The following is a 494,581-nucleotide window of genomic DNA, read 5'->3' as shown; positions in this document are numbered from 1 at the left end:
TTGTAAACATTAAAAGCATGAATGCAAATAGGGAGAAGTTTAAAGACTCTTAGGCTAGAAAACTCTCACAAAGTAGCAGACATGGCTTATTGAGAAGATTCTGCAGGAAAATGAGAAGGAGAACCGTCATTTCATTGAAATGATGTTCATAGAGGAACGTTTTTATGAAAGATATGAATGCTCGAACCACGATTTCAAATTTAATATATGAGCTTATTGCTTAGATTCACAACACTTTTATTTTTTACTAAGAAGCAGACAGAAATGATATGAAGTAGAACTGTATTACACTGGCCTGCTTTAGTTATATATTGAATGGTTTCTAGGAGCAGGAGAGTGTGAAAGAGAGATAGAGAGAGAGAGAGAGAGAGAGAGGGAGCAAGAGAGAAAAAGTGACAGGGAAGGGAATACAGAGAGGGGGAAAGGAGGTTGGAGAGAGAGATAAAAATGTCTTTCTTGTCTGATGTGAAACAATAGTCAGACACAACTTCAAAAACCAAATACAGGCAAATACTTGGAAAACAGCGTATAACGCTCCGTGAATATAGTATTCTCAACGTTCACTGCCAGACAGTGTGTACAAAAGGCATTGGGAAAATCTTTCGATGTCAAACTAGCTCGATAAAGATTTTTTGGTAAAATAATGCCGTAGTTCAATTATCTTCAAAATCCACGAAGGATTACTCCAGATACTCCAGATTCTTCCAAATAGCACACATGAAATGAAGTCATCTTCAGCATTATTACAAAATTTCTCCCAGAAAGATTTCATTATTGTGTCTGGTTTTTTTACTTTTTTCATGCTGCTTTCCTGATTTAATTCAAGTTTTTGGTGGAGTAAAGTGAAAAGTGTTATAAGTGACATATTGAGGATGTTACGAAGGATACTAGGCGTGACATTAAGAGATAGCAGAAGAAACGAGGAAATAAGAAGGAGCTGAAAGTAGCTAGCATCCTGGAGAAGGTTAGGGAGATGAGATTGAAATGGTTTGGATACGTGGAGAGGACTGATGAAGGAAAATCAGCAAAAAGGACATTACGGTTTGAGCAGTAGAAGGAAGCAGAGAAAGAGGAAGGAAGGGAACTTGTTGGAAGGATAACGTTAAAAGAAATATTAGGGAAGAAAATTTAACAGTGGCTCAAACGGGGAACAGAGGAGAGCGAACAGGGAACTGGGCAACCAACCCCTGCTGAAGAAAAATGGTTCATTGAATAGTAGTACTAATAGTAGAAATGAAAAGTTTTGATTTTGACAATTTACTATTAAAGACTTTGCAGAAATGGAGCAAAAACGGAATTGCATCAAACAGAAAATAAACGAAATGTTTACAAGTAGATAGATTTTTGATAATACCCGAAAAGATGCCGACCTGTAATGCTCTATTATAATTTTTTACCTGTAATTCTTTAGAGCAGAGGAGAAGACAACAACACGAGGGGTTTCGTGGAGGAGAAATATGTCGAATGAATCAAATACCTGGCTTCCAATCAAGTGGGGTTTAACCCACTAAAGAGGAAAGTAGAACACTCAGATTCTTAATAATAGATTGAATCCTATGCATTTTGAATTGTGCTTATTAGGGGGCTAAAAGAGCAAAGAGGGAAGAAACGCTTTGCCAAAGAGGCCACACTAAGGCCGCATCATCAAGCCGAGTATCATTAAGTGCTGCCAGGCTCCAAGAGTGGAAAAGAATATTAATGCCTTCATGACAAGAAGCAAATCTTTAATTATCTGAGAAAGCAATGGAAAGAGTTTGCCAGATTAACCTCCCCATGATCAAGTCAGGAAAGACTCTTTAACTCGCAATTCCGCTTCTTCTTTTTTTCTCCTGATTTCCACCGGTTTTTATCTTCCGTCTGTGATTACTTTTAGAGATCAAAATTCAAAATGGTCCTTTCACAGATTCAGTCTTCTAAAGTCAGGTGCCGGCACCTGTATGAATAATGCATTTGGCGCTGTCCCTTTTCTTTAATCGTCTCCTGATTTCCCCCTCTTTTCTATTTCTAAGGCTTTATACTAGCCTTATTTATTTGTGACTCCAAAGTCTTCAATTACAAAGGTATTAATTCAGATATGTCAGACATAGCGCTGGATTTAAGGGCAAGAAATTTACATTCTCAAAATTAACCGATTATTTGTGTAACGACATAGAAGTGGGGAAGGCTTATGTTCATAGTAATAAAGGGAAAGTTAATGGAAAGAGGAAAGCCAGGTCACGTGTATGAAAAGGAGATAAGAAGTTTTGAGTTAAAACGTGGAAAAAAACAACTTCTGGATGACAGAAGTTTTCTGTGAAATTGGACTTCAAGATGCAAGATTTATTTCACTTTTTTGTAGTTGTTGCTTATAATGCATTTTTTTAATTCTGAACAACTAGCCTGTCAGTATTAACATGTATTCAAAGTTTTATACAGGCATACCTGACACAAGCTTAATTGGATTTATGCTTTCTTCCTCATGTTTCATTATATTATTTCGGTAGTAATTATAATATACTCACCACTCAAGGTGCTCAAGGTGCTCCAATATTCACCCAGATCTAGCTTGTCTACTGTGTACCGATACCCATTGAATACCTGGGTGGAGAGCAGCGAATGTGGATTAATGTCTTCACTTACAAAGTTGTAAATAGATATGTTTACAAATTGCCTCTGAACTTTTCATATGTTTCTAAGGCATTCCGGCAAGTTATTCCATAAAACAGCGGTTGCATATATATGAAAATGACATTTCAGCATAAGATTTCATAACAGTTTTTGGGACATAAAATAAAGACCATAAAACAGAGGTTGCATATATATGAAAATGACATTTCAGCATAAGATTTCGTAACAGTTTTTGGGACATGAAATAAAGACTTTTTACTCGAACGCAGAATTCTTTCGAGATGATAATGTATTAACAATTCAATGAGATATGAGAAAGCAAACATTTAGTAAATGGAGAAAGCAAAAGGGAAAGAGAGAGCAAAAGAGAGAGAGGGTGAGAGGAAGGAAGAGAGAGAGAGAGGGAGAGGAAGAAAAAAGCGAAAAGGGGAATTCCAGAAAGACTTAAGATTGTTCTGAAATGCAGTGAGATAATGCCATGAATTATATAAATATGTGGTAGAGATTGAATGATTACTCTAATAGCAAACTTGGGCCATAGTTTTTTAAAGGGGGACAAAGATTTGTAGACGCTAGAACCACTCCTTGCCTCCCACACAAGATTGCGTAGGGCTTTGAGGCGAGTGGTACCACTTCTTAGCAAGGTTACTTAACAGCAGGAAAAAACATAACCTTACTTTACCATGCATTTACCGGATGTTAATCTTTAGAAAATGGATACTGAGACCGCCGTTGTCTGGCTTAAAATAAAATGCAGACAGTTACTCCGAGGATTACGTCTTAAAAGCTGCAAAAACAACGTTCCACATCGCGAATTTAATGCCCACGAAAATTGAAATAAATGTAAAATGCTTATAGTGGGAATAATGAGAGCACCTCACATACCCGTTGACAACCATGACGAGAAGTCAAAATGCTCATTAATATTCATGAGCAGAAGTGGCTGATCCCGCAAAGTTTTTCCATGTTTTTTTTCCGGGAGGTATGGAATTTATTCATGACAAAGATTATGCTGGCATTGCAATTCAGAATTAAGTGATATTAGCGGTTGAAATAAAAGTGCCTGTTGAATTACACCAGGTCTACACTCTGCCCTTATCCTCCGAACCTTTGTGTTCCATATCTCGCGGAGAAGGAGATGAAGAAAAACTGAAAATGCTGATTTGAGAAGTTTTACTAAGATTTGGGGAAATTAATTCATGCAGAGGGTTGCTTTTTAAAGGATCAAGGCTGCTTCTTAGCAATATGCAGATCACTCCATGTCACATTGGTCTCCAGCTTGATCGCATAAAGAGCTCTTATCGATGATAACCCGTAAAGACCATTGATATCTTTTAAAACAGAGAAATGGTGCAATGTGGAGCCTATGGCTATTTTCATACATTTTTGTCTTTCCTTTTCCATTTAGTAAGCTACTTGTATAATTGTTAACAGATATTAAAGCTGGGAAAAGGTGAACTTCGATTTTTATGCATGCACACAACTTTTTGCCTGTAGGTGGACTTTCAATAATCCGGCAAATGCATAAATACAATATTGTATTGAGTAACTTTGGAACATATGAGATGAAGCTTGTAAATGTACATATAATAATAATATTTATTTGTAAGGCGCAATAACTATGTGGATATATTCTATTGCACTGCAAGAGCTCGTAAATGCTGTGCTATACATATTATATGAACAAGTGAGTTTTCAGTTTTGATTTAAAATTATCTAGTGATGGGGCTTTCCTTATTTCTAGTGGTAATTTATTCCATAATCTAGGGGCAGCGCAGAGAAATGACCAGTCACCGAGGGTTACTTTGGTTTTATATGGGGGTATTTGCAACATAAATGTGTCTTGTGTACTACGAAGGTTACGACCATGAGTTTGAGACTTGATATGCAACAATTCAGTAACGTAACTAGAAGTTTGACCATTTAGAGCAAATACACGCATGGTTTTTATTCTTTATAGACCTTTAAGAGATTATGGTTGGAGGTAGCTTGCATATCATAATTATTACAGGGAAAAAATGGCTTCTTTGATTTTTTTTGTGTAAAAAGGCCACACATGCTTCTCTGCTATTGTACATGTAGAGGTGTTGTCCTGTGGTTCATGCATTTGAGAGGAGATGTGAGGGTTGGGGTTCAAACCCCAGCATGACGCTCTTGTCCTTCTAAAAGACTTTAATCTACAACTGCCTCTCTCCACCCAGGTGATATAAATGATTACCCGGTAGAAAGAAATTCCTTATACTGGTGACACCAAAATTAATACACTTCCCCTTGATAAATCTTAGTTGAATATTTTCATACAATTTCAGTATTTGAATCTCCTCAGCAAAATTGATAAACGATAAACTTTTTAGTGACCTTTTTCAAATTGTACTTTTATTTATAGCTTTTGTAAGATTACACAAAAATCATTATACAAACCAGGTTCTTCATTTAATTCCTTGATTTTAAACTGTATTGGAGATTATTATGTCTTAAAGGGATAGTTGAGTTCTGTTTTCAGACCTCAAATGCCTTCAAAGTGCATGGTCATTGCTCTTATTCTTATCTATGACATTTATAGTGCCCTTTTAGAACCTAAAATTGCTTTGAAAAAATTTTAGACCTCAAAATGTGTGAAATTTAGCCAATACGATCATACCAATTCGGCTCCACTTTAAAAAAAAAACACAGTGACCGTTAATTAATTATTTAATTAAAAATAACAATACATGAGCCAGCTAATTGTGGGTAATATAAGCAACATGAAAATGCCAACAAAAAAGCCAACATTGGCATTGGCTGAAATACAACGTTAAAGGCGTTATTTCGTTTTTTTCAACGGTTTTTTCAAATTTTTCAAAATAGCTAATATTTGTGGTGGTACACAAGTATTAGAAATCGTTATATTTCAGCCGTCTCTGAACCGATTTTGATCAAACAAAGATGATTTTGTCATTTGAATATTATGTTCTTTCAAATTTGACACTCATAAAAAAATTATTTTGTGTAGCGCCCTCTGCAACAGAACTCAACTATCCCTTTAAGCAAAAGACACCCACAGTTTATCAAAATAAAATGACAATCAACAGATTTTCATTCATAAAGAGTGATGCAGATGAATAAATATATAAATAAATAAATATACGTACAAGCAAACAAACTATAATATTCTTTAACTAAAATATCTGCCCAAACCTTTTGGGCGTTGAAGTAAAATGACACTCAACAGATTTTCATTCATAAATAGTGAAGCATATATTAAATAAATGAATAAATATATAAATAAATATACACAAGCAAAAAAACAAACTCTGAATATCCTTCAACAAAAATATCTGCCCAAACCATCGTGGGCGGTGAAATAAAATGACACTCAACAGATTTTCATTCATAAATAGTGAAGCATATATTAAATGAATGAATAAATATATAAATAAATATACACAAGCAAAAAAACAAACTCTGAATATCCTTTAACAAAAATATCTGCCCAAACAATCATGGGCGTTGAATTTTACAATTTTTAAAAGCCGTTGAATCTTACAAACTGTAATATTCTTTAACTAAAATATCTGCCCAAACAATCGTGGGCGTTGAATTTTCGAACCGTTCACACCCATTTGGCAATGTTCTGTGCCCCAATTTTCTGAAGCTTGGGTGAGATAGAAATGGCTTTTTGGATTATTACATCAATTTCTCTGCTTCCTCCTCCCTTTCGCCCTTTTCAGCTACGATAATACGGAGAAAAGTTTGCAAGTGCTTGAAGAATATTAATCACCAAGTCAAAAAAATGCCTAATTTGAGTAGGCGGAGGAGTTTTTGGGGAAAGAGCTGTTTGGGAAAGAGCTTGAATAATGCCTCTCGAAAGCTTGTTTCTTTTTTTTTTTTTTTTTTTTTTTTTTTTTTTTCATGCCTCAGCAACCATAGTGCCAGAGGCATTATATTTTCAGATTCTCCATCTGTTTGTTGCTTGTCGGTTTGTCTGTTTCTTGTCTGTTTGCCCATCCATTCATCCCACGTTTTGTTACTTCAATAACCTGAGAACTATGGAACAGATTTCAACCGAACTTGGATCGAGTATTTATAAGCATGTGAGGAAGAACTAGTTAAATTTTGGGTATAAGAGGTCAAAGGGTAAAGGTCACATGGTCATAAAAGGGTGTCAAAATCTCTAGAAATGTCTCATTATTGCAGTAACTCGAGAACCATGGATCCCATTTTAACCAAACTTGGCTGACATGTATGTGAGCATGAAAGAATTCCTAAAAAGATTGGGTTCATGAACTCAGATGTCAAAGGTCACAAGGTCATCGATTATTTCAGTATATCCAGAGGCATATTTGGGACACAGTGGCATTTATCTAGTTTTCGAATTCCCTGATGCGTTAACATCTACTATCCCCCCTGTCCACACAACATTTTCCGTGATTAGGCGTGATTAGCTATACCGTTTCGTGATGGTGATACCGTTTCGCGATAGTTTTACGATGAAAATTGTGTGTGTGGACGCTCACTAATGATACGTCGTATAACGAAACTAGTCTAACGAAACGCAGGTTTGGGCATCGTTTCGAACTGAAACTCAATAAAGAATCACGCCTAATCACGCCTAATCACGGAAAATGTTGTGTGTGGACAGGGGGAGTGTAACTAGTGTAACTAACTGGGCGGGGCTTAACGTGACCTCGAGCGAAAGGAGACCAGACTTCTCATTTCCGCTTCCATTTCATGACCGCAGTAGCAAACTGCGCACCTATACGACCTTTCACTGTAGAGTTTCGGGATAAATAATTTTGTGTGTGGACACGATGGTAGATAGACGGATATAAGAGTCTACGTTTCATATAAATGCAAATTGAACTAGAAATTTAATTCGTCATGGGGACGAATTAGGTGGTCTGTCTTCAATTCTTATGATCATGCTCATCTTCAATTCAATTACCCCATGAAATTATGTTAACGTAAAATGATGTATTACGATATGAATTGATGAATGAAGTACTGATAAACTGATGAACTGATAAATTGAACTGATGTAAAATGAACTGAATTGATGAGCTAAACGGATAAACTGATGAACTGAACTAAACTGAGCTGAACTGATGAACGAAATATTGAGCAATTATCATGATGATGCATAATTAAGTTATATTGACTGCCTTCTGGGCAATACGACGTATATCGCCCGAACCGAAGGTGAGGATGATATATGGCAAGTCTTATTGCGCTGAATTAGGCAGTAAATATTACTAATATTAACCACATCAGATATCTAGAGCAAACAAGAAACTCTTACTATCTTATACTATCTTATCAATTATAAATTATAAATTACTATGTAGCCTACACTCCACAGGATTTCCTAGCATTAGAAGTTGCAAAACATCGTCAAACAAGCACTGTGCATCCAGTGCTTGACGAATTTTCGATACACTGCAAACAGACGTATATCGCCCGAACCGAAGGTGAGGATGATATATGGCAAGTCTTATTGCCCTGAATTAGGCAGTAAATATTACTAATATTAACCACATCAGATATCTAGAGCAAACAAGAAACTCTTACTATCTTATACTATCTTATAAATTATAAATTATAAATTACTATGTAGCCTACACTCCACAGGATTTCCTAGCATTAGAAGTTGCAAAACATCGTCAAACAAGCACTGTACATCCAGTGCTTGACGAATTTTCGATACACTGCAAACAGTGTGCCAAGGGTCTGATTGTTACGTCACAATGGAGTTCGTGCATGGTGTGCATGTTGTTATACACGTAATATACATTGTCATTGTCACCAGCAGCTGGTGCGCGATGTTATTTACAACTGGCTCGATTATTTCTCACGAGTTTGACACGCAAAAAATTGTGGGGTCAACTTGCATCCTAAAGAGCTATAATGTATTTCGTATAGGCATGTTTTTGCCCATATAGTCCGGCAGCCAAATGCAGATTATTGGCCTAACCTTGTTTTAGGGTCTATAGTTTTTTTTTCAATGGATTTTGATTGCCTAGACCTTCTATTTCAAGAATCCGATTGCTGACACTCTGTCAGCCTTGAGCAATTTAAGATATATGACGTCATACAAAATGGCCGCCAAAGTACATGATTTTCCTTTAAAAATGAATAATAAATATATAATAAGGATTTTTTCTACAATTTTTGGCAGCCAAATGTCTGTATCTCTCTAGGACCATCACTAACAAAATGTTTTGTGATGTTGCATGGCCATAGATGACCAGCTTATCTGCATATTTTGAAATAGCGCCCTCTATAAACATATTAATTTGAATAAAATATATGTGCCAGCCAAATGCCAATTTCTTAAATCTATGTCACGTTGAAATCATATTAAATGCTTTTTGGGGGCAACAATTGCAGCTGTGCTGCATAATCTTTCATCGTGTTTGGTACAAATTTAGATAGGGTAGGTGTGGGGAATGGAAGACCCTTAAGCACATTTGCATAATTTACATAAACATGAACAATGTTACACATACAGACATTTTTGTATTCCCTTTAGTATTTTTTCTCTTTATTTTGTAACGAAATTGTGGTCATGATGTAACTGATTAATAAGATAACAATGATTAATGACGTCATCACCAAAGGTCTCTCATTACCTACATGTGTAGGTAATAAGGGACAGTTACAAATCAAGACATTTTAAATACAATTTGAATGAAAATGGGATTGTTATAGTTAGTTCAAACATTTTTTGAAAGAGATATATGGAGCCAATGAACTTACTGAAATTTTGAAACGATTTTAAAACAATGTGGCCCGAAATATTTCTGTAGTTTTTGTTTACAGTAATAAAGGTGTTCTCAATTATGTTAAAATACTTTCAGAATAATGTTCTGGCAATATGACTTTTACATTGATCAAACTCACAGCATAGAAACAACTTCTTAAAATTGAATGCATTCAAATTAGAATGGTGACACGTACGACCAAATATGTTTCATGATAGTGCCTTTCAACATGAAATGGACAACTGGGGAGAAGTAGGCCCCCATCTTGGACCTGGTGTCCCCAATTACCTACACACATTTCTGATCAGACACCATTCATAATGTGAATTGCAACACCCATTCACAACATACAATGGCCATAAGCTTTCTGTGATGGTTGGCACATTTCATAAACTTCCTTTTAAAACTAATTTTTAAGAGCCACCCCTAAACACTGCATACACCACAACATTCAGTGAAAATTGTGTTTTTATATCAGAGCAAATTTTTACGATCAAAATTGCTAATATCTTGGTCAATTTTGCCAATTTTCTCGGAGAGAGAACGCATTGTAGTCTTCGAAATGAATTGGATATATGCAGAAGTGTTGTTTAAGGCCACATATGTCGCTATATCAATATTGGAGCCAACACGGACAGACAGTGATGGGTTCAAGCTTGGTGGTCTCCAATTCCCTACACCTACCCTACATATGTCAAGAAAAAAAAATGGCTATGAAAGAATTCATTTTTCATCAAATCGGTGAGAAGTGGTTTTACGGCACACATTATTATTCAATTGATAGGCTTTATTTAGACCAGCATTGCTCCAACGTCAGTGAATGTGGATAAAGCAGTTGACATCTATACTAGACAGTTGCATGAATTTCAAAAGATATTACCTGGTGGATTCTATGACACAATTTCCAAGAAAGTTCAAACCATGGCTGCTATGAAGAAGTCAATGTTGGGATACGAAAATCTATGAAAAGTTGATCTACTCCCGAGTAATAGGACTGCAGACAATGTTCAAGAGAGGTCAATATCAAGGACATTTTGTCATAAGAGCTTTCACCAGTCCCAACAGCACTTTTTGATGATTCTGGAAACGAGCACTCCCATGTCAAAGACGGACACTATAGAATTTGACAAAAGTTGAGATGTCAGCCAGGCATGAGACACTGGAACAACCTTGTACAGTCATTGATGGTTGTGCTCTGCTGTGGATGAAAATCTGATGATTTTTGCTTGGTGTTTGACAGATCCGAGAGTATCTAGAGGTCATAACGGGTCGAGAGTCTTCCAACTGAGTCCCGCATCACTGCTGCCCTCCAAGAAACTATCTCTTACTATTCGTCGTCGTCGTCGTTGTCATATAGATCATGGCTCACCATTGTGACCCGTTTGATGAGACCTTTTGATCGGCATCTGTCTCCTGCAATCCGGTAGAGTGTCTTTAGTATTTAGAGGGTGGCTAGTGATTTCCCGAAGGTCGTCAGTCCATCTGAGCTTGAGTCTTCCTTTGTTACGTGTTCCTTCAAAGGTACCTTGAATGATAATTTGTCAAGGTTGTCTCCTGATCTTGTGCTAACGTGACCAAACTATTGTAGCTTGTACCGTCAATCCTGGTAGCAAGTGGCGGTTGATCTCCGATGATGGACATTAATTGTGTCCATTGGTGTTGTAATCTCTTCATGGTATCCCAAGTAGCTTCCTCTAACACCACATTTCAAAGGCAGATATTGCCGAGCTTCCACCCTCCTTGACAATCATTGACCCAAGAACATTATATAAACTTGTCCACTTGATCAACTTCTTCTCCATCAACCACCATGCTCTGTTGCATGTAGTTAATTTCCACCAATCATGATTTAGGTCTTTTTCCCATTGAGGTAGGGTCCAAATTATTCACTTGCATCCTTCACTCTTTTTTAAAGAGTTCTAGTAGTTCTTCTGATATTCTTGTTATAAGTGTTGTCAGTGGCATACTGAGCAAAAACACTTAGAGGGGCAGAAAAACAATCTGCATCACCACCACTTATACATGTTACATGCAGGCCCCGCAGAACTTTTTTAAAATCGGGGTGGGGGGGGGGGGTGAAGTATTTACGATCAGGAAGAGAGGAGCGCAAATTGGCGTGGTGTTCAAGGGGCACAGCCCCTGAAAGCTCAAGGGTTTCAGGCATTTATTAACTGTAAGATGAACATATTTTGATACCTCATTTCACCTCGGGTCACTTTCTTTCTTTCTTTCTAGTTCTCTTCAACATACTTTATACAAAAAGTGAGGGGGCTCGAGTCCCCTGAGCCCCGCTGTTCTGCGGACCCTGACATGTAGGCTTTTAAATAAGCATATTCTTTGCTTGACTGTGAATTTAGGATTTGTCATTTTCCAACATACGCTTAACAAATAATAATTTACTAAAAAGTGAGAAAAAACCCAGGAAAATCATGTCATTTCAGCAACATTTGTAAATCACTGGTATCGAATATATAGAAAAAACAGTTTGAATTTTGTTTGGGGGTTTAACTGTCCCCAACCCCCCCCCCAACCCTTCCCCATCAATACGCCAGAGAGTGTTGTATTGTCGGCGTATCTTAGGTTGGTGATCGTTCGTCCACCAACAGAAACTTGACCATAAAATGCCTTTCTCATAATGAATACAGCATAGATGGTGATAGGATGCAGCCTTGACGGACAACTTGACCAATAGTGAACCTTTCGGTGTAGCCATTCTCTGTTCTTACTGTTGCTTCTAGGTATTGGTAGAGCGACTGGATGAGTTGAATTATATATGCTGGAAAGCCCATCCAGCTCATAATCTTCCATAGGCGTTTATGTTGTACGCAGTCAAAAGCTTTGGAAAGATCAATAAAGCTAGGGAGAGAAGTTGTTGAAACGTGTCTCTAGTGTTGCTAACTTCACTATCTTTTCATGACAACAAACTACAGTTGATCGACATCGTAATTATATGCGCGAGTCTGCAGGATGATTGGGTGCTCAGAAATAGGCAAAAGCACAAGCAGGCCTTTACCGTCAAGATGAGGTTCCTGTTGAAGTGATTCCAGGCAGTGATGTCATGGCAAGGAAAGGTCTGTCCACAACATAGTTATGATGAAGCAGGCAACATCGAAGTACAGCAAGCGATTTGAATTGATGCTAATGAGAAGATGTATGTTAGGGTCCTAGTGGATGACACAGACGTCTACGTACTACTTTTGCATCGATCATTATCTACATGACGGACTTATAAAACGCCAATGACCATGGAGACGCCCCTTCACAAATTGAACTGTTATTGATGTTCCTGCTAATGTAGACAAGTTAGGAGATATCATTCCATCGATGTTGGCAGGACATGCGTTGACGGGATGCGACACTCTTGGGGCATACTTTGGCATTGGATAGGGTACAATGCTGAAAGTGATGAAGCAGAAGATTCGACTCCCTTAGGACTCAGTTGGCAATGTTGATGCAGCATGGTCATATGTCATCACTCAACCTACTCAATGCTTTGCTTCATGTTATGGACAGTCAACAACCAACTGAATGTCAGAGGCTCGTATCAACGTGTGGCTATCAAGGGTCCAAAGACTAGGAGCTCCAAATACCCCCAAACCTTGCCTCACTACCTCAAACTACCCTCAAGCGTTTGTAGAAAATTTTATTAAAAGAGAGCTCATTTGCAAACATGCGTGTGGAAGCACGCATTACAGTCACGACCTCACTTTGCAGAATTAAGTGTTAAATGACACCCTCTTCCGCATGGAATATTTTAGGGCTCCCAACACTTTAGAGGGCTTTTAAACAAATTTCAAGATTTTGAAGCAAACTTATAAACGGATATAGTCCTGTATCGTATCGGTAGTTCGTAATTTGTAGGTTAATTTAAAAGAATCTAGTACCTTAGAATACAAATCTAGTTTCTTAACGCTGTCACTGAAAATGGGCATTTATCACCATATGCCACCTCATATCTATGGGACAGAGAGCATAAAATTCAACCATATTTTCTTCGAGTATAAAATTACAAAATAAAAATAAATGTGCAGCACAATTTTTACTCACTGTATCCAGTGCATCTGACTCATGACATATCATAATCTCATGTTAGAAATTGGTATTTGGCCATCATTTTGAACTATTCAAGTTAATGTGTCTATAGAGGGCGCCATTCCGAATTATGCAAATTTGCATATTATTTGTGATCATACAGCATCGCAATTTTTATTTAGTGATGATTCTAGAAAAAAATTAAGATATTTGACTGCCATTTAATGTAGTAAAATGCTGTTAAAACTTTTTATATCATTAATTTTGGTTAAAAAGGGGATTTTGGTGGCCATTTTGTATGACGTCACATATCTCAAATTGCTCAATGCTGACAGAGTGTCAGCAATCGAATTCTTCAAATTGATGGTCTAAGGAACTATAATCCGAAGAAAAAAAAACTATAGACCCCAAAACAAGGTATATCGAGATGGCTGCCGGACTAATATATGCTATGTATTACAAGAGCTCGCACGCACAGACATTTACCTTGAACGGGCGCTCATTTCGTTATTAATGGTCATAAAGAGATAAACATGGTATCAAATTGTTCGGGAAAAAATGGGCAATACTATGATAGACAAAAAAAGGCGATAGAAGGTTGCGTACGACCATTACGAACACAAACGTGCGCGCAAATTTATGCGCGCGCAAAGGTGTGCGCACGCAAAATTTTCGAAATGCTTGAAATGGCCTAAAACGTACTCTAATTTGATTAAAAAGTGATTATGAGCATTTTTTATTTTTGCGCGCACCGACGCGCGGACGGACGCGTACGCGCGCGTTAATTGACCTTAAGTTGACCGGACGGATATTGACCATAATCGTTATAAATATGAATGAGAAATGATTTACGGTTATGAAGATATGATCATGAGTTGATTCTCAGAGCACTTCACAAAATGGCGCCTAGATGACGTCAGGATATGTTGATGAACTTGAAAATGTTCCTGTCACGTCTTAAGATGATGACCTATAACTGTTTTAAATTTGAAAGAAATTGGACGGTTCAATTTTGAGTAATCGTGCACACAAAAAGTGGTCACAAATTTATTTTAATTGAATTGTGTTTTTGTACAAATTCAATTAAAATACTAGAAATTTAATTCGTCATGGGGACGAATTAGGTGGTCTGTCTTCAAGTCTTATGAGAGATTATAATATTTACTATATTGAGAAAGAGAGAAGTTATATAGACATGTAAACAATGATGATCATCATGATGATCATGATGATGATGATCTTGATAGTAATGGGGATGACGATGATGATGATCATGATGATCATGATGATGTTGATGATTATCATCAACAGACCACGATGACATCAGACTGAACAAAATTAGAGAACATTTAGATAGCGTATAGTCTCAGCTACAACATACTCAAAAATCAACAAAAACCAAGCAGAAATAACAGCGATATTGCTCGCAAAAGACAAGAATGTAGAATCCAGATTTGAGAAAAAGTCATCTCCCATAAGGATTACACGCCAAAAGTAATGGATCTAGTGATAATAGGGTAATAATAAAGTAAATATGGTTGTTTATTACATTATTTGCAATTGTACGTGTTTTAATATTCAAAGGAGATGGTAGAGTGAAAGGTCAAAAAGAAAAAAAAAGTGAAGAAAAAAAATTGTTGGAGACGCCCGGACTCGAACCAGGGACCTCGAGGTCGGAAGTCAAGTGCGTTACCGATATACCAAAACATTTCCCATAGAGATTACACGTAAACGGAAAATGGAATTATCAAATCCCACTTTGTATGTGAGATATGAGCATGATCCCGGCATCTGATCGAGAAATAAAGGGCACACTTGTGATAGCTTATTGTCTCAGCTAAAACATACTCAAAGCTCAGCGTAAACGAAGATAACAATACGGAGATATTGCTCGCAAAATACGAGAATGTAGAATACAGTTTTGAGAAAAAATCATGTCCCATAGAGAATACACGCAAAATGTGAAAAATTGACATGCCTCCTTTAATCGCAAAAATACGCCATGATACCATTGTCAAAATGAAATATTGTGTCAACTGCCTTTGTAGAGAATATTCTCAGGTAGAACATATCAAAATTTGAAAGAAAATTGATCAATATTTACAGAGATACAATCAATTTTTCAAAAATCTGCTGACGTCATAATATGCAAATTGAAATTTTGAGTTCGGAGGCCATTATGATGACGTCATGAGTTAATTGAGGATCAAATGAGACATGAATTCATATCTCCAACTCATGCTTTTTCCAACCATGATATAAAAATTGGGGGTCAATGGACTATCTGAAGAGCTATTTTGATTTTTAAAATGGCATGTTTTTGATCAAATTTGCATTATATTGCCCATAGCAGCACGCGCGGATTTTGAACTTTGACGCGCGCTCACGGCCTTATGAAAGGTCAAGAGTGACTGAAATTAATGTAAATTGTCATTTACGGTAAGAGGAATCTAAATCATGTAAAAAAAATTAAATTTGACTTTTTACGCGCGCTGTGAGCGCGCGCAACGCGCGCGGGGACACTTACGGACGGAAAATTTTGAAATGCTTAAAATGACCTGAAACGTGTGCAAACAAAATTTGGGACGAATTGGAGCATTTTAAAAATTTTAAGCGGGCGTACGTGCGCGTCGAGGTGCGCGCACGGATTTTGTTGACATTTTTAGTTGACCTTTGACCGGAAGTTGATGTATACTAAATATGGTTTATTTTTGATTACTCGTTATTGAGATATGATAATGACCTGATTTTTACAAAATGGCGCCTGGATGACGTCACGATGACCCCATGAACTTGAAAAAGGTTTCGGGAACTTCATATCATAGGGCCTGATGACTAGCAGAAATTTGAAGGAAATTGACCAGGTCGAGTTCGAGTAAACGTATACACAAAAAAAGTGTACGGAATAAATAAAAATAAATAAAGAAAGAATAAAGAATAAAGAATAAAGAATAAAGAAAGAAAATTCTAACGAAATCAATAGGTGATCTGTCATCGACAGACCACCTAACTAGACTTTAATTCGTCACTTAGACGAATTAGGTGATACGTATGATAATGGTTTACATAACGAAAAATGCAATACACGATATATTATTTTGTAAAATACTTCTCCCATTTATATGCTTCTCCCATTATGATCTATTTATATGTCAAGATTAAATTGTGTCTCCTTGATCATCATGGATCTAGGGAAGATAGATTGAAACAATATATGACCTTTGACCCTGTGCAGTAACCAGTTACACATTTGACTCTAATTTACATCATGAAGAACATCTTTTGACGATTTTATCTTATTCAAAGAAATGAAAATGTAATTGATAAATGATTATCATCATTATGATAATGATCATGATCATGAGCGCGATCATGACATCTTATTGAAAAAATGAGGGTTGATTTAAATAGCATATAGTCTCAGCTACAACATACTCCAAGCAGAAATATCGACGATATTGCTCAAAACACAGGAATGTAGACTCCAGATTTGAGAAAAAGTCATCTCCCATAGGAATTACACGCAAAAAGTAATGGATTAAGTGAAAATAGGGTAATAATAAAGTAAAAAGGGTTGTTTATGACATTATTTGCGATTCTACGTGTTTAAATAATCAAAGGAGATGGTACAGTGAAGGTCAAAAGGAAAAAAAAGTGAAGAAACAAATTGTTGGAGACACCCGGACTCGAACCAGGGATCTCGAGGTTGGAAGTCAAGTGCGTTACCGATATACCAAAACATCTCCCATAGCGATTACACATAAACGGGAAATGGAATTCTGAAATCCTACTTTGCAAGTGATATATGAGCATGATCCCGGCATCTAATCGAAAAATAAAGAATACACTTGTGATAGCTCATTGTCTCAGCTACAACATATCTGAAGCTCAGCGTAAACGAACCTAAAACAACGGAGATTTTGCTTGCGAAAGACAGGAGTGTAGAATCCAGTTTTGAGAAAAAGTCGTGTCCCATAGAGAATACACGCAAAATGTAAAAAATTGACATGCCTCCTTTAATCGAAAAAATGAGCCATGATGCCTTTGTCAAAATGAAAAATTGTGGGCTCTGCATTTGTAGAGAATTGTTTCAACTAGAACATATCAAAATTTGAAAGAAAATCAATCAATATTTATAGAGATACAATCAATTTTCCAAAAATATGCTGACGTCATAATATGCAAATTGAAATTTTGAGTTTGGAGGCCATTATGATGACGTCATGAGTTAATTGAGGGTCAAATGTGACATGAAATCATATCTCCAACTCATAATCTATCCAAATATGAAAAAATATTGGGAGTTCCTATCTATTCTGAAGATTTAGAAAGAATTTGGTATAGGCATGTTTTTGTTCATGTATTGTGGATAAAGATAACGCAGGTCCGCGCGAGCTATCAACTTTGACGGACGCTCATTGCGTTATTAAAAGATGAACAAGGTATCAAAATGCTTGGAAAAATGTGCCAAATATGATGACAGAGAAAATTCTGCGATTCTATGTTGCAAAATGCTAGTACGCGCAAAAAACGCGCGCGCATGCGCGTGAGCATGATTTTTTGTCAAATGCTCCATATGGCCTGAAACGTATGCAAAAAAAAATTTGGGATGATTTAGAGCATTTTAAATTTTTGTGCGCACGTAAACGCGCGGACGAACGCGCACGCGCGCATTTGCTTACGTTTATTGACCTGAAATTGACCGGACGGATATTGATCTTAATCATGATAAATATGAATGAAAAATTGCTTTACGTTATGAAGATATGATCATAAGTTGATTTTCACAAAATGGCGCCTGGATGACGTCACGATGACTTTGACTCTCTGAAAAGTCATGCAGTTCTAAGTTAGACTAAGATCTATCATCATGGGAAGTTTCATGATAATGGCTTTATTCAATCTTGAGATATCCTGCGAACAAATTCGAGGAAGAATAATAAATAATAAATAAATAAATAAATAAATAAATAAATAATAAAAATCTTGACGACATAAAAGTAATCAGAGATTTTCTGGATGATTATTTATCTTGTGAAACGTACGTGAAGACCTGTTTTTGGACATGCACGGTCATGGGGAACGTAAGGAAAGCTAGTGATGATGAATATGAAATGAAAGATGTCAGCAAATACATGACAAATTGGAAATCCTGTGTGATTTTACCTGATAATCTTTGTATGATATATAGATATATCAATTTGCATACTATATGAAGGGTTGAGGGATCAAATTTGCACTTACTGTCTCAGGGAAGGGGTGGTGTAGAACACAAATATACACAATGCAAACACACACACACGGAAGCAATCTGGGAGTGATATTTTGTTGAGAAATTTCCTTGCGACTGGCCCACTCGACTTCCAAGACACAGATCAACTGGCTCTTAGACCGACCCTCTAGCCAAAATTTTGAGCAGCCAGTGAGGAAAACTCCTGCGGCAGTCCCTATGGCAAGTTTGCCCCTTAAAGATAAGGGTGAGTTCTGGTCGTGCAATTGCATTTTGAAAGAAATGGTGTGGAAGCGATTAGCGAATAATTAGTGATCATGTAGCACATCAGTTTTGGTGTATTGTGTGAGGTTTTGAGATCATCACTTTGAGTAGTTGACCCAGTCTTGCTAAAAGTCACTTTACATAGAAGGGTATATATGGGACTACACAAACAGGTGGCATCAAGGTAACCATGGTCCACAACCTCCGGCTATTACTTATCATATTGTGAATATAAAGGCATTTCAAGAGCCTTCCATTTCAGGGGACATTTTTCTTTGATACTCCACACAAACATAAAAAAATGAAAAAGCTCACAAATAATTGTTTACCTTTCCCAGCACTCAACCGTCTCTTTGACATACCAGTACATAAACATAAAGTTAACAACTGAATTAAGTTTGATGTTTTTTGTGTTTTTCGTAACTCAAAAATAAAAAGGAGGACTGGTTGAATTAGGGCCTTTGTTGGATACTTTAAGATGTAAGCTTTCACATTCTCAAGCAAAATGAATCAGATTTTTCACATACAAATATAAGACGAAGTTCAACAAATTCTAATATATATACTTCTTGCTACTGGAACTTCCCATTGCCTTTTAGATGGTTAACATGAAGAGATAACTGTGCTTTAAAAAGTTTATGATGTTTTTACATCTACCTTAGATCCACTTTCAGATCTAAGATAATTGAGCCATATTTGAATAAATAAATGAAAGGAAATGATTATTTGGTAAGAGATGCACTCATTGTATGATTCAATTCACCTCTAAGTAATATGGGATAGGATTGTCTTAAGTGGAAAAAGAGATATTTTAGCTCTATGAATTTGTTTGTTTTGAGAAAAAAATTGGCCTGAAAGTGATTATCGGGGGAGAGAGTGCTTTTCTGCAATGTACAGCATGATTAAAGTGGTACTACTTGAAGCTACTTGCGCCCTCTATATAGCAAAAAATGCGTAAGCGGTATCCGTTGGTCTCCCATGAACCCCTTTTTCTTATGTTAATTGAGAGCTGATTTGATGAGATAGCCACCTGTCGGTGACCAAGCAGGGAGGTCTAATTCCTTTTGGCCAAACTAGTGCAGATAGGCTTTAAGGAAACACCTAAAGAAAAGTTTTCACCAAGAGAGGTAAAAAGTTTGATAATTCTTTTCTTGTTTCATATTTTCTTGTAGTTGTAGTTGTGGAAAGTTTTTCGACGACCAGGTATGAGTCAAGACGGCTACTGCCACCACTGCCGAAGCCACATTTTTGTCCTTCTTTTTATTACCCTTAACATATTCTGGTTGTCTGTTTTTGGCCCTCTTTTCATTTACCTTCAAATTTGCTATTTTCTGGTTCCCTAATCCCATACATTTTGATATGTTTCATCTTTTAAATGAAAAAGTAGAAAAGATATTCCAATTTTATTCGTAGAAGGGATTAAGAATCTCACTTGACATACTTCCAGCCTCGTGTCAGTTTTAATCCTTAGAAAGGGCATTAAGGGATGCATCGTCTTTTATTATACTTAACCTTTTCATCCGCGTGGTGATGAATTGTATCTTTAAGTATAATTTTGTTCTCTCTCCGCTGATCATATTATTCCAGTGAAAACCTTTTAACTACTCAGTCAGGGCATCGAGGGGGAGACGCCTTTCAGGCTTTCTTCTTGTTTTTCATATCATCACCAAATTGATCTCTTTTCAATTAATCACATATAAAGAATGAGAGAGAGGGTTTTGAGATGTTCATCATGTATATCTTGAGGTAAATTCGTCCCTACATCAACCTAATTAATCAGTTTGCTTCTACATTTTTACTGATCCGAGAATTTGCGTTATAGCTGTGAGTAGTCTCGTGTGACTCCATTATTTTCTTCAAAGTTTCCTTTAAACAGTCTGAAATGGGAGCTAAAAATATTTACAGTTGGAGATTGGTATACTCCTCTTGACTGAATCGGTGATGAATTCCAAGTTATGATAATTTGGAAAGAAGAATATCTTTCTAAAAGAAACTGTATGTCTCGGACTTTTTTTATCAAATTGGACAGGATTTGATGCAGACGGATGGCTTGGCAGTGATGTAACATATAGTGTCTTTCTCTGAATCTAATTCATTAGTGTTTTGCCATTGCTAATAGGATTTCCTGCGATACCGCTATGTTATTCTTCTACCAATGTTTCATGCATTAACACTTTACACCCTGCGACCGTCTTTTTTCCCCCTCCCCAAGACCAATCTGAATGCACGGCCGGATTCATTAATCTAACTAATGCCGTATAAATGCCTAAATCAATCTTTGAATCGAATTAAGCAGATTCTGCCTGTCCTGCGATTGTAGCACTCTTACACTTATCTTTATTTCAACCTTCTTTTTGGCAGGTAAACGGAGTCTCTTTCACTTCTAAAAGACGGATAATCAAATTAGGCCCCACCAAAGAAATACTCCCGGATCACTATTCAAGGATGTTGTCGTGACGATGCGGCTCGATCGCAGGTGACAATCAAATCACGGGATAGGGGGAAAGCGCCGGTGTCAGTTTCCCACCCTTTTAGGGTAACTCCGGTTTTGATCTTATTATCTTTTTTTCTTTCGCCGGATAAAAGATATACAATTTCAATCTGGAAGCATTCTTTAGCATCTTAGAGAGTATAGTTGATGAAGGGGAGGGGGTGGGGGATGGATTGTTAGTCTAGCTTTGTGTTTGAGATGGGGATGGGAAATGATTTAGGGCATGAAAAGAGTTGACAAATTGTAAGCCTAAATATGAATGGGCTTTGATGATAATAACTTTGAAAGTCACCAAGATGTTTGTGGGCTTCTTCTCATCCACTAATTTGTTTGCGCTTGCTTCTGTATCTTTCTATAGGCTTTCATTGTGGATACCCAAAGGTGATAAGGTGCAGGGATTTTGGGTGATGTGGGTGTTCTGAACACTTCTTAATCCCTCCGTCATATTGTGCCTTGAGCACACTTTCTAGTTGATGCTGTTGATGTTCTTTTTATTATTATCATTAATAAAGAATTAAAAAAATGAATAACTGATATTAATGATTTATTGATGTTCATTATCATTATCTCTTATTATTATTGCAACCAAAACTTGAGATTTAATTTCAAATAATAATGGTAGAAACAGTGTACACAAAGTCAACAAAATTGTAGGAACTGATACATAAATATATGAATCATAATGTCCTACAATCAAATTATTACACATTATCAAATAAATCAATGTAAGCTCATGAGAACAATATTTTATAATTATTGTATTTAACAATTTATATCTTGTGCTTGTATACTGAGGCTGATAATAACCGGAGTAATTTTAGTTGTCAATCACCTTTTCTTGTGATTAGGACAATATTGCCAGCCTGTAAGCACATTTTTTTATAATATAATGCATTTCATCCAAGTTTCCTTTCTCAACCCAGGGAATGAATATATGAACAAGAGGAAGACATTTCTCTTGTAGCATTAGCAACTGAAGGAAAAAATGATAAGGCAAAATATCAAAGGGATTGATACAAAAATTAAGTTGAGAGGAACAGTTTCAATGGACAATCTTATTGTTCTTTTATATTGCCTGAATGAATTATTGATGTATTTTATGGGAGAAATATAAGGGAGCATTATGATACCTGAACATTTGATTTGGAGTTTATTTGTATCTGAAATGTGTGCTTAGTATGTAACATAATCCTTAGGTCATTTCTCTGGGGTTGTTCAGGACTCTGCTGTGTGTAGTTCATTACAGAGGTTAAAATAAATGATGACAACAGATGTATATACATATAAACATATTTATTCATTTCTGATATTAGACAATAATGGTGGTCTTCTGTGAGGCCCTGTTACAAATAATAAGGAACAATAGTTTTATAAAAATGAAAAATAATAATAATGCATAGTTGGCCTGGCTTTGGCTTAGATCTTACTGAAGACGAGAACCTCATCCTACCCCCCCCCCCCATTTCTGTTTACTGTCTATGCCATCCATCCATCAGCTTTCTATCTACCAGTCATTCAAATTATCATCAGTCTGGGGCATTGGTTACATGTGTGACCAAGCCACTAATACATGGTTTCTTCGCCCCTTGATGCGCAAACGACATTGATGCTATGAGCTCCTTGTTCATACACGGACTCCACCAGATTTACTCTGCGAGGAATGAGATGGAGGTAAAAAGGCAAGTCAGGGAGAGACATGGCCGACGGGGTTCCTCATATTACCTGATTCCTGCGTCCCGTTTATTTGATTACAGCGCTTCTCTGGCGTATCAGTAACACCTCCCCAAATAACTATTTTCCATATCAATAAAGACTTATTAGAGGCACAATACGCCACGGTAAATACATGCCTCAAACAAAATTGATAAAAGGATTCTCGATCCCCCCTCTCTCTCTCCCTCTCTCTCCCTCTCTCTTCATCCCTCTCTTTCTCTCTCCCTCTTTCTGTATCTTCATCTCCCTTTCTCTCTCCCTCTGTCTTCATCTCTCTCCTATCTTCATTTCTTCTCTTTGTTTCTTCATTTCTTCTCTTTGTTTCTTCATCTTTCTCTCCCCTTCTCTCTCTCTCTCTCTCCCTCTCTTTCTTTCTGTCTGTCCATCTACCTCTCGTTCTATTTCATCCCTCCTGACACCCCTCTTTCCTCTGGGCTCCTGTAAATATATTAATCCCGGCCCTAATCAGTGTAATTGTGTGTGCCGCGAGTGGGGAAAGTGATACAGTGCCGGCGTGAATCGCCAAAAGTGACGGTTGTCTTGAAACTGCCCAATCATAATAGACCCACCCCTTTACCGGCGGGGGTTGGCAACTGAAGATGGTGTCTTTTAAGTCTCACCCCATTCACACTACCAAATTTCATTGTATGGTTTTATGAAAACTATGCAGCTATGCGATAAGTAGTTTATATTTTCTAGTCTGAATGTCTTATTATAAACATGAAGCAAAATGCATGTTTGAGCATCGTTTCAGATAAAAACTCAATAAAAAAAAAACATGTTACGCTTCTCATCTAAACATCGTATTGCATGTATTAAAACTATTAAGTGGGCAGGGCTCATCATAAGCATACACTGATCATTTGTCAGCTGCCATGTGAACTGACCTCTTTGAAACTAGTTTCTGTATACAACATTTCTATAAATATATACCAGTACAAGATTATCTAGGCTTTGTGCCCCTTTTGCAATATGATGATTCTTTATACGTTTCTTTATTCGAGTGTTTACTCCAGTCCGAATAACCTATTGATGGAGTATAGTTCTACATCACCCATCCAACTCAGATGGGATTTGTCCTAATATTATTGTGTTCCACTTATTTACAAAGGTATACAGCAGGTAATCCACTTCCAGTCTATTTTCCTTTTCTGCCAAGATTAATAAAGATAACTTCCGGAGGCAGAATTGTTATTTGGAGCATTCCGAGTTGGTTGTCGATTTTCCCTCTTGAAAGTGACAGTGGTTATTTGATATGATGGAAGGAGGTTTCACAATTATATCATATATATATTGTTTGAACAGAAATAGGGAATATTAAGTATATATACAAAGGATGTAAGACACTTTTTAATCAGTCAATTATTTATTGTGTGCTTTGTGAAGATCTTCAGGCTTTAAAAGGTCAAATGTTTCATGACATGTTTTTCGAAAACTTGCATCAAATCCCTTACACATTTATTGCCAGTCCCAATAAGCAATGTTTTTTTCTTCTCCAGTACAAAAGTAGCAAGATCTTTTTTTAAATTGTTGTAATTTCTTCTTTGGGTTAAACGGATAGTAGTAAGCGATTATGATATGAATTCCATTTTTAATTTTTGTGTTCTTGATAATGAGACTCTAGCCATTCTTCCTGTCTCCTCTCCTCCTTTTGTAAGGCCGGTATCATTTCAAGCTCTGCTTACGATATCGGTCTTCTGCATTCTCCCCCTTTTCTTTCTTTTCAAATACAATTAATTGTACTATTGATTATTTATATTTATTTATTTGTGAATTACTACTTGTATTACTTATCATTATATTGCTAAAATGTATTCATTGTTATTTTTGTTATTGTTTATGGAAAATGCAGAAATAAAACTTGAAACTGAAAACTGAAAACATTCTTCAGGAGTAGACAGGTTTTATTGTTCATTGATGAATTTTGTTTGAATATCATCCATGTGAACACCTTTTTATAATGTTTTACATTATATGTAACTCCTTTTTTTTGTCAAAAAGTAAAGTATGATATTCAGTCCAAACTAATATTGGGATACTTACATTCTTTGGTTGTCATTGCTGTACACAACATAGAAAGGGTTTGATGTAAGTTTCCCATCTTCAGTTTGGACTAAAAATCAATTATACAAGCTTGATATGCTATAGACTTTGTATGCATTATTTCTGCTATATGAAATGACAAGGTTAAGTATGTAGCATCAAAATATGAGTACGCTTGAAGTTGAGACAGGTATTACACCCTTAAGATCTTCACAAAATATATCACTCTCAATCAAAATCAATCGAATTTTTGACCGGAGGCTCTCGTTCTTGCGCATTCCTTGCCTCGCGCTTGCCGCGCTTAGCGGGCACATCCAGCATCCTGACGTCTCCTCCCCCTCTAGTTCTTGATCCAATTGACGGCAGGGCGGATTGTTCGCGCCAAATTGTCCAACAAAAGAGAGAGGCGTTGGGTGACTGTCAGCTATTCATCTAACAGAAAGGGTCCCAAGGCACTGCCGGGGCAAGGTGCTGTGTTATTGTTAAGGATGGAATTATGTTGTTGATCTATTTTGAAAGGCAACACTCCCTTTTTTAAGAGATCCTTTGACAGCTCTTAAGTACTGGGCACATCGTAGAACAGAATTTTCCAAAGGTTTTAGTGAATCAGCTCTAAGCTTTCTCAAATTGACACCAATTATATTTTGTTTTTTCTTGTTGATCTATTTTGTAAGGTACTATACAACACCCGTTTTGTTGAAAACCTAATCAGCTCTCACTGAGCGAATCAAGGAACAGAATCTTTACATTAGCTTTTATATTTTCATTGATGTTGATCTATTTTGAAAGGCGACACTCCTTATTACGAGCTTTTAAGTCATAAAAGAGAATTCTCCAGAAATAGTGAATCAGCTCTTCTGCAAATTGACAGCAATTATGTTTCTATCATCAATCCATTTAGAGAGCTAACACGCTTTGTATAAAACCCTATTGAGCAGCGTTTAGTGAGCTTGTAGAGCAGAATTTTTCACCAAGATTTCAAAGGAATATTATTAGCTTTTGAAGCTCATCAATGTCATCTTCGCACATTTCCATAGGTGACGCACAAGGCTTTTGAAATTGCGTTATGTTGATTTTTTTTTCAAAAGTTGTTGCTACCTTGTTTTATGTCAATTAATACTGATGGCAATTTTTTCGGTCAAATTTTTGATGCCATAACCTTCCTTCTTTTGAATTCAGCTTGACAATACCCGTCGTCTGATGGGAGTATTGCGACGTGACATTTCAGGCTCGCATTGATTGCGATGCCCCTCAGGTACATTTCGCTCGTGTATTCGTTGCTCATCTGCGGACTGTTTTGACGTTCTCCCTCACAATCGGCTTGATCTTCTGTCCCCTGGCTCCCCCCACTCTTTTTTCAGCCCAATTACGTGCATTGTTGAAACAACGCCTGATGCGAGAAGTTGTACTCTAGATTTGCTTTGACATGAGGAGGATTGTATGTAGTCTCTCTCTCTCTCTCTCTCTCTCTCTCTCTCTCTCTCACTCCCTCCCCTCTAAAGCTTAAACATGTATGTCTCTTCTCACTAGTATTCGATGTCCCTTTACTCTGTCCCTCTTTCTCTCTCTCTCTATCTATCTCTCTCTATCTCTCTCTCTCTCTCTCTCTTTTTCATTCTTTTTCTTACTGTCTTTTTCTATTTTTTCTGTCTCCTGTCTTTGCTCCATTTCTCCCCCTTTTTCATTCTCTTTCTCTCCAATTATCTACCTGCCCTTTCTGTCTCATTTTTTGATTCTCTCCATTGCAATTTCTTTCTTTTTCTTTTTTCCACTCCTTTTCTATTTTTTATTTCTTGTCCTCTTTTGTAAATATTATGGCCCAGATATTGTATGGGGAGTTTATAAAGTGATCCAGCAACATCCTTGATAGAAATAAATAAAGTCACTTTTGATAGCGCTTAATACTATGTTTCTAAGTGCTTTACATTGTAGAGCACACAATAGCTCCAAAAAATGGAGTGCATAGTTTCCCCTAACCCCATCCCCCTCACCCCCCCCCCCCTCTACATCGTAAATGTACCACTCTTGGAAATTGCATAGTTATGCAGCAGCATTTCAAACAAAATTATCACATCACTTCAAACATGGACTTTATAATAAAAATGCACCATTGAATTTCATTGTAGAGCACATAATCACTTGGGGATGGTGCGGGGAGTTTCCCTTTGCGACCTGCCGTTACTGATTGTTCTATCCCCTGTCACTTCCACCACCTCGGGTGTCTAATGCTTGCTCGGGCGGGGCCCAGGTGGTGTTGAAAGAGGTGCCAATTTGACACCCTCCGAAATTCCATAATTAGGCCTCGCATTATGAGGTGTTCTGTGCCTGCTTTTGTAAGCCGTTTGTCTACTTGTATAACGAGGCAGAGTGATTGAATTCTATTTCAATTTGATAACAGTTCATTAGGGAGCTAGTACTGTTGTTTTGTAATCCAAAGGCTGAATAATTAAAGTGTACAATTGAATTTTATAGATCATCTACAAAAAAGTAACAAATTGAATGTAATTTTGTGAGTTTATTTAGATGTTTTTAGTCTATCATGTATATCAACAGTGTTTCATGAATACAACAAATATTATAAATGCCATTTATGTCATTCAAAGAATACATGTTGTGAATGCAATCTTTTATATCAACACAGGAATAAAAACAAACAACTTGCATTAACATGTACATACCTTTATATTTAAATATATTAATCCATGTATAATATTGCATTAGTAATAACTTGAAGAATATAACATTTGATAAAATAGGGATGACTGTTCTTGAATCACTACACTGAAAACGAGGATAACAATAGAAAAACAATCAAAAACCGCCTAAAATCAAAGAAAAGGTCTTTTAAAACAAAACAAATCAAAGCAATACACTATGAAGCAAAGCCATGCAAGAACAAAGCAAATAAAGTATACATACTGATTTGTTTTAAGATTTAAAGATAATAGTCGCAACCTGTGCAGTTGAATAGTCACTGAATTTAAAATGCCAACAGAAATTAATCTAGAAATGGGAAACCATGGGAATTTCATTAAAATTGAAACCAGTTGAAAGTAATTTAGAAAATATAAAATCATATTTATAAAACATATAAAAACTACAAACAGAGAAAACAGATCCCAGCAATATACAATGACAGAAGCAAAAAATAGTTCAAAAATAGCAATTTAAAATGACAATACAAATTAATCTAGTAATGGGAAACCTTGGGAATTCCATTAAAATAGAAACCAGGTGAAAGTAATTTAGAAAATATAGAATCAATGAATTGGAAAATTTTCAATATAAAGACTTATTCAATCATGACTACACATTATTTCCACCGTTGAATATGTATATATTGAGAATAAAGAGAATAAATGCTCTGTTTCAATTGCATGATATTGCAAAGCAGAATTTGAATAATGATAAAAAAATATTAGCAAAAGCTACTTTACAAAAATTAGAAAGTTGACAAAGACAAAATTAGAAATTTTACAAAGAAAAGTAATAAATGGACCATGCACTCCAGAGTAATAGACATAACATATAACTAAAGTGGTTTGATGAAATTGGGGAAAAGAAGCAACTATTCATCAAGAACTTATTTTAAACCATTTACCAACATGTTTTCCTAGTAAGAGTTTTTATGCCTCCGCCACCGAAGGTGGTGCCGGAGGCATCATGTTTTCGGGTTGTCCGTCCGTACGTCCGTCCGTACGTCCGTCCGTCCGTCCCGTTTGACCGTTATCACAATATCTCAAGAACCATTTAAGATTTAAACTTAAGACTTGGGAATAGTATTTATCACCATAGGAAGACGATCTGATTAGATTTTGGAGTACGTAGGTCAAAGGTCACAGGTCACAGAGGTCAACTTATGAAATTCCTTGTATTGAGTTTGTTAGCGCGATATCTCAAGAACCATTTGAGATTTAAACTTCAAACTTAAGGATAGTATGTATCACCATAGGAAGACGATCTGATTAGATTTTGGAGCACGTATGTCAAAGGTCAAGGGTCACAGAGGTCAACTTATGAAATTCCATACATTGAGATTGTTATCATGATATCTCAAGAACCACTGGAGATTTAAACTTCAAACTTAGTGATAGTGTGTATCACTATAGGAAAACAATCTGATTACATTTTGGAGCACGTAGGTCAAAGGTCAAGGGTCATAGAGGTCAACTTATGAAATTCCATACATTGAGATTGTTATCATGATATCTCAAGAACCACTGGAGATGTAAAAACTTCAAACTTAAGGATAGTATGTATCACCATAGGAAGACGATCTGATTAAATTTTGGAGCACGTAGGTCAAAAGTCAAGGGTCACAGAGGTCAACTTATGAAATTCCATACATTGAGATTGTTATCATAATATCTCAAGAACCACTGGAGATTTAAACTTCAAACTTAATGATAGTGTGTATCACCATAGGAAGACAATCTGATTAGATTTTGGAGCACGTAGGTCAAAGGTCAAGGGTCACAGAGGTCAACTTATGAAATTCCATACATTGAGATCGTTATCGCGATATCTCAAGAACCACTGGAGAATTTTCACTTCAAACTTAATGATAGTATGTATCACCATATCATAATATCTCAAGAACCACTGGAGATTTAAACTTCAAACTTAATGATAGTGTGTATCACCATAGGAAGACAATCTGATTAGATTTTGGAGCACGTAGGTCAAAGGTCAAGGGTCACAGAGGTCAACTTATGAAATTCCATACATTGAGATTGTTATCATGATATCTCAAGAACCACTGGAGATTTAAACTCCAAACTTGTTTAAATTGCTCTATGGCGGAGGCATCATTTTCGACTGCGCGCAGTCAAAATTCCATCTAGTTTGTATTGAGTCTACTCACAAGTTTCATATACCTTCATTTACATCTAGGTTTTAAACACGCTCTTTCTCTTTTCAGAAGTAATATCTAAAGCTGATATTTTGAATATATTTTGAATTGAATTGAATTGAATTTATTTTTAATAAGAAGTTAAATGTAAAGGTTGTAGGATCTTAAATAGTTAGGTATAACTTATCATAATTGATTTGTTGATATAATATGTGTACCTGTATGGAACCAAAAACATTCAGATTAAAATATTGTGGTTGATCAGTTTCCTTTAATTACTGTATTAATGATTCATGACACATAATTATCTACATGAGATTTTTTGTTGGTAGGTATCACAAATTCTGGCATTTTACGGATATTTAAAAGTGAGATATCGAGCAAAAACTTTGACATTTACATTGTCAGTGTTTTTCTCTAAAGGCCTTTTTATTCACAGCTACAAGAACGTGTTTGTTGGAAATATGTTTTTCCCCCTTCTTTTCAAATTGCTGTATGTAATTATTCCTGTCCCTGTTTGTGGTGCAACTCATAAAAATTTATTGCATCTGGTTAGGTTAGTTATAGACATTGTTAATGGGAACAAGAGGAAATAACCTTGCAAAAAATATGATCCCGCCTTTTATAATTTCAGAATTTGAAATAGGGATGGAGAGAGAACCTGTGAGAGAATAAAGGGTCTTTTCAAGAATGTATAGCAGTGGATGCGTGACGGTAGAACAGCCTGAATAAAATAAAAAACTGGGTTTCATAAGTGACATTATTCTGATGAAGGCCTGACACCATTTAATCAGGACACACAAAAGCCTTAATTTCAGCGGGGAAAAGTCCGCCATAGAAATACCCACAAAGCAATTTCACTGTTGGGGGGGGGGAAGGGCGGAACAATGCGCTATATTATATCATCTCACGTCCGCGCTAGATTTTCGCACCAGAACTAAATGAGGTTCATTCACAGGGGAAAAAAGAAGCCATGTTGTCTTAGGAATTGACATTATTGTTGGTCATGGATGACCTTTTTATTTATTGTCAGTTGGGTTTGTTGTCGGGTTTGAATGACACGGTGTGAAGATTCCCTTTTTATTCAGTCGTGCTCATTCTCGCAGATTCTTCCGGTCGCATTGTGTTGGCGGGAAAAGCTACGGTAATATTGCAGAGCCTTGAGCACCTTGCGTGTCTGCATGTGAGAATCATGCAAGAAACCAATATTAGTATTATTGCAGTTATTATTTGCATGGACATATTGGATATGATATATAATAAAGAAGAAAGACAAAAAATAAAAAAAAACATATTTCTGTGAGACTTTTAAAGCTCTTTGATTTGTTGAATGTTCATTGCTGATTTGCAGCTACAAACACCTTCTGCTCCCTCTCTTTTTCCTCCTGTTTTTCAATCCTCATCTATTTATTTTTTATTTTGTGATCTCTTATTATCTACATGTTTGTTTATTTGTTCATATTTCTCTATTCCTCCCCCTTCAATTTCCTGTTTATTATGTCCTTCCTTTTTCTTTCCTTTTCCTATTATAGCTAACCCTTTACCCCCTTGAAGACCCTCCCTTCCCCCATTCCCTTCCTTCCCTGATACTCTTTCTTCTCTGAATTCCCTTTCGTCCCCAAATCTTTATCTCCTCTTCTCTCCTCTTCTCTCCTAATCTTGCTAGATTCATCTTTATTCCCTCTTGCCCCCCCCCCCTGATTGGTCTCCCATTCCTCTCCTCATCCATGCACCATCACATCTTTCTATTGTCTCCATTCTCCTCTTCTCCGTTGTGATCTCCATAGAGTCTAGCTCCCTCGTGTATTTCACTCACTGGCTGATTTTTCTGTCATTCCCTTCCGTCCTGCTTTCCTCTAGCCACTCTTTTTCCTTCCCTTTCCAGCCCTTTGCCCTTCCCTTTGTCTTCCCTGAACCCCCCCCCCTTCAGTTCCCACTTCTTCCTTTCTTCTTTCCTTCTGCCACTTTTTATTCCATCTCTTTCCCGCCTGTTCTTCTTAACTGGTCTTCCCTATACCACCTTTCAGGTCTCTCCCTTCCCTTCCCCTCCCCTCCCCCTTTCCATTCCTTTTCCCACCTCTCCATCTCCTCTTCTCTTTCTCTTTCTCTTCCTCTTACACCCCTCTCAATCTCTTTCCTCTTCATCCATGCGCGATCACATCTCTTCATTGTCTCCATTCTCCTGTCCTCCCTTTTGAGCTCATGCCTCATGTCTTTTGATCATCTTGATTATTCTCTTTGCTCCTTTTTTCTGTCTTTTCCTTCCTCTGTGTCCTTACCTGCACCTTTTCCTCGCTTAACCTCCCAAGTCCTCCATTACTTCTTCCCTGGTCTTCCCTTTACCCCCTTCAACTCACCCTTTCCCCCTCCCCCCTCTCCCCTCCCCTTCCCCCTCCCCCTACCCCTTCCCCCTACCCCTTCCCCTTCCCCTCACCCTTCCCCTCCCCTTCCCCCTCCCCCTTTCCACTCCCCCTTCCCCTCCCCCTTCCCTTCCCCCTTCCCCTCCCCTTCCCCCTTCCCCTCCCCTTCCCCCTTCCCCCTTCCCCCTTCCCCTCCCCTTCCCCCTTCATGTATCTTCATCTCCACCCCTCCTCCCTCTCCACATTCGCCCATCCCTCTCCTCATCCATGCATCTTCACACCCCCCATTGTCTCCATTCACCTCTCCTCTCTTTCCATCTCCATTGAGTCTCCCCTGTGTCTTTCATTCGCCGATTAACACTCCCTGTGACGGTCTGATTGCTAGCGCAAGTGTTGGCCCGAGCCGGCTGAATGAAGGCAAATGAGCGGCGGGCACTACCAGATGTGTCTCTCGAAACCCTCAAAGAATGGACCTTTCAAAGTGTGAATTGAATTTAATCTCACATTCCCTCTTTCTTTCTTCATCTTGTTGTTCTGCTACGAGGTGTTGGTGACATAATTGTGCAAGAAATGAACAAGGATGAGGAATAAAGACCTCAAGGAATAAAAGAAAACAAGATGACTAGCCATGACTAGAGAAGTAAAATGACTGGATGTTATATCCATGGTAACTGCTGACATAGAAGGATAAAAGAAGGGGCAACCAGGAGAAAGAACAAGCTTTATAAGAACAGGATGGATATTGATGGGAATTTTTTGAAAGAAAAAGAGATCAAAGTATTAGGGTTGGGGTTGCAATCAGGTTTTTAGAAGGTATAGGATTAGGGTCAGATCGAGGATCGAAGTTAGAATTTGATGAGCATAGGCAACAAAAAATTCATATAACCAGCCTGAAGTATAGATATTGATGGCATAGTGGACTTTTTCGAAAAACAAGAAAAGATATCACAGGTATTAGGGTTGGGGTTTAAATTTATTTGTAGTTTAGGGTCAGGGTTAGGGTTAGGTAGACCTGAAGTAATTGTTCCTGGGTTGAAGTTAGAAATAGAATATTGTCTGTGAAGCAATTGCTACAAAAGAAAGCTGGTTTAGAGCCTTTTCCCAACTAGTCTAGTGTGTTCATATCTTCCTTAGACAGCAGCATCACATCATCACCTGGACCCTTTTAGACCTGGACCACATGTAGACCAGGACCTGTGTCATATTTAGACTAGGACCTGGTGCATGTCAACAAGCAAATATCTTCTACCCAACTATAACAGTACCTAATAGTAGATTTGTTGAGGCTTACAGTATTTATAACCAGACAGTCGTTCCCGGAAAAGATGACAATATTGCATCATTGAAGAATAAATAGAGTCTGTAAATATGGCTAATTAAATCAAAACTAAAATATTATTATTTCACCGTGTTAAACAAATATGTACTTGTATGTCTTGTGTATTGTTTACGTTATGTATGCAGGGCCCCCAAATATAACAGTATTTCACCAATTGATAAAGCTACTCTGTTGAAAAAGTAACAAATAAATATATGTAAATATACATACTTTATTCTATTTGCTAAAATATAAATTATAGCAAGCAATACAAATAAGGAAGACAGACAATCCAAACATACAAATTGTAAGCCAAGAAAGAGGCAAAGATATTTTAAAATCTAAAATGTAAACACAATTATTCGAGGTAATATTCTGTTTAACATGTATAAGTTATACTAGGGCTTAAAGGGAAAGTCCTCCCTAATATTTAGTTGGTTTTAAAAGAAGCAGAGAAAGAGAGGACAGGCCAGTAGATGTTTGAGCAAAGTTATGAGTTGCGATCAATCAAACACAAATCGGCAGCTCTGTGACGTATCTTACAAGCTCCTCTCCAATTTGCTCCGTACAAAAAATTTAAGAAATTAGATTTTCTTCATTATTGATGACAGAGTAGACTTTTTCCATACAGGGTTGTATAAAACATATTTGAAACATTTATACTTAGGATGCATGTATGATTTAACATTTTCTTGAGGGAGGGAAAATTTCTGATTTTTTTTATTAAAGAGCAAATGGGAGGGGACCAATTTAATATCAGGGTGGACTTCCCCTTTAAATATTTATTTCTTAGCAAGAGAATTTGTTGTTCTATCTTGTGGAACAATAAAATACATGTATTTTCAATCTTAATGTACGGGTGTAAGAGTGGTTTCCTGCCCATCTCCTTATGCATTCGGTCAAACGGTTCCACATGCAAGAGTGCAAATCAGTTGCAGAGAAAGGAGAACATTCTGACAATGTAGTCATCTATGCGAAATATACCCCTGTGCTGTGCAGGACCTGATTTAAAACTAACATGAAAATGCCAATCTGCGGCAATAATGTGTGCTCTTATTGGAACAAAGTTGACTTTATGTTGATCATTTTGTCTCGTCAAGACATGAATTCCTCTCGCATGTGTTTTCTCCGTACGCGAAGTATGTTGTGGATTAAGATCACTTAAGCAATGGCTGTTCCATAGTCGATGCGCATGTCATAACATGAGAAGTAGAGTAAGAAATAGTCGCATGGCAAAGCACTTGCCATTTGATACCTTGTTAGCCCCACATATTGCATTAGGCGTTGTGTCTGGCCTGACGAATAAATCAGGGTTTCGGAGGTGGCACGAGATGAGGATGATCCTGCGATAAAGTAGGTCATACATGATTATTAAACATGAGCAAGTTAAGAGCAAGAAGGGCATAAATCGGGGAGGGAAGATATTGCTTGTGCATAATAGTGCGTCAACATGTTTAGACTCTAGAGCAAAAACGATGTAAGTTTGTTGAGGAATGATATGGAACTTTCATGGTCATCCACCAGCGGGTGTAGGCAAGAAGGGCATTGAAGATTCACTCTTCTTTCTATGACATAGTTCAAGCATGATCATACATATCATGACTTAACACAAGAAGAGTGTTAAATCTTGAACTGGAACATAGATAACCCTTGAAAAGAATGATATAGTTTTTAATAAAATTCCAAGCCTGAGACTTCAGGAGAGAATACAAGAAAATTGGATTTCAAGTATTTGGATAATGAAGCCTTATGTTCATGGTAACACTGTTTGCTCTTAAAGATGAATACATGATATTACTTGAAATCTGTAATTAGTCCAAACGTTTGTTTGACGATGATGAAGGTTGTTTTACATGACTGCTGAGAAACCATGTTTAGGCCTAAAATAAAAACTTGTTGTATTGCCCTTTGCGACCGTCCTAAAAATCTGAAAATCTACGGTCAGTATTTAAATTTTTTTTTTTTTTAACCGTTTTTTTGAGATTTTTAAATTTTTAATGAATACAAAAATATGTACTTTGTTTGTTAGGATAAATGGGATTTAAATGCATAAAATCAAATCATTACCAAATTCTCTCTCGTCTTCTGCCCTAGTTTCAAATTCCTACTAGCGTAAACATCTCGATCAACACAACATTGCAAACCATGGATTATTATGAGGTGAAAAAGATAGTAATGATGACGCTGAAACACATGTATTAAAGCATTACAAACTGAGAAGTATAAGCCAAAAGAGGGCAGGGGGAAAGATAAAAAACATTAAAAACTAAAAATTATCGGCCCAAAGAGGGCGACAAAAAAAGTTTAAAAAAAAAAAAACTTTTCCGACCGACCGACCCATGTTTTGGCACCCAAAGGGCAATAAAACAATTTTTTATTTTAGGTCTTATGTGAGTAAACAACCAGGGGAATGATGGCTTCAAGTCCTCTCCGAGGGACTTGGTAATAAGGATTAATGCCTTACTAAAGGGTAATGAAATCATGTCAGATTGATGGAGTTGATTGATTGCTGCTCAGAAAATATTGTTGAGGTGTGTCCTTGAAAAAAATAGAGTTTTGGCATGAAGTGTCTTCTTTGGCTATTATTTCCATGATAGAGGTTACTGTTTCTGTTTCACAAAGAAAAACATACACCTACTTAGTCCAAACGCATTGTTCAACACGCTTATAGTTTGGGCAGGATCAATCCCCATTTGCCACTCTCCAACCAGGTGTAAATGGGTTCCTGGCAATTGCTAGGGTAGTAATAATTGCAGGGCCTTCAGGAAAAGCAGTATTGATAATGATATGACTACCTTGGGTAAAAAGCCCCAGTTATTATTTAATTACTAATTTATCAACATTAGTTATTGTAATCATCATCAATGAGGTCTTTCAAGCCCTTTATACTGCGGTATTAAATACCGTTATTAATTAATTAGTTTTTTAAATAGGGTTCAGAAATGACACAGAAAGGTGTATATCATGCATGGGTTAAGAAAAATGAATCAACAATCTCTTGAATTATATACTTTCACCTTGCTAGCTGTCCATTAATGAAGCCTTAGATTAATTAATGATGCCGTTTATTACTTGAAAAAGATGTAAGACTGACTGACATTCCAAAACAACCAAGGAGTTGTTCCTACTGCTGTGTTAAGAGAACTTTTGATGAAAAGCAACATTCTAAAAATACTCTTTTATAATTGTTCTAAACATGATGGATGTTTTTGTGACATCAGAGACAGATTATTAAACAATTCAACTTCTTCCAAACTCTGTTAAAAATAGTAACCTTTGAAGGTTTTTTAAAAGCTTTTTCCAAATAATGTTGTTGTTAAGATGATATTTATGATTTTGGAGTTATTCCTACTGCACTGGTTTGAAGAAGATTCTTGATGAAAACCATTATTTTTTACAATACTCAGAGCTCTTTTATAATTTTTCTAAACATGATGTTTTGTGACATTAAAGACAGATTAATTAACAATTCAATTTCTTCCAAACGCTGTTAAAAATAGCAACCTTTGAATAATGCTTTTGTAGCTGTTCTTTGATAATCCCTCAGCTACATCTTTGCATGAAATTATTGGGCATAACACTGATAATAAAACTTAGAGACAGATTAATTAACAATTCAATTTCTTCCAAACGCTGTTAAAAATAGCAACCTTTGAATAATGCTTTTGTAGCTGTTCTTTGATAATCCCTCAACTACATCTTTGCATGAAATTATTGGGCATAACACTGATAATAAAACTTAGAGACAGATTAATTAGCAATTCAATTTCTTCCAAACGCTGTTAAAAATAGCAACCTTTGAATAATGCTTTTGTAGCTGTTCTTTGATAGTCGCTCAGCTACATCTTTGCATGAAATTATTGGGCATAACACTGATAATAAAACTTAGAGACAGATTAATTAACAATTCAATTTCTTCCAAACGCTGTTAAAAATAGCAACCTTTGAATAATGCTTTTGTAGCTGTTCTTTGATAATCCCTCAGCTACATCTTTGCATGAAATTATTGGGCATAACACTGATAATAAAACTTAGAGACAGATTAATTAACAATTCAATTTCTTCCAAACGCTGTTAAAAATAGCAACCTTTGAATAATGCTTTTGTAGCTGTTCTTTGATAATCCCTCAGCTACATCTTTGCATGAAATTATTGGGCATAACACTGATAATAAAACTTAGAGACAGATTAATTAACAATTCAATTTCTTTTACACTCTGTCAAATTAGTAACCTTTTAATAATTCTTTGTAGCTGTTCTTTGCTAGTGCCTCAACTACATCTTTGTATGACATTATTGGGCATAACACTGATAATAAAATCAATGAAGTAACAACACTCCTTTGAGGTCACAGAAAGACTAGGATACTTTTAATAACCACGTTATTCTCTCTCTTCCTTTTTTATTTCTCCACCATATTATCTTCAGGAACCATCACAGCTGGACAGATTCTCCCCCTCCCATTCATCTCTCGTCTTCTCGAACACCGACTATAAAAGGGATGTGACATCAGTGAAGGACAACGCTCCTCACACGTAGGTTCTTCTTGTCCGTCACAAATGCAAACAAGGTTTTGGAATGAAGGCGGCCAAAGCTCAAAGCGTCGTCGATCGTCCTCCGCCCGTTTGGCCGACACTTTGCAGAGAGTGTGCCCGACACCTGCCTTTGTTGGTGTCCGTCGTCACGTCGGTCTCTTCCAAAGCTCCGCCCTCGCGTGTCCTTTCACTCCTAAGGTATGAATAATATGCTTTTAATTGGCCATTTGTGGGGAAAGGCTGCCCTTCTGGAGTTGGGTCTTTAGCGAGGTGTTTCGTTTCACACGCTTCTTCAATTTAATTGAGGTTCTGGTACTAGTATTTTATCTTTACCATGAGCGTCGTTCAGTGAGCTATATTTGAATGAGAGGAAAAGAGGGTACTCTTCTTGGTGTATTGATGAGAGGGTTTGACCCTCAAGTATTATAGTTAGATGAATGTTTGGATATCCGAGGATACACTGTACATCCTAACCCCACTCCCTCCTCCCTCTTCTCCCTCTTCTCCCTCTTCTCCCTCTCCTCCCTCTCCTCCCTCTTCTCCCTCTTCTCCCTCTTCTCCCTCTCCTCCCTCTCCTCCCTCTTCTCCCTCTTCTCCCTCTCCTCCCTCTTCTCCCTCTTCTCCCTCTTCTCTCTCTCCTCCCTCTCCTCCCTCTCCTCCCTCTTCTCCCTCTTCTCCCTCTTCTCCCTCTCCTCCCTCTTCTCCCTCTTCTCCCTCTTCTCCCTCTTCTCTCTCTCCTCCCTCTTCTCCCTCTTCTCCCTCTCCTCCCTCTCCTCCCTCTTCTCCCTCTCCTCCCTCTTCTCCCTCTTCTCCCTCTTCTCCCTCTTCTCCCTCTTCTCCCTCTTCTCCCTCTTCTCCCTCTCCTCCCTCTTCTCCCTCTCCTCCCTCTTCTCCCTCTTCTCCCTCTTCTCCCTCTTCTCCCTCTTCTCCCTCTTCTCCCTCTTCTCCCTCTCCTCCCTCTCCTCCCTCTCCTTTCTCTCCTCCCCTTTATTTCAATTTAAATGAGAGGGAAAGGAAGGTTCTCCTCAAGATGTAAGCAGATTTTGACCGTCAAGTTTTTCAAATATTTATTGATTGAATACAAATGTCTTGGTATTCAAAGTTACGCGATAAAACATTCATTTCCTTCTCTGTATTCCCATTCTATTTATAAGAAAAAGGAGTCAGTCATTGACTTTTCTCCTTTCTTTCATTTCTTAGCCTTTCCCTATTTTAGCCCTCATGTGTAGCTTCTCTCTCTTTTTAGCCTTCCACTATCTTCTCTGTTCCTTTATTTAGTCTTCTCTCCTTCCTTTCACTTTTCTCTTTTGTAATTTTCATTGCTATTTGTTTTCTCCTCTCTCCATAGCATGTTCCTTTGCATTTTCTTGATTTACACATCTTTCTTTTCTTTTCTCCTCAGTTCTTTCTTTTCAACTCTCCTATCTATTAAACCTGTCTTCTTTCTTTCTGTCCCCTTACCACCATTGCTTCATTTTTTACCATTCTCCCTTTCTTCTCTCTTTCTCCTCTCTTTCTCCTCTCTTTCTCCTCCTCATCCTCTCCCCTCCTCTCCCTCTTCATTCCTTCCCTCATTCTTCCTAAACCCATCATCCCCCTATTAGGGTCTCGTGAACTGACTAACCCATTCTTGCGGCATGGAACTTTAGTCAACGTAATGACAATTAGTAGATTAACTGATTGAATTGAGCTTTCATTGGGAGTCAGGTCTGTTACCATCATCATAACCAATGCATTCTCTGCCATGCAGATAATGTGGCACCATCATCATTAGGACCAGTTCACACCCAATATTAATGTTTGTAGTCATTGTGGTAACATCATGATTAGACCCAGTTTACACTTTGTAAGTTAACTGGTGAATTGAGCTTTCATTGGGAGTCAGGTCTGTTTCCATCATCATAACCAATGCGTTCTCTGCCATGCAGATAATATGGCACCATCATCATTAGGACCAGTTCACACCCAAAATTAATGTCTCTGTACTTGTGACAACTTAATCATTAGGCCCAGTTTACAATTGATGATTAACTAATTGAATTGAGCTTTACGATCATCATATTTCCTGCCATGCAGTTAATATGACTACATCATCAATAAGCCCAGTTCACACCGAATGCTTCTGCAACATTAAAGCATTGGCTATGTTCTGTGGTTAATGTAGTGATGTCATCACCATTAGGACCAATTTACACTGAACATTAAAGTGCAATCCAACCCTCTAATAAGTTTGTTTGTATGAAAAAAGAAATAAATGATGAACAGAATGGGGAAAGTTTGAAATAAATTGGACCAATACTAAGAGGATGAAGAGAGAATTAATAATAATAATACATTATATTTCTATAGCGCTTATTACAATGTTTCTAAGCGCCTTACAAAGTTGGCAATACTTAGAAATAATACATTCAATATCATATTCACAAACTATAATTATTATATACTAATCAACCTACAATTAATTAAAAATACATAAGCACAGATGCATCTAGTCAATACATATAAAATACAATAGAATACAATTAATTAATTAAAGCTACAGACTAACAGGGAGGATTAACAGGGAGAATTAAAAAGGAATGTCTTTAGGGAGGATTTAAAAGAATCTAACGATTCAGAATTATGAATGTTTGATATATGGGCTCACTAAATAATTGTGAATCTCAAATTGGCAATTCGATCCATGGAATTTAACTCTCCCATTTGTCACGCACAAAATATCATTAATTTCTGCTTTTCTCCTAAGTGCCTTCCCCTTGGGGCACTGTTCAACATATATTACAGACAGCATACCAGTATTATTATAGGTCCTCTAAAGACAAAAGATCGTCCCGAGTCATGCATTTTTGAAAACTTGAAATTTGGGTCATTTTGTGTTTTGGAATAAATGGGAAAGTTGACTGCAACCCCATCACAGAGACATTATCGATCATACCTAAAGTGATTTCTACTTTCAAAACTGCATAACTTTCTCATTTTTTTGTCCAATTTCATTGAAATTTTCACTTAGCTGTCTAATTCTGAGTTTTGTGCTTCTAGAGTACATGTAGCTTGTTATAAAAGTTGAATTTCCCTTTATTGCTTTGTTTCCTCTTACATAAGAGAGACATCATTGTTACACAAAGTTTATGCCCAGTTCACACCTAGAGATTTAACCAATTGAATTGAGCTTTAATTGGGATTCAGTTCTGCTGACCATCATTGTGTACCATCGTTGTGCCAGTTTCAGACTGGACAATGATACAACATCAATGTAACATTAAGGCAAGGTTTCTATATGTGGTATGGTAATGTGTCAGATTCATCATCATTAGGACCAGCTTACAACAAACATTTTTGAATGCAACATTAAAGCATAGCTGTCTAATTCCTGCAGCCAATGTGTCAACATCATCATTAAGCCTACATTACACTGAACATTAAGGCACTGCTTTAATGGTATCTGCCATGAGCTCAAATTGGCGACATCATCATTTGTTCCAGCTCACCCTGTATGCATTCCTTTATCTGTGTTATCAGGGAGATACATGCCACAGCTTGCATTAATAACATTTTAATTTTTCTCTTTGAATATGAAAATTACCTTTCCACTCCTCAATGATGAGCATTTTTGTGAATTTTTTTGTCATTGCCACTTTTTCTTTAATTCCAAGATAATTTAACCACAAGCGAATCCCTATGGGCGAATGTGTTTCTGGACAGTCGTCATATATCAACTTTCAAAAGTGAAATTTTGACTTTAAATATATCTCTTTCATTGATTCTTTGGATATGAAGCATCTCTCTTAGACATTGAAATCAAGATAAGGGTAACTGTTTCTTTTTCTAGAAGAAAATAAAGAAAATATTCTTATACCTCAGTCACACCAGCGACACCGAACCCCGGCCTGACAACAGACCAAACAGAATATTACATTACCCCCACAATAGCCCCAATATCTGTTGGTGTCGAGTCAGTTTGGCAATGTGACCGAAGCATTAGTCTGAACACCTGTTCAAAAACGTTACAGTAGTAGTGGAATCTGCCATCCAAGGCATGGAAAAAGATTAAAATAGACCCTTCAAATGGATTTTTAAAATTTTAAACAGTATTTTATCAGATGCTGCTTGTAAGTGTCGGCTTGCATAATGATGTAGATATACAGTAGGCTTGCGGGTGCACCATGTGAGAGAGTGAGAGAGAGAGAGAGAGCTACTCATCCTCTCCAAGCGCTATAGTTCTCCTTAGAACTATATGCTAAGAAAGATAACAAACAGTCCTTTTCAGGACTACACATCCCCAAGAAAGATTACAGAGTCAGAGTCCTTTCCAGGACTCCTCAACCCCCTCTCTCTCTCTCTCTCTCTCTCACATGGTGCACCCGCAAGCCTACTGTGTAATATTATATCAATTGGATTGTTTGCGCTTTCCATTGTAGAGAAGGGAAGTTTGTTCTACTGCAATGACAGCTGATAATCAATGCAAATTTAAAAGCTTTCACTAATGATATGACAAATGGGGCCATGGGATGGACGTGAAGCTGTGAAAATCAATTAAGATGTCAATAGGATAATGCTATCCCACTAACATAGCTTTGTATTGATGTAGGGTGGTGACAATGTACTTTTCAGCTCAATAGTGTACCCACCTTAAAGGTTGAATCGTTTATTTGGAATTTGAAATGGTGTTTCAACAATTTCTCTGGTAACACTTGCCAGGGGCTTTAGTTTGTCAAAGTTATAGGGTAAGAGTTATAAGGTTAAGGTTATATAGACTGAGGGTTAGGGTTTGGTATAGCAGTGCTCAAAACTAGCACTCCAATTCTTATTCTGGACCCCCTAAAACCTTGAGATTTTACATAGGGCTCATTCATACAGACTTTAAAGTAAAGACCAGTATTGGAAATACCCCAATTTTAAAAAATGAAATGGAAGCTCTTATTACCAATCATGTGAAAGAATTATGTTTTGACTAAATACATGATGATAAAAAAATTGCTGGGAAACCGCCTACTAATTGATATATTTGGTAAATTAGTTTATCTATTGGTGTGTGAGAGATAAACGCACATGTCGCGCATGTGTCCGTAGTCCCATATACATCTGTCTGTGTACAGTGCTTGTAACTTTACGAAGACTGGGCCAAATTTCTTATCATTTTGATAATTCCAGAACCTTGCAGTACATCTATGCTAGAGGAACAACCTTTTCTGATCGATTTCATAACGTTTCTTTCACAATGCAATCGCATGGCCATAACTGGTCTTTATCTTTAATGTGTGGAATTGGCACAAATTAAAGTAACTCTACTCGATTGTTTGAGCTGTATTCATGCACAATTGTTTGAACTTGCGCAATCACTGTAAGCATGTATTGATTTTTAGACAACCCAACACTTTGTGTCAGCAATCGTTCAATTCTATTTTAGCCCCGATCCTGATTACACAATGAACACAATAACGCAGCATGGAGATTTATTGACGACTATTGAACTTTCTCTGTTTCGGGAAAGGTATAAACCCAAATGCACAAGGGGGTGATTATACTTGCTAAATGAAGGCTATTGATCTAACATTGTGCTTTGGACATTTTGAGAGCAGTAATTACAGGATTTACTATTGATGGCTTTTGTGTCAGTGTCTCCTGTATTGTTGTGTTTCACCTTGTTTTGTTTTTGTGTTAGAGTACGTATGGGTTTGATTGTACTTTTGTACAGGGGTCATAACTTGTAAAGTGCACTTGGGTGCTGGAATATATGGAGCCGAAGGGTGTTAACTCTGTGTAAGGGTGTTAATTCTGTGTAAGAGTTTATTTTGAGTTAACGCCCTTCTGCTTCCAAACAGATGAGATTGCTCTACCTAGGGAAATAATTGCTTTGTGCTTTATTTTGTCAAAAATAGAGGGTTACGGTTAGGGTTAGGGTTGCAATTGAGTCTAGGTTAGATTAAGTGTTAGGGTTAGGTATAGTGTGTGTAACGGGTTGAAGGTAAGCATTCAGTCAGTATAGGGGATTGGCGCAGAGTAAATATCGCAGTCTAAGCAAGTGTTGTGTATTTAAACCAAAGTATGGAATTAGAAATAGAAAAGTTGGGTATTGACTGCGAAAAAGTTGTCACTTGAGCTTGTATCTTGTAACCTGTATTTAGGTTAAATGCCACTTTTAATTGTGCTGAGTTTAAATATAGAGCACAGTTGAAGATTGTTCTTCATTTTGCTGTCCTGTTGTCTTTTCTTTCTTTTCTTTTGGATACTGACTGCGGAAAAGTTATCACTTGAGCTTGTATCTTGTAACCTGTATTTAGGTTAAATGCCATTTTTTAATTGTGCTGAGTTTGGATATAGAGCACAGTTGATGATTGTTCTTCATTTTGCTGTCCTGTTGTCTTTACTTTCTTTTTTGCATTATTAGTTAGGCAATTTTATGGCTGCAATTCAAGGAATATTACAATATGTTGGACACAAAGGGGAAAAAAGGGAAATCACATATTTTAAGTTGACTTTTTGGTCAAAAAATCATCTAGAAGTAGGGATGGACATGTTTTTTAATACTTAAAGATGAAGCTGAGTTCTGGTCATGCGATTGCATTGTGAAAGAAACGGTGTGGAATCGACCAGAAAAGGTTGATCATCTGGCATATAAGAATTTGTGTGTATTGCAAGGTTCTGGAATCATCAAAATGGTAAGAAATTTGGCCAAGTCTTGGTAAAGTTACAAACACTGAACACAGAAAGATGTATATGGGACTACACGAACACGTGGCGTAAAAATCCTACCTCCGAGTTTTACGAAGTTACACGACATTTAGAATATGAAGGTATTTGAAGAGCCATGCTTTTCAGGGAACATGTCTTATCTGATGTTCTACCTTACTTGCATAATAAGAATGATAACGCTCACAAATTATTTTTCACCTCTTCCCAGAACTCGACCTTCTCTTTAATGCGTACTCAAGGTATGTGAGATTAGATTTTCTGGGAAGGCACATGCACACCTCATGCCCCCTCCTCATGCCCCCTCCTCCTCCTCTTCCTCTCACACATTTTATTAGCCTTTGTTTTTAAAAGGGTGATATTTTGTTTTGATATGATCCTGTTCATCTCAACTATACTTGCTCTACCTGAATGCCAACACTGATTATGTGTTGAGTTAAACCTCGAATGGATAGAGGAGAATTCCAATGGGCTGATGATTAAAATTATAGCATGACTCTCTAATTAAGTAAATTACCATTCATTCATTCATGAATGTGGTCGTTTTAATGCATCATAATGATCACAGAGAGGAATTCAACCAGTAATCGGTAACGGGTGGAGCATTTACCCTAGAATGATACAGAGGGTTTCCTCTTTTGTCTTTGATAATTTGTATTCATGTCAATGAAATCTCACCCCCCCCCCCAAAAAAAAAAGAAGTTTATCATATGATCAAGTGCAGACTTACTGGATAATCTCTGATAAGCAAAAGCAAAATGTCAGATTGTATTTTATGGCAACTGTGCTGAATAGTTTGGTTCCTTTTTCATGGGATGCCGTGTACCACAAAGCAATCAGATGCAAATTTGAACATTTTGATTGTAGATCATTGTACACTGTACTATGACAACTATGCTGAATAGTATTTTTTATGGGATGCCATTTAGCACACAGCTGATTTGATGCAGTTTGAAGCATAGAGCATAACAATGCTGACTGGTTTGATTTTTTTTATGGAACACCGTGTAGCTGACAGCAAATAGATGCAATTGATGCATTGATTTTACACTATACCATGACAACAATGCTAATTTTTTTTATGGGATGCCATGTAGCACACACCTGATCAAGTGTGTAATGTACACCGTGTTGATTTTTAGGGCATTGCTGAATACTTTTTATGGGATGCCCTGTAGCACACACCTGATCAAGTGTGTAATGTACACCGTGTTGATCATTAGGGCATCGCTGAATACTTTTTTATGGGACGCCCTGTAGCACACACCTGATCAAGTGTAACGTACACTGTGTTGATCATTAGGGCATCGCTGAATACTTTTTTATGGGACGCCCTGTAGCACACACCTGATCAAGTGTGTAATGTACACCGTGTTGATCATTAGGGCATTGCTGAATACTTTTTTATTGGATTCCCTGTAAGACACAGCTGATCGGAAGTGATTGTAGCATTGATTGTATATTGTTAGGCACGCTTCCCGATGAATAGGACCCTAATGAGTCTCATTACGGGCCATCGGCATAGTCTTAATCAGGGAAGCGTGTCCACGATTGTCCAACTTTGTGTTTTATCCCTAAATAAGAACAAAAATGGCTTCCATTTTGCATCTTTGGAAGAAAGCTGGAATTTGGCTTCGGGCGATGGGGTAAGCTTTGAAATAAGGCTTTGCTTTCTCTGTGTCAAAAATGTTCTTAAGTAGTGCTGAAAAGAGTTTCGTTATACAGTTTGAACTACCGGTAGTATAATGAAAAAAATATTGTTTAAAGCATCTTGGTGCAAAATTTAGGACCTTGGTCAACAATTACAATATCAACTGCTAATGATTTTCTGAGTTCAAAATATATATTCTTTTAAAGCAGTCTTACATGTATGTGTGTGGTATGCATCGTGATGTTGATATTTTTCAACCATCAGTTTCTTTGTCTATTATTAATTTTTTCGAATTTAAGAAATCAAAATTTAAAGTAGGCATACTTATCCAATTATCTTCATCAGTGTCATAAAAAGTTCAAAACCTTTATAAAAATTCAGTTTCTGATTCACAATTTAGACAATATTCCATGGTTTGAGGCAAAAATGTAAATTCAGGAACACCATACTTGGTTGGTGATCATTTTGATAAAGGGAGAGTTTAGTAATCTAGTGATTATATTAGCGTCATAACAAGCAATGATCTAAGCACTTGAAGTGCCCCGTGCATGATTTGCAATGACACAAACTCAAATGAGAAGGAAATGAAGATTGATTTTTGTTCCGATCTTTGCAGACCGTCTGTAAATGCCATCGCTGACGAACCTCCGGAATTCCAGCCTCAACTTCAAGAGAGAGTCCAGGTGCTGAAAGTCATGCCGACACATCTCCAAGCTGCTCGTAAATATGCTTAGTGAAAGTGGATTTCAAAATCAATTGTTGATATTGTAATGGGAGCATGCATTCACACATACATTTAGAGCAAGTAGTGAAATTTAATTATCTTTTTCTTTTAATCGAGATCAAAATTTCACATTTTTTACGTCACATCAAATAGTGAGATTTTGAAGAAAGAAAAAACATTGGTTGAGTGCTGTGCATGTGAATAATAGCAAGACCTAAATATTCATTTAATTTTTTAAGGAATATTTTCTATTCCACCATGTTTGAATCGCCCGCACGCTAAATCAATGAGAGGTCAAACAGCTTGGGTCACAATTGGGCATCACAGTGCCGGTGATAGTATTAGTGAGAATTTTTCTGACACGTAAATTGGTGCAATAACGTGAGATTTGGATTGCGTCTAACATTTTAATTTCGGGGAATGTGTGAACACCCCTATTGATACTTCAAAGATGTTGCACTTTTTGAAAATCAAATTTTAATTGTGTTTTTTTGCAGCGGCCTGTCCAAAGTTGTCTTTGGGTCCTTGCAAATTTGAGCTTCTCAAGTAAGCTGTAAGACGACTTATTTTGTTTATATTTTTTCTTAGTTAATTTGATAATGTCCCAAGTCCCATTTTCCTATGCATACTGAATATCTTGTTAATAAAGTCACAATCTTCTTCTTACAAGTCAGTAAAAGAGAAACAGATAAGATCTAAAAGACTTGAACAAAAAATCAACCTTGGGTAATGCAGTAGGCCTGTACATTACCCATTAACATTCAATGACGCATTACATAATCTGAACGTGATTTCTGTTAGATATGAGTATTAAAATTATACAAGTACTGAGAAATCCCTGTCCTTTTAAAAAAAAATGGTGTTACATGTGTAGAGCAGTCAAAACTGTAATAGAAGCAAGTTCTCAAAATGTTGGTTTGTTGAATAAATGCTAATGACCTTCTGCCAGTCCCACTACAACATCTTCAAAAGGAAAAGAAAAGAGAGAAAACTTGTTGCAAACAAAATGTTCTTTAATAAGGGTAATTATTTTGAGGCCCACGGTATTGTCTGATATATGGCTTCAGAAGGAATTATGATGAATCATCTCAAGGCTTTGTTTAACCAAAAATGAACCTTGGGTAATGCAGTAGGCCTGTACATTACCCATTAACATTCAATGACGCATTACATAATCTGAACGTGATTTCTGTTAGATATGAGTATTAAAATTATACAAGTACATGTTTCATAATAAGATCGATTGTAAATGGTATTAAAATTCAACATGTTTAGAAGCTGAATTGTGATCATTACAGCAAATTGCTCATTTAAAATTTTCAAAAGATTTGAAAGTTAATGTTGACACGTTGCAAAAAAGTGACTTAAGTATTTGATGTTAAATAACAGTTTATGTGATGGAAAATGACATTTAGAATTAAAATTTATAATGATGTAATATATATATATACGTATACAGTATTTCAAAGAACTGTTGTTATTAAAGAGCAATTTGTATGACGGAAAATGACATTTAAAGTTTGAATAATGTTATTACAGTACTGCTTTGCAATTTAAAGAGTACAGAAGTATCGATTTAAAAATTGTAGTACAAGTTTAAGAAGCATTGGTTTTCATTTTTAAAATAAACCATTGGTAAGTTAAAGTGTATGAGATGCTCTTGTTTGATTTTTTTGTTCAATTCTTATTTTGTATTTTTAAGGTTTAAGTATCAATTACTGAAAGGTTGCAAGACCTTACAATTTCAATCTCACTGTGGTGAAAGATTATTTACTTCTTTGATTTATGTTGACTTTAACTATCAATCCTATGAATAATCAAAATGTCTGCATGAAGGATCAGGGTTCTAATGAGTGTATCAAGTTTTTTTTTTTTAATGGAAACCTCATCCCAAAGAATAAGTGTAGGTATGAAAAATGAGATTTATTCCTGTTCTTTGATGTTCAATATTCCTTACCAAAGTGTACAAGAGATATAAAAATGAAGATATTCTTGGCATGCTAATATGCCTTTTAGCATGACATGGGCGCAGATATTTTCTTGAAAATGTGACGTACTAGGCAAACTTGTACATGTATCACACACCAAGCTCTAGTTGCAAATACTTTTTAGGCCAATAACAACATCTTTACTCTTCAATGAGGGAATAATCATAGCTGGGATGGTAAAAATTATATTTGGTGAAAAATTTATAAACAGGAGAACAATAGGAACTCATTTATTTAAAAGTACTAAAAAATTAGCAGCCGACGAATTTGTATAATAATTATGCAATTTGTGTTGTGCCAATTATAGTACATAATATACATGTACAATATATGCCCATATCATGCTGATAAACTGTACATGATTCTATTAACAGAGACAAAAACAGAAAGTGAGTACCTTATATCAATTGTTCAAATGCATTTAAACTAAAAGACTGAACTAAAAAAGATGAGTGGAATATTGAGGGGCCTATAGTATGCTATAATATTGCCAAAACTACTCAATTTAGGTAGTTACAATCCATTTTCTCTTGTGTATTAGTTAATAAACTGAGAAATCCCTGTCCTTTTTTTTTTAAATGGTGTTACATATGTAGAGCAGTCAAAACTGTAATAGAAGCAAGTTCTCAAAATGTTGGTTTGTTGGATAAATGCTAATGACCTTCTGCCAGTCCCACTACAACATCTTCAAAAGGAAAAGAAAAGAGAGGAAACTTGTTGCTAACAAAATGTTCTTTAATAAGGGTAATTATTTTGAAGCCCACGTTATTGTCTGGTGTATGGCTTCAGAAGGAATTATGATGAATCATCTCAAGGCTTTGTTGAAGTACGTGTGTGAGATACATTTGTTTGTTTCTTAACTGTAACTGTGCCAGGAGGATTTTGCTTGTTTTGAGATATTTTAAATATTTTACGGTCTTTCTGTCTGTTTCTCTCTCGCTCTCTTTCTCTCTCTCTCTCTCTCTCTCTCTCTTTCTCTTTCTCTCTCTCTCTCTCTTTCTCTCTCTTTCTCTCTCTTTCTCTCTCTCTCTCTCTCTCTCTTCTCTCTCTCTCTCTCTCTCTCTCTATATATATACAGATATATAATATCTCTCTTTATCTCTATCTCTATTTCTTCTAATGATAACTAACGGTACCAATTTTACTTAATTTTGAAACCATTTGGATAGAAAACAGTTTAACGTTTATTGCTGTACAATTTTTTTTCTCATTTGTCTACTATGGCATGCTCAAAATCAATTCCAGTTCAGGAAAAAAAAGGATAGAGTCTGTGGACCAGCATAGATAAATAAAATTGCTGGCAGTTTGAAAGTTTCCATTTGAAAGACCGACAAATGTGCGCAACTGTGACGCAATGCACTCCTCCTAGATGGGGAGAGGTGCTTACAAAGTCACAAAAGCACAAGAAAAACCCGCCCCCATGTGGGCATGATCTCGGGAGGAAAGTGCCCGCTACTCCCACGACGACGACAATAATCAATGGCGGCCATTTTACCAATGGGGGGTGACGCATCAGACAAGTTTCAGATGTCGAAGTAAGTTACCGAATGTCGATGGCAATGTCACGGCGCAAGAGAGAGACGGGCTCCTGCGCAGGCTTTGAAAAGAGTTGCGTAAAGTGCATGTGGACTTCTACAGATCAAACAAGCTGTATTGAGTTTGCGTATAAGAAAGCTGCGACAATGGCCGTCAAATATAAGCAAGCTTCTTATACATGTAGAAAGGAAATTGGTACATGGCTTTGAAGTTATACTGTTGCTTTACAACTCTTTCAACCGCTCGCACAAAGGTGCAAAGCACTGGGTTTATTGCTTTGCGGAGTGATATATAAAGCAACTAGAGGTCACCGCTGAATAGTTTATTTCTCTGTCTTTCTGCATCTTTCTCGTACCAATAAGAGGAATTCTTGTAATTCCCGTCCGAAGGTTGCCGCGTAAATTAAAGTGCATTGTGAGTCTTGAAGATGGAATCAATACCTGCTCCAGTCCAACGCCAATTGGGAATATCACCCGCCTTTTCATGCGGCAAAAGTCGAGAGTTGTTTGTATCGTTTCCCTTTTGTATATATCAACTTGTATTTGCACATATCTCTGAATTCCTTGTAGAATATTGCTCATTTTAACCACAAAGCCACAAATTGAGCCCTCAAAAGAGATTATCGATTAGCTGAGTGGGTGCCGAGTGTTGACTTTTATTTACCTTTGTTGTCGAGAGGCAGGTTTTATAAGGTTGGTAATTTTGCGACAATTTCTTATTTGCTCACGTAATCAGATATTCCTTTTTTACCATTAAAGTTTAATGTTGTACATTATTTACAAATGAAAATGTGCTAGAAAAGAGTGAGAAAGGTACTTTGTAAATGAACGACTTGGGAATTTAAAAGTTTTATAGGGATGTAATGAACACACAAAAAATGCTGTTTTCAAAGTCATGTGGAATATCATTGGCTGTTTGCAAGATGACTGTTACTGCCATTGCAAATCCATTGCTCGTCTGGCCATTTGTTTCTGTGTATGTCTTATATTTTGTATATAACATGTTAACTTTAATTTTGTAACCTGGAATTTAATTATATGCACTATTTAAGTTTGAGCAAATAAAGAACATGAAGGAAGTAAGAAAAAAAATCAAATACCACTTTGATGTAAAAACTAGCTTGAGCTAAAGGAGTCTGCTATTAAACACAGCTATAACACCAGTCAGCAGTGCTAAATGAGATATAACATGACACATCTCCTTGAATCGGAGCTCGATGGCCGTTTCTTTTCTTTATTGTATCTTAATTTGCCGTTTCATCACACAATGCATTCTCTCCCCCTTCTTTCATCGTTGATCCTGTTAAGGGGATAGAAAACTGATCGCCTCGCGCCCTTTCTCTTTGGCTGAGAATGGGTGGGATAGTGCCGAAAGGGGAATTACCAGTTTGGTGTAATCTCGTTTGCCTCTGTGCTGGGGATGCAATCCAATAAGATGGCACAACTGAAAATATATGAATATTGAAAGGGATGAGGTGGGGAGAGAGAGAGAATGATGATAGACAGAGGAAGAGAAGGAAAAAAAGAGGAAGAAGATAGGATGATGTGTATAGGAAAGGAAAGAAATTAACAGGAGGAGAAAGAGAAAGAGAGAAAAGGAAAAAGGAAAAAGGAGAAGAAATTGGATGACTCTGTTGTAAGGGATAAGAAAAGGGTGAGACGGACACATAGAGAAGGAAGGAGGGGAGAAGAAGAAATTAAGTTGGTGGATAGGAAGGGAAAGAGTGGCATAAAGAGGATGAGGAAGAAGAAAGGAAAAAGAGAAAAAATATGAAGAAAACACAAAATTGGGCGTACCCTTCAGAATATATGAATATTGAAAGTGATATGAGAGAATTGAGAGAGAAGGGGAGAAAGTGTTAGCTCATGTATGTCCAAAAAGATAAATATAGAAGGCTGTGAATGAGAGAATCAGACCAAGAAAAACTTTTCCTTCTGAACTTCTTCTTCTTCTTCTTCTTCTTCTTCTTCTTCTTCTTCTTCTTCTTCTTCTTCTTCTTCTTCTTCTTCTTCTTCTTCTTCTTCTTCTTCTTCTTCTTCTTCTTCTTCTTCTTCTTCTTCTTCTTCTTCTTCTTCTTCTTCTTCTTCTTCTTCTTCTTCTTCTTCTTTCTTCTTCTTCTTCTTCTTCTTCTTCTTCTTCTTCTTCTTCTTCTTCTTCTCTTCTTCTTCTTCTTCTTCTTCTTCTTCTTCTTCTTCTTCTTCTTCTTCTCTTCTTCTTCTTCTTCTTCTTCTTCTTCTTCTTCTTCTTCTTTCTTCTTCTTCTTCTTCTTCTTCTTCTTCTTCTTCTTCTTCTTCTTCTTCTTCTTAAGCAGTAAAGTTTTATCAATTGAAGTGTTTTTCAAGTGAAGTTTTAAAAGTAACATTACATTTTAACCCTAAGAAAGTGAAAAATGAAACCAGAATGTTGTACTTCTGACACTTCAGATATATATCTACAAATAACTTTATTTTCTTCAAAAGTACAAGTAGCATTGAGTTCCTGATCTTGAGATTAAGATAAAAAAAAACTATCGGATTTCTATGAAATATTATGAAAGATCTCAAAAATTACAAAAATGTTAAGTTCAATATGATAGTATAAAAGCTCTCATGTGTTCTGTGACACGAACATGTACTGTACAGTGCCTTCTTTTTGATGGGCCATCACAAGGAAAATAATAATTCTTATGTATAAACCTTAATTATTGAATGTGTGCAATTAATTTTTCTTTATGTTCTCATTTTTGTTTTAACTTTCAGAAAGTACCAAATATTAGTTTTAAAACAACAACAAGTGTTAAGGATAGTGAAATTTAATGCCAATATTAGTCACGAACTAGAACCATCGATATTCATTGAGAGTATTTTTGAGGTGTTTGTCCTCCCCCTGCTACCATAATAAAACTATATTTGACTTAAACTGCAGTTTGCAGATCACACTTAAATATAGAAAAAGTTATGATGTTACCATGGACAAAATTAGAAGTACATTGAACATGTGACAATAATTGGCTGCTATAGATTTAAAGAACTGAACCAAATCGTTGAGTGTGCGTTGAAAGGGGAATGTTTGGCTACTGGAAAGCAATCATCCAAATGTTTTTCTTGCCCCCCCCCCCCCTCCCCACCCGGTCTGCTTCAAGAATTTCATTTTGGACTAGCGTGCCCCCGTAACCTCTCCGTATCATTTCCCGCTGAGCCAGAATAATCGCTTTTATTTCTCGCGACGACAAAAACACTCACTAACATAATTTCTTGAGGGAGATGGCCATTCGGGGGTATAATGCCATTCAGCAGGGTATTACGTAGTTCAACTTGCCAGTTTGACTCGGGCATTATGCCACCGGTGATAAAACCATTCTCCGGAGGGGATTATTTCCTTAGCAGATTGGTCTAACAGGATTCGTGCTAATTCCACCCGTTTCTTATTTTGGGGTGATCGTCAGTAAGAAAGGGGAAGAGTGAAGATTACCCGATTGTGACGTTAGAAGAAACGTCTGAATGCTTTAAACTCTTAAAGCGACACTGAACTGATGACATTTCTGTCCCAGCGTACTGTTTATTGCACAGCGCCATCTCATGGTCAACTTGCCAACAGTGCGTAACTCGATACCAAATTTCCAATTTGCAGAAAGAGGACCAGGGGCCAGTTTCATAAAACTTGTTATCTATAACAAATGCTAGATTTCTATGACAAATTTGCTCTTAGCCAATCAGATGCCATGATTTCAGTAGCTTATAACAGTAGCTTGTTATTGATATCAAGTTTTATGAAACAGGGTCCTGATGCGGGGGGACCAGCAGCGCAGCTAGGGAAGCAGCGAATTACGGGACCCTACTGCTACAGCTGACCTTAGATGGCACTAGAGGGGATTTTGCAGTAGTACTTCTTGGACAGTATGGCTTTAAAGTGGCAAGAAGCACAATTTTAGTACCCAAGATGATAAAGTACCATTTATCTTCAATTATCGATTATCATTTTTTTTTTTCAAGGACTACTTCTACTTCTTGGCTGTTGTCTTTGGCTACTTAACGCTTAAAAAAACTTGAAAGAAATTAGTTCTGCACAGGTTGTTTTTAAAACTTAATACGCCCCTCTATATTTTCAGTTTCATAGTGGCAAATCAGCTTTTGAGTCTCTATTTTGTTGTTGCAATCCATGGATATATTATTGATAATGCCATGAAGTATATGAACAAAATGTCAAAAGAACCCCTACATATTTTGTTCAGATGTGTTTTTTGTTTTATTTTATTATATCAAGTGTAAAGCTGCCTTCAATATTTAACTACCTGTATTTATATATTTGTGTGTTTTTAATTGAAAAGAAATGAACAGAAGAACTGAGATAATACAAACAAAATCCTGTTTTGATGCATACAATTAAAATGTAATTGATTTTACATCAAATCGTCCTTTAAAATCCTACAATAGATATAATGCTAAAAAAATATTTAAAAAAATAAATAAATTGTAATAATGTAAAATACTGCTCAGTACAGTTAACAGCTAAATTTGTCATACCCTTACCAAGTTTTGTAATTTCTAAATTATGTGGAGAAAAAAAACTTTCTCCCCAATTATGTTTCTTGAGAATGTGACATATTTAAAGTTACATTTAAAACTTATTGTAAAAGGCTATGATTCAACCAGCCCACCTTTCATTTTTTAGTTGCAAAAAACACATAAAAGATCAAATTTACAAGAAGTATGAATAATTCAGTTGTTAACTGCGCATGAATGCATGCATCTCCCATTACTCTCCTCATCTGCATTCTCAAATTAGTGGATGACCATGATGGAAAATTGTTCTTATCAATAAAATGTCCTTTTTTTTTTCTCTCTTTCTTTTAATTATATTGACATTGAATTGAACCTCTCCATTTATCAGCATGAAACCCATATGATCCAGAAAGGTTTCAAGTGATTAAAGCTTAGTGAAATTGTTTTTATTTTATTTTATTTGTCAAAGAGGAATACACATCGAGAATGAGAAGGGGTTATTCCTTGACAGGATGACTTATGAAAAATTTGCAATGTCTTGTCAAAGGACGTTAGTGTCGTGGTGGGATTTGAACCTTGCGATCTGCAGTCAGGTAACTTATCTACTAGACCACAACACCTCTACTCTGTCTCTCTCTCTCTCCCTTTCCCTTTCTCTCTCTCTCTTTCTCTCCTCTCTCTCTCTCTCTCTCTCTCTTTCTCCCTTTCTCTCTCTCTTAAAGAAAGTGTAACAGAAACAATCACATTTCATCACTTTAAACATACAATTTCCCAATTGAATAAAAACAAAAACTGAAACAAACACACCCAATGTGCAGTAAAAAAAAAGATAGAATTATGAATGTGTACGATAATGTGCTGAAATATTATTATGTTTAAGAAATACTGTAAAAAGATAGAGGTGAAAGCAATTATTGGTCTTGTAGCACTTAAAGCCAAACTAAAATGCTAATATTCTATCATTTGTTAGATTTATTTCATTTTTAAATCACAAGCTACTACTTCAGATGCACTTTGATCCACTTCAAATATATGAACAAATAGAAGTAGATAAATGAAATAAATAAAAGTACAAAAATGAAAATTATTTTTATTTCCTTGTTTTAAAAGCCGAAGTGTAGTGTTAATTTGAAAATGTCCACTTTGTACCAAACCATGAGCTCACAACTTTCTAGCAAGGGTTAAGTTCAGTTTTGTAGATTTAAATCTCCCCTCTCCCACCCCACGCCTAAGTATTACAATAATTTAATTAAAGCAAACAGAAATATAAAAGCAATTAAATTAGATAAAGACCAAACAATAAATAAAAAGGGGAAACTGTTAAATTTATTACTGTACAGAAATGTACATTTTTCTCATCACATATTGTAAATATAATTAAAATCATAAAAGAAACCATTAATTTGAATCTCTACGAAATGAATCAGCCATGGCATTTGTACAAGGGACATCACCATTATCATTTATTAAAGTGGGCATTTTCCCTTTTATGAGGGGTTACTGACTTTTGTGCTACGACACTCCATGGGACACTCCCTCCCCCACTTCATATCTCGAACATCCTCCTCATTTAGACCAACCAACCTACTTTCTTTCTTCACCACATATATATCATTCCTTGAAATCTTTTGTCTTCCTTTCCCTCTTATGCCAGCTATCCACTTCCAGATCCCACGCTCTCTTCACAGGTTCATCATTTTTTTTTAAATTCCATGTGAAAGAATTCTCATGTGAAGTCTTTTCCTTGCAAAGATTAATTGCCAGGATATTTTCTAAAAATCAGATTTTCCTTTTGTAAGTAGCAATGTGCTGAATCACTTGCTATTATCATTTCTTAATAGACATTCATGTGCCAGAACACCAGTAACATTTACAACATCAGCATTTCAATATAAAAATTACACTCCACACAAAATTTCCTTTTTTAAAGTGAGGTTTTATTACACAATCAAACATATAGTATAAGTACTCACAGATCATGACAAATAGTAAGAACTCCTTTTTATGCTAATTTACAATTATAAAATCTAAATTAGATTTTCCAAAGATATAAATTTCATTTGTTAATGAAATTGATAGGCATTGTAAAAAGAATGACCAATTTGAATATAGGTTTTACAAACTTCTATACATATCTGCATTCCTCTTTTTTTCATTCCACTCATACCATATGTCAATTCTATACAGAAATTCTTCTATTTACACTGTACAAAAACAGGAGACATGTTTATTTAATTAGATTTCTTATATACAATATATAAATGTTCATGAATACATGTACTGTACAAGCAAGGTGATTCAGAGGACAAAAATCCAGAATTCAATTTCAATTGTCCCCAATTATTCAAGCTCTTTCTTGTACTACCTTGCTAATTTCTTTTTCTTTGTTTCTTCCCCCCTCTCTCTCTCTCTCTCTTTCTCTTTCACAACTTCAATTCTTTCATTTGGAATGTATCACATTCAAAAGATTTTGTGATTTGCCCACAAGACAATATGGAATTCTTGTTCAATAACAAGAATTGGTTCTATTCTCTTACTTCATCCTTTTCTTTCCCCATGTCAACTGTATCTCCAAATGACAATTATCTTTTTCTTACCCTTCCTTTGTTTCTTTTTTCACAAATCTGTGTTTCGTTTTAAATGCAGAGAAGAGATACATGAAAATCTTTTCATCTACTTCTAGTCTCTACCCTTCTCATTTCTTCTCCATTTTTGTCTCAGTTGGTGAAATTCTTAGCCTCTCTGTAAACAATGGTAATCACAAAAACTGGTTCAATAATATATATATAAAGAGGTGACCTCTAAAACTTGACCCCTGACCTCAGCTAAAAGAAATACATAAAGTCTACTGATTCCTAAGAAAAAAGCTAGCCCTCCCACCCCCTAAACATCTGCTGCCCCCCCCCCACCCCCTGGTGCATCAGCGTCGCCCACTTCGAAGACTGCCCTGGCTGCTGACCCGGCTACCTGCTCGGGATCCGGCGGGCGATCGTCCACTCTTTGGTGTCCCAGCTGGACTGCTGGACAGGCCAAACCCACCAACGTCCACCGTCTTCATCCCCAGGCTGCTGGCTCGACTCGATGCACCACTCCGGACTGAAGAGGGTGTCCTGTAGTTAAGAAATAATTTAGAAAAATAAGTATTTAGTAAAGGCCCCGATTCAACCAGTCCACCTTTCATTTTTGAGTTTTGAAAAACACAAAAAACATCAAAGGGGTATGAATAAATCAGTTGTTAACTGAACATATAGGAATGTCTGGGGGAATGAATGAGTTAATAATTGATAATTGAATGTACAGCATGTATGAATAACCGGACGGTGGAACAAATCAATTTTTGCTTGGATGGTTGAAATAAGAACTGACTTAAAAGACAAATGAACACAGCAATACAACCTATAACAATCGAATCAATTCACAAGCAAACAAATGAAGACAATAATCATCATACTTTGGGGATGTGAGGCTGCGACTGCTGTAAGCTGACCCTGGTCTGGATGACCTCTGAGTGGCACTGGGTGGGGGTGGTACTGCGAGTCCGGCCTAGAGAGAGAGAGAGAGAAAGAGAGAGACATGAAAAATTCAGTTGTTAACTATATACAAATTGCTGTAATTATTAAAGTAACAAAACGAATAAATAAACTTAATTCAGTCGTTAAATAAAAATAAGAGACAGTTTGAAGACTCATTCAGATGTGATGCGGCAAAACCATGACAGTTCTTTTTATAATGGCGTAAAGTGGAAAGTGACCCAAGTTATTAAAGAAACAAAATGAATAAATGAAATCAATTTATTCTATAAATAAAAGAGAATAAGAAACAGTTTTACAGTGCCATTTGAGAACGAGGCTTTTATGGGAGGGTGAGGCTCTTCCCTCTTATATCAGTAAATAACCAAATAATGAGTCTTGAGGTTTGATTATAGCTGGTCTTACAGTTAATATGAAATAAGCTCTTTTTGAGGTCAATTTATTTTCAGACCTACACAACCGGAAGACTACAAGATCTCTTTCACATTATTAATTGGATATTTTGGATATTAATGCCAAACATTCATGGCATTTGAGAAGCTTGCAAATGGGATTTTGATCTTGCATCTCATACACTTAAAAATCAAGATAAGTTCATTAAAAAAAAGGATTGTATGAAGATGAATAAGGGCCGACTAACAGACTATTTTCGTAATTTAATCAAACTTAAAGGTAAAGACCAGTATTGGAAACGCCCCAATTTCAAAAAATGAAATGGAAGCTCTTATTACCAATCATGTGAAAGAATATGTTTTGAATATTACATGACGATAACAATTTTTACGGGAAACCGCCTACTAATTGATATATTTGGTAAATTAGTATATCTATATACTGTTGAGAGATACAAATGCACGTGTCGCACACGTGTGTGTAGTCCCATATACATCTTTTTGTGTACAATGCTTCTAAATTTATGAAGACTAGTTTGGCCAAATTTCTTATAATTTTGATGATTCCAGAACCTTGCAGTACATCTATGCTAGATGATCAACCTTTTCTGATCGATTTCAAACGTTCCTTTCACTATGCAATTGCATGACCATAACTGGTCTTTAGCTTTAATGCACAAATCTTTGACGGCGTTGTTTCAAATTATTTCATTCACATTCCATGTTGCTAGACGGGAAAAGCCATGTTTGTCCTACCTAGCAACAACTAATGCTTGCAATTTGTCTTAGTATTGCTAGTATCTTTCCATTTGTAAAGTAAAGAAAGCTGACAAAATTTTTTGAGGGCTTGCCAAAACTATACATGACCTTTGTATTTCTATGTGTGATGGTGTTTTTGAATGCCTTGGTTGAACCATTTTCAGCCAGTTGGCAACACCCTGGGGAGTGTTTCACAAAGATCCTAAGTAGAACTTAACACTAAGTTGGACTTAAAAAGTTTGGACAGCCATTAGAGCCTTAAAATGAAATATATTCAAAAGCAAAAATTTGAGTATTTTAGACTTTTCATCAATTCCACATCAAGAACATGAAATTTCCCATGATAATAGAAAATATGAATGATTTGAATCAACATTTTACGCCTTCTAAAAAAAAAATTACAAAATATTTTCAAAGATGCTAATGGCTTCCCATAAATTTTAAGTCCAACTTAGAGATAAGTTCAACTTAGGATCTTTGTGAAACACCCCCCTAAATTACAACATCTGACACGACCCACTTTCTCTTCTTTTTAGCAGTGCAAGGGTGAAAGGGTAAATATCTATGCATACAATTTTAAACCATGAATATCCCCTTCAAGACTTTGATGCCTACCCCTAAAAACAGAGCTCATTGAATACGTGCAGGACTTTTGTTTAGCGCAGTTACCATTCAGTTTCACAGAAAAACCTTAAGTTTATTCCAGTGGTTCACCGCATCATATTTGAACGAGATTTTAGTCGGCATACAAGCATTAGAAACCATAAATTAACAAATCCGAGCATTTCCCTTAACTTTTAAAAATCTCATTTTCGTTTTAGAAGAAGACAATGATGATCTCATAATGGCTTGTAGTACCGGTAATCAAAGCAGGATTACTTCTCTCAAAAAAATTATGTAGATCAGCATAGTGCTTGGATAAACAGTCAATTGGCTGTATGCATAAAAGCAATTGCTTCAAGTACAAAGAATTGCTTGTCAAGCAAAAGATCAATCTCAAATAATTGCTTCAATCCATATGCATATCTATTTTCTTGTTTGTGCTCAAAGCTTTAGCCTGCCTCCAGAAAGCTATTGCTTGCCGTTTCAACTACCGGTATTTCTTTGTATTGTAACAAATATGTTAATGTACCATGTGAATGAGGTTTTCTAATAAATACAAAAACAAATAGAAACAAATAACGAACGAAGGCAGGTTTTGTAGAGTGTATTTAAATGTCATGCATGCGGGGGACTCCTTTTTTGAACTTTTATTAAGCAGTTACTAATTTCTATGCAAAAGGGTTCAAGCAAAAGGCTAATGGAAGTAATTGCTATTTTGTATGCATACGGCCCAATATCGGGAGACTAATAAAAGATTATCATTCTACTTGATTACAGTTTCCAGAGAATTATCATTATCATTAGGGTAATTATCATTATCTATGATTATCTAAACCCGTTCAGACTGTTTATACACAATTTGTATAGCTACACGATAGGGTTTTGTACACTAAACATCATATACATGTACAAAACGTATAATGAAATGTAGTACAGCAAAACACACGTTTGAGCATTGCTTCAAACAAAACAATGATGAATAATCAGGGTCCCATTCTTGTCTGAAACCCCAAACCCTGGCAGAGCTTAGGGTAAATTCACACCGATAATTGGCCTGCTGTCACGTCAAACTGACCTCTTAAAAACTAGTTTCTTTATACCATGCTGTTATGCATTGTGTACAATTCTTTCGCCATACAACGATTCTGAATATGACGTTTTTCCAAGTTTTGTATAAATACTTTCTAGTCTGAATGGGCTATTTATCTTATGCACAAACATAATTTTTACAATCAATTTCTTAATCTAAAGTTCCAGATTCCTTAAGTTAAGAGCTTTAGAAATCAAAATAATGAAAATATAATGTGTACCGGTATGTTAAAAATCAAGTGGCAGGGAATTTTTTTTTTTGGAGCATTTATCTATCAAAATTATATCCCTTTATCTCTCACCGCTGATAGATTTTTGTATCTCAGTGAGTGAATAATTGGGTAGCTATCACAAGATTGGTAAAACAGTTTGCTTTGGAAATATCGTCTGTTCCCATAATCAATGCTGAATTCTTAGGATATATCTGTCACTGATAAACTCTTGTTATAGCTGTGGGTGAGTATCTCATAAATGACACTACTCCTCAACTTTTAATTCACTGATGCTGTAGATGGTGATTTAAAATGATAAAAAAATGGGAATTCAACGGACTGTGCTTCATATTTTAGTATCTTATAACAAATGGACGAATGAGAATGCATAGGACCTTCGTCGCATCCAGCTCCTTTTTTTCATCCCCACTTGCCATTCATTTCGTACATAAAAAAACATCCCAAACACTTGCTTTGTCATATGCAAATGAGCCTTCATCATGTCAAGTCTAGACTATTTACTTTTAACCCCCAAATATTGCCTCTTGTCATTCATTTACAGAAAGATTTGTGCAGCATTTTTATTCTTCTTTCAATCGAACCAGGCTTCATGGGTATGTGTACAATAACATTTTACAAGATTCTGTAAAATGGGAAACTTTTGTGGGTGTACTGATACTCTCTCAAAATTGATGAGTGGCTCAGATTCATAAAAGTTTCATGCTGTAAAATACAGGGGGGTGTTTCACAAAGACTAAGATCGACTTTAAGTTGGACTTGACTATGGCAGGCCTTTCATGCCACTATTTGTTGCACCATTTACTGGCATTGGTCTCTCAAGGGACGTACAAATCAATGTCACAAATTTACAGAATTTACATTTTTTGATAATTCATTATTGAAGGAAAAAATATCTAAAGATCCTGGTTCAAAGACATCCACATATGGACAGGGAAAAAGCTGTCAGAGGCAACGAGAGCAACAGTAGCCAGAGAAGGATGGCGTAAACTTGTGATGGCCACAGCAGCGCAGCTAGCGCCACCTGACTGAAGAAGAAGAAAGTTCATAATGGTGAGAGCTACCAGTGGCATTGATGGCCCGCCATAGCAAAGTCCAACTTAAAGTCGATCTTAGTCTGGAGTTACAACTGACACAACACAACACTGTATTTTGCGTTTCTTATTGGGCCATATGTTTGCGATTTGAGAAGAAGCGTGTCGAGAAAGTTTCTGTTTTTTGACGGTGAAATCATTGCCGAGTGACTTACTTGAGAGAAGAGCATCTGAGCAGTTGGTGATATGTCAGGGTAAGAATGGATCACCTCACCCATCATCTTCATCACGTTCTTGTTGAACTCTCGCAACTCCCTCAGCTCAAAGTCATTCTGCTCACCAGAAAATAAGTGCAAAGAGAACAAATGTTATTTCCTATTACGTTTTACGGTTACAAAATACAATGCATTATTTTCATGAAATAGGTATTCAGGTTGGCTAAATACCTTGAGCCATTTTGTTATTTAGTACAGATATTTTTGGGGATGTAAGGGAAATAGACATTTCAGCTAGTTGTCGTTTTCACAGGTTGCTTACAATACACATTCACAAAAGCATTACCCGCTCAAGTTGCTTGTTCTAAATCAAAAAACCCTACAGCTAGTCATGAACTTTGTGAAAAAAATTGTCCCAACAGTCATGTCAAAATTGTATTTTGCTTTGAAGAGTTGTTCTTATTGTTATGCACATTTATGATATTCTTATATTCCGTGATAAGAGTTAATAAGTGACTGAACTGGTTCGATAGTGCAACAATATTTATGTTTTACAAGATATTAACAATCTTTAAATGGTGTTGCCAATTTGGCAGAAAGTTCTCAACGTACCTCTTCATGAGTTTCACCTTTGACCCTTCTGCTAGCCCGTAGCTCCTTGGCGTAGCGAGCAATCTGCTTCATGACCCTATCAATCTTGACCTTTTGATCGTCAAGCTCTTTGCTTAGTTGCTGCTTCTTGTTCTGTAAAGGACAGAAATGGAGGTTAGCCAAGAGTGCAAAGATTTCAGTGATGCTTTTATTTTAGAGTATTAGCTAGTGCAGACTTTGATAGCAGGATACTCTTAAGTTATAGAGAATGCTCTTTGCCTAAATAACAGAATAAGGAGAAAATATCACAGTTAATCTGATACATTCATAAGCAGTGCATCCACAAAGATATTACCATCATCCTCATCACCATTACCATCATCATCATCATCCTCATCATCATTATCATCATCATCTTCATCATCATCATCATCATCATCATCATTATCACCATCATCCTCATCATCATCATCATCATCATCATCATCCTCATCATCATTATCATCATCATCATCTTCATCATCATCATCATCATCATCATTATCACCATTTTCATGACCATCATCATCATCCCCATTATATGCAGTGCACCATTCATTTCTGTCTAGCTCTCATCATCATCGTCATCAATAACAGTCATAATCACATTCATCATTGCTCGTATCAGTGCAACCTTATAATGATTGTGACTACCCTCTTATTGCTTTCAGTTTAATAGATCGTTTCAGAGTAGGCACTCTCATCTCTGCTCAGGTTCTCCAACATGCCCTCATCCATCGATCACCATGGCAACAAGTACCATCATCAACACCATCACCATGGCAAAAAGTACAATCATCAATATCATCACCATGGCAACCACAACATCATCATCAACACCAAAGCCATCATCACTTCAATCTTCAAAGACCAAAATAATAATAATAATATTCAGCTTTTATAGAGTGCTTAATACATCTCGGACGTCTCTAAGTGCTTTACAGATATAGTATTACCCCTCTTTCTCCTGGTTCATTTTGGAGTAGGCTTTCTCGTTTCTGCCCTTGTTCTTACTTACATGTAAAACCCTTCAACCAACATCTCTCATTCTCTCATTCATTATCACCTAAGCAACAAATACCATCATCAACATCATCTCCATTGCCATCATCACTTTAATCTTCAAGAACCAAAACTGCCCCTCATTCTCACATGTCATTCTAGAGTAGGCTTTCTCGTTTCTGCCATTGTTCTTATTTAATAATAATAATAACAATAATAATAGCTTACGTTTATAATGCGCCTAATACTTTGTTTCTACGCGCAGCACATATATTATTACCCCCCCCCCTTCATCGGATTCAGGCTTACCCGCAACACAATGTATGCACATTTTCCACTCCCTGGGGAGCATTCACATGTGATAACCTTCAGCATCCTCTCATTCATTATCACCTGAGCAACAAACATCATCATCATCATCACCACCATCACTTGCCTCTTTCTCCTGGATCATCTCGGAGTAGGCGCTCTCGTCTCTACCGAGGTTTTCCATGGTGGAGCTCATGGTCTGCAGATCATCCTGTAGCTCCCTGATCTGTCTTCTCTTGTACTTGTACTTGTCCATGGCTGCCCTGAGCTGTTCCTCGAGCCGTTGCTTCTCCTCAAACTCTTCGCCTGCAGAAGGTCATCCAGAGAGAAGATAATTATACCATATATCAAAACAAATACAGTCAAACCTGGTTTAGTGACCACCTGTCTACAAAGGCCACATTTGTTGTTTCCCTTGAAAATGTTTTCTCATTGAATCATGTACTAAAGGAACCTGTCTACAAAGACCACTTGTCTTCAAAGGCCATATTTTGTGTTTCCCTTGGGCGGTCGCTATAGACAGGTTTGACTGTAATATTTATTTGATATTTGATAATTGCTCTTTTGTCTCAACTTTATGAATGATTATGTTTATCATGATGACAATGATGATAATGAAGATTATGAAGATGACTACGCACGCCATCTTTATTACACTCAAACCTGTACATAGAGACCAATCACAGGGAAATTAGAGCGGTCTTTTAAAAGACTTTCTGCACTACTTGTATCTACTTGTGCCCTCTATATAGCAAAGAATGCCTAGTTGGTGCCTGTTGGTCCCCCATGATCCCCTTTTTTGTATGTCATTGAGAGCTGATTTGATGAGATAACCACTAGCCAGTGACCATGACAGGGAGGTCTAATCCCTTCTGGCCAAACTAGTGCAGACAGGCTTTAAACTGGTGGTCTTTCACATGATTTCCAATGAGAATTAAAATGGGACAAAATTATCTTCATTAGACGAGTCTTTTTGCTATACAGATGATCAATGAAGCGGGCTTTACCATATATCGAGGGGTCTGTGACACAAAGACGCAACTCCATTTTGTGAAAAGTGGTTTATGTATCACTGAGCACTTGGGCCATAAGGTGTTAAGTCTATGTTTCACTAGCCATTGACTTCAATGGGGTGTTGGGTGGAGTTAAGTCTTTGTGTTTCCTGGAAAGCCTACATTTTCTGAACATTTTGATATCAAATACTCATTTAGGCAAAATATGGAGTTACGTCTTTGTGTCACTGAACCCTCGATATTGTCAGTTGTCACTTTGCGTTCTAGTCATCACTGCTACTCACTTGTTTCGGTCACCCTGTTGAAGCTCTTCCTGTACTGCTCGTTGCGTCCGTTCATTAGTCTGAGGGTGTTCTCCAGGGCTTTGATCTCCTTCTCTGCCTTACGGATCCTGGCATCCAGCTCGTCTCCCTTCCTCTGTAGGGCCTCCTTCTCCTGGGCGGCCTGTCCAAGGAGGAATCAGTGAATGGTTAGGATAAGGGTATTTTCGTAGATCAGCATTCATAGCGAGGCAATACCATTATACAGTGAAACCTGTCTATAAAGACCTCCCAAGGGAGATAAGAAAAGTGGTCTTTGTAGACAGGTTCCTATAATACATGTTTCAATGAGAAATCATTTTCAAGGGAAACAAAAAATGTGGTCTTTGTAGACAGGTGGTCACCAAAGCAGGTTTGACAGTACCTCAATGTAGTGATCTTGCCCCGTTTATAAAGTCATCAGTAGTGTCATTGCACTTAACTTGGCAAGTACTGCATGAATTTTGGTAACCCCATATACAATGGCAAAGGCATCAGTAGTACAGAAGATTAGATCATAGCTAGTTGAAAGATAGAGTTGTATAATTCGGATGTTGCTTCTGATTGGTCAGAAATTTCATGGAGCTCTGAAAAGTTGCCGCCACAGAGATAAGAGATTGTACATGGAAGGGAACTTACCTTTTACCAGGCGTGCATATTTGTATATATTATATTAAACTATCTCTCCAGACCAGACAAGTTGTTTAATTTATTTGATGCCCCCCGGTCTTTGCATGTTTAATTGCACAGGCCGTAATTTTTTTTTTTTTTTTTTTTTTTACAGATACCATGAATCAATAATATATCAATATATAAATAATCTCATGAACTAACTCATATAAACTAATAAAGCCCACAAGTGTTTTGCTTATGCAGTTGTCTTTCTCCTAATAAATAAATAAACCCTCTAAACATACAGGTACACGACGCCCCCTTGTCTATGCCAGAGTGACCTAGGTTGAGTTTATCAACCGAGAAGCGTACGACGTAACATAACTCGCTGGGCTGGTAAGAAGGCATCATAGAAAGGACAGGGCCAGCGTGAGGTGGAACTGTGTGCGGATCGTGGTTTAATTTGAAATAATTTTTTGTTTTTATTTTTTTTGTAGACTATGACTAATATTATATTAAAATGAGATTGGAAAAAGAAAGAAAGAAATAATAATTTTACCAAGACATTAAAAGAAAGAGATGCGATGAAATTGGCAACAATAGTCAAATTTGACTAATAGCCATTATAATACCAAACGAACAACAACAAAATAATACAGTATTTTGTCCAAAAATGTTGCAATACAAATATAGAATAACAAGATGCAAACAAAAGATGTATTATTTGGTGAGACCTGCTCACATTTGTCACAATCAGAAAAGAATATCTGTGAAATAGCAGCAACATTTAGAGGTATTTGAAAGATAAGGTGGCAGTTATTTCAGGGCTAATACAAGAATGAAAGAAAAAGAGTTCTGAGAAGTTGATCTATGCTTACCCTAATGACATAGAATGCTTGGGAGCGATCCTCCTCACCTTCCGGTGGCGCCATGGTAACCATCAGAATCTCATATCTGTAAAAAGAGTTTAAAGCAATTTTATATTTTTCATTTGGTTCATATTTATTTTCATTTTTTAGGGATATATATATATATATATTCAAATGATTCATAATCAAAGATTCAGTCCTCACAAATATCCAAAGGCAAATGCCTTTATGGAGGTGTTGTGGTATAGAGGTTCATTCACTTACTCTCAAGCTTAAGGTTGAGGGTTCAAACCCCAGCCCAGCACTCACACTCTTTGACAAAAACTTAATCCACATTTGCCACTCTCTACCCAGGTGTGAATAGGTATTTGTTATACAGTCAAACCTGTCTATGGCGACCGCCCAAGGAAAACACAAAAAGTGGTCTTTGTAGACAGGTTCCTTTAGTACATGTTTAAATGAAAAACCATTTTCGAGGGAAACAAAAATGTGGTCTTTGTAGACAGGTGGTCACTAAAGCAGGTTTGACTGTAGCAGGGCTGTCAGGAAGACCAGCATTGAAGCTGATTAGGCTTCCCTGGGTAAACAAAGTTATTATTATTAATTTAAGTCACAAAATGACCTAAATTCACACTGCTCGTTCTACCAAGAAAAAATGTTCATAGAGTAAGACTCCCCTACTCTGGGCTCAACTGTTTGTTTGTTTCTTTGTTTGTTTATGATAAGAATGACCTACGCGTAGTTCAATTAAGTCTCCGTGCAATGTACTATTTCTAGCAGTGAATGACAAAGCCGTTTCGAAAAGTATAAGCTCACCTTTTGCGAAGCTTGTCAATTCTACCGATGCGGTCATGCAACTCAGAACTAACTGTGCTGCGCTCTTCCTCGTTGGCCTTCAATTGCGCCCTCAACATCTCCTTGTGGATAGTTATCTCCTTCCGTCTCTCATTCATAGCCTAATTTCAAATAATAAAAAAATAACTTATATCATCCAATTTAGGGTGAAACTTTTTCAATCTTATCTTAAGTCACTCATAATTTTATTTTTAATAATAATAATGATAATAATAGGCATTTATTTTGCACCATTTATCTACAACTTCTATTTCTCTTATTCACAAAAATGGCTGACTCTGATTTTTCATCAGTTCTTTAACTCATTTGTGGAAAAGCCTGAAATATATTTAATGTTAAAGGGATCCGGTAACTTTGTCTCAGATTCTGAAACCAAATCCTGGATTTAGCTCATGCTGCAATGATAATGATAGGAACCCCATGACTTTTACTAGCCGATCGCCTGTCTGATTATCAAGATATTTACGATTAGAAATCGAAACCAAATTTTGCGTTTGCCTAACGGTTTTCATAACAGTCTATGGGGAAACAAGTATGGTATAACCTGTCACTCAAAGATTTTTACTTTTTTGAGGTACTTCTTGATTATTTTGAAGCACAATTTTTTTTTTAGGGCTTCAATATTACACCATATCACAGACACTGATAACATGTAGGGCCATGCATCTCAGATTTAACATTGATAAACGATGCCTTTAAGGTGTGTTTATACTCTTTTGCACATACCGTTTCCAGCTGCAGTCTGCGTTTCTCCAGCGTCATGACCTCATCAGCTCGCGAGTTGAGGATGTCTCGAAGCCGCTTCAGCTCCAACTTGAGAATATTCTCATCCACCATTTGGTCCTAGATACAGAGTAGGAATGAGAGGAGGAATGAGAGGAGGAAGAGAGAGAGAGAGGAGGGAGAGAGAGAGAGAGAGAGAGAGAGACAAACAGATAAAGATAAAGAGAGCAAGATTCAGTCAATTTGTTAATATTAATTATGGTTGCAAATCCTCAAAATGCACGATCGTTCCTCTTTACTACACAATTCATCCACTAAGTATAACTGCTAGAAAATCAACTTTGAAATAAAATTATATGACCAGAACTAAACACTGACAAATATATTTAAAACAGCGAAATTACTTTAGTTCAGGTTTAAGAAGACAGACGTGTTCCACTGATTTTATATGGAATGCACATCTTCTGTATCTACAGTGTATTAAGAAGACACATAAAAATAACGCCAACATGAAATAATCTTCAATTTTCAATCCAAATACCGGTATGGATTTGTTTTGTTTATTTATTTTGTAGCAGGAATCTAGTTATTTGCCAAGAATGTAAAGCTTGACCTTTTGTGCTCCTTAGAACAAATGGAGTATATCCTGATACATTACACTTAGTCCACCTTTATGTATACGAGCCATTATCTTTACAATGCAACTAACCTGCTTATCCCTGACGATGTGCTTGAGTTCACGGTTGGAGCTATCATTGTGAAGGTTGAGCTCCTCAATCTTGCTTGTCAGGTCGGCCTTCTCCGCCCCGCTCTTGTCGAGGTCACGCTTGACCCGACGTATGTCGTCCTGCAGGAAGAAAGGAATGTCGAAAGGTCAAAGGTTAAGTACAAATATCGTGGATACGATGCTTTAATTATCTCTCTGACAAAAATCTGGCGAAAATCTTCCAACGATGATGGAAAATGCCATAAAAATCAACAGCAACATCATCTGACGAGGTTTCATACAGTAAATAGTCTGTTTACAGCCAGAAGGGCGTTAACTTGTTATTTTACCTAGGTTTGACATCCTTCTGGCTCCAAACAGACGAAATGAACTCATATAATCAGCATTTAAACATTATCAGTGCAGCCCTAATGTAGTAGATAAAATATTAGAATGTCCTTCACAATTGGTCAAACTGCATGCAGTGTAATACTGATTAGACAATAAATGAACATACATAATCCAAGACAAATGTTTACAAATAAAACCTTCAATTTGCTCAGGTGAAATAACATCACTGACACAATTTTGGAATTACAGATATTATCAATATCTACATAACTTATTTGAATTTATTAGATGATAATCTGCTGCAAGACCTTCTTTACCTAAGTTTAGGACCTATGGTTAAAAAAATCCTGCCAAGAAGAATGGGGACACCATAAGAAATTGATCAAAATTTCAAGCAAATATTACAAATATCTACATCACTAATTTGAATGTATTAGATGATATCCTGCTGCAAGACCCTACTTTATTTAAGTTTAGGACTTATGGTAAAAAAAATTCCTGCCAAGAACACTGGGAACACCCTAAGAAATGTCAAGCAATTAACCCCCCCACCCCCCCTTCCATATCCACAAAAGATCACCGACGTACCTGCAATCGCTTGAGCTGGTTGCTGAGCAGACCGTGCGTGTTGTTGCGCTCTTCCAGGAAGTTTGTGAGTTCCTTGATCCGAGCGTTGAGCATGTCCATCTCCTCCGTGCTCCTCTCCCCTTCCAGGCGGGCTATCTTACGCTCCAGCTGCTGGACCGTGAAATCCTGAAGTAGAAAAAAATCAATAATAATCAATAATAATAAAAATGTTGCTTATAAAGCTTTCACCACCAAAGTCTCTAAGCGCTATAACAATCAAAATACAGTGATAAACAAACACATATTAAACAAAATTTCAAATAAACATATGAAATAATACAATACATATGAAATAATACAATACATATGAAATATTACAATATTAATGAAATATACGTCAATGTGAACAGATTAATAAGTAATGGTTTATAAAATGTACCCGGATAACTGTGAAATACTGTTACAGTAATATGATTTACAAAGAGTATCAGGATGACTGTGTAATATTATTTAGATATCTTATGATTTACAAAAATGTGCCCAGATGACCATGCATTATTTGATAACATTTCATGGTTTACTAAAAAATATGTCAATTACTGTGCATATCTCATGGTTTATCATTTTGATACTTCATGATTTGCTTGTACACCAACAAGTACATAAATGAATATGCATTCGAGTTTGCGAAGGCTAAGACAATTCAAATACATGCTTTATCCTTTCATCTTCTTTGATAACGTCTTTATAAAACCAAATTCTTCACTTTCTACTCTGGAGCAAACATGACAGCTAGATGGGCGCACCCTATCGATAACCCTAAATTGATTATTTAATTGATTGTATTGATCATTTCTTCATTTCTCCTCCCTTTGACGTACCTGGTTATAAATAATCTCTTGTTGCTTGAGTGAATCATGGTCCATTTTGTTGATACGGCTTGAAAGGTTGCGACTCGCTGCCCTGGCTCCTTGGATCTCGGCGTTTGTGTTTTTCTCTGCAGTCTTGGCTTCATACAGCTCCTACAATTTTTAATTACGATATGAGGCAAGAAGAGAAATAATAAGTAGGAAATAGAAAGGAATAAGTCAGAAATAACGAGGAAACATACAATATTATGCACACATTTCCATTACTTTAGATGTTAGGGAATATTCCTTAAGTAAATAATAATAATAATATTTGGTTCTTGTATAGCGCATATCACATTTATTACGTCTCCATGCACTTCAAAAGAGCTTTGGAAATCAAACCAAATTCAAATAATTTATTCACTCAATATAAAAAACAGACACATAGAATTGCGAATAAACGCATACATGTATAACAAATATAAAAAGATGGACATAGCAAAATCAGTAGATGACAACACAAATAACATGAATTGAGTGGGGATCAGATTAAAGATCTACTCAAAGATCTTGTGAATTTGACCCCTTAGAATAAAATAAATTGTATTGTATACTGTTGCATGTACAACAACAGGAGGGAGAGAATACATATACAGCTACAGCTGGGTCAGAGAGAAACAAGAGAGGGAGATAGATAGAGAGAGAGAGAGAGAGAGGGGGGGGGGGGGAAGAGGAAGGAAAATTGAAGGAGAGAAAGGCAAGATGAGAAGTAAAGTTAATACATAGGATGAAATTAGACCCAAGCAGAATAATAGTACATACAAAATAGAAAATAGAAATAACAATTATAAAAAGAAAAAACCCATACAAACCAGGGATATAACAATTAACATTGACATAAACAACAAACAACAGGTGACTCAATGTGGATAAGATTGTAAAAGCCTTTCTTTGTATTGTCTCTTGAAAACATTCAGAGAGCATGCAGATTTTAGATAAGGTGGCAATGCATTCCATAGTTTGGGACCTGCATAGTAAATTGTCTTTTGAGAAACTGAAGTTCTTGCATATGGGATGTGAAAGTCTGCATTTGAACGAGTACAGTGGGAGTGGATTGAAGAGTTAATGGAAACATAGCGAGTCAGGGATAATGGCAAGATCTGTCTCTGACAAGAGAACATAAAAATGGCCAAGAACCCTAGCTTTAGAAATCACTAACAAGGAAATGTACATGTATACTGAACTGAACAGGAATAACACTGAATATGTACTGAACACTTACAAAGGACTAATCATGAGAACATTAGTCCCAAGAGTGCATGACAGCTAATTGAACCAATTTTTACTCAAACCGTTTAAAAGTAAAGGCTACCCTTAATCATGATTAAGGATATTGTGATTGGTAAGGTGGCACTAGGTCTGTATTATATCAGTCACACCAACTAGACTGAAACAATTGGTCAGTTTGGAGTCAGCAAGGGTTAATTTGGTAGTGTGGATAAGCTTTATGTCAGAACAACCATTGAATATTCATGACATGGGGGGGGGGGGCTGTTTCACAAAGATCCTAAGTTGAACCTATCTCTAAGTTGGACTTAACAATTATGGAAAACCGTTAGCATCCTTTAAAAATATTTTGTAAAAGTTATTTTAAAAGGCATAAAATGTTGATTCCAATCATTCATATTTTTTATTATCAAGGAGATTTTTATGTTCTTGATGAAGAATTTATGAAAAGTCTAAAATACTTCAATTTTTGCTTTTGAATATATTTCATTTTGAGGCTACAAATGGCTCTCCATAATGTTCAAGTCCAACTTAGAGTTAAGCTCAACTTAGGATCTTTGTGAAACACCCCTTGATCATTGAAATCACTTACCTGGGACCTCTTGTACTGCAGATCTCTAAGCCTCTTGAGTTCCTGCTCCAAGAAGTGCAGTGTCGTCTCCTCATCTTGCAGCATGCCGTCCATGATGGCTGCCATCTCCTCAGCCGAGAGGGACTGGTCCGTGGCAGACTTGAGTTTACTCATCAGCTCACCTCGGTGCCTCTTGGCATTTTCCACTCTACCGATTGAACACAAGTGAAAAGGATGAATATCGGATTATGGAGTTGTTTTGGTGTTACAAATTATGTGTACAAATCCCTTGGCATTTTCCATTCTTCCGAGGGGCTTTTCACAAAGCCTTTTTTCAATGACTACCGGTAATGACAAAAATCAGTGACAAATCTGCTGATAACCAATCAGAAGCAAGGATTTCAGTAGCTTATAACAAAAACTGTCACTTGTCATATTATATGACCCATATATAAAAAAATATTGAATTTGTCTTACCTCTCTTTCTTGACCTCTACATCCTTCTTGAGTTCGTTGACCTGTCTCCTCATGGCCTCCAGGTCAGTGGCTGTCCTCTCCACTGTGAACTTCAGGGTCTCCAGCTGATGAAGATAAGAAGATATGGAATAAATAGGTAGCACCACGTTCATAGCCAGGTCTTGTATAATGCATACCACAAATATGTCTCTATAGGTTTGTCTTCATCAGCTTGAGATTGCCAAAAAGCCCGCTATTTCTGATTTGGGAAATAAGCCCAAGGTTACAAATCATGTCTTCATCAGTCGAGACTCAACCTCTAAACTCCAAACTTGAACTCGAGAAATTAGCTTTGCTCAGCGTTCGCGCATAGTGCGAGTCTTCGGACTGTTGAGACGCACCGGACAAATAGCGGGATATTTTGCAAACTAGCCCAAGATATCTTGGAATGATTATCTCGACCAAATATCCCACTTATTGCAACTGCAGGCTGATAAAGAAGCAAATTGGCTTGATAATTTGCGATAGGGATAGTTAAAATAGCGGGTTATTTGGCAATATTGAGCTGATGAATACAGGCCTTATGAGGTTTGGATATTAACAACGATCTTGAAAAACATCATTTGTAATACTATATTAGGTACATGTCAAGAAAAGGTTTTTAACTTAGGCATCAGACACTTGAGGATCATTTACACATTACATGGCAAACTGCTTAAAAAACAGCAATGGCAAAATATTTAATTTTTTGTGTGTTATTCATAGGATGGCAAGTGGGTGAGAGAAAAAGCAAATGCAACAAAATGGCTCTAGGCTGGAGACCTCCCAAGTGGAAGAAGAAAGTTGGACTTTGTAAATGACATAGAGGCTAAGGTAGGTAGGTAGTGGTGGTTATTTTACCTGACTGCTAAGAAATCATTAACGCTCGTTTAGTATTAAAGCAAAAAGAGGACCGACGGCATTAGGTCCTCTTCGAGGGACACTTGGCAGCTGTATCCTTACCTCATCCGCAAACTGAATCCTCTGGTTCTCGTTGTCTTGATAGTCCAGGCGGAGCCTAGCAGCCAGGCGGTCTGTGGCCTGGATCTTCTTGTTCTGCTCCTGGTTGTTCTCCATCTCGCTCTCCAGGAACTGCTGCTTCTCCTTCACCATCTCCTCATGGTCCATCAGATCCGATTTGGCCTCTGCCAGTTTCTGGATGGAGCCAGAGAAAGTAATAAAAGTTAGACCCAGGAAAGTCATGATTAAAGGCATTGTTTAACAATGCTAAATCTGAGATGCACAGCCCTTGGTGTTATCAGTGTTTGTGATATTGTGTAATATTGAAGCCCTACAGAAATTGCGCTTTAAAATGATCATGAAGTGCCTCAACAAAGTAAAAATCTTAGAGTGACCGGTTTTACCATACTTGTTTTCCCCAATAGACTGTAGTGTTATAAAATCTGTTAGGAAAATAAATTTTCAAATTTCGATTTCCAATCATAAATATCTTGATAATCAGACAGGCAATCAGCTTGTAAAAGTCATGGGGTTCCTGACTGACCTGAAGGTTTGTCATTATCATTGCAGCATGAGCTAAATCCAGGATTTTGTTTCAGAATTTGAGACAAAGTTACCGGATCCCTTTAAGGTCCAACAACACATGCTCAGGTGACATTTGTTCTGAAGTCTGTTTCCTACACTAACTGAATTCCTAACTTCAACCATGAAACCCAAACGCTAAAACCTAATCCTAACCCTAAACCCAACCTAAACCAATTGCAACCCTTGCCCTAATTCTACATCTTTTAGCAAAGTGATGGAGCATACTTTACTTCATGTAGGAGAAGCCGAGTGCAGATTGATTGGTAATAAAGCAAACTTGCCCAAGATGAAAATGTTAATGGATTACTTTCTTTTGAACAGTTTGTTTAGCCATTTAAAAAAAAAAAACCTAAGTAATATCTACAAACTTATTACTCATTATACTACTACTAGGTCGAGCATACTCGCACTGATTTGACAAGCTTTTTCCATTCAGTTCTATTCTCCATGATCTTTAGGAGCTCCTGTCTTGGTAGACAGGTGTCTTTTTCTAACTGGTTAATGTAAGTCATTGCTGGGCGCCCTCTGGTGCGCTCGCCCCTTGAGGGCTCCCAGAAGAGCATTTGTGAAATGATTTCACTCTTGCTCTTCCAGCAGTGCCCACTGAAACGGAGGAGACGGTCCCTCGTCTGGCTGAGATCGGTGTAATGTCCCTATACAGTTCAATATTGGTCATATGGTCACTCCAGTTGACATTTAGTGCTGCTCTCAAGAGCTTGTACAGCAACCATCCAGTTGTTTTGCCAACTACTCATTATAATTTAGTTATAATCAGGAACAAAAAGGCTTGAAAGGCTTGTGCTTTACCGTGGCAAGCCTGTCCATCTCTCTATCTCTGCGCTGCATCTGTTCTATGGTCTGCTCCCACTGCTCTATCAGCTGTTGACGATCGTTGTGCGACTTGCGGAACTCTTCTGCAGTCTTGTCCATCTCCAGCTACAGGATATTGAAAATGAAGAGAAAAAATTAAATCACATTTTGATGCTCAGAGGTTTAAACATTTATTACCTTTTCCTTTCATGTGGCATGAGGTTTTCCTCGCAAGCTAAAATATAACCTAGGATTACACTGGTACAGTCAAACCAGTCTAAAGCAACCACCCAAGGGGAACACAAAAAGTGGTCTTTGAAGACAGGTGTTCTTTGTAGACAGGTTCCTTTAGTGCATGTTTTGATGAGAAACCATTTTCAAGGGAAACAAAAAAAGGGTGGTCTTTGTAGACAGGTGGTCACTTAAGCAGGTTTGACTGTAATTATCTCACATTTTCTTTGAACTCTTCAAACATATTTTAGTTGTTTATATAAATGAAATCAAAAATAAATCCAGATATGAACTGGAATCACCACAAGTAACAAGGTATAGTTACAGAAGAAAGACTAAAATGCAGTGCACAAATCTTTCATTTTGCATTTTTTAACTGGTGTATTTTCACTGTGGCTACATGAAAATCAAAGAAAACTATCTTGATCTCTTTATACTATATCCTTGCTATGGAAAGACAGCTTAAATTATTTTCTTTATAATTTTACCTCCTTTTGTAATATGAGAATTCTTTGCCTTTAAAACATTGTTTACTTCTTACCTGTGCTGTAAGTGTTTCTGTCATTTCTGAATTTAAGTCCTTCTTCTTCTTCTGGCATATCTCAGTCATTCTCTCCATCTGCAATCTCAACTCCTGCAATAAATAAAACATTTTCAGGTAATTATTATATTATTATATACCTCTGTTAACCAGTATATCACTGTGTCCATCTCATGAGAGACAGTAGGCCGTTTAGCTGATAATTTTGCAAGGAGTTAATGCCCTTCTGGCTCTCAGCATTTGACGAAGGAGTAATTATTGATAAAATGGGGCAATAAAATCAAATGAACTAAAGGAAGGATTCATTTCGAAGCATCCCATTTTTTATAGAAATTTGAAAATAGATATTTTTCTGACACATTTAAAGAGGATAGCTACTTAACATTTTCAATACACTTTTTAAAACTTGGTGGGCTTTGTCATCATAATCTGGTTCCAAAGTCACTGCATTTTTAAATTTCATCCTGAATTGGAGTCTCTTTGTTGTGAATGCCAATGTGATTGTCATCGCTACCGTCCCGAGTCCTATCTTAATATAAAGAGACGATATCAATCGCAACTTATTCGCAACAATGTACATAAGAGATAGGGGACTCCAAAATTGTGATATCACAACTCTTTATAAGACAGGGCCCTGGATTCTGTTTCATAAAACTTTTTATCTATAATAAATGCTAAATTTCTATGACAAATTTGCTCTCAGCCAATCAGATGCCATGATTTCAGTAGCTTGTAACAGTAGCTTGTAACTTGTTATTGATTTCAAGTTTTATGAAACAGGGTCCTGGGGGGGGGGGGGGGGTTCACAAACCCCTTTTTCATGACAAATGACAAAAATTAGTGACAAATCTGCCGATAACCAATCAGAAGCAAGGATTTCAGTAGCTTATAACAACAACTGTCATTTGTCACTGATGACAAGTTTTGTGAAATGGGTCCCTGGTCTTACCTTGAGTTTGGCGTCATCGATCTGCCTGTACTTGGTGATGGTCATGAAGTCTTCATCCTTCCTGGCGGACTCCTCCAGCCAGGCTTCCAAGGCTTGCTGGTCCCAGTTCAGCTGCGACTTGAGCTCCTCTAACTTCTGCGTGTTCTTGAAAATTGTGTTCTGATAAAGAAAAGACCATGAACAGTTATATTTATACATTTATACATATCTACACGTATTTTCACCAATCCACAAAGGGAATTACTTTAGTAATGAGAAGGGGGGAATGTAAAATTACTTCATCTGTTACCCTAATGGATGGGTTTTAACTTCTGGGTGTTCCTGAAAATCGTGTTCTGATGAAGAAAAGACCATGACAATGATAAATAACAGTTATATTTATGACATCTGTTTTGACATATTCTATTTTCGCCAGCCAACAAAGGGAATTACTTCAGTCCTATAATGAGAAGGAAAAAAATGAACAGGGTGGTATTCTCAAACTATTTCATCTATTACCCTAATGAGAGGGTTTGAATTATACCAAATCTATATGCACGTCTTGTCACTAATACTTGCACAGAAGTTTAATTTTTTTTTTTACATAAACTGTTATTCTGTAAATGAAATGTACTAAAGGGAGATGAGATCAGCCAGGTCAATATAAGCAGGTAAACATCAAAAGAAGGTTCATTAAGGTTACAATGAGAAACACCATTCAAGGGAAACAGAGAAATATTATCCTTATAAACATGTGGTCTTCCTAAACAGGTGATCGCTGAAGCATGTTTGATTGTGTAATGTAGCTGTATTCTACTTTCTATTTTCATTTACTTAGTAAACAGAACTTTGACCTCTTACCTGATGGATGTTTTTCCTCTCTTTGATGTCACCGAGGTCATTCTCCTGCCTGACGATCTCTTGCTTCAATCGCCCTTCTTCCCTCTGGGCCACTAGCTTCATGTGATTTTCTGTCTCAATCTCGTTGTCCCTGGCTCTGCAAAGATTCTGCATATACAAAGACAAGATGAATATGTAAATCAAGTGGAAAAACCTTTGTCATTTAACGAAATAATTGCTGTGATAACACAATAATATGCACCAGAAATTGTAAATATTCAAATGTTTTGTGTGTTAAAGAAATGATGTTGCTTGAGTAGCCCTTCCTCCTTATTGGATGCAAGATGCATGTCATTCTCTTTTGTCAGTTCTCAGAATATCTGATATAAAAGAAAATTTAAAGAGCCATAATGACTTCCAGTTACGAAGAGCAAAATTTGAGAACTAAAGAAGACCTTGCTTATATCTGTTTTGTTTCATGTTTTATCAATATCATCATAAAATATTATTTAATTTCTTATTTTGCTTTGGGTTGCTTTTCAGTGGAAATTAATGAATTTGATGAATAAATTTGATGGAGAATGGTATTTAAAGAACAAAACATCTCAAGGTTCCGAAGGAGCTCAATAATTTTGTTTGTTCTTGTTGTTGTTGTTGATTACCTGTGTTTGGTTGAGTTCCTGCTGCACATTCTTCATATGTTCTGACATAGCATGAACACGGTCTTCATTCTGACTGACCTCCCCTTGGAGTTTCGCCTTCTCTTTCTGTCCTTTAGCAACCTGAAAAAGGAAAAGAAATCTGTAATGAGTGCCTACAGCAAAAATCAACTTGAAGTTAGACCTGGAAGCTTGGCAGCTGGAGACGGCTTTCTTCCAGAAGCTTTGGTATTCAAGGTATTCAAGGTACATGTATATTCAGTGTAGATCTATACCTTTGATCTGCATTTGTTTACTTTGAAAGAATGGCTAGAGTGTCCATGTCTGCGCAGCACCATTGTGAAACAAAACAAATAACACACAATTTTTGTCTCTATTAATATTAGTTATACTACTATTACTAGGTCTAAGTCTACTTGTTCTAAAGACAAACAAAAAGTGTTAACTATTTTGAAGGAAAATAACATTTATTTGTTGGCACTTTAGATTTATTCAAAAGCCTTGAAGTTGAAATGCAATGTTTCACATCAAAGTAAGTGTGTGCACACATAGACACCGCTGTTTTTTGCAATGTCAAAAACATGACAAGGACAATTTTACTTCAGTCTTCAGAAAGGCCTCAGGGCGCGACAAACCCGCTTGCCCGACGTCCCGGGGCAACCAAATTGAGCCGTCGGGCAAGTAAATCAAATTATCACTTGCCCGATTCGGGCAAGTGATACTTTTACAGTAATTTCCTAGTGTCCAAGAACTCTACCATTCACCCGTCAACTTCTTACCCGTCGTCAAAATCCAGAAGCAAAAAAGCGATCGTTCCGATTTCGAAAAAACTTCACAGACAGCTAGCCAGCTCAGCTAGCTCAGCGCGCATGCAACAGTGACACTTCAAGCCATGAATGCCGCTCCGCCTCCACGCACGGCCGGCCGTGAGCTAGCTAGAGACAGCTAGCGCGATCGTACCAGCTGCGAGCTTATTCGCGCTCTCTCTCTCTAGCTCTGCAGGCCGCACCGACAGGCCTTTGCTATTCTCTGATTGCCGATTGGTTGAATCACGCCAAATATGACGTCATTATTCTAGGGAAATGAACACGTGCGAATCGGAATGGAATAAACAACAGGGATTTTCTAGTAAGTACAAAAAGTCAAATGTTTGATATTTATTCATAATGACTGTTAATGATTGTGAACATATTATTTAAAACTCGCTGCTCATATAAATCAGATGAATGTTTTTGTCTCGTTTTCAATTTATTACTGCGGTCTCAAGATCCGACCGAGCGAGTCATTTTGATAATAGTATCGAGACCCCCAGAATATAAGCCGTTGTTGTTTTGTTTTCATGGTTTTAGCGACGTTGTTTAGTCTAGTTTTCGCATACTTATCCGAGATTTATCGTAAAATATCTTCAATATTATTATTTAGTAAGAATTTACAAATTTTGGCATGATATTTATAGCAGTGAATGATGAAATAAAAATGTCCGTACTTTATTTAAAATAGTTGATTACCCATTATTTACATGACGTTTCTTGATGGAAGAGTTGACCCAAATTATTAACAGCTGAAAATTAGCCTACGTTTCCAAATGACAGCGGCTTGCACAGACACACACGTGCGTTGATCAGCTGTTTTTTCTCGATTGTGCTAGTAAACAAAAAGTTTTGGGCAAGTGGAAATATTGTTTGGGCAAGTAAATTGAAAACCCACTTGCCCGACAGGGCAAGTGGTGAAAAAAATTCTTGTAGCACCCTGGGCCTTTATTTATAAAGCCTTGCTTTATTAATGAAAATAAGATATTGTTCTTGCTCAAAATTTTGAGATTTAAAAAAAAATCAGAACTCTTGACATAGATCTAGATCTAACAGTTAGATTCTAGATCTAAAAGTTAAATCTAGACTCTAGATCTAGACCTAATCTAAATCTGAAGAAATATCATGAGACTAGACTAATTAGTATTTTTTTTTTTCTCTTTGCCTCTTAGAGGTGTTTATTCAATATTCAAACAGTAACATAATTTTGCTTACAATTTAGCAAATCAATGGAACATCAATAATACACAAGTTATTTACTCAAATATAACTAAGCAAGTTCGCAGGAAATTTCATATTTTGTACTTTCAAATGTTCGTTTATTTCTATTCTGTCAGTCATTTCTCTCTTAAATAAGTAAATCAAACTCAAATCTCTATTATCATATCCATACTTATTACGAAAAATAATCATTTTATAAATCGACCAAAAAGCAATAGTCATTATCAAATCGATTTCGATTTGCGAATTCATTTTGAGTAATAAAACAATATCTATCTCTATTCTAAGATTGAAAGCACGTAAAACTAAGTCCTTTAAATACTTAAAGAACCTTTCATTTGCCTTACATGAAATGAAAGCATGAAGCACATCTTCAGTTTTTTTGCATTTTAAACAAAGGTTATCGTATGCGAGACCCCACTTGAACAGATTGTTACGGACTGGTAACATATTATATAAAAGCTTGAAATTAAATTCACGTAGACGAAAATCTTTTATCCCAATCAAATTCCTATCAAAAACAGAAGACCATTTAACGTCCTTCTGCAAGACATCTTCCCAATACAAACAACATTTATTTATTTTAATTTGTTCAAAACTGATCATATTATACCACTGTTTACTACTCAAAAAACTAACAGGCTTAACTGATTTTCCAAATACAAAGTGGGGGATAGAGAGATTATGGTCTTTGAAAACCAAAGGTACCCTATGTTTATCATTTATCCAAATTTTTGGAATTGATTTTTGTAGCTTTGTATAGTCAAAAATCAAAAATTGTTTACTTCTTCTAGTATTAAGGCGGATAAATAATTCATTTACTGAAACAAAAGTACCATCTTTAAAGATATCATTTAAGTATATAATACCAGTCTTCATAAAATAACATTTTCTTTTCAAAAACAATATCTTGATTATACCATAAAATATTTTCGTCGACATGCTTCTGTGTCTGACATTCAGCGGATGTGTATTTGTTTATGAGGTACCATGCATGTAATATTTCTATGTAAAAATGTGGGACGTTTCTAAGTTTTAAGAGATTTAAAGTATAATCAGTATAATTGCAATTGAGGAGTAGATGCAGCCCTCCCAAACAGTCAAACCAATGTTTACACATATCTTTCCAATTTCCTGTTGTATTATCTAAAAACATCCCAAGCCACTTCAACCTAAAACTAAACATTTGCCTTTTAACATCAATCATTCGTATTCCTCCTTCACAATAATCCTCAGTAACAATACATCGTTTTACCTTTTCAATTTTACTTTTCCAAAGAAATTTAAATATCAGGCTATTAAGTTTTATCAAAAAAGTAGACGGTATTGTATCAACAATCATTAAATGTATAACTTGACTAATTGCAAGTGATTTAATAATAGTCAGTCTTCCAAACAAAGTCAGGTTTCTTTTTCTCCAGTTATCTAGCAGTTTTTGCATTTTTTCTAATTTATTTTCCCAATCAATCTTTAAAGCACACTGCAGATCAGGTGCGATATGATGTCCTAAGTATTTTACTGGCCCATCTGTCCAATGTAAACCAAAACAAGTTAGCGACCATCGTTGACAGGCTGTTCCAATCCAACTCAAGACAGTCTTTTCTCTATTTAACTTCGGTCCTGCAACTTTGCCAAAAACCTCTAATTCGATTAAAATATTTTCAAAAGAATTTATATCAGATACATAAAATAAGGTGTCATCTGCATATTGCAGCAATTTCAGATCAATACCTTTATCATCAATATCTAGACCTTTGATTTCCTTATTTTCTCTCACTTTATTTGCCATTAATTCTGCGGCCATTACAAACAATAAGGCCGAGAGGGGACACCCTTGGCGTATTCCTCTCAGAACACTAAAAGTTTCAGATAACCATTTACAATTACAAAACTTGAAATATTTGTGTATAAAATTGTTACCCACTTCTGGAAAACAGGTCCAAAATTAAATTTACTCAGACATTTTTTGATAAAAGTTACATCAATTACATCAAAGGCTTTAGAAAAATCTACCATCATAAGAGCACCGTTTTTACCGTTCCTTGTCATGTATTCGATGATATCTTTAGTAAGTCTTACATTACAAGCCGCCAGACGACCTCTTATGTAACCCGACTGGTTTTCATGAATAATTTTACCAATTACTTTTTGAAAACGGTTTGCAAGCACTGTTGCAATTATTTTATAATCACTATTCAGCAATGTGATCGGTCTCCAATTCTTCAGCTCCCGATGATCCCCTTTCTTGTATATCAAAGTAATTATTCCTTTCCTTTGAGTATCCGACATTTTCTCATTAGCATAACACTCGTTAAGAGCGGCAACTAAAATATCACAGATCTCATTCCAGAACACCTGATAGAATTCCGCGGTTATTCCGTCAGAACCTGGAGTTTTGTTTTTCTTCATTGCGAATACAGCTTGTTTACATTCTCTGTGTGTTAATAAACCTTCACATATTTTATTTTCATCGTCAGAGAGAGATGAAGTATTTTGAGAAAAAATATAATCTTCTGCATTTTTAACATCAATATCTTCTTTAGTATACAACTTACTATAAAAATCAACGGTTTCTTTCAATATTTCGTCTTGTTTTTCAATAATTCTTTTCCCATTTCCTGTCTTCAACTGATTTATGTTTTTTCTGCTAGCATTTCTCTTTTCTAAGCTAAGAAAATATTTAGTACTTCTTTCTCCCTCTTCCATCCATCTTGCCTTAGCTCTGATACCAGCTCCTTTAGATTCTACTTTATATATATTTTCCAGCTCTTCTTTTATGACCCTATATTCGTTTTCATTATCATTATTTCCACTTTGGTTATCAATACATTTTTGTAATACATTAAGCTTCATTTCTAAGAACCCTTTTCTATTTTTTTGATCTGCAACTTTATGTTTACAATATTTTTGTGTAAATTCACGTATCTTTATTTTCAAAAGTTCCCATTTCTGTAGGGGACTCATATTTTGAGAATTCATTGAACTAATAACATCACAAATATTTTTATGATAACAGTCATCAGACAGAACACGACTGTTCAGCTTCCAGTAACCTGGACCCTTTTGAACAGTTTTTGTTTTGATTTTTAAAGAAATTGCGTTGTGATCAGCTCTTATTGATGGTCTGATATCTGTGTTTACAACTCTCCCTAAAAAACTTTTATCGACCAGCCAATAATCTAATCTTGAAGCAAGTTTTAGATATTTATTTCTCCAGGTAAACTGAATAGTATTAACATTCATTTTCCTCCAGATATCACACAATTCGTATTTCTTTAACAATCTACTAAAATTTAGCGGTTTCTTGTAATAGGAACGGTTTGTTCCCTGAACATGTATAGTGTCTTTCTTGACATTCAGTACACAATTCCAGTCTCCTGCCATTACTAATTTAGATTTTTCGTACTTTTCACAAGAATTTGATACGAAAGTATTCAGATTTCTAAAAAACCGTTCTCTTTGCTTTTTCTTAGTTGGTGCATATACATTTACCATTGTCAATAAAAGGGTTCCCATTTTAACTCTTAGTAACAACTTTCTTCCATCATCACTCTGCTCTATACTAGTGACATCTATGTCTAGGTGTTCATCAAATAGTATAGCAACTCCTTTGGAGTGATTTGTGCCGTGCGAAAAATAACACGGCCCACGCCACTCACTTTTCACAATTTTTTCAATGTCGGCTGTCCAATAAGTTTCTTGTACAAAGAATATGTGTCCCTTTTGATGTCTAAACCATCTGAAAATTTGACTTCGTTTTTCCTTATTTCTAAGACCACGAACGTTTAAACTTAAGAAATGACAATTCGACATTTACATGAAAAAGGAAGATTGTATAACAAAAATCAAATTGAAATAAGTTTGTTTGACATATCTATCATTTTTTTTTCGGTGGTTTTTTCGTCGACTTTTGCTTCCTCTTTTTACTCTTATCTGTATCATCTTTCACTCGGCGTGTTGGCAACTCGGGTGATTCCAAAGATATTTCGGAGGCTTCTTCTTCGCTGCCGTCATCAACTTCGCATGAAGAGACATTGCTTGAAGCATCTGTACGTGAGGGCGAAACGTAGGAATCAGGATTGCTAGAGAGAGGAGCAAACTTGTTAGCGGAAGAGGATGACACATTATCCGGTTTGTTTACTTCGACTCTCTCAACGGCTCCATGGGGTGACTCTCTACTATCTCCGTGCAGAAATTGCGTAATCTTTGACTGAGCGCGCGTCTGGTAGTCATGGTGCGATGGGTAGTTGTGAGACGATTCAATTGTCGCTTGTTGTCTTCCAGATGCGACGAGTTTCTCGATGCTGGCTAGAACGTGTGGGGCAGTTGCGACTTCGGCTGCTGGTATAGCTGGGGTGTCAGGTTTACTAGTAGGATCTTGCATATGTAACGGAGCTGTTGGGGTATCATCTCTGGTGCAGTCTTGCTGGATGTGTCCTGGTTGATTGCAACGGCGACACACTACAGGGCCACTGCACTGGGAGCGATGATGACCTTCGCTCAGACATCTCGAGCATACAGCTTTAGGTCTCGTAGTTGACGGGAGTTGGCCATAGTGGAAGATCTTGCCTTTAAAAAGGCCAAAGTTCATGATTCGGGGGAGGGGGGTTGATGGTTGCTGAATATACACAACTCTGTCGCCTGTTAGACAATCTGTCAAACGCCCATCCACGCGGAGGCGTTGGTAGCTAACAGTCCCCAAAACTTTGTACTTTAGTCTCTCGAGTTCATCAATGATCAGGGAGTCATGGGCAGATGGTGGTATGTCCCTAATCAGAAGGCGAAGACTATTTTCATTTTCATCTCTAAGAAATGGGTTTTTGTCATACACAGCAATGTTTACATTCCGTACATTCAGTCCATTCGTAATGATCTTGATTCTCTTGTCCTGATTTTCTACATACAGTCTCCACAGACCTCCGATTTTCTGAATTCCTTTGATATCACAGCTAGGCACACTTTTACAGAGACATTTGAAAATCTCTTCATTTGTAATCACTTTATCATCAATCGTTGGGATGTCTTTATGTTTAACAAACACTGGCTTACCTCCAAAGTGCGTAACTGTTGGGAGTTCATGTCCAGCTTTCCCAGCGTATGACGTACTGTGTGCAATTGCCGCCATATTCAAAATCCAAAAATGGGCGGGGCAGTTGACAAATACAAAATCCAGTTAAATTCAAGTTCAGAATTACCATCCGAGTCCAGGATATAGGTTGATAGATCGTATAGATGTTCAAAGCGTCTTTCAATACAATATTTCAAGTAAAAAGGTTTCCAAATTTCGGAAAACAAGGGATTTTCAGCTCTCTGGAAAAGGTCTTAACCATTTCAAGTGAAGTTGAATAGCGCCCTCCCTAATTAGTATAGTCCCTAATTAGTATACTAATTAGTATAGTCCCTATTTCATATGATTTTATAAGAAAATCTTTGTGAATTTCAAATCAATTGCAAAGTTAATAAGCAAACAAAACGGCGCTAGTTCCAGGCAAGAAAAACTAAAAATATAAAATAATTTAGACTCTAGATCTAACTAAGTACTAGTTTAAGTAGATCTAGTCTAGTCTAATGTGAACCGTCTTATTCCCAATAAAATTGAAAAATCCATGAAGAAAAAAAAATTGAATATACTCACGTGTGCCTCCAGCAGTTTATTAACCTGATTGGCGACAGGAATTTGGAGCCCGCTGTCCCACTCCATATCACTCAAAACACTCTTGACGCTCATGTTGGATTGGCTTGATTTCGACGTTCCACACGGCTGTAGCTACAGGACCGCGCTGCCCAAGGCACGGCGGTGGAAGATGGCGAGAGAGGGGGTGTTGTTACGTTACAGTGGCGATCAACACTGATATAATCAGCTTCAGTGCCTAACTGAATAGGTGAAAAGTTCCGTTTTTAAAAAAAAAGGAAAGGGTGACACCTTCCACAAGTAATACCAATGAAATTAGCTTGCAAATTTGTAATAATCCCTACGTTCAAGAGTTTTTTTCGTAGATCAACATTCACAGTATACGTAGAGGCTACAGCGACATAGTTTATCTGTTTGCTGTGGTAACGAATTCCGAAGTTCCCGGATGCACAAAGGATGGACTCGGCCAGTCAATATTTTTGCCTTCAAAATTTCGATCCAATTAGACGAGCGATCTGCTAAAAGGGGCGGGGCGGGCAAGCTCATAATATACTTATACCAAACTTATACATGTAGATCTACGTGTATTTTGTAAAATTCAGCTCAAAATTAATTATGTCATTTTGAAACCTTTATTACCATTTTCAGTACTTTATTTTGGGTTTGTCTGTGAGGAATGTTTATGCCTATCGTTTGTAGTATTTTATGGCACACATTTTGCAGATTAGGTCTATATTCCTATTTTCTGATCACAATACATACAGGCCTATATTTAATTTTACACTGTTTTAAATTAATATTTCGACATGTATAATACTTTTTTTTTTCAATCGTAAATTAAGTACGGAAACAAGAATGAAGTTCATCAAATTAGCCCAATAAAGTGACTGAAAATCATTCTCGTGAGTCGCGACCTCAGATGCTTTCAGACAGTGATTTCCAAAAATTCAAGCATTCTATACAGTATATGTTTTACTTGTGTGTTCTATATCCTCAAGAGGTGAAATCAGAGGAATTCTTAACTTTTGCCCCTTCACACGTCCATTATAATTCAAATCCAAATATATTCAAATATAGGCCTTTTTTGTTTACTAAAGGAACCGGTACATAAGACTACCTGCCTGTATATATAGTTTAGCTGCTCATAATTCTTTGTAGGCCTTTTACTTGATTGAATTTGATTTGATTTGATTTATTTACCAACAGCAATACATTTCGTTCTATGATTTTACATATACAAAAAGGGAAACTATTGGTTGGTAAAAGGGGCCAGATATGTATACATAGGCTCGACTAGAACTCACATGTTCTAGTCGAGCCTAACCCCTTAAACAGCCAAACAAAGTATTTTGGTACAATCAGTTTTGAAACTAGGCGTAACAAAACACAAAATAATGAATATCGGCCTATTACCATCGTTATCAGTACGAGTATACACCCAATGGTGGGCAGCGTACGCAGGATTTTTTTAAGGGGGGGGGGGGGAGGTTAACATTTTGAAATCAAGCCAAAAATTTCGCAACGACTCAGCCAGCCGCTGAATAAGCGGGGGGGGGGGGGGGTAGACGACAATTTTTTTTTTTTGGGGGGGGGGGGGGGGGGGAGGGGGGGTCCCAAGATTTGATGGGGGGGGGTGTTTTTCCCGCAAAAACATACACATAAACAAAATTGAAGGGAGGTTTAACCCCCCCCCCCCCCCCAGCGTACGCGACTAATGGTGGCTGTAATGTTATGAGATGAAGTTATATATATATATATATACAGCATTCACATAATCATGGGCTCATTATGAAACAGTCATCATGCATCGATCAGTATGAGCAACCATGCAGAAAGCACTCTGCAATACTCTTGGCACACGTACAGTCTACAGAGCAGAATGTGTTATGTATTTCAACCCCCATACACGTCTGCTGTATTTACTGTTCTGTTCTCACTGTAACTTCTGTCACAAGGTTAATCATTTCTCAAGTCACCAACCACCGCCCCGCTTGTGAAAAGGGTGAAAAACCAAGACTATATAATATATGCCAATGGTACTCAAACATTATACAAGGTAGAGACGGTATTGGCTGCCAAAAAAGCAAAAGAAAATAGGATATGAAAATAGGATATTAAAATAGGATACAGTGAAAATAGGATATGAAAATAGGATATGAAAATACTGAGGATATGAAAATAGCAAAAGTGACTCCACTTTATAAAAAGAAAGATAAAACTGATGCTAGCAACTATAGCGGACCTATTAGTGTTTTAAAGGTAAAGACCAGTAATGGTCATGCGATTGCATTGTGAAAGAAACGTTGTGGAATCGATCAGAAAAGGTTGATCATCTAGCATCTAGCATCTGCAAGGTTCTGGAATCATCAAAATGATAAGAAATTTGGCCCATTCTTCGTAAAGTTACAAGCACTATACACAGAAAGATGTATATGGGACTACCCTATCTCTCTCACACGACCATGAGAGAGATAAATTTACCAAATATATGAATTAGTAGGCGGTTTCCCGGCAAATTTTTTATCATCATGTATTAGTCAAAACATATTCTTTCACATGATTGGTAATGAGAGCTTCCATTTCATTTTTTGAAATTGGGGCGTTACCAATACTGGTCTTTACCTTTAAGCGTAGCATCAAAGATTCTAGAAAAATCGGTCTGTGTTCAAATTGAAAGATACTTCAAAGAAAATTATATAATTTATGAATTTCAATCTGGTTTTCGACATGATTATTCGACTGAAACATGTCTAATTCATTTGACTGATTATTTGAGGACAGAAACTTCCCAAGGGCGCTTTGTTGGTATGGTGCTCCTTGATCTGCAAACAACTTTTGATACAGTTAATCATTGCGTCTTATTGAAGAAGTTACAACTAATTGGTTTTAATAAGGCTTTAGATTGGTTCAGATCCTACTTATTTAATCGACACCAAGTAGTGGCCATTCATGATATTCGTTCCAAACTAATGCCTATAACATGCGGTGTTCCTCAGGGAAGCATTTTAGGCCCATGTGTATTTGTATAAAAGACTTTAAACTATTATTGTACGCAGATGACAGCGTACTACTCTATTCAAATCCAAATCCTGATAAATATTGAGGAAAAGCTCAGTGAACAGCTGTCTACGTGTGTCGATTGGATGACTAATAATAAGCTTTCTTTACACTTGGGAAAAACAGAAAGCATTTTGTTTTGTTCTAAAAGTAGTTCTAAAAAGTCATTTGAATTCAAAGTGACACACAATAATCAAGTAATCAAGAGAAAAGATTCTGTGAAGTATTTAGGCATTGAGTTGGCTAGCGCAATTTTTATTTTCATCTTTAGTAGAATCAGTTGTAAAAAAAGCAAATTCTCGTCTGAAATTTTTGTACAGGTATCAAAGTTGTATGGATTTAAAAGCAAGACGTACACTCTGTTTTGCTCTTATTCAATGTTTATTTGACTATGCTAACCCTGCATGGTATAGTAACATAAACAAGTCAGATCAAAAGAAGCAAGATTATACAGAACAAAATGGTGAGATTTATCAACTGTTCTTGTCCAAGAACTCATGTTGGCTACAGCGAACTTTCTAAAGCTGGTTTTCTTGAAGTCGACCAAAGATCAAAACAACTCGTATTGCATCACGTACATAAAATATATCATACTAGGTCGAATCATTACATTCGATCCAACTTTGATCTTGTTACTGACTTTCATGATTATAATACAAGAAATAGCCGATTCAACTAACTTACCAGAAAGAGTAGGGAGTATTGGAAATTCATTTTATTACAATGCCATAAAACATTGGAACTCCCTTCCCAATGGTGTAAAGGAAATAGAAAACTATGCTCATTTTAAGAGGAAATTAAAGGAATACCTAATACTTGACAGTCAGATAAGAGAAGTAAATGACATGTTATATGATTGAAATTTGTATTCTTCTGCCAGTTCATACTTTTTCATTATACTTATGTTTTCGTACGTTATAGAAATTATACAAATTCATCATTATTTTCCTCTTCTTCCTCCGCCTCTTTTTCTTCTTCTCCTTCTTCCTTTTCTTCTTGTACTTATTATCATTTCTATCATCAGTTTAATGTTGTTATTATTATCTTTAATAAGTAATTCTTTTATTTTTCTTATCTGTCTGTAAATAATTATTAGTATTTTAAGTTATTAATTTTTATACATGTTTGTAAGGGACCCCACTGGAAATAAGCTCTCGAGCTTTCGTGGGTTATCCTGTTCAAGCTGACTTATTTCTGATCTGTTATTATTGTATATTGTTGTATGTTGGAAGCTTGTCGAATAAAAATCAATCAATCAATAAAAAAGGTCGGTACTTTAATTTGTCGAGTCGTGTGAGGTTGAAGTGTCTGGAACCTGTACAGCCTTTTGCTCCTCGCCTATCTGTTTCATCGCTCAGCAAAGTGTGCAGGAGTACATTTGGGTCATGTAAACGACTGATTTCACATCTAATATCCGGAAGCTATACTTTCTTATCAGCAAATGCAAAGCAGACGACGCGAGCGACGATAAGAATCGACTTTTGAATCTTGGTGAATGGCGTGATCATAAAGACAACAACAAGAAATTCATTCATCAAGTTTCATTTCTGGAGAACAAGATGACGGACAAGCGATTCATTTTAGCGATAGACATTGGAACAACAACGATAAGAGGACATGTGTATGACGAGAAAGCAGAGTTGATAGGACAATGTTTGCAGAAGGTGATTTGGACGTTTATTTTTACAGCAACTTGCCATCACTTGTGTTGTACTCGTAGTCGTAGAGTTGCATGGGCGTGACTAGACCGAATTTTCCGTCTCTTTCGTTCGTTAGCCTCTTATTGGGGTAGGGTCGGCTCTCTCTTTAGAGACGGAAGCCGTTTATACACATGTCCTTGCTAACGCCACGGCCAGTCCTGGTCGTAGCGTTTTGCCCCCAAAATCCCCCAAAATGTCATTTTACCTCGAGCATGTTATATTGTAAATTAGGCCTAGGCTATAATAAATCAGTTCCACTTACCAACTTGACTGAAATAATCAGTTTAATAGTCCCTTTTTAGGAAATTATGGGTCAAAATCGAAATCCATTTTGAAAATCTTTTTCAACATGGATTCCGATTTTGACCCATAATTTCCTAAAAAGGGACTATTAAACTGATTATTTCAGTCAAGTTGGTAAGTGGAACTGATTTATTATAGCCTAGATCTAGGCCTAATTTACAATATAACATGCTCGAGGTAAAATGACATTTTGGGGGATTTTGGGGGCAAAACGCTACGACCAGGACTGGCCGTGGCGTTAGCAAGGACATGTGTATAAACGGCTTCCGTCTCTAAAGAGAGAGCCGACCCTACCCCAATAAGAGGCTAACGAACGAAAGAGACGGAAAATTCGGTCTAGGGCGTGACGCGCTGACGGTCAATGACATTGGCAGTGCTGTAGTGTACCACTGCACTACCAGCTTGCCAATGATTTGGTTTTGATAAATTAATTTAAGTGTAACACTAAAAGTAACAATTTAGCTAGGATAAACTTAGAAATTAGACTGAAAGCTTCAGTCTCTGATAATATCGATTGTTGTTCCGCTGAGAGGTGCAAAGCCAAAAGGCTGTCTATCCAAAATTTGACCCGTACTCCGGCGTGGAGATAGAGTAAAGGACCCGGTTTTCGGCCACTTAAAACAAAATCCTATTTTTTGGACTCTTTACTTCCTATTTATTATCATTTCTTGTTCAAATCATGAAGTAAATATTATTATTATTATTTAAACAAAAAAAGAATCCCAGAAAAAAATCACGAATTGCCATGACAATATTCGTTTCAATTTTCACTGTTTTGGAGCCGGTTATCGGCATAGCGAACCAGTTTTCGGACGCATGTACAAAGTCAATAGGAAGCGCTCGTGCGCCGTGCGTTTCCGCGCTGATGTATAGCACAAGCGGGCGGAGCAGGTATCCCACGCCGGAGCTCCCGGGTGCTCGCCTGGCCGAAGACAGGCACAGCGGTGATCGGGAGTTGGAATCTGAATTAGACAGACATATTGTGTGTGCGTGGCGGGGTCCGGCTGCATTGATTTAATACATGCGATGAGATACTTTTGAGCTTGCGACCAACTCAAAATCGGGCTCTAAATCTGAAAAATACTTGAAATAAAGCTCATTTTATGGTACCCATATTTCTTACATACACGCGTAAGAAACTCGATTTTTCAGATTTGGGTAGCGGGACCGCCGATTACATCGCTAAAATGTGATATTTTAGGATATATTTTCCATTGCAAATGTGGTTCTTCAGTGACTCTGGCATGGTATGGTATGTGTGGGATATGTGATATGCTATATGCGATGTATTTTAAAGGGATTTTACCATGCATCCAATGGATCGGCCGAAAACTGGAGCTGTCCGATTACCGGCTCCTTTACTCTACCCCTACTAAAACATACCCAAAATGGCCAAAATAAAGTAAATTTTCATCAAATTTCCAAAAAAAAGATCATGATTTAAAAGTTGTTGTTTCTAACCTGTTTCGTGTCAATTTTCTGCTTTTTTTTTGGAGTATTTTTCGGAAAAAACATTGATATTAGTTTACACTTTTTCACATGTTTCACGGCAAACCGCTGTACAAGTGCATACTGATGGTAGGTTGCGGGCGGGCGTGCGCCTGTGTAAAGTTATCTACCACCTTTTTTCTCATTACGATAGATAACTTCACGCAGGCGTGCATGAAAAATAATGGTTAAACAGAGCAAGAAATGCTAAACGATTTTGATGATCCCATCGTTTAACCCTCTTCGGCTCGGGCTTGAATTATTATTTAAGTGTGAAAACAGCTTAAGTAAACGAGCCTATTTGTGACATGCTGATGGTGTTTTCATGCTGCCCTATTGTGACCCCTTCCGCTTAATTTCCCCCTATTTAATATTTTGTTATACTAACAAGCAAAAAAAAATCCCATTAAACACTCTCAGAGCTCAAACAGTATTTCTTTCTTTCTTTCTTTTGCCCGTGACGTCTTTCTTTCTCTTTAAAAAAAAAGGAGAAAAAATTCCAAAAAATAATTAGGCTACCCAGGCCAGCCATCCATCCAAATGTAGGTAGGATTATAGGCTACAGCTTTTTTGAGATTCCCACAGACTCTGTTTTAAAAAAAAAATACATGACATGAAATAAAACAAAATTAATTCTATCACTAGTTATGCATCCAATCCACTGACATTTTTGTTGCTATGAACAAATGAATTACTTACAGAATCAAAAGAATATACATACATGTACACAAAATCTGTCATGGGATTTTTTTGAAATCATATTTTAATTTCATACATTCTGTGTAATGCAGGAAATTGCATCCTTTTTCAATTACCCTACCACAAATATTTATGGGTATGGCATTATTAATGTATTTTAAAAGAAGAAATTAAATTGCTTGATTTGGTTTCATTCCTTTTCTTACAGTTGGACTTTTGTGTACCAGAAAGGGGCCATGTAGAAATCATTCCTGATGTCCTCTGGTCGCAGTTCCTAGCTGTAGGAAGAGAAGCAATAAAAGGTAGATGGTCATCAGGACCCTGTTTCATAAAACTTGAAATCGATAACAAGTTACAAGCTACTGTTATAAGCTACTGAAATCATGGCATCTGATTGGCTGAGAGCAAATTTGTCATAGAAATTTAGCAGTTGTTATAGATAACAAGTTTTTATGAAACAGGCCCCTGATCAAGTGATTGGAGATATTTTTTTTTTACTTTTGAGAGCCAGAAGGGCATAGAACTCAATGTCATTTCAGGCAAACTCAGAATTTAGAACAAAATTTTAAACACATTTTGCAGACACAGAAGTCTTCTGAAAGCTCAGTTGGTAGAGCAATGGTCTCGTAATCGGGTGACCCGGGTTTGAAACCAAGTCGATGCGCTAGTGCCCTTTGGTAAGGCATTAATCCTCATTACCAGGTCCCTTGGGGAGGACCTAAAGGCGTCGGCCGTCTGGTTGCTTACTTGCTTTCTTAGCAGTCAGGTAAAATAACCACCAATGACATAATATTTTGGCTCTTGGCAAGCATGAGCTAAAATAGGCATGATTAGTTTTCTTTTATTGACGATCATTTAAAAAGATTAATTAATCAACCACTTTTGATTGCCCTCCTGGGTACCCAGTTACCTCACCTAGGTGGAGCATAGCAAATGCAGATTAATATAGGGGATCAGTCTTTGCTGATCCCTTGCATCCACCACTTTTCATCCTTCTTTCATAGTGCCATGTCAATGAATGTTTTTATTATTATATTGTTTAATTTATACTGATTTGTTTGAAAATTGTTTAATTTATACTGATTTGTTTGTAAATCTTCTGATGTGTTTTTTAAAGAGATGTGAAATAAAATTAAATTGAAAAAAAAATTGAATCAATGTCTTGCTAGAGGACGTTAAAGTGCAGTGGCAGGAACCCCCATATGCCTTGCCATCAACAGTCTGGTGATTTATCCTCTCTCTAACATCTTCCATCAACACTTCTCTTCCATTGTTAGATTCCAGGGTTCCAGTCGAGCAAATTGCATCTATAGGAATCTCGACACAGAGGGCGACGTTCACAACGTGGAACAAGCGCACAGCCTCCCACTATCACAACTTCATCTCATGGAACGACACCCGAGCAGCTCAGTTCACAGATTCAGTCAACAGAGCGATTACTTTCAGGGTAGGTCAATAGCATAGCGTATCGAGAGAGAGATAGTTTTGACACGCACATGTATGCAAGCAAGGTCGAAGGTTACATCATGAAGCTCCATCCAGATATTTGCCTCCCGGGTACAATCTCTATAGGAAAGATCTATACAGAGCTCCTTGAAATAACTGACCATTCAGAAGCAACTTCCGCTGTTGCAACTATCTCTGAATCAAGTAGCTTGTTTTTATCATCTTTTTTCATGTTGCCTTCGAAGCTGCACCCTCTCCCCCTCTATGCTTTTATATGCCTCCGCACACCGAAGGTGGTGATGGAGATATTATGATTTCAGGTTGTCTGTATGCCCGTCCGTCCCATTTCTTGTTATTGCGATATCTCAAGAACCCCTGGGGATACTACAAAACAAAAGAGATATGAGGTTAGAACTTGTTGATAATATGTATCACCATAGACAGATAATCTCATTAGATATGGGGGTATGCAGGTCAAAGGTCATAGACACCATATTTCTGAAATTACAGATATCACGATATCTCAAGAACCACTTGAGATAAGAACTTCTAACTTGGTGACAGTGTGTATCGTAGGAAGCAAATCTGATTAGATTTTGGAATAGGTGGATCAAAAGTCATAGATGTCAATGGCCGAAAGTACGGGTATCAGCTTGGATATTACAATATCTCAAGAGCAACTAGAGGTACATGTATGAGCTTCAAACATTATGATAGTTTGATATCACCATAGGAATACAACCTAATTATATTTTAATTTTGCCACCCCCTCCCTCCACAAAAAAAAATAATAATAACAATAAAATGAAATCAACAAATTCAAACTACAGGTACTAACTGGAGACTTCAAGAAGGTGTGATAGGAAACATGGTCTTTATGTACAGGTTCCTTCATTACCTTTATTACCCAACTCAATGAGAGACACTGTTCCAGGAAAACCATTAAATGCGGTCTTTATAGAGAGGTTGCCTATCTGTACAGTTAGTCGCTGAAGCAGGTTTCACTGTGTAAATGTATAATTCTTTTGTTTTGTTTTCAGGCTTTTTGTTTTGTTTTCAGCAGGTTTCACTGTGTAAATGTATAATTCTTTTGTTTTGTTTTCAGGCCATGAAGGCTGGTGCCCGAGTTATTAAATGGTTAACTGGAAGCAGAAGATACGAGGCTGCCAGTGTGCTGTCATTCTCTCCTCAACTGGTAAGTTCTATGATGACGATGATGATGGTGATGATGACGATGTCGGTGGTGGTAATGGTGATTATGGTGATGGTGATGGTGGTGGTGGTGATGATGATGATGATGATGATGATGATGACGATAATGATGATGATGGTGGTGATGATGATGATGATGATGGTGGTGGTGATGGTGGTGGTGGTGGTGGTGGTGGTGGTGATGAAGATGATGCTGGTGACGATGGTGGTGGTGGTGGTGGTAGTGATGATGATGATGATGACGATGATGATGATGGTGATGATGGTGATGATGGTGATGATGGTGATGATGGTGGTGGTGGTGGTGGTGATGATGAAGATGATGATGATGATGGTGGTGGTGATGAAGATGATGCTGGTGACGATGGTGGTGGTGGTGGTGGTAGTGATGATGATGATGATGGTGGTGGTGGAGGTGTTGGTGGTGGTGGTGGTGGTGGTGATGATGATGGTGATGATGATGGTGATGATGATGATGATGATGATGATGGTGGTGGTGGTGGAGGTGTTGGTGGTGATAGTAATGATGATGATGATAGTGATGATGATGATGATGATGGTGATGATGTAGTTTATAATGGTGAAGGTGACTAGTGATTATGGTACTGATAGTGATAATGACAGCGATAATGAAAATAATGACTTCTTTGCAATGCAACCTCTTTCTACAGTTGCTTTGCTTTTCTAGAATTAGTGTTTATTTCTTTGTAAATTATTTCAGACTATCGTGAGGCTGTGTTGGGTCCTTGACAATATAACTGGGGTAAGTATGAATTTGAATTAACTTTTTCCCTTCATTAGTTGACTGATAAAACATACACTTGCCTGCTGCAACTGTCACACACAGGGGAATATACCGTAAAGCATTGTGGCAGTCTTGAGTTTCAAGGCTAGCTGGCAAAGAAGGAGTCAAATGTTCGATGGGCATGCTTAAATTTTTAAAGAGGAATCAGGATTTTACGTATTTCTCATTTTAGAAGAAATTACATTAAATCTACCATTCTGGTACTGCATATTCAACCTCCTTCATATTCAAACCCCTTTACCTCCCCTTTCAAGAAATACCCTGTATTCCGTGTTAGTAATTTCATGCTATCTATTTCACAAGCTTTCACTCTTGACTGCTTTTTATCTTCCAGGTGGTTTTCATCCATAGAACCCAGTAAAAAAAGTGTTTTTTAAAAAGAAACAATGATTCAAGTAAAAGAAAGAGATAACACCAAAAACAAAATTGTGGTTAAGACAACTGATTGTTGTAGCCAGTTCTATCAAAATTTGATTGAAGACAAATCACAATATATCTTAATAATATGATTATCTCACCTCGTTAGCTGTTGTTTTCATTAATTATTCTTGTAGGTTCGAGAGGATTTGCAGAAGGGGGAGGTCCTATTTGGAACAATAGAAACTTGGCTTGTGTGGAAAATGACCAAAGGTCAGTTTATATCTTTTTAATTTTTTTTGTTTTGTTTGTTGTTGTTGTTCAATTTTGGTTCAAACAATTTGTTTAGTATCCAATATTTACTTTTCATCTGATATCCAAAAAAAAAAGAATAATACAGTATTTCTAAAGTGAAGAAAGAAAAATGATATAGGAAGATTGTATGAAACATTAAATCTGGTCTATTGCAGCTGTGGACTTGTGTTTGTTTATGCCTCTAGGTTTTAATGAGCTATTTTAACAGTGACATTTAAATGCATAACTTAGAATTTGGAACAGTGTAGTTTAGATTTTTTTAATTTTATAAACAGGAGTCTGTAGTGTATCGGTGTGAATTGTTTTTAAATTGAATAGACATATTTATGAATACTTCTTGAATGAAGGTTCTCTGAAAACTCAAAAGCTTGCCAGAGGCTTGTCAGACATAGCAACAGCTAGTGCATGCAAAGAAAATTATATCCATAGAGATGCCACTATGCACAGCATGTCTAATCACTAACCAAAAGAAATTATTCCTGATTTGTTTTCCGTTTTCTCCATCTTCAGGAAAAGTGCACGCCACAGACCCCTCCAATATAAGTTGCACAGGCCTTTATGATTTGTATATTGTAAGTATTAGTTTACAGATAACATATTTCAATGCATGAATGTGATAAGTTACTGTTAAAAAAAAAAATTGAAAGTTGGGGGTGCGTTTTATACACGGGTACAAAAAAAAGTTTTTATTTATGCCCTTCACCTGGCACTGTGCCTGGCAATGTCCCCCAGCTCAGTCATACCACTCGGAAACTAGAACAACACTACCTGAATGTCCGGATTTCTGTTTGGACTTAGAGGAAAATTTGCCTGCCATCTTTAGTTTTAAAAACTAAAAACAAAAATAATGAACATTGAAATGTTCATTATTGTGATAACTTCATTACTAAATGTTCATTATTGTGATAACTTCATCGTTACTAAATGTTCATTATTGTGATAACTTCATCGTTACTAAATGTTCATTATTGTGATAACTTCATTGTAACTATTATTTGTGACAAGTTCATTATTCTGATAACTTCATTGTTACTATTATTTGTGACAAATTCACAAGCAAAAATTGGCGCCTCCAACTGCACCTCGCAGTAAAATGAAGGTCCTTTCCCGCGTGGGTTTTTGAAGACAGACCTGGCTTGCTGGCTACGGAGTCGGGCACACACACACAAAAAAAAAGAAATTTTTTTTTTCTTTTTTTTTTCTTCTTTTTCCTTTTGTCTTTCTTGACCCCCCAAATAGGGGTGCATCTTATACACAGAGATTTACAGTAACTATTATATCCAACCAAAAGAGCAGATATTTTGTTTTTTATTCTTTGGTAAGCCTTCTTCAGATATGACGCGTAAACTGTGGTGTTTTATTTTTGTGATGACGCAAGTGTATTACATTTCACATTTTGGTACATTGTGACATAGATCTCAGTAACTATGTGTAGGACCGCTGTTGCATGCCGTCACCATTAAAAACGGGGTGTTGTGGCAGTTTACTGTGGCATTTCTAAAAAAGCCTTTAGTATCTCATTCGACTCAACAAGGGGTCTCTGGCTCTCACAAAGAGTATTCAAACTTGATTTTCAAGCGATCGGGATTGTTTATTTTGAAATAATGTTTTATTTTGGGGAGTCAGGGCTTAAATTTATCCAAGGCCATGGCCTTGGATGCCCCTTTGATTGGCCTCAATGCCCCTCTCATTGGCCTTGGAGATTTTTTGTGCCCTTTCCAATTTTTCCTATTTGTGCTGTAATATAGGAATGTGCCCTGCAGAAGAGTGGCCTTGCCCTTAAAATATTGAAATTTAAGGCCTGGGGGGTATTTAGGGGAAAGATGTTCCAGTGCAATAGTATAGTATTAATGACTGCTTTGAGAGAAATAGTTGTTTTTATACGCTCAAGGGAAGGTTAGAATTGTGCTATTACCCGAGGCGTGCCGAGGGCAATAGCCCAATTGTAACCTTCCCGAGAGCGTATAAAAACAACTATTTCTCGAATATTAAAGCAGTCATTAATACTTTTATATGCCAAAAAAAAATAGACTAAAAAATAAAAAATAAAAAATAAAAAACTTTTGTCGAAGATGGGATTCGATCTCTTGCGTACAAAAGGTGATGTATCTAAAGTCAGCGCCTTATACCGCTCAGCCATCGCGCTCTGTTAACAATCTTTGCAGTTTTCTCTAATATATAGATTAAAATAGATTTAAAACGGCTTCGAGTGGTGGATGCTTCGCGGCTGCTCGATTAAACGGGCCCTTCTTTTACTTTTGCAATGCATATTGGCACGAACTTAGATCAAGATCTATCGGCAGATGTTGTTTTTTTGTTTTTGGAAGTTTATTTTCGTCTTCATGTCAACAATGCAAGATAAAATTGTCGGTAAGATCGATCGAGATTCAATTGTATTGAAATTACCGACCAATTCTTCGCACACGTACGGTATCCTCGATCGCTCAAACCATTTTTTAACATGTAAACCTATGGGGTAACCATGGAGACTGACCTATTTTCCCAATAACCATGGTTATTGGGAAAATAGGTCTGTTTTCACAGGAACAGTTTAAGTTTATGAATGCAATTTCGACCAATCAGATTGCTGGATTACTTAAGTGAGGTATATAGTTACAAATAAATCATAGGAACATCATTTCCACCATGTTCATAATCCTCTTCCTATAAACCCCACACTTCTTGTTCCCTCTAGAGCATTCTTAATCTAAACTTTTAACTGTATTTTGTTTGTTGTTTGTTCACTTTCAGTCTAGTTGGAACAGTATTCATATGTCTTACCTTGGTCTTCCACGCTCACTGCTGCCTGAAGTTAGAGACACGAGGTACGTCTGACATACACATTAAAGACACACTGTCCTACTTGTAGCTACTTGCTCTCTCTATATAGAAAACTTCCCCAATCAGTGCCTGTTGGTCCCCATGATCCTCTTTTTCTTATGTTAAATGAGAGCTGAGTTAATGAGATAGCCACCTGTCACAGTGACCTTGCTGGCTCGCTGTGTGGTCTAATCCCTTTTGGCTGAAGTAGTAAAGCCTGCCTTTAAAGGCATCGTTTAACAATGTTAAATCTGAGATGCATGGCCCTATGTGTTATCAGTGTCTGTGATAGGGTGTTATATATTGAAGCCCTAATAAAATTGCGCTTCAACATGATCATAAAGTGCCTCAAAAAAGTTAAAATTTTTGAGTGACCGGTTTTACCATACTCATTTTCCCCAATAGGCTGTAGTGTTATATAAAAGAAAAATGAAATTTCGATTTCTAATCATAAATATCTTGATAATCAGACATCTGATCAGCTTGTTAAAGTCATGGGGTTCCTGACTGACCTAAAGGTTTATAATTATTATTGCAGCATGAGCTAAATCCAGGACTTTGTTTCAGAATCTGAGGCAAAGTTACCGAGTTACTTTAAGATTTTTTTTGTTCTCAAATAAAAATTGTAAATTGTATATTTTGTTTCACATTTTACAAGCTTTGCTTTTTAGTGGATCAATCTTTTCCATTAAACCATATGCAGAGCTGCCAACCATTCTGTTTTTGCCGGAATTACTCCGTTTTTTCCTCCAAATTACGGTACTACGTTTTTTCTTCATAAAATACGTTTTTTAATAATTTTTTAATTTTTTTTTTTTTAATTTAATTTTTTTTTTTTTTTTTTTTTTTTTTACATACCACACGTCAACAACTGCCCTTAAATGGTGATTTGATCATGAATTCAATAGAAAACTTATTTTAAAACATACTTGAAGAGAAAAATATTCTAAAAAGAAAATAAATGCCGATAATACCAAAATAACCACAAAAAAAATTACCTGCTTGTATGGAAAAAACAGCATGATGAATGAACATTTCTGCATTGGAAGTGTGTCGCGAGTGGTTGTAAGGTTCTTTTTATGAATTCCTTTTTTTGGCTTGAAATTCCTTTTTTTTGCCATCATGATTCCTTTTTTTGGTCGCACAAGGTTGGCAGCTCTGCATATACATTATGTTCCTTGTCATTAATTATACAAAGCATGCATTTTCATAGCATGTTATACTACGTTTTCATTATTTTGTATTACTAGTATTATGATGTATATTGTACTCTGCTGAAACCGAATCTCCTAGTGTACAAATGCATACTACCATGAGAGGGTTTGGTTGGAACTATGGTTTGTGAGGTGATCCAAATCATTTTCATGATGGGCACAGTCTCTAAGGAAAATCCCAAGATCCTAAGTTGAACTTATCTCTAAGTTGGACTCAACAAATAAGGAAAGCCGTTAGCATCTTTGAAAATATGTTGTAAAAGTTATTTTAAAAGGCATAAAATGTTGATTCAAATCATTCATATTTTTTATTATCAAGGAGATTTCATGTTCTTGATGTGGTATTTATGAAAAGTCTAAAATACTTCAATTTTTGCTTTTGAATATATTTTATTTTAAGGCTACAAATGGCTCTCCATAATGTTTAAGTTCAACTTGGAGTTAAGTTCGACTTAGGATCTTTGTAAAACACCCCCCAAGAGCACTATGATTTCACCAGAAACTCATATTTTTTTCTTCAAATTTATTATTTATGTATTGGTGTATCAATTGTGATCAGCAGCACAGGCTGATGGGGTCAGTTTACAACTACCGGTAAAATAATACAACCTTTGCAAAGGGATGTTAACAATTATATCATAAAAATAGAATGTACAAAAGAGATAGTATCAACAAAATGAAGAAGAAAAAAAAAAGTATACACTGCATCAGTAGAAGTGCACCCGTGATATACAGGCTGTAGAGTATACATGCACATGTATATAACTAGAGTGATTGTGATTGCACAGCACTTCCTGCATGGACTCCTATTTTTTTTTTACCCAAGGAAGGTAAACATTCAGTAATTTTGTTCTATAGTGCCTGTTTATTTATTCGTTTATTTCTCTTTGCATGTTGAGGTTCTATTTGTATCATGCCGGTTAATAGATCACTAACGAAAAAGGACAACAAATAGTATTTGATCGGGAATCATGATAAATATGATGATTCTTTGAAACAATGGTTTTATTTATAACATACAGGCCTATTCTGCGAGCTTTCATATATTTTTTTTAATTTTCTTCATTCCACCCAACCAGTGGAGACTTTGGAGTTTGTGACTCGGGGTTGTTTGGTGCAGATATTCCTATCAATGCTGTAGTAAGTTCACAGTTCACGATCTTTGTCATTCATACAATAATAAAGTGCTAGAAGAAAAAGATGAGAAAAATTTATCAAAATGATAACAAGTGATTTGTATTTTAAAAAAGCGGGACTGCACTACTTGTAGCTACTCGCACCCTCTATATAGCAAACAATGCCAAAGCGGTGCCTGTTGGTCCCCCATGGACCCCTTTTTCTAATGTTAATTGAGAGCTGATTGATGAGATAACCACCTGTCCATATAGAAAGTCTTTTATTTTACAACATGTCAATGAGCAAGGTCACTTTGTTTACATCGCTGCTCTCCACCCAGGAGGATGCAAATGTGCCGGTTGCTAAAGGGCGTGGCTGAAATACTTCTCAGTGGAGTGGAGAGTGTGCACAGTCAAGTGTAGAATCTTAATTGAATAAAGTGATTGGGGTAATGATTGCCCATTTTGGTTAGTAACTCGAAAGTGATAAGATACTATTGTAAAACCCAATTATTAGTAGTAGTATTAGAATATTCCATGCATAGGCAGCTAGTCATTAAAGAAAGAAAAGATTTTCTGCACTTTCTAACCTGATGCTTTTGTTTAATGACAACACTCTGCCCACAATTGCTTTACATTGAATACCAGACACTAATTAATTTCTTAATTTCACCCCTGCACCAGACACTATACCTAACAAAGAGCAATTGTCTGAAGAGCATTTGTCGGAGCACAAGGGTATTCTCCAAAGCGAACTAACTTTAGTCCATGGTTTAATCCTCCGACTAAGTATGGAATGCCAAGTGTCCATATAAATATAATTTTGAATAATGTGATAGCGGCCCCTAAATTACCATGATAACATAATTATTTCATAGTTATATAGAACCTAGTTGTTTATTAATTATCTTATTACATTTTATTTTAATTGAGTGACAGATTAAATTATTCAAAAACGTATTCATATGGACACTTGCATTCCTAACTTAGTCAGAGGATTAAACCATGGATTAAAGTTAGTCTGCTTTTGAGAATACCACCCAAAGATAGCTACCCCATTCTCTCTGCACAGGTTGGAGACCAGCAAGCTGCTTTGTTTGGTCAGTGCTGCTACAAGTCAGGTGACATGAAAATCACCTTGGGAACAGGAGCGTTTGCAGTCGTCAACACGGGCAAGACACCGTCAGTACCCGCCCAAGGTATGTGTATGATCCTCTGATGTATGCTCTGGGGAGTGTTTCACAAAGACAAGATCGACTTTAAGTTGGACTTAAATATGACAGGCCATTCATACCACTGGTTGCTCTCACCATTGGTCTCTCAATTATGATCTTTAGATCATATTTTTTCCTTCAATAATAACTATCCAAAAATGTAAATTCTGTTTGACCATGATTTGTATGTCCCTTGAGAGACTGATGCCAGTAAATGGTGAGAGCAAACAGTGGCATGAACAGCCTGCCATAGTTAATTCCAACTTAAAGTCAACCTTAGTCTTTGTGAAACACCCCCTGGAGACGATTGTCCATGGTCTAGTTGAAAAACTTCCTAACTTCAACCCTGGCCCAAAAATTGTACTCCCCAAACCACACCCCCCCCCCCCAAAAAAAAAAACACACACAAAACAATCGCAATGATACTTTATACATACAAAATTGCTTTGATCCTCTGAAATCATCCCTTTGATCATCAGAAATGCAAGAAAATAAAAGACAATGTAGAATGAAGTGTCTTTTTCCGCACCATGTCAATTTTTTAATATATTTTTGTGTGGATCTTGATAGGTTTTATTGGTCATAAAACAGTGGTTTACAGAATATGTGTTACATTTTTTTGCAGAAAAATAAATTAATAATCATATTGTTTTACACTTACAATCATGTTGTTTCACGTTACAGTGTAACATAAACAAATATAACATGATACTTCTGCATACCTCGGCTGCACAGACGATACAACCATCAGACTAACACTTAATAGAAATAGAGAGGTTAAGAAGTGAAGAACATTTATTTATTAGAACATTTTTTATATTTCTGATTGACAGGTGCATACCCTTTGATTGGCTGGAAGATCAAAGATGAGATCTGTTACATCACAGAATGCAACCAATCAGATTGCGGGACTATAGTGGACTGGGGCCAATCCATGGGTAAGTGCCCTGGGCCCCTGTTTCATAAAACTTGTTATCAACAACCAAGGGGGGTTTCATAAAGCTGTTCGTAAAGTTACGCATGACTTTACGAATGACTTAAATATGAAAAGCCAAATGGGTTGCTCAATCATTATTAACTGCATCAACTAAAGTTGAAATGTACAGATGTAGATTAACATTATATAACAAACCATTTTATTTGTTTGCTTGCCATATTTGTTTGCCATAATTAAATTGAGGTAATTGGAAATATAGTCACACTTTGTTAAAACATCAGGAAAACTTCGAGCATCCTATCTGGCACTTCATATACAAGTCGTTCGTAAGTCATGCGTAACTTTACGAACAGCTTTATGGAACAACCCCCAGTTACATTAACTGTTGTAAGCTACTAAATTCGTTTTTAAATGGCATTTAATTGGCTGAGAGAAAATTTGTCATAGAAATTTTAGCAATTGTAAGAATGGGGGTGTAAGTATGATGGACGTTAAAACTAAGATTATGAGTTTCAGATTGCGTTTGTTATCTTGAATCTTGCACCTGATGATATGTGTAAAACATGTGAAGCAAGTGAAGACATTGTTGCTTTTGGAAATGGAAATGTAATGATTTCTTCAAATCATATTTATGCTGGTTAATAGAAAAGCTGTTTGATACAGAAATAAAAATTACAGAAGATCTTCTTATCAAAGTAGGTGAGGAAAACTCAACAGATCTCATAATTTCCATTGCACTTTGGTCAATATATAAAATGATACTATTATGCAACAAAAAGGGGTATGATCTTAGACAATTTTAATTGAAATTGATCAGAATCTAAGAGGTAAAAACTAATCAATATATGATTTTTCTAATCGAGTACATTTGAAACAAATAAGTAAAAGTCCATATTATGGTGCACAATTTGCACATGTACAATTCATGTCTTATGTATGAAGAAAAAAAAATATATGTATGGTTTTATGAGTTTATGTTAATGATATATGTTGTAAAAGTTTGAGATTATGATGAAAGATTAAAAAAACAAGAATTTAAAGAGAATTTTTAAAAACTGTCCCCAGAGTAAATTTCAGATCATGGCTCTCAAGCAAGTCTGCAATGCACCCTGAGAAAGGTCCAATTATTGTGACTGTATATGAAGTTGATATATCAGTGCACATTTTAGGGGTTCAAGTGCAATGGCCTCAATAAATATGACTGTTCTGAGGTTTGGAGTGATTATTTTAGGCCCAAATGAACCGTTAATGAACAGTTATGGAAATTTTTCTTTGGAAGACATCACTTCTATTTTGCTATATGTATCCCTAGGGTATTACAGCAGCCCAGCAGAAACTGAAGACAAAGTGAAATCTGTTGATGACAATGGTGGCGTGTATTTTGTGCCGGCTTTCAAGGGCTTGCAAGTAAGTCGGTTTAATATTTGAATGGTTTAATTTAGTGTAGCACATATCACATTGTAATCTCTTTGCACTTTCAAATGATTTTGGATATCATTTTTTACATATTATATCTCATTGAATTATTGATACAGTATGAACCGGAAAGAACGCTGCGTTCCCGTAAAAAAAATATATCTTATGTCCCACAAACTATGAAACAATCTTACAGGGAAAGGTCATTTTCATATGCAGCCACCTACTTATGGAATAACGTGCCGGAATACCTAAGAAATATAGACACATACAAAAGGTTCAGAAGTAATTTGAAAACATATCTATATAGCACTTTGTAAGATATCACAATAATGAACCCAGTGCACCATTTCCACTCGCTCTGTATTCTGTTCTGTATTAAAAGCGCATTGACACATGCAATTATGCTTTTGAGTTTAATATGCGCTAAACAAAAATGTTTAATTATTTTTATGCCTCCGCCACCGAAGGTGGTGCCGGAGGCATCATGTTTTCGGGTTGTCCGTCCGTACGTCCGTCCCGTTTGACCGTTATCACAATATCTCAAGAACCATTTAAGATTTAAACTTAAGACTCAGGAATAGTATTTATCACCATAGGAAGACGATCTGATTAGATTTTGGAGTACGTAGGTCAAAGGTCACAGGTCACAGAGGTCAACTTATGAAATTCCTTGTATTGAGTTTGTTAGCGCGATATCTCAAGAACCATTTGAGATTTAAACTTCAAACTTAAGGATAGTATGTATCACCATAGGAAGACGATCTGATTAGATTTTGGAGCACGTATGTCAAAGGTCAAGGGTCACAGAGGTCAACTTATGAAATTCCATACATTGAGATTGTTATCATAATATCTCAAGAACCACTGGAGATTTAAACTTCAAACTTAATGATAGTGTGTATCACCATAGGAAGACAATCTGATTAGATTTTGGAGCACGTAGGTCAAAGGTCAAGGGTCACAGAGGTCAACTTATGAAATTCCATACATTGAGATCGTTATCGCGATATCTCAAGAACCACTGGAGAATTTTCACTTCAAACTTAATGATAGTATGTATCACCATATCATAATATCTCAAGAACCACTGGAGATTTAAACTTCAAACTTAATGATAGTGTGTATCACCATAGGAAGACAATCTGATTAGATTTTGGAGCACGTAGGTCAAAGGTCAAGGGTCACAGAGGTCAACTTATGAAATTCCATACATTGAGATTGTTATCATGATATCTCAAGAACCACTGGAGATTTAAACTCCAAACTTGTTTAAATTGCTCTGTGGCGGAGGCATCATTTTCGACTGCGCGCAGGCAAAATTCCATCTAGTTTTGAATAGGCTAGTTTCCCCACAATGAATGTACATACATGCCATTAGATGGATCCTGACCCCCATATCCCTTTGAAAGGGAAGTAGGGGCAAATATTGTAAAAATTTGAATCATCACAACTTTCGGGCCGAAATTGTAAGGGCCGGGGTGGTTCAGCATTTTGGAGGAAAATATAATTTTTTTTTAATACATGTAGGTTAGTTTCCCCACAATAAATGTACATACATGCCATTAGATGGATCCTGACCCCCATATCCCTTTGAAAGGGGCGTAGGGGCAAATATTGTGATAATTTTAATAAACACCAATTTCAGGCCGAAATGGTAAGGGCCGGGGTGGTTCAGGATTTTGGAGGAAAATATATATTTTTTTTAATAGGCTAGTTTCCCCACAATGAATGTACCTACATGCAATCAAATGGATTCTGACCCCCATATCCCTTTGAAAGTGGCGTAGGGGCAAATATTGTAAAAATTTGAGTTATCACAACTTTCGGGCCGAAATTGTAAGGGCCGGGGTGGTTCAGCATTTTTGAGGAAAATATTATATTTTTTTGAATAGGCTAGTTTCCCCACAATGAATGTACATACATGCCATTAGATGGATCCTGACCCCCATATCCCTTTGAAAGGGGCGTAGGGGCAAATATTGTGATAATTTTAATAAACACCAATTTCAGGCCTAAAATGTAAGGGCCGGGGTGGTTCAGCATTTTGAAGGAAAAAGTTATATTTTTTGATTAGGCTGGTTTCCCCACAATAAATGTACATACATGCCATTAGATGGATCCCGACCCCCATATCCCTTTGAAAGGGGCGTAGTAACAAATATTGTAAAAATTTGAATTATCACAACTTTCGGGCCGCAATTGTAAGGGCCGGGGTGGTTCAGCATTTTGGAGGAAAATATTAATTTTTTTGAATAGGCTAGTTTCCCCACAATGAATGTACCTACATGCAATTAAATGGATTCTGACCCCCATATCCCTTTGAAAGGGGCGTAGTGGCAAATATTGTAAAAATTTGAATTATCACAACTTTCGGGCGAAATTGTAAGGGCCGGGGTGGTTCAGCATTTTGAAGGAAAAAATTGTATTTTTTGATTAGGCTAGTTTCCCCACAATAAATGTACATACATGCCATTAGATGGATCCTGACCCCCATATCCCTTTGAAAGGGGCGTAGGGGTAAATATTGTGATAATTTGAATATACACCAATTTCAGGCCGAAATGGTAAGGGCCGGGGTGGTTCAGGATTTTGGAGGAAAATATATATATTTTTTAATAGGCTAGTTTCCCCACAATGAATGTACCTACATGCAATTAAATGAATTCTGACCCCCATATCCCTTTGAAAGTGGCGTAGGGGCAAATATTGTAAAAATTTGAATCATCACAACTTTCGGGCCGAAATTGTAAGGGCCGGGGTGGTTCAGCATTTTGGAGGAAAATATTAATTTTTTTTAATAGGCTAGTTTCCCCACAATGAATGTACCTATATGCAATTAAATGAATTCTGACCCCCATATCCCTTTGAAAGGGGCGTAGGGGCAAATATTGTGATAATTTTAATAAACACCAATTTCAGGCCTAAATGGTAAGGGCCGGGGTGGTTTCAGCATTTTGAAGGAAAAAATTATATTTTTTGATTAGGCTAGTTTCCCCACAATAAATGTACATACATGCCATTAGATGGATCCTGACCCCCATATCCCTTTGAAAGGGGCGTAGGGGCAAGTATTGTGATAATTTGAATAAACAGCAATTTCAGGCCGAAATTGTAAGGGCCGGGGTGGTGCAGCATTTTGAAGGAAAAAATTATATTTTTTGAATAGGCTAGTTTCCCCAAAATAAATGTACATACATGCCATTAGATGGATCCTGACCCCCATATCCCTTTGAAAGGGGCGTAGGGGCAGATATAGTGATAATTTTAATAAACACCAATTTCAGGCCGAAATGGTAAGGGCCGGGGTGGTTCAGGATTTTGGAGGAAAATATTTTTTTTTTTAATAGGCTAGTTTCCCCACAATGAATGTACCTACATGCAATTAAATGGATTCTGACCCCCATATCCCTTTGAAAGGGGCGTAGTAGCAAATATTGTAAAAATTTGAATTATCACAACTTTCGGGCCGAAATGGTAAGGGCCGGGGTGGTTCAGGATTTTGGAGGAAAATATTTTTTTTTTTAATAGGCTAGTTTCCCCACAATGAATGTACCTACATGCAGTTAAATGGATTCTGACCCCCATATCCCTTTGAAAGGGGCGTAGTAGCAAATATTGTTAAAATTTGAATTATCACAACTTTCGGGCCGAAATTGTAAGGGCCGGGATGGTTCAGCATTTTGGAGGAAAATATTAATTTTTTTGAATAGGCTAGTTTCCCCACAATGAATGTACCTACATGCAATTAAATGGATTCTGACCCCCATATCCCTTTCAAAGGGGCATAGTGGCAAATATTGTAAAAATTTGAATTATCACAACTTTCAGGCCGCAATTGTAAGGGCCGGGGTGGTTCAGCATTTTGGAGGAAAATATTAATTTTTTTGAATAGGCTCGTTTTCCCACAATGAATGTACCTACATGCAATTAAATGGATTCTGACCCCCATATCCCTTTGAAAGGGGCGTAGTGGCAAATATTGTAAACATTTGAATTATCACAACTTTCGGGCCGAAATTGTAAGGGCCGGGGTGGTTCAGCATTTTTGAGGAAAATATTATTTTTTTTTAATAGGCTAGTTTCCCCACAATGAAAGTACATACATGCCATTAGATGGATCCTGACCCCCATATCCCTTTGAAAGGGGAGTAGGGGCAAATATTGTAAAAATTTGAATTATCACAACTTTCGTGCCGAAATTGTAAGGGCCGGGGTGGTTCAGCATTTTGGAGGAAAATATAATTTTTTTTTAATAGGTAAGTTTCCCCACAATGAATGTACCTACATGCAATTAAATGAATTCTGACCCCCATATCCCTTTGAAAGGGGCGTAGGGGCAAATATTGTAAAAATTTGAATCATCACAACTTTCGAGCCGAAATTGTAAGGGCCGGGGTGGTTCAGCATTTTGAAGGAAAAAATTATATTTTTTGATTAGGCTAGTTTCCCCACAATAAATGTACATACATGCCATTAGATGGATCCTGACCCCCATATCCCTTTGAAAGTGGCATAGGGGCAAATATTGTAAAAATTTGAATCATCACAACATTCGGGCCGAAATTGTAAGGGCCGGGGTGGTTCAGCATTTTGAAGGAAAAAATTATATCTTTTGATTAGGCTAGTTTCCCCACAATGAATATACATACATGCCATTAGATGGATCCTGACCCCCATATCCCTTTGAAAGGGGCGTAGGGGTAAATATTTTGATAATTTGAATATACACCAATTTCAGGCCGAAATGGTAAGGGCCGGGGTGGTTCAGGATTTTGGAGGAAAATATATATATTTTTTAATAGGCTAGTTTCCCCACAATGAATGTACCTACATGCAATTAAATGAATTCTGACCCCCATATCCCTTTGAAAGTGGCGTAGGGGCAAATATTGTAAAAATTTGAATCATCACAACTTTCGGGCCGAAATTGTAAGGGCCGGGGTGGTTCAGCATTTTGGAGGAAAATATTAATTTTTTTTAATAGGCTAGTTTCCCCACAATGAATGTACCTATATGCAATTAAATGAATTCTGACCCCCATATCCCTTTGAAAGGGGCGTAGGGGCAAATATTGTGATAATTTGAATAAACACCAATTTCAGGCCGAAATTGTAAGGGCTGGGGTGGTTCAGCATTTTGAAGGAAAAAATTATATTTTTTGATTAGGCTAGTTTCCCCACAATAAATGTACATACATGCCATTAGATGGATCCTGACCCCCATATCCCTTTGAAAGGGGCGTAGGGGCAGATATAGTGATAATTTTAATAAACACCAATTTCAGGCCGAAATGGTAAGGGCCGGGGTGGTTCAGGATTTTGGAGGAAAATATATATTTTTTTAATAGGCTAGTTTCCCCACAATGAATGTACCTACATGCAATTAAATGGATTCTGACCCCCATATCCCTTTGAAAGGGGCGTAGTAGCAAATATTGTAAAAATTTGAATTATCACAACTTTCGGGCCGAAATTGTAAGGGCCGGGATGGTTCAGCATTTTGGAGGAAAATATTAATTTTTTTGAATAGGCTAGTTTCCCCACAATGAATGTACCTACATGCAATTAAATGGATTCTGACCCCCATATCCCTTTGAAAGGGGCGTAGTGGCAAATATTGTAAAAATTTGAATTATCACAACTTTCGGGCCGCAATTGTAAGGGCCGGGGTGGTTCAGCATTTTGGAGGAAAATATTAATTTTTTTTAATAGGCTAGTTTCCCCACAATGAATGTACCTACATGCAATTAAATGGATTCTGACCCCCATATCCCTTTGAAAGGGGCGTAGTGGCAAATATTGTAAAAATTTGAATTATCACAACTTTCGGGCCGAAATTGTAAGGGCCGGGGTGGTTCAGCATTTTTGAGGAAAATATTATTTTTTTTTGAATAGGCTAGTTTCCCCACAATGGATGTACATACATGCTATTAGATGGATCCTGACCCCCATATCCCTTTGAAAGGGGAGTAGGGGCAAATATTGTAAAAATTTGAATTATCACAACTTTCGTGCCCAAATTGTAAGGGCCGGGGTGGTTCAGCATTTTGGAGGAAAATATAATTTTTTTTTAATAGGTTAGTTTCCCCACAATGAATGTACCTACATGCAATTAAATGAATTCTGACCCCCATATCCCTTTGAAAGTGGCGTAGGGGCAAATATTGTAAAAATTTGAATCATCACAACTTTCGGGCCGAAATTGTAAGGGCCGGGGTGGTTCAGCATTTTGAAGGAAAAAATTATATTTTTTGATTAGGCTAGTTTCCCCACAATAAATGTACATACATGCCATTAGATGGATCCTGACCCCCATATCCCTTTGAAAGTGGCATAGGGGCAAATATTGTAAAAATTTGAATCATCACAACATTCGGGCCGAAATTGTAAGGGCCGGGGTGGTTCAGCATTTTGGAGGAAAATATTAATTTTTTTTAATAGTCTAGTTTCCCCACAATGAATGTACCTATATGCAATTAAAGGAATTCTGACCCCCATATCCCTTTGAAAGGGGCGTAGGGGCAAATATTGTGATAATTTTAATAAACACCAATTTCAGGCCAAAATGGTAAGGGCCGGGGTGGTTCAGCATTTTGAAGGAAAAAATTATATTTTTTGATTAGGCTAGTTTCCCCACAATAAATGTACATACATGCCATTAGATGGATCCTGACCCCCATATCCCTTTGAAAGGGGCGTAGGGGCAGATATAGTGATAATTTTAATAAACACCAATTTCAGGCCGAAATGGTAAGGGCCGGGGTGGTTCAGGATTTTGATGGAAAATATTTTTTTTTTTAATAGGCTAGTTTCCCCACAATAATGTACATACATGCCATTAGATGGATCCTGACCCCCATATCCCTTTGAAAGGGGCGTAGTGGCTAATATTGTAAAAATTTGAATTATCACAACTTTCGGGCCGAAATTGTAAGGGCCGGGGTGGTTCAGGATTTTGGAGGAAAAAATTATATTTTTTGAATAGGCTAGTTTCCCCACAATGAATGTACCTACATGCAGTTAAATGGATCCTGACCCCCATATCCCTTTGAAAGGGGTGTAGGGGCAAATATTGTAAAAATTTGAATTATCACAACTTTCGGCCGAAATTGTAAGGGCCGGGGTGGTTCAGGATTTTGGAGGAAAAAATTATATTTTTTGAATAGGCTAGTTTCCCCACAATGAATGTACCTACATGCAGTTAAATGGATCCTGACCCCCATATCCCTTTGAAAGGGGTGTAGGGGCAAATATTGTAAAAATTTCAATTATCACAACTTTCGGGCCGAAATTGTAAGGGCCGGGGTGGTTCAGGATTTTGGAGGAAAAAATTATATTTTTTGAATAGGCTAGTTTCCCCACAATGAATGTACCTACATGCAATTAAATGGATTCTGACCCCCATATCCCTTTGAAAGGGGCGTAGTGGCAAATATTGTAAAAATTTGAATTATCACAACTTTCGGGCCGAAATTGTAAGGGCCGGGGTGGTTCAGCATTTTGGAGGAAAATATTAATTTTTTTGAATAAGCTAGTTTCCCCACAATGAATGTACCTACATGCAATTAAATGGATTCTGACCCCCATATCCCTTTGAAAGGGGCGTAGTGGCTAATATTGTAAAAATTTGAATTATCACAACTTTCGGGCCGAAATTGTAAGGGCCGGGGTGGTTCAGCATTTTTAAGGAAAAAATTATATTTTTTGAATAGGCTTGTTTCCCCACAATAAGGTACATACATGCCATTAGATGGATCCTGACCCCCATATCCCTTTGAAAGGGGTGTAGGGGCAAATATTGTAAAAATTTGAATTATCACAACTTTCGGGCCGAAATGGTAAGGGCCGGGGTGGTTCAGGATTTTGGAGGAAAATATATATTTTTTTTTAATGGGCTAGTTTTCCCACAATAATGTACATACATGCCATTAGATGGATCCTGACCCCCATATCCCTTTGAAAGGGGTGTAGGGGCAAATATTGTAAAAATTTCAATTATCACAACTTTCGGGCCGAAATTGTAAGGGCCGGGGTGGTTCAGGATTTTGGAGGAAAATATTTTTTTTTTTTAATGTGCTAGTTTCCCCACAATAATGTACATACATGCCATTAGATGGATCCTGACCCCCATATCCCTTTGAAAGGGGTGTAGGGGCAAATATTGTAAAAATTTCAATTATCACAACTTTCGGGCCGAAATTGTAAGGGCCGGGGTGGTTCAGGATTTTGGAGGAAAAAATTATATTTTTTGAATAGGCTAGTTTCCCCACAATGAATGTACCTACATGCAATTAAATGGATTCTGACCCCCATATCCCTTTGAAAGGGGCGTAGTGGCAAATATTGTAAAAATTTGAATTATCACAACTTTCGGGCCGAAATTGTAAGGGCCGGGGTGGTTCAGCATTTTGGAGGAAAATATTAATTTTTTTGAATAAGCTAGTTTCCCCACAATGAATGTACCTACATGCAATTAAATGGATTCTGACCCCCATATCCCTTTGAAAGGGGCGTAGTGGCTAATATTGTAAAAATTTGAATTATCACAACTTTCGGGCCGAAATTGTAAGGGCCGGGGTGGTTCAGCATTTTTAAGGAAAAAATTATATTTTTTGAATAGGCTTGTTTCCCCACAATAAGGTACATACATGCCATTAGATGGATCCTGACCCCCATATCCCTTTGAAAGGGGTGTAGGGGCAAATATTGTAAAAATTTGAATTATCACAACTTTCGGGCCGAAATTGTAAGGGCCGGGGTGGTTCAGGATTTTGGAGGAAAAAATTATATTTTTTGAATAGGCTAGTTTCCCCACAATGAATGTACTTACATGCAATTAAATGGATTCTGACCCCCATATCCCTTTGAAAGGTGCGTAGTGGCAAATATTGTAAAAATTTGAATTATCACAACTTTCGGGCAGAAATTGTAAGGGCCGGGGTGGTTCAGCATTTTGGAGGAAAATATTAATTTTTTTGAATAGGCTAGTTTCCCCACAATGAATGTACATACATGCCATTAGATGGATCTTGACCCCCATATCCCTTTGAAAGGGGCGAAGGGGCAAATATTGTGATAATTTTAATAAACACCAATTTCAGGCCGAAATGGTAAGGGCCGGGGTGGTTCAGGATTTTGGAGGAAAATATTTTTTTTTTTTAATGGGCTAGTTTCCCCACAATAATGTACATACATGCCATTAGATGGATCCTGACCCCCATATCCCTTTGAAAGGGGCGTAGGGGCAAATATTGTGATAATTTGAATAAACACCAATATCAGGCCGAAATGGTAAGGGCCGGGGTGGTTCAGGATTTTGGAGGAAAATTTTTTTTTTTTTTTGTAGGCTAGTTTCCCCACAATGAATGTACCTACATGCAATTAAATGGATTCTGACCCCCATATCCCTTTGAAAGGGGCGTAGTGGCAAATATTGTAAAAATTTCAATTATCACAACTTTCGGGCCGAAATTGTAAGGGCCGGGGTGGTTCTGGATTTTGGAGGAAAAAATTATATTTTTTGAATAGGCTAGTTTCCCCACAATGAATGTACATACATGCCATTAGATGGATCCTGACCCCCATATCCCTTTGAAAGGGGCGTAGTGGCAAATATTGTAAAAATTTCAATTATCACAACTTTCGGGGCGAAATTGTAAGGGCCGGGGTGGTTCAGCATTTTGAAGGAAAAAATTATATTTTTTGAATAGGCTTGTTTCCCCACAATGAATGTACATACATGCCATTAGATGGATCCTGACCCCCATATCCCTTTGAAAGGGGCGTAGTGGCAAATATTGTAAAAATTTCAATTATCACAACTTTCGGGCCGAAATTGTAAGGGCCGGGGTGGTTCAGGATTTTGGAGGAAAAAATTATATTTTTTGAATAGGCTAGTTTCCCCACAATGAATGTACCTACATGCAATTAAATGGATCCTGACCCCCATATCCCTTTGAAAGGGGTGTAGGGGCAAATATTGTAAAAATTTGAATTATCACAACTTTCGGGCCGAAATGGTAAGGGCCAGGGTGGTTCAGTATTTTTGAGGAAAATATTATATTTTTATGCCTCCGCCACCGAAGGTGGTGCCTGAGGCATCATGTTTTCGGGTTGTCCGTCCGTACGTCTGTACGTCCGTCCCGTTTGACCGTTATCACAATATCTCAAGAACCATTTAAGATTTAAACTTAAGACTCGGGAATAGTATTTATCACCATAGGAAGACGATCTGATTAGATTTTGGAGTACGTAGGTCAAAGGTCACAGGTAACAGAGGTCAAGTTATGAAATTCCTTGTATTGAGTTTGTTAGCGCGATATCTCAAGAACCATTTGAGATTTAAACTTCAAACTTAGTGTTAGTGTGTATCACTATAGGAAAACAATCTGATTACATTTTGGAGCACGCAGGTCAAAGGTCAAGGGTCATAGAGGTCAACTTATGAAATTCCATACATTGAGATTGTTATCATGATATCTCAAGAACCACTGGAGATGTAAAAACTTCAAACTTAAGGATAGTATGTATCACCATAGGAAGACGATCTGATTAGATTTTGGAGCACGTAGGTCAAAGGTCAAGGGTCACAGAGGTCAACTTATGAAATTCCATACATTGAGATTGTTATCATAATATCTCAAGAACCACTGGAGATTTAAACTTCAAACTTAATGATAGTGTGTATCACCATAGGAAGACAATCTGATTAGATTTTGGAGCACGTAGGTCAAAGGTCAAGGGTCACAGAGGTCAACTTATGAAATTCCATACATTGAGATTGTTATCGCGATATCTCAAGAACCACTGGAGAATTTTCACTTCAAACTTAATGATAGTATGTATCACCATATCATAATATCTCAAGAACCACTGGAGATTTAAACTTCAAACTTAATGATAGTGTGTATCACCATAGGTAGACAATCTGATTAGATTTTGGACCATGTAGGTCAAAGGTCAAGGGTCACAGAGGTCAACTTATGAAATTCCATACATTGAGATTGTTATCATGATATCTCAAGAACCACTGGAGATTTAAACTCCAAACTTGTTTAAATTGCTCTATGGCGGAGGCATCATTTTCGACTGCGCGCAGTCAAAATTCCATCTAGTTTTTTTAATATTATAAAGTTCAAGCAAGAGCCACAAAACTCATTCCAAGTATTCAACAGCTACCATATGAAGAGAGATTAGCAAAACTGAAACTAACTTCTTTGGAGAAAAGAAGAGAGAGAGGAGACCTATACTGCAAACCTACTGGATAATGATGCAAATCCAAACCCGAGAGTTATTTTCAGTTTGCTAACTATGATAGAACAAGAGGCCATTCCATGAAGCTAGCCAAAACAAGAAGCCGCCTTAACATTAGGAAACATTTCTATAGCCAGAGAGTTGTAAGCAAATGGAATAAGCTGCTACAAACTGCCATTGACGCTCCCACACTCCTAAGCTTCAAACGACAACTAACCGACCTGGGTTTTTAAATGGGTCCCATGGGACCCCCTTGAACCTGCCACACATCTACACTATAAACATGTTTGATCCGTTTTGTTGCAGGCCCCAATCAATGATAACTGTGCGTGTGCCTGTCTCATTGGGTTGACACCCAGGACGACTCCAGCGCACGTCACAAGATCACTGCTGGAATCAATAACATACAGGTTGGTAGAAATCATTTGGTTCCTTGTCTGTTTGGTCAGCCTTGTTCATACATGCCACAGGAAACCGCCTGGCTGAGCAAATTTAATGACATTATCATAATGTGCTTTTACTTTCTGTGTTTTGCAACAAACAGATAAGTGAGTATGAACAGGACTATTGTTGTGGCAGTTAATATTTTTCGTTCTCTTACGGAACACTTCTTTTCCTACCTTGTAAATTCTGGGAATTTGAGGAAATTCTCTCAACCCAGGCAAAAAAATCAGGGAATTTGAGAATTGTATCCCGTGAGGTTGTCTCGTAGACAAATGATGCGCAGATCACCTCTCTGTATTATTAGCTTGTTCTTCTAATTTTCAGTCTTAATACTGTCAAATATTGCAGCTGTTAGGTACCGGTAGTTGCCCTGTTGAAAAGCTATCGTTTCAATTTCAATATCGATTGCTGATATCTCAACTTATTTGTGCATAATTTATGCAGTCAGTAGAATTAATTCAATTGTGCTCACTGGCTCGTAACCAATCAGATCACAGGGATTTCTGAGCCGATTCTAACATAGCTTCCACCATGATTGACTCTTTTTCTTTTCCTTTCTTGTTTGCAGAGTAAAGCAGCTGTATGATGTTGAAATGAAGGAGAGTAGGGTCAAGCTGAACCAGGTCATCAGGTCAGTTCAGTCATGAAAACATTTTAAAATCAAAGAAATATATGTTCATACTATTGTAAGGTTTTAATTTTACTGATCCAAATGGTTACTTGTTCATTTTACATATATAGCTTTCCACTCTGTTATGCTTCAGGACACTCCTGACCTACATTCATTGTCTGATGTCTGTTATTAAAGAGAAGGTTGAGTTCTGGGAAGAGGTGACAAATAATTTGTGAGCATTACTCATTCTTATTATGCATGTGTAGAAGAACATCAGTTAAGACATGTTCCCTGAAAAGCATGGCTCTTCAAATGCCTTCATATTCTAAATATGCATGTAACATCGTAAAAATCGGGGGCCGGCTTTTTACGCCACGTGTTCGTGTAGTCCCACATACATCTTTCTGTGCAAGTGTTTGTAACTTTACCAAGACTTGGCCAAATTTCTTATCATTTTGATGATTCCAGAACCTTGCAATACACACACATTCTTATATGCTAGATGATCAACCTTTTCTGGTCGGTTCCACACCGTTTCTTCCACAATGCAATCGCATGACCAGAACTCAACTTCATCTTTAAGCTCTTGACTTCTATTGTTCTGTCCCTATTCATTCATCCTCATTTAACATTACCTGCCATAGCACCACACACACACACACACTCTCTCTCTCTTTATATCTCTTGGCTATTGAACCCAGCTCACTATAGACACATGGCACTCATTCTTTTCTTAGGCCTTCTATAGGTTACTCACTTCATGTACAAACTTGTGATTGGTTGATATTGCTTTATGGACTGCATGTCAGCCATTTTAAATATGTAGTAAAATATAGCAGTGCAGCTCAAATCAACAATCATGTCAGACTAGTTTTGTACTTGTCTGAGATATATATATATATATATATATTATATGTATGTATCATAGGTGGTGTACAAAGATTGTTCAAGTAATTTTTGTTATTATCATTACATTGAGTACTATTGTCTCCACAGAGTTGATGGTGGAGTCAGTCAGAATGAGTTCATCTTACAGTCCATGGCCAATCTTCTAGGGCAACCTATTGAGCGCCCCACCAACCTGGACATGTCGTGCCTCGGGGCTGCCTTCCTGGCCGGTCTAGCTACAGGTACGATCTATAAACTATACAGTTCCTTTGGCATTGAAAGGGTTCATGATATTGAACGTTTTAAAATAAAGACATGCTAGCGCGTGCATTATCACTATGGGCACTGACTAAACTTCGTGCACTGGCCCTGCCCTGACACACTTGCAACAGTGCATCATCTGTATACTAATGCGTTTTTACAAAAAAGATATCATTCTTTCTCTGCAATGTTATACAGGAATCTGGAAGAACAAAGAGGAACTCCGGGGCCTGAGAAAACTGGATGCTGTCTTTGAGCCCAAGTCCATCACGACAGAAGAGCAGGAGTTCCAGACCTGGGAACGCGCTTTGAAGCGCGGTATGGCATGGTATAAAAGCTGATCAGTGCAGCAGTACAAGACTGTTCGATGACAATCCTGTCTAGTCAATATCCTATGCAAATCTAATTTTCAATTCCAACCCGGGGCCAGTCAGTATAAGTAACCCTAACCTTAAACCTAACCTGAACTCTAACTCTAACCCTATCCCTAACCCTAACCCTAACCCTGACCTTAAAACCAACCCTGACCGTAAAACCAACTTCACTACCCAAAGCTTGACCTAAAACCCAAATGCAATTCTAACCCTAACCGTTATATTTTTGATGCCATAAAACTTGGGGCAGTAGTTGCTGGAGAACTGTTACAACTCATCTGGTAACAATTGCTCCATTGTCAATCATCAACATCATCTTTGAGCCAATTGCCGGCGAATCTTCTCGCCTCGCTCAGTACAACAAAATGAAACACCCCTGTTACAGACATCGGCAGTCATGGCCCACTGTCAATATCCTAAACTAACTGGAGTCATAACTTCAACCCTGGACCTAATGCTAAACCTAACCCGAGACCCTAACCCTAAACCCTAACACCAACTTTGACCCTAATTCTAGCCTCATTACCATTAAACTTGGACCTAAACCCGATCTGAAGCCCAAATGCAATCCTAACCCTAACCCAAAATATTTGATGACGTAAAGCCTAGCTATAGCTGTTGTTGCCGGAGCGTATGTCAGAAAACCATTACAAGACATTTTCTGGTGACAATGGCTAAAAACTGTCATTTGTCACTGATGACAAGTTTTGTGAAACGCCCCCTGGTTCAATGTCGCCAAAGCATACTTGGAGCATCGGTGTAGCACTGGACTTCTGCGTCATGACTTACTTGTTCACTTGACTCAATATTGCCCTCACACTTTCTACCATTCAGGTCAGGAATACAAAAAATACAAGTACTAAATTTTATACCTGTTGAATGCATTTTTTCTTATCAAGGACTAATATTGCAGTATGTAGTGATCCATCAACATGAACCATCCATGAGATAGGAAGTAGAGAACCAGATATTTAGTGATCTGAAGAAGCATTAACTGATGCACTGATATGACCAAACTTTTTGTCTTTCTTTTTTCAATTGTGTGTATGTGCCTTCTAAAGATTGTTTATTTCTTCTAGTGGAATGTGTCAGGGTGTAAAGAATATATTTGCAAAAGTATTTACAATGTGGGAATATTGTTTGTAGTGAATGAACTAATTTTGGAGCACTTTTATTCAGATCAATTGTACTTACCGAAATGAAGTAGAGAGTAATTATGAAATGTATTCTTTTTTTACAAATTAAATATGAATTAAATATTTACATTCTTGTTTATTCATACACTATTAATCAAGTGCAGTAAGTATTTTGCCTTTTGTTCTTGGTGTTATGTTGATGTTCAATCAGGGTTTGCATGTTGTAATGTATACAGAATACTGTTATACCAATGTGCCTTTAAAGTACCGTTATTATTGCATCATTCTCAGGGTATGTACATGTACAAAGCTATTTTGCCACATATGAATACTCCCCAGGGAGTGGAGAGTGTGCACTATCCTGTGCAAATTAGCACTTGAATACAATGACTTAACTTATATTCATTACAATGGAAAGCGCTTAGAAAAAAGTATTATGAGCTATGCAAATGTTAACAACCAAATCTAAGATACCTTGGGGTGTTTCATTAAGCTGTGCGTAAAATTACGCATAAATTTACGAATGACTTGAATATGAAGAGCTAAATGGGATTCTCAAATCCTTTTAATTCAGTCCATAAGCTAAAGTTGAAATATCATTATTAACAAAACATTTTAATGCAAAGTGTATTTTTGGCTACAATTTAAGTGAGATTATGGGAAATACAGTCACACTTTGTTAAAATGTAAGGAAAAACTTTGGGCATCCCATTAAGCTCTTCATATTCGAATCATTTGTAAAGTCATACGTAACTTTACGTACAGCTTTATACAGCACCCCCCCCCCCCCCCAGATATTACATTATGGTAGTAGCTCTACTAACTAGAGCTTACATGTAGATTAGATCAAAGATGAAAAGAAAGGACACATTTGATTTAAATTTGTGTTTAAATAATGTTAGATTTCTATATAATTGAAGGAAATATGAAATAATGTCTTTCAGGTATACCTATTCACATTATTTCGAGTAAGCTTTCCTGATTTGTGAATTCAGGCGAAAGGTACTTTAAAAAAAAAAAAAAAATTCTTCAAATGTAATACAATATTGGATTATCATTGCTGTGGCATTTTGATCAGTACTCGATATATATATATATATATATATATATATTGTCTTTCCAAAAGTAACAATTACATTACTTACCAGTAATTTCTTTACATTGTCTATGAGTGTGTAAATGATAGTGTTATATTATATCACTCGATTTATATATTTTATATTAGAATTGTGCAGAGACCACGATATATTGAGCTAATCATGAATTTGTTTCATCAAATATTTATATTTTTGAAATACCATGGTGATTTGGAAAGGCAACTGATTTTCATAAATGTATTCGTATACATGTATTTTGTATTGTATTAACCAAGTCAGTAAATGGGATATGCCCAACAGTGATGATTGTTAAAATATGTGTGGTCTGAGTCTATTCTTGTTGTTGTTGTTGCTGATGTATGGGTATTTTGGACATGATCATGGGTCTAGTTTTCTTCCCCCTTCTTCTTCATCATCTTGACTTGATTCTTAAGTTTGGCACGGGAATTACAAAACAGGATTTTGTTGCTTAAGATTTACCAGTAAAAGTCTTTCTCTTCAACTACCCATTACTCTAGAGGAGACAGGTCTGATAAAAACCTGATTTAAATCAGTTTCCCAATTTTTTCCCATTTTTCTCTATTCTTCCCTATTTTGCCCTATTATTTCCTAATTTTTCTTACTCAAAGGGGGGAATGTTGGTGAATGACATTCGCTCTGTCGAAAGAGTTCTTCATTCATGCGCAAAAATCACACTGCAATGATTAGATGGTTGCGCATACTAACTTGATTTTACAAGTATCCCCCTCTCTGTTTAAACACTCCAAAATTCTTGCAAGTTCCTGCCTTTAATACACAATTCAACACAAAATTAAATTATTGGAGACAAAATGAACAGATTTCAATGAAGTTTATTAGCAAATTATGGATTGTATGTAACTCCAATCCATCCCAAATGTACAATAATAAAGTACATACATGTATGAAGCACATGGAATAGAGTATTGTTGGAGGGTCGGGGGGGGGGGGGGGGCAAAATAAGTATGTGACCTTTTGTCAGCAATAATTCAATAAATCAGTTATGAATATCTATCAGAAAAAGAAATTTCTCCCCTTGACTGTTTATCTTCACATTTCTATTTCTAGGAAAATGAGGCCAAAAATGTTTGGACCAACATTACACAGTCGACAAGCACAGAAAAATGTGTCATTTTGATGTATAATCATTATGCATTTTTGTATAAGACGACAATTGCCAATTTGGAACCCCACTTAGGGCACTGGCCCCTGAACCGTACTAACTCTTCCTCTTAACGTCAGATAAACAGTTTTGACTAAAACGACGGCAGCCTCTAAAAGTACTCCACTTTTCTGTGGAGCACAATGAATAAACTGCTTATTCCAAACAAATGACTAGTTCTTCCAACAAAATATATGAATAAACTAAGCTTATCATTTTATTATGATAATTCACTTCTTTTTTAAAATAAAAATACAAAAAATGTAATAAATTAAAATGTTGTTACATCTTTATGAGAAGTTTATTCCTTGATTCCTTGACACTTAATTAAGTTGAATGAGAAAAAAGCTACATAAGTAGGAGATAACTAAACTTGCCGCTCATCTTAATGATAGCACATTAGGCTTATTGATCCACTCTTTATATAGATAAGTAAATACTGCACATAAGGGTGTCTAAGACATTTAACCATATGTCTTTATCAAAGAAGTACATTCCAAAATGCACAAGGAAACTCGCATGGACTTTAATAGAAAAATTGGTTGCGATGGGTGACTATTAGTATCGTGCTAATTTCAAACTCGACTTCTTCAAAAGACATTTAGATCATCCAAGAAAATGTTGCATTTGTACTTCATGATTGCCAGAACCTCGTACAAAAATTGTTTGAATATTATGAAAGTATATATTCATACATCTTGGCGGAAGTATATACAAATCAAAACTATACATCGATGCAATAATATAGCTGACATGCTCTGTGCATTATTTACAATGTACATATATGTTGCATGATACAAAATGTGACCAAGTGATTATTTCTAAGAAATGTCTACCTAAACATAAATTAACGCAAATATCTGCACACATCAATTGAATAATCCGATGTACAGCAAAAAAAAACTGTTACGGAAATGAATATTTTTGGCTTACAACAGTAAAACAATACTGGCACTTGCCTTGCCAATAGAAAAGAATGTTACTTTGTGATCATAATGGCAAAGAGGACCTTTAATCAAAAAATGTATTTTCTGGCATTCTAGCAGCTACATTGGTGCAAATGGTCTGTCTTGTAAAGATAAGTACAATACATACTGAAAATCCAACAGTAGTTCCTAGCTCTTTTCTGTGCAAAATTGCTTGCTGAATCTATCTAAGTTGATACATTGTAAGTGACATAAAGTTAACAAAAACATTATTCATACCCTTGAAAAAAAAGAGAAAAAATGGTTATGAAAGGTGGATAGGTCGAATGAGGGCCTTTGTTGAATACTTTTAGATGTAAGCTTCACTACGTCACATTCTCAAGAAACATACATTGGGAAAAATCAAATTTTCACAAACATTTTTTTGTTACAAAACTGAATAAGGGTATGAATAATTTAGTTGTTAAGTGTATGTGGAAATACCTGACAAAGAATTTTCTCTGGTTGAATATATATCTACATTTATATGAAAAATTGCTATCTTTTTATATAGAAACAGATATAATAGTTGCAAGGGTAATGTGGCTCAATGAAAGATACTCAACCCAATGAAATAATGCAAATTAAATCTAAAAACTTTTCACTTAAAACTCTCAAATAAAAGTTTTAAATTTTTGCGTCAATTTGACACAGAATAGTTTGAAAATACTATTAGAAATTACATTAAGCCAAATTCTCATGAAATAGAAATTATTCCAAAATATCTTCTATAAAGAAAAACATGCACAAGGAAATTCTGCAGCACTATCTTCCAATTTAACATTCTACATTTGTTTTCCTTACATTCCATTTGCGTATACATAAACAATGCAAATGGTGGACAATACAATCTTATTAAGAGTCATAAAACATTCGAAAGTCCTCTTCTAAAATGCACAATAACAGTGATCTTGAAATAAGAAATTTTGTGGACTCCACATAAAAAAAAATATTGAAACTATAAAACTACAAACACGGTTGAAAAATATAAGAAACTTGTACAAAATCAAATCGTCCAAAATTGATAGTACTGCGATGATAAAAAATGGACCAAAAACGTAATGGTGTCAAGTTGATGAGAATTATTTCCTATCCACCAGCACAATCCTAAGCCCTAGGGTACTTCCGCTCTGAGCAGAAGCGTCGGCCTGGATCTTTCGGGAATAGGGTCACGCCCCTTGGGCGAAAGGGAATCGGATCAATATTCACGACCCCCAAAGGCGGAGCCGGCCGAATGCTGTGAAGCGAACGAGACGCTGGCTGGGGCCCCGGGAAGAGTTGTCTTTTCTTGTTAAGAAGCAAGATCCCTGGAATCAGTTTGACTGGAGAGAGGGTCTGCGGCTCTGTAGAGCGTCTGGTGCGCTCCGGCTGGTCCTCGGGGGAAGTGTTGGGAATCTTGCCTCTACAACTTTATTTTTAAAAGTAGAATACCGGTAAGCATTAAAGTAGCCTTTAAATAACATGTCTTGTATGCCTAGTGTCTTTACACTTTTAGGCCATGATCACATGCTCTGGAACATTTAAAGTTCTCCCTTGCAATAATTTCATGCAATAAAGTCGGTCACTACTCAACTCATTCTGACATTATGCATCAAACGAATGCATCCTTGCAAATTACCTCAAGCAATGAGATCTAAATTTTCCTAAATAAATAATAATTATGAATGAAGCAATGAAGTCCTATTTTCTATATAAATTACTAATTCTGACAGTAACTGTTTTCTCTATTATTTGCACATAAATACTGAAAGCTTTCCAAGCACTCGTCTCTCTTCACATAGAGTCCATGTTAGATAAATAATCAATTCGTACATACATCATTTTGCTTCATCATTTGCAAATACCAAACGACGGCCTTCGATGTTTTTTTTGTTGCACCATTCCATAGCAGCTACATGAATCCTAAGTAGAAGGGCTTTTAAAATATGAGTTTAACCCATCAGGGATGAAATCGCACCGATCCAGGACCTGGTCTAATTCCTGTCAGAAGTTGGCCTAGAATACGATTTTCTTGGACCTGTTGCAGCTTTTCATATTTTTTAATAATCAGTTTTGAATGGTAGTTGCTTGGTCAGGAGAATGTCTTTATCCTGGTGAGTGGACTTGGCACAGATCCAGGACCTGGACTTGCTCCAATCAAAAGTAGGCCCAGAGTATGACAGTCTTAGACCTGTCTCAGCTTTGTGTAATATCATTTTCGTAAACGATGGCAAATTGCTATAACTGAAAGTATGACAGCCTTGGACCTGTCTCAGATCCAGGACCTGGTCTTGGTCCTATCAAAAGTCCGCCCAAAGTATGACATTCTTGGCCCTATCACAGCTGATGAGTTGTCTGCAGGATGGATGCCATGACACACATATCACTGGTCCCCTGTCATGGTGAAAAAAGAAAAAACTCATGAAAATAGTCAAATTGAGGGTTTTTTTACATCAAAATTATACTGTCCTGGGGGGTGTTTCATAAAGCTGTTCGTAAAATTAAGCATGACTTTACGAACGACTTGTACATGAAAAGCCAAATAGGATGCTCAATCATTATTTACTATTAATTATTAGGTTGAACTGTGCACATATAGATATAACATTCTTATTATAACAACCATTTTTAATGCAAAGTATATTTTTTGCCATAATTTAATTGAGGTTATTGGAAATATCAGAGCAAACTTTGGGCATCCTATCTGGCACTTCATATACAAGTTGTTTGTAAAGTCATGCATAACTTTACAAACTCTTTATGAAACACCCCCCCCCCCCCCTGCATGTATATACAGTACATGTATATGGGCACATATACTTTACTAGCATGGATGAGATATCTTCCTTGAATATTGTATTTTTTGCTGTATTAAAAAGGCAAAATCATTTCAAAATGGTGCATTCATAGGATCTCTTTACTCAAGTATGTTTCGACTCTGTTTTTTCTCATTTATTCTTTGACTGCTTCCTTTAACATTAACATCAGAACATGCCTTTCACATAGAAAAACAGCATGAAGGCACTACTTATTTAGAGATGATTCTTTTTTTACAACAAACAGAAGGTAATATTTAGAGATTATCATTATTTCTGAAATGCAAGCAAGCAAGTTGTTGCTTCCCCACACAGTTATTAGCTCCATAGGACAGTGAAGAACAACAATGATTCTGAATGTTATTGTACAAACAAAAGCAGAGGATTAAATGCATGACCTCACAGTCACATGACCGGAGTTGCCAATTTGAGAATGAAATACTCACTTGTGGTCCTTGATCTGCTTCTCCATTTCTCCGTTCTTTGCCTTCCAGTAGAATATTGAGCCGTCTTGTGAGCCTGCTGTCACGTATTCACCGTCGGGGCTGAAGGCCGCTCTGGTGTAGTCGCATGCCACTTTGAATCCTTCTGCACTGTGTGATGCAAGGATTGACAATAACTCAGTGGTTTACAGACTATTATGACATGAAGTCCACTTCTCAGCTGCGCCAAAGCAGCAGAGAGAAGGAAACACCGAATGCCAAGAATCCTTTTAAAGCCCCACTGCACCACTTATAGCTACTTGTGCCCTCTATATAGCAAACAATGCCTAATCAGTGATCGTTGGTCCCCCATGGTCCCCTTTTTCTTATTTCAATTGAGAGCTGATTTGATGAGATAACCACCTGTCAGTGACCTTACAGGAGGTCTTATCTCCCCTGGCCAAACTAGTGAAAACGGGCTTTAAAGAGGAAAACATGAACTTTTAAAGAGTTGTTTCACTAGTCAATTAAGTAGAAAATACATTGCAAAGGAATAATCTGAATATTGGGGGAACATATTTCTTTTTAAGCTACAGTCCCATATACGTCCCGGACCGTCCCGGACCATCCCGGACCCCATCCGGGGTGATCCGGGATTCGGTCCGTGTTGACACCGTGTTGGCACCGGGGTGGTCCTGGATGGTCCTGGATGGTCCTGGATGGTCCTGGATGGTCCTGGGCGGTCCGGGAGTCGACCCCGGATGTTTTTGACGGTCAAAAACTGCCGGGGTGGTCCGGGACGGTCCGGGACAATAGTTTGATCCGGGGTGATCCGTGTAGCCACCGTGCTGGGTCCGGGGTCATCCGTAGTGGCGCCGGGGCGGTCCGTGTTGATCCGTGGCAGTCCGGGAGTGAGTTATTGACCGCCCAGGACCATCCAGGACCGCCCAGGACCATCCAGGACCATCCAGGACCACCCCGGTGCCAACACGGTGTCAACACGGACCGAATCCCGGATCACCCCGGATGTGGTCCGGGATGGTCCGGGACGGTCCGGGACGTATATGGGACTGTAGCTTAAAAGCATCACACTTTTTTTGAACAAAACATCCCGGACCATCCCGGATCACCCCAGACCATGGTCCGGGATGGTCCGGAGTGGTCCGTGCTCGTCCGTGCTGGTCCGGCTTTATATGGGACTGGGGCTTTATGAGGAAGAAAAATTAAGTCCGTCTAATCCAAAAACATTAATCATCACATTCTTGGCCAGACTTTGCCACTCACGGCATGTACGAGGTCAGGTCGGATGAGGTCAGGTCGGACGAGGTCAGGTCAGATGAGGTCAGGTCAGATGAGGTCAGGTCGGTCGAGTCAAAGTTAGATGTTGTAATCACCTCAACCCATCACAAGGTGCTCTGTATCAGCTCAATTTATTTCTGGTATTTGGGTGGTGAAACTTTTAATCAGATTTCTTCAATTTCAGTTGCTAAAGGGTAATGATGGTAAGGATGTGATATTCCTTGTGCAAAGGGCATCCTTGCAACTCATGAATTGAACATCACAATATCTGGCATACACATGTTTGGACACAATATAAAGCACAAATATTGTGCTACCAACTGTCTAGGATCCCTCACAGAAACAACCAGAACATCACAAGATAGGTGGAAGACCGGGCATGGTGGCTCTCAGTGGTTAGAGCGCCCGCCTCATGAACGGGAGGTCGTGGGTTCGATCCCCGGCCAAGTTATACCAAAGACTTATAACAATGGGACCTTCTGCCTTCTAGCTAGGCGCTCAGCATATTAGATTGGAGAAGGGTAGTAATAACATATTATGTTATGCAGGGCCCGCTGGAAGATCAGTTTTATAATTGAAGTGGCTACCCTGGGTAAATAAAACGTTATTATTATTATCTGGCTTGAGGTCATGAAGCAGAAGCCATCACTCATCTCCCAGATGGTGTGGAAGGCTTAGGTCAAGCTAGGTCAAGGTCAGTCAACAAAATTCATCTCATTTTTTACAGCTACTCTGGAGAAATTAGAGTGCTTTTAACAATGAGTTTAATTTCTGGTAATTCACAGTTTCAGCAATCTTCTCGCCATTTAATTTATTCTTCCTCCCCTTACATTCAAGAGCGTTCCCCCCCCCCCCCAAAAAAAAACAAAAACAAAAAAAAAAAAACACAACAACAACAATCATTTTTAGGCTGTAAAATATGAATAAAAGCTTGATCTCTTTTATGCAAATCAAACAAATTTCAGCAAAGATAGCAGCATATTTTTGGTTAAATCTACTAACCTACAAGATGTGATAACTTGATTGGTGCGAAGATCCACTATCTTCAGCGCGTCATCTCTCGTGCACGCTAATAAGGATTGCCGATCAGGTGAAAGGTCAAGAGAGGTCACCTTGCCGTTGAGTAGGATCTCTTTCGTTCTTGCATTTGATCTTTGAAAGAAAAAATACAACAATACCAATGATAATGATGATGATGATAATGATGATCATAATACTACTAATGATGATAATGATAATCATTATAATAACATTGACAATACAGTAAAACCTGCTTTAGTGACCACCTGACTACAAAGGCCACATTTGTTGTTTCCCTTGAAAATGGTTTCTCATTGAGTCATATACTAAAGGAACCTGTCTACAAAGGCCACTTTTTGTGTGACCCTTGGGCGGTCGCTATAGACAGGTTCGACTGTAATATGAATTTACACATATATATCCAAAACTTTTGATCGAGACCACAAATATTAAGTAGACAAAGGCAATAATAAATACTGAATTCTCTCAGTCCAATTAGACTCAAAGCAGGATCTACCCGGATCCTTTAGGCAAAGGGTTAGACCGTAAAGATAAGTACCTTGCATCCCAGAACCTGATCTTCTTGTCCACGTGACCACTGATTATGTTGGTTCCTGCTCCATCACTCGTTACAAGATCGTTGCACATGGAACCTGCAAACATTGTTCGGGTACCTGGACATTCAGAAAGGACAAATAGATTGGGTTTTTCATGTTTTGTTATTATTTGCTTCCCATTGAAATTTAAGTTCAACAAAACTATGATCCACTTACATGTATCAACATTTCCACTGTATCTCTTTTTAATGACAAATTATAAAATGATCAATGATAGTCTTGGTTCCTGCTCTTTCACTTGTATTATAAGGTGATTGCACATGGAACCACCTGCAAATATTGTCTTTTTTTGTATAAATGAAGAAAAAAAATTAAGTTAAATTAAGCAATCATCTAGTGGTGATGTAATAGGACACAAGACGAAACATAAGAGACTGATTAATTTCTTCCTGGGCCAAAAAAAAGGAATTATTTTCCAGGTTTTCCCACATTTTCAGGACAGCTGAATACCTTTTTAATCCTCTACAAATTGTTCTAATCATCCAATGTTCTTACATGCTCTGCTCCTGAGATCCCAGATCTTGAGAGTCCTGTCGTGGCTACCGGAAACAAACTTGTTGGGATCGCTCAGGAATTTTGCAGCTAAAACTTTATTGCTATGACCCGTTAATGTTTGCTTGATAAGGTAAAAGAAAATAAAGAAAACATCACATACAAGTACAAACATATATACAGATCATGCACTGGCATGATGTGAAATTATAGATATAAAATTACATGACTTTTGCCATATGCCATGTATCAAAATTATTGTTCTTGTTACCACAAGGGCCTGTAACTGTATGCTGGTAAGCTTTGAGCATAAATACCTACAATTTGTGACGAGCTTGGTTTTCATCATTGAAATTATAACTTTTCAATAATACAAAACTATTCTTTTGTAATAAAATGGTTACTTTAAGAACATGAACCGTTTCATGCCATGGAAGGAACTTAAACTGGCATTGTTCATTTGCTCTTTAAAGGGATCCGGTAAAGTTGTCTCAGATTCTGAAACAAAATCCTGGATTTAGCTCATGCTGCAATGATAATTATTAACCTTCAAGTTTACGTCAGTCAGGAACCCCATGACTTTTACAAGCCGATCGCCGGTCTGATTATCAAGATATTTATGATTGAAAATCAAAACCAAATTTTGTGTTTTCTTAACGATTTTCATTACACAACAGTCTATTGGGGAAAACATGTATGGTAAAACCGGTCACTCAAAGATTTTTACTTTTTTGAGGCACTTCTTGATCATTTTGAAACGCTATTTTTTTTAGGGCTTCAATATTACACCATATCACAGACACTGATAACACGTAGGGCCGTGCATCTCAGATTTAACATTGTTAAACGATGCCTTTAAGCGAGTGGGAACAAATTTATTTGGGGAGAACAAAACCATCTTTTTTTTTAAATCCATCACGTTGGTATTACCCGTAACCTGTGATCATGTGTTCCCCATATCCTGATGGTGCAGTCGTTGGCTGCCCCGAGAATGAGATTTTCCTGATCGTCGAAGTCGATACACGTCACCGCAAGGTTGCTGCCGAAGAGTACAGCACTATTTTGACAAGAATCTGTGAACAGAACCAACAAACAGTGTTATAAAAAATTGCCACAGTAAAATAAATTAAAGCTGGACTGCAGTACACGTAACTACTTGCGCCCTCTATATAGCAAAAAATGCCTGAGCGGTGCCCGTTGGTCCCCCATGATCCCCTTTTTCTTTTGTTAATTGAGAGCTGATTTGATGAGATAACCACCTGTCAGTGACCTTGAAGGGAGGTCTAATCCCTCCTGGACAAACTGGTGCAGACGGGCTTTAACATAAGCGTAATAAAATAAACACAAAAGAGTGAGTATGCCTAGAGCTGTGTTGTATGCAGCTTCTAGTTTCATCCCCAATTATTCACACATGAAATAATTTGTATATTGTATCATTGGTTTTTTGAGGTGCCTAACACTGTTATGTGCAAATGAGGCTTAAGGCTCAAGTCGATGTCTTTCAAAATTATTTAACAGGTGGATACGTCGCCGGACTGTCGATCACAAGGTCCGCGGTTCGAGTCCCGCCGCAGCACTAATGTCCTTTGGCAAGACATTGATCTACATTTGCCACACTCAACCCAGGTGATGTAAATGGGTACCTGGCAGGAATTAATTCCTTGAAATGCCGGAGCACTATAATTGCAGCTAGGCTAAAGCCGGGAAATAATACATGCGCCTCGGAATAGAATTTCTAGATAGACGGCGCTATAGAAATGCCTATTAGTAATCATTATTACACATAAGATACTTGGTGTTAAATTATCTTAGAATTTATCTTTTTATTGATACAAGATAAACTGTAATGCTTCTTAGCTCTGAATAGCCTTCTGAACGTGGGACAGTGCGAAAGTGAAACGCCAAGGCAGTACATGTGGAGTGTACGCCTTGGCCCGTCTGGCATGAACATGAATATGCATGAGCACCCTTCCTGGGGGGGTGTTTCACAAAGATAAGTCGAACTTAACTCTAAGTTGGACTTACAAATTATGGAGAGCCATTTGTAGCCAATATATTCAAAAGCAAAAACTCGAGTATTTTAGACTTTTCATTAATTCCACATGAAATCTCCTTGATAATAGAAAATTAGAATGATTTGAATCAACATTTTATGCCTTTAAAAATAACTTTTACAAAATATTTTCAAAGATGCTAAAGACTTTCCATAATTGTTAAGTCCAACTTAGAGATAAGTTCAACTTAGGATCTTTGTGAAACACCCCCCTGGTGTGGGCAGGTCTTCCAGACTACAGACTTACTGTTCAGGAATTCCCACAGCTTGAGTTTTCTGTCAGCACCACCAGTGGCGAAGAAAGCCCCCGAAGGACAGAACTTGACTGTGTGAACCTCCCCATCATGCGCTTCCTGATAAATCAAGTTGAATAAGACATGGTTGAGTTCACACAGGTGAATAAGAATAGAAACTTTGACCGTGTGAACCTCCTCGAGAGGACGTCCAGTCTGATAGAGTTAAATGAGGGATGGTTGCATTCACACAAGTGTACAACAATATTAAACTTTTTAAGATGTGAACCTCACCATCATGCGCTTCCTGATAAATCAAGTTGAATAAAATAAGGTTGAGTTCACACAAGTGGATAAGAATAGTAAATTTGACTGTGTGAACCTCCCCATGACGGACGTCCAGTCTGATAGAGTTAAATGAGGGATGGTTGCATTCACACAAGTGTACAACAATATTAAACTTGACTGTGTGAACCTCACCATCATAGACTTACTGATAAATCAAGTTGAATGAGATATGTTTGACTTCACACTAAAGAAAATGATAAGTGGCGGTGGTCAATTTACCACATAAGTTCTTCAAAGAATCATAAAGCCAGTCAGAGGTACATGTATTGACTTGTATGTCCCATTAAAAAACACAGCATTATAGATTTGTGAACTTAAATTGACATAAAAATACCATTTTATTTGATGTTTTGTCTGACTGAAGCTCCAGGGCTATCATCAGCCTCATACAGCCATCAGGGACCCGTTTCATAAAGCCTTTTTTCAATGACAAATGACAAAAATCAGTGACAAATTTGCTGATAACCAATCAGAAGCAAGGATTTCAGTGGCTTATAACAAAAACTGTCATTTGTCACTGATGACAAGTTTTGTGAAACGCCCCCCACATGTACTGATGTGGTTGGTAACTTATGAGACAAAAATAGCTTGGCCTTGCTCTAAAATACTCACAAACTGTGCTATATTTTTGTCCGGCACACTCATGACGAAGGAGACCGGGGGTGGCAAGCTTGGTGCCCTTGATAGGGTGGATGCAGACATTGAGCCTGGCCTGTATAATGGAAGCAAGATAGGACCATGACAATGGTTATAGTTTATGAAGTGCAAGTCATTTAGCGAGCCATTAATCTACATTTGCCACTCTCAACCCAGGGGGGGGGGGGGGGGGTTCACAAAGATCCTAAGTAGAACTTAACACTAAGTTGGACTTACAAATTATGGAGAGCCATTTGTAGCCTTAAAATGAATATATTAAAAAGCAGAAATTCTAAGTATTTTAAGACTCTTCATAAATTCCACATCATGAACATGAGATCTCCTTGATAATAGAAAATATGGATGATTTGAATCAACATTTTACAAAACATTTTCAAAGATGCTGACGGCTTCCCATAATTACTACATCCAACTTAGAGAAAGTTCAACTTAGAATCTTTGTGAAACACCCCCCTGGTGTGTTAAGTGAGTTCCAAAAAGTATCCCTTGAATGCTGTGAGTGCTGAAATCATTAGTCCAGATAAATCCAGGGTAAAATTTGAGTGCCTTGTTGAGCATCCTGTATCTCGATTCTGAGTGCAATTTTAAACAAAATCTCATAGTTTGGGGTGCATAAATGCATGAAGAAATTTTTTTGAAACACTTAAAGGCTATTAAATACAATGGATTGTATGTGCGAAACCCTTGCAAATGATTGGGTCAACTTTCTCTCTGTTTTTTATGTGCGAGATAATTTGAAAAGCATAAGGATGCAATGGTGAGCATTGAGGTCCAAAGTTTCATTATTTCATACAATTTTATAATTGCAATATTGAAGGACTTTTCTTTCATGGAACGCAAGGTTATATGATTGCACTCAGTCCATGGATATTTCTTTCATCTTGCTAACTCATGAAACAGGCTCATCAGCTTCTGTGATATATACCCTTGTTATCTCATTCGAGACCATTCTGTACATGTAAATATCTAATTACACACCGATTCTTTTTTATGACTTGGTAATGGTAAAATATGTTAGACATGTTTCCTAGGAACATACCTGACAACCTTTCACAGCAAAAGTAAGGAATCTCTCAAGGCAAAATTGGGAATACAGTCTATTTTGTATATTTTCCACGCAGAGTATTTCAGAAAAAGAGAGGAATCTAGGGTACAAAACAGTAGCTTGGAGACCCCCAAAATAGGTGTTTTGCAGCGTTTTTACCACCTCATATCTGAACGAGCCGTGACTGAAGTCCCAATTTTATCCTATGCCCAAATAGACCAGTTTACTATTACATATTCACATTTAATATACATGTAGATGCTTCTTTCCTGGGGACCTAGTGACGAGTTATTTCATTAACCTGTTATTAATGAATGAGGTTAATGAACTACAATACTAGGAATCCAGTTTGCATACATTACTTGATGTTATGTCGGGCAAGCCTCGGGTTAGCTTTCAGGTTTTTAAGAACCACCTTTGGTTAGAAAGTACGGTATGCATAAACTTGGAAAATATTAGTAAATTAGTCTATTTAACATCTCTGATGAAATAGAGTCCAGATAAAAAAAAAAAGGTACTGGAACAGTTGTTGGATGCAACTGGGGCTAAAGTTTATGATATGTGGTGGTATTAATGAGAAATTTAAATTTGGTAATTCTTAGATTCATATGCGGCCTTGAAGATACTATGTCCCTTTTGCAGCCAACATAAAATTCTGTAGAACTTTGCAGGACTTATGAATATGTCATGTATATCTGTGAAATGTTAACGTTAGCAGAGTCCTAGTATTCAAATCATGCAAGGAAACCTGTTTACTTTCTAGAGTTCGCTGTAAGACACTATTGAGTGACTGCTGACTGACATATTTTTCTTGGGTAATTACATACATAACATGAGCTGTAACAGGTACATGAGCATTTGTTTACATCAATAACAAACCAATTGTAGGCCTAATGGCCATATTTAAACTGATTTAGCCATATCAAATCCATGTGGGCATTCAGGTAGCCCAACAAAGAATGTTAGTATTCTTTATAGTAAGGTGTTTTTTTTCAATCATGCAAAATATATGTGTGATCATGCTTGCAAATAATGATATAAATATGAGGTTTAGTTTAAAAGAGGTGGTCTATGGACTGGCAATAAAGTCAGTGACAGAAAAAAAAAAAGATTATGTACAGTACTGATGATGTGCAGTGTGCAACATGTATTGAATAACTTTTTATAATTTTGTTCAACCTTGCTGGTTAAAAGTAAGGTGCCTTTCAAAATTAGAAAATATTAATTAGAAAATATCAATCAACCGACCATCCTTGAGACCTACTGTTGCTTCTTCTACCCTCTACCCCCTCCCCTGCTCTCTACCCCCTCCCCCACTTCCTCTACCCCAAATTCTGCCCTCTCTATCCCCACCCCCTCTACTTCTCTTCCCTCCCAAAACTTGAACTTTTGTTATGTCATGCAACCAGTGAATACTTGTGACAAGCCACAGATATATATATACACTGGCAGGGTACCATCGACACTAAGACTCTGCCAGTTTCATCACTGTAAGGTCATTTCTCTCATTGTAGGCATTGGGGGCAGTGTCGGTTTTTATTTAATCATACTGCTGCATAAAACTTTCACAAACATTTCATGCATGCGTAAGTCTCTGGTTTACACTAATCAACTAAAAAAGTATAAGTATTAGTGGCATACTATTCCCACACTGCAAAGTTTGTGTTTTTCCAAGAACAACCATTTAAATCACACATAAACATGTAATGCATGTAAATGTATTGTTTTAATAGTGCATTCTGGCAATTTAGAGGCAAGTTGAATAAATAAGAGTGAGTGAGAAAATCCACCACACATACATTTAGAAGAGGTGACCGAGTTTGTAATAAATAGAGCGCATTTGAATCTAGGGTATACCCAAACAAGAAGACTAGACAGTTGAAAAACTCATTATCAAAGCAAATTGCCTACCCAAATTTTGACATCCAACTCGGTGATCTGTTAAAACGATCAAGCGTTATGACAATCAAGAACTCAGACTTTACTATTACAACAAAGAAATGCTTTCTTTAGCCAAATTTTGGACGAATTGTGTCTATGCAACTTACATAGGGAAGATGTGTAGGAACATTGGGCCTTGATGCCTTACAAAAGTCTATATAATTATGCAGCTGTTTTGATATTTTACATTTGTGAATGATCAAAGGAATATCTTTTTTCTCAATTTTAATGGGGGAAAAGATCACATCAACTCAACTATCCCTTTCTTTTAATGCTAGTTTAAGATCATTGAATCTTATTTCATTACATATTTGATAATTGGTTTAATTTAGAAGGACAAAAACATTGTTTAAGTGTTAATTTTACTGTTTCTCATAATTGTGTTTATCTTGCTATTTATTGACTAACTGGAATCTGCCAGTCTTATGGCATGCTTACCGTGTAACATGTGTTATCATTTTTTTATACTTTTGTTATAAATAATATATAAATTTCTATGTGTTCCTGTACTACTCTATTGGTAAGACAATGTTCCACAAAACACTATGACGAGGACCCATTCAAAATGTTAACAGAAATATTGATGTAAACATTAAAATCAAACACTCCCAAACTAAGACCCAAACAATATTAAAGCAAAACAGAACACAAAAGTGAACTAAACTACACCCAAATGACAACAATATTCAGCCTAGCAATTTGGAAAAAGAAAATACCATCCAAAACACAGCAATATCTTGCACGACTCTCCTGAAGAAAAATCCAACAGAAAAAGCAACATTTGAAGACAAATTTATAATTACTTGTCTCGATACCATTCCCTTCTCCTCCACCCCCTTACCCCTCCTACCATTGTTTGAATGTTTAAAGTTATAACAAAATCTTCAAAACATCACATCTTCATGCGCTGGGAAATGAAATCTATTGTGAACGAACGCACATCACTTCTAGTATATTACATATCGTCCTTGTTTTCACGAAGTGACGGTAGTGAGGAAAATCGTAACGCAAAGTGAATGCATTTTTTTTTCACTACCGTCACTTCGTGAAAACAGCGACTATATATGTAGCTTAATTGTCTTACCTGAGTAATTTTCTGCCTTCACCGATGCTAAAATTGATAAAAGTATTGAAATTTTCATGAGAACATGCACAAAATAATATTATGTAAAAACATGAGTTAAATGTATAAGTTAAATGTATAAGGCTGCGTATTATAAAGAGTTATGATTGATCTTAAGTTTGATCAAAGCACGACGAGCCATAGACTTGCGCTCAATATTAACCTTATGGTCAATCAAAAGGCTTTTTAATACATGGGCAAGGTTGTTAATATGATGCAATTTATACAAAATCGGCAATGATTATCTCTGGTAACAGAATGAATTGTTTACCTCATTCCGTTACCGCAGATAAAAATTATAATAGCTTACATGTATATTACAGGGTAGTCCACACATCAAAAGTTTAAACATGTAAAATCGCAACTTCAAATGAGTATGAACAAATGTGTGCTTTTCCACACATGACCAGTATGGGCACAAAAAGTTCCTAGTGGGTTTCTGGAAGCTCTATGGTTCTTAGAGGTTTCTGGTGCAATCTGAGCCATATTTAGAAGCAATTTCAAACAAACTTTTACAAATAATGTTTCAAAAATGATTTTCAGAATGATTTTAACTTGTCACTGATTTTCAGCCCCCTCATGGACCTTCCTGGTCAACTAGACCATGTATTAAGAAAAAATAAGAATTTATCCAAATCCATGGCTTTTACCAACAAAGTGTATGAAATTTCAATATAAATGACATGATACCTATTATTAAACAATGTATAGATGCAGTCTGCTTTAGCATTAAGTGTGTAAGTAAATTAGAATGTTCACATTAATAAGCGCAAAGGGGCCATGTATAGTGAATACAATGAACAAATGAAACTTAAAATAACATGTCTCTCATAATTAGTAGTAGTAATGACGATTGAGCTTCATGAATTTTCTTAAGCTATGAAGAGGGTAGTGACATTGGAGTCCCAGGAGCATCACATACGTGAGTGCTACATGGAAGCCACTTTTTTATTATTAACTCTTTACCTGCTAGAGATTGAAATCATAGATTGCCAAATTATGTCGGAGTATGTTTTTACATACATGTTGTATGTGTGATAAACGTTGACTGTGGTAATCCACTGTTTGCTCCATTAATAGACAAAAGCAGAGAAAGGGTTTAGAATTAAGAAAACCAAAGTTGAGCTTATATGTTGGGAGCAAACTCCCGTTGGTCACAGTGATTTCATTTGTTTTGTTGCCCCTTTTAGGCTGCCTAGTGGAACATGCTGAGAAAGCATTTATGCACTTTATGAATTTGTTTGGGTTGTTGCTTTAGGTTTTAAAGTTTTGTTTTTATCATGAATTGTGTATGTATGATTGCTGTTGAAAAAGAAGAAAGAGGAGGAGGAGGAGGAGGAGAAGAAAAGAAGCAAGAAGAAGAAGAAAAACCCCATAATTACCTGCTTTTTGGCTCTGGCATCGGGGTGGGTGTCTCGGAAGCAGCTTCCTCCAGAGCCTTCTTCATCTTGTCATTAAGGACCTCCTGGATGATGGCGTTGGTGCTGTTCAGAATGTCTGCATCTCGCCCCTTCTCGTCCATCACCCGTGTCACCAGCTCCGCGTTCTCCGCCTGCAGTCTGTAGAGGGATTCTTCATTCTTGCTGCACAGCAGCGTCATGTTCTGTAACTCGTCTCGTAAGTCCTGGTGAAAGAGAGAGAGAGAGAGAGAGAGAGAGAGAGAGTACAGGAGGTTAGAATAGGTATGGTTAGCCCACGATCAGTTCCTTCTTTTCCTCTTCGATTTCTTCTACTCCTCTACATCCTCTTCCAACCTCCTTCTCTCTTCTTTCATTCCATCACCTCCTCCATCTCCTCTTTCTCGTTCCCCTCCCCTTGAGTACGAACCTCACATTTCATAATAAGTTATGACCTTTATTGTTAGTGATACGCCATTGTGAATGGCAATCAAATCAATGATTGTGCATAGTACCTAAAGGCAGGACTGCACTACTAGTAAACAATGCCTAATCGATGACCATTGGTCCCCCATGATCCTCTTTTTCTTATGTTAATTGAGAGCTGATTTGATGAGATAAGCACCTGTCAGTGACTGTGCAGGGAGGTCTAATCCCTCCTGGCCAAACTAGTGCAGACAGGCTTTAAAGGACAACTTGGAATGAATCAAGAACATATCATAACGTGACCAGAAAAGAACAAACTAAATGTTATGAATGTGCATTCATTGTGTTGCAAGTAAGCCTGAATCCGATGACCGGGGTAATAATATGTGCTGCGCCTAGAAACAAAGTATTAGGCGCATTATAAATGTGAGCTATTATTATAATTATGAACAGCCCGTGATAAACAAAATAATGGTTCATGGCACCAGGGCATCAATGCATCTGTCCTGCACTTGAATATGAAGATTTTTTTTAAAACCTACCTCATTTGTTTTCCTCAGTTCTAGCACTGCCATTTCAAGGTTCCTGATTTCATCTTCATACGCACCGACCCTGATGAGGGCTTCATTTAAACTGATTAGAAAGAAAGGACGTTGAATTAAAATGGTATTTATCAAAATCAAACTGGCTGCATGAGAGCTCAGTTACATGGAATGCACAAAGTAAATCATAAAAGCAAAATAAAAATACATTATGATCCTATAATCATGTAGATAAGAAAGAGAGGGGATAGGGAGCCAGAGAAAGAGAGAAAGAGAGAAAGAGAGAAAGAGAGAAAGAGAGAGAGAGTGAGAGAGAGAGAGAGAGAGAGAGAGAGAGAGAGAGAGACCCCAAAATAAGTTTTATAGAGATTATGTCCAGGAAAAAAAATTTAAGATCTACCTTTCTTCATTCTTCTGTAACTCAGACTCCTTTGTTTTGAGTAAGGCTGTGAGATCAATCAGTTGCTGGGCATTCTACAGAGGAATCAAGAATCAAGACAAATTTAGCAGTTGATAATATTAACAGTATTAATGTAAGGTTTTAATTTCACTGACCCAAGTGGTTACTTGTTTATTTTACACTGTACATTTAGTTTTCCACTCCGATATGCTTTAGCGCACTCCTGACCTACATTCATTCTCTCATGTCTGCTAGCTCTTGGCTTCTATTGTTCTGTCCCTATTCATTCATCCTCATGCACATTACCTGCTATAGCACCACACACACACACACTCTTCCTTATCTCTTAGCTATTCAACCCAGCACACATGGCACATGGCACTCTATCTTTTACAAGCTTTTCTATTGGTTACCTATTTATTGTCCAATCTTGTGATTGGTTATTATTGTTTGATGGACTGGATGTCAGCCATCTTGGCAGCCATTTTGTGGTTGGAATAAAATCTGATAGTGCAGCTCAAGTCCTCAACCATGTGAGACCACTTTGTTTTGTGTGGGACTTTACAACTGGTGCCAGCAGTGGTTTTTCTGCACTAAACTGTAATTGCAGCCTTCCTTCATATGTAGAAATTCCTGCAGTGTTTTTAGTGGTGAGTTGCAAAGTGAAATTCTCCCTCCATCTGTATATGAATGTGAATGTTTGAGAGCATGATATCACCCTTCTTCTGCACTGATTGACCTCCCTTCATTTTAAGCTGAGGCAGTTAGTGTTTGTGTGTATTCAACCTCCTTCATTAATTACTGAAGTTTCATCTTGACTTCTTGAGCCTTGATTTTTTCCTACATCAGTAGTTTTGTGAATTCCTTCATTCATCCTTCATCAGTAAGTGAGATTTCCTTTACCCTTCTTCATACTGGAACTGTATTTTGGTGAATATTCCTGCATTCATCCTTCATCGGTGACTGAGGTTTTTTTCTTCACCCCTCATACAGTTCTGTATTTTTCAAGCAACTTATCACATCCAGGCGTAGCAACATAACCAGTTGCAGAATACACCCTCCTTCCATCATAGCCGCTCGCCACAGATATTTCAACTGTTGAGTTTGCATTTTCTTCATCTGCACTCAGAGTGACCCCCCCCCCCCCCCCCTCCTTCACATTGGCTCATTCAGTAAGTTTTACTGGGTTGATATCTTGTTGATGATCATATCTGTTGAGTCGATTGCTTCTAACTCCTACAGTATGGCATCTTATCGCATGGAATTGCCAGAAGTGTTTACGGGAGAGAACGGCAAAGACTTCCGTCAATGGATACGCCGATTTGAAGTTGCTGCACAGGCGTTTTCGGACACTTCTATCAACTTGACCACCCTCCTTCCGGCAAGACTAGCAGGATCAGCCTTCATCGTGTGGGAGAGCTTGTCTGCTTCGGACAAGAAGGATTTCAAGAAGATGAAAGAGAAACTCTCTCAGGTTTTCGGCCAGACACAGTTTATTGACACATTCAAGTCTTGTATTACTGCCCGAACTCGCCAACCAGGTGAGCCTTTAGAAGTGTTTGCATCAGCCATTGCTTCCTTAGTAGAAGAGGCTTTCCCGTCTTATGATGACAATGCAAAAGGTGGTGAGAGATTTCGACGATTTGTTGCCGGGGTAGACAAACCGCTTCAAGTTAAGATTCACGAGCTCGGAGGCTTTGATTTTGACGAGGCCTTGAAGATCGCACTTCGTGTAGAAAGAGCACACCAAGCACACGATTTTGGTATAGTAGCAGCTGTAGATGATCGGGTCCAGGACAAGACGCCTGCAGAATCATCAGTCTTACGACTACTACTGCCAAGACTCAACGAGTTAGAAAAGAAGCTGGATAGGATGTCTTTAAAGTTAGAGACAGTTGAAAGGCCTAGCAGATCTCAGCAACGTGGTGGCAGCCCATCAGGACGCTCCCATGAGGGAAGACACATGGAACGTCGTGGGTCTCCGTCACCAAGCCGTGACTACCGAAGACACAGGTCGCCAGAATATACAAGACAGAGATCTCCAGAATATGCAAGACACCGATCTCCAGGATATTCAAGACACAGATCTCCGGAATATGCAGGACGCAGATCTCCTGAGTATGCAAGACGCATATCTCCAAGCCCTAATCGGAGCTACGCATATCAATCTAGGACTTCACCCTCTAGACGGCCCTATGAATCGTCTAGCAGCCGAAATCAGCAGCATCCTTCCACTGCAGGTTATCAAGTTGACTCCCATAGACAGGCTCCCTATCGTCAAGTTCGTTTTGAAGACCAGCAGCAGGGAAACTTCTGGTAGTTGAGGAAGAGGGCCATTCATCAGCTACACACACCAAGGCCCCAATACGAATAGCACCTATTTCGCCAAAGAAATCGCCCTACATCCCTATCGTTATCGACAATGTCTATGTATTGGCACTCGTAGATAGTGGATCATTCATCTCTCTGTTGAGTGCCAAATTTTTGTCATCCATTCCAGCATCGCAAAGGAGCCCATTGGAAAAGTTGACATCCATGGCATCTACTATCACAGGTGGGCTGGTAGACAACATTGGGACAATCGTACCATCTCTGCACTTAGGGAACAAGGCTACACAACACAAGTTCGTTGTTGCACGCAACATCACTCATTCAGTTGTCCTTGGATGGGACTTTATTGACAGCCAGAATGCCTGCATATCGCCAACATCGTTCAACATGCCTGGAAATGTTATTCCCTTCATCGATCGTCAGCAATACCAAGCCCCGCTGAAATGTAAAGTTTCTCTTGTTGGACAAGCTTGGATTCCCCCAAGCTGCGAAACTCACGTCCAGGGAAGAGTGTCGTCGCCACAGTTCGACATCATACCAAGAGACTATGATGGCTACTTTGAACCTACATTGCAAGATCACATTCCTGTTATCGGTGCCAGATCTCTGTTCAAGCCTCAAGATGGTCTTATTCTAGTACGCCTCATTAATCCCTCTGACGAAGCAGTCGATCTACCTGCAGACACCTGCCTTGGTCAATTCTTCTCCATTACTGGGGATACCGAAGAGGAATACAAGATCATGAGCGTAACTACTGACGCTGATCCACAAGTGACAGACAAGTCACCAGTTGCTGGTGTTCTCCCTTCTTCAGAACTCACGAGGACAGAGTACGAGAAAGCTGAACATCTTCTTCAGACCTACAGTGATATTTTCAGCACGACGTCTCAGGATATTGGTCAGACCGACATTATTCATCACCACATTGACACCACCACAGCTACTCCAATACGACAGAGGGCGTATCGAACTTCACCAGCAATGAGAGTGGAAATTCAGGAGCAAGTGGACGAACTTCTGCAAAGAGGCATCATTGAAGAGAGCTTCAGCCCATGGGCGAGCCCAATCGTCATGGTGAAGAAGAAGGACAACACATACAGATTTTGCGTGGATTACAGAAAACTCAATGCAGTAACTGTTCGAGATTCTCACCCTATTCCACGTCAAGATGATTCAATTGACTCCCTTTCTTCATCAGCATATTTCAGCGTCATGGACTTATCAAGTGGATATTGGCAGGTCAAGCTCGATCCCCAAGATACAGAGAAGACTGCTTTTACCACAGGCACAGGGCTTTACCAGTTCACTGTCATGCCATTCGGACTGGTCAACGCTCCCATGACATTTCAGCGTCTCATGGAAGCCGTTCTGCATGGCCTCCACTGGTCTACATGCCTGGTATACCTTGATGACTGCATAGTCATGGGCAAGGACTTTGATGATCATTGCAAGAACCTCCAAGAAGTATTGCAACGATTCAGAGACGCTGGACTCAAACTTAAACCCTCAAAGTGTGGCTTTTTCAAGAAAGAAGTTACGTATCTTGGCCACATAATCAACACCGAAGGAGTGAAACCTGACCCAAACAACGTTGAGAAAGTCAAGTCCTGGCCTCAGCCGAGGACACCTACAGATGTCCGATCCTTCCTTGGCCTGGCATCTTTCTACCGACGTTTTGTGCCGAGTTTCTCTAAGATTGCAACTCCCTTGTCGACCCTTACACAAAAAGGTCAACAGTTTGTATGGACAGCAGAGTGTGAAAAGGCTTTTCAACATCTGAAAGAAGCTCTAACCAATCCACCTCTCCTCGCCTATCCAGACTTTGGAAAGGAGTTCATCCTATCTTCAGATGCATCCCTTCATGCAGTTGGTGCTGTCCTCTCACAGACTCAAGATGGTAAAGAACGTGTAATCTCCTACTTCAGCCAAACTCTCAGCGCTACGCAGAAGAAATGGTCTACTTATGATCGAGAGCTCCGGGCAATTGTTACAGCTGTTCGCCATTTTCGTCATTATCTAAGACACCAACACTTCACTATCCTGACAGACCACAAACCTCTTTTGGCTCTCAGGAAGTTCCCAATTCAAGATGATGCAACTGGGAAGAGAACACGATGGATATTGGAACTCAATTCCTACACGTTCAGCCTTATTCACAAGAAAGGACAATCACACAGAAATGCGGATGCATTATCTAGACGCCCGAGTCAAGAGAGCCAAGTCACTCCAAGATTGACGGATCAGCTACTCAAGCACATGGTGACCAATCCATTGTGTAATGCAGTCGAGACTCGTTCATCAGCAAACACATCTACTCCCAATGATGCAACGAGGCAGTCTGCACCAAACGTCCTTCATCCTTACCGTGGTGTAATCCTGGACAGTGATGTAGATGTTCAACATGAACAGCAACTAGATCAAGACATCAGTACAGTCATCGAATGCGTCAACAATGGTGAGCGGCCAACCATTCGACAGATCCGTAGACACAACCCCCGGGTTAGACGTCTCTTGTGGCAGTATCCCAAATTCATCCTCCAAGACGGTATACTCTACAGGAAGAAGAAAGACAAGCTTGGTAATCTCTCATTCCAACTTGTCGTACCAAACTCCCTCATTCCAAGGGTACTCCAAGAGTTACACGGTGACCCATCATCCGGACATTTCGGCGCTCATCGCACAATACAGAGAGCAGAGTCAATGTGCTATTGGCCCTTCATGAACAAGGAAATCACTGATTTCTGCAACACATGCACAGCTTGCGAGTCCTTCCGGTTACCAACCCCTAAGCATCAAGCACCCTTACGTCCCATTACCACTACTCGCCCTTTGGAGATGGTCTTTGCCGACATTGCTGAGCTTCCAAGTTCAAGACGAGGATTTCGCTATATACTCGTTGTGACTGATCATTTCAGCAAATATGTCAATACCTTCCCAATGAAAGATCAGACTGCTCCAACCATCGCCAAACATCTGTTTGAAGAATATGTGAAAGAACATGGTATTCCAGAGACTTTGCACACCGACCAAGGTCGACAGTTCGAGTCCAGATTAGTGCAAGAACTATGCAGCAAATTGGGCATCAAAAAGTCTAGGTCGACACCCTATCATCCCCAAGGAGCTGGCATAGTCGAACGTTGTAATCGCACCATCAAAGATCAACTTGCGAAGTACATTTCTCATCAAGGAGGAGAATGGGACACTCACATCAATCAAGTCCAGTTAGCGTACAACACAAGTACTCATGCCTCAACAGGTTTGACGCCATACTACATCATGCATGGCAGGGAAGACCGTACACCTGCGAACATCACCTGTTCAACTCCCCCTCCATCGTCATCTGGCAAGACACTCCTCGAATACACAACCAACCTGTCTGAGCGATTGAGAAAAGCATGGGAGTACACCATACAAAATACACGACAGCAACAGCAACAACAGAAACGACAGTATGATGTGAAGAAACGCATTTCAAAGTATGACACAGGTGACTTTGTTTGGTTACATGACCCAACCAACATCAGGAACAAACTTGAACCAAACTGGAAAGGTCCTTTCAGAGTATCTTCCTCATCAGATGATGGACTACATTATGACATAGTTCATGTCCATGATGAAAAGTTCAAGCGACGGGTCCATCATAATCGTTTGAAACCGCATCGAGCTAGAGCCCCACAAGTGATGTCAACTCCACCATCCCCACCAACCCCACAGCCTACGTCACTACATGGGACTGAGAGGACAACGACACAGTGCCCACCAGGTCCCCCAGCAGAAGACGAGACTAGGAGAACGGTGCAGTCAACTCAACCTACTAGCCATGGACCAGCCTATATCACGTGGTCATCTCGACCACCAGATCGCATCCTCCATCACGAGCAGTCGAACCATGACCGACCATCACGGTCAAGTTTGTCTGTTCGGCAACAAGCCTCAAACCAGCCAACCAGTTCAACAGAACGCATCCTCCATCACCGACAGTCAGACCATGACCAACCGTCACGGTCAAGTTTGTCTGTTCGGCAACAAGCATCAAACCAGCCAACCAATTCTAGCCACCAATCCAGGCTAATTGACTCAGCCCCACTTCAGCAACAACCTAGGCCATCACTGCCGACTACCCAAACCCAACATCAGCTGTCCTCGCCGGTTGGCCAACTTCAACTCAGACCCCAATATCAACTGAGGTCGACGACTCACCAATCTCAACTTTGGCCATCCTCATCAGCTGAGCAACCTAAGCCTTCCTCATCCGCTGACCAACCTCAACCTCAGCCATCCTCATCAGCTGACCAACGCCAACATCAGCCGTCCTCATCCGCTGACCAACCCCAACATCAGCCGTCCTCATCCGCTGACCAACCCCAACATCAGCCGTCCTCATCCGCTGACCAACCCCTACCTCAGCCGTCCTCATCCGCACGTTCGAGATCTGGTCGACAGGTTAAAGTACCCGCAAAGTTTCAAGATTACGAACTGTAAAGACTTTCGAGGAATAATGTTTGCAATAGTGATAGATAATTGGAAGACATGCTGATTTTAACTTTTCTCTGTCATACCTTGCATTGCTACATTGTTCGTGACAATATGTTATTGAGGGAATTGTTGATTTGGGAACGTTTTGGAGGATTTATGATATTTTTGTAGGACTTTTCAGTAAAGATAGGATTAAATTGTCAGTTTTAATGTTTAGACGGGAAAAAGAAGACAAACTTTCAAGCATTTTGTCATGTGTTTTTCCATCAAATTTGTTAGTTACACGTCAATTGGGTGAACTCCTCAATGCGCCCATCTTTTATTTTTTTTTTAAAAAGAAGAAAAAAGACTAAAATGTCAATTTTGATTGCAATTTTGCAATTGTGCTCAATTTTAAGAAGAAAAAAAAGTTTAAAAAATGTGAGATTCAGATTGTGTTGGTCACAGGGTTGACCTGCATTATTTTACAAAAAGGACTATATAAATGTGTCAACGACAAACATTGATGGGATTATTTGATTTTAAGTACATGTTTACATTGTTTTCTTAACATCATTTTTAGTCATTTGACTTATATTGATGTTTTTAGATATTTGGATTTAAAACAGATTCTTGAGACATGAATTCATAAGATGTGTTTTTTTCTCATTACATAAATCATGTGTAGTCGAGATTGTATCGACCATAGACACGGTATTTGTATAATGTCTCCTTAAATCTGAGACAGTTTTGAGAGAGTTATGTCAGAATGCATGCATATTCTCTGTGTACATTGTATTTCATTATTCAATTGGCTAAATTATTCCAAAGATAATTTTAACAGTAACTCACGAAACAGTGATATATATTTTTTTTTTTAGGTGAAGACATTGCCTGTTCATGTATTTTTTAATTTTTTTTGAAAATTGCCAAATTGGATATGAAAGATGGGATATTTTGTCATCGACAGAAACAGGAAAAAAGGAAATTATTTAATGTTTATGTCTACAAATCATCAGACTGGAATTTTCAGGGTGAAAAAGGATAGAACCCATTGAAGTTGGGACGTTGCTTGAAAGATGTTCATTGATGAAAGCATACCATTTTTTTGTATTCGCTATATGTGTGACCTTTCAAGTTAAACAGTTTAATTTTCCCTAATATGAATAGATGCTGTTCCTTAAAAAAAAAAAAAGGGAAAAAAAGAGGGAATTGTACAGAAGGAAAACTTCATGATTTGATGTGTTCAGGTATTTCAAGCAAATTTTATGTGACTCATTTTCTTCGGAAACAAATGCATGTTAATACGATGTATCTTTTAAAATGAGGACATTTTTCTGTGAAGATGGTATATTATGTAAGGTTTTAATTTCACTGATCCAAGTGGTTACTTGTTTATTTTACACTGTACATTTAGTTTTCCACTCCGATATGCTTTAGCGCACTCCTGACCTACATTCATTCTCTCATGTCTGCTAGCTCTTGGCTTCTATTGTTCTGTCCCTATTCATTCATCCTCATGCACATTACCTGCTATAGCACCACACACACACACACTCTTCCTTATCTCTTAGCTATTCAACCCAGCACACATGGCACATGGCACTCTATCTTTTACAAGCTTTTCTATTGGTTACCTATTTATTGTCCAATCTTGTGATTGGTTATTATTGTTTGATGGACTGGATGTCAGCCATCTTAGCAGCCATTTTGTGGTTGGAATAAAATCTGATAGTGCAGCTCAAGTCCTCAACCATGTGAGACCACTTTGTTTTGTGTGGGACTTTACATTAATACCACCAAATTGGTGATATGTGCCACCCTGTATACATGTAAATATCAGAAAGAAATAAACAAATGAATAATATCAATCAACATGATTATGTCAAGACATCAATACCAACTTCATGAGCCTGTCTATCTGTGTTCTTCAAAATATGTTAAAATTACACTGTTATCACCTCTTCAAACATACTCCCTTCCTCCCCTCTCTCTCTCCCTCTCTTTCTCTCTCACTCTCCCTCTCTCACTCTCCCTCTCTCACTCTCCCTCTCTTTCTCTCTCTCTCTCTTTCTCTCTCTTCTGTTTCCCCTCATCCCTTTGTATCCTGCAATCTGCCTTCTTCTATTTCTTTTCAATCTACCTTTCTTCCTCTTTCTCTTTCTCTCTCACTCTCTTCTGTTTCCCCTCATCCCTTTGTATCCTGCAATCTGCGTTCTTCTATTTCTTTTATATCTACCTTTCTTACTCTACCTCTCTCTCTCTCTTTTTCTCTTTATATAAAAATATTCTGCTACCCCTCATCCTCCCTTCTCTCTTTCTCTCCCTCTCTCTCTCTCTCTCTCTCTCTCTCTCTCCTACCTCTACCTAAATACGCATTTCACTTTGATCTATCTGGCAGACGGAGTAAGATTGCCGGTATCATCTTGAACAACAGTTTAACAAAACCGGACAGATTAGCTGAAGATATTTAACGGGTAATAGTATATCTGAAAAAGCGCTTAGAGACATTGTGTTAAGCGCTATATAAGCAGAATATTATTATTATTATTATCTCAAATTTTAATGAAAATCATTCTTACCTCTCCTTTCTTTCGATGTACATCGGTGAGTTCCTCGTTCAGCTTGAAGCACTTCTGTTCTAGCTGACGATAAGCAGCGCTGCCTTTACCAACGTTCTCCACTGGCCCGGGACTACTAAACATAATCCAGACAGATATGAATCAAACAGATATTTAACCAAGTATAATGGTTTTATTTGGGGAGCTCAACTTTCTTTGAAGTTTCAGTGGTTTTTACAGAGAACCGCACAAAATCGAATTAACATGTAACAAATTAAACAAGTGAGACTTCTTGATTTCCACCTAGGCACAAAGGTAGGACTTTTAGTAGACCAAAAACGTCATTCTCTTATATTGAAGTCTGTTCCTCTGAGACATCTTGCTCTTGCTTGCCTCTATAAAGAGACAGAGGTGCATTGCACTGCATATCTCAAGGTCGGTGCAGTCGGAGCGTGATTGCAGGTCTCATCTCGCACAGCACTTTCACTAAACCAGACCGGTTAGCTAAAGGGGAGTCTTTATATTTCAAAGTTTTACATTGATTTCAACGTTATATTCATAGTACAGAAAAATTACAACTATTTCCTTTCATATCGCTGTTTTTCAAGATCAAACGATAAGTCTAGATAAAGAAAAACAGAGACAAATTTTTCGCCAAATTGTGGCGAAATTGATTTTTTTTTTTTCTCCCACAGTCTGTGTATAAGGAAGGTTAAAAAACTTAACTTTTATTAAAAAAAGTCCCTATACCAAACGACTATTTTTGTCTACACTTTTAGGTGGTCAAGACTACAAGGCAACTGTTAAATTTAGCCCTGACCTATGGAGTATAATACGTGAACTATTATAAGAAAAAAGGTCAAAGGTAAAAGATCCTCACCTTGAGAGTCCTTTGGACTGGAGATCCGTGTTCTCCTGCTGGAGCCGCTCCACCTGGACATGGAGCTGGACGTTCTGCGACCGGGATGCCTCGATCTGGTTGGCAAGTCTTAAATCTGGGTATGATGATAGAATTCAAGAAAATACAAGTTAGTGGACCAATCACAGAATACAGAATGTGTTATAGAAGACAGCCTAAGAGACACCCTAGAAATGTTCAAAGACATCTACAACATATAAATACTTCTGGTGTCCAATGTCCAGGCCTTGTGCATGATCACTCATGTAATGCACGTGGTTATACAACGTAGGTCATAGGTTACAGGTTAAAGGTTAAAGGCCCTATAATAGGGTAAGTCCAGAGTAGGCCCCATGGGTTACCAAATATTACTGAATTGTTTTATGGAATTGTGAACATAAATTGACATTACAACAACAACAAAATCAAATGACATGTTGTTCCTTGAAATGCTAGAGCACCGTATGGCAGCCGTGCTAAAGCCAGGGTAATAATCGGGAGCGCCAGGAGGGTCAAATCTGACTGACGTGAGCGCTGTACAAGAACCCATTATCTTTATTATTATTATTACTTACTTTACTTTAATACACGATGTTGTAGGTCTAAGCCTGTTCATCGATCCAGGATTCTTCCGTGATTACTGCTATTTATGGAGGGAGGAGGTTGTGTGATAACATGAGACAATAGACAACACCTAGACCGGCTCATACAGCAGGCTTACCGGTACACTCTTTGACCAGTGACTATCAAGTCTATTCTTAAAAGAGTTTACCGACCCAGCTGCCACAACGTTTTCTGGGAGACCGTTCCACAGTTCCACGACTCTATTGCTAAAAAAGTATTTTCTTATATCTAGCCTTGAATATTTCTTTTCAAGTTTTCTAGAGTGACCTCGAGTTCTATCTTCTGTACTCATCTTAAAGGGCATCTCTTGCACAGTGTACAAGCCATTCACGTACTTATACACATCGATCATGTCCCCCCTTTTACGCCTGTGAACAAGAGTTGGTAGTTTGAGTTCGGTCAAGCGCTCCTGGTATGTTAAATTTCTAAGGCCAGGAATAATCTTTGTTGCACGTCTTTGTACGCTTTCCAACATCCTCTGTTCTCCTAATCTGTATGGGGACCATGCGGTTTGTCCATATTCTAAAATGGGCCTAACGAGGCCTTTAAACAAAAACGGCATAGTATCAGTATTTAGGTACATAAATGTCCTACGGATAACTCCAAGTACTCGATTCGCTTTGAGAACTGTTTGGGAAACGTGATCTTTAAATGATAGTTGTGAATCTACTAGGACACCTAGGTCCTTTTCTACGTTTGTAACAGATAGTGTTACAGAGTCTGTCCCCTTTTTCATACAATAGTCTGTAGAGGCTTCTGCCGGTAACTTCCCAAGCCTTAAAACAGTACACTTATCAGGATGAAAGCAAAGCTGCCATTTCTCAGCCCATTCTTCCATCCGTGACAGATCCTCTTGAAGTTGCTTTCTTAAATCTGCAGTATCAGCACGGACATACAACTTAGTGTCATCTGCAAACATTGAAATATTTGAGCTGACAACTTTTGGAAGGTCATTGACAAATAGCAAAAATAAACATGGACCCATCTTGGTCCAGTCAACAGATAAACTTAAATTGTAGACAGAGTCAGAAATGTATCACAGAAATAAGCCTTGACTTGCAAATATATCATTAGAAAGCACCCCTAATTATTGTTCAAAGACATCAAAGCCCTATGAAATTAAATGCTTGTGGTGCTCTGTCCATCCATGCCATAAAATAGAGATGCTAAAACACTCTTAAGTATAAATTGCACTAACTATATTATCGAAAGGGCAATGTTTTTAACGGAAGTAAAGGAATCTCAACCGGAAAAAATTATGGAATAATTAAAAAAGAGTGAGTCCGATAAACAAAAGGTTGTTGTACAAAAAATCTTTCTATCAGGAAGTAATATTAGTATCTCCCTTGTATAGAGAACAATAAATATAATAGCAAAACACCATACAATATCATACATGAACGTTGTTTTGATACAAGATAAAGTGCAATATGAAACAATTAAGCGTAATGGTTTATGAAAGACAAAATGACGTACAATAACAATAGATAATGAATGAAAGAAAGGATCATTTAGATTAAAAAATGTGGATAAAATTTAGGACACATTACATGAAGGGGTGATGTGCCATATGTTACACTTACAACTAATAGTACTAATATAACTTGAATGATGAAGTTTAATTAGCCTAATTTAATGGCATCAAGGAGCATCATCGCGGAATCCATTTTTTGTATCACCGACGCACAAATCGTTCGCAAGTATCATCCGCAAAAATGCGGACGATCCTTATTTTTTAGGACACGTCTGTCCGCGTTTACGAAGACGATCCTCGTTTATGCAGACGTGGACGGTCCTTATTCTCGGACCAGCGCCCCTACTGATTTTGGTGAGTTGCACAACAATGTTTCTTCTCCTGTCATGCCTGTTGAAAGACAAAACAGAAGAGAAAGAAGACTCTACACACAAGTGCATACATATACACACATGATCTGAACAAGTGGTTTCTTAAACCATTACAGAGCCCATATGAACTACGATTGCATTTTCATGGGCGGCTCCGCCTTGGACTTGTTGGTGTAAACAATGTTTACATTCACGTTCATTGACGCACAGGTTCAAGCACAGCAGTGCACGTCCCGCCAAGATTGAGTGGAGGAAGCACTCCGCCCGACGCCTTGTTTTCATTATATTTCACAAATGAAACCTTAAAAATAATTTATTATACGTGTATTGTATAGTCAATACTTACGTGTTTCAAACAATGCTTTGAATGGAATGCTCTCTTTTTCGTTTCTCCTTCTTATCCGCATTTGTATCGTCTTTTTCCATGACATCGAAGGGTCCATGGAAGTCGCCATGTTGATCTTTAGCGCCATCTCCCGACCAATTTTGGTTTTGTACAAGAGAGATTTTCCATCAACCATCATAGACCAAAATAAAACTTACGTTGCGAGTTCTATACGATTACATAATTTTGCGGATTATTGTCACATGTCTTCTCTTGGCATGTTGTAGAGCCTTATTTTGAATAATGTGGGTCAGAGAACTTTGAAATGATTATGCTCATGTTTATTTCAGGCTTGTCCAATGCTTTTTCACATGCCAGTCACCCTCAATATAAATCATATATCACTGCTTGCTACATACAAGTTGTACATTATGTATCATGGTCATTGCCAAACCCATTACATTATGTTATCTATCTCCAGTGCAGTGGTGGATCCAGTTCACCTCCCAACCCATTTTGGCGGCCTTTTAAAAAGCGGAAGAGAGTGTGACAAAAGAAAAAATGAAAAAGGTGAGAAAAAAAGTATATGTATTGAGAGAATTGAGAGAGGGCAGATATGAAGGAAAACAAAATACTACCCTCTGTATCATACGTCAAGAACGTTTTGAATGGGGTGGAAACTCCACCCTAAGCGACATGTTAAGGTGTGCAAACAATACAGGAGCGGATCTAGTGGGGTTCGGCGGTTTACCCCCCCCCCCCCCCGGCCAAGTGAAACAAGGGGAAAGGGGGGGGGGGGGGGGGAGAAGAAGAAGAAGAAAAAAGGAAAAAAGTAAAACAGTAAAACGGCGCGATTCAAGTTTGATAAATCCTGGATCTGCCACTGGGTCACCCCCCCCCCCCCCTGGCAAAAAGCTAGATCCGCCCCTGAAATATATGTCTAACTATAGAGAGAGAACACTGACTGGAAAAAACGACAAAATTGAAAGGGTAAAAAAGGTAAAACTACAAAAGAAGTAAATCGAGATAATGAGAGAAAAAGGAGAAAGGACAAAAAGTATGAGCATGAACCTTTAATTTACACATCTAGATTACTTTGCCGATGATTTGGCTTACATGTGACTGCAATGACTTCGGATGAAAGTACGAAGAGCATTTCTCTGATCAAAATTTTTTTTTAAGAGAGAAAGATGGTTATTTTTTCTTCTTCTTCATCTTCTCCTTCTACTTCTTCCAGTTGAGTACCAGCCTCTTAAATAGAGTATTTTTGTACTTTTTGCCGGGCTTTTGTGCAGTGTGCAGGGTGTGGCTGCAAAACGTTCATTTTAATATTCAATAACTAAAACGGTGTGGCGGTGCAAGTAAAAATTTCTAACGAAATGAAATAATGGGGACTGTGTGAATTTCGTTAAAAATGTCAATTTCTATCTCTTGTGACGGCCATCCCGAAGGTTCTAAACTGTTAAAAACTTAAGCGCGTAAGGGGGGAGGGGGCTCTACCCCCTGCAACCCGACTATGGCCTTGAGTCGTATCCCTAGACCCAATTTGCAATACGTAAATACAGAAGTGGTTCTCAAGACTTAGGAGACATAGCCCCCTATATGGGCCTATTTTCTTCGAGAAAACCATTGACATTAATTGCTTTAATCCCGGCCGGCCCTTCCCTTATTTATGAACAACAAAAATAATTTTGATATAACTTTCCGAATCGTCGGGAAAAGTATTTGAATTAGGCCCTGATTGCAATACGGTGATCGAGTTTCTCATCATTCTTGACTATATTAGTTGATATAATGGGGTTAATTGGATCATCTTCGCTTGTCTTTTTCCTGCTCTCTCTCTCTCTCTCTCTCTCTCTCTCTCTCTCTCTCTCTCTCTCTCTTTCTCTCTTATCTTTATCTTTCTCTCTCTCCGACTCTGGAAAAACACCCCCTCCCATTTCGCTTTCTATAGCTCACCTTTAGCATAATTATTTCACATCAATCTTTTCGGGGGCGGATCCAGGTTTTTCCAAGAGGAGGGGGGGGGGGGGGGGGGGGAGGGGGCGAAATTTGAATATCTCGCCGACCAATTTTTCGCTCAGTGAGGGGGGGGGGGGTAAAAAGCACCCTTAAAAATGCCCACGACATTAACAAATATATTTTAAAAAATTACTTTTTTTGTCAGCCCAGTGGGATTAAACCCCCTTAGCCCGGGAGGGCCACCTCTGTCTGACATTATAACATCATAAAGAACAGTTACTGTACATGAACAAATTCACTTTTTATTTCCGTGAGCCGGAAGTAGTCGGAAAAGTGTCAAATTGCAGGTTTTAAGTCTTCAAATTGTACTATTTTTCACAAACTAAAGCTACTATCCTACAATGTAAGTAAATTTATTGACACAGTAATTAGACCCGGTTAGGCCCCGGAGTTAGGCTTTTGTATTCATATTTTATCATCTGTTCGATTTTCCCCTTGTTAGTAGTTCAAATAAAAAGTGAAATATAAAGGATATTTCTTTGTAAACAAAATCATTTGATATTGATATTGGCGGCTTCGAACCTCGGACATCAAAGGTAACAGCACACCAGTATCTTCTATTGTGCAATCATAGAAAATGGCATCTGCTTGGAATAATTTATTGCCAGTTGGGTGTCCAGCTATTACAACTCCTTGGTTTAACCAGCTAGGCTGAGTGGCATTGTGGATAAGCGACCGCTTCACAATGTGAAGGTGTTGAGTTCGATTCCCAGCCACTAAGAGGCTCATTTTTCCTTTTTTAAAGACATATTTTGACCTGATTTAAGTTTTTACATTTTAAGCGACAAAAACAAAATAGGAGAGAGAGAGAGAAAGAAAAAATATATTTCTATCATCACTCTTTAACAAGAGGTAGGAAGAATATCAAAAGCCTTAATACTTTTATTACGAAATCTATACATCTTCCAGACTCGATGAACAACAAAAAGTCTTAATATAAAAAGAGGCAGAGTATAGTCTATACCGTGTGAGTCAAAAAAAAAAGTTTACACTTAGAAAATTGTCATTTATTTTAAAAGTCAGCTATGAACGAAAGGAGTAGTTATAGCAGTGACTAGGCGGACACCAATAGGGTTTGTACACGAATTTGTCCGTACTCGTCCGGACTCGTGTACAAAAGTTTTGACAGCTTACAATACGCGTCTCTATGTCATTTAGACTTTATGAATTTTACATAGAGATTTTTCAGTGACTTATAACACGTGTGGCTATAATGTCACTTCTGACTTCCACGCGAACAAATCAGAATTTTATCTAATATTATTGTATTTAAACAAAAAATATGTTTCCGACTTTTTTGTCTCCATACTCTAACCATCTCGACTCATTGACTCTTTGACTCCCTTTTCATACTTTCTTTCTTTACATTTCACCATATACGACTTTTGTCCATACATTACACATCCCAACTCATTATTATACTTTGATCATTAAGACTCGTTTCCATACTTTCTCAAAGCCGATGAAAATCGCATCATGGCAGCAGAAACGTGGTTCTGGAGGAAAATGCCAAAGATCAGCTGGATGGACAAAAGAACTAACCTAAGTGTTCTACAAGAACTAAACACAGAAAGAGATCTACTTGAAAAAGTGGCCGCCTGATGGGTTACTTTGGACACATTCTGCGTGGCATGCAGTGGGAGCCCCTTAGCAGCACAAATAATAGGAAGCCAAGTAGAAGGAAAAAGAAAAAGAGGCAGACAGAGAAAGCAGTAGTTCGATAACATCAAAGAATGGACAGGTCTCACATATTCAGAAGCCAAAAGATGAGCACAGGATAGAAACAATTAATGGAGAAAGACAACAAGAAGATGTGCAGATGTGGTCGCCAATCGCCAGCAACTGACGGCGGCAGCCAGGTAGCCAGCCAAGTAGCCATACTTTCTACATCTCGACTCTATTTCATACTTTCTACATCACGACTCTTTGACTCGATCTCTCGCCCGAATTCACAAAGGAGGTTTAGATTAAACCCACGGTTTATTTCTTCTTCTTATTTTGTTATCCTCTAATATCTTTCTGTCTTTCTTCATTCCTTTATCCTATTTGGGGGGTCTCGACCGTTTAGGTAGTATGGAGGGACCAGATACCAGAACAACGAAAACACCGTTGTGCACACACCTTTTGAACCACACTTCCCCGGCCTCAAATCTGAGATTTTCATACCCGTTGAATAATGGAGCAGTCCACGAAACTTTTTGTTTGAGGTATGACGTATGTCCACGTGGGTGTGGCGGGGGTGGTGAATTACGCAATCACAATAACACTGGTACCGAGGGTGTTCCTTATGTCACGATTTCGAATCGCGAGTTCACCAAAACGGAGTACCACTTCTTCTGATCAAGTTTTCCTAGAAATAGCTTTACAAAAAACGTTTAAATTATCATTTTTGTGTGAGCCAGGCCGGATAGATCTTCTTCCAAATTGAAGGTGATTGTAGGCCGTTTCTGAAGATCGAGGCGACAAAAATGGGTACGTACTATTTAAACTAAGGCAATGTGTGCTGCATTGTAGTTGTACTGCAAACTGTGTACCCGGGTCGAGCTAAGGGTTTATCCCCATGTAGTTACCCGAGCGTGGTGGGTTCATGCACCGCTACCTCATCTGTATACCAATGAATGATGAGGGACTTTGGGGTCCTAAACATGGGTGTACGTACGTGTACGTATGTTGTGATTGTTGGAAACATGGAACTATACCTCTCAAATAAAGTTTGGAAACTCAAGTTTGATTGAATATATCTCTCTTGATATGGCATGATCATTGCAATGTTTAGTATTTTTAGAAAGTGTGTTTATTCCTTTTTCATAATTATGATGCCCAATTTTAAGAACCTTCAGTCATGGAATGCACATTACATCAAAATCATAGATGAGGGGCAGTGTCAAAAGTTAAAAAGTTAAAAATGCACTGCTCTTGTTTGGCTTCATGTGCATTCCTCTGTCTTTGATATGGGGCTGCTGTGTAGTGCTCTGCATAACAATACCAGAGCTTATACCAGTGCTTACCCAGTGGCGGATCCAGGGGGAGGGGGGGGGGGGGCGTGCCCCCCCCCTGTCCCCCCAAAAATTTCAAATTAAAAAAAGGTGTGACCAAAAAAAAGTGTCCTCTTACCCCCCCCCCCCCCCTCCCCCCCCCCCAATAAAACATACTTTGTAATGAGGGTAAACAAAGCAATAATCATCCCATGACAAGCGAGATATGATCGATCAAACTTGAGTTTGCAAACTTTTTTGAGGGTTAAATATAAATGTGTATTTCTTCTTCTTCTTTTTTGGTTCAGTCTGCTTCCTTCAATCTTGAAGATTCTTGGAGAACTTTGGTGTAGTGTGTCATCTATCAGATGTACATGTATAGTTGTGTAAGCTCATACATGTACTCATTATTAGACCGAGAGCTTCATCCTCTGATGCTGACAATTGTACAAAATTCATGGTAAAGCTATACAAAAAGACATATTACGTAACGCTTGTTTGAGCATGTTTCAACAAAAACTCAATAAAGAATCAGCATCATGCTCTAGACTGAACTTCATATCGTACAAAAATTGTAATTATAACTGGACAAGGTGTGACATGAGCGGGCACTGATGACTGACCAGCTGTCATGTCAATTGATCTCTTCAAAATTGTTTCTCGATAGAACGTTCCTTTATACGATGTTGTTTTCTAGTCTGCATGCTCCTTTCAATATATAATGTACACTGATCCTTAATTCGACGTTCCTTTATACAATTTCTACAAGTCTGAACGGACTATCGAAGTACAGTTAGGATGATGAACTCCATCTCATATGGGTTATCCAACCAAGGACATTCTCAAGCAAGAAAAACATCCATATTGATTTTTTTCTTTTCCGAAAGATGTATTAGAATTTGAGTAGATCATGGGTTTCACAAGTGCAGATTAGAATTGCTATTCAAGGGGTTGGAAGACAGAATTGAAGGGGAAAATGTGTGTATGGAGAGTGGAAATAAGGAAAAAAGGAAGCAATCAAAATATTAAAGATTAGGAAAGCAAGAAAAAGGGAACACGGGTCAAACAAGAGAAAGATACTCAATTCTTTTTCAAGCCTGCTGAGTGCTGGAAGTTAAAGAATTCAGAGATGGAATATAATATATGAAACAGTAATTTTAGGAAATGAAGATGTGTTTGAAGGATCATTTTTAACCATTTATCCATTGCAACCAAAAGGTTGGATGTTAAAGACAAATTAAAAACAACAAGGGATACATAACAATCAGATAATGTTCAATAAACATAATCATCGTATATAGAGTGAACAAAGTGAGTGGTAAATAAATAAATGAATTAATAACTATGTGGTGGCAACAATCAAATTGTTACACAATATCATATACATTTTAAGCTAGAACTAGATGTCAGTATATGGGTATAATATTGCACAAAACTATGTATGGCAGGTATGCAAATGACCATGAATATATTCAGGGAGAGAAATAAATTTGAAGTACATGTAGATCCATGTAGGAAAGTGAGATGGAGAGAGACACAGAAGAGGGAGGGAGGGAGAGAGGGAGAAAAAACAGATTGATTGGATATATAGAAGACAGAGAAAAACGGGTAGAAAGGTATATAGAGAAGGAAAGAGAGAGAGAGAGAGAGAGAGAGAGAGAGAGAGAGAGGGAGGAGGAGAGAAAGATGGGGGGGGGGGTGGGAGATTAAACAAAAAAGGCAAGACAGATTGATAGGAACATGTAAAAGACAGAGTAAGACAGGTAGAGAGGAAGATAGAGAAGGATAGAGAGAGAGGGGTGGGAAAAAAGAAATACAGATTGATAGGAAGACAGGTACACATAGAGAGGTAGATAGAGAAGGAGAGAGAGAGAGGAGAGGAGAGAGAGAGAGAGAGAAGAGAGAGAGAGAGGGGAGAGAGAGAGAGAGGGGAGAGAGAGAGAGAGACCAATAGACATAGTGGTATATAATGCAACCTCTTTAATTTTTGAAGGTGTCATAATCAGGATTAGGTGATAGTTAGCGAGATGACTACATCAATCAATCTGCCTAAGAGGTGTCACTTCTCACCAATGCCCTCCCCCCTCCCAAATGCCCTGCTAATAAAAGAAGGCAATTTTAGGCAGTATTAAAAAGCAATTCAGCATTGCTTCGCAGAAAAGATAGACTCTTGCCTATTTTTATTTCTAACCATTTAGAGAGGGAAAACATTGTAAGATGGAAAACACAAAGACAGGTAAAATTTTGTTCATCTTTGTAGTTTTTATAATATTTGAATGTGCTTTTCAACTCTTTGGCTTCCTTGACTGTTCCCATTCCCATTTATAGGCCTATAATAATTACTATGCTGCGTCATGGATTGTTAATGCTTTGCTATTGTTAAGGTAACCTCCATCTGACCTCTGCCTTGAAATTATGTTTTGTGTTGCGCATGAACTCACTAATCCTGAGATGATAATTGTTCATTTCTATGCTGTCAATCTCATTTCTGCTGGTGTGAAGATGTTCAAGGAGTCATGTATGCATTGAACTCTTGATGTTTGAAAAGCAGTAATGATTATGTACATTGTTGAATGTTAATTGCATGTTCTCCTTGAGCTAACCCTAGGATCTGAAGTTATGTTTGTGTTGTGTATGAACTCACGTATCCTGAGATGCTAATTGTTCATCTACATGTATATGCCGTCAATTTAATCTTCTACCGATAGATGAGGAGGATGACGTTATTGTCTTTCAGGAAATCATTTTTATTTGAGAAGCATTGTTAGTCGTATATCATTGAGATGAACATGCATACATGTAAATTCCTTATAAGCTAAATTCAACATCTTTAAATGATGTTTGTATTATGTATGAACTCACTAATCCTGAGATGCTAATTATTCATGTTATCTCCTACTGGTAAATGATGCGGATGAGGATGAAGATAATGGTAGAGTCTGGGATGCAATTTACATGAAAGATTCTCATTTGAGAGGTGTTTTTAGTTGTAAATCATTGAGTACTACATGTACCTGTTCCTACCAAGTTTATGTCAGCCTTGAACGATTGTTTGTTTTTGTAAGAACTCACCATTCATGAGATGCTAATTGTTCATCTCATCCTGTTCTGGAATATAATGAGAATATTAGAGTAGTCTGGGATGAGGTGCACAAGAAACCCTTATTCTTTGAGAGGCAGTGTTTACGGTTCATCGTTAGAGCTTAAGTTGTATTGAGCCAACCTCTGCTTTGAAACTATGTTTGTGATGCATATGAACACACAAATCCTGAGATGCTAATTGTTCATCATGGGATGAGGTGCACATGAAACACTTATTCTTTGAGAGGCAGTGTTTACGGTGCATCGTTAGAGCTTAAGTTGTATTGAGCTAACCTCTGCTTTGAAACTATGTTTGTGATGCATATGAACACACAAATCCTGAGATGCTAATTGTTCATCATGGGATGAGGTGCACATGAAACACTTATTCTTTGAGAGGCAGTGTTTACGGTTCATCGTTAGAGCTTAAGTTGTATTGAGCTAACCTCTGCTTTGAAACTATGTTTGTGATGCATATGAACACACATATCCTGAGATGCTAATTGTTCATCCCACCATCTACCGGGTAAGTGATGTTGGAGGCTCCTTGGATGCAGTGTGCCTGTGACACTTGTTGTTGGAGGAGCAGCTAGCTAGCTATACAGCCATGCAGTCTGAGGAACAGACAATAGAACTGATTTATCGTCTCTTGAGCGAGATTACCATCTCAAAAGAAGGTAAAGTCATGTCTTGCTTGTTACACCACAACGTAAGCTAAATTGCTGTAATATCTACTGTGTGCTTTACTCATTGTATGGCAATATGTATAGTTACAGCGCTGAGTTGAAGCCATATGTACACTTTTTGATGCACTCCAGAGGTTTTGATCGAGCTGTATTTCAAGTTAATGGACATGTTTTTGTGAAGTATGATTGGGAATGATGCCTTGTGTATCATTGATGGGCTGTTTATGTGTTTAGGTAGATTTATAAATAACTGTGCATGCAGAAAATACTGTAGTAAACACCATGTTTATTAACTTTATTTGTATGCTGTGTATTATTGTGAGCATTTTAAATTATACACAAGTGCATTGAATATAAACACATACAAATGAATCTACATGTATGTGCTATTTGTGTAGTTGCATTAAAAATGCTGTTTAATTTCACTCTAGTAAGAATTGGGATAATTTGTGAATATGTGATTATCAACCGTATCAATTAAAATCAAGGGATATACTGTAATGCTTTTTAAGGGAAGACGGAATCGAGTAGATGGATGTGAAATGTTACATTTATAAAGCTCATTACATAAAACATTTCAATCCGTTTATAACGGTACTGTTGTTCTTACTACTATTATTATTATTATTATTATTATTAGTTTTAAATTAAAAAAAAAAAATTAATCACTATTTTTATTAATATCATTATTACAATCATCAAAACCAGCTTGATAAATAAAATGGCTCTGTTTTACAATATATGTGTAATGTTGAAATCGGACATTGGATTAAAAAAATTGAAATGCTGTTGTATAGATCAGACTATGCCTGGCAAAATGTTGTGAACGTACATGTATGCACAACTAATGGATATCCCGGGATACTTCTAGAAGAGCTGTTTTTAAACTGTTTCCTTCTTTTGATCTATTTGCATATTATAAACATGATGGACCGTTGACTGTGACAGTCACAGATTCAAGCGCTCAAAATAAGTTCTTTGTCATTTTCATGGCAAAAACTAAAGCATAAAGGAAAAAATTGTTAAAGTTTGACAATACAAATGTGTTTGCAACATTATGTAATAGGCTGAGAAGATGACCTTAGTCTGCTGTTATAGTGTTTTCTAAAGGAAGTTTTAGGGTCTGACACACTTCAATAGATTGTGACTAAATAAATCAGCATATATGGGTACAAACAAACGGTTGGCTGCTCTTTATAGACAGACAATTATAGACAGACAATTGTTTTTTCTCAACCAATATACAATGTATGCGACACCAACCATGAAAACAAAATCACAGCACAGACATAAAAAGGCAAATGCTCTGGTTATGCTCTGTAAATGACAATCCACTATAAAACCGAGCAAATATCTATAGGATAGATACTTTAATGATATGGAGATAGATGGATTATAGTCATACATGTAGGATTACTGTGAATTTTCATATTATAGGGTGCACAAGGACCCCATATTCCTAATATCTTCCTGGATAAAGGATACCAATGATCCGTTTCGTATCTGAGCATATCATTTGCATAGCTCTATGCATTTCATAACGGAGTGTAAGACATTCATATGGTTATTCCTGACACTTGTGCATTTCAAGGGATCTGCTAAGCCTCTTTTAAGAGATATAACTGTAGATGGTACGCATTTTCAGAGAATAACACAATCGCAAAGACTTTTGAGAAATCATTTCAAGGGTAATTTGAATATTCTGTTGTAAATCCCATAGAAATCATGTTTGGATTACATAATGTCATTGTAAAGTTTGCATATTTGAATAGGTGACGCATAGAAGATGCATGCTTTCTTAGCCTTCAGGTGTGCTGATTATGGCTGCTGGTGCTACATCTAGGGCACATGATCTAGGGTAACTACATTTCTTTAAAGGGATCCGGTAACTTTGTCTCTAATCCTTAAACAAAATCCTTGATTTAGCTTATGCTGCAATCATAATTATAAACCTTTAGGTCATTCATGAATCCCATGACTTTTACAAGCCGATTGCCTGTCTGATTATCAAGATATTTATGATTGAAAATCAAAATTTCATTTTGCATTTTCCTAACGGTTCTCATAACACTACAGTCTATTGGGAAAAATGAGTATGGTAAAACCGGTCACTCAAATTTTTTTACTTTTTTGAGGCACTTCATGATTATTTTGAAGCGCAATTTTTTAAGGCTTCAATATGACACCATATCACAGACACTGACACAGACACGTAGGGCCAAGCATCTCAGATTTAACATTGTTAAATGATGCCTTTAAAGTACAAAGTGTTGGATACATCGTGATGAGATATGAGCTACAAATGTATACAAGAACGGTTACCAGTATTACTGTGTCATGTGAGGAGTAGGCTTTAGTGGCTGATCGGTTTATTGACCTAAACCTGCTCAGTAATATTAATCTCGGTCTATTTACAATCAGATATCAGACTATGCAAACTAAATCTCAGGTAGATGTGGAATTAGTTGCTATGGCGATTGATAAATAGTGCGAAGTTTTGATTAACGAAAATAAACCTGCAAATCATTAAATTGGCAACACATTGAGAGGTTCCAAATCATGATTTTTGATAAAAATTTCATTTGTTTTTTCTTTCTCTCTTCAATTCTCTCAATTATTTGACAAATTTCCTACAAATAGGCATTTTTTTTTAGAGATATTACATTTTATTAGAACAGTGTAGCAATAAAGATAACTACACATTTTGATGCCAATTTGAAGAAGACCATGTGATCAATTTAGCCTGAAAGATAAATACTATCCAGCTATTTAGGAGATAAGCACCTCAACTAATTCTGAAAAGTCAAATAAAGTTGATTTTACATCCTGTTTCATTTAGATTTAATTTAAAGATTAATTTGAGTTCTGGTCATATGATTGTGTTGTACAAGAAACTCTGTGGAAGTGATTGGAAAATGTTGATCATGTAGCAGATAGATGGTGTTATACTGTGAGGTTTTGGAATCATCAAAATTAAAAATTGACCCAGTCTTGCTAAAAGTCATATGTACCAAACACATAAATATATATATGGGACTACACAAACATTTTGCATGACTATATGGTCCACAACCCTTGGACATTACTTGTCACATATTGAATATAAGTGCATTTGAAGAGCCATCCTTTTCAGTTTGAGAAATATCTCAAAATTTAGTAAGTCATTATTTTCAAAGAGTTATTTACCGAATTGTCTATTCTCAGAAGGACACACGTACTGAGCCAGGCAACGCAAGGTTGATTTTGTTGAATGAGAGATTAGTGATCTTACGTTGCATTCTTTCCTCAAAGTGAAGTCATAAAGTGAACTTTGTCCACCAAAAAGTATGCACAGAACTTTACCATGTATTAAAGCAAACACGGTGAGGAAGGTTGATTGTGAATTAAACTTCTCATTCTCTCTTTTTTCCTTTCAGTCTCTCATATTTTGTCTACCATTGTCTGTATCTGTCTGTCTGTATATCTGCCTTCGTTATATGTCCATGCCACTGATTCCCAATCTCTGTGTCTTTTTCTGCCTTTCTATATAACTCACGCTTTCTTCTTCTGTCTCTTTCTTCCCTTCTCTGTTCTTGTATGTCACTGTCTTCTGACATGACTTAATTGACTTTGGACTTTCTTTTATTATAAGTCCATGATTTTCTTCCGGAGACCCTCATCAAGGATGATTCATGCAGAGAGTGACAATTTTCCAAATAGTAGACATGACAAAGCATATGTTCATTGTACCATGCCTTGACCAAATAATACACAGACAGTCAGACAGTCACCAAAATATTGTCATTTTTTCCCCGATATAACAGGCATATACATATAGGTCATCATTCATCAAGCAATTTTGACTCAAAAAGGGATATATTGCCTCAACAATTTGTTGTTGTTGTTGCAATATTCCTAAATTCCATTCTTTTATGCAATTGATATACTATAAAAGCATTTACAGTAAACTGCCCACTTTACCTGTATCTCTTTTTCAATGTTATGTTATTTCAAGTATCTGATGTAGTTTCCTTCATGCACTGTAAAGTTAATATCTTCTTATCTTTTTATATAACATTATACTGTGATTTGCCTTTGTATGCTTTTAATTTTCAATTGGAATTGAAAATAAGTAAATGAATAAAGTGAAGGCTTTACTTTAGTTGACATTATCCTGACATTCAACTTTTTTCAATGACCCTTTCTTTCTAATCATGTTGATTATTAACAGAGAACAAATATAGATCATGGATACATAACATAAACGTGGTAAGCACCGGATTTAGCTTCATGAGTCAGAAACCTTTTATACATACTGGTCTCTTTGCACCAGTTCTTGATCCCCACACACCCAAAAAAGGAAGGAAGAAAAATGAGAAGAAAAGACCTTGTTATGATCTCCACGGTTCAGTGGTTTTGAGGTCTGGTCCTCCCATGCATTATGACTGGTATTATTTGTTCTGTGATTCCGAGTTGCACAATTAAAGCAAAGAGCAAAGAGCAGAAGGACATTCAACAATGGACATAATACTGTGTAAAGTTGAACCAAACATCATAGGGCCTTAGAACTACAAGATTCCCTATTTGCCTACTTGCATAATCGTGTGAACAGTACTTATCTCTGATGTCTAAAAACACTTGTACAGAAGCTGTAATGTACTTGGGCATGTTTACATAGGACATTTTATCGTCTCTAGTTGTTTGGGAAAGAACAAAACGATCTATGAAGCAAACGTCACTTGGATATTAATGGTAGCAAGCGTGTGATGGTGGTTTTTGAAACAGTGTTAAACTTTTCTCACAGGAGTTGCCTATGTGTTGCCAAACTTTAAAGTAGATGAACTTGCAGTGGATTTTTAAGATAAATTGTGGACCATATCATGTGAGATCGTTTTTTATCTGAGATATCACTGAAGGCTTCTTCTACTTCTTCTTCTTCTCCTAAGGTGTATTCCACCACCAGACATATTGTCATGTTATTTGGCAGGGCTGGTGTGATGTATGTCCAGTGCTTCATTTAACGGTTTCTACAGAGTTCTGTGCAGGACTAAAAGTCAGTGCTCCTCTCTTCATAACTGAAACTGGATGCTTGAAAGAGGTTGACTAGAAGCTACATGTACAGTACCTGATGATAAATATGACTGAAATATTGAACTGCTGATCTTGAGGGGAAAATTGTGTTGCTTGTGAAAATTATCATATAAAACTTTTTTTTAGAGTTCAGAGATTTGTAGAGTTGATCGGTAATCTTTATCATGCAGGAAACAAGGAGAAAAATATCAAAAGAGCATGGAAAAAGAGGAGGTATGTATATTACATGTGCAGGATAGATTAAATCGAGAACACAAAATAGAGATTAAAGGGGAGTATAGACAAGGGGGTAAGAGGAGGCGAAAAGAGACAGGGAGAGAGAGAGAGAGAGAGAGAGAGAGAGAGAGACAGGCAGACAGAGACGGAGAAGATTGAATGGAAGGGGAGAAAGAGGGAAAGAATGAGAGGGTGAAAGATAGTAAACGGATAGAGAGAGAGAGAGAGAGAGAGAATTAAAGAGGATTGAGAAAAATGGTCTTATTGAGAAAGACCGAGGGATGGTAGAGAGAGGGAGAGAGAAGTGAGTGAGAGGGAAAGAGGGGGGGGGGGGGCGATGGGAGATACAGAGAGCGAGAGAGAGCTCTATTTTTGCCAGTAATTATGCTTTTCTGATGATTGTAATTTTCTATGGCTTCACAGAAATAACATATACATGTAGGCTACCCTTTCACATAAGAAAAAACGTTTGTGTAAAGATTCATGTATGATTGTAGGGGGCATAAATTTGGGATTGTGTACAAATATTAAAAAACTAGTTGCCAAAATATTCAATTCTTTGCTGTTCAATATGTTTAGGCCATTAGGCACTATGTTTATTGCTTAAGCCCCTTTCACACCGGATCTGCGTAGTGTGGCGTACTGACTATGCCGAAATTAAGCTGCGTATTCATGACAAAAATGTTGCTTCGGCGTAATCCTGCGTAGGTCAAGCGTAAGCTTGCGTAGGCTGGCGTACGATGGCATATGGTTACGTACCTTGTGCTTAGGCACTGCGTTCCTACGATTGCGTGTGACAGGTGAAGGGTTGCGAAAATTTACGTAGGCCTAGCGTACAGGTTTGCTTACAGTTGCTTACTGTGTGCGCAAGCTTTTACTGCTTCATCGTACTGGCTTATGGTAGCGTACTATTGCGTAGGCTTGGCGTACTGTAGCGTAGTGTTGCGTTGACTTGTGTACAAAATGCGACTTTACTGCATCTAGTGTCTACGCCGAAAGTACGGCAAAAATATTAAACATGTTTAATTTTTTGTGTCCATCTCGCGTACCCCTTTGCGTCCCTCAGCGTATCGTTACGTAGGCCAGCGTGTCGGGCAGCGTACGCTCGGAGTAGTGGGTACGCAACACTATGCAACTCTACACATGGCCCGGTGTGACAAGGGCTTCACTTGTATAAAATTCACAACAGCACAGTCTTTTTAACAGGCTATCATGATAAGACCTAAGCAATATTATGTTAGTATCGATAAAAGTAGAAGATGAGAGAAAATTTTCTCGAGGGGAATTTCTGATATTTTTTTTTAGTACAGGGCAAATGGGAGGGGAGCCCCCAAGCACAGTCTCAGAGTTGCCAATTTGCGTTTGATTGATTGCACCTAAAAAGATCCATAACTTCTTATTTTAATCGGTTTTCACTGACCTTTTTCTCCAATTTTTCTGCTTCTATTTTTAATTTAATTTAATTTAAAGGTGGTCTTACCCTTTAAATTGACTGTTCAGAGCCAGAAGGGTGTGAACTCTATATTCAGTAAATGAGTAATAATGCCCTTCTGGTTCCAAACAGATGACATAGTGTTGCTTTGGGTGGCGTCGATCTGGCGCTGCTCAGTGGTTGCCGGGCTCACGATCAATTGGGCAAAAAGAATTTCCATTTTTGGTTTAACTTAATAAAATTTGAAGTGGACTTTAAAAGATTATTATTATTATTATTATTATAATAAGCAGAGTTCTAATTATTAAAAAAGGCACCTAATCGTTCGTAATGACTTATCAAAATATCTAACTACAAGGTGACATAAACATCAAAAAATTTGAATGTAGGACTTAAACAATTTTTTTAAACTTAAAATTTGGCTCAAGGTTTATATGCTATAAAATCACAAATAGGGTAACATCTATTTTTAGTATGCATAATTTCTTTCTTCATACAGTACTCTCTTGTGAATTTTTTTGCTTTTTCTTTTTACTTGGTGATTCTGATTTATCAGGGTGAATTTAACAATGTCTGTGATTCATGAGCTGTGGTTTATATCCTTGTCAGATTGAAGCCAATGGGGTATGTCACAAGAATGGAATTTGGCATTGTAGGGTTACAAGAAATTGACATATTAAATATTTGCTTTCTAATAAACTTCCTTTTAGCGGACGGTTAAGTTTTGAAGTTCTGGCCTGAGGAGGGGGGGGGGGGGGGGGGGGGAGTGTAATATTATGGCATATATCTAAAAATAGTTAATCAGGCAAATTTGTTTTGCCCATTTATAATACGTTTCACAACCTTTAATAAACCTTCTTAAACTGTCACTGTGAATATTCCTGCCATCTCTATCTCCCCTTGTATGTCTTATTTTTTTTTTTTTGGGGGGGGGGGACATTTTTTTCTCCATAAAGAATATACAGTCATTCTTCAATTGTTGATGTCATTTCTAAGTATACTTGTCTTATCAGCTTCAAGTAGGGTCTTTCTTACTTTGAAATTACCAGAATAGTTGCCTATATAAATGAAAATTGACTACTTTACTTAATTGATGTTGTATTTAGTATAATCAGAATACCAAGTTACTTTACTAAGATAGCTTACGGAAATCCTGCATTGTTGTTTGCTTGCTTTGTCGCAAAAGGGATTGCTTCTATCAGTGACCGCGGCACTTATTTAACCTTTACAAACATTACCTGGTAGTTGTTGCGGAAATATTCTTTGCGATGAAAGGCAGAGAATTCCCCCCCATTTTTTTTTCTGTGGGTGAGAGAGTCATAATTGAGTCCAAAGTTTCGGTCTGTTGCCCAACAAGAACGGCTCAATCGGCACAAATCCGTCATGTGTCAGCATAATATAAAAGTTTATCGTCAAAAGTATCACAAATCACTGGTATATACCATTGTTTGATATTTTGAATATTGCCTTCATACCCATTATGAATCACATTAGTGTTTCACTTTGAAAACCCTCTTGCATACTAAGACCCTTATATGTTTTCAAAAATCAATTTCCTTTGTAACACCATCAGCATAATGATTACCGTAAAACAAATTAAGAATATGAGTGTTTTCATTTCACTTTGGAAACCCTCTCGCATAGAATTAATTTTTTTAATGCTACCGCACTCAAATTGTAATTGTAATTTTTTAATGCTACCTGACTCAAATTGTACCAATTCTCTTTTATAATGGAGCATAGTGCTTGTCAGAGTCTTTAGCCTTTGGTGCTAACCAGGCGCGGATCCAGGATTTCTTAGGGGAGGGGGCCCAACTTTTTTTTTTTTTTTGCTCCCGAAAATTTGAAAATCGCGCCGGCCGAAAAGTCGCTCAGTGGGGGGGGGGGGGGGGGGGGGGGGGGGTACAGAGCACAATTTTTTTTTTTTTTTTTTTTTTTTTTTGCTCCCGAAAATTTGAAAAACGCGCCGGCCAAAAATTCGCTCAGTGGGGGGGGGGGGGGGGGGGGGTGAGCTCATTTTTTTTTTTTTGATCCTCAAAAAAATTTCAATTTGCACCCCCCCCTTGAGCGCCAGGGGGGGGGGCCCAACCCCAAAAAAGGTAAAAATCACGTGATTTTACATGATTTTTTTCTCAAGGGGGGGGCCCGGGCCCCCCGGGCCCCCCCCCTGGATCCGCCACTGGTGCTAACAGCTTACAAATATTGTTGCGACACGTGTAGGAACACAATACAGAATCTTTGGTTTTACGCAAGTATAGCCGGTTTTGGACGTTGAGCCCGGACATGGAAATCTGATAAATATGATTAAGTTGTGTGTTTTACACTTCAGACTTCTTGATGTGACATCATAATCTCCCAGAGATTTCCGAATATAGTCTGAAACAGAGATATTGTGACTGGATGTCTGCTAGTAAATATGGATTTTTAACACAGCAAGACCAGGTCACCTGTGTTATTTAGTGGTACAAAACACATCATTTGACATATGTAAACTTTTGACATTGGATAAGCAGATGGATAATGCATTAATGAAGACCTCTTTTGGAACGGTTATAATTCGTAGGATATACTGGCATGCATTGTGTGACTACTTGTAAGCTGTAAAGTGTGATACATTTTTTAGAAGATATGAGTTTTAAGCGGTTGAGTCGCAGTTATCACAGCGGTAAGAAAGACATTATATATGTTGTTGTAGCTGATGAGGGTGGTGATGGTGTTTGCTGCTGCTGTTGTTCACCTCCTCCTCCTCCTTCTTCTACTTCTTCTTCTCCTTCTTCTCTTCTTCTTCTTCTCTTCTTCTTCTTCTTCTTCTTCTTCTTCTCCTTCTTCTTCTTCTCCTTCTCCTTCTCCATCTTCTCCTTCTTCTTCTCCTTCTTCTTCTCCTTCTTCTTCACCTTCTTCTTCTTCTCCTCTCCTTCTCCATCTTCTTCTCCTTCTTCTTCTCCTTCTTCTTCTCCTTCTTCTTCTTCTCCTTCTTCTTCTCCTTCTTCACCTTCTTATTCTTCCTCTTTCTCTTCTTCTCCCCCTTCTTCTTTTTCTTGATGTTGTTGTTGTTGTTTTTCTTCTGATTCTGAATATCTTTCCTTCTCTCCATGGTTCTTACTGTAAGTGGTAGCTGTTCCTGTCAGAGCCAACAGGTGAACTTAATACCTCAGTCATACCAATACTAGGCTGATAATAGACCAAACAGACATATATATTATGGTAGGGTCCATGTTTTTTTTTGTGTGATTGAGGTATAGTTGATTGACAACATTGTTATACTGTGCTCATGAATATAATCTTTTAAATGAATACTGATCAAATAAATATATTTCAATACTGTATCATTGTTCTGCAATGAATCTCTTATATTTTCTTCTCTCTCTCTCACTCTAAAGCAGCAGCATGCAGACCCAGTCAAAGACCATGTACAGTTATTTGATTTTCAATGTTACATTACATACATGAATATTATTTCTGAAAATAAATCTGAATCTCAGAAACGTTAGTGTCATTGTTTTCATGTAAGTATTTTATCTTCTCTTTCTCAGTTCTTAAGCGGCAGCAGGCCCAATCGGAGCCTATCTATGAGGCCGCTACCCTGCAGGGTGCCATCTCTGGATCCGGGCCGGGATCCTTAGACCATCTCCCTCGCACCCAGAGACTCCGAGTCTGCAAGAAGCTGCGTCAAGAGCAGCTCAAGAGGTACTATGAGCAAGAGAGAACAGATCATGAAAAAGGTGAGTACTTGATAATGTTTTCTTCTAGTAATTAATCTTCAAAGGAACTCTTCGGAGAAAGATAAATTAGGTTTAAATGGAATGAGGGCATTATATGCGTCAGGAATAGCCCCTGAAAGTTCTATGGACTGTCAGCTTGCACTGCATGCACTGCATGCACTTGCTAGAGTTCCTTCTGAGTGTGTGACAGAGAGCAAGAATACTTTCACGTGCTTACTCCTCTCAAAGTGTGTGTGTGTGTATGTGTTCATTGCATGAAATATACCATGGCAACAGAAATATGAAGGCTGTAAATGATTTGCCACAAGAGCATGCTCTTGCTTTAACTTCACGGAATACTTGTATTCTGACATCTCACCCTTGAGGAGTGAGGGAACAAGTTATAGGAATTTCCTGTGACTCTGAAATCTGAACTAACTTAAATACATTTTTTAAAAGGTGTGTAAAACATTTCTGAGTCATAAAATACCAAGAATGGCTGAATTGTTCGGGATATTTAAGATGAAAAACAGGGGAATTCAGAGAAAATTGGGATTGTTGTTTGAATATTGTTCTCTGCTCTTACCATTCTCTGTGGTTCAATCATAAGTGTATTTAAAAACATGATATCACACAAAAGAAAAGAAGGTCATCAAACTCATATATTATGCCCCAAGCACTAACTAGATAACAGTGGTAAAATTGATAATTGTTGTTGAGTACTTATTATGTGCCAATGCTGCATAATGCAAGTGCTCACAGTCCAGCAGAGAAATTATGTAATATCCTGAGAATACACAACAACTGAACAAAGAACAACCCAAAGTCAAATCAACAAAAACAACAAACAAACGAAAGAACACACACAAAGAAACAACAATAAATCCCCCCCCAATTTTGAACAAAGGAGCTCTTGAGGAATTCCTAACACAATGTACACCTGAAAAACTGCTTTATCATATATATTTCCAATTTGATCTCTGTACCACTGATGATTCTGAGAATAATTAGCATGGATTGTTATTTTGTTCTTCACAGGTCGGAGACTGTCTGGGAGACGCCAGACACCGAACTCTAAAGGGGCGATGGTGAACTTTGACATCGCCAACAAACTGAGGGATGCCGTTGCTAGGTTTGACGATAAAGAAGGTTAGTGGATGCCAAGATGACTTCTGTAGTGAGGTTGATGTTGTTTGATGCTGAGCGAATGGGAGTGATGTTCTTAGTGGTTGAGAAGGTGGTGACGGTAGTGGCAGTTGTGGTGGCGGCAATGATGATGATGTGGTGGTGGTAGGGGTGATGTTGGTGGTGGTGGCGGTGATATTGGTGGTGGTGATATTGGTGGTGGTGGTGATGGTAGTGATGATGGTGGTATAGTGGTGAATTATGGTGGTAGTCGTGGTGGTTAAAGTTGTTGTGATAGTAATGGTTGTTATGGTAGTTGCAATGATGGTAGTGGTGGTTGACAAAGAGAAAGAGAGAGAGAGAGAGAGAGAGAGAGAGAGAGGGGCGGTATCACTTCAGTGATGTTCCCAGGAAGAAACCCTTGCCAGTCATACTTCTTAGAGGGTCTGAGCTGTAAGAACATGTAGACTACAAGACAAGGTTCCAGACATGTAGCCGCACAGTTCACACAGCTAGACACTGACAACATTAGGCTAAGCTCAAGGCTTTATGAAAATTCATTTTCTTCACTTCCTGCCGGGGCTCGCCACAGCAATTTCGCCGGAGAACGAAAGGGAAAGCATGGAAATCTGTGGTTTCACTTTAGATCAAGAAATTCTTGCGGTATTTTCAACAGTGTGACACCCGATTGAAGCACTTTGAAAGAGGCATATGTCTCAAAAGGGAACGCTGAAATATCAGTAACCACAGCATGTCTTTTCAAACATTACCAGGTAGTTGATGAGGAAATGTTCTTTGCGATGAAAGGCAGAGAATTCCCCCCATTTTTTTTTCTGTGGATGAGAGAGTCATAATCAGATATAAAGTTTCGGTCTATTGCCCAACAAGAATGGATCAATCACAAATCCGTCTTGTGGCAACATTATAAAAAAAAAAAAAATTATCATCCAAAATATCACAAATCACTGATAACCCATTGTTTTGATTGTTTGAGAAATTCCTTTATACGCATTATGAACCACAATAGCGCTTTACTCTGAAAAACCCTCTCTCCCATCAATTTTTTTTTGCTACCGGAGTCGAGATTTACCAACTTTCTTTTTAAAAATCTTTATAAACATGGTTCCGACACTGGAAAGGAACACTTTACAGAATCTTTGGATTTACACCAGTAGCCGGTTTAGGACGCTGTGCCCAGACATAGAAATCTGATATCATACACTGTAAATGTGATTTGTGATTAACTTGTGTGTTATACACCTCAGACTGGTCTACATAAACTGTACTCCATATATTTTTCTTATCAAGACAAGAAAGAGGGTGTCTCGATGTGATGTCATTAAACTCCCAGAGATTTCTGAATACAGTCTGAAACAGAGATATTGTGAATGGATGTTTGCTACGAAATATGGATTTTTAAAACAGCAAGACCAGGCCACCTTAATTATTTAGTGCTACAAAACTTCTTCACATCATTCGACATATTCAAACTTTGAACATTGGATTAGCAGATGGATAATTCATGAATGTAGACCTTTTTTGGAACGTTTATTCTTTGGTGGGATAAAATGGCATGGATTTTGAAGCAGTTGCGTCGCCTTTATCACGGGGGTAAGAAAGACATTCTATTGCTGTTTTAGTTGTTAGTGTTGTTGCTGGTGGTGTTTGTTTACCTCTTCCTCCTCCTTCTCCTCCTTCTCCTTCTTCTCCTTCTTCTCCTTCTTCTCATTCTTCTTCTTATTCTGCTTCTTCTTCTTCTTCCTTATCTACTCTCTCTTCTACTACTTCTTCTTCTTTATCTTCTTCTATTTCTTCTTTATCTTCTTCTTCGTCTTCTTTTTCTTCTTTGTGAGAGAGAGAGAGAGAGAGAGAGAGAGAGAGAGAGAGAGGGGGGGGGGGATATCACTTCATTGATGTTTGCAGGTAGAAACCCTTGCCAGTCATAATTCTTAAAGGGTCTGAACTGTAAAAACAAGTAGACTGCACGCCAAGGTTCTAGACATGTAGCTGCACAGTTCACACAGCCAGACACTGACAATATTAGGCTAAGCTCAAGGCTTTATGGAAATTTACATGTGTGTGTGAATACAGAGTCTGAACATGTAGACTACAAGTACGTATAACAAAGAGGTTGGGCCCGAGGATGACTAGAAAATGTCACAACGAACTCTGTTCTTCTCATCTGCAGCTTGATGTACTGCAAGAAATACACTTTTTCACTCATCTCTTGTCCTCTCACTGTTTCCATAGCAACCGTACTTGCGCAAAGATTAAAGATATCTTGACCGTGGCTACAAGTAGACAATTATCATTGAGCTATTTCTTTTTCATTACTGCCTCTGTCTCTCCTCCCTCTTTCTCTTTCCCTCTCTCTCTCTCTCTCTCTCTCTGTCTGTCTGTCTGTCTGTCTCTCTTTCTCTCTCTCTTTCTCTCTCTCTCTGTCTCTCTCTCTCTCTGTCTCTTCCAGTCTATTGATTTTATCTTCTATCTTCTTTCTTGTTTCCAGTTTAAAATACACAGGACCAGAGCGCAATTTATGTAGTTCTAGGAAGCTCTAAAAGAGCGCTAAATAGATTGAAAAAGAGAGTTCTGATTTTGTATAATATATCTTAATTTATCTTCAATGTTGATGTAATAATCGTTTTAACATTGCTATGTGTTTCATGTGCTTTTATTGTAAACATAATGAATTCAGATCTCTGGCTGCTATTTTCAGTATTTTTAAAGAAAAAGTCTTCATGCACCAGACACAGTCAAAGTCATATCAAAATACTTATTCCACCTAGAAGCAAGGCTATCCTTTCATTTACTAAATGTTGTAATCGTGCTAATCCTCACTCCTCCCTTTGCCCCCTCCCCCACGATGACGCTATCCTCACATCATATACTTAGTGACAGTTAACTCCTGACAGAAGAAATATGATGTTAGGAGAAAAGTGATTAGTATGTGCCATGTTTGAGTGAATCACTCACAGGATTTGTTAAGGAGCTATTAACGAGAGGAAATTAGCTATCTATTAAAGGAAAAATCCACTGACAGCGTCTTGCCATAATTGATCTGTCTAGGGCACTCTGTGGATACTCAATCACGTAGATTGATGACAATTACTTTTTATACTTTAAGTGCTTTAGGTGGTTTATACCACCTAACTTTTTTTTCTTTTCTTTTCATCTCTCTTTTTGATTTGCTTTTTGCAAAGAATTCTTCTTGACACTCAAATTAGATGTATGAATACTTCTTATTTTATTGATGTATAATGGAACATAATTTAAATAAAAATATCGTCTATTCAAAGCCTAAAAGATGTAAATTCACACACTTCAATATCTAGTGTTGAAACCCTTCTGGCCTAAACAGACAAATTATATGATAAAAAAAGACTTATCAAAAATAAGAAAAACTTGTTTCATGAAACTTTGAGTGATACATGTTTGTAGTTACGTGGCTCTGTTAGGAATAAAGATATTGTGATTGATAAATAAGATCTGATGGAATAAAGGAAATATCTATGCATTCATTCTTTGTCTGTCATTCACTGTGAAAATAGTGAAATAATGTCATTTTCGAGGTTTTCCTCTATCTTTAAGATGTAAATAAATGAAATAATATCATCTCTGGATGTTCTCCTCTGTCTTTAAGACGTTAATAAGTGAAATAATGTCATTTCTGGATGTTTTTCCTGACCCCCAAATCATCACTCTTCATCTGCTCGTTCATGTTTCATTAATGACTAGTCCCTACACCACCCCTCGCAAGGCATCAGGAAAGAGCCGTTTCCCCCGATGGCTACACCAATTTTCTTCCTTTCCTCTCGAGAAAGCAAGCGAAGAAAGCCCAAGCATTCGGAACATGCCTCCTACTGGGGCATTGGAACTTGCTCCATGCAGCGAGGATTACCTAAAAATAGTGTTTCTGTTATAATATCGCTAATTATCATATAGTAAAGTCTATCTGGCTCCCCCACCTGGTCTTCGTCTTTCTTAGGAGTGGTCGTGCAGCTTGGTGCATCACCGAATGGAAGTTTGTTTGTGTGTGTGTTTGATCCGCGGACTTGTCACCTTTCCTGCAAAGTGATCCCAGCCGTTTTGGATTTTTATCTCGAGCATTGACCCTACATGATTGGATACAGAGTAAATATTGGAATCCTGTGCTAGGAATGGATCACGTTTAAAATTCATGATTGATGACTCAATCTTCTGTGGATATATTGGAATTACTTGTATTATTATGTGTATTGTTGATTTGACAGGTAGTGTTTGCCTGGGGATTTTTTTCTGCCGGAATGGAACAAAGCACATTTGAAAATGGATTCTTTAAAAACAGCTTTTGTTGATCTTTTAATTACATTTGAATCTTCAATCAGTAATTGTATTCATGAGGTTTTTTTGGTTTCCTAAGGTTTGTAAAAGTGATGGATTATATTTGGATTGCTTATAGAAGATATATCTGTAGAACAATTTAATAGTATAATGAAATATTAATTGCTTGTATACTGAAAATGAAAAAAGAAGATATGGATTTATAATGCACTAGAAAGTGTATATTTTAGCATCTCTTGAGGAGAATCTCAATTTAAGGAATAATTAATACTGTATGCCATTCTTCTAAAACCTGAAAAACAAAGTTCCTCAATTCAAAAGTTTTGAGAAGAATGTCTACATCTTTTTCTGTTTATGTTATCTTTAATCTTCTGGCATGGTTCATATAAATTGTTAAATTGTTCATGATGTAACAAATTGAAATTATTTCCAGAGAGGTGCCAAACACTGATTTTTCTTTCTGAAGTTTTAATATGAAAAAAGAAGAAGTATAAGTGAACTATGCAGTCATACATTGGGGGGGGGGGGGGAGGAAGGAGATGTTGGATGATTTTTTAGTAGAAAGATGAAATAGCTTTCATTTTATTATGTGGAGGAATGCATGGGGCATTCAGAGTCTATATGCTTGCTTAAGTTTTCCATTTAATACATAATTCAACAAATGGATCAGTTTGTGGATCTATTAATTATTCTGCTTTCTTGCAAAGTATTTTGGTGTCTCTACCTGCTTGAGAATATGGTATTTAAAGCTGTTTTTTCCCTTCCTCCCTGGATAAGTTTTGACTTTTAAAGACAGTTAATTGGTAATGTATAAAACAGTCTAGACATTTCTGAGAAGTATATGTCTAGAGACCATTCTTGCAGACACGTAGTATCAATTTCAACTTCTGAATATATCAGGCCGTCATGGAAATACATCTATTCCATCCAAAGGCTTTTCTAGTTTGCTTGCAGAACCATTTATGTATGTTGTACCTGCTTCGGGGTATGGTGTCTTGGCATTTCTACAGCTGTTTTTCCTTTCCTTCCTGGATGGGTTTTTACTTTTCTAGATGGATGATGTAATTTACAGCGTGTCTGCGGGGGTTGATGCATCGATCTTGTTTCATCACCATGTCATCTCAGCAAACCTGTCCTATTCATCTTGATTTAACGGCATAATTAGACCAGTAACCCGCTACCACTATTTTATTTTAATCTCTACTATTTTCTGTTCATACTTTCACTATTATTTTTCTGCTTTTACAACTTCTAAATCGTCAGCTTTCTCTGTTCTTTCCTTCTGCTTATGACTTTTCCCCTCTTCTTTCTATTAATTTTCCATTCTGTCTAACATTTCATAAATCTTCTTCTGCATTATGTACCAACATTTAATGGTAATGAAAACATAATTGTCATCTTTGATAATACTTCTATTGATATTTGGATTTGCTTTGCTTTATACAGTCATATTCAGTGTCCATCTTCATTATCTCTTGGCTATTTTTAGAATCTATTTTGGCTGTATCCTCCTTTAATATCCAAACGTCTGACTTTTGTCCAGCCGTTATTAAACGTTTCCCATAATCTGTCTTCTTTCACAATTGTTGTAGTATACACTCCACCTGTGCAGTCTTGACTGTCCTCCTTGTGATTGCTTTCTTTTCCTTCTCTCCCCGATTCAATATCTCTCCCCGATTCAATATCTCTCCCATGCTCTTCTTCTATCTTATGGAAATGTTATTATTAGTATTTTCCCCAATTCATTTTTGCTGAATCATCAACTTCTGTGCTGATATCGAGCAAATAAATTGATTTATGCATATAATCATTTAGTGGGCGTAAATTCATTCATCATCATCCTCTAGTAAGTCAGCATTTTCCCTCATAAGAGGGGATAGTTGCTTTTGCGCCATGATGACACTCCCTCCCTCCACTTCTTTTTGTCTTAAGCATCATCCTCATTTATACCAACCTTACTGCTTTCTTATTTTCTTTGAAATATTTGCTCTTCCTTTCCCTCTTATGCCATCAAATTCCAGATCCCATGCTCTTTTCACAGGTTCACCGGTTCTTCCCTTCTGGTAAAATGTAAAAGATGGATAACGGTATAAATATTTGTTCCTCGTCAGGCTAAATAGGTCTTTGTAAGATTGTTAAAGTCCAGAGTTTACCCTGTATGAACTTCAGATCATCATTATCATCATCATCATTATAATTATCATATCATCATCGTCATTATTATCATCATGATCATTATCGTCTTAATCATCATCATTATTACTATCATTACTATAACTTTTATTATTATCATCATCATCATCATCATCATCACTTTCAATTCAAATGAATTTTATTATTAAGTCTCTAAGAACTCAATAGGTTGCATTGCACATTGTTTGTTTCATCAGAATATGGCGACTCAAAAATCATTTATCAGTCTCATTTGTCCATGGCTTGACATCGTGTAGGAAATAGACTTTCATTGCTGACTTATTCAGACTCCATTCACATACCCTTTATAGTCTAGTAATTGAGACTAATACATTTCTTTTTAAAGACAGCCCTTTTCACAGAACTTACAGGAAAATAAATTATTAATCAAGGCATATAATGTCTAACAATATTGTGAAATCTTGGCATTCAGTGCATCATCAAAATTCTTCAGGTACAATAGTGTTCCATAAGTTAGTATCGTATATAATTCTTATGCGTTATGAAATCCTCAATATGGGTCTGTTTATCAAGACTACTAGCGAACCTTGTCATAATACTTTGGATCATATAGCATCTTCCTCTAAGAATAAACCCTATTGTTGATGTTTCTAATTGGTCGTGCTAAGCACTCTGCTTCCTCAGTCATACTCCTCTGACATTTCTTCCTTTCATATTACAATTTCTCTCGAGTGCGCTTTTATTACTATTTCTCACATCTAGTGTGACTTTGTCGTCATTGAGGGGATGGATCATTGCAGCAGTGATTCTAACATTTTGGCTGCTATCTGCAATTCTAACATTTTGGCTGATATTTTTCTCTTAGCCTTGTTATTTTGTATCTGACATTTAAAATACTGTTGCTCTACAGGTGGTCGATCGATGACATCACTGTGATTTTGTGACCTCTGCCTGCTACTACTTACTTTCTGATCGCAGATGCTCTAATTTGATATACTCCAGTTGATCTAGTGGTATCTTACAGACGTGTATCCTACTGGTCCTGCGGATTGTGCACTTGTATTTCAGTGAAAAGATTGTGGGTTCAATTCCCCACATGGTGGCTACATTTCTGTCTACATTCGTCTCATGATCCAGTTGCTGTAATTTCTTTTGGTGAATGATTTATTATGGAGCTGGGATTAAATTTAATCTGTAAAATGCACTTTGCACTGATATCAACTGCTGTATATAAAAAGACAAATTTATTATTTGAAAGTACTTCGCCCTTGCATACTCTCAATCAATCGTTAGTGCTTTATCGTTAATATTATTTTTTATTAAGAATTGGGCCCTCTCGTCTGCTACTATGTAGCTTTTTCCTGGAGTTTTTTTTCTGAAATTCAGAATCATTATTAGCAGCTCTCTTCGAGTTTGATTTCTAAACACTACATTTTAGGCATTGTTAGTTACCTTGACAACCTGTTATTATCAAAAGGTTGAATTCACACTTTACCTGTGACCCCCTAAAAGCAGGACCGGAATACCGGTATTGCCACTAAGTGAATTTAGTTTTTAGCCATGAGTGAAATGGAAAAATTATCATGCAATATTCAAAATTACTTTTGTTCACCAAAATGTACAAAGAAATATACTGTATAACTATTTAAAGATATTTTAGAAATAAGTTTTCATTAAGTTGTCTCGTGTACCGGTATCTATATAACCAATATAAAACTACCTGTATTTTTTGTATAAAGTCTTCGGTTATATTTCATTTTAATGTAATTCAGATTTAAGATAAGAAAGACTCAATGTAGGCTACCTGTAAGATATGACCGTTTGAAAACACCAACTCAATATATTTTTAAACTTTAAGACAAAGAAAAGCTATGATTTTTTTAGATATGAACATTGAAAATATATATATACTGTAATTCATATACCGGTATATTAATGTTCATCACATCAGAAGAGATCTGTTTTGCAATATTAGGGTAATAATGATAGAAGTGATTTCCCTACTTGAAATTTTAATTTCCATCAATTCCTGAGAGAGTTGAGCCCTGTAGCAGTAGTCAAGATAGCGGGAAGTAGTCTGTAGTGCTCATTATGCAACCCACATTGGTAGAGTCATGATGATCATTATACCAGTCATATGACGATGCTATGGGGAATATCAGCGAGGTTACTTCCAGCGAATCATTGTATAATTTCATGCTTTGTTTCATTCAGAGAATATGATACAGAATCTCGAGCTCTTTGGAAGGCGCTCTGAGGAGAAAATTACTTCGGCATTGCGTTGCTCGACAACCTCCGATATTGAAGACATCAGTTGATCTGTCTTCTTTGGATATGACTTGAAATCTATATGTGATGAAGTTGGTTTGGAGATTGTAAGGACAAAGCAAGAAGATGGGAGTGGATCAGATTTTGTTCTCAAGATCTTAGAAGATCTTAGAAGATCTTAGCAGTCACCTATTTGCAAAGACCACCTGTTTTTAAACACTGCTTTATCCATTGAAACTGATACTAAACTCTGCTTTTTTTATTTGCTAGGAACAGATTTCTAAGATTGACATCTTATTCGCAGTGTGTGTTTCATAGAGATATTAATGATTCTTTTCTTCACAGATGAAAGTGACTACAGGATTGTACTTTGAATAAACTTCAACTTGAATTGGACACAGACATTATAGGCATGGATTATGAATGAGCTTGTGTGTTGAATGGAGCAAGCATCCTATCAGTGGAAACGCACATTCATTAGAAGAAGAATAAAAGAAAAGGAAAACATTTTTCCTTGTTTCGAGGAACTATCGTTCAACATGCCTTGAAGTGTGGTTCGACAAATAACTAAAACTCCTGATACCAGCAGATATTTTTTTAAAACTTTCTGAACAAAAAGACGTGCTTATGATGTCAATGGATTAAAAAGCTTGATATAACTTTTGGAGGGGATGCTTTGAGAGCTAGTCTCCTTCACCAGACTCTAGTTTGTGTGCTTTGAGCAACCATGAATTGCTCCTGCAAGACAACGAGTAAGAACAATTCACACCACATCACAGTGGACTGTTCAGTAGAGTCTAAGGAACATTCTACCTCAGTTGGTAAGTCGGGAGGTGGACGAGAAGTAATTCAAGTAAAGAAAGAGAAAGAGAAAGAGAAGGAGATTTTATAATGGGTTGAATATATGTTCTGTTGAACTTTTCCCCTTTGGAATCACTAATGTGTGTCTAATGAATCTGTATATGGTGCTGGTGAATTGGAGCGAATATTGGTTGATTGGCAGATTGATTGATTGATTGATTGATTGAATTATTTATTGACTAATGCATTGCAGTTTTTGTGTTTGTATATTAAACAGTTTTAATTGTTTGAATGAAAGATTATATTGATGGTTTGGTTTGTTGGTAAACTTGCCTCGCATGTATAGAATGATTAAATGATAATGGATTATTTCAGTTTGGTTCCCTTCTTTTATATACTCAGGTTACAAACAAACAAAATCAATTTGAATTTCTCTTATAATGATTTTGCATGATAAAACCTAAGCATCATTTACAAATAGATCATTATTAGTTATTTCCCTCCCTTATATGAGTAAGAACTACAAACTTATTAAAATGTCCACATTTGAAAGAAAAACAAATTATGTGAATATTATATAATTAAGTGCCCACCCTCCCTATCCCTCTCTTAGAGGGGCCTACATCCGAAGGATTGATAAGCTTGCTCAATGTACATGGTAGGGTACATTGGTTGGGACGATACATCCCCAGTCATCCCCAGTAGAAGACCAGCAAAGCACAGGTGCACAGAGTTTTCAAGCTAGGAACTATTACGACTCAACTACCTTGACTGATTAAACTAGGTCTAAATAGTCAAATGTGACTGGATGCCAGAAATACAACCAACAATTCAACAACAGCCCCTCTCCCTCATTCCCGGCCCGCCCACTCAGTGTTATTTAGGGTACGCATATGCTCATTACCTCTTTTTGAAAGCACCCCCTATCTGAGGACTGCCAACATTTCCGAACCCCCCTTTCGCGAGCTTTTCGCGGGCTTTTCCTGCCTTGGAGACCCCCCTAAATCAGGAAAAATGCTCAATGTACCCCCCTAAACTCGGAATAATTTCTCAGGAGTCCAAAGAGATGAGAGAAAAAAAACACCCACTTTTTAAAGAAATCTCCTGGTGAAAAGTCAAATACACCCCTTTTTTACAATTCTCGGGCCGGACTTTGTCGCACGAAAAGTACCCCTTTACCGGACATTTTGGCAACATGTATGCGGTCATTTCGAAACCTGAGTGGGGGGGCCGGGCCCTCATTTCATTAACAACATTTTACACTGCATTCCTGACAGTGATAATGCAGGTATGATGCCACACATCCATTTATGATCGTATAAACCTGTTGACTCCTGAATTCTCTCATTCCCATTGACTTAACACAGGGACTACCCGGTTGAAGTAGACAATAGGTTAACCTTCAATGTTTTGTTTCTCTTTTTATGACGGTATACTCAATTGGATCAGAATGGATGCTTGTATTAACCTTCAATATTTGTTTCTTTTTTCATTACAGTGCTAACTCTATTGGATCAGAATGGCGACCCCAATACAAAATCAGAGAGCGGAGTCACAGTTCTTCATCAGGTATTACTCAACTTTAAAAAAAAAATATATATATAAAGTCTGTTTGAGATATTGATGAAGAATACGAGCGGGGGGGGGGGGGGGGGGGGGAGAGAGATAGAGAGCAATATGAGAAAAGGCCTTATAGTTGCTAAGCATAAAGAAGGAGAGGAAGTAGAGAATAGAATATAGAGATAATCAAACAAGAAATCTTAGATGAAAAAGAAACAAAACAGAAAAAGGTTCAAGTCAGAGAAAGGGGAAAGGGTAGGTAAAGGGCATGTACAGAGGAGGGTTTGGGGGAGGGAGGGTTTGAGGGAGGGAGGGAGAGAGAGGGGGAGGGGGAGATTGTTCAGGAAGAAAGAAAAGAGAGGGGGTGTTGATTTTACATACAAATTCAAAGTCAATTTTTATACAAGAAAGAGAATGAGAATATAGGAGGGGGTGGGGGAAGAATATTTGAATACCTTTAATGTTCTAATATATTTCTAAAAAAGTATATGATTGATGTATTCATAATGCAATGATATTTGCTTTTTATCTTCGAAAGGTAGGGACTTAGTTAAGAAAGGAATATATAGTTTGTTATTTTTTATTTGAAGCTTTACCTAATAAAGACATAAGAATACTTATATACAGAGTTAAGGAGAGGTAAAATGAGGAGTTATGAAGTAGCTAAGAGAGACTGAGAAAAAAAGTGAAATTCAGAAGGATCATTTTAAATTAGATTCAAAATTTATATCCGTTGACATTTCCACCTTCCAGTTCACGTTTGGCTATTAATTCAATTTTTCTTCTTCACTGTACATTATGGAAGTGCTTTTTGTTGCAGCATGCGATAGTGTGGGTATTCAAGCGAGTGCCTTTATTCCATCCTTATCACCATGGCAACCAAACTGATTACCATGGTAATGCAGTCTCAAGGTGTCCAGAGTGAAAATTTCAAGAGAAAAATTCCATGGTGGAACGTGGGTGGTAATGAATCCATTTCAAAAGAAATATTCAGTCACATTTGATGATTGTTGTTTGCTTTTTTTCTTCTTTGAGCAAGATCCATTATTAGGTGTAGCAGCGTAGGGAGAATGGTTGCTTGATAATCATCACAAGTAGGTTTAAATTTAAATTTTGAGGTCTCATTTCCTGAAGCAAACACAGCAGAGCAGAAATAAGGTTTATTCTGGAGAAAGATTTTGAGTGCTACCTACAAGAAGGCTGTAAGAGCTATTTAATGCAATGGCAGTAACAGTCTCCTTGTGGGCAGAAAATGATTTACAAGTGTAATGTAATATTTTGATCCACTTAAGCTTATGCATCAATCATTGTAATCGACAATAGAACAGAAATATGCGCATTAGTGTTTCAAGTAAGAAAGCGTTAAGACGAGGTGGAAAATTTCTAAACCCCTTTTTGTGTGTTTTTGTTTTGTTAAATTGCAAATTGGCAATTATTGCAATGGAATCTTTGCTCAAATCTTCCCTCACAAATGTTCTATATTTACATGATGAGATACAACAAAGCAATAAAACAAAATTAATCTTTAGACAAAAAGGTATGAATTTATATTGCATCTGAAAAGAGAGGGTGCGGTAACTTTGTATTAAAGTATAGCACCCTTCTGGCTCCAAACGGCCAATTAATCATCTATAGTACGTCGATATTACTTTTCTGCCTATTTTCCATCCACGATTCCTCTCTTTTGTTTGTCGCCCTTTAGTGTTGTATGGATGACAACCTCTCGGTCGCTGAGATTCTCGTTCAGAGGGGAGCCGACGTGAACCGAAAGGACGAAGACCTTTGGAGCCCTCTCCACTCCGCCTGTGCGTGTGACTCAACTGAGATCGTACAACTCCTCTTGAATGTAAGTCTAACATTTTTAGTCTTGGTAAAGACCCAGATGTAACATGATAAGTTACTTCAAAAGAAGAAAACAAAACTGCTGCAGGAAAATGTTGGTTCTTTTACCTGACTGTTAAGGAAGCTTGTGGATTTAAGTAAGTAAGTAACCAACCAGGGGAACAACAGGTTTCAATGATCCCCAAGGGACTTAGATATAAGGATCAATGGAGATAATTCTTTAAGCATTTAAAAATCAATTAATTTTTTCTTTTTTTCTTCTTCTTTCCTTTCTTATTTGTTAGCAATTGTTGGAATACAATTTTCATTTTCATATTTTGGCTTACTGTTCATTCTTTTGATTTACTGTGACAAGTGCTTGAAAAAAAGCTGCGGAATGTCTGTTATAATTGCCATTCTTCAATTTTCATTATCTCATTGTAATCAGAAACGAAGAAGACCTTTACCAATAAACACCAAAGGGTAATTACATGACTGTATGAGGGTCTTGCTTCTCATGATGCGCATGAAAGATCAGAATAATTTGTCACTGGGGATCTTAAGCTTACTGCCTAATCTTCAATAACCTTTCATCTAGAAGATATGGTATTTGTTCTGATGATCCAAGTATTACAATAATGAAGGGGAGTATGAGATAATTGGAAACTCTCCAAACACTTCATCATATTTCTAACTACTATGACAGAAATAGCAAAACATACACCATTCCAAGCTCAAACAAATTCATGTGTTGATGTTCTAACATTTGTGAGAAATCTTGTTAGTCGAATCTCGTTCTTTTCAGACCACTGGGCTGATTTTTTTCTACGATAATAACTTTTTAAAAGTCAATAAATATTCATATACATGTAAATGAATGGTTCTGTTATGTGTCTGTCTTGTTGCTATACCATGTGAAATATATCTAGAAAATTAAAAGCAGAGAAAGAGCTTGCATATGAGGAGATATTTGTGTTTATCAAACAACATCGCGCTTGTAGGCCTTTACCTGGGAGTACTGTCAATAGTAGGTGCCTTAAATTCTATTTCTGAATAGACTCTTGGTATTGTTTTGGAGTTCTTGGTATTTGATTGTTTCCTGTAATTGTCCTTTTCATTAATTAAGATGTTTTATTTAGATCTTTAAAGTTGCATCAGCATTCCTTGATCGTTATCAAATTTAGTAGCAGGCAGAGTAGCTAACTGCATTGTAAAGACAGACAGCTAGGGTTTGCTTGTTACATCATTTACTGTGTCACAAACTCATTAGTTGCTAGGGCATGAGTAATTTACTGGTTCCTGCAATTATCTGTTTCTCTCTCTCTCTGTGTCTCTTCTCTTTTGTTCTCTCTCTCTCTGTCTGTCTCTTCTCTTTCTCTCTCTCCCCATCTCTCTCTCTCCCCATCTCTCTCTTCATCTCTCTCTCTCTCTCTCTCTCTTTCTCTCTTTCTCTCCCTACCTCCCTCCCTCCTTCCCTCCCTTTCTTTCCCTCTGTCTCTCCCTCTTTTCCCTTCCCCTTTTCTTTTCAATTCCTGATTAAATTTGTTTCTTGTTTCATTATTTCTTTCTAATCTATTATCTCCTTTTTCATCTGTTACTTAGAATACATGATTTACACACCTTTAAAAACAATGACGACAACATCTATAAGGACTTGGTCGTGTATCATAAGAGTTATGATTGATCAATACCCGATGAGCCATAGACTTACGCTCACTATTAAACTTACCATCAATCAAAACATTGCTCTTTCTTCGAAACTTTTAAGGACAAGTTTTGCAAATACTTTTTGAAAATATCAAAATAAACGATTCTCAGACTGTGATATAGCTATAAAAAGAAAGTTTTTGTCTTTTTATTTTAATAACAGTAACAGAGGTAATGACATTGTGTACATACACTTAGGACTCTTTAGTATTAAACCTATCATAACTAAAGACCTAATTGAAGATGAAATTTGCCAAATCATCGCCCTCTTGCAAATCTTCCTTTTCTCTTTTTTCTTTATGTCATTAGCTCATCATCACTTCCTTTTTCTCATTAGTGAGGTTTACACGACACTCCGTTAACTTGAAGTTAGGTCGTAATTATAAACTTTGAAGTTATCTTTTAGTTTGGGACTGTTGGATGTACTCATGACTACAAAACTTAAGATAACTTCTTTTTCTTTTTCTCATCAGTGAGGTTCACACGACACTCCGTTAAACTTGAAGTTAGGTCAAAATTATAAACTTTCAAAGATATCTTGTAATTAGGGACTGTCCGACGCACCTGTGCTTACGACACTTTAAGATAACTCAAAGTTATGTGCCATGAGGACACAACTAACTTTGAGGTTACACCAGCTTGTAGTTAAATTTGGATGCTCGTTATAACGGTTCAGTGTGAACCCTCATCGTTCGTGGATCGTTGTTTATATAACTTTGCAAACTTTGAGGTTTTGCAAACTTCAATTTTATGATTACGACGGTACCGTGGGAACCTAGCTTATGATGATGAAATTAGAACAAGCTGGCGGACCTGTTCCCATGCCCTGAATGAGATTATCTCGTTATGGCTGTCGATTGATGCAGTTTAGAGAGGACGGCACTTTACACTCGTCATAATATTTCATCACTTTCATACCCATGCCTATTACATGACGGCTGCTCAGACTATGTTATTGGATGTTTGATGTCTGATGTTTAAGCGGCAAAACTTGTCTGTAAATGTTTTATGTATTTGTACATTGATCATCTATGGGATTTAATTTCTGTACTTATTTGAGGGATTATTGATTAATAAGTGGTAAGTACTTTATGTGTTTGTCTTAAACGAAACCCTTTTTTATAGATGCTGCCACACAATTCTTGTACTTAAAATGTGTTTGTTGGATGATGTGCATGTGTAACCATGTAGGTCCATGGTGTAACACAGTCAAGATACATCCTCTTTCAACTCTCGTGTTGGATAATTGCTTGATGTGAGAGTGATGTATGTACTTGTTTACTACTTGGATCTTGGTTGGATTGGACCTCCCTTTTTATTTGAATTGGACCAACTAGGAGACATTTATCTGGAAGGAACCTGGTCATGTTTCTATTGACAGCAACAGATAACAAAGAAAACAAGTCACACTCAAAGAGCACTAGAAATTAAGGATATTAGTTATAATGAAATTGATGATAATGATAATAATAATAATAATAATGATGATAATATCAATAAAAAAATATACTAACAATAATGATAATGACAATAATAATGATAATAATAATAATAATAATACCAATAGTAATAATAATAATAACAATAACAACAACAACAACAATGCATGGAATATATAACATGTTTTCGAATCAAGGCACTTTTTATTTCATGGCCACAGCACCAACCACTGTAGCGCCCTCTAATTTGTTCTTGTTGTTGTTTTATGCTGTAGAATGGAGCAGACCCGACCGTGATCGACGTCGATGGCAACGTCCCGTCGGACCAAGCACCTGCTGGCTCAGAAACAAAGATGGTGATTGAAACTCATATGAAAGACAATGGTAAGAGTCTTGAACATATTCAGTAGGATCAGAAGAAATTTGGTCTACATGTGATAGTAATATTCTGTTTTTGTATATTGCTTAAGCCTCGGTCACAAATGCCATTACGAAGTACTACGGAAATTCGGGAAGACCATGGAAAAATGGGGAGATTTGTGACCGTAGCTTTACATCACATCATGATAAATGTCTCTAGCTCAGGCAACCGTGGTGCTTGGTGCATTCAAGGAAAAAAACTAGACCAGGTACTACACTTTGGTGGAGTGTAGCATATATGTAGATCAATATGTTGGCAAAGGCTTTAGTGCTGCAGCAGGGAGTTGAACCCCAAACCTTGCCGTTCACAGTCCAAGACTTATCCTCTAGATCTTACATCTGAGGAAGGTACCTGAGCCATAGATAATTGAAACTGTCACTGGTGAACATCTTTTTTCTTATTTAAACATATTTGTGGCTTACACCCAGTAAATAAGATCGATTGATCGATCTGTATTGAACAACAAGTCAGAAAAAATCTTGAAACCAGTGGGACTTGAACCTGCATCCACTGCTTTTTTCTTCTTCACGAGCCTAGTGAATAATTTGAGATCAGTCCTACTAAGAATTTGCCCTTGATAGAACCTCTAAGAAACAAAGAAACTAATGAGACTCACCTGATCAAAATAAGATGGAGGGATCGTTTAATAAGGGGTGCCGTTACTGATTCTGTCCTTATTGGCCACTACTAAGAATTTGCCCTTGATAGAACCTCTAAGAAACAAAGAAACTGATGAGACTCATCTGATCAAAATTAGATGCAGGAAAAGTTAAGGGGCGCCGTAACTGATTCTGTCCTTATTAATAATAATAATAATTATGGTGGCTTCTTATATAGCGCACATGTCCGCATGTCCTGATGCTCCTGGCGCTGCCCTGATTCTTACCTACTACTACTAAGAATTTACCCTTGATAGAACCTTTAAGAAACAAAGAAATTAATGAGGCTCACCTGATCTAAACAAGACAGAGGAAGATTCAAGGCGCGCCGTAACTGATTCTGTCAAAGCTGTCACACACACCCACCAACGACTGCCGTAACTTCAACCACACGTACACTATTCTTGGTCTTGAGTCATTTCAGACAATGGGCTGTCTTAAAGGATGAAGATAATCTGTCTAGCCTTTGTCTAGGGAAGCTTCTAATGACTGGAAAGAAAAATGATTGAAATTGCTGTGTGTTTTTTACTTCAGCCAATTAATTTTTTTCTCTCAAATGAATGGGTGATTCATCAAAATTGCAAGAATATCTGAGCCAATTTTTAAGGTATTATTGACCCTTTACGTGTAAAAAATGATATATATAAGCATTACATTTTTTTTACCTCATTATTCTTTACTATACTTTCAGAGCAAATTGCATATGTCTCCCTTTAAATGAAAGATGTACATAATTGTCAAAAGTGCAGTCATTCCAGTATAAATTCTAAAGAAATAAAGTTTTACCCTTTAAATTTGAAATTTTGATGGCTCTGTAAGCCTTCAATTTTTAAATGATTTATTCATCTGTGCGTGATTATCATGGATTGCATTTTCGCTGGAGGACTGTATTTTCCTTGACATTTATGTCCTGAGAGATGAACAATTTCCCGCTTGATGAGAACAAAGACATCCAAGCAAGGATCACCGGAAGATGGAGATAAGCAGTTTGCCCAATAGCTAAGACGCAGCTTCTTCCTGTTTCATGAAAGAATTAGTTTGTAAGAAAAGTATGCATTAATGAAGAACATGCCTGATTATTTTCAGTTCAGTGCCCCGTTGCACAAAACTTACCATTGATGGTAACTTTGCCATCAATGGTAACTACCATGGAAACCTTGATTTTGATTGGCTGTTGAGCCCTGTTACCATGGTAGTTGCCATTGATGGCAAAGTTACCATCAATGGTAAGTTTTATGCAACAGGGCCCTGAACTCATTATAGCCCCTCCCTTCACCCCTCTGCATCTCATAGACCCCCAACCTACACCCATACCATTCACACTCCTTCCCCCCTAATCTTTCAAACTAAACCCCTCTCTCACCCCTACCTCTCTTCTCATTTTAAACCTCTTACGCCACCCAATACCATCCAAACTTATTTCCTAAATCCTTAGACGTCACCCCTCCCATAAACTTTCTGTAACCCCCCCCCCCCACCCCACCCCTATCATTCATAGTCCTTCCCCTTAAACCTCCAAAGTGAACCCATTACTCCCTCCATATCATGCACACTTGTTCCCTCTAATTCTTCCAATTGAATCCCTCTCTTCGCCCCTCTACGTCTTTCTAATCCCACCTTACCCTTTAATCATTTTGACTCCAACCCCTTAATCCTTCAAACCGAACCCATGCACCCCCTCCCTCCACCCTTCTATCTCTCTATTCTCCCCTAATCCTTATGTTGAGCCCATTATCCCATCCCATCCCTTCATAAACCCACCTACCTCTCATAGAACCCTACCCCTCCCCATATCTTTCCCACTTGTTCCCCTTAATCCTTCATACTGAACCCATTATTCCCTCCTCTCTTGCACCCCTCTCTCATCTCCCACCCTACCTTCATATCATTCACACCCCTTCCCCCGGCCTGATCCTCTAAAGTGAATCCATTATCCCCTCCCTTCACCTCTATCTCACCCCTCCTTATCCCTCTGATGATTCCATCACACACGCACAACACTTCGAGGGAGGAAGAAAATCTCAATTAATTTTAACCCCAAACTAAGACTTTGCGGGTGTAAGTTGCTTGTTATGACCGTGTTCGAAGATATGTCTCTATCAGCTGTTCTGCGGCACGAAGAGGGGGAGGAGGACGATTCCAAAACCCAAGGAAAAAACAGCTCAAAAATGAGGCTAAAAATAAAACAGTGGGGGAACCTCAGAAGCGGATGGTGCACAAAAAGGAGACGTTGTGACACCTTTGTGAGGTGCTTTTGTAAAACTTTGATACCAGAGAGATCGGATATGTGGCTGTAGAGTTGGAATCGCTGTTTAGAAAGTAGGACTTGAGTTTATAGCCTGGCTTTCAAAAATTCATTGTGGAGAAAGTTTATTTCATCATCTAGATATTCACAATCAAGGATTATTTTCAGCCAGTATCTACATGTAAAACAACTTTGTCGGTTGGAGCCTAATTGGTATATATTCCAACAGGTTTGATGGGCTTTCATTCAGATTTGGAATCTCCATTCAAATCCAGGATTATCTACTCATCAGCAGAACTCTTTAATAAGGAGCGCAGACACTTTGAAAAGTTATTTGCCTGTACTGATTGTGGAAGAGGGTGAAATGACATTCAAGTTTAATGACTGAATATGGAATCATCAAGAAAGGCTTATATATTTAGGGAATACAGTGCTCCTGTCTTCCTGCTATTAAAGACTTTACAAGGAACCAGTAAGTATGTTAACCCATTCCATGCCAGGGTCAGCAACTTTTCCCCAAGAATGGCAATGATTTCCTTCCTGAAGCAGGTACCTTCATTGAGAAATTTATTCCTGTGAGAGATATTTTAATCCCAATTTATTAATGAAACAGAGCATAATTTACTCAGAATTCAACTCTTGAAAGTTGATTTCAGAGCATATCCGACCAAAAGTTGTGTCCATAGAAAGGATTATGATTTAAGAAGGACCTATTAAGAAGTTCTCGAAACTATTAATCATTCTCTTGTTATAATTGAACATTTACAGAAAGTGAACACATTACATGTTAGTATTTCAACAAAAGGCTTTTTTACAACCTACAAACACCTCCATGCAACAAAATTTCTTTGTTTGTGCTTATTGGGATGGGGGAAGAGATTAACCTTGATATTGATTGTTCACTGCATATATTTTATCCCCATAGATTTACCAATCTTTCTTCTTCTTCTTCTTTTTTTTTTTGGGGGGGGGGGGGGGGTGAGGGACGGAAATTGTTAGATGAATATGAAATTTTGGTATCAGTATTGCAACAAAGAAGTGTTTACACTTACCACTACTCGTCTTTCCTCTCGAATCCTTTCTTTTTGATGAATAAGGATGAGCAGTTTGGGAAATCGATTGAAATTGACGTCGTTGCCTGTTACTGTCTCAAAAAAGAAAGCGATAGGATGTACCTGGAGGAATAATTCATATTTGCAGAAGAGAATTGAAATGGCAACTTTGAATATTTACATGAATAGCTTGGCTCGAGTAAAGGGCATATGTGTAGTGGTAAGATTTGAGTGTCAGTGCAAGCTTTTGTGAGGAGGAAATAATGCTTGGACAAGACACAGGTAGGAAAATGAGCTGTCTTTTCTGAGCTTTTACTGAATATCGGTCAAGGCATGAGAACAATTTTGTTATGTTTTTTTTCTCTTTTTATATAACTTATTTATGCCTTGGCCCAGATGATTATTAACAGAGAGACATGTGTGTAGCATTAGTAAATTTTAATATTTTGTATACGGCTTACTTTAAATTTGCAACAACTGTCCACAATGTCTTACATTTTATTTTGTATGAATCATGAACAGTTGTTTTGATTGTATACTGTAGGATATGGCAGTGTGGTGTTCATTTCAAGTATCAACAGTTTAAGATATTCGGGGGATTGGTATTATTTCTTGCATGAATGATAATGAATATGAAAGATGGTTGCTGAAGCAAGGTTGACTGTTCAAAATGTTTTTTTGTTTTTTGCATGAAGGATTTGACAATGTCACTATCAAGAACATCAAGCAGATTGGTATTTTTCTTGCATGAATAATAATGAATATGAAAGCTGGTTGCTGAAGCAAGTTTGACTGTTCATTATGATTTTCTCTCTTTCTTTTGCATCAAGGATTTGACGATGTCGCTGTCAAGAACATCAAGAAGAAGGAAGCGAAGCGGATGCTCGCTGATGTCAAAGACTTCATCGCTACAGGTGGAAACGTGAACACTGTCAATGATCGAGGTACAACTCTTGTGAGTATATACACATTCCTTAGGTTGCTTTTATGTACCCAGGTGAGGTAAATGGGTACCTGACAGGAATTAATTCCTTGAAATGCTAGAGCGCTGTAATGGCAGCTGGCTAAAGCCGGGGTAATAATTAATTTGTGCGCCTCGGAATAGAATATCTAGATACACGGCGCTATATAAATGCCTATTATTATTATTATTACTTCTTTTAAAACATGGAAATACAATAAAACCTGTGTGCAGAAAGACCACGTGAGGGAGACTAGAAAAGTGGTCAATATGGTCAGATTATCGTTATTTGATCAACTTGTTTTATTCTGAAACTCAAGTTGAAACACGATGCATGTGGTAAGAAAATGACACTGTTATCAAAAGCTTAAATATAGTCTACTTTCATGGCAACATTAAAGAGCTTTAAAATGAATCAAATCCCATTTTGTAATTTCAAGTTTATAACTTTCACTAGCCTGTTGATTGATCATTGAAATCTTGCTATGTTTATAAAGTGCCTGTTGATTATCAGGAGTTAATTTCTGGGAGAAAATAGCATCGGAATGCGGAGGTCTGAAATGATATGTTTGGAGTCTAGTTCTGATCCGATGGAAATACTGTGCCTAGTTTGTAAGATCTAGCAGGTTATTTTGAGGGTGTGTTGTGTGGGAGTCATGGTCGAATGTAAGCCTATGAGAAGCCATGTGATATAAGCGAGTCAAAATAGTGTAATTTGGGAATTTCTGGAAATGTTTTATTCTCCACTTCCTACGAGCGCAGTGTTCCGTTCACAACAAGAAACCACATCCATGTTAGGATGATGAAAGTCCACAGCTGATGTGAACAGAACTTTAATACATCGCTTGTCACATGTCCGCATATAAACAAATATTGATTTTTCATAATTCATATGTCGAAGTGTCAGTCTTTCAACTGTGAAGTAGCAATTAGCATGTGTTTGTTCTTAATCATGACATCACTCGCATTGCCAACTCATCTCTGTTATGTTGAACTCCATGCATGCACGATTAAAATCAAGGCCGCAGAGTATTTGCGTTCCGTCTCCAAATGTTTGACCACAAAATCAGGGCTGTACAAAGTTCAAGAGCACGCCCTGTTTTTCTTTTTTTTCCTAGGATGGGATGTGGATTATTATTTCTTATTTTTATTCCTAGTCATGCTCTTATTGATGTGACAGTATCATCACATGTCTGCCATAGATATAGGATCTAGTTCAGTTAGTTGGTTTCAATATTGATAAGCATCATTTGAGATAGAATTTCTGTGAATGAATAACTTTTATTCCTGCTCCATTTTCCCTATTAAATTCTTGATTATTGACTCACTTTTCTCCTCTCCTTTCTTCCAGTTCCTCTCCTTTCTCTCAATTCCCCTCTTAATCACCTCTAATTCATGTACTGGTACATGTATCTCCAAACTCTATCTCACATCCACCCTCTCTCTTCATCATATTTATATATATCTGTCTGTCTATCTATCTATCTATCTATCTACCTATTTATCTATCATCCTTTCTATCTATTTATCTATCTCTCTGTCTATTCATCTATCTCTTTCTGATTGATGAGTTTTTCATGTATTTCACTACTTATATCTCTCATTTCTATGTTTCTCTTTATTTCTCATTAATTGCCACTGCCTTCTCTCCCCCTTTCTCTCTTATTTTTCTGTTATTTGTGTTTATTTTTTCCGTCTCTAATTCTCATTCTGCAATTCTTCTGATATTTCTCAATGCATTGATCTCTTTCTATCCCACTAAATTTTTAGTACCAATTTTGTTTGCAAAACAAAGCTTTTATGCAGAATATGAAAAATAAGGGTTTTACTTTGTGTCTTTAATATTCAACTTTGGCAGTTTTCAGTGCTAATGTCTGGGTTAATGTAAATATAGAGTCATAAAGTGTATGCTTATTGAAAAGTTTATTACTATTAATACTTTGCCTTATGATTACTAGTGGTTACCAGTCCATACTGGACAATTTCTGCTCCAGAATGTGAGTCAGAGGGGTGTAAACTTTACATAGAAACATGAGAGTTAATAGGTATTTTGGGGTCTGCAGAGACAAAAATAATGTTTGACATGAGTATTGCTTTTATGTTTTACAATGTCTTTTTTGAATTTTTTTTCAATCTATACCTGTTATTTGTTTGCCTTTCCTATCATTTTTCTGTAATGTCTTTCATAAATTAAATCAATTTAGTTTCTTTCTGATTCTTTCCACATTTTCTTTCCACATTTTCTTTCCTTTATCTGTTTGCATGCTTACCCAAACAAAAGATCTTTATTTTCTTGGCATTGTATAATCCTCCAAGATTTCTGTGAGAAATAGCCAATATTGGTCTTCAACTTTCCACATCTCGCTCTATTCACAAGGCTAAATCAAGCACAAAATAGCGGAATTCATCTTAACGCCGCATTACTTCATTTATGGTCATTAGCGGGCAGGAAATGTAACTATAGCAACTTAAAGCTTGTCTAACAGCCTTACTTTGAATTTTCACGCCCTCCAAAGCGCCTCAATGTTTGACTAACAAGTTTCTGTAATGCGATGCGGCCTTTCCGCTTCCTGTCAGTGGCGCTACAAGGAGATGCAAGTACAAAAAGAAAAGCATAATGAGAGAAATTAAACCCTCTTTTTCCCTGATTTGAAAGGTTCTATCCTTAGATTAGAATTGACATGTAAGAGGTAGGGTATGTCTCATGAGGTTTTGCAGGTGGATTGCTGTAATTTGTCATGGTTCGATTCATGTTTGCAAGCCGAGGATCTGGCTTTCTCTTGAGAGTTGCATGTAAAATGAAATAATAGTTTCACTGATGCATATCCAAGGTAATACGATCAGTAAGATAATATTCTAATGAGAGAAGTCTTTTTATTCTTTGTCTTTAGCCCACCCCACACTATACGATCTTCCTGCGATCCGGTTTTTTTAAAGGACAATTTTATTAGATATGCATGGAAATCTAAACAAACATGATCTTTTTGATTTAGGTTCTAAATAATGATAAGAACTCATAAAACTGGAATATAAGTTCTTTGAATCAGAATCAGAATGAAAGTGGAATCGGCTTCAAGGTGTAGACCGTGCAACCGCACTAATGGTATGACGTCACAACGGCCCTGAGCAAATTCAGCTTAATTTGTTTCCTGCAAGGTAGCTTGAAATCCATTAAAAAGTTTTATCAATGATAATTCTATTCACGTCCCTGATCATTATGAATTTACATGTTTAAATGTTCATATAAAATGCTATAACAAATTCTTCCAAAATCACAGATAGCCAGATCGTGCAGTGTGTGCCATATTCGTTCAATGTTCCAGCTGGTAATTGCCATAGAACATGCAATTGGCTTGATTAAATTTAAACTGTAACCATCCCCAAAGTTATTATTTATGATTATGAATATCATTATCAGCATAGTTTAAATATACCGTCTTCTTGAATTAAAACCAAAAATCATTATTAGTATACCAATCAATAGAATTAAGATGATCACTATATTAAACCATGATCAATTGTATCATTCATCAGCAGGTCATTAGCGCAGCATGAGTCAGCCTGAAATATACAAGTGTATCGATGCACTCACTGTTCAGTATGTCACAAGATATGAGTTTTTATCAATTCAAATATTCGTCCCCAAATTAGAAATTGTCACTCACGACTCTATTCAAATCCCTGTTAAGATTAGTATGATTCTGGAATGGAAATACCCCCTCCCAGCTTCGCACTGAAATACCCTTCTACAGGATATCCACAACTAACAGATTTTCGGGGGGAAATTCCAAGTTCTTGAGGAGTATCCCTCGCACTTGCTGTCATATAAATGCCTGGGATAAATCTCCAATGCGAGCCGTATCCTGACAAATTTGCATGTCATGTGAAGGCTTGATCATGCTTTTAATCCCCAAAGATTCCTTACCATGGATTTCCTCTCCCATTTGAGATTAAAAAGGGATTAAGCAATCACCCAGATTAAAGAGTAGGAGGGACATTAATAGTGGCATTTTAATGGTCATTTCACTTTGCAATTCTCGAATACTTCTGTCAAAAAAATTGTCTTTTGCTCTGAATTTGCCAGTGATGCTGGACCTTTTTTATTACGGTGGTCGTTGCTTCTCAGAAAAAGAAATCATCGTAATTTCTTCCAGAACTTCGGGGACTTATTTAGCAATTTTTAGCTCCTGGACTTGGTTAGCTTCTTAGAATGAATACTGCCAGTGGTTTCATTGACTGAATTTACTCTGTAACAAGAGAAAGAGATGCAGATGACTTGTTCTTGTCTCTAAACACTTCTCATGGAGTCCTCATTCTTTTAAAGTGCCTGGAAGATTAATCAATCAATCGTCCATGGAAATAGGTCAGATAATGTGTAGTATGATAGCTGCTTTATTTTGAAATCTAGCTGTAAAAGGATCTATGGCCAAACTACTGAAAGATGCTTAATACTATCTCCTGACAAAAGTTGTGCTGCCGTAAACTCAACTTGAACGCAGATCTACAAATTTGTGTTTCTGTGGATTTTTTGGACATATTATGCTTATCTGTTTGTCTTTCATCAGGTCAATCAAAATCTACAAAAACTTCTATTATCATTGTATATTTTTTTTGGGAAGTGGATAAGGTCTCAGATACTATAACAAGTGTTTGATTCTAGTTTTCTGGCTCCTGAGAAAAGTGTTATATCATCAGAATATATCTGTTTCCTTTCTGGATATCAACACTTTCAAGGCCTGAGAGTTTTAAAATGAATTGATTATTCTCTTCATTGTGGATCGTACAACTAGGAAGTGGACTACAATTGGTTGATTTGTTATTCTGATCGATGTCATCATTTCTATTGAGGCATAAGAGTCTTGAAATGACTGGATTGTGAAAGTTACCTTCTTTACTAAAATCCAAAATATATGAAGAACTCAAAGCAAAATGGATACCATTATGGAGCATGAGGATATTATTCTAACGCTGAACGTGAAAAATAATTCTTTAGATCTGCGTCTGCAGAATGTGTTTCCGATGCGCTCAGTAAGTTAATTTTCTCCCATTTCCTGCATGCTAATTACGTGTCAAAATAAGACCAGAATGTTGTATTTGATAGGGTTGGAGTTAAAACATGGTCTGTTATTATGCATCAGTGTAAAGATTTTATTATAATTATTTTTTTAAAGAAGTGCTTTTGAAAATAATTCAATTGTCCTTGTCAAGTAAGATTTCTTCAAGTGTTGTTTATATACTTTAATTTTTGTTTTTACCCTACTCCTTTAAGAGATTAAGAGCTTTTTGGAATCATCTATAATAATAATACGCTAAGGCTCCGCGGGGGGCGCGACGTCTCCGCCAGCCTTTGTATTCTATTGTTTTTTAATGAGATCGCCGACCCAAGTTGGTGCGGCTATCTCCTCCTGAACCCTCCCCTTGGGGTACCCGTGCCCGGTGCCGTCGTCCGCGGGAGAGTCTACTCTAGCGAATTGGCTATACTCCGCCCGAGGTCCTCCTCCGTGTCGACGTCCAGGGCGAAAACAGACGCGACATGCATAATGCGGGATATGCGTGACGACAGAGATACCTCATGGATATTCAACATGACATCCGTAGACACACGACCGATGACTATCCGTATAAAATTGTATACACAAAAATCGGTCGTAAAAAAAACTCGAACCATATTCCATACCTTACCTGGCTTACCATGTCGCACGCAAGTACGCCAAAACACGTACATTTTCGCAGTTGCGAGATCGAGACGGAGCGTAGGGCTCGAGTTTTTGGCGGTCGATTTTGTTTCGGTAGAAGTTGAATCTAGACCATGAACCACTAAAGTGTAAACATCGCGAAACTGCAATCAATTTCCATCACGAATTCACGATTGCTGCAATATTATAAAGTTTCCATAAATAGAGGTATGAAATTAAAGCCTATTTTGTGATGTTCTCGCCATGTTTACGTAATTTTGATAATCATTTCTTCAAAGTAAAGAAAATCAGACAAAATCACCGTAACTGACACGCACAGTGCATTGCCACTGTGTAGTGTGTGTGAGATGAGCTGAGTTGCAGTTAAGCTGAGCTGAGCTCGAGTCGAAGAGAGTTGACACTTTGAAATTGTTATCTGGTGGTTTGCATCATTATTGCCGCGATTTCAATATAGTTTCGTGAATAGATTTACGAAACCTGAGCTTAGAATTAGTAAAAGTATTACTAATGTCTACGTTTTTAAACGACTGTCTGATTTTCTTGTGAAAATTTTACTTTGAAAAATAATTATCGAAATTCATGGTCAGAAATAATCACAATCTAGGGTCTATTATGTTACAGTACTTGCATCAAATCAATGCATGAAAACTTAGTTATTGAACTAGAAAAATGTTGTTTTTTTTAAATAGGCAATTATGAAGAAGGAAACCTGAAACCCTGAGTTGAGTGTATATTTGTTTCAAGGGGCCATAAACTCCCAAAAGCTCGGGGGTTACGTTCTTCAAAGTGGGGGGGGGGGGGGGGGAGAGATCAGATCGCAGCAAGTTGAGTGTATATACAATATAGGCGTGGGTCCACGGGTTTCAAGGGGCCATAAACCCCCAAAAGCTCGGGGGTTTTAGGCGTTTAATTAGGGTCAGATGAGCATATTTTTAATACTTTGTGACACTTGCGGGTCACTAATTGGCGTGGGGTCAATACGTAGAGTTGCGTAGTGTTGCTACCAACTACGCTGGCCTACGTTACTATATGCTGAGGGACAGAAAGGGGTACGCAAGATGAACGAAAACAATTCAACATGTTTAATTTTTTTCGCGTACTTTCAGCGTAGAAACTTGACGCAGAAAGTACGCCTTTTTACGCAACACTACGCTACCCTCCGCCAGATCCTCAAAGCAGTAAAAGCTTTCTACACAGTAAGCAAACCTGCACGCCAGCCTACGCATAACCTACGCAGGGACTATTTTCTCATTAATACGCAGCCTAATTTCTGCGTAGTCGGTACGCCACACTACGGAACTCTACGCAGTTCCAGTGGCTTAAAGAATAACTACCGGTACAGTTGGATCGTTTTTTAAATTTTTTTTATATAAGGCCAAATTTTAAAAAAAACATGTTTAGCATCCTGTTTTTTCGAAAAATGGGAAGGAGGAGGCCCTTTTTTTTTTTTTTATTTCTTTCAAAATGGCTGCTCCGTACATTTTCCCTGACATTCAGGCTATTTTTCAAGATGGCGGCCGACAATTTTTTTCTTTTCTTTTTTAAAATCAGAAATACATTTTAGCAGTGCTTTTCATGGTTTTTTTCATTAAAAAAAATAAATAAATAAATAAATAAATAAAAAAAAAAAAAAAAAAATAGGAGAGGCGGCCCCCAAAAAGAAAGCGGGTGGGGACGCTATTTTTTTTCTATCAAAAAAAAAAAAAAAAATTCAAAAAAATTTCAAAAAAAAAAAATAGAAGGCGGCCCCCAAAAAGGAAGCGGGCGGGGAAGCTGTTTAAAAAAAAAAAAAAAAAAATAGGAGGTGGCCCCCAAATAGGAAGCGGGCGGGGACGCTAAACATGTATATTTTTTTAATGGCCTGAATGGCAAATAAAGTTCTTGGTGGTTTTAATTTAGACAGTCTCTATATATCTATTTACACCCCCCGCCCCCCTCTAGAATCCCGCGGATTTCCGCGGGTCCTGCTAGTTTGTTATAACTGTATAGTATATACCACAAGCTGTGCACCTACGTGTATGTATTTTAACTTAAATTTGAACCAAGTACTATCAGTGCCCTGCTACTGGATACTGTCAATATAGAAAAGACATTGTCGGTTGTTTAGTTTGTAAGTTTTACCTGACTGCTTAGAAAGCATGTGTATGCTTGTAAGTAAGCAACAAGGGGACCTATAGCTTTAAGTCCTCTCTGAGGGACTTCGTAATGAGGATTACTGTCTTACCAAAGGTAGTAGTGCATCAAATTGGTTTTGAACCGAGGACCTCCCGGTTACAAGACAACCGCTCTACCAATGAGCCATCACGCCTCACTAATGGTTAATATTATTATCATTATTGTACATGTTAATTGCATATGTGCCCAAAGTCTGTTTTTTTTCCTTTAATGTCTATTCAACCAGTCTAAATGATTCTTTTTTTTCTTCACAGCTTCACATCGCTGCAGCAAACAACTACCGAGATGTAGCCAAGCTACTCCTAGACAGAGGGGCAAACATCGACATCATCGATGACGAAGGATTGACCCCGCTCCACGTCGCAGCCAAGTACGGTCAGACCAAGATGGTCAAGCTCTTGGTCAAGAGGAATGCTAACCCTCGTCTGAAGAGCATACAAGAACAGAAGGCTGCAGGTAAATAACATTGTCTCTCCTCTGACATTATCATTTTAATTCTTCCATTGCTATGGATTGAAATTCTAAGCTGCGTCATTGTTTTGTGTGTAAGTGTGCCAAAAGATAATGGTGGCACTGCCATACGTTTGCTCAAATAGCATGCAAAAGCAGATAAAGGGTTAAAGGTAGTCGGTAACTTTGGCTCAGATCCAATTTTTTTTTATTGATTTAGCTCATGCTGCAATATCATAATTATGAATATTTTGGCCTGTTAGGAATTTAATTACTCTGACCAGCTAATCGGTCATTTCATTATCAAGATATTTATGATTGGAAATTGACATTTAAAAACTATATCCCGAAACAATTTTTCAGCCTGTTATGGTCAGCATACCTCCCTCTTTTAGCCAAAAACGTACAGCGTATTTGCTAAAACGAACAATTGGCGCCCGCTCTGGATACAAAAATTATCTTAAATTCTACTAAAATAGCCAATTGAAAGGCAGCTTACAGAAAGACAAATGTGAACCAGTCCATTCATTACAGGAATCACAATGCTTTCATATCCGCTTTAGATTGGTATAAATTTCCTATAAATGCATTTAATTTCGGCCAACTAGACGCAGAATACAGGAAAATCCATTTATCTGAAATAAAAAGCACTGTTCTTTAACAAAATAGGTTTTCCTTGAATTTTGATTGAAAAGATTTTGAATTTATCATTTTCAATAAAAAATATTGTAGGCTTTCAAATATTGCTCATTGTTACTTATATTTAATTCCACAATATCTGCAGCAAAGTGACATTTGATGGAAGGTGTAGTTGAAGGTTTCCCAGATGAAATGCCTGCTGTTTGAGAAAGAGCTATTTCAGGGTTAAAAATTAGTAAAAGCAAGGAATTCCATGAATTTGATAACTTGCCAAAATGTTTGATGTAATTATTGTCATGTTTGCCACTTCCCTAATTCCAAGGGCATTTAGATAAAATGTTAGCTTCCCTTGTGTTTAGTGATTGGTTCAAGCAACCTTTGCGCATTCATCAAAATCCATTGCTAGTTTAAAAATAACCAGATGTAACAAACTCAATACAGGTCAGACAATTTCAGAGATAATGGAGAGTTACGTAGGGAAACATGTTCACCTCATCATAATTGTAAAAAGAAGACAGCTACAGTGGTTTTGGCATGTATCTAAATGGAAGAATAGCTTGGCAAACATCATCTTGCAAGGAGGAAGTAATTGGTGAAGAAAAGAGGCTAAACCAGCTAGGCATGGACTGAAAACATCAAACAGTGGACAAGGAATGTCATTTGACAAGCTAATTAGAACAGCTGTAGGCAGAAATTTATCTCAAGGTTTCACTATGAACATGACTGACAAAGAAAGCGGACAAAATGTACAGTTCCTCAGGTAGACAAAGGAACATCCCTTCACTGCTATTATGTAAAAATGTGTAGAACAGGTGTCACATGCATATTCACTTTTTACATAATAGCAGTGAAGGGATGTTTCTTTGTCTACCTGAGGAACTGTATGTTTTGTCCGCTTTCTTTGTCAGTCATGTTCATAGTGTTTATTTCATTGTTGCCCCAACAGCCCCCAAGCTGTGGGACATATAATGTAGATAGATAGATGGAAGGACATGTAGAAGATTGTCTCAAAGTTATTCCCGCGCACAGGTGTAATCCGCTATTCAGAATGAATCTTACTCATTTTGTACTGAGTATGCTGCCATCTGTTGACAAGGGTTCAGGAAGATAATTCTTTCCTTTCTATTAAAATTTGATTAACGTTTAGAGTTTCCATCTCAATTATGCTTTTTGTCTAAGATCCTTAAAATATTAATGATTCTGTTTTATGAGATGCACATATAATGAATTGGTCCATATTAGATGATCTATTAGTTCTTGTATGATTCAAACAGATAGAGAGGTCCATCAGCAAATTGTGATTATTATTTTGTAAATTGTGTAAACGTGAGTGTACACCCTTTACTAAGAAAGGTTTGTATTTCAGTGCAGTATTTCACATACTTTTGGTAATGGTTTAAAGTAAAACATGATTTTTTTTCTTCTGCGCACACATCATTGGGGGAAATATGAACACTGACATAAGATGAAGGCTTTATTTCCATTGCTGCTCCTTGCAATTTAGATTGAAATTTAACATATTTGTGAAGGGCGTACTCACGTCTTTGGTACTGATTACTATTTTCTTATTTTTGTCACTTGTTCTATTTGATTTTTATTCTGATTATAACCAGTACATACTTTTAAACTAATAATACATGTAAATTATGAAAAAGAAAATTAAGATTATATCTCTTATGATTAATTTTGTGATCATCTTTATCCTAATGATCAGGAGTATTTTTTATTTTTTTCTTCTCCTGTTCTATTTGATTATTGTTCTGATTAACCATTACATACCAATAAAACATTAAACCAATAATACATGTAAATAATGAAAAAGAAAACTGAGATCATTATCTCTTATTATTTATCTTATGATCATCGTTATCCTAATGATTCTCATTACAGACCTAGCCTCATCTGAGCTGATTGAGGAGTTATTGAAGGCCGCTGATCAGGAGTACAACCCTGTTTGTCCGCCGTCCCCCCGTCCTGATCCTGATGATCTAGATGATGAGGTGGAATTAGAAAGAGTCAATAGCAAGACTTTGTGAGCAAAAGTTCAATTTTTCTCAAGTTCATAATAATAATAATTATAATAATTACATTTATAAGGTGCTTAATACAGGCGTTTCTAAGCGCACATGTGGTACTGCCTAACCCAGTATGGTTGTTCAACATGTTCAATAGCTTAAAAGCAACAAAATACAATGCAATTCAGTTGAATGGAATTAAGTAATTGTGTGTGCCTCCAGTACACTATAACTGATTAAAAAGGTGGCTTTTGAGAACGGTTTTGAATGATTCAATAGGTTACTAGAAATATGTCGCAATATAGGTGCATTGTATTATTATTATTAATATTATTATTTTGTCTAATCTACATACATTCTATATAGCATTCAAAGACAAGTACCATTAGTTATTTTACGTCTGCAGTATTTGTTGAATTTTCATGAAATGTTGTATCTTGTACTATATCAGGTTATTAGCTGCCTACATCTTTCTTCAATGAACAAATCGTTTCTATTTGTGAATTAGGAGAAGTCCTGTTCATGTAATCACAAAGACCATACGGTACTACATTTTAGAGCAAAATAAATTACTCTGTATACATAGAAAATGATATCATCTGTTGAGTTCAAATGTTAACAATGTCATTTATCAAACATACCTGTGTCTATTTTTCAGACGATCAAGAGCTACGCCCCTCTCTAAGACAGACCAGCTTTTTGAAGCAGAGACGAGGATACAAGATGAAGGTGATACCTCCCCCACAGTCACGGAGGAGAATTTTCAGGGCATTGGATTGAAAGTTGTAAAGGAAGATGATTCGGTGAGAACTTGTCTTATTTATTTTTTTCAAAGATGCTTTTGAAATATATATATATACAGAATATCTATGTAATGAAAACAACTTTGAAGAAATTAACAATAGGCATTTTGAATGCCCCATGGGAATGAATTCAGAAATCATTTTCAGATTCCATTATATGTCACAGCAATGTTGGCATATATTTAATCGTCAATGCACAAGGCTATCAAAATTGCTTTATGTTGAGGTTTAATTTTTTACTTGATGTATATGATTTGATTTTGATATATCATATATTTTCTTTATAAAACAAAAACACCCTGGTCTGGCTATTCCAAGGAAATTTTCATTAGACCAAGTGGATAAAAGAATGAAAGATCACTAAAGAAGGTTGAAATTAGACCAAATTAAATGAAAATACCAACATATTTCCTGTTCTTTATTGGTCTAATTTGTAAAGATTGGTAAATCAGGACTTTCAATAAACTTAACTGTTGATTTGTTGATTTCTTGTTTTCCTTTGCGTAACTATTTATCTTTTTATATTATTATGAAAATAGGTGCAAAATGAAAAGGTAAACATTATATTTTCCCATTTTTTGCTCATTTTACGCTCATCCAGCTTCAAATCACATTTCAAAGAAAAAGACAAACATGCAAATCTCTTCAAATCTATTCATATGTATGCATCATGATCATATATCGTCCTTGTTTTCACGAAGTGACGGTAGTGAGGAAAATCGTAACGCAAAGTGAATGCAATTTTTTTTCACTACCGTCACTTCGTGAAAACAAGGACGATATGTACATTCAACAGTCATTAAACTATAATGCCTTTACTTTGCTTCTAGCAAAATTGGTAGTAAAGTTTTCCTTCAATCATTTCTACTCTAAGATTTCTTTTTCTGTTATATTGCTGTTTCAGGTTCTGATTTTAAACTGTAAGAGGTTAAAAAGAATGAGAATGATAACTCATGTCTGTAGTAGTCATCCATTATGAGACTTTTAATCTAAGGGTAAATTTGTTTCAAAATTTTGATAGTCATATGCATTCTTTCTAAATTCCGTTCAGAAATTCATACAGAATTCCCCCTCCTATACCTAGTCATTTTGGCATACATGTATATATACAGTGTACTTAAATTAACAAGCATATCCAACCATTACCTTTTGATGTATACTTGTAGGTGTTATTTTTCATTGTCTTAACAAGTTTTTCGGAAGTGGCATCTGCAGGTTTGGTAGGGATGAAGTTTGATAAAGCTATTCTATACTCATTGGAATTTAATTTCATCACCATAGAAAATAGAAAGCCAGCTGTAAAAAAAATGTTTTAAAAAGTTTTTGTAAGTTTCTGAATCCTTTTTGATTGCAGGTGATGTGTTTAAATTCACAATGAAAGCTCTTCTCTTTCAACTTCTTCTTTTTACTTGGTTCCTATGGTTACTATCAAATTCATCAAATTTTATCATTCCACAAGAAAAACGAAACATCCCACAAAGCGTAGTTTACCTGCTTCCATCTTTTCCAAAATATCAAAGTGAAAAATATCTTCTTTAAAAATAATATTCTGACTTTGATTTCAAACTTTCCTCCAACAAAAAACTAATTTATATGCGCAAGTAGAAACATTATAGAATATCAACAAATGTTTTCTCTATAGATTCATGTTGTCTTTGCCATACTTGGTCTGTAGTGTATCTACCATATTATTATATACCTCAAATGGACACAAACATCTGCGTTTGAATAATTGATTCTCTGCTTATTTTTTGTAGTACCTGTTTTCACAATTCAAATAAAGTATTAAGGAGACCAATACCAACAAAAAATTGAGCAAAATTATGCACAGTACGTTTGGAATTCCAAGTTGTTATACTCTATTTGGAAATTCAACCCCGAATATTACATTTACATTTATTTCTGTAAAGACATATTGCAACTTAATGAATTATACAAGATATTGAATAGGTAAACTTTTTCTGTCCCTGGCATTCTAGTGGTTGTATTGCATTTTATCTATACTTTCTCGATTGTCTGTTTTCTAAATACTTATGTGTTTTCCTTATTGCCAAATAAAATAATAAAGAATACCAACCTGTATTAGACCAGTTGAAGCACTTGTAAGGTTCCAAATTCATAAAAGATAACTCCTAATTTAACTTTGGTGAAGGCCTTGTCGGATAAGGAGTCGTTCTATTCTTTTATTTTAAAGGAGTTAGTGATATGCATGTATATGTGTACTTTAGTAAGAAATCATGTTCAATTACATATGATCATATACAGTAGGCTTGCGGGTGCACCATGTGAGAGAGAGGGAGGATTGAGAAGTCCTGAATGTATATGATCAGTATACCATCTCTAACACTGTCTATATTTATATATTTAAAAAAATAAATGTAGGTATATCTGCCATTGCCAACTAAGAGTGATGATCTTGCCAGGTTGCCTGAGATGACGGAGAATGTTATACTGCAAGAACTCATGCTGAGATACAGCAGAGATATTATCTATGTGAGTATATTACATCTCCTCCAAATTATGTTGGAATTTGATGAAAATATTTTACTTAAAACTGTCTTAACTGAGGTAAATAGCCCGGAGTAAACGTAACAAAAAAGAAACTATTCATGTTCCTGATACACTTTGAAATTGTAGATGTGCGCAATAGCTCAGTTGGTAGAGCAGTAGTCTCGTAATCCGGTGACCCGGGTTCGAAACCAAGTTGATGCGCTAGTGCCCTTTCGTAAGCATTAATCCACATTACCAGGTCCCTCGGAGAGGACCTAAAGCCGTCGGCCGTCTGGTTGCTTACTTACAAGCATTTATGCTTTCTTAGCAGTCAGGTAAAATAACCACCACCACATTACATGTCCTCCAAATCATGTTGGAATTTAATGAAAATTATAAATGTACCTGACACGACAGACTATACTTAAAACTGTCTTACCTGAGGCAACACAAAATAATAATATTTTCCTGAGGGGTTCAGCCCGAAGTAAAAAAAAAAAAAAAAAGAACCATTCATGTTCCTTATACACTATGAAATTGGCGATGTGCATAATTAAATTCTGGTGAAATATGAAACAGAAAAGATACATGCATTTTTCCTGAAAGTTACTGTACATTATGAACAAAAGGGATATCATTAATTTAATATAGCTCAATAACTCTATGTGATTCTATACATGGCCTAATGAGAGCCAAAAAGGTCCTTACTCCATGTGAAAGCTTATGAGTTAACGCTTTTCAGGCTGTCAGCAGATGATATGATCAGTCCAAGAAATCAAGTTGAATGCTTCACGATATTCCTTCATGCAATTGTTTCATCTTAACCCTGATAGACCTATGTGGGTGATATCCTGATAGCAGTCAACCCTTTCAAGGAGCTGCCAATCTACTCCAGGACATCATCCAACCAATACACGAACCTGCTAGAGCGCACCAAGAGGACCCCTCACATGTTCGCCGTCGCGGACCGGGCGTTCCAAGCGATGCTCAGGGAACGCCGGTCGCAGTGCTGCATCATCAGCGGAGAGAGCGGAGCCGGGAAGACGGAGTCCTGCAAGTATTTTGTGCAACATCTCCTCAGTCGTGCCAACAGCTGTGAGAGCCTCCTGAATGAGAAGATAGAACAGGTTAGTTTGGTTTACTCTCCTAGTCTAGTTTAGGCTTGTCTGTTTGTAGTCTCGAAAAGAGGTTATAAGGTTCACCCAATTTGATGTAAAAGATTCTTCTATCCCTACATGAAGTTGATTTAACCCTCAATAAGCCCCTTTTTTTCTCTCACACCTTCTCTCCTTCTCTCTCTCTCTCTCTCTATCTCTCTCTCACCGTCTCTCTCTCTCCCCATCTCTCTCTCTCCCCATCTTAAACTTTACTTTACTAGACCCTTTAATAATTGAATGGTAAATATTATTTACGATGCTCTCAGCTCATCTGTATGCTGTAACATATGCAGACCTCATCACAGATAATTCATGGTACAAACATCCACTGCACATACTCCCTCCTTCAAAGAGCTTGCTCACGAAGATAGGGAATTTTAAATGTACATGTAGGCAGCTAATGTATTTTATTCCTTTTGTCCTATCTGTTGTAGGTGAACCCATTGTTGGAGTGCTTTGGGAATGCTCAGACGATAATGAATGATAACTCCAGTAGATTTGGTAAATACTTGGAACTCAAGTTCTCCGCAGCAGGGAACGTTGTCGGAGGTAAGTTAGACTGGAATAAATATGAAATCTCATCAGATGATATCTAAAGAATTTAAATTTGAAGATTTCATTCTATATTTGAGCCATTGAAGATGCCATGTCTTTATGAGAATAGTCATTATTTCTTGTCTACATTTATGATATTGTCTAGTAATCAAGAACCAGAATAGTATTGGCTCATCTGAGTTACATAGATTTGACACACTACTGGCTCCCAGCAGAAAATATATATTGTCCTTGGTAAATACATTTATGCCTGGCATTAATTAATTTACATATGCCACTCTTCATCCGGGTGAAGTAAATGGTTGACTGGTAAGAAGAAAGTCCTTGAATGCTTGAGCACCTTATCATGGTAGCGTGGCTATTAAGCTGGGGTGATAATGTGACTACAGGCCTCTCATGGATAAGAGTATTAGTACTTACAAGGGTACCATGGATTATAATAGTTATTATTAGTTTCAGGCCTTTGGACTAGCTCTTGCCACAGATTCATAGTCACATACCTTAACCAGATATTGTATTTTCACCTCATGCACAGCCCATCTCTCTGAGTACTTGCTGGAGAAATCTCGGATCGTGAGCCACGGCGAAGGAGAGAGAAATTTTCACATCTTCTATCTTCTCTTTGATGGTCTTACACATGATGAGAAAGAGTACTACGGTCTGAAGTCACCAGGCCAACACAGGTGAATATGGAGTGGGACTATTGGTAATAATATTCTAGTTTTTCATTTTTAGAGGAAGATTATTGCTTTAATAATAGGTAAAATTATAATGATAAGTAATGAAGTGAGATCAGTCAGATGATTAGATAGCATCATGCTCTAAAAGAATTTTTGTTAGACCTTTACTGAAATCATCCTGAAGATTACTAGTAGTCTGCCATTTCTTTTGTGGTGGATCTGGAAAGTTGTTTCTCATGCAGTATAGACAAATAGAGATATCAGCAAATGTGTACAGAAATAATAAAGATTGCCAATTTAATGATGTGGCATGGAACCAGATACATGTATATGTATATGCCCCTTTAACCTGCTTTGAAACTTCTTTCATTACTAAATTGGATAGTTACAAATGCTAATGGCACTGATCACGAAAGAGTCATAGTTAATAAGACATGTCTCATGGATTGTTTTCTTGCAGATACATGAGGTCAGAGGGCAAACCGTCGCTGGGACCGACCAATCAGCAAGCTAAGTTCAGAGCTGTCAGAGATTGCCTCAGACTGATTGGATTCTCCAACGAAGTAAGTCTTATGCAATCTGTTAACCTGTTGCCTTTGGAAACTATTTGTTCCCTGCATTAAGCCTATGGGAATGAGAGAATTCAAGAGTGAATGGGTTAAAGTAGTTCTCTTCATTGACTGTAACACATGGGTAATGATATGTGTAGGAAATTAACATTATCATACTTTATATTCAATTCAATTCAATTTATTTTCCATTAAAAACATAATAATTACATAATGAATACATACAAATAAAAACATTGGAATGACCCCTAAAGAAGCAAAGTTTATTAGAAAGGGCCCTATGCAAATATAAAGAATGAACATATATTAAATTAGACCCAATACCTATTTGGGCTTGATGTTGATATTGGTTTTATTTGTGTAATAAGAGGTCTTGCGGTCTAGTGGATAAATGACAAGCTGTGGCTCATTAAATACATTTACAGGGTTCAAGACCCTGCTTATATTACAAAATGCACTGAAGAAAAAATGTTTTTGTATTTGTTCGTGAAACAGGATGAGGATAGCTTGTTCAGTGTGTTGTCAGCCATCTTGCTTCTTGGGGATCTCAACTTCTGCACCCAGGAGAACTCTGAAGCTGCAGTGCTGACCAATCCGGACGTAGCAGAGAAGGCTGGAGAACTGCTCCATATTCCTGGGGATGAGATTGTGGGGGCCATTTTGTCAGAGACAACTTATACCAGAGGTAAATTATTTCTTTGATGTGGTCGATTGCCAAGAAAGAATGATCTTTTGATTGGATTTCAAGGAACTTCCTATTTAATTTAAAATTAGCATACAGGTATGTGAGTTTTTACATGTTCGTGAATACTAAAGTGGATGAACATTCATATTGTTAAGTTTCAGACATCTGAATATACCAGCTTGAATAAAACTTTCGGTGAAACACATGTTCAGAAATTGATTTCATTTTACCCATAAAATCATCATGGAATCGAAGAAATACAAAAAAGCAGTTATCAGTTTTCCTCATAATCACAAAAAATACACCCCCTTTTTTATGTGTAAGAAATATTAATTCATAATTCAACCACACAAAGCTGTAGTATACTTACAAAAGAAATGTCTCCAAAGTAAACATCACTCTTGAATTGTTGTTGGTGCATCACTTTATTGATACAACAGCAATAAAGGAACAGAAACATTATGACAAAGACATACAAAGAAAAGGAAGAGTATAATAATAAAACTCCATGACTTGACGCGATTAATGGTCAGTGCAGGGCAGGTAATGTAAAAAGATACATATCATTAAAAATAGCTCATAAAATTGAACATGATAGTTAGGTATATAGCCATGTAATGTGGCTATAAACAATGTGGTTAAACAATCCATTTATATATCAAGTCAAATCATACATACATGTATTATTCTGTTCTAGGTGAATCAATTACCAAGTACAGGACCCCACTCCAGGCTGCTGACTGCCGAGACGCACTGACCAAGGCCCTCTATAGTCGACTGTTCAGTTGGGTCGTCAACAACATCAATCAGTTGTTGGAGCCGCTGGATGTCAACCAGGAGAACATTATCGAGATCGGTGTCCTCGATATCTTTGGATTTGAAAACTTCATCAAGAACAGCTTTGAGCAGGTACTTTATCCGAAGAACTCTACTCCTAAAACTTTCCAAATGATACTAATCCTTTCTCTATCACCAGTCTTGTGAACAGCTGTCATATACTTGTATGCACGTTTAAGAGTAAATCATAAAGTAATTATGCTTTGATTTATCCCTAAATTGAGCAGGAAACTTTTTCCATCAGATAAAATTCACTATGTAGGTGCCCTGTTTTTTCTTCTAGGAAGAAAAATGTAGCCATTCCTTGCCAAAGCAGATTCAACTCTAAATATTTTTTGGGCGGGATTTGTCACGCAAGGCACAAAAAGGATTACACATAAATTATTGTTTGGTTCTTATGATGTATTACGTTTATTTTTCATATTTCAGTTATGAGGATGAACTGGAAGCGATGCTTATCAGTCAATTCATTATTAACTCTCAAACTTTCACTTTTATAGAGCTCTTATAGTTGTATACAAATTTATCATTCATTTGTGACCTTTTTGTGACCCCGCCCATCTCATTAGCTATGCATCAATTTAGCCAATGAGCAGCTTCAGCATTACTTCAACGAGCACATCTTCCAGAACGAGCAGGAGGAATGTGAGAAGGAAGGTATCCAGCTGAACAAGGTTAATTTCACCAGCAACCAGCCCGTCCTCGATGTCTTTCTAGAGGTGAGAAAGAGAATATGGTGGTGATGATGATGATGAAGATGATGATGGTAGTGGTGATGATGATGATGATGATGATGATGATGATGATGTTGATGGTGATAATGATTATGATGATGATGATGATGATGATGATGACAATGATGGTGATGATGATGATGACGATGATGATGATAGTGGTGGAGGTGGCGATGGGGATGTTGATGCTGCTGCTGTTGCTGATAAGGATAGTGGTGGTGATGGAGAGTTATGATGAATAAAAAAATAAATGAAGAATGAATGCATGTAGGATAAGTTGCCTGTAACAATTGTCATTTGATATGAACAATTTTGTATGGTTAAGGAATATTTGCAAGATTGGATTTTCCAAAAAGTACATAATCATAATGTCAAGTAAATTGAATAAATCAATGATTATTATAAAGCGTATTAGTTTTGCTCAATGGAACTCCATGGCTGCAACAATCGACTGAACTGCCAAATTCTATTTGGTTCATAACAAAGAGATGCAGCTGGCTCACCCAAAGATATCATATATTTAAAAAATGAATTACCTGGTAATCCATAAAGTGGCAATGTAATATATAGAGACTATACATAAAGTTTCTTGTTTGATCTTTAGAAGGCACAGACAAACAGTAAAATATACTTTGAATAATAATCATCATCTGTTGCTTGTCATCTTTGCAGAAACATCTTGGTCTCACTGCCTTGATTGACGAGGAGAGTCATTTTCCGAAGGGAACCAACCAGAGTCTAGCCACCAAGCTTCATAATGGTCCAGGAGTCAGGTCCAAGACCGTCTACAAGGCTCCTAAAGATCTAGGAATGACCTTCTCTGTCCTTCATTACGCTGGCATTGTAAGGTCCCACTTAATATATTTTGTAAAAGATTTTTATTGGTCAGAAAATGGTCTGTTTACTTTCCCACAGAACAAAAGAACAATATGATATATTTAGAACTTCTAGTATATAAATCTTCAGAACTTTTAGTTTATTGTTTAGAAATTTTATTGTAAATGTCTTCTTAAATGACTTTTGTTTCAAATGTCAAGATATGAAATCAAACTCTGACCACCTATAATGTTTTAAGTTGGTAATTAAGTTGATCATCAGGAAATACTTTCAGACTGATGAGGACATTATAATGAAGACCGGTTTATTATGTTTGTAGTTTTAGAAATGGATCGAATTCAACATAAGGAATGGAACTAAATAATTTGCTGGATGCTGTTTATTTTTTACACATGAATATTAGGTGGTAATAGTATCTGATATATTTTATCCTACTTAAATGCAAGATAATCATTCAGGGAGAAAATTACTTTTTCTTTTATATTTTGTTCTCGCTCACAGGTTTGTTACAATGTGAGCGGATTCCTTGAGAAGAATCGAGATACCCTCGCTAAATCAGTCCTCTTCACAATGAAAAGTAAGTGTTACAGTGGCTCGAAGAAAATTGGTATAGCAAGTTTAACTTGCTTGAGGACTATATTCTGAAATTGCCATATTTTTGCAAAGAGAAAGAACATACAGTAGCAAATTATATATCTTTTTACAGCTTGTAGTAAGTTTTTTAAAGATAATTAAAACTAGATCAGGGGGTGTTTCACAAAGACTAAGATTGACCTAAATTGGACTTGAACTATGGCAGGCCGCTCATGCCACTAGTTCCTCTAACCGTTCCTGGCATTGTTAATCAAGGGATGCACAAATCATGGTCACAATCTAATCATGAGAAACTATGTACAGTAATAGAAAGAAAGTCAAGTAAATGTAAACTCACCCGATTCCCAGGGGAATCATGGACATCTTATGCAGTAGTTCTTTCCAGTCTCATCAGATCTGCGTCTTTGATTGGGTGTATCTGCGCTTTTACAAATTGGATAAATTCAATTTACTATTCCAACTTCATGATAAAGATGAAGAAGAATTATTTATGGCTTACGGTTGAATTTCCGCCATGGCACTTATGTTGTTTGGCAAGACATTAATCTACATTTGACACTAGCTACCTACATGTAGGTGTTGAATGAGTACTGGTAGGAAGGAATTCCAAAAACGGTATCCTAGCAGAGCTTGGGTGATATTGGAGTGCCTTAAGCAGCTTGAGTGATGGATACGTGTGCTATAAAAATATCCAATATTTTCATTTATTATTATTATAATTTATGTTTCTCTCTTTGCAGCGAGTAACAAGCCCTTGATCCGGGAACTGTTCCAGAACCGTCTGACAAGGACTGGGTCTCTTGCACCCAGCGCTCGTCAGCGGCAGTCCAGACGGACCCGATCTATCAAGAACTCCAAGGATGCGTTTGCCTTCTTCCGCAAACAGAAGCTATCTGGCAAAGAGAGCAGGGTAGGTGATCTTAGGGATGCTTACTCCTTAGGCCTGTCTTCATCAGCTCAAGTTTGCCAAATAACCCGCTATTTTAACTATCCCAATCGCAAATTTGCCAGTTAATCTGCGTCTTCATGAGCCCGCAGTTGCACTTAGCGGAATATTTGGTTGAGAAAATATCCCAAGAAATCTTTGTCTTGTTTCCAAAATATCCTGCTATTTGGCAAATAGCAGGCTAATTTGCGCCCATCTGAGCTAGTTTGTGATGAGCGTATTAGTCTGAAGACGTAATTTTGAGCTTTGGGATAATATCCTGAGTCTGAAAAAAGCTGGTTATTTGGCAAACTCGAGCTGATGAGGACAGGCCTAATGATTAACCTGTAGACTTCTGAATTCTCTCATTCCCGTAGAATTAATACAGAAGCCACTCTGGTTCCCGTTGGCAATTTATTAAATGCAGTGTCATTATAAATGTGTTAGTTTGACCTTTTATGCTCATTCCAAATATATTTCTCCTCATTCATAATATGCCCTGATCTTCAGTTTGTATTTCTTTATGTCCAATGTTATTTGTTTTCAATAAACATTGTTGTACTTTCTCTTTCTATCACTTTTTACTTGGCGCTATTTCTTGTTTCCGCCATTGTGTCTGGAATTGCTTCTGATCATTTAAGATGAACAGATATACATTTTCTATTTCTCTCTGTGACTGTCTCTGCATCTGTTTCTCTGTCTCCATAAAGGTGTCAGTCATTCTTGTATGCGTGTCTCTATTTCTATGTCAGTTACTCAGTTTGTCTTTCTTCTATTAAACTGTCTTTTTCTCTTGTTTTATTCTCTTATTGTTTATAGTTCTTTTTAAGAGTTCAGATTAGAATGTAATTTTTTTCTTTGAATTTGTTTTGCTCTCTTTTTTATCTAGGTACAAAAGAGAGGTAAGGGTGACAGACCTGTGATTGGAACTGAACGCAAGGGACCAGCAACGGTACTGTTTCACTTCAAGGTAAGCCTCGGGTTGCAGTGCCCTAGTGGATGGTATACCCGGTAGGATGCGACCGTCATTGTTGGTCAAACAGTTTGTGAGCGTCAAGTAACGCCTGGCTGGAATGCTCCCAGGGAGTGGAGATTGTGCACACAGTGTGTGCGAGCAAGCATTGAATCCAATGACCGGGGTAATAGTATATCTGTAAAGCGCTTAGAGACATCGTAGATGTATTAAGCGCGATATTATTGGTGCTTGGCTGTGAACTTATGGATATTGATGGATTATTGCTTTCAACTAGCCCTATGTGACATTCGGTAATAATCACAAAAAGGAGGCACAGATAATCCCAATTGATAATGATAAAGGCAGGCAAAGATATAGAAAAGTTATTAACCTCCAAGACTAACAATCATATGAAATACAGCAACATTTTATATTGTTATACACTGGTTTTACATCTATGTGTCATGGATGCACATTTTGCTTTTGAAAAATCTTTGCCTTTGAATAACTTAGTGAGTATTAGATGACAAATAGGAGTCAATAATTGCTATGCTTTTAGAGTTATATGATAATTTGGTTGGATAAAATTGAATATATTATTGATATGTTACTGAATTTCAACCTTTTTTTTAATTTCAGAACTCTCTTGCTGAGCTAATGGGTAAGATGAAGAGGTCCTCCCCTCACTTTGTCCGCTGTGTCAAACCGAACACCCACAAGCTACCGGACAAGTTTACTCCGGAGTACGTGGTAGCCCAGCTTCGCTATACCGGTATCATGGAAACATCCCGCATCAGGAAGCAAGGCTTTCCTCTTCGTCTCACTCCAGAAGAATTCGTGGAGAGGTCAGTGGATTAGGAGAGATTAGATTAGATTATATGAAATTAGATTATACAAAATTAGATTAGCATGGATTAGAATGGAATGGATTGGATTAGATTAGAATGGAGGAGATGTGATTAAATGAGGCTGCATTATATTGAGGTAGACAGATGAAATAGATTGAACGAGGTTGGATTTGGAAAGATCAGATTTGTTCTGATCCGATTTGATTTTGAAATAATTACAAAAGATATGATTAGATTAGAATAGACCAGATTTAACAGGATTAGATTAAATTAAGTCATATTATCGAATTTGATTAGATTGTCTTGGCGGTATTGATTTCTGTTAATTTCTATGTTTTGAAATTTAGACTTTCTATGGATAAAGAATTTTCAAACTCAGGAGTATATGTACATGTATGTCTTTCTTCTACCACTACATTTTGTTCAAAGTGAACTCTATTTGTAACTTTCCCTTGTTTAGGTATGCTGGTCTGGTTGCTATGGCTACCATCAAGGTTAAAATCCTGGCTGATTTGGAGAAATGTCGTTTCACCTTGAAAGCATCAGGCATTACAGACTGGCAGGTGAGAAATGTTTTATTTAATCTTACTTTTTAAAACACACACATTTTCATGTACATGTAGGTCATGAGCTGGTATGGGCATGTGGGTAGGAGAAAGAAAAGCCATTGGCTTCAGAAAGCAATTATTTTTGAGGTTGCTGGCTTAACCCCGTGGCATACCACGTGATACCTGGAAGGAGATGCTACAACAAGACACGAGAGCATCTGGCAACAGCTAGGCGGATGTGGAGGACCGGAAGCCTTGGCGAAGGGCCATAAGGGAAACGAAACATTCAACCCCCACAGCGTGGGAAAAACAGATGCTAAACGATGATAATGATGATGAGGATGAGGATGTTTATTGTCCTTGTCTCAAAATTTGTAAATGACGGCAAATCCAAGGTATTTTGTGATTTGGCACACCATATGTTCTAAATTTTATGGCATTATGAACATAAATTACATTAAAAGTGTCCTTTTGCGTTACATTTGTCTGATCCAAGCTCTTGGAGGGCTATAAACTAAACACCATTATCAGATCTTAGATGATGATGCCAGTAGTGTATGTGTGAAAAAATATCTTGGACTTCCCCAAATATCAAATTGTCTGTTTGAAGCCAGAAGGGCATTAACTCAGGGATTTTTAAACGGAACTAATGTCCTTCTTGCCCTGAATAGATGTAATATCCCGCGTTAGTGGTGAGTAGCTTCAGTGAATGTGTCATCGTAATGACTCTGCAAAATCTGTAAATTTTACAAGTGATTTAAGAATATGGTTGGTCAGCTTAACCTGAGATTGATCAAGCCACATCCTCTTGTATTATCCTTGCTCTTGGTAATCCTTGTGTATTTCTAACTAAGCTGGATTTTAGACGATTACCTTTCGGCATATTGTATTTCGTTGGCTGCCTGCAAAGCTGGCGGTAAGAGCTTTGTATTGTCTATGGGAGTAACAGCCTTCTTGCAGGCACTTGTTTTTTGAGTGCAGCGGTAAAGTACAGCAAATACAAATGTGGTGACTTGTGTGGGTTTTGTTGTTTTGGCCAAGTATGACAGAGACGATTAAGGGCTACTGCTAGTGTGTTGCCATGACAACAGTCGGTCAAAATATTCAACTCCACATGTTGTTTACGCAGGATGCTACGAGCTTCTCGTCATCAAAAATAGGAAACAACAATAAAGCAATTGAAAGGCCGGTGCAAATACTTTAAAATGAAAATAGGAAAAAAAAGGTAGAGTTAAGACCAATCTTTATATGCAGGGTTTCTCATTTAAACATGTAGGATTATCCAAAAAAATCTAGAATGGAGGTCTCTATATACAGGTGGTCACTAATAGAGGTTAGAGTGCACACTTTCTTATTTGTATATGTGGCCAGTATGTCAATCAATAGAAGGGGCTGATGGCGGTGAAGAGGAAGAGGAAGTCTTGATTAAATCTAGAAAAGAGGAAATATAAGTATGGTCTTTCGCTACAGGTTGCATTCCAACGTAGATTCTTGCGTTACAAAAAAGTGATCTTGATTCGCGGTTTCTCCAAAACAAATGAATTCTGAATTTAAACAAATCATTCTTCTTAAACAGGGTTTCTGAAGCAAACTTGATTTGTCAAATATATCAATGAATATATCTATAAAAGCTCCTTAAGGGGATAAAGAAAAGTTGACCGATGGGGTGGTATTCTCATAAGTTAAGCTGGGACTAAGTCCAGACTTAACTAGAATTTTAGTTCACACTTCTATGGAATGCTAGGTTTCATCTTCCTCCTTCAATATTCATGACAAAGATAATCTACCAAAGACTATGTTGAAATTCAGTTCATACTCATATTATCTTTTTCTTCCCATTTCAATGCAAAATTAATTTTTTGGACACTTTTCATTGAAGGATTAAAATAATCTGTACAGGGTAAATGAGTCGGCAACAGGCACTCCATAAAGGTGTGGACTAACTTAGTACGCGCTAACTTAGAACGCGCTACCGGAATACCACCCATGACCTTTATATAGAGGTGGCCACTGAGACACAGAGCATACAGGTTTGAGTTTTTAATCCTATTATTTTGATTTCTGGCCAGTATGTCAATCATCAATACGAGCTGATGACCATGAAGAGGAAGAGGAAGTCATTGATTATCTCTGAAAGGGACAAAAAGATCATGGCCGCAGGGTTCCAAAACAAGAAGAGGAAGGAATAGAATTTCTTAAGATTAAAGGATGATTCTTACTGTGAATGATCTAAGTTTTGTTTATTAAGAAGAGGAAGGAATTGAATTTCTTAAGATTAAAGAATGATTGTTACTATGAATAATCTAGGTTTTGTTTAGTAGCTTTACGTTTTTTGTTCTGCTTGTATTTATTTGATAACACAAAAAGGGTTAATTCATCAGGTCTTTAGCTGAATCAGAAATATTGATCTAAATCTCCTTCATGATTTTTTCCTTGCCAGTTAGAATGAACAATGCAAATAAGAGTAATAAATCAATCAGCAGTCTTAAATGAACATGTACATAGATCTTTAAAGAAAAAAATACAAAGTAAATTTGACATTTTTCTCAATTTTGAACTTCATTTTAACCCCTTTTTCATTTTTTGTTCAAGAATAGATATCAATCTCTTTTATTTTGTAATTCACTTCTAAACTCTCCATGAAGCAAATTGTAAGACCACTCTTAATGCTAGGCTGGCATTACAAGATATACATGCGTATAGTGCATTGAGCTCAGATATATACAATTAGAAGTGGGTGTGATGAATTCAACCTGAAAGATCTGGAATTTCAAAACAAGTCAAGGAAGAGATTCGTTTTCTTGAGACTGAACTTCAAGCTTAACTCAAGGAATGGGATATTTTGTTGGCACGTTTACAAAGACGGCACAAACAACATACCTATTAAATACATGTGGTCGATATGCACAGCATTTCACATTTCATATTTGAAACCAACTACACATGAATTTGAAGTAGCTTATCTATTGCGACAACACTAAGTATCAGGACTCCTCAATCCTCTCTCTCTCACATGGTGCACCCGCAAGCCTACTTTATACTAAGTATCTTTGATATGACTGAATCTATTCCAGATGGTGTGGTATTGATGCTCATACATTATCACTACAACATGTCTCGATCTTCATAATAATCTGAATATTTCCCTGTTTGTAATGAGTATGGTTATGGTGCAAAGCGGATCATGATTTTTTTAAATTTCCTTTTTGATCATATCCTGTTAGGACAGGAAGCAAGTCGGTGATCAAAACAGATTCTAAAACTAATATGTAAATACTTCTTGGATAATAAGTAGGAGAGGTATACTATATATCTGCATATCTAGCACTTAATGCTGTTGTCTTTGGTCATTTGCCTATTTTGATGATAGTATGCAAACACTTCTTGGATAATGAGTAGGAGAGGTATGTTTTTAATGCCAGTTCTAATGTTGTTTGCTTTGGTCACTTGCCCATGCTGATGAACAGTCAAAGTGTTTTATGTAAAGACATTTAATACTTTCTGGAAGCCTTCAACATATTTTTGGACACATTCTTGCACATCTGTGTAATTTTCAGGTGAGTTATTTTTTTAAATTGCAATTAGTATTGTGTTCCATCTCTTTTTACTTTGTAAATTAACCTATTGCCACCAAGAACTGGGTAGCTCCTGTCCAAAGCCTTTGGAAATGAAACAATTCAGTATTCAATGGATAAATAGCAAACTTTTAAAAAAATACAGAAACAGTAGTCATTTGCTTGCTTTTCTGCTCTTTTTCTTTCATTTCTGTTCCTTGAAAAATGTTCCCTCCCTCCTTTTGTTACTTGGATATTTGCAATAAAAGGGTAAAACTAACTCTTTCCCCCATTCTCCAGTCTTTTTGTCTCTCTTGGAATACCCTGATGTTGCCCACTTTAGCTGAGTCCAAGGTGCAGATGGCTTTTTACCTCTCCTTCACCCCCCTCTCTCTCTCTCTCTCTCTCTCTCTCTCTCTCTCTCTCTCTTTTCCTCTCTCTCTCTCTCCCTCTCTCTCTTTTCCTCTCTCCATTTTTTCCATTCCACCTTATCCCAGCCCACCCTCCATTATACTCTACCTCATATGCACCTCTCTCATCTCTCTCTCTCTCTCTTTCCAACTCTCTCTTCCCCTCTCCATTCATTTTTCACTCCACCCCACCCACTCTCCATCATACTGTACTCCATCATACTCTTCCTCACTCCTCTCTCCTCTCTCCTCTCTCTTAACCCTCTCCATTTTTTCCACCCCACCAAACCCTACCCCACCCCACCCCACCCTCCATCATAATGTACCTTTACCTCGTGGCTTAACGACTTCCATCTAGCAAGGGCTGTGTGTCATTAGCAATCAAGGTAGATGGATCCTTGGGGAACCCCAGAGTTCCCTTCCCTCTTTCTTCCTTTCAATCCTACCAGGAATTGTAAAATGAGACAAAAGTTAAGTTCATATGACAGTCCATTAAGTTAAAGTCTAGGTTGTGGTTTTTTCAATGATATCTTGCAGTTTAAATAGGGACTGTACAGATGCCCAGTAGTACATGTAGTTCAAAACTTTGAATACCGTACTAGTTGTTTTGGTCTCGTGTGAACCCTCCTCATTGTTACTGGATCATTGCTATACCTTCTCAGTTCACAAACTTAACGTTTAAAATTACGATGCTACCGTGTGAACATGGCTATTGAAAGAGAGAGAGAGAGTGCCTTGATCAGCAATCAGAGAATTGCATGCTTGGTCTGTTCCCCTTGTTACAGCCTATTACCCGTAGTCTATCCAGGAACTCGGGAGAGATCGGCTAAAGTTCATTGTGTGATGCAGAGATAAAACTTTGTTATCCAGACAGGATAAAGCCGGGGTATAGGTGTTACCCTAGCCGTTCATGGATGTGTGTTTCACTACAGCGGAGGATTTCAATGTGGATTATTTTAATCTGGATATACCTCTGTCTGTGTGTCCGAGGAGACGCTATGTGTATGTCAATCGTGTCTTGAGGGTACAATAAACAAGAAGTGATTTTGTTAAGTGTTAATTGCCTATTGTGAGTACAGAACATGTTTACATGATCTATAGTTGCTGTGATTAGATGGTTGCCTCAGCTGACTGTGTTGGCGATCATTGTGTCACATGTGTGTCTGGTTGGAGTAATTATTTGTATATCATTATTAAAGAAGCTATCAAATGATTGTTATATGAGACGTACATTGTGAGGGGCGATAATTAAACATTTCCTTGTTTTGTACATATGAAGCCTGATATTAACAACATTTTAGTTTTGAAATCAATCTTAAGTTTCATTAATTAGGTATGTCTCTCTGCACATGAATACTCTATAGATAATATTATCCACTAAGAGTCAGAAGAGCATTAATTTTACGCAAGAGGATTTTGCTTAATGGCCTTCTGGCGTTTTTTTTTAATGATAAAGGAATTGTATTCCCAAAGGATGAAGTACAACTGAAATAAGAGAAAGAGAATTGAATTCAATCTGTTTGGGTTCAGGCGAGATTTTGTAATGAAATAATGTTGTATCCTTCTCAAACAATCGTTTATTAACACTTACATTCACAATTGTTATTGACAGTTAATATGATTTATGCAGGGTTTTAATGGAATCTGAAGAGTACCAGTATTATTCTCTTTGTATAAAGGCAATGCACAAAATAAATTAAAAAATTACTGCTTAGAAAACTGTAGTGTACACTAAATAATATGTACATTTACATTCATATACAGAGTTGCAAATTTAGTTAACTGGTTTCATCTCAGTTCCTTTATTCGTTCGGTTGATACAGAGTTTTGTCTAAATATATTAGGGATTCGTAATCATCACGAAACAAGTAAGATTTTAAAACAAATTTCCCTTATATTTTGCATTTGGATGCTAATCTTTCTATGCAGAATACCATCAGTTTTGATGGTTGTATACAAAATTAATATTGATGTATGTTATGATTATTTTTTGTATCACTTTGTATTTAGATTGGAACCACAAAGCTGTTCTTTCACTACTGGCACGTAGAAAGGCTTGCTGAGCTTAGCGCCAAGATAGACAAGAGACTACTGTGCTGTCAAAAAGGTAAGACACCCTATTGATTTTCTAGCTTTATCTCAGGCAGCAAACAGTTTTCTGTGAGGTAGACTGAGATTATTTCTGCAATTTTCACATCATAGAGGTGCTGTGGTCATATCACTTCAATACTTGACGAGATGTAAAGGTTGCAGATTCAAGCCCTGGCATAGCGCATTCATCCTTAGGCAGGGTATTCAATCAACATCACTTCTCTCCATCCACGTGTAGAAAAAAGGTTGAAGGTTCAAGCCTTTGATGCTTCTCCCCATCCAAGTGTAAAAACAAGTATCTTGTAGGTGGGTTCAGCATTGTCTGTGCCTGTATATTGTTGGCTTGCAGGAATGCTCCCCAGGGAGTGGAGACTGTGTACACATTGTGCGTGCAGTCTAGAATCTGAAAGTGCTTAGTATTATATTTTGTATGTATCTTTTTAGTCATCATTACCATAACAAATTATAAAAGTTTGCTGGTGAACCCACTTATGATAAATTGAATTGAATCAAATACCGGTAGATATTATATGCCGGATATTTGTATTTTTCTCTGGTATAATGCAGCGTATGGATAACCTAAAGTAAGCACCCATACATACAGTGGCAGTTTGTTCTATCCAGAGAAAACGAGCTTGAATGTTTTATTGTCTTTTATGGAAACCTCCGAACGCTAGTATGTGCATCGTCAGTCACATTAGAAATGTTCATTTAACCCATTGCACATATGGAAACCTGTTGGATCCTGTATGAAGTCCTCTATGGGACTGACAAAATTCAGTAGTCAGTGAGTTAACTCTTTAAAAATTGTGCTGTTTCGGTGATATACATATCTCTCGATATCCTGACAATTTGTTACAAATCTACCTCCTGATTTCCTTGTTTGGATTCATTTCATCGATAAAAGATCTCTTCATTGTGTGATTGATATACCACACTAGATTAGAAACCAGTATTCGTTACACTTGATAAAGTCTATAACTTGTGTATGTACAGTAAAATACATTTGTGCCTCATTCTTATGCCTCAGTCACACCTTTAGTCTTAGAGCTTTTAATTCAACGAACAAGCTTCAAAAGATAAAGCTAATATATATCCCTTTAATAATAGGAAATGCATCTAATTCCATCCAAGGGTATTGTTCCTTTTTCATCAGAAAAAGAGCTGTAATTCTACGCAATAGCTGAGCACTCTAATGCCCTTTTAGCTCTAACTCGGAGACTGTGATACGTTTGTATTTCTGGGTGTGGTATAACTTCCTCAATACTATGATTTCAGAGATATAATCAGCCATTTCCAAACTTCCTCTTTGCCTACCACATCCTAGTTCATTGATGCATTAACCATTCATGTTTGTAAGAGAATCACTTTTTGTGTAGGTTAGTGGACTTTTGGGTACTTGGTACTTGGTTGTTGTTCCTCCAAAAGATTCCTAGTGGAATTTAAACTGGAGGTCGTGGTGCCAGAGGGTGGACTTAAGGAGATTTCAGAAGAAATACTACTGTTAAAGTATATCTTGTATCATATTGTATGTATTGTACATTAAAAGGGAATTCCACCCTGTTATTAAGTTGGTTTAAAAAGCAGAAAATGAGAGGAACATGTCAACGGAAGTTAGATTAAGTTCCGATTAAAAACACAATTAATTATACACTTTTGAAGTTTGACTTTGAGTTGCACTTGATAATAGTTTGCAGCTAGAAATTTTCTCAAATATACAATTTTCCTTATAATTTTTGATCAGTCAATTACTACTTACGGCTAGAGATGTATATATTCATCCTTGAAATAGAGCGGCAGACTTTAGCATTTCCTGAGCGAATAGATTATGAATATGACAAGTGGGAGGTGAATACCTAGCCCCTGGGGAATAAGCATGAGCTCAATAATTAGGTCTGGTAAGCCAATTATCTGTGTTCTAAATGAATAAGTTTTTCTTGCTGCTAACAAATGAACAAGACAGCTGAAGTGATTATGAGCAGGATTGTAATCATAATGAATGGGACATAGTGGGATTTCCCAGATGTGTCTGAGCTAATCACCTAGCAATTAGCATCCAAGCTAGAATGGTAACATGGACAGGGCTTTATTAAATGTAGGCGTGTTTCATTCTTATTAAAGGCATATAGCCGTGATTCCTGTAAATAACAAAGGTGAAATCCTGTTATAATCCAACAAAATTGACAGTGAATGAAAAAATAAGTATAAACAAGTGATATCTCCTATACAAATGTAATGCATAATGTGCAAATGTACAGAACAATAAGTATATTTTGGTACTGATGAAACTGCCAAGTAGGTGTACAGTGTTCCAAATGTAATATACGTATTTGTGCATTTCAGTATGGGTAATCTTTCTTTTATCCTGATTTTGTTTCCATTAACCTCAAATATACATTATCAGGATAAGTGATTTGGGGATAATTAATCTGTCAGCTAGTTTTCATGATACTTCCAGAATCTAGATTACCTTTAATTACAAGATGATTATTACACAACTTCTTTTCCAGATGTGAGTCAATCATGTATGTCTGGGACGGTCATCAAAGATAATAATCAAAGATGATAATAATATTTGCAAAAGTTAAAGCAGAAGTCCACCATGATATTAAGTTGTTGTTAATAATGGCAAAAATTGAGAGGAATGCGTCAGTATATGTTTGAGCAAATTTCTTGGGTTATTGATGATGGAATTTTTTTTTCCATACATGGGTTGAACGGAAAAATATTAGCAATGATTATATTTAAAGTGCATGTATTATTGAAAATATTCTTGAGGGAAAATCAATTTTTTTTAAAAATACAGAGCAAAACCACCTTAATATCAGGGTGAACTTCTCCTTTAGGCTTTAATGCTAAAGAGTCAGGTTTTGCATGCATAGGGCTCTAAACAAATATATGATGTCTCGTACTGGCAGGCATACTTGTTATTACACATTTTTCATTTGAATGTGTAATGACTAATATACGGCATTTACCTTGTATATTACTTTATATGGAAGGGATTTGTATTGCACTTTGTAGGGTTGTTTACAGTTTATTCGATTCAAGGCTAACCACATAATATTTTATTTGATCCATTATCATGACCATGGTGATTTTGCTGGTCCCTTTAATTCATAGATAATTATATCTTTTGTGGTTATGATTTGGCAGCTGCAGTTGGTAATTTCTAAATTACTTTGAATATTGATCATCTACCTTTATAGTTACCTTTCCTGTTATTTCTGCCTTTCATCTCAGTTGCACTTAGTTTTCTTGCCTTTGGCCTTACTATTTTATCTTAAACTTTTCTCTTCAATATGTTCATACTCTGTAAAGACACTTGTGCATTCTTTTAATTGTAAGTTTTATTTGGTGAGATATGTGACTTCCCAATAATACCCTTCTTTTCCTCTTTCTCTTTATCGTCCTTTCATCCTTCTCACTCTCCTTCATTCTGTCTCATTGTTGCCCTCATTTTTCTTTCTCTCATTCTCCCTCCCTCATTCCCTCTCCCCATCTCCCCTCTCTCATTCTCTCACTGTCTTTTGATTTTAAGTTTTATTTGGTGAGATTTGGGACTTCCCAATAATAACTTTCTCTTCCTCTCCCTTTTCCATCCTTCTATCATCCTTCTTTCCTTCTCTCTCTTCTTTATTCTGTCTCATTGACACCCTCCTCTCCCCTTTTCTCTCTTTCTCATGTACTACTACTCCCTCCCTCACTCCTTTCCCCTCTCCCCATCTCCCCTCTCCCAATCTCCCCTATCTCATTCTCTCACTGTCAGACATGCATCAATAAATCAATCAATTGTCTCCCTGTCTGGCTATCTAATGCAGAAATTATTCAAATCAATTTGGCCACTCAGACGAAATAAAGCATGATACGAAAACTCTTGATCCCCCCTTGACCCCCCTCCCAAAGTGGTTGATTCCTGCCCTTGCCCGCTCTTTTTTTTCCTCTCTCTCTCTCTCTCTCTCTCTCTTTCACTTTATATCTGTCTGTTTCTATCCACCGTCTCTGTATTCCTTCCTTTCAAACTTTGCCATTCTCATGTTTTGTTTAAATCTTTGTATCATTTATTTCCTAATGTTATTATTCCATTAGCATCCTCTTTTGTCTTCTTCCACTCTTTCTTTTTCCCTCTTGCCCCCTCCCCCCCCCCCCCCCCCCCCTCTCTTTCTGTCTTGCCTTTCCCTTCTCTCTGGCCGTTATCTTCTGTTAGTTTTCCTTTTCTGTTTAAATTTAAATGACTGTAAATTATACGCTCCCCCTCTCTCTCTCTCCCTCTCTCTCTCTCTCACATACACATACATGCGCACACACTCTCTCTCTCTCTCTCTCTCTCTCTCTCTCACTCTGTCTCTCTCTCCCTCTCTCTGCTTACAGATACATTTATGCTCTATCTATACAACTATTTTTCTTCAATTATGTCTATAACTTATCTTCCTTAATCACAGTGATCCATCAAAGTAATGAGTTATCACTTTATTTTCCTATTCCCCATGCACAGATCTGCTACAATCTGTCCATTTTCTCAGTCCCTATCAAAAGTGCATCCATATCTATCTTCAATTTTCTCCAAACATCACACACTCTCATCTCCCCCCCCCCCCTCCTCTCTCTCTCTCTTTCTCTCTGTCTGTCTCTCTGTCTGTATGTCTGTCTCTCTCTGTCTCTTCTCTCTCTCTCTCTCTCTCTCTCTCTCTTCCCCCTCTCTCTCTCTTTCTTCCCCCTCTCTCTCTCTCTCTTCCCCCTCTCTCTCTTCCCCCCTCTCTCTCTTACTGTCCATTGATTTGTCTTTCTCTTTTATACTCTCACTATCTCATCTTTTATACCTCACCCCTCTTTACCTCTCAACCTCTCTTATTCTATCTCTTCTGCTGTCCCCTGTCTCTCTTCTCTCTCCCTCTCTGTCAAATTTGTCACCACTGTCATGCAGTCAGTTTGGTTTTAATATTTTCCTTTCTCTTTTCATCTTTCTTTTCACCTTCTTTCTATCTCTCACTCTCTCTATATCACCTCTCTATCACCTCTCTATCACTCTTTCTCTCTCTCTCTCTCTCCTACCCATCATCATTTCCCCTCGATCAGTCTCCCCTTCTGCTCATGGTCAATTAAGATGCGCTGGGGTTTCATTTTTTCTCTCTCTCTCGATATCAATAATCACACCAGCTCTCACGTAGACATGTGGTTGGTCGGGTGTAGAGGCGTGTGGCTGGTCGGATGCCTGCTCTATTGTGTAGGAGCACGAGAGGCTCATATCCAGTGTGATGGGGAAAGAGTGCGTTGCCATCCCGATGTCATCATTATGTCTATGATCATGTGTGTTGAGAGCTGAATATAGACCGGTAGAGAGGACGAAGGCTATTTTTAATCAAAGGATCGTGGATGCCCATCGGTTGTTCTCTTGGTAAACCTTTCTTGGATCTGCCTTGGTTTTACAGGAAATTTCTTTGAAAAGTGTGATACATACAAATAAAATTGCTTGGCCTTGGAGTGGTCATGTTTTCTATGGAATGAATTGCTCATTTGGACTTACTGAAAGTACTCCAATGCTACGATTGCCAGAGTTAATTAAAGACCATGATGCACATTGGTGATGTTTGGATATCTTATCATCAATCCTCCACCGAGTTGCCTTGATTTAATTGGATATTTCTGAAACGGTGTTTGAACTTTATCCTGGAAATTTTTGAAATATACACATAGTTCACATGTAAGTCATTGACTATTGTATTGACTTTGTGAAAATGTTAAGATGTTGTGAATACTAGAAAAGACATTGGCTTCTAATCTATGATGAGCATGCTGGGTTAATGCACTTACCTAATGGTAGTATCACGTCAGCATATATTGTATATAAAGCAGGTCATGCATTAATTCATAAAGATGTTCGAGACAAGGTCAACTCCAAAGGACTTGATGAACATTTGCTTCTCTTGAATCGGTTCCAGACTAATTACGAATCGAGGATTGAGGATACATTTATTTTGATTAAGTCTCGAGGATGGAGGTGAAACTGGGAGGCCAACAAGGGTTCTCAAAAATCAGTCGGGGATTTCTGAGGCTTGTGTGCACTTTTAATGGAGCCAAGTAAGTCTGTAAATTGTGTTTCACAAATCAAGCAATGACTTGGAGGATCACATGCACTTTCAAATGAAGATCAATACCGTGCAATTCTGAAACCTAAGATTTCCATGTTGTACAGTCTATTGAAATGCCAAGCGCATCATTTCTATGGATTGTGGATCAAACTTCAAGCAATGGATCTAATTTAAAGTACCCTTCTACATGCACTTGTGATGATGATAATGTAAGAATATGGTATAGAATTATGAAGCTCTGAAACTATGCAAATATATTCCACTGCCCTTCGGGGACCTGGTAGTAGGATGGTCATTCTAACCATGTTAATCCTGGCTTAGATGAAACATGATGCCACTGGATATTCTATTACACTTCTACTCAGGTTTTTGATTTCGTAATGGCAGAGATTCCAGCTTGAATTCCAACCACATGAGCATTACAAATTCTTCTTTCTTTTTGAAGAATCAACTCAATTCCACTGCCTATTCCTGATACATTCTAGTTTACTATGAATGTAGAGAAGTCCATTGCTCTGCTGAATATAAAACACTGGACATGTTTTATTTCTTTGCTGTTTCTAATAAAAACTGCTTCATTAATATCATGAGGATATCAGGATTTAAATCAAATATACCCAAATAGAATCATCATTCTGCTAAAGAGATTTTGCATCAATGATTTATTCAACTCTTATTCAATATCAGCTTATTATGACTGCAGTATGAAGCCTGATGTGTTAAATCTGCACTATGGATAAAACACCATCTTTATTGTGTGAGTTTGGACTGTTTCACAGCAGAAGCGATGAGAAATACGGCAGATGAGAAATACGGCAGATTACCGGAGTAATTCCAGGATTACTGAAAAGATTAGTTCTTTGAACGATTTACAAGTGGATAAAGCAATGGTCATATGAATTGAAACAATTCCATTCTACATGTACGAATATCGATGGACTTTTGTTTCCACCCAGCCAACTCACTGATGACTTTTACATGGTATTTCTACTTGTGGTACCAATGAGCTTGATACACTTAAAACCATGTGACTAATTATGTTTTAGCTTTGATATGATATTTCTACTTGTGGTATTAAAAGGATTAACAATGGTCAAGGGGCAAGGAGAAAAGAACAAAAAGCAAGGTGGTAAGTATATTTATGTCAACATCATGTCTTTCTTACATGGCTCTTTTAAAGCTTGTAAGCTATTTATGTTCTGTTTTTTTAAATATTTCTCCTCAAAAACAAGGTACTTAGAAAATAGGAAAACATTTTTCTTGTTCCTGTAAAAATAAAAGTGATATTTGCCGACATGTCAACATCTTTATAAGATGTAAGAGCCCTGTTCTTAGCTATAAGGTATTTATACATGTACAGTTCTTGAACGCTTTTGATATCATTCTTACATAGAGCAGGGCTCAAGTACCACTTTGTTTGAATGAATGTTAAAGATATCTTTCAACTAACATTTTAACATCTTCATAAGATATCCCAGCAACAATTATTGCAGTAGATAGTCACACGTGGCGCGATGGCTCAGTGGTAGGGCAGTGGTCTTGTAACCGAGTGGTACCTCGCTCAAGAACAAATCGATGCTCCATAGTGTCCTTTGATAAGGCATTAATCCTCATTTCCCTTGGAGAGAGCTTAAAGCTGTTGATCCCCTGGTTGCTTACTTACAAACATACAATGCTTTCTTAGCAGTCAGGTAAAAAAAAGCAAACGAACCAACACTTAACAAAATCTCTTGATTTTACTACGCTTGCTCTGGAGTGACTTTCTGTCACAAGCCAAGTTTTAAAAAAACCCAATCCCTCACCCAAGGTCTGTGATGGAACATTGCCCGGAGCAGGATCATAGATACATGCAATTACAGCTATGATAATTGCCTGGTAGCCAGGTATTCCTTTTAGTGTAGTGTATTAAAAATTCCCATGATAATGCTCTTCTGCTGGACATACAAGAAGCGACATGTAGATGTCAAATATTGAATGATCTTCCATTAAGATATGTGTTGAGGGCAAGAAGGACATTAAACTATGTGTCTTTAACGTAAAGCCAAGGCCCTTTTGGAGCTCAGATGGTGTAAAGATTAAGAGTGTCTGGTTGCGAAGGACTGATTAAATCATTCAAGCCTGTGGAACAGATAGGAATGTTCTGTGCTATTAGCAGAAGAATGCTCTTTGTTATCAAGGATGAAAACTGATGATGATGATGATGATGGGTGGGGTTGAAATGTGACATCACCTTCCAGAGAATGCTGAGTCATCTTGAGCTGGAATTTTGTTTGGAATATTATTCAATAAACTTAAAGGTACATGTCATAATAAAGGATATAATACACTTAATGCACTTACATAATTATCATTGGTTGTTTAAAGCCAGAAGAGTATAGACTCAGTCTACATGTAAGATTATATTTTGAGCACTCTTGATTCTCAGAAGATTTCATTCATGTGCCTCCACTCCTATACAGTGAAACTTTTCTCAATGTTGTTCACCTTTATTGGCTCCCCGTCGAATAAAATATTTCATAGAACCTGACCTGGAAGGTCACCTGTCTACAGAGGCCACTTTCCCCCCATTTCCCCTTGAGTGGCCTTAATAGACAGGTTTGATTGTACATGCATGCATATGAAACCTACATGAATAAGATTTCATTTATGTGCGTCTTATATTACATACAGTCAAACCTGTCACAATGGCCACCTATATTGTCTCCTTTTAGAATGAGATGGGTTTTAGAACCCGTCATGAAAGTTGACCTGTCTACAGTGGCCGCCACTTTTTCCTGATTCCCCTTGAGTGGCCATAATAGACAGGTTTGATTGTACAGTCAAACCTGCTTTAGTGACCACCTGTCTACAAAGACCACATTTTTTGTTCCCCTTGAAAATGGTTTCTCATTGAAACATGTACTAAAGGAACCTGTCTACAAAGACCATTTTTTGTGTTTCCCTTGGGCAGTCGCTATAGACAGGTTTGACTGTACATGCTTGTCTATGAAACCTACATTACACATCATCTGTTGAGAACAAGAAGGTTGTTAACTCTATGTATAATACATGCCTAATGCCTTCTGGCTCTCAGCAGACAATAGCATGTTTCACTTGAATATGGAAGAGATAGAGGTGGTGTCCAGTGAAATTAATTGAATGACTCATGCAGCAAAAAGTGACTTCATGATGGGTGTTGCCTTGAGAACCAGACACTGAGTGTATGGTGACGAGCTCCAGCCTTAGGTCCCCCCCCCCCCCAGGCAAACAGAAACAACATTGGCCTTGTCAAGCCATCTCGTTATTCAATTATTAATCAGGCCACTTTTTTTTCTTCTCTTTCATGAGGTAAGGATAGATTTATTGGATTGCCTGTGTTGCATCTGTCTTTACAGAGATCAGATATCTATCTTTCCCTGAAGGCTTCAATTTCAAGGCCATTTCTGATTCATTATTCATTCACTTTATATTCAAGTAGGTTCTTGTTCTGTACATTACTAGATGATTGATTCTGGATTGTCTTTATTGTATGTCTACAGTGCCCATGTCTGCGCAGCACCCTTGTCGGTCGATACGCATAACTGCGCTATTTTGATAAGCAAAACACGTAACAAACACAAAATATCCTTCTCAACTACTGCCATGCGTAGTCATTGAACAAAATAGTGAAAAATAATGAAAAATGTCAAATTTTTAGCACTATTATTCACAAATCTAAAAATCCTGAACTGTGTGTAAATTGAATGAGTGTGAAGACATGAGAACCTTTGTTTTTGCAATGTCAAAATGACCCCACCGCCCTTTCTTGTGAAAATAACTTTGTTCTTGTCTGAATTATCATACATTTTGAGTGCATAGTTATCTCTTGAGAAAATGAGGATTAATATCAGAGTAAGTATTAGGGGAATATAAAAGAAAATTGTTGTCAGTTTCAAGTCTAATATTCATGATTGTGGGAGACCCTATGGCTATGAACACTAGATGTAAACAATATCCACACAATGTGTAGTATTAAAACCTAATATGATATAAAGTGATTGGGTAATGAGTCTGAATGGAAACAAGGATTCACTTTTCGGTACTGAAAATTGAATTCACAGAGATGCACCCTTGAAATGATTGGAATTGAGGAGATGATTTATAGAGAGGGATTTCATCATTCAGATATTTCATTATGCTACTGTATGATTGATGAATTCTTGAATTTGTGTTAGCATGTACATATTACAGCAGTAAATTACATTTCTAGTAGTAATGCTTTGTAATGCATTCTGCTGTATAATTCAGAGGACAAAGATTGTGTATCTAGAGAACTCACTAAAAGGGTGATAGGGGGAGAGGGAGGGAGAAACAGAGAGCGAGAATGGGTGAAAGAGAAACAGGTAAAAGGTGAAAGAGAATAAATGGTAGGAGAGAGATAGAGGGGAAGAGAGAAAGAGATGGAGAAACTTCGAAGAGACAGAAGGAGACTGAGAGATGGAAAGGAGAGATAAATATATAGAAAAAAAGAAATGGGGAAAAACGAAATAACCAGGTGAATAAATTTCAGGGAAAAGTATAATGAAATCCTAACTGTAATGGACATTTCAATTGAAGAGATTAAAAAGAAGAAATTAAAATGCTTCGTTGAAAAGGCTGGAGGAAAGAGAAACAATACACACATTAAAATAGAGAAGAAGCGACAGCCGGATAGACAGAGGAAAGCACCATGGTAAATGAGAAGTTTTGTGAGTGGGTTTTGTTTAGATGGTGGATAGGGGGATAGTGCCTGGATGATAATGGGAGTAATTTTCTATGGACCGTCTGGGAAAGCCATTTCACAATGATTACTCGACACTGCAAATCAGTAGGGACCAAACAGTATGCATCACCTTCTACTGATGAGAGAATAAAAGAGAAATAGGAAGAAAAGATGCAAAAAGAGAAAGAGAGGAGAGAAAGAGAGAGGTAGTAACAGAAAAAGGAATTGAGACTGGGGGAAATAATAATAAGACATAAAGAGAAGGGAGAGAGAGAGAGAGAGAGAGAGAGGGGGAATGGGGGGGGGGGGGCGATTTAGAGTGAAATAGAAACAAGAGTGTAAATGAATATTACTAAGTTATCTATCATAATTATGATGATTGTTTCTTTTGTTTTCTCTATTATTAGTCTCATCTTCATAATATTGATTATGGTATGCTGTACTTGGTTGCTATTTTTTCTGTTTTTGTGATTAATAATATAATTTTGACCTAACAAACGATGAAAATTATTTTCACCAGATGCTGCCATAACATATAGTGACCAGTTACAAATGCTCCATATAAACTCTCCCCAATGTTTACACACATGTATGGTTAACACTCAAGAGAAGTCCACTTAATTAGTACAACTAATGAGGATTACCCGAAGCATCCTATTATAATGATTAGCATATAGGCTATTATCTATAGGCATAGCAGATGTCCCGTAATGACCATAGAGACTTCGGTGGTAAGCACTTTATAAGCCACGTTTTTATTATTATAATTATTATCTCTCACATGGATATGATGTGAGGTTTAAAGGGCCAGTGATCGAGAAAAAAAAGTTGATAGATGTATGAGGTCATATGAAGAGTTGTGTTTTAGTTGTTTTATCCTTCATAGATAGGTTGATATCTAACCAAGATAGGCATGATGGATTGTTTAGGGTATTCCCCGAGTGCAGGAGAGAGGGTGAGAAAGAGAGAGAGAGAGAGGGGGATGTAGAGAAAGAGATGTAGAGAGAAGAGAAACAGAGATGAAGAAAGAGATGATGAGAAGGAAATAGCTAAGAGACAGGGAGAGAGAGGGCAAGGGGGACCAAGAACAAAGGAGAGGAATGAAGAGAGAGATGGAGAAAGAGGGGGTGGAGGGAGGGGCGACAAGGAGGGAGAGAAATGAACAGAGAAAGAGGGGTGAAAAGGGCAAAGATAAGGTATGCAGGTAATGGGAAGCAAAGTAGTGAGAGTACAAAAAATAGGGTTTGGAGAGAAGATGTTAGAATGAATCATCTGCATAGAGTCAGAAGGGTGCAAATTACGAGGATAAACCATTACTAATGCCATTCTGACTGTTGAAGACCCGTGAATAATATCTTTTCTCTTGTTATTCTTTTCCACTTACCTGAGAGATTTTAACATTACACGCATGCTAGAATTTCTACATTAAGGTAATCTTAGTATTTATATATTATAAATAAAACAATATCAAGTTTGTACATTTGTAAGATAATCTTTTATATTTTCAGAATGTCTATCAGAAACCATATCATAATGAGGACATTGAAAGTAACCTCATTCTCAGCTATGCCGTCAGTATTACTTTGTCCATAACCTGAGGGTGATATATCCATTTCTAATTAGAGCAAGTGCCAAAATAAAGTTAGCTGAAAACATGTTTTCTTCTCCAAAGTATCACCTTGCCAACAAGCCTCTGTCAGTTGTGAAAATAGATCAACAATATGCCCCAAAGCTTGAGCAATTGGAGAGAAAAAAAAATAGAGTACAACAAACTTTGCTTTTCAAAGCAGGTGACCACATTACTCACCTTGATGAAGAAAAATTGTTTTTGAAACAAGAAAGGTTGTTTTGATTAACTTTGTGTCGTGATTGTGGGTCAGATTATTATATGCTAATCCTTGCACCTCGGTGACATTGGAATGGGGCGCCAAAGGACTGATATGTGAGAGGGAGAAAAGGGTCTTTAATTTTGAGGTAAAAATGACCATATCAGAGGTATTTCCTTATAAATGTTTCAAACCATTTCCTATCTTCAGTTCTTTGTTAGATTAGAAGGGTGCCTCTTCTTAGAGTACTTATTTATATTGTATGAAGTCAGGAACACTTGAGAAGGTATATGTAGGTTCATAGAAATACCTACTTCTCATGCCTTGTACAGCACATTATGCTGAAGAATTAGAATTTAGGCATACTGACTGTTTAAATGAGAATAGGCCCCAAAAATTATTATCATTGTTATTATCATTTCTTAACATGTTTTGTGGGGTTGAGACATTATTTATCCAAGTAGGTTGACGAGTTTGAAAGTCGGTATTTATGATAATTGTTTGTAACATCATTGGCACAAATTGGTAAAAGATTCTGATAAGGTATCGACTATCTTATAGTGGAGTATCTATTACCACACTGTAGAATGTATTAGAAGTATATATATGATATTCATTAATTTAGATCCAGTCATTCCAATTCTAGAATTTGGCATTGAGCTAATGGGTGGAGGTGTGTAATTTGTCATAATTTGTGCTGTGTGCAATTTTGAATAAAAGCCAATTAGAAATGGGGTTACTACTTACAAATTTATTCATAAAAGTGATTCACCTTTTTATGCACATGTCATTTTTCACTCTGTTATCAAATAAAAGGTGTTTCATTTCAAGAGATTAGAGTATCAATAAATCCAATTGTTTTGCTGTCACTTAATAACCTGCATATAGTAGATCTCTATGTAGCTTCACTGCTTTTGGCCCCATTTCATGAAACATATTATCAATAACTGTTATAAGCTACTGAAATGACTGCATTTGATTTTGACATGTGCTATTGATGACAAGTTTTTAAAAAACAGGGCCCTGGTTGCTTCCTATTGATCGAAGATTATTACAAATGCACTAATTTTAAAACAAGTATTTCCATGATATCTGTCTATATATTGCCCTTCTTCTTCTTCTTCCATTGAGTACAGTCCTCTTTAAGGCTTATCGGATGTAATATGAAACACACAAAATATGAAGCATTTCATACACCATCATATTTTTATCCCTCGTTCATCATTATCAATGATCAAAAAATGAAAATAATCTTCCATACATAGCTACATGCTCCCTTACCTGACAGATGCTATACTCCTTGGCCCATCGCATATTCATATTAGGTCATCTGGAGTTCATTTAGAAACCAAATAAGATGAGGAGTTCCCCCGAGTGACAAATTTTTGCCCAGAGAGATTTTAATTATGAAACATCTGGGATCGAACTCTACCTAGCTGCTCATGTTCAGAAAATTGATTTCCAAGGACCTGCGAGGGGGGTGTTGAATGATTATTTTTCTTTGCCGTTGTTTCAATCCTAGTAAGTGTGGGATATGAATTCTATGCTGATTTCAGTGGGGGTTTCATCTTGTATGTCAAAGACATACGGGCAGTAACTTGATGTATATACATGGGACAGTGATTTCATTAAAATGTCAGTCTTTCAATATAGCGATTCAAAGAAATAGTTTTATTGGAGTATAATTTTCTATAATCATCTATTGAATAATCAGTTATGTTAGTTCATGGGTTGGACTTCAATTCAGGGGTCGAGAGTTAGAGTCCCAGCCTGGCACTGACAACCTTAGGCAAAACATGGCAATTGCCTCTCTCCATCCAGGTGTAGATGCATACCTGATGTGCTAGAGTATTAATATTGGCCATTTGACTAAATGTGGGTTTATATATCATCCCGGTGAAAGGCATGCCACTGAGTGTGACACATAAGCACTAAACAAGAATATCTTATTATTGATGTCATCATTATTTTGACATGTTACCACTATTAGACTACAATTCTTACTCATTATACCATCCAAAATCGAGTTTTCGTTAAGAATTTAGAACTCCTGAATACTTTTGGAGGCATAAGATTTCAGTTTACTCACATTTTTCTTATTTTTAGATTTGTGATTGGCACTTGGACTATTTAAAAATAATATTTAATGTTTTTTCTTCTATTTTTAGTAATACTGATCTCTCACTTTAGATATTCTATTTTTAGATTTGTGATTGGCAGTAGGACTATTTAAAAAATATTATTTCATTTTTTTTCATTAAAATTGTTCCAATTCAAGCTCCTTTAAACCTCAGAAGTTTCTCAGAATTCCAAGGCTGATAAGGGAAACTCACGATTATCAGTGATTACAAGGTATTTGTATCTTGAGTCACATGGTTCACCGTCAGCACACGTGACGACTGTTCCATCCTTAAATGGTTGTCATGACGATTGATATCTCACACCAAGCAGGACAGGAAATAGTAGATAAATGTCGTATTTGGATATTTACTCTGATTAGTGTGTATTGATGCTCCTTAGACTGACACCTAATTGGGGGAGGGGATTTCTTTTTTCAAAGTCAAAATTAGTAATACATGATGTGTTAATGACCTATGTGATTTAAGAACTCCATGTAGGCCCATTGGGGTGTGAAATTTATATGATTTTAAAAATGATATCAGATATTACTTATAGGTATAGTATGTTTATTATGAATAGTGGAATTGTGAGCTAAAAGCGACAAGCTTGTCAGAGATTGTGGGTAAAATAGCAATATGTGAATATTTTTTTTGGTCACCATGTACCTATTTGTGAGAGGTAAGTCATTAGGGCGAGGTTACTAGATATATATGAAAATTCAATGTTAATGATGATGATAGTAATAATATTCTGGGTTTATAAAGTGCTTAATACAGGTACATCAACAATGTATCTTATCTGATTCAGGCACATTCTCCACTCCCTGGGGATCATTCCCTGCCAGGCACCATTTTACAGATGCTGACATGCTGAGCAAACTGCAATTACTTTGTACATCCTACCGTGTACCCATTTAATACCGGGGTGGAGAGAAGCAATGTAGATAAAAATGGCTTGTCAAACAATGTGCCACTATTAACCCATTGTTTACCGGAACCAGGTGGTTTCTGTGTTAATCCTATGAGGAATATACAAATTTAATAGTCAACTGGTTAACTGAACAATTAAGGAGTGGGGATCGGGAGGAGAAGAAAGATAAGAAGACATGTACTTGCTTGCTTGCCTGATATGATTTGTGCCAAGATAATCTTAGCCAGCTCACTCTGAGGAAATCACTCTTCATTTAGGAGTTGACCAAACTTGACCTGGGGCCGGCAATCGAGGAAATCTGAGTCTGGCGCAGATAAATTAGCTCGCCAGCATCTTGCTTTTATTGACGTACCGGTAGCTCTGTTGATCATCAGACTCCTTTTATTTGATATACCTGGTAAATCGGGACAGTATGATATTCTCCTTGTTATATCATTAAGTTCCACTAAGGATTCAATTGCTGTATACCTTATAAGATGTAATGGATAGTTATATTCTGTCGTGGTTTAAAGTATATCATTTGATTAGCTGTAGTGAAATTATAAAACTGTTCAAGTGCTCCTAGCCATATAATGTCAAATTCTTCTAAAAGATATGTCATTCAAGCATTACTTCATTGGAATTCATGTTGCAGTTGAGACATGTAAGCATATCTTTTTTTTTGACATACCAGCACCATTTTGCAAAATTTTAATTGGGCTTGGGGGTATGCCTCTATCTTGACAGTCATTCACGTGAGTTGTTGATAAAATCAAGAATTGTAGAACAGTGCATGCTGAGGTAAAAAGTTTACTCAGGCTAACAGAGTTTCACGTGATTGCAAGGAATAAGTCGTAAGTAGAGTGTGAGGTACGAACCTATTACAAAGCTTACAGCAACTAATCTGATTTCATGTGATTATGTGCAGTTTCATAATTGATTGTGAGGTTCATATCTATATAGGAGCTTATAATTACTCCGGTTAACAGCGGTTCGTTAGTGCCTCCCAGAGTGAATTGTAAATCCTGTAGTCCCACATATTGGCAGCGTTTCCATGTATCAGCTTTGGAGTCCTAGATTTGGGGATCTACTCAATTCTCTGACAGGAAGTGACAATTTCAATTTGCATCATTTGAACCCTTAAAAGGTGGAAGTAGTACATTGGGTCATCAACGAGTTTGAGAAATGATGTTCCCCTAGCCAGAAACTTGATGTTACACCCATGTATGTCGTTTCAGCCTGTTCTGATCAATAAAACTCCTTGTTTTGGTTTGCCGACCGTGCCGTGTGTTGTGGAATAGTTATGGGTGCATTGTTGGATTAGTGTGTGTTTCTATGGTTTTAAACGTGGATATATACCCCCTCGTTGAGCCGTCTGTGACAGCCACCATGCCGCGGAAACGAAGCGCTTCCGTGAACTTCCCAGGTAATTGAGTTTGTTTACAATGATTTGCATGCCTTAAGTACTGGCTAATTATGATTTGAACTTGATTAATAGACAGACGCATATAATGGACTGAGAACCAGATAAGTCTTGTAACATTTTTCTAGAGTGAAAGTTCTGAGTAAAAGTAGTGATTGACCAAAGAAGGGATGTGTATAAAAGCATGGATATGGTATAGGAAAATCTTAAAGTTTGTTTACATGTATATTTGTTACACCTGCAAGAAATGTGGCTTATGTGTGGGAAGGGGAAGGGGCAGATTGTTTTAAGAGGAACTATTTGAACATGACTGTATCCTCTTGGGAATAATTGGTGTGAAGGGACTTTGAGGGTGCTAAGCAATCCCCCCCCCCCCCTTCCTTCTTATTTATGATCAGTTTTACACCCTAATGTGATATCAGTAGCTATAACAAGAAACTTTGTGTGGAGTTACATAGCTACTCGTCAACTTCCATTTTGAATTGCATGCTGTATTCATTTGCAATTCAGCGTACTTGTACTTGACATTTATGTGAGTAAGAAAGAATTATTTGAAACAAAAAAGGAGGGAGAAAATATGTTATGTTAATCTTTACTCATCGTGTAGACCTGTTCTCTATCAGGTTTATTGCTTTCTGTTATATATAGATTGTAAAATACCCACTTGAATGGATGATGTATCCTTAAAAAACGGCAATCCCTTTATCCAATCCTTCTCCAATTCTTCTTTCTCCAATAAAGGTTTGTATGTAAATATCTCTCTCTTTCCCCCTGTGTGTGTGTGTGTGTCTCTCTCTCTCTCTCTTTCTCTCTCTCTCTCCCTATGTTTCTTTCCCCCTTTATTCATCTCTTTCTCTTTCCCCCTTTGTCTATCTCTTTCTTTCTATACATTATTCCTTTTATTCTCTCTTCTTTGTCTATGTACGAATATATTGTAGACAAAAGATGTTACTTGCTTTTTACTCAATGTGGTATCGGTTGATTGACTGGAAGAGATTGTTCATATCTTTTGTTACCCTAAAGTACTCTCACTTTTATCTTTGAAAATCTTGTTCAAACCTTTACACATGATCTGTGTAATAGCTCAAACTTGTAGGTTGTGATGACATCAATATTGTTGTTATCTTAAAGTTGCAACGTCATTGTGATTTTACTAATCTGTGAGAAATTAATAATATGTTCATGAATTATTATGAATAGACATTTTTTTTAATCAAAACCATCTTTGTGGAATTGTACTACAGCAGGAAAATTATCACACTTGTTGCTAACAGGCCTGAATATTTCTTTCAGCAATACATGAAGAATTGTGCATGAATAGAGTGACTATGAAATTGAAGTATCTGTTTCCAATGAGGATGTTAATGAGCCTCTATTGACAGATGTGTTAGACTTAATTTGAATTTTCCAAATACATAATCTATTAGTTTTCAATGTGTGAAGGGTTTCCCAGTGAATTTTAGTCCGATAATCTCAAATAAGAGATTAAAGATGTGCTTGTGACCGGGTGTGTATGGGGTGGCAGATCTAAGAGGGGCGATAATTCACACTCCCGCTAATCTCAATGTTTCAGCGCACGGAACATCCCCTAGTGCTGAATTTAGGGGCTTTTTCCTGCCCACTTTGCGCTCAACAAAATCTCCCTTCCAATGTAAAGTATGAAGGGGAGATGGTATGGTGGGACTAATAACGATGAATTCACACTCTATACACCCAATGATTCATCGTATAGTCTTTATTAGCTTGTGAACAAACTTGAAGTAATTGTGGTGATTAGTTAAATTATCTCTGTAGGGGCGGCCATATTGAATTGGTGAAAAGATTTTATTAGTGAACTGATCAAGTTTGTCTTGCTGTTAGGGGCATTTAAATTGTGACTGCTGTGAAAGGATAAGCCCCTAAATGATTCTGAGACAATCGCCCAAAGATAAAAAATGTGATTACAAAAAGGGAATTTGGGCTGTATTTTAGCTTTTCTATCTGTTAGAAAGAAAAATAAATTGTGCTAGGGAGTGGTCCATTAAAGATATGTGTATGCCCGGGAGGGGTTGATTGGAATATATGCTTGGATTTGACAGTATATGTGTATGCGGGAGAGGGGTTGATTAAAAAATGGTTCTACTAAGAACTGACAGCATTTAGGAGTTGTCAAGTTTGAATGAGAGGGCATATATTGCTCTCTTTCCCATATCATCCATTTTGTTTTCCAGTCCCATTAAAAATGTACAATGCATAACATAAAAACACATTCTTACACAAAGACCTACAGTTATAATAGGTAAACAAACTAATACAAACAGCAATTACATGTACATGATATATTACTTCATAATTCATGAGCCTGCTTCAATTTTAAATCCAAATAATTAAATTTAAAGTCCAAAATATTTTTGGCTGTAGTGTTTGCCTTACTGGCACTTCAGCAGTATCATATATATTTTAATCTTATATTTTAATCTTATTTGGTGTGAGCTTTGTTTTGTATGAATGTTTTACATTGTGCCATTGCAAACAATAGCCGCTTCAGGTAACAACAGATAATTGTTGATGCCAAGCCAGCAGTTCCTGTAAAGGTTTAAAGGCCACTTTAAAAAATAAACATGTTAAGCGTCACCGCCCGCTTCTTTTTGGGGGGCCGCCTCCTATTTTTTTTTTTTTTTTAAACAAAAAAAACATGAAAAACAGTGCTAAAATGGATCTATTTCTGATTTAAAATTTTTTTTTTGTTAAAGCTGATACTCTAAGACAATCCCAAATACTGAGATAATTACATAAATAGAAAGCTTTTAACCCCCATAATAACACCAAATGGTGTCCACCCGACAAAACAAGTTTAGAATAATGAATTTATTCGAGTAAACTCTACCAAAATATCTAAGTCTGAAACCCGGAAGTGCACGTAGAGTCGGGCCTCTATCCGTGACGTCACGAACGGGAGTCATGGGCTCAGTGAGAGTGAATGGCAGTGATATCCCTACGTAAATGCTATCCTGTCAGAGCTTAGATTTGTTGTTGTTAAGGAGTATATTTGATGGATTTTCTGTTTTCATTTGAATGAAGAATAACGAAGCAACATTTTCCAGTCGCTGATTTCTTTTTATATCCTCATATTCACCTATTTGGTAGAGATTTAAGACGAGTTTACTGCTTAGGAATTAAAGTTAAATCGTGCACTTATGAATAGGCGGATGCATTATAAATTATTGTCATCAGATGTACATGAGCAGTTTTGTAAAACGAATAGGTCTAGAACTATGATAGTACTTATCATAGATGTGTGTGACTGCCTCAAAAAAGGATACAGTACCAGTTAAACATTTTATGTTGTAAAATATCAAACTTGAACGAGATCATGCAAGCGCGCTTCCTCTATAATATTTTGGCGAGTGATGCGGCTCTTGCATGAACGTTCATGGAGCGAGCAGAATCGGGAGGTAAGACCAAGCCGCTGCTCTAGGCGCTGCTTGCTTGTGATGGAACGTACGTGCGCTAGTTATATGTTTATCGGCAATTGCAAGAGAATGAAAGTGACGTTGCCAGCTAAGAAAAACAACTAACAAAGACTTGCTCCTGACTACCGGTGTCAGAATTGGTAGATGAAGGATGTTCAGGGCCAAGAAAGGCGAAAGACATGGGAAAAAGGAAGAAGAAACCATCGGGAGATCGCTGCAGTGTATGGTAATGAACTGTGCATGGGTGGACAGCTACTGTTCACTCCGTGCCTGGGCCGATTTCAACACCAAAACAAAAATTACATGGTGAAAATATCGACTAATAGCACATCGTTGGCATGTATATGTCATAATTTTTAAAAGGGGAATTGATATTAATACTATGAAGTACTAGGGGAAGGTAAAGAATTGTACATAGAATTATGATTTATTAGACTTTTCAGCCTTTGAAACAAAAATATGCAGAAAATCGTATCACTCTGCACATGTTTGCTATGGAACATCCGGGTACGTGAATATACTCTCTCCCGGACGTGAGGTCATAAATAGTAGACCAGCGTCGTGACTGATTTTCTATGCAAAGAGAGGCGGATATTTTAGAAATTTCAATTGAGGATTTCGAGTAGACAGAATTTTTTTGTGATATACTAAGTAATTGAAAAACTTAAAAATAACATATACTTGCCGTAGGTAACAAATTAAGGGACATTTATTTGCTTAGAGTATCAACTTTAAATGTCGGCGGCGATCTTGAAAAATAGCCCGACTGTCAGGGAAAATGTACCAAGCGGACATTTTGAAAGAAAAAAAGGAAAGGGCCTCCTCCTTCCTATTTTTCAAAAAAACAGGACGCTAAACATGTTTTTGTTTTTTTTTGGCCTTAGGGAAGTCCTAATATGGCCAATCAAAATACTACTCAGATGAAATCGAATATCTCTGTTCATTACAACACTAGTGATGACTTTTAGTGAATTATTCATTTTGATCATTGTTTTTTTTCTTTTGCCAGTGATCCGTGGGTTCCTGGTACGGAGACAGATGAAGCACCAATGGGAGATTGTAGAGAGCCAGAGAAAGTACATCGCTAGCTTCCTCTCTGATATTCAACTCAAGGGGGAGACATTGATCCAGGTTAGTCAAGTAACATTCATGTTTTATTATTGAAATCAAACATGAGAAGTGTATGAATATGTATATGTTTGTCTTTACATCAATAACTCTGTGACCTTTATCATATATATACTGACTTTTAATTTATTGCAGATCTATCACATCTCTGCTCTTTCTACTAGAGACGATTTCTGACAGTGATATTAATACAAATTAATAATAATTGATTGTAAAGATACAATTAGTTTTGGAAGATATATTAGATAGTAACTCTTTATGTTGCAGGGCCCTTAATTGAATAATGTCCCCATGATGAAGTGAGAGTTCTCCATGCATGCCTCACATAGCAACATACCTTTCTATGCTAGTTGGAGGTGGAATAAACATCATTATTTTTGGCAGAGGATTAAATTAAGATACAAATTTTGCAGTTGGTATCAAAATCTTCTCAACAAGTAAACTAATTTTTTTAAAACCTTTTTGGTGGGGTGCAGGAGCTTTCTCCATTCTTTTATTGATATTCCTGAGTTGTACCTATTCATCTGGGGGTTTTAATTTCACTTTTCATTTGAGGGTAATTTTGAGATCTGTTGATATGAATTATAGTATATAATCTTATTAATAACTAATATGTTAATCAGTCATGTATTTTGTATATATCCCATTGCTCATTTCTGTTTTAGTTTTTTCATTTGGACCTATTTTAAAGCCATTGCAAAGTGCATGCTCCATCTAACTACACTGTGTACTGTACATGCTCCTCTAATGAAGAGTAGTGCCCTTAACACGAAGCTTAGAAATAGATTGTAAATTATGGTAAACTACATAGTAGCAACAATGGTTAAGTTATCTTTGTGATACGGTGCTGAGAAGGAAAAAAAAAGTCATTTGGAAAAGGTTTTAGGGTCAATAATAATAATAATTCGCCTAATTTACTGTTACCTTTGACATCCAATCAGCGCTCGTTATATTAACGCCTTGTTCCTTTTAGTTTCCATTTATATTGATCGATTTTGGCTTTCTGTTCATTTTTGCGTTTTACTCTGATGAGTGCAAGTCAAAAAGCTTAAGTTATGGCTCTCTTCAACGCTATTCTCTAATAACTTTTACTTATATAGCGCTTTTCATAAGACATTTATATCAAAGAGCTTGTCAATACCAAGACCAAAATACATTAAATAAATCTAGGACCTTCAGTCTTGCTACATCACTGGTTACAAACATGTACCTTCAGATATTCAGCATGCTAAGTTTGCATGTCATGTTTTATTTTGCTTTTTATTTTAATAATTAAGACCCTAAACAAGTGTGAAGAAGGTTGCCCCGACGATCATGAACAAGAAGATGAAGAAAAAGAAGGAGAAGAAGAGAAGGAGGAAGTAAGTCGTCACTAAATCCTTTTTTACTTGGTTTTCACTGTGCTGTGCTCCTCGTTCATATGTAACCTTTGGGTTGTATCGGCACCTTAATCGTTGTATACCCCCTTCAAGTTATATAACAACCAATTAACATCACATGTGCATATACCCTTCATATATCTAATCAAATAACATTGAGTGTGTAATCAGCACTTATTTACTAATTTGCACTACCCTTGCATCTAAGAACAATGTTACCAAATGAAGCATTCTTTAAAAGTGAAGGAAGAAATAACGGATCTAAAATTGATTAATAACATTTTTATTCAATATATTTAATTGGTTTCAAATACTTAATTATAAAATTGTAAGTGATTCCTTTCTAAAAGGTATTAAGCATATTGTTCTCCAGCCAGTGGCCTCTTTGAGTCATCTGCAAATGATTAGCACGCTGTATTGAAGGAAGCAGTTTTGTTTTGGGCATATGACCAGCCAATGTGCTGTAAATGTATGGCAGAAGAAGTTTAGTTTTTCACAAAGACTAAGATCAACTTAAGTTGGACTTGAACTATGGCAGGTCATTCATGCCTCTGGTTGCTGTCACCATTCATCTCTCAAGGGACAGAATTCAAATTGTTGACAGTTCAATGTTACTTACGTTGTAAACTTAAGTTATATTTAAGACTTGGATCTATACTACAGGATGCGATTTATGCCCTCAAAAAGTCTTGAACCAGATGTAAAATTAGAGGGAAACCTTAGAACTTGTGATCTTTATATCATATTTTTTCCTTCAATATTGAACTATCAAAAAATGTCAATTCGGTAGATATCACAATTTGTACGTCCCTTAAGAAACCAATTCAAGGAATGGTTAGAGGAGCTAGTGGCATGAATGGCCTGCCATAGTTAAGTCCAACTTAAGTCGATCTTAGTCTTTGTGAAACACTCCACTGGACTAAAACCGTTGGAACGTCTGCTGAGAGCCAGAAGGCCATAATTAACTCATATTATTCCAATGAAGTTCACACTAATACCCCTCTGGCTCATAGCAGACGATGCGCCTCTCATGTGCATGAAGTTCTGGTAAATGAACATAGCGCAAATTAGTCAACTTTTTTGGTTTGCGGCTATGAAGTCTTTTGGCCATGGATCTTCCTAATTAGATTATGGTTGACTCTTATTTTGGGTACCCCTGCTTTGCCTAATGTATGTTTTACTTTCAATGCAGGTATGCTGTCAGGGGGGTTCAAAGGTTCAATATTTTGATTTTGATTTTTTTTCCCCCCTTCTTTTCCTCCTTCTTTTCCTTTTTTAAAGGGTTAATGCACCAGTGTTTTTTTTAACCAGCAAATTCACTTCTAAATGAAAAATATTAAAATATTTGTGGTATCGATTTCCACTGCAGCACTAATGTCCTTTGCCAAGAGATTACATTTGCCACTTTCCACCCAGGTGTAGTAAAGGGTATTATACCTTGTGGGAATTCATTTCTGGAGTGCTAGCACCTTTGTGCCGCTGAGCTAAAGTCAGGGTAATAATAGTACTTTGTAGGCGATTTGAGCATCCCCTAGGATGATTTGCGCACAATATAAATACAGCTTATTTTATCATCATCAGAATTCAGATTAACTATCATACTAACTCAGACGATTTGGCCACTGATAAACCAGCGCCAAAAAGGTGAACCAATACATTCCAGTGGTTGAAGAACTATTTTAACATGTTTGTTTTGGTATACTAACCTACATGCTATCAGTACTTGATCATTTATCCTGATCATAGGATATCATTATGTAGCATCTCATAACAATGGGTATAGATCCATTTATCTACATATTATTATTACACAGTTTCTTGTGAACATTGCAAGATTTACCGTGTGGTTGGTTGATTTGTTGAAAGTGAGATGCACATCATTTCAAAGGTAAAGGTGTGTTCATTAAAAAAAATTAAAATGTAACCCTTAAAAAATGAGATTAGAGTTGTTTTCATGAATGAGATTTGTGCCAGTCAATAGACCAGTTCACGGTTAGCACAATGCCCCTAATGGCCCCTAATGACCCCGAATATCCACAGATCTTCAAAACATGAAGAGGTCGTCCCACTTTGTACCTTTTGACTCCTACAGCGATGAAGGTATGTGCTACATAAACATATCCTTTGATTTCCTTTTTCAGAGAATACTTCCACCTGCGTATCATGGAGTGCACTGCTTGTGCATAAATAAATAATGATTACATAACTTTCATGAGCACGTATCCAGTATTTTGTCTCTGTGTATTTCACAATTTGGTCTGCAATGACCTTTATCTGCTTATGCTCAGACTGCAACCGTGAACTGGCTTATTCTTCAAGGATAGACATGATATGTATCTATACTTGATTCTTCTATTTGCTGTCATTTGGTAGACTTTACCTTTTCTTTTTCACTACATGCCTGCTTATCAAGAGACATAATGGCTTTGGAGTTGTAATCAATTAGACGAGGAACATCTAACGATGGGGGTATTTATAGCATCACATTTACTCATTGACTATTGGAGCAAAGTGTGAATGATTCAGTCATTTCTCTGTTAAGTCTTTATTTTGGCTGCTCTGACACAAAGTGAAAGGATGAGAGTGTTGTCGGTGCAACCAAATGGAATAATCCCTCCACATCGAGGGATCCTACAAATTTCAGCCCCATAAATCACCTGACAAGACGCAATTACGGAATGACAAGAGAGGCAAATGAAGTGCAATTGGTTGTTAATTGCTAAGAAACATGGAGCCTCTTTGTAACGCTTGAGATACCCCTTGTTTTGCCTAGTAACCGTTTCAAGAGTGAGGGAGAGCAGGTAGACCGGGCTTTCTCCGCCAACAAAGCTGATATGAGCTGACAACTCCAAATCTCTTAATCCCTCATTGTCATCACCGCTTCATAATAAACCCCGTCGGTGAATCAGTTGCACGATCTCGGCCCGTCGTCCTCGCACCTCGCTCTCTCTTTCTAGATACGTCAGACACTGTGCTTCCTGCCGGCGGGAAATATGCAATTTATTCCCCGCTGCTTACTGGATTGGGTTTATGACTGTAGCACTGTAGCTCCTTCAGTTCCCCTCGCAGACTATACATCTGGGGTTTAATACATAGCAGCATCGGGTTTTGAGAGTTGTGTAATCAGTTCCGTGTGAGCTGGGACTAATTTTGTGGATGTATGCTAAGGAACCATTCGGGACAAATGACGGCTGTGGGTGGTTTCCGCTTTTCGCAGGTAACCACTTTTGTTACACATATTGTATTGATTTGATTGATTCAGTGTAAAAAGTGAATCTGTGGAATGTTGTAAGTTGTCCTGTTCAGATACTTTACCATCTTTCAATGTCTACAGAGCCTTCATTTACCAGTTGTATCAATTAGCCGTTTTAGTGCTTCAGGCATTTCAAAATGCTAGAATCTTTGTATTGAATTTCATACTTGAAACCTAAAAAGTGTACTTTCCTCTAGATTAGAAAATATGATTTGATGTGACACTCACTTTACCTTCATGATAGATGCTGATAAACAACTATTCTTTCAGTGCCTGGTAGAATATGTATTTTTGCAAAAGAAAATTGCTGTAGAAGCCTTCTTGTTCAATCCTTGGAAGTGCTGTTAATCATAGCAAGTTGCAGAGTATCAGACTGTCTGAGATAATGATCTTTAATCATTTTTAAATCTATATTAATAAATAGGCAATAACGATACTCTAGACTGAGTAGGGTCATTATGCATGTCCTCAAATGCTTTTGGAGTATGGTTATCACTAAATTGCCTCTAGTATGCTGTTGATGGCACAAAGCCAATGTGATCTGAGCATCGGGTGGAAGGCAGATGGCTAAAGCCAGTCTCAGTGGCTGAAGATAACATCTGCTAAGAGCCAGAAAGATGTTAGTTAATAATGCCGAACCTGGAATCAATGCCCTTCTGGCTCTCAGCAGAGAATATCTACCGCAAATTTAACTGTTCATCAAAGCCATGATCAATTACCTGTCATAATGGAGGTTGACAAAACAGGTACACAGAATAATTTAGCTCTGTGAAGCTCCAAAAGTGCTTTGGAAAATTTGGAAAAAAGAGCTATCTTTAAAACAGAATATAAAGACGTAAAGCCGAAACGAAATTCCACTTTTGAAACTCTGGTTCTTTATAGAGGATATTGCTTGAAGTCTGTCTTTTATTAATTAGGCATATCAGCTAATGCAATATAATATTGGTATACTCTACTTCTACTTCTACTTCTGTTTCTGCTTCTGATTCTGCTTCTGCTTCTGCTTCTACTTCTCCTTCTCATGATCCTTCTCCTACTTCTCCTCCTACTACTGCTACTTCTACTTCTTCTACTACTTCTTCTACTTCTCAATTTTGATTTTTACTCTAATTATACTCTAATTACTCCTTCTAGTCTCACATCTACTCTCACACCCACACCCACTCCACTCTAACTCCCCCACCCACAAACACTCCCACCCAACCATCCCCACACTCTCACTCCCTATCCTATGCCCACACTCCCACTCCCACTCCCACCTGCACCTGTATGTCTACCTCTAATATGGCTCCATCATTCTGCTGCTGCTCTTCATTATGCTTCCAGTTCTACTGTTCTTGTTCCTGTTTCTGTTCCTGTTCCTGCTACTGTTCCGTCTACTCTTTCTCCTGTTTCTACTTTGCTTCTGATTCTACCTCTTTACATCTATTATATATTACTCCAGCTGCTACTTTTAGTAATTATACTTTAGCTTCTACTCATACTGCTACGTCTACATCTACTTCTACTTAAATTTACTGCTGTTTCAAGTGTAATTTCTGCGAAATTCTGTTACTATTTCTACTGCTACTTCTTCTGTTATCTCCTCTCTCACCATATATCTATACCTTTGTCTTTCTTCAGTTTCAGCCATTTTCTTTCTTTAGTAGCTTTTTCTCCAACTATTTTCCTCATCTGTTTTCCTGTCAGAATATATGTGGCAATATTTTTATTGCCCCCTTCTCTCCCTTTCCAGATCTTTTATTAAAGGTGTCTCTCAGGTGTTGAGTCTTTAATATAATCTGCTGAGAGCTGGAAGGGTGTTCATTTATATCTCTTTACATAGATTTTACACACATTCGATTCCCATATCAGACAGTGTAAAGAGGGTTTTGAAGCTAATTAGGGCAGTCTCATTTTTATAATTACATATATCACATTCTACAACGATTCATCTCACATTTGAACCATTTAATGGCAATAGAACAAAGTGCAGAAGTGTTCACACCTACATTGACATTTGTCGTTTGTCTTGTGACGCTGACTTGAAAAATGCAACTCCATTTTTTCTCTTAAATTGGTCATTCAAAAGAGCATGAAGAAAGAGTTTGTCTAGTGACGCTGACTTGAAAAGTGCAACTGTTCATTTTTTAAAACTCTTATATGTGTATTCAAAAGGGCACGAAGGAAGAGGAAAAGTACTTAAAATTTAGTTCTTAAAATGTGTAATGTCTAGTGATTGTCTTTAAGAAACGAGGAATTGAAAAACAAGTCTTTATTCATTGATATTTTGTAAGGTGCAGTATATGGCTAGAGAATTGTTTGGAAACAATAGACAAATTATCGCTAGTGGTCAAAACGGTGCACATCCATTCAAGTGTTTTATATAGCGTTTCATATAAAGACCTGTGTTTAATTAAGACCTGTATATACAATTAAGACCACCGTTTCCACTCTTCCTGTTTGCTTTTGGTGGTCTGTATGTACCTTTCAGAATGTTTTGGACATTTGCCATACGGTTAGGATCAGGAAACACAAGTTCATTGACATTGTAGCATGAGGTGACAAAATACTATCAACCTGCATTACAGTGTATGATTGCAGGAACTGAAATAACCCCATATCAAAAGTCAGGTCAACATGTTGTTTTTCAAGGAAAATTTAAAAAACAAACAAAGTTCATTGACATTTCTAATGTGTGACAGTCCACAAAATCTGCTCACAGGCCGATATTTGAATTTATGAGATATTCTATGACTGGAGGAACAAGAATTACTATATAGATCGGTGATCTGTCGCATCAATGTCTTTGGTTTAGAGTAAATGAAGATAAACCAGATTTCCTTTTACCCAACCCCAAACTGAGTTGGTGCCAAGTCAGATATTTGTGTGGTTGTAACTGAATCAATATGATTCAGGAGAAAATTGAATTTCTCAAGGGTAAGTGAAAAGCTCCTCAGAGTATACCTTATCTCTCGCATCATGTTTGAGGCAGAGCTCAGCTGACTGCAATACTTGTAATTTATATTGGGAACATGTGGGGGAATGTTATTAATCATTAATTGTAAAAAGTACATTGGTAGACTACTCCTCAAGTAATGCCTTCCTTTTTACATTGCAGAGGATATTTACATAGAATTTGTTTAAATGTAAAGCAATTTCTTTCATTTTAAATATATCCTTTCTGAAAAGCCTCCTGTATTTTTATTTGTAGAGAATGCAGTTTGTCGAACAGGCTTCTGTTAGTGAATGGGTATGTCTTCTTTGGTTGCGTTTATCGACCAAATTTTTGGCTAGAATCAGGTTTCTCAAACGTCTTTCAGGCAAATTTAGAAGGTGATAAACGCAAAGCCTTTTTTAAAGGGCTTTAGATATGGGCATATCTAAAGACGCAAAAAGGTGTGTTTTGAATGTGACATACAGCCAGAATCACGTTTTTGAGAGATCGATAAACGCAAAGCTGTTTTGAACCTCACGTACAAATAGGAATTCCCAGGCTAGTTTCCGGTTCAGAGAAATAGCGCTGAGTAGCTGCAAAGAGACAAGGCCTTTATTGTGAATCGTGAAGAGTCGATAAATGTGACATCCCACAAGTCACGATCGTATAGTGGGGTTCGATAGTGGGGTATGATAGTGGGGTACGATATGTACATATCTAGTGGCAAGCCCCGATAAACGCGCCTATGTCATATGAACTAGCTATTAAATTCACCTTGAGTTCTTGTAAATCAAAACGCATTTATAGGGCACCTGGTATTATTGAATATCAATCAGTAGATGCGTATTGGAAAATAAAATAAATACACACTAATTACCAAAACAGGTTTGGAATCACATTTCCTGAAAAGCAGAACTCGTTTATGACTCTGTGTTATCCAATTGTGTCCATTCTGATCTTCTAGTAAACCAACATTCTGTTTCTTCGTTGCTCACTACCCAATTACTATGAAAGTTCCGGCTTCCAAATTAATTAATTTAGGCAGTTGTCATATTATTTGTAATCTTTACAATTTTGTTTGGTTCTGAATTTATGTTCATCTTGACCAAAAGCACAGTTAAATCTTTAAACCTTCCCTCTAAGTAGGTCATATTGAAGAGTTCCTGGTAATGATTCTATTGTTGCTCTGCATAAATGACCCTTGAACTTTGTGGTTTCCTCATCAACCCCTCAATCAAATCATATAACTACCAGGATGTACCAAGGGTGAGAGATGCACCCTTCTTCTTGCCCCCCCCCTAAAAGAAAATCTAAATTGCTCTTTCTTTTAGTACTTAATAAGGTATAACTGTACATGCCATTACTACAAACCCTGAAGTACCAGACTATCGAATTCAGCAATTTCAACTCTTTGGGGCTGTACTTTTTGTGCCTTATCTGACCCCTTACATTTGAAATGAACCGATATGCCCCTCATTTGTATCCAGCCTCCTCCGATTTCCCTGATATTATTTCCGGCTGGGCCTGGAGAAGACTACTTCCTTTGTTGATAACCACCACTATTTTTTCTCTCTCTCTCGATCCCCCTCCATAATGAAAATAATGCCATTAAAAAAGGCAGATTCTAATTCTATCATTGAGTTTTCTACATCCACAGATGGTTTTGAATTCTCTGGTAATTCTATATCTCTATAACCCCACCTGCTGGATCTATTGTGGTGTTTCTGCTAAGTACATCCCTGGCCCATCCCATGACTGACCCACCAGTATTTCTAACAGAAAAGTTCATTGCTACAGACTTACAGTCGGTCATTGATACACAAAATGCTGGTATTGTTAAGTTCATATATTCTAGATGCCTCTTAATGTAGTATTGAAATAATATATGCCTGAACTGGAATACGGTATAAACATTTGGAAGTTCTTGTGATGTGAAGTTATTGATACAAATTTGTATCAGGTTCCTTTTAAATGAGATTGCTGGTACTACGGTACATGTTGTACATGTTCCTGTCTCGCAATATATACTGGAGATACTTTGGAATTCATGCTGGAATACACTCAAACATTTTGGAAGCTGCAGTGATGTCATGAAGTTGTGGATGTAAATTTGTATGAGGTGCATATGAAATCAGATTGTTGGTGTATATTTAGAAGGATTTATTGCATCACCTTACACACATCAGCTAGTATATGGATTCATCTCTAGATGTAAGTGATTTTCATTCATTGTCTTGGTATTCATTATTTTGATAGGCTATTTATATATACAGCCATCCATCTTGTTAGCCAATTAGTTGTGGTTACATTATATTCTAAACTTTCAGTTTTGTGCCAAACATGCTAAAGCATTGTTGCTCATTAATACACATTGGAATTCCACCAAGTATTTCCCCTTTCTTTGTTATTATCAATTAAAACCTCTACGTAAGGAACAGAAGAAAATGAGGTTCATGCTGTACATATAAACATCCTTTATTTAGATTATTACATTCTCATTGTTTGCCATAATTATTTTTGAGTGGTGATTTCCTGTAACAGCCACATTATATTGGACTCGTATAATGTGGAATAATCTTCTTAGATATATTCATTTTGAGGTACATGTACGTGAGTACAGCAAGTGTATATAATCTAAATGTTTTAAAATCATGTGCTGCAGATTTTTTGTCAGGATATATAGCAGAACTGTTTGCTATAACTTGGAATTTTATTTGTGCAAAATGGATGTCCTGCATTCCTTATACCTTGTTATAATGTTATGTTATAATAAAAAAAAATTTATAAGGAAATTTGAATTGGACTTTTGCAAATCAATGGAAACTGTTAGAATCAAACAAAAAAATCTATGCTATATTTCTTCTCTTTTCACTATTGCCATGAAATTTAAAACAGATCAAAAGAACTACCAATACTTTTAGAAAGGGAAAAGATATAACAAGGATATTAATTGGGTTCTCTTTTCATTGTTATTGATATGTCTGGAAAATATGCCCTTCAACTTTCTGAGATCTAGACCTGAATGTCATGCTATGTGATATTAACAGACCACTTTCTGTGAAAGAAAGATAATGGAGATGTGTGTTAGAGAGTATTTTGGTCTGCAAGTAATCAGCTCTTAAATGGCTTACGTGTAGTAATTAAGACCCATACATGTAGAAGCTAGGATTTGGCCTACACCCTTAATTCTCTGCTCATGTCTCGGTATGACTCATGGCAGACAATACCTATTAGTCGCCATGGCAACACGACTGATTATAAAAATACCACTCATGTCATGTGTTACCTAGGACATGTCTCATACTGTCGGTGTGTCATGCACACGATCCTATCCGATCTCAAAATACTCAATTTGATCCTATCAGCCGTTTACAGACAATATTTTTAGCCGTGAAATTGTTTAAATTGATCAAATCAAGCGTATTTTCCTAGCCAAATTCATCGTCAATCTTCCTATCTGGAAGGTGAATAGTTCAGATTTGTAGCATTTATGATGAGTGACAGTTTGTATCTCTCTCTCTCTCTCTCTCTCTCTTTCTCTCTTTTTTTCTCTCTCTCTCCCTCTCTCTCTCCTAATACTAGGAAGGAGACAAAGGATACATGATGTTTCAAGGGATTATATATTGCCTGAAACAATAGACATGTATCTAAATATATTCTAAACCTATATAAATTTATTGGTGAATATATTCATTTTCAAAAAACCACCCAGTGAGATATATAAGAAATCTAGAACTCACATTAACGCTTCTGGAATTTAGAATGTGCAGAATGCTTCTCTTTGTTAGATAGTAATATATTATATTATGTCATATGTGAGCCTTTTTTTAAAGTAACAATTTGATGTCAACAGAAATTTATTCTCTTTTCCTCCATAACTGCCCCAAAAAACTAATTTATAATCAACCATAAAGTGAACTGGCACACTTTGAAAAACAAAGTATATAACCACCATTTGAAATAAGCAGAGGAGTAACCCCTTTCACCAAATTGTAGATTTATACTTTTTAGATGCTGGATCTATAACAATACACAGGTTGCCAGCAATTTGTCATTTATGGAAAAATGTTCACTTCCCAGATTTTGTAAATAGTGATTTAGGCTTTGCATATTTTATGTCATTTTATGTCAATTGCTAGCATAGCCCTTTAGAATCCATGATATTACACCTTTATCAAAATCAACAAGATATGAATTTAAGTGATTCATCCAAGCTCTCCTTTCCGAATTCAAGGATAATCTGGTTACCGGTATTCAAAAAGGTGGCTCTTTCACTCGCAAGAATATCCTTGATTTTTATCTCAGATTTATTCCACTCTGTCCTCAAGGATTTAAAAGCTGGTTTCTGACACATATTTGCACTCAGAATTTTTTCAAATTCATTTTCATCTAACATAATTTTGAAAATGTCGTTTTCTAGATGAGAATTGATATATTTCATTTGACATGGTAACTATTTTATTTTCATCAGAATGTCTAGTTTATTCTGATAAAAATCTTTCCTTCATATTGATAAATATCTATTTTTCTTATTAAGAACATACATATTTTCTGTTTTTGGTGCCAGGAGGGCATTAATCCTGTTTTAAGGAATATAATTTAATGCCCATCTAGTTCTCCTGAGTTGGAAGGGCATGTTTTTATTGCCAAGCAAACTATTTCATTTTCATCAGGATGCCTCTAGTATGTTGATATTTGTTCCATATTAATAAATATGCTTCTTGCTATGTTTCTTGGCAAGAAGAGCCACAAGAGCTTAAATCCTATGTAAAATAATATACTTAATACCCTTATAGTACCATGGCTATAGGTTAGAAAGGCATTTTCTCTTATTGCCAAACAAACTGTTTCTTCCTATTAGGAGTAAAGGGTGTATTTAGAGTGGTTGTTTTATGATTTTAGAGGGCAAATATCCGAATCCCATCTATTTTTCTCCACTATGGAGGGGCCCTGTTTTCTTTTTATTTCTTTCTTTTTAGTCTTTAGTAGGTTTGGCTTCTGTCCTCTTCTTTACTGGCTTTTCCGTCTAAACACGAATACTTTCTGTACACTTTCACAATTCGAAGTCTGGCCCCACTATTGAAGCTACATTGTCTGTTGAGGCCCAGAAGGGCTTTAAATCCTATACCTGTACTTTTATATAGAATTAATGCTTTCTGGGGGTCTTAATTGGCGATACATTCTGTGTAATGATTCTGTTATCTTAATGTGCCTTGCCAATTTGAGTTGACCAGTGACCTTTTGATGGGACAAGAGTGAAGGAGAGATTATATGAGACGACCAAATCCTACGTCAGCCTTAATCCCTTGACCGTGGATAAGATCTACTAATTTCAGATACGACGACCAAGGTCTGTGTAAATATAGAAGTACAAGACAATCAAGTGTGATGAGTGATTAATTGATTTAATTACAACCGTAGTAGTTATGGGGTCGAGGAGGGAAGTACATGAAGAGCAGTATGATCTTCGCTTTGCTTGCAATTTCCTTGCAATCATGTAAAGCAACTGTAAGTCTTCATATATCAATGTTCTCTATTATCATAGAGGGAACATATCCACTAAAATAAGTCTCTTGGATAGGATGTAAAGCTGTAGGTGCAGTTACTTATCAAAGAGCAATGACATACCATCTAAGCCTGTAGAAATACTCATTGATCAAATCCTTCTATATGTATTCTGGAAAGAGAAAAAAAACACAGGTCTTTACTTTTTGATTTTCTATCTCTCCAAAGTTTAAATGAGAATTGTAAACACCTAGCCTTGTTGAGGCAATGCCATAATCTGTGTTGCAGGCTGTACTCATGTGTGTTAGATGAAATATGCCTGGTAGACATTAATTTGCAAATTTATCACTAAAGAGAAAATGTGTAACATATGTTACTACTGTCCTATGAGATTGAACTTGATTTAGTCCTAATTGTTTCCAGTTATCAGAGTTGCAGAATGATCCAACATTTCTGAGCTTTTAATCCAAGACACATTTCTCAGATGCAATTAGTGATCATTTAGTTCTGCAAGTGTTTTATTGTCAGATGTTTAGAGATGAAGACAGAGCGAGTAAACGTCTCCAGAACACACCCTTTCCTCTTGGGGTAGGGCTATTAATTATCAGCCAGGATCAACAAAAAAGCAATTCTAATCATCATCTTCCTTCATAATAACTGAATTTAATATTTGCGTAAAGTTTACGAAGGACCCCCATCTTGTTTTGTTTAAAGAGTCTCTCATCCTGCTTCTGAAAGGTCAAAACTCGACAGCAGAAAAACACACCACTGGGAGGGAGAATTACCCTGACATCCTCCCCATAATCCCTAGCTGTCGCTCACCTGTACGTATCTACCTTCTCCGCAGTCTCGTCTTGAAGTTGGAATCGACAAGATGAGCTAGAGCAGGTTATTGACGTGGGGATGTGGAGTTGTAACGCAACACCGCGGTTGAATTTGCTACCCATAGGGGGACTTCCTCCCCCCGCTATTCCCTCAAGCATTACCCCTCCTCACTAGCTGTACAGCTCAGGAAGGTACACAAATAGGAGACAGAGCTACCGTTGAACTAATAAAACTTGATTTAGGCAAGTCCGGTGAGAGGGAGATTTCTCCTTCTGTCTCTCTGTGTCTTGCTATCGCGCTACCGTGCAATCTTGTTTTCTTCATGCGTCCGCTGCGCTTAACCGATAAGGATATCCAACGTCCTGTGCTCGTCGAACGTCCAATCACTGTTCTGAGGGGTTTTGCATGAAAAGGGTGTCGTGTTGGAAAGCCTGTTCTGTGTTCTTGCTGCAGCGGAGCTTAGATTCAGGAGGAATCTTTCGTTGGACCTTCGATCATCAGGCTCACCAAGGACTTGCGGCATTGACACAGCTGCCGGGCGAACTCAGAGACACGAGGCTCTGATTTCTCTCGAGTACTGTGATTATCAGGGGTTTGCGAGCTGCCGCCAAACTTGACATTTTTACGTTCTTTCATGAAAAAAGGACTCCAGGCATGTGTTAACAGCTGATGAGAACATGTGGAAATTAAGAGTCAAACTTCATCAAGAACCTAAGCATCACTGAGAAAACCCAGCAACGCTTTTTGTATCAACCTGATATTAAATTATAAATTTTTCTCTTTTTAGCTGAATTTTCTGACCCTGCTTTTTAAAAAATTTAAAGTAATTTGCAACAAGGCCAAAGCTGAAATCTACCTACTTTATGTCTAAGACATAATATACACCTGCGTGTCAACAGTAAGCAAAGCTTTACTTGTAAGCAGCATTTGTGAGTAAATTTGCTCCTGGTGATGTTCAAAGTTCCTGGAGTATATTACATGTGGAAAGTCTTGGAGGATTTATTAGCGGAAGGAAAATCAAAATGTGTAAAATAACTTCAAGCTGTGGCATCTAAGGTTTTTGTTATACATGTTCGTCCAGGGCTACCCCAAAGGATTTGCAATTTGAGTGAGAATTCTTTTGAACTGCTGCTTTAAAGATTGTGAGATCATATTCTATGTTCACATCAAAAGTAGACATCTTGTGTTTATTGACTTTAGACCATGTTGAATTAACACTCCTCATAACTGAAGTCGTGATTTGAATATCTGATCCTGTTTTATCCAATCCGTGAGAGAACCTCCTCTTAATTCTTGTAAAGGGAATTTCAATGGCTGACATTTTTGAGACTTGCACTAGTATTGAAAGCTTTATGTAGATATCTAAAGCAGATATAAGCCTTGTTCCAGGACGAAACTCAATATGTACTATTCAGCTATGCCAAGCCCTTCTTCAGGGGCGCAAGGTTGTACCCCTGGCCCTGGGCACTTGCCTCCACCAATGTTTCACCAGGATTACCACCCACGTCCCTACCCCAGCCCCCAGTACCATGGTTTTGGTCAGCCGTTTGGGTATGGGCCATTTTGTGGTGCTGCACAGTCCCCTTTGGGCTCTTCGCCACACAGTCACTTCTACCACGCCCCTCACTCCCCTGGGGTGCCAGGAAACCCCTCTTTCCCATCGCATATGGGTTATGACCCCCATGGATCTTACCCCCATCATCACCACCAAAATCCTAACCACCATCACCAACAATACCACCATCAGCAACATCAATACCAGCAGCAGCAACATCAATACCACCAGCCTCCCCCTCCTCTTGTTCCTCAGGGGGGCATCCCTCCACCCCTTCCCTCTCAACGCCCAGCTCCTCCGGAAGTTCCACCACCACCAGCGTCGTCATCGTCATCATCGTCTGAGTCTAAATCACCTTTTGCAAGCATCAATGTAGCCTTTCACTGCTCAGAGTCAAGCTTTTTCTCTAAGAGGGTATGTTAGTTGTAAAGCTATCTTTATTACAAGCTTTTTTCTTCTGTTTCGGTGATCTCTCTTTATTCATTAAGATAATACTCTTTATGTATTAATATAAATGATCACATTCTCTCCACTCTCTTTCCTGTCATTCCACACTTCTCTTTTATCTCTTCTTTTTTTCTCTCTCTCTCTTTCTTTCTCTGTATTTGTCTCATTTTCTTCCTTCATTCACCTCTCTCTTTCTTTTGTCTCTTGTTCTTCCTCCCCTGCCCTATTCATTCCTTTCCCTTTCTCTCTCCACACCTTGTCCATTTGCCTCTGTATGCCCCCTTCTCTGTCCCTCATGCTTTCATCAGTCTTTTTTGTTTTTCTCTTTTTCAATTCAATCTCATACATGCATTCTTTTCTATCTCATTGAGCATTCATCTCTCCACATCTAAGTGAATTTATAAGGACTGATATGATTACCACAGTGTAGAGAAAGCCGCATGAGATGGAGTATTGTTAAAAGCATGGAACAACAAGCATACAATCAGCAGAGCTGGCAAGATACTCCTTTGTTTTGTGTTTACAAAGTCTTTTGCTGATAAAACTTGGCCTATTTGGCAAAATTATGTATTCCTGTTATTTCCAACTTCAAGGATATGTCAATCAATTTTCACTTAAAATTGCTCTCTTTTTGTAGTTGAATTCTCTGTCAGTAAGTTGTATTCACATTTATTCATTCTGATCTAGCTTTCCTTCTCTTTCTATCTGTGTTGCATTGTTTAGTTAATGTAGGACAACGTGTTTTCATATTTTACCTAATTGTATTTCATAGAAATCTGGAGCCTTACCAGATGTTTATAATTCTCCTTCTAATTCAACTTACAGTCTGGACTTCTAGCAGTTCTAATTTCTTCATTCTGTTATTTAGGAACACATGTTTTGACCAGTTAATATATGTTTTTCTGTTGCTGCTCATATCTGTTAACACTTCAGATATATCTCAGTCTCTGTGGACTTCAAAGGAGTAAATATGCTAGAAAGTTGGCGGGGCTTTCATACAAGTTAATCTTGTATTTTCGTTTATGTTACTTTAAAGAAGGCCTTCCAATGGGAAGTAATTTCTATCCATCAGTTTTTCTTAAGCTACACTTCTATGTTGAAGAATTGTTTGTTACAAGTAGTCACTATGATAACTTTGAAAATGGTTTTGCGTACCATGTGTTTAAAGCCTAGTGTCATAAAATTCAATCTTCAAGATTACAACATTCATGCCTATCATGAAATTTATAATTTCAAGTTCTTTTCATAATTCAATTTTAGCTTGTTTGTGTTTCAGCCTTTGATTTGAATTTCCGCAAGATTTATCCTTTTCCGTCCTCCTTATACAGAGTTGAAATTGTAGTTTTATGATTAAATGTTCTGAAGTACTTGATCTAGAACATTTTATCTCCACAAAAGAGTTTACTTGAATTTCATGGCAAATGCGAGGGTTACCTTTAAGGTTGTGTATTTTGTTAATTTAGATTGATTTAGGGGTGACCTGTTATTTGTCTATTCCCAGCTTATTATAACCAAGGACATGAGAATAAATGTCTTCAGATGCAGCTAATAGTCTGAGGCCAATTCGTTTAGGCGCCCTGACAACTTGATTACATGCCACTTACTCACTGGAACCTGTTCACATTAGAGAGAAGAACAAAAACCGTTTACAAAAATTTCACGAGTGGAGATGTCTTGATGCTCAAGATTTGCAGAAAATTTGTGATATAAAGCATAGGTTATTTTTCAAAAATATGTGAATTTTATGAGTGTTTACAGCTTCATTGTATTGCTAGAGGTCTGTGAGAATGAGCAACAGTTGAAGTAATTGTGCATTGTGTATTCTGGCTAATGAAATGGAGTTAATCGAATGAGTTTATTGAAGAATAGCCACTTGGAAAAGAAGCATTCCTAGCTGGATGTGCAAAGATGATGATTTTTTCAAACTGATTCACACATGAAGTACGAGTCACTCCATTTTTACCTAATATGTGTGAAGAAATGACTTGGTATTGATTCTAAGCCACCATTGCAGGTCAAAGCAGTTTTTAACCTGTATTAATAGATAGTGCCTCATTTATTTGAGGCTCAACATTAAAATCTGACCCTGCTAAGATTTGTATTAAAGGGTTTTGTCTTATTCTTCCTTATTTTGAGGCCATGTTATAGAGGATTTGGCACATTTGTCATTAACACTCAAGCTTTTGATTATTCAGTGTCAGTTGAAGGTCTAGAAAGGATCTCTCCTCTCATTTTTTCTTTTTCTCTCCCCCTTGCATTACATCTCTATCTTTCTCTTTCTGTCGGTATGTCTCTCTCTCTCTCTCTCTCTCTCTCTCTTCCTCTCCTTGTCTCTCATTGCCTCTCTGTGTCTATCCTTCCGTGTGTCTATCTCTCTCTCTCTCTCTCTCTCTCTTCCTCTCTATGTTTTCCTGTCTCTCCCTCTCTCTCTATCATTTAAGTCATTAATATATCTCAATATCCCGTGCAAAATATGAATACTTAAATATGCCATAAAATATGCCATAGCCTTTCAGTCAAGAAAAGATACAGGCAGGCTTCAACTTTGGAATAGTCTTGCAACTGGTTTGGCATCACTCCAATTCTCAGCCACTGTCCCTTTCTCTGAATTAAGGCCCATGATAACATTTCAATTAAAATGTTACAATTATTATTGTAATGTATTAAGAGCCTCATTAAGAAAGTTTGACCTTTTAATGATCTAGTGATGAGCGATTTTTCTTCTTCTTTAAAATCAGATGGCCATCAAATTTATGGTTGGTTTGTATCAGGGTTTTCTTCTGTCTTCTGTTCTAATGGTATCTGATGGTACACCTAGTGTACTTCAGCATATACTGCTGGAGGCGTATAAGACGGGGGAGAAAGAGGATACGTGTGTTTCCGGTGATGTTCGTTTGCGCTACTTCCTTCACTGAGTAGCCCAGGGCAGTGGACAGTTTGTTTATCATGTGGGTGTCGATTGAGTTAGGTAGGCCTGGTATAGCGGTTCCAGTACATCAACTTAAAGGGATAATCAACTTAATAAAACCATAAAGTCGCACACCATCCCGATGCTTGGTCTGCCTCTTCCACATTTACTATCCAATACTTTTTCTTGTGTTTATTGACTTTAAACCATGTTTTGTGACCCTATCATTCCAACTAATTCAATCCAATAATACAATCCAAATATACCGGTGTATAAAATAATATATGTATATAGATATATGTGGTAGTTGTGGTAGCCACATTTTGTGCACTTTGTTTTCACTTTTTCCTGATTATATTATATTGTTCCATGTATTTATTCATTGTGGTATAAAAAAAACATTGTTCATGGCAGCCTTTTGGCTGAATTGAGTGCAATTTACATAAGCAATAACACAAGGATACTTCACAAAATACAATGGTATTAAAAAGTCATTAAAAATAGTACATTCATAACAAAAAATTATAGGTACACCTTAGATCAAAGAATATTGATGGTGAGATAACTGAAGTGGGTAATGGATGTGGAAAAATAAAGGTTTTATGATATGTCTTAAGCAAATTCATAGAAAGAATATAACAGTTGAATAAATTATGATCAGTGCTAAGAAACATAATATGTTTTTGCATGCTTCAAAGTATGCCTATTGTCATATGGGTGCAAGGTACATGTACCCATATGACAATATGCCTACTTTAAATATTTGATTACTTCACATGATCAATGTTAAAGAGTATATTTTTTTAGTAACCATTTTAGTGCCTTAAATCCCACATATTCTGATATTTTAGCTCACATTTGTGAGATTCAGCTTGTCGTTTAATTCCTGGCAAAATGAGATAAGGGCTCGTCATTCTAATTAGTTGGAAGTTGGAAGCATTGTTCTTAAATGGAACAATGCTTCTATCAATTCAAAGGAAAAGGCATTATTTTGTCAAAACTCACAGAGTTTGATACATATTTCACAAGTCGGTCGTGAAGGAATAGTGAAGCCCCACCCAATGTTTTTCTTGCTGTTTTAGGTTTATTAATTGCGTGGTGTAAAGGAAGTGAATTTGAGGTCAAGTTAGTCATTAATTTGTGATGGTCCAAGGCTGATCAGTGTATCAGCTTACCAAGGTGAGGTCCGCTAGCTCTGCTCGATGACGCACTCTGCCGTTATCGCTCAAGACTATCACTCACACTGGGAGTTCCCTCCCAAGCCGCACGCATGGGCTTCGGCACGTAGGGAAGTGATACGTATGCATGTGGCCCTCACATGATGCAACGCTGGTTATTTGTAGAGGTTATAGTCATGTGAATAGAAATGATGGAAATAATGATCAGGAAATGGGCTTACGATGCACTTTACAGGGGCTACGGAACTCGGGAGGGGGAGGGGGGAGGGGCTGCAGCTCCCAGCTTTTTTAAGTAGATTTGTACAGTCATGTGAATATAAATGATCTAAATAATTAATTAAGAAGGGAAATATACTTCAACAGGGTCTATATATATAACAGGGGTGATTTTTTAATGTGTTTCCTGGGTGCATAAAGTAGACATGATGGAGATCGAGGAAAGAATGATTCACAGACTTTTCTGTCAATACTTGATGGGGAATCAAGTTTGGTTATGCTATCTCTTGCCTTTGTATAGATTTGATTTCAATCGAGTCATAAATTGATTTATTCAGCACGATAAAGCTTCTTTTGGTGTACTTTTCACTTTTCTAAGACTTCTTTTCTCTAAATGGAGCACATTTTGGTCTTTGATTTGTTAACTGTTTTTCCCACTCCTAGGATCATTTGTAACAATGTATCCATTGAAGTGCACACCCATACACATAGTTTTCTCCACAATTATTTATGTGTTTTACAATACCCCATTCTTTCCATTAATATCTTAATAACCATCTACATTATTCTGTTTCAATTGACATTCCTTAATTTTCTCAAGTAAATGAACATTTGAAAACTAATTTGAAGTGTAGCAATTTGAAACTATGATTACATTCATTAAAGGTTAATGAGTGAGGCTTTGAATTCTGATATCCTGAGCTGTATACTTTCACATGCCATACACCCACACAAAGGTGTAACCATGGCGATTGGAGGCGTAGCTATGGGGGTGGGGGTAATGGGATCGTGCACAGGAACAATAACATCCCCACCCACTTTCATAAACCATATTAACCACATATACCTACCACTTCCTTTCTTAGCACCCCTGTACAGAGTGCATATCACAGATTATAACCTCATAATTTTCATTGTGAACTTCCTAAACATATATGCATAATATTGTCTGTAGAGGGCGAGGAGGGCCATTAACTGTGCATGTATGTAAGCATATATCGAGGGTTCAGTGACACAAAGACGTAACTCCATATATTGCCAAAATGAGAACCGGTATAGGCGGTATTTGATATCAAAATGTTCAGAAAAATGTGGGCTTTCCACCAAGAGTGAACTCCACCGAACACCCCATTGAAGTCAATGGCTAGTGAAACATAGACTTAAACTCCTTAAGGCCCAAGTGCTCAGTGACACATAAACCACTTTTTCTCAAAATGGCCAAAATGGAGTTACGTCTTTGTGTCACTGACCCCTCGATATAGTATCCAACCAATGTGAATACATCCTGAACAAACAGTTGAATACTTTAATGTAACTATTTACAAAGTTTTATTAAAAACACAAGCCTTGAAGCAATGCCAGTTTTGGCATTCTGTGATATTTTATAAATAAATAAATTCCATTAAAGAGTGTAAACAGTCAGGAGTTGAAGAGGAATGTTTGATGTCTTTCAAAATAGTTTTTCTTATTTTTGTTGGATACTGTAAGAGTTCATGCCCTTCTGGTGCTCAGCAGACGACATAGTTTGTTTAATATGCACCTGCGTATCTCACTAGGAGTATTTATATATTACATTGACACCATGTGTTTCATTAACAGGTGGGCGAAAGATCTCCTGTTCTTGTCGCTTTTAGCTTCACCCTTGTTTTTACAAGCCAAAGAATGTCACGCAATATCATGATTATTATCTCATGAACTTTCCTTTTTGGGAAGAGGTACTGTCACCAGGTGGTGATAAGTGTATTTAACAAACAATATTAGAATCATTAGGTAGTATAGTCTCATAATCAGTAGGCTGGTGATAGCCGAATCTTTTCCAGTCCAGTTGATTTTGTTTGATCATAAAATGGGTGCTTCATGTTCAAAGAAAAGCAAACGACAGGTAAGCCTCGGGTCATCTTTGCGATTGCACTTCTGAACAATTATTGAAGGATTTAATCACGCTTGTATCAAGAATATATTTTCTCAATATTGCACATCGTTGTTATAATCCAGGTTGAATGGAATAGTATGTAAGGTTGTATCAGATTGTTCATATCAATTGTGTCACTTTTATGTGATTTTATTGCACTACGCTTTTTTTTGTCCAGTTGGATTGAATTTATAATTTTTCTGTGCCGTCAGTCTTAAATGTACATATTGATATACATGATGTATATATATTTTTTCCATTTATATATTGATAGTCTCTCTTTCTCTTGTGTCCAATATTTATCCTGTTCTTCCTCAGTTTTTTAGCGTCTTTCATAAAACATTCAAATTGTTTAGAGGCACCAGAAGCGATACTTATTTTATCCAAGGAAATAGGTGTCACACACATTCATTCTATAATGTAGCATACATCAAGCCTTTTGTCCCATTCTTGAATTGTGACTAAGAACAGAAACTCAAGGCGTTGCTTCAGTAGGTCAGTGCATATAAAAAAAAGTATACCAAAGGTCCCACAGGTTATAACTTTTATATGGTAATTGACCAAAGTTGAGTATACGTTATTCATACGCTCTGTATATAACGGAACTAGAAATTTACAAACTTCCTCTTAAATGATTTTGTGTAATATATACAGTAATGAATAGCAAATTGAACTTGTTTCTTCTCAGTTTGCACCCTTAGTGGAACGTATACCAACACTCCAAAAGGATGCACCTTCAAGGGTTCATCTCTTTTGTATCACAAACTGCTCCTTTGGGGGTTCAGTTTTGCACCCTTTAAAGTTAAGCTACTCTTGGTACCGGTATGTAAATTTGCACATCTCTCAGTGTGATGTGTGATGATTGAATCCTTGAAGGTCCAAATTTACACCTCATTTTAGGAATGCCGAACATTTTAACTGTAATTTCTCAGTGTGTATGGCAGGAGCATCAACATTTTTGTGTATATTGATATTTAACCTCCTTTTCCTTTTTCTCTTTCTGCCATTTCTTTCCCACAATGCAGTTCCAGCATGCGCTGAATGACCATGACGAGGCTCGTAACGTGGAGCAGATGTTTCTGGATGTAGCTGAGAGCGAAGAATCAAGGATGAGGTGAGAATAAAAAGGATCATCTACTGAAAACTCCTCCCCCCCCCAAAAAAAAAAAAACCCCAAAAAACAAACAATAATAATAATAATAATAATAATAATTATAATTAATAAATAAATAAATAAATTTAAAAAAAAAATAGTAATAATAAAACTGATAATGATAATAATCATAACAAAAATGATTTTCAAAATGTCATTTGATTTAAAGATAATGATAATAATAATAATGATATCTAATAAATGTAATTTAATTTAAAAACCCTCAAATTTATGAGAAAAAAAATCAAAATATGGGGAACATTTCACTTCAATAAAAAATGATAGCATGGAGTCTTGCTTTAGGACCATGGAATGTGAAACCTGCTTTAACGACCACCTGTACAGAAAGACCCTCAGTTTTTTAAATATCAACTTGTTTTACCTTCTCTTAAAACAATTTGTTTTGCTTGGAATCTTGAGTGGAAAAAAAAAGCATATGTTTAAAGCCCATCTGCCCATAAAGACCACTTTTCTTGTCTCCCTAGAAGGGTCTTTATATACAGGATTAACTGCAAGATGAATTCTGACAAAGTAATGTTGAAGAGATTGCTGAATTCTTGTAGATGGGATGGAATTTGTTAGGACATCCTTCACTTTGGTCCCGGTTCATTTTATAAAAAGAAAAGCAATTGAACCCAACCTAATGTTTTGTTTCTTTCTGTGACGACAAAAGACTAGGTCATTCTAGTTTAGAACCTTTAGTTTGTACGTGTATCCACCGCTAATTAGCAGCCATTATTATTCTTTCCTCTACGGATTTACCCTAATTACTTTCTAATAGCTATGAACCCCCATGACCTTCCGCAACACTGTTGGATTTCATTTCCCACCTCAGTTTGTTGTCCTGCGAGCCTCAAGTTCTGACACATTGTCTGCCTATAATGAAAGGTCAATCATATTGTAACAAAGTGTCACATTAAGATCATTTGTTGTAAATCATGGTAGCTTCCACTTTGTTTTAAGTTAGATTAGGTCCATATGGTTAAAACTAAATCATACAGGCTTGTTATTTTTATAGCTTTATGTTGTCCACTGGCCAAATCTTATCCCCCCATTGTCATTGATTAAAGTAAATTCTGTAGCTTGTATTCATGTTTTACAAACAGTCATATCGCATTAAAAATATTTGAAGTTGTGTTAGCTACAATTTTGACTTTTTTTAAATTAGTGGTAACGTCCATTCAAGGTTCACTCATTATAAATTCATATTTGTAGATGACTTACAGTTAACAACTAAATTATTCATATGCCTTATAAATTTGATGTTTTTAATAACTTAAAGATAAACTCCAGTTCTGGTAAAAAAAAAAGAAAATTAATTTTCACAGAATCAAACGAAATTTACACTGAATGTTCAAGATTACAAATAAATGACATGTGCCAAACAATTTTGGAAGAAAATGTATACTTGCTGAGTAATGAACATAGAAAGACAAGGAAATCAAGGTAGTACTAGCCCCGACACCATGTGTGTTGTCCCATATATAGCTTTCTGTGTACAGTGCTTGTTACTTTACCAAGACTCTGTCAAATTTATTATGATTTTGATGACTCCAGAACCTTGCAGTGCACACCAGTACATACATGCTACATGATCAACTGTTTCTGATCCTTTCCACACCTTTTCTTTCACAATGCAATCGCATTACCAGTACTAAAGTTTATCTTTAACAGTGAAGGGTAGACTAGTTGAATTAGGACCCTCGATGAATACTTTTATGTAAGCTCTAATTATACACATTCTCAAGAAACATGAAATTGGTAAATTCAATTTTTCACATACTCACATACAAGGATATGAATAATTTAGTTTTTAACTGTATTGGGTCTTTTTGTATCTCAGTCATATTAAGTCAACTGGTTTGAAATTTTAAACCCAGAACTTATGTCATAATTCCTACAAGTTATTGCATGATTCAATCTTGAAATATGATCAGTGTAAATACATACATTTGTACATTTTACTTTTTCAGAGCCAAGCCAAGCCCAAGCTAACTTGCCTTGTAGTTTACCATCTTATCTTATCATTGTATTAAGATAACATCACTCCTTCAAACTCGGATAAGACCAATTATGAAGTGAAATGACACGTCTGATGTCAACTTATCTTCAGAATTTATTGATAGATCATAATGTGTACTGGGCGCCAAAAATAAATTGGACTTGCCCATTTATTTCCAATTCTAATTGCATTGCAGCATTCATATACACACTTTATATTACATATATACTATATATCTTGACTAGAAGATCTTGGGAGTGAAAAGGGCATCTCAGATCCAGGAAACGCTGTCCATAAATCAATCAGATGGGACGGCATCCGAGTGTAAATGTCACTTTTCTAGATTTCAGAACTTCCCTAGCATCTCTTCCTCTACGTTGTCTATTAATAACTTTGAGAAGTTGGAGTCCTTCATTGAGTTTCGTATGACTAAGTAACATGCATTGACGGAGCGTGTTAGAGCGTATACCCCGATGCATGCAGGGAAGGAAATGATGGGGGAAATGAAATGTTTTGCCTGGTTCTGGAGAAAGGTTATTCAGGGTATACACGTAGCAGGAGTGTTAATGCTTTTAACTGATGATGAGCCAATATTTAGGAGAGTGAGATGGTGTATTTAATTTCTCTTTAGTTAGACTTGAAATATTGTGTGGTAGTCTGTTCCTTACTTAATGATTTGTATTTCTAGTCTTGCAATCTCTCTCTCTCTCACTCTCACTCTCACTCTGTCTGTCTCTCTCTCTCTCACTCTGTTTGTCTTTTTGTCTCTCACACTTACACACACCCTCACTCACACCTACACCCATGCACACACACTATATCTCTTGTCTTTCAATGTTCGATCTCTCCATAAGTACTTCTTACCCTACATTTCTATATCATTTTTATCTCTCTCTCTCTCTCTCTCTCTCTCAACTTCTCTCTCTCCATATCTCATCTATCTCTGTCTACATCTATCTTTCTCTATCTTTATCACTGTTATCTCCTTTTCTCTCTCTCTCTCTCTCTCTCTCTTCCATCCCTCTCTTCTCTCCCTCTCTCTCTCTCTCCCTCTCCCCCTCTCTCCCTCTCCCCTCTCTCTCTCTCTCTACCTGTCTATCCATCCATCTATCAGTCCATTCACCGATCCATCTATCTATCTATCTATCTATCTATCATGTTTATCATGCCCTGCTTAGCATGTATCTTCAGGATACATCTTGTTTAGTCATCTGCCCTTCTATGCTGATGAATTGCACATCAATTAGGAAAGCTATAATCAGTCATTTATAATTCACATAATGATGTAATTGATTTGATGGTTTAGCAATACATCACATACAGGAAGTCATATCTCTGCACACAGTAGTTACTCACATTATCTATGGCTAACAGACAGATTTGTAAATGTGATACACACTACAATCATTATTCAATGTTTGATTCAGAGTCTCTTCCCAACTGTAGCTACATTTCTTGGCTGTATATCGAGCCAAAAATCATATACATTTTCCAAAGATATAACTTTTCTTCGGTGGTTAAAAAAATATTCTGTTCACTGGTCTTGGTGAAATATATTTCTCTCTCTGCTGAGAGCAACATACACAAATATTCCTTCCTAAAATCTTAAAGCCATTATCCTGTTTTAAAAAATTGTTTTCACAATGTCTACATGTAGCCCGCAATTAAGCATCATCTGGTTGTGCCATTGGTCTACTACATTTTTGTGTATCACCATTATAAGAAAACCATCTCATTCACGCTTCTTTTTCTCTGTTTTCTTGCAGTGCGATTCCGAATGTGCCTCCCCCTCCACCGCTAACCAATGGGGTCTACAAGTCGGAGTCTGCGCTGACTCTGCCTATGACACGAGCCAGCCCCCTAGTCCAGGAAAAATCAGCACCTCCACAGAGGACGATGTCTTCCACGAAGGTGAAATCGGTGCCTCTTTCATCCCTCCTCCGCTACCCTTTGTCAACGGAAACACGGTGAGGAAAGAGGCAGAGGATGAGTTGGCGGACTGTGGGTATGTCAGCATGAAAGATGCTCCTCCGGCTCTGAAACATTCCCTGAAGCTAGATAACAACGAGAACGAGATGGGGGTGCAGAAGAAAGACAAGGGTAAGAAGGTGGAACCAAGTGCGGATGAGATGGATTTGTTACCCCCTCCTCCTCCTATGGATCACCAAGAGATGCCAAGCTGTCCAGGTCAGGAGGTAGAGTTTCCTCCCCCGCCTCCTATGGCAGAGATAGCTGGTGATACGAAGGAGAACATTGCTGCCATCATGGCACGCTTCAAGCAGCAGGAGGATAAGCCTGATGAAGAACCACGTCGTGCTGCTTCACCACCAAGAAAAAAGATCATATCATTGCCACCGGCCATTGCTGATGGAGCAAAAAGCGAGAGTCGACCTGAGAATACCTCCCCGTCAAAATCGAGGATTGCGGAGCGTATAGCACAGCTGAAAGAACAGGAAGTAATGAGTGAGAGAGAGTCCAGTGGAGCAGCTGGCGTAGCGATGGCGAGAGAGAGTGAGTATGCTAATACACCTGGCAATGATCAGGCGGTCAAACGCAGACCGCCTGCTCCAGTCAGAGACCCAAACACTAGACTGACCATGATTGAGAACACATCGGTGCAGAGAATGTCCTATGGGAATGGAGTGGATGTACGTATGGTGCGAACGCGAAGTGAAGAGTACAGAATACAGAGCCAATTTGGTGGATCGGTTTATGATGATACTGTTGTTGGAAGCACTTATATTGACAATGTTGCATATCGAAATCCCATGGAGCACACGTATGGAGTTATACCCGATGTACCTCCACCACCTTTTCAAGCACCCCCACCTCCTCCACCGATGTCACACCTACCCCATCATGGAGCTGTGAGACCGATGAGTGTGGCTGCTGTACCCCCACCACCTACACATGCACCCCCTCCAGTACCCCCTCCAATGCCATCAGGCAACACCAACAATACCAACAACATCTTCATGCAGATTCCAGGTGCCACGTCGAGACCACGGAGCCAGATACTGTTCCCGGATGATGTCCCACCGCCCCCTTCAGTTGCCCCTCCAGCACCCCCGCAGCCCCCGCCCGTACCAAGTGGTCCCAAGCCAGCACACTTGATGTCCATTCCTGTCACAACATCATTTGCACCACCACCAGCACCCCCTCCCGCCGTGGCCAGTTTCGCCCCTCCACCTCCGCCCCCACCTGTTATGGGGGGTGGAAGACCCCAGCACATTCCTGCACCTCCACCAATGGGTGGAATGGTACCCCCTCCTCCACCAGCACCCAACGCCCCGCCCCCACCTCCACCACCTGCAGTAAACAAATTCACAGGAGGAGGAGGAGGAGGAGGAGGAGGAGGAGGAGGACTACTGGATGGCCTCTCAGCTGTACAACTCAAGACAGTTTCAAGAGGTAAGTCAATCAAATCTATCATCTACAAAAATGCTTGAACTTTTCTTTTAGCATAACCCTTTTCTAATATGTAGCTTAGATAAACGTATTGTGCATTTATAATATTAACAACAATTCACTATTCACATGTACTTACACAGTTATACTTAGATTGTAGACAAACATGTAGATTGTAGATTATAGAGGCTTGGTTTTTAAGTTCTGTCTATTTCACCTTTCAATTCTCTCTAGAATACTTATTATTTAGTTATGTTGATTAACAATATCTGTCATCACAATATGTGAGCCTAATCACTTAACTTTTCTAAGTTCGCAAAATGTTAAACTTTTTTTTCTTCAAAACTTCAGCATTTTTAATCTGCATCTTGTGGTAAAATTTGGCAACCTTATTATTTCACACGATTTTAAGTCCTGTACTCCTTCATTCCCCAAAAAATTAATCGTAGCAATTAAGTCTGATATCTTGTATCTTGTAAGGTGAAATTCAACATAAACCTGTGGAAATTAAGATAGAGTTCATGTACAGTTTTTGGATATCATTGATAAAGATTGATTGCCTTGGTATGAGCAATTGAAACTGATAAGTATTCATTCACTGTTCATTCAGGTATGATGGATTATTGTAATAAAAATGGTTGTGTGGGCAACTTAATGTTGTAAATCAATCAAGAGTAAAAATATTCTACTCAAAAGATATGCTCTACAAAAAAATGTAGGAGTGGTATTGCCTCTGCCGCATATCATAAAGAGTTATGATTAATCAATACACAATGATCCATAGACTTATGCTCAATATTAACCTTACGAACAATCAAAAGGCTTTATAATAAATTGCCTAGGAGTGGTTGAGAGCCTGGGGAGAACTCATTGTTTTCCTAATTTTGGATCTCAGCCATTGTTTATGTGTCAACCAAATGTACCACAAATGTGTGTGACAACTAAAGTTAGCTCTAATCTAAACATATACATTGTTGGTAATTAAATTTAGGTTTCTCTTTTCTGTTTACACTATGTTGTGATGGATTACACGGTTTATTTCATTTTCACTTTGTAGAGGACACACTGTTATAATTACACAAGGTGTCTTTTTTATGTGCAATAAATGTGCTACAGAGAACACATAGAAATTTGCTTCTAGAATTAGAACATTCAGATAGAAACAAAAGGATAACATTTTCAACTAGTGCAAGCCCTTCCCTTTATGCACATAATTTCATGTTTCATAACATCCTATTATCAAAACAATGAAAACTTATTATCATGCATTAGAAACTCATGTTTCCTTTTCACCAACCCTTTTTCACCCTTCTATGGAATTTAAATTAACAGCAAAGATATCCACATTTGCAAGGAAGAAAAAGTTTTTGGCAAGATGCATTGTTATTGTATACTTCTAGTCATTGGCATGGCTTCAAGAGTATTCACATTATTCAAAATTAGTAGCGCAATATCAACTCCAAAATCAGAGATAAATGCCACAGTTTTTATAAAGGAACTACCATGATAAAGTTTGTAGATAATAGTGGGAAGAAGAAAGGGTTCTACTAGACTTATATGTACACTATTAAAAGAGCATTCATTAATTCTGCCTCATGAAAAAGAAAATGGTTGTACCAGAATTATGCCATTTACACTAATAAACTTTTATTTTGCAGCATATGTTGGGCACAAAACTGCATCTAAATTTGAATCTGATGTAGACATTTTTAGACAAGTCAGGCAATGCTGGGAAACTGTATCATATTCTTGAAGGTAGATAGGATACGCTAGAATCCGTTTGCCTTTGTCTGCATTGTTTTTATGTTCCAGCTGGCTTTTAATTTTAATGCAATCCTTCCTTCCTTCCCAACTGTACCTCACAGACGATTCGACTAGAATACGGCAAACATATCCTGACTCATTTATTTTAAAATAAAACTCTAAGAAGGTGAACCGGCTCTAGCCTATGTTTGCAAGTCATGCTTTCTTAAAGGGATATTTCGTTGTCAGATATGATCTCGACCCTTGTGTACACACATTTTATATTATCCATGCAGTTGCCTTGACAACCTAGAATTGTTGTTAGAGGTGTGTCTGATCTATCAACAAGGGATACATGCAAAATATCAAAGGAAAATAGATCTAAATTTGGTCCCACTCCTCTAATGGAGAAGTGTCTATTATTTCAATGCATTACAAAAATGAACATTATTCTTTCTATGGCTTTTTGAAATACATTAAGTAGATTTAAAGCTGTGAAACCTTTCTGTAAAATTAATTGGTCACGTTTTTATTTCTATTCATTTCGGGTTTTTTAAAAGTGTAATATACATATCTTCTTAATGAACAATATTTTGGACTTTTCATCAGTTTTTTATCTTCAACCGAGTCGAAAACTTTTCAACAAAATGAATTGCAGTAAAACTTAATAATAAAATCAAGTTGTTCATTATACATTAGTGAACATGGAAAGAACATGTAACCTACGTAAAGCTCACTTACAGGTACATGCATTACAATGTTCCTTAAAAGTATGTTCTGTTAAATGCTTCACTCCTTTTTTGTCCTCACTAACACACATGCATACACCGCACTTTTGTCAGTTGCCTTGTAACAGCAGCATGTTTCTATATATATATGTTTGTCTACCAATCTATTTCCAGCACTGGGTGCATGTTTGATGTGATAAAGGTGTTACTCATGTTCTAGCTGGCAACCATCCCAACTGTGCTCTAACTACTGCTATGAATTTTTTTAAAACCCTCAAGCCTTACTCCCACTTGACTAGGTAAAAAAGAAAAGACCCCCCCCCCCCCCCCACAACAACAAAATAATAATAAAGAAATTTAAAAAATAATAAATACATATAATAATATTTTTTTAATATGTAAAAATATGTAAAAATATGTAAAAATAAAAATAAATAATCAAAAACTTACCCGGTACCAAATAACAACAGCAACAACAAAAACCCACTCTGACAAAAAAAGGACCATGTTAATGAATAAAAGTTGGAGGTGGGTCATATAACACCTGCGACAGTTACCCTGTGATAATTTCCTACTTTAACCGAATTCCGAACTCCAAGCCTGGACCCAACATTACATCTAACCCTAACCCTTAACCTGATATAAAATTGAAGTGAAGCCTAAGTCTAACCCTAAACACTGTACTATTGACGTAATAAAGCCGGGAGCGATTGTCGGATCACCTTGAGGTTAAAAAGCAGCTTCATGCAACAATAAGGCCCCAATTCGATTTTCTTGTGTTGGAAGAGATGACAATGAAGTGAACCTTGCTTATTCATAGGTAATAATTCTGTTTTGTTGTGATGGTCTTTCGAGGCATTGTAATGTGTCATGTGTGAAGGGTCTATCTATGAACATTTTGTTAAACTAGAATTGTACGAAAAGTTTCCAGTAATGGTTCCATTTTTTTTCTCCATCTTTAGATACATTGTTCTATGATATCAAACATAAATATTCTGTGAATTTGGAGAAGAAAGAAAGCTCTTCACAGTCCACAATTAAGGATAAATTAATCAAGATTTTTGTGTTTTTTATTAGATAATATGCTCATTGCGTTTCTTTTTCTTTTCATCGTACAGAAGGTATGAATGTCTAATGAGGCATCCTGTATTTTCATTTTTGTTTTCTGTCTGTTCTGATCCACAGAAAAGAAGAAATCGCTGTCCACCGAAGCTCCCATGACTAACTTGATGGCTGAGCTGCAGAATTTCACTGGAAGGCTGCGTCCCACCCCAAAGCAGAGCAAGCCACCTTCACCAGAGCTCAAAGGTCAGCTAAGTTCATAATGATTCATCTCTTCATCACTATTGCCCTTCATTGCATTTAAAAACATGCCGCTGTTACAGAGCAAGCCATCTAAAAGGGATCCGGTAACTTTATCTTAGATCCTTAAAAAAATCCTTGATTTCGCTCATGCTGCAATGATAATTATAAACCTTTAGGTCAGTCAGGAACCCCATGACTTTTACAAGCCGATCACCTGTCTGATTATCAAGATATTTATGATTGAATATCAAAATAAAATTTTGCATTGCCAAACGGTTTTCATAACACTACAGTCTATTGGGGGAAAGGAGTATGGTAAGACCGGTCACTCAAAGGTTATTACTTTTTTGAGGCACTTCTTGATCATTTTGATGCACAATTTTTTTAGGGCTTCAATATAACACCATATCAGAGACACTTAACAGTGTTAAACACGTAGGGCCGTGCATCTCAGATTTAACATTGTTAAACGATCCCTTTAAAGCAAGTTGCTTTGAAGAAGAGTTCGAAATATTGTGAGATTGGTGATAGTTGACAAGTCAGACATTATGAATATAGAAGATATAGTAAATTTAGTTAAGAATTCAACATGCCCAGTTTGCAAGACTTGTGGTAATGTTAGTGATGATGGTGATGATGATTATGATGATAGTGCGTTCTTTTATACAACACATGTTTGTCATGCATTATTGTAGCAACAGAAGCTGTGATCCTTAACGGTTAACATTTAACTTTGTCTTGTGGTTACAGATGAGACTGACAATGGAGTCAATCAATTCCAGCTGAAGCAAACCAAGACGAATGGTACCAGATCAGACACACCCTCGCCCCCTCAAGCTCCGTCACCGCCACAGCACCAGAACGGCAACAACTCCACCCAGTCTAATGCCTACCGTCTCTCACCGAACGGCAACGGAGGACCACCCGTGACACCCAAGTCGACCAAACCTACACCAATGGTGATGCCTAAACCTGGGAAGGTACCGGCATCACCTTCCACAGCACCTCCTGCGCCGCCGGCACCGCAGAAAGCCTTTACGCCACCATCGCCACCACAGAAGGCGCCTATTGCACCGCCATTGGCGCAGAAAGGCCCTCCACCTCAGACATCACCTAAGAGAGCTGACTACAGTAAGAGAATCTCCATGCCTCCAGAAACAAGACCGCTCTCACCAACGGTGATGGCAGAGAGGACTCGGAAGGTATCAGCGCCGGCACTACCGGTGCAGCCACCAGAGGGCTATGATAACTTGCCAGCTTGGAAGAAAGCCATGGTGGATAAAAAACTCAAGGATGCCATGGTGAGTAGTAGGATGAAGACTGGGAGTTGGAGAAAATCTTTTCAATCTAAGATTAAGCTCCTTTACTAGGATGTTAAAGGCACACTGTCCTACTTGTAGCTACTTGCTCCCTCTATATAGAAAACTTCCCCAATCGGTGCCTGTTGGTCCCCATGATCCTCTCTTTCTTATATTAAATGAGAGCTGAGTTATTGAGATAGCCACCTGTCACAGTGACCTCGCTGGCTCGCTGGGTGGTCTAATCCCTTCTAGCTGAAGTAGTAAAGCCTGCCTTTAAAGTTTATAAAGAGCAGTAGATTCTTGTTAACTAAATTGCATGTGAGAATACAAATAGTTGTGTTAAGAGCATACATAGCATGCTAATTTTAACAAAGTTTGTCAAAAAGATGGCTGTTATGGCTGTGCTATAAGAATTTAAAGGGAGTGTAGCCTGACTAGACTGTGTCTTTCCCGTGGCCGGACTCGGGGCCAATCGGGTATAATACGACTACGGATGACTCGACCGCAGCAATGAGGAGAACTTAAGGAGAACAAAGTCAACTACATTATATGTCAAATTTTTGAGATAAAATTTCAAATGATTCAACAGCGCCCAGTTGTTGTCTTTTGTTATATCAGATAATGGTTCACATCAACTCGGGTACATGTACACGCATCTCAAATTCAGAATACTGGTCAGTTTTCTGTATTTTGTAGAGCTATATATCTATCCAAGTATTGTACATTTATAATACATCAGCTATTGTAGAGGTGTTTTGGTCGAGTGGATATGTCGCAGGACTGCCGATCACAAGGTCCGTGGTTCGAGTCCCGCCGCCGCACTAATGTCCTTTGGCAAGACATTGATCTACATTTGCCACACTCCACCCAGGTGAAGTAAATGGGTACCTGGTAGGAATTTATTCCTTGAAATGCTAGAGCGCCGTATGGCAGCCGTGCTAAAGCCAGGGTAATAATCGGGAGCGCCAGGATGGTCAAATCTGACTGACATGAGCGCTATACAAGAACCCACTATTATTATTATTATTTATCCACCTTCGTCAATTGTTCTTCTTTGATGTTTATTTACAGGCTAAGGAGGAAGAGGAGAGAAGAAAACAAGAGGAGGAGTCGTCCAAGTGGCAGGGGGTGCCGGAGTGGAAGCGTAAACTCATGATGGAGAAGGAGAAGAAGAAAGTTGATGAGACCGAGGCTTCTGTGGATAAGACACAGGTCGAACGAGAGGCCAAGCTACGCTCCATGCCCACGTGGAAGCGGAACATTGTCAAGAAAAAGCTGGGTGGGGATGGTGACGATAGCGGTAGCGCATCGAAAGGTGCGTCTGGTTTTGAAGAGACGTCGACAGCTCTGTAGAGTATAACAATAGCATGTTGTCGAAACTAATGACTTTGATGAGCTACAAATGGAGAGTTGGTGCTAGAAGCTTGTTTAGTTACGGGACATACTAAGAGATCTGATGCAACCATGCACTGACCGTTGGATGACTGCAGATGTTATCATCCATGCAGTCGTCCACATCTCCTCGTCTATGTAGAACAACTCCTGAATAAGCGTTGGGTGAATTGGCTGGGCAACATATATGAGCCAAGCTGATCTAAAAGTGACATGGTGCTTGGAATTCCAGATGTACACATACGTTGGTCTTTGATGTTGTTTTTCTGTGTGCAGGTCTTATGGTGGTTCAAAGGGAAGGAAAGCTGGACAGTTGAAGATCAGTATGAACAGTTGAAGCTGATCGTAGATTGACATGGTGCTTTGAATTCAAGGTTAACTCTGGACTTTGTTGAGTGTTCTTCAGACTGAGCAACAGTAGTCCATGTCATATCCTGATGGTGTCAGTGAACAGTATGAACTTGTTCTAGTTAAAAGAGTTAAGATCTTCTTAGGATTTTGTTCTTCTTCAAAATAAGCAGCAATTGATCCTGGCACAAGGATAGAGCACAGATCATGACATCGTCAGTGACCTGTATGAACTGTTTCTATCAAGACACTCCTACATGTACATGTAGATCTTCTCTATATAGTAGTTTTGATGCATGTACGCTGTACTGTCAACTTGATAGCACTTATCCCAATACATCACAGTGATGAACGAAGCACAAGAATATTTACATACATTTAGTAGTACTTCACAGAGTTGATTCTGCTCCGTTTAATTGAATATAAAGGTTGGAAGATAACAGATGTGGAAAGTAAATGTAGATGGATTGCACCAAGCACAAGGGTGATTGAAATTCTGTTTCTAATGCCAGGCACACTCCAGCTGGACATGGGGGCGGGGGAAGAGGCAAGGAAATCTGTTTTGTCTAGCTTGAAAGCTTTAAATACAGAAATCTTACCGCACTTTCTTACCTCACATCTGTAGTTCACAAATATGCATCATATATCTATTTTTATCACATCACTATTGAGTCACAGTCACCCTTGTGCAAATATACATGTACCTATAAACGAAAATGCAATTATGCAATCTGAATGTGTTGGAAATTATTCCATCATTGAACAAACATGTTAAAGACAAGATGTTATTTTCAAGGTATTGTTTGAATGTGACAGAGACGATCGAATCGGCGCATCTCAAACAGTCTTTATCTAAAACTTGAATGCAATTTATCTGATGGTGCATATTGAAAGCATAATGGATCAAACGATGGTGTCTGAACAAGCTGTGATATTGGTGTACATGTATATACAGAGCAATTTATATTTGTAAATATCGTAAACGAAACACACTACTGTTGATGCGGACACATCTTTTTCTTGTTGCATTCTGAAATCTTCGAAAAAATTGGTGTGTTTAATCGTCAGATATCACTGGTTTGAAAGACCGATATCACAATTGGTTTTCGATAATGAATTTCACACAATCACACCCAATGCACTAAATCGTACGACATATTGAACAACTTAATTCTGATATTGGTGTTCTGGAAGGAGACAATGGATAATCGACATACATTTTCACATATGATTTTTTATCTTAGCTATAGTACAGACCCATGAGTTAATTTTGTTTCCAGTTAACTAAAGCATAGTTTTGCACTTGTTTTAACGCATTGCCTAGGAAAATTATATTTTTTCTCTTAGGGCAAGGTGAATCGAATGATGTAATGGAATTTTAATTATTTTTCCATCTTTGTGGAACATTCCAACATTTTAATCTATTTCCAAAAGAACATAAAAATATGAGCATGCATTTATTTGCCAGAAGTTGTCATATTTATTGGGCATTCCAGAAAGATCTTTCAATTTAAAAATGGATACCTCAAAATGATCTTGTTAAAATGTTGAGGATAAAAAAATTCATAATTAACATTATTTCTATCTATAGGTACACATACCCATATAATTTATCATATTTGAGATCGATTAGAGGGCTATACACTGTAGATAATGCATTAGAGCAGGTTAGAAATGAACAGTATATGCATATAACAAATTAATTTATTCATATTTATAAGAGGTAGCTTTCTCCTTGAACTATGTTTATTCTCTGATTTTAATGTTGCAGTGTCGGGCAAGCTTTTGTGACGAGGAAGGCAGGTGACTTGCAATTGCCTTTTTATGTTTTTGTTTTTTTAGCGAATGAAAAAGGTGCTAGTCGTAGTTATGCAATGGATATACACGGCCATGCATTGTAGTATGGTGGTTTCAATACAGAGCCTGAGATCAAGATAAATTTGGATTAAACCTTTTGGAAATGTTTCATTTAGTGAAAGTAGAAATATTTCTGAAAGGATTATTCTCTTGTTATTCTAAATATATACTTGTTAGGAAAGGAAAAAAGAAGAGATGTACAAGATTTTCATTCCACCAGAATATCTTTATTTCATATTACCCTTTGAATTGTACTTATAGTTAGATGGCTTTACAATAGCCTGTGACACAAAAATATGTATACTACCTTGCTTTGATAGACGTAATATAACTTAAAAATGTCATTTATATTATTTCAATTACAAATTTTCTTTCAATGTTGGGCATTTTGCGTTCCGGATACATCTTTTTGTGCTATTACATCTCACTACTACCTAAGACATGTAACAGTAATTTTATTTATTTCATTCCATGATGGCATTTTGGGTTTAGCAAGTGTAAAATTTATAAGTTAACGATTTCAATCAATAGTCATTTAGATTTTGTTTCTTCGAGTTTTAATCATAAAGTGAATAGATGAGTGAATAAACAGATGTAGATATGACAGTGGGTTACTTTTCTTTAGCAAGATACCACGTCATATCGAGACGAGCCTTTACGCTTTTTAACTGTCATGTTTACAATACCTGCGTGTATTTCTATATTTGTTTTGTTTTTGTAGGACTGTGATCAGTTTAGTTTTGTTTATATTATGGACAGGGGGCTGGATACCCACTGACAGTATAAAAACTTTTTACTTTTTCAGTATTATATTGATATGTGATGTAGTACCATAGAAGTTATAATTTTTTTTCTAAATAGATTACACTATGCACTGTAAAATAACATCACAAATCACTATCCGAACAAAAAGTAATTGGCTATATTAGTATCCACCAGCCTATTTTTTGGTTTATCTTTCAGGGGATGTGGCTATAGAAATATATCTTATTCTCTTGTTTTAGTAGCTTATTCTTATTTCTTTGCACATTTCAAATTGATTTAGTAAAATTAAGAGTTTAACAAATTGAAAATGTATTATTTCACATTGTTGTGTAGTTTAGTGCAACTTTACATTATGAATACAAAATGGTATATTTAATGTATTGCCTTACTTAACATGACATGGAACAATTTGTTACTGATTATGCAACAACGCACTGCAACCAACTATGGAAACACTCCGTCAAAACAATCTGCAATGACATTGAAGTTGATGTAATACAGGGTAGACATTTTTAATTATTTTGTTTTTACATTTATGCACTGCAAGCTATGTAAACACTATGTTATGCAACATTGAATGGAATTAGACATACAATGTAGAATGTTTCACTTATTTTGTTTTTGTAATACCTCTCTAAGTACACATACATGTAGATAGATGTAGTTTAGTATCGTAATCTACTGGTGTTGTAGTTTTCATGTGTTCTATCTCTTTTTATTATTTATATCATTCAGGCTGGTCCTATATATCTTTGGCGATTTTAGAATGTAATAATCTGGGGTATTGTTAATCTGCCCATGCTGTCCATTCATCTACAATCCTGCCATAATAGAAGTATTATCGTGCTATTTGTTCTTCATTCAATTTAGTTTTTAGTGATTTTTAAAAGAAATTATTATTTAGTTACGATACATGGAATGTACAGAACATGAACCAATTTCTCTGGATTCCACAATGCCCAAATTGAGTAGGATTCAAGAACATTTCATTGCCTTGTCATTTTTCTTATACTAATATGCTCTTAATAGATGGTTAGTTGGCTCTTTTAATGACCCTTTTAATTACCAAATTGACGACAAAGGTGAAATATTGATATTAGGAAATGTATTAATTCACTCAAATAAGTTTAGTAGAATATATATGTAGAACACTTGGGTGGTCGAGTTGAATTGAGGTAAATGTGACATAATAACAGCTCATATCGTAGTGTGTGGAATATCACAAAACTAATGAAATAACTCTTCATAATACGGTATTGAAACTTTATATTTTAACTAAAAAGAAATTAAGTTATGAATTGTATAATGTTATATTAAATATGTATGATTGGTTGTGATGTATATGTATCATGCTCATATCTTGTCACAAGCAAAGAGTGTATGTACACAATGTAATCTTTTGGTGAAATAAAGACACTAAAAATCAAATATCTACATTTTGTAAATCTGTTACTCATTTTATTTACATAGCACAAATTTCTGTGATGAAGCAGGCAAAAATAAACAGACAGAGGGGGAGAGAGGAAGAGGGGGGTGGGGAGAGGAAGAGGGGGGAGAGGAAGAGGGGGGAGAGGAAGAGGGGGGGAGAGGAAGAGGGGAGAGGAAGAGGGGGGGAGAGGAAAGGGGGGAGAGGAGAGGGGGGGGGGAGAGGAAGAGGGGGGGGGGGGGGAGAGGAAGAGGGGGGGGGGGGGGAGAGGAAGAGGGGGAGAGGAAGAGGGGGAGAGAGAGGTTAACACCTCATATTTATAAAGTCCACTGATGGGGGGGGGGGGGCTGGCAGGGTGGGATACATTGATACAAATGACAAATCATGAGGGGGGGGGGGGAGAGCTGTCACCCTTTCATCTTAAAGAGAAGGTTGAGTTCTGGGAAGAGGTGAAAAATAAGTTGTGAGCATTACTCATTCTTATTGTGCAAGTGTCGAAGAACATCAGTTAAGACATGTTCCCTGAAAAGCATGGCTCTTCAAATGCCTTCATATTCTAAATATGCATGTAACATCGTAAAAATCGGGGGCCGGCTTTTTACGCCACGTGTTCGTGTAGTCCCATATACATCTTTCTGTGCAAGTGTTCTGTAACTTTACCAAGACTTGGCCAAATTTCTTATCATTTTGATGATTCCAGAACCTTGCAATACACACACATTCTTATATGCTAGATGATCAACCTTTTCTGGTCGGTTCCACACCGTTTCTTTCATAATGCAATCGCATGACCACAACTCAACTTCATCTTTAATGCTAGGGTAGGGCTGTATGCTCAAATGGAACTTGAAATACTTCTCAATCTCATGAGGGTGGGTGGGGTAACAGCCATCATCTTCATAAAGCCCACTGGCAGAGAAAGGACAGGGCAGTCATCTCATATCAAGTTTAAGTCCTATGAAAGAGGGAGGGGTAGGAGCGATCATCTTCTCATCTTCATGAAGTCGTCCGGAAGGGCAGGATTGGTCATCTCTTCAAGAACCTCCAACATGGCTTTCCCCTACAAATAAAAAGAGGAAGGAAATGAAATTGTAAATACATAAAGACATACAGGTACCTTCCAGGAGCCATTCAATACAAGAACTATTGTAACATAGAATTTAGTGTCCCATTCATGCTCCCCTGAAATGTTTTTGTACGTAAGTTTTACCCCCTCCCCCCCCCAAAAAAAAAAAAATGCCCGAGACAAACTAAGTTGTTAACCCACTGACTACTGAATTATCTAATTCTCATAGGCTTAACACAGGGACCACCAGGTTCCAGTAAGCAATGGGTTAAAATAATGAAGAAGAAGAAAAATGTTGGGGTGGTATGCTGTAGATTTGTGTACCTGTCATTCTGAAGACAGCTGCCTCTGTTGACCAGTTCCAACAATTTATGAAGTCTTATCTATTTTGTAAGAAAGTATAAATTATTTTGTCTTAAAATGTCTCTTGGAGTGATCTAGTGATTGCTTTTGTGGCCAAAACATGTGGAGAAAAATATAAAGTGCTTTGCAGCATTACATCAAATAACCCCAAGATTGGTTAATGCAGATAGACTTATACATCGTAACTTTGTTATCATCATAAATGAGAAAATAATAATAATTACCATTTTGAGAGCTGCTTTCTGTCTGTGTTTCCTGACCAGTTTGATGAGGGGATGGTACAGTCCTTTGTGCTTGCTCAGCTTGGTGTTAAAAGCTTTCAGTCCAATCCTGATAATAAAAATTTCAATAAAATACATTAATAATAATAATAATAGGCATTTCTATAGTGCCATCTATCTAGATAATTCTATTCCGAGGCACATTTATTATTACCCCGGCTTTAGCCTAGCAGCCATTTATACAGCGCTCCAGCATTTCAAGGAATTAATTCCTGCCAGGTACTCATTTACATCACCTGGGTTGAGTGTGGCAAATGTAGATCAATGTCTTGCCAAAGGAAATTAGTGCCGCGGCGGGACTCGAACCGCGGACCTTGCGATCAACAGTCTGGCAACGTATCCACTCAACCACGACACCTCTACATTGCATGTATGTGTACGTAATGAGAGGGATGTTCTATTTGAATATATAAGTGGTACATAACATCATCCTCCCAGCAGCGAAGCAATTCAATTGGCCTATTTGGAACTCCCCATACAGTGACTGCAGGTGTGACAAGCTGCCAACAATCATCTGTTGATACCTGATGTGTTTAGTGCTCACAATTGCAAAATATACTGCTTGCCAATTGAAGCTAATGAGCCCCCAGCCCTGATTTTCTTGCATATACACAGACCAATTTTATCATTATCAAATTTTCAATATGTTACCAGCCCTTCACAAACTAAATATGATAATGAAGAGTATATCCTACCAGTTGACAGTATTGACCGTGAGAGGGAAGGTAGTCTCCCTCTCACCCTGGTCATCTTTGCGCAGCTTGGAGACGGTACACGCATGGAATATCCTTACACAAGATGCCCAGATATCTGAAAATGACAGGAAATCAGGATGTCACCCCAAAAAAGAGAATTAGAAAAATATAGATCCAACCGCTGCCACCAAAGATAACAATCCAACCACAACAGTTGTTTTGGTTACCTGTCCCTTTATTGCGGTTAAGCTGTGAACAAGTGCGGCTCTGAATAGGAACAGAGGTCAAAGCACTTTCGCTTATCATAATAATAAAACAATGCCCACGTAGATGGCAGCTTTACACACTAGCATGAAGATGGTATACTGCGGTTTATGGAAAATCCCCTCACACAGAGCTCAGATAACTGAAAAGTCATAAAATACATTTGGCACCTATTTTGACCTTTTATCCCATTCCACAGGGTTACTTTAAAGGTACTATGTCCCTTTTGCAGGCCCCAAAAATGAAAAGGTTAAATTCCAACGGCATTTGAAAGATAATACTAATATAGAACTTCCCTAAAACAGGTGGGGCTTGAAAATGTCTTCAAGTGGGAAAATAACTAATATTAGTTGTCAAATCGACTTAGGAGCTATAGAGCCAATAAGTAATAGTCTTGATTTTTAGACCATTGTATCGAATGGTCATACGTTTTATGCTGCACAAAAATTCAATCAGTTTAATTTTGGCCATAACAAGAAGGGGGTTATTGATGTAGACAAATGCTCATGTACCCTTTTCAGCTCATTTTATGTATGTTATATGTTATTACCAAAGAAGAAAAAAAGCCAGTCAGTCACTCAATGGTGTCTGACAGTGAAGTCTAGCAAGTAAACGGGTTTCCTTGCATAATTTGAATATTAGGATGCTGCTAACGTTTAAATTTCACAGATAGGACATACATGACATATTCATAATTCCTGCAAAGTTCTATAGAATTTGACGTTGGCTGCAAAAGGGACATAGTACCTTTAATGACAAAACACATTTAAATACATACAAAAGTGATCTATACAAAACAATTTTAAACATGCATAACAAGTAATTATAACCTTATATCCCGGCCCCCCCCCCACTCTGCCATTTAGGTAAACGCGTATGCATGTTCCCTCCTTTTGAAAACACCCCCTTAAGTCCGGTGTGTAAAGTCAATATGGGCCGATTTGTTGTGTATTACGAGCCGGACTTTGTTGCGTGAAAAGTACCCCTTTACCAGAGATTTTGGGAACAAGAATGCGGTCCCTCCGATTCGGGAGTGGGGGGGGGGGGCCGGGTCTTATATACATACAGCATAATGGTACATGTACAACACAGAGAAAATTGTCTTACTGTAGAACTGTAGAGGGGGTGTGTTCTGTTTGATGTAGCTAGCAAGGCAGTAGTAGTAGGAGTGGAAACGATGCGCTAGCAGTAGAAGGAGATGGTACACATTGATGACAATTGTCAGAAATGAGTTGATCTAAAAAATAATGGATTAATACAACCATAAGTACACATGCACATTGATCTGATATATACTAGATAGCAATAAGGCCTAAAAAAACTAGATGGAACTTCAACTGCGCGCAGTCGAAATGATGCCTCCGTCATAGAGCAATTTTACAAACAAAAACAGAAGAAATTTTTCAAATTCAAGTTCAATTGTAATCCATTAACAGTTTCTCAGAATATCGTGATTACAAGCAATTTCTCATATACATATATGACCCTTTGATCTTTGACCTCATGACCCTAACATCTACTCAGTTCATTGGCTCTACAAGATGTCCCGAGTTAAATAGTAATCCATTTGTCAGTTCTAATGAGAATGCGTTCACGAGCTATTTTTGCATACATAATGAGCCGCATGACCTTTGACCTTGACCTTATGACCCCAAAATCTAATCAGTTCATCGGCTCTGCAAGTAACATACATGACCTAATTTTGGCAGGAATCCATCAATCGGTTCTTCAGATAACGCGATCACGAGCTGTTTTTGCATACATAATGAGCCCTGTGACCTTTGACCTTTAAACTCGTGACCCCAAAATCTAATCAGTTCATCAGCTCTGCAAGATACATACATGACCAAAGTTTGGCAGGAATCCATCAATCGGTTCTTCAGATAACGCGATCACGAGCTGTTTTTGCATACATAATGAGCCCTGTGACCTTTGACCTTTGAACTCGTGACCCCAAAATCTAATCAGTTCATCGGCTCTGCAAGATACATACATGACCAAAGTTTGGCAGGAATCCATCAATCGGTTCTTCAGATAACGCGATCACGAGAACGGGACGTACGGACGGACGGACGTACGGACGTACGGACGTACGGACGTACGGACGGACGGACGGACAACCCGAAAACATAATGCCTCCGGCTACTTCGTAACGGAGGCATAAAAATGTATCTCCCTTTGCGACCGATCCGAAAAATCTTGAAATCTACTGTCAGGTTTTTATTTTATGAACGTAATTTTTTTTTTTAAATGGATTAATTTTTATATTTTTTTAAAATAAAAATTTCTGACTGACAGACCCATGTTTTGGCACCTAAAGGGCAATACAACACCTTTTTTTTAGGCCGTATAAAAACTACACATGTATAGAAAACATTGACTATCTAGTATCCAAAAGGATATTTGCCTGTAGATACATGTATATTTGAAATTGACACATTTTCGTAGGATTCAATTCATTTAATGCAATATTCAAGAAAAAAAACGAATGTACATAGCTAAAGGTATATTATTTCATTTTTTAAACACATAAGTCATGCTAAGAATGATAGCCATTCCCAAATATCTTTTTGAAAATAAATATTTCAATTCTTATCTTTTAAAACTTTCTTTACGATAAGGAGTGACATGAATACTTACTAGTGGGTCCATGAATATGCTGACATTCTTGGCTTTCAGAGACCTTTAAAAAATAAATCAAAGAAATTGCTTTGAAACACAAATAACTAGATGGAACTTCAACTGCGCGCAGTCGAAATGATGCCTCCGTCATAGAGCAATTTTACAAACAAAAACAGAAGAAATTTTTCAAATTCAAGTTCAATTGTAATCCATTAACAGTTTCTCAGAATATCGTGATTACAAGCAATTTCTCATATACATATATGACCCTTTGATCTTTGACCTCATGACCCTAACATCTACTCAGTTCATTGGCTCTACAAGATGTCCCGAGTTAAATAGTAATCCATTTGTCAGTTCTAATGAGAATGCGTTCACGAGCTATTTTTGCATACATAATGAGCCGCATGACCTTTGACCTTGACCTTATGACCCCAAAATCTAATCAGTTCATCGGCTCTGCAAGTAACATACATGACCTAATTTTGGCAGGAATCCATCAATCGGTTCTTCAGATAACGCGATCACGAGCTGTTTTTGCATACATAATGAGCCCTGTGACCTTTGACCTTTAAACTTGTGACCCCAAAATCTAATCAGTTCATCAGCTCTGCAAGATACATACATGACCAAAGTTTGGCAGGAATCCATCAATCGGTTCTTCAGATAACGCGATCACGAGCTGTTTTTGCATACATAATGAGCCCTGTGACCTTTGACCTTTGAACTCGTGACCCCAAAATCTAATCAGTTCATCGGCTCTGCAAGATACATACATGACCAAAGTTTGGCAGGAATCCATCAATCGGTTCTTCAGATAACGCGATCACGAGAACGGGACGTACGGACGGACGGACGGACGTACGGACGTACGGACGTACGGACGGACGGACGGACAACCCGAAAACATAATGCCTCCGGCTACTTCGTAACGGAGGCATAAAAATATTATCTTTTGATTATATTTCAAAATAAATGGCATTAAAAATCTTCTCTCACATTTCCATGGAATGACAGTTTTCACTCACAAATATCTTATAAGGTTTTTAAAAAATTAATACTTTACACAGAGGGCATTTTATCATGGATTGCTTAGTTAAAAAGATACAGGTTTTGTTTGTCCATTTCAATAATTACAACAATGAACTCAAGAATAATTGACCTGCAATACAATATTAGAGGAACATTAAGACATGGAATGTAATGACCGACGCTAAAAGATTCCAGACTAAGATGGCAGAAAACAGAGATGGGCGGGAAAAAGGTGTAATTGATCTCAGAACCTGGGGAAGATCCCTTGATAGATAGATATCATGAGTAATAAACAAGGTATCAGTTCAGTTCAGTTTATTAAAAAATACCAGACATAGCAATCATGACAAACAAACATGATCCAAATTGGGACTCCAAAAAGCTATGCTTGTGACTGGGGCCCCTGGGAAGGATGGACCTCTCGATCCCGGTGGATTGGCAAAGAGACCAACGTGTTTCAAGGATTTGCGCAATTCAAAACATGAAAGATAGTAGGATACGATCACAGATACAATACAGTCTCACACATGCAGAGCCCCAAAAACAAGCAGGTCCAAGAGTCTGCCAACCAAGATCGAGAAGTTCATTTCCCAAAAAACATGATAATGTACAAAACTGATTAAAAGGAAATGGCAAGGTTATAACAATAATAATAATAATATTTAATTTTTATATAGCGCTTAATACAAATTTCAAAGCGCTTTACTTTACTTTAAGAACGCATTTACAAGGGAAAAAGCATGACTTACCAGGTGAGTTTGATTCTCATAAGATGTAGAGATGTATCTCTGTCTGTACAGATGGTAAGAGTGTAGCGGATACCTGACAGAAAAGAGAGAAGATCTTTCATTAAGACGTTTTAGACAGCACAGCAAATTCCACCCCAAAAGTACCTAAAATAGTACATAGCCAGTAAACAGACAAAATGTGGGTACCTGAAGGCTCAGGAGAAAAGGACTCCTTATTTCCCCCCCCCCTCTCACCACGCCCTCTCCCTTATTTTTATCCTCTCTCACCACCCTCCAATACCCCTATGGGTTTTGTTACTACATAATTTCACATAGTGGTTGATTAATGGACTGATTGATAATTGAATGCCTTCATGAAGTGTATCCCGATGTCTGTTATGTCACAAGCACACATGCTAGTGTGTAATTTTTTCTCGGTAACATTGCCTCAGATTCTGAAACAAAATCCTAGATTTAGCTCATGCTGCAATCATAATTATAAACCTTTAGTTCAGTCAGGAATCCCATCACTTTTACAAGCCGATCGCCTGACTGATTATCAATATAATTATTGGAAATCAAAATTTTATTTTTCGCTTTCCTAACGGTTTTTATAACACTACAGTCTATTGTGGAAAATGAGTATGGTAAAACCGGTTACTCAAAGATTTTTACTTTTTGGCGGCACTTCATGATAATTTTGAAGCGCAATTTTTTAGGGCTTCAATATTACACCATATCACAGACACTGATAACATGTAGGGCCATGTATCTCAGATTTAACATTGTTATGCCTTTAAGGTGGATTATGAGTGATGCTACAATGCAAATAAAATGTGCATTAAAAATATAAGTAACTAAGGCAATGACTTGATGAGCTACATGTATCTCCTGGGATGTACTTACTGACATTGTTGTATTTTGTGTAATCATTGCTGATGTTCAGGGTCTGCGTCTTGAAGACTATACCACACCAGGGAAACAGTTCTAAACAGGAAAAAAGAAGATGACTCACAACAATGAAATATGAAGTTTTTTCCACAATTTGGGGCTTTGATTTATCATAAAACCCTTCTTTCTGTTTATAAAACTTGAATTCATAGTGCAATGCAGATTCACAGTGTGCTTTGGGTTTTGCACAATAAAAATAAAGACAAGAAATAATGCACTTCAGGTTGCTGTAAATGTATTTTAAATGGGCCATGTTTTATAAAACAATATAATATATATTTTAGAAACTTTTAGCTGTCATATATTTGATACAGGGGATACAAAATTGTTGTTTTAATAGTAGATATGTACATGTATGTTTCAGAATCTGGTGTGCATTTTATACTGACCTTTTGACCTGGGTACTAACTGACCATCATGCATGAAATCAAAGTTAGCCAATGTCTTGCTGGGATTGGCACTGCATCCGTACTGCTTCACACCTTCATTTCATGCATACAAGATAAGTAAAAATACACGTAGATGCATTCCGCCACAAAATATGTACATATAAACACTCCTCAGTTAAATATACCGAAACGTATTAAATTAATCAAATCCCATTCAATAATGGTTGAACTTTGACAATACCTTCATAAGGAAAATCATTAACTTACTACACTTTGGCGAGACATTAATCTCCTTTTGCCACACTTGACCCAGGTGATGTAAATGGGTACTTGGCAGGAATGAATTCCTTGAAGTGCTGGAGCACCGTAATGGCAGCTAGGCTCTCCCCTGGGGCTTACCAGTAACTTTAGAAAACCCCACGAATATGGCTAACGTACATAAACGTCAAAGACCTAGGGTTAGGGTTAGGGTTAGGATTAGGTTTAGTGTTACTTAAAAAGCTTAAGTCTCGAGATTTAGCTTTATTGGAGAAGCATTTGGTACCCTATGAACGTTTGGTCAATTTTAGTTGTGGGGTATTCTAAAGTTGCTCCAAACCTGGTTTATAATTGTGGAAAGCCAGGAATGTGAAGTCTGTCAAACATGAGTGCTATACAAGAACCCACTACTGCTAATGGCGGACATTATACCAACCTGAAAGAAGTAGCTGGAGGAATCGTTGAGCTTTGTCATGATGAGGGGTGATGAGCAGGAAATCATCAATCAATCTCATCATCAGCTAGAGAAACACAGAAATATAGAGAGAAAGATATGATACACACTGGAACATATTTTTATTGAAAGCAGGAGTACAATATTAAAGCCTTTATACCACCAAGACCAAGCCCATACCTACAGTGTAAGGCACACATAGGAGCATCACTATCCTGGCTGTGTAGTAAAAGCTGTGCTTTTGATTCTCAACATTTCAAACACCACTGTACAAAACTCAACTGATTTCACTCAAAATCGGTACTTTAGTGACAATTGATGACACCTAAATAGCAGTAAAATACATTTTTTCAACTTACTGATGTTAAAAAGAATAAATTAAAAATTAAAATTGTAAGTCTAGTGTCAAACTTTGCTTACAGCTGCATTGACATGATTGTGTAGAGTCTATGCGATATTGTGTGGTGTGTATATTTGTGTATAGACTTCTAGGTCCCTGCCTCACAGCATGTATGCAGTGCTAGAGGTCAATACGCATTAGCATTGACTCTCTATGCTTTGCTGGAGTGGTGTAAGGCACCCGCAAAAACTGTTGGCCTTTCATGGGCAATATGCTGGAGAATTCATTTATTTACCACCTCCCCGTACCCCCCCCCCCCAAAAAAAAAACTCTTAGAGGCAGTGTTGGCATTCGTGTACTGAATTCCTAACATAAAAGATAGGCTCACCAGTATCTTGATGAAAGACACTCCATGCGAACTGCTAGGAAAGTGTCAGATGTGGGAATCCAATAAAATAACTCATCTGGAGCCCGGAGGCATGATGTCCATATAATTATCATGCATTAAATATATACACAAAAATTTCCTTTGATAAGTGTCAAAACGCTTGAAGGAAATGAAGCGACCGCGCCCGCGAGGCCTCGACGAAACGCATTAAAACAGAAATGCTCTTGAAATTAAAACTCCTCCTCGGATAGCACAAATGATGAATATTTTACAATGCAAGATGATATCCATAGATTAAATCTTTATGAGAAATCTTCTTGCTGATAATTGCAGCTGATAAAACTTTATGTAGTGCAGATGAGTAATATACAATTGCATGTGATTAGCAGAAAAATCTAGTTTCCAGGGTTAAGTCCTTCTATTAAAGGTGAAATTCAAAGAAAATCACAAATATGTCAACTATTGTATCACTAGAAACTGGTAAGCTAACAGATGGCCATCGTACAAGTTTGAGGTCAGCTACATATCGGGTGATTTATAAAAATACAAATACAACCACCTCCATAGCAGCTGGGATATACGAGAGATTCGCCAGAAAAATAACGATGTTTTAATGACGTCACAACAGGGACCAATACTGCCCAAGCAGATGACACCCCATAAAGAATGAACATAATTGCAAAGCTATTATTTGTCAAATTATAATGAGTTTAGTGTATATAAATGTAATGGCTTGTCAAACCGATCAAAAGGGGATATGACCCGATTCCGATAACTAAAATCTTTTGCTTGTAAATACACAGGATAGGGGTTAATTAACAATCAAAGAAACCAGACTTTCAAATTGAAAAGCCCCCGGATTGATATTTAGGACGGCATTTGTTCCCTCTTGAAACGCCGAACATACCGCGGTGTGTGCAGCTGAATATACAATGGCGTCTTATTTTGTTTACAAGCGACAGATTCCTTTATTTTTGTATCGCTGCATTTGTCATCAAAATAAAACCATGCGCGGGGTTTAGAGTAAGGCAATAGATTATACATTTAGCCTGACGGTAGTGAAGTAAGAGAAAGAACTCAAGAGAAGATGAAAACACAGGCACTGAAAATGTATGAGATGTCATGGGACATCGTCTGCTTGTGCAAATCATGTCCCTGCTGTGATCTCACACATCTCAGCAGCGTTCGGAGAGCTATTCAGGTGCTATGCCGGGGCTGTATTTAAGCGTTTTGTAATTTATAATAATCTTTACTTCGAATGTTTCCAAGCATTGAATTTTGATAACCTTGTCGAATCAAAGTTTTAACTTTGCAATAATGAAAATAAAGCTAGATTTAAAATCAATGAATATCTATTTTAAGATGGTGCACAGGGAATGAATCTAGAAAATTATGTCATGTCCTTTTTTCCAGACTGTCTCTTGATAGGCCATTTGTTGCCATGATACAAAAACATCTACTAGGGTACAGTAGTGAAGGTATTTCAACAACAGGTGAGCTTGCCTGATTTATATTCTATTGAGTCACAATGTTGAATAGGCTGACCAGCAGTGATCAAAAGAGATGATTTTAAAAGGAATTGCTGGTCTGTTGATTATGAAAGGCAATTGATGGTTGTGTAGTAAAATCAGCTGAAAATTATAAACAAACTGTGATGAATGCAAATGTTTTTAGAACTGATGATAACATTTAGCTACAGTAGCATTTCCCTAGGTGAGCAAAGAATAAACTACAGAAAAGGTGTAACAATCTGACTAAAGAGTGGTAACATACCCCTTTTTGGTCTATATCTGACAAGTACCTTCTTTCAATGTGAGCATAGAAGAAGCTACAGAGAAGGGGTAACAGTCTAACTAAAGAGTGGTAACATACCCCTTCTTGGTCAATATCTGAGAGGTAGCTTCTGTCCAGGTGGGCATAGAAGAAACTGCAGAGAAGGGGTAACAGTCTGAATAAAGAGTGGTTTCATACCCCTCTTTGGTCTATATATGACAAGTAGCTTCTTTCTAGATGATCATAGAAGAAGCTACATAGAATGGATAACAATCTGACTAAAGAGTGGTAACATATTTGGGTCTATATCTGGGAAGTAGCCTCTTTCTAGGTGAGCATAGAAGAAGCGACATAAAATGGATAACAGTCTGAATAAAGAGTGGTATCATACCCCTTCTTGGTCTATATCTGACAAGTAGCATCTCTCCAGGTGAGCATAGAAGAAACTACAGAGAAGGGATGAGAGAATGGAGCCCTGGCTGATGCCATCCTGACGCCAGTAGTACTTCCTACCACTCTGAAAACAATGACAGATTATATGTTCATAATAGTTACACGGCAAGACAAATGTCATCAAATCGTAAAAAATGCTCTTTTTTCTTTCTCTCACACATACACACTCCATCTTTCTCTCTATCTATCTCTCTCTGTTTCTCTCTCTCTCTCTCTCTCTCTGTTTCTCTCTCTCTCTCTCTTTTTTTCTCTCTCTATCTCCCCCTCTCTCTCTCTTTCTCTCTTTCTCTCTGTCACACATTCTCTCTCTCTCTCTCTCTCTCTCTCTCTCTCTCTCGCTGTCACACATTCTTTCTCTATTTTCTCTCCCTTACTCTCTGTTTTTTTCCTTCTATCACAATTAACATGCCGGTTTCTACATTTAGATCATATTTATCCATTCATCATACATCACTCTTTTTACTACGTATATCAAACTCTTTCCATTAACCAGCTCTTAATCTATCATATCGTCCGATGAGGGCTAGAAGGGCATTATTGTGTTAGAGGGCACATGTATGGGTAAACACCCTTCTGGCTCTCAGCAGACTATATTAGATTCCTTCTGGCTATTTTTACAGTAAATTGCTTAATCATACCTTCACTATGTCAGCCATGACATGTTGTTTCAGTCTCTGCAACAAGTCCTTTGGTGTCACCTTTACTGTGTGAACCTGATAAGAGAGAATATACAAAATATTTCATGGCTGTGAATGAGATTATGAACGAAAGGTTTAGTCTCTGCAACAAAGTCATGGGTGCTTCCTTTACTGTGTGAACCTGATAAGATAAAATATATAAATATTTCATGGTTGTGAGTGAGATATTAAAACCCTGAACCAGAGGTTTCAGTCTCTGCAGCAAAGCAGTGGGAGTTACGTGTATTTTCACTATGTTAACCTGATAAGATATAATATACAGAATATTTGATGGTTGGCGATAAGATAGTAAAACGATTTAATGATGTGAAAAATGTGGGATTCTAATCAGCCAGGCTACAGCTACAGGGTATGCAAGATTAGAACTTCCAGGGAAATTTATTATTCTAATATGAATTTATGAATATTATGAGGTTTTGAAATCAATCAAATTTTACTGAATTGACTACATCTTGCTGAAATGCATCGGGCACAGATATGGGTACATAGGACTACACAAACAAGTAACATCAAATATTTCTATTTAAGACCGTCAATACTACTGGGCAAGAAGGGATTAGACCACACAGCGAGGTCACTGACAGGTGGCTATTTCATTAACTCAGCTCTCAACTAACATAAGAAAAAGAGGATCATGGGGGATCAACAGGCACCAATTGGGGAAGTTTTCTATATAGTTTTCTTAATATCATATATTTTAAATACGAGCGCACTGCAATGGCAATACATTTCATGAAACATTGCTACTTTGATACTCATACCCATGGGAATAAAAAGAATCTAAATTGTGTATAGTCTATTTCTTTTAACTTTATTAGAACTCAACATTCTCTCTAACTGATAAAGTTGTAAAATATTGGCAGCAATTGTTATACCTGATTGATGATGATCGCATTCTTGATCTTTCCATGCTGTGCCATCTGAATCAACTGACGATGAAAACTGCTCAGCTCCGTAGTCACATGACGATGGCTTCTCTTCTGCAGACCAGTCGATGCCGATGCTGCTCTCGTCACGGTAACATAACGCTGGAGCTGATACTCATCCGGTTTGTCCTGGTACGAAAGCAGGGAATAGGAGTGTAATGATTTCTTTGTCTACAGTATAAATTCTTACTCAATATTGTGTGCTGATTGTGGTAGGTGTCAGTGTTGTAGTCAAGGCCCAAAGTCTCAAGGCCACAGCATACAAGACCAAGACAAAGGCATGGAAGAAATGGGACTTAATGAGAGAACATAAAGAAAAGAAGGAAAAAGAGAAGAATAAAACAGAGAAAGAAAGAAAGAGAGAAAGAGAGAAAAAAAGATGGAGAAAGAGAAGAGAAGAAAAATCATGATAAGGGGAAGGGGGAAGGAGATGGAGAAGGAAAAAGACAAAGACAAAGAGAAAAAAAAAAAAGAGAAAGTGAGAGAGAAAGAGAGAGAGAAAAGGAAGAGAGTGGGAAAAATTAGAAAAAGAGAGAAATAGAAATAAGCAGATGAAGAGAATTAAAATGAGAAGTGAAAGAGGAGAATGAAGTGGACATGAAGAAGTACAGGAGAAGGAGGAAGAATAATCAAAAGTAAAGATGGAAGAAAGGAATAATTTTTAAAAAAAATACAACATAGATGCACAAATGTTCCCTATACCTTTACCCTATGATGAATGTAACTTGAGCGTAGGGTTTACTTGGGGCTTGATGAGAGTGAGTGTTTTATAGAAATCAAGACTTAATCAGGAAACACGGCTTGGTTTGCTTGTTAGGTTGCAGTATTGAATGCTACGCTGGATTAAAAGTCAAAATTCAGTTGAGATAGATTGTTCCAAAATGAGTGAAATGAATACTACTCACATGCCCTTGGAGAAGCATTGAGATAATCTGTAGCAGCTTTGAATGCTTGATGGAGTCATAACACTTCTCAATGTCTATCTTCACAAAGTACAGCGGTCTGAAAAGATATAGACAAACCAAAATAGTAAATGTCTGTATCAAAGTATAGACAAATCAGAAGATGTCAAGGAAATGTTAATCTGTGGCCATAGCAAGAGACAATTCTACATAACTTGTCTAAACACCAAATTACATGGAGGCAAGCTCCTAATATGAAAACAAAATAATTTTTCTCACCCCCTTTGCCATGCTAAAGTCAAAATTTAGTAATTGGAAACTTGAATACAGTATAGACAATAATTTTTCTGGAAAGCTATGCCAAAAGATATGAAGATCAGCACTGCATTATAAATAAACATTTACATAGTAAATGATTAATGACCTGTATAGCAACTCATATTGAGAATTTTAATAAATCAACAATTTTACAAAATTACAACAATCCTGTAGAACAGCTGGTCAGTAATGACTAGAGTTTATTATCACTTGACAGCGAGAGAGAGAGAGAGAGAGAGAGAGAGAGAGAGAGAGAGAGAGAAAGAGAGAGAGAGAGAGAGAGAAAGAGAGGGGGAGAGAGAGAGAAAGAGAGAGAAATAGAAAGAGAGAGAGAGAGAGAGAGAGAGAGAGAGAGAGAGAAAGAGAGAGAAAGAGATTAAAGAGGCTCCATTTTCTTTTAATAGCATGAAAAATGTTCTTTAGCTTACCTGGTATCCTTTCTCTCTTTCCTATCCTTAATGAACTTCAATACCTTGTGATAAATACCATCTATTCCAAGCAATGAAGAGCCCATCACAGATGGCTGGTTGATCTGAGGAAATACAACAGCAAAAACAGAAGATGGAAATTGAAAACTAGCCCCATTTAAAGCCCATATCAGAAACTTATCTCAAAACTTGTTCATAGCAGCAGGACGAGTTAAAGAAAGCATGTGCAAAATTTCAGATCAAAAGACTGAAGCCTTCATTTTGTACACAAAATATGGGGTGAATAAAACACTGCCACTTGCACAATTCAAATTTGAAAAGAAAAATGACTGTAATTTTGCTTATAATTAATATTTTGCCACCATACTATAGGAATGTTTTCAATTGCAATTTTTTTCCCCCAATATTTTGGCTCTTTTACAAATTTTGAGATTTTCACCGTGCAAATCCTGGCAACACACTTCAAATTATGATGATACATAAAGGACATAAAATTGTCAACCAAAAGTGTAAGGATACCACAATCAACTGTGAAAGCCCAAATAAATGAAAACACAACACAACCATGTAGTATAACAAATCTATTGAACATCACATGATCACAATTCAACCAATAGGATAGTATGCATTTTCAAACACAAATACCCTAGTTTTTATACTTTGGAATAGTGCATAAATGCATTCATTTCATCCTGATTCCAATTGTAATTCTGATCATGATTGTAATCAGACATTTACATGACTTACTTTGTGGTATGTCAACACATCAAACAGATCCTGAAGAAGAAGTCTCACACTCAGGCCCTAGGAGGCATAAATGGAACAAAAAAATATCTTGCTTTTTTTTCTATAATGGTTAGATTGTGAAATACAAGCATGCTTTCCTTTTACTATTTGTTTATTACTGTCCATCATCATCATACATAATTTCTTCTGGTAAAATTGCTAATTTTTTCAATATACATCCTGGTAAGTACAACAAGGATTTTACTAAGATGGTGGAACCTGGACAGAAAGACAAAGGAGACAAGGAGACTTGTATGTACAGGAACTTCAAAACAGGTTTTAGTGGGAGACCCTCGGTAGTCAATAATACAAATATTCCCCAAAATGTGGTCTTTTTATAAAGGTGGTCCTTAAAAACAGGTTTGAATGGATTATTCTGACTTTGACTGACCTTCTTCTCCTCAATGACAGACTTGCCCATCCTTGTAATGGGTCTAAGACCTTTAGTCTTAGGAACAAAGCGCAGTCTAGAGAAGCCAAGAGTTAGACCGGCCGATACAAGCTTCTTCACATCATTCTGAAACAAGATGATGGACAAGATTGATGAGCACATTGTCTATTAACTGTGGTGTAACTAGGGGGCACAAGGGCACCCCCCCCCCTCAACAGTACAAAATCACCCCCACTTTTAATGTCCCCCTCCCAAAGAAAACAAACAAGAGAGAGAGAGAGAGAGAGAGAGAGAATGGGAGAGTATTATTATTGGGTACTTCAAAATCATGTAAATACCTTTTCAGGAAATTTGGCAATAAAACACATTAACCATTGAATCTTTATATCTTAATCATTAGTCATTAACATCAGTATTGAATATCATTTTAAATCACATATTAATATCAACATATTATTAAAAGTACAAAATATGAGAGAAGTTCTTTGAGACGACAGAAAACAAAACAATGACATAATACCTCTTTCATAGGCTTCATGACTCCATGAGACACATAATCTGCGAAGAAAAAGCAGAAGAATTCTAGTGAAATGAAATAATTATTTGTAGTCTGGCTCAAATAAATAAACCACAAACAAAATCAAAAGGAAGAAATGTATAATCAGCTCTTGCCACATTGAGTTTAAATGCATTACATTTTCTAAAGCCGAAAATGTTTAAGACTTCTAGATGCATTACATTTGTTAAATTGGAAGCACATCAACAAATAAGAACTTATCATTTTTCCCACATAAATTACCACCTCTTCCATTTAATTTCATCTCAAATTTCTTTAAGGAATAATGCAGCCCTAAGACAGAAGAATAAGTTTTGAAAATTTAAAGGCATCGTTTCACAATGTTAAATCTGAGATGCATAGCCCTACGTGTTATCAGTGTCTGTGATATGGTGTAATATTGAAGCCCTAAAAAAATTGCGCTTCAAAATATTGTGATAATCAGACAGGCGATCGGCTTGTAAAAGTCATGGGATTCCTGACTGACCTAAAGGTTTGAAATTACGATTGCATCATAAGCTAAATCCAGGATTTTGTTTCAGAGTCTGAGGCAATGTTACTGAGTCACTTTAAGGTAATTTTTTTTCTTTTTTCCTTACACTGAATGCCTATCTTCTCCAGCAGGAGCCAGACAGGCTTCCGGTAGAATACGAGCTGGTTCCTGGAACTAGAATTCTCTGTCACATAGAAGCACATCTAACAGAGAAGTGAGATGAATAGGTTTATAAGGAAAGAACAATGAATGATGATAATAAACAATGCAAAACCTTTTTTGCTTCCTCTCTTTTATTTGTCAAAGAAAAAGGAATGGGAAAGGTTGGCATTATAACTTGGATAATAATCGAGCCAAAAACTTTCATACATTTACTCATATTCCTACTCATGCCATTTATCGTAATCTAGGGTCCTCTTGCATAATAAGTTGGATTAGTAATAATAATAATAATAATATGTCTTGTTTACCCAGGGTAGCCTCGTTGGTATTATATTCTCCCTATGGGCCCTGCAATCCTATTTCTACCCTGGCTTTATTAAAATGCAAATTCTAAAAATATTAAACACAACTTAAGGTTCAACCAATCAGGAAGGTATTTGATATTCTGAGTTGCATTTAAAACGTAATTATTCATAACAGATGCCCTTTATATAGAGTATCTTTATATGCAGAACAATTTCACATAAGTACAAGAAAAGCACAACATGTAAGCCCTGAAAGACCCGAGTTACTACCTCCAGATTCTCATAAATTTATCCAAATTGAATAATTTCCTAAAAAAAGATTCTTGGCTTTGCTCATACTTTTAATAAGTGATTTTTTTTCCCTCATTTTTCAACTCTCATAAAACACAAAGATATAAGTTTCCTTTCAAGTAGTCACCATGATAAGAGGAACGGTGTAACCAATCATCAGCCAGTGAAAGAAGTCTGTCACTAGCTGGCGCTGTTTGACCACGGATGTGAAGGGTGGATCGCGACCTCTGAACTTTTCAAGCTGGCACCAATCGCAATCTTCCGCCTGCAACACAGAGGAAAATTAGCATATCAAGGATGTTAAGCTTCTGTATTATCTTCTATAGAGACACATGACTTTGAATACTCAAACTCTCATAATTCCTGCCTGAAAAACCGAACCTAATAAATTGCCTTTCAAACTCTCAGAAAGAATCAAAATGTGTTATGAATCAAATTATTTGCAGGTCTGATCAAGATTATAATGTGGCAACCAATCTTTATTGAGGAGAGAAAAAAAATTTGGAGGCCCGCAAGAATTGATATAATGTCAGACTGCATATAAATGAAATGTATGTTATTGGTACCGCAGACCTTTAGAACTGGCTAAAGTTTGAAGTCTAACATGAATTAAGTAAATACAAGTTTTTAAAGTACTAACAATTTGTGCCTACATACCCTGATTTCTTCAGTGAGTTCCCTGAGAGACAGTCTTTCAAAACGACCAAGTTGTACAAACTTCTTCACACCTACATGGAATATAATCATCATTAACAAATAACAGTATTAATCAAACAATCATTCAGAAAATATCAACACCATTTGGAATTCAGGGTTTGACAATATAAGGTTAGAGTGCAGTGACTGCAATTTACAAAGAATCTACACTCCTAAATTATCAGCAATAATTGAAAATTGTTTATCTGATACACGATTGAAAAGATGATTAGTACTACAAAATCGGAGAATAGCGTTGAAGAGAGCCATAACTTAAGCTTTTTGACTTGCACTCATCAGAGTAAAATGCAAGAATGAAACAGAAAGCCGAAATCGATCAATATAAACGGAAACTAAAAAGAACAAGGCGCAAATATAACGAGCGCTGATTGGCTGTCAAAGGTAACGGTAACGATATACGATTCCATTATATGCAAAAAATATCATTAACAACAGAGGAATACAATTTCAAACTAAGGGCTAAACAAGTTAACTACTGTGTTTTAAGGGTATATGTACATAATCACCCTGCTGCAGTTTGTTGATACGTTTTACATAATGATCACTTGGAGTTTGAATAAAATGTTTTCCTGTTTTAAACTATATACAAACATACAATGAAATGACAGCTGTCATAGAAAAGGAAAAGAAGGGGGGAAAAAGAAAAGCAACCAAGCAGTTTTAGAAACCTTTGAGGAAGACATTCCTGTTGTGCACACTTCCCCAAAGCTCATCTGGGACAACCTTGAGAAGAACCTGCCGCAGAAAAAGACAGACCTGCCATGGATCTGTCTTCATCTTGATCAGAGTTGCTGCATCGTTAGGCAATCGCATCCTTGGCTTGTCCTTGGTATCAGTCGTCTTTTTCATCTTCCTCTTCAGTTGGAATTGCATGCTATCTGGAGTCTCATTCCTCTTGGGATGGTCACTTGGAGCAGCTGTATCGCTAGGCAACTGCCTCCCTGTTTTAGTTTTAGACTTGCGTTGTATCTTCCTGTCACGTTGGGATTCTCTCTGGACACCATCACCAATCAGCAGTGTATTTCTCTTAGCCCTCATGTTGGTCTTTCCTCTTAACCTCTTATCAGGTTGAGACAGGATTTTGCCTGAAACGGTCAAGGTATCATCATCATCATTGTCTACAGTGACTTCGCCACTAGGCAACCCCACCCCTGTCTCAGTCTCTGTATTAGTTTCCCTTCTTAACCTCATGTGAGGTTGAGATGGAATACTGTCTGTCTCTTGGAGGACATCACCTGCAGTGGAGCTGGTAGCATTTTCATCCATCTCCATCCTAACACTTCGAGACTGGGACACATCAAAGTCCTTTGTGGAACCTGGATGGCTTTTGGAGTGCCCATTCTTCTCATCAAATTTTCTCTCATCAGTGGTGGACTGGGCCTTGGTAGACTTTACCATTTCTCCTTTCTTCTTTCTTCTGACATTACCTACCCTCTCCTCAGTTCCACCAAGGCCTACTCTGTCCCTCAGCCCCTCTCTGATACTCTCTCCTACCTTCTTTGTTGATCCTTTTCTACCATCATCTTTTCTCCTCTGTTCTATTCCTCCTCTTCCATCATCTACTTGTATCACGCTCTCCTCCATCCTTGTTCCATCAAACTGCTTTACCGATGATACCTGTGTGTTGTTTAGAACGCTCTGTTTGGGCCTCTTCCGGTGAAACACCTTCGGTGAATAACCCTCAAGCATACTTTCTTCCCGTAGCTCTGCCAGGCTTTTCTCACAAGACGCACATTCACCAGAAGATGGTGGAGGTAGTGATGTCTTCTTGGTGTGTGACCTTTGACCCAGTGTTCCTGTGGAGCACTCCTGATGACTGGTGTTGGTATGGTCTGAGGGTGGGCTGTCTTGAGGCAGATTCAGAGGGCACTGGTGGTTTAGGATGCTGTTGAGCTTGAGTTTCCTGAAGAAAAAAATATTGTTTTCTTTAAAGCCTGTCTGCACTAGTATGGCCAGGATGGATTAGACCACCCTGCCATGGTCACTGACAGGTGGTTATCGCATCAAATCAGCTCTTAATTAACATAAGAAAAAGGGGATCATGGGGGACCAACGGCACCGCTTAGGCATTGTTTGCTATATATATATATTTGTTTACGCTGAGGAAAGCACAGAACTCTTCCTTTTTTTCAATTGTTTACGATATGTATAGTAAAATGTGTCACTTAAAGATAACCCTTGTGTAATCATATGCTTTTGTAAATCAAATACCCTTATTTATACACAAACCTATGAACCGGGACCTACATAATACAAGCTTTGCTTTTTAGTAGATACCCCACTTTACTAATTGATTTATATGATTGTATTTTCTGTTATAACTATTATCATGTACATTATGTTTTCTATATTGTATGTTTAGTTATAATAATTACCATTGTTCATTATGTTCAATTGTGTTATTTTTGATAAAGTGAAATAAATAAAAACTTGAAACTTGAAACTTGAAGTAGTGCAGATAGACTTTAATGAGTACCTAAAGTAGGAGCATACATTTTGATCAGTGTGAGGTACTAAGGAGAGTGGTTGTATTACATATATCTATCTTTTTTACATCATACACATGAAGTATACTCACCTATGCTGAGTGAGGAAAGTCTTGAGTAAAGCTTGAACCTTGATCAGACGGCGACAGGTGCGTTGGAGCTATTCCGATAGATAAAAATAACATGTTTTTCTTATTTCAAAATAAATCAAGATTAAGGAATTTTCGCCTAATCATGTAGCTTACGTTTGAACATACATGTAGAGATATCAGAACATAGGATAACCATAGGGATAACCATAGGTGTATGGACATTGTGTGTGTGTGGGGGGGGGGGGCTGATCCCCTATGCCCAAATTTGAACTTTTCAGTTTTTAAATTTCCTGCAAAATATTTGACACCTTCTTTGTTAGAATTAAAGAAATAACATATCCGGGCACCTCCTGCCAGAATATAAGACTATTTGAGCATCTCATGCCCATATATAATGGATATTCTGGCACCTAGCTGCCCTCTTATCGGAACTTTACAAATGAAGCCCCCATCCCACCCCATCCTCGTACACCTATGGGAGTATCCAAAAATTGTGGGATATTGGAACTTAGGAATATAGGAGTGAAATATAAAATCAAACTTCTGAAAAATTATGTTTTGTTTTTGCTGAATCTCTAATTAATAACCCACAATGCAAAGGCTGGATTCCTGAATGAAAAATTGTTGGCATGTCATTACGAAATAAAGAGAAGTATAGTCAATATAAATGCATAACCTCTCGTTTTAAACAAAGTGCAATACCATATTTTATTGATCTTCTTAATAATCACTGATTGTTTTAAGTTTTTCTTTTCAAACCCAATCTTTTTATTTGTATATATGAACAGTTGTCTTTTTAACCAGACGACTATTTCATCTGTCATGATTTCATTTACGATAATGTAGATATGTTTTGTGAATGGATATTCTTTCCTATTTATATGTATCCTTGATCATTGTAAACACATACATTTTATCTTTTTAGCTGCAGCATGTACATTGATGTACAATGTATGTTTTTTTCTAAGTAAAAACCTTGAACGAATGAATGAATGAATGATCAAGTCTCACGACATATCTAACCTTTTTTCTCTTCCTGCCTTTGTCATCTCCTTGCAGGCCAATTTCACCTTTTCCCTTCCCGTCATAACTTACAGTCTTGTCATATTTCCCAGGGGCCATTGCACTACTGTGAGGAGAGTTGAAGATGTGTTGCGTCAGCATTTGGGCACCGCTGTTTGAGGCAGGTAGCTTGGAAATGAGATCTGAATATTCATAGAACAGATTTATCTTTAATGATACAGTTGTAGATGTATATCATACTATCATAGGATCATGATGATGAAGGATTAGGGCTTGGATAGTGATTGGATTCTCAATTAGGTTAAAGGGCTTTGCCTGATGGCTCAGTGGTAGAGCAGTTGTCTCGTAACTGGGAGGTCGCGGGTTTGAAACCAAGTTGACGCGCTAGCTCCCTCTGGTAAGGCATTAATTCTCATTACCAAGTCCTTCAAAGAGGATTTAAAGCCATTGGTCCACTGATTGCTTATTTACAAGCATACACATGCTTTCTTAACAGTCCGGTTAAACAAACCATCAAACCAAACCAACTATTAATCCAAAACAACTCATGATCCCATATATCGGCGCCACTGTGCACCAGGGAATTTATTATGGTGATAGGATGAGGTTAATTGTCAGGTACAGGGCTGAAGACTGGAATTTGACTATTGAGAGAAATTGAAAGCATATTAATCGTCAATCAAATAAGTGTCATACATCAAATCTAATGGATTAGGCCTAAAAGATTTTCCTAATACAGGCTTGTTCACATATTGCAGTAATTTACAATATTCTTTTTGTGTACTAAATGAATGGAAAGTGGGGATGAAAAAAGTAACTGCATGCAGCAAAGGTCCTACAAAAACGTGAAGCATGAAGTAATTTGAGGCATTCTTTTCTGTGTACTAAATGAATGGAAAGTGGGGAAGAAGAAAGAAATTGTGTGCAGCAAAGGTCTACAAAAATGTGAACACATTACGCTGAAGAAAAAAAAATTCTTGGTAAACCACCGCAGTTTGCAATGGCTCATGTGAACAAGCTTTAAATGTTCATTTATTATCAACTTTTATTGGTGGAGAAGGGATCAATCATCAACATTGACACTTTTCTTGATGACTCACCGTGTTTTAGTAAAGTCCGTCCCGCAGTCCTTGAATAGCACGCATTTAGAATGTAATAGCTTCTCTCCAGTCCTGTGATCATGCTCTCAAGAACCTTGGGATCTTTCTTAAATTCTTCACGATTCTCAGCCTCTTTCCTATGTGTAGGCTGCCTCATCCCTTGCTCTGGAATAGTATAACCAGAAATGTGAATTATTGGAACCATCTAACAAGAATGAGTGCCTCTAAGTTACAGGGGATCTTAAAAATGGCAAGTTTTGTTAAGACCAAAATGGATTGTAATTCAATGGGTACTTTACTTAACAGACAAACAATAAGCTGAATACAGTGTACACTGAAAGTAAAATCAACAATTATTTTATTAGTCGCTGTTCATCAGATTAGACTATAGACATCACATATTTGTGCCACCTGCTTGTCTGTTCTTCATTGAAATGTCTAGGCCTTCAACTTGTTCCAATTCAGTGAGTGCTGTAAGTGTAAGTGAGGTCATCATTGAATTATTTCAGACGGACAAATCCTTGCAACAGATTAAGGAAATTGCTAGATCTATTGCGAAAGAAATCGCTGATCAAACATCTGGGAAACTACAACAAATGATTGAGCGCAATGAGAGTAGAATTCATGACCTTGAAGTCACAATAGATAACAGGGAACACAGATTGAAGAAGGTAGAGGAAGAATTACAGAAGAAGGGAAACAAACTTCAGGAGTTAGAGATGGCAACAAACAATCTACAGCAATACTTGAGGCGTTCATCATTGCGCATTTTTGGTGTTCAAGAAAATGGTAATGAAGACACAGATCAGCTGATCTGCGACATCAGCAACACAAAACTTCACACCCCCTAATGCGTAATGATATCGACCGTTCTCATCGCACTGAGAGAAGTGCACTGGACAACGGCCGCGGTCCATCATTGTCAAACTCTGTACCTATCGGAAACGCAACAAAATCATCAAGGCACGCAAGAAGTTGAAAAATACTGGAATAACGATGCAAGAGGATTTGAACCCACAAAATGCAAGTATGTACAAGAAAACCTATCAGTCTTCCAATATGGAGTCTGCCTAGACACATGATGAAAAAATCATCGCCTTGGTGAAAACTAGCGATGGAAAAAAGTAACTAAACTCATCGGAAGTGAACTTGATCCCGGATCGCTATAAACAAACCAATTCTTATCATGAGGGGAGCTGACCCCTCTGCTATGTTATATACACACATATAAACATCTCTGGATGCATATCCCATTGTCTTCTTTTGTTCCCCATTTTATTTTTTTTCTTTCTAAATTCTATTATTTATTCTTTAATATATATTGTGTGTTTAAGTGCAATGTCACCATTTGCATGTGTAGTCTGTGAAAGGCAAATATCTGATATGAATAATCTTACAAAATTACATGTGTATCAAACGAGCAATTATGTAGAGAGATTAATCATTATAAATGCACTATATAAATCAGATTTTGCTCTTGAAAATTTATTCCTCTCACATTTCTGATATCGGTAGGAACAGACAAGATAAGATTGATTTATAAACTAACCTCCTCTTCGGAATTTGGCAACATTGGCATCTCCCTGGTTGCATCCTGCATCCTCATCTCTCTTCCTCTTTCCGTGAACTTTCCTTCCGTCACCATCGCATCGATCAACCTTCCCTCCTTTGGCAGCATCCTTAACTTGGAAACTCTTTCTCCGCTGTTTGAACCTTTGTTCAACTGTGGATGTTTTGGCAGGACTTGGTGTGTTGGTTGGTAAGGAGGATATCAACATACTCAGTGGGGTACCTGTAGAAAATCATCAAACGTGCATTGGAATCTAAGTGGAAACAGGGCTGGCTTAACTGAATGCTGAAAGTAATGTTCCCTGATTGATTTGACTGGCTTGTATCGTAAACTAATTATATTAAATAATATCAAGCATCAAGCCAGCCAATTCAATACCCAATAAAATCAAAAGAAAAAAGTCCTTTACAAGTGTATAAAAACTATGTTATTACAGTGACTAATACAGAGATATTATTTTCTAATCTACAACAATATACAGTTAAAACGGCAGCCAATTTTTTTTTTTAAATAATTTTTTTAATAATTTTTATAATTTTTGTTATTGAAAGAAAAATATAAATATATATATAATAACTAGAACAAATCATACCCCAATCCCATCGGTTTTTAAAAACACCAGTTAAAGTTTCTCATGGTAGGCATTATTAAATTAGTTGTAGAGACATGTTTCTAAAAACAGCCACATTCAATAAAGCCCATTGTTTCTCACCTGTAAGTTGAATATAGCAGGATGGTGGAGCTGCACCAAAAATAGACAGATTCTCCAGAATGTGCATCATCAACTCATCTCCAATTCTAAAAAAACGACACAAACAGACTGGCATTTAAATCTCCACCTACACAACAATTTATTGATGATGTATAGGATTAGCAAAATACGGAAGAGGCCTTCTTTGAGATTTTTCTGCTTGTTCATTGCTTTCATCTCTCCCGTTTGGAAAACCACCTGCAGGACAATAGTTACAACTGCCTTTAAAGGGAAGTTCATCCTGATATTACGTTGGTTTTAATTGAAGCAGAAAAATGAGAGGAACTGGTCAGTGAAAGTTGGGGCAAATTCTGACTGAAAACAAAAAAATCAATCAAACACAAATTGGCAACTCTGTGATGTATCTTGCTAGGCCACCTCCCATTGGCTCTGTACCAAAAATTATCAGAATTTATATTTTCCCTCAATAAAATTTAAATCAAAATATGTTTCTATACAACCCCTGTATAACAAAAAAATATGTATTTTGCCATAAAAAAAAAAGAAAACAAAAGTTGGTGAAGATGATGATGATGATGATAAGAAGGATGATAATGAGGATGATGAGGAGAAGGGGGAGGATGATTATGACGATGATTAAGATGATGATAATAATCATTGTTACCTGCTTAGCAGCTTGCTCCAGAATGGTATCCTGAGTTGGTTACTGTTGTTGTTCGGAACATTTATCGAAGGAAGGATCCCTGCATAATCACCTTCTGATCTCCACTGCCAATTTTTAAAAATTCAACATTTCTCATACTGTATATATATTCATAAAGACAAATTCCCCCAAAAAGGGGGTACATTAATTCTTCTTCTGTTAATCTTCAAAGGGCTATGCAGCCTATCAGGAAGATTTGTAGAAACATTACCAGTTTTGAATGCAGCCACACTAAGCCCCGAGTTTACACCCTACTCTTTGCGAGAAGTGTAGCACATTAACATGCATAGAGTGCAACTCTCCTACACTCGGGCCTCCAGTTAACGTTCTAGTCTGAGGAACGGAGAGTGTTCCCCTGAACCTGAGCCTGCATTAAGAACAGAGGGGAGGGGCACACTTACATACAACACGGCGAAAATCATTTTTGCATTTCTGTCTGCTCAGCGCAGGAATCAAACCCATGCGCATGACAAAAGCTATGAGAGCCATACGACAATCCGATTTGCGCCACTAATCACCATTTTTCACTGGATATGAATGACAAAGATACTTCTGTTAAAGATGCTACAGTAGCATCCATTCTGTCGCTAGTCTATTGGAATTCCAACAGCAGCCTTTAATTTCATACTTAACAGACAAAACAAATGCACATTATTTTACTCACAGAAGTAAAACCGTTCAGTAGGACATTCTTTCCTCCTTTTCCTTGGTGTTGCAGTCTCTGCAAGTAAAATAGGAATACACAATCAATCAATACATCCATCACTGAAACTGGTATTAAAGGAACCTATAGGCTATATAAAGATCACTTGTTTTCCTTTTTCTATCAAGACATCTTTATACACACAGGTTTCAGTTCATTTACATTACACTTATTTTTCGTCAGCAAATTTCCTAAGCCATAAATGAGGCTTTATTATACCCTCTCCCCACCCCACCCCATAGCTTTTTTTTTTTTTTTACTTGTTCATCAATTCTTTGGACCTGCAAACTCAGACTCTCCTTTAATTATGGGCAAGAGAATCCTGGATTATGGCCAAACGAAACCATACAACTAGTTGAAGTATTAAAAGTCGTCCTAAAGTACGCAGTACGGCGCAGTAATCGCGAAAACAACAACTATTGATGATCAGAAAAGTGAGAAAGATGTCTAAACTCTAGACATCTAAACTGTTACAGATAATCTGTTCTTTTGGATGTGATATAAGAACTTTTAAACCAGTATTGAAAATCTTATTGACAAAATTGTCAACTTACCAACAACACTCGGTTGATAACTTCCATATGATCAGAATGCTGTGTATAATCCAATGGCCCTTGATAGCTAATATGACATGATGGGATTCCTACGAGAGTCGACTGCAGGAAGGCTCGGTAGCTTCAAGGAGAGAGAAAAATGACAAGCAAATGCAACAAGATGAACATTCTACAAGCCTTTGAATATCCACTATCCATTATTAGATTAATTAGATTGCTAATCATTTAGCAAAATGATTATGATCTTAATATTCATTTACAGAATTAAAAATATTTGATGAGAAAAATATTAAAATATCTCCCAAGTATTATCGGTTAAAAAAATTACAAGAAATGGTCAATTGAAAGAAAACATAAGTTAAGTTAATTTTAAGATGAATGAAACATAAATAAACTCACAAATCATAATTTTGAACTGCAATGCAAGTATGATTTAACATCGCTCATGTTGAAAAACACAAGAAAATTAGTTTATTTCATTATATTCTGGTTGCTTTCACTTCCATGGGAAATCAGGTATTTTCACATGGAACCATGGTTAAAGAAAAGTGTACAAAATACTGGTATATTTTCAGCCACTTTACTTTGAATCATCAGGTCATGGTGTCGGGTCGTGTAGTCACGTTACCCAACCTTTCGTCAAAACATGCCCCTTTATTCACCAAATGTCGGGGATAATGTTTGTGAAATAAACGCCTCTCATGCATCTACTAATGGTTTGTCCCAATTTTCCAGAAACCTTGTGAAAAACTTATGGCAAATCTACAAAAAGTCAATCTGCATCTTCACTCAATCTTCTGCTTTTGTTTCACAAAAATTTGTGTAACCCGACCCGACCGGACACGATGACCTGATGTCGAAGTAAGCCTTCCTAGATTTGAATTTTCTTCAACCCACAACCACATAGGCCCAAATTCACAAAGGAGGTTTGTCGACAAACCTTGGTTTTCGTGCATCATTTGACGCGTTTCGACGCATTTTTACAACCAGGTTTGTAAAAAACGTGTCATATCACGTATATAAACCTTGGTTTGTCGACAAACCTCCTTTGTGAATTCGAGCCATACTGTCTGATGAAGATCTTTCCATTTCCTTTTGATACATTATCATGCATTTGTAAGCTAAAATGATTTAAACCTGAAGTATTCTGTCCTAAATTTAGAGTGCTCTAACTTTCTTAGTCTAGATTCCTATACCCAGCCTTGTCTTTGGGGATGCAGAGAGGTGGACATCCATTCAGATCTCTAAGGAAGTCTTCAAGACACGAGACTCTTGGGAAGAATCTCTCCAGGATATCCATGTTCAGCTGTTGAATCACATTCACAGTACGCAATCTTCAAGGCCTTGAAGCAGCACTTTCCTTGGAAGAAGAAGAAGAAAAATCTAACTTGATTGAAACACATCAATGGATCAATTTGAGTTGCTCGTACTTGTACTATATATGCAGTGATTTGACAATTTTTTACTTGGTAGATCTAGCTAGACTATATTGCAAAACGAGGAATTGAAGGTGAACATCACAAGAACATAACTTAATAGTACGCAGCTAACAAAGCAAAACAAATTTCTCAAGTAAAAGATAAAAACATGCATGAATATGAGTAAATTAGTTTTGATCTAGCCTTGCCAGACTCGCCTGCTTCAGCTCAGATGCATGAGCATGTGTTTACTCAAGGAGATAGGAGCTCCTCGGTACAATTAGATTAGATCTCAAACTAAAACTAAAACTAAAAAAAGTCAAATTGTTCAACTTGTTCAATAACTTATTACGTAGATCTAGGCCTACAACTTCTACTTCTACTAGTACTACGGTTCTAGTTCAATTCAAGTCAAGTAACTAAGACACAGACCATGTCATTGTCAGATGTGTCTTTGTGCATGTTTATTATTATGTTTATTACGGAAGAATCCTGGATCGATGAACAGGCTTAGACCTACAACATCGTGTTTTAAAGTAAAGTAAGTAAAGTATTTGTATCTACTACGTATACTCACCTCATATACCACTCCAACCATAACAAAGACACTGCAGTTAACTTCTCCCGAAAATCTGAAATTGAACTGCATGCTCACGTATTCACATAGGTCTAGACCTCTAAGAGAGTTTTATCAGTAAATACCGTGCACGTGTGTTGTTTACGTACGTGTGAATGAGACGCACTAGTGTTGTTTACGACTGTATACCGGAAGGAAACGTACGCGCGCATGCACAACAAGGGAAATCCCCTAACTGACAGAAAAATCAGGGTGTGTAATAAAATAATAATAATAATAATAATAATTTGCTTTAAATTAGCTTCTCTATTGAAAAGTGAGGTGTTAAGAAGAGTCAAAATCGAATAAAAGACAATGTTGAATATCGATGTTGAAAATATTTTGAATAATAATATATGAAACGATCTAGTTGTTTTCATTTTCTTTTGCATACACACCCTGGCCTTGTGCACATGTGTGTCAAAGTACAAGTTCACGTGAAATCGGAACTGCACTACCTGGGATGCGATGGCCTTTGATTAAAATGTACATTGTACTATGGTCCATAAATACATGCTCGTGACTTAGCCAATGACCTAGCCTGGCTATGCTTATATGCTACGCCTATGGTATTTCAAAAGTTACTGTTAGTGTTTGGCTCATATGCAGCTTTTGTTCGCGTTCGGAATCATTTGTAAATTCAGATTAGACTAGATTGATCATGTCTGGAGCTCGTAAGTTTTATATGATTATTATAGCGCTGTTAGCGGAGATGAGCAGACCAGCTGCTTCCTGACAGAGTTATATTATCTGGCATTGACTTGCATGGCTCTGTATGGAGTGAACATTGTTATGGTTATGATATAATTCACCTAGAATAGTCAATATTTCATGTCAGCTGAAAAGTCTACGAACCGAACAATGTATGTATATATATATAATTTAGTTCATGGGGGTATATAAACATGGATATATAATTTAGTTCATGTGGGTGTATAAACATGTATACATATATGGGGAGGGGGGGGGTATATATATATTTTTTGTATTCTTTATTTTTTAAAGTTAGGGATGCATGGATCGCATAACAAAAAGCTAGGATAGGCCTAGTATGATTTTTTTTCCCGCCCCCCCCCCCCGAAAAAAGTAGATGCAGTTAAACAAATATTTGTGATAAAGAACTTATTTAATTCATTTCTCTAATTTATTGCAGGAGCAAAAGTTCTACTCAGACATATCCCTCGAACTGTCTCTCAGATAAGGCAATATGGAACAGGTACATATAGTTCTAATATACTTTTCTAGTACTTTTCTTCCAGTGGGTATTATACAACACTAATGTCATAATGCAACATTCGCTAAATTACCTTAAGATTTGTAAATCAATATTGTCATTTCAAGCAAATTTAATTTGCATCATATTACGACATTTATCTTTGTACAGCTCCTCTGCATGAAGCCGTACAGCAGCTCTCTTGGTTACTAGGGACTTGGGAATCAGAGACGGCTAAGGGATTCTTTCCAACCATCAAACCATTTGAATACAAAGAGACGTTGGAGTTCACTCATGTCGGACAACCCTTGCTGAATTTCAAGTAGGAATATAATTCATTTCAAGAAATTTAGCAGCAACCTGTGAGAGCCTTAATAATACACTTGAGTTCATATTATTTTGTCAAAGATTATAAAACACCCTTTTGTCTGCTCCTCCCTCCTACCAGAATCCTGTACTCCCAAAGATGTGTAAAGGTTCAATGCCAATTAAGGCCAGATCTTGCACCCTGTCATGAGCGGGGCTTATGTAGACATAGTGTCTCAAGAAGAAGAGGAAGAAGGACATTTATCTCTAAACCTCCGAAGTGATTGACCCCTTGATTATGTAGCACCATCAATATGGAGCTTTTTCTTGGGGGGGGGGGCGTTTTTTGTGTCTACGTGATGGTAAGTACCAGGGTAAATGTCCAGGAAATTATAGTCCTGGGGATATTATTGTCATAGAATGCTAAAAATAAATAACTGATAAAAGTTAAAACCCATTTTTGTCTCTTCAGGTCAGGGGCTTACACGCCTGAAAATGAGCCAAAGCATCGAGAGAGTGGATTTCTGAGGGTTGATGTTGGAACAAATCACGTTGCCTTTATGGTAGCTATGAATATTGGTAAATTTGAGTTTTTGATCTTGATCTTCTTGAGTTATGTTGATCAGCCCTGCATGGTATAGGGCATCACTCAAAAGTTGTCCCATTGGTCACAGAGGAAGGAAGTTTGATTTGTTGTTTACCATGACTTAGAACAATAAAATCAATTAGAAACCATTCACATACGCATGATATAATGTTCTTAGGTGGATATTGAATGCAAAATACAACTTCACACTGCATGGGTGCACTCCCTCCCCCCCCCCCCCAACCCGTTCCTGAAAATAAAATCTGAAATACTGGTAGAATACATACCCCCACCCCTTCCTGAAAATATAATCTAAAATACTGGTAGAATACATCCCCCCCCCGAAATATATATATATATATATATATATATATATATATATCTAGAAAGAAAGAAAGAAAGAAAGAAATAATGAAAAATAATAATGATAGTAATAATCGTAATAATAATATTCATAATGATAATAATCATCATCATCATCATAATAATTTAAAAATAAAAAAATAATATCCCAAAAATTGTTTTAATGAGCCCCCCCCCCCCCCCCCCCATTGCCCTCTTTTTAATATGCTTTTGTTCATGAATCTACTTAAACTTATCTTCATACAGATTAGTTGGGGTGGGGTGACTGTAGTGAGCTAGTAAAGTCATGATCCCAGTCTCATTGGAAGATAGATTCTTGAAGTATAGTTGACACTTCATTATTTTGATTATATTGGTGTGTCCCTGCAGGTATTGTGGAGATAGAGGAAGGGAAGGTGGTTGGTACTGAGCTTCATCTAGAGTCTAAGGGACTACATCACATGTCTTACACCGACCTACCAATCACTACAAAGGTACGTACAAGAAAGTAGGAGATCACCATCTAGAGGCTTGTTCACATAAGCCTCGGTAAACCATGGGGATTTACTATTGGCCAGCTATTTTTCATGTACTAAATGAGTAGCAAGTGAGGACGAAAAAAGTGGCTGTGCAACAAAGATCCTATGGATGCTCACTTATCTATGTGTTATAAGATACAAACGTGAAGTATAGTGTGCTTAAGTACACGTAATAAAACACATGGTTTAATGCAGCAAAATGTAAACAAGCCTTTATGAATTAATGCAGGTAATGTTTAGTTTAGCTCAATGGGTAAAATGAGAGAGATCAAAGTGGACAAGCAGGGGAGTGTTAGGTCCTCAAGAAAGGACTCTTTTAAAATGACCTTTCTCCTATATCTTCCTTTTTTCCTTTTCTCACTAGATGAGGGGATAGGCGACTAGAACTAGTATGTGATTGTTGTCATTTTTTAATGGAATAGGTTGTCTATAGGTTGTCTCAGTCATATTTTATTTAGAATATAAGCAATGAGAGGATTAGAGGGATTTCGAATGAATTTATAAGGGAAAATAAAGATGATGGTTGGAGGGGGGGGGGGTATTCAAAACTGGATCGGAGAATGGGGTGAAAAGCGAGTGAAGACGGTAAAGTTGATTCAAACTTAAAGGATTTCTTGAATAAATGATTTTATCACTTTTCCATAATCTCAGGTTGCTCTAAAATTTAAGTTGATTGATGAATCCACCCTGGAACAGGAAGTCTCCATGGCAACAGTCAAAACACCAGAGTTGACACCACACTTGAGTGTTTGCTACAAGAAAGTATTGTAACCACTGTTTGGTTAGAGAGGAGTGATAAGACGAGAGATTAAAAATATACGTTTTTAATCTCTCTCTGATACTTACATTTTCTCTGTTTATTTTTTGTCTTGGTAAATACTTTACTTATATTCTGTTCCCCCTTTTTTTCCCTCCATCTCCTTGCTCCCTTTTATCTGATGGTAGTTTTGTACCTTTATAAAGCATATCTCTTTTTCTCTCTCCTTCTTATCGATCGTCCTTTACATTATTTTGTATCTCACTTTTTATTTATTTCTTACTTGAATATTTTATCTCTGTGAACTGACGTACCTCTCACCCTCTCCTATTTTGGATTATGACTGTTTATTGGGGTTTCTAACTTTTTAGAGGAAATTATGTTTAAAGGTGCATCAGCCAAACTAACATATTCTCCAGATCATGCCCCCCCCCCCCCCACTGCGAACGAAATTCTTTAACAGATGTTCCCTCCTAGAGTTATTATTCTTGATTAAAAAATACTTTGCGAAATGTATAATATGTATTATCTTCTTTTTTATTGGAGATGATAGATATCTTTTGTTGTACAATAATTGTATCATGTACCGCACTGAAAATTGGAGATAATGCTGCAATAGTTTCATTTAAAAAAACCTAAGAATTATTCAATGTGACCACTTACTTTATGAAACTTGTATTAAAATGGTCTTTGTATATATGTTTTGTGTATGACACCTTGTACATGTACATGTAGTTGATTTGCCAATAACGAAATAAAATAAATGTATTACTTTTTCTAATGATTTCATCTACCGGTATGTTGTTTTTGTTTTATGTGTTTTTTTGTTCTAAAGTACAGAATTCCGATTAGTAATTTAGCAAACGTGGTGGAGCCTTGTTGGAGCAAATTTTGAAAGATACTTATTCATTAATAAGTACACAAGAGAGAGGGGGATGTGGGAGAAGAGAGAGAAGTCGAGAGAGTAGAGAGAGAGAGAGAGATCAGAGAGAGAGAATTAGCCCTCGCCGTCAATAAATGGCCTTGTTAATGCACATTCTACTTGATAAAACTGGTGCTGCTGCTCAAAAATATTCAGAAAAATAATCACCAACTTCAAAAATGGTTTGATTAAAATGAATTTTGTTTGTCATAACATCACCTATTCGAAATTAGAATACGCTTTACCCTTTTCTTCTTTTTTTTACACACTCTGTACTACGCGTTACGAGGGGTTCTACGTTTCCGCGCTGACCTGGAATAGGAGGTGACGTATTGCAGTGTTAGCTAGATCGAAACAAAAGACTGAGCGAGGCCGAGGAACACATACACATAGATCTACACTTTAAATTTGAAGCTGAATTGATCTTCATCATGTCTGGTAAGTTTTTACTAAAGCTATTAACTACTGTCGTGCGAAATTGATGATATAAACACAGTCAATTTACAGTTTGATGCGAAGTGTGTGTGTGCATGATCGTAATATTCAATTGCTCAACCAGGGCTTGTAACTCACATATCCCTGGCTCAACTCCCTCCGATTCTAGGCCACGAGCTCAGCGGAGGTGAACTCTGCTAGGACCGATACATTACCATGGGCTTAATCACTGCGACCATGCAGTGGGAGCGTTGTCAGGACCCGTGTGTCGTGGGCGTGGTCAGGCGCGGATCTACCGGGGGGGGGGGGGGGGGGGGTTAGGGGGTTCAAACCCCCCCCCCCCTTGGGCGGCCCCAAAAAACAAAAAAAAAGAAAAAAAAAGAAAGAAAAAAGAACGCACGCTGGAGAGAAACCCTTTCAAGTGCAAATATCGTGAGAAGATATTCAACTCATCTGGTAACTTAACCAAACACATGATAAAAAGGCTGGATATAACTGTGTATTAAGCTGTTACTTGATTTAAAAAGACGTTATCATGCACTGCTTTTTATGGTCTCCATTGTGTTAATAGATGCCAGGAAAACATCACTTGCGGGGTTCAAATAAACACCCCAAAAAAAATCGGCTCGCCGCTATGCGGCTCGTGGACGATGCTCTGCATCGTCATTATTTTGGTCAAACCCCCCCCCTTAGCAAAAAGCTAGATCCGCCCCTGGTGGTCGTAGTAAGGAGTTATTATTATTCTTTGGTCGTACAGTAACATACAGATTAAACGAACAGTCGTAGGTTTATGTCAAAGTGTGAGATTATATCTCAACAATTGAATGATAAACAAGACTGATTTTGTTGACATCTAGTATTAGAAATATGAAAAACAAAGAAAAAAATAATTTGAAAATCAAATTTCCAAACAAATTCTATACTGTTTGTTTGATTATTTTTTCCACATTAAAACTCAAAACACAATTGAATATGATAATGAACTCTAGCAGTTATAGTATTGTTAATTATATTTCCTTCAATTAGCCAAAAGAATATTTGAAAATTGTTCATTCAGTTCAAATTAGTTTTTCCAATCTTTAAGAAATGTTAGTCTTTCCAATAGCCTCCCACAGTATCTAGTTCTGTTCTTATACTTATTGCCTAAGATGGTTGAGTACCGTTTGTCCGGCCAATTAAACATTAGCTACCCATGACCATGTGACCCGGCAACCCCCCCCCCCCCCCAACTCCGTGAACGGAGGGATACCATGTGTGTTCCCAAAATGTCCGGTAAAGGGGTACTTTCCACGCACCAAAGTCCGGCTCGTACATACACAAAATTGACTTTACACACTGGACTTAGGGGGGTGTTTTCAAAAGGAGGGAACACGCATATGCGTACCCTAAATAACACTGAGTGGGGGGGGGGGGGCGGGCCATGTGATTTGCACCTTGTACCAAGATGCAAATTGGGTATCACCTCTTAGATAATAGTATTGATGGAAAGTGTTTATATAGCACTTAATTATTCGTTAAATTCTCTATTCGCCGTTCATCCTTTATTAAACAATAATACATTAACAAACATTGTATCAGAATATAGAATGCATGGATATATAATAGTAATTCAACCAGATAATAATAAGATAATAAAAGCAATATTTACGTATGTAATGTATGAAAATAGCCAATATTGTGAGATATGCACCTACCATGTGAGACAAGGTCCTATCACAGCCCAGAGAAAACCCGGACGAAGAAGTTTTTAAGGCTGTTGTAAAAGCATGATCGCCATATTTTTGGGTTGAAGTGGTCAGAACAGAAAGATGATAAAAGGACTCTTCCCAACTATCCAAGTATTTCAATTTTTTTCAAAGTTTCTCAATATCGCAGCATGATTATATCGCAATTTTTTTCTTCCCCTCAGCTCCTCTTCATGAAGCTGTGAAGCAGCTCTCTTGGTTGCTAGGGACTTGGGAATCAGAGACGGCTAAGGGATTCTTTCCAACCATCAAACCATTTGAATACAAAGAGACGTTGGAGTTCACTCATGTTGGACAACCCTTGCTGAATTTCAGGTAAAAAGATGCACAATAAATCAGTTTATAACAAATTATTCAGCTATTAATGATAACTTTGACAAAAAATAAGGCTCCTGTTAAGGCTCCCCAGCTATACCAGTAATTCAGTTAATTGCCCATTTTCTATCCCTTTGTCAATTACATACAATTTCTTCAAGGCATTAATCTAAATTTACTACCTTATACCCAGGAGAGAAATGAGAATCCAGAGTTCCGAATAGATTGTGTTAGTTAATTCCACATGCCCTCACATCGACCATATTGTAGGAATACTCCCCAGGGATTTGGTTGGAATTGTGGATGAATGAATCCTATGAAGGGGGGTAATAATATCTGACGGTATTTAGTATCAAATGCTATATGAATCATGATTATTATTATTATTATTTGTGTTTGTTTTTATTTTCTCTTTGTATGTTTTATTCTTTAAATATACATACCGGTACATTTATTTTTACTGAAATGTGAAAGATTTTTTTTTTAAAATAAATGAAATGAACTTCGTTAGTCATGTATCACAACACCCCATTTCCCATTTTTCTCTTACCTTGTATCTCTCCTGTTATCTTTTTCCTTCTTTTCCTTTTTGCTTCTTCATCTGATTAGGGGGCATGTGCCCCTCTAGCTGCATGTGCCATCCCCCCCGCCTCCCCACAGCCATACCACTGGTGTGACTTGTATCATGTAAATCCTCTATGACAGATAATCTTTTTCCCCTTCAGTTTCAGTTCCTTTACTCCTGACAACGTGCCAAAGCACAGAGACAGTGGCTTCTTGAGGGTTAACATCGGAACAAATCATGTTGCTTTTGTATCTGCTCAGAATGTAGGTAAGTGGATTTTAGAGGTTGAATTAAATGTAGGTCGAGTTCTGTGCTGATCCGGTCTCGGCTGCTTGCCGACACTCACCTAGCTAGCTGTCTGTAATAAGCATTGCAATAGTTAGATGGTGCTATCTTTCACTTTGTCTTTGTTTTGTTTTTTAATTTTTGTAGTATATCTTAAGCAATTTTCTATTTTTATAAACTGAATTGTCAGTTGGAATATGATGTGATACTGTGAATCTGCTGTGTGCAGATAACACACAAAAATTAAATGAAAAAACCTAGATGAGAGGTGTGTCTTGGGTGAAATACCCAACAAACCCAACACAAAGTGCGACTTGGAAAAAATGTGTTCTCCGAAGGCAAGACAAGTTTGAAATCACTGCACAATCGGCAGCGGCATTAGACAAAGAACAATTACAAATGATGGACATGCAGTGGGATTCCCTAAGTTCTTCTTCTGTAATAATCATGGACTTGTAAAATAATCTCAGGAAGTCAGTAGCAGGCGTCAATAGAGAAATCCAGAAAAGGCTTTTGGATACGTATATTGCACATATATAATACAGGAAATACATGCCTGCACCCTACACCAAAAGTATGTAAGTCCCGCAAGTGGCTCAAAATTACATCCAAGGGTCGCACATCCAGCCATTTGGGGGTACTGGTGATAGTGAGAATTGAATTTAGGGTTAGGGTTAGATATGAAAACTGCTGAAGATTTCCCTCTAAATGAGGATTAATGATTTTTAATATTCTTGCAGGTATTGTGGAGATAGAAGAAGGCGATGTGAACGGAACTGAACTTCAGTTAGAGTCTAATGGTATCCTACATTCATCATTTGCCTCATTGCCTCATACTACCAAGGTAAGACCATGAAACAAGAAAGAACCCAAAAGAAAATAACACTACATCTCACCTTGGTAATCCACTAGGGAAAATATACATTTCTGATTTCTTTTTTGTTGTTTTTAGTACTGAGCAAATATGTGGGGACCTTGCAAGATATATATCACAGAGTTGCTCATAACTCATAGCTTTCTTATTTTTAATAGGATGTTGCTGAAGATTTCATGTTCCTTTTTCCTCTCATTTTCTGTTTCTTTTAAAAACCAATTTAATATCAAGGTGGGCTGTATCTTTTTACAAGAAAAAGCAGACCAAGGAGCTTTCAATTAAACTCAACACTAAATTTTCTAAGAATTTCATCCTCAAAAGTTAGATTGTGTTATCAGTTGATCATAAAATTATAACATGAAATTAGTACCATTGCTTCACTGTTTTTCCATTTTTCAGATTGCTCGGGCATTCAAGCTGATTGATGAGTCCACCCTGGAACAGACAGTTTCTATGGCAACTACTACTACTCCAGAATTGAAACCACATTTGAGTGTTCGCTACAAGAAAGTCTAGTCAACTTTCAAATAGAGAGGAGAGTGCACTGCCAACTGAAGAAGAGATCTAGGCAAAAATTGCAAATTTGAAATGACTGCTCTGATTGGTTGATGATCAGTCTTTTGAACAAGATGTGCATGCAACGCTGATCTTGATTGGCCATTGTCATTTTGCAATTGATTGCAAACCTTTGTGTTATGGGGCCATGGTGTACAAGACTGAAATGACAAAACACATGCAGAATATTTCAAAACAAGTTTCAGGCAAGTTTTCTTGTTATTCAGTTTATTTCCCATATTTGAGAGTACCTTTTAAGATGATTTCTGTTCTTCTGGTGTATAACATTATCCATTTCTGTATCATTTTATCTCATTCTCTCTCTGTTCGTTCCGTCTAGGTTAAATATTACTGCTCTGTAGGCAAAATAGCTAAACTTGTGACCAAAACAAATAAACAATGGAAGTGAGTCTATGTGATTGTATATTTATCAATATCAAGACTCCAATGGTCTTGAATAGGCCAGAACAATTGGCCATTCAAGTCAGAATAGAGCATGAAAAATTAGGTCTCATCCATTCCAAGCAATTTTTTTCTTCTGGCCACTGCATGCAAGTGCTAAGCTTATTGTTTCCTGAGACTCCCCTGCATTTCTACTATTTTACCCTTCTGTAAAACCTATTTATATTTTCTCTCTCTCCACAGCTGTCTCATCCTGGTTTTACCTCTATTGCAAAAAAGAAATTGCCTAATTTGTTAAGTTGTAATGTACTTACAGAAGTTCAATTTTATAGCTCATTATAAAGTTTGTAATGAATTATTCCAATGTATGTATAAGCTTTGTAGATTATGTTACACAGTTTGTGAAATCAACTTGGTATTATTATTATTGAGAGTATTATCTACTCTGAATTAAAGTTCTTTGCTTGCTATTTGAACAATAATGTGTGGTTATAAACTCAGCTGATTGTCAATGATGAGGTTCATACAATTATGTAACAGATTATTTTTGTTCTTTTGTCGGAATCCTAAACACATGTTTATCATGATACGTTAAAATTTTAAAACTGCACTTACCTGATAATTGCTTTGTTTTGTATTTTATCCTAGCACAAAAAGTAAAAATTGTACATTTGTTAATGTCTCAATGTAACATAACATTTTACTTGAAGAATATTTTGACACCCTAAGTGGTTATGCATAGATCTTATTGTTTGATCAATGTTCAGCCTTTTTTTACCGTTTTGTTTTCTTCAGTGTTTAACATGACACTGTATTTTGCCTAAATCATGAATATTATTTTTGTATACCTGTAATGTATTTTCATTGTTGCCAATTCAAGTGTCGATATGTTAAACTGGTCATTTCCATGTAGCGAAGGAGAGTTGATTTTCTTCATTTGATACACTTCTATATATGCTGAAAAAAAGATCTGTGTCTACTTTGAAATACTTAACATATTTTTGTAAACTGTGCCTCTACTGGTTTTTTAAAATGTTTTATTGTTTTGATTAAACCCAAATTTGTGCAATACAATGAACATTGTCCTGTACCTGCTATCATCACATTAAATTACTATTAAAATAGACAAAGTTTTGATTTTATTAATTTTGTCTCCTAATGTACTACATGCATGTATCACTGGGAAAATAATAAAATGCTATTGGTAGATGGGGAGAGAGAGGGGAGAGAGGGCGATTTCAAATGTGTGCGTCACCTATTGCCAACATGAAAATGACGTATACTGTAACCCGAACATGATAAAAATATATTTGGGCCCCTCGCTGCCAAATAAAACGATAATAAGGTATACGTTGTCAAAAATGAAGGTATTCAGAAATGCGGCCTAAAATTATCATGTTTCTAAATAATGCGAGCGAGGAAGAAGTATACTTTTATTGCTAATCGCTATTTCTTCACCATGAAACAGCATACTCTAACAGTTTCAACAATATTTGTTTTGCGATATTGACGCTATTCAAAAATAATGTGCATGTTAATGTAACTAAATTTCTCTCGCGACGAGCAAAAAAACACTGTAATTTTGAAATTGGCATTAACTTTTTCCCATTTTCGATTAAAATTTTTATCATCACAATCTTAGACTCGGTCAGTGGTTAATAAGTTATATGATTACTCAACTAAAATTATGAATAAATCGATGTTGTTCCAAAATAACTTTTTGATGTAACTAAATTTCCCTCACGGTACCCCTGTTGAAAAACGCTACCCTAAATGTTGACGTTTCATAGAAATCACACACGACACTCTTGAAATTGCCTTTAGGTTGAAATTTCGAAAGAAGTTGCTCGATGCTCGACGTGATCGAGTATTTATTTAGTTTTTCCCATTTTCGATTAAAAATTTTGTATCAATTTGTGTCATTACAATCTTGAACCCAGTCAGTGGTTAATAGATTATCCGTTTATATGAATTCTCGACGAGAAAATTAATATGACTAAATCATGTTTGGATTGAATTTATCATTATGCTCTTTGGTTGTTAATGTTTTTTTTTATTTAATACGAAGCTTTCAGTATATTTGAAACCTATCGTATAAGATGTTTATTGTTGAAAGTATTGAAAGTGAGGCTGTCGTTCTTGTAATAAAATTGTTGGAGACAGGATCTAGGAGTAGATTTTAGTGCCTTGAGTGATAGGTCTAAAAAAAGATGTTGTATTGCCCTTTAAGTGCCAAAACGTGGGTCGGTCTGTCAGAAATCTCGTTTTTTTTTTTTTAAGCCGACCGTAGATATCAAGATTTTTGGATCGGTCGCAAAGGGCAATATACAACATTTTTTTGTTATGCCTTCTAATTTATGAATAGGTTATACAAGTAGTATTTGAATGCGAGAAGAGGGATTCGGAAGGAACTTGAAAGAGAGTAAGGATGGAATATAGTATATCGAGTTTTTTAAAGAGTAGTGTGTCTATATTGTTAGACACACACAGCCAGGTGCGTACACAGGGGGGGGGGGGGGGTTGGGAGGTTAAACCACCCTTTGGTATTTTTTTTGTGTGTAAACCCCCCCCCCCCGTAACCCCCCTAAACCCCCCTTTGATTTTTTTTTTTTTTTTTTTTATGTTTAAAATAAAATTTAAAAAAATAAAAAATATTCCCATGACTGACCCCCCCCCCCGCTTATTCAGTCGGCCCGATTTATTTATGTTAAACCCCCCCCCCCTTGAAAAAATCCTGCGTACGCGCCTGCACACAGCCCAAGGAAGCTGACAGAGAATAGACACCAAAGTTAAATAATTTTTAAAATTATATACCATCTAATGTATATTAATCATGTAAGGGTGGAGGTAATATTTATTTCAACTGTATATCTGTTAATCTAATCGTTACTACTCGTTATTTGAAAATCGTTAATACGAATTAAACAGATTATCACGGGGATTATCAGGTTCCAGTAAGGGTTTTGTGATTTAAATATTATGAGTTCTCGCCCACGGATCTCCCAGCCACCTTTTATGTACAACCATTGTTATCATTCTCCCCCCCCCCCCCTTTCTCCTTTCCCCTCACTTGGCCGCCAAGGGGGGGGGGGGGGGAATTGAATTTCACACGGTGGATCTAATTCTAATGAAAGGCATGTCACAAAATTCTTTAAAATCTCCTTATCCAGAGGGCACTTTGCTAACCTAGCTGTCAGTGTCATTATCAGTAATGGTTCGAATGATCAATAGTTTTAAACTATTATTCAGAACTTTTTTTTCGGGGGGAGGTTGCGCCCAACAGTTCATGATCTACGGCAGAGTAGATAGATAGATAGATTGTTTATTGGTTTACACAATATCTCATTTTACAAAGAGTGTAACAACATATTGAAAATGATTATAATATACATGTACATAATACCGGTACACACTATTCAGAATATTGTCCAGTAAGTTGAACTTAATAGATATAGTGGCGGAGCCTATGGAAAAGCAGAGCTTGTTGTGGATAGGCTCCTTAAACTACAAATGACATAATTAACTAAAGTAAAGTTTATAAAATACAAATACACGCTAAAACAGGGAAAGGGAGATTACAGGGATACATGAACCGATACTCACAATTAACTACAAAAGACAAGGAAAAGGGAAGGAAATATATCTGCAGCTTATTGAAACAATATTACAATATAGTTTGTTCTCGGTATGAGTATATTATAAACATAGTTGGTATGGTCATACCGTTCGTTACTCATTGTAATGAACAAAAGTATACAGCTTGGAGACAAGAATAGTCAGGAATGACGACGACCCAAAACGTACCCAAAGTTCAAACCGTGCTTTAATATAAACGATTGTGTTTTCCTACAAACTAACTGTCGCAAAAGGGCACGTATATTCGCTTATTTAAAATAGGCCTATAAACCATTTTTTTACACGAACCTATACTTTACTACTAAGTCGCTTTGACCTTCTTGGTATATACTTGATAGAAATACAACTGAATTTGCTTAACGCTAACACGCGATCATTTCGAAACGTGACTCGACTCAATAAAATACAATGTCTGGTAGTTTATCTTGCGGTTTTCCTCATATTTGATAAGTGATTGTTTAAATGAAAGATTTTTCTCCGAGTAGAGGTAAAATTCATGTCAATGTACCGAACAATCAATTACAAATTATTTTATTCAAGACCAAGATGACTTTCAAGTTCAACAAATAATTTGTATATACTGTTCCAAACTAAGCTAAAACTAGGAAGTATTTTATAACAAACGACCAATTTCAATGACGTTGAACATTATTGAAGAGCTTCCAGGAGTTATAAACACGTTGAACATTATTGAAGAGCTTCCAGGAGTTATAGTTTATAACTCCTGGAAGCTCTTCAATAATGTTCAACGTCATTGAAATTGGTCGTTTGTTATAAAATACTTCCTAGTTTTAGCTTAGTTTGGAACGGATGAAGCATCATGTCACAATGATTTTGATGACACTGCTATTTTGGAATACGTGGTGTTTGGACTTTATTCGAGATGGACATTGCATGCCTGATACCTCAAATCTATTTAAGTTCTAGTTCTACAGTTACCCCCCCCCCCTTGTCTTCCTTCTTCCCTCTCTTTCTCTTTTTCTCTCTCTTTCTCTCTCTCTCTCTCTCTTCCATTTTCGGTATTCGATGGGGGGGGGGGAGGGTACGTACGTGCCCCGTGCCCTTCACAAGATAGCTGTATGCATCTGCATGAAAATTATCGTCGGTTTTTATGACGTTAATTACGCAGAAGGTTAAAGCAGATTTTGTTCATATCCAACACGTTACATTTTAAACAATCAGTCCAAGAAGTAAAAAGAATATGCAGTTTTACAAAAAATCATGTGATCTCTGCATGCCAATGCCCATCTGGTCAAATATTCCATTGTCAAAAATTTGATTGATCCCGTAGAGAAGTTTAAATATTAGCTCGTTTTCGTAAACAAATATACTGAAGAAGACTGCAAAAATGCAAAATCGCACGAGATAGGTACAGAGAGAGATGGGGGAGAGGAGGGAGACAGAGAGAGAGAGAGAGAGAAAGAAAGAGAGGGGGAGGAAAAGGGGGAGAAATGTGACAGGAAAAGAAGTCCCCTCCAATACCTTCCCCTCGCACTTCATGAACCTTTTTCTGGCACCCATTCCCTCCCCCTCTCCCATCCCTTCACCATGATCCAATAATATTGTATAACCCTCTCTCCTACATCAGGCCGGTCACTGTTCCATGACCCCCTTAAAAATGCCAGATTGCATGTTTACCAAAAGCTCAGAAAGCAAACATATTGCTTCATGCAAGAGTGTGCCTCGGCTCAGCTATATACACCAAAACAAAAACAGTTTTGAGGAGAAAATCTCCTTTATTTGCATTTCGCACGGCCTGTGGTACCTACAGGATCATTTGCACAATCCTGTCAGTATTGTGAGAAAAGTTACTAGTGAAGGTGTGCATGCCAAATCATCATCGCTGTCGTCTCTTCCTGTTATAATATTCTGTTCATCGTCAAATCTCGAGATCGGTTTGACGTCATTTATTGATAGCTCGACATCATCATGGGGCATCTCAGATCAGTCATCTCTCTGTTGATTCTTTCGTGTATGATAGCACCGTCTCTACAATGCATTCATCTCTTTAAACCACAAGGTGGGTCAACTCTATATGTTTAACTCTGTCAGTGTGTTAAGAGAATACTGTTGTGTTTAAAGGGTTGGAAGTCAATTAATGGCTCTATTTATGTCAAGACATGGGGGGAGAGAAAAAGATATAGGGAGAGACGGGATGAGAGAGAGAAAGAGCAAAAAAAAAAGGAACATTAGCAAAGAGAGAGAAAGAGCAAATAAAAAGGAACATTAGAAAAGAGAAGAGAGAGATTGAGTGTAGATGACAAATGCAAAAGTAGCAAAGATTTTTTTTATTAAGAAGAACAAAATTGTCATTCAAATTCTGCTCTCAATATTGTGTCCATATTCACAAACTTCGTTCTAAAATTTGATATGGAAGGCCTATATGTTTCTTTTCCGCTTTCATTCGTGCAGTTACGGTTACTCCATGCAGCAGTGAACCATGTCTGAACGGTGCAGAATGTTTTGATGATGAGGTGGATCACTACGCATGTGTTTGTCCCACCGGATTCACAGGAACTAACTGCGAGATTGGTAATAAGATTAACGAGTTAAAGTAATCAATCAATCAATAAATCAATCAACCACTGCTTATTTTATGATGAGGAGGACCAACACATGGGTTTGTCCCCCTTGATACGCTGGAACCAACTGCGAGATTGATAATATTTAGATTAACGAGTTAAACCTTCAATCGATCAATTATTGATCAACCAACCAATCAATCAATCAATTCATTCATTACTCAACCGATCGATCATTATTTAACGAATCATTCAATCAATAAATCAATCAGTCACCACTTAGTTTCGATGATTAATTAGTCAATCAATCAAATTATTAATCAATCAATTAATTAAATGATTACTCGTTCAATCAATCAGTTAAACAATCATTCAATCAATAAATCAGTCCATCACCTCTTAAGTTTCGATGATGATGATGTAGACCCATACGCATGTCTTTGTCCCACTGGATACACAAGGGACCGACAATAAAGTTGGTCTCATTGGCTCTCACTTTCTAAGGCTGTAGCCAGCACAAAAGTTTCTACCTTAAGTAAAATGATAAGCCATCTGATATAGTAGACAGTTGATTTGAAAAAGACAATTTTCTTAAATGGTATACCTGTTGACTTATATATTGCTTCTAGAAAACTCGTGTTCCTCAAACCCGTGTCTGAATGGCGCATGTTCACCTCTAGAGGAAGGTTTTACGTGCCAGTGTGAGCCCGGATACAGAGGCGTCAACTGCCAAATCGGTAAGAAATTACTGCAAGCTCATGAATATACGCGATGCAAACAAGGCGTCATTTACCTGACGCAAGACTGCGTCATCGATGACGCAACCTTTGACGCACCATGTGAGCACGATGGGAGGTGATGGCGTACAACTACACTATAAAACGAACGGGTCGAATAATTACTTTGACTCACTGGCGAATGCGCTAATTGCCTTCGAACACTCGATTGGCGCAGGTAATAACGCAATCAAAATGACGCCTCAGATCATAGGCAACAGACATTTTGGCATGAGATAAATATTTGGAGATGAATTTTACACTATATTTTTGTCCAAAAGAAAAGAGTATTAATCTGACATGTCAAGATTTATAGGCTCATAATTATCTAAACCCAAGGCTGGGCTTCGACTTTCGTTCAAGAAAGAGAAGCTGAATTCTTCTTTAGATTTCGTTTTTTTTAATCCAGCAGAAACAACGACATCAAACCGAAAAAACATAACATTACCCCAGCCGTCCAAAATCAGTCGTTGTGAAGTCTGTTTGGGGTGTAACTGGGGGATAACCGTGATTTTAGACCCAGGTTTAGGGTTTCACTGAATGGACCGGTTTATTAACATATTCAAATTGAATGCATACTTTTTAAACAAAGGTCGTTCTTGACAACCTGGAGGTTGCCCGACATAGCAACAAATAATGTATGCAGACTGGATCCCAAGTATTGTAGTTCAGTTATTAATAATAGGTTAATGGAATACCTTATCACCAGGTCCACAGGAAAGAAACATCAATAAATGTAAAGTAAACTATTTTATTGGACCGCGTGGTGTTATAGTTTCCAATGTGGGGAAAATCATTGAGAAAGTCCGGTACTGAAAGAAAATGGATTCTACATGTATATACCTGTTCTTACTCTTTATTCTTCTCTTTAGCTGATCCTTGCTTTTCGAACCCATGTCTGAATGACGGAGAGTGTGCCGCGGATAATGACGGGGGAGCCTATACCTGTTATTGTGAGGATGCTTTCACAGGCGTGAACTGCGAAACTCGTGAGATATTTTCTTAAAATTACATTTAGGGGAGGGAATAAAATATATTAATGGCCTGTTGCATGAGTTATTTCGAAATGAAATATAAACACGCAGCCCGAGGGCTCAAATCAAACAGAACATAATTTTATACAAAAAATCAAGATGTATCATTTTCAAAAGTCATGACTTTAAAGCCCAACTGTCCTACTTGTAGCTACTTGATCCCTCTATATAGAAAACTTCCCCAATCGGTGCCTGTTGGTCCCCCATGATCCTCTTTTTCTTATGTTAGTTGAGAGCTGAGTTAATGAGATAGCCACCTGTCAGTGACCTCGCTGTGGGGTCTAATCCCTTCTAGCTCAGTAGTATTGACGGTCTTTAAATAGCGTTCTGAATCTTCTGTGGCAGCCAGCTATTGTTCATAAAATCATACGGATCAATCTCAATCTATAGGTCTATAATTTGCATCTATATTTTGCACCGTCATACCATAATAATGTGGTCAGTGACGTACAGCCATGGGGGCATGATGAAATTGTTTTAAAAAGGGGTAGAAAGTAACAAAAGGCCAGGAGAGGGGATAATGAAAGTGAAAAGAAAACGATGAGGGCCCCCTCCAACACTCGGTGGCCTTCTTTAATTGCCACCCCCCCCCCCCCTCCCTCAAAGCCTGAGCCCATGCTATGTACGGCCCTGTCAGTGAGATCAACAGTACTGTAATCAGTGTGTCCATCAGGCTGGTCAATCACTTAAACAAACAATTAAAATAACATGTCAAACTAAACCCGTCAATCAATCAATCAGTCGGTCGGTCAGTCAGTCAATAAATCAGTCAATCAATCCAATCAACCCATCAACCAACTGAACCAAACAATAAATTGTAATCAATCAATCAATCAATCAAACAATGAACCAATAATACCATTGATCAATCAAACATTCAATCGATCTTTCTATCATTCAATCGGCCAATCGATTAACCAAGTAATCAAGTAATCAACCAATCAACCAATCAACCAATAAATCAAGCATTAATTAACCAATCAACCAACCTAGCAACCGACCAACCAGCCAACCATTCAACAATTCAAATCAATCACGCAACAAACTAATAAATCAATTCATTAAATCAACCAATCAATCAATCAACCAATCACTTACCCAACCAATTAATTTTCTTCTTCTTCAACCCTTACAGCTATTGTGTGCCCTAACAATATGGTCTTTAACCAATGCGCTTTGTTCTGCGGCCCAGCTCGTTGCGGAGTCGTGACCGAAGAGTGCATCGCTATATGTGATCCCAAATGTGACTGCCCTCATACCACGATGCTATGCCCTGAACAGATGCTACCTCTGGATACATGTGTGTCTAACTGCACCGAATGTTACGATCAGCCATGAGAATATCATGTTATCCCGATCTACCAAATAATTAATAAATTATGTTAATTCATGAAAGTATTGTAGAATGACATGAAGCAGAACTTGTATATTTAGAAGAGGCTTATAGTTATGTAGGTCTTAATTGATTATCGATGATCATACTACAAACGTACAACGAAATTGGAAATAAGATTTAAGTAATGTTTTTTTTTACTATCCAATAACATTTATAGTGCAAGGAAATGACGTGATAAAACCCACAATTTCAAAAAATTATGGGACGTCATGACTTGTGATAATAATTTAGCCAACTTTGGAAACACGCTTATAACTACCTCATTTTATATCATGATCGAGTTAATCGATGGGTCTACCATTTCATTATCTATTAAGGACCTTTCGTAATATTCTTTATGCACTGTATCTTACATTCATGAATTTGACCGAATATTCTTATGCACAACTAACCAATATGTTTTCTCTAATTTTCAAGAAAGATCAGTTTAGACAATATGCCAACTAATTAGGCACCAATCTGTAAGCAGTGAAGTTGGTCGGGAATGTAAGAAAATAAAGAGATAACTTATTTTAAAAAAAACTTTCTGCGTATTCGTAATATCCTTAGACGATATATCTTACAGCTAATTTCGTCCTATATAGGGCGGACATAATGGTAATACAACTAACCTAAAAATCATCCAAGGTTGATAATCAAAGAGTCCAGATGACCCTTTTTATGATTGTATTATATATCTCTTTGTATCGATATTGGCAAGCATACATCCGAAATATATATCTGGAATTGAATCAAGTTTTTAGCGTGTTTTTTTTTTTTTTCGAAAACTGAAATCTCGAAGTATTGGGATATAGGGCTGCTTTAAAAAAAAAAATACGGGTGTTTAATGACTGTAAGTGAATGATAATGATGATGACGATGATGATGGTGATAATGATGATAAATATGATGATGATGATTGTGGTAATGATAGTGATGATTATGATGATGATGATGATGACCATAATCATGATGTGGATAATGGTTACAATATTTTATGATAATAATGATGGTGATGTTATCATCTTTAATGACAGTGATTATTACGATGATTGACGATGATACTGTAGTGGTACTGATGGTGATGATGACGATGATGATGTGGTGGTGGTAAGGCGCGGATCCAGAGGGGGGAGTGGGCCTTGCCCCCCCCCCCTCCTTGGCCCCAAAAAGAAAGACCCCCCCCCCCTCCTGGCGAAAAAAATTGCTCAAGGGGGGGGGGGGGTGTTGAGTATTACAAAAAGTGCTCACTATGCCCCCCCCCCCCCCCCAATTAGCGAAATATCGGCCGGCACAAGGTAGCACACTGAATTTCAAATTGATTTCAAATTTGGGCCTCCCCTTTAAGAAATCCTGGATCCGCGCCTAATGGTGGTTGTTATTATAATAAAGTGAATATGTTAACGACCACAATTCTGATTAAAATTAATATGCAAATATTTCATTTTCAATGTTTGTTTTATTTTAATAAAAGGTTCAATTTGCATATGTTTAATTTTCTATCGATCTGTATTTTACGCAAGTAAACTGTAAAGCATTTTCCAGAGATGGCCGTATTGCGTGAAACCAAATTGAACAAGCGATATGACTGCAGCGCTCAAAATACACGGGGGCGGTGGGCGATTCGCCCCCGTGAGCTACAAAATCGCCCCCGTCAGGTTGCTCACGGGGGCGATTGCAAAATTAAAAATCGCACCGCTGGAATTATAAAATAAAGATAATCTTTTCTGTTATAACTTTAACACAATATTGAGTTTCAATTTTCAAACCTTAAATGACCGGGGGGGGGGGGGGACGAAATGCGATTTTTTTTTTTTTTTACGAGGATGTTATGCAAGAGAGCGTAGCGACCGAGCGAGATTTTTTTTGCAATTTTATTAGTCTAAACGCTGCACTCTTGGGCCTTCTAGAGCCTAAAAGTGTGTTGCAGTCATTATTCAGTATATGCTATACAATTTTTTTTGCACTTTTTCAGATTTCCAGGGGGGGGGGGGACGATTCCCCCCTAAAAAAAATTGAGGGGGGGGGGACGTGTCCCCCCCGCCCCCCCCCCGGGATCGCCGCCCCTGCGTGGAATGATATGGTAACATGGGCAGATCTACGGCGGGGGGGGGGGGGTAGGGGGTTTAACCTCCTCCTCCCACCACCCCTTCCCCGGCCCCCTTGGGCTGCCAAGTGAAAATGTGATATTAAAGCGGGGGGGGGGGGGAGGGGGATTCTCCTAAGTTTTTGGTTGCTGCTTTATTATGTAGTTGATAATGCATGATTAAAATAAAGAGAGAGAGAGAGAACCACCATCATTTTGCAATGGTTCAGGGTTCGTGTAAAGTACATTTGAAACCATTTCTTAGCGTCTCAACCCTAAAAAAATAGCAAAACTATTTTTGAGGAAAAGCATTATACTGAATTAAATAAAGAATAATAGCTTTATATTGGATCATACTAATACTGATACGGGCTAAAGACAATGTGGTATTTGTATAGAGGTATTCCAAAATGACATTTTGATAATCAACATTTGTATTGGTATCATACGCATAATACAACTGATCTTTATGATTTCTTAACGTGACATAGCTTCTTCTCCCTCTGCAAACAAAACAGAAAACAAGGTTATTTAATAAAAGGACCATGCGACAAATAATCATTGTGATTCAAATTGATGCAAGTATTTTTTTGAATAAGCAATGCTTTTCACCAGAATCTTCTTTGTAAAAACGACTTTTACAAATCTCAGCCACGCAATTCTGCCACTGTGCTGTAAGATCACTTTGAGATTAGGAGAAGTGTATTATGTAATGGGTATTTGAAATTGAATGGAACGTCTCAACTCAGTAAGCATGGCTGAGATTTGTAAAAGTTGTTTTTACAAAGAAGATTCGGGTGAATAGCAGTGCTTATTCAAACAAATATTCGCATCAATTTGAATCACAATCATTACGCTTAATCCCTTTTAATGACCATGTTTTCTTTTTCGTTTGCAAGGGGAGAAGAAGATATGTCACGTTAAAGACATCATAAAGGTCAGTGTTGTATGCGTATATAATATACACAGGCCAGTAACAGCTATGTAGCTTGTAAATTTGTAAGAGGGAAAATGCTGATTGAAATGATAATGATGAAATAGCAAATAATTGAGGAGTATCATAGGTACCAATTCAATGGATATTTGTATAAAAAAGAGCCCCTGTCAGTAATAAAAGAGCCCCCGTGAGAAGGCTCACGGGGGCTCTTTTTTTCGGGGGAAGAGCCCCCGTGGACAAAAAATTAATTTGAGCCCTGGATATGAGACTTTTTCAGTTAAACCGCCAAACAGAAAATCTATGTTTTTTCACAGATAAGCTCGGTTTTTTTCGAGATAAACTAAACATTTTTTTGGGGAAAACTCTGCTTATCGACTGATAAACTAACTTTTTCGAGAGAAAAATGTATAGGCCAAAGACTATGATGATGGAGATGATGATGATGATGATGATGATGATGATGATGATGATGATGATGATGATGATAATAATGAACGTAATAATAATCAAGATAGCGATGGTGGTGGTGGTGATTATGATGATGATGATGACAACAAGGATGATGGTGGTGATGATGATAATGATGATAATAATAGTACAGATGATGATGATAATGACGATGATGATAATAACGATGATGATTATGATGATAATGATGACAAAGACGGATGATGATGACAACAAGGATGATGGTGGTGATGATGATAATGATGATAATAATAGTACAGAATGATGATGATAATGACGATGATGATAATTACGATGATGATTATGATGATGATGATGACAAAGACGGATGATGATGACAACAAGGATGATGATGATACTAATGGTAACGATTATTGCGATGATGAGGAAGATGATGATGATGATGATGTTGACGAAAATGATGGTGTTGATGGTGATGGTGTTGATGGTAATTATGATGATGATGATGATGTACAGTTGTTCATGAGTCAATTGATATCGATGAGGAGGATGTAAATGCCGAGATAATGTCGTAGATGATGCCACTGATAATAAAAACAAATCAGGTTTGATACTGATTTAGAATCCTGGTGTAAACACCTTTAACGTTTCTTTTTTAAAGCAGCAGGGCCTATACAGAAAAATAAGACAAGTAATCTTTCAAAAGACCAGTAGGCATACTCGCTATTCAGAGCATAATATACCATGTGTTTGATTTCAATATTGCGTCAATAAGGAGAGTAGACAAATTTTGACAAACAAGCATTTAGAATTGATGACTTGATAACAACAAAATCTGAGTAAAAGCTATAAAATGAAATGTAATGATAATAACATGCGCAAGCGTCTTTTTGTGTTCTTAGAAAGCAAACTTGATAGTGCATGTATACACTTATGTTTAGACCTATATCTATTTTCAGTTTCCTACTTTCAATATTGTGTACAGTGGTTTATGACATCTATAAAAGGCGTATGTATAATATATACACGATTGGAAACCGATTTGCATTGTCTGTGGAATGCGAACAATTTTTATTTGCTGACAAAACATGAGTCGTGGATCATTAATAATATCATAGTCTTATTAAATGAACATGCTTTTGCAGACTTACAATAGATGGATTTTACGAAGACATGAAAAACATTATGTCGTTACATTAATGCATGGGGGTAATTCGCTAACGTTTACTTTCAGAAGACGTTTATAATGATCCAATTATGATTCACTATACACCCCGCTTCTGTTTCGCTTTTAAAATGTATATAGGCGATATGTATATGCTTTCTCTTTAGGCTATTTAGGCTAAGGCCAAATGAATTGTTTTTTGTTGAATGATCATGATAGGGATTAATCCCTAGTGATTATGATTGTGAAGACTTTATTCGAATAAAATTAAAGAATAATGAAAAATTCAGTGAAGAAGGGGTCTGTGGTCCGGTGAAGGGAACCTCCTATAAAGTATAACGAGCCCCCCCCCCCCCCCACCGAGACTTTTAAATAACAGAGGCGACCCTGGGCGTCAATCCAAATTAGACCGTGGGGGGGGGGGACACAAGTTCAGACAGGGCGGCGCCAGGTTTTTGTTTTTAAGGGGGCGAATGGGCGCGCCACGCAGAGGAATTAGGGGTGCCTGTTGAAGTTAAAGAATTTTTTAAATTGATGCTTAAATGGCTTTATTTTTTCCCCTCTCCCCCGCCCTCCGTTACGCCATAATTATAGTTCTCTTTCTCCTGGCGTCCCTCCTTCTCGTCCCCTTCCTTTTCTTTTATTCTCCTTCTTTTTTTTTCTTATCCTTCTTTTCCATTCCTTTTCCTTCTCCTTTTCCTCTTTCTCCTTCCCTTCCTCTTCCTTTTTTTCAAAATGATAGGGGGCGGCCGCACCCCTGCCCCCCCCCTGTGACACTGCCCTGAGTTCAGTGAGCCTATTAGGGGGAGGGGGTCGGTGTTTGCAGGGTATGGTGTGGCATAAGGGTTAACACCCCCCCCCCTCCCAATACTAAATTTAGTATCAGAAAGGCAGTGAAATATTTGACTGAATAAAACAAAATAATATACGAAAGGTTTAATGTTTGCATTTTTTTCCTAAAAATCGAAAATGTTCCATAATATATAACTTACTTAAACAGAATTTCCATATCTCAATAATTTAGAAACCGGTCCAAAATAACGTATGCGTAAAAATAAAAGTTTTAAAAAGTCAACACAAAGAGAAAGAGAGAAAGAAAGGAAAACAAATAATTTAACCCCAAATCATGGGGGGGGGGGGGATTTCGTGGGGAGACGTGCCCCCGCCCCCCCCCCCCCCCATGATTGACGCCCATGCAGAGGATACGTTAGGGTGACAGTCAACCAATACGTGCAATATCCTATATGTTGGTCTTTCCCAAGTTTTTAATTTAGGAGGCTTTAAAAGCCTTTATCCTATCTAACAGAATTTTCCAATGCATTTTGAAATTATAAGGTGTTCCCCAGTCGTACCCTATAGACCCTAGGCTATAATAGCTGACAGACATTCCTACCTAGTCGACATCTATACGAATTGTAGATAAGATTATGACTGAAGTGAAGGAAGGTCTTGCTATGTACATTATTTGCGTTCTTCTCCGTTTTTGCCTCTAGTAGTCATCGGCAGAAGCCGAGCTAGTATAGCATGGGGAGGGGATAGGATTAATAGGGAAAGCCCCCCCCCCCCCTCCCCCTGCCCTCACTCAGAAAACCCTTGTATTTGTAGTACTGCAGTGATCGCATTTAAGGTCTCCGATATAGACTATACGTACGACAATACTGGAGGCCGCGACCTTACATCGTACTATCTAAAATCAATATTTACTCCCTTTTTCAACTTTATCATCGAAATGACAATGTTTTGCGCATGCCCAGGCATCGTAACAAAGGTTAAATTTGCTTGCCTAGCTAGCGCCTGGGCTCGGCAGACATCTCGCAACATTACAGTTGACACAGTGTATTTGGACTTTGCCCGATCCACCGGTATCTCATCATAAATACTCTCGGACGTCTACTGAGTTGTGTTCCAGCCGTGTCCAGCGGCCTGCGAGTTTGCACACCATATACACCACACACGGACTAGTCTTTCAAAGAGTCTTTGATGGTAAAAGTAACAATTGGGCCTTCTCGTGATATAGCCACTTAACTGGTCATCAGTGGTCACTCTTGCGTATAATTTATGCGGAGCTGAGCTAGCTGGAATTTTCCATTTTTATTTAGGCCTTGCCCTTGCACACAATAAACCGCTAAAAGTGAATGAGCAGTGTCACGAAAAGGCCAACAATATTTGTTTAAATTATAATATTGCTAAATAATGCTAAGTATTAAATTAAATGAATTAATTACAACCACCAGGCTAGGTCCAGATGACTACTGTGTAGAATTGCAGGAAGAAAGTTGCTAATAGTAATACTAATAATAGAGGAAACAGGATCTCTGGTGATTATATGGAAGGGGGGGGGGGTGGGGGCTCAAAAGACAGAAACTTCTGAGAGTTGAGATTAGTCTTTAGACCAGAGAGGAAAAAGGATCCAATGTATTTTTGGGGATGCACAGGGGCGAATCCAGCCGGCAGGGGGGCGGGGGCCCAATTCCAAGAGGAGCCCCAATTTGTGCGAAATATTTAGTGGTGAATAAGCGGAAAGTGGGGGGGGGGGGGGGGTTAATAAGCACTCTTTTTTTGCCCAATTCGTGAGAAAGTATACCGTGCGATACAGCCGGCGAATAAGAGAGGGGGGGGGGGGGTTCATCTAGTTCATCGTGACTGTGCCATGGACCAGTGATGGCTTGGTGGTAGAGTCGCTGCCCGGCAAGCAGTAGATGGCACTGGCAGGTTTAAATCCCGCTGGTTCCAAGATTTTTTCTGACTTGTTTTTCAATTACAGATCGATCAATCGATCTTATTTACTGGGTGTAAGCCACAAATATGTTTAAAACTATTGAAATTTCTCCCAGGAAGCATTACATTTATCAAAAAGTTAACTGATCTTGTTTGATTGGGCCGTAGTCATAGAGTAACTTTCTAGTTATCCATTTGTCTGAGGCCCATGCTGAATGATGGGTTATACATTCACGCATGGTATCTTTAAGTCAATGAAACTTTGACAAGCAATTTAGGTCTACCTGGAGCTCTTCAGGTAAGGGATCGAGGGGGTATTAAATGTGTAGACTTCTCTCATCTTGTAATTGTATGGGTTAATCTCTGTTTACGTTAGTCTGTGTACTCTGTGATGTTATTCTATTAGTGTAGGTTTCCCAAGTGGGCTGGAGAATCTGCACTGCAATAGTCACGAATTGTTATTTAATTTTAATCCCATTTTAGGTTGATTCTGTGAAGCGTTTAAATCGGATCGGTTGGTTCAGGAAACTAGATCAAAATACTATATAACAAGACATCAATATGATGTCAGAAGTATCAACACCATGTCTACCCTACATACTTTCCATTCCCTTTCTTTTTGCATCAATATAAAAAAGATTGAATTTGTGTCTTTTGTTTGAACTGGCACGTACTGTAGAGTCACTGCATGGGTTTGGAGTCACCAGGTCGTGTCACAAGATCTCTCAGATTACAGGTATAAAAGTTACCGGTAGTCCTTTTTCGAGACATATCATCACAAACAGATCTATATCATTACAATGGATGATCTAGGTTAATTCTAAAGCATTTTGTCCCCACATCTGAGATTTTGTTTTACATACCTGATGAAATGCCCTACTAGAGATTGAAACAAACCAAATACGGAGTGAAATGACACAATTAATATCTACTTATAATTCATAACTCAGCAGTACTTGGAAACATTTTGGGACACAAAAAGACCAAAAACCTGGACTTGCCCATGGGTATATAAGCTTTCACTTTCTTTTCTATTTTCACATTCTTTTCTCTTTTCACTCTTATTTTAGCTGGAGGTATAATGTCTCAAATGAGCGGTCCTCAGGGGAACATGTCCACATCGGCAGAGGAAGAGGCAGACCCTCAGAACTGTTACCATGACGAGATGGTGAAGCTAGTTGAGAATGGAGGAGCCCTCATCATTGAAGTCAGAAGAGCTGATGAGGTAGAGGCAGCAGGAATGATGAAAAATGCTTGTCATATTCCTAGTGAGTCCCAATATTTGATTTGATTTTGATTTTGATTTTGATTTTAATTTCATTTATTTTCTACTCAAATATCCACAAATTAAAATGACACATATAGCCCATACAGTATTAAATATATGTATAATAGAACAAATGAATTATATGCAAGTAACAAAATACTGATAAGTAAATACTGATATGTACATGTACGTAATAAAATAAGTTTACTGAGTACGGTACCTTTAAGTTTGAGAATAAGACAAAATATATTCTAAAATTGGGGATTCTATGCAGTGCATGTGTCCCATGTGACTTTTCTGTGAGTTGTCCATGACTATATGTCACAATCCCCTGACCAAATTTGGCAATTTGAGATTGGCATAGATTTAGTGGTGTCATATTAAAAAATGTGTTAGGGGTGTTAGGGGGTTTAACCCCCTCCTCCCACCCCCCCCCCGGCCCCCTTGGGCTGCCAAGTGAAAATGTGATATTAAAGCGGGGGGGGGGGGGGGGGGGGGGGGGGATGCTGGAGAGGAGGACTTACTAATCTATTTTATTTTTTTCAGGGGGGGGGGGGGGGAGTGAAGCGCCGTTTTAGCATGACTTTCTTTTTAACTCTTACTTTCACCTATCTCAGATAACCCTAAGTTTTTGGTTGCTGCTTTATATGTAGTTGATAATGCATGATTAAAATAAAGAGAGAGAGAAAGAGAGAGAGAGAGAGAGAGAGATTAACCCCCATCATTTTGCAATGGTTCAGGGTTCGTGTAATGTACATTTGAAACCATTTCTTAGCGTCTCAACCCTAAAAAAATATCAAAACTATTTTTGAGGAAAAGCATTATACTGAATTAAATAAAGAATAATAACTTTAAATTGGATCATACTAATATTGATACGGGCTAAAGACAATGTGGTATTTGTATAGAGGTATTCCAAAATGACATTCTGATAATCAACATTTGTTCTGGTATCATATACGCATAATACAACTGATCTTTATGATTTCTTAACGTGACATAGCTTCTTCTCCCCCTGCAAAAAAAAAGAAAACAAGGTTATTTAATAAAAGGATCATGTGACAAATAATCATTGTGATTCAAATTGATGCAAGGATTTTTTTGAATAAGCAATGCTTTTCACCAGAATCTTCTTTGTAAAAATGACTTTTACAAATCTCAGCCATGCAAATCTGCCACTGTGTTGTAAGATCACTTTCAGATTAGGAGAAGTGTATTCTTTAATGAGTATTTTACATTGAATGGAACGTCTCAACTCAATAAGCATGGCTGAGATTTGTAAAAGTTGATTTTACAAAGAAGATTCGGGTGAATAGCAGTGCTTATTCAAACAAATATTCGCATCAATTTGAATCACAATCATTATTTGTCGCTTAATCCCTTTTAATGACCTTGTTTTCTTTCTTGTTTGCAAGGGGAGAAGAAGATATGTCACGTTAAAGACATCATAAAGATCAGTGTTGTATGCGTATATATTATATACACAGGCCAGTAACAGCTATGTAGCTTTTAAATTTGTAAGAGGGAAAATGCTGATTGAAATGATAATGATGAAATAGCAAATAATTGAGGAGTATCATAGGTACCAACTCAATAGATATTTGTATAAAAAAAAGCCCCCGTCAGTACTAAAAGAGCCCCCGTGAGAAGGCTCACGGGGGCTCTTTTTTGGGGGGAAGAGCCCCCGTGGACAAAAAATTAATTTGAGCCCTGATATCAAACCTTGCCTTTTGGTTTCTTATACATTTCTACTTTCATACAAATTATTTTAAAGCAAGGCCCTTTAATTTCATCCAAATTTGAAAAATCTCTAGACGAGGCAATTATTTTTGGGTGAAATCAATCTATAAAACATGTTGTAGAGGAGACATATTGCATGGAATCGCCCAAGATTTTGTTTTGCTTTGAAGTTGAGGTTTCTGTGTACCATCTATTGTACTTCCCTTACATCTGACTTTGACCTTTGTAGTACAAGGTCACACCAGATATCCTGGCACATACATGTATGAGTGCCAATTTCCTGCATGTTGTACATGTTTTAATGTTGCATCGTGTATGATGGAGATCTATTCTTTCAACACTCTAAAAGAGGGATGCTTTGGTAACCGTAGTATTTTTTTCTTACAAAACCAATGGCGTTCTTCTCAGTTTAGCTACCGGTATGCATGTGAATTTTCCATCTCCATTATTTTTCTGGCTATTTTCTATTTTCTATTTTTCTAGCTCAATGTGGTGATTTTGCCTGTGAAGCTGTCCTAGTAATTAAAAAAAATAAAAAATTACAAAATATTATTTTTGAATTTAAAAAAAAAATGAAGGTTTGTCAATTCCTCAAATTATTTTCCCTTTAAAAAATAATTTTCTTAGTGGATGAGCTGAAGGAAGCCTTGGGTTTACCTGAAGATCAACTCAAAGAGAAGTATGGTTTGGAGAAACCAAAGCCTGATGGATCTAATGTCGTCTTCACCTGTCGCAGTGGAAGGCGCAGTCTGATAGTATTGGAGATGGCAAAAAAAGAATTTGGATACACCAAGTAAGAGTTCTTTAAATACTTCAATTGATTTCTTTGCTCGTTAGCCACACATGCAATCCCCCCCCCCCCCCCCCAAAAAAAAAAAAAAAAAAAAAAAAAAAAAAAGAAAAGTGCACCAATGGATGGAACGATAGCTTTGTGGCTTGTGAAACACATTTTTGGGGTAAAATTACCCATTTTCGATCTTGATTACCTCAATGACCAGTATAGTTCGATCTTGCTGTTGAAATGATGAAATATCCTTGAAGCTTTTGGTATATCTATTCAATCAAAAACATGAGGTGGGACAGGGAGATCATTTTTGTGATACATATTTAGAGAGTTAGTAATAATATTAAAGGGAATTGGTAACTTTGTCTCAGATTCTGAAACAAAATTCTGGATTTAGCTCATGATGCAATGATAATTATAAACCTTTAGGTCAGTCAGGAACCCCATGACTTTTACAAGCCGATCGCCTGTCTGATTATCAAGATATTTATGATTGGATTTACAAACTTTGAAAACCGTTCGCCTGAAGGTTTTCATAACACTACAGTCTATTGGGGAAAACGAGTATGGTAAAACCGGTCACTCAAAGATTTTTACTTTTTTGAGGCACTTCTTGATCGTTTTGAAGCGCACTTTTTTTAGGGCTTCAATATTACACCATATCACAGACACTGATAACACGTAGGGCTGTGTATCTCAGATTTAACATTGTTAAACGATCCCTTTAACTAATTGCGCACATATCCATCCCAGAGGATGCTCAAGGCACCTAAAAAGTATTATTATCCTGGCTTTAGCCCAGGATAATAAATTTAACCTTGGAATGAATTACTAACCAGATACCATTTGCTGCACATGGGTGAAGAATGGCAAATGCAGATTAATGTCTAGCCAAAGGCATTCTACATGTATGCATGACCATTCTGCAACTTGGACACGTACGTAAACTGCTGATTTAAAAACATGTAAAAACAACAATGGATGATGAAGACACTACCTCCCTATTAAGAAAATTGATTTAAATATATAAACCAAGATTTGTCCATTGTATGTTATGCCAAGACTGCTATATGAGGTGATATGTAAACATTTCTTTTTTTTTCTTCTCCTGTTTTATTTTACAGAGCCAGGCATTATCCAGGTGGCTGGAACAGCTGGGTTGAGAAAAATAACCTCTGAATTAAATATGAGTCTGTCCAGAAAGTTGGGGCACTTTTTGTGACATACCAGAAGTGAGAAACTATGTCTCCTATCAACTGTAACTATGTTTGCTCAAATTGAGTTTTGCATAAAAAGCGTTGCCAACTATATTCAGCTTCATGGTTAATCAATATTATGGACCCAACGTTTATGTAATGTTAAATGAATATGGTGTCCATACTATATATATTCATTGCATACAAATCTTTAACAGATACTTTCATCTTCAATGTATAGCTCGTGCTGGCCGCAAGTCTGGCCAGGCTACCCCTGAATACCCGTCTGGATGATCCCATTGTAATGTAGTGAGACTGAACAGTATTTTTTTTAAATATTGGAACAAAAATCAAATACTGAAGAGAAAAAAAGTAATCGAGACAAATAGGCGACATAAACTAATACAGTCAAACCTGCTTTTATGACCACCTGTCTACAAGGAGCACATTTTTTTTCCCTTGAAAATGGTTTCTCATTGACACATGTACTAAAGGAACCTGTCTACAAAGACCACTTTTTGTGTTTACCTTGGGCGGTCGCTTTAGACAGGTTTGACTGTACTAATACTTACTACCGGTAATACTTTCCATGTCGCTATAGCCAAAATATAACCTTCAAATATTGATTGTTTTAAAAGATATTGCAAGTCTAAATGTACTCTCAATGAAATACAAGAAGCTTCCCAAATGCTGACCCCCGCCCCTCCCCCTTCTCAAAATAGACCTTAATTTTTCAGTCATTCAAACAGAGCTGACAGGGAGTACCTATTTGTTATGAAGGTGAGCTGTTCATAAGAGTAGTAATAAAATAGAAGTAGTATAATAATAATCACTCTTATCTGAATTACCTCAAATATAATTGCCATGTATTGATTTTACTATCTGATACTGATATTGAGAGGGGTACTGAAGGTTTTATGGGTTTTTTTAAGGTAAAGTATGTAGAATTGATGGTTCACGGTAAATACCTACATCATCAGAGTTCTTTCGAGTCTTTTGGCATTCATAGATTCTCAGGGTTCGTACAATTTAGTACATTTATGAATGGTGCTTACCTGACAGAGTAACATATTTCAATGTACCGGTATAGTGAAAAACAAAAACTGTGTTATTTAAAAATGTTAATAAATGGCAACGGCACGCAACAAAGGTCATATTCATTATTCACTTAGCTCTATGTTATAAGATACTAAGATAGGACATTTAAAGTGCATTACACTTTACATCAATTTGAAATGAAGAAGAAAAAAATGCTGGGGTTTACTGCTGAATTTGTGAATAAAGCTTTACTGGTAAGTGAATGGTCCTCAGTCATATTTACATTTCTGTTTGATATCAGATAGAGAAAGGTGAAAGGAATTATGGTTTATTTTGCTTTGCCATTTTGAAAAACAATGATTTACAAGTGATTGTCCAGTCTTCCCGGATTGTGTATATTCTTTGATGATGAACATATATACATGTGTGTTTGTATTTTAATAGACTGAAGAAACATAAACCAGTATACAAATAAGTGAAATTATGTTCACTCTACGGCAATGACCACTAGTTGCAACTCGAACAAAAATCCACTGATTGCCTGATATAGCAACAATAACGTAATTGAATACAAGAAATTTGAAACAAGGGTCTAGGCTGGGTGTGTTCATAAATTACATTTCTAAATTGGTCTATTTGAAGTTATCATGATGATGAGTTGATGAGTACCATTTGTGTAAATAAGAAGGGAAACAAGACTGAATACCATACTTGTACAAATTTTTTCTTAAAGGTAAAGACCAGTTATGGTCATGCGATTGCATTGTGAAAGAAACGTTGTGGAATCGATCAGAAAAGGTTGATCATCTGCCATCTATCATCTGCAAGGTTCTGGAATCATCAAAATGATAAGAAATTTGGCCCATTTTTCGTAAAGTTACAAGCACTATACACAGAAAGATGTATATGGGACTACCCTATATCTCTCACAGACCATGAGAGAAACAAATTTACCAAATATATGAATTAGTAGGCGGTTTCCCGGCAAATTTTTTATCATCATGTATTAGTCAAAACATATTCTTTCACATGATTGGTAATGAGAGCTTCCATTTCATTTTTTGAAATTGGGGCATTTCCAATACTGGTCTTTACCTTTAATAGTTTCTGTTCCTAATTTTTTTTAGAGGGAAGACAACAGTTTGATGTCCAGATGCTACAAAAAATGTCAATTGCTTTGAAAAAGAAAAAAAATCAGCTCTTTTGACGTGGGTGTATTTAAATGTTGAACATGTCACACTATTATTACCTACCTGTTATCGTGTATCGTGCCATTAGGGTACATCAGAAAGAAGTCTCACTAAAAAAGCACAAAAAATTAGAAAGTTATGAAAATGGGGATTATCCTATTGGCAATGTGCCATCTATATAGAAGGAGGGGAATTTTCATTTTAAAACTCAAATTATGCATTCATAGTGTTCATTTTCTTCTTTGTATGGAACAGACATTTTATTAATAGGGGAAAATACAAATTTACCATCTATAATACTGTATATGATAAAAAGATGTACTTTTGTCTCAAAACTCTAAAATAGGTTCATATTATGCATTTTTTAACAGAAGAGATTTTCACTCATCCGTCTTCTAAACTGTAAATAATTCCTATATACAGTGACATAACAGTTATATAGACTTCTTCTAGTATACAATTCTTCTGCTATAAATCGTTGGGGAGTTTGAGGGAACCCCATCCTTCATGAATTTTCCCCTTCATTTTCTCTTGGTGAAAAGCCCCCCCCCCCTTTCAAAAAAAAATTGTTTTCCTAGCTGATCATTTCATTTTTTTAAAGGAAACTTGCTATAATGTGCATGTGTGTGTGTGTGTGTGTGAGTTGGGGTAGGGGGTCCCTCAGCTTCCCACTTAATGGTGTTATCAGTACGTATGTATATATCTTTTTAAATTTGATGATTTATTTATGTAGTCAAATCATCTATTTCACATTTTATGTGAATATTTCCAACACAATTTTCATAAATATAGAACTACAAATAATGTATAATTATGTTTAGACACTCTGTTACCATGATATAAGGATTTGCTTTCAAAATTTGTTTATGTATAATTCTCTTGATTTTGTTTTTACTTGCTGAGTTAACATTTACATCTGAAATTTTATCTGTATTCTTTCTGGTATATCATGTTCACTATTCACCATGTTATGATGTTTTCATGTCTATGTATGTCTTTATATATGTCTTTATATATCTTTATGCTATGCAGGGCCCCCAAGTATAACAGTCGTCCAACTACTAATGGGGTTACCCTGTTGAAATAAAACCAAATAAATAAATATATGAATATGATTCAATAATTCAAAAACACATTGTATTTCTGTGTCTACATTCCAGCTATTTGGTATGAATTAATTGGTATTTGTAATGCAAGTTGTTGAACTATGTCAAATTGTGCAAGCGCCCTTTTCATCTGTGCTTCTAAGAGTGGAGGTTCTCTTCGAAATGATACCTTCAACTTGATAAGGAGAGAATTGAAATGGGGAAGAGGCTGGGGACATTGAGGTAGGGAAAGTGAACGGAGGAATAGGTTGGAAATCGAAAGTGGGAAAGGAGAGGTAGAGAGAGGAGAGAGAGTGAGGAACTAATAAGATGGAGAGGGGACAAAACAAAGAAAGCAAGAGAGTGGAAAGCAAAAGAAGAGAAGTGGAGAGGGGAAAGAAAATCAGAAGGGGGAGAGAAAAAAAGAGAAGAAGGGAGAGAAAAAAAGAGGAGGAAAATGATAGATGGAAGAGAGAGAGAGAGACAAAAAGAGAAAGCAAAAGAAGAGAAGGGGAGAGAAAAGAGAAAATCATATGAAGGGGGGGGGGGGAGAGGATAGGGAGAAAGAGGTGAGAGAATAGAAAGAGAGCTGAAGAGAGAGGGAAAAGGGAGAAAAAATGTATTTGATTTATTGATTCATTTGTCATGAAATAGGAATTCTGTTTCCATTGGTTGAACTATACATAACAAAGAAGTGTAAAATGACGAATATACATTCTGTGATCACAAAAACAGAAAAATGGAAAGAGTTTAAAGAAGAAATGATAGGAATAAAGAGAGAGAAAAAAGAAACTAGTAAAAAAAAAAGGGGGAGCAGTGGGATGGGCAAAAGACAGTTATGGGAGAAGGGTATATGAGAAATGGCAAGAGAATGAGAGAGTGAAGGTGATACTGGGAGAGAACATGATTTGAACAGAGTCACCGACAGAATGTCGAGTCTTCCTTTTTACACTGCACAGTTGCACTGTATGTGCAAAACTTTGATATAGTTTAAAGATAAACTCCAGTTCTGGTAAAAAAAAAAAGAAAATTAATTCTCACAGAATCAAACAAAACTTACACTGAATGTTCAAGATTACAAATAAATGACATGTGCCAAACAATTTTGGAAGAAAATGTATACTGGCTGAGTAATGAGCAGAGAAAGACAAGGAAATCAAGGTAGTACTAGCCCCGACATCATGTGTGTTGTCTCATATATAGCTTTCTGTGTACACTGCTTGTTACTTTACCAAGACTCTGTCAAATTTCTTATGATTTTGATGACTCCAGAACCTTGCAGTGCAGACCAATACTTACAGTACATGCTATATGATCAACTGTTTCTGATCCTTTCCACACCCTTTTCTTTCACAATGCAATCGCATTACCAGTACTAATGTTTATCTTTAAGGGAAAAATTTACACCGTCAAAAAAAGTTCCTTTTTGATGAACAAAACAAGCCAACCATTATACCAAAATAAAATTGGACCATGTTCTAAAATATGTCTCATTCAGACTTTAGTTCGATAAAAGTTATGGAGCTTGGCAAGTTTACTTGCTATATACAGGAAAATCACCGTTGTCAAGGACGACACCCTCTCGCCACAATACTTGTAATCTGCTGAGAGCCAGGAGGGTGTTTGAATGTGTCAAAGGACGAGTTAACATCGTTGTGGCTCTCAACACTCCCGTAAAAATATTTCACTCACACACACACATACACAAGCTTAAGAAATCCACACATGTCTAGTTTATCTGATAATTTTGAAAAACATTTATTTCTTACATCATCCAACACAATACCATAGAAAACATTGCATAATGTTTTGTTCAATATTTTGTTTGTATTTATATACATACTTTATTACTACATAGAATTTTATTTAATTGGATAAAACTGACAAAATGGCTGCTCCAATCTTTAACGATGACAGTAAAAATTCTGACTCTGGGTATAATCATTCTTGACAATTTAAGACAAGGTACAATTTCATCATATGGCACATGTACACATGTTGAATATCGGGCTACAATTTCTACATACAAAAGAGCATTTATCACTGTACTATTCAACACACTCTATGTTGCAAGTTTATTTTATGTGAATGGCATAAGAAAATAGACACTATTTTTGTGTTGGTTTCATCAGGTATACTTATTCTAGTTGGACACAATTTTGATCAGTAAGTAAAATACAAGTAAATTCATGTCAAGAAATAAAGTACTATGTTCCTGGACGGTGATCCATATGCGGACGGAATATGAAACATACAGATCTAGTATTTGCATAGTCTTAAACAAACTATCGAAACACAGTATATATCATATATCAAATTGACAACACCAATTCATTTTTTTTGTTTGAATATTACAATCAACAGACATTGTTCGATGTTGAATAAATGGAAGATAAATTTCCTACCCATTACAGAAAATACTGACAGTACAAATGCAAATGACGGTGACATTTATTCCACTACACTTCTAATCACAATAACAATATATCAGTTATATCAGTATATAAACTGTTGGCTGCCATGTATACGATTGTTGTGCACAGAAGAAGATTGCATGTGGCAGAAGAAGAGAATGTCTGAGGATCATTGATATTAAAACTATCTAGAAGTCCTCAGGCATACATAATTCTACCTGTCACGCACAATGTGATTTGTTTGAATGCAGTTCCATTTTCTGAAATACCAATTGCAAATAAAGGCATTTATCAGGCAACAATGGTAAAAGCTTTGAAGTATTGTATAAAATCTCTCAAAGTTTTAAAAAAAATATTCATCTGAACCCAACATGAGACAAAGCTTGAGTTTTTTTCAATTATAAACATGTAACATTGAATTTTTCAGTCCCAAAGTGATAAAGGCTTGCATGCAGACACAACCAATCATATCATACCATTGTAAAGTAATTGATTAATGGCAGTTTCAAAACAGTGCTTTTTTTGTCGAACTCAATAGTCACTGTCCATAAAATATAGAACAATGAAGCCAGTTTTAAATTACCAATTGCATAATCAAAGTATTATAATCCGTACTACACATGTATCATACAATCTGTACAAGATAAGACCAGAAGAGATACATGAAGACAAGTAAATGAGACAGAGTGAGAGGAAGAGAGAGGGAGAGAGGAAGAGAGAGGGAGAGAATACCACAATAAATCCAGTAAATAAACAGACTCAACTGAAGTATAAGCGGTTAAGCACTTTTCCAATCTGAAACTATGAAATGAGGAAGGCGCAAAATAATCCATAAATCTTGATTGAATACCTTAATATGAGGCTATAAAGACCATGTATCAGAGGAACATCTTTCAATTTTGATAAAGTCTAAATAACTTCAGAATTTATGTATTAAAATAGCCACCTTCAATTCCACTTTTTGATGAACACAAAACTTTCTAGGCAAAGTATACATATAAAAAAAAAATTGTTCGATTTTAATTCTTTCCAACAAACTTGTAAGAATTGTTCTCGCACCAAAAGAATTTGAGCGTAGTTTTACTTTTCCAACAAATATGGAGGTTTGTGCTTTTAGATATCTCAGGCTCTTGGAAAACATATGAAGATAAGGCTCTTGGATAAACATATGAAGATAATTCTAAGAACGTATACATCGTAGAATAGGGAAAGAAAATAAAGGAGATATATGCAAGGGCAATATACATGGGACATTGAACAAAATATAAATGATCTAATCAATTTACAATTTACAGTTATTTTTCGAGACGTGAAAGTCAAGAAAAGTATCACAGTTCTTTGATCATGAGCTATCAGAGCATCAGTTGAGCACTGACGATTCATGCGTCGGAACCATGTACTTGATGTTGATAAATGCATCATCGCCGCCCTTCTTTTCAAACGCTACTAGCACTTCATGAATGAGGTCACCGATATTCTCTCTCCTCTGCTGTCCGTAGTCGATGCTGTCTCCGGAGTTCAGATTATTGTTCTTGAAGGTATTGAGAACGGGGAGGATTTGTCGGTAGTAAGGGACGAGAGCTTCGCCGACATTTTCACCCGAGACGACGAGGTGCTGCAGAACCTTTAACGTTGTGCATAGGACCTGTCAAAAACAAACAGAGGCAACATTCATGAAATTATTAAAGGTATCGTTAACCAGTGTTAGTGTTAATTTTCTTTTAAAATTTATGAAAGTTTGTGAATATGAATCACAAGCAAGGAAGAGTCAATTTACAAAAGTTTACATATGTAAGGTTCACTTTGTAGATTGGTACACAGTATACTTTTAAAAAAGATGTCATTCATTTTACCTTTGTGTCAAATTGAAATTTCTGACATGCAGCGAAGAAACAATTGCTCATATCAAGAGAACCAAGTTGCATTTAAGTTGTGCATCTTTATTTCCCTAATATTTTCAAAACTAATAACTTAAAGTCTTGAGATAGTCTACAGCTGTTTTTTTGCTAGCACATCAACATAAAAATGCATTTAACATTTATCGGTGTCTCTCTGAACTAAATGATGAAGTTGTGTGTCTGGATGCTAAACAAAAATAAAGCTGTAACATCAAATCGCACTAACCATTGTAAATATTTGCCCTTTATAATGTTGCTAAAATAAGATGAAATATTGATATATGTTAACTTCTACAACAATAAAAAACACCATCAATGTCATGGAAACCAGTACCCACCATTCTGTTTTTCATGTTCAATGCACTCTTGATGGGGATGATGAGCTGTGGAATAACTGGAAGAATCTTGGAACCGCCATGCTCCAACATGTCATGAACCCCTTGTCTTGCGAAGAACTCGTACGGATGTGTTGTTTCACAGAGTCCGTCAAAGAACATTGGCAGGTAGTGGTGGTAGTCAAGCTTTTCAATTTCAACCTGTGAAGTAAAAGAGGGAGAAAAAACAGAGTGATTAACTAAGGATTCTAAATCTAAGCGGTAAGCCCATCATGACTTTGAGCCAAGGATTAGACAATTGTCTCTTGACCGACTAGAATTAAAAAAGAAAAGAAATGTAGCGGCTGCGCAGCGTAGACCCTACTTAGACCTACTCTTCGCCATGTTGAATTGACGATACAAGTACAACGTTGGATGAATTGGGTTAGGATTAGGAAAAGGAATCACACCTTTTTCCCATCCATAGAAGGCTTCTTCAAATTATAATTTCAAGTGGTTGAACGGATGCCCAGAGGCAGAGGAGTCGAAAAACACTGCAAGTCAAAATTGTAATCACTAGACTTCTTTAGGTCTAACTTGCTTGCATACTCTGGTGAATTTTTCCCAGTCCAATTTCTCACCACTTTTCTTGGCACGCCTGTAAAACTTATCTGTCCGGATAACCATCCTATCCGGACACACACCATTCCACTTTAACTTCAGTTTAAGCCCCCCATTCTCACGAAAACAAACTTTACTAGAACTTACCTTCCATGCAATTTTGTTTCCTTTTGTGTCGTGTTCTAATGCAATTGGGAAATCTCCTCTGTTGTAGAATTTCCTGAAACTTGTTCCTTGTAAGAGTGGTTTTTCGGCAAACGCTCCCGCTGCTGGAGGTGCAACAACAACAGCATTTTTCATCCGGGATTTTGTAGTAAATCCTTCTGCCTTCAGCTTCCTCTCGTTGCCTTTTGGCGATGCCTTTGATCGCATCATATTGATATAAATCTAATATTTAAAGAGTTGTGAAATTGTAAATTCAGCAACACTGTGGGTGGTAAGTGTCGTTCACGGTTTCTCCTGCGTGTAAAGTTTACGTGCGTTACGCTTTGTTGTTACAGTTTGCTGGTACGGCGTAATTGGTCTTCGTAGCGCGAGTATTTACGTGCACAATAATGTACCTAACGATGCTTTCCCCATACAAACACTGCCGATGGTGTTTTGTAGACAAACAGGGTGCCTGTTGCATAGCGACGCAACCTCGTTCATTATACTTTAATATCAAAAGCATAAAAGTACAAGTAAAAACGAATCAATTTTTAAAAATTGTTTAATTATAAATATATAATAATATATTTAAATATACAAGGTGATAACTGGTGTAATATGTTATATGAATCGGTGAAATGATAGAGTCTGGCAGACGATGTAGTTACTGATTAGTAGCCATATTGTAAGACCATTTATTTATGTATCCTTCCGCGTAGCTCGGCGTGGTATTTACATATCATATCTCATGTTAATGTAGTTCCAAGTGGATATACAACATCTCCCTCACAATAGATTTTTTTTTAAATGAATAACCAAGAAAAGTTATAAAAGTTAATCATAAAACCTCTTGAAACTCCAAACACCTGCAAGCAAACATTTTGCAAATATCAATACCTTAAAAATACTTTAACATAATTATGCCCGACTGATTGCCAAGTAACAATTCAGGAATATGTTTATGATTCAAAAGAACCCAAATTCGCAACCTTACTTTAGTTCCATAAAGTAGTCCTTTTTTGAAAAATTAATACGTGGAATACCTAAAACCAGATGTTAGAGATAAAACTATGTGATCACACATCAGCAAACACATGCTTATACAGTTTTTTTTCTTTCTATATTGACATTTCCAACTTCTTATTCGCTAATCCAAACTTGGCCATTTAGAAGTAAATTGTACTTACATAATTTTATATTTATAACCAAAATACTGTAATACTAGTTTGTGAGCAAAACATCGTTTCAAATTTGCTCATACAAAACTTTGCTGGGCAGAGCTACTGAACAACTCTATGGAAACTTTAGAACATAATTTGTTCTCATATTCTTAAAACATTTATAAAAAACTCAACACAAAAACACTATTCAAGAAAGTTATGTTGCTTGATTATCCAACATAAAAATACCCTTGGGCACGTTTCTTTACATTAGCATCATTGCATGCCATTCTATTTATTGTATGCTATTTCTCTCTTCTCCTTTTCTTTTTGTTGTTGTTGTTGTTGCTATAAATTAGTAAAAAAAATAATTAAAAATTTTTTTTTTAAAAATCTCGGTTATTATCCAATATACATGAAGTGTCTTTATGTGAGATTCTAACTATAAACTGGAACATTTGTTCAATCTTTATAGTCTGTCACTTTTTGTGTTTTAATTCTTCTTTCAAATTGTTTTTAATCATTGTGGAAGCCGAAGGGAGAATATCTAGGTCTTATTCCTTTTCGGCTTAAAGCGTTTATGTAATATGGAAAGAATTAAGAGAGGAAAATGAAAGAGAGAGAGAGAGAGAGAGAGAGAGAGAGAGAGAGAGTCGGAGAGAGCCTGAGAGAGAAGAAAAGGGTTAACTCTACTTGTTTTTTATTTTATTTATTTTTTACAATTATTTTATCACTTGATATCATTATTGTTATGAAGTTTTAGAGGGAAGGGGCGGGTTAGATTTTCTCCTTCTTCTTCGTCTTCTTCTTCTTCTTCAGTTCTTAGGCTTCTCCTCATTTCTCCGCCTTATTGTCTCTCCCCCTTCTCTCTCAAGAGTCTATATTCTTAATCACTTGATTATAATTGACAGACTGATTTACTATATACAAGATCGGTGGACACCACATGCATGAGTGCACTTTAGAAGTGTTTCCATTCATAGCAGATTCTTTGTGTGACATGTCATGTCATCTATAGTTCCCAGTTGCTCTGACCAGCAGAGTGACGTCATTATGTTCATGTAAACACAATCCTCTCGTATCCAGTAGCTTGAATAGTGTCACTTGTATTACTGATTATTGAGCGGAATTATTCAGTCTCATTGTTCAGAGATAATTATGTTGAAGGAGATCGAACGTCAAGAGTCAAAGGAGATTTACCGAAAAATCTACCAAATAATACAACAACAATAAATTATTGAGTAAAATAAGAATACAAAAAAAACTAACCTCTTTCTTTTCTCTCTTCCCCCCCCCCAAACTTTTATTCTTTTTAATTTTTGCTCGCTAGTTCGATGTATCAAACACCCGCCCCCCCCCCCCCCCCACTCAGGGGTCGGAATGACCGCATGCGTGTTACCAAAATGTCCGGTAAAGGGGTAATTTTCGTGAGTCCGGCCCGAGAATTGTAAAAAAAAAGGGGTGTATTTGACTTTTCACCCGGAGATTTCTTTAAAAAGGGTTTTTTTTTTTTTTTTCTCTCATCTCTTTGGACTCCTGAGAAATTATTCCGAATTTAGGGGGGGGGGGTACATTGAGCATTTCTCATGATTTAGGGGGTCTCCAAGGCAGGAAAAGCCCGCGAAAGGGGGGTTCGAAAATAGTGGCAGTCCTCAGATAGGGGGTGCTTTCAAAAAGAGGGAACGAGCATATGCGTACCCCACTGAGTGGGGGGGGGGGGGTCGGGATCAAACAGAGACAAATTTGCAGGCAACAACAACGTACTCAAAAACTCTTGTATCATCATGAGTGAAGACCTACTAGGCCTAATACGTGTAATAGAAATAAAATGTCTGAACTTTGAGACTACCCGTAGACTACACGGTCTACTGCACTCCAGAGAACCTGTAGGTCTACTGGTCGAAGCTGCTCTGTTCTCTGACACAGCCAGAAACTGACAGAGTTATGCTTGGATTCGTGTCGAACAGACTAAAAGAGACTGTCTAACTTGAGTAATCGTCTTGATGGTTTCCATGACTACGGGATAAAATGGCAGACTACTAGGCAAAATTAAAAGACGTAATTAGTGCTATTCATTTCGATTGACGTTTCCTTAATAATCCGATTATACGCTTGTCAATTATACGCACTGGCGTATTGGTGGGGGGGGGGGGGGGGGGGGGGCTATTTTTTCCCAAACAGGTTTGCCAATGGTAATATTTCCGGTCATCTGATTGGCTGATATGTTGCGTCATTGGCAATGACCGTGAGTGATAGGGTTATAAAAATCATGCATAACCAGTTTTCATTAACCCATCGTTGGCTCAATCGGTAAGGTCAGCGTAATACAATCTTAAAGTTATGGGTTCAAGTCTCAGTTTCTTCAGTTTTTTGCCTTTATAAATAGTGAGGCAAAGGAATAAAAAATCAAAGTCTAATTGTTTGTGACCTCTTTCCAAGCTGCTAATGACGTAGAACACTGATATCAGCCATTGAGAAGAACGGAAATATAAGAAATAGCAAACCTGTTTGGGAATACAAATTTCGCCGGCGGGGGGGAGGGGGGGGGGGGGGGCGCAGCGGTGTGCGCTATAGAATTAAATCATAACTTTTTTACAATTCCAGGGGGAAACTGAATTCAGACAAGGACACAATACAACGAATCGTCTTCTTTCTCTAATAATTTAATAAAGTGCCAAAGCTTCCGCGCTCCGCGCGGGAGGGCGAAACAAGAATTTAGAGTCGATAACGGTACTACGGATCGTCTTCTTCACGGGAGGGGGGGGGGGGAAACTTAATTCAGACAAGGATTAAGAGTCGAGAACGGTACGACGGGTCGTCTTCTTTCTCTTATAATTTAATGAAGTGCCAAAGTTTCCCCACTAAAAAAGGTCTAGCGACGCCCCTAATAACAACACAGTTTATACACTCGAGATTATTTTTGCAAGTACTACTGGTGAAGTAACGGACAACCGTATGTGAATTGCAGGCGCGGATCAAGGATTCTTAGGGGGGGGGGGGGCCAAATTTGAAATCATGCGAGCCAAATATACGAAGGCTTAATGGTAAAACAGTAGCGTAATGAGCAAAAGCGTTTGGAGGTGGGGGGGGGGGGGGGGGGGGCAGAACAAGTGGCGGATCCAGAGGGAGCCCGGGGGGCCCGCCCCCCCCCCCCCCCCTGTGAAGAAAAAAAATGTGTATTTTTACACTTTTTAACGTTAATTTTACCTTTTTTTGTGGCTGCCCCCCCTGGCGCTCGAGGGGGAGGTGGAATTTTTTTTTTTTTTTTTGGAGTCCCAAAAAAAAAAATCGCAACTACTCAGCCAGCCGAAAAGTCGCTCAGTGGCGGGGGGGGGGGGGGGGGGGGGGGTAGTGAGCACAATTTTTTTTTTTGGTCCACGAAAATTTTAAAATTTGCACCCCCCTAAAAAGGTAAAAAAATCGCGTGATTTTGCATGATTTTTTTCTCTGGGGGTGGGCAAGGCCCGCTCAGAGGGAATTAAGGAAAAAAAAGGAAAAATTAAAACAGTAAAACGGCGCGATTTTTGGAAAATGAGTGGATCCGGCACTGGGTCACCCCCCCCCCCCTAGCTCCTTGGCACCAAGCTAGATCCGCCCCTTTTGTGTGCATTGTGCATCATTGCATATCACACGGGCATCACACCAAATTATTTCAAGGGGGAGGGGTCGACCCGTCGCACGTAGGCCTACCTACCATATGCCACGTGCCAGTATGAAATTATGTCAGTTTCGTATCCTTTTTTTTTGCCAACTTGATATGCACGGGATATGCAGCTCGCCGCCCTATTTCCCACCTTCGAATCCTGGATCCTCTGCCGCTCCCTGCAATCCCTGTCAATTAAATTTCGGTCGAAAGCTTTTCTTTGTGATTCGTTAAGACATGTTTTGTATACCTGTCATTCTGCCCCTCGATCCTTTTTCATGTTCATCTTATCCCCGATCTTATCATATCAGCATAAATAAATGTTTTGTGGTTTGTGCACATGCGCACAATTAGCACAATTACAGCTACAAAACGAAGACGTACGAGCATACGAGATGCATATGTATCTTTCATGATTATATTTATAAAGCCAATATTTAAAGAATTTCGTTCTTTCCCGCCAAACTATCCAGTGTCATTTCATCAAAAAGGAACCGGTAAGTAAAATTTTGTCTGTTCTTTAGGTCCATGATTTCATTTCGTACACTGAATATCAACTATCAATGATTTTGATTACACAGAATGAATAGGGTGGGGCAAAGGTATTCTCAATGGAAGTTTTCCCGCAGATCAGTTCGAATGGATATGGGTACTGCCGCAGAGCTAGCTAGCGCGTTTATAATTATAGCGGCGCAGCTCGGGCGCCATAGGCCATACAACAGCGATCAGAGTGATTTTAAAGAGACACAAATATTAGCCGCCTTACTTTAAATTAAAGTTTAATACTTACTTTGTCAAACCCAAATTGTCAAAAAACTTTTCACACACGTCCTGCACATGAATGATCTAGTCTAGATCTAGACCGAAAGCTTCAGTCTCTATACCGTCGGTTGTTCCACTGAGACTACGTCTGGCTCCACTAGACCTCCGGTTATAGAGACTGAATGATCGCCTATGCCAGCCTATGTTGAAGATATCACGGCTAGATTTTAGCCGTTAGCCCCTCCCACAAACATGAACAAACTTGCCACGGCCGTATTGTTATGCCCCAAAATCCCCCAAAATGTCATTTTACCTCGTGCATATCCAATTTTACATTAGGCCTAGGCTATAATACATCGTTCCACTTACTAACTTGATTGAAATAATCCGTTTAATGGTCCCTTTTAAGGAAATTATGGGTCAAATTCGACATCCATGTTGAAAATCTTGCAAGCCGTGTTAAACTCTCGCTGCCGTCAATCTCATCTCTTCTAGTCTACGCCGAAGGCAAAAATGATTATGAAGGAAAAACTGTGATAACGCCATTACGAACGTGTAGATGGCGCACAGTTTTTCCCTTCATAATCATTTTGCCTTCGGCGTAGACTAGAAGGGATGAGATTGACGGCAGCGAGAGTTTAACACGGCTTGCAAGATTTTCAACATGGATGTCGATTTTGACCTATAATTTCCTTAAAAGGGACCATTAAACAGATTATTTCAATCAAGTTAGTAAGTGGAACCGATGTATTATAGCCTAGACCTAATGTAAATTGGATATGCACGAGGTAAAATGACATTTTTGGGGGATTTTGGGGGCATAACAATACGGCCATGGCAAGTTTGTTCATGTTTGTGGGAGGGCCTAACGGCTAAAATCTAGCCGTGATATCTTCAACATAGGCTGGCATAGGCGATCGTTCTGTCTCTATAACCGGAGGTCTAGTGGAGCCAGACGTAGTCTCAGTGAACAACCGACGGTATAGAGACTGAAGCTTTCGGTCTAGTCTAGATCTAGACTACTGAACAATTGGGAGAAAATTCAGAAGAGAAAATCAATGCCACAATTGTTGAAATCTTGGCACTTGTTCAGAAGCCTATCCAAAATTTGACCCGTAACTCTGGCACGGCATGGAGATACCCTACTAAAACATACCCAAAATGAAGTAAATATTCATCAAATGTAACTAATGTATCAGATCCTCATTACAGTAGATAACTTCACACAAGCGCGCCCGCCCGCAACCTACCATCACTTTATCAGTATGCACTTGTATTGTGCAGCAGTTTGCCGTGAAACCTGTCAAAAAGTGTATACTATATCAATGTTTTTCTGAAAATACTCCAAAAATAACAAGAAAATTGACACGAAACAGGTAATAAACAAAACAACTTTTAACTCATGATCTTTATTTGGACATTCAATGAATCATTTTGGGTATGGTTTTAGTAGGGTATCTTCACGCCGGAGTTATGGGTCAAATTTTGGATAGGTTTCTGAACTCTTCACATTTATATTAAATATAACGCTCCAAAATCATACTGTTGATGTTACCGTAAATAATATGTAAATCTGTTGTGTAACTTCTTGTCGATTCCAGAATCCAAGCTAAAAATTATGTAGAAAATCAAAGAAACCGCTGCTGATTTCCTTCAATGAATACCGTAAATCTCCGTGTATAAGGCACACCAGTGTATAAGGCGCACCCCTATTTTGGGGGCAAATTTTTTTTTTTTTAAATAGAGTAAAGAGCCGGTAATCGGCCAGCTCCCGTTTTCGGCCGATTAGTTGGATGCAAGGTAAAATCACTCTAAAATACATCGCATAATAGCATAACACATATCCCACACATACCATACCATGCCAGTGTCACTGAAGAACCACATTTGCAATGGAAAATATATCCTAAAATATCACATTTTAGCGATGTAATCGCCGGTCCCGCTACCCAAATCTGAAAAATCGAGTATCTTACGCGTGTCTGTAAGAAATATGGGTACCATAAAATGAGCTTTATTTCAAGTATTTTTCAGATTTAGAGCCCGATTTTGTGCTAGTCGCAAGCTCAAAAGTATCTCATCGCATGTATTAAATCATGCAGCCGTACACCGCGACGCACACCACGATATCTCTGTCTAATTCAGATTCCAACTTCCGATCACCGCTGTGCCTGTCTTCGGCCAGGCGAGCACCAGGGAGCTCCCGCGTGGATACCTGCTCCGCCCGTTGTGCTGTACATCAGCGCGAAACGCACGGCGCGCGCGAGCGCTTCCTATTGACTTTGTACATGCGGCCGTAAACTGAAATGCTCGGCCGATAACTGGCTCCGAAACAGTGAAAATTGAAATGAATATTGTCATGGCAATTCGTGATTTTTTCTGGGATTCTTTTTTTGTTTAAATAATAATAATATTTGCTTTATGATTTGAACAAGAAATGATAATAAATAGGAAGTAAAGAGTCCTAAAAATAGGATTTTGTCTTAAGTGGCCGAAAACGGGCTCCTTTACTCTAGTTTTTTGTTTCATTGTTGTTTTGTTGCCTAAAACCCACGCGGGGAAGGACCTTCATTTTACATCGAGGTGCAGTTGAAGTTGTGAACTTGTCACAAATAATAGTAACAATGTCGTTGTAGAAGAATGTGTAAGATCATTAATGTAAATTAAAAACAGGTCCAGACTCTAAGGCTTTATGATCCTGTCCCACACCAGCCTCATCACATCACCTAGCAGAAGCACTGTGTTCTATGCCAAACATCAATAGTCATGCATGATATGAATAGCATCCTCTAAATTTCTGACAATGGAGTAGGTCCCCTACCTAGGATAGGACCTTGTGGTACACCATTTGTTATAGAAAAAAAAATTGAGGAATTATTATTATAAACTACATATTGAGATCTATTTGAAAGATTACTTTCAAACCAAGATGACAGACAAATTTGAGTGTTGTTGTAGTTTCTGAGTGGTGAGTCAACACACTGATTACTGAGCTGGGAGACATTGCCAGGCATAGCGCCATAAATCGAAACTTAAAAAAAAAAAAAAAAAAAAAAAAAAAAACTTTTTTTTTCTGTACCTGTGTATAAGACGCACCCTGACTTTCAAATTTTTTCGGCGGCAAAAAAGTGCGCCTTATACACGGAGATTTACGGTAATTGAATATGAAGCATTAATTAAGGGTGCAGTACATAGCCAGAGTCTTACCAGAAAAAAAATCATCAAAAGCAAAATTTAAAGCTTTAAAAGGTTCAATCTGGATCCCCTTCCCTTAATATTTATAATATGTTGAACCCTGAATTAAGACTTGAAGAAGTGTAAGCGCTCACATGATACCTTTTGTTTCTCACAGTCGAATATTACCGTCATGGAACAAGGCAGAGCATCTCCCGATTCACCTTCGGGATCTAATTCTAAAACATTTTTTGAGAGAAATACCACTGATCAAGAATTATGCGTGGAGGTTAAAGATCTCTCCACGGAGGAAGAGGAGAAAACAGAAGACGCTACTGTCTCAAGGATAAAAGTGACTCTTCATGAGACTGGAATGTTACATGTAGATGAGCATGAGGGTGTCTTGGATGCTGCAGATGACACGCCAAACACAGAGGACAAGGAGCTAAATGTGGAAACAGATCTTGCAGGCTGGTCTTTACAGCCCTCTACAGAAGCTAGTAATTTGGGAGAAGAGAAGGATGATAGTACGTCCCTGTCTCTTGCCGCCGCCATTGAACAGTACCATGAACCTGACAGGACACTGTACGTTTACAAAAACTCGACCGTTGGGTCGGATGTCATGATAAATGTGGTGTCGTTGACTACATTGGAAGTGCCTCTGAAAGAAGGCGCGGAAGCTGAAGTCAAAGACACATCAGAAGCGGCAGTGGTGCAGCCTGGATCTGAAGAAGGTAAGGCTTGGAGAACTGTTTACTTTATCATAACTTGGGGCACAATTAACAAATGACAAATAAGCTCTGAAAACTAATCTTGAGATCTGGAAATGACACTGCATTTTAGAAGAGACTGCCTAAAAGCATTTCTGAATTGTTTATAATTGTTTATGCAGAAGATGTGTTGTTTAGACCAGCAAAATATGAATATGCTAAAAGTATACTAACCAAAACTTGCTGGTAACGACATTCAGTGATAAGCACAAAAGTTGACAGAATTACCACTTGAAGTTAATTTCTTTCGCAGTGTACAACATTCCTGAAGAGTCAAAGGCAATAGTGTTTCGGCATAACTTTGTCAATAAATCTTCTGATATTCTTGGCCAATCAAGTGAATTCAATCCTTTGATATTTACTTTATTATTAATTGGTTAAATTGTAATTTGCAATGGTAAATGGCATGTATGTTATCATTTGATTCTTTGATATTGTATCTACATTTATATACCAGGCATAAATGTTCATATCTGATTCTGCCCTATCTCTGTTACCTTTCTGTAAGTGCATAGTGACTTTCATTATGTTAGTGGTACGTGCGCTACAAAAGCAATGTTAATTATTATCATTATCATTATAGCCACCATGTCAAGGAAAACTTCAGTCACTAAAGGCCTGTCAAACCTGTTGATGACTGCCCCACACGATGCCAGTACTTCAAATCATATATTCTTCATTAAGTAAATCAATTTTTGAAGAATATGAAGAATATGAAGAATATTTTCTTGTTTTGGTAGATATGGACACTGAGCCTCGTGAGGAGGATGAGGAAGCAGGAGCTGAGAAAGATTCCACAGCAAGCCAAGCAACCAAAGACATTCCAGAGTATAAATGTGATGAGTGTGACTTCACCACCACGAAGACACACCTACAGCTTAGTCACGAAGTACTGCATGCCGTTCCTGATGAGAAGCAACTCTTTTACTGCTCTAAGTGCAGCTACACCACACCGCAGCGCTTCAACCTCAAGACCCATATAAAGACCCACTTTGACATCAAGGAAATGGACCCTAGCGAGTTGTTCAAGTGCCCGGAATGTGATTACGTATCATGTACAAGTACGATCTGCAGACACATTCCAAGAAGCATAACCCTGAGAAGCAGTACCGGTGCTTCCACTGCGACTTCACCAGCATCTACAGACACAGTCTTCTCCACCACATCTCTTCAAAGCACCACGGTGTCCGACCATTCCAGTGCTCTCTCTGTTCGTATTCCGCCACGAGAAAGCAGGATCTTGAGACGCACATGTTCAAACACAAAAAGCAGAAGCGATACAAATGCACCGAGTGCGACTATGAGACAACATACAACCATTGTCTTAAGTCTCATATGCACATCCACAACGGTGACAATCCTTTTAAATGTACGCGCCCTGGATGTACCTTCTCCACCAACTCCAAGTCCAACCTGAACTCACATGTCACAAGACATAGCAAGAGAATTCAATGTGAATCATGTGGCTTTGAAGCCAGTAGTGCCAAAACACTCAACAACCACATATGCCTCGAAACAAAGAAAAGGAAAGAGATCAACAAAAGAATTAGCATGGCCAAGGTCCCTCCACCATCTAAGAAGGAGGATGGAAAACTGGAGTACACATGCCAGGAATGTGGTTATGTCTGCAAGAGCAAGCACAGCATGAAGCCACAGCCAGATCCATGATGCAGAGCGGGAAAGACCAGATAAGGTGCACCAGTGTAAGCAGTGTAACTATGTGTCTGCGTACAAGAGCAGTCTGACAAGACACATGGCCAGACATTCTCTCGTGAAGCCTTTCAAATGCGGACATTGCGACTACTCGGCTATAACCATGACGCAGATGCACACGCACATAGCTAAGCACACAGGTGGGTTTGTCAGCAGGTCTTCATTTGTGAAAAAGGATCAATCGCTCTATGATCTGACTTATGTTCTGGTGACAATTACTCCAGGCTTTATTCAGTCAAAGATACAGAGCTGTGGTTAGGGCTACAATGGTATATTAGGTTAGGTTTATGTATAATGTTTGGTTCGGGGTTGAAGTTAAGAAGGAAGAGGTATATTCTTTAGGAATGTCATGTTATTTGATAATATACATTGGGTTGTACATGTTGGCGTTTTGATTTTAAAATATCAGAAAAGCTAGTGCCGGCATACCTGAAATATGAAATGTTGCGTGAATTTGAAAAAGCTGTATAGGGTAAAAATAGGGAGCTTCAGGGGACAACTTTCTTGAGAAAAAGTTATGTTGTGAGATTAGCTGCAACATTTGTGCTGATCTCTAATATTTGGATTTAAGCGATAATTCTTTGAAGAGAAACATGACTTGTATTCAAAGTGATTCCCTTTTCAAAATGGTATTGATTGCAGGTATCAAGCAGTACTCCTGTGACCTTTGCTCCTACAGCACAGCCAACAAACAGCACCTGACGAACCACATGTCCAAGCATTCCAACCTACGCTACAAATGCAACGCCTGCGGTCACATAACGGCCTGGAAGGACCGCATGCGCGTCCATCTCAAGCAGCATGAACAGGGACGGATCGTCGGCCGGTCGGTCAAGTCGTCACTTCAGCCACACGGCTCAACAGGGCTCCAGGTTCTGTCAGGAGAGGGCGGTCAGTTGGTCACTACCGATGGTCAAGTTCTGCAGGTGGGCAATTCCTCCTCTGATAGTAGTTATGGAATTACGTAGCCTCTTTTTTCCACCCATAACCATGACATAGATTAGTAAGCCAGTCGTCACTGATGAGTATGAGTGTTCGGGTTCTTAGACACATGCTGTTATTTTCCTACATGTTTCTTAACCTCATCCTTGACCATTTCTTATTCCTAATTCTGTCCTTACACGAAACCTAATCTAAAATCAAATTGCAACTCTAATGCTTATCTTACGTCTTTCACGGAGTAAAACCCAGAGTAATTGCTGCCGGAGCACATTTCATGAAGTATCTGTGAAATTAGGTAATACTTGTGTAACAATTTTCAACATAAAGGTTTAAGATAAAACAAATGTCAAAGAACAGTGCATATTACTAATTTAAACTTTAAACTTTTGGCAGGTGTTGAATGTTATAGGCAGTGATGGCACTCAGCACATCGAGGGAAGTGAGACATTGGTCGTTATGAATCAGCTAGCAGATAGAATACAGGAGGAGTTCATTGCGATCGGTGAGGGGGAAGACCAGGGGGAGGCAGTCGGCCAAGGGGAAGAGCAGAGTGAGGTACAGAATGAAGATGATGGGATCGCTGTTGGAGGAGAGGAAATAATTGGTAATCAACAGGTAATGTTCTTTCATTATTGTCCCCATGAACGTATACTAACAGAAAAATGAATTGAACTGAACTATGGACGATGTGTTTGTTGTTAGAAATCTGTTGTGGTTTTGTAATATGTCGAGATAAGATGAGACCAACCTAAACCTTTCATTATCTTCCTCTCCGGGTCTCTCTCTCTCTTTCTCTGTTTATATCTAACTTACTCTTCATCTCTTTCCCCTTTTCTGTATATCTATCTCTGTCTTTATCTCCCTTTCTCCTTTCTTTTGAATCTTTCAATCCATGTGTCACTCTTTCTCCCCAACTCTGTCTCTCTCTCTCTCTCCTCTCTTTCTATATACCTCTATATCTCTTCCCTCTCCCTTTCTCTCTCCCTCTATGTCTTCCCTGCCTCTACTATTTTGATATATACTTTTGCACTCTACCTTTCCATCTGTCTCAATCATTGTTTTGATTTTATTCTTCACAGGAGCAGATAGTCGAGAGTGAGGCACAACTGGTCAGCCAAGGAGAGAGTGAAGATGGGACCTTAATGATTGTCACAGATCATGACGGGTCTGATTTACATGTAAGTTGACCATCTTTGAACCTTGGCTTGTGATGCCTAATTCCCAGGGGGGAAAAAAAGTCACACAATATAATTCTGGAGAGCTCTTAAAGTTTAAACAAAACAAAACAAACCACAACAATGAAATGCATTAGAATTGTCATATTCAGAAAAAAACTTCTGTGAACAAAAAAGTATGTTTTCGACACTGCCCCATTTCTCACAAATCAGTAAAAACAATAAAAACTACGAGAGACTTAAAACATCAGAGTGCTTGTCCGATATTATTCCCCCCAAAACTATGAAAAACCATTCTGAATTTCTATCACTTTCTTTTTCACAAATTCCATGCCCCATTATACATAATACAATATATTTATCTCTTCTTATTTACGCCTCAGTTGCGCCTTACTGGTACTGGATTACAGAGTTCAAAGGTCGGATCTGTGGGTTTAGAACTATGCAATGAGAGTACTATCACATCCACAGCAGTCAGATTGAGAAATGCCACCGCGACAGTTACGGGTAAGAACACTTCTACAATATCCTAATCAGTCCTTGGTATAGTAGATAACTCCATGGAACAATAGATCTGGGGGGTGTTTCACAAAGATCCTAAGTTTAACTTATCTCTAAGTTGGACTTAACAATCATGGAGAGCCATTTGCATCTATGAAAATATTTTGTAAAAGTTATTTTACAAGGCATAAAATGTTGATGCAAATCATTCATATTTTGTATTATCAAGGAAAGTTCATGTTCTTGATGTGGAATTTATAAAAGTCTACAAAATACTTGAATTTTGTTTTAAATATATTTTATTTTAAGGCTACAAATGGCTCTCAATAATTTTGAAGTCCAACTTAGAGTTAAATTTGACTTACCGGTATGATCTTTATGAAACACCCCCCTGGTCAGAAGTCTTTTGCAATGCATTGCAATGGAGTGTTATGCAGATTGAGATGAATAGGGATTGATCAGTCTGCTCCTGTAGAATTTAATAGTAGGATTCATCCTCAATACTTTAGTTTAAAATCCTTCTCGAATCAAATTTGAACAAAATCGATTGATTGAGCTATGGCTTAACAGATGACATCACCACCTTTCATTTTATTTTAATTTCCTAAGGTTTAAAAGCATAGAGCCAGTGATATGCTTTTTAAAAACATTGTACCATTTTTGTTTCATGATTGAAACTTTGTGCTATTACACTGCTTTCTGGATAGTTATAGTGCCTCCAAATAACATGATAGTATTTATTTCCTTTTCCATTTTTACAGAAATATCAGGAGAGGCAACATGACACAGGCTAATTGCGGTTCAGTAGATATTCTCCCGTATAGGTTCTCCTGCTTCTTCTTTTGAAGACTTTGTAGGCAGATGTGAGAGGTCTCCCTACTTTTTGCAGATACATGAAGTACCTCTCTTTGTAGAGATGTGATGGTATAGGAATGATAATATTGATATTAATAGTAATATTTCTAATGAGGATAGTATTGATGATTTTATATAATATTCCACATACTAAGAATCTTGCTCTACAATTGGTCAAAAGTAAATCATGTGATGAAAACTAGTTTGCCCATCATTGATGGGAGAAGAAAAGTTTGTTACACTGTTTCACTGAAGGCAATTTAATTGTATACGTTGCGTATACGTACGTAAGTACTGCATGCACTGTACGTATCTTTACCGTTTGCTAGCTGTTAATTAATGACTTGTTGCTCTAAAATGACGGAAGAAGCAAATGTTTCTGATGTGGAATATAAAGCAAATAATCGTCTTTTGGTTTCAGGCGATGGCAAACTATCACTTCCTCAGCGATCTGAATGTATACGCTATCTTTCCTCAGCTTCGCTTTGGAAAGATAGCTACATCCAGATCGCCTCAGAAGTGATAGTTTGTCCCATAACCTTCACCAACGGTAATTATTTGCTTAATAACTATTTTAATAATCATAAAAATATTCCTTCCTTTATGATAATAATACATGAGATATTTAAGGTGTCAAATCCAATTACCGGTAAGAGCAAATGCTCAAGACGTACTTGTGAGCATAATGCATATCATGTTCTTTGTATCAGATGCATGGGGATTGAAGGATTTCTTCCTATTAGTACCCATTTACCTTACTTACTCTGCTTGGGTCAATAGGTCATATGTAGCTTGGTGTAAATTGGAATGCTTTACAGGGTGTTGCAGGGAATTGCACGGTGAAAATCTCAAAGCTTGTAATATTGCCAAAATGTTGTTCAAAAAATTGCAATTGAAGAATTTCCTATAAGCATGGTGGCAGAATATTCATTATTAGCAAAATTACAGTCATTTCACTTTTAAAATTTGAATTTTGCAATTGGCAGTGTTTTATTCACCCTGTAGGCCTATGATGTGTACAAAATGAGCGCTTCAATTTTCACTCATAGAGAGGAAAAAAATACAAGAGTCTTTTGTTCTGAAATTTTGCACATACACTGTACTTTAATAAACTTACTTTACTACAGAGGAAGCTTTAGATAATCTTTTGAGGGCTTGTAAAACCTTGATAGAGGCTTTCAATACTTTAATGACATGTGAATGCTTTAGATTCAATCCACGGCATAGCACTCAGGTCATTACCTAAGGCATTTTATCTTCATTCTTTTCACTAGGTAGGATGCAAACGTTATTTTTTGTTTGTATTAAGATTTTGTATTTATTAGAATACTTCATTCACATGGTACATGAATATTTTGTTTCACAATACATAGGCATAATAATTACACATGTATTACAAATATAAAAAACAATTTGAAAGATGTATGGAAATTGGAAACAATATAAAAAAACTATACAAGTATATTTTAATGCCTTACTTCAAATTGAAAAATGACAAACAGTAATTCATATAAAATGTTTTGTGTTGATAATTTACTTGCTTATGTATTGCATTAATTATCGCAAATAATGAATGGGTATATCTGAAAGCAGTAATTATAACAGAAATTATGATGTAACTTATTTTGGGGTACAGTTCGAATGGTCAGAAACTCATTCTCTGATCGTTGCTATAATTTTGAATAAGGCAACTGTCATGTATGCTACCCAGTGGAGCAGAGAGGTAAACTATAATTTAAGTGTGGAATTGCAATTTATTGTAATGTGTATTCTTACAAGCAGGCGCGGATCCACAGGGGGGGGGGGGGGAACACTAAGAAATGATAATATACCCCCCCCCCCCCCCCCCCCCCCCCCCCCCCCCCCCGGACCCCCCCCCCCCCCCCCCCCCGGACAAAAAAAAAACAACATTTAAAACGAACATTTCTTCAAATGTCTGGGTTAAAACAATTTTTTTTGATGCACACCATCCCCTCCCCCCCCCCCCCTCCCCATGAGCGAAATATTGGTTAATACGATTTTCAAATTTCGGGAGCAAAATGAAAATAAATAAATTTAGTGCTCACAGACAGCTGTAGGACGTACCTGCGAGAGAAAGATACTATGATTAAAACACAAGCGAATGCGCTGCACACAGAATGTCTATGTAGAATTATTTCTGGAGAAATAATAAATAAATAAATGAATATATTAATGAAATAATGTATTGATGTGCACAAATTCAGTCAGTGTAGTCACAAACAGGTGTCGGCTTGTGCTATAGAGTATAGACACTGTCTTCAACATACAAAGGGGTTTACTTTAATAGTGATTTCAACATATTTATATGCAAAAAATTAGTGAAATCAAACGTCCGCAAAAATAAGTGCTTAGATCTATACAATATCTCTTTTTGAAGTAATATATTTGGACATAAGCTCATATTTTGCATATAGTATTGCCACAAGGAACCCTTAACATACAGATATAAATATATTCTAGTGACTGGTACACTTTAAACATCATTTTTTTGTTTTAAACATTAGATTGATGCATTTTTTTCAATCATAGTACAAATTATTATTAGTATAAATTTGAAACAATCCAATATATTTGATATAGGAATACACTTTGTGTTTTATTTACTTATATCTATTTAATGTTTGTAAAAAATAATGTTAAATAAACTTGTCATACTATTGAACATTATGAATCTGATGAGGTCATTTACATAAGAAGAAAATTCAGTACTTTTGTTTCACGTGTGAGGAATAATCTGTTTTGAAATTTCATGCCAAATTATCGGCACTGCCAGAATTTATTGTTTCTGTCATGGGGTTTATACACATTTCAAAAGACTGAAATACATCTGTTAGTACTAAAACCGTTTATTTTTGTCAATGTGTGCCTTTCTTCGAGCCGCTGATGTATGGGTGCATTGTGAATAAATATATAAAAGGATTATTTTGTAAATACTGTAACAAATCAGGGTTTTAGTATTGGACGAAGGTTAAGCATTTTCTGTTGTACGAGCATGCGCTATAGCAATATGGTGCATCGTTGATTTAGCAATTACCAAACTGAAGGAAAATGAGCATAAATTACATATTTTGATCATGTTGGTGCAATTATCATGTTTCTTTTGGGGATATTACTTGTATAGTAGTGATCTAATCAGGAATAAGGGGTTATACTGAAGATTATATGTGAAGATTTTATGGTATTAGCAGAAATATTGTGTTGAAGTGTTGTTTTACTAACGAGGACATAATTGTTCTTTTATGCGTTTATGTATAGGGAAATTTTTAGTACGGGCAGGGTTGTGTATCTAGGGCTTTCCACTGCACTGTATCCGATACAGGCCAGCCTCACCGAGGCTGGCCTGAAAGATGGCCTCATAATTGGCCTGGCCCTACCTCTAATTGAGTCTTACATCTAGTCTACACTTGTACTTGTGCTGAGTTAACCCTGAATGTTGATTGGATCGCATTAAAGACTTTCAACATACAACTCATGACTGGTTTGATTTCTTGGAGCAGTGATCGTAGTTAAACGAATGGATGAGAATCAGTGACAGGTATTGACGAAGCATGATTGACTGCTCGAGGGATGTTCAATTGATTGATGATGTGCTCAAGGCGTTTTTAGGTGACCGATTGCAGTCGATGGACGAATGATTGTTGAGATACACGTATGAGCAGTGAATAACTCCAGCCATTAAGCTACGGGCATATATTTTGTCCAAACGGACGGAGAGCGCCTGGCCAGATACGGGGCATCCTGACAAATATTCCGTGTCAAGCCAAGGTGGCGAAATCGAGTCCGTCACACATGGTGTCAGAAGTGGGATAGCTGATGGTGTGGAGTGGTCGAGTTGACGGAGCTGGAGGACGACGGCAGTAGCACTGACGGAGCTGGGGGACCATGGGCAGTAAGTCTGACAGGCGTCACAAGCTGGTAGAGCTGACGGAGCTGGGGGACGACAGGCAGTAAGACTGACGGCGTCACAGCTGGTTGAGCTGGGGGACGACGGGCAGTAGGTCTGACGGCGTCACAGCTGGTTGAGCTGGTGGACGACGGGCAGTAGGTCTGACGGTGTCACAAGCTGGTAGAGCTGACGGAGCTGGGGGACGACGGGCAGAAGGCCTGACGGCGTCACAAGCTGGTAGAGCTGACGGAGCTGGGGGACGACGAAGGGCAGTAGGTCGTACGGCGTCACAGCTGGTCGAGCTGATAAAGCTTGGGGGCGACGTGCAGTGAGACTGCCGCGTCACAGCTGGTCGAGCTGAAGGAGCTTGGGGACAACGGGCAGTAAGACTGACTGCGTCACAGCTGGTCGAGCTGACGGAGCTTGGGGACGACGGGAGGTAGCATTGACGGTGTTGCAGCTGATCGAGCTGACGGAAGTGTAGAACGACAATGGAGAGAAAGAACAATGAGCCCAGGGATGCTGAGAAGGAAAGGAAACGAACTAACTTTTGAACAGTTGAACACTTTTGGAAAGAGCCATTTTGAACTGTCAGAAAAGACTTGGATTTTAGTTTTGATTTGTTTTGTTGTTGTTGCATAAGTTATAGATAAGTTAGCTTGGGGACCAAGCTTGGGAGGGAAGGGAATCGTGTAACAAATCAGGGTTTTAGTATTGGACGAAGGTTAAGCATTTTCTGTTGTACGAGCATGCGCTATAGCAATATGGTGCATCGTTGATTTAGCAATTACCAAACTGAAGGAAAATGAGCATAAATTACATATTTTGATCATGTTGGTGCAATTATCATGTTTCTTTTGGGGATATTACTTGTATAGTAGTGATCTAATCAGGAATAAGGGGTTATACTGAAGATTATATGTGAAGATTTTATGGTATTAGCAGAAATATTGTGTTGAAGTGTTGTTTTACTAACGAGGACATAATTGTTCTTTTATGCGTTTATGTATAGGGAAATTTTTAGTACGGGCAGGGTTGTGTATCTAGGGCTTTCCACTGCACTGTATCCGATACAGGCCAGCCTCACCGAGGCTGGCCTGAAAGATGGCCTCATAATTGGCCTGGCCCTACCTCTAATTGAGTCTTACATCTAGTCTACACTTGTACTTGTGCTGAGTTAACCCTGAATGTTGATTGGATCGCATTAAAGACTTTCAACATACAACTCATGACTGGTTTGATTTCTTGGAGCAGTGATCGTAGTTAAACGAATGGATGAGAATCAGTGACAGGTATTGACGAAGCATGATTGACTGCTCGAGGGATGTTCAATTGATTGATGATGTGCTCAAGGCGTTTTTAGGTGACCGATTGCAGTCGATGGACGAATGATTGTTGAGATACACGTATGAGCAGTGAATAACTCCAGCCATTAAGCTACGGGCATATATTTTGTCCAAACGGACGGAGAGCGCCTGGCCAGATACGGGGCATCCTGACAAATATTCCGTGTCAAGCCAAGGTGGCGAAATCGTGTCCGTTACAATACATTGTTTTGGACTTAAATGTTTGCCTTACCATGTTGTTTAGTCCTTCATTCAAAGGACTCTTGAATTGGGGGAGGTGTATTGTTTTATTTGAAGAGAAAGAGAGATAGGTAGAAGAGGGAGGGAGAGAGAGAGAGATAGAGAGATAGAGAGAGAGAGAGGGAGAGAGAGATAGAGAGAGAGAGAGAGAATGACAGAGATCATTGTTATAATTAATAACACATAATTTTTACATGATACACTGTGTATCTAATACTATGTATGTGTGAGGAAAGCCACAAGTATTTGTGTTTGCAATATACTGATTGAGTTAAGTATTGATATACTGTACTGTATAATAGAGAGAGAGAGAGAGAGAGAGAGAGAGAGAGAAAGAGAGAGAGAGGGGGGGGGGGGGGGGGGATGAGGTGGGGAGGGAAAAGGATGTAGATAAAATTGATTCTCAGAGAAACGACAAAGAGGAAAATGATATAGAGAGAGAGAGAAGGAAATGAAATGGATGGAGTGAGGGGTGTCTGGGTGAATGAGAGAGAGAGAAATAAATGTTATATGTTTAGTGTACGAGCAGAGTCACACACCAGTTGTCTGAATTTAGAGCGATCGCTATACCGGTATTCACAATTGTTCAGAAATTTGTGTCGGTAGACCAAATTAATTTATGATTAACTTAATTTCTTAATCATAGTTTTCTACCTTGAGCTTCAAGCCTCGACCACCCCGGAAAACAAACGAAAATGTTATTTTTTGCTAACTGTCGGAAAAGACATGGATGAGGAAACCTTTTTCAGAAAAGTGGGCGTGGACGTATTGCGATAGTCTTAGTTCAAGCACAATATATACATGTCATTTCAAATTAGTTGAGTGTCATCATTTATTTCAGAAACTTAATTTTTACATTATGAAACTTGAAAAGGTTCAAATTATTTTACCAGTTGATGGTAACTGATTAAGAACTTTTACCTCTTTGTATAAATAATAACAAATTGCCTGGTAAAGCAAATAATTAGAAGGTCGCTAACAAGTTTAGTCTGATAATTAAGGCTCAATTTTGTATATAAAATAAAGGTTGACAATTTTTTATCTGTAATATTATCAATCAATATTTGAACAGATCTATACTCCTTTGTTTGTGTATCATCGTTATTTCGATTACTTTTTTTTGCGTCAAGTGCTGTGAAAATTACACAATCTTACCATCACCTTGAAGCAGCACGTACACTGGAAGAAGAAGGGTCTGCGTTCAAGCCTAGTATTTATGTCCGCAGCATGCATTGTTACTAGTACCTAGCTCTGTATGTATTCAGTGAACGTGATCGAGCGTAAAACGCGTAATGACTTGCTAGAAATACTGCAAAACATAATTGTTTTCGCTTCCAACTATACTTATCAAGGACACGTACGTACAGACGTAGACAGGCATAATTAGCCGAGTCATTTTGATGCTACGACTTCGTCAACTGCAAGGGAGCTTTCGTCGTTTATGCACGATGGCGTCCGGAGAAGTGAAGACCTACGATTATCTGGTGCTGGGCGGCGGCTCTGGGGGTATCGCCAGCGCGAGGAGAGCCACCGAATTCGGCGTGACTGCTGCAGTTATCGAAGGCTCACGACTAGGAGGAACATGTGTGAGTATATAAATAATTATATATATTGTACCTAAACAGAAATTACTGTCTGATACGGGGAATTCGTTACAGAATTGACATTTTCTCAACCTTTCCCAGCGAAAAGTTTGACCTTGTCCTTAATATTATTATTATTATTAGGCTTAGCGTCGGGTTGTCAACCCTCTCGCATTTGGAGGGAGTCCAATTTTTGTTCAACCCCCCCCCCCCCCCCAGTTGAGCCAAAAAGAATTGCATACGATCTCCCTCAAAGCAGTTCCCCAAAGTTGACAGCCCTGGGTTAAAATTAAGTTATAAAGTTAAACTCAGAGTTTCTTTGCCTAGATCTAGACTTTACAGTCTGATTTAGCCTTGAGGACTAGGTAATATGAAATATGATATTGATTAAATTATATCTGTATCTATAGGGACGATTACCCCCCTCGAGGACAATTACCCCCTAGGACAATTATCTCCCCCCCCCCCCCAGAAAATTAATTATTTTCAGGGATTGGAAAGAAAATAGATCTAATCACTATGAATATGATGGATAAAGAAAGCGGACAAAATATACAGTTCCTCAGGTAGACAAAGGAACATATATCCCTTCACTGCTATTGTGTAAAAATGTGTAGAACATGTGTCACATGCATATTCACCTGTTCTATACATTTTTACATAATAGCAGTGAAGGCCTGTTCCTTTGTCTACCTGAGGAACTGTATATTTTGTCTGCTTTCTTTGTCCGTCATATTCATAGTGAATATTCATATACTGTTTTTAAAATATCATCAAAAATCATATTATAACGACTTACTTTCAGCCAAAATGTCTGTGTTTCTTGAATCTACTGCGTGCAATGAGATTACTGATTACTAATTTATACTTCATATATTTTGACAGGTGAATGTTGGCTGTGTTCCCAAGAAGATCATGTTCAATACAGCTCTTCACATGGAAATGATTCATGATCATAAGGATTATGGCTTCAATGTAGATTACAAGGGATTTAACTGGAGGTAAGACACAACTATAAAAGAGGACCATTCACATATAAACAACAAAACTTGTACCTAGCTATGAATTTTATGAAATGAGCTTCAACATTTTTTATGGTATTCTATTTACTGTAAGTTGGGCTCAACACTAACAGGTGGCAGCATACATAGCCCCCCAAATCCGAGTCTGGACCCCCAACATTTAGATTTTAAAGTTTGTACGTAGCCTCATAGGGGTCATAAAAAAGACTGTAAAAGGTTCAGTCTAGACCTCCTTAACAAAAAAGATAAAAATCGCAGTGCACAGAGCCTAAGTCACATTCTATGATTGCTCTTTTTGCAAGAAACCTGCATAGAAAATGATGCGCCTCTAAAACCATGTCCTACTAAGATCATAAGGAAAAAATTATGATTTTGAATCAAATAAACCTGTACAGAATGACCACCTGTCTATATAGACCGTATTTCTCGTCTCTCTTGAGCTGTCTTTATGCCCAGGTTTCACTGTATCTTGTTTTTATTTCCAGTGTGATAAAGGAGAAGCGTGATGCCTATGTCAAACGTCTGAATGGCATCTATGAGACTAACCTAGGCAAAGCCAAGGTTGATTTCATCCCTGGTTACGGCAAGTTCACAGCCGATGGATGCATTGAGGTCAACGGTCAGAAGTTCAAAGGTCGTCACACCATGATCGCTGTGGGTGGGGAGCCAACGATTCCTGATGTCCCAGGTAATTGGAATCCAAAGCTCTTTGGAAGCGTATAGGGACGTTATAATGTGATATAGGCTATACAAGAATCGAATATTATTATTATTATTAAGAAAGGGCTGTCTGCTGTTGAGTAATAATGTTGTGATAATTGTTCAAATATCCCATAGGCTTCACAGATTAATGTAAGGACAAAATCCACTGTTTAGAGGAAGAAAAGCATTAACTCGAAAACTTTTATACCTATCAGACTCTCAACAGACAAATTTACATTAAACAAATTTGTCTGGAATATGTTGCTCCTATGGGGTTAGGGCTTAGATTGCTGTTAGGTTTTCCATTAGACGATAAGGTTGGCATAGCGTGAGACCAGAATTTAGCTAGGAATTCAGCTAGTTTTAGAAATTGCATTTTTTTGCTGGAAATAGAATGTCGTACATTCATGTTTTTTCTTCTGAAACTGTTAGACTAGAGAATATTTTTGTTTGTGTTTTTTTTCTTCTAGGTGCCGAGTATGGAATCAGTAGTGATGGCTTCTTTGATCTGACAGACCTTCCAAAGTAAGACATTTATTTTATAATGGATGATTGAGTAGTTCTTTATTTCAAATTAAGCTATGCTATTGGTTTAATAGGGTTATGATTCTTTATTTCAAATTAAGCTATGCTATTGGTTTAATAGGGTTATGAAAAACAGCTGAAGGTTGAGTTCTGATAGAGACTGTGTTCATAAATAAGATTGCTGTCCATTTGTGTCGGTCAGCCTCCATACATTGACTTTAACAATGAACAATGAAACAAATAGAAGATGATAGTCTTAATTAAAATTACAATGTAACATAATCCTCTAGATGGAATAACCACAAACTAAATTCCTAGTACATAACACCATATTCATATTAGTTTATTATAAGCTAGGATCAAATGTATGTAGTACAAATACGGTGTTACGGTGTGTGTGTTTGACTGCAATCCAATTTTGTTTTTAATTTTTCCCTCTACATTTAGATGTAGTATCTATTATGGTGGTGTTTTTCTTCTGCTGTACACATTGAAATTTTCTTATGATTTATTTTGAATGAAATAAACAAAATTGATCATTCCATTTAAACTCACCTGAAGAATGCTTTATTCCCCCTTATTAAAGCTGAATTAAATCAACAAGATTTGTAATAACTAAAATATATTGATAGAATATAATACATTTTTATATTCATCCTCAAAAAAACAACCTCTTTTTGTTCAATATGTGTGTCATTTTAGGAAGACTGCGGTGGTTGGAGCTGGATACATTGCTGTTGAACTGGCAGGAATCCTGAAAGAACTTGGAAGTGATGTCTCCCTCTTTATCAGGAGAGACCAGGTTGGTTTGATAATTTCTGTCAATATTGTTGTAAAAAACTCAAATGATATTGGAGAACAATATGTTAACACTCCATCACACTGCCAAAATGATTCCAAATTGAATATCCATTGACAGAACAATGCAGTCAATAGTAAATACTTCATCACACTGCCAAATGATCCGAATTTGATTTGATTTGATTTATTGGTTTCTGCATCTTTTTTCTTTTTTTTCATCATACATTTTCATGAACATGATATGGTTTGATACAATATTTTAAGTGTATATAATTTTATACAGATAATAAACGAAATTAAACAAATATATTGAATGCATAATTAACATACATTAGATGCAGGAGGGCTACAGAAATAAGCAAAGTAGCTTGACGTGCCTGCAGCCTAGTCTGCAAGCACAGACCCTAATTTGACACTTTATCAAAAAATCATTATGTCTTGAGAGAAGCCTAGCCCAGCTACCTACTGGTGTGTCAGGAGCAACTACATTACATGGCCTATGGTAGTCTTATAGTGCAGACTCACTTTTACGATTGACCAGGGTTTGTGCTTGCAGACTACCTGCAGCCCTCAACTTAGATACAACAATAACAAATATAAATAAAAAAAGAGTGTGACTTGCAAAGAAGAAAAGGAAAGGGGAGAGAAGGATCATTGTTAATAATACAATAAATCTCATACATCTGTTGATTGAATGCAGGTTCATTCATGAATGGATAAACGATGCTAGGTCATAGACGATTACACATCATTGTTGAATATACAGTCAATGTACACACGAACATGAATACAGTAAAATTACACATGACAGGATCAATACTTAGACAATAACATAGTTTTAACTGCCTTCTTAAAAGAATACAATGTCCCAAGGTTTCTCATTACAATGGGCAGAGAGTTCCAGATGTCTGGGCCGGCGTGTCTAATGGATTTGAGAGCCAATGCGGTTTTTTGATTTCTTAAATGGAATTTTTCAGTTTGCCTTGTAGGGTAAGAGTGGATGATTTTATTCAAATTAAACAATGGGGGAAAGTATGGAGGTAGTAGACCATTTTGTAAGCGAAACATGAAAAGTGCTATTTGTAGAAAATTTATATCATCATCAGCTTTTAGAGTTTTTAGTTTTGAAAACAAGGGATTGGTGTGGTCGCGATTGGAAGAATCAGTTCATATACGCATGGCTTTCTTTTGTAACAGTAAAATGGCGTCAACGTTGCTTTACAAATTTGCCCATATAATGTTACAATATGAAATATGAGGCAGTATTAATGAATTATATAACATAAACAAGATATTTGAAGGGACATAATGTTTCAATTTACAGAGAATACCAATATTACGTGAAATAGTATTAGAAATATATTGCACATGATTATTCCATCTCAGATTTTCATTGATCAAAACACCAAGGAATTGATCATCAATTGACAGAATCTTAGTGATTTGTGGTAATGTAATATTTTACTCGGTCTATTGTTGGTTTGATGTGGCTAGAGTATGAGATCGAACAGGAAATACAGTATAAGCCTGTTTCACTTCTGATCCGGCATTCTCTCTGTTGTCATTTCCTCCAGGGGTTTTATTTCATTACAGACATAGGGTCAAGACTGTGGTTGTGATTGAGTTTTAGATTTCGGGTTCGGTTCTGGTCTAGGGTTAGTGTGCATATGGTATTGGGCTCAGGATTTAAGCGTGGTTATTTGAGCTACATGTAATACATCCTGGACCCTGTTTCATGAAAATTGAAATCAATAACAAGATTCAATAGTTGTTATAAGCTACTGAAATCCTTGCTTTTGATTGGCTATGAGCAGATTTGTGACAGTTGTTATTGATAAAAAGTTTTATGAAACAGGACCCTGATGTGTTCTTTCACTGATTGATTTTCTCTTCTCTTTTTCTCCCAGGCTCTTAGGAATTTCGACTCCATGATTACTACCAATGTGACAGAGAGCATTGAAAACCTTGGAATTAAGCTTGTCAGACAAAGTTCAGTAAGTATTAAAACCACAGGGTGTTTGTTTAAATTTTGACTCTGATTACCAAGAATCTTGACTGTTTGAAGGTACTGGATATGGATAATTATTTCATTGCTCAAACTTGTGATGTGTAGTATATGTTTTGTAAAAGGGTAACAAGGATCTTGATTAGTATCACCCTCATCCCAAATTCCATAGATCGAGATTCGGCTGACAAAGTTACATTATGATGATTAGAGAATGCTAATCCGTGGTTACTAGAACGTGGTAGTGAACGTTACGTAAAGGAAAAATAAATGCCTTTTCAATACCAACTTTTAGCCCATCATTTGATTAGCATCTTTTTATAACATTAAATTTAAATACCAGTGGAAAAAAATTTAAATGGTCAATGAATACTTAATTTTAACTTTAATTTTTAAATTTTCGATATCATTGCCTGTTTCTAACCCCAGTCCAAATTTCAGTTTTTATATCATTTCAAATTTAATTTAATTTTTAATTTTTTCAATTTAAATTTGTAATTTGTAATTTTTAATTTAAATTTAAGTTTAAAATGTCTTGCAGCCTGTATACAAAGTCAATGAAACAGAAGAAATCCTGGCCTTATAACACAACATCAGGAAGATTTATTATCAGTTTGAATTACCATTTCAATTACCATTTCAATTACCATTTCTCAATTTCAATTACCATTTCAATTTAAATCCAATTACTTGCAGTCTGTGTCTGTTGTGAAGGAAGCAGATGGAACTCTTACCTATAACACAACTGCAGGAACATTCAAAGGATTTGACTGTCTGCTCTGGGCTGTCGGGAGACATCCACTAACAAAGAGTCTTGGACTTGAACATGTGGTAAGTCTCAAAAAGAACCTCAGGGGGGTGTTTCACAAAGACTAAGAGCGACTTTAAGTAGGACATTCATGCCACTGGTTGCTCTTACCATTATGATCTCTAGATAATGTTTTATCCTTCAATAATGAACTATCAAAAAAGTAAATTCTGTAGATTTGTGACCACGATTTGTAAGTCCCTTGAGAGGCCAATGCCAGTAAAAGTTAACAGAAATAGTAGCATGAAGGGCCTGCCATGGTGAATCCAACTTAAGTCTGTCTTAGTCTTTGTGAAACACCCCCCCCCCCCCCCCCCCAGATATTTTCCTTGGAGAAAGTTGATGGAGGTGCAATCAGTCAGTGGTATTGGACTTGAACTTGTGGGAGACTCAGAGCAGACCTCTCATGTTTGACTTTTAGTGATTTAAATGTTGGATGGGGTTGGAGTTGTAAGTGAGGATGCAATTGCAATTAGAGAATAAAATAAAAGGAAATTTATTCCTGGAATTTTTGTGCCAGTAGTTTGGCTAGTGTTTCTTGGAAATGTCATCTTTATAAATTAAATATTTGGAAAGCTTAGATCCTCCTCTTTCATTTGATGTAACTCATATGATGCATATTTCACGCATGAGTGACTAAAAGCAATTTGAAGAGAGGAAACCAAAAAGTCATTTGGCGGGCAGTATCTGAATTTTAAAGGGAAAATTACATTTCTAGAAAGTTCAATTTCTCCCCTTTCATATGACACCTCAATCAGGAAAAATGAGCCAGGAATAACAAAGTTCTGTTTGTTTAAAGTAATGCTTGCATTTCCATAATTTGACCAAACGGGTTTGTTTTTACTGGCTTCTTGCCGTTGCAACGAACAGAGTTGACAAAAGACTCAACTCCGTTTCGTTGACGATCAGCCATGCACAAAGATTAAGAAGAAAGACCTGATGCATGGCTGATCTTCAACGAAACGGAGTTAAGTCTTTTGTCAACTCTGTTTGATGCTACGGCAGGCAGCCAGTGAAAAAGAACTTGTTTGATCAAATTATGGAAATGCAAGCATTTTTTAAAACAAACAGAACTTTGTTATTCCTGGCTCATTTTTCCCGATTGAGGTGTCATATGAAAGGGCAGAAATTGAACTTTCTAGAAATTTGATTTTCTCCTTGAAATTCAGATACTGCCCGCCAAATGACTTTTTGGTTTCCTCTCTCCAAATTGCTTTTAATCACTCATGCATGAAATATGCATCATATGAGTTGCATCAAATAAAAATGGAGGATCTAAGCTTTCCAAATATGTGTCATTTATTAATTATAATTGTGATTAAGTTATAATAAAACATTGATAGTTCTCGGTTTCGTTTTCTCTGGGACACACTGTATAATTCCTTACTTCAAGCCTGGACCAAACAACTCCACATAAACATAGAATCTTAGAAAAACGTTTCATTGTCTTATCTTGCTATGATTCTTTTGCATCTCTTTCTAATCTGTATCATTTGTTTCCCTCTCAGGGTGTGAAAACCGATGCCAAAGGAAACATCGTTGTAGATGAATACCAGAACACCGCTACACCAAACATCTATGCTCTAGGAGACGTGTGTGGAAGAGCCCTTCTTACACCAGGTATAGTCAAGCCTTTTATTAAGTCAAAGCAGACCGGGAGCCAAATATCTGAAAAAGGGGCTCCCGGTCCTTAATTTTTGTAGAGAACCGGGAGCCGTTTTCCAGGACCAGGAGCCGTTTCCAAAATTGATGAAAATATGTATTCTTTTAAATTATTTGTTAAACGTTACCTTTTATTTATACATACGGTAGTTTACATTTTGAGCACTCTAATATTAAATCACTCATACTTTGGATAAATCTGTCATATGTAGTTGTTGTAGTTCATGTTTAACACTATTTTCATGCCGTTAAATGTCAAAAATTGAAAAATGTTAGGAAGGGGGGAATTAAATTATTTTTATAAAAAAAATACTTAAGAAAAAACATCTATAATGACAATGCAGAGCTGCCAACTGTCACTTTCAAAAAACATATTATTCAGCTTGAAAAAGCATATTTTAGGTGAAAAAACAGATTTTGCCTGTTTAACGTGTTCGTTATTTAGACCTGTCACTTAAAAAAAAAATTAAAAAAAAAAAAAAATAAGAATAAAAAAAAAAAATTAAAAAAAAAAAAAATTAAAAAAATTGTTAACTATATTTACCTATTTTATCAGAAAAATCCATTATTTAAAACATCACAGAATTTTAGTCAATGAGTACGAGGGCCGCTGAATCAAGGAAAGTCTGGAGTTGCAATCAACTTTGTACATAAAGTCAATGCATCGATCAGCAGGTCCGGTGTTCTGTTTTTCATTTGGCTTTTTGAAGCTACCATTACATCCGAAAGGCATGCGATAGGCAAAAAAACTGGCAACAAAATCGCTGATTTCTTGATTTTTAGCGCTATTTTGATGAACTGTTTCTTAAAACTGGGCTAAACCCCCGTGAGCTTTGGAAATATGGCTCCGATTCCGCATTTTTGACAGCAAAATTTGGCTTTTGGGATGGATTTTTGGAAGTTACATCGAGACTTTCTTGTACTGACACTGTGTGTGTAGTGCAGTACAGCACTGATGTCATTTGTGTGTGTATGCATGGCCGTCCTGGGGAAATGCGCTCGTCTTTGAGTGGTGTACATCCCCTGTATTGTGTGCTCCGTACTCCGCTAGGAGTAGGAGATAGCGGCCGCTCGTATTAGTGCTGCAATTGTTTATGGGCGATTTTAATTAGGATTCTCATTATATAATGATTTGTTAGGGTTCATTCAGTCCACGTTTAACTCGTATCAAGTAAGTTTTTGTCACATTTGTGAACATTTAGTGCTAGACATGTGGAAGTTTATGAAACAGAAAATGTTAATTCTCCCAGACCGGGCGCCAGAAATAAAAATGGACTGGCGCCCGGTACTCATTTTCCCCGTCTTACCGGGCGCCAAAAGTCAGGGACCGTTGGGTAAAAATCGCCCGGCGCCCGGTTAATAAAAGGCTTGGGTATAGTTCATATTTTCACCGTTATTTATGGCGACCAAAATATTAGTTTTAATATACAGTCAAACCTGCTTTAGTGACCACCTGTCTACAAAGACCACATTTTTTGTTTACCTTGAAAATGATTTCTCATTTAAACATGTACTATAGGCACCTGTCTACAAAGACCACCTGCCTACAATTAGTCCACTTTTTGTGTTTCCCTTGGGCGGTTGATATAGCCAGGTTTGACTTTACAAATAAAAACACAAAGCGATACATAGCAATCAGACAGTGGTAACAATAATTTTACACAATCATCTTATACAGAGTGAACAAAGTGAGTGCTACATAAATAAGTGAATAACTGTGTGGTGCTCCAACCAAATAATTACACTGTATCTTATAGATTTTATGTGCATATACAGCATATACATGGGACTTAAAATGTTGGCATTGTTACTTTATATTTCATTTAGTCATTCATTCATTCATTGAGTAAGACTCTCGTCCCCGCGATAATGGGACCAATACTTTGCCAATTTTGTTTGTTATCAAAACATGCCTTGTTTTTCTTATGTCCCTTTTGCAGCCAACATCAAATTCTGTAGAACTTTGTAGGAATTATGGATATGTCATGTATGTTTAAACTGATTGAATCTTTGCACAGCATAAAACGTACGACCATTCGGTACAATGGTCTGAAAATCAGACTATTACTTACTGGCCTTATAGCTCTTGAGTCGATTCGACAACTAATAGTCGTTATTTTCCCACTTGAAGACATTTTCAAGCCCCCTTTTTTAAAGGAAAGTTCTAAATTAGTATCATCTTTTAAATGCCTTTGGAATTTAACCTGTTCATTTTTTGGGCCTGCAAATGGGACATAGTACCTTTAACATGTTTATTGCAGTATGTTATTATTAGAATATCCCATATTTTAAATTGAGCTGTACTTGTTTTTACAGTTATAGCTAGGTAAACAAGAATGGTTGTTTTCTTACATGTTCCAGTAAAGCACTTTTCAAGGTGAACAAACAGACATTCTTTTATGAGAGAGACACAGGTAGTCTCGCTCAAGCATATATGTATCATTTTTTTTGTGTGTGTTTTTTTGTACAGTTGCTATTGCTGCTGGAAGGAGGCTGTCGCATCGTCTCTTCAATAATGAGAGCACCTTGAAGTTAGACTACGACAACATTGCGACCGTTGTCTTCTCTCATCCCCCCATTGGCACCATCGGATTGACAGAAGGTGAGATTATTACATTCAGGACAGAAATTTATAAAGGATTGCATTCTTTGCTTTTTCTTCTATGTCAGATTGCTAATGATGCTGGCTACTTTTCTTTTATTGATCCATTTTTTAAAAATAAAAATTCATGTAAATATTTCTGAAGAGAATGTAAAAGTATATACATGGAGCCAGGTTCAAATAGAACTTCTGTAAGAAAAAGGAGAAATTTTCAACATGATGATATGAAGGATTCAAATTATTATTTTCCTTTTAAAATTCTTGATGTTAAATGCCACATGATCATATCACATTCAAATGTGTTTTTTTACGGTGATATTATAAATGTTCACTCAACTAACTCACAATTTTCTTAAATGTCTCAGTGGAACAAAAATACACTGAAGCAGTGAGCGACTTGGCTCTGAACAGCTCCAAAAAGAGAGTTTTGAAAAACTTTGAAAAAATGAAAGAGCTTGGGTTGAAAATGAAAACAGAAGAGGAAAATAGATGTATTGGAGGAAGTCTAACTTTTATTGCAATATAAAAACATAAAAACATAAAAAGCATTATATCTCTTATTTATCCCTTCTTCCCCATTCAGCGGAGGCTATTGCGAAGTACGGGGGCGACAATGTGAAGACCTACCAGTCTTCTTTCAACAACATGTACTTTGCAATGACAGAGAGGAAGGAGAAGACCAAGATGAAGCTTGTGTGCGCTGGTCCAGAAGAAAAGGTGAGAAAGAGTGAAAAATATATTGTTTAGTATGATAGCTCATTTTCAAGTGAAATCTCTTTGTCTGTGACAGTAGAGAATTCAATTAAAAATGAGCAGGAATTTTTTTCCTTCATATTATTGTAGTTGAACCAGGGGGGTGTTTCATAAAGCTGTGCATAAAGTCACGCATGACTTTACAAATGACTTAAATATGAAGAGCTAAATGGGATTCTCAAATCCTTTTAATTGCATATGCTCAAGTTGAAATATGCAGATGTAGATTAACCTTATCATTATTAACAAAACATTTTAATGCAAAGTGTATTTTTGGCTACAATTTAATCAAGATTATGGGAAATACAGTCACAGTTTGTTAAAATATCAGGAAAAACTTTGGGCATCCCATTTGGCTCTTCATATTCAAATCATTGGTAAAGCACAGCTTTATGAAATACCGCCCAGTAATGGTATTCATTTTTGTTTAAGAAATACTTGATGCACTGTATGATGATATATACATCACTGTAGTATTATTCCTTTTATCCTAAGGAGTCATTATGCCAAAATTTCACATGAAATACAAATAAGAACATTATCAAATTAAACAGATTGAAGGCTCTCTAATTTTGACATTGCAAAACTGAACATAACCTATGTCTGTGATCTCATTTACTTTGCATGCAATTTCATATATCTTCACATGAAAGATGACTGCTGAGACCAAATCTTTGCCATACATATATATTACAGGGTGTTAAATTAAATTACTATAAAATATCTTGAATTATGAACTAATAGCAGTATGATTAAATTCCTAATGCATGAAACAGAGAGAGAGAGAGAGAGAGAGAGAGAGAGAGAGAGGAGAGCATTGGTGTTCGAATCTACGACCCCCGAACATCAGTAGTGAGGATGGGAGTAGAACGTACTGAATGAACGAATGTATGATCATCAATAGAGATCTGTCAGTACAGGTTCCGTAACTCAATCAGAATTCTACATCAAGTGTCTCTCCAAGTACCTCGGTCTTGAGCCATCTGTTTCAGCATTTCATATCCTGTTGCTCCACATTCTGCGATTTCTGTGAACGCATGATATTTGTGATTGACATTTCAATTTGTTGTTCAGTTATGACCCTTTTCAATCCTTTGCTCTACTTTCATTAGGTTGTTGGGCTTCACATGCAAGGTTTGGGATGCGATGAGATGCTTCAAGGTTTCTCCGTCGCTATCAAGATGGGTGCAACTAAAGCTCAGTTTGACGACACCGTCGCCATCCACCCGACCTCCTCGGAAGAACTTGTGACGATGCGTTAGAAGCTAGCTCTACATAGATTCAACCAGTAGCGTATCCAGGATTCTCGGGGGAGGGGGGGGGGGGGCACAATTCTGAAAAAAAACATCTGACAAGCAAATAAATTAATGGTGATCAAACCTCATCTTCCTACTTTTTTCCCATTTTCTTTCTTTTTCTCATTTTTGTTGTTTTGCCAAATCTTTTTTCAATTTCTCTTTGCTAAGTGAATATGCCCCCCCCCCCCCCCCCCCCCCAGTGACCCCTCCCTGACTTGAATCCACCTCTTTCATCTTTATAGAATTTGAAGATAATTAGGATGATTAAATCCATGTCTGGTTCATTAAAAAAGGAAAAATCGTGCTTTCTTAATTGTTGATTAATGAATTTAATTATTTGTAATGTTGTAATCAATGACAATCTTGTTAGAATGGTAGTAATGTGTTGTATGTTTTCTATATTTTTATATTTTCATGCTATTTGGGGTAGTTGAAGATATTTAGTGTAATGATGTAGAGAGTTAACATAATAGATGCAGACAACTCCATTTGGGACGGAACACCTCTTACAGGGGCACAAGCTTCCAAAACAAATTAAAATTTGATTTACCTTTTTTTTGAAAATTTCCAGGCATGAAATAAATGATCCATATGAAGATTTTAATGAGATATAATAATTTGATATGATAAACAGTCACAAAACATGTACAACAAAAGGAAGATTAGAAAGACACTATAGGCAACTCATCAATTAAATCATTGATTTAGAGCCAAAAGGGCGTTAACTATGTTTAAGTAAAGTATACAACTTAACGCCCTACTGGCTCCGAGAAAAAAATATGATTGTACCATAAATTCCATGGGTGTATGCATGCACTGTAAAGAATACCTCCTGCTCGTATCGATGCAGCTCATTAAATTATGCATAACTTTATCTGTGAGGGCATTCGGTTTGAGAGAGCTAACATAATCTTATTTATACCTTGCTCTCAATTATGTAGCATTTGCAGTTCACCTCTTCCAAGAAAATAGATACCATGCATCATTAATGGGGAAGAGAATGACAAATATATATGTTATCGTAATGTGCAGTTCAGAATGCATAGTTTAGTATATTTGTATAGAAATTCATCAATATTAATTTCAATTACTGTAAATCCAGAAACTGTTGCAAAATGAGATGTTAGGGACGGCCATTTTCACAGCAAGAAACTGCCTCAGATCACAAATGTTTGTTGTATTAATTAGGGTATGATTCAAATTTGTTTGGCATGAATATGTGAAACTGGAGCACTCTCGAACATTTCAATGATGCAATAGTTCCTGGTTTTGCATTATTATCGCTATTATTGTTATTAAAATTATGAAAGCAAAATGTATGTTCTAATGAATTGTATGATAAGTGCATTGCCTTAACCATTCATAACATAGACAGATTTTACAGGGTAGAAATTTAGATAAACAAAATGTCTATCTATTTTTTGCTATTCAATTCGAATTCAGAAGGCTCTCAATAGCTCTCAATGTGGTTCTAGTATGCAGTATGGTGAAAGGAGAAACGTAAGAAATTCCCTATATGGTTGTCTTAAAGTCACCTCAATATTTGGATAATTTAACAGTAAATGAGGTTATAATATGTCATTCTAGACTCCAGTGATAATAATGATAATAATACATTTGTCATTTATGAAGTGCCTGTTCAAGAGATAATAATAATGATAACAATATTGATAACTTAGAAGCACTAAAAACAAAACGAAAATTAAAATAGCATTTACAAAATAATAAAAACAGTTTCTCTTAAGCTACGGTAAGTAGTAGGTAGTTATAAAAATATTGTAGTCAAAGTCAAACCAAAGGTGCTGCATTGAAATATTCAACAAAGATGAAAAATGCATGTTATTGTCTAGATATCGATCATCTAGGGGCAAGTGGTTTACATGTGTTTATTAGTACACATCGAGGGTTCAGTGACACTAAGTCGTAACTCCATATTCTGCCAAAATGAGTATTTGATATCAACATTTTCAGAAAAATGTAGGCTTTCCAGGAAACACAGACTTAACTCATTCAACACCTCCATTGAAGTCAATGGCTAGTGAAACATAGACTTAAACTCCTCAAGGCCCAAGTGCTCTGTGACACCTAAACCACTTTTTCTCAAAATGGCCAAAATGGAGTTACGTCTTTGTGTCACTGACCCCTCGGAATCTAGTTTTACACGAATTTTAAACCCTTCTGGCTCTCAGCAGACCATGTACAACAAATAAACTCAACTCCAGGTATTCCATGTCTTGCAAGTGAGCCCTCTATTGACCAATGTAGGGAAGCATACCTTGAAGATACAGAATGCTTTCAGAATATTGATGCTAGAAAATACAACCCTCTATTGACCAATGTAGGGAAGCTTACCTTGAAGATACAGAATGCTTTCAGAATATTGATGCTAGAAAATACAACTGTAACTTACCTATGTTCTTCTAGATTCCTTTTCTTTCAAAATGCTACATTGCTTCTTTGTATATTTGTAGAGCTAATGGTCCCATATGGTTTATTCCACCTTGATATACATTTGTTTGATGACTGTTTACCTCGCTATGTGAATTTAGAAAATGAAATACCTGGGTACTGATATATTAGAATGTATAATTGTATTTACTTTAATTATCATTGTTCCGATAATTTCTATGACATAGATTGTATTTTTCAGAGTACTTTTGAAGTAGCAAATTACATTTTTATCTATAAAGTGGCAAATGTCCTTGTATGTTTTTTGTGTTCCTTGTATTACATGGTCCCCATTTGTAGAGTCATTAGCTTTACCTTGGTTCCACCATTATTACTAACACTAAACTGAATAAAAATGCAAAAATCCTAACCATATACCAACAAAGAATACAAATAGAGAAACCTGAGTAGGCAAACGTTGAGCGGAGAGGGGCAGACTGGGTATTTTGGGTCCCCCCCAAGCAATAATCATATACCATATACAATAGTAATTTCTTCAAAATGCATGAATTTTGATCTTCAGGAAGATTAATATTTGTTGACATTTGAGATTGAGCCCGCAGGAAGAGCAGTATACGTGATAAAGCTACCTAGGGTAAATAAGACAAAATTGTTATAACTTATTATGTAAATCGATCTGTTTCAGCAAGGCAATTTAAAGAGCAATATCAAGTATGTGTGAAATTTAGAAAAACAAATTAGAAGATAAAATATAATTATATGATAGAAAGAGAGAGAGAGGGGGGGGGGGGGAGATGGGGGAGGAGGTCGAAAGAGAGAGAGAGAGAGAGAGTCTGATAGAGAGAGAAAGAGATCGAGAGTCTGAGAGAGAGAGAGAGAGAGAGAGAGGGGGGGGGGGGGGGGGGGGGGGGAGGGGGGAGAGATGGCCGGGAAAGAGAAATAGAGGAAGAGAGAGTATTTCATAAGCTCGGGTAATAATTAGATTTACAGCTGTATTTAAAATGCAAAGATGTATATTCATAAATGATAAAAGATAAATGAGAGAGAGAGAGAGGGATATATATATATATCTACATTTGCTCCTACAGTTGAGCACTGTCAGAAATTGCAGTTTTACTAAACTTGCTTATATATAAGCAAATGTATAGAAGTTCAAAGGTGAAACAGACTGTACAACTCTTATTAATAAAGTTTAACCTTTCCAACTTCTATATCTATATATATGATACAGAGAGACAGATATAATTGAGCTAATTTCAAATTTCATAAGCTCTTACTTCTTGCAAGTTTATTCCTTGACCCAGGGCACATATTGGGCGTGGTCATTAGTTTAACCCTCGATGGCGATGAATCTTCAAGTCGAACGTACGGCAGTTGACACCTATTCAATGAGAATGGTATCCTTTCTTGCACACAAGATTTGAACGATCACGTTGCATTTTACATGCCAATACAATGCGATAAATGGTTTCATTAGAAGTACTCTTTGAAAACAGATCAACTCTGCACTGAATCAGTCGAAACACCGGTAAGAATTTAACGTCTTTAGCTCTCGCTTTCTCTGTTATAATGCTGTATTTTGTTTGAGATTACTTACGATTAGAACAAGAATGTAATTTATAGTTTATCTGTGTTACTTTGATAACGTGAAATAGCTCATGAAAGTATTTTTGTGATCATTTGAGAGTGAACACCTGTTGTTTCTGTTGGTAGATATTTGTCGAGCTTCCAGCTGCGTAATTATAGCGGCTGGTAGATCGTCTGCGCTGCGCACCGCGCGCTAATTAATGTGAATGATTCCCGTTGCGAACCAAAGGCGTCGGTGGTTGCAAAAAATGAAATGATGGAAGTGATAGTGGAATATGCAGCCGCCTTAAAGCCCGAAACGCTGGTGGCATTTAAAAATTGTAACTGAGTTTAGCTGTTTCATGGCTGCTTTTGCTGTACCAGGTGGTTGTGCCATTCCTTTTGTAAAAAATGGGAAAACTAATTTCTGGTTGCATTTTAAAGAGGTTCATGTCAAGTTTATTGGTGCTAATGTACTTTCGTATCCATTTTTGACCGGGAACTCCTACTAAAACATACCAAAATTCAACTAAATCTTCATCAATTGTTCAAATAATGGTTATGATTTAAAAGTTGATATATTTCTTATCTGTTATGTGTCAATTTTCTCATCTCTTTTGGAGTATTTTTGCTAAAAAAAGATGACATTATAATATACACTTTCCCACAGGTTTCACGACAAACCGCTGCACAGTTACAATACAATTGCATACCGTACGCGTACCGACGGAGGGCCCAGGGTACTGTGGGCAGGCATGCGTGCAGTTAGCGACCGTAGTAATTATCTAACCTCACGCACGTGCCTGCCCACACCCCTTCCTTGGGTCGTCGTATTGTAATTGTGCAGCGGTTTGCCGTGAAACCTGTGGGAAAGTGTATATTATAATGTCATCTTTTTTTAGGAAAAATACTCCAAAAGAGATAAGAAAATTGAGATGAAACAGGTAAGAAACATAATGACTTTTAAATCTTAACCATTATTTGAACAATTGATAAAGATTTAGTTGATTTTTGGTATGCTCTATAATTAGTAGGGTATCTCCATGCCTAAGTTGCGGGTCAAAAATGGAAACGAAAGTACGTTAGCGCCAGTTTGTTTAAATCTTACAAAAATTAAGGATTTTTTTTTACCTCGTATTCTTTATTTTATGTCGTACCAAAAATTAAAGGTGAGAGGTGACAAGAAACAATGAATCGATCACTTTTATTTTACTTGGCTGAAGTTAACCATGGAGCCATCTCCCCCAGAAGAAGAATATTAGTGTTGAACTCTTCTTCAAACACAATCACAAAGACCAACCCAATTGCAATTTCAATCCTCTGTTGTAACTCAACATCGAAAAGAAATTATGTCACTTTAGATCATGTGTTCCGACATGGTAATGTTTGCACATTTCAATGTGTGATAGTACTGATGGACAAGGCTATTGAAATTGACATGGTTTTTTGAAACTCTTTACAATCGTATTTTCATTTGATGTATGTCAATCTGACAGAAATCGTATGAATAAATGTGACTGTATATGACAGTTGTGTGGGAAACAAACTTATTAATTTTCTATTTTTTGAATTTCATTTGTGAACAGTAGCAATACTGTTATATTATACACCCTGTACAGCATTGTAAAATGATGTTCAAAGTGCATTTTAATTATGAAGTCATTCAGATGTAAATATGTAGGAAAAAAGGATTATTATTTTCAATATATATAAAGAAGAGCATTTTTGGTTGGTATTGGATTTTGTGTGTGCAAAATTGTACCATATATGTACATGTAATGAATTGCTTATAATTCATGTAGCCTATTTTTAGTTTTTTTTTGTGTTTATAAGTGAATTGTAAGACAATTTATCCTCATGACTTATGAAAACAATACATAATTCATTTGGGTTGTTAAATGAAATGGGAGCTATTTATTTTATAGGTCACTTGATACGTTAAATATAAAAGCTGAGTATTATTATTATCATCTGAAAATACCAAGGTATGTTTTTTCTTTACATTCTACAGTACACATTTCCTGAACAAAATTAGATAAAATCACCAAACTAAAAAAATAATAGGAAGACATGGTTAACTTAAGTCTTATTGATACAGTTCCAGAGAGATTACAGATTACCAGAAATCTCTGTGTATAAGACGCACCTGTGTCTTTGGGCCGGGGAAGAAAAGACAAATCATTTCCAGGCACAGTGCCAGGTGGAGGGGCATATATTGACACTTTAAAAAAAAAAAAAAAAAAAAAAATTAAATGTGTACCTGAGTATTAGGCGCACCCCCTGACTTTAGATTTTTTTCAGCAGAAAAAGGTTGTGTCTTATACACAGAGATTTACTGTAGTTTCATTCTATTAAAATTGCTGAGGATAGATAAGAAGTTGATAGGACGTGACAATCAAACATAATTACCTTTTTTATTAAGTGTCTCCTAAAAATTTTGTTAATATAGTTTCACAAAGTTCAAAAATTAGTTTCATTTCTCAATTACAGAGGATAGAAACTTTGACCAAATTTGCTTTGTTATATCAGTGTGTTTAATAGTCAGTACTTTAAATGTTATTTTTTTGTAGATTACACCAACCTGTATGAAACGATAATCAAGTGAGCAAATGAAATATATCTTTTAAAGGGGAAGTCCACCTTGATAATATAGTTGGTTTTAATAGAAGCAGAAAAATGAGAGAAACAGGTCAGTGAAAGTTTGAGCAAAAAACAATTACAAGTAAAAGAAAAAAAAAAAATTATGAATTGTTGAAGGTGCAATCAATCAAACACAAATCGCAACTCTGACATATATTGTGAGGTCCTCCCATTTGCCTTGTACAAAAAAACTTCAAAAATCTACCAGTATATTTTCCCTTAAGAGTAATTTTAGTCATATGTCATTAAATTTTCTGTACAGAGGAAATCAGAGAAGAGCTCGCAAGATACGTCACAGACTCGCAGTGTTGCCAATTTGTGTTTAGCCGATGACAACTTCAAAAGTTCATAACTTGTCTATTCTAATCGGATATTGCTAAAACTTTCACTAATCTATTTTCTAAATTGTCTGCTTTTATTAAAACCAGCCTAATATCAGGGTAGACCTTGTATTAATCCAAACACACTGACTGAGTGTAATATTGACTGTTTTTTAGGGCAATATTTATTTAATATTGAATGGCCTTGGTTGGGACACATGGGTTTATCCCACAAGCTCATGAGCATATTATATGCGTCGGCACAACAAGGGAAATATTTTCAAAGTGAATGTGATATATTCTTGTGTCCCATAATAGAAAGCCATTCAATATTATCATAAATAATTGTCTGAAACCTAGTGTCTCAATTATCACTACCGGTATTACATCCTAATATCAACTTGCACACCAAACATGCAGGGAACAAATATCCTATTTTGTCCTTTCCCAAGTATGATAAAAGACCTGCGCACATGTATACATGTGCTTTAGCCTGTGTATATTTCAACACATATTCACTCTTATAGGCGTTTGCGCACACCAAACCATGAGATATTGAACATTTACTGCACGGTCATCTGGCATTTTTGTTTGCAAACCATGAGATATGATTAAAAATTGCACGGTATTCCAGGTAATTTTGTGCAAAGGGCAAAATACACCAATTTTTGTGGTCGGCTCAAAACCCTTCATTCAAATAATTAGACGTATAACTTGCCATCTAAAGTTTAAACATATTGCTTAAGTTGAAGATGTATGAGGACAGTCTGGTTGGTTATTAAGTGGGTAATATAGTTAAATGTCACCCCAACAACAACAACCTAAGCAGTCTGTTTGACTAATCAAAGGGATTTCAACCATTTCATAAATTGCTCTGCAGAAGATTTGTTTGGTAATCCCCATAATGTGAGTGTTCAATTCTGATCTCTTTATTTGTATAAATTTGTATGTCATATCCAGTTACTACTATTGTTAAATCTGTTCATCCAGATTGTGTTTCCACAGACAAAGAAGCTTGATTTAATATTATTCAGTTAATAAAGTGAGGTATTCCAAGAAATATTGTTTGTGTCTGTTCATAAAGTATATTAGACTCTTGAAAGATTTACTATAGTAAAATGAGAATTTCTTGGAGTGATGTTTCTACATTTGGATATTTTTACATATTGTTTTTTGTGTACCAGACCTCACCTTACCCATTGCTTATGGAAAGCGAGTGGTCCCTGTATTAAAGGGATAGTTGAGTTCTGTTTTCAGATCGCAAATGCCTTCAAAGTGCATGGTTATTGCTCTTATTCTTATACATGACATTTCTAGTGACTTTTTTAGGACCTAAAATTGCTAAGAAGGTAATTTTAGACCCCAAAATGTGTGAAATTTAGCCAATATGATCAATACGACCAATTCAGCTCCACTTTCAAAAAAATATGGTGACCGTTAATTAATTCATTAATTAATAATAACAATACATGGGCCAGCTGATTGTGCGTAATATAAGCAACATGAAAGAGCCAACAAAACAGCCAACATCGGCATTGGCTGAAATACAACGTAAAAGGCGCTATTTTGTTTTTTCAACGGCTTTGAACGCCTGGTTCAAATTATCTAATATTTGTGGTGGTACACAAGTTTTAGAAATCATTATATTTATGGATATTTCAGCCGTCTCTGAACCGATTTTGATCAAACAAAGATTATTTTGTCATTTAAATTGTATGTTCTTTCAAATTTCAGTCAGTTTTTTATTATCTCACGTAAAAAAATATTTTGTGTAGCGCCCTCTGCAACAGAACTCAACTATCCCTTTAAGCCTAAGGGATTGAGAGAATGTTGGCAATGGGTTTAAGTTTCCAAAATGCTTCTGGAGCTTTCCATTGTTAAATCACCATCTACTCCCAGGTACACTCTAAAACTAAAATATTAAATCACTATTCAAAAGGCCTGTATTCATCAGCTCGAGTTTTCCTAATACAGTAACTTTCTATTTTGAGACTCTGAATATTATCCAGAAACTCGAAATTGCGTCTTCACTAGACAGGTACACTCATCACAAACTAGCTCGAACAAGCACAAATTAGCCCACTATTTGGAAACATGACCAAGATTTCTCTGGATTTTTTTCTTGACCAAATATCCTGCTAATTGCAACTGCGGGCTGATGATGACGCAAATTAACTGATTAATTTGCGATCGGGATAGTTAAAATAGCAGGTTATTTGGCAAACTTGAGCTGATGAAGACAAGCCTAAAGGGCACTGGAGTGACTCTGTTTTCAAAATGGTAGTTTCCGCACTCTTAGATGCTGGATGCAACCATTTATCCATCAATATGAAGACTACACTGTCTAAAATATAACATGATTTTATGTAGTTTTTTTTGGGCAGGTTAATTTTCATTGGATCAAAGTAATCTTAATCACACAATTTGTTCACCAGTTAATTGTAAGAGTATTACTATAACACAATTAACAGCACAGCCACTTTAATCAGATTATGGATTACATCTATAGTACATGGCAATATTTGTAGTGTTAATAGCAATCTAAGTATCATGCAGGTGTCAGCGTGGCAATCAGCAGTAGTCTATCTCTACTGTTAGATCTATGCTGAGAGCGAGCTGGTTGATTGCGTGCCATTCACATTGCCCCCAAATAAAGACTGCCCAAAGTTCAGACAGTGTAAAACTGCCTCGCCTCTTTCGAAGTTTACTTCTAGTCTTGTGTTGCAGACCCTTGGTAGCTAGTTGATCGCTGCTTATCTTGTTGAAATTGTTGTTTCTGCTTCAAAAGATCAGATGTGAACTTTATCAGTTCTTTTGTAACGTCATGCAGGTGCACTTAGATGTACAGTTCACAACTTAATTCGTCGCTGTTTTCACGAAGTGACGGTAGTGAAAAAAAAATTGCATTCACTTTGCGTTACGATTTTCCTCACTACCGTCACTTCGTGAAAACAAGGACGAATTATTCATTACCTCAGCAAGTTTTATACTTTTTTATGTACCGGTATGTGAACAATTGATTTGTCCCTATTTAGAATGTTTACATTAACATCTATATATTCAGCAAAAGGCCCTAATTTAACCAGTCCACATTGAGTTAAAAAACACATAAAACTTCAAATTTACAACGTCTAATAACAATTTAGTTGTAAACTGTATCTTGTGGACAAGACGTGTCATAAGTGTTACTGCTAAAATACAGATTGGTAGTATTGTACAAATTATCCTATTTAGGCCTACCGTACCCAAGTACAAGTAGACCTGTATTACCGGTAACATAAATAGTAGTGATAGTGGTAGATTTTTAAAAGGCTTAATTTCATGATTTTATCAGTGAATATTTAAGTAAGTACTATATCTGCTAAAATGTACTTAGCAAAAATTAACCAAACAAAGATGCAAATCATTGATTATTTGTTTACAAACCACACCCCTGTTGTTAAAAGGAGGTTTTGTATTTTTTGCTTTTCTTTTTCTGCTGCCTATTTCTGTCTATGTGACTTTACATCACAGATGAATATGTTCAAAAATGCCAAACATGTGCAAGAAAAATATTCTACCAACATTTTCCTAGATTTATCTTAGGGAGATGTTAACTTGTTTAATTACACAAGCATGGAGAATTGCTTCAATCTTTAATACTTACATTGATTCATTAATGATCAATTTGCTGTTTCCAACCAGGTTTTTCACAATCACACTAGATTAAATTTCTTTATCTGTTGAGTATCTATTGTTAATTAATTAAAACAAAAGTTGGGAAATGCCCAAAATCTTCTCATATGATCCAATGAAGATTATGTGTTATTACCACTTAGGAAGTCTTTGAACTATGTTTAAAAAAATCCTTAATGCAATTACCTAAAAGTTTTTAAAGTGCCCTTTTTTGCCAGTTCATCACTTGTAAACATATGAGAGGAGAATCACAAACTGCAATTCACTTTGTATTACATAACAAAAACCTCAGGGTTTGTTTATAAAGACCACACTCGTCCTGTGATCATCGAACTATATCCCTTGTATAGTGAGTCACTTATATTTGTGTTGTGCTCGCCTATTGTTATCCGGTATGCTGCCTATTGTTCCCCTCAGCCCTCGCTCTCGCTCTCATTCTATTATGCATACACCCCTGCTCTTTGGTGTATGTGCCCTGCCCAAACTCGGGCAGCACCCCTAAGAGCACACACTAGTGCGCTCACTCGTATGCAATGCACAAATAAACCACCACCACCACCATACACCTTCCACCACTACCTAAAGGGGGAAACCGGCAGTATCACACACAACAGTAGAAAAGGAGGATCTATTCTTGCGTAAAAAGAACTATTGTGTATTTTTGAGAACTAAACTATAGAGGTCTTTCTGCATGTTTTCATAGTGGTGTGTCTCTGTATGAGAGAGATCCAATTCTGTGTGAGCCATACTGTGCCACATTGGCAAAAAGTCCGACCGGCCGGTTAGTGTTGAACTTAGTGGAAGGGGGAGTGTTTGTTAATCTTGTCATCAGAGTGAGATAACATCGGACTTAATTAAGTGAGTGACTGGACTTCTGGGCTTAATTGGCAACCTTAATGGCAGGTAATAACTTTAAGTACCGTAAGTGGTTTATTGTCACCTTTTGGTATAACCTCTTTAAAAGAGTTATTTTTGTAGTTATTTGCAAAATGGATACGCTGGTGATAATTGAGGCTTTTCAATTGGGAAATATAACTGAAAGAAAAGAGAAAGAACAAAAAACACCTGAAGATAATGTTTCATTTTTGTTCTATAGAATGAATTCTTGACTTATACAGTATATACAGTTTTAAACAAATGATAAATGGCCAAAATTTGTTATTTGTAATTTGACACAAAAAATGTATGCTTTTAAAATGTATGTTTTATGTTTTTTGTTGAACAAGGGCACCACACATCATTGTGCGTGATACATGATCAGTAGAATGCTGAACAAATTTGCAGTTTAGACAGCTGTTTAGACAGACATTACCATCATCGTAAGAGAAATGTGTTTTCTCCAAAGCCTACCATATATATTATCCTTAGCCTTAAAATTAAATTTTCAGTGTAAATTTTACATTTTTTTGCACCATGACATAAAATGATTAATTCATATAATTATAAAAAGGTTAATTGTATGAATTACAGTTTATTATTTACTGTACTTAAAAAGTACATGCATGATAAGGCTTTACTCACAGTACAACTTGGTCTTCATTATACAGGAAATGAAAACATGCAGTGTTTTTCTCTGATTTTTTAATTTTTTTCACGATTACCAAAATATGTGTGTAAAAGTATTAAAAAATATGGATTATAATCCTTGAATTCATTTACTTAAATTTATCTGTGGACCTATTTACCAACTGGGTGGTGTCTTGAGGTTTTTTTTTTACAGATATGTTAATGTAAACAAACAAACCATATTGAATCAATATATACATTGGAACACATGAAACTTTGGAAGGTTTATTACCTAGTAGTATTGAGGACATACATGTAATATGACTGATGGGTAAATTCCATTTTTTTAATCATTAAAAAGGGAGGTGAGAATGTTGCATTGTGGAATTGTAACAGGCCTGAATTGTAACCTAAATGCAATCGCTTGACTCTAATGCAAATTTATTTAATTAGCTCACGGCATGTGCAGTATCCATATACGGTACATGTCCATTTTGTCCATTTACATTGTATCAACACCACAAAATGAACTAATGAAATTCAATTAGAATACATGTATGTCCCTCATTATCTACGCATGCACGCACCATTAGTGTCGAACAAAGTAAAAAATTCCATTACAGTATGCATACCATTTAAATACTGCATTAATTGAAATTTTTAAAGAAAACAAGTGCACTCTAATATATTTGTTCTATCTTTGTATTTTTGTTTCATCGTCTTTGGTCAGTTGATTAGAATAACACTACTTGAATCCCACAATGTAATACTTCTTTCTTTTTCAGGCTACAGTTACCAAGTCCCTCTTTTAGTACCGTTTTATTTTCTCCTTCAAATGCCTTTTTTCACCAATGAAAAATTGATCAAATTCAATTTTGATACTTCAGCTTTGTACTGCATTTAAATGATGTACTTATTATAATAGTTTTAACATTGTTATGGCAGTTCCAGGAAAGACATGTTTTGGGGGCAAAATCATTTTTGTTTTTGTTGATATATTGTTTTCATGGATGCTTTACTAGTTCTGTCAATGTTACTCATTCATCAATCATGTATACTGACATCTTGGATGTAGTTGTTAACTAGTATAGGACAAAACACCTTTGATAATAAATCTTCTAACATTGTTGTAGGGAAGTAGAGAAGAATCAACCCTTTAACGTAAGATCGTTATATTTCCATGAATAATGTCGATTGTTTGCTCAGGAGGATTGATTACTGCCTATCTAATTATATATCAAACATAATCCTAGACCTTTGAACTCATGAATTGCACGTGTACATCGTGAGTAGATAATGGAATGAAATAAATGGCTCGCTATAAAAGGGATATCATGCTAAGCATGACAGGAAATAGTCAGGTATATTCACTCTCTTAAATTGCGCCATATGGAGGGAAACATTCCTCGAAACATCTAATGAATTTGGTTACATTGAGAAAAAATTATTTCATATCTTGTCTTGCATTTATAGAATAATTTTCTTGTAAACGAATACCAACATTGTGCTCAGTAACACATTTCTCTCTTAATAGAAAATAAATCTATTTGAATAAATCTACCTTTTATAAACTCCCACAGGTTTTTAATTCAATTTTTTTCAAAAGCTATTGAGATTTATGAAAAATAGACATGACTTTTGGAGAGAAGTACATATAGTTTTATTTCTCTAATGTACTTGTACTTGCTTGAAGTAATACTCATCTATGAACATTTATATATTTTAGGTTATATTCTTCAAATAATGATACTCGTAAATTTTTGCAAGAAATATCCCTTTTCTCTAAAGGAAACGTACATGAGAAACCATTTTTTCTTTTAATCAGCATTTATATGTTCCCTTAAGGGCCGATATGTAGGCTTGTCTATAGATATTTGTAAACATGAGATACAAAATATAGAGAGAGTTTTAATAGTAAATGGTGAGGACCTGTATTTATCCTGCTTCCCTTAGATCTCCTTCATGAACTTTTTAATCTGTAATATATATATATATATATATATATGTGTATATATACCCGGTATATCTTTATAATATATGTACATGTATATATTTCCAGGAACATATAGGAGTATAACAATATTGACCATGGTTTGTACATGGTGTGAATTGTACTACATGTACACAATAGGTTTTAGAATGACTACTTATCTAAAAATCTATGCAATGCTTTCATTCAATGGTTGGTAAAAATATACAGTATGACTCTTGACATATTCTTTGAAAGAAATTCAATACGGTATTCCTTTGAATACCGGAAATTCTTGTGAAATGGAGCGTGGAGCCACGATGGGAGGGGACATTTTTATATACCGTTACTATGATGTGGTCTTTAATCTGTTTGAACAAATCAAATCTATGAGTTAATCTGCCCAAGATTCTGGTATTTGGTATTGAATTATATAATATTTTATGTTATTATATATATTTATGTATATGGGTGTATAGTTATGTATTATATTATGACTTTTTGATAATACCTCCACATATTGAGATGATTAATTCTTAGGTGTTTCAGTTTCTTTTTCCTTTATGTGAATTATTATCATGATTTTCTTTCTGTATTTCCTTTTTACAATTACTTGAATGTACATATAGATTAATTTGAACTGAGATGACAATCATTAACATGCAATGTCAATTTGATTTAGTGAAAATAATTTGTTTACAAAACTATATCACTTTTCATGTCATTGATCTATTTCATCTCTGTTAGAAAGCAACCCTCAGCAAACCAGAACAGAATATTGTTGTTGTTGTTTGTCTAACAGTTGAATTAATCAATATCCCTCTTTTTATCTTTGTTGTTACAGATCTCATGATCGGATACGACCCCTGTATGAATAAATAAATAGGAAACATTTCCCGTGAGATTTGAACCCGCCCCACAGCCACCATGGTCATCCTCGTAAAGGTACGTAAAATTCCACTTTTTACAAGATTAAATAATTATCATAGCTATTTTTCAGTATTTTGTAACATTCAATCAAATTGTTATGCATGTAACAACTAGTATATATATATATATATATATATATATATATATATATATATATATATATATGTATGTTGTTTTTGTTGTTGTTGAAATGTTAGTCATAACAACATAAAACGAAGAAGTAAACACCGGTCCATGATACGGTGTCTTATAAAATACAAGGTGCCATTGGCAAGGTGGACAAGACAAAGAGAAGATATACAGTACTATAAAATATACCGTTCAAGCACAAAAACATAGATTTAGATAAGAAACTCACAATCTGAAGGGCCCCATTGGCTAATAAGCAAGCCGATTCTTCACATTGTTAGAAAATTATTTGCCACTTTAAGAACAACAAATTATCATAAATAATTGATATTGTGCTGTTGAACCAAATTGGGTAATCAAATAATTGTATAGCTTTTAATGGTATCCATACTGCATTTCCATTGACCTGGTCAAACTTGCAAGTGTGTGACATATATATGCAGTTGGACAAAGGATGTATCCTTTTTTAATTTAAAAAAAAAATCAATACAATTTTAAAATCAAAAGTATTTTTATATGTTTGTATAATTTTTTACAACAGAAGATATTTTTATCCACAAATCTCACAAATCTGTATAACACTTTGTTGTTACTTCATGTATATTACACTCTATAAATACTAAGATGCAGATGAAATACAAGAAAAACAAGACACAATGGGAAAGTGGAATGTTCAATGCTTTCAAGGGTGTGGTGCGGTTCACAGTATGTCGTCATACCCTGAGATGGTTGAGTCAATAGTCTAACTATACCTGTATTTTTGACCAATCAGAAACCTAGGATACTGGATTTTAGTATTATACGGTGTGTATATTGTAATCATCAATGTGTTACAATAGTGTTTAAATTTTCAACCCTGAATGTTGTAAAATGAAGATTACAATAATATTTATACTTTTCCTCTACATTTACAATAGTATTAATATTTGATAATAATAATAATAATAACTTTCAATTTTCTCTATACGCTTTACTTTAAAAGAGTACGCTTTACAATGTACATCAATATCTAAGAGGACATCTAACACCACTACATGCACACCGATACATCCAAACAAGAATTGTTACACTACTGTAAGAAAGTATCACAGCATAAATATGTAATATATATGTAATATCTACTTTATAGGTCTGTCATGGCTTTGATAACTGGATTATGAGCAGGATATCAACCCAACAATAACCTGTCAAATGATTCATGATAAATATATGTATAAGGTCTGCCTCCCTCAACAATAATGCCCACTCGGAACACACCTTGCAAATAGAATATTTACGTGCTATATAGTCGACTATTCAGGATCAAAACGTCACTTTGTAAAGCAAAACTGTCCACACAATGTCGATAGAATGACGTTGCTAGAAACGTGTGAATTTTCTTTCACCCGTGGGCCATGGATGACTTCATATTGGAGTGCTTTTGTTATTCTTTACTCAAGGAACTGTTCCTCTTTAGTTGAGACCGTATGCAGGAAATGGTCTCTTTTTTTAGTGTATTAAGTTGCATTAATGAGTATATCGTCTGCCGAGTCTAAAGGGCGTTAACTCTAGATGTAAAAGAAATGATTTAATGCCCCTCCAACTCTTGGTAAATGATGTGAGTAGGGAACACTAGATGATGAATAAAATCAATACACAGAGACAGAGTACGTACATGTACATGTATGTACTCCGTGCAAAAGCTTCTGTTCCGTTGTATGTTTTGGTAGACATATTTTTAAAGTCTTTGAATTAAATGTAGATAGGTTAATTTGCAAAGTGTTGTTGACATCAGCAGTAAAATTCTGCCCATTGTTTTTTAAGGGTAGAACAAGTGACTAATTCTGCCTGAATATATATATGCAAAGTCAAATCAAAATCAAATCAAAATATGAATTTTCCTTGTAGGGATTTTCATGATCTACAATTACATCAAGAATTAGAAAAATACTGAACGGGTATGTTAAGTGGACAATGTTTAACAAAGAGTGCAAGAATTCAATAGGGTTCGGGCTAAAAAAGTATGTTAGGTTTAGGCCTTACATGATCAGTGCTTACTTGTCTGAGATCAAAATAAAGGAAAGTGCTAATACAAATATATATACGTAAAGACTCTTGTCAATCAAAAACTTTTTGCAGTCTCATCTTCGATTGTGTTTCTACCGGAATGATTTTTAATGTAAATATATCAATGCAATCCAAAGGTGGCATAGAGATTAGTAGGATTAGACAATTGTAAGTGACACGAACATCAAGTGGAATTGTAGGATACATTGTACTTTCAATTTCAACCATTTCAAAGAATTATATGCAACTGGTCAATTACATCGTTAATCATCAGCAGAATGAAAAAAATCACGATGAAAAGACGTGTTCACCTGTTGCTGTTTTCCTGTCCATGCCTTGCAAGGTTTCCCTTAAGGTATCGGTCCATTGACAGAGAGATAGAGTGAAAGAGAGAGAAAGGGAGAGAGACATAGAGTGAAAGAGAGAAAGGGAGAGAGAGAGAGAGAGAGAGAGAGAGAGACATAGATAGAGAGAAGAGGATACACAGAGAGAGAGAAAGCTAGAGGTAGACATGCAGATAGAATGAGGGAAGGAGAGAGAGAGAGAGAGAGAGATCAATAAATAGAAAGAGAGGAGAAAGCGGGAGAGAATAGGTGTGTGACCTTCAATGTTGTCCAGCTGACCTGAGCCGACACACGCCCACTGTTTAAACTGAGGCGCTAGACTAAGATGTGCACACAGTCCATTCTGTAGTTTGAGTGTTGACATTTGTTTTAAGAGATAGGTATTACATGTACATGTAGATATGTACATGCTATATTTACATGGAGTATACATGTATAAGTAGAAAAGTAGAAAACTAGAGTATTACACAAAAAATATAATTCTTCATGTTTGGTACATGTATTACATTCAGTTTTTACTTGTACTTATTTTAAGTGAGATTTGTGTTTTGACTTGAGGCTTACATTTCAATTCTCCTTCTATTTTATTAAGACAGTAAACATATTTACGTATCTACATACATGTACCACCAATATCAGACTTATCAAAAGTATCAATGTCTACTATTTTAGTTCATTTGTTCAATTAATTCATGTATTTTCACACATGGATTAGATGGCCTTTTCAAAGTCAGTAAAGTATTTGAAAGGGGTTCTACCACTCATACTTTTCCTAGTAAAGAATGCAATTTGAAAATAATGTTTGTTAGTAATGAAAATGGATTTATGTAGTACCTAATAAGAAATATTATTCCTAAGCACCATGCTTTAGAGATATCAGCATCTTCCTGGTCAGTGGATTCATTCGCGCGCAGAGTGTGTGCACTATCTCCACTCCTACCTATTTGGTCACCGTGACAAAAGTATATACATGATGTGTTTTGGAATTTCTTGAATTGTATGATTTTGCACAGCAATATAATTGGATGCATACATATTATAACATGTATTGTTCATGTAGTATTCTAAGAATGTTTATATTTTTCTTTACATGTACAATAATTATGTTATATACTGTATATACCCGTAATGAAAGAGAACACAAAATAAACATTATAACAATACCATGGTTCCATGAGAATGCATATCGTGTGAGCGAAATTTAGCTACCTGCACTGTGTAACAATCCCATTAAGTATAAATGAGGAAGTTCTAAACATAATGATTATCACATGTTTTGAAATTTTGCAATTTTCAGCGGAACCATTGTAATGATTGTTAGATGTAGAATATGATAACATACTTTATATATCGTCTGTTTGGAGCCAGAAATGAGTTTAATAATTCATATCAGTTTAAACAGAGTTAACGCCCTTCTGGCTCCAACCATATGACATGAACAGCTTCGTCAAGACATCTTCAAGCAAATTGCCTGCCAATTAAGCGTCTCATCTCTCTCAGTACAACAAGAAGTACAACAATGTTCAGTTTATGAATATAAACATATTTGTCCGTAAAGAATTGTTGCTTTTGTATCATTCTCCTTTTTTCCAGGATATGATTTTTTTCAATAACTATTGAAAGTGCAGCCATGCAGCATTTCAAATTTTTACCGGCCATTTTGTTTTTCATATACCTTTATGCATTTTGAATATTTTCCCTGTTGAGCTCTAATGAAGTTCATGTACAGTGAAAGCTGTACATAAAGACTAAATCAGAAAAAACAAATGGTCCTTATGTTTCAAGATATTTTCATATTTCTGAAGCAAACACTGGTCAAGGGAAACAAAAAATATTGTCTTTACAGACAGGTGGTAGATGGTGACTCTATGCACGTGGTCTTTCTATACAGGTGGTTGTTCAAGCAGGTCTCGCTATAATTCACCCAGGGCAGCCTGATCAGTGTTAATAGTTTTATCCTGAGGGCCCTGCAATCATATTACCCTAGCTTTTAATAGTCTGGCTTCTATGATAGGCAATAAACACAGCCAAGGATTCTTTTCCTACTAGATATCCATTCACTTCACCTTGATGGAGAGTGGCAAATGAAGATTAATTCTTGTCAAAGGACAGTAGACCCGTGCTATGGCAGGGATTTGAACCCTATGCCATGTCCTTCAAAGTCCGTCTTATCCACAATACCATGATACCACCACTCTTTACATGTTCTTGCTTTTGTTTGATTACAGGGAGACTTTGTGTGGCTTGAAGACCCTAGGAAAGATTCATTGAAGAAGGTCCCTATCGGAGCAGAGGTCAAGATCGCTGATTCTGGTCAACTGCAACTGACCGACGATGAAGGGAAGGTAAGTCTCTCCTGATTAAGTGTTATACAAGATTTTTTCTGGCCTGAAATGTTCATGAATTTTGTTGGGGCTTGCAAATCTCTAATATGGGCTTTAATTCTTTCTTTTTGGACTGAAATTATTGACTGCCACATTGTTTTGATTATCTGTGATCTATAGCAATTGCACTTATGGATGAGTGACAAAAGTCGACTGCTGCAGTCTCTGGTTTCTTTGGTCAACCAAAGCATACAATGTTTTGCTGGTTGCCCGGCAAAACGTCGCGTAGCGCTCCACTACCCTTTGCCGCGAAGTTAAATTGTGCGTTCAGGCTTTTCTGTTTCCAGCAAAAGAAAGATATATTTGCAAATTAATTTGAGAACATAATAAATCAGGTAAATATCTTTCTCTAAGAATAGTTTTGGCTACATTGAACAAAGAAACATTGTCAATTTTAGCACTTGAAGTAGGTGTTAAAACTTCAAAAGCATTTTTCTTGGTTCCCCTTTTTTTACCAGCGCCCACGCTATGCGACCTTTTACCAGGCAACCGACGAGTCATGTACTAAGCATTCATTAAAAAAATAGAAGTATTATATAGATGATTTGATTTGATTTGATTGTTTTATTGTCCACATTAAGTGGAAATTCTTCTTTCATATGGTTACAACTATATACAGTATATAAAGCATAGGTCAATTGAACACATTTTAAGTTACACATTGCTCATTAATAAACTCAGCGCTACATTTTTTTAGAACAATAAATCATACTTTTACATTTTAACTGTATGATCATATGGTCTCATTGACAACTGTATAATTAATTTAAATATTCATGTATTAATAATAATAATAATAATATGCTTGTATACTCTTCAACATTCACCGTGATGAATAGTGGGTATATAAGGGAAGAATATAAAATCAATCTTATTTAGTTTACAACTGAATTTCATAAGTGTTGAACATTATTGTACACGTATTGTGTCTCAGGCATTTATTTTGACAGGTCCCAAGGTGATTCTGTTCTTACAATGAATAGGAAACTTCTCAAGCATTAATTTGAATTGGGATGTATTTTCTGCATTGATTGTGTACTAGGAAGCAAATGTATGCCAGCTGTAATAAATATGATGAATGTTTTATAAACAGATGAAATAGAGCTGAGAAATTGCATTATGAGTAGTCAATGAGTAATGGGGGTGTTGAAGGTTATACGTTCTGTATATGGATCAGTATAGGGGAGTGAAACAAAGAAAGATACAATGCAAGAAGATCATAGGAGTCTATCTTTGAAATTATGATAATCTAGATAATAATTACAATGATAAATATAATTAATTTGTGTGGTTATTATTCATTTGAAGTGCAATGTTTTAAACGATTATTTGACTTTTTTTTTTCCAATGAATTTTTTTTCTCAATCATTCTTGAGCAAGAACAAAACAATAGATTTGAACAAAGTACATGTTGTAACATATCAGTAAAGACATATGTATTGGTATTATTTGATTCTCATTATTCTTCGATGCTTTGTCAGTTTGAACATTTGAATATTCTTTTTTTAATAAATATTATATATATGATGACAGATTCGTCAGTTCATAATAACGATGACGATTTGTAGATGAACTCACTCTTTGGAATGCTGTTACATAGATGATCAATAATCAGAAATGACCAAATAAATGAATGTAAATATTTCCCAGAGCTTTGAATGGTGACGTATAAATATATAATAATAATAATAATAATGGGTTCTTGTATAGCGCTCAAGTCAGTCAGATTTGACCCTCCTGGCGCTCTCGATTATTACCCTGGCCTTAGCAAGTCTGCCATACGGCACTCTAGCATTTCAAGGAATAATTTCCTACCAGGTACTAGATACGTTTGTAACCGAAGTATCGTTGGGTGACAGTTTTTGTCAGAAAATGCACTTTAGAAGTTTATATTTTCATATTATTAATGTCTTTTTTAGGAGCATTGGTTGTCGGAAAAGGTGGCGCAGAAGCTGCATACTATGCACGTATCCTCCATCAAGGGCGTGGAGGATATGATTCTGCTAGGTGACCTTCATGAGGCTGGCATCCTGAGGAATCTACTAGAGAGATACAAGGCCAACTTCATCTATGTAAGTTCCCAGAATCCTGCATATTAATGAATCATTCAATTACGAAAGTTCATCGGTATTGGTGATACCGTTACGTATGTTTGAAAGTTTGAAAGGTTGAACTTTCGATTTCAAAACAGCCAAAAATTTTGGATAAACATTTTGTATTGAGACCAAAAAGTTAACTTTCAAACATCGATTGATGAATCATATTTGGGCGTCTTGTAGACTGCAACACAGCCTGTTGAACCATTTTAAGAAGGCTCCTTGGTAGAACAGCACATTATGGCATTTCCAGGAGGATTATGGTGTAGAAAATATATCCTTCCTTTCCAAGGTACATGCAGGCATTTTGTACTTTAAAAAAAATGCTCTTAATCTTTGATTTTGCAAACATTTGGATTAAAATGTATCTTGAGACGATGCATTTGCGGGTTAGCATTAGTTATATTTCACAGATGCCAACATTTAATTCCACATTCAGACTATCCTCAAGTGATAAATGTTTTACAATAGCTTCTTCAAAAACCCTGAAAAAAAAATATACCACTATGTTTCAGAGCAAAGAATCTTAAAAAGTTCATGAAAATATACTTATTCTCACATTTACATGCATTTCATATGATTTTCCCCATTACAGATCATTTTGTTCACCTGTTACAGATAATTGTATTTCAATACCCGGTAGTCAGAATACAAATTGCATACATTTCGTGTTGTTAGGTAGGGCATTAAGCCATAATATTTGTCCTACATTGGAACAATTAATGTATACAACTTTCATTCTGACTATTCAAATAAAATCATTCGTACAAGGTGAATAAAGTCATTTGTAACGAGGCACTTAGCAAAAATGTATGCATTAAATTTGATTCACTACGATAATGGCCTATTGACATAACCTTATTTTGCAGACATACACTGGAACCATCCTTGTAGCTGTCAATCCCTACCAAGTCCTCCCCATCTACATGAGGGAACAGATTGAAGCGTACAGAGATAAAAGGATAGGGGAACTACCCCCTCACATCTTCGCCATCGCGGACAACGCTTACTATCGTATGTTACGTGGGCTCAAGAATCAATGCGTTATAATCAGGTAGGGCAATTCATCTTCATTTTTTTTTTGGGGGGGGGGGAGAGGGGGGGGGGGGTATTTGTATTCTGGAGGATTGTAGCAGTCTAGCAGATAAGTGAACAAATACATGGGAGTAGTGTGCGGTTTAATTCTGCAAAACTCTGAAAGACCTCTGGTAAAATGAGAAATAGTTCTGAAGGAAAAAATGTAAATTTATTGGCAAATGTATTTTAAATAAGTTGCCCTTCTTGATGAAGCCTTATCTTTACTACAATAAATCCAAAAGAGCTCTCATGAATGAAAGCAAGTATTTTAAGGCTTGTTCATTTATGACACTGTAAACCGCAGCTTTTTAAAATTTATTTTGACATATGCGATATAAAATTCACATGTCTATACCTTATAACAAACAGATAATGAGTAATAATAATAATAGATACAGCATTTGTTATGCGCCATCGTTTAGTAAAATATTCAGAGGCTCAGAGGGATAGAATTAGAATGAGTTACATAGAGAAATGAGAACAAATATGCATAGATCAGTAATCGTTCTTTTGTTGAGTGCAGTTGCATGGATCATAATTCATGCACACTTTCTATTCACGTTCACATAACGATAAAAATGTCGCCGTTTCCAGCATCATGTCTGAACGAGCCCATTACTGTGCCATTAGGTTTAGACCCTGTAATCCAGTTGTAAACCTACATCTATATCATACAAGTTTTTCCATGTGTATATGTGTATATATATTATGTGGACATTAAAAGAGCAAGCTCCAAGTTATAATCGCTCATTTTTCCAAGCATCACAGGTGCAGGTTCAGATCAGGTTCATATATAATGAGCCGATATTGTATTATGAGTATATGTACACAAAGGATGGGAAACCCTCGCACAGAAGAAAATCAATAATATTCAATACATGCTGCACAATGATATCAATAACAACAGGTATACACGTGTGCAGTGCTGCTGTATTCCCCCACAGAAGGTTCATGTCGACCTTGTATGCTCATGGTTGTGGTTTTGTGTATAGATTCTTTCTGTTACAGACAAGTTTATTGATAGCAATATGCTATTAATTACTAATACACTCCAAACTAAATTCTTCATGTACACTTTATGAGTCACTGGAATATTATAGAATGTATATTTCAGATATTGACCTAAGAATGATTTGTATCAACCTTGTGGTTTTGACCTTGTATGCTTGTGGTTGGTCTGTTTGTAGATTGTGAGTGTTGCAGACAAAACAAGTATCAATATAGCATTAATTACGCTAGCTCTTTCCATGTACATTTAATGAGTTATTGCAATATTATGGAATGTGAATTTCAAATTGAGTTTAGGAAATAAATTTTAGAAAGCATCATCCCTTCATATGACAATGTCTGTCTCTAGTGTGTACTGTACATTTTTCTAATGGAGATTGTTAGTTTTGAAACAGACAAGTGTATTGATACATTAATATCTGTTCATCACAATCTTCATATTCATTTACTGAAATATGTTAAATATTAAGAAAATATGCATTTCAGAAATTGACATAAGACAGAATTGTTGTCAACTTTGTAGTATGGACTAGTTGCTAGAAGTGTTTGCACAGGCAATGGTTGTTAGTGATCCAGACATTGGGATTAATAGCCTAATTTCTAGTACTTCATTTTGGTAAATTTTCCTTTCCCTTTGTGCTATACTTTATATTATGTAAGTTATTACATGCATACCATTAAGGATCGTTAATTACAGAAATGAATTTTAGAAATCATAATCGGAATATTGCATAACTGTCTGTGTTGCTTGATTGGATCTATATCTACTAGTATTGTTTGGACTTTGGAGTAATAAAAAGCTTCAAATATGGGTAGTATTTATGTTGTCACGGTGACGAGGGTGAAATTTTGTCTGCAATTATTTGGGTCTCCATACAATCAAGTTGAATTATACACAAGGGATAATATATGTAAATGTAATTATGATTATACCAATGATGATACACAAATAGTTGAATTGAATACTACACAATAATTCGTCGCTGTTTTCACGAAGTGACGGTAGTATAAAAAAATTGCATTCAATTTGCGTTACGATTTTCCTCACTACCGTCACTTCGGAAAATAGGGACGAATTGATGCATCTGTATTCCTTACAAAAAAATTAGTATTAATGATGTGATTTTGACTAGTCTATGACTAATTTTAAAATTTAGTAATATTGTAATCAAAATATGCAATTCCATCATTGGCAGTACAGTGTTGCTGCTGGTAATGATATGAATGCTTACTACTGTATGTAGAATTACTTCTGTATTTGTGTGAAATGATCACTTTAAATTGCCGTTGCTAGTCTATGTTACTGAAACATGTTAAAAATTATCGCTCTGGAAATCAGCCCAAATAGATCATTACATGAATCTTCTTTTCTTATTATTTTCTTGTTCTTTCATATTGTAGTGGTGAAAGTGGAGCAGGAAAGACGGAGAGTGCTAAGCTGATCTTACAGTTCTTGGCAGCAGTGAGTGGTCAACATTCATGGATTGAACAACAGATTATTGAATCTAATCCTATTATGGAAGGTGAATATTTTCGACCTTTTTCAATTTCTCCATCCAGGTGTAGTAAATTGGTTACTGGTAGGAAGAAATACCTTGAATGCTTGAGCGCCTTCTCATAGTATAGCTCGGCTAAAGCTGTGGTAATAATATGATTGCAGGACCCTCAGGGAGAATAGTTTGAATACTGAAGAGGCTTCCCTGGGTAAAGGAGACTTATTATTACGTGATCTGCAGTAGATTTCCTCAGATTTTGCATTGCTGTTGTCAATTGCACCATTTAAAACTTTTGACTTGGCTAGCTAATATTCAGGTGTCCTGCACAGTCCATGATTACATGATCATTACAAATGGGGTATTATTCTAAAGAGGAATAAATAAGGTCTTTAACAATACCAACATCAAATATGATAATATAGTAACAAGAAAGATTTCAATGCTAAAAGTTGAATTGCAGAACATTTTTGAGGAGTCTATTTAGGGTCAGAAGAAAGAAAGCAAGAAGAGAGTACAAAACAAAACAAAACCTCAAGTAGATCAAAGAATATGAAAATAACGAATTTCATATAGAATTTATAGTAACATTTATAAAAACGTATAATATTTTTCTGCATTTTGCTATAATTCTCGTCTTTAGCCGTGCAACCCTGATGAAATGATCTGTAGTCTGTGTTAAATGATGCAAATCACAACAATTTTGGTTCCAGATACTTATTTTGATTTATTTGTAAACATACAAGTTCCTGTGAACTCAACAAATAGTAGTCGAGCTATCAGCATTCACTTTAGTATTCAATACATAGTTTCAAATTACCTGTTGTTCAGCTCCTAGGTCAAAACAACAATGACCTTTGACCCTATGTTGCTATGTCACTGGATATCCCTGGTGAGCTTGTGGAATGGTTCATGTTTCAATGGAAATGCAAACAAATAGGTGCCAGTGAGTGGTAAATTGATTATAAAAGTATGAGCGTTGTTGGGGGATGTCAATAGCAAGTATAGTAAATGCCAAGTCATGATGTAGTCTGAGGGCAAATTTAAGATGCAAAGAACGAGAGTGAGAAAGATAAATTTGGTCACAATGTCAAGTCCCTCATCTTGATTGTTTATTTATTCATGTTCTTTTGTTCACAAACTTCTCCTCTTCTCTCCTCTTCCTTCTCTTCCGTCTTCTCTTCGCTTCTCCCCCTTCTCTTCTCTCCCCTTCTCTTCTCTCCCCTTCTCTTCTCTCCCCTTCTCTCCTCTCCTTTTCTCTCCTCTTTTCTCTCTTCTCTCCTCTTCCGTCCTCTTCCCTCCCCTTCTCCGACTACTAGACACTGTTTGAACCAATCATATCTGCTCTGCTGGGGGCATGTCAATAACAATCGTGTAATTTGAATATTGACACTTAAACACAAGTTTGGTATGCTCTAAATTGCAGAGACCATACTTCACTATAGTCTCTTATTTTCATGTATTTCATCTGAAGTTGACCTGTCATTTGCTACAACAACATGTCTTGTGTGCTTCGTTTTGTCAAATATATATCAGGTTGAGGCTCGGGTTGCTTTTAAGTATTATATTACGGGTAAAGTAGGAACAGAGTTAGACATTTTGGAATGGCATTATTTTCACAAAGAGGTCAAGAAATTCATTAGTGTTAGAATTTGACCATGGAGCTATTTTTCACTACCTATTGTTGTACGATTATATACATACATGTATACGGTCATTGCAAAGTGTATATCATGGAAGGATGTTATGCCCAATTTATCATAAAGATCATAATAATATAATTCAAAATGTCATCCTTAATAGAATTGTGACAATTCTACACAAATTTGGTGGCTCAGAAGATCGAGGTTAAGAAATGATCCATTCCATTTTCTTTGCAGCCTTTGGAAATGCCAAGACAATCAGGAATGACAACTCAAGTCGATTTGGAAAGTACATTGACATTCACTTTCAGGAGAGGGGGGTCATTGAGGGGGCCAAGATTGACCAGTACCTGCTGGAGAAGTCCAGGCTTGTTAGTCAGGTAAGAAAAGGGGATGATGATGTCGTCGTTGATGAAGATGATGATGATGATGATGATGATGATGATGATGATGATGATGATAATGGCACCATGATAAAAGAAAATTTGCTATAGTGACTGCCTGTATAGAAGGACCATCTGCGTATAAAGACTAAATTTTATATTTACTTGCCCTTGACCAGTATTTCTAATTATAACCTGTTGAATAAGAAACCTGTTTAAAAACCACCTGTTAGGCAAGGACAAAGTATTTGGTAGTTTTGTATTCCGAGCACCTCCAAGTATAGTGGAACAATGTACATATCACCGAGGGTGTCATTTTCCTCAATAGTTAATCTGAACAATGCCCTTGTATGGCTATCATCCTCTGTATCATGAATGAAGACTCGTCTTCCATTGAGCACCAGCAGGGTATTAAACCTGTATTATGATATAGAAAGTCTTATAAGTTGATGCATTGTACAAAGCTGGAAAGGGATAAGACATGTAGCTCCATACAAACTGTATGTGCCGTCCATAATCCGGACCAGGAAATGCAAGAGAGCACGGATTGAGCCTTGACACAAAATGCCTGAATGAACTCGAGGTCTTTTCTTTGACCACATACCTACCCTGGGTTGGTCCATCATGTCATGCTTTAATGGACTATTAATGGAGCATTAATCTTTCCGCTGAAAACAACTTTAGAAATCATTAGAACTCATCATGTGAACCATGTATGGAGTTGAGATAAAGACATTCACCTCTCGCTAGAATTTTTTTATAAAGATAGTGTATTATTCAGTTAATTTATTGATCATTACTTTACAATTAAACACCTTGTCTGTTCTCTTAAAAACAGCTTAGTGATGAGAGAAACTACCACATCTTCTACTGTTTGATGTCTGGTATGCCTGACCAGGAGAAGAAGGAATTGGAACTCACCAATGCAAAGGATTACTACTACCTCACTCAGGTATGCTTCCTACCAGATTGACACCACACCAAAACCAGACCGACACCAGGCCGACACCATTACAACACCATACCAAAACTAGACCGACACCAGACCTACACCAGACCGACACCAGACCGACACCAGACTGACACCAGACTGACACCAGACAGACACCAGACAGACACCAGACCGACACCAGACCAACACCAGACTGAACAAAAAATGACAAAGAATCTACCAGTTTGGAGTCGGTTTGGTGGTGTGACTTGGTTATTGGTCATTCCTCATAACCGTTAAAGTCATGTTCTCATTGTTATGCCACTTTGTGTCCAGTTTAGAACCAAGACTTATTGTGCATCATTAAAAATCATATTGGTGTATTGTGGTTTTCAAACGTGTAAATTATCTGTAAAACCGAATTTTTCATGAGGATTAAATATGTACAGAAAATGATGAGTTATCATGTAAGAAGTATGGGAGGGATGGATTGTATCATTATTGTTTTCAACCCTCTGTAAGTTTGCTTTTTTTGAAGAACTATATATAGAAGTTAGAAACATTTTTGATGACCTTTCAACCATCTCAAATACTTTATAATGAAATAAATGTATCTGTGAACCTTAGGGTGACTGCATCGAATGTCCTGGGAGGAACGACCGTGAGGACTTCTCCACCATCCGAGCGGCCATGAAGGTCCTGAACTTCACTGATGATGAGATCTGGGATATCTTCAAGCTCTTGGCCTCTATCCTCCACCTGGGGAACATCAAGTACACAGCCATTGAGAAGTCCAACCTGGATGCAACGGGTTTCAAAGACCACTCTCAGACTGCCAAGGTGGCCAAACTCCTAGCTGTAAGTTGAGCTCCACTTTGACTAATACAGTCAAACCTGCTTTAGTGACCACCTGTCTACAAAGACCACCTGTCTACAAGGACCACAATATTTGTTCCCTTGAAAATGGTTTCTCATTGAAACATGTACTTAAGGAGCCTGTCTACAAAGGCCACTTTTTGTGTTTCCCTTGGGCGGTAGCTATAGACAGGTTTGACTGTACTAGGATTGCTCCTTTTCATCTTTATCTGCCCTGTATGATCTTTGGCCTGTTGGATTATGGTTCTGGTATGACACAAGGTGTCCATAGCATCCACTGGATGTTTTAATGATAGTCTATTGGCATGGCACCCCAAACATACAGTGCAATGTGTTTATTTTTTGTAAGATTTTAATTTTACGATAATTTCTCTGCATAAAGTAAGTAGAGTAAAATATTAATGTTTGACATAATTAATATTAATATTACTATTATTAATTATGATAATATCATTGATATTAATATCCATTATTTTTTTCCATTAATGATTTTAATAATTGGAAATAGACATACGTCAAGTTTTGTTATAATCTTGAAATAAACAAACCCTTGGAACAGATATAATATTTATATTGATGATTCCCAACGATGTGATCTTTGCTACAGGTCAACCAAAAAGCCCTGGAAGAAGTGCTGACCACCAAGTCCACCACAGCATCCGGCGAGGTCATCATCTCGCCGGTCAGTCATGCCAAGGCCATCGACATGAGGGATGCCTTCGTCAAGGCCATCTACGGCCGGCTCTTTATCTGGATTGTTAACAAACTCAACGTGGCCACCTTCAAGGAGCATGACAGGAGTACAGGGAAGAGGATCAGCATCGGACTCCTCGACATCTTCGGCTTTGAGAACTTTGGCAAGAACAGGTGAGACCCTTTGTCCGATGTTAATGGACTACCCTTACCTATTTCGGCTCTGAAAAATAATAAAGAAGTAGGGGAAAGAGGGTGGACATCTGACTTCTGGACTCCCTTTACCTATATTGGCTCTGAAAATAACAATAAAGGAATAGGGGAAAGAGGTTCGACATCGGACTTCTGGACATCTTCAGGTTTGAGAACTTTGGCAAAAACAGTTGACTCTTAAATCTTGAATTTGTTGCAACCAAAAAGCTTTATTGACAGCTGTCCAGAATGGGTTAATGGGATGTAGGCAAACTTGTACTTAGGATGGTTTCTTGAAAGGATGCCCAGGTTTTGTGATGTTAGGAGATGCTTTGTCCGTCCTTTTCAGTGCTTGAGGCAGCCTGAACTACCCAAGTGGTACTGTTGCTCCACTCTTTGGACAAAGAGTAGCTAGTCTGTTTTGGATGGGGTAATAATCCTGCATTCTTACCTTCTCTTAAAAGATTTAGCCTGTTATAACAATATGTCGAAAAACCCACAAAAGTTATCAGTGTTCTCAAACATGTGAAGAAAAAGATGGCCATCTTACTGTATTACATTTCTCTTGATGTAAATTTCTGACTTTGTTTTCAACAGCTTTGAACAGATGTGCATCAACTACGCAAATGAGAATCTGCAGCAGTTCTTCGTCAGGCATATATTCAAGCTTGAGCAGGTACAGATTTCTTTTTATATTTTGAATTCTTTTATTATCAGAAAGAAAGATACTCTAAAAAATATAAAAGTATAAAGTCTGAAACACAAACGCACACAAAGAGCATATGAGGGATATACAGCTGACCACTAAATTATTCATACCCTCACCAAGGTTCGTCCTTTTTCAAAGGTGTGAAAAATCAATTTGTCCCGAATTACGTTTCTTGAGAATGTGACATATGAAAGCTTAGTTCTAAAAGCATTGAACACAGGCCCAATTAAATTACACCAGTCTACCTTTCATTCTTCTTGAGTTATGAGGAATACAAAAATAATTTAATTGTTAACTGTTATAGGACACCTAGAGAGTGAGTGAGAGGGGGGGGGGGGGATAATTGGATTTATAGGTAATCATCAACTCTTCATGACCATTCTGCTTTCTTCCTACTTTCCTATATTGTTCTCGTAGGAGGAGTATGATAGAGAAGGAATCAAGTGGCAGCACATCAAGTTTGTGGATAACCAGGAAACCCTAGACCTGATTGCCGTCAAACCCATGAACATCATTGCCCTGGTCGATGAGGAGTCTCGCTTCCCAAGGGTAGGTCTCTAAAGCCTCGTTCAATGATCACAATAATTTGATTACCCAGGGTAGCCTCATTAGCACCATTGCTGTTTTACCTGAGAGCCTTGCAATTATTAAAGTACCCCAGCAATTGCCAGGTACCCATTTACACCTGGGTGGAGGGTGGCAAATCTGAATAAAAGTCTTGCAAAATGACATTAGTACAAGGCAGGGATCCGACCCCCTCAAGCCAAGGATCGAGAGTCGAGTGAATGAAGCACTATACCATGACACCACCACAAGAAATGACTTGACACAATAAATGTGCTTAAAAGGGGGAGTCTGCTCTGATATTTAGTTAGTTCTATTGAAGGCAGAAACATGATTAAAACAGATCAGTGAAAGTTTGAACAAAATAAAGAAAGTTACGTATTTTCAAAAAAGGCAAACACAATTACCCCATTATGCTTTGTAGAGAAAATGTCATGAATTTCCATTGTCTCAGTCACTGAAGAAGGAATCAATTTGTTTTATACATTGGTTATGTTAAACATAATCCCAATGATTATACCGTAGAGAATGCAGTGCTCTCAGAACCGGGAGGCCCCAGGTTAAAAACCAAGTCGATGGGCTTGTGCCCTTTGGTAAGGCATTAATCCTCATTACCAAGTCCTTCAGAGAGGACTTAAAAGCTATCAGTCCCCTGGTTACTTACTTTCAGGCATACACATGCTTTCTTAGCATTTAGGAAAAACACAAAATTCAAATCAGGAAACCAGGACAATTATTGCCCTTATTTTTGCAGGGATCTGATGAGACCATGCTGGCAAAGCTTAACAAGCAACACTCCAAGAACAAGCTTTACATCAGTGGAGCCTCTGCCAAGGGTACTCTCTTTGGTATCAAGCACTTTGCAGGAACAGTCTACTATGAAGCAACAGGTATGTACCCTTTACCACTTTCATGCTATGTGCACATAGATTGCCCAAGAAAGTAAATGCTCAATCTTAAGTTTTGCTAAGAAATAGCTTCTTTTTTTTTATAAAGAGAAAGAAGTTCAATTCATTGTGAGGGGTTTCATTATATTTTAGAAGAACTAACAGAGATAAAAACGTATCCATAATTGTTTGTAAACCTAGTGGCAAAAAGCAGTTAATGAATTCTAATTGGTTCCTGAACTGCCAGAATCTGCCTTGATACATCCATACTTCCTTCTAGTCTTGCAGGATAATTTTGTTTTTCCTATTCCCCTTGTTGTGTAGAGGTTATTCTACTCCCTGACAGTGAATAGAGGAAACTGATCATATATGTTTGCCTCCGCTCACTCCCTACAGGTTTCCTGGACAAGAATCGTGACACCTTCAGCCCCGACTTCATCCAGCTGATCCGCACCAGTCAGAACAAATACCTCACGACTCTCTTTGCCAAAGACCTCTCGTCCACCACTGAGATGCGCAAGAAGTCGCCAACGCTCGGAGCACAGTTCAAGAAGTCTCTAGATCTTCTGATGACCACTCTGGGACAATGTCAGCCTTTCTTTGTCCGCTGTATCAAGCCAAATGAGCATAAACAGCCCAATGTGAGTTGATTGGCAGATGGGTTTTACATTAGCTCCGGCAGCAGTTACTTTTTGATTCATTAAAGACATACGGCTATGGGATGGATGTTCTGACATTTTGCTCTTGCAACAATTACTTGTTGATTGGCTGAAGACGTATGGTTAGGGTTATGTTTGTTTTTAAATTAGGGTTAGGTTTAGGCTTAGTTGTAGAGTTAGGTTGAGGTTTAACTCTTATCCTGCCACAGGCTAATCCCCCCAGTGCCAGATTTATAACGAGATAATCGGATTAACGCGATGGTACTTACAATAGCGCGTGCAAAACACTAGGCACAGTCCAATGGGCATGAACAATAACTGCTATTACGAATGTTTGCTAGCATGCAAGAAGCAGCGTAACAATAGCGTGCACGCAGCCTCATGGCAGGCTATGAGTTAAGGTTAGGTTTAGGTGTGGGGTTAGGTTAAGGTGTGGGGTTAGGTTTGGGTAGGTTAGGATAATGATTAGGTTTATGTGTGGGGGTACTTTGGGGGTAGGTTAGGGTTAGGTTTAGGGTTAGGTTAACGTAAGATTAGGTTAGGATTAGGGTTAGGTACCATGTTAAGTCTAGGGGTGAAGTTGAGAATGCTGTGACTGTAGGACATTGCACATGGAGAAATTGTCACCATAGCATACAACTAATTGGCAACCAGGGTAGTAAAGTCTAAAGTGCCATGTGTGTCACAACAGGAAAGATATGAGCCGTATATAAGAAGCCATTGTTATTATAAGTAATAGAATAATTCTTCTCTGCTTCAATTTTACAGGACTTTGAGAGAGAACTAGTGGTAAGACAGCTGCGTTACTCTGGCATGATGGAAACTATCAGGTAATTTTTCTTTTGCAACCAAGTAGGAGTGTATAAAGAACAAAACCTGTTATTCCAGGGACAGAAAATTCTTTTGAATATTCATTTTGAAGGTAGAAGTCACTGATATGACAGAAAGGTCTGATGCATTTATGCCTACTTTTGAAAGATCCTCAGGGTCATAGCAGATTTGTTTTATCGACAATTAATGAGAGAAAATGAGAGGAAACAGAGTTTTTATATACATGTTCAAATAGATGTACATCTTCATTTTAGTTGAGATGTTTCTTTTAAAAAACATTCACAGCACTTAGGAATTTTCAAAAGAGAACATAAGAATTTATATGAATAATCTATACTCTGTGGTCTGCATTCATCTACATCAGTTAAATCCAACCTTTTGTCAAAATTCATGTTTAATAAGCAGGGGAGTGTTTCATAAAGTTTTTCGTAAAGTTATGCATGACTTTACGAATGACTTACATATGCAAAGCCAAATGGGATGCTTAATCATTATTAACTGCATCAAGTAAAGTTGAACTGTGCAGATGTAGATTAACATTCTTATTATAACAAACATTTTTAATGCAAAGTACATTTATTTGCCATAATTTGATTGAGGTTATTGGAAATTAGTCACACTTTGTTAAAACATCAGGAAAAACGTTGGGCATCCTATCTGCCTCTTCATATACAAGCTGTTCGTAAAGCCATGCGTAACTTTACAAACAGCTTTATGAAACACCCCCCAGAAAACATAGACTTCAGACTCAATTCAAACCTCGGACAAAAGTCTGAACCCAGTGTCAGGTTTAAATGTTAGTGCGATATTGGCCTCTTTTCCCTGAGCTGAGTTGTATTTTTGCCAACTATGATCTTCTTTCGTTCAGGATCCGACGAGCGGGATACCCCATCCGTCACACCTTCTCCGAGTTTGTCGACCGCTACCGGATGTTGGTACCAGGGATCAAACCATCCCAAAAGGAAGACTGCATTGCTGCTTGTAAGAAGATTGGTAAGGCATTCCTCGCAGGTGAGGACTGGCAGCTCGGAACCAAGAAAGTCTTCCTCAAGGTAAGATCCCTGTATTTAAAGCCCCACTGTACTACTTGTAGCTACCTGCTCCCTCTACATAGAAAAAATGCCTAAGCGGTGACCGTTGTTCCCCCATGATCCTCTTTTTCTTATGTTAATGGAGAGCTGAGTTGATGAGATAGCCACCTGTCAGCGACCACCCTGGGTGGTCTAAACCGTCCTGGCCAAACTAGTACAGACAGGCTTTAAGTTATTATTATTATTATTGTTATTATTATGCAATAGGCAAAGACAGAATCAATAAAAAAGTGATTACTAAACAACAGCATAGAGAGGTGGCCACTAGGACAGGTTTGATTGTTTTTAGTCTAATGAGAAATCTAATCGCTTCAATGACAAATCCCACCGCTGCCACCATTGTATGAGTTCCACAAGATTTCTGTTGTTGTGCATGCAAACTGTCTATTCAGACATACCTTAGTACAAGGATAAACCACAGTTTAATGGATTGGACACAAAACAGCAGGACAACACTGGGCAGTACTATATGTGAGTACAGAGTACACCCACTCTGTGTTCATCTCATACATTTTTACATGATTTTTGTGTCGATTTGATTAATGTAGGAAGGTATTTTCAAAACTTCACATTATCCATATTGTCCAAAAAATCCTATGTGACTCAAGATCGGAATTCGATTTCAATTTAAGGAATAAGATTTGAAAGAATATTTTTTGGTTTTAGGATATGCCAGAAACTTCACACATTGACAATATCTTGCTCATTTTATTCCCCCTTCAGGATGCACAAGACTTGCACCTTGAGAGCGAGCGAGACAAGGCACTCACCGCACAGTGTGTCATCATCCAGAAGGTCTTCCGCGGCTGGTTCTACAGACGGCGTTTCCTGCAGATGCGCTCAGCTGCCATCACCATCAGCAAGGCATGGCGAAAATACGCTCAGAGAATCCGCTACCTCAAGGTACGTTCATATTCTTTTTTTGAGAGTATCTGTTATGAGAATACTTTTTTTCAAAATGTAAAGCCTGACTGTATACCATAACTTTATGTGGAAAGGGGGGTTGGATGATATTTTGCCTAAGTGACATTTGCTCCCTGGCTTTATTCGTGAAAGATATAGGGTAAGGTCTTGAATTGCTAATGGATTTTGATTATGTTGACATCAGCTATTAGGGTTAAGTAGAGTGATACAGTTCTGGCTTAAAGTGTTAGAATTTAGTCGCAGAGAGACAGGACAGGTTTTTTTTAAGAGCAAAGTTGATCACATGCTGTTCTTCAAATTTACAACAATGAGTTTTCCCTTTATTGCTACATGCATCATCTCTGAAAACAACATACATGGGTAAGGACTCAGTCGAACAGTTGGAAGGAAAAAAGGGGACAGTTTTGATTTTAAAAACAGTGATTTTGAACCACTCAATGTGTTGCCAACTCATGGATTTTAAAGATTATTTTCTCCTTTTTTCAATTCCTGGCATCAAATGGATGCAAATGTGCCGAATTTTTTCTCTTACTTCTCATACATCTGATATATTTGTTGGCTCTAAATCAGAAGCTTTTGAGCCAAACCACAGCATGTGAAATGACTGTCTCACAAGGTTATTATAACATCTGCAATTATCATGCAATGTCCTCATTCTACCTCTACCTGTTTTAGATGAAGAGAGGATTTCTCAGACTTCAGGCTGTCCTACGAGCCAGGATCTTGGCTTACAGATATGAGTTTACAAGGAGGAGAATCAGAGGTTTCCAGGTATGATTGTCTACATTCCGTTTTTTTTGCATTGTTCTGTTTGTGCTCGCTGTTGTTAGAATGTATTTTTTTAAAGGTCCTCTTATTGAAGTGTACTTATCACCAAATTATAATTATTTTGTATGCTATTAGTTCCCTGTCTTGCAATTTTTATTTAAACATACAATGTATTTCTTTTAGACAAAAATAATTTTCTTTATACTTTTGTAAAAATGAGACATATCCATGCCCATTTGATACACCTATAGGTAGTAAAGATATTGATTGTATACTTTTAACAGGCCCATGCCAGGGGCTTCTTGATTCGGCGGACAACCAGGAAATATCGCAGTAGCATCGTCAAAGTCCAGGCAGGATTCCGCATGGTGTTAGCCAGGAGAAAGTACAAGAAACTTGTAACAGAGGTAAGGCCAGTTTTCATCTTGAAAATTAGTTTGGTGTAATAAGAAATCTTTGAGGAACAGTTGATCATCGGCCAAAACGTGACCTTAAGTACATGTATAATTTGTATTTTAGGAGAGATAACAATCTCTCACTTTAAACCATTACAGTTTTATGAGGTGTGTACATAAATATATGACTTTAATATAGCTAGGGCGTAGTCCCTGAATGCATTATACCTCCTACATTTACATTGTTTTGATCTATAGATGTTTTTTCATTGTCATGGGCATAGTTAGAATAAAAAGTCGCCTACTACATGAACGTGGGCTCGTATTCGATCTCTAAAATTGTTTGATTGTCATGTTCTATTGTAGCACCGTCGTCGTGTGGAAGCAGAGAGGGTACGCAAGGAGGAGGAGGAGAAGCTGAAACGAAAGCTGGGAGCTAAGAAGGCTAAGCAAGAGGCTGAAAGAAGGGCTAAGGTAAATAGCAAAAATTAATATGTTAGTCGTCCAGCTGAAAGAGAGGGGGGAGGGGGCTTAGTTAAAAACAGGATTCATGATTGCTGCATCTCCAAAGCACCATCAACAGTTACATCATGTACATCTGAAGATTGACGATGATAACATCATTTCAATTTCACCATCTGTTCGCATATTGAGTGTTACCTTTGACATGAATATGTCGGATCATGTTTCAAATGTATCACTATCTATTAATTTCCACTTACTTAACCTCCGTAGAATAAGGAAGTTCATAGCTAAAGATTCTTCACATGCGGTCGTAAGATCTCTTGTTCTGTCTCCTCTAGATTATTGTAATTCACTATTCATGGTATATCGCTTAAAGATCTCAACTCCCTTTAACTACTCCAAAATAAAGCAGCACATCTCCTTCATTGTATACTAAAATCTTGCCATGTCTCCCCTGTCGTGACTGATCTTCACTGGCTTCACGTTAATAATGGTATCATACATAAGACCTTAATATTTGAAGTAATTTTTTTTCTTTAGGCTCTTCTCCTGGAGCAAGAGAGGATGGACAATGAGCTTGAGGAGCAGGAGAAGCGTCAGAGGATGGAAAAGGTCTACGCCATCGAACAGGCAGAAAAACGTCGCAATCAACCACGGACAGACGTAGAGGTGGTGGATGAACTCTTCGGAGACATCGATGGAAATGAGGAGACGGGACAGGCACCAAAAGGATTTGAGGTAAGGTACATGTAGCATCGAGAAATATAAAGTTAAGACACATCCAGAATGCAAAAGACTTAATTACTTGGTGTTATCTTGGAATATTAAATCTTGACGCATCTGCAAGGCCGTTGCTATATTTCTGGCTTAGTCAAGGTAGTAGTCCGAACAACAAGGTTATTTCTTAGAGACCAAGCTTTCTTAGCTGCTCCACCATGTTTATGAAACCAATAACTAACTCATGTAAGTTTCTTTGAAATTTTGACGTTCTTCAAGTGGAATCTGAAGACACTCCTCTTTTTGAAAACGTACATTACCTGCATGTAATTCAACACAAATTTGCATAATTCTGTAATGTATGGTATTTCTTCTTTCTTACTTTAGTTAAATTTATAGTATGACTAAGAAAAGTTTAACTTAATAGATGGTGCAATAAAATTTTGCGACGGTTTTGGCGCACCATATCTGAACAAGCCTTTAGTCATTAGGCAATGAACATAGAGTTAATATTTGAAACTATCTATGTGTTTTCTTTAGGATCTGGAGATGTCTCACCAAAATGCAGTCATCGCAGGTGAATTCGACGCCATGAAGCCTTACGTGCCGGATAACGACGAAGACATCTCGGAGTATCGGTTTGAGAAATTCGCTGCAACATACTTTGAGGCTGGGCACACGAAGTTTCACATACGCAAACCCATTCATGAGCCGCTGCTGGATCTGAAGAATGAGAATGATCGACAGGTAGGAGCGTACATTCTCTGCTAGGAAGAGCTCTAGAAAGCTATGTAAATTTCAAGCTAGTCCTTAGGTTGTCCTTTGTACTCAATTATATCTTTGTTTTTGTGTCTGGCAAAGGAAATGCTGAGGATATTGATACTAATTATAGTAATGATAATGATTAAGATATGATGATAATGATGAGGATCATTATAACAATAACAACATCAACAACAATAACAATCATAATAATAATAATGTGAGGGTTAAGGTTAGGATTAGGGATAGTGTTAGGAATAAAGGTTATGATGAAATGTGTGTGGGGGGGGGGGGAGGAGCGGGCTCTGTGCAGTTGTTTCAATCAATTGACATCGTCTTGGGTTTAAATCCTGTCTGTGAAACATGCCAAATACATGTACATGTTCATTACTGACTAAAATTTTAGTTGTGACGATTTGGAAACAATTCTAATGTAGCACATAAGCTGCTATTTAACTTGCTATTTGTATTTTACTTAATATGTCTCTCTTTCCTTTCATGCAGGCTGCCCTAGCTGTTTGGATCATGATCTTGAGGTTTATGGGTGATCTTCCAGAGCCAAAGGCATCTGCTTCAATGGCTGACAGGGTAAGACTAATCTGTCTCTCTTCCCTTGTCTGTCTTGTTAGGATTTAACCCACTGCCTACCGGAAGTAGGTTTCTGCAGTGTTAAACCCTATGGGAATAATAGCATTCAGTAGTCAATGTACTGTGATTTATTAAATTTTAGAAATTATTGTTATGCCAACTTTGTGTAACTTAAGTGCTCAAGAGAGGATAGAGAAAAAAGGTAAGGACATGAAAATATACATGTAATAACTTACAAAGGGAAAGGAAATCAACTACATGACAGTTTGGTCAAATGAGTTTGAGGCCATTTTCAGAACAGTGTACTTCATTGTTCATACTTTATTTTTATGTAATAACTGATGATATACATCATCTATGCAGGTAGATGCTTGCAGGGCAGTGGGCTATGTTTTTAACTTTGGCCCTCTTTTGAAAAGTATGATAAAATGAATTATACAGGAAGTTACACTCCCACAGTCCTTCATAAATAATAATGTAAATATATTTAAGAATTTCTGTATCATAGATATCTTGCACTTTGAAAAGTGTGATCAAATATGTTATTAGAAAGTTATACTCCCCAGGGTGCTACAAGAATTTTTTTTCACCACTTGCCCTGTCGGGCAAGTGGGTTTTCAATTTACTTGCCCAAACAATATTTCCACTTGCCCAAAACTTTAAAGCGAAAAAGGACTCGAGGTTAAAGCATTTATTATCTCGTAATGATAAGTTAGTGTTTTAGATAGCAAATTAATGCACATACATGTACAGTGTAACTGTACTGAATAATAACCTAATATGTCAAAGAAAATGGTCAACAAAGGATGGTTGAAGGTTTAAAAAACGCATTTTATTGATTCTCCATAAATAATCAGATTCACATGAATCTCGGCAAGGTAGAATGGTTCAAGCAGGTTTAAGTTTTTAATATTCAGTCATGTAAAAAAGCATAATGACCCTGTTGTAAAAAATATGATACAAACATGTCATTAATGGTAGCCACATGTACCATGGTGCAACATCACATGTGTGTCTGTGCAAGCCGCTGTCATTTGGAAACGTAGGCTAATTTTCAGCTGTTAATAATTTGGGTCAACTCTTCCATCAAGAAACGTCATGTAAATAATGGGTAATCAACTATTTTAAATAAAGTACGGACATTTTTATTTCATCATTCACTGCTATAAATATCATGCCAAAATTTGTAAATTCTTACTAAATAATAATATTGAAGATATTTTACGATAAATCTCGGATAAGTATGCGAAAACTAGACTAAACAACGTCGCTAAAACCATGAAAACAAAACAACAACGGCTTATATTCTGGGGGTCTCGATACTATTATCAAAATGACTCGCTCGGTCGGATCTTGAGACCGCAGTAATAAATTGAAAACGAGACAAAAACATTCATCTGATTTATATGAGCAGCGAGTTTTAAATAATATGTTCACAATCATTAACAGTCATTATGAATAAATATCAAACATTTGACTTTTTGTACTTACTAGAAAATCCCTGTTGTTTATTCCATTCCGATTCGCACGTGTTCATTTCCCTAGAATAATGACGTCATATTTGGCGTGATTCAACCAATCGGCAATCAGAGAATAGCAAAGGCCTGTCGGTGCGGCCTGCAGAGCTAGAGAGAGAGAGCGCGAATAAGCTCGCAGCTGGTACGATCGCGCTAGCTGTCTCTAGCTAGCTCACGGCCGGCCGTGCGTGGAGGCGGAGCGGCATTCATGGCTTGAAGTGTCACTGTTGCATGCGCGCTGAGCTAGCTGAGCTGGCTAGCTGTCTGTGAAGTTTTTTCGAAATCGGAACGATCGCTTTTTTGCTTCTGGATTTTGACGACGGAAGTTGACGGGTGAATGGTAGAGTTCTTGGACACTAGGAAATTACTGTAAAAGTATCACTTGCCCGAATCGGGCAAGTGATAATTTGATTTACTTGCCCGACGGCTCAATTTGGTTGCCCCGGGACGTCGGGCAAGCGGGTTTGTCGCGCCCTGCTCCCACAACCCTACAACTGAGTGATGTTCTTTTTTTAATTTGTAGGATGGCAAGTCTGTGATGACCAAGATCTACAACACTTTAGGAAGGTCGAAGGGCAAACAAACAGCTGAACAGATGATGATTGGAGATGACATGATTGTAAGTTTCTTTTTCTCTTCTTCTTCTTCTTCTTCTTATTCTTCTTCTTCTTCTTCTTCTTCTTCTTCTTCTTCTTCTTCTTCTTCTTCTTCCTCTTCCTCTTCCTCTTCCTCTTCCTCTTCCTCTTCCTCTTCCCCTTCCTATTCCTCTTCCTCTTCCTCTTCCCCTTCCTCTTCCTCTTCTTCGTGTGCCCCTCCTTTTGAAACCCAATTGGTATATCATACATTACTAAGAACAAAATTTGCCCCTATGATCATGTTATGTTGGGTATTGTGTCCCTCTTTTACAAAATCCTGGATCTACCCCTTTTATCATTGAAAGGTATAGATACCTGGAATGCATGTATGTATTCAGGATTTATCCAGACAGTTTCTTGTGGAAGATATCGTTTGTGTATTGGGTCTAAATCATTTTTGTCATGTACATCCTACACATCCTCCCCATCCCCCTCCCCCCCCCCCGAAAAAAATGTAAACACAGATTGAGGTGAGAGGGAACGAGTTGCAAGTAGATCCTGATACTAAAGCAAGTGTCGATGTTTCATGAGCTGATTGGGTGAGGCAGATGTGGCAGTCACAGAATATATTTAAAATATCAGTACAATTCATTTTTGGGCTACTACATAGCTCATTTGGAGAGAGATCCTTATTGCTTGGCAATCTAGTGGTGGCAAGTGAGAAAATCTGACAAAATTTCCTGTCAATTGTCTTTCGCTATGCAGCCTAATGATGTGCCTAACTCTGGGACCACTGGTCGCAACAAGAACACGATGAGACGTAAGCTGGTTTCCATGACACTCAAGAGGAAGTCCAAGATCAGCCAGGAGATGGCCCAGAGGATTCAAGATGGAAACGAGAATGACGTCGGTAACAGTATGCTGATTGATAGACCGACCTCTAACCTGGAGAAACTTCACTTCATCACAGGCCATGGGCTCCTCCGTCCAGAGCTCAGGTAAATGATAATATCATGATGATAGTAAGCAAATAATTACCGTTGGGACAAACTATCACTTCCGAGGCGATCTGGATGTAGCTTTCTTTCCGAAGCAAAGCCGAGGAAAGATAGCATATACATTCAGATCAAGGAAGTGATAGTTTGCTATCGCCTGAAACCAAAATATGATTATTTGCTTTATATTCCACATCGGAAACATTTCACTTCTTCCGTTATTTTAGAGTGGCAAGATAGTCTTCAGTGAAAGTACGTTGCACTGTATAGATAGTACTACTATCTACACAGTGCAAAAAAAAATTCTTCTCCCATCAATGATGGGCGCACTATCTTTCATCACATGATTTACTTGTGACCAATCGTAGCGCAAGATTCTCTGTATGTGGAATATAACACTTATTAATGATGATAGTTATAGTAATATTAATAGTCATCAGTAATAGAAATGACAATAATAATAGGCCAATGGAAATAGTAATCAACAATAATCATAGTAATACTAAGAGTAATATTAATAGCAATAGTTTTTCCATGAATGTCATAATGTACTGCAACAGCAATTGAATCCAATTTGTCTTTAATATTTGATCTTTCTGATCATCTACTACATGGGCTTCATAGCATTCTTGATGAAAAGACGACAACAAAGGTCAATAAAACGTGACACTATTCATCTGAGGGTTCAACTGTCCATCTCTTCTCTCCATTAACCACCTTCTTATTTCTCTTTCCTTCCAGGGATGAGATCTACTGCATGATCTGTAAACAGCTGACCAACAACCCTTCTCAGACCAGTCTACCTCGTGGTTGGATCCTCCTCTCCCTCTGTGTGGGATGTTTCGCCCCAACCGATAGGGTAGGATACAGTCTCTCATTCCTCCTCTCATCTTTACTTGAATATTTCCCAGAAGGAAGAATAATTATGTCAATGCTAACCTGGAGCCAGTAAATTCTATTAAAGCTCCACTGCACTACTTATAGCTACTAATGGTCACCGATGATCCCCTTTTTCTTACATTAAATGAGAGCTGATTTGATGAAATAACCACAGAGTGTCAAATTTGAATGAACATACAATTTACATGACTAAGTCTTTGTTTGATCAAAATCGGTTCAAAGAAGGCTGAAATATCCATAAATATATTCAATAATTTTGAACCAGCCGTTGAAAAAATGAGATAGCATCTTATACGTTTTATTCCAGCCAATGACATTACAGGATTTTTGTTGGCTTTTGCGTGTTAATTATAATACGCACAACCAGCTGGCCCATGTATTGTCATTAATTTTAATAAATAATTAATTAACTGTCACCATATTTTTTAAAAGTGGAGCTGAATTGGTATGATCGTATTTAATCTAAATCACACATTTTGGGTTAAAAAATTACAATGTGGCGCCCAGAGATTATTTGTTTGGCATTTAAAGAGTTATAAACTTCTTCTGCTGCCTATAGTTTGTGAAGTACCTGCGCTGTTTCATCATGACTGAAGGACCACCTGGGTATGCAGCCTACTGTGAGGAGAGACTAAGGAGAACCCTAGCCAATGGCACCAGGAGTCAACCACCCAGCTGGCTCGAACTTCAGGTACGCATCATAAACAAAAAAACTTTTTATCATGGGAGATTTTGAAAAAAGAATCTTTTGTAGTTGATGTTAGATTTCCTCACCAAAAATAGTTACAAGAGCCCATTTGGATTTTTCCAGTGCTGTATGTAGTGCTCATTGCTCCCTTGTATTTGTATCACCATGCAGTACCTAATTATCATATTCTATAGCATGGTAACATGATAAAATACTTTGATTTATCATAAGGCCCCAACCATATTCCTTAGTTCGTTCTGTCTGCACTAAGGCTTGCGATAGCTGGAACCCTTCGGGGAGAAAGGAGGCTGTTCCTTTGCTCCAGAAACCATTTCAAAGAATTCTCCCAGATGAATTTGTTTTTATCTCTCGAATTTTTTATTTGCCTTTATAGAAAAGTGTTGTATATTCTATCATCGTCATGTTTTGAAAATTCAAATGCTGTACTCATTGGCAGTGTCCAGTATAATCAACATGTATGTCTGCATTTATTGATGTTTATTTGTTTTAAAGCATATATTTATTTGTTAGGATATTATATTATATTATTCATTTATAACCAGGCTACCAAGACCAAGAACCCCCTGATGTTACCCATCACGTTCATGGACGGAACAACCCGTACCCTACTGGCTGACTCTGCTACCACCGCCAGGGAACTCTGTCAGCTCCTAGCCCAGAAGATTGGATTGAAAGACCAGTTTGGCTTCTCCCTTTACATCGCTCTCTTTGAGAAGGTAGGATCATTTTTTTTAAATTCCATGTGTGGTGCATTCCATAAGGTCGTCTTCATTATTGAATCATCTAAAAAAATATGATGGACATGGAGCTAAATTCAATTATGAGCTATTCTTTTAATAAGGTCGAATCTACAAAATACACTATTGTTGTCTTTTATATTGGTCTAACACCTGTTCTCAGGCTTGGGTAATATTATGAATTGTTCAGCCAAGCCAAGAATTTGCTTTTAATATAAGTCATTCTTTTGAGAGTTTATTGCGATAACGTCTCGATTAAGCAACCACCTGTCTATATATAAAGACCACACCCTCTGTTCCTATTGAAAATGGCTTCTCATTGAAATATTAAGACCACCTGCCTTTAAAGACCTCTCTTCTTGCCTCTCTGGAGGGGCCTTTATATACAGGTTTCACTGCGTATCACTCATGAGATGTCTCTTTCGATATCACTTACAGGTATCTTCGCTTGGTAGCGGGGGAGACCATGTTATGGATGCTATCTCGCAGTGTGAGCAGTACGCCAAAGAGAAGGGAGCGCAGGAGAGGAACGCTCCCTGGAGACTCTTCTTCAGGAAGGAGATATTTGCCCCCTGGCATGACCCCACGGCTGACCCCGTCGGTACCAATCTGATCTACCAGCAGATCGTGAGGGGCGTCAAATTTGGAGAGTACCGGTGTGATAAGGTATGATGAATGGAAGTGGAGGGTATGATAATCGTGGGGGTGTTGGTAATGGTGACGTTGATGATAGTGATAATGAATATGATGATGTTGGTTGTGATGATGATGAGGAGGATAACGATGATAATAACGCTGATGATGATGATGATGATGATGATGATGATGATGATGATGATGATGATACTGATGATAGAGATAATAACGATGATGGTGACAAGGATTGAGGAGGAGGAGGGTAAAAATGATGTTGAGGAAGATGGTGTTTATAATGATGATATTGATCAAAATAATGAGTGATGATTATCATGATGTTGATAATCATTAGTAGGAAAAATGATGATGATAGAGCTCATGTTGTTTGCTTAATATTGATTCTTTGTTTACTGCTTGTCACATTGATCAAGATCTACTTTCTTTAATTCTGTTTGCCGTCTTTCTTCCATCTCGTAACAGGATGAAGACTTAGCAGCCATTGCCGCTCAGCAATACTATGTGGAATACAAGAGTGATATGTCGTACGAGCGCCTGCTGAAGCTGATCCCATCCTACATACCGGATAACGCCATGACAGGAGCCAAGACAGCTGAGAGATGGGCTGGAATGATCAGCAGACAACACACAAGTGTAAGTCACCTTTGACCTTAACTCTTGAACTTATCAATGACCTTTGACATGCTATTGACATGCTATGAATGTCAACGTCACCCAAGGAGAATGATAAATTGGATTCTATAGAAAGATGGCGTATTTGGACATGTTCTACAAAACATATATCTTCAGAGAGCAATAAGTATAGAGCCAATTGAAACTTAAATAGCTGGGCAATAATAGTTTTTTACCTTTCAATTAACCAAACTACCGATGGCTTTTTGAGGGTTGAGACAAAGTTAAACGATCGACATGTCCACTGTAAGAACTGTTCTATCATACAGTAGCTGATTTTCATCAGTTACCATGTAGATCTTTTGAATACTTCCAAATTGAGGATAGAATCAATTAGATGTTTCATTCAGCCATTGTTTTTTGAGGACATTCTGCAGTAATGTTCATGCAGACCTTAGCAGTGCAGGGCCAGCTGATCATGTTTTACTATTATTCACAATATCAGGAACTAAAGACATTGTGCATGGTGAATATAATAAAAAGCTGGTCATGTGATGCTAAGGTGCTCACCAGCATTACTACAGACAATCCTTGATGAACATTTTGAAATATATTATCATGATAACAATAATATAACAGTTGGAAAGCAGTTTCTTTTAACTGAATCAGATTACCCTCCACTGTTTTTATCAATTGTAGTAAATAAAACATGATTAAATGAATAAATAAATAAATGATAATAAATAATAATAAATATCAAAATATTTGTCATCCACAGAGCTACTACGTCAAAGACCAAGAGAACCCAGTCCGAGTCAAGGAGGACGTGGTGAGGTACGCCCAGCTTCGATGGCCGCTTCTCTTCTCACGCTTCTACGAGGCTTACAAGTTCTCCGGTCCAAGCCTGCCCAAGAACGAGGTCATCATCGCGGTCAACTGGACCGGAGTGTACGTGGTCGACGACCTCGAGCAAGTTCTCTTGGAGCTGTCCTTCCCGGAGATCACACAAGTGTCAAGCAGCAGGTATGAGAAAAATACAGTCACTGATCTGTATTTGCATTTAACGAACTGCTCACAAGTTTCTATGGGCAGCTGGCCTTTCAGTAGGCCTATGGGTTTCAATGAGAAACATTGTTCAAGTGATACGATAAACGTGGCTTTTACTGACAGGTGGTGTTTTTGTATAGCTTTCATTGTATATCAGTTTCCAAATTTGTACATGTATTTATGCCAATATGTATGTCATTCATACTGAGTCATGGGACTAGCAAATTGCTAGAAAGAAGGTTTTTTGAAGAGGAGGGTATATTGGATGGATGGTCAGAGCTTCATTCTGCTGACAGAATAAGTTATTTGACCGAGTTTTATTCTTGCCATTATTGAAGATGGATCAGTTACATGGTCAGTGCTTTCACATTTGAGTGTATAGGTACTGTGACCTTCGACCTTTATTATTATTATTTATTTATTTATTTGACCAATTGGAAAACATACAATGAGTATAACACTCAGATAATACATAGAAATTTCATAATACATGCAAACAGCTTCAGGAAAGTGGAGGGGAGAGAGAGAAGGATACAATTGAATGGTATGGTATGGTATGGTATGGTATTTATTGACACATGTATCGCAGTTACATATACTGAATTGCACATTGATATACATTGCATTTAACAAAATTTAAAACAGTATAATTTACATAATTATAAGTACACGTATTACGTCACATAAAGGTAAGAGGTTAAAAAGGGAAAGGGAGAGAGAGAGAGAGAGAGAGAGAGAGATATATAGAGGAGAGAGGGGGAGGAGGAGAGAGGGATGGAAAGTAAGAAAAATAGAAAGAAAGGATAAGAGACCGAGAGATATAGTGAAGAAAGAGAAAGAGCAGGAAAGATAGAAAGATGGAGAAAGAGAGAAAAAGAGAGAGAGAGGAAGGAGAGAGAAAGAGAAAGAGAAAGAAGTAAGAGAGAGAGAGAGAGAGAGAGAGAGTGGCAAGAGGTAAAGAAGGGGGAGGAGAGAAGGGGAAATTGTTATTACTCGAAAGCACGTCACCCCCCTTTTTCTCTTTCTTCCAGAACGGGTAAGTTGCATGGCCAGAGTTTCACCCTTCTGACGGTGAAAGGCGAAGAATTCACCTTCACATCGTCCAACGCTGAAGACATCAGGGATCTCATCGTCTACTTCCTGGACGGACTCAAGAAGAGATCCAGATACGTGGTGGCGCTTCAGGACTGTCCAAAGCATAGTGAGTCATGCACTGCTCAGAAAACCTAATATTGATTCTATGATAATAATAATATGGTTATTTATTTAGTGCCAGTATCTGCCAGACTCTGATGCTCATGGCACTTTACACATATTACACTGGTTATAGCCGAGCTGCCAAAGTAACTAGCGCTCAAGCATATCAAGTACCCATTTACAACCGGGTGTAGAGTGGCAAATGTAGATTAACATCTTGCCAAAGGTCATTAGTGCCATGGGCTCGTCACTAGTGACCCAAACTTTGCTCCAGACTTTATTTCGCTTAATGTATAGGGTTAGGGTTGCACTCGGGTAATAGGTTAGGTTTAGGGTTAAGGTTGGGGTTGGGGTTGAAGTTGAGAGATGGTCATTTTCTATGTGCAGAAGGCCATAATTTGCCGACACCAGACTTTGTGGAAATGGGTGTACATGCAAGTCCTGCACACAGCAAACTTGTGGTCCCATCAAGAAATACCCCTTAGTCTCTCAGAGAGTCTTTGGGTAAGGGAAATGTAAGATAGTGAATTTACCATATGGTGGGATGAGTGGAAAATGCAGTGCATTACATAATGATATATCACATATTATAAGATGATGACGTGGATCCTAATCAAATGATTGGTTAAGAGCGTATACGTGACCAGGCATTTATTTTGCCTAACACGTAATTTGGAAAATGACCGGTCATTATCAAAATCATGTCATAGAATATCATTTGTAAAACAATTAAACATAAAATAAGACAAATAATACACATCATTTTGTTCGGGCATTAGTAAAATTACCCAGACTTTGTACTTTCAAAATAGTCCAAACACCCTCGGCTATTGCCCCGGGCGTGTTAGACTGTTCCAAAGGTACCTCATGTTGGTTATTCTTACTAATGCCCTCACTGCTGTGTATTATTTGTATAATATCATATTTCTGAATATTATCCACAGGTCAAGGGTCATCTTATCTGAGTTTCCAGCGTGGAGATCTGATTGTCCTGGAGCAAGAGAATGGTGACCAGGGGATGAACCAAGGATGGTGTTATGGTCAGAATGACCGCACAGGACAGAAGGGGGACTTCCCTTCAGATTGCGTCTATGTGATGCCAACCAAGACCAAACCACCCAATGAGGTTGTGGTAAGTCGATAGGGATTTAACTCCATGGTAATGCTGGTGGTGGTGGTGAATATGATAATCATAGTGGTGGTGATGATGATAAGGAGGAGGGTATTGATGTTGGTAGTGATGATGAAAATGATGAGGATGATGATAATGATGATCAGGCTGATCATTGTGATAAAATTGAGGAGGAGGTGAAGATGGAAGAGAAGAAGAAGGTGAATAATGATGATGGGGTCAATGGAGAATTTTAATTTCATGACCAAATATGTATCAGCTTGTAAAGACCTTTTTAATGATATAATTTTCTTTATGATTTTAAAGTAACAAATTCTTTTTCATACATTTGAAAGTTTGATATTAGAAATCAGAAATGTGATTTACTAAAAAATTTGGGGTTATAAAAACACCTATATTTCAATGATTTTTACACACCATAAATCCATCCATTCAAACAATCTTTCTTGATTAAACATATAACGTATATATCTATATCAAGATTGTAAAAAAATATATTTTCATAATCATTCACTTTTAAAGTTAATCACGTAAAAAAGTATTATTGTTCCTGATTTTTGCATGTGTTTACTCCGTATTAGTGTATAAATGCAAAATATGTGGTTATGGGGAATCATAATAGAATAGAAATAAAACTATCCTTTTCTGTCATTTTGAAAAATGTTTCATTTCAAATCCGCCTCCCTCCCATGTTATGTTTCAGGCTTTGTTCACAATGCACCCTGCGGAGATGGCTGACCGAACCATTGGACCTGCTGATATTGCCATGAGTCAGGATATACCAAACAAACAACATACACTGGAAGAATTCTCCATTGATCATTTCAGGTACCAGCTTTAATATTTTACTTCTATTTCTTTATTGATTCTTGGTAGACCATTTGGTATCTCCACATTTATTTTTGGGGTGTAAATGTCACATCTAGTTTAGAATGACACCTCATATTTTTGTTATAAGGATTAAATTTGAACTGTTAAAAGGAACATTTATAATGGAACTCAAAAACAGACCAGGCATCAAAGATGAACTAAAAAAAGAAGAAAAAGAAAACAAAAAGAAAACAAAACAGATAAAAATAGACACTAAACTAATTCAAAGATGATTCCCAGTTTAGTACAGTCTAGGATATATTAATAGGTATAGAGTAAAAGAGTAAAAACAGAGACAGACAGAAAAAAGGTTGTTAGAAATAAATTGAGTAGAAAGACAAGAAACAGAAACAGACAGACAGTCAGACAGAGAGACAGATATATAGACAGACAGATGGACAGCCAGATAAACAGAGAGACAGAGTAAGAGTGAGGGGGGAAACGGAAAATCTAACTTTTTTCTCTCAATGCATCTTGCTTTCAGAGCTCCACCCAAGCGTACCATAGGGAAGGCCATGCGTCGTACCAGGGAGACCATCTGGAACCATGCCAAGGAACCCATTAGACAGCCTCTTCTAAAGAAACTCCTTCAAAACTCAGAAGTCTCCATGGAAGCTTGCAGAGTCTTTGAAGATATCCTTTTACCAACAAACATAGTCAAACAACCCGTATAGAAAAACCACCCGTATAGAAAGACCACTTGTCAGAAGACTACATTATTTCTTCAGTTCTGGTCATTTAATTCCATCTTGTGAAAATCATATTTACAATGATATAAAATGAAATTCTGTATATGGTGAAAATGTGTATGTACACTTTTGGAACGAGACATAATTAAGCAAATTACTATTAAACAGAACAACAATGTACTGCTGTTAGAAAATGGAGTATAGAATATTTCTAGTTTCTCATTTAGTCATGTATTAAAGGAATCTTGAGCTTAAACATCCACTGTCTTTAAAGACCGTTCAAGACTTTAAAGACTGCATATACTCGCAATACCAAGTAGCTTTGTCCTTGACTTCTGTGCACCTATTTTGAGATATATGGGGGATTTCCCTGGCAAGAGGATTACCCGACATGGCAACGACCTGACGGACAGGATCTATGAGCCAGCGCTGAAGACGGAGCCTCTCAAGGATGAGGTTTACTGTCAGATCATCAAACAACTCACGGATAACAGGAATGGGTGAGTCCTTTGGATGATATGTTCTTCAGGGAATGTGGAGGACAATGTGAGGGAGCCAGAAAGGACAGCAAAAGAGAGAGAGAGAGAGAAAGAGAGAGAGAGAGAGAGTGAGAGAGAGAGGGGGAGAGAAAGAGAGAGAGAGAGAGAGGGAGGGAGAGAGAAAAAGAGAGAGAGAGAGAGAGAGAAGAGAGGGGGGGGGGGGGGGGAGAGAAATAGAGAGAGATAGAGAGAGAGGGAGAAAGAAAGGAAGAAAGGCCAGCAAGCAACTAAACAACAAAAACAGGCGACTTAATCTGGATTTGGGGGGGGGGGGGCAATCAAGGAATGGGAGAGGGGGAGTCAGATGGATCTACATGTGTAAGAAAGATAGTGACAGAAATAGAGAGAAAAAATGTGCTTGTGTATGTACTTTTATTGTATAGACATGTGGAGGACCGTTTACTGACGTTTGTACGAATCAGCCGGGGGAAGGCAGCCTCAAGCTTCGCTCCCAAATGCCCCAGTAAACCGCCGAGGCAAGATTTAGCATATTGCGCTTCACATGTCTGTATCTTACAATGTCTAACACACATATAAGTTAGTATCTTAGAACCTACAGAGTGTATAGATACTGTTTTTTTCTCCCACTTTCCGACCGTTTACAATTAAATTCTAAAGAAAACATGCCATCGTGTTGTATATGTGAATGTGCCTTTATCCCCTCCATCTGAAGGCACGATACATTGTAGCTTCAGTCTGGTATTACTCAGACCATGCATCTATCATCTGATTTACTTACATTCGAGTTGTTTTGCATTTGTCATTGATCTTTTTCAGACGACTTCATTATAAATTGGGGTGAGTCGGTTGAAGTTGAAGTGCAGTTATATGTCAGGCATTGAGTTGTTGATTCTTGATCTGTTTTCGGGATTTGTCTTGAATTTGTACTGAAATTATCCATTCATAACTGGTTGCATGAAGCCACATACATGCATTACTAGAAAAATGCATCCTGGTATGTACATTTCAACAACTGCAATGGTAGAACCTTCACTACAAATGTATTAAACCTGTGAGGAGTGTGTGCTTACACTACAGTCCACACACGCTATCTCTAAGGAAGATGCCGAGATTTTTATGGCAGGAGCCGTCGGGCCGGAAGGGTCCTTGTGCAGGGGAGTGTATAGCTGTTATCTAGCATTCCTTGCAAATATGTACACTAAAATTCAAATGATATCAGAGAATGATATGACGAAAAAGTAAATATTTGTAATCACTCTCTGAAATATTGTAATCAATCAAAATGGTCACTGTTTTATGCTAGAATTGTAATGGGTTTAGGAGAGGGCTAAATGTTCCATCATCTCTTGCATCAAAATAAGTCTTTGTTACCAGAATATTTTACTTACGTTTGTAAATGATTTGGGTTAAAACATCGCCACCACATCCACAAAGAGAAGGCGAGACCAGCGGGATATGGGACAAATTTGGACTTCATGGTTTATCCATATGTGGACAATCTTTGACATGTATATCAAGCCGTAAAAAGCAACACTTTCTGTAAGAAGCTAAATATTGATTTTGCGACATTTCTTTTATAAAAGAAATTCTAAAAGGTTGGATTTGAAGGACCCAAGAAGGTTTAGTAGGTGAGATAGATGGTGTCACTTTTTTTAAAGCACAGAAAAATCCCAATTTTGCTGTTTTGTTGACTTTGGAATTGAATTGACACCACATGTCGCACATGAAGTGAAGAAGCAAACCACTTTGTATGCAGTAATGAAGAGTTTTGGGGATGCTGTGTTGGGCAAGATGGGACACGCTTTATACAAAATTATGTTTTCCATAATGAGCTTGCAGCCCTTAAGTTACGAATCACAACTTAGAATAGTTGGATAAGAACAAGCCTATCTCTTACTTTCGGGGGTTGTTTTGGGGGGTGACCATGTCATTTATTTGATGTTAGTTACATCTTCAGAGCTTCATAATTATGAATACTTTTGTTGTGTTTAATCATTAATTATTAGCTTTAACATCAGAATGAAAGAAAATCGGTATATCACAGAGTATAATAATGATAATGATAGGGGATTCTTATATAGCACTCATGTCTGTCAGACTCGATTCCTACTGGTGCTCCACAACTTTTACCCCAGCTTAAGCATGGCTGCCAATATGTCTAACTAGCATTTGAAGGAATTAATTCTGCCAGGTAACCACATACCTTTTCTGGGTCGAGTGGGGCGTATGTAGATTAATATCTTGCCAAAGGATGTTAGTGTTGCGTAGGGATTTGAACCATGTATCTTGTGGTTCATAGTCTGGAGACTTATCCACTAGACCACAACACGCCTAGATAAAGGATAGTATATGATCCTAGATCTAGAGGGTTACAGATATTTGGTCATAGCTTTATTTTGTTAATTAAAGGGGATAGGGTAGTCGTTTGGTTTTTAAGGTTGGGTGTAGATTTAAAGTTAGGGTTAGGATAAGGAGTTGCGTCGATTACAGTGTTGCAGCTAGGATCTTTAATTGTTCTTGTACATGTAGGATATTAGCTGTGGAGGAGTTGTCACTGGAGCATTGTATTATATATCAGAAAAGGCAAAAGACCAAGGAGTGAGATGCGTCTTTGAAATGCATCGAAAAGGGTTCTCTTTATTAATACATTATTGAAACATATCATTGTGCATTTTGTCTGCTCATCATTGGTATACATTTGCAATATCTTTGGTTGATGATTGTGAGTGTTTGTTTACCACCGGCTGTGTCGTGTCATGCACGCCTTTCAGGACACCATAGAGTGTATGCAGAAAATGTGAGGAGTTATTGTTGTGAGAGTGATTGTTCAAGTGTCAAGAGCTGATGGACTTTACCCGCTAGAAATGTCATATTTCATCAACATAATAGTGCTGTCCATTTTTTTTAGATTATTGAGGTGCTCAGGTAAAGGTTGGAGTCATTATTCACCTATGTGTTAAAGTGGTATGTTTGGTGTGTTATATTCATGACCATTACAGGGCCATATGTACAGCCATATAGGTCCCTGAAGTTAAGGTAGGTCCATAAAGCATATATATGTACTTGAAAGTTAAAATGTGCTTCTTCCTTGTCTTCCACTTGCCAACCTAGCTCCGATCAGAAACCAAGATAGAAGGGTAACAGCTTCATCTGTTAAATTTGATCAGGAAACTTTGGACATCCCATTCTTTTTGTTAGAGAATGGATGGGATTTTTTGTATTCATTAGGAAAACTTAATTCATATGCTGAATGAATATTTTGTTTTACAATTTGTAAGTTTTATTGACTTACCTGGTCTTACTTTGAAGTGGCATGTTACTGTTTGAGTGGCCAAAACAGGTGATTTGATGTGTGCAGTGCTTTGTGACTGCAAGGAAAAGGCGCTGTATCAAATACCCTTTGGATTTGGAAAAAATCACCAATTGTTTCCCTGTTCTGTTTCAGACTGAGCAATGAACGTGGCTGGGAGCTGATGTGGCTCCTGACCGGTATCTTCGCCTGCAGTCAGACCATGCTACCGGAGGTCACCAAGTTCCTACGCTCGGCTCGCCACCAGCTGGCCCTCAACTGCCTCAACCGGCTGCAGAAGACGATGAGGTTCGGCCAGCGCAAGTACCCTCCTCATCTGGTGGAGGTCGAGGCTATTCAGCACAAGACCACTCAGATCTTCCACAAAGTCTACTTCCCTGATGATACCGATGAGGTGAGTTTTGAAGTTTAATTGACTCGATCCTTCCGTGTCATGGGCAGCAAATTCCACAATCCCTCCCAACAATGTCAATTCCACAATCTAAGATGTTAATTCCATAATCCTTCCCCAAGATGTAAATGCACGTTAAATCTAAATATGTCCATTGGTTTCTTTCCAATCAAGAAACAGATATTGAAAGATGTTTGAAACAAAACAAAACAAAGAAAGAAATGCTTAAACCCAGAGTTAGAAAAGTGGAATAATTTGATTATTTATTCCCACCTACATAGTACTTAAAGTGTAAGCATTAATATATAAACACACAATACACAAAATAGTGTAAGCAATATTAACAACATACAATACACCAAATAGTGTAAGCATTATTAAGAACACACAATACACCAAATAGTGCAGCATTAATAAGAACACACAATACACGAACAAAATCCTAGCAGTAGAGACAGATAACTTTATTGTGGTACCTGAGATTTCTTTACATTTTTGACCAATGACACATGTTCATCTCATTTCTAGGCCTTTGAGGTAGACTCTGGAACCAGGGCCAAGGACTTCTGCCGTAGCATCAGTACGAGATTGAGACTTGTCTCACCAGAAGGGTTCAGTCTCTTTGTCAAGATTGTTGATAAAGGTAAGCAAGGATTGTAGATAGTCTGGATGCTGCTGATATGAGCTAGAATTTAGACATTTAGAAAAACAATCTTTGTAATTGTAGGTTTAGCAAATGATTCCTTATTTTGGCTGTGCTGCCATAAGTTTGATAGTGTAAAATTTTAAAAGAACTATTCAGGATAACTGTTTTAAAATCTGCTGTGTCTCTTCATTTGATAGTTCTAAGGAGAGTCTGAAAGAGTGTATGTAAAAAATGAAAAACATTTCATGAAATACAGTTTAATCTTTTTCTTGCTTGATTCTGTATGATGAGAGAGCCTTAAATGGAAGTTTATTAATGATTTCATCAACAATAATGCTCTTGGAATGCCCTTCATACATTATTTCATTCATTTGTGTCATAGTAACACTTAATTAATAAACAATCACTTGATGTTAAAATAACAATACCCTTCCAGTTTCCACTTAATAAAGTTTTATACCAATTAATGCACTATCCAGAGCAATAAAATAAGCCCATTTAATCCTAGCTACATATAACACATCATATCTATTCACTGGTATAAGAGCTCTCCATCTCACCCATGTGTTCTCCAAAGATGCTTTTACACCTGGTACTTAATGTGTTAACATCTTTTGTTTCCTTTTCTTGCAGTGATCAGCGTACCTGAAGGAGATTTCTTCTTTGATTTTGTCCGCCATCTGACGGACTGGATCCGTAAAGCAAGGCCAAACCGAGATGGTAAGATACATGCATTTAGAATGGTTATCTTCTATCGTTTAGTTTTAGTAGTGGGTGCTCCATCGTATATGAATACTCCATCGTATATGTGCTCCATCGTATATGCATGGCTCTGCTCCGCAGTATAACATCGGCTTGATTAAGCATTACTTTCCTTCTAGACAGTTACGTTCTCAAAACTCTGGCTTATTTGTTACTCCTAGGGTTAAAACAAAGTGGGGGAGCGAACCTTCGCTCATGCTGGACCTTCATTATGGAATACTCTCCCTCAATGGATTAAGAATAGCAGTTCTGCTGAAGTGTTAAAAAACAATCTTAAGAAATATCTGTTTAATTTAGCTTATAATTGATTACCATAACCTTTCATGTCTGTACCTTTCCTATTGCACTTTGTATAAATGTATCATGTATGTATTTCATCTTTTGCACAAGCTGCCCCTTGAGCATTTGACTATCAAGTGGATTTGGCGCCTTATAAATCATATGTATTATTATTATACTGCTCCGGGCTCTTTATTTATAAAGGCATAAGGTTGGGGTTATGGTTGCAATTAGGTTTAGGATTAGGGTTATGTTCAGGGTTGATGATGCTGGAGCAAGTATCATGGGACAAATAGATTTATAATTCCCATCCTGTTAGAAGTCCTCACAATAAACATGTTATGATCTTTTTATTAAAGATCTCTATTCTTTATTTCAATTACTACAAAATCTTGAATCCTGTTTTTCATGGTGTTTATATAGCTGTGAACATTAATCCTGTTTTTCATGGTGTTTATATAGCTGAGAACATTTTATGAATAATATTTTAGAACAATGAATAGATCTTTAAAAAAAAGTTGTAAAATAGTATGATTCATGTATATATTTGTGATGATGTGAGCTTCCCCTTATTATCTCTTTACGTTGCTCTTTAACCTAGGTGGTGTGCCTCTGACATACCAAGTGTTCTTCATGAAGAAACTCTGGACCAACACTGTCCCTGGCAAGGACCGCAATGCCGACATCATTTTCCACTACCACCAGGAGTTGCCCAAGTTGCTGCGTGGCTACCACAAGTGCGGCAAGGAGGAGGCAGCACAATTGGCGGCGCTCCAGTACCGGGTCCGCTTCGACAATGACAAGACGGAGTTCCAAAGCATCCCGCGTCTCCTGAAGGAATTGGTTCCAGCCGACCTACAGAGGGTGCAATCACCAGAGGAATGGAAGAGGGTGGGTATTTAGAAAGTTATGACAAGAATAAAAGTGATAAGGAAATAGACTATTTCTTTTCTAGAAATTTAACATGAGATATGTTTGTCATAGGACATATTATAACATTTGGAACTATAAGTTGAGCCAGAGCGGACATTATTGCTTAGATATGACAGTATTTGACTTATAAGTTTTGTACATACATTTGTGAATAAATTGTTATATTGACTTTTATTGTTTTTAGGTATACAATATAAAACTTTTTCAAATGTTTAAGGTCATGCTTATTTTTGAGAAAGTATCCTTAATAATGTGTGAAATATCTGACCACCAAAATTACACATTTTTGTGTACTTCTTTTTCAAATATTTCTGATTTTCAGTATATCAAAATATATTTCTTATAGCATTATGCTGTCATGATAGATCCTTTTTTAGACTTTTTCCATTTTATGCAGATAGAATGAGTCTGATACACTTTACCTTCCTTAGTCTTCATAATGAATGGATTGAAAGTTTGCACCCGTATGCAAATGATCATTAACTTCATCCTTAAATCTGTTTCAGACCATCATTGGAGCTTACAACAAGCATGCCGGGAAGTCACAGGACGATGCCAAGATAGCCTTCCTCAAGATCATCTACAGATGGCAGACTTTTGGATCAGCCTTCTTTGAAGTCAGGGTAAGAATGACAATGATGATGATGATGATGGTGGTGATGATGATGATGATGATGATGATGATGATGATGATGATGATGATGATGATGATGATGATGGTGATGATGATGATGGTGATGATAATGATGATGATGTTGATGATGATATTGATGATAATGTTGATGTTGATGACGATGGTGATGGCGATGATGACGGCGATGATGATGATGATGATGATGAAGATGGATGGTGATGGAGATGATGATGGTGATGGTGGTGATGATGATGCTGATGATGTTGATGATGATGGTGACGACGACGACGAGAACGACTATTACGATGATGACATAGATGATGATGGTGATGATGACGGTTGTGGTGGTTGGTGGTAGTGGTAGTGGTGAAGATGAAGGAACATGTAGTATGTACCGGTAGTGTGATTTTTGTGATAACTAAATGATATTGGTGATTATTCTAATTTTTACAAAAACTGAAGATTGTAATCAATAGCATGATGTTGATGATTGTTTTATAGACTTCTTCTATGAGATTCTTCCTTTATATCATGCATTCTTACTTAACTTAAGTAAAGTTGAACTTTCTTATCAGTCATCTTTCCAAATCATCTGTACCCCTTTACTTGGTTAGGCTTTGTCTTCAGGAGACCAATATCATCAATTTGTTACTTCTGCATATTTCAATGTTTTATTCTCCTTTCTCACATGGAATTTGTTTGTTTATGTAGGACTACATTGTAGAATCTTTCCTTCTTTCATCTAGTCTTGTATATTTTACTTACAATAAATGGGATGACTTTGTAGAATCTTTCTCTCTTTCCTTCAGTCTTGTATCTATTACTTGCAAAATGTGGGACTACAGTGTGGAACCATTCTTTCTTTTCTTAGTCTTCTATGTTAGAGTCTACCATGTATCCTATTCAGTGTCCTCAAATTAACAATTCTGAGGTGGCGGTGAGTTGAATATTTTCTCTGCATGTGCATGACATCTTTATATATAGATGCTTGAATATCTGTTACACCAGCCATTATGAGATGTAAAATTTGCTAAAGCTGCACAACTATAGACGTGACTATCATGAAATTGAATATTAGTGTGCATGGCTATTTTTGCATTAAATATAATAAAGAAGTGGACTTCCCTTTTAATGTTCATATAAATTAAGAATTTGATTATGTTCTTTCATATATGTTAATGAAATTTAAAGGTACATGTACATGTATATAATATCATAAAAACCTGCACAAAACATTGACTTTCCATTTCACTTTGTATTTGGATGTGGAAGATCATATTGTAACGCCCTTATCAGGGTACAGGAGAGCTGGAATGATACAATGGAGAGAAGAAAACAGCATGTAGAATGACTTTTATTACTCTTAATACCATCACAATAAGCAAGAATAATCATAATTAAAAGTCGTATATAAAATCCAATCATGAACACGTTTTCATGCTGCAGTTTTATACGATGATAAAGCTATATCATATCAATCTGCATGAGCTAGATCTTCTCTAATAATAAAGAGATACCATTCTCAGAGCTGCCAACCTTGTGGCACAAAAAAGGAGTTTCAAGCAGAAAAAAGAATTTCATTAAAACAAAACTTACAACCACAAGCGTCACACTTCTAATGCAGAAATGTCCATTCCTCCATTTTTCCATTTTTCCGTATGAGGACCTATAGTTTATGTACAAGTCTGTAGTTTTTTAACATTTTCGGCGTTTTGTTCTTTTTGAGAAAATTTTCTCTTCAAGTATGTTTTAACCTTAGTTTTTTATTGGAATTTGTGATCAAATCAACATTTTAGGGCAGTTGTTTGACGTGTGGTATGTAAGGGGGGAAGCGTATTTTATGAAGAAAAAACGTACTACCATACCGTAATTTCGGGGGGAAAAACTGAATAATTCCGGGAAAAACCGTAATGGTCGGCAGCTCTACATTTTAGCCATCTATTCTATTATAAGTAACTGATTTAGGATTTATAAGTTCAATCATACTCTTGTGTTCTGCTGAATATTTCTGATGGGGGGGGGGGGGGGGGGGGAATGATTTATCAACAAAAAACAATCAAATCTGTTGGGCCTGGTAACAATATTTTTTAATGAGAGGATTGAAATGGATGATCAAAGAACTAAAAGGATGAGATGTGATCTTAAAAAGCATGGCTTTGAATGAACTGTATTGAAATGCATGTTAGAGTGTGCTGTACTTATAAACATATTGTCCCTAACATCGATATGGTATGCATTGTGTGTATAATATATGATATCAGAACCTGAAACTCTAAAAAATCATTAAAATCTTAATTGAAGCAAAGAATAAAAGACTTTCCACAGAAAAGTTACCCAGATAAATGTAAATGTATGGAGTTAAAAATAATCTTATTCAAAAGTTGAGCTAATGTCCTTCTGGTTTTCAGTAAATAATGGGACATGAATCCTTACATGTTATTGCCACCTTTCACATGTTCACTTACTTTTCTTTTGCTGTGTGTTTCACTAAATATTCTTATGATGTCTTCAGGACTATCTATGCACATGTATAGCCACAGGATCAAGATGCATGGTGTTAAAGAAGGAGGGGAGGGGAGAAGAGAGTAGAGGGAAGAGGGGTAAGGGTGAGGATGGAGGGGGAAGAGAGAATAGGGGAAAAGAAGGGGGAGGAGGGGGAGGAGGGGGAAGGGAGGAGTGGGAAAGAAAGGGGGGATAAGTGGGAAGGGAAGGAACAGGAAAAAAAGGGGGGCATATACAGGGCTTTTTTTTGTACATGTATATTTTTGCAGTTGCTCTCAGTTATGTGTTGTTGGGGTTTTTATACAAACGTGCATTTAATGAGATGAAAATCGGTGGGCTGCACTGTGCCTGAATAGGAAAAAATATCAATTATGTTCACAACAACAGCGTTATTACATGTATCTGATCTTTTTACACAGCTTTTCATATCCACAGTAGCAGCTGTTATTTTCTGTCTTTTTACATGCTGTTTTTTGTTTTCTTCTTACAGCAAACATCAGCCAATCATCTTCCAGATATCCTGCTGATTGCCATTAACAAACATGGAGTCAATCTTATTGATCCAAGAAACAAGGTAAGAAATTAATTTCCTATAACACCATGTTAATTATCTGAATACTCATTATTGTAAATGAAAAGATGAGAAGCAAAGGAGGTATATCTATTTTGTAACTTTTGAAACATTGTGGTAAGAATGTAAGTAATGAGAATAATACATTTGTAATTTTCTGCAAATTTGAGGAGGAAAGGCAGACTCCTGAGACATATTGAATTATGCTGGATATGTGGATATTTCATTGCAATTGGGCCTAAAGCCATCTATAATTTGATGGACATGGTAGGTCATTAAGTTTCACTCCTGCTAAGCTACTAAAAATGCAACTCACGCTGTTGCATCAAACATCAAAAGCGACTTTAGTTTTTTTTAGATATTAAACATGTATTTACTTAACTGTCTATTCAAATCTGTATTTCTTGTTTTGTTCTTTAGGAACCATTGGCAACTTATCCATTCACTAAGATTTCCAACTGGAGCTCCGGTAACACCTACTTCCACATGACCATCGGCAATCTGGTCGGTGGTACCAAGCTTCTCTGTGAAACCTCTCTGGTGAGTCAGTATAACTTTGAGCGATCCCAAAGGGCTACATGTTGGGTACAGTACTCTTTCTGAGCTCACTCAGTCATAGCTGCATCAGACAAAAGCCCAGTTATTTACTGTCTGTTATAATATTTATTCTTTTGTTAACAAAGTTGTGTGTAAGGGACGGTGCTATTACTGTCATATTATGCACATAAACCTAGGTTTGTCGACAAACCTCCTTTGTGAATTCGGGCCACTATCTTTGCAAGCTTATGTTGTGTTTATGTCTGTTATGCATATTCATCAATGGCAGTGTTCATTTTTATTTTGTTCTAACGCATCCTAGTTGACATTTGTTCCAAAATCCAGTCTTGATTATATTGTATTATGCAGCCTTATTTAGGTTATTAAGTTTTAGTGGCTCTTGTAGTATTCTTACTTGGTGATACAATGGAATAAAAAGGTCTACACTAATCCTTTTCAGGTTCTTTATACATTTTCACAAAACAAAAGTATCTTTGTTATAATGTATCTTTTTACCAATATACTTATCTAATTGTAATGCAAATCCCTTTCTTTTCTAGAGCTATCAAAGAGATATTGATTTTCATTTCTTCTTTTCCATTGCATTACAGGGCTACAAGATGGATGACCTCCTGACCTCTTACATCAGCCAGATGCTGACCAACATGAACAAACAACATGTGAGGTGAGCAGACGGTCAGGAATGGTCAACGATTGGTCAAGGTCCATCAACTTGGTTAACATTTTCATAGGCACATTCTGAATAATTGACAGTAAGGTCATGGTAGTGATGGAAAATAGCTGAGATTTATCCGGGCAAGTCAGTTGGTGTCCTATACATTACCTAGTATTGTGTACATCTGAATATAAATGGAAATCAAATGTGTCTTTTCACTGCATATTTGGTCTGGTCTGTAAACGCAATGCGCTGATCAGATGTAATGAAATCGTAGTTGTGGTCAAAATAGCTGGGACCAGTTATCAGTTTATCAGATCAGTGTATGTTGCTCGGCATTAAAGCTGAAAAGAGGCAGACATACCATAAAAAGCCATTTCTTCTCATATGTTGTAGATGTAAGACTACCGTTAATACTCTATATTGATTGTACATAATAGAAAACAAATCTGCTTCACTCAATGTACTTCTTCATTTCACAAACTTCTGCTTCTGTTTATAGAATGCTTCTTAACTAATTTAATGTATTCTGAGGGACTAATATTATTTTAGTCGAAGTATATTATTATTTCTCAGATTTGTTGTAAGTATAAGGCCCATAGATCACGTGATTGTAAATTTCTATTTCATTTGCACAATTTTGCAAAGAATTTTGTATTTGTAATTTTGCGCACTTTTGATCATGAATAGTTTTATATGTGAAATATATTCATGTGGAGAAAGTTATATTAACATTGAGAAAGTATTATGATTAGTTCAAATAGGAGATATAATAGAAACTGTAATATCCATGATAATCTGATATTACATAAAGGATTTTATTACTGAAAAGACATAAAGGCAACCTTATTTTGAAAGCTATTTTCACAGAGTATTCTGTATTAACTAATTGCATATAATTTACCATTTCAACAGCAGTTTTAAAATGTGGGAATGATACAAATGAAATGATAAATAGCTCATTGAACATTTTAAATGACAGCTAAATATTTTATATTTATTATAACTGTACTCACTTACAGCACTGAAACTGACACCTAATACTCTCAACAATGAATAATGGAAAACTTATAGCATTGTACTAATATTTGCATGTTGTATCGTACTTATATGTTGAAATATGCTTCTTTAAAAGTATACATGTAAACCGTGATAAACTGATAATATTGTAAGTAGTACTGCGTTACATCATTGACATATTACCAAGGCCTTCTTTATTCCTAAACAAATCAGTCTGTCTAATCATGCAATAACATTTTCAAGATTCAAATATTCAAAATATTGTACTCAGAATATTGCAAAAATGACCTTAAAAGTTTATACCTTGCATTTACTCATGTGTCTTTCATCAAAACGCTGCCTTGATTTTAAGATGAGATATCTTCCAGCTTTGTATGTGTCAAATTTATGAGAATTAATTTATATATTCTTTGTATTGAAATGGACCAATATAACTACATTCATATATATATGTGATAATAATTTATTGATTGGTGAAATTTGTCTACAATATTCATAATTACAGCTAAAAGGTGATACAGTTTGAATTTTAAAGATTAAAAGTACATGCACATATAAAGAAAGAGTTCTGTTGTCAGCTGCATATAAGAAGGGCTTTGACTTTGTGTTAAAAGACCTTTTATGCCCATCTCATTCAGAGGATGATAGTATAGGTGGTATTATATCATCTAATTAGAGCAAAAAGGACATCTCTTATACTTCAACACAGACTGAATGCTCTTTTAGCTCACCACAGACAATATATACCGGTTGAAATAGGATTTCATTTACCGTTATCTTTATCACTTATCATTAACTAACACAAAGTTGCCTGGACGGTAGACTCGTTGGACTGTAAAAGCATGTGTTTTTTCAAATGTTATTGTTTTTCATGTGTGTCAAATTGCCATGGTCCATTGTGAATGTGATGTAGTCACGCCCTTGCTGAAAACGCTTCATGTCTCCATAGAAACACAGAGCGTTGTCATAGCAGGTCAAAGGTCAAAGGTAATGAGAAACACCAGACTAAACATGATATGATATAATTCATCATGCTATTATAAGCATACTGACAAACTCGAAATTTTTGCTTCAAGGAATATTCACAAATTTTGTCAGTGTTTAAGATTTGGGAATGTTTCCTTTTGTGATATATTGACACAACAACTGAGATTTGGTGATTTGTAGTGATAATCTCTATTGTTTGCAATTAGCAAAAGTTTCATGTTGCGAAAGTGACTTGTCTTAAATTTCTCACTTAGGTTTATTCTGGAAAAAAAATTATAATCACCTTGGCCAAGATATGTGCACGGTATTCATTATATTTTAAATTTCTCACTTCGGTTTATTCCGTGAAAACATTTACAATCATCTTCGCCAAGATTTGTATATGGTATTTTTTATGTTTTTAATTAATATCAGGGAAATGATAAAGAGATGAATTGAGGACGTATCCTTGAATAACATCATCGGTGAGAAATGAATGAAATGTATACCTTCTACTGAGAGCCAGGAGGGCATTAAGTCAAAATCGTACCTACACATGGAGTGAATACCTACTTGCTCTTAGCATACATTTATTCACTTTACATTTACATGATTGTATGTTTACCAGGATGAAAATATTGATGCACCAAGACTGTTGGTGAAAAATTCAATGGTGATTTGTATATTCTTTGCTATTTATATTTGTATGGCTCGTACAGATATGACGCGGTAAGCCAACTGCGAAAAATGCCAATGTTTTTTATGTGTATGTTATGGGCGCAACAAATGTCCTACGTGTACTCACTTTATAGCTCTGTGTTATGAGATGCAGTAATGTGACATGTATTGCGCTTTACGTTGTATCTGAACATTGTGTACGGTAGTCGTAACACAAAACACAAAGACTTCATAGACTATTTAAATTGGAGTTGCGGTTTATGCACATTTCATTGCTCACTTCTTCACAAATTATTTTATCAGCTGCGATTATATATGTTGAAAGATTTGTATATTCAGATTTGCAATACTAATAGCATTTGTTTTGAGAGTATGAAGTTATATCTCCAATTCTCTTTTATTAGTAGACAGGTTTAGATGAAAGTTAGAAGTTATGAAGTTGTGTCAATAGTTATAGAAATAGAGAAACTCCAAGAATTTCTTTAAAGATCATTTTCTAGATTATCCATGGCTTTAGGGTACAAGTCTTTAACTTTTCACATGTTACAAACAAAATAGATATGAATTTCTCAACATGTTGGATGTATTATAATTTCATTGCTGAATATTTCAAGATATGTACACAGATGTTGTCATGCAAAACCAGTACTTAATATTGTATTTATATGACATTGCTGTTCCCTCTGTATAGGTTATAGATATTTCGATTCGATACATGGTTGTACATATTATAATTGAAGAATGAGCTGATAGAATAGAAAGGGATGACATTTTCAATTCCTGAAGTTTATTTGCCTATTGAAACATCACATTTAAAGATCCTCATTTGAATTCTGATGTACATTAGCATTTTTGTTTTTGCTTTGTTATAAGTATAATTATGTCTTTAGCTTGTGTATCTGACTGAAGGGAAATTAAAGATAGTCAAATATAATAGCAACCTTTTAAAGTTATAAATTAGTTCTAATGCACTAGTAGATGTATTCAGTAATATACTAAATGTCTTTCAAACTATTAAGTGCTCTAAATTCACAGAATCTTAACAAACACAGAATATTCTTTATAGTTATCATTTAAAAAGAGGTAACATAGCTTCCTAACACACAGGTATATGTATATAAGAACCTGATATTCATTTCAGTATTTAGAAATCATGACTTTATTGCAATGACATATAAAATATCTTTAGCTAGATGGAGTATTCGTTTGTAGTAAAGAAGAAAAAATGGAATTTCTGTAAATTCAGAATTACTACAAGTGTCTGTAAGGCCTGGTATTATACTGATGCAGGGCCAAAGTATGTTTTATATTCCTTTAATTATGATTATCAATCTATTCCTTTACTTTATGTTATTGTTATTAATATCATAAATTATTGTAGTGGTGGAGTGTATAGCTTACTGGCTGATTGAATAGTCTGATCTAGATCTACTAATATACTTTTGGAGTATATATATCTCTATTGTGTCAAATCTATTAAACTACTTAATATAATGTAATGTTATAGCTGTTCAATTGAATATGGCATCTAATGTGTCGAAATGGCATATGCCAAAAGAATATGAATATTGAGTTGTATAATATTTTATGTTGTTAGCTAGACTATTTATATGTATTCAAGGATTCAGGTTATAGTGTTTAAGGCATTGTCCATTGTAATAGGTTTCTACACGATCGCAAAGACTTTCTAGAAATCAACCTGCGGGGATTTTCTTTACCCTATGTGTATTGGCCATTCAAATCATGTTCGGATGACATAATACGTCTTCTTTCCACGTTTCAATGGATGATGCCCAAGGCTATTGAAAAATTGGCTTACATTGATTACTTGAAAGACTTTGCAATCATTTTTCTTGCATTGATGATAATATTGAGGTATTCAATTGAAGAGAAGAGTTGAAAATGTTCACACAATGACAATTCAGAGCCCAGAAATGAAATTTGCGATTGTACTACTTAAAATTGTCAGCTCCAAATAAACTGTACTTACATTTAAATGATGCATTGTTTTTTGTTTTTAATGTGGGTTACATTGAAAATAAAATGTCTCTGGCTATCCGGAGTGACAAATGTGAGGGTGAGATAGATTTTCAAAAGTATCATTGTAATCGAATCTGCTTGTTGAATTATAAAGCTTCATTCTCATGTACCTTTTGTTAGAAAGATTGAGATTGAAAAAGAAGATTGAAAAAGAAGGTTGAATGAAGACTGAATCTTGTGAAAAGAGAGAGAGAGGGGGGGGGGGGGTGTAGAGTAGAGAGAATGAGGATGAGAGGGGAGAGTGGACAAATGAAAAGTGAGAGAGGGGGAGACGGGGGGATATGAGTAAGATAGAATAAAGTGAGATAAAACAGGAAAAAGACTTGGTCGAGATAAGTAAACTGGATTTCAAGAAAGAGATGCAATAGAAGTAAAGGAGGTTTAAGGGAGAGATATAAGGGGGTGAAAACGGGAAAAAGATGGTAAATGGTGTTGCTGTATTCGAGCGGGCTTTAATAAGAGACGAGGAGTGGACTTTTAATTTGTAAAACTTCAGCAGGGACTTCTTTTACAAACATGGCGCTAAATATTGATCTTCCATTTAATTCTTTTTTTTTCTTCGTATGAACTGTATTTTATCAGCTCCTTTTCTCTTACACATTTCCCTTGTCTATGTCTGTCTCCCTCCCCCCCCCCTCTCTCTCTCTCTCTCTCACTCTCTCTCTCTCTCTCTCTCTCTATATATATATATCTATCTCCTCCCCCTCTATCTCTCTATCTTTATCTTCGCCCCTCTCTGTCTCTGTCTGCCTCTCTCTTTCTCTCTCTCCCCTCTCTGCCTCTATCTCTGTCTCTCTCTTTCTGTCTTTCTCTCTCTCTCTCTTTCTCTTATTTATTAGATAACATCCTTTGCACATTGTCTTGTATCTTCTTTCATTAACCTACCAATTGTATTCTATCCATCCATTTAACTTAACAATGAAATATAAATGCATAGTTTTGAAATGTAGTCATAGCTCTACAAATAATCAAATTGGCATGTCTGTTCCTAATCAAAACGAAAACATTACTACAATTAAGTACAATATTGACTTCAGATATACGAAACATACATCTGTTGCGGTTATGCATATACAATCTTTATTCTGTATACTATGTCTCTCAAATTGACAATTTATCATTTTTCAGGCACAAATGTTTTACTACGACAGAAAACGACTTAACAAAACGATGAATTCGAACTTCGAAATTAAACCCCTAAGGATATTCTGATTGTACGGGAGAATTTTGACACGATTTAGTGGTCCGATCATGTTTATTATGAGAGCGAAATATCATCTCACATTTTTTTATTCTTCCTTAAATTCCTTATAAATTTTCAATTTTATTGACATGATTATAGTGACACTAGTTCTTTTGAGTTTCTATGTATTTCTTTTTAAGTTACTTTCATTCATGCAAATGAAGTCAATCTAAAGGCAGGCACGGTCCCCTTTTTAATTTGAATACGATAGCAAATAGTTTCTAGAAGAAAAAAAATCTAGGTCAGTTTCAAGAGCCTTGTGCGCCTCGTATAAGGGAGTTTACAGATAGCACATGGTACAAATGACCCCAAATATCCACAGATCTTTTACACATGTAGAAGTTCCACTTTGAGCATAACTGCCAAAGTCCTAGATGTTCTTCATGAATACCTTTTGTTTGTCCTCTTGAAAAGAATACTTCCACCTGCGTATCATAGAATGTACCGTTGGTGCATAATTGAATAATGTTACATAACTTTCATGAGCGCATATCCAGTATTCATTTCTGTGGGTTATACCTTTTTGGTACAAATGACCTTTATCTGCCCATGCGCAGATTGTATCTGTAAACTCCCTCATGGACATGATGTATTACGTATTTCGAACATGATGTCGGCAAGATGATGGATAGACTATTTAAATTACCCTTAAGCTGATTTTTCGAAATAGTAGCAATCGTGTTTGTAATACGCCGTCCCCATTGTCGACCAGCGAACATGATAAGACGGTCATAACAGGCTCAGTTAGATGAGACCTCGAGCTTCAATAGTCGGTGTAAATGTTTCAGACCTTATTCTTCTACCAGTTATTGAAAATTATCCTGGACACGTCAATATGACGAATTATCCAGATAAACGATCAACGTTTATTGAGACATTTGGTGGAATCAATGTTCACCTTCACCAATGATTCTTTTCAATTAAAAATAATAATGAATAAAGAAATAATAAATGGTATATCGAGAGGGTTGATTTCAAGGGAATTCCATATCAAAATCGTCATCCATAGTTATTGAAAATTATTCTGGACACGTCAATATGACGTAATATCCACGAAACGTTTTTAAAAAAAAAGCATTCAATGTTTGAGACCTTTGACGGAATCAATGTTCACCTTCAATAATGATTCTTTTTTTTTCAATGAAAATAATAATTAATAATGAAACGAGAAATGGTAAATCGAAGGATTGATTTCAAGGGAATCCCATATCCAAATCGTCATCCATAATTATAATTTTGCTTCCAACATCAACTTTTAAACTGACTTTTCACCATTGAAAACTAAAGTTCGATCATGAATCCTACATCGAAACCAAGGTCGGGTCAACACGAAAGACGTAGATTGCTGACAGCGTTGTTTGAAAATCCGTCGAGGGCAGTGTCGAGAAACTCCCGAAGACTTGCTATAACGGAACAAGTCCTTGTTGATGACGCGTTGGAGTCAAAGGTCACTTGAGACTGATCGGTGTTATATCGACACTGTAACCATGGTAGTGACGGGAAAGAAATACAAATGGCAATACGTTAGATAACATAATATGACGTAAAGATGTGTAAACAAGTGTATGAATTATTTGCAAAGTGGCAACACATTTTGCAAACAAATGGGCGCCTTTTCGTGTTTGAAACAGATAAATGGCGCCAAAGAAGTGCTATGGATCATCATCATCATCATCATCATCATCATCAAAACAGGTCTGACTCGGTGGTTGTCCATGAGACCGCTTTTAAAAAGGGCACCTCTGACATCTGTAAATGTGCATTGGTATATTCACACTCCTCTGATCAAAGCAGTACCCGGAACTTCATTCCATATACATTGGCATTGCTTAAGCATGATAAGAGACAAAAATAGAAGTACACTGTGAGGGTGGTAAAAAGGATTACCCATAAAGGAGCTTCTTGTTACATCTCCGTGTAGAAAAGTGCTTAAAAATGAGACTTTTCTCTGACAATCGAGTGTATCACATTGACTTTTCCAAAAGTGCACTAATAAAAGTAGATAGCATTTTGATTTTATCGATTGTTTAATACAAGTCATCTACTATGTCTTTTAGCGCTTACAAATGTGTTATTACCCGGTAATAGGAATCAGGTTCGCCCACACATAATATATGCATATTCTCCACTCCCTAGGGAGCATTCCAACGAGGCGCTATTTTAAAAGTTCTCCCATTGCCGAACGCATCACAACCCTGCTGGAAAGAACACACTCAATCGCAGAGTGAATCACAGTTCAAAATCACAGTTCACTCTGTGAACACAGTGTGATTCACACTGTGAATGAGAGTGAATGAGTGTGTTCTTTTCTTTTCCGATTATCCACACTGTGAACCACAGTGTGAAACGAATCAACCACAATGTGAAAACGCCCCAATATAACATTGTGGAGCACACTGTGATTCACACTGTGAAACACAGTGTGATTCACACTGTAAATGAGTGTGAATGAGTGTGTTCTTTCCAGCAGGGAAGGACCTACGCGTTCTACCGGGCGCCCATTTAATACCTTGGGCGAAGAGAAGCAAATTACTTACCCAACAGTTATGACTGGTCTGCATTAAATGTTCATTCAATCGGTTCAGAATCCTTTTCAAAGATACTAGTTTTTGATTGATAACACTATCATTTTCTTCTGTAATCAGATGTGCAATGCTCCTCTCGAAGAAAACTGTAGTGTTGATATATCTCTCGAACACAGTAAATGATGTTATCTGTGATAAATTGATAGATAGAAAGATAGATAAATAAATAAATAAACAAATAGATAAAACAACAAAACAGTTGAGATTTTAGAAAGTCACCGGTGTTTATACCCTCATCATAATCATTTTGATATAAAAACATAATTATATATAATAATTTGCACAAACACACACACACACACACACACACACACACACACACACACACACACAGGCACACAACTTTCCAACCATTTTTTAAATATATTTTTTAAAAACAATTTTGTTTTATTTCTCCAAATTTGTAATACAAGCAATAACATACAATTAAATAAAATAAACGTTTTTAATATTGATTGCTTATATATAAACATAATGAAACAAAAAAACTTATTTGTAGAATATATATAACTTAGCAACAAAGAAAACGTATAAGTAAATACACGTAACATAATTGTCAATTGTAAATGTTATTCACTTATATATAAATACAAACTTAAACAAATCTAGAGGTAATTTTACTGAAACAATGCCTGCTCCTCCCTGCCCCCCTCCCTCACACAAACACCTCCATCCACCCACACACATACTCACCCACCCACCCACACACACACACACACATACTCACCCACCCACCCAACCCCCACACACACACACTACTTACCCAGTGGATGTCTGCTAACATTCTCAACTCAAGAAATATACTAAATAAAACACACGCGCACACCCACACCCACACCCACACACACGCGCACACATTAGCTTATCTGGTGTTTCTACTTTCTTTTAGAGCAGGCTTTCCGTTTAAAAACTGTGTATTTACATTTATCTTTAGAATAATTTCTAGATTGTCAAGCGGATTGATTGACTTACATCGCTCCAGGTGACGTTATGAACATTGGTGCTAAGCTGAGATGGTACTGGTGATATTCCACACTGGGTTAAAGGGATCAGTGGTGACGTCAGCGATGTACATAAGTCCTGGTTATATAATTTAAAGATATAACATTATTTTCAGTTGTACCAACAGTGGCGTTGACACGGGAAGCAGGTGCCCCAAAGTCAAAAGTCAAAAAGCGGAGAAAACACATTCCGTTTCAATTAATAGTATTAATGTGCATATTAAAACATAGTGGATATTCATTATTTTAAGCGCCCAGAGATGGGTCGAGAGACATAATAATGTTCAATTAACTTCAATTCAAATAATTTTATTCATCAAATAAAACTTTCAGATTGTACATTCGTAAATAATTACATTTGAACAAGAAAAGGAGGACAACAAAAAGTATACAATTGAAAATAGGAAGCCTCCAAATTATTACATTGTGTGTACATGTCAGATGAAAGCACATTGTATACACACACACACAAAAAAAAACCCACAAAAAAGCCGAATATTATTCTATTATTAAAGAGAAAAGGTCATAAAAAAGAAAGCAAGATGGGGAGGAAGCGTGAAAAGCAGACGATATGATCACCTTTAATAATTTCCATGTCATCCATCTAAAAAATGTCCTTGTCCCATAATAATTATTTTGATACTAATAATATTCTGGCTTTATGTAGCGCTTTTCATAGACGGTTTATCTAAGCGCTTTTCGGATATGTTACAAACCTGGTCATCCTACCGGATACCCATTTAACACCTGGGTGGAGAGTGGTAAAGGTGTATTAAGGTCGTGTCAAAAGACGTAAGTGCCGGGCTGGGATTCGAACCTGTGACCCTTGGATTGAGGGTTCTCATTATTTATCTTTGCTTTGTATTCCAAATATGATATTAACCGTTGTGTTTTGAATAACGACTAGTAGTTTTATCCAAACAGAAACATCTTAATATTCAACATTTTACGTTTTTTCTCCCTTTTCTGTTCGTGCACGATTGCAACTGCGGCTCTCAAGCAATAAGGACAACTTCAATATCTCATTGTCAAACCTACGAAAATCATATATTTGGATGACGTAATGCATTTATGTCATTATCGTGTTGACGCATTTTAATAGGTGACGCACTGGTAAGCCTACTAAAATGTGCCTGAGATTGATTTTTGAAGTCTTTGAGATCGTGTTAAAAATAACCCCCACCAAAACAATTGCAAACTGTACTTACATTTGAAAGGAGGTTGAGTGTGGAGTTACGGGCTCGATCTACTTTCTTTGAGATCTCATGAGATACGACGCTAGCACACGGCACTGACGTCGTAGCTGACGTCACGGGGTGAACCATCCAATCTAAGCTACATATTAGCAAACCTGCATGGAACAAGAAAGATAATTGACTCTGAGATGATAATTGCAGATCAAGGAATCGGTGTTTAAATCAAATGTAAAATGACTTAATGACCATGTTCACGTTAGCAAAATGAATGATTTCTATATTCTTGAAGACGTTTTTTTCTTCTATAATTATAATAAAACAAGTGGAAATATACAGATTAAATCATAGATATTCATAGATTTGGTGGATAGTCCATTTCCGTCGATAATGTTACTGTTCTCCAAAGGGGTCCAATGAATAACCAACATAATAATACAATTACAATTAAATCAAAATCAAAATCATTTTCAATTTCGGGAACAAAATTCAAGACAAAAATTGAAACGTCATCATTATGTTGAAATTGATGAATTAATTTTGAGTTTCTTAAATTTTTCCATCACTGGATGTTATCACCAAAGTATAGTTGTTATCCGCTCGCTTCGCACATGGTCCCCCGGCGAAAACTCCTCGTAAAAAAATCACAGACTTTCGAACAAATCACACTTTGGCTATTGAATTAAAAACCATTATTGTTATTTATTAGTAATGTAAATGGCAATATTAAGTAATTGGCGTCACCCGGGCCTGGGAGGCGAAGCGGATCGGACTGAATCATTGTAACCCCAAGTCGCGTCTCTCCTTCCGATATCACTGATTGTGCATTACCCATTGAAAATTACTAACAATACAAGGACGTATTATGCGATACGAACTGGATTTCCACGGGATAGGGTATTGAAATTGCACTTGAGTTGATTTTTTCGAAAGTCTTTGCGGTCGTTTTCTGTGCGCCCGTGTATTCATAATCATGCATCGATCAGTTGATCTTGGAATTGGAATGGCGGCAAATATATTTATCATAGCAATGAGCACATATTGCACTATTCAGGTAGCATTCTATCAGTGGTTTTAGATATTTAGACTATTAAACAGACTAGTTTCAATGAAATTAACCAGAAATCACTTTAACTAGTTTTTCTTTTATTGCAGAGGTTCTACTTGCACCTTAAAAGGGCTACTAGCCGGAATGCTCCCCAATGAGTGGATAATGTGCTCTATGACGTGCAGAATAGCAATTGAATCCAGTGACTGACGTAATAAAATAATGCTCTAAGCGTTTGGAAAGTTATTGGTAAAGCGCTATGTAAGAAACCGCTATTATTGTTACAATAATAATACTAAATACTATTATTAATATTTGTATTATTTTTGTTATCAATATTCTATTACTATTATTATTACCATCATATTCATCATATCACTTAAAGATATCGATATGTGCTAACCAAACGAATCGAAATTTTTCAAGTTGGGAAAATAAGATAAAATTGAACTCACCCACTATACTCCATACTTTAATCCTTTTACAGGAAAAAGCCGCACTTTTCCACTTGATCAGATGTAAATTTATGAACTCCATTTTTTAAAAGAACTATCAAAGCTGTCTTTACTGAGAGCTGTACTTGCTAACTGTGAACAACTTACTCACTTCTGCAACAATATAAAGACCTCATAATTGGTATGACTTATATATATAGTTACACCTAATATAATTATTGATAACACCCACCCCTAGACAAATTGACGTGGTTTAATATTTTTGTTTTAATCCCTTTATTGAATTTCTTAATAGGTTATTATTCCTTCTAAAAAAAAATCATCCACCGGAAACCTGGAAATAGACTTGCTCACGGAACAAACATCACACATTTTAATTATTTATGAGAAATAAATATAGCACGGGGAACAACATCAAAAGTCAGATCACGACACTAATTTCGACAGAGATTAAAAACCGTCTGATGTAGTGATAGTAGCGCTTGACTGCTTTTCTTGGATGGCATTAATTTTATTGGAAGTAATCGTGACCAGACGACAACGTGGCTACCCTTTGTGTGAACCTGTAACATTTCACCAATTCCAAGAACGAGGGACTTATTATTAGTGTCTAAGTGCTGTATTGGCTCTTTGATTTCCCTTATAGATGGAAATACTCAACATTCTTTTAAAAACAATCAGCTAATTAAAAGAAGTATGGTATATTGGGCAATAGAGGATGTTAAAGGGACAGTTAAGGGGTTAAACGCTTGACACCCACAACACGTTTGGAACACTCACTTATCTCAATCTTTAAAAAAATACTGATTTTGATTTACTTTAAGATGTTTTCTTCTTCAAAAGTGTAGTGTATGAATGGGCTCGTTCGGTCAGGTTGCTATATATAATATACACGCGTAAATATATAAATGAGAGATAGACTTTCTAATTGTTATAGGAATTTACTCAAACTTTCATTGACCTCTTCCTCCCATTTTCTGCTTTCATTAAAACCAACCTGATATATAAACTTTAAAGTTTTAACGTCCCCAAGACCTTTTGCGAAATTCTTGAGCACACTACAGTATGGCCCGAACATTTGAACATTTAAAACCGACGATTAGTTTATGCTCTTGTTCAAAATAATGAGAAGGGATTCTGCGCTCTAAGTTTTCTTTTTGTTGAACGTGATCTTATTATCAGATGAATTTACGTATTCTGATGGGGAGTTAAGCACAATCTCATGATGAAAAAATGAATAATAACTTTTATATGATTTTTTACTTAATGAGATGAATGTTAAATGCGGGAAATCTTTAGAAAAATATCTTGTCATAGCACGTTTGGTAATCATATTTCTTTTTGACATTAATATGAATGACATTTAGCAATGAAAATGCAGTGAACTTAGGGTTAGAAAACTCCGCCATTTTGTCTAACCCTTCATATTTTTCAAAACTGCCTTTCATTGTGATGGCAGAAATAGGGAATATGTAACGACACAAAGCTGCTCCGATTCTTTGAAACTAGAAGTGGCTCTCTAGGTGACTGCAAAAGGGCACACTTTGTAAGGAACAGTGGAAATGTCGGGAAAAAGGTGCACTTTTCAAAGGGCAATTATTGATAATAAAAAGGGACATTTATCAAAGTAACAAACGGAACTTATCATATTTAAAAGAGGGCATTTATTAGTCGTGAACGTTCTTTTTAAGGAAGGTATAGGGGCAATTATTAGAAAGAAAAAAGGCACTAATCAGAAGGACAATTAAAGGCCACTTATTTGAAGACGAAAAAAGGGGCAGTAAATATACTCAAAAATGGGCTATCATCAGAAATGTCCTATTAAAAGGAGAACATACACTTACTACAAAGGAAAAGGGACACTTGTCAAAGTACAACTTTGGACATCAAAGGACAACAAAGGACATCTTTTAGATTTGGATAGGGACACTCATCAGAGGTGAAAAGGGACACTGGGGACAAAGGGGGGGGGGCGCTTATTAGGAAGAAAATGGAACATTTTCCCTAAGTAAAATGGGCACTTTTGGGGAAGTTGATAAAAGTGAAGCTCTAGTTTTATTTCTTTATGATTTAAATTAATTTTCTCTCTTTTTTTTCTCACTTCCAATTTGTCCTTCTTTCTAACTTTCTAACTTACTTTAATCTTCTGCTTTCACTCTTTCTTGCTTACTTTCATTTTCTTCCTTTCTTTCTTTCCATTCTTTTTTGTTCATTTTAATTAATTAAAACGCCCAGCAAAATCATATGTGCATAAAGGGCTTCAACTTAATTGCACCCGCCCAAACTGTTACGGTGAACTATCGTAATGATAATTGTTCATCCCCTAAAGCGGAATTTCATAGTTTAAAAATAAAATCAAACACAGCATCGGCACGGAACAGGTTATGACCTCCTATAATAAGATAAGAGGAAAACGTGCGATATCCTGGCTCCATAAACCTCAAATGATTTTTCTTCTCAAACAACAAGGAATCAATAAAACGAAATTTTCGCGGAAGAAGTACGTACATTCTCACGTGAAATAGAAAGGGTTTGTACATCCCGCAACGGATGTCCTTCAATGTACTCGGACGTTTATGCGATAGTATTTTATCAGACATGTAGCCTACCAAGAAAGTTGGTTCGGTATGGTACAATATGACACGGAGGGAAATGACGTTATTCGGATTGAGCTTCGAGACTGGAATATCAAAGCATTGACCGAATATAGAAGGGGCATGCCACATAACTGGAACATACGTATTTTCCAGTATTGTGGCTATGTGGAAAAGGCCCGCAATAAGACGTGGGTCAGCGGTGGCGTCTCAACCGACGTGCACGTGATAACGGGAGCTGAGCTTCGTGGCGACACGTAGGCCTGACGTGCTTCAGGAACCGGTCAAAAGCATAACTATATGTCGTTTCTCGTGTCCCAATTCGAACTATTAGGTCACGCCATAAATATCACCTATAATTAGAGTCGTGTCTTTAATTCGAAATAGGACACGACGGGTTAGTATGTTTTACCGGTTCCTGATTTCATACATTTTGTCACTCGTTTACAGGTGCACAGTACACGACGACATTTGTTATGTGTCTGCTACAACGATTGTTCAGACAATAAGGCCAACATTCACACAAGGGGTCTAAATCATGGTTAAAAACAAACGAACAATCAAACAATTACAAAGTCACATATTTTAAGATAAGTGTAATCAAATTGAAGAATCCTAAAATAAGAACATTACATATATTACTGATGATGAATAAAATATGGTTTTAAGGGATCTTTTGAAAGTGGCCACAAGAAACAGTCAAAATCAGGAGCAAATTAAAAAAGTAGTTGAGGGGCTCGTTAACAATTATTGGATGTTTTTGAATTAATCTTCATTGGTATTTAAAATGCAGCGGGGAGGCGTTCTGAGTGTGTGCATATTGAAAATAATACTTCCCACGTTTAATTGTTAAAGATTAGTTTTCCATGAAACACTGCTTCTGGTCGCACTTCCTTATATATCATGAACTTTACATCCCCAAAGGCGCCTAACCGGGTGGGCGGTGGAGCGCCCCCCCCCCCCCCCCCCAAAAAAAAAAAACGCCGGCCAAGGAAAGAGAGAAAGAGAGAGAGAGAGTAGAGAAAAAAGTAAAATGACGCAGGAAGAAAAAGGAGCAGACAAAAAAAAAAACAAGACAAAGACTGTGTTAAAAAGATTATAAAAGAAACAAAAGATATGCATCATATATTATCCTTTATTTAGAAATGTAATTGTGAATTGAGCTTTGGATTCTATTGCTATCAGTCCAGGCATAATGTGGCAAATAATGACCAACATTTTCCCGCGACCAATTATGGAAATCTTATGATGAAATGATGATTGTTTGGTGATTGGTTGATATAAACGTCAATTTATTTATCACATGCATGATGCTCATTTCTGAAGATATCCTTAGAAGAAATGAAAAATCGAAATCTTATTTAACAATGAATCAAATACTATTTTTGAAAATTCAGACAAGTATCAAGAGTCGAGAACGGTACAACGGATCGTCTTCTTTCTCTAATAATCTAATGAAACGTCAAAGCTTCCGCGCTGCGCACTTGACCCCCGCCCCCTAAAATGAAACCCTAGCTACGCGGTTGCAGCACCATCCTGCTAACAGCGCCCCCACAGCCATCCTACGTAAGTGAAGTCAATCAAAATTCAATGATAAATTTCAAGCAATAAAGCGAATTAATTGTTTTAATCATTATTCTTTCAAAAGAGAAGATGACCTATCATTTAATTAATCAAGTTTCTTTGGAAAGCTTCGATAGCACCCTCCCACTCTTGAAATACACTGGCTAAGATATGAAAGAAAGTAAACAAAAGTGAAAATTAATCACTTATTAAGAACCAAAACGCAATTAAGTACGTATTAAACCCTTCAACCCACGAAAAGACAGAAGTATTGACCGAATAGAAGGGGAAATCCCCCAGTAAGACGCTAAGACGCTGGTCATTAGCGGTGAACCAATGACGTGGCGTCTCAATCGACGTGCACGTGATCACGGAAGCTGCGCTGCCTGAGCTTCGTGGAGTCACGTGCGTACGCACATCAGGTAGTGTCCCTTTACGGAATTATACACGACAGAGTTTGACCAGTTCCTGCTTCCATGGCTGACTCGCTAAGAGATGAAAGAAAACAACAACAAAAAAAAGGGGGGGGGGAATTAATCACTTATTAAGAACTAAGATGCCATTTAGTACATATTTAATTCTTCAACCCACAAGCTTATTTAGGGAAGGAAATTGACAATTTCTAGGAAACTGGAAAACAATTATTGTGACGAAACTTTGATATTAATTAAAATTCACTTTTGTCTATAATTAGGAGCTCACTTAAGGGTTTGTAAAAACAAAAATAAAATCACAGCTTGATGGTACGACCGTGAAAGATAATAATGATAATATTTAGCACATTAAAAAATAATATTTGTATCAATATGAACAGATAATTCACATAAACATTACAATGATTATTAATACAAACTTCCCTAATGTACATCTTAACATTACAAAGGGGTGTTTTTCCCAAAGCAGTGAGTTATATCTACTTCATTATGGTTTATTAAAGAATATACTTATCATGGTTTGTTAAGCTGTAAAAAAAAGGAAAAAGTATTATAATTGTTTTTCTTCTATAAACTAAGGATCCCTTTTGTTCTCATCTGTTCATTATTTACTTCTCAGTAACACAACCACAAATTATTTCACCGGGGCCTAAAGCTTTACAAGCTTGCTTTCATGTAGGTCCCATCATATTTCTCTCAGTTAAATCGGTACTCTATATATTGAACACTTATCTTCGTGTTATTTATTATGCATTATTGATTGTTAATGTATCACACACACAAAAATATAAAAATTGTACTTTATTTTGATATGAATATGTACCATAAGAAATAACGAAAATAAATGAAATGAAATGAAATGATCTCCTTCGCCTTGTTCATCAAAACATTCGAGCAAAGAAAACCATGGTAGCATTGGTATGAAGTCACTTCCTACCCTAGATATACCTCTTGTGTTTGTTACCAAGATGATTTTTAGGCCACCTTTTGCATAATTTTCTTTAATATCCTGTTTTTCATCTGTTGCTAGTTTTTCTTCATAACTGTTTTTAAGTATATATGTCATTTCTGTAATTCTTGTTTTATTTTTGTGTGTGATTCCTTTATATATCATTTTGTATTTATATCTTTATGTTTAATATATATAGTCACGAAAGAAAAGGAGTAAATTTGTAGAGAAAGAGGAGAAGAGAGGAAGTGATATCTGGACAACGTGTAACCATGATAGCAGCGTTTGAGAGAAAAGGTAACAGAAATAGAGATTTGAAAAGAATACGACAGAGATTAAGAAGAGTAAGAAAACAAAGAGCGAGTAAGATGAGAAGTAGAGAGAGAGAGAGAAGGGGACGAGACAGCGAAAGAGAGAGAGAGAGAGAGAGAGAGAGAGAGAGAGAGAGGGGGGGGGGGAGCAATTAAATCTATAAGCAGAAACAATGAAACAGAAACGAATGAACCGCTCATTAACCTAGACTCATGTCTGAGATTCTTGTAAACATGTTTTGAAGTTACTGTTGGACTTGTTATTTCTCACAAAGACCAAGCCAGGGATATGATGTATTATAGCTTGATGCAACTTAATGATCGCTGCTATGTCGGGCAAGTCTCAAACTATAACTTGATGTATTCAAGCTTTTTTGTCAAGAATATATCAGATTTGGACAAAGATTGATATTCTCCCAATAATCGTATACTCTTTCAATTGCGATTCAAAATGGAAGAAAACAATCATGAGCTAGCCAATATAAGCTGAAAATGTTAATCACTTTATTTATGACAGGTACTCAAGATACTCAACGTCCGTATCGAGCACCGTCCAAATTAAATGAAAAAGTCATCTATCGACTAAAATTAGCCCTGGTACAATTTGTTTTTAACGCGTGTCTTGTTATGATCAGGCATTGCCCGAAATAGATAAATTGACACGCTTTAAGTTCAGAGCAGGCATCTCCTAAAGGTTGGTGAAAATGTCAATCGCTTTATCTATAATTGGAAATGAAAATTAAGTTTTTAAATCATTAAAAATAGACGGAGACATCGTGACGTCATACTACGCAATGACGTAATAATCCGGCTGATAATGTAGACACATTTATGATGTTCCGAACAAACAGGTTTTGAAATGTTTGAGGGGATGTGATTTTTGTGTGTGAATTCATTTTAATCATTAGAAATGGACGGAGACATCGTGACGTCATACTACGCAATGATCCGCCTGACTGATAATGTCAGGGAGCTATGACGTCGGGGGGGGGGGGGGGGGGGGGGAGGAGGGGAAAATATATTAATCCTGTAACAACCATGTAGCGGTACCCACTAAAATGCGAGAAAAGAGCATGCTCATTTCGATATGTTAATCCTTCTTATGCCTAAAAATTATCTGATTCTCCTCCTTCTCATTATCGTTAATATCACCATCATCATCATCATCCCCATCATCATATCACCAATTTAATCTTTATCATTGAAATCATCATGATAATCATCTTCATCAAGATACCCACTATTTTATCTATAAATCTCTTTTTTGTTTGGGGGGGGGGGGGGTGGGGTCAATAAATACCCCCCCCCCCTCCCCAATCTGTATGCAGGAAGAATAGATCACCATGTGATATTTACAAATGGATTGTTGCATCTAGAGTAATAACTAGAACATAAAATGAGAAGAGGGGGAGATTAATCTTGGAATACTTGATACAAAAAGAAACAAGAGCAGTATTCAGCATATTCCAGATATATTTATTGACAAAACAAAACACTGATTTACATAATTCAATGACTGATGATAATGTATGAATAATTCTATTTAATAGAGGACAGGAAACTTAAAAGTAAGAGTGATAAATTTCCTTCTATTTCCAACAATTGCAAGACATAATACTAGTATGAAGAAAAAAAAAAACACTTTCGAGGAATATTTTCAGAATATTTCACTAATAAGATGCCATTTCAGAATACATGTATGTTGGCGTATTATAAAGGTGCTACAGCTAGTGGCTTTAGTACAAGCATGAGACAACCACTATTCTTACATACGCACTCTTTACCATCACATAATATTTGTAGCTATTATCACTTACCACTTTATAAATGTACATTCATTAAAGATGGCATAAAGTCACACAATGGGGTACAAGATCATCATACTACAGAAATTGAATATCTTGCCTCATTTTAAATAAAATTTGGAGTTGAACATGATGCTTCTTTTTTCTTTCTCTCTTCATCTCCATTTTGCAGTATGGTAAACCTCATCATTTCACAAAAATAATGATGACAATCATTTATTGACGGCACATGATACTATATGTATACAATATAATAAAATCTCACTGGAATTTCAAGGTCTGATAAAATATTACAATAATTTATGTACAGAATCATAAATATACCTTACTCTAGGCCTCACGAGAAGCATGATGCATTTGCAGAAAATATGGAGCAACTATAAGGGACACATAGTTTTCACTTCACGTTGTAATAAAGTACAATGTTAAAGTCAGGATCACTAAAGTTAATCCTTTAAAAAACGTCCCTGTATACGAGAATGATAGATTCCAATGAAACCAAACTCAATCAGAGAAAACTTTCATACATAAAATAACTGCACAACTTTGAGTGGAAAGTATTTAAATTGTGTTAAAGGCACACAAACTCTAATGCAATCTTGTGCCTTTTTCAATATTCTTTTCCTTCTAACATTTAAAGAAATTATAATTCAATCTGCTAATAGGCAGTTATGTTATTTGGATTCCTCCTCTAGTTTTCTATCCTCAATCAAGTTGTTTTTCAAAAATAAATACCAAAATATTTGTTTAAACTGTTTTGATCGCTTTGTTTGATGAGACCATCATATGGTATTGACAAGCTGAATACATTTAATGCACAAATACATGAGATTTAGAACATTTTAACCATTTCTATTCATTAAATTAACATGATTGAAACTTCTCTAAGAAAAATAGTTACAAGTGCTCTGGATTTCCATAGAATATTGCTGGAATATTTTTATTATTCAGTTATGATCTCATACTTCTAATATTTTTTTGAAAGTCAAAGGTAAAACTGAAGCTAGCCACCTTCTATGTTCAACCAACACAATCACTATGAACAAGACGGACAAAGAAAGCGGACAAAATATACAGTTCCTCAGGTAGACAAAGGAACATCCCTTCACTTCTATTATGTAAAAAGTGAATATGCATGTGACACCTGTTCTACACATTTTACATAATAGCAGTGAAAGGATGTTCCTTTGTCTACCTGAAGAACTGCACATTTAGTCCGCTTTCTTTGTCAGTCATGTTCATAGTGAATGTATGTTGAGAGCCAAAGAGAATTAACTTCAATAATTCAAAAGAGCAGTTATGCCGTTCTAACTCTTAACTACACAGGAATCTTGTTTGTTCTTTTGGATTGATAATTTTATTTTGTTTGTTTGTTTGTCTTACCCAACTGATAAGAAAGCATGTGTTTGCTCTTAAGTAATCAACCAGGGTACGGATAGCATAAAGTCCTCACTGAGGGACTTGGTAATGAGGATCAATGCTTTACTAAAGGACACTAGCTCACAGACTTGGTTTCAAACCCTGTACCTCCCAGTTATGAGACCACTGGTCTACCACTGAGCCTATTGAGCCTCCTGTATAGATAGGACGTTCTTCACAATCAATAGTTTGGTGGGACTAACAAGCCACATTCTTGTGAAGGTGGGATTAAAAAATCAGTATGTATTTTACTAGTTCAGTTAAACCTGATTGCTAGGTCTAAGCTAGCTTTTAACGATGGAAACACAATTTGGGCATTGATCTTGCTTCCTTTGTCAAATTCTACTTAAAGACTTAGCTTCCACCCATCATTGGGTATAAAATTAAGTCCTCAAAAGGACTACGGAAATATGTAATGGGGGGGGGGGGGTAGCTTGGCGAGAGTCCAACTTAATTACATGGCTATTGCTCTCTTGATATTAGTACTAAAATATGGGTCAAAGTCCTGTACAGGACTTAGAACAGGTCTAGATTTTGAGGCGACTTTCCAAGAGTCCAGCTTAAATTACCATCTTATTTGCCTCTCAACATTGGTTCTATTAGATAACTGGTCTAGGTCCTCCACAGGACTTAAAACAGGTATAGATCTTAAGTCCAGGTTAGATCATCTGGCCGTTGGTACTGGGTCTGGGTCCTGCAATGGACTTAAAACAGGTCTAGATCTTAGAGGGGCTAGGCAAAGGTCCAGGTTAGATTATCTGGCCGTTGGTACTGGGTCTGGGTCCTGCACAGGACTTAAAACAGGTCTAGATCTTATAGGGGCTGGGCAAAGGTCCAGGTTAGATTATCTGGCCATTGGTACTGGGTCTGGGTCCTGCACAGGACTTAAAACAGGTCTAGATCTTAGAGGGGCTAGGCAAAGGTCCAGGTTAGATTATCCGGCCGTTGGTACTGGGTCTGGGTCCTGCATAGGGCTTAGAATAGTTCTAGATTCTGGGGTGCCTTGGAGATTGTCCGTTTGACAAAAACCCCTCCACTTCCTGCTGACACTGGACGTTTCTTCTTCTTCTTCGTCTTCTTAGGTTTGGCCTCTTCCTCACTCTGTATCAAGAAAAACAAATAATAGAAAGAAGAAGAAGACATTAGTCAAGAATAACATCCCTTTATCAATTAAGAATAGTGAGAAAATTAACCAAATTAAATGACTATAAAAGCAATTTCTTTTTGGAAAATTCTAATAACTTACAATGTCAATGTTTATGCAATGTTTCCACCTTCTTTTCTCTGTTTTTGTAATCTTCCCTTTTTTTGTAATCCTGATTTTATGTAAATTATGTACCAAAGTTGAAGCCATTCATGAAATATTTATGATCCTCACACTTTAGATATCTCATTATATATGTTTATATTTTGAGGATTATATAATATTGTTTTTATCTTGACATGGAAATAAATAAACGAAATGAAATGAAATGAAAAGAAAATGTACATACTAGAGCCTTGGCAATGGGTAAAATGCTCTCAAATACTTAGAAAGGCTTTGGACCAAATCCTAATGCCATACGTTTGAGTAGTCCCATGGACCATTATTTGTATGAAGTGCTCTTCATTACTTGATATTTTAAGTTAAATTTAGTAAATTTTTAATGATTTTCATGACATCATAACACACAATTAATCTTACATACTACATAATCGATGGTTCTGAATAGCTTATCAACAGTTTTTATTTCACAATCAATTATGCATGACCAGTGCTGAACTTTACATAAATCACATGTTCATTAGAGTGAGAAAAATGTATTTGACTGCAGAAAATGACTTACATATGCTACATTTGAAGCTCTTTCCAGCATGGCATTAAGATGCTGGATCTCTGCCCTGCATTCATCCAACTGAGATTCCAGTTTCTCTCTCCTCAGTCTCTCATACTCTAGCTGTGATTCCAATTCCTTCAACATCCTTCACAAAGGAAATACAAACGTATGGATCAATATTTCATAATGAATTTATTCATTCTTTATCATCTAATTGTTTTCTCTGGTGTCTAGCTGGAAGGGAAAAAAACACTTGAAATCATGAAAAAACTAGATGGAATTTTGACTGCGCGCAGTCGAAAATGATGCCTCTGCCATAGGGCATAGGCGAACAAGTTTGGAGTTTAAATCTCCAGTGGTTCTTGAGATATCATGATAACAATCTCAATGTATGGAATTTCATAAGTTGACCTCTGTGACCCTTGACCTTTGACCTACGTGCTCCAAAATCTAATCAGATTGTCTTCCTATGGTGATACACACTATCATTAAGTTTGAAGTTTAAATCTCCAGTGGTTCTTGAGATATTATGATATGGTGATACATACTATCATTAAGTTTGAAGTGAAAATTCTCCAGTGGTTCTTGAGATATCGCGATAACGATCTCAATGTATGGAATTTCATAAGTTGACCTCTGTGACCCTTGACCTTTGACCTACGTGCTCCAAAATCTAATCAGATTGTCTTCCTATAGTGATACACACTATCATTAAGTTTGAAGTTTAAATCTCCAGTGGTTCTTGAGATATTATGATAACAATCTCAATGTATGGAATTTCATAAGTTGACCTCTGTGACCCTTGACCTTTGACCTACGTGCTCCAAAATGTAATCAGATCGTCTTCCTATGGTGATAAATACTATTCCCGAGTCTTAAGTTTAAATCTTAAATGGTTCTTGAGATATTGTGATAACGGTCAAATGGGACGGACGTACGGACGGACAACCCGAAAACATGATGCCTCCGGCACCACCTTCGGTGGCGGAGGCATAAAAACCTCTAGTCGCTCCTCCTGGTATAACTGATAAGAATGTGCGGGCAATATCTTGTTATTTATTATTTATGTCAGGGGACTATTACTTACAAGTTTTTCAAACTTCCTTTTTAGTCTCTATTTTCTTCATTCCAGAATTGTAAGATTATGATTGTTTCACGTTACTGTTTTATATATATTATTTTATGGTTTTAGGATTGAAATAAATGAATTGAATCGAAATTGAAAAAATTATCTCTCTATCAGGGTCTACCGATGACGACTCTCCTTCACAGGATCCCTCAATAAGATATTAATCACTATCAATATCATATTCGCAACACTACCCTCTTCTTCTTTCACCATTACTTGAATTTCTATCTTATTTCAAAAAAATATTAATGACATATTAACAAAGAATGTTATTCAGTCAAACCTGCTTTAGCAACCACCTGTATAGAAAGACAACCTGTCTATAAAGTAAAGATCACATTTTTTTTCTGTTTCTCTTTTATATGGTTTCTCATTTAAACCTGTACTACAGGAATCCGTACACAAAGACCTCTTACCTATACAGACCACTTATCATGTTTCCCTTGAACGATCCTTATATACAGGCTTCACTGTAATTGATAAGTTCAATTTAAATCCATATTTTCCCCTTATTATCTCAATCTTGCACGTTGTTCTTTTTGAAGTCTGAATTCTCAATGCCATACTTACCTATCACTTTCTCTCTCCCTGCGTTGTTGTTCCCGGTCTTCATCAAGCCTTCCTCCAAGCTGGTGGAAATTGGTCTTAGCGATGCCGATGAGTCTTTCTAGCTCTTCGACCCGCTTTATAGCTCGGCCTAGCAAAGATATGGAACAGAGGCAGTTTTGGTATTTCAAATATCATGTACCACGAACGCTTAAAAAAAATGTTTTATAATAATTTTTTAATTCTACTGAAACCAACAGATGAAGATTCAATGTAATATAATAGTTGTCAATTTTGTGTGATTGAGCGAGATTGAGATATAATCATAGGATGGCCTCCCTTACCCGTCTTGCGGATAGAGGGATAGATTCTCCTTCCAGGCAATGATCAGTAGATTAGTACTTCTATGACAAAATTTGTCTTGTGGCCTCCTCCTCCCTTTCCCCTCTTCCCCCTCTTCTCATCACTCCACTCCCCAACCCTACATAGATAAGCCATTGTGTCCTTACCCCTTGCTTCTTCTTTCTGTCACACAAGAACTTTGTCACATGTGCCCCTGCACCTTCCCTCCCACTCCCTTCCCCCTCATAGCTGCACCGCTATGTAGAGAGCATCCTTAGCCCATGCTTCTTCTTTCCGTCTTTTAGATCAAATGGATACTCTCCCCTTCTATGCTGTGATGCATTGATCACTCTGCAAGTTTCTCTTGAGCCCCCTTCCCCCCCCCCCCACCAGCTACGCCGCAACGTAGAGGACGCCCTTACCTCTAGCTTCTTCTTTCTGTCTTGGTGACAGAGGAATACTCTCTCCTTCCAGGCCATGATCAGTTGATCTCTGAAGAAGCTTGTCAAATGTGCCCCCTGCCCCTTCCCCTCCCTCCCTCCCCCCTCCCAGCAACGCCACACCCTAGAGGACGCCCTTACCTCTTGCTTCTTCTTTCTGTCTTGGAGATAAAACAATACTCTCTCCTTCCAGGCCGTGATCAGTTGATCTCTGAAGAAGTTTGTCATGAGCCCCCTCCCCCTCCCATTCCCCCCCTTCCCCTCTCAGCTACGCCTCAACGTAGAGGACGTCCTTACCTCTAGCTTCTTCTTTCTGTCTTGGAGATAAAACAATACTCTCTCCTTCCAAGCCATGATCAGTAGACCTCTGAAGAAGTTTGTCCTGTCTTTCTTCAGGGTCAGAGTAACCACCCATCACCTCCACATCAGAATCTACACAATAGGAGAAATTGAAAAAGACATCAATGATAAAAAGAATACCTTATTTTTCACAGGAGCTCTATATTATTCATAGGAAAGGTAGGATTGCCATGAAGCCATTTCTATATGTTTTATTGTTATTCATGCTCAAGATCTCTTTTGGAAGTTTCATAGGTAAAATAAATTAACTTGCTTTGTATATTTTTCTGCTTATTAAGTACTTATTGTTCATTCAGAATTTTTTTTTTCACTGGTAAAAATGTACAGAGATCGTTTTTACAGTTACAATTACAGTAATTGGTAACCTAAAGTCTTAACAGCTGGAGTTGGATAAGATAGTTGAAATAAGTTGTGTGTTTTTTAGATGATGTCGACAGTTTTAAGAAGAAAAAAAATACAGCTTAAACATTGAAGAATACATCCTCTATTTATAGTATATGTAAAAGCTCAATGTGCTATAGTGGTGCGTGATGATTTTCCTTGTCTTGTATTACCTGAATCGTCTCCCTTGAGTAGCTTAACACAAGCTAGCTGAGCGAAGCGGTGGGCTACGTCCATGGGAGTTTCTCCAGCGCTATTCTGGACATGAACTATCAGAAACAGAAGAAAAAAAGTAGAAAACATAATATTGACAGTTGGATACAGAGTGTGTCATACCAGAGTCATGAAAAGCCAATGAACACTATTCTTGCTCAATTGAATTTATCGTTGAATATTTAATGACATTGACTTAATTATGTCATAAATTGTGTAATACTGCATTTTATACATAACAGCAGGAAAACAAGACTTTCACAATGTTGGTTTGAGTTCATATTTTTACATATAATTATATTTGGAATGAAAATTGAGTTGAATACTATCACAGCTTAAGGCTGCCTTTATTTGTCAAAGAAAGTGAAAGAAAGTATTACTTACTGTTTGCACCCATCTCTACGAGCCATTGAAGACATTCCAGTTTACCATTACCAGCAGCTAAAAGGAGTAGACAAAAGAAAAGAGTTGAAATAAGATGATTTTAATTAATTATATCAAAACATATACAATCACATTTACAATGGCAATTTCAGCAGGGTTTGGTACTAAGTTTTAATAATTTTCTTTAGACACGGAGAACCATGTAGCACTAGTGCACTGCAAATTAGGTGAAACCCTTAAATTTTCCTTGAAAATTGTTGTCATAGTCAATGAGACTTAATTAAGTCTATAAAGCCACACTGTCCTACTTGTAGCTACTTGCTCCCTCTATATAGAAAACAATGCCTAATCGGTGACCATTGGTCCCCCATGATCCTCTTTTTCTTATGTTAATTGAGAGCTGACTTGATGAGAAACCACCTGTCCAGTGAACTTGCAGGGTGGTCTGATCCTTCCTATAAACTAGTACAGATAAGCTTTAAGTTTGGGAACTCAGTTAAAAAAAACTGATTTGTTCAAAATTTGTCAGAAGAGCTAGCCTTAAAAAATATATCATGTTTACGGAATCCATAATTATCAAGGGAAGTTTCTAGATTGATAATACAAGAAATTTATCCTTTAATAATCACCTCTAGGTACATTGTATCATATGGGCCTATCGTAGGAAAAAAGAAAAACCATAACATATTAGAAGCTTATCGAAGGGGTCAGTGACACAGAGACGTAACTCCATTTTGGCCATTTTGAGAAAAAGTGGTTTATGTGTCACTGAGCACTTGGGCTTCAAGAGTTAAGTCTATGTTTCACTAGCCATTGACTTCAGTGAGGTGTTGGGTGGAGTTAAGTCTTTGTGTTTCCTGGAAAGCCCACATTTTCTGGACATTTTGATATCAAATACTCATTTTGGCAAAATATGGTTACGTCTTTGTGTCACTGAACCCTTGTTATGTAGTCCCAGACATACCTCTGTGTGCTGGGGTTGAGCCCTTATCATCTTTCTCATTGATGTTGACCACTCCCTGTTCAATGAGTAGTCTCAGATGACCCAGGTCACCGGAAGCAGCGGACATGTGAGCAGGGAAGGCCAGATCTGAAAACAAGGACAAAAAGAGAGTCAAGCATTACATTATGACATACAGGTTGTGAGATCTGACACCACAGCACAGAGTTGATTATAACATTGTGTAAAATGACCAGGACGATGCCTCTTTTACATAATGTAACTATAAACTGACATATAAGTATTTATTCTTTGATTTATAATGTTAATGTGTCATGAATATTCCTTATTCAATATAAAGAAGTCAGTTTAACTTCATTAACCATATTTATCATATCGAAGCATCTACTCAGTATATTGCAATATGATATTCTAATATGGCACTTTCCTGGAAAATTGTCAAACATTATAGCAGCACTTAATTCCACTATATATACTCCAAATGAGTTTCTTTCACTCAAGATATTATCATCCATATTGTTTGGCCATTGAGGAGATAGAGTGGATACTTATCAAGTTAAGTAGCGTATATTTATTCCAGGAGGTGTTTCACAAAGATCCTAAGTTGAGCTTACCTCTAAGTTGGACCATTATGGAAAGCCGTTAGCATCTTTGAAAATATTTTGCAAAACTAATTTTTAAAAGGCATAAAATAATGATTCAAATCATTCATATTTTCTATTATCAAGGAGATTTCATGTTCTTGATGTGGAATTTATGAAAAGTCTAAAATACTTACATTTTTGCTTTTGAATATATTTTATTTTAAGGCTACAAATGGCTCTCCATAATGTTTAAGACTAACTTAAAGTAAAGTTCAACTTAGGATCTTTGTGAAACACCCCCCCCCTGGTCGATAAAAGGGATTCAAATTTGAACTTACTTTCTTGGTCCTCTGGATGGTCTCTCTCCCATTCTAATTAAAAAAGGAGAAATGAAAAGAAAAAATACCAAAGTGAAGATAATTTCATAAAACACTATTATATGTCTTTCTGTAAGATATGAAGGAAATATTTTCATTCACTACCTTTACCAATTAATGATGATTAATTAAAATAGAATTACCTGCTCTACAAATTAAGAAAGATAATAGAAGGTTTCAATTTTGAAAGGGACATGTTAATAATAACAACAAAATGATTTACTTGAGTGCAATTTCTATGCTTTCAAGATTTCCACACTATATGCCAAATTTAGAATTTATGTCTCTCATACTCTAATTTATATCGCATGAAGAAACAATAAAATTATTCCATCCATAATGTAATACAGCAGACAAATTTCAATAACAAACATCATAAAGCAAATGTTGGTCTTTTTCTAATGCTATGTGTATATCTATATATACACAACAAAACTATACCTATAATTTGAGACAAGACATGGTAATGTTGTTTCACAAATGTTAGAACATATCTCCTGACAAAGACAGAGATGTGCTAACTCATATCACTTTAAGTAAACTTAATACCGTTGGGCATTAAGCAGACAGGAGGCATGATAAAACTAACAAGGATCATTATCAATTTCTTACCGACTGCATTGATGTAGTCAACACAGTGTTGCTTGTAGTACTGAGATGCCAGGGTTTTGGGCGTGTCACCGTTATCGTTGCGTGCACCCAGTGTGTCGCTGATGGTTGCACCGCTACTGACGAGGAACTTCAGACATGGGAGGTGGCCTTCTTGTGCTGCTAGGTGAGCTGCAAAAAAATGATAGCGATAATAATTGGATTGACTTTAAATCAATATATATTTACAAAGTTAAAAAAAAACCTTTAAAATGACTCGATCTGTACCATTGCCTCAGATTCTGAAACAAAATCCTGAATTTAGCTCATGCTGCAATGAAAATTATAAACCTTTAGGTCAGTCAGGAACCCCATCACTTGTAAATGCTGATCGCCTGTCTGATTATCAAGATATTTATGATTGTAAATCAAAATTTCACAAATCGTTTTCCTACAATTTTTATAACACTACAGTCTATTTGGGAAAATGAGTATGGTAAAACCGGTCACTCAAAGATTTTTACTTTTTTGAGGCACTTCATGATCATTTTGAAGTGCAATTTTTTTAGGGCTTCAATATTACACCAATAAGTACGTACCAGGAATGTTTCCATTCCCATCAGCCTCGTCTGTTCTTGCACCCCACTTGAGAAGCAGTTGAAGACATCCCAGACGTCCATGGAATGCTGCTATGTGCGTCGCTGTCCAGGTGGTTATGTTCTTTCCTTCATTGTCCTGTCAAAATAAAATTAGGAGTGCCGGTAACACCTCAGTCACACTGCCAAAACAAACTCCAAAATGACTTCAAGCCGACACAAAATCAACAGATTTTTTGCCATTCATAGTTATGTAAATCATTGTTTGGCCTGTTGTTGGTCTGGGGTATGTTTCACACAGATCTTAAGTCAAACTTAACTCTAAGTGTGACTTTAAAATTATGGAGAGCCATTTGTAGCCTTACAATAAAAATTTAAACAGCAAAAATTCAAGTTATTTAGACTTTTCATAAATTCCAAATAAATAACATGAAATCTCTTTGATAATAGAAAACTATGAGTAATTTGAATCAACATTTTATGCAATTATAAGATTAACTTTTACAAAGTATTTTCAAAGGTGCTAACAGCTTTCCATAATTAAGTCCATCTTAGGATCTTTGTGAAACACCTTTGTGGGTAACAGCTTTTACAGAATTCCATGAAGCACAGATAATTGGTAGGATCACTGAAACAAAATGTACAGGGGTATCCCCTTTCTAGATTAGACAGAGCTGCATATTCTAGCCTTGCAAAACAAATACATATCTTATGCAAATGCACATAATTTCTTAATTCTTGAAATGAGGTGCTACATAAAAGGTAGCCTGGGTACGTTTTTATCCTTTTCAGGTCACAGATTTTGTTGTCATTTCAGTTTTCAAAATTGAAATAATTGCTGGTATGGCAAACAATATTAGTAATACAGCTTCCTGTGTAGTTTTCTTTCCTATAAAGTACTGTTATTGCCATTGCTTTCACAAGCCCACCCCTGGCTAAGTTACCCTTTTCTTTGCAGGGACTTTTTCTGGATTTCCCATATTAAAAAATTGACTTTTATTGATTCTTTTGTTTTTTGTTTGTTTTGAGAGCTCTTGCAGTTTTCCAGAGCTAATTCACTCATTACTCCCATATATTCCCCCCCCCCCCCCTCCCCCACCACTACCCAACCAGGGGGGCATTTCACAAAACTTGTCATCAGTGACAAATTACAGTTTTTGTTATAAGCTACTGAAATCCTTGCTTCTGATTGGTTATCAGCAAATTTCTTTTGAAAAAAAGGCATTGTGAAACACCCCCAGTAGTACTATAACTATCCAACTGACCGTTCCTGCTCTAAGTATTGAGCTCAGAGTGTATGAGTTGCCGTGGGCTGCTGCAAGATGGGCCGGCGAGTTTCCTCTGAGGTCACGAGCATTCATGCTGACCCCTTGGGCTGTCAGCGCCTGTATGCATTGGTCTTGACCTCTGATAGCCGCTACATGGGCAGGTGTCCAGCCCTGGGGTGTAGTGGTTGTAGGGTCAGCTCCATGCCATAGTAGCCAGTGAAGACACTAGATAGGAGAACAGAAAGTTGATAATTAGCTTGCTGAGAGCCAGATATGGGATTTAACTCTGTGTGGGATAACGCCAAATACCAAAATTAATGTGTTTCCCGTCCGGACTTTTCAATTATAGCTGGCCAAGCCTATTTATTCACAGATATTGTGCTATGTGAGTATACTGATGCAATGTATGACAAAACAAATGATTTGTATCACTTTAGAAGCTATTTAAACAAAATGTACATCACTGGCTTTTTTTCTTCTGAATAGTAAATAGTAAAAAAAAAAAAAAAAAAGGAGGAGGCGGCCAAAAAGGAGGCAAACACTTCATTTTTGTTATTTGGCCTTAGATCCTTACATAGACAGTATTTATTTATATCTTATTCTGGATGTATCACCACCATAGATTCTTTTTCTTGCTTTCAATTGTACATAACAGTATTACCTTGATGTGACTAGCATGAAAGTATAACATATTGAATTATATTATTGTCCTCAACATCCTACCACATGATCCAGGTGATATATCAGTTTAAAATATGAAAGAGCTTCAAATCTATTATTTCATATCATTGTCATCACTGAAATGATTTTTTAAAAGAGTTTCATGAATAAAAATTGATTCATCTCTAGCTCCAAATACTTGTAAGAGGTTTTTTATCACATTTATTAATTCAACTTGTGATTGAAGTAATTTGGGGTGAGGATTTAAAAGCACCTTAATATTATGGAAAGATGATACAACCCCCGCTATTGCTGTTTACCTCTAGTGCTCCACAATGACACGCCCAGTGAAGTGCAGTGAACTTGTCCTTCCGGTCAACTTCATTGATACTCGCTCCTCTCTTCACCATATTCTCAAGCTCCAAGACATCGCCATTCTGCACAGCTTCATGCACGCTGGCCATCTGCTTACCAACTGTGAAGGAAATAGAAATGGTTATTAAGAGTAGAACATCAAGCACAGACACACACTTCTTGTTCATTCTTTCTGAGTAAATTGCAATATTGAAAATGCCTAAGAACTTCTTAAGCGAAAAACAGATTCCGCGTAATAAAATACCCCCAGTTCACTGTCTACTTTTATGGCTTGTCCGTCTCCCCAAGAATTTATCGCTCATAACGTGAGGCTCCGGCTCAGCTCAGTTTACCAACCCGCGTCCATGGCCATGGACGTGGTGTCCCCAACAAGCGTCCAGCCCTGCCGGCCGGGTTGGGGGACGCAAAGCCAGGCGTAGCACCGCCGTATGCACTGGCAAAGCCGCGCCGAGAGGCAGAGAAGCCAAGACGATCATCATATCTGCTGGTTTGAGTCATATTTGTCGATCAAACGTTGACACAGTACTTCCAAAAGATCCTCACACTCACATCATTATTTTTCTACAGTAAATGATAACGAAATATTTACATACCTGGCATATTTGTTGGCATAAATCAATCAATTAATTATAGGTCGAAAAATGCACACAGTAACCATATAACAACATTCACCAAGTTACGAACGTAGAGGGCGTAAAGAATGGGAAGTTTTATGGGCTATGTAGTTCGAAAGATATATCTCTATTCAATTCAATTCAATTTATTTATTTTTCCTCTTTCAATCGTTCATATTTAAAATGATGGTACATTTTAACATATTCACATATTTATATACATAAAGATCAATTTTCACAATACAATACATTAAAAAAAATAAACATGAAATTGAAAGGGAAGGAGGGCCGACTAAAAAGCAGAGCTTGTAGGGTGTAATAAGCCCCCCTGTATGAAAAGTATGAGACTGTGTCACTGGAGCAGGAGTAATAACTAATATCAATAATATCAATAATTGTTACAAAAATGCTCCAGGCCTCCTTTCCTCTTTCCTTGTGAAAAATTCTGGATTGATATAGTCAAGACAAATGAGGGTCCTTACACACTTGAAAATAATCTTTTATAATTGATTACATTTTATTTGGGGAGTTTTTATTACAAACTGAGGGGCTAATCATAAATTTGAACTGTCACGCTTAACACACATTCGAGTGAATAAATATATTATCACTCTACCCACGGGAGTCCAAGCCCAAGTCTGTCTATCACATATGCCTCTGACCTTTCTCTCTCTCTTCACCTCCCTCTCTTCCTTTTATCCCCTCATCTCTCCCCTCCCTTCTCCTTGTCTCTCTTCTCTCTTTCCCCTCCATTTTTTCTTCACCCTCGCTACATGGGTGGATCCAGGGGGCGTGGGCGCATGCCCCCTTTTACCTTAAAACAAAATATATATACATATGCACCTCCCACCCTCCCCCCCCCCCCCCCCCCCCTCCCCAAAAAAAGTTCATACAAATACTCATTCAGAAATGGCTCAGAATGTACCATAGAGCATCTTAAGGTTCAACATTTACCGCATTGACCCCACGCCGTAAAGGCTTCGCGCTCGCAATTTCGTACATTTCGAGCCCCTATAGTTCTCTTGGAAAAACCTGGATCCACCCCTGCGCCCCCTCACTTCCAAAAGACTAATTTTTTTCTTACAATGTAAAGAGTGAATATGTGCACATCCTTAAATAGACTTTATTTTTTTAATGTGAAAACCTCAATTTTGTTCTATGTTCGTTATTATTTAATTTTCTGTTTTGACTCATTTCAGGTGGCAGTTTCTACCCTTTTTCTAAATACTGCTGCATGATTATTATCTGAATCCATTTTCCCGTTTTTTACGTTAAGTTTTAATAGGTTTAATGATATAACTTCAAGAATTCGATGAACTTAAAGCGATAGTAAGTCGGTATGTCTCGCGTCTCTCCCTTTTTTTTTGGCTTCATTTTGTCAAATAGGGCAATATGTTTGCCGAATAATATCCCAAATTTAATTTGCCGTGTAATCCATATGTTTTAACAAAAGTGGAATAGATTTAATAAAAAAAATACAAGAATTCGACAAACTATAAGAGCAAGAGCAGATCGGTATGTCCCTCCCTTCTAGCTTGATCTTTGAAGCGTTTAGTATCAGCGAACCTCAAGACATTCTCCAAGGGATTAATTGTACATTGAACCGGCAAGAAGGAGACATATACTTGGATTGGAGAAGATATATATATATATATATATATATGAAATAATTATTTTGAATAAACAATCATTGAAAAAAACAGTATCACTATCGCTGTAGGCCTATGATGCTAGCTGAACTCGCATCGTATAATGTACTCTCCTCAAATTCCTTTAAAGTTAGTAATATAAGCTACACTGTGCTCCGGACACGGATCAGCATTGTTTGTTGACGTCAAATATTATTTATAATTGTTATGATATTGTTATAATGATCACCTTCACTGGAAAACGGGGCACAACCAGACCGTAATACAATATGTACCTGTTAAGAAACAGATCATTAAACGAATTCAAGAATTATGAGGAAAAGTGTAGCATAATGACAACCCCACCGATCGCGTCAGGTCATTAGAAGGTGATTAAGGTGAATTAGAGAGAGAGAGAGAGAGAGAGAGAGAGAGAGAGAGAGAGAGAGAGAGAGAGAGAGAGAGAGAGAGAGCGAGAGAGAGAGAGAGAGGGGGGAGAGAGAGGGGGAGAAAGAAAACAGTCTATGTACATAATATTTATATATATATATAGAGAGAGAGAGAGAGAGAGAGATGACACGAAAGATAGAAAGAGAGAGAGAGAGAGAGAGAGAGAGGGGGGGGGGGGGACTAATAGGGGGAGAGGGGGAGGGGCACGTAGAGAACAAAGCAGAAAGAGACAGAGAGACCAAGAGACAGAGACAAGTGAGAGACCAAGAGACAGAGATGAGAGACCAATAAATACGAAATGACAATTATGGTGCTCCTTCTCAGAAGCGGGGGCATAATAATAATCAAAAGTTGGATGATGTGTGGCATATGCCCAGCCCACCAATCTCGCTGAATCATTATACGTCATTAGAAGGTGATTATGTTGAGTGGGGGACGTGATGACGACTCCTCCGTTGAGCCTGCTAATCACTTCTCTTCGGCATACGATATATTTAAAGGAGAATTGTGTTTTCATTTCATTTCATTTCAAAGAATTGTTTATGCATTTGAAATTAATTTTCATAGGATTCTTAGGGATACCAAAGTATATTAAGGAATAGTTAATAGACCTACTTCATAAGGATTTCTTTTGGCATAACCTTCTTAGTGAAAGAGTCATAGAAAATGCTGTAATGAGAAGAAAAACAAATATCAGTAGAAGCAGGGAGTTGGAATGGACAGAAATAGAGAAGGAGACAAATAGGATTTAAATTGACATGCTTTATTATCGAAATTGCTAATAAATGAGGTAATCAAGAGAGAGGGAGAGGGAGAGAGAGAGAGAGAGAGAGAGAGAGATGTAGGTGGAAATAGAGATAAGAATATAGACAAAGAGGTAATAGAGAGAGAGAGAGAGAGAGAGAGAGGGAGGGAGGGGAAGATTGGAGGGGGGGGGGACATTTGGAGGTGGCTGGGGGCAGAGGCAGAGACAGATGGGTGAAGGAACGCATTGTTTATGAGATAAGTGAACAATGATAATCACATGTTATGCAAAATAGTTATCTTGACCTATTAGAGTATAAGTTCTCTTTTTGACATTACTATACTCATAGAAAACCAGATCTTATCTTTAAACAAGCCCTGTTCATTAGTCCTCTTGATCTTTGACAGACAGCGAGAAACAAATCTAAATGTGACAGTTAGGAATTAGAAGTGAAGATATCATTTGCCATGGCTTAACTACCCGTTATTACCGCCTGCCAGACCTCAGTCACACCGAGGGCTAGTCGTTTTTCCCAAAGGTTCATTTTTCCGAAGGTTCATAGTTCTGAAAAACAAATTTTCCATAATAGGAGTTAATAATTCCGACAATGAAATAGGGTCCATAATTTAGCTCATTTGATCCATTACTCCAAATGTTCGTTATATAGAAGATTCGTAATTACGAAACTGAATTATAGGGTTCGTAATTCATAAAAACCAGTCAGATTTCTCTTTCATTTTCGGAGTTACGATCATTACTGTTGGAAAAACGAACCTTCGGAATGTGGACCTTTGGAATTATGAGCCTTCGGAAAAAACTCGACATGAAACCGTGGGACCGACAAGGCGACAACAGACCGAATAAAAATGAACTTTATTATGAATAAAGAAGAATCGGTCGGTCTGGAGTCGGGGTGGAGTCGTGGAGGAGTCGTGGAGGAGTCGTGGTGGAGTCGGTTTGGAAAGTGGCATATCCAGACCTTGGCCTCAGAAGGGGCATAAATCCCATCTTACCGTGATCCAAAGCAATCTGCTTACAATGACAGTCCTTCTTCCGCAAATAATTGTCTAATGTTTTATAATGTTTGAGGAAATTTAGTATTTATGACAGCATATCATTTCGTTTTTGAAAATAACAATTTATATATATATATATATATGTTTTTGCTTATTTATGATGCATTGTCAGAAAAATACTTATTGTACTTTTATTATTGTTATCGAAAAACTGTATATTACATGGATGCAGAAGAAAAGAAAAGAAAATCAAAAATCAATTTTACAATGTAGTTTAAGAAAGCCACTCCTCGAGGGCGCTGGCTTTGCAAGGCCGAGAGTGGGGGGGGGGGGGGTGTATCGTCATGACGATCACAACTACTTTCGAAGAGTCAAAGCAATTTCAATAATTCCTGTAGAAATCGCGTTCCGATTTCGTAATACGTCACTGTAGTTCTCGCGCGTTTCAAAAGGTGATTGACAGGGTTATTGAACTGCCTCAAGTCGATTTTTCGAAAGTTGGGAAAACTTTTTTAAATGGAAGTTAGTCAGGGGGCAATTGACCCCCCCCCCCCCCCCCCACCTCTCCTTCCATTACACTAGTGGGTTTGGCAGTGTGACCGACGTTTTATAGCGATGGTAATTCAAAAGCTAAAAATCAAGGCCCGTGGTTGTCTATGATTAGACATGAGAATGACAGGACTGGTGCCACGGAGCTCCAGCCCATTGGAGATTTGAGCGTCTCGTGCTGTGAAACGAACAATCATTCTACGATTTCTAACACTGTCTAATGATTCAGTTTGTAATGATCCTTCCTTGATCCGTGAAATAAATGGAAGAAATGTTACGGATTTGAGGATAGATAAAGACTGTTTAGGTCGGTAGGTGACAGGTAGTGTCGATATGACGTGATAATTGGGATACGTGAATAAATACGAAGAGACTATAATGAGTTGGTAATAAGAGAGGCGGAGAAGACAGCCGGAAAGGGGTAGACTAGGGGTCAAAAGAAGAAAAGTAGGAGGAGAGAAGAAGAAGAAGAAGAAGAAGAAGAAGAAGAAGAAGAAGAAGAAGAAGAAGAAGAAGAAGAAGAAGGAGAAGAAGAAGAAGAAGAAGAAGAAGAAGAAAAGTGGAAAGAAGAGGAGGAAGAGAAGGAGAAGAAGAAGGAGAAGAAGAAGAGGAGGAGGAAGGAGAAATAGAAAAAGAAAAAGAAAAGGAAAAAGAAAAAATAGACGAATGAGAGGAGAAAAATAATAAGAAAAGAAATAAGGTGACAGAGGAGAAGGAGAAGAAGAAAGACGGGATGGAGATTAATATCTTATTTGCATTATTCGTTAGAATATTACTGATGGAAGAGAGAGAGACTGAAAGAGAGAGAGAGAGAAAACAAAATAATTGTGCATATCCTATAAGATCATTTATAGAACATACGGATCGAACAGAGATTCGAACCTTCAACCTCTTAATTGAAAACAAGAATTGCCACATGTCTTCGGTATTCTTCACCATCCTTCTTTTCTTTTTCATCATGGGTATGAAAGTTATAAAATTATCGTTCATTCCTTTACATAATTATACCAAAATCATTCTTCATTATATCATATTAAAACAAAAAGTCCGTGAATCATTAAAAAAAAAAGAAAAAAGAAGTAAGTCAAACAACATGAGGCCTAAAGAAAGAAAATAAAGCAAGATTTTTTGCATTTCGAATATGGTCATGAACCGTTTGATAGCAAACTTTTTTGATAACTGAACTGAATCTCACATTTTTGAAAAATCAAATTATTGACATTAGTAAATGAGAAAAGCAAAACAACAATCTACATAAACAAA

General features: G+C 37.0%; 15 protein-coding genes and 1 long non-coding RNA gene across 24 annotated transcripts; 11 read left to right on the top strand and 5 right to left on the bottom strand.

The window, feature by feature from the left end:
- Positions 1-21,142: 21,142 nt before the first annotated feature.
- LOC105444901 lies at positions 21,143-49,809 on the top strand. The gene is made up of 3 exons (XR_004063568.1): positions 21,143-21,349; positions 38,079-38,383; positions 47,143-49,809. It is a non-coding gene; the product is annotated as an uncharacterized LOC105444901 (long non-coding RNA).
- A 7,361-nt stretch (positions 49,810-57,170) lies between these two features.
- On the bottom strand, positions 57,171-87,889 carry LOC576304 (coiled-coil domain-containing protein 39). Its single transcript, XM_030982120.1, has 21 exons — positions 87,467-87,889; positions 79,805-79,924; positions 79,164-79,310; positions 78,324-78,482; positions 77,375-77,467; positions 76,600-76,728; positions 75,211-75,402; positions 74,230-74,333; positions 73,774-73,960; positions 71,925-72,065; positions 71,065-71,229; positions 70,129-70,266; positions 69,423-69,539; positions 68,658-68,797; positions 67,851-67,926; positions 66,346-66,505; positions 65,176-65,354; positions 63,720-63,851; positions 63,108-63,224; positions 58,707-58,798; positions 57,171-58,365 (listed from the first exon to the last, which is right to left on the bottom strand). The coding sequence occupies exons 1-21, from the start codon at positions 87,557-87,559 to the stop codon at positions 58,176-58,178; spliced, it is 2,871 nt and encodes a 956-aa protein (XP_030837980.1). The 5' UTR covers positions 87,560-87,889; the 3' UTR covers positions 57,171-58,175.
- A 4,108-nt stretch (positions 87,890-91,997) lies between these two features.
- On the top strand, positions 91,998-121,896 carry LOC582199 (putative glycerol kinase 5). Its single transcript, XM_030982119.1, has 16 exons — positions 91,998-92,184; positions 94,919-95,012; positions 95,988-96,157; positions 97,262-97,351; positions 98,090-98,131; positions 98,728-98,803; positions 99,356-99,417; positions 101,597-101,670; positions 103,959-104,019; positions 105,067-105,193; positions 106,042-106,146; positions 107,458-107,552; positions 119,123-119,226; positions 119,829-119,891; positions 120,870-121,003; positions 121,221-121,896. The coding sequence occupies exons 1-16, from the start codon at positions 92,080-92,082 to the stop codon at positions 121,361-121,363; spliced, it is 1,545 nt and encodes a 514-aa protein (XP_030837979.1). The 5' UTR covers positions 91,998-92,079; the 3' UTR covers positions 121,364-121,896.
- A 5,653-nt stretch (positions 121,897-127,549) lies between these two features.
- On the bottom strand, positions 127,550-155,815 carry LOC576010 (autophagy-related protein 16). 2 transcript variants are annotated; one of them, XM_030982117.1, is made up of 15 exons: positions 155,645-155,815; positions 152,812-152,926; positions 151,953-152,067; positions 142,585-142,658; positions 142,185-142,275; positions 141,202-141,443; positions 139,781-139,807; positions 135,666-135,765; positions 134,720-134,825; positions 133,350-133,492; positions 132,423-132,543; positions 131,870-131,984; positions 131,293-131,442; positions 129,016-129,162; positions 127,550-128,147 (listed from the first exon to the last, which is right to left on the bottom strand). In XM_030982117.1, exons 1-15 carry the CDS (start codon positions 155,769-155,771, stop codon positions 128,054-128,056), a joined length of 1,767 nt encoding a protein of 588 aa, XP_030837977.1. In that variant the 5' UTR covers positions 155,772-155,815; the 3' UTR covers positions 127,550-128,053. The 2 variants fall into 2 exon arrangements, with proteins under 2 accessions (XP_030837977.1, XP_030837978.1); XM_030982118.1 differs by having other exon boundaries at positions 151,953-152,064; positions 155,645-155,810.
- A 4,200-nt stretch (positions 155,816-160,015) lies between these two features.
- Positions 160,016-276,572, top strand: LOC587143 (unconventional myosin-XVI). 3 transcript variants are annotated; one of them, XM_030982114.1, is made up of 29 exons: positions 160,016-160,117; positions 174,639-174,827; positions 175,845-175,955; positions 186,973-187,043; positions 188,737-188,880; positions 192,277-192,385; positions 197,209-197,333; positions 205,465-205,666; positions 208,190-208,331; positions 208,973-209,117; positions 211,500-211,610; positions 212,441-212,734; positions 213,199-213,313; positions 213,855-214,002; positions 214,460-214,562; positions 215,064-215,253; positions 215,951-216,162; positions 216,660-216,809; positions 217,497-217,667; positions 218,163-218,238; positions 218,996-219,165; positions 220,070-220,150; positions 220,775-220,980; positions 221,444-221,546; positions 227,506-227,602; positions 249,136-249,257; positions 250,532-250,615; positions 272,375-272,463; positions 276,271-276,572. In XM_030982114.1, exons 1-29 carry the CDS (start codon positions 160,114-160,116, stop codon positions 276,473-276,475), a joined length of 3,969 nt encoding a protein of 1,322 aa, XP_030837974.1. In that variant the 5' UTR covers positions 160,016-160,113; the 3' UTR covers positions 276,476-276,572. The 3 variants fall into 3 exon arrangements, with proteins under 3 accessions (XP_030837974.1, XP_030837975.1, XP_030837973.1); XM_030982113.1 differs by lacking the exon at positions 160,016-160,117 and adding an exon at positions 169,581-169,670; XM_030982115.1 differs by lacking the exons at positions 160,016-160,117; positions 250,532-250,615 and adding an exon at positions 169,564-169,670.
- Positions 276,405-288,779, top strand: LOC575673 (formin-like protein 5). Its single transcript, XM_030982116.1, has 4 exons — positions 276,405-277,915; positions 281,569-281,691; positions 282,439-282,989; positions 284,061-288,779. Exons 1-4 carry the CDS (start codon positions 276,520-276,522, stop codon positions 284,340-284,342), a joined length of 2,352 nt encoding a protein of 783 aa, XP_030837976.1. The 5' UTR covers positions 276,405-276,519; the 3' UTR covers positions 284,343-288,779.
- An 813-nt stretch (positions 288,780-289,592) lies between these two features.
- LOC105447117 (telomerase reverse transcriptase-like) lies at positions 289,593-318,831 on the bottom strand. Of its 2 annotated transcripts, none has more exons than XM_030981348.1 (31): positions 318,746-318,831; positions 317,947-318,110; positions 316,751-316,871; positions 316,158-316,214; positions 315,455-315,558; positions 314,791-314,876; positions 314,058-314,300; positions 312,509-312,673; positions 311,409-311,590; positions 310,386-310,453; positions 308,476-309,710; positions 307,748-307,818; positions 307,218-307,355; positions 306,439-306,535; positions 305,804-305,841; positions 305,284-305,409; positions 304,854-304,910; positions 304,107-304,210; positions 303,364-303,460; positions 302,408-302,587; positions 301,473-301,547; positions 300,773-300,898; positions 297,863-297,947; positions 297,169-297,261; positions 296,735-296,815; positions 295,850-295,922; positions 294,087-294,129; positions 292,554-292,683; positions 291,183-291,297; positions 290,431-290,536; positions 289,593-289,837 (listed from the first exon to the last, which is right to left on the bottom strand). In XM_030981348.1, exons 2-31 carry the CDS (start codon positions 318,048-318,050, stop codon positions 289,760-289,762), a joined length of 4,278 nt encoding a protein of 1,425 aa, XP_030837208.1. In that variant the 5' UTR covers positions 318,051-318,110; positions 318,746-318,831; the 3' UTR covers positions 289,593-289,759.
- Positions 318,832-323,743: 4,912 nt separating this feature from the next.
- LOC100889186 (THAP domain-containing protein 4) lies at positions 323,744-328,232 on the top strand. The gene is made up of 5 exons (XM_003729819.3): positions 323,744-323,887; positions 325,794-325,944; positions 326,670-326,776; positions 327,535-327,638; positions 328,068-328,232. Exons 1-5 carry the CDS (start codon positions 323,881-323,883, stop codon positions 328,182-328,184), a joined length of 486 nt encoding a protein of 161 aa, XP_003729867.2. The 5' UTR covers positions 323,744-323,880; the 3' UTR covers positions 328,185-328,232.
- A 5,563-nt stretch (positions 328,233-333,795) lies between these two features.
- Positions 333,796-338,720, top strand: LOC755184 (fibropellin-3). The gene is made up of 5 exons (XM_030982112.1): positions 333,796-334,281; positions 334,674-334,793; positions 335,413-335,520; positions 336,432-336,548; positions 337,729-338,720. Exons 1-5 carry the CDS (start codon positions 334,191-334,193, stop codon positions 337,929-337,931), a joined length of 639 nt encoding a protein of 212 aa, XP_030837972.1. The 5' UTR covers positions 333,796-334,190; the 3' UTR covers positions 337,932-338,720.
- Positions 338,721-344,244: 5,524 nt separating this feature from the next.
- On the top strand, positions 344,245-350,467 carry LOC756814 (rhodanese domain-containing protein CG4456). The gene is made up of 4 exons (XM_011666930.2): positions 344,245-344,568; positions 346,374-346,571; positions 348,938-349,103; positions 350,219-350,467. The coding sequence occupies exons 2-4, from the start codon at positions 346,385-346,387 to the stop codon at positions 350,271-350,273; spliced, it is 408 nt and encodes a 135-aa protein (XP_011665232.1). The 5' UTR covers positions 344,245-344,568; positions 346,374-346,384; the 3' UTR covers positions 350,274-350,467.
- A 5,922-nt stretch (positions 350,468-356,389) lies between these two features.
- Positions 356,390-359,437, bottom strand: LOC586307 (parkin coregulated gene protein homolog). Its single transcript, XM_786095.5, has 3 exons — positions 358,998-359,437; positions 358,254-358,451; positions 356,390-357,662 (listed from the first exon to the last, which is right to left on the bottom strand). The coding sequence occupies exons 1-3, from the start codon at positions 359,223-359,225 to the stop codon at positions 357,378-357,380; spliced, it is 711 nt and encodes a 236-aa protein (XP_791188.1). The 5' UTR covers positions 359,226-359,437; the 3' UTR covers positions 356,390-357,377.
- A 4,722-nt stretch (positions 359,438-364,159) lies between these two features.
- On the top strand, positions 364,160-370,026 carry LOC115922708. Its single transcript, XM_030982109.1, has 3 exons — positions 364,160-364,297; positions 367,915-368,470; positions 369,247-370,026. Exons 2-3 carry the CDS (start codon positions 367,930-367,932, stop codon positions 369,921-369,923), a joined length of 1,218 nt encoding a protein of 405 aa, XP_030837969.1. The 5' UTR covers positions 364,160-364,297; positions 367,915-367,929; the 3' UTR covers positions 369,924-370,026.
- Positions 370,027-370,143: 117 nt separating this feature from the next.
- LOC100890826 (zinc finger protein 236) lies at positions 370,144-374,073 on the top strand. 2 transcript variants are annotated; one of them, XM_030982111.1, is made up of 6 exons: positions 370,144-370,359; positions 370,862-371,145; positions 371,555-371,776; positions 372,247-372,339; positions 372,720-372,843; positions 373,599-374,073. In XM_030982111.1, the coding sequence occupies exons 1-6, from the start codon at positions 370,260-370,262 to the stop codon at positions 373,619-373,621; spliced, it is 846 nt and encodes a 281-aa protein (XP_030837971.1). In that variant the 5' UTR covers positions 370,144-370,259; the 3' UTR covers positions 373,622-374,073. The 2 variants fall into 2 exon arrangements, with proteins under 2 accessions (XP_030837971.1, XP_030837970.1); XM_030982110.1 differs by having other exon boundaries at positions 372,241-372,339.
- A 6,360-nt stretch (positions 374,074-380,433) lies between these two features.
- LOC589396 (glutathione reductase, mitochondrial) lies at positions 380,434-394,643 on the top strand. Its single transcript, XM_030982108.1, has 11 exons — positions 380,434-380,771; positions 381,654-381,769; positions 382,276-382,478; positions 382,963-383,017; positions 383,720-383,819; positions 385,726-385,812; positions 386,520-386,654; positions 388,140-388,251; positions 390,764-390,895; positions 391,479-391,612; positions 392,761-394,643. The coding sequence occupies exons 1-11, from the start codon at positions 380,586-380,588 to the stop codon at positions 392,908-392,910; spliced, it is 1,410 nt and encodes a 469-aa protein (XP_030837968.1). The 5' UTR covers positions 380,434-380,585; the 3' UTR covers positions 392,911-394,643.
- Positions 394,644-396,828: 2,185 nt separating this feature from the next.
- On the top strand, positions 396,829-460,652 carry LOC373219 (myosin VII). 3 transcript variants are annotated; one of them, XM_030982107.1, is made up of 44 exons: positions 396,829-396,883; positions 407,876-407,976; positions 412,709-412,825; positions 414,784-414,936; positions 415,830-416,014; positions 418,447-418,568; positions 420,419-420,561; positions 421,403-421,516; positions 422,123-422,353; positions 422,979-423,238; positions 423,854-423,932; positions 424,383-424,514; positions 425,284-425,419; positions 425,813-426,057; positions 426,844-426,905; positions 427,775-427,958; positions 428,721-428,900; positions 429,597-429,692; positions 429,974-430,096; positions 430,451-430,558; positions 431,090-431,287; positions 431,807-432,013; positions 432,533-432,616; positions 434,657-434,752; positions 435,474-435,706; positions 436,445-436,562; positions 437,163-437,294; positions 437,855-438,028; positions 438,488-438,715; positions 439,166-439,336; positions 440,094-440,338; positions 441,394-441,563; positions 442,504-442,691; positions 443,395-443,519; positions 444,046-444,194; positions 444,594-444,750; positions 448,196-448,454; positions 448,980-449,094; positions 449,731-449,817; positions 450,740-451,029; positions 451,578-451,694; positions 454,698-454,781; positions 455,199-455,318; positions 455,927-460,652. In XM_030982107.1, exons 2-44 carry the CDS (start codon positions 407,959-407,961, stop codon positions 456,002-456,004), a joined length of 6,513 nt encoding a protein of 2,170 aa, XP_030837967.1. In that variant the 5' UTR covers positions 396,829-396,883; positions 407,876-407,958; the 3' UTR covers positions 456,005-460,652. The 3 variants fall into 3 exon arrangements, with proteins under 3 accessions (XP_030837967.1, XP_030837965.1, XP_030837966.1); XM_030982105.1 differs by lacking the exon at positions 396,829-396,883 and adding an exon at positions 404,132-404,459; XM_030982106.1 differs by lacking the exon at positions 396,829-396,883 and adding an exon at positions 404,132-404,472.
- Positions 460,653-477,279: 16,627 nt separating this feature from the next.
- On the bottom strand, positions 477,280-488,994 carry LOC580180 (ankyrin repeat domain-containing protein 42). Of its 2 annotated transcripts, XM_030982104.1 has the most exons (14): positions 488,910-488,994; positions 488,262-488,416; positions 487,279-487,506; positions 486,017-486,152; positions 485,442-485,609; positions 484,791-484,823; positions 483,872-483,997; positions 482,908-482,964; positions 482,484-482,579; positions 481,935-482,001; positions 481,711-481,778; positions 480,812-480,938; positions 479,122-479,257; positions 477,280-478,396 (listed from the first exon to the last, which is right to left on the bottom strand). In XM_030982104.1, exons 1-14 carry the CDS (start codon positions 488,926-488,928, stop codon positions 478,271-478,273), a joined length of 1,542 nt encoding a protein of 513 aa, XP_030837964.1. In that variant the 5' UTR covers positions 488,929-488,994; the 3' UTR covers positions 477,280-478,270. The 2 variants fall into 2 exon arrangements, with proteins under 2 accessions (XP_030837964.1, XP_030837963.1); XM_030982103.1 differs by lacking the exon at positions 481,711-481,778 and having other exon boundaries at positions 481,867-482,001.
- Positions 488,995-494,581: the final 5,587 nt, after the last annotated feature.

The sequence above is a fragment of the Strongylocentrotus purpuratus genome, unplaced genomic scaffold, assembly GCF_000002235.5.
Source record: "Strongylocentrotus purpuratus isolate Spur 01 unplaced genomic scaffold, Spur_5.0 spur5_scaffold_12, whole genome shotgun sequence".
NCBI classification, from domain to species: Eukaryota; Metazoa; Echinodermata; class Echinoidea; order Camarodonta; family Strongylocentrotidae; genus Strongylocentrotus; species Strongylocentrotus purpuratus.
Note: the sequence above shows the minus strand (reverse complement) of the source record. Positions and strands in the feature narration are given on the sequence as shown.

Coding starts and splice junctions, on each gene's coding strand:
- LOC575673 (XM_030982116.1), top strand. CDS start 276,520: ATGAAAGATGCTCCTCCGGCTCTGAAACATTCCCTGAAGCTAGATAAC. Junction 277,916..281,568: donor ACTCAAGACAGTTTCAAGAG/GTAAGTCAATCA, acceptor TCTGATCCACAG/AAAAGAAGAAATCGCTGTCC. Junction 281,692..282,438: donor ACCTTCACCAGAGCTCAAAG/GTCAGCTAAGTT, acceptor TTGTGGTTACAG/ATGAGACTGACAATGGAGTC.
- LOC587143 (XM_030982113.1), top strand. CDS start 169,622: ATGCAGGAAACAAGGAGAAAAATATCAAAAGAGCATGGAAAAAGAGGA. Junction 214,563..215,063: donor TGATTGGATTCTCCAACGAA/GTAAGTCTTATG, acceptor TTCGTGAAACAG/GATGAGGATAGCTTGTTCAG. Junction 215,254..215,950: donor AGAGACAACTTATACCAGAG/GTAAATTATTTC, acceptor ATTCTGTTCTAG/GTGAATCAATTACCAAGTAC.
- LOC576304 (XM_030982120.1), bottom strand. CDS start 87,559: ATGAGCGTCAAGAGTGTTTTGAGTGATATGGAGTGGGACAGCGGGCTC. Junction 76,729..77,374: donor CAGAAACACTTACAGCACAG/GTAAGAAGTAAA, acceptor AATATCCTGTAG/CTGGAGATGGACAAGACTGC. Junction 71,230..71,924: donor AAGAGATTATTTATAACCAG/GTACGTCAAAGG, acceptor TTTCTACTTCAG/GATTTCACGGTCCAGCAGCT.
- LOC576010 (XM_030982117.1), bottom strand. CDS start 155,771: ATGGCGCTAAAGATCAACATGGCGACTTCCATGGACCCTTCGATGTCA. Junction 134,826..135,665: donor ACAAAAATATAGCACAGTTT/GTGAGTATTTTA, acceptor TTGATTTATCAG/GAAGCGCATGATGGGGAGGT. Junction 131,985..132,422: donor GGATCTCAGGAGCAGAGCAT/GTAAGAACATTG, acceptor CTGAATGTCCAG/GTACCCGAACAATGTTTGCA.
- LOC586307 (XM_786095.5), bottom strand. CDS start 359,225: ATGATGCGATCAAAGGCATCGCCAAAAGGCAACGAGAGGAAGCTGAAG. Junction 358,452..358,997: donor GAAACAAAATTGCATGGAAG/GTAAGTTCTAGT, acceptor TTTACTTCACAG/GTTGAAATTGAAAAGCTTGA. Junction 357,663..358,253: donor TGAACATGAAAAACAGAATG/GTGGGTACTGGT, acceptor TGTTTTTGACAG/GTCCTATGCACAACGTTAAA.
- LOC115922708 (XM_030982109.1), top strand. CDS start 367,930: ATGGAACAAGGCAGAGCATCTCCCGATTCACCTTCGGGATCTAATTCT. Junction 368,471..369,246: donor GCAGCCTGGATCTGAAGAAG/GTAAGGCTTGGA, acceptor TTGTTTTGGTAG/ATATGGACACTGAGCCTCGT.
- LOC756814 (XM_011666930.2), top strand. CDS start 346,385: ATGTCTCAAATGAGCGGTCCTCAGGGGAACATGTCCACATCGGCAGAG. Junction 346,572..348,937: donor AAATGCTTGTCATATTCCTA/GTGAGTCCCAAT, acceptor TAATTTTCTTAG/TGGATGAGCTGAAGGAAGCC. Junction 349,104..350,218: donor AAAGAATTTGGATACACCAA/GTAAGAGTTCTT, acceptor TTTATTTTACAG/AGCCAGGCATTATCCAGGTG.
- LOC105447117 (XM_030981348.1), bottom strand. CDS start 318,050: ATGGATATCCTGGAGAGATTCTTCCCAAGAGTCTCGTGTCTTGAAGAC. Junction 316,872..317,946: donor ATCCCCAAAGACAAGGCTGG/GTATAGGAATCT, acceptor CTCTCCTTGAAG/CTACCGAGCCTTCCTGCAGT. Junction 311,591..312,508: donor ACGGACTTTACTAAAACACG/GTGAGTCATCAA, acceptor ATGAATATTCAG/ATCTCATTTCCAAGCTACCT.
- LOC580180 (XM_030982103.1), bottom strand. Junction 486,153..487,278: donor CAATACTTAGAGCAGGAACG/GTCAGTTGGATA, acceptor TTATTTTGACAG/GACAATGAAGGAAAGAACAT. Junction 482,965..483,871: donor CTCAACCCCAGCACACAGAG/GTATGTCTGGGA, acceptor TACTCCTTTTAG/CTGCTGGTAATGGTAAACTG.
- LOC589396 (XM_030982108.1), top strand. CDS start 380,586: ATGCTACGACTTCGTCAACTGCAAGGGAGCTTTCGTCGTTTATGCACG. Junction 383,018..383,719: donor GATCTGACAGACCTTCCAAA/GTAAGACATTTA, acceptor GTGTCATTTTAG/GAAGACTGCGGTGGTTGGAG. Junction 385,813..386,519: donor AGCTTGTCAGACAAAGTTCA/GTAAGTATTAAA, acceptor AATTACTTGCAG/TCTGTGTCTGTTGTGAAGGA.
- LOC100890826 (XM_030982110.1), top strand. CDS start 370,260: ATGGCCAGACATTCTCTCGTGAAGCCTTTCAAATGCGGACATTGCGAC. Junction 370,360..370,861: donor GCACATAGCTAAGCACACAG/GTGGGTTTGTCA, acceptor TATTGATTGCAG/GTATCAAGCAGTACTCCTGT. Junction 371,777..372,240: donor AAATAATTGGTAATCAACAG/GTAATGTTCTTT, acceptor TATTCTTCACAG/GAGCAGATAGTCGAGAGTGA.
- LOC373219 (XM_030982107.1), top strand. Junction 430,559..431,089: donor AGGCTGAAAGAAGGGCTAAG/GTAAATAGCAAA, acceptor TTTTTTCTTTAG/GCTCTTCTCCTGGAGCAAGA. Junction 444,195..444,593: donor AGCTTGCAGAGTCTTTGAAG/ATATCCTTTTAC, acceptor ACTTCTGTGCAC/CTATTTTGAGATATATGGGG.
- LOC755184 (XM_030982112.1), top strand. CDS start 334,191: ATGGGGCATCTCAGATCAGTCATCTCTCTGTTGATTCTTTCGTGTATG. Junction 334,282..334,673: donor TCATCTCTTTAAACCACAAG/GTGGGTCAACTC, acceptor TCATTCGTGCAG/TTACGGTTACTCCATGCAGC. Junction 334,794..335,412: donor AGGAACTAACTGCGAGATTG/GTAATAAGATTA, acceptor TATTGCTTCTAG/AAAACTCGTGTTCCTCAAAC.
- LOC100889186 (XM_003729819.3), top strand. Junction 325,945..326,669: donor CAACCCTTGCTGAATTTCAG/GTAAAAAGATGC, acceptor TTTCCCCTTCAG/TTTCAGTTCCTTTACTCCTG. Junction 327,639..328,067: donor CATTGCCTCATACTACCAAG/GTAAGACCATGA, acceptor TCCATTTTTCAG/ATTGCTCGGGCATTCAAGCT.
- LOC582199 (XM_030982119.1), top strand. CDS start 92,080: ATGACGGACAAGCGATTCATTTTAGCGATAGACATTGGAACAACAACG. Junction 99,418..101,596: donor GCCTTTATGATTTGTATATT/GTAAGTATTAGT, acceptor GTTCACTTTCAG/TCTAGTTGGAACAGTATTCA. Junction 104,020..105,066: donor ATATTCCTATCAATGCTGTA/GTAAGTTCACAG, acceptor CTCTCTGCACAG/GTTGGAGACCAGCAAGCTGC.